At 39.5% G+C, this 576,716-nt stretch overlaps 5 protein-coding genes and 2 pseudogenes across 9 annotated transcripts in view; 5 read left to right on the top strand and 2 right to left on the bottom strand.

The window, feature by feature from the left end:
- The window catches only part of CACNB4 (calcium voltage-gated channel auxiliary subunit beta 4), a 236,575-nt gene extending 82,042 nt beyond the window's left edge, over nt 1–154,533 (top strand). For 2 of the 3 annotated variants that reach the window (XM_021702867.1, XM_021702868.1), the window contains exons 3-14: nt 106,746–106,865; nt 108,719–108,841; nt 115,728–115,858; nt 118,567–118,643; nt 120,165–120,184; nt 120,409–120,489; nt 121,956–122,014; nt 130,281–130,390; nt 135,904–136,055; nt 137,917–138,012; nt 151,717–151,902; nt 154,120–154,380. In XM_021702867.1, coding sequence (XP_021558542.1) covers nt 106,746–106,865; nt 108,719–108,841; nt 115,728–115,858; nt 118,567–118,643; nt 120,165–120,184; nt 120,409–120,489; nt 121,956–122,014; nt 130,281–130,390; nt 135,904–136,055; nt 137,917–138,012; nt 151,717–151,902; nt 154,120–154,380 — 1,416 coding nt within the window. Of the gene's footprint in view, nt 1–21,453; nt 21,540–106,745; nt 106,866–108,718; nt 108,842–115,727; nt 115,859–118,566; nt 118,644–120,164; nt 120,185–120,408; nt 120,490–121,955; nt 122,015–130,280; nt 130,391–135,903; nt 136,056–137,916; nt 138,013–151,716; nt 151,903–154,119 lie in introns of those variants that run through there. The other variant, XM_021702869.1, reaches the window with a different exon arrangement.
- A 10,302-nt stretch (nt 154,534–164,835) lies between these two features.
- ARL5A (ADP ribosylation factor like GTPase 5A) lies at nt 164,836–198,878 on the top strand. 3 transcript variants are annotated; one of them, XR_002481059.1, is made up of 7 exons: nt 164,836–165,198; nt 176,929–176,989; nt 177,442–177,589; nt 179,348–179,431; nt 185,461–185,612; nt 188,502–188,821; nt 198,773–198,878. XR_002481059.1 is itself a non-coding variant. In XM_021702767.2 (6 exons), exons 1-6 carry the CDS (start codon nt 165,153–165,155, stop codon nt 188,548–188,550), a joined length of 540 nt encoding a protein of 179 aa, XP_021558442.1. In that variant the 5' UTR covers nt 164,836–165,152; the 3' UTR covers nt 188,551–189,663. The 3 variants fall into 3 exon arrangements, 2 of the variants coding, with proteins under 2 accessions (XP_021558442.1, XP_021558443.1); XM_021702767.2 differs by lacking the exon at nt 198,773–198,878 and having other exon boundaries at nt 188,502–189,663; XM_021702768.2 differs by lacking the exons at nt 179,348–179,431; nt 198,773–198,878 and having other exon boundaries at nt 188,502–189,663.
- A 22,523-nt stretch (nt 198,879–221,401) lies between these two features.
- LOC110592177 lies at nt 221,402–222,325 on the top strand (annotated as a pseudogene).
- A 34,002-nt stretch (nt 222,326–256,327) lies between these two features.
- NEB (nebulin) lies at nt 256,328–456,545 on the top strand. Its single transcript, XM_021702909.2, has 147 exons — nt 256,328–256,363; nt 260,090–260,131; nt 261,780–261,977; nt 264,224–264,331; nt 264,806–264,910; nt 265,931–266,035; nt 266,690–266,794; nt 272,108–272,212; nt 279,038–279,142; nt 279,921–280,028; nt 282,722–282,838; nt 284,426–284,530; nt 284,617–284,724; nt 284,821–284,925; nt 285,330–285,428; nt 286,473–286,577; nt 287,556–287,663; nt 287,749–287,862; nt 289,249–289,350; nt 289,451–289,558; nt 289,644–289,748; nt 291,171–291,269; nt 292,834–292,938; nt 293,490–293,597; nt 293,683–293,796; nt 297,118–297,315; nt 299,972–300,079; nt 301,510–301,608; nt 302,368–302,472; nt 302,559–302,666; nt 304,158–304,469; nt 304,573–304,779; nt 307,225–307,329; nt 308,003–308,110; nt 309,910–310,221; nt 311,202–311,408; nt 313,388–313,492; nt 314,760–314,867; nt 315,807–316,118; nt 316,807–317,013; nt 317,476–317,580; nt 317,733–317,840; nt 318,488–318,799; nt 320,131–320,337; nt 321,697–321,801; nt 322,781–322,888; nt 324,426–324,737; nt 324,890–325,096; nt 325,535–325,639; nt 326,486–326,593; nt 329,489–329,800; nt 329,988–330,191; nt 333,616–333,720; nt 334,924–335,031; nt 335,384–335,695; nt 336,160–336,363; nt 336,670–336,774; nt 336,861–336,968; nt 338,554–338,865; nt 339,159–339,362; nt 339,817–339,921; nt 342,622–342,729; nt 344,328–344,639; nt 347,699–347,902; nt 348,616–348,720; nt 353,134–353,241; nt 354,563–354,874; nt 356,107–356,310; nt 356,796–356,900; nt 357,810–357,917; nt 359,204–359,515; nt 361,355–361,558; nt 362,888–362,992; nt 363,136–363,243; nt 363,621–363,932; nt 374,805–375,008; nt 375,342–375,446; nt 378,977–379,081; nt 379,182–379,493; nt 380,202–380,306; nt 380,872–380,970; nt 381,167–381,268; nt 381,409–381,516; nt 381,939–382,250; nt 383,596–383,700; nt 383,807–383,911; nt 384,488–384,595; nt 385,394–385,501; nt 385,598–385,711; nt 386,138–386,335; nt 386,713–386,817; nt 387,509–387,613; nt 387,696–387,800; nt 389,581–389,688; nt 391,441–391,554; nt 391,860–392,057; nt 392,367–392,471; nt 393,369–393,473; nt 394,195–394,302; nt 395,818–395,925; nt 396,806–396,913; nt 397,814–397,918; nt 398,016–398,120; nt 398,750–398,848; nt 399,198–399,308; nt 407,992–408,096; nt 408,747–408,851; nt 409,716–409,820; nt 411,484–411,588; nt 411,749–411,853; nt 412,486–412,590; nt 413,584–413,688; nt 415,005–415,109; nt 417,293–417,397; nt 417,766–417,873; nt 419,437–419,541; nt 421,163–421,267; nt 421,672–421,776; nt 422,412–422,516; nt 422,606–422,716; nt 423,413–423,523; nt 423,774–423,875; nt 423,985–424,089; nt 426,093–426,203; nt 426,908–427,012; nt 427,558–427,662; nt 429,068–429,172; nt 430,646–430,756; nt 431,169–431,279; nt 432,075–432,188; nt 432,927–433,031; nt 436,478–436,582; nt 437,137–437,241; nt 437,880–437,972; nt 439,007–439,099; nt 441,200–441,292; nt 441,805–441,897; nt 446,371–446,463; nt 448,140–448,232; nt 448,526–448,618; nt 448,954–449,046; nt 450,264–450,371; nt 450,478–450,661; nt 450,961–451,053; nt 451,924–452,076; nt 452,369–452,475; nt 456,138–456,545. The coding sequence occupies exons 1-147, from the start codon at nt 256,328–256,330 to the stop codon at nt 456,309–456,311; spliced, it is 20,004 nt and encodes a 6,667-aa protein (XP_021558584.1). The 3' UTR covers nt 456,312–456,545.
- A 12,971-nt stretch (nt 456,546–469,516) lies between these two features.
- Nucleotides 469,517–528,669, bottom strand: RIF1 (replication timing regulatory factor 1). Its single transcript, XM_044913289.1, is given in 36 exon segments — nt 469,517–470,125; nt 470,603–470,711; nt 472,213–472,366; nt 472,992–473,107; nt 473,196–473,273; nt 473,573–473,719; nt 475,428–478,688; nt 479,051–479,105; nt 479,188–479,268; nt 479,645–479,796; nt 481,001–481,120; nt 483,360–483,459; nt 484,015–484,217; nt 484,980–485,022; nt 486,197–486,461; nt 489,126–489,225; nt 501,719–501,868; nt 502,234–502,341; nt 504,110–504,290; nt 504,736–504,809; nt 505,437–505,523; nt 507,296–507,391; nt 507,633–507,700; nt 508,384–508,459; nt 508,461–508,495; nt 508,712–508,885; nt 509,744–509,861; nt 511,190–511,341; nt 513,538–513,676; nt 519,140–519,232; nt 520,982–521,171; nt 522,337–522,431; nt 522,518–522,645; nt 523,627–523,723; nt 527,497–527,575; nt 528,566–528,669. Coding segments are annotated over 36 exon segments (7,443 nt in total). The 3' UTR covers nt 469,517–469,910.
- On the top strand, nt 514,000–517,118 carry LOC110591989 (annotated as a pseudogene).
- Nucleotides 528,670–569,118: 40,449 nt separating the features above from the next.
- TNFAIP6 (TNF alpha induced protein 6) overlaps nt 569,119–576,716 on the bottom strand; it is a 16,320-nt gene continuing 8,722 nt past the window's right edge. The window contains exons 4-6 of the mRNA XM_021703094.1: nt 574,970–575,198; nt 573,177–573,217; nt 569,119–569,924 (exon numbers count right to left, since the gene is read on the bottom strand). Coding sequence (XP_021558769.1) covers nt 569,755–569,924; nt 573,177–573,217; nt 574,970–575,198 — 440 coding nt within the window. The 3' untranslated portion in view covers nt 569,119–569,754. The remainder of the gene's footprint in view (nt 569,925–573,176; nt 573,218–574,969; nt 575,199–576,716) is intronic.

Here is a 576,716-nt window from a genome sequence, read left to right as displayed (position 1 = left end):
CCCATCCCCTGAATCCCAGTGCATCTCCAGGGGTGCTTACTCCATTAATCTTTGGTTGTCTGGGCAGTATACGAGGGTCTTGACCTTCACAGCCAAACACACACACACACACACACACACACACACACACACGGAGCCAAGCCTTGAATTTGTTCTGTTTAAGCCTCATTCAATAAATGGGTGAAAAAACAAATGCTGGGATTGTATTGCTCAGACTCTGTCTAAGCTGGCTAGAGGTGTGGTGTCTGCAAGCAAATGGATTTTTCCCCCATACTGATACCTACTATTGACAATGCCTTCCTTGAATCCGAGTGAATTGTCTGAAAGATAACGTGGCTGGAGTCATTGTTTATATGGTTGTTTGAGAGAAGCAACAACAGAACAGAAGACAGCCTTTCTTCCTAATAAGGACTTGCTGCAAACATTCATCTAAAAGCATATTTTTCCTTTGCGGACTTTGAACTGCTTTGAACTTGTTTGCAGGGTCAGCCCTGCAACAGTTTGGTAGAAACAAAGCTATGTGGGGAGGTGGAGTAAATGTTCAAGTAAACCGGGCCAAGGAAAACTTTGCTTCTTCTCAGGAGCAGTTTCTAGCTCTAGCAGAGACTGGTGGGCGGTGTTATAATATAGGGCCTGAGTCCCCGGCTGTGTTGCTGGGCCCCACAGACTTGTAAATGACAGACTTAAATGAGGCATCTCCATCAATGGTGTTACGCTTTGAGTCATGTTATCTATACATTTAGCACCTTATTTTTCCTGCTAATTCTGATTCAGTCTAATGTGTTAAACACCTTTGATGCTAAACACGTGACTGAACAATTGCCAGCCACAGATCACATACTCAAAAAGTTCACACATGATGGGTTTTCATTCGATCTTATAACTGCATTGGCCTTGTGGTTTATTGTCACTGCCTGGGGGAGTTTTCAAGGTATGTTTTCCCTTGTGTCATCTAAAGGACCAGAACACTCCTGGTGTGCATCTAAGGGGATAGGCACTTTGGTAGTTAACATTGGCGTTTCTGCTTGCCAACCTTTTGGAGGTACTCAGTGGGCCAGTAATAATTTGGAATATGTCTTATTGAGTATAAACTTCTGAAAAGCTTAAAAACTAAAGTTTCTGCAATTTCGCTAATTCCTGGCTTGATCAGCATATGGACCTCACGTCTAAGTTTGTTTTCTGTTTTCGCTTGGGCACAGAAGTCATTGCAAGAATTTGCAAGGCTAGTAGAAATCAGTGGGCTAAAAGGAATCTGGCCTTTGTATGTATGTATTACTAGATGTAGGCTGGGCAGGCAGTAATGCTTGCGTAAAGAATCCATGAGGCATCTAGAAAAGGGACCCTTCTCCAGATTAGTAAAATTTAAACCTCAATGTGAGGATATTAGGCACGTTCGACTGATATTCTCCACATATGTTTCTTTGCATTTATCCATTTCAGCTTTAAAAAGTGGTCCCTGACCTCTGCCCCTTTGTTGAGAGCAATGGCCGCCGGAAATGGCCTGCCACCTCCTGTAGCTTGTTCGCCTCCCCTGGCCTGCAGATTTCTCCCTGCTGCAGTGTTTCAGCCTTGCTTTACCACTGCCACCTTATGCTCCTGGTCTGACTCAACTTTCATTGGCTCCCATGAATATCATCTCTCCTGGGCCCCAGGCTCCTAGTTCCTGTCCCTGAAAGTAGGTCTGGGCTTCCTGGGTCAAACAAAAATGGTATCTACAAATTACTTTGTCTCAAGGAGTGTTTCTAGATATAGTTAGTGATCAAAAATGTGTTTCCTAACAAGATGAAAGCTTGTGGGTAAAGCCTTGACAGTTAAAAAAGATGTTAAGGGGGGTGCCTGGGTGGCTCAGTCGGTTGAGCGTCCGACTCTTGATTTTAGCTCAGGTCATGATCTTGGGGTTGGTGAGATCAAGCCCCATGTCGGGCTCCGTGCTCAGTGCAGAGCCTGCTTGAGATTCTTTACCCCTCCCTCTGCTCCTCCTCTTGCCTGTCTCTCTCTCTCTCCCCCTCCCCCACCCAAAAAAAAGATGCTAAGGAAACATGGTTCAACACCCCTGACCCTGACCTTATCCAAGATGTTTTCTTGTCCTTTCTTCCCATACCTCCCCAAAAAGGGTACCAGAGTTCAGAACCTTGTGAGATCCACTCAGTTTCAGCCCTGTGAGTGGGTGTAAGGAAAACAATAATTACTGAATTTAGAAGCCTATGAGGGTGTCATTTTGACAGTACTGAGAACTGAAGTTTTCTGTCTGCATTGCTTGCAAAACCATTTGCAATTTAGGAAGTGGAATATTTCCAAAGCTTCTTAGTGACATGGCTTGACCTTGATTTTGGAGGAATAAAAGTCAGTGAGAGGATGTGAAATGCTATGCTCAGCTTGCATCGACTGAGTGCTCATAGGGGCAACTTTTTCTAGGGGTGACAGAATGGGTCCCCATTGGAATATAGGAAAAAATGGGGCTAAGAATTGCATCTTTGATTTATGCAGTGGCTAGGGTCTGGCTGCAACTTTTCTGGAAACTTAAATTTGCTCCCCAAGGACTCAGTTTGCATTCACACCTGTCAAGAACTATCATAATGACATGTGAAATAGCTATGCTGTTTACAGACAAAGCTTGAAGTTTGTGTTGGTAAGTAAAAACCCTCCAGAGTAGGTATCCATGTAGTGGTTCCTGCCGAGGGTTATTATATTTTCTCTCCACAGTTATGTACTTAACAATTTCCCCAAAGCCATAGTTGCCCTTACATTTCATTCTTAGTTACTTGTAAGATAAACTAATAATGTAGGGAGGAAATGCACACTGTTATTAATTAAAATTCCCAGGAAACGGGACAAATGAAGAGAAAAGTGCTTTTTCAGAATAGTCAGTGTGGCTTGCCACATTGCATAAAGAATCTTGGACATACATATAATTAGAGCTGGCACTTGACCAACTTCTGGGAAGAAGATTTCCCTTGGCTAGGTCTCAGCCAATATGGAATTTTGGCCTTATCTATTACTGATTATGAGAAAGGCTGACGTGGGTCTCCAACATGGAACCCCATGCTCACAGTGCTAAAGCTTAATATGGAGCTGAACTCCAAGTTAGGAAGTGATGAGCAGCTCAATCCCATTGTGTAGAGCGGTATCCAATCGTTCTTTCTAAAAAGATTTAGTAAATGCTATTTGGATGGGAGCATGTTAGAAATAATCTGGATTTCCTCGTGAGCGGGCTTCTGTCAGATATTTTCTGGTGTAACCAAATGTCTAAAGATAAATAGGACTTAGACATGCAGTTTTTGAAAGAACCTTAGTATAATTTTCATTCCATATGTAATTCATTGCAAATGTACTCCCACTAGATTATGTCATTTTATATAGCTACACAATTTCCCAACTCCCAATTGCAAAACATCATTCTAAAATGGCTGTTTAAACAAATATTAGCAAGATTGTAAATGGACTTGTCATTTTATCAAACTAATTTTTGAAAGTTCTCCTCACATCCTTTGTTATGTGTCTTTGCACATGGTGATCTCTTTCCAGTGCTATTGACTACCTCCTTGTTCACTTGCTCCATTGAAATTGTGCTTTCATCAGGATGAATGTCATGACATTGGTGTTTCAGGTATAATTGGAGGGTAAAAGGGATTAGAATGTGTTTCTTTGAAACTCCTTGACCAATGACAAGGTTGATCCCAGAATTTGTAGAACTCTTTCATGTATTAAAAAAATTGGGGAACACATTCTGTATAGTAGGTACTGTGGTAGAATCAACAATGCAACAAGGTCCAGCCCCTGTTCCTCCTGGAACACCTGTTCTCACCTGACTGTGGACGGCACAGTGTGCTAAGTGCTATGATGTGGTGGCATCTGGACCTGGGACATCTTGCAACAGGGATCTTATAATCTGACCGGAGCGGGGTTTGCTTTTGGCAAGGCTTCCAAGGGAGGAGATTCCCAGGTTGGCTTTTGAATGATTAAAGAGAATGAGGTAGCAAACTATTTTTTGAGATAAAGGCTTCAGTGTTTTCAGAAACACAGGATAGCAAGTGCAAATACTTCAGGGTATAATATGATATGGCTGGAGTGTGTGGCGTGAGGATGTCAGGCAAGAGATGAGGCTGGTCACTTCAGGATGTGGTTTATACTTTACCCATGAAAGATTTTGAATTCTATTCCAAAGAAAGGGAGGTGTTATCAATGTTGTTTAAGCAGAATGTCATAAGATTTACAGAATATTTTGGTATTAAAATGGAAAGATGTGGGACTTGAAAGGTGGGTACAGCTGGAGGCAGGAAGGCCAGTAAGGAGGCTGTCACAATAATGCAGTGAAAAAATTAGGAGAGCCTAAACTCCTAGGGATTGAGAAAAGAGGAGGAATTCAAAAGGTGTTGGGGATAATAACAGAATATGGGATTCAGTGGAAAGAAGGAAGGGAAGAGTCAAGGATGATCTTTAAATCTCCAAATCAGACAACTGGGTAGCAGTGCCCGTTCTGTCTTACAGCACAGGGACTTGGAACTCCAGACTTAAATTTGACCTGAGCATACTTATTTATGAATTATCAGAAGATGGGAGGTGGTTGAAGCTAAGGGAGAACTGGAGGTAGAATTCTGGAAAATTGGAGAGGTGGCCAGAGAGTTTCCAACAAAAGGGAGGTCTAAAGTGTCAGAGGTCATGAAAGATGAAATTCTGTTAGATACAGTTACAAAAAGGTCATTGGCGACCTTGGTGAGAACAGTTTGAGTCAGAGATGAGGATAAAGGGCAGATTGTGAAGACTGACTAGTGTAGCATAAATGAAGATCAAGAGTGTAGATACACTCTCTGAATGTGGGCTATGAAGGAAAAATGGAAATAGGTTGTAGTGGGGTGAGGCAAGGTGAGGGAAGGGTGGTTGTTCTTGAGAGTGATGGTACTTCACAACATTTGTGTGTTAAGGGTAACAGCCAGGAGAGAGGTGTGGGTTGAAGTTATAGTCAAGAGAGTATATGGAACCAGGTTCATAATGAGACCTGAGAAATTGGGGTTCTGAGTACAGATGAAGAGATCAACCTTGGAAGGAACAGAATAGAAAGAGGTCCAATTTGTAGGATGGAACAGGAAATTTAGGGAGTGTTGATATGTTCTCCTCCTGGGGAGTTAGGGTGTGAGACAAGTGTTAATGGTAAAAGAAGAGGGATGAGGTAGGAGTTTCAGACTGACGAAGGTTTGTGTGGACTGAGGAGAAACTGATGATAGATACAGGAGTGCTGGACAGTTGTTATGGGCCGAGTGTTTGTGTCCCCCACAGATTCATAGTTTGAAGCTCTAATTCCCAATGTGATGACATTTGGAGGTGGGATTTCTAGAAGGTAATTGGGTGTAGATGAGGTCATGAGAGTGGAGCCTCTGTGATGAGGTTAGTGAGGAAGAGACGCCAGAGCTGGCTCTCTCGGCCTCATAAGGAGAGGACCTCAAGACACCAGAGCTCGCTCTCTCGGCCGTGTGAGAATCTGGCAAGAAGGTGGCCATATGCAAACAAGGAAGAGGCTTCTCACCAGACACCAAATCTGCTGGCACCTTGATCTTTGACTTCCTACTCTCCAACACTATGAGAAATAAATGTTTGCTGTTTAAGCCATCCAATATATCGTTTTGTTATAGCAGTCCGAGTGGACTAAAAAGTAGTGTTGAGAGACCGGTGGAGGTCATAAGGATGCATCTGCATAATTCTCATTTAAAAAAATCAGGGGCGCGTGGATGGCTCAGTTGGTTAAGCCTCTGACTCTTGGTTTCGGCTCAGCTCATGATCTCAGGGTCGTGAGATAGAGCCCCGAGCTGGGCTCCGTGCTCTGCATGGAGTCTGCTTGAGATTCTCTCTCAGCCTCTCCCTCTGCCCCTCCTCCCTCAAATAAATAAATAAATCTTAAAAAAAAGAAAATAAAAAAAAAATCAGACCTGTCAACACAGTCTGGTATAGGGTGGAGAAAGTTTTTAGATTCCACCAGTGTGTGGGTGAAGTGAACATAGGAAAGGCAGATGTACTGAGTGAGGTATTTAGGGTCTCGAGAGCTCAGTAGGGCCAAGAGCAAGTGAATGTGAATAACTGAGAGACACCTGTAAAGGAATATATAGAAGAGGCAGTGTTCTGAGGTAGGGAGCCTGGTTTGTCTATCCCTTTGCTTTCGTTGTCCACTTTGACTTCTTTTAGAAAAAAATAGACAGTAACATTAATTTATAGCCAATCACTTGCAACAATTTCCCAATCAGATTTTACTTTACTTTGATTTCTAGATTATTTTAACAGTGTATCCTCATCTCAAACAGGATCTTTTGAAAAAATTGTATTTGATTTGGTAATAAATTTTTTGGTAATAACAAGGGAATATAAAAATCATTTCATGAGATCAAATTTTCAAAAGGAGGGGTACAATCTCTAATGACTATATGTAAAGACATTTTTCGGGCATATTTATGCAGATGTATAAAATCCTCAAGAATGAACACCAGAAAAATGACACGTAATGATTGAGATAGTGTCATTGGTAATGGAAATATACAAAAGGGAAGACATTTAAATTGGTGGATCTCATGGAAATTGTGATTCACTCTCCTGTGCATAGATTCTAAGTTATCTGAGTTAAGAGCATTTGTAATGGCACTAAATTTAGAAAAATAAAAAAAATGAAGAGGAGGGAATGTGCTGGCGTGGTGATTTACAGTGACACACAGCTAAATGCCTAGGTGTGAACGTGTGACCTCGTGAATACACTTGTATATATGTCCTGGTTTGCTAATTCCAGTCACCAAGTTCAAGTTTAGTGCACTTGTTAATTCTTTTTTTTTTCTTTTACTTAGTTCAAAACATCAACAAAAGTCCCTTTATTTTAGATGCTTCATCACAGCTTATTATACTCAGTGTCCTCCCAAGCTTTTCTGTCCTGAGGCTTTTTTGAGGGTGATATTCATGGCAGGAACAATCCAAAGGCAGGCAAAAGAGCCCCTGGAGAGAGATGAGTAGAATGAAACAGAGTGTTCACTTTGCTTCTCTGAACTCAACCAAGCCAAGAGATTGAAGCACCGCCCCTGAGCTGCAGTAGTAAACCAGAAAGAATATTCATTGCCATATAAAGATTTAATTTTTGAAGTTCAAATAGCCTGTCTGTTGTGTTCAGTTAATTTGTACCAAGAGCCCAAGGTGGTTGGCATGATAATGCTGCTACTTGGGGGAATTTATCTGCAGAACAGATAAAATAATTAATCTGGACTCATATTTTACCTAATTTTGAAAATCTGTCCATTACTTTTTTTTGTTGGAAAATCGGAGTGAGTTTTCCACTTATGGATTTGTCAAGGACATGACAATTTTGACCCTACAGAGTAAGTACTGGTTTTTAGCACTTTAGCTGGTACTACCCTTCCATCTCTTCCTTCCAGAATGGTCTCTCTGTGGTGGTACAAGATGACCACTTTTAGCACCTACAAAGGAAAAAAATAATCTCTGAAACAATTCTTGCAGAACTTCTTGTGCTGATGATTGATTACTATTTGATTTGCGATCCCCAAATTGGGATTCCCCCCAGTAGGGGATTATGCTAAATGTGGCACTGAGATCCAGGCAGTGCCAGGAGAGTCTGGTTGGGCCCAGGCTGTTCTTAATGCTAGTACATTCCAGCCAAAAGGGATTTACTAGAGTTGACATGGAGGACATTTTTCTTTCTGACATCAGATCTTCTTTTTTCCCCTCATATTTTCTCCCATGATAGTATTAGCTAACCTAGTTCTGAGAGTAAGATCAGGGCACTTTCTAAGCCCAGGTTATGTCAGGTTATGACTATGCTGAGCCATGTCACACCAGTATCCATGTCCACAAACTGTCCAACTGTGGTGCTTAATAGTGTTCAAGGGGAATAACTGGTTGTTCAGAGATGGGAGTGGAACTGGGGTGGGTCTAAGGGTTAGCTGAGATTTCTTATTTTGATAAACATCACCATAAATCAATAAATAGTATGAACACTTATCCCTGGCCCATAGAATGTAGGCAGAAGCTCTCCTTGAGTTGGAAGAAGTGCCATTTTGGAAATACACACCAGCTGTTTATCCTATCTACTGTGGAAATAACTTCTGCCAAGTGCTGGGAATATAAACACAAGGTACATCAGTATTTAAATTACTTTCTTATCATGTGAAACAAGATAATTCTTAGAAATGAGAGTAAGAGATATGGGCGATATTATGGCACCCAGTAAAAGTGGATCTCACAGAGCGAGTAAGTTGCTTTATGGATGTAAGGTCAACGCCATAGAATAAAATGAGAGTTTAGGGCATACACTCTTCATCACATCCCTGAAGAACTGCATGCACTTGCTTATTTACTTGACAGGTGTGATATTTGACTTTTGCAGTCCTAGCCTGGTGGTCTTCTCATTTAGTTGCCTACTAAAATAGCAGTGGGATTTCTAGAAAATATACATGATGGAGCTTGGGTTTCTGGACTGTGAATGGATTTTTAAAAAGTTCCACAGGTGATTCTGATCTTCTGCTGTTGCGGAGAGCCATTGCCTTTGATGCCATTTTCATAAGACTTTCCAGAAGAAACTGGAGACAAGAACATCACAGTATCTGTTATTTAGGTGTGGAATTTCATCACTCAGAGAAAGTAGATTTGCTGTACTTAGGAAAACATGTAGTGTCACTAAAATATTTGTTTATTAGCAAATATATATGTTTGTTTAGCAAAAACTGCAAATTAAAGTGTCAGTGAGATGCCACTTTTTGCACATCAAATTAACAGATTAAAACAATTAGACCCCTAGGTACCCACCTTGCTCCATGGCTAGTGATAAGACTAAGAGCTAGCATTTCACATTTAACTAATAGGTATGTAAATTGGTAGAAAATTTTCTGTACAACCTTTGGCATTGTGACCAGGAGTCTGAAAATGTTCATACACTCTGACCCAAGAATATCTGGGAGTCAGCCCAAGAAACTAATCTGAATTGCAGACGACTATAATTCCAACATTACTTACAAGAGCAAAACAATGGGAACTGCATATATGATGCAGTATTATGTAATTTAATAAATTATGAGGAATTTTTGGTAATGCGGGAGAAAATACTTCTGTTGTTATTGTTAAGAGAATGCAAAAGTTTACATGGAATGTGTGTGTGTGTGTGTGTGTGTGTGTTTTAGAGTGGGGAGGGGCAGAGAGAGAGAGAGAGAGAGAGAGAATCTTAAGCAGTCTTCACACCAGAGCGGAGCCCGATGTGGGGCTTGATCTCATAACCTTGAGATCATGATCTGAACCAAAATCAAGAGTGGGACACTTAACCAACTGAGCCACCCAGGCACCCTAGGAACATGTTTTAAGTGTGAAACAAAATGCATACAAAGACAAACACTAAAGTAGTAACAATAATCATATTTTAACAGTAAGACTACAGATTTTTCTTCTTGTCTTTGTACTTTTCTGAATTTTGTTGCAAATTTTCTTTTTTAGAAGAGTATATTTACTCAGAAAAAATAAATATACTCCTTGGAAATGTTGGAAAAACAAAAATTTTTTGTTTGGCTGTGGAAGATCTCATTTTAAAGTGGAGAGTTGATCTGTAAAGGGGCGATTTGTGGGAAATTTCGGTAGACTAGAAAAATGCTTAAGTTGGTTTCAAGCATAAGAAGCAGTAGGAAGCTGGATCGTAAGCACATGTTTTGGGGAAAGCGTAGTGAGTGAATGAAATAAGGCTCAAGTAAGGACAAGAAAGATATAGAGACGGCAGTAAACAAGAAGATGGAAGGCAAATATAATGAAAAATATATTTATTCTCTTCGTTTATGGTTTCAGAGCTATGTGGAGTTAGGAAATTTCCCCATGATTTCTAACTCTTCAGATCATTCTAGTTGCTTTATATTCATCAAGTATAAGGTTCAAAATGAAGTAAACACAACCAATAAGAGCAGAATGTGGAAGGAAATAAATGACCTCTACTTACTATGAAGTTAGCTTGATCATCCTTTCTCCTAGTGGACCTTTCTTCTTCTCCCCCAACTTTTAGTAGTTGATTTGCTTGATGGCAGATAAGGTAATGATTTCCAAAATTGCTGTTGGTTAATGTCTTAGTATTTTAGCAGATAATCTTTTTTAAAAGTAAACCTTTATTAGTTGAGTCCCAAAGGCCATCTGCCTGACATTGTCTTTAGTCTTTTAGTTCAAGACTTTGATGGCAAATTTTAAAGGTATCTTGTAGGAAAAAGCTCGTAATTTCTTGCTAAGTTAGGTAAATCTGAACACTTACTAATAGTACTCCTTTTCCTAATGCCTGCTGATAGTACTTTGAGAGCAATGTGTTTATGAATTTCCCCCATTTTCTGGAATCAACTATTGGTGTCTATTTATATCTCTTTCATTGTATGTTAACATATCCAAATTTGTTGAAACAGTCCTTCCATGTTTATGTGATCCATAGGTTTAAATGGATGGTTAGAGGAGCCCAAGAAACCTGGGGAACCTTATGATTTGATATTATTTCCAGACTGACTGGTTATTAGTTTACTATCTTGTAGTGTTTTATATTTAGTTAGAGCTGATTGGGTGTTAAAGAGTTACTTAGAGGAACTATTAGAAATAATTTGTTTTAAACTACTCTTTATGAAAAATTGTAATACTATTGCCTTTCTCAGTTTAGGAGAACAGATTTCTGAGGTACACAAGACCAGAGGGTCAAGTAGTACTTATAACTTTCGCTGTTTACACATGCTTCAGAAATGTGGTGAGTTTCATATGCGGTAAGGTACATGCACCTAAATATTTTTTGGATATTGCTAATTTTTAAAATCTATTTATTTATTTTTTTAATAATCGCTACACCTGATGTAGGGCTCAAACTCATGATCCCAAGATTAAAAGTCCCATGCTCTTCCAGGCACTATCCAGGAAGCCTCTGGATATTGCTGTTTTTAATTTTCAATCTATCTTTCTTAAATATTTGAGAAATCACTTTCTGTTATTAGGAAAAATGCATTGCCAAACAACTTTGCAAAGGCCAGTACTGTGTGTGTGTGTGTGTGTGTGTGTTTCCAAAATCTTTATGCTTTTGGATTTATGAGACATGCCTACAGATATAAGGGATTATTTTTTTTTATTCTCCTGTTTTCTGTCAGTACAAATGTACATACATTATTTTTGCTATTTGTCCCAAAATTTATACTATTTTCTATGGAGATTACTGTTATTTTTTTTAATATTTGATGCAAGAATCACTTCTGAGAATTGGAATTTAGATCAAGTAGCTCAGCTTGTTTCCATTTGTGCCTCTTGGGGAAAGGCTTTGGACTTAGTGCTCCAACTAATTTTCCATCCAGTACTGCAAAGGAAATGACCAAACAGATTGGGAACTAAGAGAAATTCTATTGAAAATTCAAATCTTCGGGAAATCCTTATGGACTTTGCTAAAAGGTGGCGAATAATTTTCTCTTTGTAGTGGTCTACTAGTATTCAAAAACTCAATAGGGTTGAAAAAATTTTTTTAAGATTTTATTTATTTTTTGAGAGAGAGAGAGAGCACAAGAGTCAGGGGAGGGGCAGAGGGAGAAGCAGACACCTTGCTGAGCAGGGAGCCTGACTTGGGGCTTGATCCCAGGGTTCTGAGCAGAAGGCAGAAGCTTAACCAACTGAGCCACCCAGGCACCCCAAGTTGAAAATTTTTTAAAAATCATTTGGGCTTTGAAAAAGCAGTATGCAGTTGGCAATTTATGTGTTTTTAGTTTACCAACATTTTGTTTTTGTCCCTATCCTTGGTTTCAGAAAATAAACAAGCTTATTGTGGCTAAAAACTTATATAACAATGTTCTGGCTTTAAAGGGGATGGAGGGGATGGGGTGGGGATTGCTATAACTGACCACCATTTTGGTTTTGTTAGCATTTTGTGAAAGAAGAGTTAGTAGAAACGACATAACCTAGTGAGGTGCCTTATCTGAGCCCAGTTCTGAACATCTTTTTCTGGTTGCCTTGTTCCCACTCTAGTAGCATGTATATTTTAGTTACTTTTGCACCTGGGATTAGTTAGCCTAAGCTGCTTCAACAAAGAGACCTCCAAGTAAAGATGCCTAAATAAGATGGAGGTGTCTTTCTCTTTCACTCCACAGGGCAGGAGAGCAGTCCAGGACAGCAGAGGTAGGACTCTCCACAGTTCATTTACTGCCTCAAGCTTCTCTAGCCTTATTACTCTTCATCCTCCATCTGTGTGGTGGAAATTGGTTCATCAGCACCACATCCAAAAGAATGAGGAAGAGAGCATGTGGTGGGCAATCAGTATCCTTTCAAGGACACGTGTAAGTTGTGATGTGTCAGGATATGTGATGTATAAGTTGGATGCATTACTTTCACTTACATTCTGTTGGCAAGAACAGGATCACATGTAGCTGGAAGGGAGGCTGTGAAATGTAGTTTCTAGTTGGAGAGTCATATGCCTTGCTAAAATTGGGGGTGGAATGCGGTTAATTGCTAAAAGGAAGAATAGGAGAATGGATACTAGGGCTTTTAGTCATCTTGGCTAAAGTCAGCAGCATGCACCAAAACCACCATTCTCTCCTTACTGTTCACTGAGTTGCAGAAACTGAAAACCATCAACCTGAAGCCTAAGACCAATCTATTGCCTGAGATAATCCTACTCAAGTCCAGCAGTAATTTAAAAGTTCTAGGTCTACTTCAGGTGGGATCTAGAATGAACATTGCTACTCCAAGCTTAGTATTTGGGCGTTGGTCAGATTTTCCTACTGCCCTGTTGAGGTTGTAGTATGCTTAGTGTCTGAGGCTGCATGAGATAGGATAGAACTTGAGATCATGGTCCCCTCAGGGCTATGTTATATTGTGGAGGTCATCTTATATCATACTTGCTTACTCAGCTTTTTCCAGTGTAGTCATTGAACTTGTATTTTCCAGTTATTGTGGTAGGTATTGGATCAGACAGGGGTCTAACTCCCATTTACATGATGAAAAATACATAGTTCCTGCCCTTGAAAGATACACGGTCTGGTACTTTTTTCCAAAGGGAAGTAGGTATTTCTTCAAAAATACGTTCTGAGGCAACAAAGTTTTAGGAAACATCCCAGGACCCTAATACTACTATTCATCCATCATACACCAATATCCCCTTTGCTCATAGATTCCTTACAAGAAAAGCCCCTTTAGCTGACCTAAGTCCATCTCAGACCTGGGTTCCTGACTCTCCTTTCCATTTTGGGGGCTTGTTTTCTAAATCCACAGCAGCCTTAAAATTGACCTCACAGATTCCTGGCTCATTCCCTTCTCTTTTGACTCCCTTAAGATTTCAAACATCTACTCACCTAGGCTGCATGGGTTATGATGGAGACCGTGACATTACAGCCCAAAATGGGGATTTTCTTTTCATGTGTGTTATTTAGTTCCTGCAACCAGTATTTATGGAAGATGTTCTATGGCATGAAGCATTTGGGTACAAAACTGAGTAAGACATGGTTCTTGTTCTTTAGTTGTTCATCTTGTAGTGGAAGAAGCAGGTTTATTGGACAGAGTACACTGTCATGTAGTAGGCCCATTAGTGGAGGTAGAGGAGGACAGAATATAGAGGAAGGAGTGTTTAATGTCTAAGGGAGTTGGGGAAGGTCTTCATGACATTTACATTGGATCTTAAAGAAAGAATGAATTCACCAAATACAAAAAGTCGAGGGTGGAGTGCGGCATAGTGGAGGAGACCTCCCAGACAATATGAATACCCTGTGCAAGGTTCTGAAGGTATGAATGATCGTGGAGTCTTTTCTCCTTCACCTTCACCTCCCACCCCCAAATTATCAGCACATCGTAAATTGTTTTCTTTGAAATGAAGATATTGTTAAAATAATACCAGTATGTCATACCTAGGTTATTTAGTTTGTAAGAATCTAAATCTGAACAGGACTGCTCTCCCAGTCAGGGCATGAAGACAGTTTGGTGTGGACTCTCTAAGGATGCTCAGGTTCTGAGTTTTCTTATCTTCAGAAAATATTCACATTTCATCTTGTAAACTTTATGTTTGTTTGTTAGTCAGTACACTGTTTTGGTAGCCAAAGTGCAGAAGCAGCCACGGAGTTCAGGGCCATCATGAATTGTTCACATATTTGTTGAAAACTATCTATGTGGAAGTCTCTGTGCTAGGCTGTGAGGATCTCATGGTGAGTAAGAAGCTACATGATTCCTCTTCCCATAGAACTCCCATTCTGGAGAAAGGTATTAATTCATCAGTCTCACTAATGCTTATTCATGGAGGGTGAGGTGGGAGAGGTGTACGGTTCCAGGCAAAGGGCTCAGAATAGACAAAGCAGGGTGGTGGGAGAGTGTGTGATGTGTCCAGGAAGACCGGGCTGGCTGCAGGGAAGAGAGTGAAGGGGACGGGGGTGCGAAATGAGGGATGCCAGAAGAGAAACGTCGAGGCCAGCCTAGACCAAGTTAAAGATTTAGGCCTTTATCTTAAGAGCAACAGGAAGCCTTGGAAAATTTCAGATAAGATCTGACACAATCTAAGTTTTATTTGGAGGACAGATTATGTACCCAGGAGACATTTTTGGGTGTTACTTGATGGCCAAATGGATCTGTGCATGAACTGTGTTATCAAATCAGAGAGAAAAACTCCTTCTGGGAGGCAAAAACATGAATTTCTGCCTAAAAGTAGTAACAATATAGAAAATAAAACTTCACAAATTTTACATTAAAAAAAAAAAAACCCTCAACTAATGTTTACCCCTTATTGCAAATTAGGAACCGTGAGAAATGGTTTGCCCAAACCGTGTAGTAGGTTGGTGACTGATTCATTTCTGCCCTGCTGCATGGGGGAGATGGAGCCCTTCCTCCCCCCTTTCCTGCTTCTCACCGCTGCTGAAGCTTTGCCGATAAAGGAATCAGATTACCGTTCGGCTATGATGGCAGCCACTTCCTTGGCTCCGTTTCTGTCTCTGGGATTTCTGGTATTGCTATGGCCCATCCCTCGGTCACCTTCCTGGAGGATGCAGTCCTGTCCTGCTGATACCAAGTTACCAGCCTCTACAGGAGTGCAGAGCAGGCGGCAATTGGAAAGCTGTAGTTGTGATATCAGCATGAACAATATTAGCTAACTGATGTTCTGGTGACAGTGAGGGGCCAACTGGACAGGTCTGCTCAGTTCATTTTGGAGACGCGTGGAAGATAAAGTTCTGTAGCGTTAATGAAAATTGTGGTTGTATGGAATGTTTTTGCCAAGAGATGGGCATTTTTTTACCAGAAATTTTGGGAAGTGAGAGACTTCTGAGTAATATGTCAATCAGAGGGAGAGATCTGTCATTTTCTGTCGAGTTGAATAGGCCAGGGGAATTTCCTACCTTACTTACACTCACTCTTTTATGAATTATGAAGTATTATTTTTTCCTGGAGCCATCCAGAATGGCAGGGAGGAAGGGAGCTAGTCCATATATTCATTCTTACTCTGAGTGTCTCTCGGGTTTTCTGTCTCGGCCTGTTTATCACTGTCTCTCTCCGTGTGTCTCTCTCATGCTGCTTTTGCCTCCTTGGTAAGAAGCAGGAGTGGCAGGCGTTACAGGGTTTTCATGGGGACCTTTTCTTGGCAGCGGCGGGTGACAGGCTGGGGGCAGTCCAGGAGTGGCTGGTGGGGGTGATGGAGGTCAGAATTCTAGTTTGGCAAGAGGCCAGGCCATTGGTAAGGCCAGTGTGAGAGTGCTGGGTGTCCGGGAGTCTAGTCCAGGAGTGTGGGTATCTCGTGGGCTGGGGCTCATGGGAAAAATGGGGAGTTCAGCATGGCGGCTGAAGGGTCGAGGTGTTGCCAGGCTGAGGAGGCCTGGGCGTGCGTGCCAGCTTCAGCATAAGGTGCAGGCAGCCTGGCCAGATGAAGCAGGTGGGCTGCCGGGAGGAGGCTGGCATGAAGTTAAGTAGGTCAACAGGAGGCAGGATGCTGATTTCAGCTCTGCTGGCTGAAACCGGGGCCCCAGGTGGGGATAGAGAGGACCAGGCCAGCATTCGGGGCAGGCGTGAGGAATCCCACCCCAGAGGCAAAGAGCACCAGGGCTTCGGGCCGGGACTTAAAGAAGCAGTTGATACTTGTGGAGCACTGAGTGTCCATCAGGCACCATTCTGAGCACTCTCTTCTATCAAGGCTCTTAATCTGCATGATCATCTTAGGAGAATCCTCCTTTTATAAATGAGGAAGGAGAGGCACAGAAAGGCCACATAGCTTGCTGAGTGTTATCCAGCTGGGAAGTGGCACAGCGGGGATACTCGGGCAGCCTGGCTTAGGAGTCCCTGCTCCTAACCACCCTGTTTCATAGCATTCCTCTCACACTATGCCTGGGAATACCCTTCCCGCAAATGGCAGTGTACTGGGGGGGGGGGGGGGGTGGCTAGGAGCTGGGTGAGGCCCTGATTCCATACTACTTCTCTTCAAAAATGAAAAGGCCAATTCTTTCTGCCTTCTCATGTGCCAGGCACTTTCCATGTGCCCTTCATATATTAACTCATTAAGTTCGGAACTGTTGTTATCTCCATGTTAGAGACGAGGCCCAGAGAGACTCCAGCTCCTGCCTCCCTGGATCGTAAGGTCTAAATTCAAACTCCGAAAACTACTAAAAGGGACATCAATTGTAGTGTTTTGTTTTATTTTGTTTTGTTTTCATTCCTTTGTCTGCTCTGCAGGTACCACCTGTCTGCAGGCACATCAGGGAGGAAACGGGGGTTACGATATTAATGCTTGCAGTGCCGCACATTCTAGAAGTAAACGAGTGGACTAATACTTGCAGAGCAGAAGAGGAAGAAGATCGTCCAGCACACTGTGTTCACTTCGTAAAACTTAAACAAAAAAAGCAAACAACCCCAAGGCTGAATTGGCAAGCAAAGGCCTTGGGCTTGCGCTTAAGCCCACAGAGAGCCAGTGAGAATCTTTCCCCTGACCTCCCAGAGTCCTGCTATAGAACATATAACTGAACTGGCTTAGAAAAGTTAAATTCTGGAGAAATCTGGTTGGAAAATCGGATAGCAAATTCCCTTCTGCTTCCAAATCTATGCCAGTTGTCTTGTTCGTGGCTATCTAGAACTTAGAGCGAATCTGCACTGGCTCTTGGATTTTTTCTCCCTCTTCCCCTCCCTTCCCAAACAAGTAGAAAGGAGAAATGCTTGTCCCTTATATTCCAATGCCAATTCCATGGGTTTGTTGGACCACAAAGCCCAGCTCAGGTAAGGAAAAGGAATTCCATGTCGCTAAGTTTGAAGCCAACAAAAAACCAAACTCTTGCCTTGAGATACCAAAGAGAGCTTTCCTGATTTTTTTGAGGACCATAACATTTCCTCCACTGAATTGAGCTCAGTTGAGACATTTGGCAAGTTGTAAGAACTACCTCCATACCAAGAATCATGGGTCCTTTACAAAATAGAATTATACAGGCAATGCCTTTTCTTAAGGCCTTTTGACTTTGAACTGTTGATCGTAACGAGAAGTGACTTGAATGGAATTGGGTGAGACGCACGTTCAGCAGAGCAGCCTCAAAATGGGAGGCAGTCTTTTTTGGGGCTATGCAGTTTTGGAGGCTTCTCAGTATGAAAGGTAGGTGTGTTACGGAAACACCAACACAAGATGAGCCACAAGGTTTTCAGACTTGTTCTCACTGTAGCCTGATGTAGAAGCAGACTGGGGGTGGGGTGGTTTCTCTTTCATGTGCTCAACCAGTCATTTAACTGGAGAACTCTTCAAGTCCAAACCACGGGGGTGCCAGTCCCTCGGCTGTTTTTCACCCCTTGCTGCAGTGAGATTTGAAATTGGGCCCTCAGAACTTAGACCTGCTGGAATCCCAAGGCCCTTTTACCAAAAGCTAGGGACTTGAGATGATCTGAAACAAGCCCAGGAGGCTCCCAGGGACCTCTCACTACTTCTCAGCTCGTTCTCAGTTCAGAGAATCTCGGACAGAGATGGTCAGTTCCAAATTGTCTTGGAGTTAAGAGTTCATTTTTCTAGAAATTCCTCAGAGTTCCTCTAGGGAAGTCCAGAATGAATCTCTCTGTAGGGTTCCTCTGGAACTCTAGGGTTAGCCTGGGGACTGGGTGAAGCCTTTAGATGACTTGCAGGTGCAGTGCTTATTCTGTGTAGATCTAAATCCTAGGGGCAGACTCCCAAGTCTCTTCACTGGTTTTCTCTTGTTTTTAGAATGAAAGTAGGAAGAGATAGGGGTTTTCCCACCAAAATGACCTTCTTCTATTTTACCAAATTCCTCCTGGGAACATGCCCACTGCTTCTCCTCCCTTTTCTTGAAAACCCCATCAAGAAGGGAGTGGGGAGGGGCACCTGGCTGGCTCAGTTGGTAGAGCTTGTGGCTCTTGATCTCGGGGTTGTAGGATTAAGCCCCACTTTGGGTGTAGACATTACTTAAAAGTAAAATCTTTTTTTTTTTTTTTTAACGATTTTACTTATTTATTTATTTGAGAGAGAGACCGTGAGCGGGGTCGAGGGGGAAGCAGAGGGAGAGGGACAAGCAGACTCCACGCTGATCGCTGGGCTTGCTCGACATGGGGCTCGATCTCACAACACTGAGATCATGATCTGAGCTGAAACCAAGAGTCGGATGCTCAACTGACTGAGCCACCCAGTTGCCCCATGAAATATGTATGTATGTATGTATGTATGTACTTATTTTTAAGGATTTTATTTATTTATTTGAAAGAGACAGAGATAGCGACAGGGATAGCAAGAGAGAGCATGAGCAGGAAGGAGAGGGAGAAGCAGGCTCCTCGCTGAGCAGGGAGCCCGATGTGGGACTCGATCCCAGGACCCTGGGATCATGACCCAGACCAAAGCAGAGGCTTAACTGACTGTGCCACTCAGGTGCCCCTCATAAAATCTTAAAAAAAAGAAAGTGAGAAAGAAGGGAGTGGGGAAGGAACATTCAAGTATAAAAAATTATGGTTTTCAATATAGCAATTTATTCTGGATATTAAAATGAGGGCTGGATCAGGTGACCTCTGAGGTTCTCCCACCTCTAACAGTTTTTGGTTCTGAGTCCAGCATTTTTTTTTTTTAGTGTCCTGGGAAGCAGACGAAGCCAGCCAGCACCTGCTTCACATCTGTTCTTAGTCCTGCAGAGGTTGGATGTAGGGTAGCAGGGAGTAACTATAGGATGCTCTGCTCCATCCAGTGCCTCCCTCCTGATGTCCCACTTGCTTAGTGCATGTATTAGAATATCCCTGAATGAACCTCTGCTCCTTAAAAACTTCCCTTGGACCCTCACATTAGCTTCCAGGAGCACTCCAAGACCAAGAAATGAGGAGAGGAGCTGAGACATGTCCAGTTTTCCCAGGAGGGAGCAATTTCTCTCATCTGGGTGGATTATGGAAGTGGATTGCCTCTTGCTTTGCCCCTAATTTAGTTGCCTATTTAAAGACACTCAGGAAATATCTACACTCTCCATTGAAATGGTAAAGTGAGGAAATGATCTAGAAAATCTTAAGGAGAGAAAAGACCCTCTTGCCTCAATTTTCTAGAGATTCTGGCTAAAATATCATATGGCTGTAGTTAATTATAATAATAGAATTTGATACAAGAATTTGAAGCTCCAGATCTTTTGACACAGTCCTCTTGCTTTATGGAGGGGAGAGCTGAGGGTCAGCCTGGCAAGTGACTCGCTCCAGGACACACAGGTGTCAACAGGGAGAGCGGACACTGGGTTTCTTTCTCTGGAATCCTGCCAGTTGCCTCCATCCTCTTCTGCCGTCCTCCCTCTGTGTAGGCACAGATGACATCCTATATGAACCCTACCATTTTGGGGTTCTGAAGGACAGATGAGTCCCTTTGCCATCTTTTATATTTCAAAGTGACTAAGTATTGGTGCCGTTTCCAAGGCGTGCAGCTGTGATTGAAAGACATCAGGGGGTCAGTGCAGACCTGGAAGAACTGGGCTCTGCTCAACTGCTGTAGCTCTTGTGTTGCTTTTTGTGACTCCGGTTTGTCCCTTTACGAGTTACGCTTTTCAGAGATACTGGCTAGAAGGACAGGCCTCATTTCCTAGGTCCACGGCCAGCCAGTCACGCCCGTGCTGAGCTCCCGTGAACTGCAGCCAATGCCTTCCGGCTGACAAAGCAGGGTTGTCACTGATAAGTGTTTACGTTGCACTTTAGATTTCAACGTTCTTTCTCGGAGTTCTGTCTTACCTCGGTTTGGCAGGTGAAGAAACTAAAGCCCGTAGAGGTGGTGACTGGTCCAGGGTCATCCAACCAATGAATGGTGACGTGGGTACTGGATTCAGAGCCTCTGAGTTTCTGGGTCATTGCTTACCCCAGTGAGTCATGCAGCTTCTCTAGATTATGTCCTTTGTCCACCACCAACTTCTTTTTTCCAAAGCTAGCTGCCTTCTCATAGCGTGAGCTCTCCTTTTTCAAAGCTGCAGCACCTTATTGGTTGACCAGAAAGCAGTATCTAGGTAGGCTCCAGTGTGCGACCTGTCCTAAGTCAAACCGAGCTGTGGTGTGGTGGCAGCAGAGGGAGGGAGTGGACTTTTTCTGTTGGGGTTTTGGGAAGTGATCAGTGCTGCTTTAGGAATATTAAAGGTCTGAGTATTGGAAAGGGGGTGAAGGATTTAAGTGAAAACACTAGCTGTCACAGGTTCAAAATGTCAAACTAAAAAGACATTAAACATTTTGCATCTAAATAAAAGCCTTTGAGAGACTTTGGGCTTCTTTTTCAAACTTCACTGGTTGGGTCACAGAGGTCTTTTCTTGCCAGTGGGGCAGAGAGACTTCAGTGAGAACACTGAAGACTTCTACAGTAGAAATTCCCACAAGAAATCTTACTTACATCTGTTTATCGTATCCATTTTTCCTTTACCTTCGTGGGTTTTTTTGTTTGTTTGTTTTTTAATGACTTATTGCCCATTTGACTTAAATTGCATCTGTTAAGCACAGATGCTGGATGGGAGTTCGTATCTGTTTGCCTGTCTTTGTGCAATATTCTCTGAAAATAAAATTTCTCCTTGGCTCCCCCCACCCGTTGCGAATTTAATTAAGAAGGTGAGCAGTCGTGTTTAAAGTATTCAAGAGTCTGCCTTTCCAGACATTCCGAGCAGCCTCTCAGATATTGCTAAGTGTGGATTGCAGAACTGCACAGTGCAGGCGAAACAGGAAGCAGCTCCTTGCTGGGTAGGATGCTCTGAGGCGCCCTCCACTCTCCGAGGGAACACTCTTCAGCTGACTGAAGCAGGGAAGCTGAGCCAATCACAGGCCGCTTTCCTAGCTCAGTCACCAGTCTGTGCTTGAGGAAGGGTTTTGCTTTTTTATGCTCTGTATTGGGAAGGCAGATAAAATGCCAGGGCTGGACTGCCTCTGGGGATAACCTCACCCTGTGTGATGTGAATGAATAGCATCTTGCCTGGTAAATCCCGGGAATTGATGAGACAAGTGCAGTCCTTCCAACGGGCCTTTTCTTTTAGCTGTAGCCGTGGCTCCTGTAGCAATTTTATTTTTGCCTTGACAGAGGTGCTCTGGATTATCAGACCTCCATGTATGACAATTTGTACCTGCATGGAATTGAAGACTCCGAGGCTGTAAGTATCTTCACAGATAGCTGATTCCCTCTCCCCTCCTCTCCCTCCTCCCACTCACCCCCCCAACCCCATTTCTTAGGCAACGCAGGGAACATGGAGCTGAAAGCCAACATCATTCGGGCGCTTGCTAGCTGCTGTGTGAATGTTCTCTGTATAGTTCAGAGTGAGCTGAAATTATGTTTTATTATATAATTTCTTGTCAAGCAAAAAAGAAACTAGGGTGGTAGCCAAGGCATCTAAGAGTGTAAGCTGTTTGTGATTTATACATTACTCAGTCCACGTTTGATCTCACAAGGGGTAACTGCTCCTTGTAGATCCGCTTAAACTATGCAGAAAGTGCCTATGTTTTCCAATAGAAGGGTTCAGAGGAAAGGCTCATTCATTATATAATACACATTGTTTAGTGAGCTAGCATGAATGGAAGTTGCTCAGCTGTAGCTGTATTATGTGCTTTCTGACCAAACAAGTGGTGCAGATCCACTGCTTCTTTGTTAAGGAAATGAGCTGCAAAGGTTGTGGTCATCTAACAGCCCAGTGCAGAGGCAGAGGCTAGCGCTCCTCCACTCTACCCTGGAAGACTGAAGTAGGCTCACGTGTGTTTTGGCTTAGAAAACTGGACGCCTTTCCTTCCGTAGGTCAGGCTCATGTCATCTATTAAGATCAGGATGAAAATGGTTTTCCGAAAGCCCTAAAATCATACCACCAGAATGTTAGCTTGCGGATATAGGGTAAAGCTGATGACTGAGTCTTGCTTTCACTCTGTGCTAGTGGTAGTTCTTGATTTTTCATCAATCATATTGAAATGTTGCAAGGTAAAATGATTTGGGGTGGCTGATGGGACCTGCTGTGGGGAGTCTGAATTTTATATGAGTGAAATGCCATACATGCTGCTACATTTGAAACAGGAATGTGTTATATAAGATTCCTTGGCTAAACCACCAAATAAACAGACTATAACAACAACAACAACAACAGAGCCCCATGGTACATGTATGTCAATGCAGACGGATGTATCAAACTGTGCTCTCTATGAAAGATAGAAATCCTCTGTTCTGATCAGGCATTCCATTTTTCCTCCTTGTCTCGGTGTTAGCTCTGACTCTAACTCTGTTTCTGCAAAGTCTCTCTGCATGGTGCCCAGTGTGCTCGTAAATTATCCCCACTGCCAGCTGATCGCAAGGGGCTATAGTTTGAAATGTTGGTGGCTGAAATAGAGGAAGTCCACACTTGCGAGTGGGGTGGAAGAACCATAGGAGTTCAGTAAGCCAGCTTCCCCAGCGGGGTCCTTCAGGAGGCCTGATCGTTTCTCATACCCCTTCTGTCCACACTCAGTTGTGAAATGTGTGAGGCCTTATTGAATTGTAACTTTTATTTGCGACCATCTATCTTAACTCGGGCGCTGCATTGCACTTCCGTGGACGGGAGTTCTTTCGGAATCACCAGTTATTTTAGAAACCGGCTGGAATGAGCAGAGTCGGCTAGGAACTAATGTACCCAGCACCTTGTTCTCTAGAACTGTGTAAATTTCAGATGCACTGGTTCGGAGGGAAGCCATTATAAGTACGAAAACATTTTTCCCCCCTCCTTTTGGTCCAGGCTCCCAGGACGGCCGAGTTTCACTGTGGGGTGGGAGGTGCAGAGTGCAGTGCTTTGACTGGTGGTAGTTGATGGCGGGTAGTGCTAGGTACTGCAGTGCTGTGCTCCTGGTGACTCAGTGGTGGCCAGCAGCCTGAGATCCTCGGGGATCTGCGGAGGCGAGGAAGGTGGGAAACCCAAGAAACGAAGAGCGGCATCTGGCCGGTCCTCACTTAGAAGTACGGGAGGCTTTCAGTGGGCTGGGATTGAAAGCGTGTCACTGAAATCAGAGGGGAAGGCAGAGGTGTTTGGAGGGATGAACTGGCTCAGGATGCTCATTTGAGTTTATTTGTTTTTATAAGGAAGAATAATGTGATGTGTTACCCACGATGGTGTGACCAAAGCTTCAAGCCAATGGAGAAGACTAGGCCTAAATAGCTGACCCGGTGAAGTGACAGATAAAGCCACACCTGGAGTGCCACATCCTCAGCAGTCTTTCTCAGTGCTAATGCATTTATGGCTGTAAGTGTGGGGGTTCGCCCAGACTGGAGCAGAGCTCTCGGAGCAGGGCTGCTGGATAGGTGTGAAGAGGCTTTTCTCAGATGACCAGCTGCAGTCCAAGAATATACAGGCACTAAAAGCTGAGTACGGCACTTTCTCGGGGGGGTCGGGGTGCCGTCCGCCTGTGTCCTACCACTCTGTGCTGTTGCAAATGTCTTTGTGGGGTGTGTGGGAGTTTAACATGGGATAAGTGATTGTATTCAGTGTGTTCACACGGTAAGTCTGTAATAAGATCATCTTGCCCAGGGACTGATGAAATTTTAGTCTGAGTAAGGATAAAGCATCATTATACACTGTTAGCACCTCACATCCCCACAGTAAGAGAGAGATTTGGGTCCTGTTATGCAAGGTTTTTCTTGAGATTCTGGTCCAGGGATAGATATTATCCTTCTAATAGCCTAGCTTTTCACTTGTAACTTGGGCATTTCATGCACTGTATGTATAAAGAGAGAGGGACAAGGACCATGTGGGAACACACCTGAGTCTGGGCATTTTAGATTCTTGAGTTCTGTGGAGCCTTTTGGGACAAGTCCATTCGTTTCTGCTCTGGTTTCTAGGAGAATAGTTGATTGTTTGCATCATTCAGAATATAAGGAAGTGCAAAAGATGATTCAGTGCCCCACAGCAAAGCTCTGCATAGGAATGAGAGATTTCACGCAGAACATCATGTTACTCCTTTTGTTACCTTGATGTGGATCATGGAATGTGTGCTCCTGAACGAGTACATACCCGGACCAGGCCAGTTACAAGAGATCGTGCGCACAGACTCGTACTACGTTGTCTTCCGTGTGAAGGCTGCCTTATCCCACCTTCACTACCTGCGCTTGGTCTTAATAGAGGTCCAGGTGGCCAAGATGCTTGTCACTGACGGAGCCTCCCGGACACACTATGTGTTTTTTATCTGATTTACAATAGATTTTGATAGATCTGCTCCTTGTTTTATAAACGAATTCATTGTATATGTTCACATTTGTGAAATCACGAGTAGATTTCTTTTTTCATTCAGCAGGTTTATTACACAAACAATAGCAGTGATGTTTTTACGGGGATAAATGGAAGAAGCAGATAAGTAGAAGAAGTTACCTAAAAATCCACCACGAGATAATCACTGCTAACATATTGATTTGTATCTTTTCAGACTCTCAGTGCACATCTATATGAATATGTCATTCTAAACCTGCCACTGTATATTGCATCCTTTGCTGTGAAATGGTGTTCTCAGCTGATAAAAGATTCAGCACACTAGAACTAGACTGGCCTGTGCAAAAGGTGCTTTGCACAATTTAAATCTTCTACGTGGGCCTTCTGGAATTTTGAGCACTTTAAATGAAATATAGACTTTTAGAGTATTTTGTAAAGTGAAGTCAGGGCTATTTGCACATAGAATTAATAGTTGATTTCTCTGACACAGTTGCTTCCATCTTTAAATGCTTACATTCTAAAGTGCTTCGAGGGAGAGACCTGAGACTTTCTCAGCGAAAAAGATAATCAGATCATAACTCAGGGCATTTACTAGAGAGGAAAATGTATCCTTGGAAATGTTTCCACTCATAGAAAGGAGCCTAATGTATTTACTAATACTGTTAGAAATCGTATAGGTGTAAAAGTTAAAGTGAAGGTGAATTTACAAACTGTAATGTGTATGTAATATCTGTGTGTGCATATAAAAGCACACCTTTAAATTTATATGTATCTATACATTATTAAAAGTATAACTATATGCTAATTATTTAAACTATTCATTTTCTATAAGTTGCACAACTGTGTACGTTTGCCTACATGTCTGTGTACCCATAGTTGTACACCCACTGTACACCCCGGTACATTCGTATATAGATATGCTCCATGCTTTGCTAATTGATGGTTAATGCTAAGTGGGAGATTTCTGCCATACAGCTTTTGGAGGAGGAAAATTAACTGCTTTTGACATAAAGGAAGATACCCGAGAGGGTTGAAAGGCACACAGCCATAAGAGAATAAAGAATTGCTGCTGTCAGAGATACGATAAAGTTATTTTAAATATGAAGTTACGTCCTTGTGCTTGCTAGGAAGGAGGATCAACTTCAAACAGAAGGCTTTGTGTGTTTAGGGACATTTGGGAAACCACGGTAGGCATATTAAGGATTAGATTCCTTTTGGAAACGGGAAGACTGGAGGTCTTTATGGTTTGGGAGATCAGAGGACCTTCCGGGGTCAGAAAGTCTTTTTGGTCTATTTCTAGAGAATGAGACCTGTTCTGTTAAAGAATCCAAGGTCTGTTTGTTGGCATCACTGGCCGGAGAGTGATTCTGGTATTTGCTCAGAGTCTAAGTAAATGATGAACAGAAATTTCTGTTCAATCAATCAATTCTTAGCAATGATGGTTTTCTAAAATGTATATTGAAATGATTTCTAGATGTAATTGTCATTGAGCTAAAGAGAGAAAGCCCTTAAATCTGATCAGAATCCATGAATTTGCCTCTCCAAGGTCATCATTCTGGCTACTTTCTTTGTCATTTCCATTTTCAAGTGACAGAGGGATGTGTTAGGATCAGTTCCCCACCTTTTCTCTGGGGCTTCTGCATCTTCTTTCCTGCTGGTGTTCTTCTTCCTATTAGATTATGATGAGTCAGTCAGGATTTTAGAATATAGTCCTGTGACTCCATATGTGCTTAGTGAACACTACATTTTTCTGTGGTACAAGATATTCTGTAGGAAGGTCAGCAATAATTAGGGTTATTTTAGGGAAAAGGTGGGCAGGCATCCTTGCCTTAGCCCTTCCGTTTCTATCCGAGTTCAGTGCGGACCTTATTTCTATGTGGGTGTTTCTCTCATTATTCTGTTCACCATCTCCTTTTAATATCCCTTACCTGGGGAAACTGAGCCACCTGAAGAGCACAAGAAGACAGAACTGGACTGTTCTCATTTTCTCTTTTCTCTCTTCCCTCCCCCACTAGTCCTTGACAGTGATCATCACGTCATGAGCTCAGATATCCATGAAGCTGAGTTAAACATTATACCAAGAAAGTTCTGTAGATGTAGACTCTGCAGCTGATCTAAATCAGGCTGATTTACTTGCCTTTTTACTGTGCCTCCATCAGGCCTCGTTGACTTCAAAAACAGAAATAGCTCTAACCCGCCACTCTGCTAAGGACCCTGGCATGTGATCTTACTTGAGACAGGGCCCCAGAGGGCACTGCTTAGTGTGTAAACTCGAGGGAGTTTGCAGTTCATAGAAAATCATGGCAAGCAGATTGGGAGTTGTAGATTTTTATGCCCTGGGCTTTGAACTTTTTAAGATTCTGAGCGTGTGAATCTAAGATAAAACTGTGCAGCCATTTTTACAGTACTTCTGGGTATGCCAAAGGGAAGGTGGCTCAGATGGCTCACATGATAGTTTGCAAGATCGAAATAGATCAGTACTTGGTCTCACTCTACATTTATGTATTCTTTTATAACATAAATGTATAGTTCTAGCAATAAATATTTTTCTCTCATCTTAAATGGTGCCACTGTGTCAGTACTTCCTACATCCTATATATATATACATTTTTTTTTTCTTTTGCATCATTCAAGAAATAGTGAGGGGCACCTGGCTGGCTCAGCTGGTGGAGCATGCGACTCTTGATCTCGGGATTGTGGGTTTGGGCCCCACATTGGGTATAGAGATTACTTAAAAATAAAAAAAAATCTTAAAAAAAAAGAAATAGTGAAAAGTCTTAAACTTGAAACAGGATGTTTTGAATTTGCTTTCAGCCCTTTTGTTCAGGGGAACTGATGGAAGGGATACATCCTAACATGAATATTGGCAACTGTCAATTGCTCAAGAGCTTGATTGTGTAGTTTGTGAATAACTTAGTTCTCTTATTTTGCCATTTTAATCCTATTACTCTTTAATCTTTCTTCTCTTTTTAGCTTGAGCGTAATATAACACTGACCTTCAGTGTTATTTCTCTATTAGCAGATTTGTTGAGAAGTTTGGTGAGTAGAAGGGTTGTAGTTAAAATTGTTTCTCAATCTTTTTTTAAAATTACTTTTTGTACTTTGTATTACAAAACAATAATGTAGTGTAATAATGCTGGGATTAAAAGCAGAGACTCCACGCAAGATTTCTAGGGATGACGTCCCAGCTCCCCACTTCCCAGTTTGTGGCTTTGGGTACATTCCTTAGACTTGCTGTGCCTCAGTTTCCACATTACTAAAGTGTTAATAGTAATGAAACCTGCATCTTGGGTGGTTTTGAAGATTAAATAAGGTAGTATGTGTAAAGCCCTTAAAACATGTGTTTTCTGGGCGCCTGGGTGGCTCAGATGGTTAAGCGTCTGCCTTCGGCTCAGGTCATGATCCCAGCGTCCTGGGATCGAGTCCCGCATCGGGCTCCCTGCTCCTTGGGAGCCTGCTTCTCCCTCTGCCTCTCTCTCTCTCTCTGTCTCTCATGAATAAATAAATAATATCTTTAAAAAAAAAAAACAAAAAAAAAACAACATGTGTTTTCTGCTATTATTATTATACATATCATGAATATATTTATGCTTTTGGCATGCTTCTTTCTCTGCAGGTTTGGTATTTCCATCTAATCCTTTAATTTATTTTCAGAGCATTTGCATGGTTTGACAGTGCTTTCTAAAAATATTATAGTGGGGGGCGCCTGGGTGGTTCAGTCATTAAGCGTCTGCTTTGGGCTCAGGTCATGATCCCGGGTCCTGGGATCGAGCCCCGCATCGGGCTCCCTGCTCAGCGGGAAGCCTGCTTCTCCCACTCTCACTCCCCCTGCTTGTGTTCCCTCTCCCGCTGTGTCTCTCTCTGTCAAATAAATAAAATCTTAAAAAAAAAAATGTTAAAAAAAATATTATAGTGGCTGTCAAGTGGAAGAATGTACTGATGTCCTAAGGCCTTCTGATTAGTTTGTTGTATTTTGTTTCAGAGAAAGAGGCAGTAGAATCTAATTGAAAGAGCACTAGGAGTTGGAAGTCTTGGTGTTTGCCTCTTATTAGTAGTGACCTTGGTCAAGTCATTTGATCCCTCCGATTCTCAATTTTCCTTCCTATAAAATGAAAACACTTGGTTAGATGATTTCTAAGGTTTTTCTACATCTAAAATTCTGTTCTGTTTGTTGATAAGCAATTTCTTCAGTTTGGATACAAATACCACCATATGCCATTTGCTTTTTGAAATGATCAATTACCATGGTGTGTTGTGCATACTGAGTAAGGTCTCTGTATTTGGTCCCTGAGTCTGAATGTTTGGCCTTTTCAGAATCTTTGAAGGAGGAAAGTGTATATGGTGCACATCTTTGAGAGGACTAGATTTTTGAAAAGGGGGGATGTTTTATTTAATACTTTTAACTCTAAAGCCAAAAGGATGCTTTGTCTGTTGCTCATTTGCTTGCCAATACCCACATTGCACTTCCAGCCCACAGTGATTTGAGATGGAAACACTTGAGTCTCATCTCTAAGAAAAAAAATCAAAAGCAAATGCTTTCTGAGAAGTAAGCTTCTCCTAACTCTTATTGATAAGTGAGGAGTGGTATTTCTGCTTTAAATGGTTTGTATCTTTCCGTCTTGGCCAAGTTGTCTTAGCTATCACCAGGAGACTGTTGACAAGAAAAAAGTTTAAATAATTATTTTATGATTGTTACGTTGGTTAATCATCAAGAATGTTTATTGTTTGGTGTTTTCTTGCTTTAGAAAATTTTCTTCAGCTCATCATTATTATCCTTTGGGGTGTACTAAAAGCAATAATCAATCAATTAGAAAACCCCAGGAATATAATAAATTGTAGGAGACATTAATTATTTTTTAAAAAGTCATTCATTACTTTTAAAAGGAGTCACTGTGCCTGATCTGTTTAATTTTCTTCTATGATAAAATGAAAGGCCAGAGGATAGAAGAAAAGGGGCAATCTTTACCTCAGTCCAACCTCTCAAATATTCCCTTAAAGAGTGTTTGAATGAAGTAAGAGTTGGAAGCAAGTATCTATCATGAAGGCAGAAAAATGTGGTGAATATCATGCTAAAATATTTGGTCAACAAATTAGTTCCCCGGTTTGTTTCCAAAGAGTCATTATTTATAGCTTAATATCATTTAATTTTAATTGATGTCCCAGAGATTAATGTCTTGGACTTATTTGACTCAATGGCTCTATTGATCTAAGGGACAGAATTAAGAATTTATCAGATTTTCAAATCATCTCACTTTTTAAAAAAGATTTTATTTATTTATTAGAGAGAGAGAGAGAGAACGAGAAAGAGGAGGGGGTGATGGAGGAGAAGAAAATGAAGAGGGACAAGCAGACTCCCTGCTGGGCACAGAGCCAGATACAGGGCTCAATCTAACGACCCTGAGATCATGACCTGATCCGAAATCCAGATTTGGAAGCTTAACTGACTGAGCCCCTTAGGAGCCCCTATATCATCTCATGTTTAATCATATTGTTAATGCTTAGAATATAGGAATGGAAATAAGATAAAGTTGATAAGGTAGGGAAACACAGAACATGCTTAGTTGTCATGCTGCACTTTTGTGAAGTGCTAGGCTACTGAAGAGTAGAGTAAGGAATAAAACCAAACAGATAAAAAAGACCTAGGTAGATATTTGATTTAAAAAAAAAAGACCACTTTGATGGTCATGTTTAATTAATTAATAATTAATAAAATTATTAATTTTATATACAAACAATTTGGTATATAAAACCTCTTCCTAGATGTGCATCTTCCTAGAGTGCCAATGTTATTTTTTTTAATATTGTAACAATTTTTCAAGTCTTATATTGTATTTTATTAATCCTAAAGCTCACATTCCCTGCCTTCCACCCCCAACATTTTGATATATCTAAAATGGGGCTACATCTTTTTTTTTTTTTAAAGATTTTATTTATTTTGACAGAGAGAGAGCACAAGCAGGGGGAGCGACAGGCAGAGGGAGAGGGAGAAGCAGGCTTCCCGTGGGGCAGGGAGCCCGATGTGGGGCTCGATCCCAGGACCCTGGGATCATGACCTGAGCTGAAGGCAGACACTTAACTGACTGAGCCACCCAGGTGCCCTAAAATGGGGCTACATCTTAAAATTCATAGCTCTATTGGCAGTTTTTTTCCCCTAGTGGTACATAATCTAATGTTGATTTTTAAAATCATTGGTATCTTAGGGGCACCTGGGTGGCTCAGTCGGTTAAGCATCTGCCTTCGACTCAGGTCATGATCCCAGGGTCCTGCGATTAAGCCCTGCATCAGACTCCCTGCTCGGCGGGAAGCCTGCTTCTCCCTCTCCCACTTCCCCTGCTTGTGTTCCCTCTCTTGCTGTCAAATAAATAAAATCTTTAAATAAAATAAAATAAAATAAAATAATTGGTATCTTAAATTCAGTGAAATGAGGTTTTAGGAGAAAATGTGTAAATAATACAAAACTATATAGGATGAAAAATTGGTTTTCCTTAACAACCTCCCAACCTATTCCTCTCTCCACAGGTAGGTGTTTTTAACAATTCAGTGGGTATCCATTCAGTCTTTTTTCCTATACATTGACCAACATGGGTATTTAGAAAAACATACTTACAAATGCACATATCATATTTGTAATTTCAAAAAGCATGAATAAGAACATAATAAATATTGTCCTGTGACTTTTTTTCCTCAGAAAAAAATGTACCATGGATGTTTTTCCATATCAATTTATTCTTTTTTCACAAACTGAGTGACATACTGACTGTATAGTGTGGATTTGCCATAACGAATTTAGCCCACTGGTAGATTTAAAATATTTCCTGTTTTTCAATCCTGTAGCTAAATGCTACAGTTAACATTCTTATAGAGGAATATTTGTGTACACATGGAGCATTTCTCCAGAACAGCCTTCTGGAATTGCTGAGTTAAATGATTAGCACATTTTAAGATATATATATATGGATTGGTATGTATTGTAAGATATTTTTATATTAAAATAAACACTCTTTTTTGATTGAGACTAAAGGCAGTTAGCTCAAAATGAAACATAAGACTTCGAAGAAGTGTTCTTGGTTGTGGGAAGCAGCTCTAGGCTATGTATGGCCTCCAGGTTTCATAAGAAGAATTTGTCTACTGTCTGTTGTAAGAATTGGGTTCTTGAAAACTCACAAAAACTTGTGAAGTTCATCCCTCTTTATTTTACAAATGGAAAAACTGAGGCCCAAAAAGTTTAGGCAACTTGTGCAGAATGACCCAGACAATTTATGGTGGAGCTGGACCTGGAACCTTCCTTAAGTCTCTCACCAGAGCACTCTTCTTTTCACGATGCCAAATGCAAGGGTTAATAATCTAAAAAATTAGAATAACAAAGGCTGGTAGAGTTGTATTATTTGCATGGTGCTTGCTTGACAGCTTACAAAGCATTTGGGAGTTGGGAGAATTTCCAAAACAGAGAACAGATTGCTCTCTGACCCCAATGGTGAGACCTTTATCTACTTGGAATCCAGATTTGAGTCCCAATTTCTTTCAGGCTTTCTTGTTTGATATTGTTTTCTGTTATGGTTCAAAGTCCCCATTTTGATGGATTGAAATGACAACACATCCACAAAATTTAGACGAACATAAAAGCTCAGTGCTAGAGAACGTCTGAAAGAGGTTTTGTGTTTTAGGGAAATGTTAGAATTCTCATTATTCGTATGCAGGTCTTGATGGCAGTTGCACACGGATGCTACATTTGGCCTTAGCCAAGAGTACCAAAGTTCCATTTTTATTGTTTCTCTCATTTTCAGTTCATCTCCATGAGCTTCCAATTCAGGGAAACGTTTGCATGACTTAGTAGTGATATTTTTAAAAGTAAAAGGGATAGCAATATTTGTAAAAGATCAAAGGAACTCTAAGTTATGAGTGGGGTTCCTTCAGAATCAGTCAGAATCCCTACAAAAAAACAGCATCCTCAAATTAGGATAACTTGAGAGGTTTAATAAATAGAAGAGGTGTAGGTAGGGTAGAAGGAAGCCACAAGGGATACCACAGTACTCCCAGGGCTGGTAACTGCAGAGCTGTTAGCACCTTTAGGCCCAACAGAACCAGGAAAGGGCAAAAGCATGGTTGTGGGAACCTGGGAGGGCTGAGTTCTGTCAAGAAGGCTACCTTGAGATGGATGCAGTCTTCCTTGGGGAGGGATATCCTCAGCCTATGGGCATCCCACAGGGAGGAAGCCAGGGGATGTATACTCCAATCTCATTCTCTTCCCTTACTCTGATCTATGCTAGGGTTCTGATTGGCCAAACACAACCAGAAGCCAAAGAGCAGAGCTTATAGGTCAGCAACAACACACTGTGAAAGCAGAGTGGGGGTGGGCTGGGTGTTGATCCGGAGAGGTTAAATGGATGTTGATTTCATCCACATCACTGATGAGCCCTGTCTGACTTATATCGGTGTCAGTAGATGAAATCATGCAGTTTGAAGGCATTCCTAAACCACACTTCTGAAGCTGTTAGTGAAGCTCTGAAGGAGATGCTGTTGGTCATTTTCCATTGGAGGTGTGTGTTGGCTTTCATATGACTCTAGTTCCAGTACAAATGGTGACCTGGATTTTAATTCCTGTACTGTTTGTTTGTTTGTTTGTTTGTTTGTTTATTTATTTATTTATTTATTTATTTGAGAGAGAGAGCGAGAGTGGGGAGAGGAGCAAAGGGAGAGGGAGAAGCAGACTCTGTGCTGAGTGCAGAGCCTCATGCAGGGCTTGATCCCACGTTCCCAAAATCGTGACCTGAGCCAGAATCAAGAGTTGGACGCTCAACCGACTGAGCTACCCAGGTGCCCCTGTACTGTTTTTTAAAATTATTATTAAGATTTGGAGTACTTCAACAAGGTCTCGAAATGGGATAAAATAAAAGGTTTAAATGTTAGTGTTGTGGAGAAAGCTTGAGAAGCTAAGCTCTGTGGGCTTCCATGATTGCCTTCAGATATACGAAGGTCTCTGCTGATACTAAGCAGATACAGAAGAGCGGTCAGCTGTGGGTCAGCTGTGCTCCACTGTCATGACCAGACTGAAATAATTCTTAGGATTTCTCCTCAAGCCGTATTGTGATTCCTACCACAGAGACGGTGGGAAGATTGGTGGGAGTAAGGATTAATGTCATGAGATTTTACAGTTCTGACAACAGCCTCCTTATTAAAAGATACATGGACTAAGTGGGGGCAGGAAAGTCAAGAGGAGTGTTTCCTTGACAGTGTTGGAAGCAGAACTTGTTTTGTAAGGTAGAGGAAGCCCTTGGAAAATATTAGCTTGGAGGTCAGGCCTCGCCATTTTTAGTGAAGCTAAGCAGACCTTGGTTATTTCTATTAAAAAGTCAGTGTTGACTGCTTGCTGGTTATACAGTGCGTAAAATTTGTAAGAATCCATTGAACTGTGCACATAGGATATGTGCAAGTTTCTTTATGTGTGTGATATACTTCAATTAGAAATTTTGGGAGTCTCTTTTGGGAAAACAAATGTAACTAGTGGGATTCTGGGAGCTGGACTTAAGATTAGGAAGGATATAATAAAGGTTCTTGCTTCTAATTGTCAGGAAGCGTAGAGGGGAGTAGATTCAAATGCTGACCATGTGCTGGAGTCCTGAGTTTAGAAAAAGCACTAATTCTTGACCAGTGGACTAAGGATGGGACCCATGAGTCATCACTGGGAGGTGGGTAAACCATATTCTTCCAGTGCCCAGAGTGGAAGACTTTCTCATTGGGTGATGCTCATCTTGGCCTTTTGTTTCATGCCCTCTCTGGGACAGGTCACTATAGTGGTGGTTACATACCTATATGTGGCAGATGCCTCACTTCTCTGAAAACCATGATTTTTAAGGTAAGGAGGACTCTGGGAAGTAGATTTTCTCCCCTCCTCTAGCATGGTCTGCAGGGTCAGAGCCAAGCTGTTCTTGGGGTGAGAGCTGGTCCTTATGCTTCAGAACCGTGCCAGGGTCTCAGCAGAAAGCCAGTTCTGGTGACAGGGGATAAAATGATGATTGCTGTGAGTCTTGGTTGAGGTTTATCGAAATAAGGTCCTAAGGTTCAGATGTTTACTCCTGGAAGACTGTGTACTTGGTATGTGGATGTACACACTCAATAGAGAAGTACTGAGTAAGTCTCTACGTGTATGTAAGGAACTAGATTAAAGCCAAGCTAGCATACATATTATATGAACACTACTTGAATGTTTTCATTTTCAAAATCTACCTGCTTATAAAATAACATATGTTATTTTTAGAGACTGGTTTCTTATATTATTTTTATAGCTCTAATTCTAAATTATTATTAGCATGGAGTGCAGTCTTGCAAGAAGGACGAGGTGGGTCTTATAATTGCAGTACACTGTTACCATTTGTTGTTATAGATGCTTTCATTAGCTGTGAGAGAGGGAGAGAGAGAGAGAAACTCCTTGGATCAAAGCTTAATATAAAGAACAATGCAAGATACAACTCTAAGGATTTTATTAGGATTGAATAGTATGTTGATAAGTATGTATTGTTTTGCCCTGGTTTTGAAATATACACTGATATAAAGGTAACTAAAAGAAGGTTGTTCATGCTACATTCCAAACTTTGTATAAATTATCCAAAAAAATTTTAAGAGAAGGAAAAATAAAGAAGAATATAAATAAGGTAGAAAAAGGACAAGGAAATGCATAACGTAGATTCTGTGAATCTACGTTTTTGATTCATATCCCTTTTAACTAAAATATATTCTGGCTGTAAGATGTGCATCTAGTTGTTAGATTTTTCATTTGAGTGCATTTACATAGAGAAGCTGGCTTTCAAATGCCAGCCAGCAGCCAACTCAAATACTGAAGATTTGTCTAACTCAGTGACTAGTTTAGTAAGAAGATATCTTGAAGACGTTGAGGGGGAGGGCACACATTAGATACCTTGTTCTGGAAACTCAGCCAGAATTCTCTCAGTTGTGATCTATCTGATTCTTAGAGGTTTTGAGTTTTCAGTTCCTAATTTAGGGATTGCAAAGATGCTGTGAGCATAAAACCTCACTTCTGCATACTTAATGAAAAATGGATAGTTTCAAAGCTCTAGAATGACTTCCTGGAGAAAACTTGAGGATACTCAGTAGGCTCTGGCTATAAACTATGACCATTTCTGAGAAGCGTAAAAAGTGCCCATTATCCCATAAGCATTATGTTACATGACATCCAAGATCCTCTACCCAAGGATACTTATAGACTCTGGAAGCATTTCTTGATTTACTGATTGGAACTTCCGCTGGGTCCTGAGTCTCCAAGGAATGTTTGGACCCTTCTGCTATGCTGAGGACAGGTCAGATACTGATAGGTATTCCTCCTCATTGTACCTACTTTTCAGTTTCAAAGAGCTCTCTTTCTCTCTCTCTCTCTTTTTTTTTTTTTTTTTTTTTTTTTTTTTGTGGACCACACATAATATTAGTGTTTTGCAGAGCATAGTATGGGGAAAATTATTTGCAGTAGGTAATTAGGAGCTGTTGAAAGATTTTTAAACTGGAAAGGTGTGATCAGACATACATAGGTCAGAGTGGAAGATGGATTTGAGGAGGGAGAATTCAGGCAGGGAGTCCAATTAGAAAGCTGTTGAAATAGTGCAGGTGTGAGGTGGTGTAGGCCTCAACTGGGGCAGTAGCAGTGGGAATAGAGAGGAGGAGGTAAACTGAGAAATATTTAAGTCATCAGTGCAGCAGGTTTCATGACTAATTAGCTTAGGAAGGGAAGGGAGTCTGGAAGGAGCCCCTCCACTTCTGGCTTGGGTGGCTGACAGGATGATGGTGCCACTGAGGTTGGCAAACTAGGCCATTTCTTCTGATGCCTTTGGAACTGACCCAAGGGAGCTCCGGTTAGAAGCAGGGTCCAGGTTCTGAAGTTTTCAGTCCTTCAGTTGTTGATCTTGATTCCTGGCTGAGAAAACCGCTGGCTTCATCCCAAGGTTATGAAATGGTTTTGTTCTAGACAGCCAGGACCCACAGTGACCAGGAACTGGCTATAGAATAATTATGTTCTAGCTCTATGCATTCTGGCCCCCATACCCATCTTTCTGTACCTTACCATGCATATCTGAAAACCATAGAGGAAACGTGCTCTCCATCTTGTGGAACTCTGCAGCAAAGAATCTTCAAATTGATTTTTAATCATCCTTTTTCTCAGTAAATGAGTCTTATTCCAAGTGACAACTAGATTACAAAAAAGGGCATTTGGGTTATTGCTTAGATCCTAACCAGAAAAAAAAAAAACTATTAAAAAAATATTATTGTTGGGGCGCCTGGGTAGCTCAGTTGGTTAAGCGACTGCCTTCGGCTCGGGTCATGATCCTGGAGTCCCGGGATCGAGTCCCGCATCGGGCTCCCTGCTCGGCGGGGAGTCTGCTTCTCCCTCTGACCCTCCTCCCTCTCATGCTGTCTCTCATTCTCTCTGTCTCAAATAAATAAATAAAATCTTAAAAAAATATATTATTGTCTTATATGTTTCTTTTTCTATTAAGGAGTAGAAGGTCATATTATTTTTCCAGAGTATCTCTATCTCTTAATTTTGGTAAATGAATCTCTAACCATTAATTTGATATGCCTGTTGATATATGTGACAAAAATGATCCCCTAGACAAATAAGTTTGGTAATAACCACATTGTATGTCCTTTTCTCAAAGATTCCCAGCATACAATAGGCCACTAAAGTCTCTTAGCATTTTGTAATAAATAAACCAATTAAATTTTGTTTAGCCCAAAGATATCGCAAACTTATTTGACCTCAGAACCCATCCCCTCCCCGCAAGGAATACCTAGTAACTACTTGAAGAACTAGCATGCTGCAGAATTCAGTGGAGGAAATGTTGTTCAGGTTATTTATGTCAGCCTTTTTTGCTGGAAACATTCTCAGTCTTAAATTGGGTGGATTTTGTGGGCTGGAATGGAGTTTACATTAGAAAAATATGTTTCCAGGGCCTTCTTCTCAGAGACTTTGCTTCAGTTAGTCTGGGATGGGGCTTAGGCTTTGCATTGTTGCTATACCCTCGCAAGATGATTTCCATGTAGGTCTTTCAGCAGTTTGGTGACAGTACAGAGCACTCACAGTGTCCCTTTTCATTTAGGTCCCCATTTACTTGTCCTACTGTCTTCTGGAGTGGCAAGCACTTTGAAGTAGGAATGTCTTTCTTACTCATCTTCCTACCCTTGCATAGCTTTGCATACCGTGCGTGCGTGTCCCTAGACAGGTGCTCAGTAAATTGTTGCTGGAATGAATTGAAATTTGATAACCTTAACTCCTCCAGAAATCAAGATGGACCCAGGGAGTGGTCAGAAATGATTCAATGTGATATATTTGTCAGGGATTCCCAAGAGATATATGTAGATATATATGTATATGTATATATATATAGTTACAGTTATAGTAGTTATGTATATCCATGACCAGCCATACTATTATTTCTTCTTTGAAAAATCAAAGTAAATTTTAAAATGGAGGCTAGCAGACTTAGGAAATTAAAAGGCCTTTATATTTAAAAGAGCTGGAGTGTGATAAGGGAAACGCAGTCTTCTTTCCTGATATTTCCAACAGGGCTCACTGGTGACACTAAGCCCCCCGCCCACCCTAGACTCCCTACATCCTCTTCCCTAGAGTTCATCTCTCTTAATAGTTTGCTTTTAAATAACAGCTTTATTCCCTATGATCCAGCAATTGCACTGTTAGGTATTTACCCAAAGGATACAAAAATACAGATCCAAAGGGGCACAGGCAGCCTGATGTTTATAGCAGCACTATCAACAATAGCCAAACTATGGAAAGAGCCCAAGTGCCCATCGACAGATGAATGGATAAAGCAGATGTGTGTGCACACACACACACACACACTCACAGGAATATTACTCAGCCATCAAAAAGAATGAAATCTTGCCATTTGCAATGACACGGATGGAGCTAGAGTGTATTATGCTAGGTGAAATAAGGCATTCAGAGAAAGATACCATACGATCTCTCTCATCTGTGGAATTTAAGAAGGAAAACAGATAAACATATGGGGGGGAAGAGTAAGAGACTCTTAACGATGGAGAACAAACTGAAGGTTGATGGAGGGAGGTGGAGGGGAGGATGCACTAGATGGGTCATGGATATTAAAGAGGGCACTTGTTGCGATGAGCACTGGGTGTTGTACGTAAGTGATGAATCACTGAACTCTACTCCAGAAACCAATATTGCACTGTATGTTAACTAAGTAAAATTTAAATTAAAAAGATAAATAACAGCTTATCGAGCTATAATTTACATACCATACAATTCACCCATTTAAAATGTACAATTCAGTGGTTTTATGTATATTTGCAGAATTGGGCAACCATCACCACAGTCAATTTCAGAATATTTTAATCACGCCAGAGAGAAATCACGCACACATTAGCAGTCATTCCCACTTCCCACCAACTTTCCCAGCCCTGAGCTATCTCTATGGATTGGCCTGTTCTGGATATTTTGTACCTGTGGAATCAGTCATTCAATATGTGGCCTTTTGTGACTGGCTTCTTTCGCTTAACATAGTGTTTTCAGATTTATATAGCATATATCAGCATTTCATTTCTTTTTATTGCCACATAATATTCTGTTGTATATATATAACACATTTAATGTATATCTGTTGGAAATTTGGGTTGTTCTCACTTTCTGGCAGTTATGAATAATGTTGCTATGAACATTGGTGACAAGTTTGTGTGTGTATATGGAACTTAACAGTTTCTTGACCACTTTAAAATGTAAGCCATTTTTAATCATTTGAGATATACTAAAGATATACTGAAGAATCAAGGTATTATAGAATCCTACTCCACTGACCTGTATGGTCATATCTCAGCCATTTCCATGTAACCCTGCTCTAGTCAGTGTGATTCCCTCAGAGTTACATGAATAGACAGTGCTTAATCCCAAGTACAAGAATTGTGGACACCATCCCCTCCTTCTGGAGAGCTCTTCTCTGCCCACCACCCCCCCTTACAACTTTCGTACTGTATGAGGTCCAACTCTTACTCTACTTCATGAGGCTGTTCCCAGCATTTCTGAATCTTCTGAATTCACATAGCAGCATCTATCCCCACTCACCTGGGCATTGACCACCTGTCACCTCATATAGCAAGTTCACTATTCCATGTGTCCGTTGCTTATCTCTACATATATAAAGTGCTGGAGGGCAAGGACCAACTCCCTTCATTCTTTTGTGCCTCCCTTATTTCAACCCCAACTACGCCAAGGGTAAGAGAGAAATTGATACCGAATCAGTGAATAGGTGCTATAGCTCAAAGCCTCCATGACATTGATGTTCTCAGTGTCTAGTAAAATGGGACCGGATTGCACCAACCCGTGAGGAAATGACGAGAGTCATCAATTAAACCAGGTGCAGCTCTGAAATAGTGAGGGGCTCATTTAAAGAGCTGCTGACTTGTCACAGAAAATGCTGAAAGGCATTCTGTGTAGAAATAATCCTGTCTTGGGGCGCCTGGGTGGCTTAGTCGTTGAGCGTCTGCCTTCGGCTCAGGTCATGGTCCCAGGGTCCTGGGATCGAGCCCCGCGTCGGGCTCCCTGCTCTGCGGGAAGCCTGCTTCTCCCTCTCCCACTCCCCCTGCTTCTGTTCCCTCTCTCAATGTGTCTCTCTCTGTCAAATAAATAAATAAAATCTTAAAAAAAAAAAAAAAAGAAAGAATCCTGTCTTAACATCATATATTCTCTTCATTTCTTCTTACTTGTTCTCATTTGCAGGGACAGTTCAGGGACATTGTCTTGAATATAAGATCCTTGCAACTTCCTTTTATTTCCAAGCTTAGATCATAATTTAGCAACTCTGTCATTATCAGAGCCATTATGTCGGTGATGGTCATATTCAAAATTTCTATGACTTCACAGATGAGGTCAGTAGAGTGAGCCCCGCATAAATGGACCTTCTTATGTTAATTTGTAAAAAAAAAATTTACAGGAAATCCAACAGAAAGGTATAATAATTTGAAACAGAACAGATATTTTAGTTTTTCCTGCACTTGGCAAGGAAAATTTTAAGCATTTTCCTATAAAACCTACTCTTCAGGTATTTCTTTATAGATGAGAGTATTAAACAAATCATCCCAGTTCTTTTTTTATGAGTTGATTATGAAAAGGTCCATGGAAATAATTCTGCCTAAATAAAATTACTTTATTAGTTCATAACCTTATTTTTTGTGTGACATTGGAAAGAACTCTAGGGACTAGGGTAGCAGCTGTTGGTCATTGCTACCCTGGGACTTATTACTTTGGGCCATCCTGATTTAGGTAGAACAATGGTAGATCCCTTCAGCAGGATGTGTCCTTGGATCCTCAGGCTCATTCATGTAAAGACAGGGGTCATCTGGGCAACAGACTTCCTTAAGTTCTTACTGTGCAAAATGAAGACATCAGCTTTGTAAATTAATCTTAGACCTATCTCTTGGTGCCCTTTGTGCAGGACCAGTAAATATTATTTTTATTTATTTATTTATTTATTTTATTATGTTATGTTAGTCACCATACAGAACATCATTAGTTTTTGATGTATTGTTCCATGATTCATTGTTTGCATATGACACCCCATGCTCCATGCAGTACGTGCCCTCCTTAATACCCATCACCGGGCTAACCCATCCCGCCACGCTCCTCCCCTCTAAAACCTCAGTTTGTTTCCCAGAGTCCATAGTCTCTCATCGTTCGTCTTCCTCTCTGATTCCCCCCCTTCCTTTTTCCCTTCCTTCTCCTAATGTCCTCCATACTATTTCTTATGTTCCACAAATAAGTGAAACCATATAATTGACTTTCTCTACTTGACTTATTTCACTTAGCATAAACTCCTCCAGTTCCGTCCATGTTGATGCAAAATTTCAGTATTCATCCTTTCTGATGGCTGAGTAATATTCCATTGTATATATGGACCACATCTTCTTTATCCATTCGTCTGTTGAAGGGCATCTCGGCTCTTTCCACAGTTTGGCTATTGCGGACATTGCTGCTATGAACATTGGGGTGCATATGGCCCTTCTTTTCACTACATCTGTATCTTTGGGGTAAATGCCCAGTAGTGCAATTGCTGGGTCATAGGGTAGCTCTATTTTTAACTTTTTGAGGAACCTCCACACTGTTTTCCAAAGTGGCTGTACAAACTTGCATTCCCACCCACAGTGTAAGAGGGTTCCCCTTTCTCCACAACCTCTCCAACACTTGTTGTTTCTTGCCTTGTCAATTTTTGCCATTCTAACTGGTGTAAGGTGGTATCTCAATGTGGTTTTGGTCTGAATTTCCGTGATGGCTAATGATGATGAACATTTTTTCATGTGTCTGTTAGCCATTTGTATGTCTTCTTTGGAGAAGTGTCTGTTCATGTCTTCTGCCCATTTTTTGACTTGATTATTTGTTTTTTGGGTGTTGAGTTTGAGAAGTTCTTTATAGATCTTGGATACCAGCCCTTTATCTGTAGTGTCATTTGCAAATATCTTCTCCCATTCCGTGGGTTGCGTCTTTGTTTTGTTGACTATTTCCTTTGCTGTGCAGAAGCTTTTTATCTTGATGAAGTCCCAAAAGTTCATTTTCGCTTTTGTTTCCCTTGCCTTTGGAGACGTGTCTTGAAAGAAGTTGCTATGGCCGATGTTGAAGAAGTTACTGCCTATATTCTCCTCTAGGATTTTGATGGATTCCTGCCTCACATTGAGGTCTTTCATCCATTTGAGTTTATCTTTGTGTATGTTGTAAGAGAATGGCAGGACCAGTAAATAAATCAAAGTGTAACCAAAGAACTGTTTACAGATGTGCTTTTTTTCTGAGCATTTAAACAAACAGGTAGTACCTGTGGCATGTCTGACACTGTACTATGGTGGTACTTCTTGTAAGAGGAATAGAAATAGTAGATGTGCCCATTATGAAAATGCTTAGTTAAGTCAAGAGGATCAGATTCATGCATATGAAACAACCAGGGGGGACCATAAAATAATGGGTTGTGTTTTATTTTTGCAAAAAAGAATTGGATTCATCACAATGCTTGCCATTTATAAACTGTTGGGATTTGGACAAATTGTTTACCTCCCTGAGTCTTTCTCCTTATCAGTATGCCGAGGATAATAATATCCTTACATGGCCTTTGTGGTGATAAAATCAATTTAGAGAACATACGTAAAGAGCTAAATAAAGTTCCTTGACGCAGAGCAGTTTAATGAATTTAGATATTATTATTATTAATTGGAAGACAGCTTAGGATGACTGAAATCAGGTTTAGGAGGTTTGGTACAGAGTCTAAACCCAGGCACAAAAGGAATTGGGAATTGTAGAAAGGCACGGGACCCATCTGTGTAATTTCATAAAAGTAATACTATTTAAGCCAGACCACTATAACCATAATAATAGTTACCATGTGCTGTGGGCCAGAATTGTTCTAAGTGTACTACATGGATTCCTTCCATTAATTTTCACAACTACCTTATGATGCAGGTACTTTTACCATTCATTTTCTAGGCACAGAAAATGTTAAATGATTTGTCCAAGGTCATGGTAAACAGTAGAGCCAGGATTCAAATCCAAGTGTCTGACTCAGAGCATCTTTCTGAAACAGGTAAGTGAGGTGTTAGGGTGGCTTGATGGGTGTTTTGGAGGGGGGAGGCATGGCAGATCAAATGAAGAAACAGAACAATGGGAGAAAGAATAAGCAAAGCACTGGCAGACCAATAAGGAGGGAGACCTGCTAGTGATTGGCCATGGCCTTGGGACCCAAGCATCCGGACTAATCTGTAGGCAGCAGGGAGGTGGAGCCTCACAAGGGGGAGCTTCCTTTGCACCTGGAGGAGTCCTGGGAACATCGTAGTCTCACTCTGCTGCATCTCTTCCCTATTTGAGTTCCTAGTGACGATGACTGAGCCTCTTAATGCCCATTTTCTCTGTCAGGGCAGAATCTTTCATCTCAGCTGAGGTGTCTCTTAATTTTCTTAAGTTTAGGGCAAAAATTGCATTCCAGTACCCCGTGTAATATGCAGTTTCTTCTCCAAACATACCCTGTCCTCTCTTCTCCACGAGCCATGCACTCACTCGTCCATGGATGCGTTCAGCCGGGTCTGCACACTTGAAGACTGTGCTTGCAAAATGCTGAGCAAAGCCAGAAGCCGTTTTTCATCCTTCTCACACAATTCCCTGAAATTTACCCTCTATTCCTAGGAACCATAAATGTTTCAAATGTTTTTGAGAGCAATGCCAGAATGTGAATCAACTACATCACTAAACATGCTGTTAGCGCAGCTGACACCCCCCCTCCCCGTAGCAATCCTTTTTTCAATGAAGACATCAGGGCCTGTATTTGCATTCTGGTGCACACTCCTATCTCCTTTGGGGGCAGCCTTTAAGTCCTGGGCTAGCTGCTTTGGAGGTCCTTTTTTTTTCGGAGCAAATGATTAGTCAGTTTTAAATATCCCTCATGCATATTTACACTTCCTTTGCGCTTTCTTTTTAAGTGTCTGGGAAACAGGATCCATTTTGCCACCCTCCCTGGAGATCACCTGTCTATAGAAGTGGGGTGTGGTAAGGGGACAGGAGAAAGAGGAGGCTCCCAGGCAAAGGGGACCTTCAAAGATCTTTTCCAACTTGCGCTTGCCCTCGTCTGTGTTATACTTAGAGCTGTAAGAGTGGTCTGTGTTTTCAGAAACAGTGACCCCCAGAATCCTATTTCTAGCTGCCTCTTCCAAAGAATGGTCACTTTCCACTGACGGCTTACTATGAACCATGGGTTATTTGAGGGCTGATCCATATGTTATTTGCATAGCACACAGATGGGGCATAGCTGGTGTCCATTCTGATTGGATTGCTTGTTTCAGCACTTATTCTGATTAGTTGTTCTTGATATCATACCAGTCATCAAACAATTTGAATATCGCTCTGCACTTTCTGAATATGTCACACGACATTTGGCATTTAGTTCTCCCAAGAGCAGGTGAGATAGGTGTTATCATCCCTATTTTACAGATGAAGAAACTGAGGCACAGAGAGAGTTAATAACTTCTGGTCGCCACACAGTTAGTCCATGGCAGTATCCACATATGTAGCCAGAGTCTCTGGGCCTTCCTAGTGTGCAATGCTATTTTCCAAGCTCTAGAAAGTCCCTTTTCAGTTCCCAGTGAGCCTAAGTAATGTTGTGCTGCTTTGTTTACCAGATGAGGTCTCTCAGAATGCCTCCTTCTCGAAGACTGGAGGATGGAGGTTAATCAGCTTCCTTGGGCACAGCACTCCAGCTTCCTCATTAGTTTTTTCTCATAGGAAGAATCAGAGGCTCAGCCACAGCAGAAGCCAAACTGCAGTCCGCAAGCATCTCTTGAGCTGCTTTTACTGAAGCCTGCTGCACGTGTTCCTGCAATGGGACCTTAGCTTTCTTCCCACGCATGGACTTCATCTTGTTGTCCTGTTTTGTGATACACATCGCATTCTCTTAAACTATCAGATTCCACCATTTGAAGGAGCAAACTGGAACCTGTGCTCGCTGACCTCCCTAGTTCTGCCAGCTCCTCTAAACTCTCAGCACCCTTAAGGGAAATTGAAAAATGTCATACCCTGTGCTGGGTGCCAACTCTGGAGAGTTTGCTCTGGCCAACTCCAGCCTATAACACTTCAGTCATCAGGAGATTGATTATAGGGGAAGAGGGTTGGAGAAGGAGAGAGAGTGAAAATGGGGCATTAGGTTTAGAAACAATTTTTTAAAATTGAGGTGAAATTCACATACCATAAAATTTACCATTTTAAGGTGAACAATTCAGTGGCATGTAGTACATTCATAGTGTCATGTAACCACCACCTCTGTCTAGTTGCAAAGCATTTTCATCACTCCAGAGAAAACCTAGTACCCATCAAGCAGTTACTCGCCACTCCTCCTCCCTCATCCCACCCTGAGCATCCAGTCTTTCTATTTCTGTGGACTTAGTTATTTGGATATTTCATACACATGGAACCACACAATATGTGACCTTCTGTGTCTGGCTTTTTTCACTTCAGCATCAAGTTTTCGAGATTCATCCATATTGAATCAGTACTTCATTTTTATAGCTAAATAATATTCCATCATATGGATATACCATGTTCATCTGTTGATGGACACTTGGGCTATTTCCACCTTTTGCTGCTAGGAACATTTTCATGTAAGTATTTGTTTGAATACCTGTTTGCAGCTCTTTGGGGGTATATATCCAGAAGTGGAATTGCTGGGTCAAAGGGTAATTCTGTGTTTAGCTTTTGAGGAACTGCCAAACTGTCTTCCACAGGGTCATTAGTTTTGTTTTGTTTTGTTTTGTTTAGAGGAAGGTCATTAGTTTTGATGAGAACTTTAGGGCAGACTTCATGAAGACAGAAAAGGACATATGACTCTGTCACCACATAAAGTCTATGGATCTTAAAACAAGACTGAAAATGTATAGTAGGATGTTTTCTAGAGATCAATATTGAGCAACAAAAAATATAACTGTATACCCATGGGAGCAGAGAATTTCTTATGTCTCCTCAGTCCATCTCCCACTGGGATTATTGAGATGACCTCTTCACTGATTGCTCTCCCTTTGCTGTTGTCCATTTCCAGTCCTTCCCTTGGAATCGTTTGCTCTCAGAATTATCTGTTTTAAAATGCAAACCTCATTTGTTACATACCTGGTTAAAATCCTTAAGTGGTTCACCATGGTCTTCAGAATTACTTGCAGGTTTCCTTCTTTGGCACATCAAGACCCCGATGCACTGGTCCTTGCTGGGGTCTTTAGCTTCAGCTTATCCCTCTCTCCCACAGGCATCCTCACACTTGGCCACACCCCCTACTTGTGGGTCCCCAACTGAGCAAGCTCTTACATCCCTTTTTGCCTCTGCACATGTTCTCTCCTTCGCTCAAAGGGCTGTCACATCTCCTCAAGGCTCTGCTCAAATACTATATCCTGCCAGAGTCCCTCATGACTCCCCAGCCTGAACTTTTGATACTCTCCACTGTATTTTCATTGCTTCCTTATGTGTTTTACTAGGCTCCATGAGGACAGGGACTGTTACTCTGTTTAGTTTATCATGTGTCTCAAACACCTGCAGCAGTGCTTGGCACAAACGAGTTCTCAAAGTAGATGCCTGAACAAAACTAGGGAAGGCAGGGTGTTAGCTAGGTCATGGATGCCTAGCTTCAAAAAATTGCAGCTATTTATTCTACAAATCTCAAACTTATTGCATTAGAACATGTGCTTGCATATTGCAAGGGTGTGGGGAGAAAGGCTGGAGACATGAAGGGCTTCCAGTCTCGGAGTGAATGCCTATATGATCCCACCCCATCCCATGCCCATTCTGCACTGTGGCCAGGGGCAGAGGAACTGCTATTTTCCAAATCCCTGAGGGTATAAGACACTTGGCAGGAATAGCTGCTTCCATTAGTCCTATCATTTTTCGTCTGTTTGGGGGAACTCTGGGTCAGAGCACATAAGGGGACATTCGAGATCAAAGTGGGAGCGGCTGTCCTCTGCTCAGCCTAAACGTCTGCTCTTTGCTTACATAGCACATGTTACATAACTTGTACTTTGCAAGCAGCTGCTAGGTGATGCCCCTACCTTCTGGCTCTGCAGCCAAACAGGAAAGGTTCACTTAGGCAATGGTGGCATGGGGCTCAGAAGGCTTTTTTTTTTTTTAATGTTATGTTAATCACCATACATTACATCATTAGTTTTTGATGTAGTGTTCCATGGTTCTCGGAAGGCTTTTTAAATTCAGGTCTCTACAGAGAAAATGACAGCAGGTTCAGTCCTAGTTTCTCATAAGGGATTTTTAAGCAGCCGACCCACATGTGATAAATGCACTAATGGCGCTGTTATCCATACCCACATTGTTTTATGCGTGCCCCAGCCTGAAGGCCCAAGAAAGCCTCCTCATGAATCACTGGTCTCCTAGAGGCCTGAGCTCCTAAGTGGAGTATGAGAATGCCTCACCTACCTCCGGCAGCCGCAGCCAAGAAAAGAATCCTTCATATACCACTTCACTGCTTCCATTGGCCTTTTTTTCCCCTTTTAAGTCTACTGCTGCTTGTTTTTGTAAATCAGAGACAAGTCAGCCAACAAACAGACATTCTCATAACGTGATTAATCTCATTTGTCTCTCTGCTGGGCTCTGTGTTGAGGCAGGTGCCTGCAGAAAGTGCAGGGTGGGCTCAGAGAAGGAGAGGAGAGCAGGCAAGTGCTCACTCCCAGTTAGAAGCCTCTGCTACCAGAGCCAGAAGATCTCACAACTTTTTGCAAATCAAAGAATCTTCTCCTTAAGGGAGGCCTGCAGGAAATGTTTCCAGAAGCACCTTTGAAAAGCGCACAGACATTTCCAGGCCACTTGGGAACCGTTTCTAAAGTTGTTTAGTTTATGTGTGATGCAGAACCCCTGCAGCAGTGATTCTTAAGGTATGGTCCACAAACCACAGTAGAATCACCTGGGAAGCTGGTTAGGAATGCAGCTTCTGGAACCCCATTCAGGATCCGCTAGGGGCAGCAAGGAGCACCATCTTTTTTTTTTTTTTTTTTTTTAAAGATTTTATTTATTTATTTGAGACAGAGAGAATGAGAGACAGAGAGCACGAGAGGGAGGAGGGTCAGAGGGAGAAGCAGACTCCCCCCTGAGCAGGGAGCCCGATGCGGGACTCGATCCCGGGACTCCAGGATCATGACCTGAGCCGAAGGCAGTCGCCCAACCAACTGAACCACCCAGGCGCCCAAGGAGCACCATCTTTAAAGAGCCCCAGGACCATAGTCTTGCCGGTTTATAGAGCACCTCGCGTTGAAGGGCAAGCTCCAGGCATCTCTTGGCACACCTGCAGAGCTCCTTCCCTGTTGACTCACCTGGGTGACCCCGTCATCCAGGATGACACCACCAGCACCTGCTGCCAGCTATAGAGAGCACTTCTGGAGATGGGATTTAATCCATTCTTTTCAGCAGCATTGCCTTTTCTGATGACTGCTCTTTTCTTCACATTGGCCACACACAGAATGTTTTTCATCCAGTGTCTCTCTTTAGGGGATTGGACTGAAATCAAATCTCAGGCTGTGAGCACATGTCACACCAGGATTTGTGGCACGGAGCACCAGGCTTTATTCGGATTTTGTTTTTCTAAAGGGCTCAGAATCACCACAGTCCTTCAGAGTCATAATCTCACTTCTATAAGGATCTAGGGAAGGGGTCCTTATAACTATGATAAAGTACTCTCCACCTAAGGATGGTTTCTGATAAAATGGAGAGCGAGAAACAGCATATCTCTGGGACCGTTGTCTCCTTCTTTCTTTCTCTCCTCCTTGTTTGGGATGCTGGTCCCCTTTCTGCCTCCTTCTGCCCACTGCCTGATACCCTGCTAGAGCATGTGGCTATCCAGGACACACCCTGAAGCTCCCATCTTTTTCTGACTGCTGATTGCCTGTCAGAATTTATCCTGTGGCTACTGTTCTCAGCATTTTGCTAGCTAAGTTGAAGATCCGGTTGTAAAATGTTAAAGAGTGCTAATGGTTTAAGCTGGCCCAGCCTCTCTCTGATGTTTGCATCTCAGTAGCAACCTCTGTGAAGTGAACTTGTAGGAATTTGAGGCCCCTTAGGTTGAGCCCATCCCGGTTTGCCTGGGACTAACCTGCACGTCCCGGGCATATCCCAGGCATGTCCCAGGCAAACCTGGAGGGTTGGTCTCTGAAGCCTCATCAGGGAGCTGTTTTATAATAATAACAACAGCGTTAGCAATAACACTAGCTAATATTTGTATGGTGCTTTGTGCCAGGTGCTAATTCTAACTTCTTCACCTGTATTAACTCATTTATTCCTTTTGACAAATGTGTGGATGTATACTATCATTATCCCCATTCTGTAGGTGGGGAAACTGAGGTACAGACCCATATGCCCAAGTTCATGCAGGAGAGGAGGCTTTCTGGAATTCTTTAAGTTACCAGCCACGTGTCTGCTTGTTCTACCTCTGTGGAAGGTCACCTGCAAGAGGTAGTCCTGGGATAAAATTGCCTTCGAAACCTGAGTATTTTCCCTTATTCCATGTTGCTTTCCTTTTGATGAGCTTTCAGTTTGGCGGGAAAGTTGAGAAATTGTTTTAACACACAAATTTATCAAGGCCCCTGCAGAAAATTACTTGGTGCTCACAGTCTGGGTTTCTCTGTTAGTAGAACTTCCAATAAATACTGAACTTAGTCTCAGCGAGTGATTGAGATATGAAATGACCACGGAGCAGAAGCAAGATCTAAAGCAGGCCTGTGATCTGGGTATTCGTCTGCTTGGCCTGTCATGACAAAATGCCACTTTAAAACAACAGAAATTTATTTTCTTACAGTACTAGAGTCTGGAAGACCAAGGTCAGGGTACCTGCAGCGTTAGTTACTAGTTAGACTTCTCAGACTGGCTTATAAACAGCCGCCTGCTCACTCTGTCCTCACACGGCATTTTCTCTGTACAGGGACGTTCCTGATGTGTCTTCCTCTTCCTCTTCGGACACTAGTCCTATTGGATTAGGGCTCCATCCTTAGGGCTTCAGTTAACCTTATTTACCTCATTATTAAAGCTTTTCTCTCCAAATGTATTAGGGGCTAGGGCTTCAACATACGATTTTTGTGGGGGGACACAACTCATTCCATAACATTCTCCAAGGCAGAACTTCCTCCTTTAGGGTTTGGTTCTGTCACTGGTTTGCCTCACAAATAAAAGATAATTCTAAAACTTCTTAAATTGATAATTCTGTACAGTAACCAGATAAAACGGTTCCGTTCAGTGGAGAACATGATATAGTCTAACTTGGGCTCATCTTGCTTATGCTTTGGGTCCCCAAATCCATAACTCAGACTGTGGGTTGTTGTTGAGTATATATGTATGTGTCTTACTGGCACTTACAGTCATCTAATATATAAAATGTTTATCGTGGAGGAATATTCTATGGGGAGCAGAACTATTGTAGAGTGACAGAATGGGTGGCTTGTCCACCATAATCTGCTTCTTCCAGTGCTGGTGGTCTTGGCATATCCGATCTTGGACCAAGGACGGCTGTGTTTGGCACAGCTGCTCCTCCCCGCAACACCCCTGGATATCTTACCTTCATAGTTTTCATGACAGACGTTGTCCAGGGTCTCCTGCTCCTCTGGTCCCTCCTGTCTCCTTCACTGTCTTCTCTTCCACCTTGGAATCTCTTGCACTTACTCTTTCCTAAGATTTATTTTAGACCATGATCTTTTCTCTTTTTTTCTTTTATTCCTAGAGGAGCTCATCTGTTTCATGGCTTCAACCATCATCTTTATTCGAATAAGTCTCCAATCTTTAGCTCTATCTGTGGTTTATCATCCAGTCTCTAGTATTACAGCTCCCATTGCCTACGAGATAATTCCACTTGGGTATCTTATCACTTCAGTTCCAGTACCCCAAATAAGCTTAGCCTTTACTCCCTGTGTCATAAGTAGCTGGTGACTAAATCCTGGCAGCTTTTCATGTATTATGTAGTATGCCATTTCCTTCTTATTCCTGTTAATATTGACCCAGTCTCGACCCTGTTGGCTTATAGCTGGACTACTGCCACAGCCCCATTTCTCTCTCTCTCTATTTTTTTTTTTTAAAGGGGGGGATTTAGGGTGGGGGAGGGGCAGAGGGAGAGAGAGAATCCCAAGCAGGCTCCACACCTAGCTTGGAGTCTGATGTAGGGCTCGATCTCACGACCTTGGGATCATAACCTGAGCTGAAATCAAGAGTTGGACGCTTAAGCAACTGAGCCACCCAGGCGCCCCCCCACAGCCCTAATTCTGAGTTCCTGGATTCCAGTGTTTCTCCTTTCCATTCCATGTGCTCCCTCCTGTCTTCAGATTGTGCTTTTATCACGTCTCTCTCCTGCTGAATACTTTACTCTCTTTCATCCTCGAGATCAGACCTGAGGAACTCTATGTTTCACCTTTACCGCATTCTTTATCTCTGAATCATGGAAGCTCAGCACTGAAAGAGACCTTAGAAAGTCTAATCCTGTACCTGATGATCAGTGTCCCACACAAACTGTCACTCAGGAGCAATTTTAACACTCTTAGTGACAGCAACATATGGAAGCACGTTTTCTTTTCACACACTTTAATTGCTAGAAAAGTCTTTTTCGAATACAGGTAAAATCAGAGTTTCTATAATTGTCCACTGAGGGACTGCTGGGTGGCTCAGTCAGTTAAGCGTCAGACTCTTGGTTTTGGCTCAGGTCATGATCTCAGGGTCATGAGGTCGAGCGCCGCTTCAGGCTCCAAGCTCTGGGTATAGTCTGCTTAAGTTTCTCTCTCTCTCTCTCCCTCTAAAATAAGTCTTTAAAAAAAATAATTGTCCATTTGCCTTAGTTCTGCCCTTTTTTGATCTACTGGCCTTTAAGTATTTACACACGGTTACCATGCATTGTCTTCCCCAAATGATACATACCCAGTTTCTTCAAATGATCCTCAAAAATCCTTTACCCTCCTGGTTCTTTTCTGGAGGCTCTCCTGGTTGACACTGTTCCTCCTAACATGAGACACTTAGAACTGAACCCCATGTTAGGTTTTTGGGGGGTTTGACATGGTTAATATTAATTCAATAGTCAGTTAAACCACAAACTCTTTTAATTATTTGTACTGCTTTCAAGTCAGGCCTCTCATAACTGTACTTGGATAGGCTTCCCCCACCCTGAATTAAATACATTTATCTATATTAAATTTCATCTTGTCCAATATGGCTATCATTTCAGCCAGAAGAATTCTTTATGGATTTTCCATCTGTCATCCTATGTGTGAGTATTCTCTCCCAGTGTCATGGTCAACCATAAATTTGATCATCAGTGCTATTTATATCTTCAGCCAAGTTTCTCATTATGACATTTTGGGCAAGACACGTTTCAGAACCGGCAGCACAGTACCAGAAACCATCCTCCTGCCTGATATTTCATATGTTGATAGGCATCCTGCATTTAGACACTTGCACATTCATCTCCCTATAACACAGTCTGTGTTTCTCCATGTTGTAAGTTACTCTGTTCAGTGGCTTGGTGAGTCCCAAATAGCATTTCCTGTAGCCGTATCACAAAAGAGCATGGATATTAAGGAGGATTCCTTGCTATCCAGCATCCCTGCCATGCTCAGGGTGACTGTTGGGCCTTTTTTCATTCTTTCTGCCTAAAAACTCTCTTTTCACCTTTTATGTATGTACATAAGTACATACATACACTCTCTTTCATGGCCAGAATAGTTCTATCTCCTCCAAGAAGCCAACACCCATCTCCTTCCCATTAATTCCAGGGATTCATTTTGGCTCTGTGACATAATTTAACCCCTAACCTTAAGGTGCTTTGCTCTGTGCATTTCTTGGTATTATATTTATGCCCAGAATGAAACATACACTTGGGAAATATTTGTTGGATGAGTGAAGGTTATTTTTGTTGTTTGATCAGACCCTAACCATAAACTACTTGAGGGGAGGTGCTAGTCTTAATATTTTTTTCTCTTTTTCTTCATTGAGGGAAAATTCACATAACATGAAATTAACCATTTTAAAGTTAACAATTCAGTGCTTCTTTGGGGTTGTCAAAATGGACTAGGAAGGAAGTTGAAGAAAGTCTCTTTCCAAATTGCTCCTGGTCTGGTTTGGTTCATTTTATATATTTCTGTGGAGGTACTAACTGGAAACCCACTTCCGGGGCGCCTGGGTGGCTCAGTTGGTTAAGCGGCTGCCTTTGGCTCAGGTCATGATCTCAGGGTCCTGGGATCGACCCCTGCATCGGGCTCCCTGCTCAGCGGGAAGCCTGCTTCTCCCTCTCCCTCTGCCTGCCGCTCCCCCTGCTTGTGCTCTCTCTCTCTCTGTCAAATAAACAAATAAAATCTTAAAAAAAAAAAAAATGGAAATCTACTTTCTAAGTAGAAGAAGAATTCTTTGTCTCATAAATAATAGCATGGGAGAGTCTAATACTTTCAAAATAAGGCTTCCTTCAGTCCACAACTTAGAGTTTCCAAAAATAACATACTGGCTATGTTTATAAATCCATTTCAGAGGATCTGGGTAATAACTCATTAGTCACAGCACATTTATGGAGGAAACTAATAGATTATTACATCAGGTTATTGTTAGCAAATGCCCTTTTGAGCATTTCTGTATGCCCAATTCTGTGCCAAAAGATGGGTGCTACTGCAATGGGGATAATAATGAAATAATACCTTCACACACCCCTCTTTCATTAGAATCACACTACTCTTAGAAACACAAGCATTTGGCAAAGGTATTTTATCCCCACTTTAAACAGTTAATACCACATAGCTCTCTCCTTGCCTTCTTTAATCTTTATAGTTGACAAAAGGATTCCTACCTCAAGGATGAGTTGGGTGGTAGTAGTATTATGCCCATTTTACAGATGAAGAAATTGAGGCTCAGATAGAATAAATATCTTGCCTGAAGCCCAGTAGTTAGTAAATGCTGAACCTGAGACTTAAATTTCAGCCTGTACCTCTCAAGTCTTTGGATGCCCTGGAGACACTCCCAGCACTCAGGTTTGCCCCCAGTCTTAAAGAATCAGTGATCGGAAATCTGGCCTTTTACTCCAGAACCCTATTTTGGGGAAGCAGTTAGCTGAGACTTTCCATTCGCTCAACTCTTATCCCTTTCCTGCCTTTTCACCTTTTCACCTGCCATTTCTCTCTGCTGGTCCCACTTAATACATTTTCTACCTACATCCTACTCAAATCCAGAGGCTTCTTTTTTAGGAGATTCTTGAGATTCTAGAATCTATGTCAGGCTATATGGTTTGAGGTCAGCACCTCGTGCTTCACACGTCGTGTGTAGCATAAGGACTCAGAACACTGTTTATGAATGTCACATTAACTAGAAAGAGACATTCTTCTTAGGAAGAAACTGGATTCTGTTGCTTATTAATTTGCTTTTTGCTTGTATATATATATATACACACACACACACACACGTTAATGATTGCCAATCATGTAGATAAATTAGGAATCGTTATTTGGGTAAATTTTATTAGACTGGAACAATTTTTTTTCCAGGATTGATTTTAAAACTAACAAGAGTATAATTTAGGAGTAGGACAGATTACCTGATAGAAAATTTGATATAATTCTCAGCTCATCTTATCTAAGAGGCTAGGCTTTTTTATTTTAAGAAATGAATTGACATAAATGAAATGAATTTTCCCCCTTACTTGCTTCCTAATTTCTTACATTTGTATGGTATTTTTAAATTATTATTATTATTTTTGCTTTTCTGAAGAACTTCTATGTCATAACATGGTGAGTTTCACCATTGTCTTGGCCCATCAATTTTTAGGGGGTAGTGAAGGGTCACTGAGAAGAGGGATATTCACACAAAGCAGTTTGGAAGGCTCTCAGAAAATTGTTGCTCATGGGTAGTCACTTTGGTGGGCTAATTCCCAAGTGAGGTGCCCACAGCTATGGACGGAAGTCCCTCACTCGCCAGAAAGAGTTCAGCCTAAGGGAGCCACAGTGATCACATAACTGGTAATGAATAATGCCTTGCTGGAGACATCCAGACTTGGTCATTTGCTCAAGGAAAGTCCTGGGCCCTCAGACCTGCCCCCCTTCTCTGAGGCCCTCTGCAAAACCTCAGGGTCAGGCCCTGGGCTATCTCGCTCTCCTCATAACTCTGAAAATCCAGGTGACCATCATCTGGTTTTCTTTGGCCTACTCCGTGAATATCTTCCCTTTGGTTCTCAAGTGTACTTAGTTCTCTCAACCAAATCCACTGCTTCAAAATAAGTGTTTTGGCTTTCAAAGCTCTTGTGTCTCCTGTAAATATTTTTAAAAATCTATTTTTGAAGTCAGAACTAAGGGTAGACTTTTTTTTTTTCACTGCATTGTTGCTCTTTGGATGCTAGTTTTAATTTTAATTCCCCTTGAAGCAATGTGGACACACTGAGGGAAAGGGCTCCAACAAGGAAGGGCAAAAAATAAAAGCAAAAGATTAGTATCTTCTCATAATATATTAGATACTTTGGATTTTCTTTATTCTTTTTTTTTTTTTGAAAGAGAGAGAGCGAGAGAACACAAGCAAGGGGCAGGAAGGAGCAGAGGAAGAGGGACAGAGAGAATCTTAAGCAGGCTCAGCGCTCAGCGCAGAGCTGGACATGGGGCTCAATCTCACGACCCTGAGATGACCTGAGCCAAAATCAAGAGTCCAACGCTTAATCGACTGAGCCACCCAGGCGCCCCAGGTGTTTTGGATTTTCTTAAGAGTAATGTTGGGAAGTGTATAGGGAAAGTATTATCTCTATTTTATAGACAAAGAAATGAGATGTGAGGAGATCTGACAAAAGTCTCAAAGTACAGCAAAGCTGAGAAAGAATCTGTTTCCTGGCTCCCAGTCCAGCTTTTCTCTCACCAGAGAGCATTGCCAGTTCTAATCCTTGACTTCTTCCATTGTATTTACCATAGTATTGGACATCTGAGGCTGTTGTTTGCAATTAGGTTACTGTCCCTTTCTCCAGATTCTCCAAATGCAAGAGAATTCCAAATTATTCTTATTTTTGTGTGTGGGAGAGGAAGAGTTCAACCCTACTCATACTTCAAATGTCTTTCTTAAAAAAAACCTTTTATTTCACTGACATTCTGACATCTGAATAAAATTCTGAAATGATAAGAAAGGCCTTGTTTCTAGAAATCCAATGTAAAGTGAAAGTAAAAATGGATGAATTTCTAAGCACCAATGATACCCTTTGCCCATCCATACCAAAGGGGGCAGGTTCCATTCCTTGATAGCACTATCTCTGCACTCAGACATGACACCACTCGGAAAGACACAGATGAAAGGAAACTTTGACCCAGTAGGGTTTAGTATAGCCAGTCAGAGGCTGGTTAAGTTGGGTCCAAGATTTCAAAATGCTGTATCTTGTAGTCCTTCTAAAAAGAAGATGCAAATTGGGGCACCTGGGTGGCTCAGTTGGTTAAGCATCTGACTCTTGGTTTCGGCTCAGGTCATGATCTCAGGGTCTTGAGATCAAGCCCTGCAGTGGGCTCTGCCCTCAGTGGGGATCTACTTCCCCTGTCCCTCCCCCTCTGCCCTTACCCCACCTCGTGCACTCTCTCCCTCCTCTCTAAAACAAATAAATAAAACCTTTAAAAAAAATTAAAAGAAGATGTAAATATATAACTAAAAAAGAGGAAATAAAGCGTTATGAATGGTTTGAATAGCCTCCCCAAACTTTTCAGATGGGCAGGTACATTCTGTATACCTATGTCTGCTGGACAAAGTTGATAGAGTCGTTCAGGTCACCATATTAGCACATCAGGATACTTCAAGAGAGGACCTCAGTCAAAACTTTTACTCTCCTTATGAACTCATGTTTGCAGAGAATGTGCTAGAATTTCTTTAAATCAAAGGCAGAATGTTTATTATTCACCATTTCTGGTACCTCATAGATTTGGGGGCTTGACACCTGTCTTCAGATATTTGAATGACTGTCATGTGTGTCTAGCTTGTTCTGTGGGAGCTCAGGTATTGGATTAGAATTCATGGATAGAAATCTCAGGGAGGCAGATTTTTATAATACATAAGAGTAAAATTTCAGAACTTTCTGAAAATTGAATGGGTGTGCTCCCCAGCCCTGCAAGTGTTCAAGCAGAGACTAAAAGACCATTTAGTATTTATTATTTTCATGGAATTTGATTCTTAAATTGGCAAATGAACTAGATGCTCTCTAAGATGCCCTCCAACTTTGAAATGAGGTGATCCTGTGTGTCGGTTGGAAGTTAGATTTTGACCATTCCATCAGTGGCCAATTAGCAGTCATCAAATATGGCACCATGATATAAGACTCCATTGTTCATTGCAAATTCTGCAAGTCACTATATATCCATTGTCTGTAGAAAAGGGTACCATGAGCGACTCCAGGCATAGCATTCCCCAGACTATAGATGCCAAGATTCCTTAGAAGACCGACAAATTTTTTCTCTGATTTCTGAGATGATACCATTCCATAATATCCTGTTTATCTCCTCCATAGAATGCAAAAATACATAGTAAATAGAAATTAGCTGAGAAAGGTTTCCTTCCTTTTGGGAGGACTTCACATCTCAGATACTTCTATTTACCTTCCTCTTTCATCTCCAGGTTCATAACTATCTCTTGGGTAGCTGGGAAGTGAGTTAATAGTTGAAAAGGGCTTAATGTAGCCTTCCAGAGGTCTTTGCATTTTTATAGGGAGTTCTAGATGATCAAGGCAAAATGGAACAAAACTCTAACACTTGAAAAAATAACTCACTAACAGTGGAAATTAATCCTGGGACTGGCAGAAAGAGATTTTGTGGGGGGGGGAGGACTGGAAGGGAGAATATCCTTCCTGTCATGTAAGTCAGTATCTAACCTAGCCACTTACAAGGCCTGCTCTGATTGGAATTCACTGAAATGTGTTAATTTTAGTGAGTTCCAAATAGGAAACTATGAGTGTGGAATGGAACTTATTCGTTGCTGAAATTGGGTTAAAATGTAATTTGTGCCTTTTCCATGACCACCACATGTCTCCTTTGACAAGCCCACTTCTGATCCCTACAAAGAAAACCTTATTCAGTGAGATGTATAAAGACACCAAATGCACTCTCATGAAATGACCTCCATAAATCAAATGAAGCATCTTCAATGATTTATGCTTTGAGAGCCCAGAGAACATTTATAATCTTGAAACACAGCAGGGCTTTTAGAGGCTTTTAGTGGCATTTCTTCTGGCTCATATTAGACCACAGCATATTCGTCTACAGGAGGAGAACTGAATTTACACCTGATGATGTAATAGGCATCTTGTTTCCCTACTGAGAGGTGGTCCAGGCCCTAGGGACTTCCCAACCACATATTACTAGGAGAGACAGATGAAAGGAGGAGGGGGCTTCACTTTTTGGCGTCAGAACTGCTCCCAGGAAGGCTGCTTTTCATCTCACCTACCCATGGATGTTCCAGATAAGTTCTGGGAAGGAGGCAGTTGACACACAAATGACCACAGAATCAAATACCACAAGACGTCCCAGGCACAGAACACATTAATTCGCTGAGCTGAAATTAACCAGCACGATTCATCTTTAATAGTTATTTTCACAACAGGATCCAGAGCCTTTCACTATTCTTTGTGGGATGGGAACCACTTAAACAAAATTATTTGCACAAAATTTCTTTGGAGGTCAGACTACCATTTCATGCTTCTTTGGCCGAGGTTTTTGGCCAAGATGCCCTGAAGAAGGGAGCAGAAGCAGAATGCACTATGATCCCTGAATGTCCCATTAGAGCCTGAACATGACTTTTTATAGCAAGGAAGCCACAGTCCTCTGTGTAATAAACAGAGTTGGCTGCTTCCCAGAATCCTTCAGTCGAGGATTCCTAACTGCGTCCTGTCTGAACTCCCATTCCTTGGAAAATTAACGTGGGCTTTCTGGCACTCTGCAAAAGTCGTTTATGTTTCTGTTTCAAATAGCACAGAAAAACTCATGAATTGTACTTTACTCCACAACTTTAATTTGTTATGGACCAGATTGCTTAACTGACCAAATTTGGGGAATCTTTATTTTTTTAATTTTTAAATTTTTAAAAAGTTTTTAATTTAATTTAATTTTAAAGATTTATTTATTAATATTGTGGGGGAGGGGCAGAAGGAGAAGGAGAGAGAGAATCTCAAGCAGACTCCCTGCTGAGATCATGACCTGAGCTGAAATCAAAAGTTGGATACTTAACAAACTGAGCCACGCAGGCACCCCAAATTTTGGGAATCTTAAGGTGAAGCTGATACAGTTTTGATATTGTTCTGTTTTGTTTTTCATAGCTGGCTTAAGAGTTCACACATTAGCATCTGTAAACTCAAAAATGGGTAGATTCACTTATACAGAAAGGATAACAATAGTCTTTCAGAAAGCAATCCAGATCTCCCTTTTCTAGGCATTTCATATTCTTTGAAAGGGAACTTTTTTGAAAGTTGGTATTCTAATTGAGTAAAAGAACATGTCCCACCATGAGGAATATCTAGCTGCCTAGTAAACACTATTTCTCCAAATCTTGTAACAATCGTGTCCGTAATAACATTGCGTATGTTGATAATTTGTGATGAAATGTTATGAATATGAAATAATTTGAATTTTCTTGAGCGAGTTCAGCAATCTTCATTCAAGATTTATATCCACAGATGGGTTTGTCTATAGTGGTGTGCTCAACTATGGTAACAATTGTTTCCAAACGTTTATTAGTTCGAACGCAGCTTGTTTTCACTAATTTCAAATAACCAGGTCTTATTTAAGCCATTCTTATGTTAAAATAGGGAAGTTTCCACAAGCCAAAAATCAAAGCACAAAATTTCACATGTTCAGAGATGTTGCTTTAGACCATCTGATAATTTCTATGGATTCTGTCCCATGTTAAGTGCTTTGATACATGTCTCATTCTTACTAAGGAAGCCCTTTGTGCTCTCTGTAATGGTAGTTGCCTCATTACAAATGAAGAAACTGAGGCTTAGAAAATTAGTCACCTGCCCAGAAGCACAGCTGGTAGGTAGCTGAGCCAAAGACTTAAATCAAGGTCTCTAATTCTAAAACCTTTCATTTAATCTCTTCTGTTTAAGAGCTTTCTTTCCATTAGCACAAGAGAGCCTTGTTTCACACTGGCATGGTACTATGCAAATGAAAACAGTGTCTTGAAGTTCTGATGGTTCTAAGAGTTCTACCTTAGTTAATCAGAAAATTGACACTTACTTATTTTTCACCTACCCATGGATGTTCCAGATAAGTTCTGGGAAGGTACAGAGATCCCTAGTAACTACACAAAGGAAAGTATCACTGCTCTCTTTACCTTGACAACATGGAGCAAATATGTGTATATTTGTATAAATCTGTGTATATTCATGGGGGATATGCATGTTTAGTGATAGCATGTATTAATCAGCACTCAATCAAGAAATACTATCAAATTTCTCTATTTCATGTGGTATCGTGGAGTAAATATGGATTTTGACTGAGTTTTAGATCTATTACTCTAAGTTCCTTATGTCTTTGAAACTTTGTAGAATGGGAAAAATACCTACATCGTGTTAAATGTGACAATGCCTATTAAGCATCTAGTAGAGTATCTGGTTCAAAGTTAACTAAAAAATAAAGCACTCTGCCGTACTGTGCTCACTTCACCCTTTCAAAAAACTGGAATCTATGCAGACACATAGCCTCTCCGGAACTCTTTCTGGCCTCCAAATCTTCTAACCACGTGGCCACACACGCTTCCTTGGCCATTTCACATTCCCCAAGTTTACAAAGATGACATGACATAGGAAGAGAGTAGAACAATACTGATTCCACATAGGAAACATTCTTTTTCCTTATGCCCCCATGAACACACTGGTTGGAGACAGTTATCCCAAGTTCAGTCCACAAAGCAGCTGCTCTTTCCGTAAAGAGCAGAAAACTTTTTTTTTCTCTCTGTCTTACAAAATACATATAATTTAGCTATTTCTCCTCAGTCACCTTGTAACTCTATTTGGAATAGGTGCAGAAGAATCTACACCCCTCACAGTATTGTTCTCCTTGGCGAAAGGCCCAGCTTTACATTCTGTAGCCATGAGACAGCGGGTTTCATATTCCAAATCACTTCCTACTTTATCAAGTCTGATAGTTGAAGTTTTATGTATTTGGTTGCTACATTTTAGGTATAGCTATCTTAGGCAGTCTTCCCCCATCAATTAAAAAAGCCCTCAATATAGTTATTTTATTTTATTTATTTTAAAGATTTTATTTATTCATTTGACAGAGAGAGACACAGCGAGAGAGGGAACACAAGCAGGGGGAGTGGGAGAGGGAGAAGCAGGCTGGGGGAAGCCAAGCAGGGAGCCCGATGCGGGGCTCGATCCCAGGACCCTGGGATCATGACCTGAGCCGGAGGCAGACACTTAACGACTGAGACACCCATACGCCCCTCAATATAGTTATTTTAATGGTGATCCTCTAATTTAAACAGAATCTCAAAATATATGGACTTGGATATCAAGTGTCACAACTTAATTGAAAAGCCCAAGTGTAAGCTGTTTTCGACTCACTGCAGTACCACACACTGTGGGGGAAGCCTGAGTGGAAGAAGTGGGGTTTAGCAGTTCAACAAGAGAACTTGGCGTTGTCAGGTGTGAGTCCAAGCTTCTCACTTGTGTGGTCTGGAGTACAGTGTTTAGGGGAACTGGGGCTCAAAAAGACTATGGAATGAAAACAATAAAACTGACAACCTCTCAAGGGTTGTGATTGGGTTTATATAAAATAATCCATGAAAAGCACAATGTTTAATAATTAGTAAGTAATCAAAAGTTCTAGCTATCATTATAAAACAAGACATGGTCAAGGTGTTTTCCTGTCTTACTGGAGACAGCATGTGTCCACAGAGCAATCAGAGGATATAATCCCGTTGATAGCAGGCTCAATTGTATATATACAATTCAATATATATACCCAGACAAGCACTGAGACACTGAGATTTCTGAATCACGTTGTTGGATACTGTATTCGTTTCTTGGGGTTACCATAACAAAATACCACAAACTGAGTGGCTTAGAATAACAGAAATCTATTGTATTTGTAGTTCTGAGGGCCAGAAGTCTGAAATCTGTGGTGCCTCCATGCTAACATTTGTGAGATTTGTAATAGCTAGATTCTGATGGTAACAGGAAAAAGAGTATTTTTTTCTTTTACAAAATTACCCCATTTTAATTTGATTACCATTGTAAAGAGCATATTGCCCCAAAAGTCACATTCTGATCCACTGGGGGTTAGGACCTCAATGTATTTTTTTGGGAGGACCCAATTCAACTCATACCAGATACACATTCTCTAGGGTTGTTATTGACTGTCATGCATTGGCTGTTTCAAACTTGGGGTTCATGTCACACTTGTAACTTTATGTATGGTAGAAATTTGTCATTCCTACAGATTCTTTCAGGATGTATACTTGTTCAGTGGCCGATTTTACTTCCTTTTAAGATGTTTTTCTACTTTATTTTGTAATTTTTAAAAATCATAAAAGTAGTTTGTGCTTATTGTAACAACCCAGTGATGTATAAAAGTAGAAATTAGCCATCTCTTCCAACTCTCTTCCATTTTCACCATCTCTAATAGTAAAGTCAAGATTAGTAACCTAGTGTCTGTCTTTCCATTTATTTCTTCACATTCAGTCACATACAATGTACCTTGTCATTTTTTGGTTGGATTTACTTTTACAGAAAATAAGATCGTGTCCTATTTACCATTTTGCTTGCATCCAGATCACAGATTGAAAGCTGTGTCTCTTTTTAATAGTTGCATAATATGTGGGTATCTTACAATTTTTTTCTGCTCATTTTTAAAACTTACTGATGAAAATTTAGATTGCCATTTCCCCCTTAAGTTGTAGGAAATGTTGAGGAGGGGTGGAAATCATTCCTTTGTCTTCCTACTGTACAACCTAAAAAACAATTATTTTTAAAGGAAAAAAAACCCGCAAAATCTCAGCTCTTATCAATATAGGAATATCTATTTCGTGGACTGGTGAAACCTGTTGCCACTTTGTTGCCCTGTGCTTTCGGGAGAGTGACAAAGGGAGTGCCTGGGACCAATGGGAACTGTGAAATGTGATTTAGAAACATCTTGGAGGTTTGTAATTTAATGATGCCTGAGTTTCACAAGTTTGGTGCTGCTGTGTTCTTTTTGTGAGCCTGGAAATAGGCCTTCATGTGTCATGTACTACGTATGTCCTTGCCAGCTAGACCGGACAGGCAGGCTCTTCAGGAAGAATAATTAGAAGCTGAAGCTGATGTCTACTGCCGCGTTAGGGCCATCTCAGGGCTTAGTGTGTCCGTAGAGGTATCAGTAACAGGCTCCCAGACATTGTGTTTTAGTCGCTACTTAGCATGATTCCTAAACTGGTTCCATTGTCAGAGCAAGCACAGTGCAGACTGCATAGCGATTTCCAGTCAGTAGCCTGCTCGTGTACTGCAGTGACCCAGGGTAACTTGGGAGTTCAACTGTAGGAAGTGACTTTATAGGTTTATGTATTTTAACCGAAGAGGAACAGAGCATGGCTGAAACGGGGAAGGATGGAGTATGGGGTATTTGGATGTGGTACTGGCATGTTTTCGTCTGCTTTTTAAAAGCTCATGATAAAACAGACTTCAAATAGCACAGAAGGGCATGAAATGACAAGTAAAAACCCTGGGGTGCCATAATTTTAATTGCCAGAGGTAGCTGCTAACATTTTCTTGTGTACTATTTTTTTTTGTAATATATATATTTTCAAGATGGTTGTTAAATGAAAAAAAAAGCAAATTACAAAACAATATGTATAGTATTTTGCTATCTATCTTACACGATAAACTGTAATGTGAATATTACATACATCTATAGTGTATGTAAAGACACATAAATTATATGTGTCATATTATATGTTTATATATATATATATGTATAGAATGTTCTAGAACATTCTCTTTCACTAAATAATATACTTTTAACATATTTCTGTATCAGTACATCTAGACCCACCCATTCATCTCACTTGCTATTTAGCAGTCCTTGGCTGGGTTGTGCTGTAATGTTTTACCAGTTCCCTTCTGATGAGCATTTATGCAGTTTTGAGTGTTTTGATATTATATCCAGTACTACAAATGATACCCTTATAGAACTGTCTTTGTGCAGTCATGTGTATTCCATTTTATATTTACAGATCTATTAATTATTTTTATGACTTCCGAAATTTGGGTCATGCTTTAATACTCTTCATTTGAAAAAAGTGTTAAAGTTGTATATACTTTATCCTAAAACTGTCTTAGCTTAATTTTTTTACTGTTTAAGTCTTTGATCCATATGACATTTTAGGGGAATATAAATAATGTAAAAGTACAATCTAACTACTTCCCTCAAAGCCAACCAGATATCGTAACATCTTTTTTTTTTAAGATTTTATTTTTAAGTAATCTTTACACCTACCAAGGGGCTCGCAGAATTGCCTGCTCTACCGACTGAACCAGCCAGGCGCCCCCTAAAACATCTTTTATTAATTAATCTACCATGTTTGCCTACCCCACCCCAGTTTTGAAGGACTTCATTTACTATGTATAAAACATCTATATACATTTATGACTTTTTCTGAACTCTGTATTCATGTATTTATCTGATATTGTCTTTGCCTGACAGTCTTCCTGGCATTTCTCATAAGTTTATTTTTCCATGTGAATTTGAGAATTATTTTGTCAAATTTCTCTCCAAAGAGTACTATTTGTATTTTTAAAAAAGATTTTATTTAATATGATAGTTGTCTTTCTCTGCTTGACTTATTTCACTTAGCATAATCTCCTCCAGTTCCATTCATGTCAATGCAAATGGTGGGTATTCATCCTTTCTGATGGCTGAGTAACATTCCATTGTATACATGGACCACATCTTCTTGATTCATTCATCTGTTGAAGGGCATCTCAGCTCCTTCCACAGTTTGGCTATTTTGGACATTGCTGCTATGAACATTGGGGTGCATGTGGCCCTTCTTTTCACTACATCTGTGTCTTTGGGGTAAATACCCAGTAGTGCAATTGCTGGGTCATAGGGTAGCTCTATTTTTAACTATTTGAGGAACCTCCACACTGTTTTCCGAAGTAGCTGTACCAACTTGCATTCCCACCAACAATGTAAGAGGGTTCCCCTTTCTCCACATCCTCTCCAACATTTGTTATATGGTTTCACTTATATGTGGAACATAAAGAATAGCATGGAGGACATTAGGAGAAGGAAGGGAAAAAGGAAGGGGGGTGGAATCAGAGGGGGAGATGAACCATGAGACACTATGGACTCTGGGAAACAAACTGAGGGTTCTAGAGGGGAGGGGGGTGGGGGGATGGGTTAGCCCGGTGATGGGTATTAAGGAGGGCAAGTATTGCATGGAGCACTGGGTGTTATATGCAAACAATGAATCATGGAACACTACATCAAAAACTAATGATATACTGTATGGTGACTAACATAGCATAATAAAATTTAAAAAATAAAAATAAAATAAAAAATAAAAAGATTTTATTTATTTATTTGAGAGAGAGGAGGCACAAAGGGAGGGGAGAAGCAGACTCCTCACTGAGCGCAGGGCCCAATGTGGGGCTCCATCCCATCACCCTGAGATCACGACCTGAGCCAAAATCAAGGGTGGAATGCTTAACCAACTGAGCCACCCAGGTGGCCCTCCATTTGTATTTCGATTATGATTACATTACATTTAATGTGGGAAAAATTACATCTTCACAATTTTGACTCTTTTCACCCCAGAGCAATTACCCTTCTGTGTAATTCTTCTTGTATGATCATTGCTGAAGATTTATGCTTTTCTTCAAATAGGGCCTGGGCATCTGTATTTTCCCCTCAGTATTATAGCTATTTTGTTTTTATCCTAAATGGGAGGTTTTTCTCTCTTTGATATCTATTAGGTTATTATTTATGTAAAGGAGAACTATTGTTTTTTATATGCTAACATAGTGACTAACAATATACTCAACTTTCATCTTGTTCACACTAGTTTTTTAGTTGATCCTCTTGAAGTTTTCAGGAATGCAATCGTATTACCTGCAAATATGGTAATTGTTGCCTCTTCCTTTCAACTGTGCAGCTTTATTTTCTATCTTGATAAAAAAATTACTTGTATGGTGTTACAGAACAGAGATACAATAATATCTTTTGTTTTCTAATTCACAGAGGTTAGTATTTTCAAACTGTAGGTGACAAAGCATTTGTGGGTCATTAAATCCATTTAATATATTATGACCTGCACTTTTAAAACTAGAAATAAAATAGAATAAAAACAGAAAACTATCCAAGAGCATTCCATACAGTACGAATTAAGGATCTGTGGGTTCAGGATGCACATGTTTACTGGGCCACAGTGAAATTAATGTCTTACTGTAGATTATGGTAAAAAAATGTTTGAAATACACTCATATAACTAACTGCCAGAGGAAAAGGAAAAGTATGTGTAAGTTCCAGAAATAAAATCACTTACATGTGCTTTGCAGATACTGTGTATCTTTTACTAATTGAAGGTTTGTGGCAACCCCACATTGAACAAGTCCATCAGCGCCATTTTTCTAATAGCATTTGCTCACTTCGTGTCTCTATGTCACATTGTGGTAATTCTCGCAGTATTTCAAACTTTTTCATTATTGTTATTATATTTGTTATGGTGATGCGTGATCAGTGATCTTTGATGCTCCTATTGTAGTTGTGTTGGGGTGCCATGAATCATGCCCACATAAGATGGGGCACTTAATAAATGTGGGGTGTGTTCTGACTGCTCCACCAACCTGCTGTTCCCTCAGGGCCTTCCTCTTCCCTGAGACACAACAGTAGTGCAGTTAGGTCAATTAACGATCCTATAATGGCCTCTAAGTGTTCAGGGGAAAGGAAGAGTCACGTGTCTCTTAATTTAAAAGAAGAGCTGGAAATGATTAAGCTTAGTGAGGAAGGCATTTCAAAAGTCAAGCTAGGCCAAAGGCTAGGACTCTTGTGTCAAACAGCCAAGATGTGTCTGCAAAGGAAAAGTTCTTGGAGGAAATTAAAGTGCTACTCCAGTGAACACACAAATGATAAGAAAGCAAAACAGCCTTATTGCTGATATGGAGAAAGTTTCAGTGGTATAGATCTTCTGGATAGAAGATCAAACCAGCTACAACATTCCCTTAACCCCAAGCCTAATCCAGAGCAAGGCCCTAAATCTCTTCAATTCTGTGAAGGCTGAGATTGATGAGGAAGCTACAGAAAAAGGTTTGAAACTAACAGAGGCTGGTTCATGATGTTTGAGGGAAGAAGTCATCTCCATAACATGAAAGTGCAAGGTGAAGCAGTAGGTGCTGATGTAGAAGCTGCAGCAAGTTATCCAGAAGATCTAGCTAAGATAATCCATGAATGTGGCCACAGTAAACAACAGGTTTTCAGTGTAGATAAGCAGCCTTCTGCTGGGAGAAGATTCCATCTATGACTTCCCCAGCTAGAGAGGGGAAGTCAGTGCCTGGCTTCAAAGGACAGGCTGACTCTTGTTCGGGGCTAATGCAGCTGGTGACTTTTAAGTTGTAGCCAGTGCTCACTGACCATTCTGAAAATCCTAGAGTCCTTCAGAATTATGCTTACTCTACTCTGCTTATGCCCTACAAATGGAGCAACCATGCTTACAACATGGTTTAAAGAATATCTTAAGCCCCTTGTGAGACCTACCGCTCAGAAAAAAAGATTTCTTTCAAAATATTACTGCTCACTGATAGTGCAGCTGGTCATCCAAGAGCTCTGATGAGAGATGTGTGAGATTCATGTTTTCATGGCCACTAACACAGCATCCATTCTGTAGCCTATGAATTTTGGCTTTCAAGTCTTATTATTTAAGAAATACATTTTTCATAAGCCTGTAGCTGCCATGGATAGTGATTTTTCTGATGGTTTTGGCAAAGTAAATTGAAAACCTTCTGGAAAGGATTCACCATTCTAGATACCATTAAAGAACATTCATGATTCATGGGAAGAGGTCAAAATACCAACATGAATGGGCGTTTGGAAGAAGTTGATTCCCACCCTTCTGGATGACATGGAGGGGCTTAAGTGAAGGAAGTTAACTGCAGGTGTGGTGGAAATAGCAAGAAAACTAGAAATGGGGCCTGAAGATGTGACTGAATGGCTGCGATCTCATAAAACTTTTAACGGATGATGAGTTGCTTCTTATGGATGAGCAAAGAGAGTGTTTGAGATGGAAACTGCTCCTGGTGAAGGTGCTGTGAAGACTGTTGAAATGACAACAAAAGATTTAGAATATTCCATAAATTTAGTTGTTAAAGCAATGGCAGGCTTTGAGAGGGTTGACTCTGATTTTGAAAGAAAGTTCTAAGGTGGGTAAAATGCTATCAAACAGCATCACGTGCTGCAGACAAATCATTTGTGAAAGGAAGAGTCAGTTGTTGCAGCAGACTTCATTGTTGTGTTATTTCAAGGAATGCCACAGCCACCCCAGCCTTCGGCAACCACCACCCTGATCAGTTAGCAGCCATCAACGTCAGGCAAGACCTTCCACCAGCAAAAAGATTACAACATGCTGAAAGCTCAGATCATGGCTAGCATTTTTTAGCAATAAAGTATTTTTAAATTAAGGTATGTATATTGTATTTTTTAGACACAATGCTATTGCACACTTAATAGACTGCAGTATAGTGTAAAATAACTTATGTGCACTGGGAAACCAAAAAATTCATTTGACTTGATTTATCGTGATACTCTATCGTGGTGGTCTAGAAGTGAGCCTACAATATCTCTAAGGTATTCCTGTAATTTGCCAAAAAAGTGCAGGGATTGCAAATCCACAGTTGATTTTTCAACTACCTGGCTCCACTTAGGCAACTCAGTTTCTCAAGGAGGCAGAAAAAGGTGAGATATAGTCAGGGTGTAATCCATAAGAGTCATCACACCTACGCATTTGTGGACTGCCTTCCAAGCGCAATAGTATGTCCTAAGAGACATGGGAATAAATGAGGTGTGGTTCTTGTCCTCACAGGGCTGCTTTTGGTCCTGTTACATTATAGTTATTCAGATACTTATATTTAGATATGTACAGTTTAGCACACAACATAGAAAGTGATGCAAAAGGGGACACCAAGAGGATCTAATGCTCCCATTTGTAAGTTGAAAGTCATTCAGTCATTGAAAGGTATTTTTTAAAGATTAGGTAATGAGTGGCTCTCATTTGCTTGTATACTGTTTTATCCAGATAGCTGTGGATAGTATCTCTGATGTGCTCAGGTTCTGAAGCCGCTCCAGGGACCTGTTCTGAGCAGGTCAGGCCCGGAGCAGCAGGAGCTGATAGATCTTGACTCCATGCTCAACCCTTCACCTGACCAAGTCTTCTCCTTCTGCTATGACCTACTCAACTCCAGTTTCTGCTCACTTAAGACTTGTACTTACTCATAACCCTCTCCGTGCCTCTCTCCATTGGACAGCCTTTCAGCTTCTGTTCCTGAGACCACCTGCCTGATAATTTTCCTTTTTCGTGTTTGCTTCCTGGAAAAGCAGGAGACAGGGAAAGGTAGAAAGAAAAAATGGATCTGATTGGTCACGTTCACCTCTTCTGTATCAGAGCTCTTCATTTCCTAGCCATTGGCCACTCTCTGCAATCTTGCCACTCTCTTGCTTTGTCTTGCACAACCTTGGTGTATCTGACTCTCCACCTACTCAGCACCTGCATCACTGCCTCTAGATGAGACTGGAGTAAAGCACACAATTGCGATGATTCACTTGGAATTTGTCATCATTACCCTCAAGCAAGTCCCCGATACTAGTCACCAGTCACACTGCATTGTATTAGTCCATTCACTCTCCCACTCTTCTGGACAACCCTTTCATTTACACCTTCTGCTCTTTCCTCAAACCTCGTGCACCTCCTCCCCTACCCCATTCTCAGCTGATGACTTTGCTTCTCATTTTAATGTGATGATAGGAGCAATCAGAAGAGAATTCCCACAGGGTCTTGTCAGCATCTCTTCCCCCTACCTGCTGTCCACCCATATTCTCTGCCTTCTCTTTCACAACTGCATGAATGGCCCAGGTTCCCATCGTAGGCTAACCCCCTGCCCTTGTGCATTAGATCCATCTCCTCTTGCCCACTCAGGAGCGTTGCTTTAGCAATTCCCCTATTCCTACATCACCATTTCGTCCCTCTCTACTGAATCATTCTCATCTGCAATGCAAATATCTTTGTATTGCTCCATGTTAGAACATGCTCTCGATGCTTCCTCCTCCTCCTATTATTCATTTCTCTCTTCTATTTTCAGCAGGCATTCTTCATTTTTTGTGTTATGAATATGTTTCATGGTCTGGTGAAGTTTGTGGACTCCTCAGAATAATGTTTTTAAATGCTAAAAATAAAACAGGAATGCAAGAGAAACAAATTATATTGGAATATAGATATCAAAATAACTTTCAGTTACTGTGAAATGGGACCATGTTATTCTTTATTAATGGATTAGATAATACATTTAAAATATAGGCAAGCTAAAGTTAAATTTTGTTTTTTAAAGACATTTTAACTGCAAAGGTTCTCTTCAGTCATAGCTCTTGCATCTTGTACCTGTTACAAAGGCTGTACCATCTTATGGGAGTTAATAATTCTCATTTGATCTGTCAAATTTTATACATTGGAAATAATGAAAACCACTCATCTCCTTCCATGAATTGGCCAATAAGCAATTATGGATAGAGAAGGAATACTGAAAAGCAACAAAGTCGTCTGGGTCAGCACTGTGAGAATACGTCCCTTCACTACCAGGCTGCTGAACTTTGGAGCATATTTGCTAAGAGTCGGCCAGCTGTATTTGTAGGAACACTTTTATAGCAGAAGATCATAGTCTCATGAGATCTAGCTATGGGTCTAATACTTACCAAACATTTGAAATAGTGATGATCATGATGTTTTGAGATATCTATAACAACTGTAATGTGATATGAAACTATCCATGAATTCTAGATGTGGTGACAAAGAAAGACACTCATGATTTTACATTAATAACTGAAGAAAATGAGAGTAGTGGAAATAAAGATACCATCCTTTCCCCATCTAAATTCATGAGCTTTTTGAATTCTACCCATAGATTCTTTGGGCACCCTAATAAGAGCCCTGATTTTGATAGCAAAATTCCCTTTCAGAGTTGTTGTAGTCTCTGCTTTCTACTTCTCTTTCCCCTTTCTCTATTGAGTCCACTTCAGTCAGGCTTTTGCCCCCAGAATCCACTGAAATTGCTTTTGTCACCAGTGACTTCTGTATTGTTATAGCCAATGATCTTCCTTGCCCTATCAGCAGTATTTGAGACAATTGATCTTTCTTTCTTCTCGATATGCTTTTCTTCACTTGACTTTAGGAATATATACTCTCATGGTTTTCTTCCTGCCTTTCTAACCAGTAGTTCTCTGATCTCTTTACTGGTTCCTCATCTCCTGCATTCTTAATCTTGGCGTGATCCTGGATATAATCCTTAGATATCTTTTATTTCTATTTATATGCATTATCTTGTTCATCTCATCCAGCTGTGAGCTGTAAATCCTCATTGTATTCTGATGTTGCCATCAGGTAATGATGACTTCAGCCCTGACCTGTCTGCTGAAGTCTACCCTACTATTTCCAGTTGCCTACTCAATATCTCTGCCTGGTTGCCTAATAGGCAAGCAAATGCATTGTGTCCAAATCTGGGTTCCCATGTTCTTCCCAAACCTGCTTTTCTTGCAGTCTTTCTTACCTCAGCAATTGGTAGCTCCATTCTTCTAGTTGCTTTGGTCAAACTCCCTGGAATTGGGTTGTACACTTCTTTCAAAGCACAAAGCACAGTCTGTCAGCAACTCTTACCACTTCTAACTTCACAGTATCCTGGGTGTTGCTGTTTTCTACAACCTCACTGTTGCCATCCTGACAAAAGCCTCCAAGGCCTTTCCCCAGGAACACTCTATCGTCTTCACCCTCTCCCCATTCCTATTTTCTGCCCCAAAAGTCAGAAGTTCACAAATGTTACTGGCATCCCATTTACTCTGCTCCTCTGAATTCAGAAGAAATATGCATAATTCCCTAGCTATACTCAAAACTCATCTCAGTTTTAGGTATTGATAATGTACACAGTTCCAAAATGATGGACAGTCTCCCATGAGTGACTTATGGAATTCATTCAGCAGCAACATCATTAACCTGATAGAATGTTAAATGTAGCTCTACAGGTTTGATATTAAGGCAGTTTAAAAAGCTTGTTATCTCAACCTTAGGAGTTCATTTTAAAAGGGTGCTCAGAGAGGCATTTAGGTGGCTCAGTCAGTTAAGCATCAGACTCTTCGTTTTGGCTCAGGTCATGATCTCAGAGTTGTGAGAATGAGCCCCATGTTGGGCTCCATGCTCAGCACAGAGTCTGCTTGAGATTCTTTCCCTCTTCCCTCCCCCTCGGTCCCTCCCCCCACTGTCTGTCTGTCTCTCAAATAAATAAATAAATAAATAAAATCTTTAAAATAAAAGAAAAGGGTACTCAGAAATTGCTTCAAATGTTCAAATAAAATGATGATGTAGGTCCCCAAATTATGTTACTTTTGTCATGTGACTGCTAAATACACAAAACTTGTTAGCTAAAAGCCACATCCTTCTAGTGTTCATTCTCTGCAATATAATCAGAAAATAATAGAAATGCCTCAGGTAGCTTGGAGTGCAGGTAAACTTTCTTAGCAATTTAGTCCTTTGTTCAATAAATAGTATTGAATGGCTTTTATACGCCAACACTCCACTGGGTGCTGGGGATACAAAGATGAATAAAGTCCAGTGAATATCCTTAGAGAGATCACCGACAAATGGGGGAGGCAGAGGAGTAAACAGGTACCATGCGATGTGATGTGATATGTACCATAATAGAGGTGGTAGGTATTACCACAACAATAGCACAAAGGATGGAATGATCAACTTTGTTTAAATCAGTAAGGAAGTTTCAATCCTGGAGCATTGTATGGGATTCCTTAAAGGTTGATATGATTAACTCTTGGTTGGAATTCTAAAGGGTGAAAAATGGGCTTGGAATTCTAAAGGGTGAAAAATGAATGTCATAGGTATTGTAAATACCCTAGGTTGGAAAAATGCCTCTCTGAAATGTCTGAGAAAGTGGGATCTATTGTGAAACCTCCTAAAGTAGATATATTCCAGAACTTCTCTTATTCATTCAGAGATTGGAAAAGCTTCTTAGGATTCCTACCTTATATGTAATTACCTCCATCATGTTATAACTTTTCTCCACAGGAAGTTGTGTGTGTGTGTGTGTGTGTGTGTGTGTGTGTGTAAACTTTAGGTTTTAGAACAGATTTTACACACACATACACACACATGTATATGTATATACATATGCATATATATAAATATATATAATTTTAAGTGTAAATGCGTTTAAATGAAATAAATATAAATATATCAGAGATTTATATTTAAAAACCAGCCCTCCTGAATGGAGATGAGATGAAAACTCATGAAAAATTATTAGAAATTTCAGAATAACAGACTGCCTGCATTCAGTGTTAAATTATCACTTGCTCCCATGGTGCATTGAGCCAAGAAGTAATCTCCCAATCCTCTTTATATTACCTATAAGAAAACTGAGACCATTTGGGGATGAGGACCTTTCCTAGAGTTACCCCACAGATCTGTAAGAGCACTGGGGATAGAATCCAAGTTTCCTATCTCAGTCCTACGCTGCTGCTTCTGCTTTATTAATGTGATGTCATTGTCTGACACACACAAACAAATTTTCCCATCAGGATTCTGTAGGCCAATCTGAGATTATTTAGCCAAGTATAAATATTTTGCACTTGAAGAATGGAATATCAGCTAGAGGCCATCCACTGGCCTCCCGTGAGGCGCCCCCTCACATAGTGGCTACAACAAAAAGGCCACACGAATAGCTCTAAGCAGCCCACAGGCAAGGCGTCATCTGGGATCATAGTCCTGTTGCCTGGACAGGAGCAAAGCACAGGAGAAGTTCAGGGTCTGGACAGCGATGCATCCCAAATCAGGCTAGCTCGTGAGAGACCCAGTCCCTATATAGAAGAGCAAGATAAGATGTCAGAGTCTTTAAGGACAAGAAGGAATTGGGAGGGCCAAGTAAGGTGAAGCTCTAATGGCAAAGTAGTCATAATGGATCCTCTGGAACTGTGGGAGTTGGAGTCAGGCTCAGAATGGAAGCAGCCTCTAGCAGGGAGGCTGCAGGGGCCACATATGACGTGCAGTGTTTGGTTGAGAATAATTATTATTTTTTTAAAAAGTTACTTGTGGTACTTTTAGGCAGATCACATGCTCTCCATCTCACCATAGTCCCAGCTATTGTCTGTGTCACAGCCACACGGACAGGCACTTATTAAACCTAGGCTGCTGTTCCTTTACGGGTCCAGGTATTGCACCGCGGGTTAGAGAGCAAGTGCCATTCCTTTATACAGTCTGACAATCCTCATAGGTTCAGAAATAGGAATGTGGAGAAATTCCAATGTGAAGTTATTTCACCGTAGGCAAAATCAACAAATCTTGGGTATTGACTAGACCTGGTCCTTAAGAATCAACTCAATACTTTATGAAACTGACCTACATAGTTCAAAAGGTTTCAAAATAATGGTATGAAGATAGCATGTGTGATTTACAACTGCCCTTGTAAAAGAATTTTTTTTTTGAAAGTTCTAATTGTCAAGAAACTTCAGATTGTATATACCAAAGATCCAACACCTGAAATGTCATGAATCTTAAAAACCCCTGCCTCACACAGGGCAAATTTTATATAAATTCCGTGTGCGAGATAGAATAATCGCCTCTCAAAGATGTCCCCAGAAGCTGTGAATATGTTAGGGTACATGGCAAAGGAGAATTAAGGTAGTTTATCAGCTAACCTTGGGATGAGGAGATTATCCTGGATTATCCCTGTAGACTCAATGTAATCACTTAGGGTCCTTATAAATGGAGGAGGGGGGGCAGAAGAGATAGAATCAGAGTTGACAGCACGAGAAGGGCTCAACCAAACATTACTCGCTTGGAATCTGAGCCAAGGAATCTGGGTGGCCTTCAGAAGCTAGAAAAGGCAAGGAAATAGATTCTCCCCTCGGGCCTCCCGAAGGAATGTACCCATGCCAATACCTTCATTTTAGGCCAGTATGACCCATTTTATAATTCTGACCTCTAGAACTGTAAAATAATAAATTTGTGTTGGCTTAAGCTATGGAGTTTGTGGTTATTTGTTACAGTAAGAATATGAAACTAATACACTCCTGGATGAGAAAAGTATAAATGAGACATGACTAGATCTGTGTAGCTCACCCACTATCATTTATGCTGTTTTAAACCAAGATTCACCATCTTGATAGTTATGGTTTGGCAATTACAACAAACGTCATCCTTTGATGATGAAGCTGTGACTTGTTTCCAAAAGGCAGTGTTTGTGAAGCTCTTTCATGCTTCCTAAACCAATCAAGTGAGTTTAAATGGCAAAAGCTAAGGATTCTAAGGCCAGTTCTCGAAATCTTGAAGACCCATCATAACTAGCCACTTAGCATTGTTTCACTTGTCAGGTGTGATCATTATCATAAAACATAGTTTCATGTTTAGATGGAAAGTCGTCTTGGGTAAGTAGAGAACCAAATTAAAAACTGTATAATTGGGCGCCTGGGTGGCTCAGTTGGTTAAGCGACTGCCTTCGGCTCGGGTCATGATCCTGGAGTCCCCGGATCGAGTCCCGCATCGGGCTCCCTGCTCGGCAGGGAGTCTGCTTCGTCCTCTGACCCTATCCCCTCTCATGTGTTTTCTCTCTCTCATTCTCTCTCTCTCAAATAAATAAATAAAAAATCTTTAAAAAAAAAAACTGTATAATTATTTTATAATTATAATTATATAATTATATTTTATATATAACATATAAAATTATATTTATATTTATATTCATTATTATATACATAAAATATAATTTATATATAAAATATAATTTATATATAAATATAATTTATATATAATATAATTTATATATAAAATATAATTTATATTTATATATAAATATAAATTATATTTTATATATAATTTATAATTATATATATTTATATTTATTATTATATATTATATAAAATATAATTATATAATTATATATATATAATATAATTATAATATATAGTTATAAATATAATTATATACAAATTATAAACAATGTATATAAACCAATTATATACATTGGACTGGTAATATGTCTGAGGTTACTATAAAGACTCTGGACTGGTAGAGTAAAAAAGGAATATAACATGAAGTCTTTCTACAATTATTCTACGAATTAATATTCACAAAAGAAAGACACGTTCTGACATCTAATAATTTCTAAATTGGTGTGATGCTTAATGAGTGGCCATAATAAGATTACCAAACATATCGCAAGAGCTAATTACCAGGCATTCAATTTGGAAATCACAATCATTGCAAAATGGCTTTAAAGCTGGATTTTTGAGTGTTTGTCATGACAGGATGAAAAATGAGTCAGGAATTCGGTCCCGTCTTGTCTGAACTTTTCAAGGTATATTCTGGTTTTTAGTTATATGAGGAAAAAATTCAGTCTGGGTAGTTTTTTTCAAACAAGATGTGCCCCTATTATAATGGATCTGGTCTTAATGTTTTCTTTAGATCCTAGTTCTTCAAAGTGTGCACGGAGGACTAATGTACAAATTAAGGGGGCACCAAATGGGAAAGAGGAAGAAGGGAAGAGGTGAACGGTGAGGCAAGTAAGGAGCCTAGGGTACAAAATTTAAGGAGGTGCTTACTCTCTGTGCACACTGCCAACCTACACTTGCATGAACCTGAGGGTGGTTCCTCCTTAAGACAGAGGTGCCCAGGGCACAAATGTAAGGAGGCAGTCACTCTCAGTATCATGCATTTGCCAAGTTGGCACTTGCACCATTTTGATGGTGAGTGCCTCCTGACGTTTTGCAACGAAGGTACCTCATCTGCTTCAATAGTCTCTCCCTAAAGGTGAGGGCATGGCCGATGATGGCTGTAATGATAGATATAAGCCTGTCTCTACTTGGAAGTCAGGTTTGTCCTGGGATTCCTCATGCATTCCAGACCATCCCTCTTTGGCAAAGCCTGAACTGCTAAGCAGAATTCACAGAACTCTTGCCTTAGTATGGCCCCAGATCAGACTTGAGCATGATCTCTCCTTTGAACCATACTTCCTGAGGCTACCCCGATTAATGTTCTAGGCTCACCCTTCAAGAGAGCTTGACTCTATAGTTGGCTCCAATCTAAAACGCACCTTCCATGTCCTACAGAACTTTAGGGGACAGGATTCATTCAGTTCTCTTACATGCCTTTGGATTTCAAGAAACTCTTCAGTCAGTGATTATTTGAATCTATTTTGTGCAACTAGAAATACTTCAAATTTCATAAAATCTGTACAAATTTGGAATGGTAAACTATAGATGTAGTTAACATGATGTCTGCATCTCTGGACGTGCTGCCATTACCAATTCTGTCTTGTATGCAAGGGGTCACTTGTAGGAATGCTAATGGCTACACAGTGAAGATTTACTATGGGTTTTATTTAGAGAATAAATAATAAGCGGACGTAACAGAATGCATGCAATCCTTTGACCTCTCCTCCCACAGTTTAGGCCAGGTATGGATGTCTGCAGACGCCATAGCCACAGTTCTGGTAGAGAGTACTCTCTGTATGATAGGGTCAGTCGCCGGGGCACATCCATGTGATTGTGTAACAGTGGAAGCTCCCTGGTCAGGGAAGTGACCTTATTAGAAAGGGAAAGCCTCTGGAGCCCAGTGGTTGGTATCAGCTTATTTTCTGTTGAGCTGAGCCAGCTTTCTGTGTAGCTAGCCAAAGAGGGAAGGAGATGAGTCTCCAGAGCCATCCATATTTGTCTCTTGGTAAGGTTTACTGTTCTCTTTGCCTGATTGTGAGCAATTTGAGAGGAAAGACAGAGTCATACAGAACTTTGTAACTCCCATGGTGCCCTGCCTGTGGTTGAGTGCTTAATACATACTTGTCGATGGAATGAGTGAAATAATAGACTTTAGTCAATGCTGAATAAATGCTGTATTAAAAAAGTAAATACATGCTTTTGTGGCAAATGGAGAGCCTGCTGTGCGTCTCCAATGGCAAACCACATACTTTGGCAGGGAACAAACCAGTACATATGGTTGGAGGTGGCGGTTGTATGTTCTGGATGTGGAAATTGGTAGCATTCTTTCCCCCCAGCCCTTCTCTCTTTTGTTTCAAAATGTTTGCTTCTGCCATATTGAGAGGAGGAGTTAAGACAAAAGATCTCTTTTAGTTGTCAGTGCATTGAGGTTTCCAGCCAGCTTTCTCTTTAATGCCCTTGTAGTTGTCACAGACAAAGCATATGGAGGGGACAAGTGTGGGGGTAAACAACAGTGTTCATTTTGGAAATACTCATTTGGTATTCATTGTAACAGTGACAATCATCTTCATTATTCTCATTCTAGCTAATATATTTTTGAACATTTCCTCTGTGTTCTACAGGGTACTGGCATGTAGTCCTCAACCCTATGTGGTGGTTACTCTTTATTAAACTCATTACCAGCACATTCCCAGACCCGAATTCACCTCAGAGTCCTTCCAGGTATTTGTTTTATAGCTATATTCCTTATACTCCAGTGGGGTCGTATATAGGGACTCCACTGAGATCCAGTCACACAGGTGTCGCTGGGTCTTCCCAAAGCCTTCAAAGCTGGCAGTTGTATTTTCATCTGTGATGGTTTCATTCTTCCATAGGAGAGAGCTACATCCTCTTCTGGATATTCAAGGAGTGTATTATCAAAACTCCAGCTTTATAAATATTGGCTAACTTTGTTACTAGTTTCCCTACATCCTACCTGTCTTCTCATTGAAATATTTATTGAAAAGTGAAGCTATAGTTGGTTGGCTGGTAAACTGTTTTCCTGTTAATCAGAAAAACAGAGGGGTGCCTGGGTGGCTCAGTCGGTTAAGAGTCCGGCTCTTGATTTTGACTCAGGTCATGATCTCAGGGTTGTGAGATCGAGCCCCACATTGGGCTTTGCGCTCACTGGGGAGTCTGCTTAAGATTCTCTCTCTCCCTTTCCCTCTATCCCTCTCCCCATTCGCACTTTCTCTCTCTCTCCCTCAAATAAATAAAGTCTTAAAAAAAAAAAAAAGAAAACCACAAACATGTTTCTAAATATGTCCACTTAATTTTGAAAAAATAAACTGGTCATTAAGGGCAGAGCTGATGATTCTTTTTTTTTTTTTTTAAAGATTTTATTTATTTATTTGACAGAGAGAGACACAGCGAGAGAGGGAACACAAGCAGGGGAAGTGGGAGAGGGAGAAGCAGGCTTCCCGCAGAGCAGGGAGTCTGATGTGGGGCTCGATCCCAGGACCCTGGGACCATGACCTGAGCCGAAGGCAGATGCTTAATGACTGAGCCACCCAGGCGCCCCAGAGCTGATGATTCTAAGCCAGAGTTTCTTGTTTTTAAAAAATGTGTATGGTTTAGGGGCGCCTGGGTGGCTCAGTTGGTTAAGCGACTGCCTTCGGCTCAGGTCATGATCCTGGAGTCCCGGGATCGAGTCCCGCATCGGGCTCCCTGCTCAGTAGGGAGTCTGCTTCTCCCTCTGACCCTCCTCCCTCTCCTGCTCTCTGTCTCTCATTCTCTCTCTCACAAATAAATAAATAAAATCTAAAAAAAGAAAAAATGTGTATGGTTTGATAGATTTGGATAAATACCCATGAAACAGTCACCACAATCAAGACATAGACATATCAATCACCTCCAAAACTTCCTGGTATCCTTTTGTGTTTTTTTTTCCCCTGTGGTAAAAACACTTAACATGAGATCTACCCTTTTAATTTCTTTTAGTGCACAGTACAGTACTGCTGTTAGCTGTAGGCACTCTGTAATATAGCAGATCTCTGTAATTTACTCATCTGAGTATAAATGGAAACTTTCTATCTATTGAGCCATTCCCATTTCCCCCTCCCCATACTAACCCCTGCAGCCACCATTCGTCTCTCTGCTTCTGTGAGTTTGGCTATTTTAGATACTTCATGTAAGTGGAATCAGGCAAGGATTTGCCCTTCTGTGGCTGGTTTATTTCACTTATTTTACGTCCAGGTTTATCCGTGTTGTTGCAAATAGCAGGATTTCCTTCTTTTATAAGGATCAGTAATACCCCTCTACATGTATACACCACATTTTCTTTGTCCATTCGTCTGTTGATGGACACGTGGGTGGTTTCCATATCTTGACCATCAGGAATAGTGCTGTAGTGGGCATGGGAGTGCAGGTATGTCTTTGAGATCCCAATTTCAGTTATTTTGGATATACTCAGAAGTGGAATTGCTGGATGATATGGTGGTTCTATTTTTAATGTTTTGAGAACTACCCATACTGTTTTCCATGGCGTAAAGCCAGAGTTTCTGAACCTCAGCACTACTGACATCTTGGACCAAATAATTCTTTGCTGTGGGAGCCTATCTTATGCATCCTAAGAAGTTTTCCAGCATCCCTGGCCTCAACCCAGTAAATGTTAGTGGCAACCCCTTCCCTTACAGTGTGATAATCAAAATGATCTCTGGACATTACTAAATGTCCTCTGGGGGTGTAAAATTCCCCCCATTGGGAACCACTGTCCTTTTTTTTTAATTTAATTTTACTATGTTATGTTAATCACCATACATTACATCATTAGTTTCTGATGTAGTGTTCCATGATTCATTGTTTTCGTATAACACCCAGTGCTCCATGCAATATGTGCCCTCCTTAATACCCATCACCGGGCTAACCCATCCCCCCACCCCCTCCCCTCTAGAACCCTCAGTTTGTTTCTCAGAGTCCATAGTCTCTCATGGTTCGTCTCCCCCTCCGATTCCCCCCCTTCCTTTTTCCCTTCCTTCTCCTAATGTCCTCCATGCTATTCCTTATGTTCCACAAATAAGTGAAACCATATGATAATTGACTTTCTCTGCTTGACTTATTTCACTTAGCATAATCTCCTCCAGTCCCATCCATGTAGATGTAAAAGTTGGGTATTCATCCTTTCTGATGGCTGAGTAATATTGCATTGTATATATAGACCACATCTTCTTTATCCATTCGTCTGTTGAAGGGCATCTCAGCTCTTTCCACAGTTTGGCTATTGTGGACATTGCTGCTATGAACATTGGGGTGCATATGGCCCTTCTTTTCACTACATCTGTGTCTTTGGGGTAAATACCCCGGAGTGCAATTGCTGGGTCATAGGGTAGCTCTATTTTTAATATTCTGAGGCACCTCCACACTGTTTTCCGAAGTGGCTGAACCAACTTGCATTCCCACCAACACTGTAAGAGGGGAACCACTGTTCTAAGCCCATAGTCTGAAAAGCTTGACCTTGCACCAGAACAGAAATCTGCTGTTTCTTCTTGAGGCTCTGTAGGCAGGTTGTATACAGTTCAGTATTTTGGCTTTCTTTGTTAGGTATGAGCAATCATTGAGTATTGAATATTCCTTAGATAAATATAAATGTGTCTAATTCATTCCCTTCAACAGTTTATAATCAAAATAAGATTTAAGATTTTTTTAGTTGACTGTTTTAAAACTAGTGATAGATTCTCATGTTGAATGTTTTATTCCATAATAGGTCTTTTTCAATGGAAAGCTTTTAAAGTAGGCATGAATAATTTTATGCTTGAGGCACTTTTATTCTTCTAAATGTTCATATAAATATAGAGTAAACTGGTTCAATTTATATCTTTCTTGATCTCTTGCATTTCTAATTGTTTTTCTCTGTAACAAATAGAGAGGGGTTATATCAAGAAATCATGTAGGATGGGTCTTTCTATGCTTTGAAAAGGAGATAAGAGAAGGTAATTATAGTACGAGACCTGAAAACCTTAAAAAAAAAAAAAAAAGAAGACCAAGGAATAATTAAGTCAAGGGTAACACTTAGTTTTCTTTCTTCCTAAATATATCCAGCTATCATTTTTTAAGCATAATATCTCTTCCCTTAAAAAAAATTTATACTTAAAACCCTTTATGTTGCCACTTTCGCTTTTTACTTAATTAAAGAAAATGGGAAAATATCTAAAATACCAGCTTATTAACCTCTCAAAACTATGAGGGAACTTGAGAAAACAGGGCATGAAATTTTATAGTCTGTGTCAGAAACCTAGTCCTGCACCTCAGAACTCTTACTGTCTTGGTAAAAAAAAATGTATTTTTACGTCTGACTTAAATCTCTCAGGCTGCAGTGGGGCATGGTTTCTTCCACTCTGCCCTCACTGCAAAAATTGCTTTCCTTCAGTCTTTGAGTTTGAGCCATTCAGATTCTTAAAGCACATTATTTAAAATCTTCCCTTAGCTTTCTGTCTCCAGATTAGTTGATCTATTTTTTTTGTGTGTGTGTGTGCCATGATTTGTCATTACCTGCAACCCTCCACATGCTTCCTTCAGGATCTTCACTTTCCTTTGCAGTGCAGATCTCTGAAACCAAGCAGAGCTGAGGATGCTAGGTAAGGTATCCTGACGGGCCTTAAGCTACTGTTCTGACTAGAATAGAATTCTCTCTTCTTCATCATCAAGCAAAAAGTTCAGGTTCTCTTTGCCTTAAAAACAGTCCCTGCGTGGAGTCTGCTTTCAAACTTTCCAAACTGTTCAAGTTCACCACCTCTACCTAAATATACTGCTCTCTAGCTTATAAGGCCTGGGAACACGGAAATTAGCTGCAAATGAGCTCCTTATTTTCTGCTCTTAATGCCCTTGAAAGGCCCCTTTGCTGAAATTGGGCTCTCCTGGTGCTTTTGTACTTTTCTCTACTGTGCTCTTCCTCTCCAGCCTCCCTGCCAGGGTGTTGGTTTTGACAGCCGCAGAGGCCCATCCCATCCGTGCGTTCTCTTAGTGTGGCTTTTTTCTAACCCCCTGCACCAAGCTAAGCTTCCAGACAAAAGCCTCGTGAAGAAAATTTGAGAACTTTTGATCCACGTGTGATCCCTTTGAAAATCCAACTTGGGATGCTCTTTGTTACCCGTTATCTTCTTTGCTATCATCTCTACTCTACCTCAGTTTCTTTTATTTAGAAACTGTGTGCTGACCTGATTGAAATATTCTTAGCCCACATGAGTGAGCAGCTGTGCCCAACAACTGAAGCAGGACAGCACCTGCTGTTCTCTTCCTGGCCGAGAGCAGGGAAGGAGGCTGCCGGCCCGTCCGCCACACACGAGCTAGAGGAAACAGGAAGAAGGGCTGTGATGTTTAATCAGTCTTTGAAGCAGTTTTCCCTAAGTCAAAATCAAGGTGATATATAATTTAGAAAAGCGTGTACTAAATGCAACATGGTATCCTGGAACAGAAAAAAAAAAAAAGACATCAGTGGAAAACTGGCAACGTCTGATGAAAGCTGGAGTTTTGTTAATGGTGATGTACCAATGTTAGTTTCTTAGTTTTGACAAATGACCGTGGTTATATAGGATGGGAATGTTAGGGGACCCGGGGTGAAGGGTATGTGAGAACTCTGTGTACTACCTTTGCAACTTTTCTGTAAATCCGAAATTACCTCAAAATAAAAAGTGTATTTAAGGGCCACAGCTCAGCCCTAGACCCGCCTCATACACTCACACTTTCATACACACTGGATGGAGTTGGGGAAATTGAGGCAGGAGACTGGCCACACTGTACTAGGACTCATAACAGTTTCCCTTGGCCACTCAACATTCCCTTCCTGCTAAGGCCACTTTTATTTTTTGAGTCTTCCCATGAATTAAAAATTAAAAAATGGAGGGGCGCCTGGGTGGCTCAGTCGGTTAAGTGATGACTCTTGGTTTCGGCTCAGGTCATGATCTCAGGGTCATGAGATAGAGCCCCGCCTCAGGCTTTAGGCTCAGCGCAGGGTCTGCTTGAGATTCTTTCCCTCTCTCTCTGCCCCTCCCCCTGCTTGTGCATGTGCGCACTCTCTCTCAAATAAAATTAAAAATAAATAAAAGCATTTTTTCTCTAGAATAATCTCGGTTGCTTGCTTCTGTTTCTTTGGTGAGCAGTATGTTAAGGACCCAATTCAAGAAAAAAAAATGTTAACATAAGAAACAGCTTTAGCATGCAGGAAAGAATTGTTAAGGCTATATATCCCTAATGAAAATATCTGATCATATATTAGTGCTCTTTCCTGTGCAATTTTTTCCACCTTCTGCTTTCTGTTTATCTCTAAATTACTTACTCATTCGCTTGCTCCCTCATTCAATAAACATTTATAAAACCAGGTACTGAGCTTAACCCTGAGGAAAAGAAAAAGAGCAGAAAGAGGTGTGGTTCCTGCCTGTAAAGAGTGGATAAGCTAGTGGGGAATAAACCTGCAGAGAGATAATTAGTAAATGATGTGGGTGCATCGCATCTTCCCTTTATTTCCCATCAATAACAGTGGCTCAGGCATTTCCTGAAAATATGGCTAACCCTGAAGGAGCTGGTCTTGCCATGAAAGGAGTTGTTGGCTTTGTAGTTCAGAATGATTATTCTTAGCCTCCTCCCCTCTGCCCTAGTAGCTGGAAACAATGGTTTATTTTTAGTGTTTATATAGATAATAATGCTCAATAATGATTGCGCTTAGACAGTAATACATAAGACAATTATTTTTATTCCTGAAAAAGTGAAAAATAAATCTTTTGCTTTTATTCATAGAGCAACCAATGTCTTTTATTTTAAAAACTCATGTGATAAAGTGGGAGAAATTATTATTATTTTTTAAGTAGGCTCCACACCCAGCGTGGAGCCCAATGTGGGACTTGAACTCACCCTGAGATCAAGACCTGACCTGAGATCAAGAGTCCAACACTTAACCGACTGAACCACCCAGGCACCCTGGGAAATTATTTAAAGAGGCTGATAAGTGCTTCTTTTTAAATGTTCTTGTACTATCAATCACTGATTTGAATTGAAGGTTTCTAAGAACAAAACTGCATCTGAGTAGCTCTTTTTTGATACAGGGTCCCTAAACTTTTTGAGGAAAAAGCCAACTTTTATACTCTGGATTTGTTGCAATTCTGGAGGCTTTTGAATAGGTAGATGATTGCATTGTGTGTGTGTGTGTGTGTGTGTGTGTGTGTGTGTGTAGAAAGACTGAACAACATAGCTGCTTATGCAGAGCTAGAAGGAAACCAAGGTAGGGTTTTGGCTAAACACTTTTTTTTCTTAAAGGGGATCTGGCTGTGTCGGGGTTTACACCCATTGAGTTGAATATGAACTCGATGTAAGAAGTTTAATATTCTTTCTGTCTGTGAAGATTCATTAGGAACTTACTTCAGACAGTAAGTGATACATTCTTGTTGGAAGATGTATGTTAGGTGGAAGTAAAGTGCATTTTGCATTATCTGTAGCATATGAGAAACTGTAAATTGATTATACAGTGTATTAGCAAATGGAGTGTCAATGGGTGATCAATAACTGGCTGGTGAGAAGTCCAGTTTGGGGGAAGAAGATTACAAGGCATGGTGGCTGAGCTTTGTTCCTCCTTCTTTGGAGAATGGGTTGAATATTTTAGGTTCATCGGCAGGCCCATATTACATATAATATATATTACATTTAATAGCACAGCATCCTGGCACACACTTGAACCATACTGCGAGGCTGACAGCCAAAATGAGCTGGATCATGTTCCCACTTCATTGTATGATTGCAGACTGTAAGGGAAAATGATAGTATTCTCGTTCTTCTGCATTACACTTCAGAATGTGTCATTGCCAAATGCTGCATAGGTTTCAAGTGCAGTCCCTCTCTTGCTACCCAGCTAACAAACTGGAAGCCGAAGAAATGGATTTCCTTCAATTTCAGGTGTTAAGATGTTGCTTATTATGACTGTATTTATGTTGAATGTCTCAGAGTTCAGTGATTTATGGGGTGTATCTGGATTTCTTTTTTTTTCACCTGGTCAGTGGAAGAAAACAGGAGACTGAATGGTATCATATTTATTATGACAGTAACCAGTGGGGCAACTGGAGTTAACATACTCCAGTTTGTAAATTACTCAGTTGTCTGTCAATAATGGACAGTTTATTACTCCATTTTGATTGGCTGAGGAGTAACAGTGGCTTCATTTCAGCAGATAAATACTGAGAATTTGAATCTTTAGTGAAATTAATGACAGCTGGAGGAATTCCCAGTTGCACATGTAACTGGAAGTGTTTAACTACCCAATTAATCATGAATGGATGGATTCAGTAAAACACAGAATACAATCTGTTTTTGCAGGCGTGGCTTTGAAAAATTGGAGGCACGCATTTTTCTCTACCGAATGCAACTCTGAGTGGCTAGTAAAGTGCCATACATTCTTTTTTAAAGAGCAGTGCAAAGAAATGTCGGTCCCTTTCTCCCTTCGCCCCTCCTTCTCTTCCTTCCTACCTACCTACAGATATTTATTATACACCTGCCAAGTCCATGTTGGAGGCACAAAGACGAAAAAGGTGCAGTGCTTGTGCTAAGTAATTATTGTCAGAAAGGTAAAACAGCAACACATACAAACAATTATAGCACAGTGGATCGATGAAACACAGTTTGCCACATGGATAGGAGAAAAGGACCTTCTCGAATAAGAGTCAACACCCCGTACAAGGCAAGTTGATCTGAGAGCACTTCCCCCTCCTTATTCAACAGGTATTTTCTAGTGCCGACCATGTGCCACGCACTGTGAACGAAGTGTATCTGGAAAAACATGAGAAGCATATTATGACCGGGGCATGTTGGAGGAGAAAGATGAAAGATGAACCTAAGTGTTGGCAGGGACAATTTAAGATACCATTTTAATAATGTTGCCCCGGTTTTGTTTCTTTTTGCAAAATAAATGAAGAGACATTTTAAAATTTTGTTTTAGTTTGATGTTGATGAAATAAAGAGTAATGGGACAAAGATTTTGAGTTGATTTAATACATGCTTATGCCCAATCTTAGTAAATACAAAGAAACATATTGTTGATGACTATAGTTAATAATTCTGTATTGCATATTTGAAAGTTGCTGAGAGAGTAGATCTTAAAAGTTCTCTCACGAGAAAAAAAATGTAACTGTGTGGTGATGGATGTTAACTGGACTTATGGTGGTGATCATTTTGTAATATATACAAATACCGAATCATTATTTTGTGCACCTGAAGCTAATATAATATTATATGTTGATGGTACCTCAATTTAAAGAAAGAAACATACTGAATGAATCACAAATTCAGCATTCATTGGCAGAAGTAGGCCAACCCACAGCACAGTAAACTGCTAATTTCTCACTTGGAAACTTCCAAATGGCTAGCAGGAACCTGGGCAGACAGCAAGAGAGGGATTAAAAAACTTCCAGTCTGAAAAGAGACACTAGTAATAATTAGTTTAATTAGCAGCGACCAAGGGCTCAAAAGAACTATCTTTGTACAAAATGGAGGAAAGTTTCACTCATCACAAATGGTAGAATAAAATTTGATGAAAATAATGGTAGTTTTGTTTTTTTAATTCTACTCTTACCGCATTCTACAGTTTTTGAGGTGACTTAAAAGAAATATAAAGCCCAAAAAAGTTAGTAAGCAAAGATTAGGGTCATGGAAGATACAAATTAAGAGAAGATCTGTATCAAGAGGGAAGTTAGAACTTAATTCTGACTTCCTGATGGCTGAAGGAAAAAACAAAATTATCAGTTGTAGGCTTCTCTACCATAAAGAGAAAATATCTCAGGACAGATGATGACTTAACTTTTATTATTTAGAACACAAGATTCTGGTATTTGCGGAGAACCATTCTTCATTTAGTCATCTGACGTCTAAGTTGGTCATAGACTCAGCTCACATGTTTTCGGGAGCGTTTTCACTGGGGGAATTTTCCAGGGTGTTCATGGGGCATTTTTGCTGCAGAGTTTTTATGCAAGCTTAGATTGACATCCCATCAACAGATGAATGATCATGTTAAACACTAAGAGTACAGCCAACTTCAGCTACATCCAGTTTATTCTCATGAGAACTACTCAATTGACAGGGTGCATAGTGATTTATTTTGTAGGCAGGTTTAGTTGTTCTGCCCATGTGAGCTTCATTTTTCCTTCATATTCAGCATACTTTACAGCATTTTGTACTAAATGGTAATAGGTTCTATTGTGGTTCCAATTTTATAATGGAGGAATAGAATTTGCAGAAAAAATAGGTTATCAGGAATTCGTTCAGTAAAGCATTAAGATGGGAAAGGCTTGTTGCTCAAATTGTTATTCTTGAAATTAAGATAAGCCTCAGCCTCCGCCCAGTGAGGCATTTTGCTTGTTCATCGTTGTCAATTTTTATGCTCTCTTTCATTATAAAGAACTCCTGGAATAAGTACAAAACTATATTTCAATAGCAATGTCCAAAACTCAGTCCACATTCCTTTTTTAATCTTCATGGTCTTTTTTAGAAGGAAGGATTATTTACTAATTTTATGATATTGCCTTGAACAAGTATAGCTTAAGTTGGGAAACTTTTCACAAAATATGAAATTAATAATGAGGATTTACTGGTCCTGTTAGATGAAGGGCTCAATACATTTTAAAACTTTCCCGCGTCTACTACATTTTTTCTTTCTTATCAGCTGATTTTTGTTTCTCCTCGTCTCTGCTGAATAGAAATGCTGACAGTTTGTTGATGGACTTAACACAGTTGTTAAAAACAAACACAGAGTGAAAAATACTGGTCTTCCAAGTTGAAAGTGATTAAATTAAAAGATGTTTTTCACCTCCTTTATCACCTTTAGGCAACACCTAAGACAGTGCCTGCATATGCTAACTGGTCAGTAAATTGTATCCTGCTGACCCTTTTCATATCTTTATTGAATCTTGGTTCTTGCGTGATTTTTTTGTTGTTGTTACTAATGAAGTAACATGCAAGCCTGCTCAAAACCATATTTTTCCTGATCATATTTCTTCTTTTGTAATTATTCATGAAGTGTTCTTTGTTGTTTTTATTTACTATCTGTAGCATTTTATATATATAATATATTTTTTACTTGTTTTATTTAAATTCAGTTAGTTAACATATAGTGTATCATTAGTTTCAGAGACAGAGTTCAGTAATTCGTCAGTTGTATATAACACCCAGTGCTCATTACATCACATGCCCTCCTTAATACGCATCACCCAGTTACCCCATCCCAGCATTTTAGATATTTAATAAATGTTTCAGAGAAGCTACAGTAAGAAAGAGCGTGAGATTTGGAGCCAGATGAGTCCATTTGCTTCTCCCCTATTTCACTTTTTAGCTGTGCAACTCTAGGAAAGTGCATGAGTGTAGCCAAGTATATATATGTATGAATATATATTTGTAGAAAGAGATTTCTCTGCCTGGTGGAAGGCACATCTGAGAGCTAACACCAGAATCACAGCCATGACTCTGTTGGTTGATACCTCCAGACTCCCAAACCCTCAGTCCTCTCTTCCTGGTAGGGTCTCCAAGAAGCAATTCTTAATTTTCAGACTTCCAGAGCTTGCTGCAAAGAACTCAATGGCAGGAAGATCGGATTTGTTGTGGAGAAACAAAGACTTCAAGGACATTTGCTCAGTGGCTGTTGCCTAAGCCTCCAACGGGCATCCTAAGGAGATAGGCCATTGAAACAGATTGTCCCGTGGAACCATACCATCTCATCAAACCCCTTGTTTACATAAAACCCAGAGATTTGAGGCACCAGCTCTCGCAGAATCAGCTCTTCGTTCAGAAAAAAGCCATCCTAGGGAAGAAGCCCATGGGCCTCCAAAGGGGGTTGAGCCTCCTCAGGGTCCCTGGCCTCCACACAGGGCCAGGACATCTACTAGGACTAGGTTTGCATATAGAGCTGAGCCACCATGAAGAGCCTGGCACCCCATGGAAACAGAAGCCAGGCCAACCCCATTCTTATGACCTCATTTAATCGTAATGACTTCTATGAAGTCTCTGTGGCTAAATACAGTCACTTTGGGGTTTGGGGCTTTAACATAGTGAATTTTGTGGGGATACAAATGTACAATCCATAACAGCAAATTAATGTGTCTCTCTAAAACAGACTTTTTTCACTTATGAAATAGTATACTAAAACAAACATCATGAAGGCACTGGGTATCAAATAAGATGGTTTTTGAACAGTTGCTGGAATAGAGTAGGTAATACATGGTACTTATTATTTTTTATAATTTATTTTTCATGCATTTGTTGTAAAAATTTCCTATGCTGATGTTTACTGTTTAACTGGGTGGGTTTTTTTTTTTAAGATTTTATTTATTTATTTGAGAGGCAGAGAGCATGAGCGGGGCAGGTGCAGAGGGAGGGGGAAAAGCAGATGCCCTGCTGAACAGAGAGCCTGATGTGGGCAGATCCTAGGTCCCGTGATCGTGACCCTCACTGAAGGCAGATGCCCCATCGACTGAGCCACCCAGGTGCCCCTGGGTGGTTTTTTTTTTTTTAATTGAAGTCTAGTTGACACACATTGTGACATTAGTTACAGGTGTACACCTAGTGATTCCACAACTCTCTGTTAGGCTCTGCTCACCACCATGTAACTACCATGTGTCTAAACCATTTTTGGAATGTGTTCTTGGGAACGTGTTACTTAGCCTGCCCTTTCCCACCACCATCATCCTGTCAGCCTCCCAGTGAGTCTCTGACTGCACTCTTTCACGTTTCCCCACCCATCTTCCCAGCGCACACTTGCCCATCGGAAACTCTCGCTCCAGTGCAATGTGAGCCCAGTACTCACACCCTCTGAGCAAACACCTCCTCCCAGCTTCCCCAATTTGCTGGGATCTGCATTTATTTCACTCCACAATTTTCCTTCCATCTTCTTCTCAACATGGACCGCTGAACTTCTCATTCCCCAACACTTCCACTGTCTCATTCCTCATGCTCTTCTTCACAATGCCTCTGCCTTTTCTTGAAATGCCTCGGAAACATTTCCCTGACCCCAGCTGGTCCTTAAGATGCAGTTCAAACCCGGGCACCTGGGTGACTCAGTCGGTTAAGGTTAAGCGGCTGTCCTCGGCTCAGGTCCTGATCCCGGAGTCCAGGGATCGAGCCCTGCATCGGGCTCCCTGCTCAGCGGGGAGTCTGCTTCTCTCCTCTGACCCTACCCCCTCTTGTGCTCTCTCTCTCTCACTCTCTCTCTCTCAAATAATTGAATAAAATCTTAAAAAAAAAAAAAAAGATGCAGTTCAAACCCTGCTTTCTCCATGAGGCTTCCTTGGCTCGGCCACCTCAGACTGACCTCTGCCTTCTTGCAACTCCAAAGTCAATAGTCCTAATTGTTTTTTTTTTTTTTAAATAACATAGTTCCAGCACCAAATTACTCTATTTCATGAACACATTATCTCATCTCCTCAACTTGATTATCAACTGTTGAAGGGTGAGAAACATGCCTTTTATCTTGCACAACTCCCACCCCAATACTGACTATGCTGTTACAAAATTCATCCTTCTCCCAAGATTTCCTTTATTTTCCTGCCCCTTGGCTTTGTTGTCTGCCCCATCTGGAATGCCCTGTCCTGATGTCTTTTGCTGTACAGCCTATTCCTGATGGCCCTGCTTAACACTCTCTCACCTTCTTGCTACCATCTTCTGTTCCCGCAAACAGAACTAATCTGCTATCTCCTATTCACAAATTGGATTTGTATTTTTGTTCTATCCCTTCTCATGCTCTCCTTCATAATGTGCTCATTTGCATAACTGTCTGCCCTGTCAGATTATAAGCCCCTGTTATGCAAGGACCACATCTTATTCATCTTCATACATCCATTGCACTTAGCATGCGGGGTCTTATACATACTGATCTTTCAGCAAGTTCTCATCACTTTGAATCCCATATTAGATGGTAGACAATCAGACATGACTTAGCATTGTTAGGGCACCTGTGAGTCCTCTTGGGTTACCCAGAACCTGGTGACAGTTACTAGATTTGCCTGGTTCACATATATATTTTTAATGACACTTGAAAGGATTCTCTTATTTGGAACTTAATAAAGACCATAAAGTGCTTAGTATTACTGACTAAAGCGAGACTGTGAGGTTAGAACCAGGCAGTTAAGCATAATTTCACTATTGTGTGCACAGTTTCTGCAAGGCTGTTGGGTACTGACTTCTGGCCCTTTTCACTGGGTATTATTAGTAGCACCCCTCTGCTGGGGGACATAAGGAAAATATCTCTGAGCCCTCTTTTTTCCAGTGCCCATGGCATCTCTGTTCACTGGTTCAGTGCTGTTGTGTTTCTAGTGAAACAGTGAAGGCCACCTTCACTGAAATATTCCTTTGTCATCTGGAACCTTTTTATTCAAGAGGCAGAGAACTCTTAGTGTATGTGTCTGCATTTGCCTTAAGTTCTCCATTAAGGGACCAAGTCTCCCTGGACTGAATTTCTTGGACGTGTCCCTTCTCTTTACACTACCCAGTGCGTCGGTGCATGCAGCACTGGAAAGATGGAAGCACCTGTCTCTTCCAGATCAGCCTGCCCAGTGCTGGCTGCTGGTCTCAGGGTCATCCTCTTTTACACTGTGAGTCTCTCTGAGCTTTGTTGTGGCAGCATGGAAGGAGTTTCATGTCCCCTGCAATAGCAGGGGTGGGGGTGGAGGAAAAGAGCTTGAAGGATGAACCCAATGACCAAAAAGCTTTTCCACTGACCGGACATCCTGTCTCTTAGGTTTTGATGGGAATCCCCTGCTTCTCTTCTCAGGCCTTGCCTTCACCTGGGCTTGGGTTCTGCTCTATAACCATTGTCACCCCTGACAACAGAGACTATAAGACTATGGTACTCAGATGTTTGTTAATTTAGTTCAACTCTAACCATTTGAATTATGTATGTATATGGTTCATGAATTTTTCCCCATCTATTAAGATGCAGAATGAGCATGATAACAAAAGTCCTATTTTAAATAAATTTACCACATCTTTAAAATGAGAGCGTTTTCATTTTTTTTTTTTAAAGATTTTATTTATTTATTTGACAGAGAGAGACACAGCGAGAGAGGGAACACAAGCAGGGAAAGAGGGAGAGGGAGAAGCAGGCTTCCCGCTGAGCAGGGAGCCTGATGCGGGGCTCAAAACCAGGACCCTGGGATCATGACCTGAGCCGAAGGCAGAACGCTTAATGACTGAGCCACCCAGGAGCCCCGAGCGTTTTCATTTTTTAAGCATGTATTTCAAGGAGGCAAAAAGGGTGAGGAAATAGGGAAAAAAGCAAAATATAGTTAAGGTAAAGCAGCTTGCTTTATATTCTTCAATGAAATGACAGAAGGTATATTCTGTGTCCAGAGACTCCATATTCTGCTTTTGGAAGGGAAAAGAGCCTTCTCTCTTGGAGGTAACTCTTTGAACACATTTAGAATTCTAAAATTTTCTGATAGATTGGTTCCTTCTGTTGAGAGGGCTGGCTCTGAAACCTGAGGTGTGGGTGGGTTAGCAGAGGACATGACTATGCTCTGTGATTGGTGACTACCCGAGCCCTGGCCATCTTGAAGTGGGTGCTGGAGTCTTAGAGAGGAGGGCCACCACATCAGCCCAGCTAGTGAGCATGTCATTTGGAGCTGCCATGCAGCTTAGGGTGGAGAGTGGGTCAAGGGCATCATTCCTACACTCAAAGGACAGTCATTTTAAACATGCTACTCTCTGACAAAAAACCAAAACTGACTATCTTCAGGTTATTCTCGAAGAGGGAATGCCTCCTGGGTAAACACAGCTTTGGCAGGCAGAGAAAATATGGAGGAATAAGGCCAACCTGATTTCTAAACTTCATTTTAGCCAATACCTTTAATTGTTTCAATAAAAGTTCTTACTAGAGCATTTAATTCCTACTCAGCTAGCTTTACATCGTCATCCATTTTTTTATTGATATATAATTAACATGTGGTGTTATATTAGTTTCAGGTGTACAGTATAATGAGTCAACAATTCTATACATTACTCAGTACTCATCATGATAAGTGTACTTCATCCCCTTCATCTATCTCACCCTTCCCCCCACCCACCTCCCTCTGGCAACCACCACTTTGTTCTCTGTATCTAAGGGTCTGTTTTTTTGTCTCTTGTTCTTTGTTTGTTCTTTGTTTTGTTTCTTAAACTCCACATATAAGTGAAATCATATGGTATTTGTCTTTCTCTGTCTGACTTTTTCACTTAGTGTAATACACTTTAGGTCCCTCAATTTTATTTACCCAAAGAAAACAAAAGCACTTATTTTAAGATATATGTACCCCTATATTTATTGCACCATTATTTACAATAGCCAAGGTATGGAAGCAACCCAAATGTTCATCAATAGATGAATGGATAGGGAAAATGTGAAATATTTATCAATCTATCTATATCAATATAGATCTATCAATATAAGTAGATACATTTATATATATAATGGAATATTACCCAGTCATAAAAGAGAATGTGATCTTGCCATCAGCATTCTATTTGTTAGACAGGGGCTAAAAACAGCAAGTTGGGCTCACCCAAGAAACAAAGGGCCAGGATAAATCTATCAACTGAAGTGTACTTGCTAACTTTTACTGAGTGATTCCTCTGCTGAGTGCTTCCACTGTTTGTTCTGAGTGTATAATCTTCACAGCAGGTGCATGAGTTAGGTTAATATGCTGCTTTTCAGAAAGGAAGTTAAGCATAAAGGATTAAATATCTTGTCCAGAAGCAAACATCTAGTGACTGACTGACTGCCTTAGGATTCCAACTGGGGCAGTCTAGCTTCAAAGCCCAAGTCTGAACTGCTCTTTTCTATTCCAGCTCTCATCTGAATAATCACTTCCTCTCCTTAGATTTCCTAATGAAAAATAAAGGTGATCAGAATAAATTAAATCATAGTATCTCTCCCAGATTCATTTTCATCAATAATTTCATCTCTTAACTTGTTTTTTGTTTGTTTGGTCCAAAAAAGTTTCTAACAAAAAGTGAGCAGCTATCAATTTCCTCTCTAATCACTCTGGATATATTAATGAGCTAATGGATAGGCCTGAAGAAAGGGGAGAGAAAACCCACAGGTTTGATGGTCACATCCTTAGTAATAGTTGATTATATGTATTCTGTTGTCAATGCAAATGAACACTCCATCCCCAATTACTTGCAGACCTGATTCCTGGCACTATAAAGACATCTTTAAGAACTGATCTCAGAGGAATCTTAGAGATCATCCAAGAGATGCTCTTGCTTGAAAGGCAAGTCTTGGCTTCACTAGCTGATTGCTGGGTGACTTAGAGCGTGCAGCTTGACCTGTCAATAAGGCCTCAAAAGAACTTTGGAGAGAAATCAAGATAATGTACTAGAGAGGACAGAACATCCTAGTAATTGTTAGTTAATTTTAAAAGCAGAGAGAGAGAGAAATTGATTCTACTTTTTTTTTTTATGCCTCCAACCCTGATGATCTGCTCATCCAACAGTGCCTACCAGCACCTCTGCTGGGCTTAGTTATTAGCTATTAGCAAAGACTTTGGAGTCAGTCACACCAAAGCTCACCACACTTCACCAGCTGTACAAGCTTGAGCATATTACTGGTGACTCTAAGCCTTGTTTACATCAATGCAGAAAATGAACTCTGTCTCTTAAAGTTTTTATGGTGATTAAATTAGATAACATCTGTAAAGTGCGGTTTTATTCTGATTAAAGCCCCATTTCCTGGTTCCAAAGGTTGAACTAAGAGTAAGTCCTTGTCCTCTACCTAATGGGTTTCAACACAGAATTGTCAGATGGGAGTCAAAAAACAAGCCTTGCTTTCATCTCCTCCCACTTCTGAATGCGCTGGGGAGGAAGGGCACTATGCCAGGGGAAGGATGTGAGCTCTGGCCACTCCACATTCCAAATGGGGTTGGTCCACTTGGATGAGGAGGGCTGGGCACTGTATAGTCTCTATCAAGACCCCAAAGAGCAGAGGGCTAGCAAGTGTGTAAAGAATATGGCAGTCTAGCGTCCAAGGCCCATGACATTAAGCTGCTGGAAGATTCCTTCTTCTGTGGAGGTAACCAGGGGTTGGCACAGCTCTGACCTAGAGTGGCAAGTGTTCTGCAAGTGTGCGTAAGGGACCCACCACACCTCTCACTACCCTCGAATCAGTCCCTTTCTTATAATACCAAAATAGCATCTGTACCTAAATTTAAACTGCTCCAGTAAGTTACATCAAGTTGTTTTTAACTTAAGATATACAGGCTTCAGAAACTTAGGAGATTGGCTGGTAACCAAAGAGAAAAACTCATACCAATCTAGCCTTTGCTGGGGCTTTTCCAGGAAATATTCTTTCCCAAGACCACAATTAATAAAAGTGCTTAACCCTAACCATAGTACATATATATGGACATCATAGTGCTCCATAAATGATAGTGGTTATTACTATTTCTGATATTATAATGATTACTAATAATTAATGTTGCCTATCAAAATTATCATTTAAGGTTAATGTACTCTTTCATTCAGTAAGTAGTTCTGAGCTCCTCTGCGGTACAAGGCTTGTGCTGTGCACTCCGAGGACAACAAAGGCTGTTAAGACATGGTCCCCGCCTGAAATGAAGTAGGTGCTTCACTCTGGCTTCCGTTAACACCTGCAGCTGTCTGGGGGAAGCATTTCTGCTCCTGATGACACACCTGGATTCCCTTAGCTGTCAATACACACTCACTCAGTGAGAAACTTAATGAATAAAAAATAGCTCCAGCGAATTAAAGGTAATTTTTCATCAATTTTGGAGGCTCCAGAAATAATATACAGGTGAGGTGTAAGTCCTTTCCACACTTTCTTCTTCTCTTCTAAGCCAACCTATCCTTCCCTTTATATGCCAGAAGGAAAGGTCTTTTTTTTTTTTTGAAGATGTAAGTGATTGCCTGAAGCTACTTTTAGGAGAAGCATATTTACTATCATATTTCTAATATGACTCAAACGTCGACCACAAAAGTAGTGTTTTGTGGGCTACTTTTTGCAGACCACTCTGGGACAACATGAGAAGGAAGCACTTCTCAGTCACTTTTCCAGAAGGGCCATAGAAGTCCATATTTACAAGAAACTTTTAGTTTCCTCATCCGTATGCAGGTCTGCATTACCAGCAGCGTATCCAGGATTTCCTGAGCAAATACCGTCATTTCCTTTTTAACATCTCAGCTGAAACCAGATTAGTGCTGCTCTAGCTACTGCCCTTGAATGAAGACTTGTGCCCAGGTTTCTGCTGACAGGGGCCAGCGCGAGGGTTAGTCAGGCATAGCTGGCAAGGCACTCACCTGTGTTACATGAATTGGTCAGAAGCTCTTACTACACTCTGACCAGGTAGGGCTGGTTCCTGGGGTGGCTGCTCAATGTCCCATGATGTTATTCTGTGGCCTGTGCCTGAAGCCACCTTCCCAGCAGGTGATCACTTTCCCTTTCCCATAAGGAGAGTGAGCTCCATCATCTCATCATGCCTACCTTTAGGGTACAGTTTCTTACTGGATGCAACAAAACAGAAAAAAAACAAACAAAAAAACCTGATCATGACTTTTTCAACTTATATTACCCCTCAGTCTCACAGAAGGGTTTTGATTTACTGCTAACTGTGTTCACTGATGTCACACTTCTTACATATTTGTACAATATTATGCACTGGTTATCAAAGCCGTTTCAGCCAGATAGCATCCATATGAAGTAATCTTTATCTTTTGTTCTTCTCCCAGTATATTAAGTAGAACCACATGAAATTGCGGTTCTTATAGTACCCCCAATATAAAAAGAATCTGCCTCCCCATTACCACCATTGGCAGGGATTAATTGCAAATCTACTTTTAGCCCACATTTCAACTTCTCCTTTCCCACAGCACCTAATGGCTCGGCTGATAGAGACTTCCGGTCCATCTCCATCTGGGCCTTTTTGTTACTTCCCTCTTTGTGCTTGTGAGGTCAGTTGACATTCTTCTGTAGTGACTGTACCTCCATTAATGGGTCTTCTTGGCAATTGAAAGAAATAGCAATCCGAAATTAGGCAATTATGGCCATTGTCAGACTAGTCAGACTAGTCAACAGAACAAGAAGGGTGAGGCTGGTTAAGTTTTCTAAATGAATATTACTTCCTTTTAAATAAACTGTTACGTAAAACAGTTCTAATAGAACCCGTTAATTTGGATTCCACTAATGAGATAATTCAGATAAGGCGGCACTTTGTTTTTAACTATAAGTTTGTATATGATTATAATTTAATTACAAGAAATAGCCTGTACATAAGTAGTGTAAACACAATTGGGGGAGTGACCCTTTAAGTTACTTTAAGGTACTCAGAGGTACCTGAAAATTTCCTATCAGTAACTAAAATGCTGTGCAGAAATCCTGTCATTAAAGCAGAAGCTCAAAGAAATCTACAAATCAAAGCCTTGATAATCTAGAGATACCGCGTGGCAAACACGTCTATTGAGAAGCAGCCTGCAGTTCACTTTCCATGATCTCAGATTGCCATTTCTTTACCTACTTCCATCATTCTAAATTAGGGACATTTTAGTCTATGGTCAGTGTTAAAATATTGTAGAATGGGGTTTTGTTTTACTGAAGGCAACTAAAATGTTTGACATAAGTTTTTGCATCTGATTTTGTAGGGGAAAATTTTTTAAAAGATTCTACCCACGCTCCTGCCTGCTGCATAGCGAGCTCCCTGTGATAGTAGCATGGAGGAAGGTTCTTAACTGCCTGTCTTGAGCTTTAAATGCCTCATCTGTAAAATGGGGATAATCATAACCTACTTCATAGGGTTGATGGGATGATATAAAGTCCGTAAATTAATAACTCACATTGGTGCTGGGTAGGCTGGGTTCATGCAGGATGGAAATCAAATATGAGCCAGGAGGAAGTGAAAACAGAGTTTGTTGAAGATACATGTATATAGAGAGAAATATAGACAGAGCATCCGGGAGACTTGGAAAGGAAAGGAGCATGAGTCTTGTCTTTGCTTGGGGTGTGGGTTTTTATTGTCACTTTTGGTCTGGTGCACACGGCCTCTTAGGCATCCAGGAACTGGCCAGAACAAGGACAGGGTCCTGTTGTCCCTCATGAGTCACTCATTCCCTGAAGCCAGGGGTCTTGGCATCAAGGTTTTTGGAGTCAGTGGTCTTGAAGAACATTTAGATGACCCTACCTAGTCACTCCTTAGACGTTATCTATTGTGCTGGAAGACTCCGAAGATAGCAATATTTCTTTGTCCCTTACAAGGAGGAAGTATGCTGTTTGCATTACAAGGCAGGTGTAGAGTGGGGTGGGGGTGCAGGCCCTAGCAAGAATAGAAGCTGGAGGGGCGCCTGGGTGGCTCAGTTGTTAAGCATCTGCTTTCCACTCAGGTCATGATCTCAGGGTCCTGGGATTGAGCCCCGCATTGGCCTCCCTGCTCAGCGGAAAGCCCGCTTCTCCCTCTCCCACTCCTCCTGCTTGTGTTCCCTCTCTCGCTGGGTCTCTCTCTGTCAAATAAATAAATAAAATCTTAAAAAAAAAAAAAAAAAGAATAGAAGTTGGAAAAGGAGCAAAGGAAAAAAAAAAAAAGAAGGCAAGGGGTCCCTTTAGTTTCCCTGTCTGGACATAAAAGTAAGGGTTGAGTAAGCATTTATTCTCTTTCCTTTCCCTTTATGGCCTCTTCAGAGCATTTGCTGCCCTTGACTGCTCTTTGAAGCCCCCAAACGAAGCTTAGATTAATGGCTGGGGTTGACCTTCAGGTCTTAGGTCCAGTAGAAGTGGGCCACAGAGCTGCCTCGTTCTTTCACCCAGCCTCCTAATTACAAGAAATGGCACAAGGTACCTTAAAGCAGAGTTAAATTGTCATCTCTAAGGTATAGATTCAAAAGTTCCTTGTTCTGCCAAAGTGCTGAGAATGCACACACTATCCAGTGCTCTGGATTAAGGCAATGAAAACAATTCTTTAAAAACAAAAAAACAACACCAAACTCATGTTATGGGGCTGGGATGGCTAACAATTAACATCACACCCAGTAATCATAAACCTTGGTCAATTAACCAACCATCCTAGAACTTAAAATCATGGAACAAAGAATAGATAGATTTTGATGGGAGCAAGAGTGTCTTTCTTTTCAACAAAACTGAGCTTCTGCACCAGACATTGCCTTGGAGACTAGCCTGGACCCTTGTAGGCTGGGTGCCTTAGCAAAAAGCTCTGGCATGTTTGGTGAAGGGGGTGAAGGAGAAGAAAGTATCTGTAAGAAAGCGGGGCTGGACTGTAAACATAAAGGATGCCTAAGAGACCTTTTTGCTTAGAGCAGCCTTGTGAGTGGGCTATTCACCCATCTACCCTGGGATATCTGGGAAAATAATCAAGTAAGGGTTTTTTCCTTCTGCAATGTGGAAAAGTGCATCGTTTAAGTCATTGCAAACTCGGTGGAGAGAAACAAACTCAAATCTATTGGGAGTGATATGTTTCTCTGGACATTCCATCGTCACTTAGTCCACTTAGTACAACTATTAAATACCAAATTTACACCAGGTTGGACATTCACTTGTCTAATCTGGAAGTGAAACTGACATTTGGAATGTCTGCTCCCGCACAGCTCAATATGGTAGCCACTAGTTATGTGTGGGTATTTAAATTTAAATTATTTGAAGTAAAATAAAATTTAAGCATTTAAACATTAGATAAAAAATTCAGTTCTTCCGTTTCACTAGTCACATTTCAAGTGCTCCATAACCACCTGTGACTAGTGGCTACCATATTGAATTGCACCCATAAAGAGAATCTCCATCACTACAGAAGTTCTCTCGGACAGCAGGGGTTTAGTATGTGCCATTATTATGCTGTATACTATGTTGTACTATGGTATCTTATTAATTCTCCAAAATAACCCTGAAGGGTTTCATTTCCATTTTTCGAATGAGGAAAGACTCTCAGATGGTTAAGCCATTCTCCTCTCATGCAGTAGCCACTGCAGACCTGACCAGAGGTTAGTGTTCAGTGAATGGACAGCTGAGCTAGCAAGTGAGAGGCCCAAGACTGTCTGAGCCTGAAGCCCAAAAGTTCCAGCAAGAACAAGGTTCTGTTCTGCTATTAATGCATTTTAAAATCAAACATTTGGGGGCACCTGGGTGGCTCAGTCGGTTAAGTGTCTGCCTTTGGCTCAGGTCGTGATCCCAGGGTCCTGAGATCGAGGCCCGCATCAGGCTCCCTGCTCACTGGGGAGTCTGCTTCTCCGTCTCCCTCTGCCTCTCTCCTCTCTCTCTGCTTATGCTCTCTCTCTCGACCTCTCTCTCAAATAAATAAATAAAATCTTAAAAATAAAATAAATAGGGGTGCCTGGGTGGCTCAGTTGGTTGGGCGACTGCCTTAGGCTCGGGTCATGATCCTGGAGTCACTGGATCGAGTCCCGCATCGGGCTCCCTGCTCGGCAGGGAGTCTGCTTCTCCCTCTGACCCTCCCGACCCTCCCCCCCTCATCCTCTCTCTCTCTCAGTCTTTCTCTCTCAAAAAAATAAATAAAATCTTTAAAAAAATAAAATAAACATTTGTGAACTCTCCCTTCTCCTTACTCTACTTTCATGACGTAATATTAAAATAGTCATAAAATACAACAATAAAATACAAATAATAGAGTAAAATAATAAAATACACATAACTAAAATTTCTTATAAAAAGAGGAAGTATATTCCAATTTTAAAAAGGACAGGGTCAGTAAGTGGATGCGCAGGTCTTGCAATGGGATTAGAGAGGGACTGGGGATGACACAGGTCTCTTTGTAGGTGGTAGAAATACTCTAATATTAGATTGTGGTTTAAATTGTGTTCTGTAAGTTTACTAAAAATCATTGAATTGTACATTTAAAATGTGTGAATTTAATGATATATAAATTATGCCTCAGTAACGCTGTTTTGTTTTGTTTTTTTCAATAACAAGATGTAAATCCTAAAACCCTGGGGCAGCAAAAAATTTAATGCTGAAAAGCTGCCAGAATTTTAGTGAGTCAAAGATTAGTTGCTGGCATTCCCTGAATTTCCCTAATGGTGGTAAAAGGTGAGGTTTCATTTCAAACCAAACACTGGGAAACTCTACAAGGTGTACATTATTATCCTCATGTCTCAGGGGATGAAATGGAGACTTAGAAAGTTAAAATAAGTTGCCCAAGATCCCCAGCCAGGAAAAACTGGCTAGAGTGTTCAACGCAGCACTGGCTGGCCCCCCAGCCCATGACTGCTCTCTCCCCTACGTCATGCCCCGCCTCTGGGAATGAGAAGAAGCCCTTCCATTGTTCGACTCAGGATCACTTTCCTTCTTCCAGGACAACAGCAAACTGATTTTCCAGTGTTTCCATCAGTGTTTTGTATTTTGTACTCAAAATTCATGAAAGGCATGAGTCTGTTTTCAATATTGAAAAAAGGGCGGAAAACAGGTCTGAGCCTTATGTTAATGGAAAGATTTGCGTTTCTTTTTTTTTAAGATTTATTTATTTATTTTAGACAGAGCGTGAGTGGGAGGAGAGGGGCAACAGGGGTGGGGAGAGAATCCTCAAGCAGACTCCCTGTTGAGCGCAGAGCCCAACGCAGGGCTCCATTTCAGAACCCCCAGATCGTGACCTGAGCTGAAACCAAGAGTCGGCCACCTAACCGACTGAGCCATCCAGGTGCCTCTCTTTCTTTTGATGTTCACTAGAATCCATTATGTTTTGGCTTTTAAATGACATCCCTGAGGGATGCCTGGGTCGATTAAGCATCTGCCTTGGGCTCAGGTCATAATTCCAGAGTCCTGTGATCGAGCCCCACATCAGGCTCCCTGCTCAGGGGGGAGTCTGCTTCTCTCTCTGCCCCTTAACCCGCTCTCATGCTCTCTCTCTCTCACACACACACACACGCACACACTCTCTCTCAAATTAATAAATGAAATCTTTAAAAAAAAATGACATCCAAGCATATACATATACATCTGTCTATATACATATATTATATTTATGAAGAGACTTATGGCAGTTGCTTCCATTTCTCTCCTGATTTAGTTGGTTCATTGGAGACCAAGATGGGACTTGCCATAGTGTTTGCTTAGGAACTTTTGAGGCTAGCCTCTGTCATGCCTCTTGCACAGGTTTGGCTCAGCCGATAAGCTGGCTAGCTTGCTGTTTGCCCATTTTATGACCTAGAATTCCGGAAGATGGAAAGCTGGTGGGGCTGCATGTTCCAGCCTTTGCCAGAGCTGGTAACCTTTACATGTTCACTTATATCCTCTTGGCAGCCCGCCTTGTTCTCTTCTTGCCAGTTCCCTGTGCCTGGTCATAAATGTGTAACCAGCTCTCTGGCAGCCCGCCCCCTCCAGCCCTCAGTTTTACCAAGCCTGCAGTAGCCCCTTCCCTTCCAGATCCTTCCTCTGGTCTGGCCCAGGCAGTCTCCTCTTGCTGCTCTGTGGCTTCGTTGTTCTTCTCTCTGAACCTTTGTACACCACTCAACTACTTTTTGTTTTCTTTTCCTTCTTTCTCCTGGGCTATGTCTATACTCTCTTTCACCCAGTTGAAACAAAACAAAACAAATAAATAAAAACAAGAAACCATTTCTTTGCCAAGCCAGCAGAACACGTCCATGAGCCAAATTTGGGCTCTTGATGGTGGACTTTGGTTTTCCCCAGACCCTGAAAGACAGCAGCAGTGATTTTCCTATTCAAAGCAATGTAGATGGCATTGAAAAAAAGAAAGGAGAAGAAAAACCAGAGTAAATGTCGAAATGATGTAACCCTGGGATTATGAAAACGAATATCCTAGTGCTTTATCTTTCCTGCTACCCATAGTCTCAGAAACAGGGAAGTAAACAGAAGCTTCTGCTTTTATGTGTACTTGGCAATAGTAGAACTTAATAAGTAATTCTGAAATTTCCACCGTCTTGTTCACATTTCAAAATCAAGTTCATTTGCAGGAATCCTTTGAGTTGCTTCTTGTGTGCTCAGAGATGATGGAATGCCAGGAGGAAAAGTTGTTAAGGTAGTTTCGGGAATGAGCTGTCTCCTCGTGTCGACAGTAGACCGCCTATTTTAGTCGTTTGCCTCACCGCTGCAGCAGGCAGCCTGCCTGCTCCTGAACCACAGTCACCAGCCTCCCCAGCACATGTTTGCAAAACATGGCAAGTGCCTCCTTGCTGACTTCACGCAGCATAATCATGTGCCGGTCCAGACCTCGGCACACAGCCAGTCCGGTGTCTTAAAATGATCTACAGCATACATCATACTGCCGCAAAGCATCACCTCGCGCTAACTCAAAACTGTTCTCGTATATATTTTAGAAACATTGTTTCCTTTCTCTCTTACTCTGGATTTTTTACAGTTATACCTAACTTTGGACCAAAGCTGTGTTCTAAGAGAACTCATTAAAAGGACTTCAAGGTAGCTTTTTTTTTTCAGCAATGAGGGATCTAGAAGTCAGTCACCTTGCATTGATCCATTTTGTAGGTCCAGATTTTCCCCCAGTACTTTTGCACAGAGGAATTTGGTTATAATTTTTGTTTAACAAATCCATTTCTTCTATAAAGGGCACTTTCAAAAGTGCTACATTAAGTGCATGGATTTGGGCACATTGTAGTTATCACACTTATAGTGTAATCATTTTGCAATATATAAGTGCATCAAATCAACAAATTTTACACCCCAAACTTACATGTTGTTATATGTCAATTATATCTCAGTAAAGCTGGGAAAAAAACATAGTGTTTTCTTGGCAACAAATATAATAAGAAAAATGAATACTTTTTGAGATGGGCTATTGTGCATATATAAGTGAGTTGAAAAAATGATTAGAGTCTGTTAATTTTTTTTTTAAATCAATGTAGAGCTCTCCGGACTAGGAAACAGGGATGAGAATGGCCATTTATTATGTACCTGCCATGTGCCAGATCCTGGAGTAAATTTTTTTTTTTTTAAGATTTTATTTATTTATCTGACAGAGAGAGAGAACAAGTAGGCAGAGAGACAGGCAGAGGGAGAGGGAGAAGCAGGCTCCCCGCTGAGCAGGGAGCCCGATGTGGGGCTTGATCCCAGGACTCTGGGATCATGACCTGAGCTGAAGGCAGCCGCTTAACTGGCTGAGCCACCCAGGCGCCCCCTGGAGTAAATATTTTAATATCAAGTGCAGCTCAGTGTAGGGTTTCAAACTGCTGGTTCTAAAGTTCAACTGCCCAAGTTTGAATCGAAGCTTCTACACTGTTACAAGGATTCAGAGAGATGAGGTGTGCAAAGCAGCTAGTTCTTGTGCTGGTATGATAGTGAAGGCTAAGTCAATTAGCTGTTCGTTATTCTTTGAAGTAAGTGGTGTCCCCGTTGTGCACATGAAGAGACTGAGTCTGGAGTGGCCGAAGTAACTTGCATACAGTTTTCTAAAGTAAGTTGCAGAAGCAGAATTAAGAACCAGGGTTCTATTGGGTGTTCTGATAAAACCTCTCACCAGGAGTTACTGTCCTAGGCCACCAGGGAAATCTGTGCTAACCCTAACATTTCTAAGTTTAGGAAAACTTTCAAAGGATCCATTTCAGCAGTCAACCATTCTTAGAGTTCTTTTCTGCAGTGGATAGCAGATTCTCAGCTATATGGATAGGTCTATGCTTTTCAAAATCTGTGCATGACTTATGAAACATGCCAAATACATCAGTTCTATCAATAACGCTGCTGTGTAAATGTCATCATCTATGCAAATATCAACTTGTAATGCCAGCTTGAGGATATCGTAAGGGTGACGTTCCTTTAGCAACCAGAAGGCAAACTTAAAAGGAATTTTTTTTAACTTTTTAAGTAGCTGCTGTAGTTTTCATCTCTTCTTACACCATGAATACCGAGTGATGCTGGGCGCCCCCAGTACCTTGGCCACATCTGTCAGGCTGGATTTCAGTGTTGTTCAAATAGCCTTCCTAGATGTGTGCTTCCGTTGAGGACATCCTTGTTTTCATCTTTAAGGTTCATGGTTTGGTAGCCATAGTGACCAGGTATGGCTATTGTAGGACAATGACTGAAGTTTTGTTTTGTTTTGAGAGGGAGAGAGGGGCAGAGGGGCAGAGGAAGAGGGAGACAGAGATTATTAAGCAGGCTCCACACCCAACATGGAGCCCGACATGGGGCTCGATCTCACAACCCTGAGATCAATGATGTGAGCCAAAATCAAGAGTTGGACGCTTAACTGACTGAGCCACCCAGGCGTCCCAATGACTGAAGCTTTAATAGTGAAAGAGTTCAATGGTGTGGATACTAGAACTGGAAACTCATTTACTAATGCAGGATTCTGCTTTGCTGTATGGAAATCTTAGATAAATCAGTCTTCTGTAGCCCAAGATATGGGTAGAGTTTAGCTCTTATCGTACGCTGAGGCTCTTTTTCCTTTAGATGTATATATAAAAGGGAGAATGGAATGAAATTTCAGGTTGACAAATGAATATGGGCTTAATATAAAAGATAGCATGAAACAAGAAGAATTGGAGCTGAATATCACATAACTTTCATTGTAGTTCACTTCCTAGCGCTTGATCTAGTCAAAATATTTTCCTTCACAACATTGCTTCCTTCTGAATTACTAAGATAATTAACTATATCCTGCCGTCTGAACCTACATCTGCAACATGGGCGCAGAGTGCGTGCACTAAACCCTACACAAATGAAGACAACTCGCTCCAGGATGCTTTATGGATGTGACAGTTGAAGAAGCTCCACATCACCTCATTTAAACCCCTCTGCGTTGTCCTTTCCAGGGCTCAGCGGATTCCTACACAAGCAGGCCGTCTGACTCCGATGTCTCCTTGGAAGAGGATCGGGAAGCAATTCGGCAGGAGAGAGAACAACAAGCCGCTATCCAGCTTGAGAGAGCAAAGGTGATTTTCTTGCCCCTCTTTGATTCCACGGTGTCATGTTGCTCAACAGGTATCAGCTGCCCATCCCCTGCCTGAGATTCCTCTGGAACAGTCATTTAATGATCATCCTGATAAGGCACCAGATTGTAAGGCTCCCTGACCCATTCACCCCCCAAGAGAGGTTCGTACCATTCCCAGGGGGGCCATTTCCTGAGACCCTGACCCCTCACCCTTTGTGTTAGCTTTGGTGGTGAATTATTGGGCACCTTCGTACTTCACAGTTGTGGCTAATATTAAGCTTGCCACTGCCAGTGTTGGCAGAGAGCCTTCTAAGGTGCGGGTTGTCCTGCCCATTCCTTACCCCTCATTCTCTGTGCCATCAGCCTTCATTTCGGGCTCCTCGTGCACTGTTGTTTCGTGGGTCTCTCCACTGCTCCCCTCTTGGTTTCAGTCTCCTACCTCAAGTTCAGCATGCGGTTTGGAGCTGTGAACAACTATTAGCATTTCGGCAAATTTGAGCAATCAGAGGTGTTGCCAAAACAGAACTTTAGATATTCCACAGAGGGAGAGCCCCCACCTGGGGATCTCTGTACCTACAGAGCGGGCAATAGGGAGCAAACTGCATTTTTGAATCTTAGAACTAGAAGAGTCACTAGAGATCTCCTATTCTGTGCCTTTCAAACTGTTTTTAGTTAGTTTGTTTGTTTTAGCATAGACTCCTTCTATCAAATGAAGTTTTATGCAAAATATAAGACGGGGATTGTGGCCAGCCTCTCTTCTTTACCCTCCATGACGACTCCTAAGGCATATTGATCCAGTCTTTTTAACTTTTAGACGAAAAACTGAAGCTCAAATAATATGAATTCCTTCCTTTTTCTGTTTTTACAGTAAACTCTTTATAAGAGCAGTAAGAGGGGAACGATGTCGATAATGAGGCGTCTTCCTTTGCTGTGACACGTGTTATCTGTGTCTGGTTGGCTGAAGGGGGTGTGGGGCAGTGCCTGTGAAGGGACGTGGGTAAGACTCTAACTGGGGTCTTGCCTCAACTCTTGCTCCCTGGTCATGTTCTCAGCACGAATAAATGAGCCACTAACAAAGCAGCCCAGGATTGCAGGAACCTTGTGTTCTCACTTGTGGCTAATTTTTGTTTTAGTTTTCTTTTAGAGTGTTTTGTGGCCTTTGTAGTCACCCAAATGGCAGCCAGCAGCACCGTTAGCTTAGGCTGCTGGTTTGCTTAGCTTTTGCGAGGCTGCACCTGCCCAAGAGCACTTTGCTGAGGAGGAATTTGCCTAAAAAGAGTTTCAGAACCAGCTTTTGTTACTTAGGGAGAAGATGGTGCTCATCCTTCTGGTCTACCCTTAACTGGCCTTTCTTTTTCCTGGCAGGACAAGGTATTCATTCTACTGAGTGGGATTCCACAGGTTTACAGATCTGAGGCTATTTCAAAAAATATTTATTTTACTCCCACCACCACCTTTTAATTTAAGACCTAGCACACATTTCCTGTATCCCAAGGGCACCTATCATCATTTAAAATAGCAAACATAAGTTTTAGGAGCAGAGGGCAAAGCAGATAGCTCCCTCTTGTCTTTGCATCCCTCCCCAGCACCGTAGGGTAGGATTCTTTGTTTGGGATGTTGGAAAGTAGCACAGGAGGGGGAAAATGGTTAGGCTGATTGGGTTGAATCATTTTTAGAGTCATCAATGCAGATTTCTCTATGCTGCCAGGGACTGTGAAACCCATTTGAGACACCTCTTTGGAAAGTGGTCTCCCCTTCCTGCCTGGTACTATCAATTATCTTATTATACTTTTCAATATGAAAAATCCCACTCTGTCTTCTTCCTCCATCCTTATGCCATGGTTCTGCCCCCAGTCCAAGCCTGTAGCATTTGCTGTGAAGACGAACGTGAGCTACTGTGGTGCCTTGGATGAGGATGTGCCTGTTCCGAGCACGGCCATTTCCTTTGATGCCAAGGACTTTCTCCACATTAAAGAGGTAAATGTAGGACTCTCTGCATCCCTTAATCTGCCACAAGGCGAGAGCCGGGATTGGCTCTGAACCAAACTGAACCAAGAGGAGCCCTGAGGAGCTGTCAGTGTGTGACCTCATTTAATTTGCTGGGCTTTCCAAATCCATTGATTCTCACTGAGACTTAGAAGACAGATCATTGCTTGCATGATCACACATTTAAAACATTGGATCACCGTCATCATAGGGTGGATTTAGGACAGACCTGTGGTCCCCTGGTCACCTTTTAATCACCTTGTATGACTGCAGAGCCACAGGTCTGCGGATCCAACTTAGGGAAACATGAGTTTGGTGGCATGGCACCTACCTGTGAGGGACCATTTACAAGCGATATTGTAGTTATAAATATCTCTGCTGTAATCCTGTGGACCTTGACCTTGCAACCAACACTAGAGAGTATAATTAATAATTAAAGTGTTAAAGCTAAGAAGAGGGCAGAGGACTTTGGGAAACAGAAAGCTTAAGGGATCGAGAGGTACAGGGAGGACCTGAGGCCTTGCAACTTGAAAGGTGGATTGATGACATCAAAAACTTCCATTTAGTCAACCTAAATTGAAATCCTACTTCATCTCAGACATTGTGCTGGGCATTGAGAGATAGAGATGAAGGCACACTGTCCCCGCTGCCCGGGACCTCTGAGTCTGGGGGGAAACACTGGCAGGTGCCTAGTTTCTGCCCTGGATGACAAGTTCTATTGTAGAAAAATTGAATAGTTGTTGTGGGAACCTGAAGAAAGAGCAGGAGGGACCACGTGGCCTGGGAAAGGAGGGTCAGGGGGCTGGGAGCTCTACAGAAATGGTGAAGCCTGAGGGAGTTCAGGGGGCTGGGTGTGGGGGTGGATCAGGTGGAAGGAACAGCCAGGAGCAGTGCAGCCTGGCTGGAGGGTGGGAGGTAGGGAGTGGTCCAGGGGATGGGCCGGGTCACAGAGGCAGGGGCCTGATAAGAGAGGACCTCTTTGGCCCTGACAAGAAGCCTGGACTTTGTCACCAGGCAGTGGGCTGGAGAGGAATTTTAAATACTAGACAGGTGCCACCAGCCTTGTGTCTTAGCATACTAACTCTGATGATCGAGGGAGTGTTGCAGAGGCTGGACCGAGATTGCAGCAGAGGGGCTGGAGAGAGGGATCAGCTTGGAGGGAGAGTGAAGAGGCAGATAGACAGGACTGGGAGATTTCACATGGGCGGCGCTAGTGGAGAAAGTGAACTAGAGAGAAAGGCCAGGTTTACAGCTCACTAGAAAGGGTAGAGGGTGGTGTCAGCTTTTAAAATAAAGAAGGCAGGGGGGCACTCTGGGGATGAGCGGGTGGGAGGATGAAGAGGGCAGGGAGGGGAGAAGGCTTGCTGCAAGATGGATGTGGTTGTGAATTGGCTTTTCGGTACACGGTGTCCGGGGTGCTGTGAAAGCCCCGTCAAGATACTTAACAGGCCTTTACCCACATAACCTGGAGGCCAGAGGAGAGGAATTGCAATTTGCTCTTCCTAAAAGCGTTGAGTTGAAAAGGAGAATGCATTGTAGCCAGAAAAAGGTAGTATAGAATCGAGGGAGTGTTTTTAAATGTTTCTTTGCTTTTTTATTTTTTGAAGATAGGAAAGATTGCAGCATGTTGTCCACGCTCAGCTGTTGAACCCAGTGAAATATATTGGAAGGATCGCAGATTGAGTGAAGGGCTGGAGTAGAGGGGAGGGACGGCATCTGGAAGATGGACACGAGGATTAGGCCGAGTCAGGAGCACAGTCTTGCCTGCCTTGTTCTGCAAGGAACTTCCCGACGGGGCTGGTGGCATACACTGGCAAAGTAGGCAAGCCCTCATGGCCCCTCTAAAAAAGAGAGTGGGACAGTAAAGTGAAACCGGAGGCAGTGTGGTCAATAAAAACCCATCACTCAGGGGTGCCTGGGTGGCTCAGTCGTTAAGCGTCTGCCTTCTGCTCAGGTCATGATCCGGGGTCCTGGGATCGGGCCCCTCATCAGGCTCCCTGCTCGGCGGGGAGCCTGCTTCTCCCTCTCCCTCGGCCTGCCGCTCCCCCTGCTTCCCCTGCTTGTGCTCTCTTTCTCTGACAAATAAAATCTTAAAAAAAAAAAATCACTCCACATTGCTGAAATACCTGCACATACCCCCAGTCTAAAATGAGATGCACGTGGTAAATATGTAACAATTTTGCAAATCGTTGTCTTTGAAACTCTGCATTCTACAATGGCATTGGTGACACCGAGACATATACATAGTTTTAACACTTCAACCACTTGATAGCAAGTAGGTCAAACATCTGGATGTCCACAGATGTCTGTCTTTGCCTTGTGCCCATGTGAGCTGGGTGAGGCTCTATCTACATTTGTTCCTTTGTTCAGGTATTCATTCAAGATACAGTTCTTGAACATTTGTGTTCAAGTATGTGCCAGGCCCTGGCAGATGTTGTCTGATAGCTATCAATAAAGACAGGTTCCCTCCCCTCGTGGGCTGAAATTCTAGTGGGGAGACAGATCATGAACAAATAAATAATTCCAAATTGTGAATGCTTTGGGGGGAAAAAATGAAGCAGATGCTAAAAAATTTAAAACATAGGGATGAGGGTGTTATATATACTTTTAAATACATAGGGATGAGGGTGATCAGACAAGGCCTTTTGGACAATGTGACCTTTAAGTAGACACTTGAAAGATGAAGAGGAGCCAACCTTAAAAAGAGCAAGAGGAGGTCTTCTAGGGAGAGGAAACACCATGTGCAAAGGCCCTGCGGTAGGAGAAAAGCCTGGCACAATCAGTTAACTAGAAGAAAGCCATATGGCTGTAATGCAGTGAGCCAGGGACCTAGTAGCAGGGGATAGTCGTAGAAGTAAGCAGGGCACAGGTCAAAGAGGACCTTAAAGTGATGATGAGACTTTAGATTTTATTCTGAGTGCAATAAGAAGCCATTGAAGACTTTAAAAGCAAAGGAGTGGGATGAATTTATTATTTTTTTAAAGGCTACTCTGATTGTTGTGGAGACCATGGATTAGGGTGGGATAAGTATGGAATCAGGGAGACCATTAGAACCATTCTAACAGAACTGAGCCAGCATGGCAGCAGTGAGATGGAAAGAAGTAAGCAGATGTGAGATCTTTTGCAGACATTCAGTGAAGAGTGGTGGTGATGGACCAGGTGAAGAAACTAAGAGTGAGGGAGAAATCACGCATGATCAAGGAAATCAAGGTTTGTGAATTGAGCAATGGGGATGGAGAAGACTAAGGCGGGGAAAGGACAGATGGGGAGGGGACATCTCAAGGACATATCAAGTAGAAGTTAGATATAAGAATCTGGAACTTCGAGGAAAGGGTTGGACCAAAGATGTCGTTTTAGGTCATTAATTTATGTGTGGCATTTAAAGCTGTGTTAATGATCGAAGTCACCTAAAGAGGGAGTAAAAGGAGAAGAGAAGGCAGCCCGACATCAAACCCAAAGGAATTCCATCCTGCAGAGGTGGGCTACGTGAAATGACTCAACAAATGAGGAAATGGAACAGGAGAAGCCTGACATACAGGAGGAAAACCAGGACAGGGTGAGGCATGGGCATCAAGAGAGGAGTGTGTCCCAAAGGAGCAAGTGAATGCTGTGGTGAATGCTATGACATGTACCCTCAGATGAGGAGTGAGTAATGGACGTTGGGTTGGCAACATGGTGGTCAGCAGCACGGAAGTCATTGGGACGATTGTCTGGAAGCCAAACGAAGGGGGATGAGGAGAGAAGCGGAGTTAGGAAGTATGTTTAGCTAGCGCAGAGCATACTTTCAAGGAGGTTGACACTGACCAGGTAGTATACTGAGGAGGATGTGAAGTCAAAAGTTTTCTTTCGAGATGGGAGCTCCTGGAGCCACCTGCACGTGCTGATATTAACAGAGAGAGGGAGAGGTTGATGGGAAAGGAAAGATAGGCAGAGGAGTACAGTTTTTGAGTAGGCAAGAAGGGTGGGATCCAGACCCCCAAGTTGGTGGGGGGTAAGATTTTTGATAGGAAGGGGACCACTCACTCATTGTAACATGCTGGGAGAGGATGGGTGCAGACACACATGGTTCAGAGCCTTGCTAACAGGAAGCTGGGGTAGCAAAGACTTGATTTCCATGTCCTCGAGGTGTATGAGGTGAGAATATCCACATTTGCCTGGTAAGCAAGGACCCCAAGCCTGAACCATGTGCCCCAGCATCCGAGTGGTTAAGTGGATTGTCTCACCATTTCCATCAAAAATGACCAAACCTTATTCATTAGTTGCTAACACCCATTGTTTCCAAGGAGAAGCAGAACTCTAAAAGGTAAGAGAAATTCTCACAGATTTTATGCACACCCACTCACACCCACGTTCCAACCTTGCTGTATGTTAATGCTTTCCTCCATTCCATCGGTATTCTCAGTTTGTCCTGTTGGTTGCTTTTTTGATTTATATGTTCCTCGATCAGTGACTTTCTTGTCAGACGGGCAGTTTGATGTATGGTATTGAGCTGGTAATTCTACGTGGATTAGAGCCACTTGTTTTCAGATCTTGAAATATCCGATAAGAAAACATCTTAGAGAAAGTGCTAATCATGTTCGGGAAATGAGAATGAGAAGGATTGGAACAACACTAAGGTGACCTTCCCAGAACCCCTCGCATGCATTTCTGGAGCATCCGCGCAGATGAACACATTTCTGTAATCAGGTTGTCGCCTCTCCTCTCCTCTCTCATCTAGACGGCCATCTCTTATGCACGGCTTTAATCACTTTTTCAGTAATGAGAAGCTTAAACTCGGAGAAAAGCTGCAGGTCTGCTTATCACATTCACCAAATGATGAGCGTGTGAAGCTCTTGAATCTATGTGGCAACTTCCTGCTGGGTAGTCAGAGAACTGTCATTTCCATTGAGCCAGATTCTCACTGAGCTTTAGCTGCTTCCTACAATGAAGCTAAAAGATTGGGAAGTTGCCATGAACCATTTCTGGAAGCCCTTTAAGGTCGCTTGGGTACCGTTTAATAAATTAGTGTTCCAGCGGGCTAACTTACGGTTCAGGAAGTAACTTAAACCCTAGGACACTCTGACTCATAGTCTGCTTTGTTCCCACCACAAGAAGGTTTACATTCCAGACCTGTGCACCAAAGATTCTAAAAGGGCCTCCTTGCCTTTTATTGATTCCAAAATAAACAGGCCTGTTATTTCAGGCCTGTTATCCTGAAATACAGGATGGGAAGATGGGAAAAATCAAGACTTCGATTGTTCAAGATTTTATATTAGGTCAACTCACATTTCTTTTTCTTTTCTTTTTTTAAGATTTTATTTATTTATTTGTCAGAGAGAGCGAGCACAAGCAGGGGAAGCAGGGGGAGCAGCAGGCGGAGGGAGAGGGAGAGGCAGGCTCCCTGCTGAGCAGGGAGCCCGATGCAGGACTCAATCCCAGGACCCTGGGATCATGACCTGAGCCAAAGGCAGACGCTTAATGGGCTGAGCCACCCATGTGTCCCCCTCAACCCACATTCCTGAAGTGCAGTCTCATACTATGTGCCATGCATGCCTCGTGCAGGAGCTGTGTGCATAATAAAGGCCAAATCCCTAAGCCATATCGTTTTGCTTTTGAGTGTGAGGCTGATGCTGAGAATTACTCACAGCTATGCAGAATTTCATGCTGCAGTGAGTTAATGAAACCATTTCTCCTTCACAATGTGTCAGTGTCGTATACATATAAATTTCACTTTTCTCTGAGCTAGGCAAAGTATACTACATATAGTTCTTCATTTCGGAAAAAAAAGTCCAGATACTTCTTGGATCAATGAGAGAGAGTTACCTTGCCTAACACTGATGAAGACAAAGTTTTTGGCATCATCTCTGGAGGATGTAAACAATAGGACTGATACCTGCTTTCTAAAAATCACCTACCTGAAACCTTCCCTTGAGAAAGGTGGCTTGGATTAAATATGCCTTCTGATCTAGGCTTCAGCAAATCTGTAATTACAAATGTATTTTGCTCACCCACTGAATAGGATCATGTTCACAGAGTCTTACCCCATACTGGCTGAAGCCTTTGCGTGGATTTATTTTCTGATTTTACATGTCATGGAACTTTATGTAAATGGAAATCCTGGTGTTCCTATTGGACTTCAGGCCATTTGGAGACTATTTCAAAAATTCCACATATATACAATATGCTTAACCTTTGTAAGAGTAGGCTTCTTTTTCATCAGGTAATGAGATGGATCTGAATTTGTAAACCTATATTTGGAAGATTACAATTCTCCAGTGAGAGTAGATTACAGACAATATCATGGAATCTTTACCGGAAAGCTTTTGACAAATAACTGACAGTTGAATGTATTTCATCTCAGATTTGTCTGTCTTGTTCTCCAGGGTTCCAGTTACATTGATGCATAGTTTTCCCTCTAAAATCTATTTCTTAAGAATTGGTTAGGGCTTCTTGACAAGGACCAAAGGAATCCAAAGGTTAGGACCCAACTTTAGTCCAGGAATTGGCAAACTGTGGTGTGCAGGCTGATTCCAGTCTGCAGTCTTTTTTTAGAAAGAAAAGGCTAACTGAAACAGAGCCATGCTCACTTTTTTATGTATTGTCTATGACCACGTGCATGTGACAATAGCAGATGTAAGAAGTTGCAACGGAGACCACGAGGCCTGCAAAACCTAAAATATTTACTATCTGGGCCTTTAGGTAAAAAATTTGCAGACTTTGGCTTTAGTCTGTGGATGCTTAGATATATATAACATAGTATGATATAATATAAATAGGGTTTATATGCAATAGAGTATAATATAAACAGTATTTGGTTCTTCTGGTCCTCAGAAATTAATTAATGGGATGTGAAGATAAGTGAATTACTACTGATAGCAGTTTTATATCTGCATTCCAGAAATATAACAATGATTGGTGGATAGGAAGGCTGGTGAAAGAGGGCTGTGAGATTGGCTTCATCCCAAGTCCGCTTAGACTGGAGAACATACGGATTCAGCAAGAACAAAAAAGGGGACGTTTTCACGGAGGGTAAGGCTCCTTTGTTTCTATAAACTTATTTGGGGAGATGGGTAGAAAAATAAGATGTTTTCCAGTTTGCTTATTAGGTTAAAAATGTATGCTTTTGGAGTAAAATGTACTTGTCTGTGTATGAGGCGTTTCTGAAATTGACACAGAGGGGTTTCAGAGAGTTCACTATCCCCACTGCATGCTCGAGCCTCACATCACGGACATCAACACGAATTCCGCAGTGGAGACTTTTCTGTGGCCTCAGCAAACCTTCCTTGGAAATTAAGCTCTCCTCCACGAGTCATATGAGGCCTTCTTTCTCAGTACAGGTGGGAACCTGGCCTGACCCGGCATCAGGGCCCTTCCTGGTTAACTCTCAGAGAGCCCCTTTCAAGTGGGCGTGGAATGCAACGGTACATGTACCACCGTCCGGCTCTAGAAACACCTTTCTCCACCCAGGACATCTGCCATCTCTTGGTAATGGGATGGAGACACCGTCTAACTTGGGATGAATCAACCTCTAGTGAACTAATGAAACAGCCACAGAAATCTCAGAGTGCAGGTATTCGTAGGTCCCAGGGACACACGCAAAGCCTGAGAAAAGAGAAATCAGAATCATACTGAGCCTGTGTATGTTGTGAACCTACACTGAAGCATGAATTTGATATGTATTATCATTTTTTGAAAGACCTAAAATAGAAGCAGTTCTTTCTCTTGATTCTCAACTTTTTCAGTTGGATCCTTTTCTGCTTCAGAAGCTCCTCTGTTCTTTAGGGGTCCTTTTGCCTTTGTCTCAATGGGAACTTCTTAAACAGTGATAAGATATCCCAAAAGTATAGTTCGCCCCACTTTTTTTAATTTTAATTTTTAATTTTTTTTAAGTAGGCTCCATGCCCATCATGGAGCCCAAAGCGGGGCTTGAACTCATGACCCTGAGATCAAGACCTGAGCTGAGATCAAGAGATGCTGAACCGACTGATCCACTCAGGTGCCCCGCCCAACTTTTAATTATAAATCTTGTTTAGTATCTAACATGCCTATAATATTATTGATTATTAATTCTTCTTATTTCCTCCTCTTGACTGTTTATCCCTTGCTGCTCCTTAAACAAATCAGGAACATATGTTCCTACCTCAGGACCTTTGCACTTCTTCTTACTGGAGCCCTTTTCTTCATATTTCCACCAGCTCACTCCTTCATCTGCTTCAGATCTTTGTTAAATATCACCTTTCCACTGACCCCTTTCCGGCCACCATCTTTAAAATTGTACCCACTTACCTTCCTTTATTTCCTGTCCCTCTCCTGACTTAGTTTCCTCCATTGCACTTATTACTGTCAGAAATACTATGTATTTACCTGTTCATCTGTTTGATAGTGATATCTCCTGCTAAAATCTGTCTCTGTGAGGAAGGGATTTTGTCTTTTCCCCCTACTGTTGTATTCCTAGTTTCTAGAACAGTGGATACTCAATAAATATTTGTTGAATGAAATAATAAATGTATTATTATCATTTCCAAAGTTGTTATTTTATTATTATTATTTCATAATGTTATTATGTACTGGGGACCCTGGGTGGCTCAGTCAGTTAAGTGTCCGACTCTTGATTTCAGCTCAGGTGATGATCTTGAGATTGTGAGATCGACCTCTTGTTGGAGCCTGCTTGAGATCCCCTCTCTCCCTCTGCTCCTACCCCTGCTCCCACTCTCTCTCTCTCTAAAATAAATGAATAAAATCTTTAAAAACAATAATGTTATTATGTACTTTTGAACTAAAAGAGTAAAACCAAGAGCTCACTTTCTTTATACCAACCCTATGAGGTGTAACCTCTTCTATAGATAGGGAAACTGAGGCTCAAAGACATGAAATACAATATGCCAAGATCCTGTAACTAGTAAATGGCAAAGCCAGGATGAGAATTGGGATTGTTCTGACCTAGGGACGATACTCTCAAGCACTGAGAGGGAAGAACACTGGAGAAATAGGAAGGTGGGTTCCCAAGGGCCTCTGTGGGCTCCTGGGAAGCTTCCAAAGCCACGTGAGGAGACCAATGGAAAAATCTTCCATTCTAGGTCACAAATAATATTATCATATTATTACCCTCTTCTCTTAATTTTGACTCCCATATAATCACTTTTTTAAAAAAGATTTTATTTATTTGACAGAGATAAAGAGTGAGCACAAGCAAGGGGAGTGGCAGGCAGAGGGAGAGGGAGAAGCAGGCTCCCCACCGAGCAGGGAGCCCGGCTTGAGGCTCGATCCCAGGATCCTGGGATCATGATCTGAGCAGAAGGCAGACACTTAACCAACTGAGCCACCCAGGCACCCCATCATATAATCACTTTTTAAAAAATGCTTCTTCTAGCTCTTACAGCTTGTTTTGAGCTATGTTTGACATCCAACTGATGCATCCAACTGGTGACTGGTATTAGTTAAGCATCAGTTCACAAGAGTGGTTCTGTCCTTGATTTTTCTGCCTAATTTCTGCATTGAATGACTAGGAGAGGTACTTTTGCAAAGTATTTCCAGGTCCCAGTTAGTTCCCCACCTTCTCTGAGAAATAATAGGTCAAAGAAAACATTTGGACAGAATCTTGAAGTTCTTCCCCAAAGCAGGATTTTATGTGTTTTGAATTATTCAGTAGGATTTAGGCCAAAGAAAGCTTTGTACTCTCAAGTTCTATTTGCAAGGAATCTGGGGAATGAGTCCTAAGTTCCTTTTCTATATCCTAGGAAATCCAGTGGAAACTCTTCTTCAAGTCTTGGAGAAATGGTATCAGGGACATTTCGAGCAACACCCACATCAACAGGTGAGGGTTTTAGTTTAACTGTTTTTAATGGAATGTTTTTCTTTCTTACTATTTGAACATACAGAAAGTATTTTTACTAATTTGGAAACAATTTAAAGCCTTGATTTAAGAGATTCTTCTACTTAATATTTCATTGCTCATTTGCTTTCTATAGTAATTTGATTCTATTTAAAGGGTACTTATTAATACTAAAAACTCAGAGCATTATAATCTAATTTTGAAAAATCTTATTTACCCCCCAGAGCCAGTAGCTGTCCATTGTGCATTTCAATCTGAAGCAAGTTCATTATTCCACCCAAGAAACCAACAGACTTTAAGATGGTGAAGGCCAATTAAAAAGAAAAAAAAGTTGTAGACTCTCAAGAAAATGCTCTGTTCCAGTCTCCATGGGGAACTTTAGGATGGTGCAGCCTGGGCTGTGGAGATAGGGAGGGTTGAAACAGAGAATGGGCCTGGATGACCTCATTTCTGTTTGGAGAGCAGATAATGGAAATGAAGGGATAGTGGTGGTCCAATCAGGAGTTATTATATATTTGGTAATTATGGAGGTATTCAAGCAGGAATTTTTCTTCTACCACATTCTCTGACTCCTGTAGTCTAATTTGTGCTGGCCCAGAATTGATGCTGATTAAGGCATCCTGTATTACCAACTCAGAAGGACAAGTCCAAGGTCTATCCTGGACTACCATAACTGCAGTAAACGTGATTGGTTCTGGGGTAGTTCTGAGTAGTGGGTTCTTGTTGGTGTGGATCCTTCCTGATCTCCTGGTCTCTGAACCGAACTAGGTCTCTGAGTTGCCCCCAGATGGACTGGACCTACTTGGATGACCACAAAACCAGTTTAATCAAATATTGAAATATTTTGCCTCATCCCCATTTATTGGACATTTAGGTCATTGTAGCTTTGCACTATTGCAAACAAAGAACAGGAATAACCAGTTATAAATTTATTTGAAATTAACAACAACATAGTAGGAAAAATGTGTCAATGTCCTGGAAAGTAGGCAGAAAACTTACAAACACATAAAGGACTGCAAAATTTTCTCATGGTTCATCAAAATTACAAATCCAAAACTAACTAGTGATTGAAGTGAGGATCATTTTTACCCAAATTGTTATTCTTAGTTCCTTTTTATGAAATTTTATTTGTCCACGTTGTTCTCAGCTACACTGTATGCTGTGTCCAGCAGGGAACATCCTATGGCCCATGGCTGGCCCAGAACTTCCGGTGTTGTTATGAAGCGCACCCTCCACACCCATCATGAAATCAGGATATAAGGTCATTCATACAAGGAGGAAACTGTCTGGGTTTTTGTTTTTGTTTTTCCATTTTTTCTGTCATTTTTCTTCAAAATTGTCTTGTCCAGAATGAAATAATAGAGTAGTGTTCTGCAGAGTGGGTAATTGTGAGATGATGAGAATTATAGGGACAAATCGGTACATTCTTCCATCTTTTAAAATCATGTACTATCATTTACAGAGATTACATATTTTGATATGGCTCTCATTGTTGTCTTTTAGCAAAACAGAAGCAAAAAGTGGTAAGTTGTGTTTCCTTTTTAAATCTACTGTTAAGGTTTCTATCCATACATGCCTGCAATGCTCCATTTCAGTGACCCAAATGGCTACAAAATAAGGGATGAGCCTCCTTGGTGGGGACCTGTGGTAATCATTTCTCGTTTGACCTGAGAATTATGAATTCTGTGGTTGTTGAAGAGGTGTGCTTAGCCTCACCTTGTCATGCATGTCAACTCATCTTTTTCAGACGGAGCACATTCCTCCTTACGATGTTGTGCCATCCATGCGTCCCGTGGTGTTAGTGGGGCCGTCACTGAAGGGTTATGAGGTACAAATACCAGTCTGTTATGCTTCAGTTCTTGATCAAGAACCTAAGAGACAGCTGTTGGGAGCTTGCTCCTCCAGGGTCTGCTTACATAGAGGTACTGATGGAGCCAAGTTGCCTCCTGTGAAGGCGGGTGGCACAGGATGGGGCTTATGTGACCCTTCACTCTTGCTTCCTTCTCTGGCACACTTCTCACCTTATATGTATCTCTTTGTTTAGAAATATATCCCTTAAAACGTTTATAATGAAGAATTCTGGTCAACGGTTTGCTCCGCATTAAATTCAAAGTGAAGGACTTTATCTGTCTCAACCATTCCCATTACTATTAGAAATAATCAAGTATGGGGGCACCTGGCTGGCTCAGTGGTAGAGCATGCAACTCTGGATCTCCGGGTCATGAGTTCAAGCCCCACGTTGGGCGTAGAGCTTACTTAAAAAAAATTAAAAATAAAGAAATAATTGAGTATAAACAGCACAAGAGAACATATGCTAGCAAACCTAAACCCTCAAAGCACCAACAAATCTCACCTTGCTGGGTGCTCAAGATGATGACCTATCCCACGAAATATTTCTGGTGCTTTCTCTGCTTATTTATTTTAAGGACAGAGAAGGAAAAAAACCTCCACTGAAAGTATTAATGAACTTGTTCAGAGATTAAACAATACCATGTAAGAAGGAAAAGAGTAAAGACTTAGATGTCCTACATTTCAGATGTCACCGTTCTGACTCTGTGCTAGCATAGATAAGAATAGGTGGGGTGGGACATTAAAATCAAAGGTGGGCAACCTCCAGGGTCCTACCATTCCCACTGAGCTAGGACAATCTCTGGCCCATAGTAGTTACTGAATACACATTGATGGAATGAATTAATGAATCTCTTTGAGGCAGATCTAAGAATCCCATCCCTTTTTGTTTCTCCCCTTCTCCCCCCTGCCTGGCTCCCTCCCTTCTCTCCCCCTCCCCTTTGCCTCTCAGTGGGGAATGTCAGAGGAAGAGCAGGAGAGTGATCTATAGAAATGGAAAATTTCTACCAAGAAGCCGGTGGCTAAGTCCAGGGCTGGCCTGAGGAGCTCTAGCTGCTCCTCCCGGGAGGCAGGCACCACTCAGGGGAGCCAAGGACCGGCAGCACTTGCGAGTAAAGCCAGCTTATTGTCGTCTCTTGGCTGCAGTCCTATCGCCTAAGAAGGGAAGGGGTTCTGCCTTGGGTCTAGTGAACACTGCTGGTTCATTCCTCAACACCCTAGAGGACAACCAAGGGGGAATTGGAGTAACTGTAAGTGGTTAAGCGTGAAACATGCCCCCCATGGTAACCTACCCCACCCCTTGGAGACAACAGACTGTGTGAGGTCTTTGCTCAGACAAAGTGCCCTTCCCTCCCACCTCTCTCACCTTTGACCTCTCACGCTCTGTCTCTGTGCTCTTGTCTCTGCGTGTGTTTGCCTCATTCTTTTTTTCTCACCTCTGCCAAGGTAACAGACATGATGCAGAAAGCCCTCTTTGATTTCCTGAAGCACAGGTTTGATGGGAGGTGAGACATACAGATGTTTTTGTATTTTTATTTTCCTTTAACTGAACATGTATGACAAATTGATTTGTGGATCTGTTTCCAGTGATTGCAGAAGTTTTCTAATTAAAAGTTAACTCAGTATTCAGGGAAGAATACAATGAAAGAATTCTGAAGGTATGAAGTTATGAAGTATAGCATTGAATCCCCAAGGGAGAAAGGACCTTGAGAAGGAAAATAATCCATTTGTTTTAAGCAAATATATGTGTTTGTCTTTATTTCCTTGCTTGTTAGTGAATTCATACCAAACTTATTTGATGAAAAATCTTAGTGAAAATATAGATTGTTTCTGATAAATGTGGTGGCTCGCTGGGAACTGTGTATGCATGTGTGTGTGTGTGTGTGTGTGTGTATGCATGTATGTGTGTACATATGAAGGTATAAAGTACTGAGTTTCCTCAAAAGAAGAGTGCAAGAAATGTTTTCATCATAAGCTTCCCAAAGTGACTATTTGTAGGGAAAAGTACTTGTTTGGATGCTTAGTTCTGGGTTTATTTTACCAAGAAATCACCTTGTATTTTATTGATATATTTTGTACGTATCCTGTGATTAACATGGCTCAGTCTTTAGCCATCAAATAATTTTATCATATAAGGTTTGTGAAAAATGTCTAAGGGAGTTTCTGTGTTTTGCAGAGAAATGGTAAAAAGTCCATATTGGCTCATTACTAAGCACTAAGCTCCCTCACAATGCAGAATGCATTCCTTGTAAAAATAACCACATTGCAAATAATGAAGACTTAATAGAAATGAAGAAAATGTACATAGTGTGTACTGAGAAGTATGGGTACATGCATCAAACTACCAAATATTTTTTAAAAATAGCTTCAAATAGGTTTTTTAAAATACGGTATTTTAAGGGCGCCTGGGTGGCTCAGTCGTTAAGCGTCTGCCTTCGGCTCAGGTCATGATCCCAGGGTCCTGGGATCGAGTCCCACATCGGGCTCCCTCCTCGAGGGGAAGCCTGCTTCTCCCTCTCCCACTTCCGCTGCTTGTGTTCCTGCTCTCGTTATCTCTGTCTCTGTCAAATAAATAAATAAAATCTTTAAAAAATAAATAAAGTAAAATATGGTATTTTAAGGGAAAAAGTAAACATAATAATGCTTTAGGTACAAACTGTGTATATTTGTCAAAAGAAAAGCCTTCTGGGTAATTGTGTTTAAAATATTCATTAGTTTCTGGGACTACATACAAAGAAACTGAGATTTCGGTTCCAATAATTGAGATTTTAGTTCAAGGAATCAGAATGCTTCAGTGCCCTTATGTGAATGGCTGGTTACATTAATAGAATGCCAGGCTGCCTTAATAAATAGACCCCAAAATGTATAATGATTCAGACACAATGGGAGCTTACTGTTGCTCATTTAACAGTTTGAGACAGGCATTCCTCAGCTAGGTGGAGAGGGTTATACTGGGGAGGGGAGGATGGACAGAAAGCTTGTTCCACCCATCATTTGGGGTCCTCGGCCTGAGGGTGGTCTCTCCAGTCAGCCGGTGGGGAGAGGTGCAAGCCAGCCTGGAAGGGATGCACATGGGCCCTCACTTTTCATTGGTCAGAACCTGGTCATGTGGCCATGCTGAATTGCAAAGCAGTCTGGGAAATGTAGTATAGCTATGTGGCCAGGAGGAGGAGGAAATAGATTTTGTGGAACAAATAACCGTCTGTGCCACGTTCATCTAGTGGACACAAGACACTAAGAAAGCCATGAGTTTATTCTGTTTCTCATTCCCCCTTTTCTTAAAGAAGATAAGTAGAGAATGAAGTAGTTTCGCACAAATGAAAAGCACTGAATATTAGAGTTGGGTGGAAATGTAAAAGTTCTTTTATTGTAATCTCTTTTCTTCAGCAACTACAAACAGATGGATAAACTGCTTCTGTTTGAGAATGTTTGGTTATTGGGATTTCACTTCTTGAAAAAGCACTGCAAAGAACGGCTGAACTCTGACTCTTTAACTTGATGGCAGTGGCCTTGGTTGGTCTTGCCTGCTGATGACTGGGCCGTAACCCTTACCTCATGCAGCAATCTGTGGGTTGGAGGCAGCTAACATGCATGGCTTAGTCTTCTGTGTTATTGGCCACACGCACAAACATTTCCCCTAGCTATGCTTAGAGTTGCGTGGTTTTAACCTGTGGTGTCTTTACCGAAGGAAGTTCTGAGCAGCGCCTCATCAGGTGACCCCATAACAGCCCTTGAGCTAAACAAATCCCATCCCATAACACACCTGTTTGTGTCAGATTGTTTCTGTCACCACATAGCATCCTTATAAACAACGTTTTTAACAGTCTGAAAGGTAGGACCTATGGGACTAGAAGAAGGGAACTATTAGAATTTAACAAGGAGAAAGTGAGTGGCTTAATTATTATTTTCAAGAATGAAGCATCTGAGGTTCTTCTTCAATTTTCAGGCCCAGAAAGAGGAAGTGCATTTGATGGTAACAGCAGAGATTTGTTTTGAGTCGGGTAGAGTTGCTGCATCAAGCATTTACACACACTGTTGAAGACGGTTTTAGTAAAAATAGAATTAAAATGTCAATGCCAAGTGTTCCATACGGTCTGATGGCACAGCGGACGATCCAGAGATAGGAGGAAGATTCAAAGAGCAGCAAAAGTAATAGCCAGAGAAAGAGACCCAGCCCTGGAGAGCTCTGATTTATGGCAGAGTTGGGAAAAGATAGAGGGTAAAGGCGGGAGTAGCAGAGTGGACTTGCTTTCAAATCCTAAGAGGCCAGTGCAGCAGAAAAACCAGTAATGAATTCATTCGCTGAGGGTATGTAGAGACTTTGATAAGGAAGAAGCAACGTGCTTGTAGCCTCACACTGACTATGACACATCTGCTGTGTGGGAAATAGCCTTACATTCTGAGCTATGACAATCTGCCGTATTATGTTTTACCAATTAATAAAAGGAGAGAAAACAACAAATAGTCTTTAACTGAAACCAGCCAAGAGAACAATTACACAGAAGGCACAGTGATACAGCATAAACAGTATGTTCTAATGGAAACCTACTCAGTGTTTAATTGGCTGTGAATGCAGTAGGTTAGACAAAAGAGTCAAGGGAAAGTCTTACTATTTTTCAGAAAGAGCAAAAAAGGGATCCGTTGGCTAAGAGGCTTTTTTCAGTACTGTTTTTCAGATCCTGGTTAGAAAATAATTCAACAAATTGGATTCAAGTCCCAACAGCTTGATTGTTACAAAATCACAGACCTGCTGCTTTTTTAATACCTCAGATTATTTGAGTTAGTTGAGAGCTACTTACTACACAGTGTTATTGCTGTGGCTGTTACTGCCGGGCCTAACTGTAATATGTGTAAGAAAAAGAACAGCATAGCACTAACTAGTTCCCGGGGGAATCTTTGTCCGTGTGGATATCCACACATAGTGACAGTTCCTATGCACAGATCATAAAGTAGGTGCGTGGCATCAGCCCAGTGAACACACAGTGGCATGCAGCTTTTCTCTCTTCATTTTATGCCACAAACATTCACTGGGGATCGTCCTTCAGGATGAGGTTTGTTCGACTGGTTGAATATACCATTCGTAGTCTGAACTGCAGGCAGTCAAACTAGCTGCCGTTCGTTGACCTATGCTAATCATTTCAAATTCCAATAAAATTGTTGCTTTATGCATTTTGACAACTAGATCAGATCAGCTCTATGGCAGTTGTCGAACACTTTGTAACCAACATGATCATGGCCAAAAATCCTAAATGAACATCCTGTAGCCTATATAGATAAGATCTAAAGTTAAAGGAAGTTGTTAGCCAAAGGCTATTCAAAGGAAAAAAAAAAAGGGTTTGAGAAAGAATTGGAAGAAAAGAGGCTGAGAATACAACTAACTTAGGAGACTCAGAGAGGTAGTATTTAGTTATAAACAGCAATGGGCACACCTGATGCTATCACACAGGAGCCAAGGCACGGCAGAATGAAAACAACTTGGAACTGCAGTCAACAAATGGAAAAGAACACAGTGCCTTCTGTTTCAAAATCAGTATCATCCTCTTATCATCTCCTTCTACCATTCTCTCTTTAAATACAGACTCATCGGTGGTCAAACACTAGAGATACGTAATTGAATACCTGAATGCCAAACAGGCGTTCACATTATCAGGTTTTGATTACAACGTGTCTGACCTGACTCTCTCACCCTCAAAGTATATATAAATTTCATGGACTCTGGGGGTCGGGAGTTCATGGTAGACTGCCAATTTCTGAGGATAGTATATAAAGAAACTGTCCCTTTCCAGTCTTCAAATCTCCAGTAATTGTCTTATATACATTATGTCCTATCAACATAGGACACCATGAATAATTATTTAGTAAAGCACTTTTATATATTACCTTGTTTGCTCCCATGGACAGTCCCATGAGATAGTTTGGCAAAGCCGCTATCACCATTGTATTGATTAGGATACTGATGCTCAAAAGATGACATGACTTGTCCATGGTCACACACCCAGCAAAGGCAAGATCCAGGAAGAATACTCAGATCTATGTATGCCCTCCATCCCCATTCTCTTGACAGTGTACTGTTCTGTTCTTTAGAATAATCTTCTCTATGAATACTAGGAGTTTTTTTTTTTTAATTAATGCACTAATGGCATTGCTTATTAGATGTAGCAAAGATAGAGTATAAAAGGACCTTATAGCTGTTCTGAATGAATGTGGAAATACTAATTGTTTTTGAATTAATGTGTTATAACTAAAAGTAGCGTTTTCTTTGCAGAAAACTAATACTCATAAGTCATGATAGATTGCAGCAATTATGATGAATTCCAAAACAGAAAGAACAGTTGGGATCAGATTTGCTTAGATTTAGAGAACATTTTTTGCTAGCTTTCAGTGGTATTTGCTACTATACCCAGTTGGCTGAGGAACTGAACTTCTGTTAGTGTTTATCTACCAGTCAGTAATCACGGACACTATGTCACAGAAAAGTTTCCTAAGGAAATTTTAAAAAGACATATATCAAATAAGATGCACAGAAGTACTGAAAGACACTGGGGGGAATGAGTACAGCAAGAAGAGAAGTAGAAAAGACATTGTAATAAGTAAAATAATAATAATAATATATAACTAGTATATAAAGTATATTTTTTAACATATATAAAACTAAAAAATGTATATAAACTTCAATTATATTGCTGAGAAGCCTTCTACAAAAAAAGAGTTTGGATTTGGTGTCTGATTTTGGTAATAGTAAGCATCTTTGTATGGAAAATAGAAACCTCTGTTTTGTCTTATTGAAGGGTTTCTGGGGCTGTGTCTGTCTTGTCCTGAGCTCTTTCATGCATGCATGTGTTCTATTATTAAGAAATAATGTGTAATAATACTTACCAAGCAGCCTAATTTTGTTTTCTGCTTGGGTTGTGATCTCAATTGGGGTCCTGGGATCCAGCCCCATGATGGGCTTCACGCCTGGTGGGGAGTTGCTTGGGGATTCTCTCTGTCCCTCTCCCTGCCGCCCCCCTCCCTGGTCTCTAAAATAAATAAATAAATAAATCTTTTTTAAAAAAAATATTTTTAAAAAATAACTTAGATTAACAAATATGCTGGTATTTAGTTGTCAAATAAAACAAGAAAAAGAACCCTATATTGTCCATACCTTTTCCTATTTGTGGAATATATGAAGCAGTTTTTCTTTCTGTGTATGTGTGTGTTATTGTTTTGTTTGCTTGCTTTTTGGTAGAACTTGTAAAAATTTGTAAAGCTCTGTGTGTGTTTGAAAATAGCTTCGTAAACATGTTTAAGATCCAGAAAAAATAAGAGTATGCACCTGTTGGTAATCCTTTCAAATTTTAAGAACCAAAGGTCACTATTTGGCTTGTTTAGAACTAGAAAACTTGATCTCCCTTATGCAGAACAGACTTTTTAGGCCCTCCAAAAGTCTTTATTCTAGAAAGTTGAGTTCTGTTCCTAAATTAACCCACTTCTTTCCAGTCATAGATTTGAATTCCCCTGGAACTTGACTGTATGTTCCTAACCAGCAACTCTATTCTTAAAACAACAAACAAACAGGGAAGCCTGGGTGGCTCAGTTGGTTAAGCAGCTGCCTTTGGCGCAGGTCGTGATCCCAGGGTCCTGGGATCGAGCCCCACATCGGGCTCCCTGCTCAGCGAGGAGCCTGCTTCTCCCTCTCCCACTGCCTGCCACTTCCTCTGCTTGTGCGCTCTCTCTCTCTCTGACAAAAATAAATAAATAAAAATCTTTAAAAAACAACAAACAAACAGAAACACAAAAATAAACCTGTTCTGTAAATAAAGGAGCTGTAAGCACAGGACTACCCATGAGATTTCATACGTTAAATTGCAAAGGCCACCTGAGTAATGGAGACTGAGACATGAGATTCACTTGACTTTAACCTCATTGAAATCCTGACCACCTCTCTGTACATTGTCAAGGTCGACTGCGTCTGTGCTTGATGATTTGGCTTGCATCTGGGCATTCAGGGTTGCTAGAGAAGAAAACTGAAACTCTAAGAGACTTATGAGTCAGGTGACTAAGTACTGGCCTGGTGTTTGGGGGTCTGTGTTTTAGGCCTTCTTAGCTTCTCACTAATCATGTGGAACTTCCTCTCTGTGTCTCGGTTTTCTTGGCAAAATGAAGACGTTGTACTTGACCAGTGTTTTCCAGTGTCTTTTAGCAGTTGAACAGCTTTTTACAATGAAATCATATATAAAGCCCCAATGTAGAAAACAGAAATGTGGAGGCGTTTGCCTGGCATGGACGGTAGGAACTCCCACGCTCCGCCAACTCAGCTTCCCTTCAGTGTTCTCAGTGGCCTGAGGGTATTTCACAAAGCCCTGGTTTCTGCAGAAGATAATTTAAAGATGCTTCAAATAATTTATTAATGCTTAAAAATTCTAAAAAATGTAAAAACATAAAACTTACCGGCCATTTACAGCTTATAAATACAATACAATGACACAAGAAGGTGCTTTGCATTAAAATGATATCAGAACTTTTGTACAGCCTGTTGCTTTAAAGAAGCAATTTCCAGTCATTTGTGAAAAGGAGTATTTTATATTTTCCTTAAGGCTTTGGGTCACTGAAGTCAGGTGAAGAGTCTCCTGAGAGGGTTGATAGTATACTAAAACAGGTATGAGATGACATATGGCTCAATTACTGTTCACAACTCTACCTCTTCCCTGCCCCAACCCCCAAAGGCATATAAAAATGAAGGAGAATGGGTGCACTGCACATAAAGGGAAGGGGCACTACTCTTTTGTCTCCTTTCCGGAACTCTGCCAAGCTCTGAAAATAAGAATGGAGAAAGGTCCTTTCCGTGGTGGCAATAACTGGCTTAGAGAGGCGTTCTTTGCATTCTGCAGGTAGATAATCATCTGAAATTGATCAATGCCAGTTTAAAGTCAAGAATTTTAAAACTATAAACTCCAGAGATCCTTATGTGATCAATCATGTGCAAATAGACTCCTCTCTCAGTTCATTTGCAGTGTCTTTGCTTTATTCTTCTCCTGCATAACTGCAGGAAACTTTCTGACTTCCCAAAATCCTCGCAACGATCCTCACATTGCCCTCAACTGTTGTGTCTTATCGCTCCCCACTTTATGCATTCAAAGTCTTAAGCAAATATGCTGAAGAATCTTATGCATGCAGAAGAGAAATCATATTTTCTATATTCTTAGAAATGAAGCATTCCTTTGGGCTTGGGGAGAAATGCTTCTTGTAACATGAATTTAACTGTTGAGCACTGGGAATGCAACATTGCTACCAACTGGTTGAGTGTCGATGATGAAAATGAAGAGGGCTTTCCCCTTTGGCCAGCAGCATTGATACATCTGGGCAGAGCATTCATAGTTCCTGGAGTCTTGTTCAAGAGCAAATCAACTGTGAATTGTAGGGAAATTGTATTGCTCTTTCCCAGAAAGGGCATGGTTTATTCATATGTTCTGATTCCCTTCTGATATGGTGTGCATTATAAAGAGAATTTGGCAAGGTAGGTAATAGTGGAGGAAGAGCTGCTTTTTAAACAACAGGTTTGTTTTTGTTTTAGTTTTGGTTTTGGTTAAACAGCCAAAACCTTCCTCCATTCTACCCGACTTATATTTTAATACTAGCCAAAGCCTGTTTAAAATACTTGTGGCAAATGTTTATTATACTGTGGTCACAGGGCTGTATATAAAGTGGTTATTAAGTACTGTGGTTATAAATCACTTGAGAGCCCCGTAACATTTTTTACTGGCTTGTTCTGTTCTGTGTTCCTATTCATAGGATATCAATAACAAGAGTGACAGCTGACATTTCTCTTGCTAAGAGGTCTGTCCTAAATAACCCCAGCAAGAGAGCAATAATCGAACGTTCGAACACTCGGTCCAGCTTAGGTAAGATGTTCAAATGTGGTACTTGTCCAAGCTATGCTTTCAGAGTGGGATGACACATGTTTTGTTTGCGAATGTCTTTTTTCCAGTTTGCTCCCCATTCTGAATGGGGAAGTGCTGATGAACTGAAAAGAATGGTATCCGTGGAAAAGAAGGGAACAGAGTCCTATAGCCGCCAGAGCCTCCTCTCTCAGCTCTGGTCATTTAGTTAATTAGTAGTCTGGTGGGAAGAATCCTCATTGGGCTCTCCTGGTCTGTTACTGCCTGACCACCTGAAACCACTCATCTCCACTCTGCCCCAGCTTCTCAACGAGGCTAATGATATCTGTCATACCTGAGTCACAGCTGACATGAAAGGAAATGAGATGTTGAACCTTCTCAGATCTTTAGAAGAGAGCTAGATAATGGTGTTTTAGTGTTGCTTCTGCTGCTAGCTGGTAGTACCCAGAATAGTCACAGCTTTAAGTGGAAAGAGCCATGAGCATGAATAACATGCAGGGAGTATAAATGTGTCTTTCCTGGAGCACAATCAGAAAGCATTCTGAAATTCACCATGACGGAGAAGGGAAAAATACCATGTTGCTGGGGCGCCTGGGTGGCTCAGATGGTTAAGCGTCTGCTTTCGGCTCAGGTCGTGGTCCTGGGATCAGGCCCCACGTCAGGCTCCTGGTTCGGCGGGGAGCCTGCTTCTCCCTCTCCCTCTGCCTTTCTCCCTGCTCATGCTCTCTCTCTTTCTCTCTATCTCTGTGTCTCAAATGAATGGGTGAAGTCTTTAAAAAAAAAAAAATACCGGGGCGCCTGGGTGGCTCAGTTGGTTAAGCGACTGCCTTCGGCTCAGGTCATGATCCTGGAGTCCTGGGATCGAGTCCCGCATTGGGCTCCCTGCTCAGTGGGGAGCCTGCTTCTCCCTCTGACCCTCCCCCCTCTCATGTTCTCTCTCCCTCTCATTCTCACTCAAAAAAAAAAAAAAAGAAAAAAAAATACCATATTGCTACCGGATTGCAGGGTGCTTGTCTCACGGAGTTGAAGAATGAATCTCACAGACACAAAAGGGTGAGGTGAAAGTTTATTAAGTGAAGATGAGAACAGAAAGGAAAGATGAAAAAAAAACTCTAAAGAGAGAGGAGTCCCGAGTGGGTTGCCGCTGTGGGCTTTCACTGACAGTCTTTTATTGAGAACTGACTAGGGAATGTAAATCTTGACATCTCCGCCACTGATAGCACCGTTTACTTTTTCTTTGAGGTTTGGTAATTTCCAGTGGTCCACCTGTAGCTGTTACAGAGATCTCTGACATCTAAGACAAATGAGGTAGACTCGTTAGTCTCGTTATATTCCCTCATCTCTGGTTTTGTTCGCCTCAGCATTTTCCCCATCTGGGATTGCTGTGAGCCTGAACACGTAGCCCCCTGTGTGAGCCTAGTCACATAGGCCCCTACCTATCTCTCCCTACCTAGCCCCACCTGCCCCTTACTCAATATGTGGTTAGCTACATAAAGCCATGGATGAACAGGGCTGTGGGAGATGGAATCACCATCCACAGAAACAAGTCCATACTGCTGGGGAAAAATGACATTCATCTCAAGAGATGATGATAGAAAACAAAAAAATTCCAAGATAGCTTGCACGCCCAAACATCCTATGCAAGAATTTGTTGGAGGCTGAACCTTGACCCTGAGCCAAGAATTGTACAGATTAGAAAGAGGCTACGAAGTATCATCTCTGTATTCCTGGCATGGGATTGGCACATGGTAATTGTTCAATAAATGTTTGTTGGATGGTTTATGGAAGAATGTTAAACATACCAGTGGAATAGTTGTCAGTCCTTGTGAGGGCAAGATCCCGTACATCAGTGGTTCTTTCCTTAGTTCAGTATTTAGATCTTTCACATCTGATAATGATGTCTGTCATACCTGAGTCACAGCTGACATGAGTGAAACACTCTTAAAGACACAGTATTTTGACCTTAAGGAAGTAACAATGGAAGGGTTGATGATGATGAATCAGAGTAGGGGACTGACTAAAGTTAAATGCTTTGGGAGACAAGGATGCCAAATTAGATTGAAGATTTCTTAAACAAGCATCCATTGTCTATTCTCCTGTCTTCCACTCTCCTTTTCACTCCACAAAGTGCCTTTGACTTTTGATTACTCCTTCCTCTGATGTGTAATGAGAGGTTAAAAAACACTTAAATGCATACGCAAGGTTGCCTGACTCTACGTCTACCCCAGCCAAGGGTCTCGTGGATATTCTTTGAAGTCATCCTGTATAATCCAGTCACCTGTTTCAGTCAGTGGAGTGGAGTTAGTATAAATATTGAGGACAAAACAAGGTGAATGTCAGTTCACTAGTTTTTCCCTTTGCTTTGCAAATTCATATACCTACAACCATTAGAAATAATTTAATGGCAATCTATTATAATAACCACTACGTGAGCCACTTATGTCCATTTGCTGGCTTGTTACTGCACATTTGTACATTCCGCCATCACATGTTTATTGTTATGTGCCGGCACACATTATGCCAGACCTAGGAAGTACAAACATAACTAAGAAAAATATCTTACCCATAAGCCACTGGAAAGAAGGGGCAGATGGTTAAAATGCTGTCTGATAATGGAATTATGAGCCAAGAGCTAGGGGTATAAAGAAAGTAGGGTAGGGAGTAAGAGGTATCAGAGAAGACTTCGAGGAAGTTATATTTGAGCTGGTTCTTCAAGGCAGACAAAAATGTGCAAAGGCATCAGCATTTGTGTGGTTGATAAACAAGTAGTTTGTTCAGAGAATGCTTAGAAAAGGGGAGTGGGTGGCATGGTTTGAAAGCAACAGGGAAAGAGACTGGAAAAGTAGGTTGAGGCCAGTGTGTTAGAGCTCTAAGTATACTTTGCTAAAGAAACCTCCAGAGTAGATTCTATGAAATGTGAATTCTAAAGGATACTAATAGTTGTTACATCCAAAATGTTTTCCATAGTCAAATTTGGAGATTTGGATTAAACAGTTAGCAGTCTTTACTGCAAGACTTCCGAGAGCCATTAAGATACAAAGGGCAATGCATGTTTGAAATTCCAGAAGAAACTATTAGAGCCCGCAATATTTTGCAAAAAAGTCTCTTTTTCCTCTTAGGATATCTTAAGAGATTAGTGTCCCAGGGTACTCACTTTGGGAAATGTTGCTCTGAACCCAAGGGAGTAGTTTAAGCATTTGGATATAAGAAAGATCACAGATGACAGAGATGCTGGAGAGAGGTGGGTCTAGATTGCTCATGGTCAAGTTATAGAAGTGTTCATGGAGGTTCTTCCAGCATCGTAATCCATGACTTCTGAGGGCCCCATTTGTCTGGAATAAGATCATGATGAAACTTCCATTGGAACCTTCCACTGGAACCGAGAATCAGCATGGGAAGTCAAGATTGCTGGATTAGCTTGAAGTTTTTCTTTAAGAAAATGAGCTATGTAGATATATATGCCATTCTCTTTCTCAGACATACAGTTTATGTATTGAATTCCAAATACATATTATGCAAATATGGACCCACTCTAGTATATAATGTGGCCTCTGCAGCCTTCTGGCTTTCTTGCCCGAGCACCTCTCCACTCCTGCCAGAGTGCCCATTGCCTAAGAGTTCTGTGTTGTCTAAGTCTTGGATGTGCTTGCCCTCTGCACAGGTCAAAAACCACATTTACCTCATTGCTGATGCAGAATAAATAAGGCTAGGTATTTCTGTGTTATTTACACAGTGTGCCTCAAGGGTTCTTTGAACTGGAGCAGTCCAGTTTACCTCACTACCTTTTTGCTACTTCAGGAAACATTGTATTCAGATTTGAAATTTAAAGCAGTGCAGACTTGTTCTACAACAGTCCTGGACAGGAGTTAAACCAGTGGCAATTTAATGACAACAACAAATGGAGAACGTACCCCAACAGCCAGAGGCTGAAATCTGCTACAATACAAATACACTTTATTTTCTGAACTTATAAGAAAAAAATTTTTTTAACTTTTTTTGACATGTGAGAAAAAAGGGACAGGTGTGTTATTATTACTAACAAGTGTACTTTGTGACTTCAGAAGAATTTTGCAAATGAGCCTAATTGTCCAAATTCTTTACGTAAATGTCTTGGGAGCTAGTCATCTTTCAAAGCAATATAAAATCTTTCAGACCACTGGGATTGGATCATATGAAAAATGATAGCTATGTTCACTCTTGAAATTCCTATTTCTAATACAAATCATGCATTAAACATCAGTGATTTTGTGGGAAGAATTTTAGGCTATTATGCAAAGCCCAAGAAAATAAGAGTTACAAGATAGTCTTGAGCATTCATGCTCCTGCACACCCTGTCAGTATGTCTGGTTATGGAAGGGAGGACTTTTTGGTGGGTGACGTGAAATTGAATATATACTGGATAAGCAAAACAAATCATGGCATTTTGGTAGAAACCCTTTTCAAAGAGTGTATTTAAAGCGACATCACCTGTCTCCTAGGCCATCTTTGAAGTAATTTACATTAGGCAACTTTGTCTACTCTGTGTAATTTAAACGCGATTACAACATTGCTAGGTCACGCCCTATAATGCATAGGCCAAAAATAAAAATAAGTAAAAAGTAAAACAAGATCATCTCTCTGAAAATTAAGTAGTCCAATTCAGACTTTGAACATGACCCAATATATCAGATGATTTATAAAATATATATGAAAAAGCTTTTTATGTTTTAGAAAACCAGATTATGTTTTTATAGATAATCTGCTTTGTTTTAAAAATAGCTGGATTGCTTCAGACATGGAGAATAACTAGATTTTTTTATTTGACCAGATTCATGCAGAGATTCAGGTCACTTGGCTATTACAGCCAGTCAAATAGATTTCGTTCTCAAGGCATTTCAGCATTTATAATATAATTGCCTTAGTTTTTTTTTTTTTAATACTGAAGATTATGACTTAGAACAAGTGTACTGGCCCTAATACTTGAATTAAGACATAGCAATATGTTAGTTGTAAGAGTAGACCCAGACATTTAACCCTGGGTAAAAAATATGCATATCAGTCAAAACAGATGAATTGTGGGGTTTTTAAAAAACATATTTCCAAAATATTAATATATAAATTGTTGATTGGTTGAAATATTTCAGTGTAATTTGCTTTCCATGTGATGTTGCTCTACACATGTAGTTCAGTTCTTTCCTAAATGTGGTTTCAGCTTTCATAGCTGAAGTAAAAGTTCTTTAGAACAAAGCAACAATCATAAACAACATAGCTATACAAATAGCTAAATTTCAGGACAAGTGTAAGAAGTGAGTTAAGAGAACCATCTCAGTTTTTTTCACCAAATATTTGGTTTGGTGAAAACCAACCAAAACTCAACCCATCTCTTTAGAAAAGATCTTAAGCTAAAAGAAGTATGAAATTCAAAATGTTCTGTTTTGCAATATAGACAAACATCACAAAGGGGTACTATGTTTTTAAATTTAAGAACTAATTAGTAAAAATAACTATGTCCTGTTATTTATTATTTCTCCTTTTAGCGGAAGTACAAAGTGAAATTGAAAGAATCTTTGAGTTGGCAAGATCTTTGCAACTGGTTGTTCTTGATGCAGACACAATCAATCACCCAGCACAACTTATAAAGACTTCTTTAGCACCAATTATTGTTCATGTAAAAGTCTCATCTCCAAAGGTAATTAACTCATTTGTCCCTTAAGGATCAGAAGCTCATTTCCTTTGAAATATTCTTTGCTCTGTGCTTTTTTTTTTTTTTTTTTTTTAAAGAATGAGACAGACAGCATGAGAGCGGGGAGGGTCAGAGGGAGAAGCAGACTCCCTACTGAGCAGGGAGCCCGATGTGGGACTCGATCCTGGGACTCCAGGATCATGACCTGAGCTGAAGGCAGTCGCTTAACCAACTGAGCCACCCAGGCACCCGCTCTGTGCTTTTTTGTTAGTGGGTCAGGAGAATATCTTATTGAGACCCTTTTTAATGGGCAGTTTTAATTCCCACAGTCTGTACAGGTTCTAGAAATTCTAAGAGAGCAAATAAAGAATAGCCATTGTTTTAAAGAAGGTCACTCTCTATTGTGGTTCCCCAGCCAGGCAGTTATGCAAGAATGTAATAGAAACAAAAAATTAAGAAAGGTGAGAAAAAGTAAGTATGGCTTTTCAGAGACTTTAGGTTCTATCTTAGTAAATTTCTTGGGTAATATTGATTCTTGTAGCACCTATATTCTCTCCCTGGTTGAGAGAGTACATAGTTCAAGAAAAGTATATACATTGATCATATATAAAGTCAAACATCACTGCATAAAATCTCTTATGGAAAAGTTATAGACGTTTATATATGTGCTCAGGTTGGGTTCTTCAAGGAATAGGTATTCTGTGATTTAACACAATGGAATATCAGCCATGTGTCTCTATGCGACAAAGGTAGATAAAAATAAAAGTGAGACAGCCTCAAATTGGTCTCTTTTGATTTGGCTGTTCTTTCATTTTTAAGAAGTGATGACATTCTAAAAAGTTAATGTGAAATAGATATCCTAGGGAGGTACTACCTTAACAATTAGTTTATTTTTAATGCCTCCAAGAGTGCCATTTAGCACTAAAACGCCAATTCAATTTCCAGCCAGAGCAGTAGTTGCCTCTCGCAGAGGGAGAATGTCTAAAGAAGCTGTGTCCTTCCCCAACCCCTCAGCCTTCCATCTCTGCAGGCACTGGTTCTGCACAGGATGGACTTGGGAATCCTGACCAAACCAGGACCTTTTGGGAACCATTAGAATGGACTGAACTTGCCTTGACCACCTGGCGGTCTCTTTGGCCCAGAAACTGAAGGGGATCCAAGCACCCTTCATTGCAGCAGAATAGATCCCAACCTCTTTCTCCTGCTTAAGTGTAGGAACAGGGGCTCCTATGGACATACGCACTGAGGTGTCATAGAGCCTCACTGACTAGTACCATTTTGGGGGTGAGGGCCCTGTTTCAGCTAAAAAAAAAGGGAAGGGAGAGGGAGTATATGGCAAATGCGGTTACAGCAGTGCCCAAATGACACAGATATTCACTGGTTTATATGCAGCAATATGGCAGTGCAAATGTTTTGCCTAGATTTCTAGCATGAAATCTTATTAATGTAAACTGGAACACCTCAATAATTATCAATGACCAAAAGGACCCGATACATAAAAGACTGATACTTATCTGATACTGAGATAGTGAACTAAAATATTACTTAACTGAATTTGGACATAAATGACCTGGTACAGAGCAGTCCCTCCTCTTTTGCAGGGCTCCCTTTGAAATTTCTGGGTAAAATGTAGGGCGGGAACTTGAGATCCCACTAGGACCCACACGGAGAGAGAATAGGATGCACGTATCAAAGCCACGATAAGTGAGAGCCAGTGTAAGTGGGTGATGCCATTACGGAGTTTGCATATATGATTTTTCATATTGTATTTCCTCTTTATTAATACTCAGGGCTAACCAGACTATTAAAAAGGTCTTGGTTTATTCATTTTTCTTTTAACTCATTGAGTCATGTCTTCTTCTATCAGGTTTTACAGCGGTTGATTAAATCTAGAGGAAAGTCCCAAAGCAAACACTTAAATGTTCAACTGGTAGCAGCTGACAAACTTGCACAATGTCCCCCAGTAAGTACCATCATTTTTTGTCTTAGTCATTCTTGCCAAGACAGGAGTGGGTGGTGTGTTTTGTGTTTTTTGTTTTCCTATTACCATGGTCATTTTTGTTCTAGAATGAGGGTGATGATATGTTATCATAAACATACAGGGTTTTTCGAACAAAGTGCTGTTCTCATGTTGGCTACACTCAGCCATCCAGAACTGGGTGGTGTCTGCCATGTAAGAAGAAATGAACCTAGTGTCCTGTGTCCCATGTCTTCACCTGCTACCTTGACCTCGCAAACACTCAGCAGACTGCTTAATCCAGTCATGGGGACATGTTTATGAAAAATAAAAAAACAAATAAAACATCCTGATTTGACTTTCCTTTAATTTTTCTGCCAGAAAGTTCCAGGAGGCAGAAAAGATATGACCTTGAAGGCTGAGAATTTATGGGAACTAGAAGAGCCCTGCGGTTATAGCAGATGAAGAGGTCAGGGTTAAGTAAGATGAAAAATCAAATTATAGCAATGTTTTTCCTGGTGCCATTGCCAGAAAACAGCTGCTGAGTTGGAAGCCAAGACAATGGCAGGGATTTTGGTGGGTGTGGGGAGGTGACTGCCCCCCGCGCCCCCGGGGGCCACCAGTAGCTGATCAGTGTCTGTTGCTCAGCTGAGTCACTCCTTCTGTGCCTGTGTTTCTCTAAAGAAAATAACTGTCTTTCCCACTGATTTGATTTACTAGATTTTTAAATATATACTTGTATAAGGATCATTTATGTTCTGTGGAAGCATAAAATCTAATTCGGATGTTTAGAGAGACAATACAGCATGGCTGTTAAAAGTATGGACTCTGGAGCCAGATTGTGTTCACATCCACACTGGTTTTGTAATCTTGAGCAAGTACCTCCCTCACTGGGTTGGTGTAAAGATTCAATGAGTGACTATGTGGTAAAGCTCTTAGCACAGGGCCTGGCACATAATAAGCACCATCTAGGTGTTTCTGTTATAAATATCGGATGTACTTTGCATTCTGCCGTGCCTAACCTGTCAAGCTCTATAAGATCTGTTCCTGTTCTAGTTCACTGTTATATCTCAGCCCTTTATTACGGTAGGCCCACAGTAAATATTTATTGAATAAGTGAATGAATGAAAGGATGAATGAAAGACAATAAGAGTATGATGCATCCTTTTATCGGATGCTTATTAGACAGGCCAGACACAATGCTAGATGCTTTACATGGATTATCTCTAATCTTCACTGTTACCTAGTAAGGTAGGCAGTATTATCCCCATTTTGTAGATGAGGCTACTGAAGGGAGAGAGGTTAAATGATTTTCCTAAGGTCACCCAGCAAATTAGGATTAGATTAAATCTATCTGGCTCCAAAGCCAGTTTCCTGTCCTCTCAGTCCCACCTACCTGTATACACAACTGGATACCTGCCCGCAGATAATTTGGATAGGTTGGTGTCTGGAGTGCTATGTTAAGAAGTCTAACTTCACCCTGCCTATGAACGAAGTCCACTTACAAAATGGAATGTATAATTCAAGCCCTTCATGTAAATACAAAAATGTATTACCTAGCCCCTGACTCTATAATCCTTACCTGCTGAAGGAAGTTAACCTTTACTGAGCAGCCACCAAACACTAGGCTGTGCTATTGTTTCCAATTTTTAGAACAGTCTTGTAAAGAGAGTGTGTCAGTTTGGGTCTCCTGGGAAGCAGACACCTAAATGGAATTAGAAGTACGAAGCTATTGGAGAAAATGCATTTGAAAGACTAAACAAGAAAGAGGACAGAACAGGCTGGGAGAACCTTCTGACCAGACCAGACTGATCTCATGAAAGGAAAGGAGGAAGGAAGGAGAAATGGATTGGAGGAGCCTCAGACTGAGATGCAGCTTTCTTGCATGTTTGTTGCACGTTGGGCAGAACTGTTCAGGCGCTAGTCTCCGTGCTGTGCTCAGGCACTGGCTAGGAGCCGCGGCCTGTGGAGAGCACGGCATTGGCTTGGACCAATGCTGTGGTTGTTCCAGAAGGTGCCACAGTCCCCCCAACCCCCGCCCCAGGCTATCTGCTGATTACACTCATCACAGCAGGTTTTCCAGTAAATCTGAGGATAGGCCTCTTTGACCACCGTAGTAGATAACATTATCCTTACTCTCTAGAAGGGAAAGCTAAGTCCCCGATTAGGAAACTTGTTGGAGGTAACAATTAGTAAATGAGCCCCCAGACTCCACCCTAGGACTGTCTGCCTCCAACAAACCTCCGTTCATTGTGCCCCTCCACCTCTACACAGCTATGTCGTGCAGGTGAGGCTCTGGCCCCCAACTTTGCTGTGCAAGAGAAATCTCCAGTACAGAACAAAGACCTCAAGTGGTAAAGGGGAGTTGGTAAGGAAATTGAGGGAGTTGAGGGGGAGAGTTCCAGTTCAGGCAACCATTGGCCACGTCCATGTGGTTCTTCAGGATGGATGTTCTGCTGCATCGGACCTCATCTGGAACAGAGAATCTTGGTAAGGCAGGAGACATGGAAGTTCCTGCTCTCTGGACATTGGCAAGGGAGTTCCTTTCTCTTCTGTGTCTGAGGGAGAGGAGGTGTCTCCCTCTTTTCCCCTCTTGCTGCTATTAAGGGAACTTCCTGTTGTTTGCTTTTGTTAGGTCTAAAAGCATCCCCACCTTCCTTTGTTTCCTGAGTCAGTTAGCAAAATCTCTTCAACCAATTTAGGCTTTTGGGAAACAAAACCCAGGAAGGGAAATGGAGAGCTGGCAATTTCCTGCCACAGCACCCGTCACCCCCCCCCCACGCCCATCCCCATGCCAGACAAGGAAGCCCAGACCCTGTCACCTGCATGAGTGGTAGAAAAGAAAGGGGGAAAATACAAAAGGGAAAATACAGATTATTATCTCGAAATTCGTTGGCCATGTTTGTCTTCACAGATGTAGAAGGATCTACACTGTGCAGGTGGCCTAGTTCTGTGAGGTCCCTGAGGTGGCCACAAGATCTGCGGGAGTTTTGGGAGCAGATCTGGGTGGACTGGAGAGTAGTTAGACCTGTCTAATTTCATTGGACAGAGTGAGCAGACTCACCCACCAGGAGCAAGGCATTTCACAAGTCTACGCAAATGCAAATGCCGAAAAGGATGGCTTTCTAAGTGGTGAGCTCCTAGTCTCTCACTGCATTCATTTGGAGGCTGTCCGTTCATAGAGTGGGCTCTAGAAACAAATGTCAGAGTTGTGAGAGGAATCTCCTCTGGTGAAGGCTGAAGGCTATGGTACCTAAGACCCTTCTCAACTGTAAGACTGATTCTGTCTAGATTTTGGAAGTGATCAGTGTAGAGATGTTGGTAAAACCAATATCTGTGGAGCCCAAGGAAGAGGAGAGTATAAAAATAAGCAGAAAATATATCAAGTTAAGTGATAGCTTCATTGTTTCAAAATGTCATTAATATCAGATACTTCTATGGAACGATCCGTGGGCATGGCTGAGGACATGGTATCCATGCCACTGTATGGTTAAATCAGACAAACTCAAAATATTTGGTCATCTTAATTTTCCGGGGCTCACCTACAAGAACTAAAATACATTCAGCAAACATTATTTAAGTGTTAGGCCTGGGGCGCTTGGGTGGCTCAGTTGGTTAAGCGGCTGCCTTCGGCTCTGGTCATGATCTCAGGATCCTGGGATCAGAGTCCCACATTGGGTTCCCTGCTCAGCAGGGAGTCTGCTTCTCCCTCTCTCTCTGCCCCTCCCCCCTGCTCATGCGAGCACACGCACATGTGCATATGCACACACTCTCTCTCTGCCTCTCTCTCTCTCACTCACTCAAATAAAGAAATAAAATCTTAAAAAAAAAAAAGTGTTAGGCCTGTTACCTCGCTAGGTGTTGGGGTTTCAAAGGCATGTTCCTGCCTTCGAGGACTGCATAGTCTAATAAGATTACAGTTGGCTACAGACAAACAACTGAAACAGACTCAAACACAGAGAACAAACTGGTAGTTGCCAGAGGGGAGGTAGGTGAGGGGGCAGATGAAATAGGTGAAGGAGGTTAAGAGGTACAAACTTCCAGTTATAAATAAATAAGTCATGATAAAAAGTACAGCCTAAGCAATATAGTCAATAATTTGTAAAAACTTTATATGGTGACAGATGGTAACTCTGCTTGTGGTGAGCATTCTGTAATGTATATAATTGTCAAATCAGTATGTCCTGCCCCTGAAACTGATACAATATCAAATGTCAATTATTCTTCAGTTTTTCAGAAAGAGATTACAGTTGGCTAAGTCAACTCTTAGCAAACAATTTGGTAGATCATGAATATCCTTACAGATATTGCTTTGTAAATCTCTTATAGATGAAGAGAGTGGTTTAGATCAGGGTTTCTCCACCTCAGCACTATTGACATTTTAGGTTGGATAATTCTTTGTTATGGGAACCTGTCCTATACACTGTAGGATGTTTAGCAGCATCCCTGGCCAGTACCAACTTCCAAATTGGGACAACCAAAAATGTCTCCAGACATTGCCAAATGTCCCTTAGGGAAAAAAATCACTCCTGGTTGAGAACCACTAGTTTAGGTTAATATAGACACAGGTTTTGGTGAATAACATTATAAGAAGTCTTTTTTTTTTTTTTTAAGATTTTATTTATTTATTTTTTGACAGCAAGAGAGGGAACACAATCAGGGGGAGTGGGAAAGGGAGAAGCAGGCTTCCCACCGAGCAGGGAGCCCGATGCGGGGCTCGATCCCAGGACCCCGGGATCGTGACCTGAGCCAAAAGCAGACGTTTAACGACTGAGCCACCCAGGCGCCCTTATAAGAGGTCTTAATAAGTGATTTCTTGAGATACATTTTAGGTGAATTAAACTTGTTTCTTTGATCTGTTTATAAGAATGAGTTTATTTACATTTTTTCCCTAATAATCATTAGAGAATATACTTGTGTCCTATTAAAATTGTTTTATTTTAGCTGCTGTGAGAGGGTTGACAGTTGAGCTGTGTATATAATGTAATGTGTTACCTTTGAAATAGCTGGCACCAAGAAAATATATGTGCATACTTAAATGCAGATAATACTGTGAGATATCTTAGGATTTATCCATATGTCAGGAATCTCAAAACAGCCTCATGCACTGGCAAGACAGCCTTGCTCTATTATATCTCAGCAGCAAATTCCTGTTTTATGTAATTGATCAGATAACTTGAAATATTAAACAAGCAGTCTGGATAAGTAAGGTTACTTTGTATTTAATATTTTCTAAACACTGCTTGCATTATTAAACATGTTCATTTGATCTTCTTTGAATAGCGTTTGTAATGCTAAGAAGGAATTTTACACTCTGTGTTGGCACATGTGAAAAAGATCTTTGGATTATAAAACTAGTAGTAATCTAAAAATGTGCCTGCATTTGTTCCTGCTTTACTTTAAGACCCATAATTATAATTGTCACTGAAAGACTGGTGATCACTGTGTCATTTTAGTTCCTCTAGGAGAATTTACAACTTGTTTAATTGGCCACTGCATCTCCAATCTGAAAAGTCAGCAAATTATACTGGCAGAGTCACACATTGCTAAGAAATTAAAGGCATCAGTCTTTAGAAAGGGAGATCTAAAAGAGTACTGAAAAAAAGCTAGCTCTCTGTAGCCAGAAAAATGAATCCTACACCCAGGGATTGTCGAAGCAAAAAGGAACCTTGAAGAGCACCCAGTCTAGTGTTTCCTGGAGTGTTCTTCCCAATATGGGCTTCATGTGATGTCAGCAGGTGCTATAGGGAAAGAGCTCTGATACCAACAATGTTTGAGAAAACACTATGTAAACAAAGCTAAACTGGTTTTTCTACTGCAGAAGACTTCATATGCTCATGAGTATTTTATACCTCCATCAGGATAGTATACGGTGGTTCCCATAAATTTGCCTACAGAACCATTTTTCGCAGAGCATCCTGTGGATTTAGTGTTTCATGGAACACTTCTGGGGAAGGACTGATCCAGTCCAACCACCTCATTTTTCAAATGAGGGAACTGAGACCAAGAGAGGTGAACTGGCTTTCCAAAGTACATAAACCTTGGCCAAAGTCAGCATAAGATAGTGAATGGCAGCAAACTGGTTACTATATATTCTGGAAAGAGAAGCATGGGTTTCATAGGTAAAGCTTCTTTTAAGAGAGGAGTCTGCAGACTTTTTCAGTAAGGGCCAGAAAGTATATATTTTAGGTTTTTGGGCCATATGGTCTTCACAAGACTACCCAACTCCGCTTTGGTAGCAGGAAAGCAGCTACTCGTAATACGTAAATGAATGGGAGTGTTCCGGTCAGACTTTGTTTATAGAAGCAGCCCCCATGTAGCCAGCCCACCAAAGTTGCCACCCTTGTTCTAGGACAAGGTTTTGGTTATCTGTGACTGTGCAGTAAAGTTCCCTCAAACTTAGTGACTTCCAACATGAGCACTTGGTGGTATTCAGCTGGTGGCTGACATGGTCCCTGAGCAGGGATGCCTAGAAGGCTGGGCTTAGCCAGCTCCTCTTTCTCTCCACGTGGTCTCAGGGCCTTTCCATGGCATCTCTCCGACGGCAATACAGGCTTCTTACAGGGCAGCTCCCAGGGCTCCAAGAGCCAAGAAGTCCAATCTCTTAAGCTTAGATAATGGCCTTAGATAATAGTACAGCGTTCTGCTAGCAAAGGAGTCACAGGAGCTGCCCGGATTCAAGGAGAGAGGACATTAAACCCTCCATCTCAGGGGACAGAGTGTCAAAGAATTTGTGGCCATATTTAATCTGCCACAGACAGTTGTATTCTGGAAGAGGGAAGACTTTGCTTCATTGCCTGCTCTGGATTCACAGAAAAAAAAAAAGGGTGGGATGCAGACAGAAAAGGAGCCAATGAGACTAGGACCCACTTTTTTTTTTTAATATGACCAGCCTGAATTTTTAATTGGAATATCCGTCTCTACATTGTATTGTGAGATTTCATTTTGCTTCTACTGGGTATTAGTACCCTTTTCCTTTTCAGAGAAATTGAAAAATAGTACATTTTAAGAAGACCAAAGTTCATATCGCCCCACTACTGTGATAATAAGAGCCTCATAATACATGGTGAGAAAAGCAGACAGGCAGGGGCGCCTGGGTGGCTCAGTCATTAAGCGTCTGCCTTCGGCTCAGGTCATGATCCCAGGGTCTGGGATCGAGCCCCACATCGGGCTCCCTGCTCGGCGGGAAGCCTGCTTCTCCCTCTCCTGCTTCCCCTGCTTGTGTTCCCTCTCTCGCTGTGTCTCTCTCTGTCAAATAAATAAATAAAATCTTAAAAAAATAAAAATAAAAAATGACACAATCAATAACCCTTAAAAAAAAAAAAGGCAGACAGGCAGACAATTGAATATATAAAGGAAATATAATCCCTTAATCCTACTTAGTTACAAGTTGGCTTGTGTTACTATAAGATGACCCTGTGGCTCTTTGAGCTGTGTAATTTTTTTGAGCATGTAAAATGACATTGATCGCTCTCTCTGCAAGAGGGGAACTCATCTCCTCACGGAGTCTTGCAAACCTCTAACATTACAGTAACCACTGGAGTTCTCTTCTGTCACCCTTTATTTTCCATTGCCGAATAGACTCAGACTTATTCTAGTAAACACAAGAACTCTGAAGTGAATGGTAGTGCCCGGTATCCTTAACCATATTGCTATCATGGTAGTAATTTTCCACTGCCCTTTTCCAGCCATTTTATGTAAATTATTTAGAATTGTGTGGATTCACCCATCTATTTCTTTTTTTAAGATTTTATTTATTTATTTGTCAGAGAGATAGAGAGAGAGCACAAGTAGGCAGAGAGGCAGGCAGAGGGAGAGGGAGAAGCAGGCTCTCCGCTGAGCAGGGAGCCCGACGCGGGGCTCGATCCCAGGACCCCGGGATCATGACCTGAGCCGAAGGCAGCCGCTTTACTGACTGAGCCACCCAGGTGCCCCTAATTGCATAATTTCAATCACAGTTTAAATATTACCTTGTTTTCTTTCTTTTTTTTTAAAATTTTTGAATTAATTTATTTGACATAGAGAAACACAGTGAGAGAGGGAACACAAGCAGGGGGAGTGGGAGAGGGAGAAGCAGGCTTCCCGTGGAGCAGGGAGCCCGACGCGGGGCTCGATCCCAGGACCCCGGGATCATGACCCGAGCCGAAGGCAGCCGCTCAACCGACTGAGCCACCCAGGCGCCCCTCACCCATCTATTTAAAGTAACTGTCCCCAGTGGTGCTTTCATTATTACAGAGCCCCTGGGCGTCCACGGTTTAATTCAGAATAATGTTTTTGAAAAAGAGAATAATCAATTTGAGAGGTTTCCTTCATGAAACAAGGCTGCACGGGATCTAGTTTCTCTCCATCCAAAGGAGACTACTCTTATTGTGGGGATTTTGGCCACCCAACTTGGATACCCCACCAACTGAGCGCTCCCACCAGTGCTATGATTTAAAGCATTCATTAATTTGAACTTAACAAAAACACTGGGTGTCTCTTCTACAGACAATAACACTGGGAGATGTTGTAATTTGTGAAGAATAGGAATGGACAGGATGGAGGGGTGTGGTGAGGAAATGTGCATGGGTTCATGATGAACGTCACAGACTGTTAAGAGAGGAACTACAAGGGATCAAAGTCATTGATATTCTTTGCTTTTATGTTTTGCCCCTGAAATTAGTGGCAAGAATTCTGATTGTCTTTTCCCGTTCAGCTTATTAAAGCTGGAAACTGCCTGAGATGAACTGCTAGAGCCCATAATATTGGTAGGCTTTCTTTTATCCCCCATAAGACTTCCTAAATCTTTCAAGATTCTTTTAATTTAACATCCAGTTTCCCATCACTAGCTGACCAGTGAGTTAAGTACTCAGGACTTCAAAAGCTTTAATAATATCAAGAATGCACTTGCAATATGAAAGAAACATTGGTTGGTTATTTTATAATTAGCATTACATATTTGTCATTCAGCCATTTTATTTTACTGAATTGTATCTGCCATTTTTTTTTTAAAATGGTAGTGGATTCAGGATCTCTATATTCTAGGAGCAAAGAAATAAAAGTGTACTTACCCCTATTATTTCTTTTTTCCTCTTAGAAATAGGAAAGATGACCCACCTGAGGTTTTATCTATGCACAATAAATAAATATAAAGTGATGCACATCCCGTGGGAGAGTTTATCTGTATTTACTCTCATGCCTAGCTAGTATTCTGTAATGCACCAACTTAAAAAAAAAGTTAAAATTAAATTGCAAAATTAATTTCTAAGTTTTATAAACTTTTTATTAGGAAATGTTCAATAGCAACATCCTAGATAAAACATATTACAAATTATATGTTAGGTTTCATGAGACCCTCCCCTCTATGCTAGAAAGGATGGATTTCATAGTCATAAAGAAAGACCTGTCCACTCTGTCTCAGTATCTCCCCGCCCAAAGGAGTGTAAAAGAAATAAACAGAACCTGCTCCAATTCTCAGTGTAGGAACTGAAAAGTGCTCTATCTTCTGTAAAAACTAGGGTGACCGACTGTCCCACTCCCCCCCCCGAATTTTCCAGATTTGGACACTGATAGTCCGAAGTACCCCAAAACACTCAGTCCCAGGCAGATCAGGATCAGCCTTGATTCGGGTGCCTTCTCTGGGAAACTTTGCTCTGTGAATGGACAACTAGACAGATCGTTAAGTACTTAAAATTTTCTTAAAAGCTATTGCAGATCTTCCTTTCCATTGAATTCAGCATCAGTCTTTGCTTTCCCTGGTCCCTTTCGTCTAGTTCTCTGAACCACTGGGTGAGCTGGAGGCCTAGTTTTCACTGTTCTTATATTTATAATGCTTTAGTATTTCATTTTGCCCAACAAGCTTATCCAGAAAAGGCACCTGCTGTGCCTGGTTTTCCAAGAGTTTGTTTTGACTCCTCTGCTCATGATGTATTTACTTTAGCAGCCGCACTATTTCTGCCCACCTCAGCTAAAGAAAATACCCCGTCCCAGTATGTCAGAGATGTTTGCTGTGGCAGAGCTTGGCAAACAGCTTCATGTTCCCCTATCTTCAGCATTCACCAAGGGCATGCTATCATTGAGTGGGTCCCTCTCTACTGCCTGTGACTGTCCCATTTCCCACACCCTCTGCCGCTGATTAGATAGCTGTCTGAATCCAAACCCCATGCTGGAGGTCTCACGTATTGCACAGTAAGGAACTAATTAGACTTGAACCTTTAAATTTTTGAAAAATTGGCAAAGCTGATTTGCATAATTCATGGGGCTGCTTCTCTTTGAATTTCATGTATAATTTCTTTTAAAAATGTATGCCCTTATACTCACATTCTAACACTCTGGTCTCATCAGCTGTGTTATTTCCTAAACAGTTGAAGAGAAAAATTGTCACAGATACACAGGCTGTGAAATTCTTCTTAGTTGAAAATGAGACACATATGTCAGTATTCATTCAGAAACCGAAATTTGCTTTCCTCTGTGCTTTTGAAAGCATAAAAGCAGTTTCAAATCATCTTCTATCATACAGCTATCTTTTTAGCAGGTGCAAAAGCATCGTTTCCTAGAAATGACTGAGGCTTGAGCAAATAGCCATGTGCTGATAGGTACAAATTCTGTCCATTGGCAAAGAGGAATACTTTATTAAAATGACTTGTAATAAAGTGTATGTTTAATTGTATCTGCAGAATGACCGTGTAACATGTGGAACACTGAAGTGGATATAAACATTATTCAAATAATACCCTTTAGTGGGGGCTGCCTACCTGGTTTTTCCCTTTCTGGGCTTAGTTGTCCTGACTGTGATAGTCTGGACCCTCAGTCCAGGGCTCCTTGGAGGGTTCTTTCACTTGGGACTTTGTGAAAGCAAAAAAAAGAGGTTTTGAGACTACACGTTGTTGAGAACCCACATTATAGAATGAGACCTATGTAAGTGAAGTATACAGTTAACATAAATGAAATTATATAAACCACAGACTCCAAATCACATACAGTTTAGAATTTGTGAACAGTTTTAGTGTGCAGTGGCTGACAGAGTGGGCCTTCATTCCTGGGCTGCCCAGTGTCATCCTTCTTCCTGGGTCATCTTTCTGAGTCTGTGCATACTCTTTCGGGGGGGGGCGGCGGGGGGACTGTTCTTGTCCCACTCAAGTTAGTGCTGCAGTGCTGTCAGAGAATGCAAGTTCGTATCAGAGCACGAGGGACAGTTCTCAGATCCGACGTCTGTACCTGTTGATGGGTTACATTAACGGGGCCTGGGGGCTTTTGATGGCCAGAGGTGGAAATTCCCTTGAGTTACTTTTTTTTTTTTTTTTAAGATTTTATTTATTTATTTGACAGACAGAGAGAGAGACAGCGAGAGAGGGAACACAAGCAGGGGGCGTGGGAGAGGGAGAAGCAGGCTTCCCGCGGAGCAGGGAGCCTGATGCGGGGCTCGATCCCAGGACCCTGGGATCATGACCTGAGCCGAAGGCAGCTGCTTAACCAACTGAGCCACCCAGGCGCCCTTCCCTTGAGTTACTTTTGTGGAACAGGGGAATTATCGTAAGGATATATGTTGACTGACACTGTAGGAACCAGCTCTTTTTCCATTCTCTCATGGGCCACATGGTCTCTTTCTCCCATTGAGTCTTCTCTTTATCTCTTCTCTTCCCTCTACAGATAGAATTCTTTGACTTACTTATAATTTCCCCTCCCTCGTAAGTTCGACTTTCACCTGTGTCTCTGGGCTTCCTTCTAAATTCCGAACTTAAACTGCAGCTCTGAACATTCACTGGCTCAGTCTCTTTAATTGTTCTGAATTAAAGTCACAGTGTGACTTGGAGTATTAAGGATTTTAATACTTGTGTCTCCCACTAGAAGAGGGGAGTTTCTTGAGGATAGCGACAATGTCTATATTCTTTGCCACGGTATACTTAACAATGCCTAGCACAAAATAGGCACTGAGTAAATATTTTATGAATAAATAAAATATGCAAAAAAAAATCTGAAATCTACTAATAAGAGGAAAGGTTTCTTTTTCTTTTTTTTTTTCCTGAGGGGGTAGGGGCAGAGGAAGAGAGAGAATCTTAAGCAGGCTCCACGCCCAGCGCAGAGCCCCAACACAGGGCTCAGTCTCACGACTCTGAGATCATGACCTGAGCTGAAATCGGGAGTCAGTTGCTCAATAGACTGACCCAGGTGCCCGGGAAAGGTTTCTACATGAATTGGCTGAGTCTTCTCAAATACCAATCAGTTTGGACTGAAGTCACCTTATTCTATGCCTAGTTGCTGAACATTTCTCACTATTAAACATTTCTCACTGACTTTCAAACTGCTTTGCAAATTAAGGTCAAAATGTTCAGTAGAGATCAATGTGATGAAAACATTCAAATAGTAAATGTTGGGAAAGAGGTGGTTTCCATGGTGACTTCTGCTTGAGGGAAGCCTCACACCGAGGAGAGTGAGTCAGCTAACCTATCACCAACTCATAGTTGTCCAGTCGCCATGAACCTACAATCTGGCCACAGTAGCATTGCTGATGGCAGTAACCCTGTATTGGATTCATTAGTGGCAGGTTCTTATCTTGGCAGAATGAGCTTAAAAGGAGGTAGGGAGTGGCAGTGATGGTGCGAGAGGGAAGGTTTGAATCCAGCTGTTTGGAGTTGGGAGTGTGCTTTCCCTTAGCTATGGGATGGCTTTTCTCTTTGCGAGGGGCCACTGTTTTCGAACTTTCCATCCTGTCTGTGTTCCCAGCCACACTGCAGTGACTCTCAAGTGCCACTTTGCTCCTTTGGGGTGGAAAAACACTTCCTGATTATAGGCCAGATGTTGGACAGAATCCTTACTGACAGAAACACGGATACCAGACACTTGCTGTATGACACCCCTTCCTTCCACGATTAAATACTCCTGGTCCTTGTTTTAACTGTTTCACACAATGATCTTTTGGTAGCAGAAATCACATTAATGTGGTTTTCTAGTATTAATCCTAAATCTTCTTTCCTTATTATTTTATCATGAGACAGATAACATTTTCACAGGCATTCTGAAAATTATCTTAGTAAATGTTATTCCCTTCAACATAGTTACTTTGGAAGATGAAATATTTGTTCCAATGATATGGTCATTGCCCAAAACGTTTTTAGAACTCCTCTTTCAATGCTATTAACTTGCTTCTCTTGTATTCTGAAGTAAGTGTAATTGAGCTCTATGGATAAATCGCTGGATAAATATGAATGTTTTTGCTATATTCTGCATATAATACTTGTACACTCACCTCATCTTTTTCTTCTAAATAATGAAAGATCTAAGCATTGAATGAGCACTCCCATTTTTGTGTCAATGTCCAAATTTGCACTTGGTTAACTGTGCAGCACCTCACTTGACTTTAATTTTAGAAACTGCCAGTCCAGCCCCTCAAAAGTGATATTTGGTACTAGATATTAGAAATGCTATTATCTGCATTAAGTGGAATTTTAGGTTTCGTTGCCTAAAACCTGAGGTATAAATAAAATGGATTTTTTCTTTTTCTTTTTTTTTTTTTAAAGATTTTATTTATTTATTTGACAGAGAGAGACACAGCAAGAGAGGGAACACAAGCAGGGGGAGTGGGAGAGTGAGAAGCAGGCTTCCTGCCGAGCAGGGAGCCCGATGTGGGACCCGATCCCAGGACCCTGGGATCATGACCTGAGCTGAAGGCAGACGCTTAATGACTGAGCCACCCAGGCACCCCAAAATGGATTTTTTTCTTGTCATCTGCAGGAAATGTTTGATGTTATACTGGATGAAAATCAGCTGGAAGATGCATGTGAACATCTGGGAGAGTACCTTGAAGCCTACTGGCGTGCTGCCCACACAACCGGTAGCACCCCCATGACCCCTCTGCTCGGGAGGAATTTGGGTTCAACTGCACTCTCACCATATCCCACAGCAATTTCCGGATTACAGGTATTGTCACTTTCCACCCATGTTTTTACAGCCTTACGTTGAAGATTCTGCAGAGAACTTGATTGGGATGAAACTGGATTATCCTTAATCTGAAGAGGGAAACATGGGTGGGCATTATATTAAAAAAAAAAATCCAAAATATTACCTCACCATCGTCTACCCTAGGCAAAGTTACCCACAGTGGCCCTTGCCAAAGAACTTTGCTCTCTGTTAATGTATAATGACTTTTACTTAGACAAATTAATCCCTCCTGTGTCTAAACTCTACCAGGATACTTACTCCCTACTCAGTGCAACTGCCCATTATCTCTCCAGGTCACTTCTTAAAGATTATACATTGGTGGCAGTGTAAGACACCATGGCAAGCTAAGTAAGATGTTTTGGGGCAGATGGACCTTTTGACTGCCCTTAACTAATCCTGCCCCACAGGCTGCCAGGCCTGTCCCCTAGCTTGCTCAGTACAGAACGTGGACATGAGTCGAGCCCACTGTGTTGGGAAACAGTGACAGATCCTTGAGTTTTCTTGTGTGGGCGTCCATCTTGGTCAGTGGCTATGGCAGGTGTCCTTTAGGGAGGCTGGGGGCAAGTGCAGGAGGAAGAGGCTTTCTCTTCTGCTCTTCTAGTGCTTCACTCAGGGCTAGGTGTGACGAGCCAGAGACATTGTGATACAAAGTGAATTTTGCCTTTCTAAATCAATTATTATTTACCATTTATCAAGAGCCTGCTGGAATGTAGTCCAACCCACAGCTAGCTAAGGAACACATAGTCAATTGAGGCCTCTTGTATCATGACTAGTTTTATATTCATGGGTTACAATGATAATCGTAATTGTAGATCACGTAGAGTTAACTCTCAGAGAAAGGGCACTCTCTGAAATGCTATTCTAACTGTATTACTTTGCTGCAAAATTTCATCTTTGTAAACAAAAAACTGCCCTATAAACGAATAGCTTTGAGGCTGGAAATGAACATGGGAAATGTGCTTGTGTAATATACGGTATATTTGTATGCACCAGGACCATCTCTTGCCTGATCTCACTGCCTATGTGCTAAGCCAAGTGTAGTATCTCCACTGACTAGTTTGGATTGGCTCTAAATTGTACATGGTGGGATGAGAAATGGATGCACGAAGCAATATGCTTCTCTAATGTAGGTAGAAGCGAAATGCACTTTGTTTATGAATAGACTCATCACCTCTAAGACATCCACCTAGGGGGGTTCTCCCAGTTTCACGTGAGTTAACATGATGCCCTTTATCCTGGGTATTTAATTGTTAGACTCCTGGCTAGGGTTAAAGGCACCGGCTGTGGCCGTTGAATGATTTTCCCGCTGTGTGAAGGTGAGTGTCCCTTAGAGGAAATGTATATGGGTCCTTGGTTTCATCAGGATCCTGTTTCTTGACTGAGGTGACCTACCTAAGTAGAGAGACATAGCTATGATACATGTTTTCCCATGATTTGAAGGAAAATGTTGAATAACAGTTTCTGAGCCATCAAATAAGTGTTTGACGGTATTAATTTCAATTAATGGTATTAAAGGAATTTAGTTTATATCTGAAGATAATTTTTGCAGGACATTTCAGTGGAGGAAGCAAGAATTGTAAATATCAGTTAGCCAGCTCTAGAATTATTGCATACTCCATTGGAAAGAATATTGCTGAGAGCCTTAACATTTATGTATGATGAAGAAACAAACACATTATTTTATGGGCAGCACAAATCATAATTGCACGAAAATATTTTTAAAAGGTATAAGGAACATTCAGCTAGATAAAGGTGAAGTGTGTGACTTCAGGGGAAGAAAGATTGTATCAGTTCAAGAGAGAAATAAAATAGCAGACGCTATTCTGAACTTTAACTTATTTCCCAATAGTAAAATGATCCTCATTTTTGCAGTAGAAGTGGAGTTATTAGGTCTTCATAGATACATTAAGTTCCATTCAGCAGTTAACTTTCAAATTTCTATTTTTAATAGGAAGCATAGTTGTGTAGCATCATGTAATTAAATTCACAAACTATCAGCATTTTCGTATCTTTGCATGTTGTGCCCCAAATAAAATAGACTAGATCTTTTGAGTAGACCATTTGTGCATCAAAATGCTTTATTAAGTCAGATATTTAGCATTTTATTGTACAGACCCTACTGTTTTACATGCATTTACATCTTCTAGATGAATGAAACTGACATGATGTAACCAATGAACTATCTGATATTTTTAGAGTCAGCGTATGAGGCACAGCAACCACTCCACGGAGAACTCTCCAATTGAAAGACGAAGTCTAATGACCTCTGATGAAAATTATCACAATGAACGGGCTCGGAAGAGTAGGAACCGCTTGTCTTCCAGTTCCCAGCATAGCCGAGATCATTACCCTCTTGTGGAAGAAGATTACCCTGACTCATACCAGGACACATACAAACCCCATAGGAACCGAGGATCGCCTGGGGGATATAGCCATGACTCCCGACATAGGCTTTGAGTCTGGAGAAGCAAACAAAAAATTCATCTGTTGACAATTTGCCATAGCACTGCTAGGATAAACCAATCATCTTAACTTGGCAAGTACAGCACAGTATTTACTGTGCTTATGGGCTGTTGTCATTTGATGCTAAATAAGGGGCAAAAAAAAAAAGTACATTATGCCCTTAAGTCTAGATGGTTATTAGATGCCCAGTCATATAGATATTTTTAAGCTCAGCATTTACATAACAGTACCTTTTGTTTTCTTCATTAGATTTAGACACATTGATTTGTAATTTAGGGTATTTATCAAGGCACATATAAAATAATTTCCCATGCTGGAAATTCCAAATGACCAGTTCCAGTTGGAACCAATTTATAAACCAATTCCTGTTGGAATTTGGGCGAATCGACTAGAAAGTCTACTTGAGCATGTTGCAGTCAATTTAAAAATCTGAAAAAAAAAAAACACAAAAAAACCAAAAACCTAATAATAAGAAAATCAAAATACCAAAAGAAGCCAAAACCAGGTATGGTATTTATTTGCTGGAATTTAAATTTACACTTAAAGTTGGACTGTATAAACATTTTAACGTATGTTAATGTTGACAGAATGGCTTTTCAAACTTACCAAATGTATTGATAGTGCCAAAAAAAACCCACCTCAAATTAATGCAGAAATTATACACTCTCCTCAGATTTTAATATTTTTGTTTCTTTCCTGGCACAGCTGTTGTATTCAAAGTGTTTTGCTTTTTGTTTAGTCCCTACTGTTAGCTTGTTTGAAGTTGGCAAAAAAAAAAAAACCTCAAAATTTCTTTAGCAGTGAGAGAGAATAATATAGAGAAGCCCAATCATAGCTGATCACGGGACATGGAAAACGGGGTGTTGTTTCCCCTTTCCTCTCTCTGAGCACAACTACATACATCCAGGAGTCTGAAGTCAGACAGTAAGGATGGGCACAGATCCTCCTGAGTGCGAAGCTAAACATCTCCAGGTGGGAATTCATCTCTCCAACTTCCCACAAACATGGGCCTGTATTTCCTGCCAGCACAATTGCATATCTTTCCATTGCTTCATTCCGTCTCTGTCTTTGAATATATGAATGTTCTAGCCCTTCCCCAAATTCTTTATAGTCATGCTAAGGACTTTTGTTTTACATGGAAACATTCAATTTTGATATTGAAAGCTGCGTTTATACAAAATGATTAAATGAAAAATGTGAAAACAAATGATGAATTTAAAAGCTTGCAATAAAAAGCAAACTCACAGATTCAGAGTATATTTGTTCACTAAAATTACAGCATTTTTATTGTCGAGAATTACAAAGAATTTGGAGATTGAGCTGCCTTATTTCTAATGAACACTCCTCTTCACCTGTTAAGTCTTGACAGTTTTTCCAGTGGCTAAAATTACAGAATTGGTGACCTTCTGTCTTATGTTATCAAGGAAGCCTTAGATGCACTATGATTCAAGGAATTATTGAAATTGACCCTTTTATACAATACACAAATATCTTTCAGAAAAGACTCTTGTTTCTAAAAGTCCACAATGCATGAATTTTTCTAAAGCCCCAGTAGGACGAGGCATAAAAATCCCTTTCTACTGGTACATGTCATTAAGCCTATATTTGGAAAACAATAATAATTGATTTCTATTACCTTATTTTCCTCCCACGCCTTTCAATATTTACGCTCTCAAAGCATGCACCCATTAAATAATTTTCCTGACTATAAAAATAAATTCCATATTCTTGATTAGTTATACATATCTTGAACCCCATCATGACCTCCCACATTCCCTCCCCTCCTGTTCACTGTGCATACTCCATTATGAACCTGTTTAGCTATGATGAGGATGCCTATAATTATGTAAGTTATCTCACATATTTGATACAATTGAAAATATGGGCTCAGTAAATTCTAAAAGTTAACATGTGATATTGACTTGTGAGGTTCTTTTGTCATCTAGTGAAGCTTACAGAACTTTCAGTTAAGACATGTGAAAGACCTGTATCCATTAGACACCTTAATAAACATTGAACCTGCCATTACTGAATACTTTGTTAGAGCACAGAAGAGCATTTTCCAGCAAACGAAAATATATTTATTACATGTACAGCACATATTTGCATGAAAAAGAAAACATTAGCCAAAACATTTTTCTATATGCTTTACTGGTTTCTTGTTTGTGTGCATTAAAGTATTTAATTGCAAAGAGTGCACCAAGGTGATAAATTTAGACTAGACAGCTGTTCAGCTTTTTCTGTAGTAGCATTAGCAATCTGGTCATTTAACTACTTTAAGATATTTACATTTTATGGCAGGTAGCTGCAACAGCATTTACTTATATTTCCTAGTCAGCAAGATTACCATATTCTTTCAATTTTTAAAAAGCACTTGTTTTTAAAAGCTTCTTAAAGCCTTGTTTCTAAGTCTTCCATGTCATGCTGATAAAGAGAGGGGTCTATTCAATATCTGTGCACAAAACCAATCTGTCGTTTACCATCAAGTGTCTGTACCTGTTTTGCTTTGCATTCTTATTCAAAAGCTAACAATCTTGGAAAGGGTATAATGTATATTTTCTTGATGGACATATTTGAAATTTTACTTTGATTTGGCATATTCTTTTCCATTCCTTTTGTAATAAGTTTATCTTCTCCAAATAAATAAGAGATATACAGTTTCCTTTTTTTAAGTGTTAGAGTTTACTGTGTAAATGATACTAAAATACAGATATATACTAAATGAAAGTTTTATTTTTGCCAAGCATATCAAGCAACTTTAAAAAATACGTATTCCACAAATACTTTGTTTTTAACTTATTTTATTTCAAAATAGCAAATGATAAGCAGGAGAAACAACTCTTACAATGTTTTGAGGCGTTTTACCTTGTATAAATCACATATTCTGTAACTTCAGTATATGTAATATCAGAATATGTAAGTTACATATTCTGTAATTTTAGTCTGCGAACATGTAACACTGTAGACTCATGTGACAATGTGAAAATGTAGTTCTGGGAAAAAAGAGAATGCAATTTGTCAATCCTGATGTTAATACTCAAGGCTGTAATGTGACTCCAGTACTATAATCAACAATGTTATCTTGTTTACTCCAATATTTAAAGCAACACTTGGAAATGTTTATAAATGACTGATGATTCTCTCTTATCTTTATACTGTTCTATTGGAAAGCAAAATTGAAATTAACAATTTAGACTGATAGTCTTTCCTAATAAGAGAGTCTTAATTACGTGACGATATGTCATTGCACTTAGTCCTTAATGAAATGAATTTTTTAAATATAAAACAAATTCTAAGAAAATTATTTGTTCCGTTTGAATAATTTGTTAATTACTTTAATTATTATTGTTGTTGTCTGCAAAATGTATTTTTGGAATGTTAACCACTTTTCATACCTGCATACTTGAACTTGTCTTTTGTGTGGGGGCCTTAAAATTCATAATAGGAAGCTAGGGCAGTGAAAGGGAGGGAGAGAAGGAAATTATGCCAAAAGATAGTTTGCAAATTTAAACCCTTGAATGAACATATCATAAAATGTTGTGGAGACCCAGGATGTCAGTCAAGAATGTTTCTAGGCAACCTTAATTTGCATGCTAGTGTATTTTTTTAGTTATACAATTTTATTTTGGTATTTGCTAAAAAATAAAAATGATATAATGCCACTGTAGAAATTGCCCTATATATTAATATTTATACTACCTCTTCTCTAGAGAAGACAATCTGTCTTTAAAGAGAAAAACACTTTTCAATAAGTAGTAATCAGATTTATTACTCTTACTGCTAACCTAGCTGCAAAACTAAATGCATAAATTCTTAAAATATACATTCCCTTTAAATTTTAAACTGTTTCCAAAATACTCTTGTCACCCTTCTTTTCTTCCATGTTAGTGGAGTTTTCTTTGAATTGGTTCACAGTTTATCAGGACACAAGGTTAATTTAAGAAATCGGTTATCATAGGGAACAAAACAAACTGCAAGGGGATTGCCTTTGTGTGCAGTTTGTTACAGTATCTAGCTCTAAGCCTAAAGAGTAGATCCAAAAACTTGATATTTAAGTGCAGCTGGTTTGGAAATTCAACTTTTGTTGATCCTTAATGTCTCCTGTGGACAGTTAGCCATTTCCTACGTAAGGGTATGCATTATCTTGGATCCCATGTCATTGGAGCAAACTTCATATAAATGTTTTAAATAAATGGGACTGTACCCCTTATTTCTTTTCTATTTCTGCCTTTGTGTTGCGTGACAATGTTGCATGTTGTTTTCTTTTTAATTATATAAAACTCATCTTTGAATGACTAAATGAATGAAAACATTATAGCAAATTGTGTAATAAAATTTGTTTTATTCGTTCCTCATATCTTTAAATATTGTTAATACTCTGTTACTAAGTTACTTACTCATACTGTGTCTATAGGACAGAGAACAGGCCACCTCTTTTACATAATCATGATCAAACTAGTCAATACAGTAGTTGTCAGCAGACAACAAGGATAACTTTTTTGTTGTTGACTTTAACAGCCAAGTTAGTCAAAATAGTTACACTGGTTTATATGGGCAAAGAGCTACAACATTCAAAAATTACTTTTTAAAGATTTCTTCTTTTATTAAAATGAAATTTCTCAAATGAAATACCCCCTCTTATAGCAACTATTTTTATCTACTTGTGGATGGTTTAATCCCAAATGCTACCTATAATTGAGGGACAGTATGAGAAGACTAGAAAATTTATCTCATCAAGTTTATCTCATCAGATAAACTTGAACAAGGGCTGTAACTCCCACTTACCATGAGAAACTTACAAGTAAGAGTGAATAGCAAGAGTGTTGGAGAGTCATAGATACATATGAAACTTTCCTTTGTTTCTTTTGAAGTATGTAAAATGTTTGCAGAGAGATGGTAGAAAATGTTACTAATGAATTTAGAGTGGTCTGGGGAGTATACTGATGCATCCTCTTGGAAAATTATTGAGTTAAAAGGAGAACTACATAAGAACCCAAAGTGGCTGGCCTCTAGCTTTTCAATATTTTGTAAGGGTTCCTGATTATGTTTTGAACACTCAAATTTCTCAACAAATGGCTATATTTATGTAGGGGCCGCTCTTGCCCTACTTGCATGCCATTTTTCACACTTTTAACTGAAATCAGTGTGAATTCTGTATGCATAAGGGATGTATCGAAGATGCAGGATCATTAATGCTATATTGTTGCATACTATTTTTCATATGCCTTACAATATTTTCTGGGATGTTATTAAAATGAAAACATTTTATTGCCAAAATAAATCTATGTTGTTACTTCTTATCTGCATTAGCAGTAGAAAAATAAATAATGTAGCAAAACATATATTGTATAGTACAAAATTATAAAAGATATATATTTTGCCAATAATATGAAAATAGATTGAGGAGAAAGAAGCACATTTGTTATAGCACAAACTTATAACAAAATCCACTGTTAAATTTGGCAGTCGTATTTTTTAAAAGTATATAGATTTAATTCTAAGTTTTATCAGATTTATTTCATCTACCATCTTTTTAACTTGCTGCTTGATACTCTTCCAGCAATTTACTTCATAGCCTTGCAATCTGTGGATGTAATTTATTTTATTTTATTCCCTTGCATAAAATTTATTAAATGTTATTTTGTGATAAGACTCATACTATATTTACTGTTCTTATTTCTGCTCCTTCAGTAACAGCTACAAAAAGTAATGGCAAATGAGCTCATAGGGCTCCTCTAAATTTTGGACATGTTTGAAATGTTTTATATTTTTCACAGCCTAAAGTCAGAATGATAAATAAAGATGTCCCAACAACAACAAAAAAGTAAAGTATTTAGGGATTCTTTAATTTGTTTTTTATTGAATACTATTTTGAAACATAAGTTAAAGCCATTAGCTGTTTTGTTTTTGTTTTTTTGAAGGGGTAGCGGGAGGGAAAAACATAATTTTATTAAAACTAAAAATAAATAAGGCAAGTTGATGTAAAAAGATTTTACCAATTATTCTGAGGCTGTTGATATCCCAAGCTATTGCTGTATCTCCAGGTACAAAGTGGAAAAAAAATATTGCCTTTGTCAAATAATTTTTTCCTTTCTTTAAATTTTAGCTATATATTTTAATAATTTACCCCCTTTTATTTTTCTTATATAGGTAAATGTGTAGCATTCTACAAGGCATGCTGGGTAAAATATACTATGCAAATGTATACAGTGCTGCATGTTTTGTTCTCCCTCTGCTTTAGTGGCTTTAAAAAGAAAAAAAAATGTGTTGTTATTTTTGTGAACAAAAACATTTAACAAAGAAAATGCAGAGTGCATGCATAGAGTATCCTAATTTCTATGGATTTGTTCTATGGAATTTAAATGTGTACAAACCAACTGCATTAATTTTTTCTTTTATATAATAAATGAGAAAACACTGAAACTAGCGTTATACCTCTCTTTATATTATTCTAGAGGTATGTTCCTATACCTCTTGCAGGAAAAAAATGTCTAAACATTTACTCTCACGACACAGATTCAATTAAATGACGATTTCCTGAATACTCTGCTAGGTGCTATGAGTTATTACAAAAGAGTATTATATTTGGAAGAGTGTGTAAATTAAATACACACACCCAAAATAGACTGTATTAAAATATATGTGCAAATAGGATCAAATACAATATAAAAAAAGAAACTAAACTAGAAATCCCTAAATGATTAATGTAGGAGTTATCAGAAGTTTCCAAAGGTATCCTGTACCCATAAGCATTCCATGGATGGCATATAACTTATGACTTGATATTTCATGTGCTCAGTGTCAGGTGACCATGCTATGACTTGATTGGCCTTTGACTTTTCCTCATTGCAGTGCACAAGAAGTTCAAAAGAAATGTGTACTATGTTGATTATTATCATTGCATAACATTACACAGTGATTTATTGCAGCCAAGTTATTTCACAAACATTATCTCATTTAATCCATTTGACCATCCTGGAACATAGACAAGGCATAGATTATTAGACCCAACTACAAATGAGGAAACCAAAGATCATTGTAACTTTTCTCTGCAAAGTACTTTTATCTAAAAATACATGTATCAAATGCTTTTAAGCTGGCATACAAAACAATGCCAGGAATACAGTAAATGTTGACTGAATGTATGATACTTCAGTTATTGGAAAAATATTATATAGGGCTGTCCTATCTTTTAAGGCATTTCAACCAACAATCTGAAACTCCCAAATAGAAGAATTGCAGCTCAATGCAATGACTCCGTCAACCTGGCCATATGCCTGAAGCCACCTCTCTGGTCATCAACACATCTCTTCTACTAGGATGGGTTGTGGAGAAACATCCTGTTGTCCTGTCATACAACATGCAGATTAGTAATAGTGGTTAGACTGTAGGCTATAACTCTTGCCTGTCTTCAAAGCCTAGAGCCAGCAGTAACCAGCTATGAGTTTGGAGCAATCACTTGACTTGCCTGTACTTCAATCTGTTTTTGTAGAGCAATTTTCCTTGTGGTTACAGGTCACAGTCTCTTGTTTCTTTGCATGTCCAGTAATTTTGTTATTGGATTCGAGATATTGTAAACTTTCCATTGTGGATGACTTGCTCTTGTATTCCTCTGAAGAATGCTGGACTGGTTTTGACAGGCAGTCGTAGATGAGTTTGAGCTGTCAAGATTAGTTTTGAAGCTCCTTTAGGACTGGTCTAGAGTAGGACTTTTTTCTTAGGCTAATATAGCTCCTCTTCTAAGGTATCTGGGGTATCTGCTGAATGTCCCATATATGTAGTGAGTACTCTTCACTCTGACTGAAGGGAACTCCAAATGATTCCTGGCCCTTCGTGAGCTCTAGGAATTATGATGTTTCACAGCTCTCTGGTATTTGTTTTTTTCTTAGAAATTGTTATTGGCCAGCCCCGAGGGGTTTCTCTACAGGTACAGGTTGATATGCAAAGACTCACTGGCTCAACCTAAGTGGGTTTCTGGAGCTTTTCTCTGTATAGCTCCCTCCTTTCAGCTGCTTTGCTTCACAAATTCTAGTTACCTTGATATCTTCAAACACTGATCTACATCTTCAACTCAAGGAGGCTGCTATGCTAGACTCAATTTGAGTTCCCAGCCCCTGTCACTGGCTAGGAATTGCCTCCAGGCAGAAAATCCAGGTAATGGTTAGATTCATCTCACTTGTGTCTCTTATCAGGGATCACAATCCTGTGCTGTGTGTTGTCCAACATCTGAAAACAGTTGTTTTCTATATTTCGTCCAGTTTCCTATTTGTTAATGATAAGAGGGTAAGTCTAGACCATCTACTCTCTCATACCTGGAAGTAGAAGTCTCTTTAATGACATTTTGCACACTACTATAATCATGGATAAATTAGTCTTTAAAAAACTTCATAAGGAGTCTGTTTTCACAAATAGCTTCATACCACTCAACAAACATTTCCAATTACTTCTATAGTAGTTCCAAATTTGTATTCCATCCCTAGATCCTATACTTGGACAATATTGCATTAGGCAAATTCCCCTTTTATGGCACTTAGAAAATAATCTGGGAGACCAAGCCCTTACTTCACAAGTTAATATGGATACAACAACTATTTAATAAGTGGACAGAGATATGTGGGGAGTTTGCAAAATGTCTTAGAGCTGCTAAAAGCACCACCTGCAGTGTGCAAGAATGGAAATATTAAAGAGTTGATGTAAATTAGTTATGCAAACAATACTGTTGTTTTTCTAAACAGCCTAGAGGGTACTTTATTATGTAAATATAAACATAACATAAAATGGATTAATATAGTAATTTTCTTTCCCTTCATATGTCTCCTCTAATTTTGGCTTTTCAGCCATAAGCCCCGAAAAAAATCAAAGGACTTTTGTCTTGCACAGTTGTTCAGAAAGAGACAGGTTTTAGTCATCAATATTGCCCTCTGCTTTACAGGTACAAATTTTCTAGCTCAGTTAAGAATTGTAGATTCTCAGGGTCTTGTATTTTTCTATATATCGAGGTAAGATATTTTTTTTTTTTTTTTTTTTTTTTTTTAAAGATTTTATTTATTTATTTGAGACAGAGAGAATGAGAGAGAGAGAGAGAGCACATGAGAGGGGGGAGGGTCAGAGGGAGAAGCAGGCTCTCCGCCGAGCAGGGAGCCCGATGCGGGACTCGATCCCGGGACCCCAGGATCATGACCCGAGCCGAAGGCAGTCGCTTAACCAACTGAGCCACCCAGGCGCCCTCGAGGTAAGATATTTTATGGCTAGTAGATGTGGGGTGAAAATATGTAGTTTATTGTTGATTTCGTTTAATTCCATTCGGCTTTTGAGGATGGAGTGTCAGAAGAGTCCAAAATGCCTTTTATAGCTTCCCCACTTCTTTCTTTCTCTTCCTTTTTTTTTTTACCAAGGTTCAGGAGAATAGAAGGGGATGGAGCTGTTTGATTGATTTCTTTGTGAAAGAGAAGTGACCTTAGTTTCTTTTTTTCCATTTCTTGCCTTTAACAAGACTAGAGACTAATTATCAGATTATCTGATGAATCAAAGAAAGACCTTAGAGACAAACCCATTGCTTTTCCATATGTGCAAATAGAGGCCTAGCCAAAAAATAACACATGGAAGTAGAACTCTGTCTGATATCACCTGACCTAATGATTCACTTCTAGTTTTCAACTAGATATCCCATAGCAGAGGGTTGATTAAATACACTGTGACACTTGCATAGCATGGGACATAGCTATTCTAGGTGTACAGGCAAGAAGACTGAAAGGGCAGAGAAAATATTTGACCAGCTGTTTAACCAGTTTGGAATAATGGAAATTGCAGCTGGAAAGGCTAGTTGGGGCCATATTCTGGAGGAAAAGGAGTATCTAAGGTATTTGGACTCTCCTGCGCAGTTTTATTGGCCACCACAGATTTTTTAATATAGGAGGAACTTGATCAAAAGCGTTGCTTGGGGCAAGATTGACTTGAAAGCGGAGGGAGATTGGAGAGGGAAGAGTCCTGAGGTACAAAGACTTCATAAGGCGACTGCTGTTAAGTGATTGTGTAGATAATGCCACTGGCTTCAGCTGGATGTCAGGGGCAAGCGGTTTGAGAGAGACGTAAACCTTCCCTCATAGAACCCCAGGTCTTTGCGGGGCAAGACGTGGAACTTTCGGTGTAGTGTGTATGAAAGATGGGGGATGGGCACTAGGCACTCATTTAACATATTTACATTATGGCTCTGTCGAGGAAATGCAGGGAAAAACAGAAAACTGGCGAGGACGTTAAAGCAAGCAGGCAAGAGCGATCTGTCACAATCGCCGCCCGTACTACCTCGAGCCCCGGGCTCAGTCCCGCAGCCTGCAGGTCACCTGGTTATACACACACGAGAGAGCCAAGCGGGCGCCCTTCCCCAGGCTCCGCCCCTCCGGCCGCGCGCCTGCGCGCTCGCGTACCATCCGTCTCGCCTCTCTCCTCCCCCGCCCGCGTGGTCGCCACCACCGCAGCCGCCTGAGAGGAGCTGGGGGAGGACGGTGGCCCGCGAGGCTCGTCGCAGACAACGCGGCGGCGATGTCCGCGAGCCAGGCGAGTGCCGCGGCGGCAGCGGCGGGGCCTCGCACGCGGCAGGGCGCCCTGGCCTTCGGCCTCCCTCCGGTTCCCAGGAAGCGAACTGGCGGCCAGCGCGGGAGCAGCAGCAGCAGAGGCGGAGGCTCCGGCGCGTCTCTCGCCTCCCCTTCAGCCTGAGCCGGGGGAGGCCGGGCGGCCCGGGTGGCTGGAGGGGGGTCCGCTGCCCAAGAATGGGAATTCTCTTCACCAGGATATGGAGACTATTCAATCACCAGGGTGAGGGGCGCGGGCCGAGGGCGTACGGGTGGGGGAGAGGGTCAGCCCTGGCTGGCTGGGTGTGTTGGGGGGTGGGGGGGTGGTCTCCGAATACTTCCGGATTGTGGGCGGTACGGTCGCGCGGCGTCTCGGCGCTGGGTCGGGGCTGCGTGGATGCGGGCCCGGGGTCCGTTCAGATCCCACTCCCGAGTTCGGGAATGGTTTTTTTGTCTTAAGGGACCTTCTTGAAAAATCCATTCTGCAAATGCACCCATTGCTCGGATTTCGATTTGGAGTCGAAAAGGTTTCTTGCCCCACGTCGGATGTCCCTGAGTGGCACGGCCTGGCCTATCCTGTAGCCCCTTTTCCTCCAGCAACTGGGTTTGGACACCACGGAGAAATGTTGGCTCTCGAGTGGAGGTTATAGGTCATGACCCGAGCCGCAACACTGAGCGACGGAGGGTTGCAGAATGCGGAAAACAGGAGGAATCGTTCTTGTTGAATACACCTCAGGTTTATGAGCCCTCCCTGCACCTCCATCCCCCACTTTGGGGAGACTAATGCATCCTGATTGGTGATAGACCGCTCTCCTTTTCCCATATTTATATTTGTGTGTAAGGTTAAGCTTAAGATCATATTTGTGTTGATTATTTAAGTAGAGGGTGTTTTGGGGGTGGCTGGATTAAAACTGTGTTTCACTGAAAGCATTTGAAAACTTGCCATATGAAACATTTGTTAATATAGGTAACTAGCAAGTTACCTATATTACCATATAGGGATGCTTAAGTTCATCTGAATTCAAACACTGCCTGGAAATGCATATCAGGTTTATTAAAATTTGTTACAAAATGAGTGTCTAAAACTGAGGAAGGAGGATACAACTTTAACAGAAAGACTCCATAGTCATTGAGATACAGTATAGTTAGTGGTGTTCATTTGTTTCTTTTTTAAGTCAAGTTGGGTGATTTATCATTTTTTGCTGTCACTAACTTGGTTTGCTGTTCTCTCTTGGGTAAGCTGGGTGTTGGTGTCACATTCCAAAGTTTTCCAATAAAGACTTAAATGAGTGGTGGCATCTATTATCCCCACTTCTCCTTCATGACCCAGCTGCTCCTGTAAGATGATGGGAAGGGAGCAGAACTAAACTTGTGATTGCTTGTGTATCTAAAAAGAAAAAAAAAAAAAAAAAAAGATGGTAGTGTAGATCACATGATGCTCTGCGGAAGAGTAGTATTTCAAATGATTTTTCTGATACGGGGATTTTTCATAAAGTGCAGAAAACCAGTTCTAGACTGCACTCTCTCTGGCGAGCTTTTCTGTTGGAAGAGGAGAAGTGAGACCCAGTCATTTATTTGGGTCTAGATGTTCTCAGTGTAGAACACCAGGGATCTTAACTAAGTGACTGTGGAGCCTACAAATCTTGAAAAGGTAATCTCTAGGTCTCAAGAATGAAAACTTACATTGCTGTAAAATTGGTGGTGTTAGTAGTAGATAGGATCTATTCTAGTTTTAAGCTCCATAATTTTTGTATTATTTTTAGTGAAGCTAGTATTTCAACTCTGCTATGAGATTTATATTGCTTGTTGATTGAGTTCTAGTCTTGCAAGAAAAATGAGGTATCTCCACTTTCTGTTTCAAGTCAATGATAAAATTATTTGTGTCTGTAACTTAAGAGGGAATTAGAGCTTTGCCAACAGCTCCTTGCAGGTAGTAAATAATGAGAGTGCTATTGCATCATTACTACTAAAAATTGCTAATAGGGTGTTCATGTTGCCTGTATTTTGTGGTTATTTTTGACTGGACACCTATTTCAGTGTTGGGAAATTAATAGTAAGAGGAACTAATGGAGTTAAGTTTTAGAAATTTACATGTCAAAATATTGTGAAAATGTGCATAAACTATCCTGCTAGATGATGTGGTTGTCATTAGTAGGGTCACTTTTCAAAATATTCACTATTAAATCTAGTGTCAGATACTTGGTGGTCTTTTGGTTCTTTTAAATTGGAAATACATGTATCTTATATATATTTTATATATGTCAGATATATCTTGGGTGCTTTATTTTCCCTTCAGAAGATATATAACACAATCCTATGTCCTTTTCACATAAACTCTTGGAAGGAAGAATTTAGGGGATTGCAGAATTGGCCATCCTGGTGAAACTTAAACCATACCATATCTCTTTTATCTGAAACACCCTTAGAATAATTTCAGTTTAAGCATAGCTTGGTCGAGTGCGGTGCAAGCTAATTGCATACTGCTCAAACTTGAAAAACCAGAGGTTGCCTTTAGGTGATACTTGAGTTCAGTAGATTATAAACTTTGTTCTAGATGCTGTTGTATACATTATTTAAAGAAAAAAAAATGTTTCAACAGTTCTTAGTAGCTATTCTTGCCTTCTCAAAAGAGGAAAATGAGGTTCCAGTGGAGTGATTTTCCTAGGCCATGTGACTAGTAAATGCCAAATTAAAACACTGAAGAAATATGTTGCAGATATTGGTCTTATTAAAGAAGAGACTGGTGGGGCGTCTGGGTGGCTCAGTTGATTAAGCGTCCGATTCTTGATTTCAGCTCAGTTCATGATCTGAGGGTTGTGAGATGAAGCCCGATGTAGGGCTCTGTGCCAGCTCTGTGCTGGACGTGGAGCCTGCCTAAGAGTGAGTCTCTCTCCCTCTGCCTCCTCCCCCGAAAAAAAAAAAAAAACATAAAATAAAGAAGAGATTGACATAATTTTTTTCTTTGATTTTTACCCCCCCGTGGTTTCTCAGTTACTAAACTATAAGTCCTTATTACATTAGGACTTTGAAGAGTTGCCACTTGTGTCTTTTATTTTATTTATTTATTTTAAAGATTTTATTTATTTATTTGACAGAGCACAAGTAGGCAGAGCAGTAGGCAGAGGGAGAGGGAGAAGCAAGCTCCCTGCCGAGCAGGGAGCCCGATGTGGGACTCCATCCCACGACCCTGAGATCACCACTTGAGCCGAAGGCAGACGCTTAACCGACTGAGCCACCCAGGCACCCCACCAGTCATGTCTTTTAATATAGAAGGGCTGTGATCAGCAGTTTATTAAATATTTTTGAGCACCTCTTCGTGCCAGGAATTGTAGGTGGTGAGGATAAAGCAGGGAACAAAATACACAAATCGTCCCTGCCTTTATGGAGTGTTCATTCTAGTGTGGGGAGACAGAAAATAAGCTAACTCCATCTCTATAGAAAATAACAGCAGTTAACATTTGCTGACTTATGCGAGGTTAGGGTCTAAGTGTTTTACACAGTTTAGTTGATGTAGTCTTCACAACAACCCTATGAGGAAGACTTCTCCCCATTTTACAGGGACAAAGAAACATTAGGTAACTTGTTTAAGGCTCTGCAGTTAACAGATAGACCTGGGATTTTAACCAAGATCATCTAGTGCCATGGTTAGTGTTCTTCAGAAACAAACAAACAAAAACTGTCTTTGTATAAGAAGGATTCACGTTAGCTCAACTTAGGTAAACTATGAATAAGTTGTGAAATTTCCTTATTGATAAGCCTGTATTGTTCTTCTGATTGGTTTTTAGGAAAAGAGTAAGTTAAGAATGAATGTTTGAAGCTGCCTGGTGCTGGGAAAGCCACCTCTGCTGCTGATTTTTGTGTTTTTTTTAAGATTTTATTTATTTATTTGACAGAGAGAGAGAGACAGCGAGAGCAGGAACACAAGCAGGGGAGTGGGAGAGGGAGAAGCAGGCTTCCCGCGGAGTAGGGAGCCCGATGTGGGGCTCGATCCCAGGACCCTGGGACCATGACCTGAGCCGAATCCCAGGACCCTGGGACCATGACCTGAGCCGAAGGCAGACGCTTAACGACTGAGCCACCCAGGCGCCCCTGCTGCTGTTGTTTTTTATTGTATGGGAGTTCAGATATGTAGAAGAGTACATATGAAGCTCAGTAGCCAAAGGGTTGGACTATGACGATAAAATTTAGCTCCAAATCATCCTTCTTGCAAGCTCTGTGGATATGGAACTGGATCCTTTAAATATTTTTCTGTTGCCAGCTGGCACAATATTGAGCTTTATCAGTAGACAGCATTGGAGGGACATTGCAGGAGGAAAGTTTCTCTTCCTGGGTACAGTGTGCTTTCAGCAGGTTCTGCCCTGCTTTAAGAGTGTGAACACCTTCTCTAGTGGCTGGCTCCTGCACTGAATAGTGGTTAGCAGCTGCCCGCAATTTCTAGCACCCACTTCAGTTGATTTCAGCGTGGAGGCCCTCCGGCAAAATACCTCTCAATGACGTTTTCCCCAATACCCCAGAGGGAGAATTTGCAGCAAGATCCACTGGCCAAGTCCCCACAGCTACTTCTTGCGCCATTCAGTGAGCCACAACCAGGCCCCAGAAAGGTCCGCATCTCAGTCCTGGGAGGTGGGAAGAAGCTCTAGCTCAGCCCCTAATTGTAGTGGATTCTCCTTACATTTGTCAGTCCCATACTCTTTAGAGTTATTTTTTTTAGCCAATCCCTCATTACTTTGATCCTCTTTAATAGTTATTTTCTTTATATTAAACTTTGCAGATTCAGATTATTGTGTGGTTTCTCTTTCCTGATTGCATCTCTAATTTTGTCGTGTCATTGCTTTTCATTCAGCAACCTTAGTGCAAAAGAGAAGTTGTTTTTTTCCTGAAACTTCGCTACCATTGTTATGAATACCAAGTTAGTTTTCAAACTTTTTTGTTGATGATACTTTTAGATTTTGAAAATGGAATTTTTAATACAAAGTGACTCGATCAGATATTGCCTTTCCAATCTTTATATCTTCCAGATCTGATTTATTTCTTCATACTCTATTAAGCACATGTTTTATTCCAAGCTCTGTGCTAGGGACTGGGAGAATGATAGAGAACATGACAAATGGATTTTTTGCTCTATGTAAGATAAAATTAGGTTTTCATATAGTTTGGATATGAGGTGAGGATGAAGAATCAGGATGACTCTCAATTTATCTGCCTTAGTATTTGTGGTTTTTGACTTTGGTGTGATTCACAGAGATAAAAGTCCTCCAGGATGACAGTGACATCTTTTCTTTTAATTTACTGACTGGTAGTTGGAGGAATATATGTATTGACTTTTAGAACCTGGCAATGAATGGAACTGGTAGGCTGCCTGGATGAGTCGAAAAGAAACGAAGCGGGGAAACAAGGAACATTTTCATGACAAAATAGTAAAGTATTGATTGGGAAACTGAAGCCTAAATGATAATTCAGAATTCTTTCCAAGCACTGTAACAGTGGGTAGTTGTTTGGGCTTCTCTGAATATAATTGTAAGAATGCGGTGGCATAGATACTCTAAAAGAAAAATCATACTAAACACTAAACCTGTAATGAATCACATGCATCAAAGAATTGGAATAGCTAAAAGTTTTATTACATTTGCCCGTAATAACATTATCTCTTAGTATGCATGTTATATTTTAGGTTTTGTGGAGTATTTGTTTTGAAGTGCCTTATAATACTTCTTGGCTACAAATTTAGGTTTTGTATAGAATTCTGTTCCATCTTGGTAATGGGAGGAATAGGCTGGGGTGGTGAAGGAGCCTAAGGACTTCCAAAGGAAGTTGATACAGTATTAGAAAGTCTGAAAAATCTAACCCTGTTTTTGGTAGTAAACTGGCTTTTTACCATGAGGTTGGCACCTTTATCTTTGAGCCTATTACACACCGTAACTGACTGAGCCACCCAGGCTCCCCTCTTTTCGGTTAATAAAAATACTTTAACCTCGTATGTTCAATTTATATTAGTTTGCATTCCTTTGATGCACTTTAGAAACCTATTTCTGTCTTAAGAGTTTGGTGAAATGTTTGCATATTTATGCATTTTTGGTGACAAAAGAATTTAATGAGTTTGTAAAATGAAATAGAAGGGGGAGGTTTCCAGTTTGGAGAATGGTATGACCTACTTTATTACTTCCCCTATCACCATCTTTGATGCTCTTTTTTCCTGTTTTCCAACATGCCAGACAATTCTCATCTTGTACCATCCACCATACCTTCTCTCCCCAGTGTGCTTTCTTAATTTCTAGGACTACTGAAGAAAGACTTTTAATAACAGTTTAAATCTTTATCCTTCACAGGTTATGTTATCTAATTTCAGCTTATTGATTCTCTAGTTCATCCTATACAGTGGCTGTAAAAACCCCATCCTATCCTCAGCAGGCAACTAACTTGTGTTAGGAGAAGATAGAATCCTCTGGTATGAGCCTCTTCTGCCATGTGCTTTTTTTCTCAGGCTACGTCTGTGTTATTGCATAGTGGTTGTGTTCACAGCCGTTTTATCTTGCTTATCATATCTTATGGTCAGTTATGATAAAGAATCTTTCTGGGGATGCCTGGGTCGCTCAGTCAGTTAAGCGTCTGCCTTCTGCTCAGGTCATGATCTCAGGGTCCTGGGATCGAGCCCCGCATGGGGCTCTGTGCTCAATGAGGAGTCTGCTGCTCCCTCTCCCTCTGCCCCTCCCTCCCTCTGCCCCTCACACATGTGCACTCTCTCTCTCCCTCTCTCTCAAATAAATAAGTAAAATAAAATTTAAAAATCTTTCTGTAGAATTTTTTTGTCTAGTTAGTCCTTCCTTATACAAGTGGTAGAAAAGTACTATATTTGGAATCAGGAAATAAGTCCTATGGTGTATGGCTAAAATAAGGAGACTGCTTTAAAAAACAAAGCCAGGTAAGTTTTCACCCTAAGAACTATCATTTTAGAAGGCCAGAGAGTTTTTCCACTGCTATGTCTGCTATTACTCAAAATACATATTGAAACTCCTTTTAGAATTTCCTTTGAGACAAATCTTTAAATCATTAGCATTTAGGGATCATACCTCATTTAACAGCAAAAAGATAGCACTAATTTTAGCTATCTTTTACTTCGTTATGGCTGAGATAATATCAAGTGGCTCTTGTCTCCCTTTAAAATCAAAATCATCTTCAGCAGTTAAAGGGTTCTGCCACCATTGGGAATGCTCCAAAACAGTGTACCTCAGGCTCTGAAAGCAGTTACAAAAGAAGAGTAGCAGAATACTTTGAAAAATGGTCGCATGGTTAGAATAAAAGTTTAACCTCTTTAAGTGATTAAGGACTTCGTAAGAGACAATGCTTTTGTTTGTATTTGGGGTCTCTGTGTTAATTTGTACACACACACTTTTTTTTAGTCATTCTTTATAGTTATTTATCATAGATTCTTGCCTATATTTGTATCATTTGTTTTTGCTCCTATTAATTTTGTACTGTTTTTAGAAAGGTATTTTTTTTTTAAGATTTTACTTATTTGTTTGTCAGAGAGAGAGAGCACAAGTGGGGGGGGGCGGCAGGCAGAGGGAGAAGCGGGGCTTGATCCCAGGACTCTGGGATCACGACCTGAGCTGAAGGCAGAAGCTTAACCGACTGAGCCACCCAGGCGTCCCTAGAATGGTATTTCTCACATTGGTCAGAGTAATTGTATTTTCTTTCTGAGTGTTGGCAAGTCTGTCTAAATTTAGTCCTATAGCTAATACAATACAAAGGGGGTTACAAAATGGTATTCCTGGAACTAAAAATAGCTGACATTTTGAGAATGATATATTTTTTAAAGATTTATTTATTTGAGAGAGAGAGAGAGCACGGGGGAGGGGCAGAGGGAGAGAATCCCAAACAGACTCCCACTGAGTGCCCCTGAGAGTGATATTATCAAAAATTAGTATTCAAGTAGGAAGCAAAAAACTTTTATCCAAGTCAGAGATCAGGGTATAGCATGATGTGAATTCTGCCTAATTAAAATGTCTATAGGTGCTTGTATTAATAGAACTGAAGAAGAGATATGCCATCAAAAGAAGAATGCTTAACGTGGGGACATAGAAAAATAGAGTTAAAGAGGCAAAACTGCCATGCCATTGGAAAACTGCAGGTGCGGGGCACCTGGGTGGCTCCGTCTGTTAAGCATCCAGCTCTTGATTTCAGCACAGGTCATGATTTCAGGGTTGTGAGAACGTGAGGTCGAGCTCTGCATTGGGCTTTGTGTTCAGCAGGGACTCTGCTTGAGGATTCTTCCTCTCCCTCTCCCTCTGCCCCCACCCCCCTGTGCATTTGCTCGCTTGCTCGCTCTGTCTAAAATAAATAAATCTTAAAAAAAAAAAAAAAAAGCAAAACTTTCCAGGTGAAAAGATGCCTTGCTTAAAGAATTCAATAGTCTGGCCCTAATGCAGGTATGGCCCTAATGTGAAGATGGACTTATCCAGTCACTACAGCCTATAAAGTAACTGCCTTTGATGGGATTCTGTGTTCTCCAAGTAAACCAATTTTAATTCAGCCACCCTATTACTCTTCCTTAGACTGCACTGTCAGGTAGTTGTGAACATTTGGTCTCATTGTATGTTACTCATTTTGGCATTCTTGTTGACATATTAGTCACTTCTGTGAATTGCCTTCTGTGAGTCCTGTCTACTCTGAATAGCAGGATTGAGTTTGTGGACCTAGGAGATGAAGGGCCATACACTAGGCAAATTCACCAGAGAAATGTCACCCAGTGAGGCCTTTTGGTGGTCATTCAACTGAACTTACCTTAGCATGCCCTCTATATGTTATTAACCCTTTATTTAAAATAAGTATCATCTTTGTATTTGATCATTTTCTCAGTTCCTTTACCCTAGTCATCCCTAAAGATTAAAGAGTGGGCCCTGCATCTTTAAAATTATTTTTAAGAACCTATATGGGGAAAATGTGGTCATGTCTCTTTAGAACCCTAGTGGTTCTAAGCTGCTTGCCCTTTCTTCAAAGAGATGAGTGATTGGATAAAATGGATTGTATTAAAATTTTCTATTTACTTGATCTTCCTATTTTTGTATAATAGGTGTTCCCCTCCAGGGTAAATGACAACTATTTGGAAAACCTCTACCATCCGATTGAAAAGGCTTTTCTTAAAGATATCCTTACTGTGACGTGTTATAATCCTCAATTTATTTATTATTTATATTTATAATCCTCATTATTTATAGGGTAAAAATGAATTAATTCAACATTTATTGAGTACCTTGTGCCAGGAAAAGTTGTAGTTACTGGGATTATGAAGATGATTAGCATGTGATCTATACACTGGAAGGGTGCCTCATTAAGCTTTGAAGATTAGTGTATGTGTAAATAATTATGATAAGTGCTATGTTAGAGGTATTGTGGAAAAGCATGAGAAAGTGATTTTGGGGGGAAAACTAAATTTAAAAGATTAGTAGAAATTCCCTAAATGGAGAATTGGAGAAGATAATTCCAGCTCAAGGAAAAACTGACTAGAGGTAGAGAAATGTTTGCTGTGAAGATATGTGGCTCATGTGGGGAGAATGGCTTGAATTTCAGCTTAGACACCTGCTGGTAGTGGTGAGAGATAAAGCTGAAGCCTGGTCAGTTATGGCTGTCTTTATTTACTAGGCTGAAAACCTGTGTCTTGTCTTCCTATCAAAATGGAGAACTGTCATTTATTTTTTATTTATTTATTTTTTAGAGAGAAGAAGAGAGGGCATGCCCAAGTTTGGGGGGGGGGGGGTGGCAGAGGGAGAGAGAGAATCTTAAGCATGAAACAGACTCCACATGGGGCTCAGTCTCACGACCCTGAGATCATGACCTGAGCTGAAATCAAGAGTCAGGCACTTCAACTGACTGAGCCACCCAGGCATCCCCGCAGAGCCATCATTCAACTAAGAGTGGTGTTAACCAGCTTTGTAGTGTAGAACAATTACTGTAGAAACAGAAAGGTGGATTGGAGACAGTCCACCTAGGGAAGGTTTTACAGTAAGAAATGAGAAGGACTACAACTAGGACAGTCAGAAGGAGGCAGGTTCAGGATATATTTTTGAGGGGGAATACATAGAACTTGGTGACAAATTAGATGTTGGGGTTGAGGGAAAAACTGAATAAATTCCAGGGGCATCTGAATTCGTGGTAATGTCATTAAGCAAATTAGGTATGATAGATTTAGAAAAAGATTTGAATGTTGGGTTTTGGATATGTTGAGTGGCACTGTGTCTGTCCACTAGATAGATTGGAGTTTAGGAGAGATTTGGGAATATGGATTAGGAACTCTATCTCTTGGGGTTGGCACTACTCATGTGCTATCTTAATCATTGTACAACCTTGAAAGATAGGTATTGTTGTCCCTCCCTGTTTTATAGTGAGGAAACTTAGGGTTAGAGAAATAAGTTATCTGCCCAAGGTCACATAATTATAGAAATTTTCCCTAGTGCTTGTGTTATCTACTGCTGTGTAACAAACCACTCCTAAATGTTGTGACTTAAAGCAATAATTTTTAATTATTTCTCATGGTTCTGTGATTTGACTGAGCTCAGCTAGGAAGTTCTAGCTTGGGATTCTCATTTGGTTGCAGTTGGCAGCTAGAACTAGAGTCATCTATAGCTTGACCTGGCTGCATATCCAAGATGGCTGCTTTATTTGTGTGTCTGGTGTCTCAGCTGGGATGGCTGGAAAAGCTAGGGGCAACCATGGGGTGATCTCTCCCCACAAGGTCAGACCACACAATTAGTCTAGGCTTTCTCACTCATCTATATAATGGTTTTGGGATAGTAGGACTTGTTACATGGTGTCTGGTTTACTCCAAGGAGAGTTGTCCAAAAGAGCCAGGCAGCAGCTGCAAGGTTTGTAATGATCTAGGCTTGGAAGTCATGCAGTATCACTTCAGTTATATTCTGTTGGTTAAAAGTGAGTCATAGATGGGGGGGTGGGGGGATGGGTTAGCCTGGTGATGAGTGTTAAAGAGGGCACGTACTGAATGGAGCACTGAGTGTTCTATGCAAACAATGAATCATGGAACACTACATCAACTAATGATGTAATGTATGGTGATTAACATATAATAAAAAAAAAGAACAATTAATATATCCACACAAAAAAAAAAGTGAGTCATAGGACCCCTGAGGTTCACAGGGGGTCAGGAGCAAGGGAAGACTATAGGGGGACATGAGTATCCAGAGGCCATCTTTGGAAATGAGCTTCTTCCACACACTGCTATCTTTGGAATAGTTTTTGGATAGCATAGAAATAGATGGGTCCTAAGAATGCCTTGATAAAATGTGAAGAGAATGCAAGAAGACAGCTCTGGGAAACAGATGTTTTTGAAGGAAGACCCAAGGAAGAGGAGTCAGTGGGGAAAAAAATATCAAGAGATGGAGGAAGAGAACTTAGAGAAAGTGGTGCCATAGAGGCCAAGGTGGGGGCGGTGGGTCACTGCCACCATAACCATACATTCTTAGATTTGGTTGTTATGTTAGAACAGCTGTATTAAATGTACTCAGATAGTTTCGATCACCTATGATGGGACCTGGCCTTCTGCTACCAGATTTAAAGGCTGACCTTTTTTTCCTTCTCATTTATTCCACTTTATCCAGTTGATGCCTAAATTTCACAGTTAGAACTTAAATGGCCTAGTCTAGTGTGAAACATTTACACTTTAAGTCATTTTTAAATTGTGGTTACATTTGGGATACTTTAGTGAGAGTAGACTTCCATAGACTAGAAAGAATATAGTGTTTCTGACTTCCTAAAAAGGTGAGAGTTCTCTGTGTAGAATGAGAGGGTGGGAAGGTGAAATTAATGGCACACTTCTGCTGGTCTTGCTAGGATATTCTTTCGAGTTCCAAAAAAGTAAAAAGTGCCATGCACTCAACTATAACATAGCTGGAAAGAATGGATAAAATAGAAAATTTAGAAATTTTTGTTTTTAATTAAATGCTGGTGTTTTTTTTTATTTCAGAGCACAAAGTTATCATTGTTGGGCTGGATAATGCAGGGAAAACTACCATCCTTTACCAATTGTAAGTATTAACTACTTTAAATTTTTTTTTAATTGTTCAGTTATTTTTTCTGCCTGGGTGATACTTGATTAACAAAAGCAATAAAAAAATTATATGGAACCTAAATTATTCTGTAAGAAGACAGGTTGACTATAAACCAGGAGCCAGATTTAAGCAACTGTTTCAAGAGAACTAGGAATTTATATGACATAGAGCATGCTCACTTTTTTTTGCTTGTAGAAAGTAGAGAAATACTGTTTATTTGGTTCTGGGAATGAATCTAGAGTATTTAAGATAGTTTACTACCTAGTCCCAGCTCTCTTTAAACCCTTAACTCACTCTTACGAGCTAGCAGAAAGGGCCATTTGGGTATGAATATAAAAACTCATGCTGATTTATCCCTTAATTGAAAAATGCTCAAACAATCTTGCTTCCTTGCTAATTGTAATATATTTGAACTTTTTTCCCCCCAGTTCTATGAATGAAGTTGTACATACATCACCTACAATAGGAAGTAATGTAGAAGAAATCGTGATTAATAATACACGTTTTCTAATGTGGGATATTGGTGGCCAGGAATCTCTTCGTTCTTCTTGGAACACTTACTATACTAACACAGAGGTAATGTTTCTTAATATACTAAAACTTCTATGAATAGAATGCTTGGGAAACATCTTCTCGATGTGAACTCTTATAGTTAATCTTTTTGAAATAGCCCAGTATGTTAATAAAAGTAGAGTTTAAACACAGTGGAATCTTTGATTCCCTCTTTCGGTGTCATTGTGTAACTACAGTCATTGAACCTCTGTAGGGGGAATTGGAATGAGGGAGTAATTGATTAGTCTGATTATGTATTGATCCCACAACTTGTCTTAAGTAGTTGTTTTTATAGTGAGTTCCATCTCATAGTTTGTCATTTCATTTCTCTCTTACTATTTATTTTTGTAGGCATAGAGAAAATCCTAGTTAAATGAGAGGGTCCTGGAGGATTGAATCCTGGCCAAACTTTTACTATGTATGTTCTTTAATGCAGCACAATTGCACATAAAAGAATTCTTTTTCTTTTTGGTTATAAAGCAATTTAGACATAATCATATGTTTTTATTTACATGTTATTTCCCAAGAGGAAATTTCAGACCTATGACGTTTGAGAGCTTCATTGTACCGATTTTATAAATTGAAAGGCTGTGACAGTCATTTTTGTAGTGGTGATTATAAGGTAATAAAACTCCAAATGTATATAAAGATGAATATTATGTTATTAAGACACTATTAAGTGTCTCTAATGAGTTGATCCCCTAAAACTTCACTAAGCATTTGATCATGTTTTTTGGAAAAGGGAAGGTGTATGTATATGGCTAGTACGTCTATGTATAATGCTGCAGGTATCAAACTTATGACAACATCTTAAAAATTAACAGTTTTATTAAAATGCCTTGGAATAGAACCGGTCTTATAGTAATAAAGCCACATATCAGTAAGTATCAAGTGAGAGTAGAGGTAAAGTAGCAGTGCTCAGCCATCTGCCGTATTGTTAATGAAATCTGAAAAATAGAAAAGACCCTGCAAATTACCAGTGGTTTATCTGGAAATGAAAAGCTAGATCTAAAAAATAAATAGTGCATGTTAATTATAAGCAGTCAAAGTTAGCCTGATGGCATTACCTGTGCCACATAAAGTGACCATTTCTGCTCCTGTTTCCCTAGTGGTTTTTGGTGCTCGTAGAGGTGAGGAAGAGGTGCAGTGGAGCTCAGTACTGCACCACTCCTTTACGAGTCTCATTGCATCTTCTGACGCTAGTCTCATCATCAGTTCAGGAAAGAATTGTGCTTGCAGACAGCGGGTACCATTTACATAAAGAAGAGAGCATGGTTTTAGATACGGATTTATTTTTTCAATTTGTTGATTTTTAAAAATTGATTTAGCTGTCACATTACTCCCATTATCATGCCCTTTTAGAGTTTCAAATTGATATTAATAAATAATATCTGTAGAAATATCTAAAATTTAGGATCATAATGTATTTTTTTGATACTGATTTGGGTGCACATAGATGGGTATCGTCTCATTACCATTCAAGATATTAATTTAGGAAACAAACATGTTACATATTGGTTAGAATATTAATATCCTAATAGAGTGTTAGCATCATATTCTTTTTTCTTATTTTCTCTTAAAAATTAGCAAACAATATTTGAATTAGAAATGGATCAAACCTTTAGGCTTCACAATGTTTAGTAGGTATCTTTGGTTTTCCAATAATGCCATATCACGAGGTTCTAAATTCTTGATATTTGTGGTCTATAAATCAAGTAAGTACTCTATAAATTTTATAAATATCAAATTGTATAATCATTAATTTTTTTGTAATTATTTTAGTTTGTAATAGTTGTTGTGGACAGTACAGACAGAGAAAGGATTTCTGTAACTAGAGAAGAACTCTATAAAATGTTAGCCCATGAGGTAAGTAAGATTCTGGCTTACATGTGTGCATGTGTGTGTGTATGTGTGGTGTTGGGGGGAGGTTTTCTTTCTTTCTTTTCTTTTCTTTCTTTCTTTCTTTCTTTCTCTTTCTCTCTTCCTCTCTTCCTCGCTTTCTCGCTTTCATACCTCTACACCCAATGTGGAGCTTGAACTCACAACCCCAAGATCAAAAGTTGCATGCTCTTCTGACTGAGCCAGCCAAGTGCCCCTGTGTGTGGTATTTCTGTCACATTTGTTCTTCCTACTTTCACATGACAATACTAGTCCAGTTTTTATTTATTTATTAAATAAACTTTTAATTTTGAAACAATTTTTTTTAAGTAAGCTCTACACGCAACATGGGGCTTAAATTCATGACCCCAAGATTAACAGTCACATGTTCTACCAACTGAGCGAGCCAGGCGCCTCTACTTCAAATTTTTTAAAAGGTTATTTTATCTGCTGGCCATTCCTGCTTTATAATTTTGACACTTGCCAAATTGGAAGTGTATCTGGAAGTAGCAGAAAGATTACAGAATCAGTTTGTAGAATTTTATTTCTTTTATCCTAGATTAATTTGGTCTAGAAGTTTTCCTGGGTGAAAAGACCTAAATTGGATTACATTTTGCATTTTGTATAGATTAATTATACAGAAGGTTATCATTGGAAATGAATTTTTTTGTAAAGATTTTATCTATTTGTCGGAGAGAGCGCGAGAGAGCGGCCAAAAGCAGGGGGAGCAGTGGGCAGATGCACGGAGATGCGCGGGAAGATGCTCCTCCCAGTGCTGTCTGCTGTAGAGAAACGCTGGGGTAACTGAACTCAGCAGAGGGAGAGGGAGGCTTCCTCTGGAGCCGGGCGAGCAGGAGAGAGAGAAGCAGGCTTCCCGCGGAGCAGGGAGCCCGACGCGGGACTAGGTCCCAGGACCCTGGGATCATGACCTGAGCCGAAGGCAGATGCTTAAGTGACTGAGCCACCCAGGCATCCAAGGAATCTATATAGATATCTATATCTATATCTGTATCTATATATATATATTTTAAGATTTTTTTATTTGAGAGAGAGAGCACGCGTGCACACATGATAGGAGGAGGGGCAAAGGGTGGGGAAGAGGGAGAAGCAGACTCCCTGATGAGCAGGGAGCCAACATGGGGATTGATCCCAGGATCCTGAGGTCATGACTTGAGCAGAAGGCAGACACCTAACCAACTGAGCCACCCAGGCACCCTGGAAACGAGACTTTAAAGTCTCATGGGCACTTAGCAAGTCTTGATTGTATAACTTAGTTATCAGACTAATATTTAAATGTTGTTGCTCTTAGGGGTTTCTCTGATACTGTCCCTTTGACTAAACAAAACTATACAACTAGCCACATTTTCTTAGTCTTTGAGAAGTATTACTGGTAGCATAATTTAAAAATTAAATAAACTAAATAATATAGTCAGTACTGATAATAGTAACTATAAAATCATATAATACTGTAGTAGCAATTGATTTTTTTTGTATGCCTTTCATTGTAGATGCTACTTTCTCAACTCATTTATAGGTGGAAATAGAAAAATTAATATTTAGATATATATTTAATTTTTAATTTTAATGGAATTTTAACAAAGCTTAAGAAAATTGGGATTTCTTTTTGGGATGCCTGGGTGGCACATTTGGTTAAGCATCTGACTCAGTTTCTGCTCAGGCTATGATCTCTGGGTTGTGAGATCGAGCCCTGCGTTGGGCTCTGCGCTTGGTGTGGAGTCTGCTTGGGATTCTCTATCCCACTGCCCCTCCCCCCTCAAATAAATAAATAAATCTAAAAAGAAAACTGGATGTCTTTGTAATGACGTTTCATATTAATTTTTTTTAATGGAGAGAGAGTGTGTGCAAGTAGGGAGGAGGGGCAGAGGGAGAGGGAGAAAGAGAATCCCAAGCAGGCTCCAATTGTCAGCATGGAGCCTGATGTGGAGCTTGATCTCATGACTCTGAGATCATGACCTGAGCCAAAATCAAGAGTAGATCGCTTAACCAACTGAGCCACCCAGGCGCCCCAGAAGTCCTTGTTTTCTGTGTGGTGATCATGCCCACCATGATGCAGTGTCCCATTTTGGATTGATTCTGGCAGCTGTATTAAACCCCTTGGATTTTTTTTTTTTTAAATACATGTTGCTAATCATGCATTTAAAAGATTCAATTCTAGTTTGGGAAATAAATAATAAGCTATAAAATAGGTAGAAAGCTAAGGATTTTCTTTTCTTTTTTATTTTCCCTTTGATTTTTACATCAAGGGGTTATTGTTTTATGAAGACTTAGGAAAAAGAAAAATAAGACACATATGTATTTGTCTTTTGGCTGTTTTTCACTATCTTAACAGGTAGCCTTCTCCTTTGATTCTTATTCTAATTTGCCAGTATGTAGCAGGATCAAAGAGCCCAGTAGTAAGACTCAAACAGAGTCATTGAATTTTGCTAGCTGGGGGTATTAACTTGAGCTGGTCACTTAACTTCATCTGTTAATGGATGTTACCAATCTTTTATGGATGAGTACACTGAGGCCCAGAAAATTAGTGACTTGACCAGATTTTTAAGAGCCAGGATTTGAATTTAGGCATTCTCATCATTCAGGCCCTTTGTTAAGAAATAAGGCCTCGCGGGCGCCTGGGTGGCTCAGTTGGTTGAGCAACTGCCTTCGGCTCGGGTCAGGATCCCGGAGTCCCAGGATCGAGTCCCACATCGGGCTCCCTGCTCGGCGGGGAGTCTGCTTCTCCCTCTAACCCTACCCCCTCTTGCGCTCTCTCTCTCACTCTCTCTCTAATAAATAAATAAAAAAAAAAGAAATAAGGCCTTGCTGGAAAGTAAGAGACTGAATGGGGAGATTGCCAGAAAAGAAAGGAATTATGGATGAAGTTGGGAGCTAGATTAAGCCATTCAATATGGTCAGGAAGAGCCAAATAGGTAGTTTTGGAAGGGGCAAATGGATCAAAGAATGAGAATATGAGTGAAAAACAAATTTTGACATGGGTTTAGTCAGGTGTTTCATATGTACCATAGTAACCAACAAAATCTTATTATCACTAATAATGATGCTTTACATGTATTACTAGATATAAAACTATAAAACGATTTTAAATATTTCTGAAAGCTTCATCTTTTTTTTTTTTTTTAAGATTTTATTTATGTATTTGAGAGAGAGAGCGCGCGAGCACAAGTGTGGCATGAGGAGGGGCAGAGGGAGAAGCAGACCCCGCACTGAACAGGGAGCCCATGTAGGGCTCCATCCCAGGACTCTGAGATCATGACCTGAGCTGAATGCAGACACTTAACCCACCGAACCACCCAGGCGCCCCCTGAAAGCCTCATCTTAAATGAAGTGCAAAACTTTGAAGCTCATGAATTTTAAAATAGTTCCAAACACAAAAGGATAGATGAAAGTTTATTCAGAGTGACTCACCTTCTAGGAATTACCTTCACAAATGAAGCTTTGAGAAACAAATTGACAACTGCATATGGCATATGGAAGATGCTAATAAGTAAATATGTCTTGCATGTGCTGCTGTTCATCTTGACTAAATGAAAAAATATTTTTAGACTCTTAACAACAATCTGTAATAGGTAGCAGAAAGTTTTTTCAAAGTTTAAAATGGCTGATGTATAAAAATCACCACTATTCACCTTGTACTTTGACCTCTTATTAAGTCAAGTTGATGAGCAGCCTTAATCCAATATATCTCTTTTCTGTTGTTAACATAATGCATAATTGGTCCTGAGGTTATTTAATAAAAAGTAAAAAGATTTTCTTCTCTTCCTAAATACTCAAAAATAGGGAAAATAGTTATTATTTGTTTTTTTAAAACAAGAAGCCCAAATTTAAAAATTTGAGCCAGTGAAATCTAGAAAAATTAGATTCAGTATGGGTTTTATTTTGAGACCTACAATAAATAGCTTTATTTTTTATGTTTTCCAATTTTCAGCTTAGGGGCTTCTCCAAATTTCATCACCAGGAGTGATGAGTATAGATTACATGCAAATAAAATAGCATAAATGATGTTTTTTAACTTGTACCAGGTATTTCTAATGTCAGAAATGTGCTCTTTGAACATGCCAGCATTAGCAGTCCTGACCTATATAAGATTTCAGCATACTCTAGCAAGAGATACTGAAACCTAGAAGATAGGAAGATAGGAATTCCATTCCATGGAAAATCCACCTACTCAGGGATTCAGCAACATATCAACTATTGATACGTGTTCTGTTTTCCATTTAGGGTAGGAGAAGAAGTATTTGATCCTTGATAATGACTATAGTTAGATGTACTGGTTATAGTCCATCTCTTCAACTTTTTGCCTTTTATATAGACAGGTAAACTGAACATAGGTAAAATAAATTGTGAAATCTTAAAACTTAACATTCTAGAGTATCCCTTTCTGACCATGCTTTTCAGGTAACTCTGTCATTAACTGTGGTAGCATAGCTGCCATCCTGCAGAGGGCGCTGTAACTAAAAGTCTATCTTGACTGTTATATAAAACATTTCGCATAACTCCTTTTAACCAAATAAGAAATTTATTACTTATATTTTTTATTGACACCAGAAAAAAAATCAAAGAGATTATTGAAACTGTTCTCACAGAGTAAAATAATGTGGAGCAATGTCAGTTTGTATATACTAAAGACTTTCTTGTTTCAAACACATATACACATGATTGAAATCAAAATGTCCTATAAAAATACCTAAGAAGAATGGTATCATTCAACACAGTTGAGAAAATTTGCAAGCACAGCACTAAAACCTTAGTTTTCTCAGTATCTCTTTATATGTGTGTGTGTGTGTATATATATATATATATATATATATACATATGCAGAATTTTAATCTACCAGTTGAGTGCATCCATCATGGGTTCTTAATTCAGGATCCATGAATGGACTTCAGGGTATCTTTTAACACCCTAACATCATATGTAAATCTTTTTTTGCATATATACATATGTACATTTTTATGAGGAAAAGGTCCATAACTTTCAATAGATTATCAAGGAAGTATCTGGCTTTAAAAATGGGAAAAGGAAGGGTAGGTTAGAGCAAAAGGAGATGAATAACCATTTGCCTGCTTTGTGAGTAAAACATTAAACCAGTCACTTTGGGGTATGCAGAAAGGTAAAGATGACCCTCATTTTGAGGGCAATAAGTGAACTAATATTTACTGGACTGTTACCCAAAGCCAGGTACTGAACTGGGGTGTTTTTCATGTAGTAGTTCATTCATTCAAACTACATCCCCAGGAGGTAGGTGGTAGTCTCAGGATTTTATAAATGAGGGGCAGCAGCTATAGCAGGAAGATCTCAGTTCAAACCTGGTTTGGAACAAATTCAGAAAAATTAAAGAATTTGCCTCAGAGGCAAAGCCTAGAAGTGGTAGAACTTACTGTCTAATTGGGAAATACGATAAACTTAATGCTAATGAAAATGGCCCTATTGAATATTCAAATCTAAGAAATCTTCATGAACAAAGATAGAGGACCTAGGTCTCAGAAGAATAGGATTGGTTTAGGATAGCACCTTCCAACTGAGAATTAAACTCTAAGGCCCTAAGGTATACATTGTATATGATGAATTAGTTTGTTTCCTATGCACCTGGAAGATACTAGCTTTAGATATGGGTACCTAAAGAATAGATTGGGGTAGAATTTTGAAAATCTCTTGCCATGCTAAAGAGTAGCTCTTAGCCATGGAAACCTAGTTTTGGGTTAGGGGGAGGGGTAAATATGTATTTGAAGATATGACTGTTAACTATAGCACTTAGGATCATAAAAAAATGTTATTTAGGGCTATAAGAAATATGTAAATCCATACAAATATAGAAGTGTTTATTTAAAATATGTTTAGTTTTAAGTTTACTGTCCATCAGCATAAGAGCTGTAAGATGCTTTTATGTCAAGTGGTTGAGGAATTCTAGGTTAAAAGATCAAAAGTATTCGGTTAATTGAGTTGGAAAATCTCTGAGTAAAATGCACTGGCCTTTACAGTTTTGTTTGCTTCTGTAGGACCTACGGAAAGCTGGATTGCTGATTTTTGCTAATAAACAAGATGTTAAAGAATGCATGACTGTAGCAGAAATCTCCCAGTTTTTGAAACTAACTTCTATTAAAGATCACCAGTGGCATATCCAGGCATGCTGTGCTCTTACTGGCGAGGGGTAAGAGTTCCTTTTGGAAAACACGTCTTTATTTTAGAAACATGTATTCTTAAAATCAATAAATATTTAAGGCTACCATGTATAAAACAATGTAAGGGAGAGATGTGAGACATAGTCCTTATGTGTAATTAGAGAGTTTTTAGCTTGGTTCTGTAAAGAATAAAACATAAAACGTGCGTAATACGTGTAAACATACTGAACTAATCCATATGAACAAATAGATTATAGAATTGCTGTAGGAATTCAGAGAAATGGGAGTGCCACGGAGTGCTAGACAAGTTAAGAAACAGTTCTTGCACTGGTGGTGGGTCTTAACACTGTAATGTCCTGTGCCTTGAGTGCTTTCCATACAGTGTATCATTTAGTTGTGATAACAATCCTTTGGACTTTCTGGTTTTAATTTACATTTTATCCATGAAGAAGCTGAACTAGGAAAGGATTCAAGTGTGAGACTAATTTGGGGATACTCATTTTGCCACTAGTGTTGTCAAGAGGGGGTTGTTGCACTTTAAAAAAGGGGTGGGAAATTGGAGAGAGTTTGGCACGAAGGTTCCTGGTTTGGAAAAGAAAGGTAGATGCCTGCAGTAGAATTTTGCCCTAGTCTAATGCCCAGAGATGAAAGAATTTCAAGAAAGAAGTGGTTGTCAGCATTGTCAAATATAAGGTCAAGGATGAGGAAGAAGGAGAGAGCGCTATTAGGAGAGATGGAATAAAGGAGGTTAGAAATAGGTTTAAAAGCTGAAAGAGATGAGCAAGTTAAGGTTTTCATTGTAGTTGTTTTTCCAAAATACAGTGGATCTGTGTATTTAAAAGGATTGAAAAATAATGAAATTGGAGATGAAGATTCTAATTAGAGGTCTTAAATTTGAGGTATAGGATAGGGTAGAAGCTCAGGGCAGAGATAGATAGCTTTAGTAACTCATTGTATTAGTTCACCTTCACCATGGTCTTGGGAATTTCTCCCACTTCAGCTGCCTCATCTGTTTCTGCCCCAAGCTTCTGCTCTTGCCTAATATCAGAAGAACCTCAACCCCAAATTTAAGACCTCTATTTAGAATCCCTCATGTATGTATTTAAAAGCAGAGAAAAAAGAAGTAAACTGGAGATGAAGCTGAATCTTAGTGAAATAGAAGGCCCTATTACCTGATTACAGACGATTGATAGAACATAATTAGAACCTCAAAAAAGTAAATATGTTTATAGTTTAAAAAAAAAAAGTCACAGATAATACCCATTGTCCACATACTCATTTAGGTAAAAATATCTTATCTATTACATATTTCTTTGTCAAATAGTTGAATACTTGTTGATACAGGTATATCTTTATACGTTATATTTGTCTACCAAAGGTCTTTAAGCAAAAGCACTGATTTTAATACTAAATTTGACAACAAAGATCATGGAGGATTGGCAGAAGATTTGACTTAAATACTTGGAGTAATTATGTGGAAATATATCATTAGTTAGGATAGATACGAACCATGGCAGTTTCATTTTTAAAAGAGGAAATCAATGGATGATGTTATATCTTTCTAATTTTTGGTTTATGTGGGCTTCCCTCTGCAGTAGTTATCAAGTGGAAGTATTTGGTTTTGGAGAAAATGTTTCCCTTCTGCAGTCCAGCCACCTTGATCTAAGCTCTAGGTTTTAGTATTGGTTGGTTGGCATTTTGACTCCCACCTCTCCCATTTGCTAGCGTCTTTTAAGCCTTGGGTTCCCTCGTGTAGTATGGGAAGGGTTCTGGTCCTTTAATCTGTAAAGATTAAGATAATGGGTATTAAGTGCTTAGCACAGTTTCTGGTTTGCAGTTAGGTAACTACTGTTCATTTAACAGTTTGGACTTACTTTATTTGCCTATTATTTTTATTATTTTGCACCATTTCCTATCAGTAGTTTAAAAGTAAGGAATCTACTAACAGTAGGGAAAGTATGAGCCAACACCAAGATAACCATTTATTTACCTCATTGTCTTTTCTTCTTTTTCTTCTTCTTTTACATTATTAGGTTCATACTTCCACAAAAATCTGAGTTCTGGTGTTTTTTAATTAAATATAGTAGTATATTTTATCATATCTATAAAAGCTCCTCATAGATAATAGTTAATATTTTATAACATTCTTTCATTTTGTTATAATATGTACAACCATTTTCCTCTCGCTAAACATTTAGTTTTATTATCATAGTGAACATCTTTTTCTGTGTTTTGTGCTGTTCTCAATTACACATTGTTCACTAGTAACTGGTATTAGTGATTAAGAGATTTTATTCCCTTCAAATTTTTAAAATATATAGATGTAACATACATGTGTATACTTTGTTTTACCACCTCAACTATATATTTAGTTTAATATCCTGCCACTTTTATTTCATTTATATCATGAGCATTTTATCATACTATAAAATTGTCTTTGAAAGGAAGTTTTTACTATTTCATGATATCAATGTTCTATATTAAATTTTTTCTCTATTTCTAGGTATTTAAATTTTACTTTTACCTATTAAAAATGCTTTGATGAACAGTCATATATCAACCTGTCCTTGTCTCTTATTATTTTAGAATACTTTTCTAGAAGTAGAAAAAAGGTATTGATATTTTAAATATTTTTGATACATATTGCCAAATTACTTTCCGTGGATATTCATTATATAATTATTGAGCTCCTTTTATGTGTCAGGCAGTGGTCTAGGCACTAAAGACATAACAAAACCAGAAAAGCATGGATGTACTACTGTGTATGAGAGTATGGCTTCACCACAATAACACCAGCATTGAATATTACTGACTTTTTAATCTTTGTTGTTTAGGAAAATGAAAAATGATATCTTTCAGTTTGTTGTTCATAGCTTTTTAGTTGAGAATTTAATCAAATGATTTTATATTCTTTATAGATTATGCCAAGGACTTGAATGGATGATGTCACGACTTAAGATTAGATGATCTCTACTGACCTCTTCTCACAGACTTTGTATAAACGAAGTGCTGGACTTTACCTGAAAGCTGCAAAAATTAATGGTTTAGATATATTTATAATAAACTGATTTAAACTTTTTTCTATAAGAAGAAAAATTAAGACCACTTGTTTGAAAACAAAGATGAAGTCTCACTTTCCAATCTGCTTTCTCATTAGTTCCTTCCAAAGCAAGGTCTTTAAAGCTGTGATTGCTATTTTTTTCATAATGAATCCTCTCAGGACACTGTATAGCCTGTGGTAAGTACAAAGGGAGAGGAAGACATTTTTCACTTTAAGAGCTTTATTGTCAGTATAACCCTCCCTAGTTGAATGTTATTCTCTTCGTGTTCCATTAAGTCAAAATACAAATCAGCACAGATACTCAGTTTCCAATTAATGTTAATTATGAAAAGTATTTTGCATAAGGTTGTGTATGTATTGTGTATATACCTCAAATTCAAGTTTATGGCTTTGATTATGTTCTAAGGAAAAACAAATAACACAAAAAATAATAATATCCTTTGTTAATAATCATAATGAGATGAGTACTGGCATTGGTGTTAAGTGCCATTTTGTGCTTTGCCCCTTGTTTTGTGTATTGTACTGACCAATCCCCCAAATCATTGAGCTGCTCTTAAAAAAAAAAAGAAAGAAAAAAAGAAGAAAGCTCAACAGTGTGTACCTATTTTTTGTTGATCAAATTACATACATGAAAACATGTAATCCAGCGGAGTGGAGTCTCTGCAGATTTTTGGCTTAGTATTATGAATGGACAGAATTTCACGTTGAGCAGTTACCAGATTGTTTCCTTTATTGGATCTGTGCCATCTAATTTCTAAATTCTCTAAATGAGAAAATTGTTAATCCATTAATCAATCATTAATTGTGATTAAAATTATCAAGTGATTTTTTTTTTCCAACATTAATGGGAAGCTGTTGTGTAAAATATGTCTACCCAGAGAAGTATCACCCTATAAATATTAATCAAATAATTTACCTAGAGTCTTCTTAGGTATTGAATTATATGTCAATCATTTAAAGGGAGTTTGAGATGAAAAGCTTATTTTTTAAACAACAAAGGTTATTTCTTAATTTGAAAATTTCTCATTTTAAGAATTGGGATAGTTTGAGATTTTTTGTTTCTATATGTTTTCTTTTATCTTCCTAACACCACATGAATGCATTAACGATTATAAAATACAAACTTTTTTTAATGCTTTTAAGAATTTGATATAAAAGTTGACCAACATGATACATTATTTTTACAAAGAAGTAACTTGGCCCCAAATATCTTATGTTTGCTTAGGATATTTTTTTTCACTGAAAATGGAAAGATATGAAGGTAGAAGGTATTTCTGTTTTAATTGTAAACAAACTTATCCTAAATGTGTTCAAACATATTTTTGGGTACTCTCTTTGTATATGTTTCATGCCCTGAAAATCTGAAGGCTGATCCAAACTGGCATATTTTAGAATATTGAAGAAAAAAAATAACTACTTTTAATACCAGCCTTTTAGATTTCATGCAGATTTTGATGAGGAATAATAGTATATACCACAAGCATTGACAAAACTTTGAAAGTTTCTTTCTGTAAAATATACTCAATATCTAAATCCAAGTCAGGCATGGGAGGTCAGTGTTTAACAGTGGATGTTTTGTGTTTTATATTTATATTACAGTGTTCATAATGCAAGTATAACATTTTAATATTTGTCAACTTGCTTTTACAAAAGTAAATTCTAAATTACTAAGTTTTATTTGTTCATATGTTCTCATACTTTTTCAAATCACTATTAGGAATTACTTGTTTTATATTAAAAACTCCCTTAAAAACCCAAATCTATTTTGCAGATGTTGCATTTTCATCAGAGATAAATATTCTGTGAAGTAGTCCAGCAAATTCACATCTTTTACCCTTTTTATCTTTTCGTTTGAATAGTCATGGCTTAGTCCTGTGGGTTGCTGCCACATCAGTTCAGTGCTATACCAGCACCTGCCCTTCTTGTCAGGGTGTTGGCTAAAATTTATCCTTAGCTGGATGTTTAAAGCATGCACTACATTGTTACAGTTGGTTTAGTGTGGTAGGTGACTGACATGGCATCATGAGAATGCATGAAATCTTATACCACATTTACAAAACATGATTTTTTGTTACATTCTACCTTCTAGGCTAAACATTAGAAATAAGGTTGTACCTATACGCTTGTACATAAAACCAAAATTACCATGACAAAAAAATCTTAATTCATGTATGAATATACATCAAGATAATTTTAACAGTATTATTTCCAAATATGATGGAGAGTCTCATGAGTAGTCATACTGGCAATTTATATGCAGTTTAAATAGAAGTAAGCAAAGGGCAGTGCTTTTGGTTTTTAATATGCTACTTTTGGGTGTAAACAACCATCTTGTTTAGAGTCATTGTGCTCACCTTTGAAAAGAACAAAGCTTCATACCTCTGTACATGTGGCTGGATTTGAATATCCTTGTTTGATATTAATTTTGAAAGTCATATAATTATTCTTGATATCTTGGTAAAAGTAACCATATGCTATAAGCATTTAAATATGTTTAATTTTGTGATAATAGCATTTATAAAGTATTTCTTACACATTATATTGAGGAGTCTAGTTAGAAAGTTTTCAGTTCTATCTTCTTTGGCTCTTATAATGGGCAAAGAATACAGTGAAGGCAGGTGGTTTGGGGGGCAGGGGAAAGTGGGTATGGGATATGACATTTTGCCTTAATAAAAAAAAGTGCTTTAGCACTGCTGGCTGGCACTTTTAATGCAGATAAAGTGATTTTAGAAGTGTGGTGTGAAATAGAAGAGTTTGTTTTCTGGCCTTTAAGAAGTGCCTAGTAGGTAGTTAGAGAAAAGTACAGGGAGCTTGAGGAAAGGCAGGAAGTCCCTGAGATATTCTTTTCTTTTTTGTCTCAGTGTATAGAATTAAGATGCCTAGAAATGGGATTCTGTTGTCCTCTCTCTTGTAGGCACTTTACATTTCTTGCTGTGACCACAGCAACCACATACAGTACAGACAACCTCAAAATCTGTTTATATTAGTGTAAATAGAAAAACTGTAAACAACTAGATTTCTAGTTTTCTCTGCAGGCATTTTTGGGAATGTATCTGTAGTGTGTTCTACTTTGTATCTAGAGGATAACAGCACATCCCAGATTTTTCTGTGGACTTTGGGGTCATCTTCTCTGTTACCCAGTTGTATCCTGTCATCAGTCCCTCTTTCAAAGCTGGGTAGAGACAAGGTTTCTTTGCATGACTTATCTTTGACACCTCCCAACTGTCCAAATATCTAGAACTTCTTGCTGCAGATCAGCTTTCCCATAGCTCAGCCATCCCTTGCTCCCCTGTATCTTCATTCACCATCAGTGAAGGTATGTTACTCAATCCTGGAGGTATTCTAAACTTTGCCTTAAAGCCATCATTCCCCAAACCACCAGTTTCTAAGTAGGTTCTCTAGTTCTTTGCTATCTCCCCACCACTGGCTTGATTTATCAATTTGTACTTTGCTCATTAGAGAGTATTGTCAGGGTTGTTGAGTACATCAGAAGACTGGCTTGCTGTATATACAGCATATAAATGCCAGTAGTGGGCGCCTGGGTGGCTCAGTTGGTTAAGCGACTGCCTTCGGCTCAGGTCATGATCCTGGAGTCCCGGGATCGAGTCCCGCATCGGGCTTCCTGCTCGGCAGGGAGTCTGCTCCTCCCTCTCATGCTCTCTGTCTCTCATTCTCTCTGTCTCAAATAAATAAACAAAATCTTTAAAAAAAATAAAAATAAAAAAATAAATGCCAGTAGTAAAATCCTTTATACTATATTTAACATATTAATGTTTCTTAGTTTTAGCTTCATATGCTGAAAAGTAGATTCAGAAAGATAACAGAACTACCTAGACTTTGCCAGCTCCTTAAGCTGCTAGTTAGGCATGGAAGGGATGAAGTTACGTGTATTTTATCTTCCCATTACCAACAATGGATTGCGTTTTGGAGGATACCTGTGCAAACAACTTGAGTTAGAAGAAGATGCCAAACCAAATTTATATGTAGTGTTTACCCCAAAGACATCCTTAAAACCATTGCCCACATTCTATTTTTTTCCTCATAGTTACGTAAAGAACACAAATAAACATTAGATGTCTAAAGGAATTAGTAATGAGAAGCCTATCTTTGCAAAATAAACCTGTTGAAATAGGCTTTAAAAGACATCAAAGTCAGCCATCATGTGTTGAATCTGTATAGATGTAGATACAATATAGAAAGTACGATTTAAAGTTCACCCTATACAAAAATAGAACTTCTATCTCATGCTCCCTCAATGTGTGATAGTTTCAAGACCATATTGGTGAAATAAAGGAAAAAAAAATTTTAGACTTTGGATGCTAAAAAAAAATTACTGTTTCTATTAAACCCTAAAGTGGTGTGTGGAATTGTGAAGAAATTGTAACAGGATACAGTTGGGTTAATTATTTATTTTTTTAAATCAGTTGTCTAGTCGTTATGTATTGTTCTTAAAACTAAACTCTGTGGTCTTGCCTGCTAGATATGTTGTTCTTTGAAAGAAGATTCCCATAGTCTATACCCAAGAAGTGCCTAAAATTAATTTGTGTGGGATTTTAAGTCCATCTAATAAAGTATATGTGTTTTCTATGGTATTATATGTGCTTGGTGTACTGGTGACAAAGCCCTGAGAATTTCTAAGTCACAGTTTGTGCTTTATTTGAGTAAAAAAAAAACAAAAACAGAAACAGAAGAAACCTAGATAACAAACCATAGTTTAGGAAACATGAGCAAAACCATTTTTTCTCTTTTCCTAATAAAAATATTCTGTTGCCCTTTTGCTAAGGTAGAGGCTAGAAAACTGAACCCTGTTTCTGTTTTTTAAAAAATAGTTTTCACACACAGAAAATTATATTGTGTGTTTTAAAACCTTAGTGAAACTTTATCGCTTATTTAAGAGTAGCCTCTTTTCTCATACTTAGTGGTTATTAATTTTGATCATATTGTTTAGATCTTGATCCATTTTGTGTGTGTGCATGCCCAAATCCTTCCTCTTTGTTTAGATTCTACTTACAAACTAAAATATTTGATAGACTCCTATTATGTTTCTCATATTTCCCTTCTTCCCTCCCTCCCTCCCTTCCTTTTTTTCTGACCATAGAGTGTGACTCTAAATTCTGGGGGCAGAGACTTGACTGTATTTTCAGTGATTTACAATTACATTGTGTTTATATTTTAGATCATCTTGCATGCAAAGTGAAATGTGTACATGATTTTAAATAATTGTATACTATTCTCTTCTCCAAAACCTCTTACATTGGTGATATACAGAATTCCTCTAATTATTTTTGCTTGAACTAGTCATTTAGATTGGATAGCCTTTTCTTAGATTATGTCCCTCTATGGTTTTTTTGAGAGGAGGTGATACCTGCAGAGCACTTTTAAAAATCTTTTCTGGGTTAATTAAGTTCAAGATAACACTTGAGGAGGAAGCTCTAATTATGTCTAAGCAGGGCTCTTTTGGTTGCTAGAGATGAGAAAAATGTATACTAATTTTAATTTGTGCTTAAAATACATCTTACTAACAGTATTGATTTTAAATATAACAAATTCTTGAAGATAGTCTTCCTTCTTTATTGTATTTTCCTAGAGAAGCCTACATGAAAATGTGTTCCAAGTAGTCTATTTGTATAACTGCCCCTCGCAAATTGAGCTCTATGTATATTGACATAGTTGAAGCCACATTTAATACAAGAAGGAATTAGGAAAAACCTCTGAAAGTTTTTAGGTTTGTTGTATTGGAATTTCTAATATGATAAAAGTTTTTGAGTCAAGCTTTGTATGCACAAAGAGGCAGAAAAATCTGTCTTCTCTCTTTATCTTTTTTTGAACTTGTGTTTCTCTGTATCATAAGAAAATTTTACCCTCAAGGAATATTCCAAAAAGTAAGGATCTTAGAGCACTTGGGTGCTTTTATAGTTCATCGCTGCTGATGTGTTAGACACCTAGGGAAATAATGTTTCAGGTCTTTCTTGACAAGACAACTTCATGGATGGCTGGAGAATATTTCTGTTTTTGCAGAGGTTGGGAGGGAATGGGCAGATTGGAATAGGGACCTCTCCATTGGTAAAGCAGTCTTATCAGCTGCTTTGCAGATGTGTTACTTCATTATACTTATAACAGTGTTTTTATGTCCATAACTCACTAAACTGTCAAGCTCCAGAAATGTAAGATATTGGTCAGGTGACCAGTGGTAGGGCCTTGTTTATTAAGAAATAAAGGAATTATGTCAAGATATGTTTGGGGGAAATGAAAAATAAGTAAGGTTTTACTGGTGAATTTCCATGTTTAATATGTATATTAACTTTTTTTTTTTAAGTTGCATGTTAACCTGGGATAAAGTGTTGTCTCTGCTTTATGCTTTGAGTAAAAAAAAAAAAAATGGGTTAAACTGTTACTATTATGTACTATTACATATACCTTTTCTTTTAGAAGGGGTTAATTATAATTATTATTCACACGTCTGTGTTGTCAGTGTTTTTATTCTGATTTATTCCCTGAATGTGTTTAGACTTAGTGATAGTAGCTTTATTTACTGGCCAGGGCTGGGATCTTCCAGGGCAGTTGAAAAGATATGATAGCTGCATTATGCAAATGACAAAAAGATTGTCCTGACCTTCTCTAGGAACCTTTTTATGGAACTTAGATAATAAATGGAAAGCTTTCTATCTTTTTCTTCTGGATATTTGAATTGGACATGAACCAGATAAATAGTGACCAATTTATGTAATTAATTTGTCTTAAAAATGTGAGAAAAGTCCGGTCATTTAAAATGAGGGTTATTAAAGTGAACATGGTTGATAGTAAACAAGAAAAATGAAGGAAAAAAGTTGGGGAAGAGGCATCACCCCCATGCATATGCTTATTTGAATAATGTGTGTCTCCCCTCCACTGGAATGTAAGCTCCAGGACAGCCAGTGACTGTTGTGTTTACCAATTTATATCTCTCGGTGCTGAGCACGGTGCTGAGTGTGTAGTAGGTGTTCCATTTATATGTGTTGATGAATGAATGAGAACTAATAATATTTCTGTGGATTTTTCCCCATGGATAGGTTTTTCTTACGTAGTTATAGCATGCTGACATTTAATTTTCTTATTTAATTCTGCCTTAGTTCAAAAAGGATTCAAGGTGACTATGTTTTTCTCATTAGTTCTCGTGGTAGAAATCAGATTTATTTCCTTAAAAATGGCCTAAAAACATCATGCAGTGCAATAAGTGGTGTATACAAATTTTATTTATTTGAAATTTGTGTGGATCTGCATCTAGGAATGTCAGGAACATAACAGAGTTTATTGTAAGCATCTGCAGACATTGAAATGGTAAATGGTACAAAGCTCTTTTGGAAAAGAATCTGAATCATCATCTTGATCTTTATGCCCTTTTTTTCATTTTCACATCTGGAATATCCCTCTTTTGCTACTAAATCACCTTTGTCCCATGAAAAGAATGAGATTTTCACAACATAAAATAGCCTCTGACATTCCTTTTGTGTCCCTTATGACTGGTACCAACCTTTTGTAATTCTTTGACCTGCCTAAGTGACCAGTTATTCACATCACTACATGCCTTGCATTTTAGCAAATCATTCTGTATCAGCATGGATGAGATCTTTTTGAAGCAGTCTCAATGTTTGGATGCTTCTTGGTTTTGGATTCCCAAATAATATTCTGCTGTATTTTCATTATTTTCTTGTACAAGGAACATTGTGAAGGACATATTCTACTGAAAGCTTTTCAGTAGATAGGAGTATTTTTTTCATAGTTAGCAATATTTCTTTTGGCCAGAATTTCAGAAGTACAACTACTGGATTAAAAGGTATGATGGGGTTTGAGAGAGTATCTATTCATATTTAATTAATATTGTGGGTTTTTTAAAACCCTTTCCACTTTAATAAGAGGATAAGTATGTTGTCTTATTTGCACTTGTTTATTGATACTATTTTTCTATATATTTTAGTTTCTTCTTTCGCTTTGTTCATTTATTATTAGGATCTTAGTGTTTTTCTTTTTTCTTTTTTTAATATTTATTTATTTGACAGAGAGAGAGAGAGCAGGAACACAAGCAGGGGGAGTGGGAGAAGGAGAAGAAGGCTTCCTGCTGAGCAGGGAGCCCGATGCCGGGCTCGATCCGAGGACCCTGGGGTCATGACCTGAGCTGAAGGCAGATGCTTAACGACTATGGGAGCCACCCAGGCGTCCCATTAGAATCTTACTGTTTTTCATATAAATCAGTTAAATCCTTTAAATTGTAAATACATTAGCGCTGAATCATGATTTTACAGACTTCCTGGTTTGCTCCCTTTAATTTTTATAACTCTTTTTAGCATGTAAGTGTTTATTAATGTAAAAAAATTGGGCGCCTGGGTGGCTCAGTCGGTTAAGCGACTGCCTTCGGCTCAGGTCATGATCCCAGGGTCCTGGGATCAAGTCTCACATTGGGCTCCCTGCTCTGCGGGGAGCCTGCTTCTCCCTCTCCCCCTCCCCCTGCTTGTGTTCCCGCTCTCGCTGTGTCTCTCTCTGTCAAATAAATAAATAAAATCTTTAAAAAAAAAATTACATAAGAAATACATATTTCTTTGAAAACCCCCCAAAAGATATAATAAACAAAAAGAAAATTAAAATCATCCACTGTCCCACCATTCTAAGAAAACCAGTATTGATACTTTGGGATGGGTATGTATGTATATATTTGAGTGTATGTTTTCAATATAGAATTCTAAATGCCCTGTAGTTTTCCTACACTATATTATAGACATTTTTCACATATAAAAAATTATTTTAATGATGTATTTGCTGTTTGGGTTGTCCCAATTTATTTAAAAGTCTTCTGTTGATGTACATTAACCTTTTACTTACTTCTCGCCATTAAAAACAATACTGCAATTAATACTTGAATTTAGTTTTCATTCAATCTACAAATTGAATTTTTGTGTCAAAGTGTATGGACTTTTAAAAGCCAATTGTCTTCCCCAAAGTTTTCCCACATCCTGGTCATTTCTTCACTCAAACACATGGCCATCTTTATAATTAAAACACTTTACACTACATTAACCTGCTCTCACTATTCACAGGCCACCACCACTCTACCTAGGCATTTCCGGGTTGTGCTTGTATATTCACCAGTTTTCCCCAATCAGCAAAATGCAGGTTTCTCTGATCATTCGCTTTTAACCTGTTGTGCAAAGCTTACTTGTTAACCTCCTTGTAATGTGTCCAACATGTGCTAATCATTGATTCCTTTTTGAAAGAATAGAAGGGAAAAACCTATGAAAATATATACTTCTAGCTCACCTTTTTTAATACTGGAGAAGGATACTCTCCAACAGTTTTTATCATCTAGCAGTAGACGACCTGTTTTCCTCCTTGGTGATGCTTTCCCGAAAGCATGTCAGTCTACAACTGTCAGCCTTCAATGCTAGTCCTTTTACTTTTCTGTTAAAGGTTCTTTGTCTTATAGAAAGTTTATATTCATTTTAATAATATAGACTGTACTCTTTCCCAAGTCTGACTGAATTCCCATTTCATCATTATCTTTGTAAGAAAATTGCTTTTGATGAACAAGGTTTTAAGTTTCAGGAATACATCTTTGTTTATTTCAAGTAATACTGTTTCATTTTTTTTAAGTCTCAGCTGATCCCTGTGTGAAAAGTGTTACCTCACCTGTATAATTACATTTCTTTGGTTTACAACTGAGTTTGAACATCTTCATAAATTTTTGGTCATTTTATTTTATATAAAATTTTCAGTGTCCTTTGTACATTTTGCTACTGGCTTTGTCCAAGTTTAAAGAATATTCATCTTTTGCCATGTATCATTAAATTTTTTACCTTGTTGGTTGTATCTCAAGTTGGTCTCATGAGAATTCAAAACTTCAGTTGAATATGTTAGCCTTTCTTTGGGATCTATGCCTCTTGTTCAAAATTTTTGTGTGGAGAAAGATGGTTAATGGTTGTAGGATAGTTTTATCTGTCCTTGGAGTGGGTGATAGTGACTTTTCCTTATTTCCCCTTAATAAACAGTTTATGGTTAATGTGATAGGACCCATAAAGAGAACTGATCGGCTATCTGACCTGTTGAAACACATATCCTACATTTTCTTTGGGTATTTATGAGATTTTGCCTTTTTTTCAGGCCCTGCCTAAGCCCTACATTGAATACAGTTCAGATGTAAAAATAAGTGTTGGAAGTCCTGTGTTAATTCATTCAAAAAACACATTCAGTGTGTCCATCTGTTAATGACCAACATATTAAGGAATTTGTTAAATTATATGATGAAACGTCCATTAAAATTTTTTTACAAGGAGCCTTTAATAACATGGAGAAATGATGATTGTGACATGTGAAGTGGGGGAAAAAAGGATACAAACTTACATCTAATATGATCTCAACTATGTTTGGAAAGTAAGTATAGAAAAAAGGAAGAAAATAACATTATTACAGGTTGTAAGGCAATAGCATTATGATTGATATTTTTCTGATTCTTCATGCTTTTGTGTATCCTAAATATTCTCTTATCAAGCATATTACATTAATAATTAGAAAACAGTGTTGGATCATTTTTGTTTGTTTTTAGAATCATTTTAATTGGGATGGGAAGGAATACAAAAATAGTTTTTAATTTATGAGTAAATGAGATGCTCTTGGGTTTTGTTTCTTGTTCTTCATTTAACACTACATTTGGGGGCATGATGAAGAGAGATCAAGATGATTAATAAAAGTTAATTAACTAATGCAATACCAATGGCAAACTCCAGTGCAAGGTTGAATGATTTTGATAGAATTCTCATCATTCATTGTGGATATAAAAAGATTAACCACTCTTTTAGTTTATTAGATAAAAGCAAAATGCAGTGAGAATTAGAAGAAAGCGGTATTCTTTCCAGTGGGGGATTCAAGGAGGCTTCGTGTAAGCAGGATGGTATCGTAAACTAGACCTTGGACTGGACCACAGCCTGGGTTGTAAGCGCAGGCCTGCTCTCACTGTATGCATGACTATGCATATTGCCAGTGCTTTAAGACCTCAACTTCACCGGTTTTCAAAACCTTTTTAGCAATGAAACCCCTTTTTTACAAGTGCTGTTCTATGGAACCCTTGTGTAAAAAACAAGGTTGATGTTTTATTTCTATGCGGTTTCTGTTAGACACCATGATATTTACTGGGTGAAAACAAGAGCAGCTTAATTAAATTTTACACTTATTTTTCAATTTTTGAAAGTCGGAAAATAATTGACAAAAAATGGAAAAGATTGATTTACTAAAGATAGAAATGATAAATTTCAAGTTATTGGTCTTACTGTGCATATAAATGGTGCTAACATTTTGGATTTATGTTAATAAAATTAAACGACGTTTTTTAGGGAGAGTGGTAGTCGTTTTTTTAAGAAAATGTAAAATCTTTTTTTAGATTATAAAATCACCTGCCTATTTTTGTACTTAAAAAGTTATTTACAGTTTAATGGGCTGCTTTACTAATATTTGTCAGATGAGAACCTTTAATAAAAGATGTGAGTTGAATTTCTACAACATGTTTTTCGTGGTGAATATGGTTCTCAAATATTTTGTTCTTTTCTATTATTATTTGATTAAGTAATTTGGTTAGACAAAATCACTTGCTACCCCTTGAAATGAATGTAAGAGCCCATCCATGAAAAAGCAAAATTGATATATGAATAAAGGTCAGAAGGGGATGACACCAAATGGTTAACAGTGGCGTTTTCTAAGGAATGGGGTTATGGGAACACAATCGAAGTTTTATACCAGGTATAAAAATGACTTAGTTATAACTATTAAATTGAATAATTATTAGATTGAATAGTTCTAATTAGTATCAAATTAATTATAATAAATAGTATGTTAATTATATTACTGATAGAACACAGAAGTATAAGAAATATAAATATATTTAATGAATAATGAATATAAGCAAATAATAAATTATTTCTTATAATTTTCTACTCTTACTCCCAAAATTAATACATTAAAAATTAGAAAACAAGCTAGTACTTTAAACATTAATTGTAAATGTATTAAAATTAAAACTACTTTTACTTTAAAAGGGGATTCAAGTAATTCAAGATAGACTTTCTTTTAATTTTAAGCTGCCAACTGATAGAGTGCAGAAGTGATAACTTTCTGAATACTGTTGCTATAAACAAACATCTCTTGGGTTCCTGCCATGTGAAAAGGAGCCAAATGTAATGATGGTGGTCTTATTCAAGGACAGAGTGCTGATGATATCATTTCCATAGACAGTATAATGCTGCAGCTGGCTCTGTCAGTCTAGGAAAAGAGCTCACTTAAAAAAAGACCATGAAGTAATTTGCAATTCAGGGGCAATATTTTAAAGGAAGTGAGCTGGAAGTCTACCTGTTAAAATCAAAGGAAACCTTGTGGGGTTTTTTCCTTTAATATTTTTGTCCCTTTAAGTTGTAACCATACCAGCTTGCATAGCCCATCTTAGGAATTCAGGAAAAGGGGACAGTGTTCAGAATTTTGCTTTTTGGAAAAGTTCTTTAGAGTGAGACCTTGGGGGTTTGGAATTATATAGGTGTCTGGAATTTAAACCTACATTGCTAATTTCATTAAAGACATTTAAGAAATATGTTTCAGAGATATTCATTAGTTATCTGTCCCCTCACAGTGTCAGGCTGACAAGCATACAAGTGCATGAGTCCCAGTGACTTGAAAGCAGAGTCAGAATTCTCACCTTCCTTGGCTCAAGGGAAACACAAATGAAGTGAGTAGCACTCAGTGGACCTGGTCAAAAATCCGTTAAGTACATAGCTAATTTTCTTAGGACAATATTTTAGCTACAAATGGTTTTTTGATACTGTATTGATTTCCTCACCCCCTTTCCTAGTGCCCCAAAATGTGTCCTTTGGCTTCTTATATACAATAGCAAAATAAAATTAAACAGATACCTATACCTACCATGTCTAGGGGTCACGGATGTAGAATATGAAACAATGTATGTTCGAAGCTTGTTTAATCTGGGCGGGGGGAAGATCTATGAACAAATGGCTTGGGCGGTATTAGAGACTTAACAGATAAAAGTATTTCTGCTTCTAGTCATAAAATTTCCAACCTATGTACTCTTGGAATGGCCCGAAGACCTATAAGATGCAAATCTGTTCCAGAGCATCTCTCCCTTATATTAGCTGCCAAGCTAACAAGCTTGGTTCTTCCTGGGATTTTTTTTCATATTTTGCCTACTGCCTTTTTCATCCCCGTATGGTGGGCATTTCTCAAGACATGCCACCACTCCTCTACTTGAAGTTATCCAAGGTTTTATCAAACCTCCTTCTCCATCCTTGACCTTTTGTTCTTTATTTAGACTTAGGTCACCTACTGACTCATGTTCCCTATGTGATTGTTCAGATGATGTCTGAAATGTGATGTGTGCATCAGAAAGAATTCATCTTCCCTTACCACCCACCTCCTGCTTCCTTCTTCCCAATTTCCCCAAATTTGGGTACCATTGATCCTCTCGTGATCCTGCAAAGTAACAACCTCCTTAAATAGAATGGCCTCTCCTTTTTTCTTCCTCTCTTCCTTCTACCTTTGTTGCCACTAAGTTTCTTTCCCTCTTTCAAAATCCCATGATTTGAACTCATGAAACTCTACTGTTTTAAGTTTGCTCTTTCAAAATACCACTCAAGTTATTTGATCAGTTACAGTGCTATAAAACTGCTAGTATACCAGATACTTTTAAATGACAGATTTAGTAGAACACAGCAACATTATTTCAAATGGATAATTTCTGGTAATTACACATTTAAATTAATAATGTTCTGAATGCATGTGTGTCTTGAATTCCCTGACCACTCAACAAAAATGGGATTAAAACAATTCTAAGGTGTTGTTTGAAAGTAAATGGATAGGGAACAGCTCTGAGTTAAATTTTTAACATATATTTAGAGATTTTCTAGTCATCCAAACCTTTATTCTTTACTTCTTCAAATATTGGAACAACCTAGGGGCGCCTGGGTGGCTCAGTTGTTTATGTTAAGTATCTCACTTCAGCTCAGGTCATGATCTCAGGGTCCCCGGATTGCCCTGCATCAGGCTCTGCGCTCAGTGGGGAGTTTGCTTATCCCTCTCCCTCTGCCCCTCTGCTCTGCTCATGCTTGCTCTCTCAAATAAATAAATAAGATCTTTTAAAAAAAATTTTGGAACAACCTAAATAAGCTTATTGAATCTTTTCGTATATGAGAACCAGAAATCCCATAACAGGATCAGATGCTATTGAATTCAACTGGCTTATTTTCCACAGATTTGCCTATAAGCCAATTCTTTTATTTTTGGTATTGCATTCTTCTTAACAACTTTTCTTTACAACAAAATAAGCTGGAGATTCCTTGAAGTTGTTTATTTCTCCCATAATTGTCCAGGGCAAGTGTTCCAGTTTGAAGGCCAGGTCCTTCCATCTGTGGCCCCACCATCATCTGCATCAAGCCTGAAGAAAACCAGAGAACATGGAGGAGGTATGCCTGCTTCTTTATTTATTTATTTATTTATTTATTTATTTATTTTTATTTATTTATTTGACATAGAGAGGGAACACAAGCAGGGGGAGTGGGAGAGGGAGAAGCAGGCTTCCCACAGAGCAGGGAGCCCAATGCGGGGCTCGATCCCAGGACCCTGGGATCATGACCCGAGCCGAAGGCAGACGCTTAATGGCTGAGCCACCCAGGCGCCCCGGTATGCCTGCTTCTTAAAGGCCTTAGCCTTTCACATTCCATTGACAAGAGCTAGCCACGTAGCCCCCCAAGATGCGAGGGAGGCCGGGAAGTGGGGCATCCACTTCTTTACTACCCCCATATCACAATCAATGGGAAGCATGTGGTTTGGTTCGCTCTCTCATCTAGGACATTTGGACAAGTTAGCATGATTATAATACCACAGAGAATACATTTATTTAACTCGGTTAAATAAACTCCCCCTCAGAGCAGGGGACAGATCAAGAGAGGCTTTTGGGAGGAGATGGCATTTGAGCTGTCTTGAAAGAAGCATGTAAACTAACCAGGTGAAGAAAAGGTAAAAGATTTTAGGCAGAGAAAATACATGCAAAAGGTAAGGAGGTATGAAGGAATATGGCCTAATAGGGGGACAAAAGTAGTACAATCATGGAACCATGATAAAAATGTAAGCCAAGAGATGTGGCAAAGACTCTTTTTGGTCCAAAGGCAAAATTATGTATTCAAGAGATTTTTTTTGGATGTAGAGTCCACAAGGTTTGGAATGAGATGTGACCTCAAAGAGGAGAAATAGGCAGGTCCCTGAGCATCTAGACTGCCATGTGGCAGGCAGAGGGAGTAGCAAGTGCAAAGGCTGCAGGTGGGATGGGGTTGGTGTGTTGGAGGAGAACAAAGGCTATGGCCGGAGCATATGTGGGAGGAACTGAGGTCTGAGAGGGAGGGACCACATCACCGAGGGCCTTGTAAACCATGAGGAAATTTCGGATTTTCTTCTAAATCTGGTGGAGAGTTACTGAAAGATTTTAGGTAGGGGAGTGACATCTTTGTACAATAAGACACATGTATTTATTCAGTCATAACATCCCCAAAATAGTGTTTTCTAAATGATACATGTCAATGTGGTGTACTAGTGTGGAATTCATAATTTTAGAATGCCATCGATATGTTTATTTGAATGACTATTCTCAGCTATCTCCTGGTGAGAAAAAGAAGTTCACATACAACAGGAATAGGGAAAGACAACAGGTATACGGAGAAGAGGGAATGAGAAAATAATACTGAATGTTGCTAATCTTAATTTTTTTTTTTTTTAATGCAGCATTTTGGGTATGGTTTTGCAAAAGCCAAGCCAAGATTCAGTGTTGGGGGAGGTCCCCAGAGGAAAGTTTCCATCGTGTAAGATAATGGCATCATTTCTCCCAAAGGATGTGCCCTGATTTCTTGGAGTCCGTGGAAGGCACTGGCCCCGCAACTCCATGCAGAGGATTCTGGAAGAGTTCAAGAGAAATGAAAGAGAATTATAAATTAGAAAACTCTTGCTTCTAAGTAGGAATCTGGGACATGATAATCAGAAAATGCACTTTTCACAAGTGCCTTCATTAGACCCAAGGAATAGTTTTAGAAAAGGGGAAAGTATCAAAATTCTAGAGCAAACTTTGACACAGTCACCTACAGGATGCGATGCAAGGGGCATTTCTGCAAGGATTCCCTATTTAACATGCCTCCCTGCAACCCCTCACTAACCCCAAGAACTTTCCAAAGGGTTTGGTATTAAAATGTTACTCTGTTGGTTGGGGTGAGATTTTTATCTCTTGGAGTACAGGGGAAATATTCTTACCTGACATGGTAGATACATTAATAACTGAATAATAGACAGAAATCCCATCTTATACAGTGTCTGCCAAGGCACCTAACTCAGCACATAGTCAGTGCTCCTCCTCATCCATGTGAGGGTATTGCAACACTTCAGTGGACAAGTTAGGTCGTCTCCCTCTCTCCATCCCCAGCAGATAAAACCTTGCCTCATAATTAAAAGAAAAAAAAAATCAAGGCTATGGGGTATGAACGTCTTGATTTTCCTGCCCTCTTATCTACATGTTTATCTTCCTCTGCCTATTTTTGAGAATTTGTTCCCTCTACTCACTGAGACTGATTCAAGGCTCCTTAAATGACTATACTCTTGGTTCCATATCCTCTTGCATTAATTCTTTAATTGTTTCCTTCATTCCAAAACATTTTCTTGAACACCTGCTATGTGCATGCCACTGTGCTTGATACTGGGAATATATATGTGATAAGATGGTCATGGTCAATTTTAACAAGATGAAACTTTATTGGATTTTAGATCTCTTTCTCTTAAACGGCTCCATCTCTATAATCTAAAACCACATCTAATTCTCTTCCTATTACAAATAAATAGAAAAAATTTTAATGTCTCTTGACTTTATGCCCTCTTGTTACTACTTATCACTTTATCACTTCCCTCCCTTATAGCCATGCTTCTTGAGAAAATATCCTACCATAGTGTTTCTAAAACTTAAGTTCACATGAACTGTTTTTAAAGAAACTTGATCCATACTTGTACCCTATAAAAAACTCAAAATGGAATATAGACCTAACTATTAAAACTGGGTGCCTGGGTGGCTCAGTTGATTAAGTGTCCGACTGTTGGTTTCGGCTCAGGTCATGATCTCAGGGTCGTGAGATCAAGCCCCGCATTAGGCTCTGCACTCAGCATGGAGTCTGCTTGAGAGAGTCTCCCTCTCCCTCTGCCCCTCTCCCCACTCTTGCACTCTAGGTCTGAAATAAATTAATTAAATCTGTTTAAGAAAAGGAAAAAAAACCCTTAAAACTATTACACTTCATAAGAAAACCTAGAAGACTTGGCCTTGGGATAGGCAAAGATTTGTTAGATATATTAACAAAATATAAGCCATAAAGGAAAAACATTGACAGGTTGGGCTTCATCAAAATGAAGAACTGTTCTTTGAAAGACACCGATAAGGAAAAGAAAAGATAAGCCACATACTAGGACGTGATATTTGTAAATCACATATCTTATAAAGAACCTGTATCCTGAATACATAAAGAACTCAAAACTCAACAACAAGAAAATAAACAACTCAATTAACAAATAGGCAAAAGATCTGAACACATATTTCACTAATGTAGACATACAGATGACAAACACATGAAAAGATGTTCAACAGCATTAGTTATTAGGAAAACACAAGTTAAAACCACAAGGAGTTACCATTACATACACACTAGAATTGCTAAAATTAAAAGGACTGATTAAACCAAGTGTTGGTAAGGATGAGGAAGAACTGGAACTCTCATACATTGCTGGTGGGAATGTAAAATAGCACAACCACTTTGGAAAATAGTTTATCCATTTCTCAAAAAGTTAACACTACAGTTTATTATATGACTCAGCCATTTCACTACTAGGCATTTTACCCAAGTAAAAACAAAACGAAATAAAACATATACCCACACAAAGACTTGGACACAAATGTTCAGAGCAGCTTTACTTGTAAGAGTCCAAAACTGGAAACAACCCAAATGTCCCTCCACAGATGCATGGATACACAAGTTGTGCTATAGCCATACAGTGGAATACTACTCAGCAAGAAAAAGGAATAAACTATTGATACATAAAACAACAAGCATGGATCTCAAAACTATTATGCTTGGAGTATGCCAGATAAAAAAGACATTCCATGCTCCATGATTCCATTTCTATTAACTTCCAGAAAATACAAGGAAGGTAATCTATAGAAATTGCAGGTCAGCGACAGCTGGGTGGCTTAGTCAGTTAAGTGTCTGCCTCAGCTCAGGTCATGATCCCAGGGTCCAGGGATCGAGTCCCGCATCAGGCTCCCTGAAAGCAGGGAGCCTGCTTCTCCCTCTGCCTCTGCCTCTCTGTCTCTCACGAATAAACAAATAAAATATTAAAAAAAAAAAAAAGAAAAGAAAAAGAAACTGTAGGTCAGTAGCTGCCTAGGCCCCAGGGGGTGAGACGGGGGGTAGTATGAGGTGGAATTATAAAGTGGCATGAGGGACCATCATGGGATGATGGATATATTCATTTTATTTTATTTTATTTTATTTTATTTTATTTATTTTATTTTTATTTTATTATGTTAGTCACCATACAATAGATCAGTTTTTGATGTAGTGATCCACGATTCACTGTTTTCATATAACACACAGTGCTCCATGCAGTACGTGCCCTCCTTAATACCCATCACCAGGCTAACCCATCCTCCCACCCACCTCCCCTCTAACACCCTCAGTTTGTTTCTCAGAGTCCAGAGTCTCTCATGGTTCATCTCTCCCTCCGATTTCCCCCCCTTCATTTTTCCCTTGCTTCTCCTAATGTCCTCCATGCTATTCCTTATGTTCCACAAATAAGTGAAACCATCTGATAATTGACTTTCTCTGCTTGACTTATTTCACTTAGCATAATCTCCTCCAGTCCCATCCATGTTGATGTAAAAGTTGGGTATTCATTCTTTCCGAAGGCTGACTAATATTCCATTGTATATATGGACCACATCTTCTTTATCCATTCATCTGTTGAAGGGCACCTTGGCTCTTTCCACAGTTTGGCTATTGTGGACATTGCTGCTATGAACATTGGGGTGCATATGGCCCTTCTTTTCACTACATCTGTGTCTTTGGGGTAAATACCCAGGAGTGCAATTGCTGGGTCATAGGGTAGCTCTATTTTTAATTTTCTGAGACACCTCTACACTGTTTTCCAAAGTGGCTGTACCACCTTGCATTCCCACGAAGAGTGTAAGAGGGTTCCCCTTTCTCCACAAACTCTCCAACATTTGTTGTTTCTTGCCTTGTCAATTTTTGCCATTCTAACTGGTATAAGTTGGTATCTCAATGTGGTTTTGATTTGAATTTCCCTGATGGCTAATGATGATGAACATTTTTTCATGTGTCTGTTAGCCATTTGTATGTCTTCTTTGGAGAAGTGTCTGTTCATGTCTTCTGCCCATTTTTTGACTTGATTATTTGTTTTTTGGGTGTTGAGTTTGAGAAGTTCTTTATAGATCTTGGATACCAGCCCTTTATCTGTAGTGTCAATTGCAAATATATTCTCCCATTCTGTGGGTTGCCTCTTTGTTTTGTTGACTGTTTCCTTTGCTGTGCAGAAGCTTTTTATCTTGATGAAGTCCCAAAAGTTCATTTTTGCTTTTGTTTCACTAGCCTTTGGAGATGTATTTTGAAAGAAGTTGCTGTGGCCGATGTCAAAGATTTGGGTGGATTCCTGTCTCACATTGAGGTCTTTCATCCATTTTGAATTTATCTCTTTGTATGGTGTTAGAGAATGGTCGAGTTTCATTCTTCTGCATGTAGCTGTCCAATTTTCCCATCACCATTTATTGAAGAGACTGTCTTTTTTCCATTGCATATTTTTTCCTGCTTTGTCAAAGATTAGTTGACCATAGAGTTGAGGGTCCATATCTGGGCTCTCTATTCTGTTCCATTAGTCTGTATGTCGTTTTTGTGTCAGTACCATGCTGTCTTGGTGATCACGGCTTTGTAATATAGCTTGAAATCGGGCAACATGATGCCCCAGCTTTGTTTTTCTTTTTCAACATTTCCTTGGCAATTCGGGATCTTTTCTGATTCCATACAAATTTTAGGATTGTTTGTTCCAGCACTTTGAAAAATGTCATTGGAATTTTGATCGGGATGGTATTGAAGGTATAGATTGCTCTGGGTAACATAGACATTTTAACAATATTTATTCTTCCAATCCATGAACATGGAATGTTTTTCCATCTTTTTGTGTCTTCTTCAATTTCTTTCATGAGTGTTCTGTAGTTCCTAGAGTGTAGATCCTTTACCTCTTTGGTTAGGTTTATTCTGAGGTATCTTACGGTTTTTGGTGCTATTGTAAATGGAATCGTTTCTCTAATTTCTCTTTCTACAGTTGCATTGTTAGTGTATAAGAAAGCAACTGGTTTCTGTGCATTGATTTTGTATCCTGCCACATTACTGAATTGCTGAATGAGTTCTAGTAATTTGGGGGTGGAGTCTTTTGGGTTTTCCACATAAAGTATCATGTCATCTGCGAAAAGAGAGAGTTTGACTTCTTCTTTGCCAATTTGAATACCTTTTATTTCTTTTTGTTGTCTGATTGCTGTTGCTAGGACTTCTAGTAGTATGTTGAACAATAGTGGCGAGAGTGGGCATACTTGACGTGTTCCTGATCTTAAGGGAAAGGCTCTCAGCTTTTCCCCATTGAGGATGATAATTCGCTGTGGGTTTTTCATAGGTGGATTTTATGAACTTGAGGAATGTTCCCTCTATCCCTATACTCTGAAGAGTTTTAATCAGGAAAGAATGCTGTATTTTGTCAAGTGCTTTTTCTGCATCAACTGAGAGGACCATATGGTTCTTCTCTCCCCTCTTATTAAAGTGTTCTATTGCATTGATTGATTTGTGAATTTTGAACAACCTTGCATCCCAGGGATAAATCCCACTTGGTCATGGTGGATGATCCTTTTAATGTATTGTTGGATCCTATTAGCTAGGATTTTGTTGAGGATTTTGGAATCCATATTCATCAGGGATATCGGTCTGAAATTCTCCTTTTTGATGGGGTCTTTGCCTGGTTTGGGGATTAAGGTAATGCTGGCCTCATAGAATGAGTATGGAAGCTTTCCTTCTGTTTCTATTTTTTGAAACAGCTTCAGGATAATAGGTATTATTTCTTCTTTGAATGTTTGGTAGAATTCCTCAGGGAATCCATCAGGCCCTGGACTCTTTTGGGAGGTTTTTGATCACTGCTTCAATCTCGTTACTGGTTATTGGCCTATTCAGGTTGTCAATTTCTTCCTGTTTCAGTCTTGGGAGTTTATAGGTTTCCAGGAAGGCATCCAATTCATCCAGGTTGCTCAGCTTATTGGCATATAGTTGTTGATAATAATTTCTAATAATTGTTTCTATTTCCTTGGTGTTAGTCGTGATCTCTCCCCTTTCATTCATAATTTTATTAATTTGGGTCCTTTCTCTTTTCTTTTGGATAAGTCTGGCCAGTGGTTTATCGATCTTATCAATTATTTCAAAGAACCAGCTTCTAGTTTCATTGATCTGATCTACACTGTTTCTGGTTTTTAATTCATTGATCTCTGCTCTCATCTTAATTATTCCTCTTCTAATGCATGGCTTAGGCAGCGTTGCTTTTTCTCTAGTTCTTTAAGGTGTAGAGTTAGTTGGTGAATTCGGAATTTTTCTATATTTTTAATGAGGCTTGGTTGGCTATGTATTTCCCCCTTAGGACCGCCTTTGCAGTATCCCATAGGTTTTGGACTGATGTGTTTTCATTCTCATTAGTTTCTATGAATTGTTTAAGTTCTTCTTTGATTTCCTGGTTGACCCAAACATTCTTGAGCAGAGTGATCTTTAGCTTCCAAGTTTTTGAATTTCTGCCAAATTTTTTCTTGTGATTGAGTTCGTTTTTTTTTTTTAGCTGTTTCTAATCTTTTTTTAAATTTTTTTATTGTTATGTTAATCCCCATACATTACCTCATTAGTTTTAAATGTAGTGTTCCATGATTCATTGTTTGTGCATAACACCCAGTGCTCCATGCAGAAGGTGCCCTCCTCAATACCCATCACCAGGCTAACCCATCCTCCCACCCCCCTCCCCTCTAGAACCCTCACTTTATTTTTCAGAGTCCATCGTCTCTCATGGTTTGTCTACCCCTCCGATTTCCCCCCCTTCATTCTTCCCCTCCTGCTATCTTCTTCTTTTTTTTTTCCTTAACATATATTGCATTATTTGTTTCAGAGGTACAGATCTGAGATTCAACAGTCTTGCACAATTCACAGCACTTACCAGAGCACATACCCTCCCCAGTGTCTATCACCCAGTCACCCCATCCCTCCCACCCCACCCCCCACTCCAGCAACCCTCAGTTTGTTTCCTGAGATTAAGAATTCCTCATATCAGTGAGGTCATATGATACATGTCTTTCTCTATTTGACTTATTTCGCTCAGCATAATACCCTCCAGTTCCATCCACATCATTGCAAATGGCAAGATCTCATTCCTTTTGATGGCTGCATAATATTCCATTGTGTGTGTGTGTATATATATATATCTTCTTTATCCATTCATCTGTCGATGGACATCTTGGCTCTTTCCACAGTTTGGCTATTGTGGACATTGCTGCTATAAACATCGGGGTGCACATACCCTTTCGGATCCCTACTTTTGTATCTTTGGGGTAAATACCCAGTAGTGCAATTGCTGGATCATATGGTAGCTCTATTTTCAACTTTTTGAGGACCCTCCATACTGTTTTCCAGAGTGGCTGCACCAGCTTACATTCCCACCAACAGTGTAGGAGGGTTCCCCTTTCTCCGCATCCCCGCCAACATCTGTCATTTCCTGACTTGTTAATTTTAGCCATTCTGACTGGTGTGAGGTGGTATCTCATTGAGGTTTTGATTTGGATTTCCCTGATGCCGAGCGATGTTGAGCACTTTTTCATGTGTCTGTTGGCCATTTGGATGTCTTCTTTGGAAAAATGTCTGTTCATGTCTTCTGCCCATTTCTTGATTGGATTCTTCGTTCTTTGGGTGTTGAGTTTGATAAGTTCTTTATAGATTTTGGATACTAGCCCTTTATCTGATATGTCATTTGCAAATATCTTCTCCCATTCTGTCTTTTGGTTTTGTTGACTGTTTCCTTTGCTGTGCAAAAGCTTTTTATCCTGATGAAGTCCCAGTAGTTTATTTTTGCCCTTACTTCCCTTGCCTTTGGCGATGTTTCTAGGAAGAAGTTGCTGCGGCCCTGGTCGAAGAGGTTGCTGCCTGTATTCTCCTTTAGGATTTTGATGGACTCCTGTCTCACAGTGAGGTCTTTCAACCATTTGGAGTCTATTTTTCTGTGTGGTGTAAGGAAATGGTCCAATTTTCATTCTTCTGCATGTGGCTGTCCAATTTTCCCAACACCATTTGTTGAAGAGACTGTCTTTTTTCCACTGGACATTCTTTCCTGCTTTGTCAAATATTAGTTGACCATAGAGTTGAGGGTCCATTTCTGGGCTCTCTATTCTGTTCCATTGATCTATGTGTCTGTTTTTGTGCCAGTACCATACTGTCTTGATGATGACAGCTTTGTAATAGAGCTGGAAATCCAGAACTGTGATGCTGCCAGCTTTGCTTTTCTTTTTCAACATTCCTCTGGCTATTCGGGGTCTTTTCTGGTTCCATACAAATTTTAGGATTATTTGTTCCATTTCTTTGAAAAAAGTGGATGGTATTTTGATAGGGATTGCATTGAATGTGTAGATTGCTCTAGGTAGCATTGACATCTTCACAATATTTGTTCTTCCAATCCAGGAGCATGGAACGTTTTTCCATTTCTTTGTGTCTTCCTCAATTTCTTTCATGAGTATTTTATAGTTTTCTGAGTACAGATCCTTTGCCTCTTTGGTTAGATTTATGCCTAGGTATCTTATGGTTTTGGGTGCAATTGTAAATGGGATCGACTCCTTAATTTCTCTTTCTTCTGTCTTGTTGTTGGTGTATAGGAATGCCACTGACTTCTGTGCATTGATTTTATATCCTGCCACTTTACTGAATTCCTGTATGAGTTCTAGCAGTTTTGGGGTGGAGTCTTTGGGGCTTTCCATATAAAGTATCACATCATCTGCAAAGAGTGAGAGTTTGACTTTTTCTTTGCCGATTTGGATGCCTTTTATTTCTTTTTGTTGTCTGATTGCTGTGGCTAGGACTTCTAATACTATGTTAAATAGCAGTGGTGATAGTGGACATCCCTGCCATGTTCCTGACCTTAGGGGGAAAGCTCTCAGTTTTTCCCCATTGAGAATGATATTCGCTGTAGGTTTTTCATAGATGGCTTTTATGATATTGAGGTATGTACCCTCTATGCCTATACTCTGAAGAGTTTTGATCAAGAAAGGATGCTGTACTTTGTCAAATGCTTTTTCTGCATCTATTGAGAGGATCATATGATTCTTGTTCTTTCTTTTGTTAATGTATTGTATCACATTGATTGATTTGCGGATGTTGAACCAACTTACAGCCCAGGGATAAATCCCACTTGGTCGTGGTGAATAATCCTTTTAATGGACTGTTGGATCCTATTGGCTAGTATTTTGGTGAGAATTTTTGCATCTATGTTCATCAGGGATATTGGTCTGTAGTTCTCCTTTTTGATGGAGTCTTTGTCTGGTTTTGGGATCAAGGTAATGGTGGCCTCATAAAACGAGTTTGGAAGTTTTCCTTCCATTTCTATTTTTTGGAACAGTTTCAGAAAGATAGGTATTAATTCTTCTTTAAATGTTTGGTAGAATTCCCCTGGGAAGCCACTGGCCCTGGGCTTTTGTTTGTTGGGAGATTTTTGATGACCGCTTCAATCTCCTTAGTGGTTATAGGTCTGTTCAGGTTTTCTATTTCTTCCTGGTTCAGTTTTGGTAGTTGATACATCTCTAGGAATGTATCCATTTCTTCCAGGTTATCTAATTTGCTGGCATAGAGTTGCTCATAATATATTCTTATAATTGTTTGTATTTCTTTGGTGTTGGTTATGATCTCTCCTCTTTCATTCATGATTTTATTGATTGGGGTCATTTCTCTTTTCTTTTTCATAAGTTCTGGCCAGGGGTTTATCAATATTGTTAATTCTTTCAAAGAACCAGCTCCTAGTTTCGTTGATCTGTTCTACTGTTCTTTTAGTTTCTATTTCATTGATTTCTGCTCTGATCTTTATTATTTCTCTTCTCCTGCTGGGTTTAGGCTTTATTTGCTGTTCTTTCTCCAGCTCCTTTAGGTGTAGGGGTAGGTTGTGTACTTGAGACCTTTCTTGTTTCTTGAGAAAGGCTTGTATTGCTATATATTTTCCTCTTAGGACTGCCTTTGCTGCATCCCAAAGATTTTGAATAGTTGTGTTTTCATTTTCATTTGTTTCCATGAATTTTTTTAATTCTTCTTTAAATTCCTGGTTGACCCATTCATTCTTTAGTAGGATGCTCTTTAGCCTCCATGTATTTGAGTTCTTTCCGACTTTCCTCTTGTGATTGAGTTCTAGTTTCAAAGCATTGTGGTCTGAAAATAGGCAGGGAATGATCCCCATCTTTTGGTACCGGTTGAGACCTGATTTATGACCTAGGATGTGATCGATTCTGGAGAATGTTCCATGGGCACTAGAGAAGAATGTGTATTCCGTTGCTTTGGGATGGAATGTTCTGAATATGTCTGTGAAGTCCATTTGGTCCAGTGTGTCATTTAAAGTCTTTATTTCCTGTTGATCTTTTGCTTAGACGATCTGTCCATTTCAGTGAGGGGGGTGTTAAAGTCCCCCACGATTATTGTATTGTTGTTGATGTGTTTCTTTGCTTTTGTTATTAATTGCCTTATATAATTGGCTGCTCCCATGTTAGGGGCATAGATATTTACAATTGTTAGATCTTCTTGTTGGATAGACCCTTTAAGTAGGATATAGTGTCCTTCCTCATCTCTTATTACAGTCTTTGGTTTAAAATCTAATTTGTCTGATATAAGGATTCCCACCCCAGCTTTCTTTTGGTGTCCATTAGCATGGTAAATTGTTTTCCACCCCCTCACTTTCAATCTGGGGGTGTCTTTGGGTCTAAAATGAGTCTCTTGCAGACAGCGTATCGATGGGTCTTATTTTTTTTTATCCAATCTGATACCTTGTGTCTTTTGATTGGGGTATTTAGCCCATTTACATTCAGGGTAACTATTGAAAGATAGGAATTTAGTGCCATTGTATTGCCTGTAAGGTGACTCTTACTGTATATTGTCTGTGTTCCTTTCTGGTCTATGTTGCTTTTAGGCTCTCTCTTTGCTTAGAGGACCCCTTTCAAGATTTCTTGTAGGGCTGGCTTTGTGTTTGCAAATTCCTTTAGTTTTTGTTTGTCCTGGAAGCTTTTTATCTCTCCTTCTATTTTCAATGACAGCCTAGCTGGATATAGTATTCTTGGCTGCATATTTTTCTCATTTAGTGTTCTCAATATATCCTGCCAGTCCTTTCTGGCCTGCCAGGTCTCTGTGGATAGGTCTGTTGCCAATCTAATGTTTCTACCATTGTAGGTTACGTATCTCTTCTCCCGAGCTGCTTTCAAGATTTTCTCTTTGTCTCTGAGACTCGTAAGTTTTACTATTAGATGTCAGGGTGTTGACCTATTTTTATTGATTTTGAGAGGGGTTCTCTGTGCTTCCTGGATTTTGATGCCTGTTTCCTTCCCCAAATTAGGGAAGTTCTCTGCTATAATTTGCTCCATTATACCTTCTGCCCCCCTCTCTCTTTCTTCTTCTTCTGGGATCCCAATTTTTCTAATGTTGTTTTGTCTTATGGTATCACTTATCTCTCGAATTCTGCCCTCGTAATCCAGTAGTTGTTTATCTCTCTTTTTCTCAGCTTCTTTATTTTCCATCATTTGGGCTTCTATATCACTGATTCTCTCTTCTGCCTCATTTATCCTAGCAGTTAGCGCCCCCATATTTGATTGCACCTCATTAATAGCCTTTTTGATTTCTACTTGGTTAGATTTTAGTTCTTTTACTTCTCCAGAAAGGGTTTCTCTAATAAATTCCAAGCTTTTTTCAAGCCCAGCTAGTATCTTTAAAGTGATGATTCTGAACTCTAGATCTGACATCGTACTAATGTCCGTATTGAGTAGGTCCTTGGCAATCAGTACTACCTCTTGTTCTTTTTGTTGAGGTGATTTTTTTCTCACTTGTCATTTTGTCCAGAGGAGAATAGATTAATGAGAGAACAAAATGCTAACAGGGTAACAACGTCCCCAGAAAATATACTCTAAACAAATCAGAAAAGACCTGAAGCAGTGGGAAAAGAAAGGGAAAGAGAGAAAAAAGAAAAAGAAAAAGATAAAGATAAAAACAAACAAAAACAAAACAAAAAAAACAGAATGTGATCAAATATGATCAGGCTGGTATATAGATCAGTGCCACACACTAGATTTTGGGTGTATTTTGGTCTGTTAGAGGAAAGTGCCTCCCAAAATTTTAAAGAAAGAAAAACTTATATATGTACAAAAATAAGGGTTGATCTGATGAAGGGATGGAATATGACTGTAAAGATGGAAAGTATAAAAAATTGTATAAAAGGAATTGATAAGAAATTGTTTGAAAAAAGAAAGAAGAGGATTTAAAAAAAAGAAAGAAAGAAAAAAAAGGAGAGAATGTGATCAGGCAGGGGCGTAGGAAAAAACCATACACTAGAGATTTAGGGTATATTTTGATCTGTTAGAAGAAACTATCTCAAAATTTTAAAGAGAGAACAACTTATATATATATATATATATGCCAAAAATACGGGTAACTACTATGAAGGGATAGAATATGACTCTAAAAATGAAAAATAAAAATTTTTTTTTTAAAAAAGGGATTGATAAGATGTTGGTTGGAAAAGGGTAAAAGAAAAATTCAAAAAAAAATTAACTTTGAAAGACTAAAGAATCATGGTAAAAAAGCCATGAATTCTATGTGCATTATTCCCCTAGTGCTGGAGTTCTGCCATTCTCGTTGATCAGTAAACTTGGTCTTGGCTGGCTGTTCTCGCTGATCTTCTGGGGGAGGGGCCTGTTGCCGTGGTTTCCAAAAGTCTTTGCCGGAGGCGGAATTGTCCCGCCCTTGCCCGGTCCGGGCTAAGTAATCTGCTCGGGTTTGCTCTCAGGAACTTTTGTTCCCTGCAAGCTTTCCATACAGCTTTGAAGGCAGAGAGTGAAAATGGTGGCCTCCCAATCTCCGCCTCGGAGGAGCCGAGAACTTGGGCCCCGCTCCTCAGTGAGCCCCCAGAGAAAAGTAGTCAGTCACTCCCGTCTCCCCGGTCTCCGGCCGCACTCCGTGCTCACCCGGCCTGTGACCGCACATTTCTATCTCTGGCACCCAACCCCGTGTGGAGTCTCCAAACCCAGCAGATCCCTGCGGTGCGCTCCCGCACCTCTCCTCCCAGGGGAAGAAGGTGAGTCTCCCCGGATCTGCCACTTGTTGGGTCCCTGCTGGAGGAGCAGGGGCCTGACTGTGCTGCGGATCATGGTTTATGGCAACCCCGAGCTGAGAGCCCGCGCCTGGGCTCCGTCTCTGCAGCCGGCTTCCCTACTCCAATACTTGGGAGCTCTGCTGCACTCAGGCACCCCCGGTCTTTCTGTGACCCCGAGGGTCCTGAGACCACACTGTCCCACGAGGGTTCCACCCCCTGCTCAGCCACCGGAGTGACATCCCTCAGCAGAGCAGACTTATAAAAGTTCTGATTTTGTGCTCCGTTGCTCTATCACTTGCCAGAAGCGGGCGACGGAGGCCCCTCCCCCGCCATCTATCCTCCCGAATATCGCCTCAGATTCACTTCTCCGCACGTCCTACCTTCCAGAAAGTGGTCGCTTTTCTGTTCAGACAGTTGTTGCTCTTCTTTTCTTCGCTCTCCTGTTGAGTTTGTAGGTGTTCAGAATGGTTTGATCCCTATCCAGCTGAATTCCTGAGCTGAGTTCCAGTTTTAAAGCATTATGGTCTGAGAATATGCAGGGGAATAATCTCAGTCTTTTGGTATTGGTTGAGACCTGATTTGTGATCTAGTACTTGGTCTATTCTGGAGAAAGTTCCATGTGCGCTTGAGAAGAATGAGTATTCTGTTGTTTTAGGGTGGAATGTTCTGTATATATCTATGAGGTCCATCTGGTCCACTGTGTCATTCAAAGCTCTTGTTTCTTTGTTGATTTTCTGCTTAGATGATCTGACTATTGCTGAGAGTGGAGTTTTGAGGTCTCCTACAATTAATGTATCATTATCACTATGACTCTTCATTTTGATTAACAGTTGGCTTATGTAGATGGCTGCTCCCATGTTGGGGGCGTAGATATTTACAATTGTTAGATCTTGTTGGGTAAACCCTTTAAGAATGATATAGTGTCCTTCTGTGTCTCTAACTACAGTCTTTAGTTTAAAATCTGATTTGTCTGATATAAGAATTGCTACCCCAGCTTTCTTTTGAGGTCCACTGGCATGGAAGATGGATCTCCATCCCTTCACTTTCAGTCTGGATGTATCTTTAGGTTCAAAATGAGTCTCTTCTAGACAGCATATGGATGGGTCCTGTCTTTTTATCCAATCTGCAACCCTGTGCCGTTTTATGGGAGCATTTAGGCCGTTCACATTGAGGGTGATTATTGAAAGATATGAATTAATTGTCATCATGTTGCCTGTGAAGACGTTGTTTTTATAGATTGTCCCTGTAAATTTCTGTTGTAGATCACTCTTGGGTCTTTTTCCTTTTATAGAACCCCCCTTAATATTTCTTGCAGGGCTGGCTTAGTGGTCACATATTCTTTCAGTTTCTGCCGGTCGTGGAAGCTCTGCATCTCTCCATCCATTCTAAATGACAGTCTTGCCAGACAAAGTATTCTTGGCTGCATGTTCTTCTCATTTAGTACCCTGAATATGTCTTGCCAGGCCTTTCTGGCTTGCCAGGTCTCTGTGGATAGGTCTGACGTTATTCTGATGTTCCTCCCTCTGTACGTAAGGAATCTCTTCCCCCTAACTGCCCTTAAGATGGTTTCCTTGGCTCTAAGATTTGCGAGTTTTACTATTACATGCCAAGTGTTGGCCTGTTTTCCTTGATCTTGGGAAGGGTCCTCTCTGCCTCTAGGGCATGAATGTTTGTTTCATTCCCCAGATTAGGGAAGTTCTCAGCTACCATTTGCTCAAATATATCTTCTAGTCCTCTCTCTCTCTCCACCCCCTCAGGGATTCCAATCATTCTGACATTGGGACGTTTCATGGTGTCACTTATTTCTCTGATTCTATTTTCATGAATTCTGAGTTGTTTTTCCCTGGCCTCCTCTTTTCCCTTTTTGTCTATTAAATGGTCTTCTAGGTCACTAATTCGTTCTTCTGCCTCTCTTGCCATAGCTATTAGATTATTTAGATTAGATTGGATCTCATTGATAGCATTTTTAAGTTCTGCCAATTCTTCTTTTATTTCTGCCCTTAGAGACTCTATGTTGCCATTAATTGATTTCTCCATTCTAGCTATTGCCTTCACAATTGCTAGCCTGAATTCCATCTCCGACATCTTGGTTATATCTGAATCCATTTGTAAATCTGTGGCATAAGTCATAGTGTCTGAGTCTTTCCTATTTGGGGGGTTCCTCCTCCTAGTCATTCTGTTGAGGGGTGGTTGAGGGAATGTACAGAATCCAAATTATTGACCACAACCCAAGCAAGATGCACCTGTTTTCTAGGGACCTTAGGGTTGCTGGTCTCTTGCTCTCCCAGCCTGTCTTCTTGGGGAGGGGCCTGCCGCACTGTTACTCAGGCACCCCTGTTTGGGGAGAGTTGCCCTGCCCCCCTCTGGGGAGGGATGGGCTCAGTGAAAACCGGTTTTGGGGGGCTTTTGTTCTCTGGCGGCTTTCCCTGGAGGCTTTCCACGTCTCTTCTGAGAGTCAGAACAGAAGAGATCGTTTCCAACTCTCCGCCTCAGAGCGGAGAGATTGCAGTCTGTTCTTCAGTGAGCTCTCCAGGCCACACTATCTCTGTTTCTGTTTGTGCTGCTATACACTGCAGCATCCTGGGTTGTGTGCCCCTCAGCAGCACTCCAAGTGCTCACCTCCAGGTCGGGGCATGTCTCTGCCCTTTGTGGTTCTAAAACCGCCAGCCTCCCCCCCACCCCCCAAGTCTGGGTTTCAGTCTGGGGGGCTGCCCTAAAGTCCTTTCCCCACTGCTACCAGTCTGCGAGACTGTGCCCCGTCCCCAGCGTGGGAGGCTATCGCTCACCTGCGGTGTAGGATCCCCACAGCCAGGCTCCCTCCTGCTGCCATTTATCCTCCAATATCTGCCCGCGGAATCACAGCTCCCCGCTTCGTACCTTGAAACCAACCACCTGCGATACTCTGTTTGTAGAGATCCAGATCTGTCTTCTTACATCTCAGGCTGATTTCGTGGGTATTCAGAGTGGTATGGTAGATATCCAGCTCAATTCCAGGGACCGGTTGGAAGAGGGTCCCCTACTCCACCATCTTTTCCCCCCTCCTCAGATATAGTCATTTTTATAGGGATGACGGTTTCATGAGTGTACAATACATATGTCAGAACTCATCAAATGTGTGCCCTTTAGTATATGCTATGCATTATATGTCAATTATACCTCAAGAAAGATATTTTCTAAAAGGCTACATAATGTTCAAATTCCATTAATATGACATTTTTGCAAATGCACAATTATAGGGACAAAACACATAAGGAACTAGCTAGGGTCACAGGAGGGGTTAACCAAAAAGTGGCATGGGGGATGTTTCTGGAATGATGAAACTTGTATATTTTGATGGTAGTGATGGCCACATGACTATATGCATTTGTCAGAATTCACAGAGCTCTACACTAAAGAGGGGAAACTTTTCTGTATATAAATTATGCCTTAAATTTAAAAATAGAAAATCAAATAACTCAATGAACAATAGTGTTTTTATTAAAATTCCATGTAATAGTACACATTTAAATCAAGTATATTTTTATAAATGTTTATTATTTATACATTTAAACCAAAATACATGTACAAATAAAAATTTAAAAACTAAATTCAGTACCATCCAAATAAGCACCATTAATTCAACAAGATGGACAACATGATTTTGCTGAACATGAAACCCTTACAGGTACAGAATCTTTCTCTGAGACCCCTTAGCCACCCCCAACACCTAGCATAGTGTGTGCGCTCTTTCCAGTCATCTATTCCATCTTGGTTGGTCTCTCCCTTTTAACTCCCCTTCCTGCTGGAGCTTCGTGGCCTCTCCATCCCTCAGGGTTTCAATGCAGTTGTGTCTTGTGTTGTAGCCTCAAGTATCAGTGGCCATTTTCTGCTCCCCACACATCTCTTTTTAGATATGGGAAAACAGTTTCTGATCCTAAAGGAGGAAGCGAAAGGAAGCCATCCCCTGGGGCTGACCTGAGTAAAGAACATTTGAAAAACAAACTGGGATGGTTGTATACCTGCTGAGAACATCATTTTTCTTATGCCAAGAACATCTGTCTCTGTCACAGTACAGAAGGACCCCTTCTCTTACCACAGTCTTGGAAGTACCAGGCTTGAGAGGGCAGGGAGGGAAATATGTCTCACCTTGCCAAGCATGTCATCCCCTTCTAGGCTCCAAACTACTTGAAGACGGTGGACTTGAAGTACAGTCTCTTATTCATCTTTGTATCCTCTGTGCCTTGTGCTACCTGGCATATGTCGGTTAATGAATGAATAAATGAGTAAATGAATCAATCAAATTCATTCAATTGGAGAAGCACATCCGGTGTTAGAAGAGCTGTGTAGGCTCCTGGGAGGTCAGTAAGAACAGCAGAGGCTGTGTCCCACAGCCTCTAGCCTCATGAACATATTTGATCAAAAGATCAACTTCGATGCACTCTTAAAATTTTCCCACATAACCCCCTCGACACAGCAGCACCTGAAGAAGGTCTATATGCCAGTTTTGCCCTCTGTATGTTTGTGGCGGCCACAGGGGCCTATGTCCACGTGGTCACTCATTTCCTTCAGGCTGGCCTGCTCTCTGCCTTGGGCTCCCTGGGGTTGATGATTTGGCTGATGACAACACCTCATAGCCATGAAACTGAGCAAAAAAGACTGGGACTTCTTGCTGGATTTGCTTTCCTTACAGGAGTTGGCCTAGGCCCTGCGCTGGAGCTGTGCATTGCCATCAACCCCAACATTCTTCCCACCACCTTCATGGGCACAGCAATGATCTTCACCTGCTTCACCCTGAGCACCCTGTATGCCAGGCGCTGGAGCTACCTCTTTCTGGGAGGTGTCTTGATGTCAGCCATGAGCCTGATGCTCTTGTCTTCCCTGGGGAACATTTTCTTTGGATCCATTTGGCTTTTCCAGGCAAACCTGTATGTGGGGCTGGTGGTCATGTGTGGCTTTGTCCTTTTTGATACTCAACTCATTATTGAAAAGGCTGAAAATGGAGATAAGAATTATATCTGGCACTGCGTTGACCTCTTCTTAGATTTCATTACCCTCTTCAGAAAGCTCATGATGATCCTGGCTATGAATGAGAAGGACAAGAAGAAAGAGAATAAGTGAAATGACCATGCAGGCTTTCCCATTTTGACCTCTCTCACTCCACCTCTCATTTCCTCTTTGTACACAGTGCAGGTAGTGTGTTCTGTGATAATGAAAAGCATCAGAAAGAAAAAAAAATTCATTGAATTGTAATAAGTTAAATAAAACATCAATGAATAAATGGTACAACACAAATACAACTTAATTTTTGCCTTAATTGATGTATCAGGAGGTGTGATGGGCATCTGGTTCATGCATCAACTCTTAATAACATCCAATTGATGTTTGTCTTTTCTAGATGCCCTATGATCTGAAAGAGACTGGGGATTGACCTTCACACAGGTTCCTGCGCAGCTTGTCTTACTATAGAGCCTCAGAAGTCCACACATTTTTTTTTTAAGATTTTATTTACTTATTTGTCAGAGAGAGAGAGACAGAGAGAGCACAAGCAGGGGGAGCAGCAGGCAAAGGGAGAAGCAGGCTCCCTGCAGAGCAGGGAGCCCGATGTGGGACTCGATCCCAGGACCCTGAGATCATGACCTGAGCCAAAGGCAGACACTTAACCAACTGAGCCACCCAGGCGTCCCTTGGTTTTTTTTTTTTTTTTTAAGTAATCTCTACACCCAACGTGGGGCTCGAACTCATGACCCCCAGATCAAGAGTCCATGCTCCACCAGCGAGCCAGACAGACGCCCCAGTCCACATGTTTTTAGAATAGAAAGTACAGACTCTGTACACTTGGGCAAGTTGAGTTATTTCTCTGAGACTTAATTTCTTCTCAGAAACTGAGTAAAATGGGGATAATAATAGCAACAACTTAATTGAGTTGATATAAGGAATGAGTCAGTACACATAAAGTGGTTGGTATAGTACATGCCATAAAATAATGGTAAATGTTGATATTATACCTCCTTACTACTGTCACCACCACCACAATCTTCGCTAGTGTTTTTGCTTTCTATTTCCCATTAAGATTCAAAGATAGCCTTGCTTAATTGGAGGAAGTACTCAGAACTGTGACCCTTCTCTTCTTAAGCTCACTTAGAATTCAAGTCGGAGGGGTAGACGAACCATGAGAGACGATGGACTCTGAAAAACAAACAGGGTTCTAGAGGGGAGGGGGGTGGGAGGATGGGTTAGCCTGGTGATGGGTATTGAGGAGGGCACATTCTGCATGGAGCACTGGGTGTTATGCACAAACAATGAATCATGGAACACTTCATCTAAAACTAATGATGTAATGTATGGGGATTAACATAAGAATAAAAAAAATAAAATAAAAAAAAAGTAATCAATAAAAATCCTAAAAAAAAAAAAAAAGAATTCAAGAAATAGCGATCTGGCATAATTTCACCTGGGGTTTCCATAGGCAATGATCGCTTTTTATTTAAAGTTAAATAGAATCAATTTGAATGATTTAGGAGCTCCTGGACACACAGAATTTGTCCTTGAGAGGAAAAACAACCACCACTTTATTCTTAGGAGGAAAAATGGCACTAAATTGGAATGTATTTTTGGCCATACAGATTCCACAAAATTGGTTCTCTATTGAATCTCTAGTCATCTAGGTGAAAAGTGGATTTCCAAAAAGGAAAGAAGTAGATAGTGATGCTGTGTGGAGAAAAATGACCTTTCCTTTAGACCTTGTCTCTGTAGGAGAGTCGGAGGCTGGTGGTGGCCAGCCAGCATTCCAGTTGGATTCAATTTTGAATCTTCATCCCTTACTGGTTGTATGATTTGGAACAGATTATTCTCTCAGCCACCTCTTGTAGCTTTGCTTTCATTCACAAATGGGAGTAACGTCTACTTCATATGAGGATTCGATAAGGTCATACAATCATGGAGGAAAGAAAATGTGATTTAAGAACCTAATTTCAGATACTCCTGCATGAAAGGGTAGAGGAAAATGTATCCTTTGGCAGAGGAAAATGTATCCTTTTGATGAGGAACGGATGTTGTTGGGCCGTTTACTTCGGAGAGGCAAAGCTGTGCACCCATATGGATGGGAGAGGTTGAGATAAAGTGGGTAGTAAAGGTAACCTGCTCTAAGTAATGAAGTGATGGGACTTTAAAATTTGCTCCCTGAAACCCGAGAAAAGGAGTTTGTCCCCTGGAACTAGAGGAAAAAGAGATGGGGGAACCAGTCCAGAGTGCTCTTTCGTACCAGGCAGAGTGGATGATGAAGTGAAGCTTGCTTTTTCTTTGGTGCTCCAGCTTTTTGGTACCCTTTCCCGTGTCTGTGGCAAAGCTTTACAGCTTCCTTAGACTTGTATTAGCACTGCTTTGGGGAATCAAGGGAAGGTCATGTTTGGGGCAAGCTGGGGTAGCCCACGGGGCGGCAATAGACAATCAAGTTCTAGAGCAGGGAGCAGAAGAAAGTGGTGAGAGGAACCACCAGGAGAAAGTAACTTCCTCTCCCACACTCCTCAGAAATATTAAGGAGGAAGCTAGACTCTTCTAGTTGTTAATATATTTGTATTTTATTGTCTCTGTATTCCTGTGATCCCAGAAAGCGGGAGGACTTAGGGACAAGTGAAATGTACTCTCTCCTGTCCCCGCTTTGTATGAGCTCCTGCCATCTCTAGCCCTCAACTAGCTTCTCTGGATCCTCTGGTGTCCCTTCCAATCCATTCTTCATACAATTGCCAGAACATATTTGAGGCAAAATGGATGAAGTCACCACCCTTCTTCAATCTTTTCACTGGCTTCCTAATTCTACCTTGACTAAAGTCACTGCTCCTTACTTTGACCTGTGAGGTCTGCATCCTCTTCCTCTGCTCCCACGAGCAGCTTCACATGATACCCAGTGGCCCCCTTCACTAACAGTGCTCTAGGACCCTCAGGGTGTGAACTTGCTCTTCTTTCTTCCTGAAGTCCTCCTCCTCCTGTTCTGCACGTGTCTGGCTCATCCCACTTTCAGATCCCAACACCAATGTCATCTTTTTGGTGGGACCTTTCCTGCTCACTCTAGATAAATAGATCTCACCCTCTGACCCTGGTTATTTTGCAACACGCTGCCTGTTTCTTCATGACACTTTATCTGGTTTTGCGATTATTCATCTTTTTGCTTTTTTATTTACTGTCTCCATGAGGGCAAAGGCTTTGATTATTTTATAAACCCCACCATACACCTTGCACCTGGTTTAGTACCTGAACCCTAGTAAGCACTCAATAAACATTTAAAGGATGAATGAATGAACACATATCCAGAGTAACACCATCCAATAGAAATATAATGTGAGCCACAACTATAACTTTAAATTGTGTAGTAGTCACGTGAGAGCATGTAAAAAGAAACAGTAAAATTAACAAAGTATTTTATTTACCCAGTATATGCAAAATCTTATCATTGCAACATGTAATCAATATAAAAATTATTAATGAGATATTTTACATTTTTTCATACTAAGTCTTCAGAATCTGTTGCGTATTTTTTTTTCCAAAGATTTTATTTATTTGAGAGAGAGAGAATGAGAGAGAGCACATGAGAGGGGGAGGGTCAGAGGGAGAAGCAGACTCCCTGCGGAGCAGGGAGCCCGATGCGGGACTCGATCCAGGGACTCCAGGATCATGACCTGAGCCGAAGGCAGTCGCTTAACCAACTGAGCCACCCAGGCGCCCTGTTGCGTATTTTTACACTTATAGCACATCTCCATTTGAACTGGCCATATTTCAAGTGCTTAGTAGCCAAATGTGGCTATTGGTCCTGTATGGACCATGCAGGTCTGGTGTATGCTGTCACCTAATATATGGTAGCTGTTGGATAAAAATGATGCAGAGCTTCAGAGGAAGAAAGGCCTATTTTAAGAGCTGTGGGAAAGAGCTGTGCCCACTGGCCAAATCAGCAGGATGAGGCTCACTCACCTACTAAGGTCTGGAACAGCAGGGAGACCATGAGTGCCCTGGATGAATGAGTAAGACAACGGACCCAGAGTGAGGTAGACATCTGTGCAAAAGCCTTTGCCTTCTAGATACCCATGGAGAGCAGAGGACAGCAAAAGAGCAACAGGCTTGTTGCATGAGTGGGAGGAGAGCGTGGGCAGCAGGCTTTGCTGGGAAGGCCTCCGCCAGCAGAGTATCTCAAAATGGAATCCATCCAGGTGCCATCAGAGATCTTGAAGAAACATACTGTTCCTGGGATTAGTTGGTGGCAGAAATGTAATGTGGATTTTATTTTCTTCTATAAAATTCCTTCCACTAATTTGTGGCCAGCATGCTTCCAGTTAGGATGTTGGAACTAGATAACCAGGCTGTCTACTGAAAAGAGTTTTACCCAGGTTTTTGGGTAGGAAACTGTCCCCTAAAAAGTAACTTTTAGATGTGAGCCACTCAGTCATATTCACCATCGTATCCGTGGCACAGTGCTCTGGAAAAAAATCCCATTAAAACTATTTAAACCATTTAAAACTCAGTTTTGATACTATAAGAGTAAAATGTGAGTAGTGCAAAGAGATAAGCCGCTTACTCTGGTATCCAAAGCAAAAACCTGTCTCCCACCCATATTTGACTAATGATTCTGTTTCATTGCTCGATGCCTTGTCTCCTGTCTGTTCAGAAGGACAAAAGGGCGATTACTGCCAAGCCACCAAGCCCATCTCTTTGCTCTTCAGAAGCAATCTGAGTGGTGAATCCTGACTCATTTTGCATGGAGAGTTCCCAGAAGCATCAGTGGAGTATCTGTCAGCAGGGTGAGTTTAGAATATTTAAGGGAGAATTCCACACTGCAGATACAAGAATCCAGCCCACAGCTCAGAGTGAGCAACTTTAACATTTTGACTTCTCCAGAAAATGAAGACCCTTGCCCACAAGTTTCAAAGAACATCTGCCAGTAATAATTTTGTTGGAGATCCATTACTTACAAAAGGTACAGTACTTTTGGTGAGAGATTTCCAAAGCAGGGGTAAGGAAGGTAAGGGGTTCTCAGGACGATTTCCTCAGCACTAGTAGAATGCTGCTAACTTGATAAAATATCAGCTGCTATTTGACAACAAACAGAAACACGGCATGAAAGCACAACTGTTCCTTTCAGGCTGTATTAATAGAAAAATCTGGTAAACAAGAAAGATTAGTACAAGAATGTTCTACCAAGCAGATCCAATTTCTCTAAGGAAATGTTAATCCCTATTCACTACAGGCTTTCACATTAAAATAAAATGAGTCATTATTGTATCGGATTATTTTAAGAGATTTTTATCAAGGTTAACAGGTGTATAGTCAAATGAGTCTTTTTATTTTTTACCCCCCTTCAAATATTCCTAAAGAACATTACAGATACATTCTTAATGAAATAAGACATTAAAATACACTTAAAGATTCTTTTGGGTGCCTCACCAATTTCATTCCACTTTTTCCGGTAAACTTATATTATTATGTCTCAGTTCCTTGCATGTTTTCTACTTGCTGTATATGTATGTATCTGTAGATGAAATAGAGTATTGCCTTTGCATATTTTAAATTTTAAATAAATGGTAATCACTGCTAATAGTTTGTGTCTTCTTGCAGAAATTTCTATGAATATATAAGCATGTATACACACACACTCTCCCATTTCTACACCTAGTGTTTTTCACTTAATGGATCTTAGATATCTTTTTATATTCATCCATATAGATCTACCTCATTTGGTTTAACGGCTGTAAGTATTCCATGTCAGATATACCTTAATTTATTATCCCAGTTTCTTATTGATGGGCATCTAAATTATTTCCTTTCCTCTATTGCAAACATTGCTGAATTACAAATATTGATGAAGATGTTTCTATGTACTCATAAAAGTTTATCTGTAACCTAAATTTCAAAGGGTGTGTTCATTTTAAAGTTTGATAGACATAACTAAATTGCTCTTCAAAAAGCATGAGAGTGCCTGTTTTCCCATAAGCTGGGTATTATCAAATGATTTAACGTTAGACAAGCATTGAAAAATGGCGTTTTATTGCTTCAATTTGTGTTTCCTTAACTATGTGTGAGATTATAAACTCCTTTCATTTGTTTCTTGGTCCTTTATATATATTTTTTCCTTTGAACTGTCTATTCATGGCCTTTTCTAATTTTTTTATTGAATTTCTTTTTCAAATTGCTATATGAGTGCTTTTTGTATATTAGGGAAATTAACCCCAGACTTAAAAGTATTGCACCTTTTTTTTAACCAATTTATTTTCTTTTGACTTTGTTGACAGTATTAAGTTACAAGACCCTGCAGAATTTGATTCTTTTCTTAGTCTAGACTGAGCTCTTGCCACTCAAAGATTTCCTATTGAACAATTACAGATCCAAAGCAGGGCATTGCTAATAAACCTGCCTCACAATACTGAGGAATCCCAGACTCTGAAATGGTTCAAGCAGGCACCAACATTTATCTGACAGGAATGTTATGTGGAGGACAGGGAGATTGGATTAGAAGGTACTAGAGTTCCTTCCAATTCTCAATGAAGTCCATGGTGCTAGAAAGTTTGTTTGGAGTTATTTTTTGGAGTCTTTCAGAATGAGCATTTTTTAGTCCCTTTCATGGTCTGTGGTTTCTTGCATTTATTATAGGGGAGTTTTTTTTCCTTGGCTGTGATTTAAACCCATGTGGCCCTCTGGAAAGAAAAGAGGTTGGAGACATAGCTTGGGCTATGGCCAATATCCCCCATTCCCAACACACACACACACACACACACACACACACACTTCTGCCCTTGAAAGTCCCAGCACCCTCCCTGGTACAAGTGGGAAATGAGGAAGAGGTTTGTGTAATGTGTGAGGCCTCCACAGGCTGTTGTGGGATCACCTGTTGATCAGTCAGAACACAGTGTATCCCCCTTCCCAGCACACATGTAGTGTGTTTGCTTTCTACTTCCCCCCTGTTCTGTTTACACCATGACACTCAATAAATAGAAAATGGTGGTAGTCATAATAATAGTTGGGTGCCTCAAAAAACAAACCCTTGAGTGAAACCAGCACTAGTAGACTCCAAACAACTGTCATGTTTCAGGCGCCCAGAGTGAGCTTGCTATTTGGTGGCCAATGACCTTTCCATGAGAGCCCGCTCTTGAGTGTTACTGGAGGAGAACCAACCGCTTTCCCAGAGTGCACACGGTGGCTTCCGACAGCTGTGTTTGCCCAACTGTTTGAGGTCACCTCTCTATTTAGTCCATGGACTAGATCTGAGAAAACACAAAACAACAAACTGTAAACTGTAACCATGACATGGCAATGAAATGGCTTGTTTGCTTAGATCTTGGGAATGCTTCATAGAGGCCAGGCTGAAGGCTGAAAGGGGTGGCTAAGCCAAAGATTTGGGGTACCCATTTCTAAATTAAGGACTTCAAAAGTCTGGATTAGGTTAGCATGAAAATTCTTCAGACCTGGCCTTCCTCCACTGGGCCACTGACTGGGGGAGAGGCTAGCGAAGAGAGCGAAGATCTTCTGACATGCTGGTACAGTATAGCAGTAAGGGACCCAGAGTGTTTCTGGAGAACAGCCTCCTAGTTCTGGCTCTACTCTGGCCAAGACATTTTATTTCTAGCCTTAGTTTATGTCAGTCTGCCCATCTGCATAATGGGAGGGTTAGATTTCTTTAGATGATCCCTAAAGCCTTTTCTGGTCTCTCATTTTAAGAGTTCCATTAACCTTTACAAAGTTAAATAGAGACCAGAAACTATCCAGGAGCCCTTAACTTCATCCATAAATAGGGCATATAAACATTATTTGAAATGTCCTTTGTGAATTTTTTTTTAAAAGATTTTATTTATTTATTTGACAGAGAGAGACACAGCGAGAGAGGGAACACAAGCAAGGGGAGTGGGAGAGGGAGAAGCAGGCTTCCCGCCGAGCAGGGAGCCCGATGTGGGGCTCGATCGCAGGACTCTGGGATCGTGATCTGATTCGAAGGCAGTTGCTTAACGACTGAGCCACCCAGGCACCCCACCTTTGTGAACTTTATATAGATTTTGCCACTCCCTGAATCACATTTGTTAGACTTTGTACACTGAAGAGAGTTAGGGAGATGGTAGGATTTCATGACTCCATTCATTGGAGCAGAGGGAGTTTGACAAGTTGGAACCATAACAGATACTGATATCAGTGTTGTCACTGATAACAGAAACAAATATGTATTGAATATTCACAATAAGTGAGGAACTTATTATGCCAGGAACTTGGTGAAAAGCAAAATCAGCTTTGGGGTGCCTGAGTGGCTCACTCAGTAGAGCATGCGACTCTTGATCTCAAGGTTGTGAGTTCAAGCCTCACACTGGGCATGGAGCATATGTAAAATAAAAAAAAATTAAAAAACAAACACAAATAACAAAATCAGCCTTCTGCCCAACAGGCTTATCGTCATTATAGAGGTAAGATGTAAATTTTAAAAAACAAGGTAAAACACAGAGGGAGTAGCATTTTGTGGATTTCGGTTGAAAATGGGATCAGTTGCTTTGTGGATGTGGAGAGCACTGACAGGAGTCTTTTATTTTTTTTTTTTTAAGATTTTATTTATCTGTTTGTTTGTCAGAGAGAGAGCACAAGCAGGGGAAGCAGCAGGCAGAGGGAGAAGCAGGCTCCCCGCTGAGCAAGGAGGCTGATGCCAGACTCAATCCCAGGACCCTGGGATCATGACCTGAGCCAAAGGCAGATGCTTAACTGAGCCATCCAGGCGTCCCCTGACAGGAATCTTGAAGGAGGAGACCTCAGTGCACTGAAGAGGAGGTGGGAACTGCTCCAAGTCAGAAGGACATGATAAGTAAGGGCTCACAAGTGCCATGTTTTTGAGACAGTGAGCAGATGAGCCTCTAAAAAGCAGGACCAGTAAAAGCAAGTGGACAGTAGTTTCAGCTGGAAGGGGTTCAAGGTGTTGGCAGACACTGATAGTTGCCTACCCAAATATCTTTTCTTTTCTTCCTTCTTAGTAACCTAACCCTGATTTTTAGCCGAGCTTCTTGCTGCTCAGAATTAAAGATTACATGTTCCAACCTTTTTTGCAGTTTGAGGTCTGTGGATGAGTTCTGGCCAATGAAATATAAGCAGAAAAGTTCTGGGGGACTCTGGGAAGGTGCAGGATTGTATTCCCCCTTTCTTCCTGTGATTTGGAATGCAGATGAGATGGCTGGAGATCTAGCAGCCATCTTAGACCGGGAGGATGACTTGAGAATGGGTATCATGTGTTAAAGTTTATAGAGAAGAAAAAGAGGAGGCTGGGTCATTAATAATGCTTGGAAGCTGCATACTAGCCCAAGGCTGCTTATCTTTAGACTTGTTTTACATGAGAGAGAATTTCAAGGTACAGTTATGTAGTATTTTTCGTGTGTGTGTGTGTGTGTGTGTGTATCTCCTATTTGAAGAAGAACCAGATTGTGGTAAGTATAGGATTCCAGAATAAATTGTTTGGATATAATCTTTTAGAAACTAGGAAACCCTATAGATTTTAAATCAATCTATAAATTATATTTGGGGCATCTAGTGTACATCAGACACTGTGCTAGATGTTGGAGAGATGTTATGCTGACTTTCTGAAGTCCACAACACAGCAATGCTTTTGTTTATCTAAAGTACAGCTTCCTCTATAGTAAGATACCCATGTACTTTGGCTCATCATATACCTTTAGAAAAAATAGCCTTGATTATGCTTTTACTGCCGAAGAGCACCTAGAATATGCCAAATTCATGAGAATGTTTGGCTGAGGTGGGGAGGCTGGAGCATTTGAAGCATTTAAGCATTAATATCTTTAACGTTTGCTTAAAAAATAAACTGGGAGCAAATTTAACAACTCCCCTCACCTTTGCCTCAACACACATGCCCTAAGCACTGAAACAAAAGTGGGGCTGCTGCCTCATACCTGATTTTCTAATCAGCTTCCAGGTGAGGCCTATGCTGCCAGCCTGTAGACCACTTAAGAGAAGTGTCTGGAAAATGTAATTAATCCTAAGGAGTGCTTTTATTCAGCTTCTCATGGACCCTGTGCCAGCCAGGATGATACCCAAGGCACAGTAAGGAAAACACTGATGACTATGGAATATTTTTGCTGCTTTGCTGCTAAGAATATGGCATCTCCAGGCTGGCAATCCATTCTATCTTTAAATACTCTTTGTAGTAGCAATTCAAATTTTTTTTAATTTGAGTAGTTAACATATGTTACATTAGTTTCAGGTCTACCACATAGTTTCAGGTGACCAACTCTATACATTTTGCTATGCTCACAAGTGTAAGTACAGTAGCACTTTCTAGTAAAGTTCATGATGAAGATGATGTTAATGATGTTAGGAACAATCATGATAGCTAACCTTTCTTTGAGTATTTACCATGTGTCAGAAACCATGAAAAGTATTATCTAATTTAATGCTAGCAGTGAATCTGTACCCTAAGTACTATTATAGTCTCCATATTTCACATGAGGAAACTGACTCTTGGAGAAGCTCAGTAACTTTCCCAAGGTCACGGCAAAGTTCACAGTAGCAATGGCAAATATATCCCTGTTTCTTTAAGGTTACTGGGTCCGCTCTGTCACCTCAGCCAGGTGCAAGCTGAGTCAAGGTTGCTGAGCAGGGATTTTTAGGCTAATGGGAGGATTTATCTGGCTATTTCAGAGAAAAGGACATCAATTTCAACTCCCTGGCTTTTGAGGACATTTTGACAGTGCCCTTCAAGCTTGCTCTCTGTAGTGATGTTCTTTTTAAATACATCAGAGGGAGAGAGCTAAAATGAGAAATACATGTAACTTACCTTTGAAAGGCAAACCTAAACTCCCTGTTTGTAAATCTATCTCCTTTCTTAAAGATTCAAAATGAGTGCATTTGGGATATGAAGATATAAACTTTCCTCCTGAACCACGGATGAGTCATAGTGACTTTACGAACTGACGATTCAGCAAAGTGATTCAACAACGGATGACAGTAAGTGAGCCATTCAAGATGTCTTAGCGTCTCGAGGTTGCAACGAAGGCACATGGGGTGCGGAGGTCCCCCCATGTTCCTAATCAGACGTTGTGCAGTCGTCTTCTGGATTCTTTGAGTTACAAGAACTGCAGCCTCACTGTGCAGGCGACTCCACATTTTCAGACAGCTCTAGTGATTGGAACGTCTCTCCCTGTATTAACCCGAAGTCTACATCTCTGTAGACTACCCTTGCCCTCCCTTGAGCCTTATTCTGCCCTTGGGAGCCACTCAGTTTCTGTCTAACCCTCTTCCATATAACGCTAACCTATGGCTCTGTTTCCAAGTTCCAGCTTTGAGTTGTCTGCCTCTGATCAAAAAATAAGACTCTGTGTGTGTGCGTGTGTGTTGGGGAAAGGAAGGAGAAAAGCCGAAGTCAGGTAACTATTCAAGGACCATCTGGCTAACTCTGGTACCTGAACATGCATGTTTGAGTCCACCTTTGCTAAGTGCTAACTGGGCTTGTTCATTCTAAAGGAGGTTTTGCCCAGTGAGCTCCAGCCTGGAACATCCAACTGTTCTTTCTGTTGCCGCTGAGTTATCACATGAGGGAGGATGAGAGTGACTCCTGGGAAAGGCAGGTGCCTCTGAGTTTGTCTCAGTCCTTGGAACCCTCAGAGGATGGGTTTCCAGATGAGCCATTGTTCCAGAAAGCGCCCCCTCCGCCCAGACTCCCCTCAACCCTCCAGCACATGGACCCTAAGCTCTGACTCAGAGGTAGGGTCGCTGCCACAGTGCTGATGAAGGAGACTCAGCAGCTTGTTAAGAATCTGGGGGGCCAGATTGCGGCAGTGCCAGACACATCCACCAGTGAGGGGGACGCCCGAAGGGGGCCCCGCACGCGGGTACAGAAAGTTCAGTGTGGGAGCCCAGCCAAGCATGTAGGAAAAGGGCTCTGGTGTCAGCGCTGCAGCTAGTTAGCAAAATCCCACCCCTTCTCTGATGGCCAGTGTCTTCATCTGTCGAATCTGAGTACGAATGCCTGCCTTGCGGGCTTTGGCTCCTGAAGTTTGCTAGGTAGCTCTTCACTTCCTTCCTTTCTCGGCTCTGTCTTTGAATGTTGAGGCAGGAAACCACTTACTAAATATCATTTACTTGAGATTTCCCTTGCAGTTCATTGGAAACAAGGAGAGACAGAGAAAGAGAGAGGAACAGAGAAAAATCTCAGATCTGAGAGGATTGGGACCCCCGGACTTGTAGCCCCGGGTTCTGCTGCTAACTGGCTGTGTGGCCTTAGGGGAAAACATTCTACCTCCCTGAGTAGGCCTCATTTTCCTCATTTCTACCATGAATGTCATCAACGAGGAAGTAATTTCTGGTATTTTATAGTACACAAAAATTCTGACTCGTTCTCATTCAGGATTATTGCATACCTTTCACATGCCAGGAACGACCCTGAGGTCCCTGCTTTCCAGGTGTCTGTGTCCTGGGGAGAGAGAGATAATAAATAGACAAATCCATGGCAAGGGTCAGATGGTGACAAGCACCACGATGGGAAACAATGCAGGGCAATGTGATGGAGACCGATGTGGCTGGTGGGTGCTGGCTTAGACACCGTGGGAGGCTAGTGCTGTTTGAGCAGAGAGCTTAATGACGGGAGGAAGGGAGCCCAGACTATCTGGGGGAAGAATGTTCCAGGCAGGGAGCCACAGCAGGTCTGAAGCCTGGAGCTCCCAGCAACAAGGCCAAGGGACTGGAGCCCACTCAGTGTGGGAGAGGTGAGCTGAGGCGGACAGGTGGGAGGTGGATGGAGGAGACAGGAGGGCTTTCATTCTGTGTCAGTTCTCAGAACTGTAGTTCAGTCTGTGCGTGACCCACGTCCCATGTGGTGAGAGGGGAGAGGTGGGGGCTGTCTGGGAGGAGGAGGGGCAGGCAGGCATGGTAGGGCTTCTTGGGGAACTTGGGGGCTCATGACTGAAGGAAGGAGGCTGGAAAGGGGATGCCTTCCAGTTCATCTCGTATTTTCAAACTCTGAACTCAACGATGTAGAACAATGAGGAGAGAAACCCTGAATTCCCGTGTATTTCCTCCTCGAGTGAGGACATAGAGATAATTGATGTCAATGCCTATGCTTTGTCTCTTGGCTTACTTTTAAAGTATTTGCAAAAACTGAATCGTTATGTGTTGTGCAGACAATTGTTCTCATATTATCTTCCAAAACCGTTATTTGATAAAACCTTTTGAAAGCAAAGTAGAAGAAAAAGCCATGAGTTTTCTGGCCTTGATTTCTCCCGAGGGAGGGGTGGTGTGGCGTGGCTATGGGGCTGATATAAGTGGACATCTACTTTCCAGAAGGGGTACAGGCAAGTTCAAGTCCTCTAAAACAAATAAAAGAAATAGTAAAAAGTAAACCGAGACATGAATAAGAAAAGCCAGACTGGAACTGGATCCCTGAGTCTAAAGCAAAGGGCAAATAAATATGATCAGCATTCCTGAGCTCCTTCTCCCCGGCACCTCTCCTGGAAGTCCATCAAAGAGGGAGGCTCCAGAGGGTGAGCCGCGGGAAAGAGGGGAAGAGCAGACAGAGGCCCACTCCCAAATGCGCCCCACAGAATCTGGTAGACTTGGATCAGAACTTCCTCCCCACAAGTAATAGTGACCCTCTGGCCATCTCAGAAAAGTCTGCTGGGGACACCCAGCCCAAAGGTCACAACTAAGACCCTTCCCAAGGTGACTGATGTGGACCACACTGTACATGGATCCCACTTCCTGACTCAGAACCCTCCAAACACATAACACAGACTAACTGCATCTGTGCCTGCCATGTATTCTTTTTTTTTTTTTTTAAGATTTTATTTATTTATTTGACACAGAGAGAGAGTGCACAAGCAGGGGAGTGGCGGGCAGGGATGAAGCAGGCTCCCCGCCGAGCAGGGAGCCCAATGCGGCACTCGATCCCAGGACCCTGGGACCATGACCCGAGCTGAAGGCAGACGCTTAACCGACTGAGCCACCCAGGTGCCCCCTGCTATGTATTCCCAACCGGTTCCTTGCTGATCTCCTCTGTCTCTCCCTTCCAGCCTCCTTGGCTTGGCTTCTGCTGGAATAGGTCAGGCCCATTCCTCGCTCGGGGCCTTTGTGCATTTGCTGTGTCCTCTGCCTGGAAGGGTCTCCCTCAGACGCTCACATGGCCCACTCTCTCCTTTCACTGAGGGCTGTGCTCCAACTTGACCTCATCACAAAACTTCCGGGGCTCCCCCAGACAGCTTGCCCGGCAGCCCTTCCCACTCCTGTTAGAAGACTGACCTGGCTCTGCTCTGTCTCCCTCACGAGAATGTAAACTCGGGAGGGCAGAGACTTTGTCCCTTCATCATTGTCATACCCATGTCACAGTTCCTAGCAGAGTTGACACTTGATAAATATTTGCTGGATGAATGCTCTGAGTTGTGGGGCAGAGTCCTGCTTGCTGGCCCATCTAGTGTCTCAGTACAAGCTTGGTTCATGTGCCTACAGATATCATTCCCATTGATTGTATCCCCTGGTTGTGTGTGTGGGGGGTGTGTGTGTGTGTGTGTGTACATGCATGCATTTGAGTGTTAAGAATAGTTCTAATAAACTGCTTTTTTTTAACTTTTGAAAATTGTAAAAAATAGGCATGTTTGCAAGTTCAGGGGCCCATTTGGCCAGCAAATAGAGGAAAACTCTAAAACTTGAGCCTCGAAGCCCTGTGCTAGAACTCAGGGAGGGAAGCTGGCACGCCTTCCTGCTGCCTCACCCCGTGGGCACACAGAGGGGATGCTGTTTAGGACAGGCCTGGCCTCTGGGCAGTGCTGAGGACGGATCGCAAAGAGATCCTGCTAGTGACAGGAGCTATGACTTATTGACTCAGATCTCTTTAGGGCCTTCATAACTCCCACGTAGCCCCAAGACCTCTGTGGCTTCACTTACATTAGGTTGGGAGTGTTTGATTGTTTTTTTGTTTGGTTTCTCTGTTCACATGAAGCATTTAAAGGTCATGAAAGAACCTCAAGACCTCTGAGTTCTCTTCACCTGGCTTCCTCTCTCTTCCCTGGGGCAGTGGGAGGGAGAGGAGCCTGTGCTGATGAAATCCCTGGAGGCAGGATCAGGAGGAGGGTGGGCACCTGTGTGGGGTTCTCACGGCTCTCACTGAGTAGGTCTTTGTGGTCTGGCTTGCATTCATAAGCACTGACATCATTTAGCATTTGCTAATCCAAAATGCACTAAGCACATACATTTTAAACCTCTGAGGTCATTCAATGACTCTTTACTGAATGCCTGCTATCATGCATTAAGACAAAAAATCAAATTCTGCCTTGCTTTTTCAAGAGCTAAATTCCAGTATGTAAAGGAGGGGGAAATGCAGCAATTCTGTGGTAAGCTGGTACTGAGGGAGCCCCCAGGGGCTCTACAACCACTGGGGTTCCAAAGGCCAAGATCAGAAAACCTCTGGGCGAGAGTAGTTTTAAATGTTTAAAAAAAAAAAAAGTGTTCTTTTCAGGTCTATATGAAGAGTTGATTTTAAGTAACATGCCTCTAATTTTTTTGTTTTTTAAAGATTTATTTATTTGAGGGGGCGCCTGGGTGGCTCAGTCGTTAAGCGTCTGCCTTCGGCTCAGGTCATGATCCCAGGGTCCTGGGATCGGGTCCCACATCGGGCTCTCCCTGCTCAGCGGGAAGCCTGCTTCTCCCTCTCCCTCTCCCCCTGCTTGTGTTCCTGCTCTCGCTATCTCTCTCTGTCAAATAAATAAAATAAAATCTTAAAAAAAAAAGATTTATTTATTTGAGAGAGTGAGTGTGCGAGCATGGGGAGGGGCAGAGGAAGAGGATCTCAAGAAGACTCCCTGCTGAGCTTGGAGCCCAACACTGGGCTCGATGAAGGGGATGCGGGGCTCCATGCGGGGCTCGATTCCAGAACCCTGAGATCAGGACCTGAGCCGAAACCAAGAGTCAGAGGTTTAACTGACTGAGCCACCCAGGTGCCCCACATGACCCCAGTTTAAACCAGTCTGGTTAACCCTCTGGCAAACTACTGACATTCCCACTGCTTGGTAGGTAGACAGAACTGAGTGTTGATTTAGAGAAAGGAAGGACTTAAACTAACCAAGTTTTGCATCTAAAACACTAGGGCGCCCAAGTATGCATCTAGATGAGTCAGAATCCTCTAGATTTTCTGGCATCATATTGCTCAAATCATATTAGGCTATCACGATTCTGACCATTGAACATGAGGTATGTTTACTGTGGTGTGGTCAGTTTAGTCAGTGGCAGGAAATATTTTTCTTTTTGGCAACTGATTTGAAGGTTAGCTGCCCCGAGTAGTTGGATTTTCTGGATCTTTTCTCAGGCAATATGGGAAACAGATGGTGAGCACATAGTCATTCTCTTTCCCATCTGATCATCTGGGCAACTATTGAGGTTGACAGGATGGTTCCAATGTTCAAGTCACGATGGTTCTGTTAGAAATAATTCAATTTGCATCTAAGGATAAATAACAAAATACAACTTTTCCTAAGTGAGGTATAAATTGGATATCTTTGAAGTAATACATTTTGAAGAATTTAAAATGTCCAGCACTTTTGAAAACACATAACCTTTAATGAGTTGATTTTTGTTTTACCATTAGTTTTCCTTTTGTTTTGAATTTCATCTTTATGTAGCTGACATGTTTGATGATAACATGATTATTTCCAAACAAACAGATGCATATTCAATAACCATTGTATTAGCCTCATTGTAAAGGTCATCATGTATCAAATCAAATGCTGTTGACACCAACATCAGAAATTTATATACACGCCCACACACGTACATGTCTGTGTATGTGTTCACACATACATGTGCTTAACATACGGAGAGGGAGAAACACTGAATTATAGCTTATATCACCCAAATATATACTTAACACCGAAGTGATACTCATTTTTAATTTTAAGGAGTTGTTTCCCAGGCAAATCAGTAAGGTGTGCCTATTGTCTATAACTTACTTTTATTTTTATTTTTTAAAGATTTTTATTTATTTGAGAGAGAGAGAGAGAGAGCAAGCACATGAGAGGGGGGAGGGTCAGAGGGAGAAGCAGACTCCCCGCCGAGCAGGGAGCCCGATGCGGGACTCGATCCAGGGACTCCAGGATCATGACCTGAGCCGAAGGCAGTCGCCCAACCAACTGAGCCACCCAGGCGCCCTATAACTTACTTTTAAAAAGACCCAAAGGCCAAGTGTGTAGCTCAGGGCCGCTCAGAGGTTAGATAAAGGCTGTGTGGTCAATGCCGTGTCCCAGGTCCCATGGTGTCCTTCAGGCCCATTTGCTGCCACCCTGGTTTCTCACACCTGGCACCTGGCACCTTTGCATACCTACTAAGTTGGAAAGTAGTTCAATACTTAAGGGCTGGAGGCTGGAGTTGGACCCGCAGGCAAATCCTAGAGGTTCTTTGAGGTTTTTTCGTTCATTCAAACAAGCAACTATTGAGCAACTGCTCTGTTCTGAGTTACAGGTGAATCCACACACACCACTGCTGGTCAGAGCCTAGTGAGGGATGACATAATGCCATGCAGGGGACCCTGTTTTCACAGGTGCCTTGGACCATCTAACAGAGGCTGTGAAAACAGGGAAAATGTAACTTCATGTAATAGTTTCCTAGGGCTGCTATAACTAAGTACCACAAACTGGATAGCTTAAAACAACAGAAATTTATTGTCTCCCGGTTCTGGAGGCTGGAGGTCAGAAATCCTGGTGGCAGCAGGACCATGTTGCCTCTGAAACCTGGAGGGGAGAATCCTGTCTTGCCTTTTGTTTGCTGCCAAGCCTTACCTTTCCTGGGCTTGTCAAGGCAGCCCTTGAATCTCTTCATCCGTCCTCACATTGTCATCATCTCCTCATGTCTCTCTCCACGCGGTGTTCTCCATGTGTCTCCTCTTCTCGGAAGGACACCAGTCACATTGTATCGAGGGCCCGCCCTATTCCGGTATGACCTCATCTTCACTAATGACATCTTCAAGGACCCTAGTTCCAAATAAGGTCACTGTCTCTGCTCCTGGGAGTTAGGACTTCAACATATGTTTTTGGGGGACATAATTCCACCGCAAACACCATTTCATTCTGTAAAATTAATATAAAGCTTGAGGAGATGACCATGCCTACCCTGTTCCACTTCCTCTTTGGAAATTCTTGATCTATTAAAAAATAATTTTTAGGGGTGCCTGGGTGGCTCAGTCAGTTAAGTGTCTGCCTCCAGCTCGGGGCATGATCCCAGGGTTCTGGGATCGAGCCCCACATCGGGCTCCCTGCTCCACGGGAAGCCTACTTCTCCCTCTCCCTCTACCTGCAGCTCCCCCTGCTTGTGCGCTCTCTCTCTGTCAAATAAATAAAATCCTTTTTTAAAAAAAATAATTTTTAGAAAATGTTGTAGCAGGACTGGCAACATTATAAACATGGTAGAACACTAAATGTTTTCAGTCAACAAAAGAATTTATAACACAAGATAGAGTGTGATAGAGTTATGTTATTCACAAGATGACAGAATTTGCTTAAAAATCTTTATAGTATATTCTGGGAAGTGGGATCCAAGTGTTAAGTTTCCTGATGAATGGTGGTTTATTTTAATCCCATCAGTTTATCCTGGTCAGCGATTATGTCACCTCATTAGACATAACTTCAGACACCTACTCTTGAGGCTTTTGGTGAAAATGAGACTGGGCCACGGGGCCCGGCCTCCCCACATAGCATGCCCCCTCTTTGGAAAGAAGCCACTTTTTTTTTTCTTGAAGCGTGCGCAGTTCCTTCCCCTCTATCTGCTGAGCCACGTTGCTCTGGAACAGCACTGCTCATGCCCTCATGCCCCTGACTCCCAGTAGAGCCGGCTGCTCTTGCCCGCTCCTTGTCTGCACCCGGCCTGCTCTCTGCCAGAGGAGGGGCGTGCTCCGGCCAGCCCGCAGGTGGCTGCTATTTGCGGCAGTGAGCTCCCCGGGCAACACTGTGCTGGCCCCGGATCTTAAGCCTGTTTGCTCTTGGTCAGTGACCTAAAGAGGGCTCAAGGGCTCAAGACAATTTTCTGAGTGCTGCAAGCGTTCTCCTGAGACACTGCGATTGCTCCTATAATATATTCCCCACCTTTGGATGGAGAGGGATTGCTTTGCCCGACCACATTGCTATTGCCCCAGAGAAATGATAGTAATAACCACCAGTTACTGAACACTTACCGTGGATTAGGCACTGTGCTCAACTTGCCACATGACTTCTCTCATTTAGCCTACACAAAATCTGAGGAGGCTGGTGCAGACATCAAAGTCATGTTATGGGTAAGGAATCCAAGGCACAAAGTAGGTGGGCTACTTGCCCAAGGTCACGCTGTTGGTATCTTTGCAGAGCCACTCACACGCAGGTGCTCTGACCCGAGGGACAAGCCTGGTCCATTCTAGCCACCTCTGGAGGACAATGGATAGATGACCAGTGAACGGGTAGATGGATGGGTGGATAAGAGAGCAATAGATTGACCTCTGCACAGTGAACACAGTTGGCCTGCCCTAGGCTATCTCAAGCCCTTCAGATAATGTCACATACCTAAGTCACAGACATGCTCTGAGGTAGTAGCACACCGGGGTTGAGAGTCTGGGCTGTGGGGTGACAAAAACTGTCTTTGAATTCCAGTTCCATCACTTCCAATTTGCATAACCATGGGCAAGTTTTTTCCATGTCTGCTTGCCTCAGTTTTCTCTCACATAGAAATGGGGGAGATTATCATAGTATCTTTCTCATGGAATGTTAAAAGGATTAAATAAAATGATGCCTGTTAAATGCTTAGGTTAGGGCCTGGCAAATAACAATGCTCTCTAAATGCTGGCTAATGTAACTATTACAATTATTGAACAACAATACTTTTGTCTTGTACTTTGAAGCTTTTAAAGCTTATTAAAAGCGTTTTCTCATTTGAGGGGCACCTGGCTGGCTCAGACTGAAGAGCACGGGACTCTTGATCTTGGAGTTGTGAGTCTGAGCCCCACGTTGAGTATAGAAATTATTAAATAAATAAGTGAACCTAAAAAAAAAAAAGTTTTTTCATTTAAGCCTCAACCAGCCCCATTTATCTCTAGTTCTCAGAGGGAGAATTCATCTCGAAGAGTTTAGGTACATAAGAAATCCTAGAGCCAAAGATAATAAATGCAGAAAGGGCTGGAAGCCCCAAGGCCTGACTTGGCCCTGAGGGGTAAGACCGTCCCTGAGGAAGTGTTAAGAGTAGAGAAAAATCCAGCTTTGGCCCTTCCCTCTTCTCACTGATGTAGCCCTAGTTACTTTAGGCTGTAGATCCCCTCCAAGGTTTGATGTTGCCTTAAAGGGTTGTCCTTTACATTCCTGTGGTTTGTTTAGAGGGGCACTGGAGAGGCCGTGAAGACCCTAAGGAATGAACCTGTGTGAGAGAGATTCCAGTCTTTGAGCAGATGAATGGAGGGGAGGCTATGGCTACTTTGGTATGTCTGTGGTCTAGGAGAATTAGGCAGGCAGGTGCCTGCACTCCCAAATGGATTTGCATGCAGATCCTAAGGACCTCATATTTACATTCAGAGGGTGGGCTGCAAGGGAAGCGTTTGAGGTGCTGGGGATGTGACACACTTGCATTTTACACATGCAAACCTAGTGGTTGCTGGAGAATAGGTGGGAGGCCTGCAATGGGGAGGCTGCAGGGATAATTCAGGTGAGCAGTGCTGACTTGAGGCAACGGAGGAGAAAAGACGTTGACGTGAGAGAGATTTACGAGGTAGCAGTGACAGTTTAAACAGACTGAATAGATGTGGAAGATGAATGGGAACTGGAGTAGGAAATTTTTACAGCCAGACTGGGGGGGAGGCGTGACAGGAAATACTTCCTACAACAGTAGTTCTCAAACTTCTAGCATTCTCAGATTTTGTGGACTACTTGGAAGGCTTGTGAAAATACAGATGCTAGGTCCTACCCAAGAGTATCTGATTCCAGAGGCTGGAGCAAGACTCCAAATTTACATTTCTAGCAAGTTCCTGGGTGATCCTCATGCTGCCGGTCCTGGGACCACACTTTGAGAACTACTATCCTAGAGAATAATATAGTTACACGTTGACGTAACTTCTAGGAAAGATTTAGACATCGAGTAGCTGAGAAGATGGAGGACAGAACCTCAGGTAGGCTGAAAGGCATTGGCAAGGCAGTAATACGAGACCATGACTTGTCCATAGAGTGGCCTCTTGAGAACCTAAGCATGGTGAAAGTGAGACTTCCTTTTATAACCAGGCCCCTTTGCAGTATTACCTGTTTTTGAGAACTTCCCTTCCTCATGTTGTGAAATGGCCATTGGATATAATGAGTGGTTTTTTTTTTAAAGATTTTATTTATTTATTTGAGAGAAGAGAGAGAAAGAGAGCACGAGTGGGGAGAGGAGCTGAGGGAGAGGGAGAAGCAGACTCCCCGCTGAGCAGGGAGCCCGACGTGGGGCTCGATCCCAGGACCCTGAGATCATGACCTGAGCTGAAGGCAGACGCTTAACTGACTGAGCCACCCAGGCGCCCCGGATATAACGAGTCTTAGTGTGGTTTTCCCAAATGCAGATGCCCAAGAAGGATGTAAGTGGAAGTACCTTAAGAAGTGCAGGCAGCTCCAGGAGAGAAAGGCATGTTACGCAGGGAAGGGAAAACACAGCTACTAGGCCACAGGTAAACTGGAATTGGTGCAAAGCACATGCCTCAAAATTAGCCCAACCCAGGTGGGAGGGAACTGGCATATTTGTACAAAAATTCCCGACAGTCGGTGGTATCTGGTGATAGAGGTGGTGTGGTAATTCTTTGGCACTTCTGGTCTCAGCTTGCTGGGCAGTACAGCTTTCTGTAGTCCTGATGAAAAGAGCCTCAGTACAGAGATGCAGATGGCAGCTTTAGAAGTGGTGGAATACAGTCAGAGGGCTAAGGGAGAGACTGGATCCCGATAGAGCACCACCTGGGGTAACCTCTAGCTAAATACCAATAATGGGCCCTGATAAGCCTCCTGGTCTGGGCCTTTGGGCAACATGGCAAAGCAATAAGCAGCCTTGTGATTCTGTGTTCATTTCCATCTTGTGCATCTGGAGAAAGAGAAAGTCAGTAAGGTGAATTGATGTGGAGTAGGGGGGAGGATTCCTCTTGGTTTTCTAAGGATGCCAAGTATTTGGCGTCTGAGAATAGTACATTTTAGAGTTAATATTCTCTACCCATTCCTTACATGTAGAACTTCTTTCTTTCTTTCTTTCTTTCTTTCTTTCTTTCTTTCTTTCTTTCTTTCTTTCTTTCTTTCTTTCTTTCTCTTTCTTTCTCTTTCTTTCTTTCTTTCTTTCTTTCTTTCTTTCTTTCTTTCTTTCTAGATTTTATTTATTTATTTGAAAGAGTGAGTGAGAGAGCGAGAGAGCATATGAGCAGGGGCAGAGGGAGAGGGAGAAGCAGGGCCACTGAGCAGGGAGCCTGATGCAGGACTCAATCCCAGGACCCTGGCTGGGATCATTACCTGAGCCAAAGGCAGATGTTTAACCGACTGAGCCACCCACCTGCCCCTGTAGGACTATTCTTTACCTATTCCCTATCTGTAGAAATATTCTCTGCTTATTCCAAAAAGTAGAAGTAAGTTACAGACTGCTAATAGGGTTAGGATTTTGTGTTGGATATTCACTTGAGATTAACACATTACTAGTTTATCTCGTAGTTTCTCACTATTACTTTTTCCTGAAAATACCATGACTTGGGTAATTCTTTATTCTTCCCTGAAAGTCCTATATTCCTGGGCATCTAAAGTAGCTTTGCATTTTACTTTCAGTCCCTCCCAGTCTCTACAGCCTTGGATTCATTTTGAGATCAGTTGGAATGATATTCTGTCACCATTCAGAGTTAAGCAAAATGACAAAGAAACCAAATGTCTTTGCTACTTGTTAAGCTCCCGGGGTGATTAAATGAGGCATACCCATAACCAATCAAGAAATGTACTAATCACATTGGAGGGTTTTTTATTGCTTTTCATAAAAAGCAAAAGGAAACAGCAGTAGGAATTTTCTAGGTTAAAAGTCAGTATTAATCCCACTGACTCCTGGGGTATCTCTAAAGTACATCAAAATGCCTCTTGGGTGTTTTCCTGTCCAGAGAAATTATTAAGTATTGTTTAGCTTTAAGCTTTTTTTAAAATAAAAATCAGGACTGTCATTTATATTTGTTAAATTAAAAAAAATATACCATTGCTTTATAATGTAATGGCTTAAAAATAGTGTATTTTGGGGGCAAATACCCAGTAAAAAAAAAAAAAGGTATAAAATATTTTTTCTTGGAGGTCAAATTGGTCTTGTGTGAAAGTTACTCCATGTCAATCTTCAGCTATAAATTCTTCCTGAGACCCAAGATATGGGACATCTATTTATGGAGGCTTAGCTGTGGTGCCTGTCACTCGGCAGCCCAGCTGGGCAGTAGAGAGGTCAAGGTCTGAAGTGAACCTCACACACGGGCAGATATTTCATGCCATGACAGAGCTGAAAGGGTTGCACAGCTCACTCATTTTACAGATGAGGAAAATGAGTCCCAAAGCAGAGGAGTGATTTCCAAGGGTAACACATTTTTCAGTTGTAAACTGAATGGCACGCAGGTGGGAGATAGGGAGCATGGTAAACAGACTCTCTCTTCCCAGCCTTGGGTGCCAGTTTCTTTCTGTGCCCATCCCAAGCATTTGGGTTTGGACCAAGGCAGATCTGGAGTTGCCACTCTGGACAAGTGTTAACGTAGGGATTCACGAACTGTATTTTATGGGATGAAACTGACTGATGTTACTTAAAGATACTGTTTTGTGGTTATGTGATTTTTAGGCATGCAGTCTGAAACAAAAGAAGCCAGCCACTTTGTGTCTGTCTTGGAGCTATCACAACTGAATGTGCCTGCAAATCTCAGAGAAGGGTTATCATGCTCTGCATTTCCCACACTTGTTGGCAATGGAACCCTCTTCTCATGGACCAAGTTGCGAGACTAATGATTCTCAAGAATTCATATTGGGAAAAGTCAGTCCCAATTCCCTTGTTTACTTATGAGGAAAGGAAGCCAAAAGAGGCTTTATGGGACCAGGCTTCCATTTTGGAAAATAGCTGTCCTCAAGTTTAACCAAGTCCCAGATCATGCCCATTCTGGGCAGTTGTCTACTGAAATAATAATTCCAAAAGTACACCAAGCTAGGCTTTGGTTTGAATCTGAGGTTATCTGTTTAACTCAGGCCCCAGTGCCATCTTGATTCTCCCTGAAGTATATCTTAGGTCACTGGAGATGAGAGAACTAGTCTAGTTTTTTGGTGACTCTCAAACCACTTACATTCAATAGGTCAGCTAGACTGTCCAGTCCGTGATGAACTGGATTTCAACAATAGACCTGTACTCCAGACATCTTCCTGGGACTAAATTGGACTTGGAAACAATGGGACGGTGGTCTGCTTACCTGCCCATATTTGCCATATTGTCAAACATTCCAACTTCTAATATTATGTGACTGGCCCTGAAAATGACAAACCCTCTCATTTTCACTTTCCTCCTCGGAAAACAATCTGTTCTGGTCTTAGTGACAATGACAGAAAGAAGAGTTAGGTGTTAGTTCAAGCTCTGTCAAGTGAGTTAGGCATTTCCAGACTGTTCATTACTCATGTAGAGCATTAAGAACTACTTAATCAATTTTTTTAAAAAAAGAACTATTTAATAAATCATTATCTAAGGATGGCCTAGTTGGGTCAGCTTGTCATATACAGGCCCTGATGAAATGCCTCCTCCATACAGCCTTCTCTGGCTAACCGGAAGTGATACAACAGCTTCCTCCCCAAGACCTGCTCATGTGAAGACTAATGAACATGGAAATGTATATTCAATTTCAAAGATTGCCATCTGAGCTAGAGAAAGCTTCTCTGTTACAAATTGTGTGGCTGCCTCTATGTTCATTTTGACATCCACATGTATATATACATAAATACATGTAATGAATCATTTCTGAACATTAGGCCTTATTTTTAACAACAACAATTCAAACTAGTATTTGAGAAGTCTTTTTCCCAGGGAAACACACACTCACACACACACACACTCACACTCACACACACTCACTCACACTCACACACACACATGTATGCATACACATGCACACGTACGTATATAATTTGTGTAGGAGGGGACAGTTGGAGGTACTTGTGCCTTACAAGTCACACAAGATAATCAGCTTTGCTGGTTTACCTTTATATCTCAGACTGGAAACTCCTTAGAAGTCAGCAGTTTAAGGCTGGCCATTTTTGAGACCCCATTGATTTGTGAAGTAGTGCTAGAGATGGGCAATCAGTTGTAGATTCTGATAATTTACTCCTTAGCAATTGAATAACTGGCACAGTGGGTTCAAAGAACCATTTTGGATTAAGCTGTGGAGAGGAGGGAACAGAAGCAAAACACAGAAAATCCTTGGCTGTTCTCACTTCAGAGCAGAGATGGAGAGACATGTTGCGTCAAAGTCAGGACTCTCCTGCAATAAAACAATGAAGAGCTCACACAGAAGATAAGCCTACGTCCAAGTCCCACAAGAAATCAGGGAGGGCACCTGGGTGGCTCAGTCGTTAAGCGTCTGCCTTCAGCTCAGGTCATGGTCCCAGGGTCCTGGGATGGAGCCCCGCATCGGGCTCCCTGCTCGGCAGGAAGTCTGCTTCTCCCTCTCCCACTCCCCCTGCTTGTGTTCCCTCTCTCGCTGTGTCTCTCTCTGTCAAATAAATGAATAAAATCTTTAAAAAAAAAAAAAAAGAAATCAGGGAATGGGTCAGAGTATAATTTAACATTTTTAAATCTCCCTCTTCCATGTTTCTGTATTTTTCATGGGGTCTGACTTTAGGCAGTATCAGTAGGAGGAGGTAGGAGTATTTAGAAAGATGAGTGTGCAACATTGGTGAAACGTACTGTGCTCGACATGGATTTTGGAATGCAGATAGCACCTGGACGGTTTGATAATTTGAGAAAGCTCTTATTCACACCTATATATCCTGCTATGTTACTGGATCTGCATGTTCCACAATTGAATATGTTTAATTTTATACTGTATAATGTGTGTTTCTGATGTATTTCCACTCTGCTAATGTGTGACTTAAAGCTCTACACTATATAGAAGAGAGTGGCAATTTGAAATGTCAGTCTGTATCATTTTCTACTGCTTAGCTAGGCATTCAGCGTCCTTCATAGCAAAGTTTCTACTCTATAGTCTTCTGTTACATCTCTACATATACCTTACTTGACCTAAACCAGATTAATCTTCATTCCCCAAATATGCCACACACTTTCCCACCTCTGTGTGATTGTTCATACTATCTATAATCCTGGAATGCTCTTCGTCCTGTCATTTCTAGCTCTTCAAGTCCTATCCAAAATTTGCTCAAAATGCTGTGTCCATGCTTGGGAGTCAAGATGGCTGACTGAGCACCCACATTTATTATCACCTTTCTCAAAATCCTAATGAATGTCATGAAAAAGTTAATAATAATAAATGATAAATCAATAATAACAAAAAAGGAACTTGATAAATAGTGTCTATTAGAAATTCTATACAAAATCTCATTTACAGTGAAAATAAATGCTTTAATATACCTAGTACTGCTTAATGGGCAAGATCTATATAAAGAAAAGATCTATATAAAGAAAACCATAAAACTTTGCTGATGGATGTAAACAAGGATCTGGATGGGAAGATTAAATAATTAAAGTATCAATTCTTGCAAAATAAATCCACAAATTCAATGCAATCATAAAAAAAATCCAAGGATAATTTTCATGAAACTTGATAAGCTAATTCTTAGTACTTCTAAATGAACAAAAGCATAAAAAGCCAAGTGAACTTTAGAAGAATGAGTGCAGCTTGCCCTACAGATATCAAAACATACTAAAGAGCTATAATAATTAAAACTGCATTATACTGACTTAGGAAGAGTCAAGTAGATTAATTGAACAAGAGACTACACTTTTTAGGGAAACTGATAAGCCATTTCTAAAATTTTTATGGAAAATTTATCATCAAGGAAATGCCAAGTAAAATCACAAAATATTACCTTATACCTATCAGAATGGCTAAAACAAAAAAGACAAGAAATAACAAGTATTGGCAAGGATGTAGAGAAAAAGGAACACTCATGCACTGTTGGTAGGAATGCAAATTGGTGCAGCCACTGTAGAAAACTTGGAGAAAACACACACACACGCATATACACAATGGATATTACTCAGCCCTAAAAAAGAATGAGATTTTGCCATTTGCCAAAACATGGACAGACCTAGAGGCTATGATGCTAAGTGAAATAAGTCAGTCAGAGAAAGACAAATACCATATGATTTCACTTGTATTTGGATTTTAAGAAACAAAACAAACAGACAAAGCACCCCCTCTTAAATACAGAAAACCAACTGGTGGTTACCAGAGGAGAGGTGGAGGGGGGAGGGGTGAAATAAGTAAAAGGGATCAAGAGTACACTTATTGGTTTTTTTTTTTTAATTTTTTTAGAGACTTTATTTATTTGTCAGAGAGAGAAAGAGAGAGCACAAGAAAGGGGAGTGGCAGGGAGAGGGAAAAGCAGTCTCCCCGCTGAGCAAGGACGTGGGGCTCCATCCCAGGACCCTGGGATCATGACCTGAGCCGAAGGCAGATGCTTAACTGACTGAGCCACCCAGGTGTCCCAAGAGTACACTTATTGTGATGAGCCCTGAGAAATGTATAGAATTGTTGAATCATTATATTGTACACCTAAAATTAATGTAACATTATATGTTAATTATACTTCAATAAACAAAAGAAAAAATTAAAATTTATATCATATCAAATACAAGAAGAACCAAAACTCTCTTAAAAATAAAACAAAAGGTGGGAGGACTTGCTTTTCCAGATATTAATGCAGGTCATAAAACTATAGAATTAATACAGTATGGTATCAGTACAGAGATAGACAAACAGACCAGTGGATAGGGTACAGAGTCCAGAAAAAACTCATACGTATCTGGAAAAGATTGATAACAGAGGAGGAATTTCACCCAGTGGGGAAACAATGGAATTTTTAGTAAAAGGTGCTGACACAATTGGCTATCCTTATGCAAAAAAATAAAATTAAATTAAATCTCTTATTCATACCATATCCAAAAACATAACAATTTCCAGGTAGATTAAAGACTTAAATGTGAAGGGTAAAACTCCAAGCTTTTAGAAGAATACATAGGAATATATCTTCATGATCGTGGGGTAGAAGGATTTTTATTCTCCTAGTCATGAAGGAGAATAATGATGAAGTTGACTACATGAAAATTAAGAGCTCCTGTTCATCAAATTCCAGTACAAAAATAATAAAATGACAAGCAAAGACAGGGGGAAGATATTTACAACACATATTAACTATCAAAGGATTATTGTCCAGAATAAAGAGGGTTTAATAGATCAATAAGAAAAGGGCCAACAACTTAACAGAAAAATGGGCAAGAGAATTAAACAGACACTTCTCAAAAAACAATAGAACACCCAAATATCTAATAAACATATGAAAAGGAGTTCAACTTTACTAGCAAGTCATAGAAATGCAAATTAAAACCACAAGATTATACTATTACACACCTACGAGATAGACAAAATTTAGAAAGCTTCATCTCAAGTGGTAGCCAAATTAGGAGCACACACGACTGATGGGAACGTAAGTTGGTACCAATACTGGAAAACGGGTAGCATGATTTATTAAAGTTGAAGATGAGCATACTCCTTGACTCGTAATTTCTACTCCTACTTATATACTCCCATCATTTAATTGTTTATGACCACCAGAATCCATGTGCAAAAATGTTCATCTCATTCTTAAATGACAAAAGCTGGAAATACACAATTCTGCCTCAACAGTAGACTGGATAAATCGAAGTATAGCCATACAATGGAATATTCTACAATAATAACAATCAACAAACATGATATTAAGTGAAAATCATTTGTAAAATTATATACTAAACTTACTAAGCTATAAAATAATTACAAAATATAAGAAGTAAGGAAGTCATTAAAGGCTAAGTCTCCTTCTAGCTTTACCATTCTTAATGTACGACTTACCCTCATAGTCTCAAGATGGTTGCTCTGTCCCCAGACATTACATCTGTGTTCCAAGCATAGAGAAGGGAAGAATGTCAAAAGCAAAACAGTACATGCCAGCTGAATCTGACCCCGCACATCAGTAAAATTATACCTTTCCAGAAGCCTTATTCCCTAGAATTACACTTAAATCTTACCGGCAAAACTGTGACATGGTTTACCCCTAACTCTTAGGGATTTGAGGAGAAGCGTATTTTTTAAATGAAGATATTTTTGTGCCAAACTAAATTGGGGTTTTGTTAATAAGCAAGAAGTGGAGCATATATATTGCTTAGTCAACTAGTGGTGCTGTGGTAAGGAAGAACCTAGAACAGTGCTTGGTGCATTGTACATAATAAACATTAGTTAAAGGAATGGGATTTTTTATATTATAAAATCCACAATCCCCCGAATGACAGGGAAGGGGGATCAAGATGAGAGCCGAGCACCAGCTACAGAGGAAACCAGGGCAGATGGAAGAGAGATCTAGGATGAAGTGGATACAATGATCGAATGCTACTTGAGGTCATTGAAAATCCCGAGAGCAGAGTTAGACATAAAGCTTGAAGTAGTTAGGGCTCCATCTCTAGAATTGCGCTCTTCAACACCACAGCCACCAGCTACATGTGGCTATTTAAGTTTAAATTAAATAAAAAGTATAACAACTCAGTCCTGCAGACACATGAGTCACATTTTAAAAGCTCCATAGCCACTTGTGGCCAGTGGCCTCCATAGTGGAGAGTGCTGGTACGGAACATTCCCATCACTGCAGAAAGTTCTATTGAATACTGCTTGTCTAGAAGAATTAAGCCAAGGGAAAAAAGAGAGAGAGAGATACCAATTTACAGAAAAACAAACTCTTGTGCAGGAAAAGAAAAAGAATCATAATATATGGGGTTCCTCTGTGAATAGCCTTTGCTAATCATAATGTAAACACCTAATTTTGAATTACCTAAAGTAGAACTTTATTGGGAGGATGCTGGCCTGAGACAAGGCTTGTGTCTGGTAAGAGTGGGGGTTCATAGGGAAGAGTGCTAAAGCCTCACATTCCAAGGTGGGAACCTAACAGATAATGCCTGTGACCAAAAAAAGCAGAAAAGAGCAATAGAGACATTTTGTTAAATGTATACAGACAAATAAAAAAGATTCAGCTAAAAGAGTTAAACTGATTGTCTCAATGGAGGGAAAAAATAGAGGAATGGTGGGAACAGGGAGCACCAATTTAGGAATAAGCCTTGCAAAACTATTTGATTCTTAAAAGATGTGCAGATATGATTTGATTAAAATAATAAATAAAATAGAATAAACTGCAAAAACAGGCGCGCCTGTTGCAAAAACAGGTGACTCAGTCATTTAAACATCCGACTCTTGATTTCGGCTCAGGTCCTGATTTCAGGGTAGCGAGTTGGAGCCCCACAGCGGCTCCATGCTCAGCACGGAGTCTGCAAGAGATTCTCTCTCCCTCTGCCCCTCCCGCTCATGCTCTCTCTCTCTCTCTAAAATAAATAAATAAATCTTACAAAAAAAATAAAAAGAATAAACTACGAAAACAAAAGCTCTGTTACCATGTCATCTTCTCCATCAAGTCTATTCTGGTCCACAGACATGATACTTCTATACTTTGATATTTAGGAACACATCGTCTGAAACTCTGCTCTTGACACCTATCTGCATCCTGCTTTGCTCTGTAGTTAGTTGTATAGGCTTATAGTCAAACTCTGATTGGTTCATAAATTCTTTGACTACTGTCTGATTTCAGAAGCGTCACAATATTGTAGTCTAATACAGAGTAAAGCATGAAGACTCCAGTAAAATGTTTAAACATGGTAATAATAAGGGGTTCCTGGGTGGCTCAGTCGGTTAAGCATCTGCCTTCAGTTCAGGTCATGATCTCAGGATCCTGGGATTGAGCCCCCCTTGGCCTCTGCGCTCGGGGGGCTGGGGGGGGATCTGCTTGTCCCTCTGCCTCTGCCCCTCTCCCTCCTCGCCCTGTCTCTGTCTCTTTCTCAAATGAATAAATAAAATCTTTTAAAATGGTAATAATAATTTAAAAATAATAATAGTCAACGTTTATGGTGCCCTTACTATGTACAATGCATGTGATAGGAGCCTACCGATAAATCAGGGGGTCATTTATTCTTCCACAGAGATGGCCATAGATAGGGCAGGAAAATTGAGTGGTTCTTTCATGCCTAAGGGGACATAGTTCCAGGTTAGCATCAGAATGCTTATGCTTTTTTTTTTTTTTACTTTATACGATTTTATATTACGTGTTTTTAAAAATGGGCCTGAATTATTTTTCAATTCAACACCATCTTTTTAAAAAATTTTTATTATTTTTTCATTTTTTAAAAGATTTTATTTATTTATTTGACAGACAGAGACTCAGAGAGAGAGGGAACACAAGCAGGGGGAGTGGGAGAGGGAGAAGCAGGCTTCCCGCCGAGCAGGGAATCTGATGTGGGGCTCGATCCCAGGACCCTTGGATCATGACCTGAGCCCCAGGCAGAAGACGCTTAACGACTGAGCCACCCAGGTGCCCCAATTCAACACCATCTTTTAAAACATAATGAAGAGTAAGTCAATTCTAGTTTACATCTGCCAACGGAATGATCTCGTATTATACACATATCTCTTAGTCATAAAACCTGTGAGAACATAGAAAATGAACAAGGTTTAATTAGTGAAGATGATAAAATGATGCTCAATTTTATTTACCACCATATGAATCATGGAAGGGGGGAGAGGTACATATGTTTGAAATGTGACAACACTTCCTAACATTTAGCTAAAAAAGAACTATTACAATAGGTTTAATCTCAAATCCATGCCAAGATACGGGTGACCCACAGGGTTTTTGCCTTAGTACAGAGGTTTAGAGAGAGATTAAATCAGTGAAAATTGTCTTTAGATAGAAAATTGCTAGGTAATTTTTACAAACTCAGTGTCGTACACTCTGACTTACCTAATAGAGCATTATCTTCTCCTGGTAATTTACTGATTTCAATTTTATCTGTTATTGCTGTTTGGAAATTGAACCCTTTTGTGCTTGCATTCACACTTTGCCTCTAGAAGCCTCCTGACTAAATCGAAAATCAGAAACCCAGGTACATATGAAAGAGGCTCTGTATTCCTAGCAGTGCGGGCCTTACCTAAGGAGGGAGAAGATAATGAATATGGTCTCCATATCCACCTGCCCCGGTTTAGTAATAGAAAAAGGATGGGGCCTGTTCTCTCTAATTACACCCTGTGGCTATCTTAGCTAGGGTCACAGCAAATATTTTCACCTGTCATTTCATCTTTTCACAATTTTAAACCTTGTTTTTGCCAACTTGAGGTTTCATGGATTTTATCCTTCTATTTATTTCACATCAAGGTCTGGAACTTACCTGTAGCTCACCTGGTGAGCTGGGGAAAGGGGAGTATGTTTACCTCCATGAAAGGGGGACAAATGACCTGAAGAAAGCAGCTACAGAAGGGTCACAGCCCCTCAAAGACACACTTGTTTTATCCTAAATTCTTTTGCACAAGTATGGTATTAAACAGGGTTGCAGGAGATGAGAGACTAAACCTAAATTGGAACCCCATATGCTAGAAGTTAAGTAAAATTCCTTTACATTTGAATAGTTCTAAGCAAGTAATTTGTTACCCTTTATACTTTAGTGGAATTGATGAACAGGTGGTTTTCAGAAGATCACTCAGTATATTTAGCTTCTGAAATTCGAGCGACTTAGGATCTCATTGGCTGCTGGCGCCACGTGATAACTCCGAGCTCAGGCACCATTCTGGCTCTTGCCTGGGGTTCTCAGGAGGGAAGAGTTGGGAGAGGCTTTGCTGCTGAGGAAGTTGATTTGATAGATTAAAGGTAAGGCTGGATTATGGCTTTTTCTGTAATGTTCTTGCTGGAGATGTTCTGCAGCTTCCCTTGAAGTATTTTCCAAAGTTTGGGGTCATAACTGGGGAAATTAGTGACGGAAATGTGACTAGGAAAGTTTGTAACCCTTTTGCCCTCCTCAGGCCCTACTTACATCTGCCATGTGTTGTGTGATTAGACTCCAGTCCTATACTAACCAACCTACTGCCCGACTGAGTTGGCTCTCTCGTCTAAGAGACAAAATTTTAAGAAGTTTTTGCCTTTGACTTCTTTTTTTCAAAATATATTAGTATGTAAAAGGATCTATGTTCTGCATTCCTATATTTATCCTGTTCTACTGGGCGTCATTTGCCTCCGAAGGAGTGGCAGTTTTGCTAGCTTAACAAAACCAGCCATGGCGGGGGTATTGGTTTACATGGCAAATATCTCTGGCTGAAGGGACAGCTGTTCCAGGTCATCATCCACTTTTATCAAGAGAGTCCCACTCTCTGGCGTCAAACTAAGAAGGCCTTGGGAGATCCTTCCATTAGTTCCTGAATTAGAAGCTTAGACCAAAGACCCACAATCTCATATGTACTTCAGTCAATGCTTTGCACATTTCTTGTTTTTCAGGTTTGAAGAAGAGCTACAGAAGCAGAAGAGAAAAATCCGCACAAGCCAATGGTGTTCGGGGAAAAAATAACCCCATTGCCTTGAGGTTTCTATTTTTTCTTGTAAAGCTATTGACAGATTTGTTTTTATGTGTTCTAATTTCAAGCATAGGATAGACTGCTACTGTGTATTAGAGCAGTAGAGAGACCTAAAGCAGCCCTCTTAGAATTTTGGTGCTGGCAAAAAAATTCTAACTTCTGGAAGCTTAACTGACCTCCCTTTCACTAATACTTTTGCTTGAAAATGCTTTTCTGCAAGTATTTAGAAATTTAAATACCCTGTTTCTTTGAACCCAAATCCTCTGACTTTCTTACCTCTGCTTCCTTTTACAACTTTAACTAAATTGACCCTGTAGCTCGAAGGAGCAATACCTGACATGTCACTGAGGGAATCAAGAGAAGGTATTTGGAAGTCTGTGGTTTTTAGACCGGTATTTAAATAGCTCCTCTCATGTAGCCCACAACAATCTATGGGTGTGTGGGGTGGATAAGTCTCAAATTCTGTTTTTACAATGTTATGATTTCAGTCCTAGGCACAGATTCTAATGTATTTTCATTTTTCTGGAATATGAAAAGTTTGTAGGTGCCGCTACTACTCTGGGAAAATGGCGGATGACGAAGAATATGAGGAGGTGGTGGAGGTAAGATGAGAAAGCTGATGCTGACAGCCAAGTATTTTATGTGGTGACAATCAAAGCCATGTAGGTGAATTAATCATTTGAAAAATACATTGTCTATTATAACCTCACAAAGAGTCATTATTAAAGCATGAGAAAGGAATATTTTATGTTCAGTTTCACTATAATTATGTGGGATTTAGAATTGAAAAGAAATATCACTGTTTCCCACTTTTGCTTCTCTTTAAACTCTCAGAAAAACGTGGTGTAGGGTAAAGGCAGGTTTTAATTTGTCTTCTAAAACTATCTTCTTCCCCAGCTGCCAACCCTCCTGATCAAAAGGCCGGAGGAGATGAAGGGACAGTTCCGAAAACTGAACTCTTAGTTTCCATATAGCAATAGGGAAAAAAGGGCTACTCGCTCTTTGCTTCAACCAGCTGATTACCTAGAGGGTGATATGGATTCAATGTTCAGAATAATATACTGCGGAGATTTTATATGAGATTTTGTATATATGTAAATGGGCACAAGGTGCCTGTAAATATAAACTCTTCATGCTCACAAGTGACATTTGCAGCCACACTTTCTCACCAACTCCCATTCCGTTTACCTAAGGGAACAAGACTAGCTTTTGCTTTTAAATTTTGGGGGGGGGGGGGGAGACCAAAGTGAACATCTTGCAAAATTTCCTCTGGGTTATTTGTGGACATCTGGCATGTTTTACAAAGCTGTTAATTGTTTGTTTTATAAAATTTTGTTTTTTATCATGTCTAGGTTTTCCTTCACCAGCTCTTGCCTTCAGCTTCACGTTCTAGAATCTCAAGGCTTGGAAGGCTATAATCCCTATAAATACATTGCCTTTGAATCTGAAAGTGCTTAATAATTTACAATTAATGATGATCTAAACATAGGAAAATCTCCAGGTGCCTAAGATACTTGGAGGCAGTTTTGAAAACCAGTGTTTTTTCATCAGAATGAAATTAAGAGCTACCCAGAACCAAATTCCAAATGACGGTGCCAGAATTTGTCTTTGGAAGATTATTTTAGTGACCAGTCTATATTTAAAGAAAAATTTGTTCCACAAGTAAAATTAATTTTATCACTGAAGGATTTAGGAAGAAAACACAGAATGAATCTCCTGCAGTATAACAATGAACCTCTCTGGCTTGAATGCCAAAGGCTACGTTCTCAGTGTTCAGTATTACTAGTGTGCATTTTACAAATGTCCCCATGAGTTAGAATAATCACTATTAAACAGTGACACAGTTGTAAATAAAATTGCCTTCCCTGCGGTAGTAATACCAGTAATAATTTTCAGCCTCCAAGTTAAAAATCCCTTGTTTTTTCTTAAAATAACTCCATTCATTGGTCACTGGAAGTTGTCCTCGGCACTAGACCTGACTGATTTAACTAGATGTCATAAAAATGGAGGGGGGTATTTTTAGGCGTCTCATCCTTGCCATTTTATTTCTATTACTGCTTCTGGGTCTGACCAGCAGTTGCTAAACTGATAGACTTCCTGCCAGGGGGTGTTCAACCAAGGTGTCTCCGATCTCAAAAAAGATGCCATGAAGAATGGAATGGTGGCAAATTTGAGAAAATGGTCAGGGAAGAGTTCAAAGCCAGGAACTAACTAGGAACTGGCTCTAAAAAGATCTTCTAGGGGCCTTGGACAGGTAAATAAAATTGTACTATCACTCTTTCCTCAAACTTAAACTTGGATAGAAAGGAAAAGAAGTGAGGATGCACTATCTAATTAGTGGCACAGCTCTAAAAAAAAAAAAAGTGGGATTTGGCATATAATTTAATGCCAACCATTTGGGTAATGTTGCTTTTTTTATAAGCTTATTTCTAAGATACGTTTACCAATGGTGAGAGCCCAGCAAAGGTAAAACTGGATGGCTACCAAAGAGCTGCTTTTCCTTGGGTGCTAAGAAAATCCAAGATAGTTGTGAATCATTCATTTTAGTTTAGTATTTCTTCTCAAGTCGCTGACATTTTATGTGGCCAGAGACCTGGTTCTCTGTGGATCATCATCGAACAGTATTCCCTAAAGGGTATTACATGATATTTCCCATGTGATGAAGGCACAAGCCTATACAAGAGAAATTCTCTATCCTGTGGGAGCTGGGGGTTTCTCTCGGTATGCGGAAGGACATACAGATGGACATTAGATTTTAAACTAAAGAAGCCGTGCAGGAGCAAAGAAAGTGCCAGAGTGAGGGGCATTAGGCAATGTTAGATTATACTAATCTTCCTGCAGATGAAATAGAGCCAGTGGCCTATCGGCAATGGTTAAATAACTTGATAAGAGTTCACTGAACTGAGGGCGGAAGAAAGGAGGCCACCTGAGGGAAATTTTGTAGGCAGAGTTTTTCCCTTTGAGTGTATATTTTGGTGGCAGAGAAAAGAAAAATGAAGCATACAGTGATATACATTTTGTAGACCAAGAAAATGAGCCAATGTTTCATTTTTGTCCCTTTCCTTGTGTGCCTTGGCCTGAGTCTTTGCTTCTGTTCACCCAGCTTTGGCGGGTGAGGCTGGGGGCAGGATCCCACTCCCCTTACGCAGCTGAAACAAAATGTCAGCCAGCTCCCATCAGCATCTATTTATTGCTGGTGACGTCAGAAGTAGAACACTGTGTCAATTGGCCATTTAAGTTTAATAGTAAAAGACTGGCTAATGATAACAATGCACTGTAAAACCTTCAGAAGGAAAGGAGAATGTTTTGTGGACCATTTGTTTTGTGTGTGAGGGGGGGAGTTTTAAGTTATTAGTTTTTTTTTTTTTTTTTTTTTTGAGACAGAATGAGAGAGAGAGCACATGAGAGGGAGGAGGGTCAGAGGGAGAAGCAGGTTCCTTGCTGAGCAGGGAGCCCGATGCGGGACTCGATCCAGGGACTCCAGGATCATGACCTGAGCCGAAGGCAGTCGCTTAACCAACTGAGCCACCCAGGCGCCCCAAGTTATTAGTTTTTAAAATCAGTACTTTTTAATGGAAACAACTTGACCAAAAATCTGTCACAGAATTTTGAGACCCATTAAAACAAAAGTTTAATGAGAAAAAAAAAGTAGAACAGAAGTAGGTTTGATTTCAGATCCAGCCTGCAAGCACCTCCGGGCCATCAGTTGCAAAATGCAGCCTAACTTCCCCACATCTTGTGCTTGGAAGGTCTTTGCATTTTTTTTCTTCTCCCCTTGGCGTTTGCAGATTTTCATCTTCGCATCCTTTCAGGACCATCGGGCTATATAGGGATGCACCCCTCACTCTGGAAGAGACTCTCCTTTCTTAGTAATCAGGGTGGTACAGGGGTAATTGAGATGTGTATATGCTTTTGGATCTAGTCTTTCTAGATTTGTTTTGATTTATTGTTAGTCACAAACGGTGGTTTATATCAAGTTCCTTTCTGCCCAACCCACATACTCAGCATATTGTTCTCCTATTTTCTCTGCAAATTATGCCCTGGGTATCAGAAGAAAAGGTTTTACTTGTTGTAAGTAAAATAACTGCCCTGGCAGATAATCAGCCTCAGACACCTTTCTCCTCACCCTGCATCTCCTTGCCTAGTCTGATGGCATTCACGTTAGCTTCCCTGAAGTTTCGCCAAGCTAAAATGGGTTCCTTCGTGTACTTCCTTCCCACACAGAATGCACGCCGCCTGGGCTAGGGAAATAACCCAGTGGTTCAGCTGAGGCAGAGGAGAGGTGACTTGTGCTTTGTTCTCATGATTCCTTTGTGCTCTATTTGTAGTATTACACAGAGGAGACAGTCTATGAAGAGGTGCCAGGAGAGGTAAGACCCAACCCATGTCTGCATGAACTGCATGCTGATGAAAGCAAGCAGAGCCTTCCCTTCCCACAGACTCCCAGGACTACAGAGCTGGCAAAGGGAGAGTCTGAGAGAGAATCTCTCACTTGCATGTGCCCAGCAGCTGATGGTCCAAGAATGAATGCTACCTGTTTGGCAGGTTATGTCACTATTTTTGCTATTCAGCTCATCCAAAGTGGCTGGGGATGGTTTCCCCCATTGTTCGTGTGGTATTATTGGTGTAGGTGGTACTAATAATAATATCAGTGGCTACAGGCACTCTCTGACTGTAGTGATCACATGGCCTTGGACAGGTGATTTGCATGGGGACCCACAGTTTTATTGTTTTGAGTTGTAACTTGTGGGGCACCACCTCTGCCAACAGGGATGGCACCTCCAAGCCTTTGTCCCTGATGATGCAATGAAATGGTACTTAGATTGTAGCACAAAGCCTTTCCCATGAATATTCCAAGGTGGAATTTTTTTTAGGGTGAAATACCTCACTCATGCTTCATTTTCTGAGTGGAGCTGTTTCTCTTGAGCATGACAAACAATGATGGCTATCCCTGGAGCCCGCTCAAAGAGCTTGTGACTGCATGAACCCTAACAGTAGTAGAGATGCTGTAAATTGGTTAGTTTCTCACCATCAAGCGTACATCAGTAATAATGGGCAGAAAGCAACCTATTAGCAATGATCTAACAACACGAGGGGAAGTTGTCATAGATGTCCAATGTCCTTGTTGCTTTGGTTTCTCTTTTCATAATTGATGCTAGGACTCTTCCTTCAGTACAGCGGATATTAGCTGTGAAGGAAATCATGCTGTCGGATGGATTGAAGACATGGCTGCTTATCTTCTTTTCTTTCATACAGTATTTTTAACCTTGGACTAGACCTAAATTTGGGGCCTTAGTTTCTTCTACTATACAGCCTTTTGTAAGAAACCGTAATTTCCCGCCTACTGCATGCATAGGATAATTACACCCTTATGTTGTCATCATTACCCTTATCCACCCAAGCATTTATTAGTGTCCATGGCACTCCAGTTCACATTCATTAACTAAGCCAAAAGAACGGTAATCACTTGCAAAACTGATGTGATTCGTTCTTTTAACAGTCATTATTCTTTGTGTAGGGCTGCGGGGACCTGTGGGACAAGCACCCAATTTTTTCTTAGACTCATTTAAAAGTGAATATGAAGTCAAGAAGTCAAAGCTTTATTTGATCATCTTAATCATTTGTTCTCTGATCCCAAGTTTGCTTTAACTCTACCCAAACGATTTAAGAAGATTTTAAATGTTTAAGAATATTGTACATTTCTGATTTTTATCCATCCCGAAAGCGTTTGGGGTCCTTTCTACAAATGGAATTTTAAGGCACTGTAGCAAATTAAGAAGGAGTAGTAACCTTTCGACTCCACGCCCTCCTGAACAATCGACATTCAGATTTATGTAACATGATGTACCTTCCTATGGACAGAGCGTAGGATGCCTTGCTTTGGCCTGTTTTAGACATGCAGAAGTAACCCTAGGGATTGAAGTCTGACTTGCGATCAGAATAATGCCTCTATGCCAAGTTCATGCGATCACAGTTTTTACTTCCATAACAATGTTGAACTGCATGTCCCATTTTCAGACAATAACCAAAATCTATGAAACTACGACAAGCACATCTGACTATGAGCAATCAGAACCTTCCAAACCCACGCTGGTACAGCCAGTCCCAGCAAAGCCAGTGGAGAGGAAGAAGGTTATCCGGAAGAAACTGGATTCTTCGAAGTTCATGACCCCCTACATTGTACACAGTCAGAAAATGCAGGAACTCTTTAGCCCAGTAAGTTTCAAACAACTTCTGCTAATCTGGTTTTATTATTGAGAAAGTTCTGACTCTGTTTTGGGTGCTGGCTGGATTTTGTTTCTCAATCTTGGGTGAGACAAAGACTTACCTGCAGAAATAGAAGCTCTTGTGATGCTTGATTTTTCCTCTCATGTAATTCATTGTCACCACTACAGTATCAGAGAAGGCATCCTTACTGAACTTATTCCCACAAAATAAGCAGGAGGCCAATTACAAAGCATTTATTGGTATTTAATCACAATTTGTTAGCCAATCTAGAATCATGAAGTCATAAATATAGATTCAGTTGAAATCCATTCACGGAAGTTAAATAACATCTATTTAAACTGAGCAGAATGCCCCTTAAGTAGACTAGTTAACAATATGTAAAAAGATCTTTAAGGGGCGCCTGGGTGGCTCAGTTGGTTGGGCGACTGCCTTCGGCTCAGGTCATGATCCTGGAGTCCCGGGATCGAGTCCCGCATCGGGCTCCCTGCTCGGCGGGGAGTCTGCTTCTCCCTCTGACCCTCCTCCCTCTCACTCTCTGTCTCAAATAAATAAATAAAATCTTTAAAAAAAAAAAAAAAGATCTTTAAGAGTTGTATGGTAAAAAAGTGTAGTTTAGAAAACCAGGATCAGACTAAGAGCTCATCTGAAATGAGGATCAGAATGTTCAGCTGTACCCTAGAGCAGTGTTGGGTTGGTTGTTTTTGGTTTTTTTTTTTTTTTTAAAGATTTACTTATTTGAGAGCGAGAGAGACGGAGAGAGAGCGAAAGAAAGCATGAGCAGGGGGTGGGTAGAGGGAGAAGCAGGCGCTCCGCTGAGCAGGGAGCCTGCCAGGGGCCCGATCCCAGGACCCTGGGATCATGTCCTGAGCCGAAGGCAGCCGCTTAACCAACTGAGCCACCCAGGCGCCCCAGCACCGTGGTTTTTAACTGTGGCTGCACATCAGAATCCTCTGGGAGCTTTAAAGCTACTGATACCCAGGCTGTTCTGGTTTAATCAGTCTGAGGTTGAGACCTGTGCATAAAGATTTTTAAAAGCTGCCCGGCTTTTAAAATGTGCAGCTCAGGTTGAGAATCACTGCTGTTGAAGGTCCCTGGTCCTTAACTGTCCATGTACAGTTACACTGTATAGCAAGTTATACTGACTGTCAGCAGAATGATATCCATTGGAATGGATCTCATTTGTTGATTGTCCATGTGGGCTGAGGTCTCACTAGGTGGCCTGATTGCAAATCCTCTGGCAGCTTGAAAAAAAATGAAAAGCAGCTCAGGGGAACATTGGATTATATAGGACTAAGGGCTTAAGTTAAAAGCATCTCATTGTGATTGGTCAGTAAATGGCCATGTTTGGTTTAGTGTTAACTCCTGGGGACAATTTGGCAAATTTCTAGTTCAGATTCTTGAATGATCTAAAACCTAGTTTTCTAAGGCTTCGATCTCTAAAAACAAGATTATTTTGCCTCCTTTATCATTACAGTATTCAGCAAAAAGAGAAAAATTTTTTTGTCTGTTTATTGCCATAAAATCTCATAAATTCTGACAATAATATCCTAGAATTTCTGATAGCCTGAAGAAAATGTTGGCAAAGGTTTATAGTATTTTTAAAGTGGTTAGTGATAAAATCGAGTATAATTTAGATTGTTGACTACATTCAGGAGTACCATTGAAGCATTAATAATGATAAATTATGCACATTGTTATTAAAGCAAGAACTCATTGTATATTTAGCAGAAATAATAAAATTGCATTCCTTTTCAAAATACTCCATAATTCAGACTTTCCATTAATTCAGCTGGTGTCTCAGCTATCCAAACCATCGAGCTTTAGCTACAACTTCTGAATTGAAAATTTTTGCATTGTATTAGCAATCAAATCTTTTCAGACACTTTCTATATTTTCTAAAATTATTGAGGTTCAGGCTTTTCATGTGTGCATTCAGACAATAAAAACATTGAGAGAATCATTTTAGGGCATTTTCAAGACGATAGTCTGTAATAAAATTTCTACTGTCTCAAGTATCCCACCATGTTTAGGAAGAACAATTAACAAATCTATTTTAGTTTTTGCTGAGAACCGGTTAAGGGACAAAAAGAAAGCTGTTACAACTGATACTGTTAGAACTTGCAAGGTTTTTTTTTTTTTTTTTTTTTTTTAAATCAGAAGGGGATGAATGCATTGCCTGAAATTCCTGCTGCTGTCTTGTCAGGTTTTAGGCTAACATCTGATATTCTTTTCAGAATAAATACAAGGAGAACTATGAGAAAGCAAAAGGACAGCCATCCGCAATCACAACTGATACCCCAGAACTTCGCAGGATCAAGAAAGTACAAGATCAACTCAGTGAGGTGGGCTGCATTGCTAAAATAAAGGAGAGAGACATGTCAAAAACATGCCCATCACTGGGAGTCAAGGGCTTTAATGGGTATAGAGAAAATGAAGAGTCAAATTACTGTGAGCCAGTCCAGAAATCTAGAGGAAGCACTGACTGTAGATTATGTGGCTCTAATGTGAACCCCAAGAGATTTCTAAAAGCTTGTCTTAGCAAGTTAGCTAAGAGATGATAGGAGATGGGAAGTTGGAATTCACTGTGGTCCTCCACGGAGGAGTGCAGGGAGGCTGAAATTCAGCCAGAAAAGCAGATATGCAGTGAATGTAGGGGCTCTGCAGATCTTTGGAGATCACGGTTTTCTACCTAAAATGTATAAATTTTGCTTTGCGGTGCAGACATTGAGTCATTGGGTTAATGCTCTTTGGTTATAGATCTCCTTTAATATACTCACATGGGCATGCCTGTCACAAACTCTGCATTATTTCTGCAGGTTAAGTATCGAATGGATGGCGATGTTGCTAAAACTATCTGTCATGTAGACGAAAAAGCAAAGGACATTGAACATGCGAAGAAAGTGTCGCAGCAAGTCAGTAAGGTGAGGTCATGATGTGGATGGCTGGGATGCTAAAGCGCATGTAGGTGACCTCTACCTGGCCTTAGGCGAGAAGGCTGGACAGGCCTGATCCTGCTCGCCAGTCTCCCTTGAATCCAGGGGCACTGTGAGCTCACAATGGGGGGGGAGAGGGAGAAGCAGGCTGCACACGTGTCTGCGAGGCCATGCAGATGACTGAGGTGGGCCGTAGGGCTGGTGGTGGCCTGGAAAGTCTCTGCCCTGCAGCTCAGCTCCAGGCAGTTGCTGCCCAGAAGGCAGGCCCAGTGTTGCCAGAGTCTCTTACTTATCTTCAAACAAGTCCAGGGAGCTTAATTTTTACGAGAAATCCTCAAATTTCAAATGTAAGCTACTAATTAAAAACCTTTTTAAAAAATACCACATAAGTCAAAAGGAACATGTCCACTATCCCAATTCAGCCAATGGCCAAGAAGGTTGCAGCCTTTGAAAGGAATCTATAGGAGAATCCTAATCACAATTTAGTTTTAAAAATGAGACGTTTCACAAATAATACATTATGTGTTTTAAAAAAAAAAATAGGAGAAAATGAAGGGGGGGAATTGGAGGGGGAGACGAACCATGAGAGACTATGGACTCTGAGAAACAAACTGAGGGATTTAGAGGGGAGGGGGGTGGGGGGATGGGTTAGCCTGGTGATGGGTATTAAGGAGGGCACGTACTGAATGGAGCATTGGGTGTTATACGCAAACAATGAATCATGGAACACTACATCAAAAACTAATGATGTATGGTGATTAACATAACATAATAAAATAAAAAAATAGAAAAAATCAGACGTTTCAAGTAAAAGCTTACCAGTGCAGGAAAAGTATTATGGGATGTGGACATAGCGTTTTCCCAATCGATGCTAGTAATGCATGGGCACAAGGGCAGCCTCGGTGTGAGGACACTTTGAATGTGAAAGACTTCACAGCACTCTGTTCTCTACAGCCTCATGCCCTTGGGGGAGACATCAGCCACAGGTCCTCCGCTCTTTCTGTCTAGGTTTTATACAAGCAGAACTGGGAAGACACCAAGGAAAAGTACCTGCTTCCCCCTGATGCCCCTGAACTTGTCCAGGCAGTTAAGAACACAGCCATGTTCAGTAAGGTAAGGGCTTCTGCTCTGTCGCTACTTCTGTCCTTCCCCCACGTAATTCAGAGCAATAACCAGTCCTCTTGATAATCTGGAATGCAGTTTCCCAATCTCTTTGTGAGTATCCTTGAGCCACGTGGGGTGCAGGGGTGGGGGTGGGCGGGAAGGAACTGAGAGGAAAGCTCTTGAGTAGTGGAAGAGAGGGTCTTGGTGGGAAGCCGAGCAATGTGGGGGGAAGAAAAAGTGGGGAGAAGGAAGATGCACCCGGGAACTGGCTCTCAGAGCCCCTGGGCTACACTGTGGGTATTTCTGGCTATCACTCTTATTAAATGTTTGTTTCGTGACAGAGACTAAGCAGAATGCCTCCGGGCTCCTTACACTCGCATTAGTCCTTGTTGTAGGAAGTAGGTAAAGTCCCAGAGAGGAGATGAAACAAAATCAGACGCATCTACCCTTCTGAAAATAAGATTTGTCAGAAGAAGCAGGACAACCTATTAATAAATATGACTTGGACTGAGTGGAAAGGGGGAGGTTCTCTGCAGATTCCATTTCCCTTTACCCTTACCTTGCCCTCGGTTCTTCTTGCTACTGATGGATGAATTCAAAATTGTGTATTTCGTGTAAGTGGGAGCTCACTTTCTCATAACTTTTCACCCTTTTCTGATTTAGAAACTGTACACTGAGGACTGGGAAGCTGACAAAAGTTTGTTTTACCCGTACAACGATAGCCCAGAGCTGAGAAGGGTGGCCCAAGCCCAGAAAGCCCTCAGTGATGTAAGTCAAGTGCAGTCAACATCATTTGGGAGTGCGGTATCGAGACACCTCAAGTTATGTCTTCTGGCCAGACGTTCATTGCAATTCTTCTTTCAAAAAGACTGAATGTCATTATAGCAGATGAATACATCTAGAATCATTACGATGTCTACTTAGATTTTATAATTTATATTAGATATAATTAATCCCAATCTTGGGTTTGTTTTTTTTTTTATTAGGTGAAGAACCTGAGTCTGAGACCACATAGGTCATTAGTGGCAAAGCCCAGATTAGAAACCTGGTCTTGTGATCCCAAGACCAGAGTTCTTTCCACTGTAGCATGGGCCCTCTGTCCCCTTGTCTGGAGTTGAAGTTTTTTTCTGTGACAGTAGAGTGACATTTAAAAAAAATCTTTTTGGGATCATAGACACGTTCCCAAATATATTAAGTGAAAAATGTCATTGAAGGCTTTTGATTTGCTATCCTAATTCTGAAGTCTGAATTGTGGTGTGTCCCCCCTTTTCTCCATGGACTGATACGCTTGTCCAAACATGTTTGTGTAGTTATCTCACAAAAAGCTCTTGCCGTCAGGTGTACATAGAGGATGTTTCAGAGTTGGTAAAATATCAGCAGTCCCCACTGGCCAGAATTTTAGTGTCTTCCACCTTGAAAGCAGTTTATTAGAGGGACTTAGCAGACCTAATAGAGTCCTTAGGTGGAAAGCACCAGCAGTAGCAGAGAGCTCCCCTTCATTCTAGCACTTCCCCTTGTTTTGAGGAGCTTTATTTCTTGACCCCTGGATTTGCTAGAGGCTGTATTGACAATCCAAAGACTACTGCTCTCGTCTTCAGGAGAGCCCTGTTGTATAAAATAACAAGTTGTTTTTCATTCAGTTGTCAACGAGACCCCTCGAACCTCTCACATTCACTATGGACTTAACAAGTCAGTTGGCATCTTGAAAATTACTGGGATTTACTTCTAATGGATCTTAGGATCCTATCTTGTTCTGTACTGGAATTATGCATACTCCTTTGATGGTGTCTCCAACTTTTGAGGTCTTAATCTTTTATTGCCTCTCACTTGATATCATTTGCAAATTTAGGGGACATATTTCTATCCCAGTTTTCATATAATTGATTAAAATATAGCATAAGTGCTGTGAATTGTGTAAGACTGATGAATCACAGACCCGTACCCTGGGAACAAATAATACATTATATGTTAGTTAAAAAACAAAGGATTTTGCCCAGGACCAGTGGTGCATTCATAGGCTTCAGTTTGATGAGGTAAATACTTAATAAATTCTTTTTTCATAATAAAAAGTGATATAATAAAATATAGCATAGGTATACTTCTGTATTTCCATAGAGTAAATTAGGAACTAAAAAAGCCATTACAAAAATTTAAAGCCATCTAGTACACGGTACCAGTTTTAATGTGTAGGGACCTCTTGCTTCTCTTTTAAGTTAGTCTTTTGGTTCTGTATGTCATGAATAGATGATAATGTGTAACCTTTATCAAGCAATCAGTAGTTACTTATTTAAAGTCCATTATGCATGCATAGCTGGTGGGCTAGAAAAGTATGACAAGTTTTCATCCTTTCTCTTGAGACTTTATAATCAGGCTGGTAAGATGAAATTTTTATATATTAAACAATAAAAATTTTTTTCAAAAATTTTAGGAAGCAAATTCTATAGTCTAATCCTTGCTGAAAGACAGGACACATACAAGTAATTAGAGAAAGCCATGTGGAAGTGGAAATCCCAAGGGAAGGAGGACCATGAACAGGAAAGTCATTTCAAGTAGAGTACCCTTGAACAAAGGGACAGAGGTGAAATGAGTCTGGAGGGGACAAAAGAAAGTGAATGCTGTGGGTGCCCAGTTAAGAGGGCACTTTTAAGAAACTGGTAGCAGGACCTTGAAAATCAGACAAAACAGCTCTGACGCGATATGGTAGTCCATAAGAGAGAACATACGATTTTTGGAGGGGAAAACAATATGGTAAAAGTAGGATATGGAAAAATTCTAAAGGACAATATAGTAGATTGGGACTAGGAAAAACTGTGATCATTCGAAGAAGACTGTTTTAGTAATACAGAGAGACCAAAGGGATGACAGGGACAAAGGAGAGGAAGAAAGGAATCTGAAGGTAGTAAGTATTTTAAAAGTGTTCAGGACACTGGATATTGGAGATGGAGCGAAAGTAGCCACAGAGCAGTTTATGACGAAGTCCGCTAGTCTGGGTGTATAGGGTTACAACTGGTAACGACGCACTAGTGAACAGAGAAATGGAGTTGAGATGATGGAACATTCTGACCAAGGTATTTTATGGATAAATTAGAAACTTCGTCCTATCGCATAGGTGTGAGAACAGGATGAGAGATGAGTGTTTGAGCGTCCTCAGAATCAAAGGGACAGCTGAAGACTTGAAACTGTATGAGGGAGGCAGAACAGTGTATGGCCAAGGGCAGGGTTTTGGACGACACCCATTCTTAGGACACGTGGAAAGGAGCCAGCAAAAGAATGAGGGAACAAACAGAGAAGTTGAAGGAGAACCAGGAAATGCCCTGTCATGTAAGCCTAGGAAGAGGTTGCCAAGAAGACACTTAATCTCCACATGTTTCCCTTTATCCATAAAATGGAGAGATGGAGGGATATCTCCATGCCACTCTAGTGCTATGGACTTTGAACAGTGAAAGTTTACCCCATTTTTTGAGATAGCTCAGTAGAATACATAATGGAGAATATATAATAATGAAGGAAAATCTTCCCATCCTTCCTCAGAAAAACTTGACCGTTAAGATAGGGCTTTTAATTTTATTGCAGGTTATGCACCAAGTATCAGATTACCAACATGCCTATTAATACTGTTGTCCGTACCATGAACTTCTGCAATTATTGGGCACAGAGCCCCAAGCAAGCTGTTGTTCACAGAACATACCGCTGGGTAGGCATGTAGATTTCAAACTAAGCGCTTGGGTTTGGAAGCTTTCTCTCCCTCTCCTGCACCTTGTTCCTTTTTCTCTGAAACCTACTTACCATGTTTTTCTTGCTATCTGAGCAAAGACAAAATACTTTGCAAGTACCAAGAGAGTCTTTAAGTTGATCCAGTGTGCAGAATTCTAACTAGACAGAATTCTAAACAAGGTTCCTGAGAAATTAGGACTTCTAGATCTGATTTCTCTGAAGGTATTTGACAGGATGTCATACTTAGTAAGCATTTCTCCTTCTCTTTAGATAGGATGTTGCTTATTCTCTGAGGACTTAGCCAGCCATGGAAAATACCAATCGCCCTATGCCTAAAATAAAGTCTTCACTACTTAAAGATTGAGCAGTGGAATTCATATAAATGCATTTTAAAATTGGTCTTTTGCATCCCCCATTGATTTAATGTTCATAAAAGCTTTTGTTATAGGCAGTAGGTAGATATTATTGGGTTAAGACATAGTTAGACTTGGTTAGCGCATGAAGATGATGACTGGGACCCTGGAACTATCCAGACTCTTTACAATGTAAATAAGAATACCTCCACATGGAAGGATAATATAATTTGTATATGTCTCACAAGTGAGTAGTAGAAGAGTTGGGATGATAAAACTCCTCTGGAGATTTCCCCCAATGGCCCCAGTGTATAAAACACACATTCAGAAATCAAGTCATTGAACCTTTGCTCTGGTCAGGTTCTGTGCATGCCATAAGGGCTCCCAGATGAGAGGTTACGTTTTCTGTCCTCCCAGAGCTCCACAGTCAAGGAGGGACAGATAAGTAAACAATGAATCATAGTGTCCAAGAATTCCTTTAAAGGAGATAAGGGCCAAGGTGAGTGAGATCCCAGGAGAAAGTTCCTCAGGTCAGCGAGAGCTCAGGAGGGGAAACTGTTGCTTGTCCTGAGCCATGGGGAATGAGCAGCAGTTTGCAAGCAGATGGGGAGAGCTTGGAGCTGGGGCATGCCAGGGAAAAGGGAAGAGCAGGTACAAGGTCCAGAGGCTTAAGAGGATTTCTTGTGTCTGGGGATCTACAAATAGTTCTGCATTTTTGGAGGCAGGGGTCAAGGCTGGTGGTAGAAAAGTCCCTAGTAGTCAGTGAAGGAAAAAAAGGAGGGTGAGAGCGAAGGGGTTGCATGATTAATGGACATGATACTTTCAGACAAGAGAGGCCTTTAATAGGCAAAGGAAAGGAGCTAATGAAGAGGGAGCGGTTGAAGCTGTCAAGAAAGAGAAGAGGTGACGGGTGGAGCTGGGTGCAGAGGGCTGCTGGAGGAAACAGCAGTGTGAGTGCAGGGGTCCTGCCCTGCAAGGGCTGCTTCTCTGAGCCATGTAGCAGGTGGGAGGGGCAGGGATGAGTACAGGGAAAGAGAAGTATGTGTATATAGCCTTTCTTTATGAAAGAGGGAGCTGAGAGTTGACTGGGGGCCTAAGGACAGTCTTGGGGTTTTATGCTAGCCACTGTGAATAGAGACTGACCAGAGATGCATAATGGGATGTTCAAGCTTCCTTGGAGGCAAAGTGGCAATTCTTACCATAAATTCCGAGTAGTGGGCACAGAGGCCCACGCAAGCTCTTGTTCACAGAACGTATCACTGGATAGGCACCCAGACTTCAAGCTAAGGGTTTAGGTTCAAGAGACTCCCTTTCCCACCTCTGTACCCTTTTCCAGTGGCCCTTTTAATTGTGCTTATTGCATTGTCCTTATCCAATCAGTAGAACTGTGTGATTTTTTTCAGTAGCACTCAGCATCCTGGATAAAAGCAAAGGAAGTGTGCTGTTGAGTTGATTCAGAGCTAGGGGTTTGGTAGCTGGTGTGATATAAAGACAAGAGGTTGTAGGACGCCTGGGTGGCTCAGTCGGTTAAGCGTCTGCCTTCAGCTCAGGTCATGATCCCAGGGTCCTGGGATTGAGTCCCACATTGGGCTCCCTGCTCAGCAGGGAGTCTGCTTCTCCCTCTCCCTCTGCCTGCCGCTCTCCCTGCTTGTGCTCTCTCTCTGTCAAATAAATAAAATCTTAAAAAAAAAAAAATAAAGACAAGGGGCTGGGAGTTGAGGATGCCAGTTAACAGAGTAATTTCAATTATAAATCATGGCATAGAGACAAATGGAAGGAAACAGACCTAGGGTTAATAATCTTGGAGAAGAGGGAAGACTTAATGAGATAGAAATCCCTAGTAATACTGAGAGCAAGGGTGTGTCATATCTGCAAGGATACATTACTGTTATGTGATACACTAACGTTCAAAACTTCAGATACAGATGAAAACATAAAAAATCCAACAAACAGAATCTGGGATGTAGAATAATTTTCTATGGTTCATGAGCATCCCCATCTTTTATTTTGTCAGATTGCCTACAAAAAAGGTCATGTTGAACAGCAATCTCAATTCACAACGCTGCCGGATCCTCCAGATATAGAATTTGCTAAGAAAGTGACCAATCAAGTGAGCAAGGTAAGTAAATAGGGCTGGAACACTGTCTCCCTTGAAACCTCTGGCTTAATCATCTTAAACACCAGAGAAAGTAAGTAAGGGGAACCCGAAGACCCAACACCAACACTGAGAGTATTTTTGCAATATGACCCTAAAAAGTCTACAGCAAAAACAATACATCCGTTAACACTGTGGGGCCATGTTAATAAATGTTCGTGATCGGTAAATGTGAAAGCTGCATTTTAAAAAACAGAACCTGTGTCCTGATGTCATTTGACATCGTGACTTCAGAAAGTGCTACTAACCAGAACTGAGTCACCACACATTTTCTTGGAGAATCTGATTGTCTTAATTCAGTGTGAAGAACCTCATACAGTTTTATGCTCTCTGTCAGACATGGAGAAAATAAGAATGCATGAGTGATCTCTCAGACATGGCTCAGTTTGACAGCCGTGGGCAGTGCACCTCATAACTTTTAAGCTTTGTCTATATTTAGGCTGGTAAGCTAGCTCTGTGTGGAATGCAGACCTCACAGAGAATGCCGAGAGACAGATGTTCAACTGATGACCAGACCCATGCAAAAGTCCTATTTTAAATTGGTTCAAATCAGGCCACTTTCTCCTGGGATACTGCTGCTTTTAAATACTCTTCTTTGCCCTCTGTGGAGTTCAGTCCCAATTTGGTCTTCTGCTTCAATTTTGGGGGAACCTCAAGGTTTCTATCTTGTTTAGGTATTTTGGGGGAAAGGCTGTCTCCAGGAAAGGAGACGGAGAAAAATTATTGATGATGAAGTCTATTCAGTGATGTTTTTAGTGTCTGATATTGCAGACTTCTAACTATAACCAAGGGCTATTTGGATAATAGATCTGATAAGTACAGTAAATTTTCACTAATAGGAATGCCATGAACCTGAAATTTGCCCAGGGCAAAGCAGAAATGAACTTTAGAACTGTCCATAAAGAGCTGGCCTGCTGAAAATATTGATACTTAAATAAGATTAGGGAACAAGGATAATTGATCTTTTTTGAAGAAAAAGAACAACCTGATTTCAAACGGTCATTTAGAAAGAAAATCTATTTTTAATTTTTATTTGAAGCCTATTTTAAAAGATATCTTACTAATGCAACACACTTTTACCTTATTTGAGTGTGCAGTGTGGGCACTTGAACATGATAAAAAAATAAATCCCTTTCCAACTGCTCTATAATCAGTCTCCACTAATTTAGACGTGCCAGTTAGTCTAGAATTGCACTCTTCGATGTAGTGGCCATCATCTACGTGTGACCATTGAGCATTTGAAATGCGATTGTATAAACTGAGGGTCCTATATGCATGAAATGGACACTGGGTCTTGAACACTTAGGACAAAAAGAAATGTGAAATAGCTCATTGTTTTCATACTGATTACATGTTGAAGTCATATTTTTGGACCTATTGGGTTAAGTAAAATATATTATTAAAATTAATTTCGCACCTGTTTCTTCTTGCATTTTAAAAATTGGCTACTAGAAAATTTAAAATTACAGTGGTGGCTTGCATTATATGCTTGTTGGACTGCACCACCACACCCAGATACGGTGGCATCATTGGACATTTTGAAAACCTCACCAGTGCTGGTTTTGCCCTTGTGGAATAACAATATGAGCCAAGGGAGGATGGCTGTGGATGGAAGTCACCAGATTTGGCTGTTCATCCCAGTCTTACCCACATTCCAAGTTTTTAAAGGCTGCTGTGCATCCAAAATAATACTCACTTTGGGAAGTAATGCTTGTGATTGGTAGCAGTCCATCCATCAAAAGACCATCCCATGAGAGAGGACTAGGGCCGTGGTGGAGGAGAGAGAGGTGATTGAGCTGTGGGACTTGCCTCTGTTCTCTTGAAGTGTTCCCCACAGTCATGGGCTTTGACTCATATTTCAGTATTATAATTTCCTTGCTTTCCAACATGAATATAATCTCCTTTATCTACTCACTCTTAGGTATTTAAATTCAGTGTTTCCCAGATCCATCCCTGAGTCTTACAGCCTTCGGTTCATATGTTAATGTAATGATTGTGTATCTGCAATGATTATAGGGCTTATATATTATATTATTTATCAGCTTTCCTTACTTTATCTGTCAGAATCCATTCTCTCACCTTTGTCTTTGGCCGAAGCCACCAGCTCCATACCAGCACTCGTCCTGACTCCGCTGCATTTTGTAGCTCAAACACAGGTGGATAGGCAGGCAGGGTGGTTCGTGTAAGCAAGCATTCCCGTGAGGTCACTGTGCACACTACAACCAGCTGAAAGTGGGATTCTGAATGCAACATTGGGCAGTCCCTTTAGTTTCTCTGTCCTTGCCTCTCTGCTTCCTTCTAGATTCATAATGTGAGGAAAAATGTGAGATTTCAGGCTAGAATTTCCAGTGATACCTAACTGGGATCTAGAGTTGAAAGGAAGAGCTCTGTTTCCTTTACTCTCTGTGCACACTCCTGCCACCTTTCACCACACCAACCAATTCTCTGACCCTAACTCAGTGTCCTATAATTCAGTTCAATTCCGACATTATCTACCTGGTGTTCGCCTCAGATCTCACGAGTTAAGGGCTCAGACCCACAAGACTGGCCCTACTTCAGACTACTAGTCGTAAATCTGGACCTCCCATACTTCTGACAGACTGGCTTAAATCCAGGGTTCCCATGACCCACTCCTCAGGTTTAATAATTTGCTAATAATTGGCTCACAGAACTCAGGGAAACACTCTCTTATGTTTATTACATAACAGAGGATACAGATGAACAACCAGGATAAAGAGGTACCTGGGGTGAGGTCCTGAAGGGTCCCAAGCACAGGACCTTCCGTCCCTGTGGACCTGGGGTGTGCTACTCTCCCAGCATGTGGATGTGTTCACCAACCTGGAAGCTCTCTGAATTGTGCACTTCAGGGACTTTTATGGTGGTTTCATCACATAGGCCTGACTGATTATTAACTTCATCTCCGGCCCCTCTCCCCTCCTCAGAGGATGAAGGGAGGGGTGGAAAGTTCCAAGTTTCTAAGCATTGCTTGGTTTTTGTGGTGACTAGCCCCCATCATATTGCTATCCAGGAATTGTCTCAGAACAAAAGAAAACCCAGGGCATCTGGGTGGCTCAGTCGGTTAAGCCTCTAACTCTTGATTTCGGCTCAGGTCCTGATCTCAGTCAGGGGATCGAGCCCCGTGTCGGGCTCTGCGCTCGGTGCGGAGTCTGCTTGTCCCTCTTTCCACGCTCTCTCCTCCCCGTTGTCAAATAAATAAAATCTTTAAGAGAAAGACAACCCTATCACTCAGGAGACTACAGGTGTTTAGGAGCTCTCTATTAGGAACTGGGGGCAGAGACCAATATATATGTATTTTAGTATTTCACTAGAATATTTTTAAAAACATCTTTCAGTAAATATTGCTGCACAGCACAAAGATGCCAAGCTCTGATCTTCTAAAACCATGGAAACTCCTCTATCACAAAGAATTAGGGAGAGATTTCCATTGATTGCACTAGAAGAGATTTGGTTGAGTTAGGAAAGCAGCCCTGGGCCCACTGTGGGTTTTATGAAAATATCACTTGGGACCCCCTCCACCTGTCTGAGAGGATAGCATTTCTATGAATGAAGCTGTCAGAAGTCCCAGTGTTTAGCAACTCACAGAAAAACTGAAGTGTGATTAACTAACAGGCTTTGTATTCCTTCCATTTGATAACCACATCAAAACCACAGATGCAGATGTGGAAAGTAGAAAATAGAGCCATGTGTTTAAGTAGGACATTAGGGTGTCTAATTTGTGCCCAGTGCAATCCTTTCAGCTCATTTCTGAGGAAGCAATTTTACTACATCTATCGACATGCAGTTACTCTCTTGCCCACAGAAGGTGTTCCAGAGCTTGTAATTGACCCAATGTACTGTCCTCTGTTAAATGAACACAGAATCCTAGAGAAAGTTAAATCAATTCTTGCTGCCAGGTTTCCATTGATTGACTTCAAACATGACAGAAGGGCTAGAGTGGAAATGGAGGGAAAGTTGGGTGTTGGACCCCTGGTATGGCTAACCCATCTGTGTGTACCACGTAAACACTCAGGCCTTGCTGCCAGACATGTAGAGTGAGACCATTTGGTTGACAGAGGAGGTCCCACGTGGACACACACCTCTGTCTTCCCCTCATTCCTCAAGCTACAGGCCTTTATTCTTTCAACTCCTCTCCTACCTGCAGATGAAGGGGAAGGCTGTAGCTTCCTCAACAGTTAACAAGCTGCAGCCTCAGTCCCTTGTAGTGAGAATCTTCCCAGACTTGGGAGTACTCAGGGCTGGATTGTGAGAGATCTGCTTCCAAGGTGACCCATTTTAGATACTGGTTCATGAAGAGAAAGAAGTGGGGATGGACTTGGGGTGAGAGTGCTGGGTGGTGTTATACTCTTGTTTCTTGTTTTATTTTAGTTTTTTTTTTTTTTTTTTGGAGAGAGAATGTATGAGTGGGGGTTGGGGGGGTCAGGAAGGAGCAGAAGGCAAGAGAGACACACCCAGGGTGGAGCCCAACACAGGGCTCAGTCTCACAACCCTGAGATCATCACCTGAGCTGAATCCAAGAGTCAGATGCTTAGCTAACTGACCCACTGGGCGCCCCTGCATCTTGTTTAAATATCTTTTAAAACAAAAGATATCTATTTCTTAATGTGAGAATTAATTTTTACTTAATTTTCTTTAACAAATCTACATATGTGATTATTTCTCCATAATGGCCCAAATTTTGGACCTCATTAAGAATGTCTGCTGTGGGGATGCCTGGGTGGCTCCGTCGGTTAAGCCTCTGCCTTTGGCTCAGGTTGTGATCCTAGAGTCCTTGGATCGAGCCCCACATCAGCCTTCTTGCTCAGCGGGGAGCCTGCTTCTCCCTCTGCCTGCAGCTTCCTCTGCTTGTGCTCTCTCTCTCTGACAAATAAGTAAAATCTTAAAAAAAAAAAAAAAATGCCGCCTTCTCAATTTTAAATTATATTACAAAGTTTTGGGGATACATCAGGCCCTGTTGCCCCTACCCCCTAATCTTGGAGGTTTCTTCCTTTGACAGCAAGCAGAGGAAGGGCAATATCCCCCACCAAGAATGTAGATTGGAGATCTTAACCTGTGCATGTACATCAAAAATCCTCTGAAGTTGTGTTTATGGGCATTTTATAGCTTTCTCAGATTTCTGAAGAGGTCTATTCCCCGAAAAGATTAGAAATACTTCTATAGGCAATCAGCCAATCAAAAAATCCATTTTGACCAATTGAATTCGGTCTGTTTTGATTGACTGAAGAGTTGACTTCAATTTTTTTTAAAGCTTCAAAAGAGGAGAGTAGATTAATTGGTGCTTTAATGTAAATATTATCTCAACAAAGATTTCTATCGAAGAATACACACACAATTTTCTCCAGTTTCTTATTCTGTTATGCTAGCAATGTTATTATTATTACAGTTATTGTAGCCTACATTTATTTAACACAGTAGAGTTTGCAAAGGACTTTACAGGGTATGAACTTATTTAATCTTTCCAACGATCCTCTATGGAAGGTATTATTATTATTGTTGGTGCTGTGGCTGAGAACCCTGAAACTTGGAGAGGCTAAGTCACACCGTTGGTAATAATGGAGTGCAGTCTTGGGCCCAGAGCTTCTGGACTCAGGCCCAGGGCTCTAAAATTTATAGTTATGAAAACCACTTGGCTATTTATTGGCATATTAAGCTCTTGAGAAGAAAGGGTATAGGCATTTGAGAAAGGGTTGAACATCCTTTAACTCAAACTCACTGGCTCTGCACATCGCTCCTCCTTGGCACTGGTTCTGTTAAAGGTATACCAGAAAACCACTTTCTTTTCTCTTGAAGAGTATAGTGGGGGTATATGTTTGCAGATACCTTGAGACTCATTGGTTGTGTCTGTTAACACATTTCCCAAGAAGGGGAAATTGCTGTAACTCAGCTATGCATCTGGTTCATATGCCCAGATTTGGGGTTGACTAGTTTAATTTTATTCTAAGAACAGTATAGGCCAAGGTAGTTTGAAGCTACATATCATGGACTCAGCTCAATTTAGTGTATTTGAGCATGTATTTAGGAGGTCACTTTTGTGTGCTGCATTTTTCGGGGGTGGTGTTTGGGAGTAAGATGAGGCAATTTTTGAATTACTTGCCAGTTCCCATTAAAATTTCTTTAAGTCTCAACTGGAAAGTCTTATTAATTAGTCTGCAAGCCAAATTTTATATTGCTTTCTGGGTAACTAGAAGTTTTGGTAAAGCTCAGAAATAAGTTCACCTGGCATGGAAATCTGGGGTTGAGTGGTTTTATTATAACTCTGAAATACAAGTGGAGGATGCTTCTGAGTCTCCTCCCTCAAACATCAGAGAATATCCATAAGTTCTGAATGAACTAAGTCTCCAGATTCAGCAATAAGAGGGTCAATTATTACCTCTACCGCCTCGCTCAACTTTCTTGTTGACACTATACTAGAAGATTTGAAAACACCTATTAAGAACTTAAGGGCCATAGTCAAGATATTTTTTTATTTAAAAAAAATTTTTTTTAAGATTTTATTTATTTGTTTGACACAGAGAGACACAGCGAGAGAGGGAACACAAGCAGGGGGAGTGGGAGAGGGAGAAGCAGACTCCCTGTGGAGCAGGGAGCCTGTTGTGGGGCTCGATCCCAGGACCCTGACCTGAGCCAAAGGCAGACGCTTAATGATCCAGGCGCCCCTATTTAAAAAAGTTTTTAAAGATATTTTTAAAAGCTGCCCATTACCACTTTTCTGTCTTACTTGTCAATTTCTGTATTTTCTATATTTTGTCTTCCCTTCTTTTTTTCTCCTAGCAAAAATACAAGGCAGACTATGAAAATAAAATCAAAGGCAAATGGAGTGAGACACCTTGCTTTGAAATTGCAACCGCCAGAATGAATGCCAATAACATCAGCACAGTAAGTAGCAAGGAATGGCTGGATGCTCTTGGGTTGCAGGGTGACCCTTTCCTTTATGACCCCCAGCCACACCTGAAGTAATACCAGAACATTAGAGTCCAGGTACCTCTTCTTGGGGGCAAGACCTGTGTAGAGTTCCTAACCAGAGAGAAATCTCCCAGTCTTTCCTCCCTTTTGCGAAATACTGTTTTGATCAGATTCCATTATTGTTGCCTCAATTTTCAAATGAGCAACAAGGTTTCAAGGTTTATACAGGTTAAAGGGGCCCTTTTAAATTCATTCTCTGCCTGGGAAACCCAAACTAAGAAATCTCCTAGTCTTTCCTCCCTTTTGCGAAATACTGTTTTGATCAGATTCCATTATTCTTGCCTCAATTTTCATATGAACAACAGGGTTTCAGGTTTATACAGGTTAAAGGGGCCCTTTAAAATTCATTCTTTGCCTGGGAAACCCAAACTACATTTATGAAACTGACTAGTTTCTTCCCATATTGTCTTCACTGAAAAACACTCTTTTTCTTTTCTCTGAAGTTCTCTGACCCTGGCCTTTGGAGCTCCTTCTTAGAGGCTGGTTTTCAACCTCTTATAATTGTTCCAAATCTCTGTTAAGTTGCTAATTGTTCTTGTGATGGCACAACCATCTCTCCTCGTAACCTGACTGTGTAAGCCAAGAGGAGTGGGGCTGTGTGTAAGCTCTCCAAGCAGCCCCTGTCCCGCCGTGTGAACCCTTGCACGGTCTGTGCTCACAGCAGTTCTCCAGCTTGTTTAATGTCTTACAGAGGAAATACCAGGAAGACTTCGAGAGTATGAAGGACCAGATCTACTTCATGCAGACCGAAACGCCGGAGTACAAAGTGAATAAACAAGCTGGGGTGGCAGCTAGCAAGGTATGAGGAAATGCTCTCATTTGTCATGATGGTCTTATTGGGGGTGGATTTCTTATAACTCTTGCTTTTGTATATAATGAAAATAAAGAGGATTCTTGGGCAACAACAAAACAAGTACTTTGGGGTTATAATAAGGCTACCAAATTTTTGAAAAATTTTGCAGGTATGAGCATTAACAATATTCAAGTACCATCTTCAATATTTCACAAGGGACCTTTTGATACATGCAAGTAGAAAGGCTGTGCTCTCCAAAAGAAGGACCCCTCAAGAAAAGACAACTGGCAAACATCTGAATATGGACATTCCCACACTCGCCATCACCATTATTTTTTTTATTTTCCTACTAATGGTGAAAATCTAGTCACAGACAAGTTACACAGATCCATGGATATGCTCATATACTCTATAGAGTAACTTTGGTAAACAGAGTCCTTGGCATTCTAAAGCACTAGAAAGCCTATAAACTTCACAGTCAAACAGACTTGATTCAAACCTTGGCCTTGGTTCTGCTGAAGGAGTGAAAGCAAGAAAATCTCATCACCTAGGAAGCTATTTCAGTCTCCAGGTGCAAGATAGTGATGTTTTGGATCAGGAGGCAAGCAGGGCAGGTGATGAAATTTGAAGGTAGAGCTGATCTTGTTTGCTGTTGGGTTGGATGTGGGATATGAGAAGAAAGTTTGGGTCTAAGCAACTCCATGGATGGGATTTCCCTTTACAAGAGAAAGAAGAGTGCGGAAGGAGTGGATAATTATTTTTGGAGGGGAGACATAGGCTCAGCTTCCAATATGTAAGATCTGAGATGCCTTTTAGACGTCTGAGTGGAAACATTAAGTGGGCAGTTGATTGTATGAGTCTGAAGTTTCAGGGGAGATATCTGGAAGGGTTGTATACATTTGGGGGAATCGGGGCGCCTGGGTGGCTCAGTTGGTTAAGCGACTGCCTTCGGCTCAGGTCATGATCCTGGAGTCCCAGGATCGAGTCCCGCATCGGGCTCCCTGCTCGGCAGGGAGTCTGCTTCTCCCTCTGACCCTCCCCCCTCTCATGCTCTCTCTCTCTCTCATTCTCTCTCTCAAATAAAAAAAAATTGGGGGGAATCATCAGTATATGGATAGTATTTAACATCATAAGACTGGAGGCCATCAAGGGAGCAAGTGTAGACAGAAATCTCTAAGGACTAAAGTCTGGAGTATCTCCATGTGAACACATCAGTGAGATGAGGTAGGAGTAGAGTTGGGAGAGAGTGGGAAGCGAGTGAAGGGAGAAGGGAGTGATCAGCTATGTCAAATGTTTCTGACATGAATTTACCAGTGTCTGGACTCTGATGAACTCAACAAGAGCAACTTAGTTGAGTCTGCTTAGAGAGGGCTCATGATTGGGTGAGAACAGAGAAATAGAAGAACGTAAGCATACTCAACTTTTTCAAAGTATTTTCCTGAAAGGAAAAGAAGAAAATGAGGTAGTGGCTGAGGGATAGGTGAGTGAAGAGGGGATTCTTTTAAGATAACAAAGACACCATGTTTCTATGCTGTTGGGAAAAATCCAGTGTGGAGGGAAAATATGATATTTGAGGCGGGAAGAGTGGCTGGAGTGATATCCTTGAGTAGGTGAAAGAGGAAGGGTTCTGGTGCTTAACAGGAGGGGTAACTTTGCCACAAGTCCTGACAGTTCATCCATAAGCAGGAGAAGAGGCCACATATTCCAGATACAGTTAGGGAGATAGGAGGGTGTGTGGAATTCCTTTTCTGGTTGGTTTCATTTTTCAATGAAACACATAATTCTGTAAGATAGAAAGGTTGTGTCTTTCATTCCTGTAGATTATCCTCTGTGAGTCTTCTGTGTGTGCTGTAGGGGGTGGTACATCTCTCTTTCAGCTGTGTATCTCCTGCCTTTGGAGACCAAACTGATGATATTTGGTTTTTGAGGTTCTCAGATGTTGGTAGACTATCCAGGATTCTGTATCTAGGTCCTGTATTCTACAGTTATGTTGCCGGAATAAATGGCTGACACTGGGGATCATGGTCAGAACTAGATCAGTTTCTTGTTCTCCCTTTTGGCATGTTCCTGACACAGGCTTTGGGTGCTCATTTTAAGCTTCTGCTAAAGCTAGAATCAAAGGTGCAAAGTGGGAAGGGCAGAAAGAAAAGGGAGGTTGTCATCCTTCATCCAACCTCCAGCCCCTCCCTCTCTCTTCTGCATGTACATTAAATACACACATGCTCACACACAGTCACAGATGAAGCATAAGAGGGTAGATTGATGATGCTTCTGGCTTGCTTTCTTTAAAGATGTGTTGGCACATTAGGCAGCTGGAAGCTAAGAGCTAAATGAGGGTTGTGGGGCAGCAAGTGTCTGGGACATGATGCACTGTCATTTGTGTGTATCTTTTTCTCTTTGAGGGCGGGGACCAGGGGCTCTTCTTTCTTGGACCTGTCCCAGAGCCAGCGCATAATCGATACCCTATGGACATTTTTGAATAAACAAATGAATGGGAAGAAAAGTTATCCTGGAAATGTATACAGTTGCTCTGCTGCTGTTATGAGTTACTCTGAGTATTTTGTTTGTAAAATGTCAAGCTGCCACTTTTCTAGAGAGAAAACTGATTTGTGGAACTATGTCATAATATCGTCTTGTAATAGAGACGAGAGCAAAAATAACCCAGAGCATTACTTTCTCATTTTATTTCACTCCTACAGGTAAAATACAAAGAAGACTATGAAAAGAATAAAGGAAAAGCAGATTATAATGTACTTCCTGCTTCAGAGAACCCACTGCTCAAGCAGCTGAAGGCGGCAGGAAATGTCCTGAGTGATGTAAGTACATTCTTGTTAAAGAGTGTTTTTTTAACCTTAGCTGCCAGAGAGATGAAATTTTTCTCCTATAATGACTAAATGCATATATAACTTTGAAAATACTTTAAGATTCTAGTGTAGCAGTTCCCCTGAACTGTTTACCCACAGGAAGACATGAAGGCCTCTGAGTATGATGTGTGTCAGTTTTGAGGGGCCTATGGATTTAGCTCAGTGGGCAGAGAAATCCTCATTTGCTTATGGGCTCTGGTGCCTGAACTTCCATATGGGCAAAGAGTATGCTATAGGAGATACATGTGATCTTGATACAGGCAGAAGGAGACTTTGAAAGGGGAGGAGAGTGAGAGATGAAGTTGTGTATGCACGCTGCCCTTGTGTTCTTCAGGCGGGGCGAGGACAAACTGCCTGTGTTTCACAGCTTCTTCTCCTCACCTCCACCATTCTCTATGCAGATCTTTCTCTAGAAACCATCATTTGCAGACAGTGTGACTTAAAAGATGGGTCCCTGAGTCTTCACAGGAGTTTCTACGTGTGGAATTAGTCTGACCAATCCATTAGATGTAAAATAGATTGGATAAGTGAGAAAGGGCATTAAGAGACTAACAGCCCGAGACCACTTTGACTATATAAATAAAGAGACTGAACATGTGATCAGTTGAGTTTTTCCCTTATAATTACACTGTATTAAGCTTTCCCAATAAATGAGGATTATACATGGTTCTCTCTGTGGGTTAGTTATCTTTTCTTTGTCCCTCAAATTAAGTCAGCACCGTAGAAATGTGTACATGTGGTTCAGGAAGGGGGTGAGTGGAGTTGGAGTGGCAGGTGAGAGAGTCCATGCATCTGTCCAAATAGCTCTGTTGGGAAATCAGTACAAAGGAGGTCTCCTGTTTCCTAGATGAAGGTCATCTTTACCAAACATCTAAAAGCCCAGGTTCAAATGTCTTTTGCTGATAGAGAACAATATAAAAATTTAAAAACCAAATAGCACCGTTTACAATCTCAAAACCCAACATGAGAAAGTGACCAGACCTGCTTTCTCAGTTGCGCCTTTAAAATCCAGTAGTTGTTTATTGTTATCATTAGAGCTAAATTTAAATCCTAGCAGAGAATAAGAGTGAGTAGCCTTATCATCTGAGCTCTTGTATATACCGTAATTTTAAGATACTGTCTGTTTGCCTAAGGGGTTTTCCCGTGGTGGAAGGAGGAAGGGAGAGTGCGTGTATTTCTCAATGTATACTAAACTTTTTCGTGAAGGTTTATTTAAAAAAAAAAAATTCACTCTTGTTCAGAATATTCCTGTCTGTTGTGGCACCGTCAGTGAGGGATGAGTCTGTGAGCTGGGGGAGGGAAGATGGAGCAGTGCTGAAATACACACAACTCCCCACAACTAAGGGCTTGGTCCAAGGCAGCAGACTGGTTTCTAGATTTTTTGGTGACTGTTAAAAACCTAAGTTTTTAAGACAGTTGACAGGCGATATCTTTTTTTCTTCTTCGTTTGTTGAGTGTTGGGCCATACAAGTGTTATAATCAGTGTGGGAGTGACAGGAATCTACTTTAACTGATCTTTTTTTTTTTTTTCTTTGACAGAAACTATACAAGGAAAACTATGAAAAGACAAAGGCAAAGAGCATAAATTACTGCGAAACCCCCAAATTTCAACTTGATACAGTTATGCACAACTTCACTAGTGATGTAAGTAGTCCTGTGTTTACTTCTTCTGTTAAGAAAAGGTCCGTTATTTCCCCCAATAAATACGTGAAATATGTCTTGTCTTTCAGGCTAAATACAAAGATTCCTACTTAAAGAATATTTTGGGACATTATGTAGGCAGCTTTGAGGATCCATATCATACGCACTGCATGAAAGTCGCAGCTCAAAACAGTGACGTAAGTTCTAAGACAATTGTCTAGCTTTCCAACTAACACGTCTTTAGGGCATGAATAAATGGTTGCATCCTTATATCTGATTTCTTTTCTTCATAGAAAAACTATAAAGCAGAATATGAAGAAGACCGAGGCAAAGGCTTCTTCCCCCAGACTATAACTCAAGAGTATGAAACAATCAGGAAACTGGATCAGTGTAAAGATGTAAGTCTACGGTATGAACTTTGCCTGTCCTGCCCTCCGTAGCCTCTAGGGGTCAAGAGATACTTACAATGGTAACACTTTTCAAATAAATGCAAGCAAGGAAATGGCAAGAAACAAAATTTATTTTGTAGTAGATGACCTGATTTCTCCTATTGTCATTCATACATTTCAAGAGGTAGTTCTAGTTCATTTCCCCAAAGAAGGGTTATCGGAAATCTGAAGAATGAGAAAGTCTCTTGTACAGATGTGAAAGCACCTCTCAAAAACACGGCAGTCTAATTAGAAAAGAGCCCCGTGTTTGATTAACTATAAGTTTCTTTTCTTTTGGGGAATGGGTTCTGCTTGCTTGGCCTATAGGCCAACTTGGATTTGACCGCTAAAACAATTCCTTTTTTCCTCCACAGCATACCTACAAAGTCCCTCCAGATAAGACAAAATTCACTCAAGTCACCGACTCTCCTGTTCAGGTGCAAGCCCAAGTCAATTCCAAACAACTGAGTGATGTAAGTTCCTTTAAATATGCAGGAAATCCAGTTAGGAGGGTTAACCTATCGTAAGTCCATATATAAAATCCAGTGACTTGTCACATTTACCAAAAAAGGCTAAGTAAGTTTTAGCACATTTAACTTGTCTATATTTGTAATCACCTAAAATATCTCCTTATTTAGTTGCCTTGCATCTTCTCAGATGGATAACGATGATAGCAAAAATGGTTCTAGAAGGGGAATGATGTAGCTTACCGCCCTGGAAAGAACATGAGTTCTTGAGTCAGACAAGACTGGGTGAAATTCCAGCTGTCTTTACAACCTGGCAGCATAGGCAAATTGTTGAACCTCTCTATGCCTCCTCTTTCCCTTCCGTAATTTGTGGTTGCTTTGAAGAGTAAATGAAAGGAGATACTAGCGTAGTAAATACCCTGGCCCAGAGGAGATATTCAACACACGAGATATCTCTGTCTCAAATAAGTTTTTGAAAAATGGAGTTTTTGAGACCAGTTTTATCCTGTGAGTTTTAAGTATGAACTTCCAAGCTTGTGTTGAACCAAACAAAACAATAAAAATAACCTCAGTCGATTTATGGCCAGAAATGAAGTCTTCACATAAGAGTCTTAACAAACCATAATGTGTGTGAGGGGATGTAACCAGGTTTGTTAGAACATGTTCTCCAGAAAGAGAGCATTGGCAACGGAAAGAGAGAAAGGGCTGTGAGTCTCAGAGTCCCCTGATTCTGAGGGCTGATCATGATAATGCATGCAAGAGGGAGGAGCATATGTGAGAGAGCCACCTCCTTCCAGGACAGTCCTACGCCAGTGACAGATGTGATATCACACAGGTTGTCAGTAACACAGGGTGGCCCACCCTAGCTCTGGACCTGTGTCTCGATCTTAACAACATTGTCAGTTGTTATTTAAACAAAATGTATTTTACATTTTATTTTATGAAATGTACCACATGAGATTTTTGTATTTTGGGACAATTCTTCAGAACTAATTGTCACCTTTACTGTCTGTCTCCCTCTATTTCTGTCTCTCTCACTCTCTGTCTCAGCTGAACTACAAAGCAAAGCATGAAAGTGAGAAGTTCAAGTGCCACTTACCTCCAGATACTCCTGCCCTCCTCCAACACAAAGTCAATGCCTATAACCTGAGTGATGTAAGTTCCCATATACTATGCCATGGGCTATCCTGGTGACCTGTGCTTTTATTTCTGGATTGTGTCATTGAATAAACACTTCTATGTTCAAGATGGGAAGAACATTTAACCTGTGTATCACGTCCCTATGCCTCTGCCCACATATCTTTGAATTTACCTTATAAATGTAGGTAGCAATGTTATAAGTAGCTTCATACAATCAGACAGTGTGTTCTAACCAACCCTCAAAATGCCACCAGTCATCTAGATTTAACTATAAATCATGTTAGCTATTTTAGCCATATATTCATTTGTGCTATACTAAAATTAATTTTCCCCCAGGACCTGGGTTTTTTAGATACAATTTCATTTTATTTATTCCTCAGATGTATAATGTCCCTTATTTCACACAAATGGTGCTTATTTCTACATGTAAGAGAGCTTACACTAAGATATATAGAGTATTCAAAAGGAATTAAGGCCAAGGTTCCATTGCTACCTTTCATTTTCAAAACTTAATTTTGTAGAAAAGTCAAATTCTCCTTGGAGGGGAGATCTCAATTTCTTCAACAATTCTATAAATAAGTACTTAGATTATCCAGCATCAGTGAGTATTGTAATGATTCAGGAAATAATCTTTTCAGAGGACTTTGAGATCAAATTAAAGTGATATCTTTAGATCACAAAAAGTAAATTAACTCTAGAATATTTGTGCCACTCTGTGAAGTACTCAGTGTTAGGAATCAGATATTAGTATGGTCACTAAAATTAGGTAAATTTGATGAAAGATTCTAATGGGGAGTAGAGAACCTTGATCTTGGAAAATCAGAAGCTCCAGCTTGAAGCGAAATAACTAAAATATGCATGATTTTCTGGACAATGAAAATGGCCCATTTATTTCGTAGTAAGCCAGAGTATTGAGATACTCATTAGTCTTTAAAGTGTGGTAAACGTGCATATCATTTTTGCCAATTCCTTTGTTAAAACGTTTCTGTCCAGAGTATCTATAAACACGACTGGGAGAAGAGCAAAGCGAAGAAGTTTGACATTAAAGTGGACGCCATTCCCCTGCTGGCAGCCAAGGCCAACAGCAGGATCGCCAGCGATGTGAGTGTGGCCTGGGCACCCGGGCAGGGGGCCCGCAGTGATGGTTCTCGGGGGGTGCCATCTGACCCGTGTGACATCTTCACAGGTGATGTACAAGAAAGATTATGAGAAAAGTAAAGGGAAAATGATTGGAGCCCTGAGCATTAATGATGATCCCAAGATGCTGCACTCTTTGAAGACGGCCAAAAACCAGAGTGATGTGAGTGTCTTTGTAAATCACCCTTATTTTCAGATGTGGCTGCACTTATTGTTTACTGTAACTTCGGATGGGACATAGCCTAAATGAAATCTGTGACTCAGGATGACAAGTCAAACACGAAAGCCCACGGGGAAAAGATGATTAAGTTCCTCATTCTTACGACGTCTCTGTACTTTGAGACACCAATGAATATTGTAAATGTTTCCTTAATCTTTTTAATGCAATCCATTTTATTAGGGAGAAAATACACTGGCAATAGCGTTTTCTTTATTGTTTTTCCCAGAAATGGGCTTAATATTTCAGTATGTATAAACACATATTCATTCCATGTCATGATCTGACTTCAGGTACTTTGCAAAAATATGTACAGAAAAATAAAAGACAAGAAGTGAGAAAATTAGGGGTGCCTGGATGGCTCAGTCATCAAGCGTCTGCCTTCAGTTCAGGTCATGATCCCAGGGTCCTGGGATCGAGCCCCGCATTGGGCTCCCTGCTTGGCAGGAAGCCTGCTTCTCCCTCTCCCACTCCCCCTGCTTGTGTTCCCTCTCTCGCTGTGTCTCTCTCTGTCAAATAAATAAAATCTTAAAAAAAAAAAAATCAGGCCAAAGATCAATAAAGTAGGAAAACTAAATGAAGCATAACCTCAAGAACAAAGTATTTTAAGTTTATAAAATACTGATCTCAGTTTTAAAGACTAAAACATTAAAAATAAAATAAAACTCTTTATAAAAATTGCTTCTCTAAATCATGGCAGAAAAGAAATACTCCCTATTTTGTATTATTTATAAGTATGCTTGTCCTTACAGTATATATTTGGATTTCTATATGGGAGAATTAAGAAGAATGTGTAGAAATACATGATACCTATAACAAAATGGAAAAACCATCTTTTCGTGTATTATTACTATAAAGAAAAATATTAGATCTCAGTGAAAAAAGCCAGCTTCCAAAGGTGTTGTAAAATGTGTTTTCATCAAGGGCTGAGCTGAATACTTTTCTAAGACTATGCCTGAGTATCTGAGGTCCACCTTATACCTTTTACCTAATTTTGCACTTTTTAAAAAATTCATTTTCCTTCAAACACATTCAGGTGGACAGAATTATTTTAAAACAGAAATTTGCTTAGACACCAGCATTGGTATACTGTGGTATATTCTAGCTGAGAAATGTTAGGATAAATAACACAAGCCCATATATGGTTATTAGCTGACTAGATTCTCCAAGACATGAACCTCTACCATATTCATTCTGCCTTTTCTGCCTTGTGGAAAGTAAATGCTGAAAAAATACAAAATTTGCCTTTTTGGTTAAGTATAGCAATCATGGGAATGGCTTTTATACCATGAAATATAATTTTCTTCTCTGATTTTTTTTTTCCTTCAACAGAGATTATACAAGGAAAACTATGAGAAGACAAAAGCAAAGAGCATGAACTACTGTGAGACCCCTAAATATCAACTTGACACCCTGATGAAGAACTTCAGTGAGGTTCGAAAGGCCAAGGGTGCCCTGGGGTTTGAGGGCTTTTCTACTGTTTGACAAATAACATCTACAATTGACATATCTGTCCGTATGCTTTCTTTTTCAGGCTAAATACAAAGATTCATATGTACAGAATGTTTTGGGACATTATGTAGGCAGCTTTGAGGACCCCTATCAAATTCACTGCATGAAAGTTTCAGCTCAAAACAGTGATGTAAGTTGAAGACCATTGTTCCTCTCAGTGACGTTATTTGGGGGCAATAACAATCCTGATCTCTTTTTGTTCTTTCTCATTATAGAAAAATTACAAAGCAGAGTATGAAGAAGATAAAGGGAAATGCTATTTCCCTCAGACAATAACACAAGAATATGAAGCAATCAAGAAGCTAGACCAATGTAAAGATGTGAGTCAGGGGCCCTGAGTTCTTGAAATGGGGTTTGGGATTCTTGGGCCATCTAGTGGTAGTTTTAGCAGGCATTTAAATGCTGACATCGAGTGGTTAGTTGATGTTAAATTTTAAATTTTGGGTGGAATTGGGGAGCACAAAAATTACTGTGAAGAAACCTATTTGTTACAAAATAGTTTGTGGTTTTATAAATCTTTACGTCCGGTAGTTTATATACACATGGCTTGGGATGGGGGTAGGCAAGATAGGGAAATTTCTGAGACATAGGTGTTCATTTATTTAACGAATTTATATGAGGAGCTAGCTTGTGTCAGACACTGTCTTTGATGCTGGGAAAGAAGAGGGAACAAGGTGGGCTGCCTCTTGGGGAGCATGCATTTGAGACGGAGAGACAATAAACACAGAAAGAAGGGGGACGCCTGGGTGGCTCAGTCGTTAAGGGTCTGCCTTCGGCTCAGGTCATGATCCCAGGGTCCTGGGATCGAGCCCTGCATCGGGCTCCCTGCTCCGCAGGAAGCCTGCTTCTCCCTCTCCCACTTCCCCTGCTTGTGTTACCTTTCTCACTGTGTCTCTCTCTGTCAAATAAATAAAATCCTTAAAAAAAAAACAAAGAAGAGAGAGACAATAAGACAATACATGTAGAGGGGCGCCTGGGTGGCTCAGTCATTAAGCATCTGCCTTCGGCTCAGGTCATGATCCCAGGGTCCTGGGATCGAGCCCTGCATCGGGCTCCCTGCTCGGCAGGAAGCCTGCTTCTCCCTTTCCCACTCCCCCTGCTTGTGTTCCTGCTCTTGCTGTGTCTCTGTCAAATAAATAAATAAAATCTTAAAAAAAAAAAAAAGACAATACATGTAGAATGATGCTATAGAATTAGATTGATGTGGGGGAGAGAGAGAGAGAGACTGGATGGGCACCATAGACTGGGTGCTCAAGGAGGGCTGAGGGCAGGAATGTGCAGCCATGCCAAGATCAAGGTGAGAGCAACTGGAAGAACAGCCTAAGGAGAGAACAAACTTGGCACTTAAGGAATTGAAAGGATGAGGGAGTTGAAGGGTACCGGAGAGGGGGACAGTATTTAAGAGGTGAAATGGTAGGAGATGAAGGGAGGAGGGAGATGCTGTAGGGTAGGGCTCATCAGCCAAGGCACAGTTTAGGTTGAATACAAGTCCAGGGGAGAGCCTTTGTCAGGCTTCAGCAGGAAGAAGATTAATCTGGGTGCTGAATTGCAGCAGGGAGACCAGCTTGGAGGCAGCCGTCAGGTGATGGAAATTGAGAGAGAGAGAGGAGGGGAGAACATGTCAACCAAGTGTTCAGGAAAGAAGCTCTATTTTTAACTGGAAACTTTTTGTAGGTTAGTGTGTGTATGAACAAGAATATAAAGATACATTATGAAATTTCATGAAAGAATATCTTTTCTAGCATACATACAAAGTTCATCCGGATAAGACCAAGTTCACAGCCGTCACTGACACTCCTGTGCTGTTGCAAGCCCAGCTCAACACGAAACAGCTTAGCGAAGTAAGTGCCTTGATTTGTGCAAGTGTGGATGACCTAGAGTGCTGTGTTTATTTGAAATAGAAGCATTTTCACGCTTAATCTTCAAGGACTCATCTATCTACCCGACAATGTCATTTTTCAGGATTTGTTTAATAAAACGCAAAGGAAGCTGCTAGATCGAATTGCAGCCTCAGGGAAAATGGTGTTAGACAATAATAAAGATAATTAATATTTCTTCAATAAGATGCCAATTTTTAGTGGGGAATTTGCCCATTAGGGTCTGTCACATATCCAAAATAATGCATACTAAAACTTCATGGCACCTTAAAGACAACAAAAGGATCTGTTTGCGTAGGTAACAAGGGAAGCATTTCCCATTCTTTAGTTTGCTCACGAAGACTTTACAAAAAGACAAAGAGTGCAGAAACAAGAAGGACATCAGGCAGTAAGAAGAAAACTAATACAGGGTGGTGATAGAGAATTCAAACAGAATGATGTGAGAGACAGTGAGTGGGTGGACACTTCAAGGAAGTTTTAAAGCAGAATGGCCAGCCATGTGAAGATCAGGGGAAGAACAGCCGTGCTTCTCGAACATTCACGTTCATGCAGGTCACCCAGTGACCCTGTTAAAATACAGATTCTGGTTCAGTAGGTCTGGAGGGATATGCTGACCCTCTGACAAGTTCCTCGGTGACCCCGATGTGCTGTTGGTGGACCACACTTTGAGTAGCAAGGTGCTAACGTAGCTAAGAGTAGCACAGCCCTCTTGGGAAGGAAAATACATTCTATCCTACTCTAAAACATGTTTGAGTATCACAGTGAGCTCATTTGCAATTGGTAAAGAAGGAAATGGCATCAGTGTAATTCAGGAGTCCTATCAATTCATTATGCAACTTTTCCTAGCATGCTAATAGTTTATGCCACAAGAAAGAACAGCTAAACCCTAATATCACTGACCCAGCTGAACTTGGCAAGCGGCAGAGGAACAGGGTGCTGTATGCAGTGTCTGGTCACCACATGCTCTTCTCGTTGGCCTGGAAAGGCCACGGGCTCTGTTTTGGAGGTGCTTATTACACAAGACTCAATCTTGTGCATTTGCCTTTAGCTCCAGAATTCAACAGCCTCATTCTCTCTTTCTACTCCCTCCCTTCCACCTATGTCAACTTTTAAAAAATTTAAATAAAGTGCTATATTTTACATTTTTATTCATAAGAATGTATCTTTTTAACTGTGCTAGCATTTTAATTATTTAGAATTATAGCTATTTTTGTGATTTCTCTGATCATAGAATTTAATATAAAACTTTGTTCCTGTCCTGAAGGGACAGCCTAAAAGTTTAGATCCAACAACAAGTTTCCCCACACATACAGTGTGATAGATAGCATTTACAAAATGACAGCCCAAATTGGATTACGCTGTGATCCTGAAAGAGGGAGTGACGGTCAAAGCCCTGTAATGGACTTTGACTGGATAGACTGCCTCTTTGAGGCATGTTTCCAAAAAGGGTAGAAATAACTTAGCCATTGATATACACTCGAGAAAATTCTGACCCCAAACCATTTGGATATCTTCTATTGTTTTCCAGCTGCATTACAAAGCAAAACATGAAAGTGAGAAGTTCAAGTGCAGTGTACCAGCAGATGCTCCACAGTTTATCCAACACAGAGTCAATGCCTATAACTTGAGTGATGTAAGTATCAAAGCCACAGAAATCTATTATGATGTGCACATGTGAAGAGGAAATGTTATGGGTGTTTAAAAAGACTAGATTAGGAGCTATGCAACTAAACAACTATGGCAGTTGTTTTCAGAGTATAAGTGGAGGTTTTAAGGCCTAAATGGTGGGAAGGCTCTTACTTAGCCATTCTATTCCATTTTCCACAGTCTCTGTTACCATCAGAAACCCTCAGATAATCTCTAGAGTTTTGTAAGATCTCTCCTATAAATGTCACATTTCACCTCCTCCAAGTGGTTGTCTTTTTACACTGTCCTTTATACATCAGCATAGCAGAATCTTTAGAAAGCTCACGGGGTATTAAAAGAAGTGTTTAGTATTATATTTTGGTAGGCGGGAAGCTGGATGACAGATTAATGAATAATTATACTATCATTTGGTAAACACAGTATTTGTAGGTGAAGTAAGTCTACATATACAAATTTTCAGTCTGTTTCTTATTTTTACTGGATGAAGCTATGTTAGATGTTGTTCTTACAATTCTTCTGATGAAATTTTCTGTCCAGAATATCTATAAGCACGACTGGGAGAAGAGCAAAGCGAAGAAGTTTGACATTAAAGTGGACGCCATTCCCCTGCTGGCAGCCAAGGCCAACAGCAGGATCGCCAGCGATGTGAGTGTGGCCTGGGCACCCGGGCAGGGGGCCCGCAGTGACGGTTCTCGGGGGGTGCCATCTGACCCGTGTGACATCTTCACAGGTGATGTACAAGAAAGACTATGAGAAAAGTAAAGGGAAAATGATTGGAGCCCTGAGCATTAATGATGATCCCAAGATGCTGCACTCTTTGAAGACGGCCAAAAACCAGAGTGATGTGAGTGTCTTTGTAAATCTGTCTTGTTTTCAAGATGGCATCCCTGTTAACATGCCCAAGGATATAGCAAGTAAAAGGATTCCATACCCATGGGCTCTGTCCTGTTCCCAACTAATTGCTGGGGATAAACTTTAGAAGTAGAATGATTTCCCAGATTCTTGTACCTTTCAGTGTTTGAGGAGAGAAATTACCGATTTATACTTGACGTCCATTTCACTTTGAAAAATGTTTTAATATTTAATAGAATATTGATTTTAATTCTCAAGGCTTTTTGGAAAACATCACTAGATATTTTCATATTTTCTTCTGATTGAAAAATAACCTTTAAAATATGGTTTTAAAATTATCTTTATATTGGAAGAAAAGAGTCATAGATAAAAATCTTATTGTTTACTATCATTGTTCTTTATTGACTTTAGCAATAGTATCAGCATAGGTTCAAGGAAAACACTCCATTGATTATAGGCCCCTCTGAGAGTCTGATGAAAGACTTGGATCATTCATCTAGAAAAATGAACTTTTTCTTCATGCCTTTTGTCTGAATTTCAGAGAATTTATAGATTCCCTAAGGCTTGTCTATGGGCCAGCTCTCATCTTTTGGTTAAAATTCTTACTATAGGGGCGCCTGGCTGGCTCAGCCGTTAAGCATCTGCCTTCGGCCCAGGGTCCTGGGATCGAGCCCCGCATCGGGCGCCCTGCTCGGTGGGAGGCCTGCTTCTCCCTCTCCCACTCCCCCTGCTTGTGTTCCCTTTCTCGCTGTGTCTCTCTCTGTCAAATCAATAAAATCTCTAAAAAAAAAAAATTCTTACTATAGAGGAGAAAACATCTATTGCAAATTGCAGCATATACTGTGTTTTAAAAATGTTTAGAGAATTCCTTAAGAGTGGTAAGAATATTCAACATAGCCTGCAAATATTTTTTTCATATTAAATAGAAGAATGTTTGTATCATTTACCTTCATTTCAACCATGTGTTCATATAATGATCTATATATATCTTTAATTCATTTTTGCATGCTCTATATACTCATATGGCAGTTTAAAACATCCTGTATTCAGTAATTTTCTCTAATAACTTCACACTGAATTATGTCAGGATACAGTGCTCACATACATCATATTATGTTGTTCACTAGTTCCTTATCCCTTCTCAATTCAAAAGGTTATAGCTGTCTCTTGACAGCACATGTATCTTTATCTTTTGTTCTTTATCCCATCACAGTACCCATTAAAACACTAAGCACATAGTAGTGTTCAGTAAATACTTGTTAATTGTTTGATACCAGCAACCAAAAGAGCTAGTCGATGATGAATCATTTTCACATACTATCCAGGCTAAATGCTAAGCTGCAGATACGGAACATGCATAGCTTTTAAAGAGAATCTTTTAAAGCCATTTGGACCTTTGACAACATTTTATATAAGTAGATATGTGTGAACTGGCATGAACATGAACAAAAGAGTAAAACAATTTAGACAAAAACACTTCCACCCATCAATGTTGTTGCAACATTGTTTTGTCAGTTTATTTTTTAAAGGTAATTTATTTTAGAGGAGAGAGAGCATGAGTGGGAGGGGCAGAGGGAGAGGGAGAGAGACTCTCAAGCAGACTCCACACTGAGCGTGGAGCCCAACGTGGGGCTCGATCCCGCAACCCTGAGGTCATGACCTAAGCCGAAACCAAGAGTTGGACACTCAACTGACTGCACCACCTAGGCACCCCTATCAGTTTCCTTTTTTTTTTTTTTTTTAAGATTTTATTTACTTATTAGAGCAAGAGTGTGAGCAAGAGAGCACAAGGAGGGAGAGCTACAGAGGGAGAGGGAGAAGCAGGCTCCCTGCTCAGCAGGGAGCTCGACGACGTGGGGCTCAATCCTAGGACCCTGGGATCATAACCTGAGCTGAAGGCAGACGCTTAACCTACTGAGCCACCCAGGCGTCCCCAGTTTATTTCTAATAAAGACAAACTATTTTTTTCAATGTTCTTGCACACTGTCAGAAAGTTTCCATATTTTATTTTCATAAACCAGAGTCCAGAATTTACAATTAAGTGATAAGTTTATTCAGTGAAAGTGACTGCCCACAAAATATTTAGAAGGAAGATCACACTCCCTAAGAAAGCTAAAAGATCAGATTATTTGCAAAAGGAATTTCTATAGAAGATTTACAAAGCACATGTATGCTGGCTACTTTTGGTCAGTCTTTAATGCTTCTGTGATTATGGGGGGGGGCGGATATAATGGGTTTGGAATTTTCCTACAAGCACTGGGGCAGAATTTTTCTCTCTGTTAAGGTAACTGGTGAGTGGACATGATGAAGCTGGGACCTTGACCTAATTATCACCCTGTCTAACATTCCAGAAAACCAGCCAATATAAGTGCCTTCTGAGGCCCAGTCAAGACATTTGGTTTATGAGAACACTATAATAAGTGCCAAGGTTACTTTAATGGCTCAGTTTCACAGACTTTTCTCCTTTGAGGTCTTATTACTGCTGCAATCTGAAGCTTCTTTTAAATTGTTACCAAAATTAAACTTGGTATGAAAAAACCTTTGGGATTCTCAGTGGAGCTTATTCTACTGTCAAAAGTAGAATAGTCAGGTTGAGAAAAGATCAGTAACCATTTAAAGATGATGTTAGAAAAGCCAAGTAGTCAGGTGGACAGCTTTATTCACAAAGTAGTCATTTTATAAAATCAGAAGTATGAAATGATTGTCATATAATTTTCATCAGTTAAAAAAATACTTCCTTTCTTTTTCAAAGATTTTATTTATCCACTTGTCAGAGAGAGAGCACACGCACAAGCAGGGGAGAGCGGCAGACAGAGATGGGAGAGGGAGAAGCAGGCTCCCTGCTGAGCAAGGAGCCCGATGTGGGACTCGATCCCTGGACCCCGGGATCATGACCCGAGCTAAAGGCAGCTGCTTAACCGATTGAGCCACCCAGGCGTCCCCCAAAAATACTTCCTTATTGGAAAACAATTCAAAGATTAGATGACTTTTGTAAAAATAATGCTTGTTAATGGTCCTTGAAAAACCCTGTGTTAAAAGATGTGGCTGAAGCAGGAGCTTTGGCCCACTCCTGATGTCTGACAGTTGCTCTTTGATCTAAAAAGAGATTTGATCAGATATGTCCACGTTCAACTTTTTTGGAGGGAAAGGGTTCAATAATGTGTAACATATGAACAAATTTTAGGAAAAAATAACTACTCAGATGTTAGAATGTGCTTCTGTAACTCGAGTTTGTTGTTTATGAGAGATTTCTGTGCTTGTCTGGAAATCCATTGAGGATTTGCGGTAATAAATGGAAATTTCCTATTCACAGCGTGAATACCGTAAAGACTATGAAAACTCAAAGACTGTCTACACGGCACCTCTTGATATGCTCCAAGTCACTCAAGCTAAGAAATCTCAGGAAATTGCTAGTGATGTGGACTATAAGCACATCTTACACAATTACAGCTACCCACCCGATAGCATCAATGTGGATCTCGCCAAGAAGGCTTATGCCCTGCAGAGTGATGTGAGTAATCGGATTGTCTCTATTCCCTCTTTCTAAGGCGGAACCTGAAATAATCTTTAAGTGGAGTGATGTTTTTGACAGTTCTCAGAAGTGTTGGCATTGTCTTCTGTATGTAGCAAGTATGTGATGGGAAAATGACCCTTGTGGCTCAATGAGAGTGTAACCTTCAGAGTTAGAGAGACCTAGGTCTAGCATGAACTCATCACTATATCCCTTTTGGAAAGCTATTAACCTTGCTGAGGCTAGAGTCTTCCTTGTAAAATTGGAAATAAAGTAAAAGAATTGTTTGGAGAATTTAAATGCATGCGAAATACTTAGCTTAGTGTCAGGCCCTAGTGAATTCTCAGTAAACATTCAGAGTTGTTATCTTCATTATTATCACAGTGATTGCATTCACTGTTATCAATAACTTTTTACCTAGATAGCTATCTTGTCTGAAAATAAAATGTCTTCTATATTTACAGCATCAATTTTCATAATCACTGAGGTTTTTTTTCTGCAAATGAAAACTTGTCTAGGCATATTAACTTGAACTGCACAATTGAACATTTCATCCTAACAATTCTATGTTTTTAGCATACACATAACATAAAACTTGCCATCTTCATCCTTTTTAAGTGTACAGTTCAGTAGCAGTTAATTATAATCACGTTGTTGTGCAGCCAGTCTCCAAAGCCTTTTCATCTTATAACACTGAAGCTCTATAGCAGTTAAACAAGTCCCTGTTTTTCCCCTCCCCCCAGCTCCTGACATCCACCCTCTACTTTCTGTTACTATGAACTGGGCTACTCTATAGACCGCATATATGTAGAGTCATTCAGTCTTTGTGTTTTGTTTTGTTTTGTTTTGTTTTTACTGGCTTGTTTCACTTAACAAAATGTCCTCAAAGTTCATTCATGTTGTAGCATGTGTCAGAATTTCCTTCCTTCCTTCCCGAGGCTGAATAATAGTCCATTGTATGTGCATACCACATTTTGCTTATCCCTTCATCTGTCAGTGGACACTTGGGTTGCTTCCATCTTTTGGCTATTGTGAATAATGCTTCTATGAACGTAGGTGACCAATATTCCTTTGAGATCCTGCCCTCAATCCTTTTGAGTATACACTCAGAAGTGGAGTTGCTAGATCACATGGTAATTCTATTTTTAATTTTTTGAGGAACCACCCTCCTCTTTTCTACAGCAACTCTACAATTTTAAATTCCCATCACTAACAATCCTATTTTATGCATTATTATTTATTTATTTAATTCTCCTATGTTTCTTTCTCCCAAGTAGATTGTAAGCCTCTCAAAGGCAGGAACCCAATAGTTTCTTGATTTTTCATTCCAATTAAAAGGCCCACACTAAAGAACAGTAATTTGAATTTTGTATCTGGAATATAAGTTTTAGGTACCACCTATAGCCAGACAATGAGTAGCCTGTTATTTTATTGAGAGTGAGAGTGGGGATGGGGGAGTGGGCCAGAGGAAGAGGGAGAGAGGGACTCCCGTGCGGGCTGCACACCCAGCACAAAGCCTGATACGGGGCTCGATCCCACAACCATGAGATCATGACCTGAGCCTAACCCAAGAGTCTTAACCAACTGAGTCACCCAGGCACACCGAGAGTAGCCCATTATTTTAACGGCATCAGGTATGCCCCCCAAATAGGAAAAAATTCCAAATGATAATGGCCTTCCATAAGCAAATTAATGAGCGCAACCATTTTAAAGTGCACTGTTAGCCAACCCTCCTAAGCTAACCATTACACATGGAGGCCAGTGTGTGCAAGCACATAGTGCAAGGAACTACTGTCAAATCTGATCTGATCAGAAAATGAGCAAAATTATCTATCTTTAATGTGGCCATCAGTCCTAATTTGACCAAAGAAACAAACATCTCACTTTGATTATTTAAATATAACAATTTTATTTATTCTTGGAAGTATAGCTTTTTTTTTTTTTTTAAAGATTATATCTATTTATTTGACAGACAACAAGAGAGGGAATACAAGCAGGGGGAGTGGGAGAGGAAGAAACAGGCTTCCCGCTGAGCAGGGAGCCCGGTGCGGGGCTCCATCCCAGGACCCTGGGATCATTACTGAGCCGAAGGCAGATGCTTAATGACAGAGCCACCCAGGCGCCCCGGAAGTATAGCTTTAAATGTAGCATTTATCCAGATTGGAATTAGAGTTCCACATACTTCCCTTCAGTTGGAAATAAGGATGAGATGGAATATGTAACAGCTAGAAGAACAGTAATAACCTAAGGGCTGTTAAAATCTCTCACCAAGGAAATACTTAAAATAACCTTAATATGGGGCACCCCCTGGGTGGCTCAGTCAGTTCCATGTCTGACTCTTGGTTTTGGCTCAGGTCATGATCTCAGGTTCTGAAAGAGAGAGCCCCACATTGGGCTCTGTGCTCAGCCAGGAGTCTGCTTGGGATTCTTTTTTCTCCCCCCCCCCCCCTTCCCCCCCCCTCCCCCCCGCCCCCGCTTGCACTCAGTCTCTTTCAAATAAATAAGTAAAATCTAAAAAAAAAATAATAATAACCTTAATGTATGAAGTAAGGAAGCTGGTCAGAAATCTTAACATCATTTTGGGTAAAATGTTGATGATTTTGTGAATAAGGATGATGCTGAGCAAAGAACTGTAACCTTTTTCATGGTGTTTTAGGTCGAATACAAAGCTGACTACAACAGCTGGATGAAAGGTTGTGGCTGGGTGCCATTTGGGTCCTTAGAGATGGAAAAGGCAAAGAGAGCTTCAGACATCCTGAATGAGGTAAAGCCATCCCGTGTGCCACAGAGAGAGTTGGGAATGTGATGTATTAAAGCCCCAAAACCACAGAAGCATGTTCTTTTCCCGCTTCATTCTCTAGTAATTGTTGCTGAGAAAAAAGCACTTACCACATGCAAGAATTATCCAGGTAGATAAGCTTTACATCACCAAAATCATTTATGTTAACCATTCATGATAAAAAATATTTTAAACAACTTTATCAAGGTATAATTTGCATACCATAAAATTCGCCTATTTTAGGTGTACACATTGACAAGTTGCAGTAAGTTCGTATAGTTGTATGGTCATCACCATAATTGAATTTAAAAATGCTATTACACTAAAGTTTTCTTGAAAAATTCCTGCTCCCATCTTCAATGCCGGGCAAACGGAGATCTGCTTTCCGTCTCCATAGTTGTACTTTTCTAGAAATTTCTTTTGTATCAGACTTTCTTCACTTAGCACCATGTTTTTGAGGCTCATCTATGTATCTGCATGTGTCTGCAATTCATTCCTTATTATTACCGAGTAGTATTCCTTTGTAGCTGTATTGCATTTTGGTTGTCCAGTTGGTGGACATGTGGACTCTTTCCACTTTCTGGCAATTAGGAATAATGCATATAATGAATATTGTAGAAAATTTCCTTAAGGTATTATACCCTATGTCCTATTTCTTGATGACTTTGAAGTAGTCTGTAAGTTATTATTCAGTCTGAGGAAAAGGAGTGATGACCTTGCACTCTTCAGGTAGCCGGGTTGTATGTCCCTTCTCCTCCAACAGTGGAACATTCCCACTGCTCTCAAGTGAATTCATCATCAGGGAGGTTAACCTATGTAAAGAAGGGACAGAGGTGCTGAGTGAGGGTTGTCTTCACACTCAAGTTTCTGTTGTTCTGTGCTTTTGCTTGCTTTTGGTGAACAACATTTTATCTGTGTACTAACCACACGGAGGCTGCAGAACAAAAGTCCTCCCTTTCTTATAGGAAGCCCTAGCTGTTGCCCTAATTCGTCAGTTCCTCCTCCCTCAACCAGAGAGCTTCTTTATTTCAGTTTGAGTGACAGCAGTGTCACGCAAAAGACACTCCAGATTTCCTCGCATGCTTTTCTGTTAATCCTTTAGAAAACTTGTGGTGTTTCTGGGTTCTGTTTAGTGGAAAGTACCCTCTTTTATTTCATAAACAAGAAATCGTCTGGTTCCTGCAAGTTGTATTGGTCTGTACTGCCCCAGACCATCAAAAATTAAGCCAGTCTTTAAAACACCGGCTTTTGTATTGTATTCCTCTTTTTCCCCAAGCCAACCAAGAATCAAGTATTTTTATATTTTAAAATCCAGAAAAATCCTTGTCCCTCCAAAATAAATTTTAAGGATTTTTATATGTTAGCTTTCAGTGAAAGTAATATTCTTGTTTCTCTTGCCATAATTCACTAAACAGAAAAAATACCGCCAACATCCCGACACTCTCAAGTTTACCTCGATTGAAGATGCTCCGATTATAGTACAGTCTAAAATCAACCAGGCCCAGAGAAGTGATGTAAGTGTTCATTCTATCTATACTTTAATAAGTGTTTACTCATACAAATACGTTTGTATTCTAAACGTGCTGATTACCTGGAGTTATTATGCAGTCTGAAGAGACTCCATTACGTGAGCAACTGTGTACCTCTCCCAGCTTTTCATTAGTAAAGCACACCTCCTTCATATCTTTAGAGTATTATCTATGCTGGGCTGACTGTCCTTTCAGCCATTTAACATTGCTTCCCAAGGAGAAGCTCAGGGTCTTCTCCTGATGACAAGAAACACTACAAGCCTATTTCTGGGAAAGACTGGGAAAATGAATATAGGCAACACACCTTACAGAGGAGTTACACTGTAAGTCAGAGCTAAGACACAAATCATATAGAGTAAAAACCACCCCTAAGTCCCATCAGTCACCCACAAAGTGTAATATAGATGGTTTGCGTATCCCACTGGATTAGCCTTTTCTGTGCTCAGGAAAGTGTCTGCAGGTTAACATTTTCATCAGGTCATCTCCCTTGGCGGACTTCTGTGAGGTGCCCTTACCGAAGTTCAGAGGTTCCTAGAGCATACCGAGGGACCTTGGCCAAGGTTGAACTGGCACTGGGGTAGGACCCCACGTGTTGCATATGAGCAATGTGGGGATGACCCAGAGAACGTCCTTCATGAAAAGCACCGCTGTGCCATGTGATCTGTTCTGAGATTATTTCCCTGTGTCCTTAAACCCTTTTCCCTACTTTATTTGTTGGTTCATGCATTTCTTTTCTTCTTTCAGGTTGCCTACAAAGCCAAAGGAGAAGAAATTCTTCACAGATACAACCTGCCAGCAGACTTGCCCCAGTTCATCCAGGCTAAAGTTAATGCCTACAATATCAGTGAGGTATGCCCGTGAGCTTAGCTGCTGATTTCATGGGAAGCCTTTTCTAAACGGGCCTCGGTTACATTCAAATGACTTTTGTCTTTCAGAATATGTACAAAACAGACTTGAAAGATTTGAGCAAGAAGGGGTATGACCTGAGAACGGACGCGATTCCCATCAGAGCTGCCAAAGCTGCCAGGCAGGCGGCAAGTGACGTAAGTCCAGCTAGTAGTCGCTGGTGTGAAACTAGAATGTGTGGGTGGAGGTGGACCTGTTGTCCAGAGGTCACCATATCTTCTGTCCCCAGCTGGAAGCGAGTCCTGCTGAAACCTATTTAGAAAGGAAAATTCCCTAACCAGGTCTGAATTTTCCTGGGGGTAAGGATTTGTAGAACCTTTACTGACCCCGTTCTAATGAAGCACCTGAAGTTTAAGGTTTCCTCCGTATTTCTGCACAAATTCACATTATTCCCCTTGTGGAAATAAGTCACTCACTATTTTAAGTCCTAATAGCCTCCTGGTGGTAAGATTTAGTCTTGAAACTTGCTTAATTTATATGAATTCCCTTTTTCCTTTATTTCCTTTATTTCTTTTCCTTTTATTTCTTTTACTTCATTGCTCTGGAGCCCTAAGGTTCATAGCAGTCCTTAGGTTCCATGAAAGTTAGAAATTTTGTCTTTGTTTCTTTTCCTTATCTTACTTTAACCCAGCTTCGAACTAGTTACTTTCCTCTTTGAGATTCAAATCAAATTGACTCAAGCCCTCACCTGTTGACCTCTAGGAAGTGGGATACCCTCCCCCCTCCTCCCCCGCTTGTTGCAGATATTCTGAGGTTTATTGTCTTTCTGTCACTTCCAGCTACTGGTTTGCCCACAGTGGTTTTGCTCTGGCTCACCAGGACTCTCCTGCCCTGGACTCCCTTCTGTTTCTGGTCTGCATGATCCAGAGATGCAACACAGCCCTGTCTTTTGGTTCCCCCCAAGTCCCAATCACAACTTCATTAATAGTTTGAACTGAAGTTGACACTGCACTGATGTAAATAAATTACGACTGAATTACAAATATCTATATTGTAAAAGCCCTACCATCCAAAATTCCTTACCCATTCCCTTTCTCTGTGGGTGCTCTCCTCCAGCTACTCCCCACCCTGACACACACACAAGCCTTCTTTCACATCTCTGCTTCTCATTTTCCCACGCTTCTTCCCAGATCTCCCCAAGCAAGTTCAGTTCTTCCCGCTTTATTATTCAGAACCAATTCATGTGTACGTACACCTGGCTCTGGGTCTCCCTTTGAATATCCAAAGACTCATTAAAATTCTACTACCACTCACATAGGCAGCTATTTGGGGTCTCCTGTAACAGCACAATATAATTGGTAAAGATTGCAAAATGTTTATCTTTTCATTTGTCTCTACCAGCATCTAAGTGGAAAGGAACTTAACTTTACCTTGTCACAGACATGAATTATGGCAATGCTCCCACCCCAACCTCTCAGGTGGCCGAAGCAGCGACAGACAATCAAATGGGCTCTAAGTAACATTTTAATTTTCCCAGGCTACCTTTCAAACTGTATACAAATGAATATCTAATTGTTTGGTTATTGAAGTGATTTCTGGGACGCTCAATTGCTTTAAGTCATGGCCTCATTGTTCAGTAAAATCTTCATAACTACATTTTAACATTTGCCCACTTTTGTTTCCAATAGGTTCAGTACAAAAAAGATTATGAAAAAGCCAAAGGGAAAATGGTCGGCTTCCAGAGTCTCCAAGATGATCCTAAACTGGTTCACTGTATGAATGTGGCCAAGCTACAATCAGACCGGCAGTATAAAAAAGACTATGAGAAGACAAAAACCAAATACAACACACCCCATGATATGTTCAACGTTGTGGCAGCCAAGAAAGCTCAGGATGTTGTCAGCAATGTCAACTATAAGCATCCGCTCCATCATTACACCTACCTGCCTGATGCCATGGACCTGGAGTTATCTAAAAACATGATGCACATACAGAGCGATGTAAGTGACACTTACTCCCCAAGACAACCCCACCCCTCAGGTCAGAACCTGTGTGAGAACCCACTGCTGGGGGCATTACTCCTCTTGTTTCTCTTTGCTGTAGAATGCCTATAAGGAAGACTACAACAGCTGGATGAAAGGCATAGGCTGGATACCTATTGGCAGTCTGGAGGTAGAAAAAGTTAAGAAAGCGGGTGATGCACTGAATGAAAAGAAGTACAGGCAACATCCAGACACCCTCAAATTTACCAGCATCGTGGATTCCCCAGTGATGGTCCAGGCAAAACAGAACACGAAGCAAGTCAGTGATGTAAGTACAACAAGAGAGGGGGCAAAGAATGGAGGGAGGCTTTAAAGAAATAAATAGCAGCTCAAAATTTTTATTCTTCTGAGCCATTAATTTTCCTTTTACTTTATTTAATTTAAAATAATAATTACAATTATTTTTAGTTTGGGGGTGCCTGGGTGGCTCAGTTGGTTAAGCGTCCAACTCTTGATCTCAGCTCAGGTCTTAATCTCGAGTTGTGAGTTCAAGCCCTGCTTTGGGCTCCATGCTGGGCGTGGAGCTTACTTCAAAACAAAAGAATAAACAGACCACAACAATTATTTTCAGTTTGGGCACTAACATTTTCTTTTTCTTTTATCTTGTTATTTATTTCCCTTTTTAAAACAGCTTCCTTTTTAGCTGCCTTTGAAATACTCTGTTATTGGATAAACTTGTCATGATGAAAAAGTTCTAGTCTAATACTACACATGTGTGTGCACACACAAACAAAATTTAGACTTAAATTCCAAAGTAGCAAATTCATCACACTCAATTCTATATTAAGTTGCTTATATTTACTTTTCATATATAAAATATACTAATACAGGGAAATAATTCACACAAGGATATGGTTTTGCTTCTCAAAATTCATCATACACAAATATTATAGAGGCTTTTAAAAACTTATGTCTTGGAGATTAGTATGTTTTTTGCCTGCCTGTCCATGAACAATGTATACGACCTGGCTAAAGTCAGATCTAAAGGAAAGTTTAGTGTATAGAAGACTTAAAGGGACATCAAAAGCATTCATTTATTAATTCATTGAATGAATGTTTTTGGACTCCTTCCCTGTGCCAGGCATTGTGTAATATGCTGATGGTATAAGGATGATGTAAACGAGGATTAGTGAGATATAGGATATAACAGAGATATAAGAGTATAAGACAAAGGGCCTGGATGGAACCAGAGCATTGCCATACCAAGAGGTGAACGCTACAGGAGAGGCATGTGCCAAGTAGGTAAAGGCAAGAGGGTAACTGCCCACCAACGCTTCCCTGGCAAATAAGGAAGGGTGCATTCTTGGCATGAGAAAAAATGATTGACAAGAGGTAATGAATGGCAGGACAGTGAAGGGTTTGCGATTGTTACCTGATCATTGGGGGTCTTGTGTGCTAACTTATACTCTGGACATTGTGGGATAGGTAATGGGAGGTATTGAAGATTTTAATCCAGAAAGTTGCATTATCAGGTATGTGTTCTAAAAGATAGCTCTGACAAAGAGTGCTGAGACTGAGGAGAGAGATTGGAGGTAAGAAGATAGATTAAAAACTGTTACGGAAACCCAGCAGAAGCCTCATTTGGACTTCAACTGAATCAGTACAGTGGCAAAAGGGATGTGTAGAAGATGGAATGGGTGAGATTCTGTGAATGCTTAGCTCTGGTTTCTAAAGGCAGTGAGGAAGTAAAGATAGCTCTTGGATGCCTACAAGAAATTTTTTGGTATTTGAGGATTCAAATAGATATCAGCCACTTTAGACTTTGTTTGTGATAGATACACAGCAGTTTACATGTGATATCCCACATAGATATGCCTGAGGGCTTACATGATAAATGACAGTCAAGAGATTGGAAATCTACTTGTGATTCCAGTTGTATTGTAGATTTTAGAAATTGAGCAATTTCTTTCTTTTCTGTTACCAAGAGGAGGATACAATACAAGTTGAACATTAGGAATCTAGATGTCTTTCTGACATCTGTAAAAGGATAAAATACGGTAACTATGAAATGGTAAACCTTTTAAGTACACTGGGTTTATGTATAAGGTCCTTCATATTATGAGGAAATTATTATATGGTTTTACTGCTACAATTATAATTGGAAAGTCTTTAGCAGAAGTGAAAGACTCGTTCTAAATGCTATTTTCTAGGAATCAAAAACCAAAGAACAAGACTTTCAGAACTGTTCGCTCCACTAGCAAAGACTGGGCTTTGCTAGCTTTGGTGAATTCTGTTTATTTAAGTTAGGGTTTCACATTTGAACTTACTTTCCATGCATCTCTAGCAGTCAAAGATCTCTGATCTCTGTTTTCTATTTTTCTATTTTAGTACACAGAGTTTTTAGGTTTTTCTAAAAATAACAAAATGCTTGAGGTTTTTAAAAATAGGAAAATACCTCTGATGATTTTTTTTTTAAGGATTTGATTATTTGCCAGAGAGGGAACAAGCAGGCGAGAGCACGTGTGAGCACAAGCAGGGGGAGTGGCAGAGGGAGAGGGAGAGCAGACTGCCTACTGAGTAGGGAGCCTGACTCGGGGCGGGGCTCAATCCCAGGACCGGGGATCATGACCTGAGCCCCCCTTTGATGATTTTTAACAATAGAAATAGTGAGGGACTGTGCTAGGGAATATAACTCCTTTAAGCACGCAGTTAAAGCATTTTCCTTTTTTGTGCTATCTGTAATGCATTTTAATTTTGTGATTTTGTGTTGCAGATCTTATACAAAGCTGAAGGAGAAGATGTGAAACATAAATACACTATAAGTCCTGATCTTCCTCAGTTTCTCCAGGCCAAGTGCAATGCTTACAATATAAGTGACGTGAGTAGGGCTCTGATGGGGTGTGAAATCCAGACATGATGGAATTTTAGAGTAGGCTGGGGCCTTGGTAATTGTTTAGGTCCGTTTCCTACACACCCTGTATGAAGTCTATCCCATGATGCTCTCTGCCTCTTAAGCCAGCCTTTTCAAGGGTGTAACATTTTCCCTTATGTGGAGCCCAACATCTATTCCTCTAAAACTTTGATTTAGTTTTCCTCGTTTTGCAAGTGGAGGAAGATATTATCCTGAGCAAAATAAGAGATAATGAAATCCTTTTATTACAACAAACCTGCAATTTCTAAAGCCAACCACCAGGTCTTCCCTTGACCTTCCTTTCATAAGAGTGGACAACTTCATTTTCTCTAGTTGGTCCTCACACACCATGGTTTCCAGAACCTTTATTCCTCTCCTCTAGATCCACTCCGGTTTCTTCATATCCCACTGCACTGTGTGCCCAAACCAGGTTTGGGTGAATAATTGGTGCAGTGTCCTATAATTTCATGCTACACAAAGTGTGACATTTTGCTAATGTGACTTCCTAAAGCAGAATTTGTTCTAGGAGATTCCTTTAGCTTAGTATCTGGACAAGAACAAAACAATCCCTGCAATTGAGGAATCGCTTTAGCTGATTAATACGCAGCATGCTGACATCCTTTTTCCTTGTACATCGCAGGTCTGTTATAAACAGGACTGGCATGATTTAATAGCCAAGGGCAACAATGTGCTGGGTGACGCCATTCCCATCACTGCGGCCAAAGCATCCAGAAACATTGCCAGTGATGTGAGTAAAAATTTTAGGTGAAATGTGGGTGATTACCTGCTTAAAAAGTAATCAAATGTGTGCTTGTCTAAATGATACTACATTGAAAACAATATGTGGAATTAATGACACTGAAATTCTCCACAAAATACTGTTTTGAAAACCTGTCACTTTTTTAACATTCTGTGATTCTTTTCAGTTGACCCCACTTGGTAGAGCTGTCATAAATCTGACAGCCGCTTTCTCCCCTGATTCATAGGCCAAATTACCTTTACTGACACATTTCCCTGACAGCCCACATTTATTTTCAGAACACCCTAACTGACACTAACACATTAAATTCAAATGACTGCCCGCATTATAATAGTATTAAGAAGATTGAAAAGATGTTAGATAAAATCTAAAGATTTTATAAACCAAATGGGAAAAGGCCCATTTTTCTCGAATATAATTTTGGTTTATGTAAATCGATGACCATTTCATCTGTAAGAGGAAAAGTATACCCTTACACTTCTTCCCATCACTGAAGATCAAAAATTTCAAAAAGCACGCATGCCTGGTAACCTTCACTGTCACATGCTACTCTGGGGGCTACAATCACGGGTGGAGAAAAGAGAAGAAAGAAACCACCCGTGTGTGCAGACCACATGGGAGCTAGGGGTGTAAGAAATCTTTCTACAGCTTTCCTTGTCGGGATGCCACTGAAAATGTATTCCTCAAAGTTTTGCACACCACTGTGAAATAAATTTCTAGTTTAAGGACAAAGTGAAAGTCTAAAATATGACATTATCTTTTTTTTTTTTTTCTTTTTAGAGCTTGAGCAGAGCTTTTTCTAACATGCCTAGAAAATGTCTTGATAATTCTTTTGCCTGCTAAATTCTTGTTTATAAATCAGTGCATAAATGACAGGAGCAGAGTATCTGCAGACTTTAAGTGGATTTGAGTTCTCTTGCATAAAAATTGAGGTTTTGACCTGTCACCTACAGTATAACTCAATCTACACCCCATCGCCAGTTCCAGCAGTGAGAGACCTTGGGCTGCAGTTTCTACTGCCAGGGGAGCTCCCAGCCATTCCTGCCCTTACTGCAGTTCTTGAATTCATCTGCAGCTGCCTCAGCAGCGAGCTTGGAAAGTAGCTGCTGAGAAATGGGTGGGGAGGGCCCAGCTACCTGCCTATGCAGCATCTAAATTGATGCCACCCAGAAAGAAGAGGGGTTTTGTTTTAACCTTATTCCGTCAGCCCAAGACAACACAGTAAAGTTTTCCATCCCCCGCCCCAAGAAAAACTGAGTGAAATTGCATGTAGAGTCCTTTAGAGTTTCTTCTACATCTGTTGCATACATATCACCCGGCCAATGGGAACAGCAAATGGAAGATTTTCTCAATAATTTCTAATGTTCTATGATGTATGATAACATTCTGTGGTGGTAATAACATATTGGATTGGGAAAATTCACATCCCAGGAAACCAAGAGATACTAGCCTTATATTTGGAATGTGTCTTGTTTATATTAAGCATGAAAATTCAGATGGCTTTAAGTAAAGTTCTACATGCAAATGCATTTGTAAGATTTATAGCAAAGAAAGAAACTGGTCCTGAATTTATCATGATACCCATTTGTAATGGTGGAAGTGTTGGAAATAAATGTTTTCACTCTGAACTTTCTGGGGCACATGGGAGTGGGTGGGTATGGTTTGCATTTCTTGTACAAACTTCCAGAAAGTCACAATGTTCTAAGTTGCCTTTGTGTGTGAACATACTTGCTACACCCAATGTTATCAATGCCTAGGACTTTGCTAACCAAATTTTGCCTTTGCAGTATAAATACAAGGAAGCTTATGAGAAGTCAAAGGGGAAGCATGTGGGTTTCAGAAGCCTCCAGGATGATCCCAAGCTGGTCCATTACATGAATGTAGCAAAGATGCAGTCAGATCGTGAATACAAGAAGAACTATGAGAACACCAAAACCAGCTACCATACCCCAGGGGACATGGTTAGCATTACTGCTGCAAAGTCGGCCCAGGATGTCGTCACCAACGTCAACTACAAACAGCCCATACATCATTACACATACCTACCCGATACCATGAGTCTCCAGCATACCAGGAATGTGAATCAAATTCAGAGTGATGTGAGTATGTATAACGTAACAGACCCAGAAATGTTGGTACTTAAGGGATAATCATTTCTTCCTGTTTTAAGTAGACTTCACAATACAGTAAGATATTTGAAAAATGCACTTTAAAATAAACAGTTATTATTGAAAGACTAACAAAGGCATGGTAGTCGAGCTGTATTTTTGCTGGCTTTCTGTGCTCCTATTGTAATCATTGATACTGTCTCTATTAACTTATGGATCAAAGATAAAACCATATTCCACTAAGTATATAAACCACCTTGATTCTCAACAAGAGGAAGTGGTTGCTCTTGGCAGGCCTGCTTCAATGGTGATATGGATAATGCAAAATAGTATTCTCTATTCTTTCTGAATTCAAGAAAGTTTTTTTTCCTTTTTTAACTAAAAATCACACTCTAATGCATGTTAATCTATGTGATGAGTCATCTAGAATGAACCAGGAAGACTTTGTGATTGCAGCATGATTCGTGGAGAGCTGCATGGGGAGGCTGTTTAATATTCAGGGCATTTCCTTCTGCAGGAACCAGATTTCTGTAAGAATCATCCTCTGTAAGAGAATATACGGTGTTCATTTATTGTCGCTCAACAAAGATGTCTCTCCCCAGCTGAGATTAGGAATAGCCTAGGTGGACAGGATGGGTGAAATTCAGATTTGTGGGGTTTTCAGTGAAATAAAAAAGAAAGCCCAATTTATTGTCAAAAGAGACACAATTTTTTTTTTTAGCATTAGCCACAGAAATATGTGCCCTAGATTTCCTCTGTGTCATATAATACACTCTAACAACAGAACTGCTTTTTCTTATTACCAAATTCTGGGTAAGAAGCTCAGTGGCATACATAGTGAAAAGCTGCTTCCCAGACATGAGCATCTGGAAGCGTTGCTATTCATTTCATCTGGGTAGAATTGCAAATTTCAGAGACATCCTTTGAGTATTCTGTAGGATAACTCCTCACATGAGATTATTCTCTTACAGAATGTGTATAAAGACGAGTATAACAACTTCTTCAAGGGCATTGGATGGATCCCTATTGGTTCTCTGGAGGTTGAGAAGGTCAAGAAAGCAGGTGATGCTTTAAATGAGAGGAGGTATCGACAGCACCCAGATACCATCAAGTTCACAAGTGTGCCCGATTCCATGGGCATGGTTTTGGCTCAGCAGAACACGAAGCAGCTAAGTGATGTGAGTGGTTTCCCTTCAAAGGGGTTTATCCAGGGGCGCCTGGGATTATCTGGGGATTTTATTTCTCTATTGTCACATTATCACAGATATCCGGGGGCGCCTGGGCGGCTCGGTCTGTTAGGCAGCCGGCTCTTGATTTTGGCTCAGGTCATGATCTCAGGGTCCTAGGGTTGAGCCCTGTGTCGGGCTCTGCACTCAGCAAGGAGATGGCTTGAGGATTCTCTCTCTTCTTTCCCTCTGCCCCTCCCCCCCCCACTCATGCTCACATGCTCTCTCGCACTCTCTCTCAAATAGATAAATAAATCTAAGGGGGGTTTAATCCATGAATAACCCCCATTCCACCATCCTTAATTCAACATGTGAAGGTACATCTCTGTTAGCGTTTCAACTGCTTTCAGTTGATAAAACAACTTGGAACTTGAACATAAAGAGAATAGGGAGGAGAGAAGGAGGATTTTCCAAATTTGTTTTATATTCCAAATGTAGAGAATCTGTGCTATTTATAAGCAGACCCCTATCATTATACACATGAAATGAAATGAAATTATTACTGTTATTATCAATGATTCCATCTGAATTCTAAACCAAGCTATTTATTCCTCTGAGTTGCAACAGTTCTACCTAGCTACACGGGGAGAAGGCATAATGTCCTAATCCTCTTGCATAAGAGCTAGATGTTCTGAAAGGCAAGCCAGAGACAGGCCTCTGGGGAGGAGGTAAGCTGTTTACTTTCAGAGTCAGCTGAACCTCATTTCCAAGCCCAGGTCTATCTGGACCCTTATTCTTAGAGCCTAATTACAATGCTCAGCGCTTCCCCTCAGCAGTGGGTAAAAACAAAGAAAAGAAGAGGTGGTGTGTTTTTAGCCCCAGATATTGGAAGATGGGGAAGGCTTTGCTTGGCTCGGATTTGAGAATTATCCGTGGATTTTCTTTCTCAGGCCAGTCTCTGTTGTCACATTACCACAGATATTTTGAGATTAGTTCTATTGTAGTAGTGATAAATGTGGAGCTTCTTCTGATTTCTTTTGTTCTTGCTGTGGTTTTCCAGTTAGCTAGGAGAACTGGACACTCACGCATTGTATTCTCCATCCCAATAAATGCCATCGACATCTACCTGATGTTACCACCGATGCCTCCCTGCGTGATCCCGGCATCAGTGCATCTCGGTCTCTCCCAGCGTCCCCTGGGGCACTTGTCTGTCGTTCAGCTGCCCGCAGTTAGTTAGGGCTTCCATACCTCTCATGGGGACAACTGCAGTAAGTTGGTATCTGGCCTCCCAGCCTGGGGTCACACATGACAACCAGAAGAACGGGCCTAAAATGTAAATCATAGCCCTCTTATACTTAAAAGCTCTTAGTAATTTCTCCTTGAACCTAAAAGCTAAACTTGTTACCTTGGCCAAAAAGGCCCTCAGCTCTGTGCCCCTGCTCCCCATCCTAATTCTGTGGGGCCCCCTCAGCACATTCCAGCCCCGTGATGCATGCTATCTTCAGTCCCTCACGCTGGCCCTGCCCTTTCCAGACTCAGGGCCCCAAATGCTCTGCTTTGGCCTAGACCCCTCCCTTTTCTTCAAATCTGGGCATAAATGTTATCTCCTTAGCCTTTGCTGACTACCCTTGTTTCTTTCCTAAAGTTATTCTATTTACAACACATCACACATTCTAGCTCTATCTCATAGTTTACATTTTTATTTTCTGTCTCCTCTACTGCACTCTAACCTTCAAGAGGACATGTCTGTCTTTGTCAACACTTTACATGCGGAAACCTATCACCCTACCTGGCCCATAGTGCTGTCCAATAAATACTGGTGGACTAAGCAAATACCTATCCTACCACACCCTGCCGTATGGTAGTATAGGTATTTGGCTTGTATATGGAAAAACACAAATGATAATCTTCCTTTTTAAAGGGGTGTGTACTTGATGAAACGGACGTCATGTCAGCTAATGACATTTGCATTCTGCCTCCTTTGTTTTTAGTTGAACTACAAGGTGGAGGGGGAGAAACTGAAGCATAAATACACTATGGACCCCGAATTACCTCAGTTTATTCAGGCCAAGGTCAACGCCCTCAACATGAGTGATGTGAGTATTTGGGCTGGAACCAGTCTAATATTGCTAACATGGGCCTCTTCAGTTCTGTATAACTCTAGCAGTGGAATTTTAAGGGCAGCAAACCAAGTGTGGATCTTTTGAGTCTCTGTTTGAAGAGGTCGTTGAGAAGACATGACCGCTGGTTAACTCGTGAACTAGACCCGGGCAGAGGCTCCCCACCCCTACCCCTGTCCTTGGAATGTACACCGTTCCTACAGTGGGAGCCATTTTAGAGGATGCAGCCTTGATAGAGCAATATGTTGAGACCATCTGAATGGTATCCGTGACTAAACCCAGTTAAGGCTCTGTATAAACTTTTAAGATTGTGGTGGGCAGGTGAGGAGAGCTACTTGTCTTGTGGCTGCCCAAGACAAGCCTTGTATGTAAGTTCCCTCGTTTATTAAACCTGCCACCTACCAATCTGTAGTGGGCTCCCTCTTTGTTCAGTGTTGCCTTGCCCTCCATGTCCGGGGGCCAATTTTTGAATCAGTAGTCTAAAGATTGGCCCATTATCATAGAATATGAGACTAGAAGCTACCATAAAGTTTCACTTGATTCAGGCTTTTCCAAACTGTGGACTCTGACTCATTAGTGGGTTATAAAATCAGTCTAGTAGGTTGTATTGCACTTTTTAGAAAGTGGAACAAAGTGAGATATACAAGATTGGAAAGTGCAGTCATGAATAGTCTGTAATAAGGACAAATATTGCTTTATATAACTTGTTTCAGTTATTAAAACTTGTATAAAAGTTTATTGTAATTTTCTTGAGAAACTTTTTTTGCACATAACAAGCCTCTTGGGTAGTCTAGATACATAATTGGTAGTGATCTTTAAATTCACCATTATGAATTGTTTCTTTTGCTTAAAAAAAAAAAAAGTTGGTAAATTCTAATTTAAAAAATAACCAAACCTAGATAAGATCATTCATTTCTTAAAAGATGACTTAGTCATTTTTCCTAACATTTTAGGCTCTCTTTTATCTCCAAATAAACATTTTTTGATATTCATTTCTATGCCTTTGGTTTATTTAAAAATTTTCCCTGCTTTTTAAGTAATACTTAAACATTAAGAGTGATCAAATCTAGGTGGTACTATATCTGAATTTTTAATTTTAGTATTCATATCTTTCTTTACGTTTTAATTGTTTCATTACAAAAAATACAAGAAAATTAAAGTATTGCATGCTTATTATAGAAAAGTTTGGAAATATAGGAATATACTTAAGTAGAATAATAAAATACTCTTTCCTTTTTTCAAGTCTCATTATAAAGCAGACTGGAAGAAAACTCTTGCTAAGGGCTATGATTTGGGACCAGATGCCATTCCAATTGTAGCTGCAAAAAGTTCAAGGAATATTGCTAGTGATGTAAGTATAATTTGAAAGTAGAAAACTTCTCTATATTTTTAAAATCTTTACATGGTATGTGAGGCTATATGAGCCGTATTAGGAAATAAATTAAAAATTATAAAAATATTTCCTAATATCCTAAGTACCAATGATTTTTTTTATATTACTTTAAAATCTTTAGAAATTCAATACAGTTAGTACAAATAAGAAAATTCTTTGTTTTAAACTGTGAAATAGTTGGAATTGTCATTGGTGTCATTGTTATGAACTTGGAAACTGCTTTTTATTTGGATTTTTTCAAGAAAAAAAGCCTTGACATACTAAAATGTCACTAAATCAAAAAAAAAGGCTCCAAGTTTTTAAAAGAGTACAATTTTTCAATATAATTTTCACAAAGAAAAAATCCAGTAAAATAGGAAAACCAGGAAGAATTATAGATTAAATGACAGGATTTTAGTTACTTACCTACTTAATTACTTTTTATAAATTAAGTTATATTTTCATATGAATTGATATAATACCTTGATAGAGTAAGAACGCATTCATTTGGAGTCCAGTAAACTAATTTGTATAAGAGCTTTGCTGAAATTTATTCAGGATTATGCAAGTACTTTATAAAGTAATACAAATTATTTGGAAATAGATCATAAATATACACTAAGTCCTTAATAAACTTTTCAGGAACTTTTGAGAATATTCAAAGAATCTATTTATGAATAATCTAGATGTAAACCACAAATTATCCCATTCTTAATTATCCCCAGAGCAGATCTCAAGACCCTCCATTAGAAATTTTTTACCAGTTGTTTATTTAAAAATACTAAAAAATTTAGATGTTACCTGGATTCAGACTGAATTTGGCTATTGCTTAATCTGTTATATAAATTCAGTCTGACACTGAAGCATTTCCTATAATTGACCCTATCAAACTTCTGTCTGTCCTTCTTTTTCATATAGTTCAAGTATAAGGAGGCTTATGAGAAAGCCAAAGGCAGGCAGATTGGATTTCTCAGTCTTCAGGATGATCCTAAACTGGTCCATTACATGAATGTGGCCAAAATACAGTCCGATCGTGAGTACAAAAAGGGCTATGAAGCCAGCAAGACCAGGTATCACACACCCTTGGACATGTTCAGTGTGACAGCGGCCAAGAGATCTCAGGAGGTCGTTACCAACACCAACTACAAACAACCCTTCCACAGCTACACTCTGCTGCCTGATGCCTTGAATGTGGAGCATTCCAGGAATGCAATGCAGATCCAAAGTGATGTATGTAATGGCCAACAGATTATTGGCATAGAATTAGTTATGCATTTCTAGCTGGTAGGAGGGAAGAACAAGAAATTGGCAGTTTCATTTACTTCATCTTAAACCTGGCTGGACTCACTATAATTAGAGATCCTCTCCAGAATTTGGAGTTTTAGAATTTCACTCATTTGAACTATATATAGCTTTAATTTTTTTTTTTTTGGTTAGTGTGTGTGTGTGTGTGTGTGTGTGTGTTAGACAGTACATGATGTATCCTGTGAAAAACCAAGAGGCTGAAATGAGTGCAATGTAATATCTTTTCCTGTGTAAAATTCTTTTACCTTTTCCTCCAAGAAAGTTAAGTTTTATAAAGGAATTATTGGGTCAGGTTTTCCTGTTCAAAACCACCATGAATGCAATCACTTTTTTTTTTTTTAAGATTTTATGTTTAATCTCTGCACCCAATGTGAGGCTCAAACTCACAATCCTGAGATAGTCACATGACCTACCAACTGAGCCAGCCAGGAGCCCCTGAAAGCAATCACTTTTAAAATTCTTTTTTTTCCAAAAGATGGTAGGGCATAAAAAGCAGGCAATTCTCTTCTCCCTCCTTTTTTTTTTTTCTCTTTGATAATGAGTAAGTCATCTAGCCAAAGAAACCCAAGCTCTGACTCTCTCTGAAATGAAAATTTCCTTTTTCATTGTAAAGAATCTATACAAATCTGACTTCACCAACTGGATGAAAGGGATCGGCTGGATCCCCATAGAGTCACTGGAGGTGGAGAAAGCAAAGAAAGCCGGAGAGATCCTTAGTGAGAAGAAGTATCGCCAGCACCCTGAGAAGTTGAAGTTCACCTATGCCATGGACACAGTAGAACAAGCACTTAACAAAAGTAACAAACTGAATATGGATAAGGTAAGAACTCGCCTGCTGGTCTCAGCCCGTGAACCCTTGAACCCTGGAGGTGCCGCTATAATCGTCATCAGCATTTTTATCTTTATGACAGTCGTGGTGGTAGTAGTAGTCGTGGTGGGAGGGGGCATTCTATAATGTTCATCATGTCTAGAGAGCTCCCACATACACTGACCCTCAGACTGGCTGTCCACACCACGCTGAGGGTGTGACAGAACTGCAAAACTCCATGTAGTGTGAGGTTGGGGCAAGATGGCATGTGTTGTCTTTGTGGAAGAGGGTTCCCTAGTTGGATGGTTTTAGCCCTCATTGTGGTTCAGTCTCATCAGCCTGTCTTCTTGCTATGCCATCCATTTGCCAGTATCAGATTTCATCTCTTCTATCGTGGAGAAACCTCTTTCTGTTGATAGCACTATTGCAAACTTGTCCTGCTGTACAGTCATGTGTCTGTCCTCCTTGTTGCAGAGGCTCTACACTGAAAAATGGAACAAAGACAAGACCACCATTCATGTCATGCCCGATACTCCAGACATTTTACTTTCCAGAATGAACCAAATCACCATGAGTGATGTAAGTAGATTAACAGCAATAAAGTGGGAGAGAAGGTTCGAGGAAACTAATATTTATGGAATGTCTCTTTTATATGCCAACCACGTCAAAATCAGGATTCCCATTCTAACCCAAATAACAAGTTACTGGTGTTATTCTATTTCATTATTTAGAAACTATACAAAGCTGGCTGGGAAGAGGAAAAGAAGAAAGGATATGACCTGAGGCCTGATGCCATCCCAATAAAGGCTGCAAAAGCCTGTAGAGACATTGCCAGTGATGTAAGTGCTTCCACTGGGCCTTCTGTAGGCTGAGTGAATGAGAAGCAAATGAGCCAAGTTCGTGTGTGTGTGTGTGTGTGTGTGTGTGTGTGTGTATTCAAGGGCTGCAGTCAACCCTACCCAGTGTCAGTGAGACCCTCATCCGTGGAACACACAAGACATTTTTCTTCACCCAGTCCAAGGACCCTCTAATCGTTTGTTCATTATTTGATGTAAAAAGTGACTAGGTCTTATTAAAATAAGTTGCTTTTAGAGAGTCAAATCATTTATAGGCAATTCTGAGCAAATATCAGATGCAGTCTACACATTTTACCCAAGAGACCCTTGATTAGGCTCTTTCCTGAATTAAAGATGCACCGTGAGGAATTGTGCCTGTAGCCTATTCTGATGAGACAGCTGAGTGGGAAAAGCTGCTTTCTAAAGCACCCTGAAACAACTTATTCATGCATCTCTTTGATTAACTCTGAGATCATTTTCTTTCTATGGACTCAAGTCTGGCAAGAAATCTGAAGTAAAAAGATTTTGCTCCCTGCCCCTGCAAGCTCTAAAACCATACACCTTTGACAAAGCTAATGGCATCTAATGAATTATATTTTGCTCTCTTTCCTTCACTAACTTCATCACCATCCTTCCTTTCCCATCCACAGTACAAATACAAGCAAGCCTATGAACAGGCCAAAGGGAAACACATTGGCTTCCGGAGCCTAGAGGACGACCCCAAGTTGGTGCACTTCATGCAAGTGGCCAAGATGCAGTCAGACCGGGAATACAAGAAGGCATATGAGAAATCGAAGACCTCCTTCCACACCCCAGTGGACATGCTGAGCGTGGTGTCAGCCAAGAAGTCTCAGGAAGTGGCCACCAATGCCAACTACAGAAATGTGATCCATTCCTACAACATGCTTCCCGACGCCATGGGCTTTGAATTGGCCAAAAATATGATGCAGATTCAAAGTGATGTACGTGACAGCCACATCATTTGCAGAACACTGACTGTAGTTAATAAGCAAATCATGAATGACCCTTAGTGAGGACATTTTGAAAATCCTGAAAGAAATTCCAGTGTAATTTCCCACCAAGTTGTTTATTTTTTACCTTAGATGGAATTTCTTTCTTTTAACAAAAGGCGATGCATTCTAGAAACCAAAGTCTTATTTTCTACCATTATTGCTGTGAGGATTGGTGGATACTGGGTTCAGCTAGGGCAAATGAAAATTTGTTTCAGAGAACATGTTGAAGGAAACATGTCAAGCAAAGAGAGTCTGAAGCCAAAACGGCTCCTGGTAAATGAGTAAGAGGAAGGTCAGGAAGTCCAGTCACTTGCTATCTCCTGCCATCACTCCTAACCAGCTTCCACTTCTTCCAACTCTGCAATCGCCTGCATTACTTGCAGATGGAACATTGAGGAGGTGGAAGCTATTGGAAGAAATGTGAGGAAGGCACAGAGTAGAGCCAAGAATTCAGCTATACAGGCCATTTATTTGGTGGCTGAGAGAAAGGAATTTAAATTATGAGCCAAAGGCAGGTAACGCCAAGCCTGTGTTTCTCTTTAGGAATGTAAGAGCTGAGCTCCTAATTGCTAGGCAGGTACATAGTGCCCATATAAAAGCCACTGAGTTAGAGTTGTAGAGGAAAATAGCAGAATTGAGGGGGGAAAAAGCAAAATTTGTACAGAGTACCAGTGAGGTTTCTGACATACCCAAGGGAATTGTAACAATGGTGGGTGATCAAAGCTTACAATGAAAGAAAGAACCAGAGTCCCAGTGAGTCATCTGTCAACCAAGAGAACTTGGGAATTTTTGTAAGAAAGTTAGGCCAACACCCAGTGCTCATCAGATCCCGTGCAACTAATGAATCATTGAACACTACATTAAAAACTAATGATGTACTATATGTTGGCTAATTGAACTTAAATAACAAAACAAAACAATGTATATGGCCCAAATGCACAGATTAAAAAAACAGAGATTGTCAGAATGGAAAAAAAATAAACCAGCATAGTCACCTTTCTCGAGATAATTGTCACATGATAGCTAATCTAGTTGGTATTTCTTAGCATTTTTTCCTTGTGAAGGCATTGAGGAAAACAAATCACAAAGATATTACTGCTTATTTTTAATTTCTCATGCAAAAAAATGTAAAAAAAGATAATGTTTAGGGACAAAAATAGTTGGAGTTGGATATACTATTGGTTGAAAACCAAAGTGGAACTTAGGGACTGTTGAATACCCACTCATGGTTCTTGGCAGCTTTGGTTTCTTCTGATCCCTGAACTTTTCCTCTTTTGCAGAATCAGTACAAAGCTGACTATGTTGACTTCATGAAGGGCATTGGATGGCTCCCTCTGGGCTCCCTGGAGGCTGAGAAAAACAAGAAAGCCATGGAGATAATCAGTGAAAAGAAGTACCGCCAACACCCAGACACTTTGAAGTATTCCACTTTGATGGACTCAATGAACATGGTTTTGGCCCAGAATAATGCAAAAATTATGAATGAAGTGAGTCTTTCAACAGTGTAATATTTCCTATGCACCAGGAAAAAGCCAGGCCTTCTTACATTTGATCTACAGGTTTTGCTAATAGTTTTAGGACATCACAGTTAATATTTATTCAGCTTTGAAAAAGGGACTTGTGGTTAAAAAAAGATAGAAATTAGTCCTAATTAGTGGCACCCTAAATGTTCAATGAACCACTCTGTCCAACAGACATAAGAAAATAAATATGAATCGTTCCTTTTCATACAAATTTTGGAAAGAAGTCTTGTTTGTCTAAAGTGAGGTTGAGTAGAAGTTCACGACGCTGAATCAGCAGATTTTCTGCCTGACTGCTGAGTGTTGCAGCCCACCCTGCTTCCTAGCTGCTTTGATGGAATCGAAGGAGACTCCTAGATCCTGTGGCTATAGAAGCATTCCGAGCCAGGACCTTCTCTGGGCAAATCACGAGAGCAGTTGTTCTCTACAAGTAGTTCCTTGCATCATTAATTATTCCAGCCTTTAGAAAAGCCTTACTGTATTTTTAAATTTATTATCCATGATAGATGCCAAGACCCAAAAGCACATCTACCTTGGACTTCTGTTTTTAAATTATAAATAATAAAATAATTGCAGCACCATTGGTTATATTGTATGGATCATAATTTGAAATGCCATTGATTAGCAAAAAAGAAAAAAATTGGACTTTAACATTAAGCAGTTGAAGAAAATGATGGTCCTACTTGCACTAGAGAGAGCTGTATTATGCTAAGTGTCCAAGTAAATCCCTTGGAGTCTTCTGAGAGAGACAACAGATTTGTCAAGATGACCGATCTCTTGGACAGGGACTTGCCTAAAAGACAAGGCACAGATCTCAGTGTCCCTTTTAAGATTTAGTATTTAAACTATCACAAGCTCACATTTATTTTTTAGATGTTAAACCTTTCATTTTTTTCAGTGTAATGATTTATTAATCATTTCAGAATAATGATGCCAAGATAAGAATCATCATCCTTTTATTGCAGAGTTCTGGAAATGATGGCCCAGACCTGCTGTGTATCTTTAGGCAAGGTGCATTGATTCTCTGGGCTATGATTTTCTCAACTCTGCTATAAGAGGATTGAACTGATGATCACCCAGACATCTCTCAGTGTAGCATTTGCTATTTCTATGATTCTCATCTTGGCATCATTTTACTTTCCATCTTCTATCCTCTCCACTGTCTTGTTTGAATTAGCGCCTTTTCAATTTAAATTTTAAAAATAAGATCTAGCTAATAAATATTGATATTTATGTACAATTATATATATAAATACACACACACAAAATGAGCATCTTTTAAGATCTTTAAATACTAACTTTCACTTTTTTTTTTAAACTTCCCAGCATCTCTACAAACAAGCATGGGAGGCTGATAAGACCAAAGTCCACATTATGCCCGATATCCCCCAGATTGTCTTGGCAAAGGCAAATGCAATTAATATGAGTGATGTAAGTATAATTCCCCCTAGTTTATTTGAACCAGTATAAACTAATTAATGTCTCTCAATCATAAGAGTGAATGTTTTGAAAATAAGAGTAGGAATCCACAAATGAGAATCTTTCTCCTTCTAATCTTGCTTTGCTAAGAGTTGGAGCAGGCCTGTGGATGGGACTTGGGCCCCAGCAATTAGGAATTTGAAGGGCAGTTGGATTTCGTTTAGGGGCAGGTACTCCTTCTCAAACTGCGAGACTTGGCAGGAAGAGAAGGGCTTGGGGGCCCCAAAAGAGAAAAAGGAAGTGAGAATCCTAGGACCTGGTTCCTGAAGTCTCTCCACCAAGGCTTTGAGATGGTCCTAAAGAAGGGGTCTTGGGAAAAGTTAAGTGGGAAGGGAAGATGAACATTTTGAAGAATTTGGGGCAAGCTCCACAACAAGGAATGTTCAACACTTAGTGTTAGAAAATGCATAAATGCTTTATTTCACTTTCTTTCTCATCCTAATCATGGTTGCTGGGAAATCTCTATAATCCTACCAGTGTTTTCTCTTTTCCTTGAATAACACAGGGATTTGTGATTGATAACTTATTTTTGGATTGTAGAATCCACACAATTACATAAATAAAAGTGTCGATTGCAAAATAGTGAAGTTTTCTTTTGATGTAAGAGTATGGTTGTTTTGTAGTCTTCTCTTTTAATTGAGAAAAATGTATCAATGAGAATCTACTTGGCTTTCACATTTTTAAAAAGCATATTTACAACCTAATAGAAACCATTAAGTTTTACTTTTCCTGGTGGTTTCTTGAAGATATGTTGGTGGGTAATAGACTTTTTTCAAACACAGTTTTGTTATTTGTAAGAACATTTAGCCATCAAACCACCAATGAAGCATTCTCAAAAACAAAAATGATGCCACAGTGCTAGTTTACTCTTTTCAAATAAACCCAGGCTTTCTTATTTAGAAGAACATTATTCCCTTGCCTTTCTTTACAGAAACTCTACAAACTTTCTTTGGAAGAATCTAAAAAGAAAGGCTATGATCTCAGAACCGATGCGATTCCTATCAAAGCTGCCAAAGCCTCAAGAGATATTGCAAGTGATGTAAGTCTGAAGGAAAGCACTCACCTGACTGGGTTTTTTTCCCCCTAATTTACCAAAATAATAAGGGCTGAATTTTGGAAACGCTCAGTGGAAAAGATATAGGGGGAAAAGTGTGCCTGCTAAGAATGGCCTCCTTCTATTCTGTGCATGCTTTTTAGGTTTGCTCTTTTGTTTTCTCTGGTATTTCTTTAAAAACAAAACAAACAAAAAACCAGAATGCTAACCACATTATGACCACATACCTATGTGCTCCCTGGCTCATGAGATCTAGGTGAATTTTCTTTGAACTCCATCCCCAAGGCTATTGCCTGTAGAAATCCAAAGCCCTTCACCAAGCTTTCTTGGTGAAAGGCTTGGGTTGTTCTTGCTTCCTGTATCTTAGGAAGTCTCCTCGTAGCAGGATGTCTCATTAAATGGTGTGCTGGGGATGCTGATCTTTTGGACTGATGACAGCTGATTGTTAAATGATCAGGAATTTTGCAAGCCAGTAGTTAAATTCTTGGTAGCTTGACACCAGCCATGGTGGGAGTATTTACACCACAGAGATTGACAAACATGACCGATCAGGGCTTTTTCCCTCCAGAGAGCTGGTGTACCAGCTCCCCATTCCCGTAACGTATCACCTGTATGAAACTCAGTTCTTTCATTTGGTTGTTTCTGCAAGAAATCTTTCACAGTGACTATGAGTGATTTGGGGGGGTAATGGGAGGAACACATTTCAGCATACTCTTTCCTTAGCACCCCCTGCCCCAGGGACATTTTCTCTCTCATATTCTATGCCAGTTCATCTTTCCCACTTCCATCCCTATGCCACTACTACATTGTCCTGAAATCTCAAAATTCTTTTCCCTCTATTCTGTAGTAATTCGGCTCCCTGAGCCTCCTACCCCCTACCTTGCACACTCAAACTCACAGGAGATAGGCAGAATAAGAAGCTTTCCATGTATCAGGATCCTCCCTCTGTAGAAAGAAGTTGAGTGATAAATAGTAAAATTTCTTCCCCATTATGCCAGTATAGAAAGTCTTAAAGGAAAAGGAGCTCCACAAATATAAAGCTACTCTACAATGATACTGTGTATGTCATAAACTAAGCCTGTTTTCTGCAGTAAAAGACTGCTTGGATGATTTCTTAGGGCACCAGTAAACTTAGAACATTCTGCTTTTTTCTCTCATTTGCTGTACTGTTACCACCTACTAAAGATCTCTAACCCTGACAGCAGAGTACAACAAGAGAGTACGTGTGGAAGTCAGTGTGGTAGATCATCGTTAAGTTCTTGGTTCTAATCCTTAGTGACCTTAGCATGTCATTCACCTCTGGGTCCCAGCTTACTCATCTGTAAAATGGGGGGCAGTAATAATAACTTTGCTCTCTACCTCACAACATATAGTTGTGAGTATCAAGTTAAACAAATGTGAAAAACATGTTTTATAAACTATAAAATTCTACACAAGTATCGCTTTATCTGAAATACAGAATATTTATACTAGAATGTTTCTAGTCAAGGGAATTGCTCTAATAAACTAATTTTTTTCACAGTATAAATACAAATACAATTATGAAAAGGAGAGGGGGAAGATGGTTGGTTTCTGCAGCCTTGAGGATGATCCCAAATTAGTCCATTCCATGCAAGTGGCTAAGATGCAATCTGATCGGGAGTACAAGAAAAACTATGAGAATACGAAGACCAGCTACCATACCCCTGCTGACATGCTCAGTGTCACGGCTGCCAAGGATGCCCAAGCCAACATCACCAACACCAACTACAAGCATTTGATTCACAAGTACATCCTCCTTCCAGATGCCATGAGCATTGAGCTGAGCAGGAATATGAATCACATACAGAGTGATGTAAGTCTCTCTTCTTTCTTCTTTCTGGGTGATGGTTGGATTCCTAGCATGGGAATGGAGATCACAGTCTTCTATGCTACACTTTTGTGTCTGAACTGATAAAAGTAAAGTAATTGATAAGGTAAAGTAGAATTTGTTTCTTCTCTTTATAGAATGAATACAAACAGGACTACAATGAGTGGTACAAAGGGCTTGGCTGGAGTCCAGCTGGTTCCCTAGAAGTGGAGAAGGCCAAGAAAGCAACTGGATATGCCAGTGATCAGAAGTACCGCCAGCATCCTAGCAACTTCCAGTTTAAGAAGCTGAGTGACTCCATGGACATGGTTCTTGCCAAACAGAATGCGCAAACCATGAACAAGGTAGACAGCCATCCTTCTCTATGGCTGTCCTTCCCTACAGCTCCCAGCAAGGCAGGGCTAGCAGCCTCTGGTTCTTGTTTGGGAAATTTGGTTTGGGTCCACCACTTCTGGACAGTGACAGACTGTTCCAGAGCATGTCCCTACATCATTTTCTTCTGCCTCCTATTTTTATTTCCCCTGACCTTCTAAGTTAGATATCATTTGTTTTTAAAAATTCTTATATATTAAGGACTTCCAATTAATTCTAGAAGATAGAAAATATCCAAAATATTATTTTTTTTAAAAACCTGAGTTTGTTTTTGGTGTCTTTTCTGAGTCATATACCACTTTAGTTACTAAATTTAATTCAAACTGAGTGCATTCAAATGCTCTGTTACTTTTTTTTCTCTTCTGTTTGTCCTTCAAATATCAAATGTCTTTTTTCTCCTAACTTCCTAGCACTTATATACCGTTGACTGGAACAAAGATAAAACCAAGATTCATGTGACGCCAGACACTCCAGATATTTTACAAGCCAAGCAGAATCAAACTCTGTATAGTCAGGTAAAGTTATATAAAAATTTGGCTTGAAACTAGTTAAACTTTTTAAATGATGTAATGGTAAATAATTGATGTAAATGCTGAAGCAATAGAAATGGATGACTCAAACTGGCTAGCTAGAGATGCTGCAGAATATGGTGCTTAAAAAGCAAGAGCTTTAGCTGTGACTCTTACGCTCCATGGAGGCAAGCACTGTGCTTGTTTTGTTTATCTTGGTATTCATTGTACTTGGCACAGAGTAGGAAATCAATAGATAATTGGTGAAAGAAAATATTGCATCAGACAGACCTGGTATGGGTTTTGGTTTTGCCGTTTATGAGTTACATAACATCAGGTCTAAGCCTTAGTTTCCTCATCCCTAAAATTGGGACCATGATAGTGCTTATGGCATTGAATTGTTGGGAGGACCAAATGAGAAATTTCCATGTAAGGCTTTCAACACAGTACCTGGCACATAGTAAGTTCTAGATTACTTTCAATTGTTTATATTTGATTACCAATTATTTTAACATCTGTGAATAAATAGTGGGCCTAGACTGTACTTAACAGCAGGAAGAAAGGACCTGATACACTTGATGTGCCCAAATTGTGTCTGAACAGAAAAGCTACTCTAGAATTGTACTGTGTCTCTCATAACTGAGCCTATTCTCAGAGCCAGAAAATTGAAGCAAGATCCTGTAATGCTAAGTCAGTGCTCCCTAAAACAGCTTGATTTGGTTTTATCCATATCTTTAGAGATAAGGTAGATGATAGAATCTGGTGTCTACTCTCTGAGTAAACTTTTTTTCAGTATTCCATTGGGGTTTTAATATATACTGAATAATGCTAAATTATATATTTAATTTCCAGAAATTCTATAAACTTGGATGGGAAGAAGCTCTGAAGAAAGGCTATGATCTCCCACTTGATGCAATTTCTGTACAGTTGGCCAAAGCTTCAAGAGACATTGCTAGCGATGTAAGTTTGGCTTGTTTGGCTTTTATGATATATTTTATCTGAATCAGGTATCTTAATGCTGGTAACTATTTTTACAGATAGGCCTTGCCTTTCAAAATGTAATGCCATTCCCTTCATCTTCTCCTACCTACCCTCTTCATTTACCGAAAATTCACTTTTCTTTCTTACTGATCCAATATCAAAATAAGAGCTTCCTGGATAGAGATTGTCAGAGGACCTATAAGATCCATTACACTAAGATGCTATGTTTCTAGATATTACGAAGAACAGAGATTTCAATTTTCCCCTGCTTGCCTGAAAATAATTTCCTGTTTTCTATTTGTCTATTTTACACAAATTCAAAGTGCCAGATAATAAATCAACCTCAACAACCTGATGTTGATAAATTTTTATATGCACATATTTCCAAAATTAGATGCCAGCTCTTTTTATTTAACCCATTCTTACATCTACATAATTATAATAAATTAGCTTGGGGATAAAAAAATGCAGGAAGTTTCAGGAATTTAGGTTTAAGGTCCAGAGAGCTTAACTTTCTGTTGGATATCTGGTCCCAAAGTTCATAAAACAGGGATATTTGTTCTCCAAGGCAACTTCTAGTTATGACTGGAAAGGATAGTCAATTTGGTGAATAAACTAGGTTCAATCCCTATTGATTAGTTAAATTTTTACAAATATTTGACTTTGATATTCTGCATATAGATCAACATGTCATTTTGTTAATTCTAAGAATTAACCTCAAAAAATTCAGAGGACTTTGGAATTTCAGAGGGAAGTACTACCTCTTAAAATTTTTAAAAATAAGACAAGGACTTGGGTTGGAGAAAAAGAGTGTCTAAAGACAGCATCTGACAATGAATTCTAAGAATATAAGGGAGGATTTTCTCTAAATAAATTGTGGCACTCCAGAAATGTGGGAAAATAAGATGATTATTATTACTCACTCACTGGCTTATAGGTCAATTCCTTATTAAAATGAATCAGCATGCTGAAGAACTTACAGCAATAGTGATGCTTGAATGTTCCCGCAGGAACATTTAATGTTATGTAGTTTCCATGAGGTGAAGATGATTTAGAAATTGAAGAAATAGCATCAGTGATTTCCTAATTATACATTTGATAGTACCTAATTTCTTTCTGTGTGAAACCATTAGTTAGAACCTTTTAAAATCTTACCCTAAAATTAACTTTACGTGAACTTTCCCACCATTGTAGAGATTATATCTCCTCTCAGTTTCAATTGGTTTTTTTTTTAAGATTGATTTATTTTAGAGAGAGTGAATGGGGGGAGGGGCAGAGGGACAGGAAGAGAGAGAAAATCTCAAGCAGAATCCCCACTGAGTGCAGAGCCTGACACGGGGCTCAATCTCACGACCTTGAGATCATAACCTGAGCCAAAATCAAGAGTTGGACTCATAACCAACTGAGCCACCTAGGCTCTCCTTGAATGGTTTTTATATTCTATAAAATTTAAGGAAATTAGAGATATTTTTGTGAGTACTTAATAAATTAGAATCATAGAATTTAGTTAGACAATGCAAAAGCTCTTTAATCCAGTCTCCCACTCAGTGTCCTGCCTTCTCTCCATCTCCAACAGGTGGTCATCTGGTCTGTGAACACTTACATATAAAAGAATTTTTGTACCTTTCAGGGCAGGTCATTTCCTTGTTGGATCATCTCTAATTGTCATTATATAGTTCCTTATTTTGAACTTGAGTATGTTGTTGATCAACTCTAGGTCTGTGTTCTAGAACATCACAAAGTAGCTTATTTTCTCTTCCACCTGATAGCTCTTCATATTACAAGTTTTTTACTTATTCTCCTTGGTTATTTATTCTCCTTAGTTTTCTAAGTCCTTCAGTGTTATGAATATTCACAATTCTTTAAAAGTCCTTCACTCTGCTTGTGATTTATTCTATTTTTTTCATAACCCCTCTCAAAATAGTGCCCCCAAATTTACTGTTGTTTTCCTGTCACAGGAGGTCAGGACAGAGTAAATAAGCTTCTGACTTGTTTTTATCAGTGTCCCTGCAGAATCTTTAACACTACTTTTATAAGCAGTTTTGTCAGCTTGCCCATATTCAGCTTATAGTCAACCTAAACTCCTGAGTGTTTATAATATACCTAAGTGTGAAGCTGGGTGTCGAGAGAGTAGAACCTAACTCCATGAAGTGTAATGTATGCTGGGCATCTAGCATCAAGTAAATGCTATTATTACTATCATTATTGTTAGTATTACGATTGTCATCCAGTACTAATGCAGTTTTTTCCCAGTTGAATCTAAATATTGGATTTCACTTTTCTTAAATTTATGTAGTTCATTTTGACTTGTTGTGGCAATATGTTGAGATCTTGTGGATTTCTCTTTCTTATCTAACATATTTAGCTATTTGTAGCTATATGTGCAAGAAGATATGGATCCTGAACAAAACAAGTTTATAGGACATAACCATATGGCAAACCATTAAAAATCCTGCTGCTTAGTAAGTTAATCTATACTATGAGGCTTGTTGATCAAGTCCTGAATCTTTCTTATTCTTTGGCCATTCAGCCCATACTTTCCGATCACTCCCATAAGGCTATCACAAGAGATTTAGCAAATGTTACCCTAAGGTCAGCATATCCAATGTCTAGCACATCATGGTATATATTTTTGTCTCTAGTTAGAATTTTTTATCATAACCTCTCTTGATGACCAACTACATTACATTTTGTTTTTGGAAGCCTCTATGTAAGTTCTTACATTTCTTACTAAATTAACATGGACATCCCTTTTCTCATTTCAGTTTTGGAAAACAAACATGCAAACAATGCAAATTGAGTTTTTAATTAAACTCAAATTGTTGAGCTTCACTTGATCTCTGTTAATAAAAGAATTGATTCCTTTGATTTCAGTTTAAATACAAAGAAGGCTACCGCAAACAACTTGGCCACCATATTGGATTCCGGAGTCTGCAAGATGATCCAAAGCTTGTGCTGTCCATGAATGTAGCCAAAATGCAGAGTGAAAGAGAATACAAGAAGGACTTTGAGAAGTGGAAGACCAAGTTCAGCAGCCCAGTGGACATGTTAGGAGTGGTGCTGGCCAAGAAGTGCCAGGCCTTAGTCAGTGACATAGACTATAAAAACTGCCTGCACCAGTGGACGTGCCTGCCTGACCAGAATGATGTTATTCAAGCTAAAAAAGTTTATCAACTGCAGAGTGAGGTCAGTTTCTTATTATTACTCACTTATATATTACCATTTGAGTAGCTGTTTAGTCACAGAGAGACAAAGTAAAAAGAGGAATTATTATTGAATATCTAAAATGCATCTGTTTGTAATGTGTAGAATCACTTGAGTCAAGGGTCCAAATGAGGATGGGGTTTTGATGGAGTGCTTTGTATTGTCACAGAATCTGTATAAGTCTGACCTTGAGTGGCTGAGAGGCATAGGATGGAGTCCCCTGGGTTCTATGGAGGCAGAAAAGAACAAGCGGGCTTCAGAAATCATCAGTGAGAAGAAATACCGTCAGCCTCCAGACAGAAACAAGTTCACCAGCATTCCTGATGCCATGGACATAGTTCTGGCAAAGACAAATGCCAAAAATAGGAGTGATGTGAGTAACTCTTCAGAAATAAATAGAAAAATTATAGTGCCTGATAACTGGGAGGTGCTCAATAGCATTTGCTTAATTAATTAGTAGAATAGCATAGCCTCATATCCTACGGCATAGCACAACACAGCCTAGTGTTTAATATTGGTTGCTTCATTTGAATTATCAACTACTCTATACTGGGTCATGTAAAATGGGTTAGTATCAGTTTTTATCACCTAAAGCTTTCTTACTTATTTACTTACTTATTTCTCTACCTATTTATCTATCCATCCATCCATCCATCCTGTAAATGAGAAAGCTATTAAACATACTTTTTTTTTTTTGAAACTTGAATGTATTAAAGACCCAGACTTTGTGTTGTTGTTGTTGTTAGGGTAAAGTGTATGAGAGGGCAGGATTTTGAGTACTTTGCACAGGCAAAGTGGAAATGTTATAAAGAGTGTATTTTCTGCCAAGTGATTATAATGTGTTTAGCTTAGCCAAATTAAGACAAGTAGATGATACTATACATATATACGTGTGTGTATGTGGGTATATATCTATATATCCCATCTTCAACTTATTTCCCTCTCTAGCGCTGATCTGGCATGTAATGCTAAATATTTATTGAATAAAATGATTGAAAGATAGCAGTGTAGAGAAATTCTATGCAAAGAGAAAGAGTACTCATCATTACTCAGAAGCATAATCCTGAAAATTACAGAAAGTTGAATTATGTGCATTGAGACTCTGGAACTGTTAGGAAAGTTTGAATTGATATATAATAATAATTGTGTGGGTCTTAGAAGGATCTGAATACTTCTGCTATATATTTTACACCTATCATAGATATTAGTTTTACCATAAAGCTCATAACTAACTTAGTAAGCATTTGATAAATTGTAGCTCCTCTCTTCCCAATCAACCTCACACAGACTTCTTGCAATTTTTATATCCAAAATCTATAATAAATGCTGACCTGTCAGCTTTATTATAAATATTCAAGCTTTCATTTCTTTTTTTTTTTTGTTTTTATGATGGTAAGTTAAATCCAAGAGGCTGACTAATAAAGCAACAAATTTATGCAAAATAGCTCTGCCTTTTGGAATCCAGGTTTCTTTTCTCTCCATGAAACAGCGCTGTTTACAGAGCTCTGAAATAATAAGGCGGGCAAGAGAAAAACCTTCAATCATGAAATTTATCAATGTTAAAAATGCCTCAGGACAGACCTCTTCAACAGTATGCCCTGGTTTTAGGAATGCTGAGATATATACCCCCTCAGGCCTCAGAAGAAGGCCACTTGGATCCTTGAGCCTGCTGTTTCTCCTTTGAATAATAGACCAATACATCTATCTCAGGATGAACAAATATTAGTATTTTCTGTTTTTCGGAGAGGTGGGGTGAGGTTGTGGTGAAAATGACACATACCATTGAAGAAATGGTCCAACTTAGTGGTTTTCAACCAGGGACAATTTTGTCCCACTGGGGACATTTAGCAACACCTAGAGACCTTTTCAGTTATCACAACTTGAGGGTGGCATGCTACTGGCATCTAGTGGATAGAAGTCAGGGATGCTGCTAAACATTCCAGAAACATACAGGACAGCATCCCTACAACCAAGGAGTCCTCCAGTATACAGTACCAATAGTGCTGAGGTTGAGAATCTCTGATCTTAATCAGAAAGATTAGTACAGAACCAGGATAAATGTATGTGGAAATTGACAAGCCTTGCTTTGTTTTGGTCCTGAAGATCTTAGCTTCTCTGGGTTATGTGGATTGTAGTAAGCATGTGCAGGAAGGAGAAAAGCACCAACCCCTTTACCCCCACACTGAATACCTGAAGAGGAAATTGCCAAGTCCAAGGAACCAATGAGACTTCTAAAATTTTTTATATTGAAATGATTTCAGGCATACAGAAAAGTTGCAAAAATAGTACAAATAATTTAAATATATACAATAAATATATAAATATAATTATGTATGTATATCTATATCTTCATCCCAGTTACCCAAGTGTTAACATTAGTCACATTTGCTTTTTTTCCCGTTTTTCTTTCATATATGTATGTAAGTTGCTGCATTGATGCCTCTGTATCCCTAAATACTTCAGTGTGCGTTTCCTGAAAACAAAACATTTTCTTACAAAACCACAGTGCAATGATCAAAATCAGGAAATTAACATTGAAACAATAGTAGTATATAGAATTTATTCAGGGGCGCCTGGGTGGCTCAGTCGTTAAGCGTCTGCCTTTGGCTCAGGTCATGATCCCAGGGTCCTGGGATCGAGCCTCAGCGGGAAGCCTGCTTCTCCTTCTCCCACTTCCCCTGCTTGTGTTCCCTCTCTCGCTGTGTCTCTCTCTGTCAAATAAATAAATAAAATCTTTAAAAAAAAAAAAAAAAAAGAATTCAGTTTTATCACTAATGTCCTTTATACAAAATAAAAACTATTTTCTGATCCAGAATCCAATCCAAGATCAAACCCTGCATTTGCTTGTCATGTCTGTAGTCTCCTTTAATCTGGACTGGTTCCTCACTCTTCCTTTGTCTTCCAAGTCCTTGACATTTGGGAAGAGTACAGGCCAGTTATTTTGCAGAATCTTCCTCAATTTGGGTCTGTTGTTTCCTCATGATTCGATTCAGGTTTTGTACTTTTAGCAGGACATCGTGTGTAGTACCCTCCTCCATATGTCCTATCAGGTGGTACATGATATCCATTCGTTCCATTACTGATCATTTTAATTTTGATCACTTGGTTAAAATGGTGTTGTGAGGTTTTTCCACTGTCAAACTACTATTTTATCTTTTGTAATTGCTAAGTATCTTGTGAGGAGATTCTCTGACAGTTCTCTATTTTTCATCAAACTTTCATCCCCTTGTTTTAGTAAACCAATGAGATTTTTGTTTGGGTTGTCTTGTCTTCTGTTAAAGAAAGCAGAGGATTGCTCTGGGACATATAAGAGATTTTTATAAATTCCATACAAAATTCTCTTGGGATCCTAATCCACCCAAATTATTATAAGGTAGAGCTATAAGTAATAAAACACATAGGGAATGCATCTCCCTAATTTCTAGATATACCTCGAATATGTCATTTTTTGAGAAGGGAAGGGCTATCTCCCAGTTAAACACTGAGGGAGACGTTTATAAGCAAATTGGAGAACTGCTCTATTTGATGATCACGGCAAAGACTCTAATTACTTGGATTGATTTCTAATGGGCAGGGCTATTTGTAACCTTGAAAAGGTAATCCACACTTTATATTTTGAAAGGCAGTTATATCCCAGACAAGTCAAAAAATACACTACCTATTTTCTGCTTAAGTTACCTGCTTATGCTATCAGTTAAAATGCTTAATTCAGATGAATTCAGTGATCCTGTTTGATGTTAATGGTGTCATTCACTAGTCTAACAAAACCACTGAAATCCTCTTATTTCTCATTTTAGAGGCTTTATAGAGAAGCTTGGGACAAGGACAAGACTCAAATCCACATCATGCCTGATACACCTGACATTATTCTGGCTAAAGCAAACTTAATCAACACAAGTGATGTAAGTTTCCAAATTCAGCATGTTTTTCAGAAAGCTTTTAATTGCTTCTAAGGCAATGAATTTATTTGGAAGTAAATTTGCATGTCTGGATGATTTTGATTAATAAACTACATGGGACTTAGATTCCTTATTTAGTGGTTTTTAGCTTGAATATCAAAATAATAGGCACTCCCTGTCTCAGGCAGAGTTGAGGGTCTGTGCTGTCTGTTCCTTGTAGTCCTTTATTACACCTATCATCCTAATATAATGGTTTATATTGCTCTCCGGTGTGTGGATGGGAGCTTCTTAGGGTCAGAGATAATTTGTATTGAGCCTGCAGTGCTTAGCTAGTAAAGTACCCAACACACATGAAATTCAATGAAATTTCGAATGAATGAGCATTAAAAAACCTATGCAGGAGAACTCCATTTTTATTTTTATTGTCAGAAGAATCTCCTGAAATCTGTAGATGTAAAAATTAAATATTTTAAAGACAAATTCTAAACTTTAATAGAGAGACTTCAACATTAAATAAGGTATTCGAATAATGCCATAAACGTCTAAAATATAAACACATTGCAAGATCAATAGGCATTTTAAACAATCTGGTTTCTGGACAAAGTGCATTAAACTGTATTCTCAAATATTTCATTATGTAACAAACCTGAAGAAAAAAATTATTTCTCTTAAGCTTTTAAATTTAACATTTAAAGTTTCCTCCGAAAAATCTTAGATTTAAAAAATTATGAAGGATTTTGTTTCTTACCTACAGATGCGGATCCTACTACGGACAGCCCTATATTGTAAAGTAGATTATTTTATAGTGTGTTAGCTACGTGGAAGAGACAGCCCATTAGGCATAATTTTTCCCCATGAAAGGCATGGCTCTTTTCTAACAAAAACTTCTAATGAAACACTCATAGTTAATTGGAAAACACCTAAATGATATTTTATTTCATTTCTCTATCAATTTACTTCTGCCTCATTCTCATAAGTATTTGGGAAGAGCTGAAATTTAATTTTGTTGATCTGCGTAATCGAAGAGCTTTAAAGTTTAAAATAGGATCATTAACAATCAATGGGCATAATTTCCAATTACATTTGAGTATTCTAGAGCAGATACTATTTTCAGGGACTCTTAAAATATTTAGCACATTGCATTCATTATGCTACAGTTGTTTATGGAAAACAGCTTTTCCCAAAGTGATCTTCATCTCTTAACAGAAACTCTACCGAATGGGTTATGAGGAATTGAAGAAAAAAGGTTACGATCTTCCCCTTGATGCCATACCAATCAAAGCTGCAAAAGCATCCCGAGAAATTGCCAGTGAAGTAAGACTTTTTCCACTGTTTATATTGATTTGATTGCAATTTATCACTTTAACAAAGTTTCAATTTAATCTTAAATTGAACAAAATCTTCCAAGGAGTAACAAATTAAAACAGAGTGGAATGATCCCAAAGATGTAGTGTGGGATGAGGATAAACTCAAGGTATTTGTAGCTGGAATTTGTATGAAATTTATTATGTATGAAATTTGTACCTGGAGTTAGCCTTTAATCTTTCCTATCAAAAGACTTAAATCTGTGGCTCTCTAGGCTTTGTGAAATATGTGGAGTTCATGTGCTTTGTAATTGTAATGTAAGTTAATCTTGAAAGGAACAAGACATATTTTTTTCCTTTAGTACAAGTACAAGGAAGGCTTTCGCAAGCAGCTTGGCCACCACATTGGAGCCCGGGACATCAAAGATGACCCCAAGATGATGTGGTCCATGCATGTGGCCAAGGTCCAGAGTGACAGGGAGTACAAGAAGGACTTTGAGAAGTGGAAGACCAAGTTCAGCAGCCCAGTGGACATGCTGGGGTTGGTGCTGGCCAAGAAGTGCCAGACCTTAGTCAGTGACATAGACTATAAGAACTTCCTACACCAGTGGACATGCCTGCCTGACCAGAATGATGTCACCCATGCTCGACAGGCCTATGACCTCCAGAGTGATGTGAGTCTAAGATTTTCCTTTGGCCAACTAAATATCATGTCTGCTTTCCTGAGAACCAAATTTTCCCTAAAGTGAGCAGAGTTGAGTTTACACAACTGAGTTTTATGTCCCTAGATTAATGCCCATGCCCCATCCAGTCCCCCAAATATCTGGAGGCACCATTATCCCACAGAGAAAGAACCAACAAATATTCTCCTGCTTTGGTGAAAGCCTCTAGTATTCTGATCTAGAAGAGTTGGATCATTCTCTATGTGCTGCTATTTAAAATGCTTTCTAAAGTAAAATGTTTTCCAAAATATGCTTCTGATTTGAATAGTCCATAGATTCACAACACTTTTGTAAATTTCCCAAGAATTCAAGCATCTAAATATATATAGTCTAGTAAAATATGTAATATATAATTTTATTTCTTTCGGGGCATATTATTATGCTTATGTTAAGTGGTTTGTCACCTATAATTTCAGAATTTGTACAAGGCTGACCTTCAGTGGCTAAGAGGCATTGGCTGGTTACCTAGTGGCTCTCTTGAGGATGAAAAGAACAAGAGAGCTACCCAGATTTTGAGTGATCACATTTACCGTCAGCACCCAGATAAATTCAAGTTTTCCAGCCTTATGGACTCCATCCCAATGGTTTTGGCAAAAAACAATGCTATTACCATGAACCATGTAAGTCTTGTCTTTACATGAAGGGGGGTATTTGTGTGTGTGTGTGTGTGTGTGTGTAAACATAGACATCTGTTTCTATAAAAGAAAAATCATATTTAATTCTTTTGCTTGGTATTAAAGTGGTTTTTAAGTAAGTGCTGTGCTTTCTACTGATACGAGACATCTAGACCTGAAGGTGTCATAAATACCAACTCACAGAGCAGACTATCTTTATTTTCATTAAGAACCAGATTATTAAAACAGATTATTTTTATGTATCTATTCATTACTAGCCTGTACTAATCACATCTTTTTTGTTTGCTTTAGCGCCTCTATACAGAAGCTTGGGATAAAGATAAAACCACTGTCCACATTGTGCCAGATACTCCTGAAGTTTTACTGGCTAAACAAAACCAAATAAATTACAGTGAGGTCAGCAATATATTCATGGTGTATGATAGATTGTATTTATACTGCACTTTATAAATCAAACTCATGATGATTTATGTCTATTTCAGAAACTATATAAACTTGGCCTAGAAGAAGCCAAGAGGAAAGGCTATGATATGCGGCTGGATGCCATTCCCATCAGGGCAGCCAAGGCCTCCAGAGACATTGCAAGTGAAGTAAGTGCACCTAAAAAGTTCTTTGCCTTAACTTAAGCTCAAAGGTTTTTCTGTCTCCTGGTTATATAGTAGGGTAAGTAAGCTATGAGGTTAAAGTTCTTGCCAACAGTCTTTTTTCTAAGTAAATAGTTTAAAATAATGGTAATAAAATTCTCAATACAAAGCTATGGTTGAGTCCGTAGCAACATGCATTTCAAAATATTTTCCATTTCCTGCTGAATGAAAGCACTGGAGGGTGGGACAATGGGTTAGCCTGGTGATGGGTATTAAAGAGGGCACGTTCGGGGCGCCTGGGTGGCTCAGTTGGTTAAGCGACTGCCTTCGGCTCAGGTCATGATCCTGGAGTCCCGGGATCGAGTCCCGCATCGGGCTCCCTGCTCGGCAGGGAGTCTGCTTCTCCCTCTGACCCTCCCCCCTCTCATGCTCTCTCTATCTCATTCTCTCTCTCAAATAAATAAATAAAATCTTTAAAAGAGGGCACGTTCTGCATGGAGCACTGAGTGTTATACACAAACAATGAATCATGGAACACTACATCAAAAACTAATGCTGTAATGTATGGTGATTAACATAACAATAAAAATTAAAAACAACAAAAAAACACAAAAATTCATTACAAAAAAAAAAAGAAAGCACTGGATACTTGACTAGGTTCAGACATCCTTTGGGCTTTTCCACATGATATATTCTTATATACAATTGAACTCATTGTAGGATTCCTTCAAAACTAACTCATGCTTTATGAACTAGTGAACCTACAAGGGCTAAATAAATAGGACACATTATTCATAGTCCAACCATCCACAGGTACCATATGTTTGCTTCTGCATCTGGTGATTGGTTGCCAGTATTTTTTTTTTAAAGATTTTATTTATTTATTTGACAGAGAGAGAGACCACGAGAGAGGGAACACAAGCAGGGGGAGTGGCAGAGGGAGAAGCAGGCTTCCCGCTGAGCAGGGAGCCGGATGCGGGGCTCGATCCCAGGACTCTGGGATCACGATCCGAGCCAAAGGCAGACGCTTAACGACTGAGCCACCCAGGCGCCCCAATATTTACTTTCTTTAAGTGATTTCTTTGCTTACATTTCTAGGAACTTTTATCCTTCTATTTCATTAGTCCATGAAGTCAATATATTTTTTCTTTATTTACAAAATATGAGAGGTAACCATAATTTAAAAATAAATGGTCAACAATCACAGAAGGGTTAAAAGTATTAATATATACCAATATAATGTAATACTTGCTGCCACTAAAATTCATGTTTATAGAGAATATTTAATGACACAGAAGAAGGCTTGTATAATTAGAAAAAGGAGATCCTATTCTAATTTTATTGTCTCTCTCAACACACATACACACACACACTATAAAAAGCAGTTTTACGATGGTAATCATTGAATGGTAGAATAATGTCTTTATTTTTTGTGTAGGTATATATTTATTTTCTAAATGACTTACAAAATACATGTATTTATATACAGGAGGAAATCATTATATTTTCAATGAAAAGGAAAATTGGGGCCTAGTAATTGCTTTTAACTAAAAGCTAAAATAGTTGATGATAAGTGTTTTTCTTTTTCTAGTTCAAGTACAAAGAAGGCTATCGTCAGCAGCTTGGCCATCACATTGGTGCCCGAGCAATACATGATGACCCCAAGATGATGTGGTCCATGCATGTGGCCAAGGTCCAGAGTGACAGGGAGTACAAGAAGGACTTTGAGAAGTGGAAGACCAAGTTCAGCAGCCCAGTGGACATGTTGGGGGTGGTCCTGGCCAAGAAGTGCCAGGCCTTAGTCAGTGACGTGGACTATAAGAACTTCCTGCATGAGTGGACGTGCCTGCCGGACCAGAATGACGTCATCCATGCTCGGCAGGCCTATGACCTCCAGAGCGATGTGAGTATGTGAGAATCATAGTGGCATGCAAAGGTAGGAAATCAGTGAATTAACACCGCTTGGAGAAGGTAGCAATAGGTGGCACCAACGTTACCAGCCCCTGCAAGGCGGGAATAGGATTTCTGCTTTCCTTGTGAGTATTGTTTAACTTTGCAGATCAAAAAAGAATATTATCTGATACACTACCTGTCCATCAAAGTGTATTTTCAAGAGTGCTCTTTATTTCATATCCTTCAGATGAAAATGTTTTCCCAATGCCGAGACAAATATTTATTGACTGTTTGTCTCAACAGAATATGTACAAGTCAGATCTGCAGTGGTTGAGAGGCATCGGCTGGGTTCCCATCGGGTCTGTGGATGTGGAAAAATGCAAAAGGGCAACTGAAATTTTGAGTGATAAAATCTATCGCCAGCCTCCAGACAAATTCAAATTTACCAGCGTGACCGATTCTTTGGAACAAGTGTTAGCCAAGAATAATGCCATCACCATGAACAAGGTGAGGCTTCAAAATTCAGAGAACAAAGGTAGGACTCCGAAAGCCAAATCAAACAAAGAGAACCATAACCAAGAAAAGAAAGCAAGCAAGCGTTGAGCAACAGAAGACATCTATCTATCCATCCATCCATATCTATCTATGTGTCACTTATATTAAATATTTACTTCAGTAGTTGTTTCATAGTTCTGATAAAATGACATGTTTTTATGGAAAAGCATCTTGGCATGAAAGATACTCTCAATTTCCTTTTGTTAACATATATTTCAGATTATAAGGCACTAAATATCTATTCTGTACACTAATTACTTGAAGATGTGTCTGCCATACATAATGTGTATAAGATGTATATATAACCTTTTGTTATTTCTCTTTATAAAGTCATTATGGTCCTGAAATTCTTCTTAATCATATACTGAATTTTTTTCCTGATGACATTATATATTTCCTTTCATAGCGTTTATACACAGAAGCCTGGGACAAAGATAAGATGCAGGTCCACATCATGCCAGACACACCAGAAATTATGTTGGCAAGAATGAACAAAATCAACTACAGCGAGGTGGGAGCAGATGTTAATTCTATGAAGTTTGCATGTTGTTTCTTATTTCAGTTAATCTGTCCAAGGTGATAAAAATACTATACAACAACTTTATAAAGAACCTTTTTTTTTTTTTTGCTCCATGTGAATAGCAACTCTTGCATTTCTCAATCCTCATCCTAAACATCAAACTTCAAGTAAAAAAGGTTATCACTTATGAAGTGAAAGATATAAGAACTAATGATTTAAGCAATAACCATAAGATGAATCAGACCTTCTTCTTTTATTAATTTTTTAAGTTAGGAAATTAGCAATAGATTAAATATACATTTATCTTCCCCTTATGCCTTATTGCTGTGCTAGATATATTTTCCATATATGATTTATTTTTTCCAAATTGTGGCTTAAAGTCAAAATTTAAGACTTTTAAAGTATAAAATTAAGTCAAGGCCTAAAATCACAGTATTATCAAATAACCCAGAGAAAGAGACAGAAACAGAGAGAGGACCCACCAGGGTATATATCAGCGAGCCTATTTCTTTTCACTTTCTATGAGCCTAGGGCCATATGCCCGCCTGTCAGAACCATGGATGTTTAGGCTGAGAGGTCAGCATCTCTTCTAGTACAAGAGTCCCCACCCAACAGGTTGTCTTGCTTAGTGTTCTTGCTTAAGTGTTCTCAGTGACGAGGAGTTTATCTCATAAATCAGCCCATTTGTTCTGGAAAATTCCATAAGAAAATTCTTCTGATGTAGAGTCACGGAGTTCTCTCTGCAGACTTTGATAGTTGTCTGAGGCTGTGCAAAACCAGTCCCTGCCAACTCCGTGAAAATGAGGGTAACTACTGTGGTGCCTCCCCTGCCCCCCCCAAACAATCCCCAGTTCCTGGGCATTCCTCACATGACATCCCTGCTAAAATGCGACCCTCCCAACCAAACAAAATCCTGCAAGTGTAGAATACAGTTGACATCTTCTTTCCTCTTCTGGACATTTGACCTCTAATTCTGCACCCAGGGCTCCGGCACATGGGCAGCTTTGTCACTTCTGGGGCACGTGGAACTTGGGATCGACTAAAACCCGAACACATCTTACATGGGCTTAAGCTAGGTTTCCTCTATCCTGCCTTTATACCTTTGGCAACTTAAATTCAGTTTAAAATCAGTTCAAAGATTGACACTGATCTCTCTGCAGTTCCTTCTTCCTAGATTAAGCCGACTGGTTTAAGCCTGTGGAGATTTTTGTGAATCTGATTTTTCTGTCAGCTGATGTATTAGTTATTTCTCCCAGCTTTGTGCTACCAGCAAAGAAAATATTGTTTTTTTGAAAGTGTAAGTCAACAATATATCACTCTTCTGCAGGATATAACTTAGAGAATTTAGCTAGATGAGCCACCATCTTAAGTCATTTTATTTTGGTGAGTGCAAACTATAATTTTATTGCTTATATAACTAACTCTTTATTGTCTCCAAAACCGAAAGACATCAAGTCCTACTTGCAAAGCAAAAAGGAGTGAATTTTTTAGCTAAACCTATAATATGTGTCCTGTATCATTACAGGAAAGCATGTATTGTATGTGCAGGACTTTCAGGAAACAAAGAGCCTCTATAACTGGCCACTCAGCATTTCTGGAATTCTGGACTCTCTGTCTTTGCTGCAAAAGCTCAGAGAGGCTGTAGTGTTGCTGTTGGTTCAAAGAGACCTAGGGATAATGCTCTGAACAGAGTGCCTAACCTGCCTGGTCTGCTTTCTCCATCTTTTCTCTCTCAGCTTAGTTCAATCCTTTTGTACTTTTTGTCACGCAAAGGATAGGAAGATAAAATGCAAGTTTGATTATGTCACTCTTCCTCAAAGATTATTGTTGGCTTCCTATTTCCTATGGAATTAAGCACCAATTTATATTAGCATTAAGCCTTCAGTCCAACTCCAGGTTCTTCTCGGTCCTTTCCTGCCACTTGTCCCTGGCACTGCTCCCCACTTACTTTGACACCCCTGCACTTTCACTCCCTTGTGCTTTGATTCATGCAACGCCCTCTGACGTTGACTGCTGTCCCAGTCTCCTGAAACCATACTCATCACTCAAGGTCCAGTGCAAAGATCAGCCCCTCTGCAGGAAATTTCCTGATTCTCAATTCAGAATTAATTATTCTTTCCTGGAGCCCTTTGTCAATGATATGCTTAAATGACCTCTCGTGGTTTGACTTTTTGGTAGCTTAGTCTGTAGGCTACCAGTCTTTCCATCAGTTCCCCAGAAACCTTGACGATGGAAGAAGTCTCACTCCTCTTTGATTCCCAAGTACCTAGCCCAGTCAGAGCACACAGTCGGTGCAGAATCAATGTGGATTGCATTAATGTTCATGATCAACAGTTAATCAAGTCTTTCACTCTTACCCACATTTTGCCACCTTAGGTCCACAAGTTTCAGCTTAATTTTTTAGTTCTCTTCAAAACTGATTCATGGTTATAACTAAAAATTTTGAAACAGTGGATAATATCTATATTTAGTTAATTCAACGTAAGTTTTAAAATAAAAAACAAAGCTGCAATGTTCTAAAAATGTATCATTTTTAAGTCTTCAGCAGACAGTGCAAAGACAACTCTCAGAGTGAGATTATTATAGGGGCCTACCCGTGTCGAACTTAGTGAATTATTTTAGTCCCCTGTCAGTTTTTGGATATGAATGTCAACATCTATGTGTATTTATATATTTTTTGCCCAAACTTAGACTCTGTATAAACTTGCTAATGAAGAAGCGAAGAAGAAAGGCTACGACCTGCGAAGTGATGCCATCCCAATCGTGGCGGCCAAGGCCTCCCGGGACATCGCCAGTGATGTGAGTAACAGTGTCACCCCAAGTATATAATCAGGCTGAAGTGATGTTGTCACTGAACTAAATCTTCAGAAAGAACTTTCCTCGCCCTTTGGAAATATGTCCTAGTGTATTTATGTGGGATTTTTCAAAAACCTAGTTTTGAGGGAAATGAAAAATTCAATGTTCGTACAAGGGGTTTATAACCTTTAGGACACAGTATCTTCGATGAAAACATCCGTCGAAAACAGAGAAAGATCCATTCACGTGGAAATTATTAGAGCACAGCTGCAGGCTTGGAGATATAAAAATTATCACGGTGCTTCTAGAAAGTATAACTCATAAACTTAAGTACTCTCAATGAGAATCAGGTCCTGGCTTTATGTAACATTTTACTATACAATATTCACAAAAGTGATATGCCACTTGGCCATTATAATTCACCTTTCTAAGATTATGAAAAGAAGGCAGTGGATCCCTACCAGAGGTGGCTACTAGCCCGAGATTGTACCCTTAAAAACAGCTCCTGGCTGTCTAGCACATACCTCCCAGAATAAAACCATCATCCCTTCATCGTGCCTCAGATGATTCTTGAGGAACAGACCACTACTTTAAAAATCAAGGGCCCAGCATCTGGGAATATGGCAATACACTGGCCTTTATATTGTGTTAGTGACTCACTTTAGTTTATGTATGTTGGACCTCCCCATGAATTTATGTCAACAATTATAAGTAACAATGACAACTAGGAAGTACTGAGAATTCCATGCTAAGAGCTTGACATGTGTTATCTTACTTATACTTCATAATTATCCTAGCACGTAAGTTTTGTCATTATCCCTGTTTTGTGGATTGCTTTAAGCAACTTTTCTAAAACCAAACTCTCAGTAGGTGGTGGAATTGAAACTCCAGACAACCTCATTACTTCCCACTGTACCATATTGTCTTCTGCTGACCCATCCATACTTTTCTTACTTAGTGATCTTTGAGACTAGTGGCGTGTATTTTGAATAACTGCCTCAGATCCCGGGACAACATCATTGGACATGGAATAATAAAAACATTCTTGGCCTATGCAGGAGTGGAACCCATGACTTTTTTGGAGCATGCTCCAACCAGCTTTACTAGTATAATAATAGTAGTAGTATATTAGTATACTAATAGTATACTATTTGTTTATAATAGCATAATACCTGGTATACTAAACTAGGTCCTTGACCTAGAGTACTACATCCTTCCAGGAGCCAGACGCTCATTTTATGACTTACTAAACATGCCATGTCGCCAAGTGCATCTCTTTCCTGCATACTTTTAGTACCTAAAATTCATTTCTCCAAATTCCCTTGTTCAAATGGCTTCTCCCCACTGTGGGCACTACCTGCCTCTAAATTATTCCTTATCACTAGGCCATGGGTGATTTGGGATATGCACTACAATTATATGGATTCCATCTCTTCTCTTAACTCTATAAGCTTCAAGGGTAAAGGTCAGGATACCAGCTTGAGTTAATGCTTATTATCACAAGTCAACTTACAACTTTGATGTAAGCAAGGTGATTTTGTACAGACTTTTGACCCCCAAGGGCTTATAATAAAAACCTGATTTGTGTGTTTTCATCTCAGTACAAATACAAAGATGGTTACCGAAAGCAACTTGGCCACCACATTGGAGCCCGAAATGTTGAGGATGACCCCAAGATAATGTGGTCCATGCATGTGGCCAAGATCCAGAGTGACAGGGAGTACAAGAAGGACTTTGAGAAGTGGAAGACCAAGTTCAGCAGCCCAGTGGACATGCTAGGAGTGGTCCTGGCTAAGCAGTGCCAGACCTTAGTCAGTGACGTGGACTATAAGAACTATCTGCATGAGTGGACGTGCCTGCCTGACCAGAATGACGTCATCCACGCTCGGCAGGCCTATGACCTCCAGAGCGATGTGAGTACAGCATCTATAAAAGAGCTGAGTTCAGAAATAATTTAAACTATATAAAAGTTATCCTTCATATGCAACCCATTGGCCCACTTAAGCTATTTATTGATTTATTGATCAGTGAGTGAGATCTCAATGAGAATATACTTTTTATTGCTTTATTATGAAGATGTTTAATAGGCTTTATAAGGAAATGAAGTTTACAAACTGGACTTGGTCCTATAAAAACAAAACCAGAATTAAGCAATGTTAGAATTCAGAGTCCACCAGATGGAGACATTTTCTTTTATTCTTTCAGGGGGGTAGAAACAACACATTTAAAAAAAAAAAATTACTCTGAAATTTGTTTTTAGCTTCTTTACAAACCAAATGAGGTTATCATTAGAATTCTGATGCTTGCTAATTTTTATTCTTATGCTAATTGTTATTCTTATGAAATAAGAGAAGTTACTGTGTAAACTGTTGGGTCAGTTCACTGACATTTTCTTCTCTTGGCACGGCTCTCTGTAGAGGGGTCACATGGTAATGACAAACCCTAGTACTTGGTGCAGCTGCTTTCAGTATCATATCTGGGTGTGAGAAACAGTTCCTACAGCACATAGTTCATAACTGTTTGAAGGGATTATTAAGTGTTAGAGGATTTGGGAGAATAAAACGAATAATAATTATACATTAATTAGCCATTATTGGAAACTGTACAAGCCCACCTGTGAAACCGCCCACATTTGTTCTGTAGTTTTTGACACACACACCCTGTGTTTTGCAATTGTGTCCAAAAAGAAAGGTTTTGCCTGCGCATGAAAGAGAATTAAAATGGCTCATGTCACCCCTGGAGTGACAGTGTTGACAGACTGCCTGCATCTGTCTATTTGTTGAGTGCCTTTCCAAGATCTCCTCCCCCACCCTGTTATATACAGCCTTAATGGTTATTTGAAAGTTAACAGTCGGCATTGAAGATGGATCTCCATCCCTTCACTTTCAGTCTAGATGTATCTTTAGGTTCAAAATGAGTCTCTTGTAGACAGCATATGGATGGGTCCTGTGTTTTCATCCAGTCTGCAACCCTGTGCCGTTTTATGGGAGCATTTAGGCCATTCACGTTGAGAATGATTATTGAAAGATATGAATTAATTATCATGTTGCCTGTGTTCATCATCATTAGCCATCAGGGAAATTCAAATCAAAACCACACTGAGATACCACCTTACACCAGTTAGAATGGCAAAAATTGACAAGCAAGAAACAACAAATGTTGGAGAGGTTGTGGAGAAAGGGGAACCCTCTCACACTGTTGGTGGGAATGCAAGTTGGTACAGCCACTTTGGAAAACGGTGTGGAGGTGCCTCAGAAAATTAAAAATAGAGCTACCCTATGACCCAGCAATTGCACTCCTGGGTATTTACCCCAAAGACACAGATGTAGTGAAAAGAAGGGCCATATGCACCCCAATGTTCATAGCGGCAATGTCCATAATCACCAAACTGTGGAAAGAGCCGAGATGCCCTCAACAGATGAATGGATAAAGAAGATGTGGTCCATATATACAATGGAATATTACTCAGCCATCAGAAAGGATGACTATCCAACTTTTACATCAACATGGATGGGACTGGAGGAGATTATGCTAAGTGAAATAAGTCAAGCAGAGAAAGTCAATTATTCATATGGTTTCACTTATTTGTGGAACATAAGGAATAGCATGGAGGACATTAGGAGAAGCAAGGGAAAAATGAAGGGGGGAGGAAATCGGAGGGAGAGATGAACCATAGACTATGGACTCTGAGAAACAAACTGAGGGTTTTAGAGGGGAGGGGGTGGGGGATGGGTTAGCCCAATGATGGGTATTAAGGAGGGCACATACTGCATGGAGCACTGGGTGTTATACGAAAACAATGAATTGTGGATCACTACATCAAAAACTAATGATGTACTGTATGGTAACTAACATAATAAAATTTTTAAAAAAGAAAGTTAACAGTCATTTGAAAGTTAAAAAACACTCCAGAGGTATGAAAAGTTACTGTTTTCATTCTTGTTGTTGTTATTTTGGGGGCAATTAGTAGTGAGTGTAGGGTAATTACAACAGGCTTTTTGTCTAGACTGCAAAATATCAGTCTCTATTTTCTACTTAATTGCTGTTAATGGTAAAATCCTTCAGATGAGCTGGGCAAAGGTCCAATTCCTTTGCTGTGAAGTACTTATGAATACTTAATGGGTTCCCAAAAATCCTTAGCAGAAAAATGATTTTAAATCACAAGAGAAAGGTATGGAAAGACAGTTCTGGAAGGGAATCCATCTTCTTGTCCTGAGCACTTGGTGGGAAGAGACCGGGGCCCTGGACCAGTGACATGGTTGTTTACTGCCCTGAGCCTTGGGCAGTGCTAAGGCCGGGAAAGTTCTGCTCAGTGCTTCGGCAGCTCTATGTCATTACTATATCTTCACTTCTTTCTTTGTTTATTCTTAAAGAGCATTACAGATATTTTGAAAGATAAGGAAAAATATAGAAAGCAATAAAACTCAACGTAATCTAACCACTGAAAAAGCCCACTCCTACTCATGTAGTTTATCCACATACAGTGTTTTATGTTTTCTCTTCGTGTAATGTTATATTAATGACATTTCTACAAGTAACCAACATTCTTTACAGTAGAGCTTTTAATAGATACAGAGGATTTCATTTGACTAGGCCTAACACGTATTTACTGGTAGCCTGCTGTGGGACATATCTGTGGTTTCTCCCACTCTGGGATGCCATTGTTTTCCTATACACGTGGACATTATAATAATATTCACTGAACTGACTAACAGAAGATATTAGTTTAGATTATTCCTCTCCTTACAACGGGAAACTTATGGTCCTTTTTTGTTATAGCTAGGAGACGTCTCTAGGTCATTTTTGAACGTAGTTGCTCTTTCAGTTTGCCTAACACAGCTTATTTTATATTAAAAAACGAGAACAACCATACAACTTACCAGTATTGTAAGTTATTACTGATTGCATTGGCTTCTGCACCCTAAATCTTTTAGTCTTGCTGAAGAGTTTCTGCCATTTTTCCTCTTTATAGAACATTTACAAATCAGATCTCCAGTGGCTGAGAGGCATCGGCTGGGTTCCCATTGGGTCTGTGGATGTGGTCAAGTGCAAGAGAGCTGCAGAGATACTGAGTGACAACATCTACCGCCAGCCTCCGGACAAGCTGAAGTTCACCAGTGTGCCTGATACCCTGGAACAGGTGCTGGCCAAAAGCAATGCCCTCAATATGAGCAAGGTGAGCCCCCATTTGGGGGGAAACTAAAATGTGACCATACGTCCATGAGAATATCTATGGTTAATTTAGTGTTTTTCATTTTATCCAATTGCCATATTGTGTTTAGTGATTTGATTGCATTTTCTATTCAGTTACATCAGGATTCCAAAAATGTATGTGGGAATTTCTGCTTTGACATCTCTTCTGAAATAGCCAAAGAATAGGATAGCTGTTTGGTGGTCAACTTGTTTGAATCAAAGAGAGTAATGTATGGTTTGATATCAAGGTTTCTTTCTTGTTGGGTACTTATTTAGGTGAGTATAAAAAAACAAGTCAAATGCAAATCTCCGTAATTTATCAAAAAGAAATCTGGAGACGGCATATCCAGTTACATTTGCAGTTCATAAACAACAAACAAACAAAACCATGGGAAGAATTTAATGTAGCCACAGCACATAGGGATATGTGTATATGTTTGGAAAATACTTGCTTGTAATTTAATTGGAGGTGATCATGTAATAAAAAACACACGTTTTCTTTTCATATCTTAGTCTGTGTTTATATTTAGTGACAATAAGTATCTTGTAATTTCAAAGAGATCGAAGAGTATTGGCATATAGCACACAGCATAGATAGGGGGCTAGCTTTCAGCTTTGTCATGATCTCTAAACTGGTGACTCCTATTTACAACAAACATTGTTTTTCTCATTTATTACCCTTTTTATCATTCACAGCACTTATATACAGAAGCCTGGGACAAAGACAAGACCCAAGTCCACATCATGCCTGATACACCTGAAATTATGTTAGCAAGACAAAATAAAATAAATTATAGTGAGGTAAGACCATATGTTTTGGTTTCTTGATCTGAACACATTGATTTTTTGCTGATATAGTAAATTTAGAATTCTGGATGTACACCAATTAGCTTAATTTTGTCTTTTTATGCCCATCACCCTACCCTGAATATATGTGCCATCTATCAAGAGGTAGATAGATAAAAAGATACAGAAATAGAGAAATACAAAAATGTTTCTATGTCAGGAGAAAAAAACCTCTCAACTATTAATGATTGAAACTTATAATTTTAATTTTAAAATAATTGCTATTTATCAGATTAGTACTTCAGTATTCTGTGAGTTTTTCTTCAGTTATCTCACCTGTGAAATGGGATAAAAATACATATCTTGAAAAATTTTTGTGGTGACTAAATAAGGTTGTATATAATATGCCCAGCTGAGAGCCTGGCACAAAATAGATGCTTAATAAACTTTAATTTCTTCCCTTTACACTCAAGTTACCATGCATTATTAGATCTATGTAATGTGCTCAAAATAACTTGAAGTTTATTTACAAGAACTGAAATGAGAATTCTCAAATCCATCCATTTCAAAATTGAGGACAATAAAATATACTTTTTATATGTTATCTCCCGCCTCACCAAACTTGTCATCACATATTTGGCAACCCAGAAATACTGCTGCAGAAACAGCTTCTTGCCCAATTGTACTTGCCAAAGTCAACAATTATCTGGTTTATTCAAGAAGTGAATGATTTCTTACATGTTTGTGTTCTTCATTTAAAAAAAAAAAAAAGGGACTTTTCAGTTTGAGAACATTGGAAAATTAAGTACTCATTTTCAAGACTTGACCATATTCATTCTTCTATCTGTATTAACTACTTCTTATTATAATAATGTGTCCCTGGGCGCCTGGGTGGCTCAGTTGGTTAAGCGACTGCCTTCGGCTCAGGTCATGATCCTGGAGTCCCGGGATCGAGTCCCGCATCGGACTCCCTGCTTGGCAGGGAGTCTGCTTCTCCCTCTGACCCTCCTCCCTCTCATGCTGTCTCTCATTCTCTCTCTCTTTCAAATAAATAAATAAAATCTTCAAAATAAATAAATAAATAAAAATAATAATGTGTCCCTAAAGAAGAGGCATGCTGTATCAAGTAACCATCACAAGTGAAATGAAGAGGATACAATTTCCCTTCCTCCAGCATTATTAAATAGACCGGAGGACAAGCCTGATCATAAGTATTTGATTGCCCTTGGAAATTTGAGTGAGCAGTTTTTCTCTTGGCCACAGAGCTTCTCTGTTGGTTTAGCTTTTCCCAAGAGGTCTGTCTCACCCCACACAGATGAAATTAGTTTCTATCCCAAACTGTTATGATCTTTTAAGCCTTTCCCTTTTGTTAAAATTAGGTCAGATGAGATAGGTGTTTTTTTTGTTTGTTTGGTCAGGGTTTTTTTTTTTTCCCCAGACTAAAAGGAAATTGGGCTTTTATTTCTACAATTTTCAGCTGGATTTATTCTCTTTAAAATTACATGAGCATGTTAATTTCCTAAAGGCTGTCTCCTGAAGATTAGATTTCAGAATAGCTCTCCTGAGTTTTTCTCAACCCAACTGGTACCTTCATTCCATACTTAGCTCAATAAATATAAACCAAAAAAAAAAAGCAACCCCATTTTACTTTTTTTCTCTTAAATGCTCATTTACCTGTTCTAGTTCTCTTGGGTAAATAACTTATCAAACAAGCTTTAAAACGTCTTGATGGTAACCGGAAGTATTCTCTTTTTTGAAACCCTGCATCTTTTTCAAATATTAAAAGAATGAAATAAATCTGTCTGGCCTGAAGACATGAGATGATTTAGACACATTTTTTCCACTTATGCATAAGGACAGCATCCTCCGAGGAAAAATACATTAGAGGAGCTATTTGACTCTCCAGTTATAAAATAAACATTTCCAGGAATTTTTAAGAAGTCCAAATGCCCTTGGGATTTTATCTCAAATGTATCAAATTTATTCTTATTTTCACCTTAGCTTTTCCTTGTAAAATCTTATCTTGGGAAGAATGTAATTTGTCACATATTAATAATCTACATTAAAAACATAGAGTAGCTTCCTTATGGGATGCTTAAGTCATTTAAAAATTAAGCACCTCTGCATCATATTTAAAATTCAGATACTGTTCCAGCATTTTTTTTTTAAGATTTTATTTATTTATTTGAGAGAGAGAGAATGAGAGACAGCATGAGAGGGAGGAGGGTCAGAGGGAGAAGCAGACTCCCTGCCGAGCAGGGAGCCCGATGCAGGACTCGATCCTGGGACTCCAGGATCATGACCTGAGCCAAAGGCAGTCGCTTAACCAACTGAGCCACCCAGGTGCCCGTGTTCCAGCATTTTTAATTCAATATAACATGAGAATGGTGCATAATAATGAAGCAAATTAGTTTTCATTATTTCTGCCACACTATTTAAAGCCTTTCCTTACATTTAAAATTTTGTCTTCATACAGCCTTATACAATGACAAAATACAGAACATTGTAAAGTAGGAAGAAAGATAAAGCCCTAAAGAATGAAGGTCATTGTTTGCCCTTAAAACCATAAGTGATTTCCAGATCCTTTTTCTAGAACTATCTATGGGTTCTGTGACTGCTTTCCTTGACTCAGTAACTCTCTTAATAGAGGAAAGGGGGGAAACTGAAATTAAGGATTAAGTTACTCCATCATAGACCAGTTTAAGAACTATGTCTCTGGAGGCATAAAGATGAGCTACCTTCAAACTTTAGGTGTCCTTGAGGTGTAACACAAAGTCTTTCCAATGGGTATGCTGGCTTGCATTGGTTTAAGCAGATCACTTAGCATAGCTTCCACTTCCCTAGGACCCTTATAAGTTATCCGCCTGGAAGGGCCCCTGCGTTAAAGTGGTGTCCACTCCTTTCTTAGTCACGCTTCTTTTACTTTAAAACAAAAAGCACAGATTAAAGGCCTAGAAGTAGATGAGACAGCCAAATGCCACTCATGCTCCTGAATTGGATTCTAGGTAGAAAAGCAATATTGCTATAAAGGACATTACTGGGACAGTTGGTGACATTTGAGTATTCACTATCTCTTAGATAGCAGTATTGTGTCAATATTAAACTTCCCAAATTTAATAAAAGTCATGATGTCTACAACTTACTCCCAATTGGTTATTTTTGAAAATAAGAAATATACATACCACACATACACACACACAAGAGAAAGACAAAGTAAATATGGCAAAAGCGTTAATAAATGGGTAGCTGGCTGTTCATTGTACTATTCTTAAAACTTTTCTATAGGTTTGAATTTTTCAAAATAAGGAAAATACATTTTTAAATATTAAGACATACATTAAGATATTTAACTAGGTAAGATTTTATAAAGATTTTATTTCTAAAAAGAGAAGAAAGGAAGGCATACCTGTGCATTAATGTGATGCATGCCTGAGAGTATTAAAAAAAAAAAACTGTGCCAGACAATTTAATTCATTAATGTCCACCAAAACCTTTTTAATCAAGGTACCATGAGTTCCTATAAATCACAAAAATAGCATTAAGAGATGCAATAATTTTTACTTTTTATGTTTAAAAATTATCAAAATGTATATTTTTACTTATGTTTTGATTAAAAAACAATATTAGCAATTATTTAAAATTTTATTTTAACATGATACAGGATTGGTCAAAATTCCTATAGGTGGCTCACAAGTAAAAAAGGCTGTCCACCTCCAGTATAGATGATTTGTGTAATGCACTGGTTCTCAAACTGTGTTCCCATGGAACAGCTGTGTTCCACTTTCTGTGTGTTTCTGTCCTGCCACAGAAACTGAACAGTGGGGTGGTTTTTCCAATTTGCAAAAAAAAAAGATCAAATATAATTTTATCAATTTTGTGCTTTCAACTCATAAATCCTTGGTACCTACTATTCCTGTGTCTGCTAGCAGTTTCTAGCAGTTGACAAATGAATAGGGAGCAAATCAATATTAACAAAGACACTCAAGAACAGCAGATTACCCTTAGTTCAGCACCGCTCGATTTTGCATATGTACGCATAGTGGTAGGTATTGTGCATTATTACGTACCCATATTCTGTGCTAATAAAATTGTTTCTGATTCAAATTTGGAGTTAAATAAATCAACATTTCTTGGTTGTTTCATGAGAAGAGCAAGTGCTGAACAATCCAACCCATTTGAAAGCTATTGATGTGGTGTCTAAAATCTATAAGGATTTGTGTAAGAGAACTTGCAATGTTAAAACCTGCTGAATGTAAAATTTCACCTTAAATGGCTTGCATAAATAGAAAGTAAAAGAAAGAGATTTTTAAAAAAGATTTAACATATTAGTGCAGTTAGTCTGCATCCAAAGTAGTCTTCTTTTGACAAAAATACATTTTTAGAGTACAAGTGAGTACTATATCTAAAAACCATTACTTCTTTCCTCAGAACTTCTATCACCAGGCCATGGAAGAAGCCAAGAAAGAAGGCTATGACTTGAGAAGCGATGCCATTCCTATCGTGGCTGCCAAGGCCTCCCGGGACATTGCCAGTGACGTAAGAGCTGATCACATCCTTCCCTTTGCTACCGACATGCCAAGGCCCTGTACAGGGAATCATAGCTGGAAGTCTCTGTAGTCATCATCCATGGATCTGTAGTCTCCTATCTTATCTGCTTCATTGTGTAGGCAAATAAATTGAGGATTTGAGACAGTAGGTAACCTGCCCAAGATCACAAGCATCATAGAGACAAAGCCTTGCCTGGAATGTGGTTCTATTGACTCTTGTCCTTTGGTCTTTGCTTAATAAGATTGAGTACCTCGATTAAAGCTAGATAGACATCTGTTGAGCTTCTCATAAAACCTTATAAGCTCTTCTCAGGATACACTCAAGACAAAGATGCCAGGAAAGAAGCAGGCTTTTACAGAGTTCTCCCCCATGACTTGAGGAAGGACAGAGGATAGCAGAAAAGCTATGTGTCCTTGCTGAGGGGCCCATAAAATCAATTTTCCTTTACCCTGAAAATGAAGACCTCAGATTCCTGGACAACTTCAATTTTAATCCAAATAGTAGCAAATTGTCCATTTTTGTAGGTTTTTCTTTTTAATCATGATTTAAAAAACATAAAATTTACTGTCTTAACCATGTTCAAGTGTATAGTTCAGCAGTGTTAAGTGTATTCTCACTATTGTACAACAGACTCCCAGAACTTTTTCATTTTGCAAAATTGAAACTTTGTACCTATTAAAACAACAAAAATTGCCTATTTTTAAACTACCTCTTCCAGATTATTTGTTCAGAGGAACTTGTTTCTCAGAATGCCCTAGAAAAAAAGATTAATAAACCTCTCAGTTGAGTCCACCCACATGACCGACTTCTGAGACACTGTTTATCACTGTAATTCAACTCACCTTTTCAAAGTTCACTTTTTAATCACTTTTTATCAACATAAATTTTTTTACCATAATATAAAGGGATCATTGTGGTATGATTCTATGGAAATGTGCAAATGAGTACAACATCCTCTTTGTTGGGAGTAAGCATTTTCCAGTGTGTGGCATCTCAGCAGCACGTGATAAAACTCCCCTAATATCTTTTATTTATTTGAGAGAGAGTGAGCATGAGTGAGGGTGCGAGGAGAGGCAGAGGTAGAAGCAGACTCCCTACTGAGCAAGGAGCCTGATGAGGGGGGCCTTGATCCCAGGACCCATGAGATTATGACCTGAGCGGAAGGCAGCTACTTAACCGACTGAGCCACCCAGGCACCCTGAAACCCCCCTAATGTCTTAAGGATTTCAGAGAAAAGCCTCATCACAGAAACAATGACAGGAAATAGCCCTTGGTGCTCCCTCCTTATTCACTGGTTTCTCTCTTTCAGTACAAATATAAAGAAGCTTATCGTAAGCAGTTGGGTCACCACATTGGTGCCCGAGCAGTACATGACGACCCCAAGATAATGTGGTCTCTGCATATTGCCAAAGTGCAGAGTGACCTTGAGTACAAGAAAGAATTTGAGAAATACAAGACCAGGTACAGCAGCCCGGTGGACATGCTTGGTATCGTTCTGGCCAAGCAGTGTCAGACCTTGGTCAGTGATGTGGACTATAGACATCCTCTGCATGAGTGGACCTGCCTGCCCGACCAGAATGACATCATCCAGGCTCGGAAAGCTTATGACCTCCAGAGCGACGTGAGTACCCCTGAGGCTGGTTCTGCACGTTAAAAGCAGATCTAAGACGTGTCCCTGGCTTTTTACTAATGCCAGTGGACTGGAATGTATTTGTATATTTTAAACAACATATGATTAAATGTTTAAAAAGAGTTTCCCACGGAAAGCACTATAGCTTATTTCAGTTTTTCTTCCCCAAAAGTCATATGTAAAAGAGGAAATAAAATATATATTGGTGATTATATACAGGTATATTTCTTCCTGGTGATTCAGGCTTCCTTTGCATGAATTGGATGAAACTGAGTTCCCAAAAATATATGGCTGCACATTTTTGGCTGAAGAGGTAGAAACATGTGGGTGTGGAGGGAGGAAGAAGTAGGAACAGAAGTATATTATGCTAAGTTATTTTAATAAACATATTTTATACCTACTGACAGGAAAATACTAAGATATTCCTGTCTTTTTCAAAATTGGTCATCTAATTCTTAAAAACAGTTAGCATGCACTATTGAGAGTAAAATAAAATGAATAATTAGGGTAATATCTAATATATTATCTTTACAACACCACGTTACACACTTGACAATTTCGTGATTTTGAAGGTGGATATAAAGATGTTTTTAAAGTTCTTATTACACACACAAAATGTAGCTATGTGTGGTGATGGATGTTAACTAGACTTCTTGTGGTGATCATTTTACAATATATACATATACTGAATCATCATGTGGTGCACTTGAAACTATTATGTTGTTACATGTTAATTATATCACAATTTAAAAAATGCAAGTCAAGAGTGTGATTTACGAAGGTTAGCATTACTGCATGTTGAAACTCATTACTATAGTTGAATTTCACCTCTTTTCCCTTAAAAAAAAAAAAAGGCAAGAGGTTTTGTGACTGCAACACTCACAGCATTGGTCTGAGTGTGGGGTCTTCCTGGAAGCTATTAGAGTGCACTTTCCAAAGCTAAAGAAGCTCTGCTTTTGTGTTAAAATCCTGTAATACCCTCAAGCATGGGTGTCTTCTACTTTTTACAAAACTTCTTTCATCATTCTTGGTATAATCCTCTGTACCAAAAAATGCTCAGGGAAAAAAATTATTCTCAGGATTCAGTAATGCTTGTGAATGAGTGATCAGCTAGGCTGGGAGCTTTATCTGTTCCTCCGTACTTTGGTATTTCTTTAGCCATTTTGTAACTACGAATCTGAAGTTTGAATTAGTAAATATGTTTCTTATCCGCTGATTTGCAGAATTTATATAAGTCAGACCTTGAATGGTTGAGAGGCATTGGCTGGGTTCCGATTGGTTCCGTGGAAGTTGTTAAAGCCAAGAGGGCCATGGAGATACTGAGTGATAATATCTACCGTCAGCGTCCAGAGACACTGAAATTTACCAGCATAACTGACACTCCAGAGCAGGTTCTGGCAAAGAGTAATGCTATGAATATGAGTAAGGTGAGTTTTTACTCCTCACTATTAGATTGAGGAATTCACCATAGAAAAAGGTAAAAAAAAAAAAAAAAAAAAATCTGACATGTTATTGCATTCCTAAAATTCCTTTAGGATTTAGGATACCTTTCAAAATGATTTTTCCATTATAATACCATAGTCAATAATACTTCAAGATACTAAACTATTAAAAGTACTATGTGCTGTAATTATTTCGTAATTGCAGAGTTTAAATACCGCAACCCAATTATACTTTCCAGAATTGCTAGAATTTTAATAAGGAATGGTAATAACGGAGTCAGTGAAATAGTAAACTAGTAAGCTACATACTCTTGGAAATAGTGATTTATCTACATGAAAAGTAGGAGTTTATGCAACTTCAGTAATTTTTCTTCTACTTTGTTTAGAGGAGAGGTGAGTGGCACATAGTCGAAAGAAAAATGTCTGAATGCCAAAATAATTTTTCTCACCTTTTTTTTTTTTTTCCACAGCACTTATATACCGAAGCCTGGGACAATGATAAAAAAACGATCCACGTCATGCCAGATACACCAGAAATCATGCTCGCCAAACTCAACCGCATAAACTGCAGTGATGTGAGTGAACTGTTGATCACATAATGAACAGTAAGGCAAAAATGAGCTGTTGTAACTATTTCCTTAGTAAAATGTTTCAACTAACTTATAAATCGGTAGAAAAGAGTTCTCTCTTGATTCAATTTTGGCCTGTGTGGTAGGTCCACAGTATAGACCAGCCTTTTAGCAACAGGATATCAGGGAATGGAACGCTTATGGAGAAATACTTCAATGGGAATCATATTCCTACTGCCTTCCCCTACAGGTCAGTGTGGTTATCAAGTCATTACTTGACTGAACAGTTATTTAGCAGGCAGGTGAGGTATTGGAACCCAGTGGTTATCATGCCCTGTATTATTTTGCTGCTTCAGTAATGTTCTGGTTACCATTTAATGTTCTTTGCAAGCATTTTTCTAGGCATCTCTTTCAGGACCAGCAGTTTCATCAGGGCAATTATTCTGAAAGCCTACTCTACAGATTGATCATGTCTGTGATGATACTCCATAGCAAAATGAGAAAAAATAAATACAATACATTGAGTTTTTCTTAAATCCAAATATATTCAATTGGAAAATAATGTCCTTATTCTTTCTCCTTTTAAGATGGCCTTTCTTTTATATTATGGTGAAAGTAAATATTTTTTTTACATGGGCTTATTTGGCAAAACAGAATTTTGGCAACCACATGCTGACCTTCCTCCCCTCCCCCCCGATTTTTTTTCTTGAAATTGAGCAATGAGTAGAATCCCAAAGTTTAGAACATGTGCCTTAAAGTCCTTAGGCACCTATGAAGCAGTTTTGTAGAAGCCCGCCCTCGTACTTGATTTTGTGGATTTCTTTCTATAGTTTAAATGAGGACGGGGAAAATCTAATAGTAAACAGCTTTATTTTTTATGAAAGGAGTAATGATTAATGATTCTCTTTTCTACAGAAACTCTATAAACTTGCTTTGGAAGAGTCCAGGAAGGAAGGCTATGACTTGCGTTTGGATGCCATCCCAATCCAGGCAGCCAAGGCTTCAAGAGATATTGCTAGTGATGTAAGTTGATGTTTTTGGAAGAGGCATTTCTTACTCAAAGATGTTCCCAAATGGCAGCTTTTATAATTTTTCTTGCCAGAATTTTGGTTGTCTCTACAAGTCTCAATTTCATGTAATGATTGCCCCCATGTACAAAGTTGCAAATAAAAAACAAAACCACGAGATACTGTGTCCATTATACCTGTTAATCAGTCAGGGATAGAAGGATAGTCTTTAAGAATGAGTGTTTTGTAGACATTAAAAATGGGTTCATATTTTTGAGCCTCAGAAGTTGAGCAGCAATTGATGCAGATGTTTGTAGAAACACTGACAGCACATGTAAGTCAGCCAGTAAAAATGTGAATTCTTTCCTACTACTTCTGTCCATTTATTCTGGCATTAAAGGAAGAGCAGATGATGGATGTGTTTTAGAGTTTTGTTTCATTCTTTGTAACTTTTAGTGAGGTTCTCCTACCAAGATGCCCCTGACTGGTTGTAAGGAGAAATTGGAAGTAAGCAAAGCTTTTTCTCAGCATCCACTTGTCCCTTCTCTGGAGCCCTTCCCTTCTCATGAGAAACATCTCTTGAGGGTATCTAGTGCCCTCATTTTGTACCAGGGCTCCTTAGGACCCAAATCCAGGCTTTCCTTCTTCTGGAGGGACCCCATGCCTTAGATTTACACTTCATTCCTTCTATTATCAAAACGTTTTCTAGAAGAGCCCACACTATGATCATCTCATGGTAAAACAGACCATACGTATTATTCTTGAATTTTAAAAGTATAGAATGTTAACCCAAGGCATGACTCTCTCATGGTGAAAGTTCAAAGATATAACAGGCTAATAAGGAAGATATTTTCTGGTGAGATTATCTAAATGTAGCCCATTCTCTCAATCAGGGCATTCAGTATTAATTCTAATTATAAGAGATATATTCTAAAATGTCCTTAACAACCCATTTTTAGGAAAAAAATAGCCACATCTTTAAGTAGATGTTCTTTTGTACAAGATATTTTATCTTTACTTGTTAAGCAATCAAATGTAAAGTAGGTAGTGCAGTTTAATAGAAGGGAAGAATATTAAGAACTAGTAGCTCTCACCTACTTTGTGATGTCATCTTGAACAAATCACCTAAAACCCTTCTAGGCTTTAGGTTTCTACTTTATAAAATGGGGTTGATGATATTAACCTTTCTCTTTCACACTAGGAAAGGAAAAATCCAAAGAAATAATGTGTGTATGAAATTATAAAATGTTATATAAATGAGATGTTCTTATCATTAGACTCATATCCCTTTACTTTTTTCAGTACAAGTACAAGGAAGGCTACCGCAAACAGCTTGGCCACCACATTGGGGCCCGGAATGTTGAAGATGACCCCAAGATAATGTGGTCGATCCATGTGGCCAAGATCCAGAGTGACAGGGAGTACAAGAAAGACTTTGAGAAATGGAAGACCAAGTTCAGCAGCCCAGTGGACATGCTGGGGTTGGTGCTGGCCAAGAAGTGTCAGACCTTAGTCAGTGACATAGACTACAAACATCCCCTACATGAATGGATGTGTCTGCCTGATCAGAATGACATCATTCAGGCCCGGAAGGCATATGACCTTCAGAGTGATGTGAGTGGGTCTAATATTCATCAGCATGTGTTTATTTCTATTATGTTAATTTGAAGATTTAAATGGCTTTATTAAGCAGTTCATGAATGGGGCAGCAATCCATACAGCAAGTAGAAGGTAACTCCAAAGAGTTGTAAAAAAAATGGAAGGTTTTTATAGGAAGGAGGGTAGGACAAGGAAGTTATTAGCAAAAGAAAGGAAAGGATTGTTTCAGACAAGATCACCTTCCCTTAGGAGGAGGAGATGAGGGTTTTATTAGGAATTACTTTTTTTTCCCTTTCAGGGATAGAACGGGTCCATGTGACAGATTACTTCATTGGTGCTGACCAAATCAGCACATGTTTAAAAGATTTATTTAAAGGGGTTCTAACTTTTTTTGTGCCAGGGAATCTTTTGGCAGTCCTGTGAGACTAGGGACAGCTTCTCGAGACAATGCCGTGAAATGCATAAAATGCAGGATATATGTTTCAGAAGAAATTGATCACATCGAAATATGGTTATGAAAATACTAAACTGAATCTATGATGTAGTAATATGCATACTTTTTTAACACATTAAATAAAAGATCTAGCACTGGGTGTAATAACTAGTTTAATTTCAAAAAAGTAATGAGCATAAGTATTTCAGGATGACTGCAACAACTGTAATAGGATATGAAAATATTTGTGATCTTTATTGCTGACAAAGTCTCATATAGTGCTAATGCTGCTATGATCTGTAGCCTATACTTATAATCGAAAGAAATGCTGTATTTCAATTAGAGGTTAATAAAAATAAAGATATAATATTTTTCCATTCAAGTTCGTTGATGCCAGGTTCAGGATTGCTGGTTTAACACAACCTAATTTTCCAAATGAATTGATTGCATTATCATTTTTCTGACTGCTTAACTTAAAAAGAAATACCTATTGTGCAAGGAAGTTTAAGAATGAACTGTACATATTGAGACAATTTTTCTAAGAAGCTGAAAACAATAGCTCTGTTGTCAGCCAGTAGATTGTCCTTGGGACTCAAATGCTACCTCATTGGCATAGTAGCTCCTTGTTTTTTTGATCAGTTTCTGACAAGGAGTGACTTTTGGAGGAATGATAAACACAATGGCATTGTAAAAAAGAGTCTTCCCCCAAAGCCATACAAATAAAAAGAACTGTTACCTTTACTTATGAGAAAAGTTCTCTGTTAGCCAATTTAAATTCAAAGAAGAAAAATGAGGAAGAGATAAAATATCTTTTTTTACTTAAATTATAACACAAGGAAAGGGATTGAGGATAAGATAAATAAGAGTAAAAGTACATGTACTCTTTGGTTTAGAAGCATGTATATAGAATCACATGAAGAAAGATGCCCTTTTTGCTATCCCCAGAAAACACATTAATTCAACATGTGATCAGCTAGTAGTGTTCACCTTTATGATATGTGGCTGGCTGTGAAGGCCGCTGCCCCATGGGATGGGAACAAGCTGTATTCTGATAGAGTATTATTCCCGCACAAGGAGGAACAGGCAATCAAATCAGAGAATAAATACTTCCAGTCAGGTGGCAATCACTGATTTCCTTAAAATGGGTTTGCATCAATGAAATTGCATATTATTAGATTTTACAAGTCTTTAGTATATGTGTTGCCAAAGTGAGCACAGATTTTAGGAGTCTTTAAACCAGCAAACATTGGCTCCCTTCAGGGACAAAGTGTTTGGCTAGCCACTGCACCAAAGTCAGTCAGTTTTGTGGGTCTTCCCAGAAATTCATACAAGTCAGATTCAGCATTATACATTGTTTCTCTGTTCAATTAAGATCAGACACCAGGCTGTCGAGGTAATACTTGACATTATTTCATTTTCAGGCTATTTACAAGGCTGATCTCGAGTGGCTGAGAGGCATTGGATGGGTGCCCATTGGCTCTGTAGAGGTGGAGAAGGTGAAGAGAGCCGGAGAAATCCTGAGTGAAAGGAAGTACCGCCAGCCCGCAGACCAGCTCCAATTCACATGCATTACAGACACCCCAGAGATTGTCCTCGCCAAGAATAATGCCCTGACGATGAGCAAGGTGAGTATCCAATGGTTTCCATTTCCTGAGTCATACCTTCCATGGACTTGGCTCATAAAGTGAGAAATGCCCTCAAGGGTTTCCAGAGAAAGGAGATATAATGGGCCTGATTTTCATGCAGGCCTTCAACAGAGCCTCTATTTGATTTCTAGTTGGGCTTGCATGTGCTTCTTCACACTGTATCCCCTCATTCTCTGTGCATGAGGAAGCATAGGACAATTTCTCTAGAGTAATGCACATACTCTTCTGAGCAGTGACGTGGAAACATCCATCGATCCGTTACTTTTCCCTGTACATTTTCCTAGGCAGAGCAGACTCACACCATTGACTTCTCTTTCTGCATCCTGTAAGGAATATACAGCCATTTAGCATTTTGTTCTGAAGTCTGGGAAACACGGTGTTTATAGCAGTGCCAGTGAGCAACTCAAATTAGTTGCTTGGTTTGCTCTTCCATATTCAGTTGTGGAAATCTACTCCAGGAAGTGAGCTGCTACTATTGCTTTCAGTACCCTTACACAAGATAGATAATCACTTCTTTTTTCCGGAGTTCTAGCAATCTGTGTATTGATACTGGGCTCAGTCTTTATCCAACAGATAGGTCCTTAATATGCACACTTTAGATTGAATTGAACTTACCTGACTTCTTCCACACCTGCTTGGACATCTGCCAAACATTCAGGTAGTGAGATTGGGTGCTCAGTGCAGAATAGGAAGTCGACTCTCAGATAGCAAACTCCAAAGCTTGAAGTATTAAAACTCTCTAGAAATTCTATTTTATACCATACCTAGCACAGCAGTGATAATAAGAATAGGAAACACCATAAAATCTGTTGAGTGCTTACTGTGACTCAGGCATTTTACATATGGTGAATCTTCAAAAAGCACTCAGCAAAAATATGATTATTCCCCTCTTAGAAATGAGGAATATAAGGCATTATGTACCTTTCTCAAGATTATACAGCTTGGGCATAGTGGAGTTGGGTTTGAATTTGGGATTAACTCTGAAGTCTAGGATTTCTACTATATCATAATTCTATAGCCAGGTTCCATCCTTGGAGTTCTTCCTATGAGTAGGCTTTGAGATTCACTGGAAGAAAAGAGTTAATAATTGAGGCCATTATATCACTTCATATTAGCAATGAAGCTATCATATGGCAGTTTAAATATTTAAATATTGTCATGTTTCACTATCCCCAGTACCCTTTTGCTTCCCTCACCTCTGAATAGTCTTAAAAGGGCTTTTTTTTTTTAACCGCAAAATGTGTTAAATTTGAAAATAACTATAATGTATGGGCTTTAATAAAGGGTTTTATCTCACTTCCCCCATAGTATTTATACACAGAAGCTTGGAATGCTGACAAAGCCTCCATCCACGTGATGCCGGACACCCCAGAAATCCTACTGGCCAAGACCAATTCTGCCAATATCAGCCAAGTAAGAGGTTTCCTGATTGTCTCTTAAGCCTTCCTAGGATTCATTAAAATACTTTTTCCACCTTACACTTTCCTGTCTGGAATTGGCCTATTAACTGTTCCAAAACATTTTTATCTTTCTGTTGTGTATTATCCTCTGCCTAGAAACTTTACACCAAGGGATGGGATGAATCAAAGATGAAGGACTATGATCTGAGGGCTGATGCTATTTCCATCAAAAGTGCCAAAGCCTCAAGGGACATTGCCAGTGATGTAAGTCCCCTCCATCCAACCGCCTTTGGTGTCACATTGCTGAATGGCCACTGTGAAGCTGGTGGGCCACATTTCACAATTGTTTCCACATGTATCCCCCACTCCTGCTTCCTACTTTCTAAGACTTTGTCCCTTGTTGTCACAGAGAAGAAAAGCACAGTTTGGAATTGTAGCTAGAAGGGCTGCACCAGTGAAGATATATGAATATGCTACAGTTATGAGAATGTAAAAGAGTTTTAAAATTATTAGGAGATGCCAAAATGTTTGCCATATGAAATTCTTACCCATTTGCTTGTGGGTGTTCACGTTTTCCATAGTTGTCAGCATGCATGTGGTCTTAAAACTGGTTTTCTAAGGCTCTATTTCTCTCCTTTTAGTACAAATACAAAGAAGCGTACGAGAGACAGAAAGGCCACCACATTGGAGCCCGGAGCATTGAAGATGACCCCAAGATTATGTGTGCCATACATGCAGGGAAGATTCAAAGTGAAAGGGAGTACAAGAAGGAATTCCAGAAGTGGAAGACCAAATTCAGTAGCCCGGTGGACATGTTAGGCATCGTGATGGCCAGACAATGTCAGACTTTGGTCAGTGACATTGATTATCGAAATCACCTGCATCACTGGACATGCTTACCTGATCAAAACGACATTATCCAAGCAAAGAAGGCCTATGAACTGCAGAGCGATGTACGTAACACAAACTTGGGGAGAGATGGAATGAGAGGACATAGATTTATTTATTGTCTAGGCAGTGCCTCGATGGACACCTCTGTGGATAGACTCGTGGATTATGCACTGCATACCCCCAAGAGGGCACCACTCACATTGTCTAATACATAATCCATAGTCAGGAGTTATGTCCTAGGAATCAAAGAATATAGATGAAGAACCCAACTTAGGCCATGTACTTTATTCCCTGGCCTAGATTGCAGACTTTTTTCGTCATGTCATCTGTACTTTCTGGCAGTGAAAATATATTGCAGACAAACATAAATTATCTGAATATTTTAAAACTGCCACTATTACACTATATCCAATACACTGAACAGAGTTTTCTACAGTCAATTATTGTAGGATTAAATGGAATGAGCTTCAACAAAATTTCCTTCAAAAGTGTTGTTAGTTCTGTAGTTTTTTGGAAGTATCAAATGATTATCATGAAATTCAGCATTATTACGACTTTATCACTCTTCACAGCTAGTATATGTAAGTATGTTTTTACAGATGACTCTGCCATTGATATTAAAACCCCTGAGTCCCATAAAATCTCAGGTCCTACTTTTTCGGAAGCCCCATCTCCTGTGCGTATCAACCCCTCGCTCCCACAGACTTTACTTTGCAATTAAGAGATGGTGTGTCTAACCATGGACATAATTTCTGTCTCACATCTTTGTAGAGTGTGTATAAGGCGGACCTGGAGTGGCTGCGTGGCATCGGCTGGATGCCGGAAGACTCCGTAGAAATGAACAGGGTGAAGAATGCTCAAGGCCTGGTGAATGAAAGACTTTATAGAACGCCGCCAGAAGCCTTGAAGTTCACTTCCATTGTTGACACACCAGACGTTGTCCTGGCAAAAGCCAATTCTCTGCAAATAAGTGAGGTGAGAACCATCCTGTTACCAAGCATGCCTTTTGCGGGACTCTGTTTTCACATGATGCCACCCAAACCGAGCATGTGGGCTGTTCCTCTTGGAGGACTTGGAGTGACAGGAGCAACTCTAACAATCTGTTGGCCAGTTTGGTAAAGGCCAAAGTAGAACAAATATTTCTTTAACTCCTATTAAATGCTAAAACCTGTAGCATAATGCTGCATTTTAAATGGTATGATGTTGTATTGGTCAGGGTTCTCCAGAGAAATAGAGCCAGTAGGGGATATAAATATGTACAGATATAGATATATGTATGTACATGTATATATGTGTGCTTATATATGCATATGAGAGAGATGTAGGTAGATCTGTAGACTGCATCTATCTGTGCATACACACACACATACGAAGAGATTTAATTTTATGGAATTGGGCCATGTGATTATGGAGGCTGGCAAGTCTATAAACTCAGAGTAGCCTGGAGACCTACAGGAGAGTCGCAGTTCAAGTCCAAAGATGGTCTGCTGACAAAGTTCCTTCTTGCTCTGCGAAGGTCAGTCTTTTTTCTATTAAGGCCTTTAGCTCATTGGACAAGACCCAGCCACGTTACAGAGTGTAGTCTGCTTTAGCAAAGTCTACTGATAAAAATGTTAATCTCATCTAAAACCTACCTTCACAGAAACATGTGTAATGATGTCTGACTAAATATCTGGGTACTGTGGCCTAGCCAAGTTAACACATATAATGAACCATCACAAACATTAAAAAAAAAAATTTTCCAGGTTAATTTCTAAAGCTTAATGTTTCAGATATCCATTATTAATATTTCCCTTCTCTCCACAGAAACTATATCATGATGCGTGGAATAAAGATAAAACCAACATCAGCATTCCTTCTGACACGCCAGTCATGCTGCAGGCCCATATAAATGCCTTGCAAATCAGCAATGTAAGTAGCATAAATATGAAGTGTAAAAGCCTTTATAGGACAATATATGTCAGCTTGCGGGGTGTGGTATAATGGACAAATTACCTAACTTAGAGATATATACAGCTTTTGGTGCTAGACATTTTCTCTTTAGCTTCCATTCCCAATGCAATATGAATGGAAATTCTCTTTTAAACGTGAGTTTAGAGCCATGGATATCCAACAAAGAGTTGGGATATCTGAATCCTATTGGGGTCCTCCTTTCAATCTTGAAAGCATTGTTCTATATCCAATGTCCACAGCTCAGTTTCATCATATATTAGTTGAGAATAATGAAATCCCTAGTTAAATTTCTCTTACTAGAGGGAGTATGAGATAACAGTCTCTTTTATCTTTATAGGTTTTTGATTGATCCAGAACTGTCTTGCTTGACATTTCAAAGCCATTAGAAAAGCGAAAAGACAATTTTTAATCCTATTCAAAGAGTAAGATATATATAAATACCTATGTCACATCCCTTTAGCAGGGACCTCTGAAAAGTCAAAAGGCAACATTAGAAAAAAAAATCTGACTGGACCTTACATGATACTTTGATGAAGATTTTCTAGCTTCATAGCTGATTCTTAGTTTCCACGTATTGCATGGTGGGGTATTTTCAAATGTGTACCATATTGTGATGAAGATAAATATTCAAACATTGAGTAGATCTAGATGTTTAGCTTTAAAATTTTAGTCAGAAGTATCCTGTACTCCATGAAGGAAATAGCCAACAATCAGAAGAAAAACTCAGAAATGACTCTTTTTCCTTATGCTGTCTTCATTTACATTATGTCATATGATTCATATTTTGGGTACTTTGAGTATATTTGACTTATTTTCAATTTTTGTAAACAAACCTGTGTTTTTCCTCAATAGAAACTTTACCAAAAAGACTGGAATGAGACCAAGCAGAAAGGCTATGACTTAAGAGCAGATGCCATTGAAATCAAACAAGCCAAAGCCTCCAGAGAAATCGCCAGTGAGGTACAGCCTCTATTTCCTTGTGGTTTTTCTCTTCTTACAACAGATAGGGTATTTTGTAAAAATTGGGTTTTAAAAAAAAAAAACTATGTAAACAATTTCATTTTGTTTTGCACTAAAGACTTTCTCTATTTAAAAACATTAAAATGGAATGAAACACGTTAAGGTTAGCATAGATGAGGTATTTGTATAAATAATTCTAAGTTGTTTCTAAGTAGAAGTTAAAAAAGCATGAAGAATCTATGCAGAATTCTTGGGAAAAATTCAGGAATCAATATATTTGATTGTTGACCAGTGTCATTTAATCCCCCAAATATTTATGACATTCTCCATAAGTATAGACCACAGTTGAAAATTTCATAAAAGACTTAGGACTGAAAACACATTATATATATATAAGATTTTTTACTGGAGGCTTATGTGTAATGCTCTTAGTAACCTTTTGAAATTCATTTAATAGTAATTTAAAAACTTAGTTAAAATAATTATCCTACCAAGCTCCCTACCTCCCACCCCCAGCTCCAAATCTTTAAGCAACCCTGTTCCCTTTCTCTGGGTTTTTCTCTGTTTTTTATCTCCTGTATCCACCTGTTTCTTCCCTCTTACTTCTCACTTTTATCTCTAAAAACAATAGCCAATCTATAGTATCTGCCTTACTCCCAGTTCTTTCTCCCTCCCTTTTGTCCAAATTTTTCTATGCTATCCAAATACCGAAAAGAAACAGACACTATCTTACTCTAGTCCTAAGACACTTAGGTGTGGGCAAGATGGAAACTCTTGTCCCCAGGCCTTTTGTTGTCATCTGATTCAAGCCAATGACCTTGCTTTCCATTCCTGTGAAATATACACCTTTTTTTTTTTTTATCTGTCTCCAAAACCACACAAATCACTTTTTCCTACCTGAGGTATTGTTAGTATTCTTGGGGGACCATCTGACTTAATGTTCCACTTTCCAGGCAACCTTCGAGACCAGGATTACACCCATTGTGTCTTATTTTCCACATCTGAAATATGTGATAATAATATTATGCACTTCACAGAGATGTGAAGATTAAATGAGATTGTAGTTGCTATTACTCAACTATTTTTAACTAAAAAATTCAGTAATTTCACATGAATCAACCCAATATATTTGAAGCACTTGTAATAGTGTCTGGCATATAGTAATTGCTCAGTAAATGTCAGCTATAATTTTTTGTAATTACTCTTATTCACCATACTATTACCCTCCTGATTTCCTCATGTTCTCTATCAAAGTACCTAAAATAGCCCTATCCATTTTCCTTAAAGTGAACTGAAATCTGTAAGGACTGCCAGTGTTAAGCTAAATTTCTATTAAGGTGAGGAAAATATTCTGGAAACATTTAATGAAAAGTCCTCTTACTACAGTATTTTCATATGTCTTTTTCTCTTATTTTTCACAACTTTAGTACAAATACAAAGAAGGTTACCGTAAGCAACTGGGCCACCATGTGGGTTTCCGCACCCTACAAGATGACCCCAAATTGGTATGGTCTATACATGCTGCCAAGATCCAGAGTGACAGAGAGTACAAGAAAGCTTATGAGAAGTCTAAAGGAATTCACAATACACCGTTGGACATGATGTCAATTGTTCAGGCCAAGAAATGCCAGGTCCTGGTTAGCGATATTGATTATCGCAATTATCTGCACCAGTGGATATGTTTGCCAGATCAGAATGATGTGATCCAGGCTAAGAAGGCCTACGAACTGCAGAGCGATGTGCGTATATTATCACCAGACTCTTGGGGAGATGTGTGTCTCTGTATATCATCATGGTGTATTCCCTAGGGATGTAACTTAAGTGGTAATCTTAATAGAACTTAACATAATCTGTACATTTCATGGGAGCAGAGTTATTGTGAACATTTTCTGTCTTATAGAGGATTCCTTCTCATGTGGCAAGGCCTTAAGCATTAAGACAAAAAAATCACTCTCTTATTCTGTAATTAGATATAAAATTTCAGTCCCAGTTGTTTTAACCCATTACATGTGCATGATCGGATATCTAAATTTCAGAAATAAATGTGAACATAAGGAAATGTTGCATTTTAAGTTTATCCCGCACATGTAGGGAAAATGTATGTGTATATATTTATATATAGATAGAGAAGTGTATACAAATAAAAGTATGTATCTTTTCCTCATTATATATGCATCTAAAGACCTTAGTCTCCCAAATTCTTACAGATGTTATTCTCAGCAAAAAAGGCAGATTTCAAGTGGCGAGCACAGAAGCTCAACCTTGTATTAAAAACAAAATTATGTGCCATTGCTCTCTGTCATCCACAAGTGGCCCTTGTCAGCCCTGCTCCAGTTCCTGTAGGATACTGTGAACTTCTCCCAGCGATGCATGCCAGGGATGTAGCACCCAAATATTAATATTTAATGTTGATCCTTCTATTTCATGGGATTGGCCACCCAGCTGATTTAGATAGAAGGAGTGTGTGGCCTGCTGGCATCGTGCTCTCATGGGCAGATTTGACTCCTGTGCACTCTGTGGTCCTTTTCTTCATGCAGAACGTGTACAAATCAGACCTGGAATGGTTGAAGGGTATAGGATGGTTGCCAGAGGGTTCTGTGGAAGTGATGAGAGTGAAGAATGCCCAGAATCTCCTGAATGAGAGGTTGTATCGTATAAAACCTGAGGACTTCAAATTCACCAGCATTGTTGATACCCCTGAAGTCATCCAGGCAAAGATCAATGCTGTACAGATCAGTGAGGTAAGCTGGGTTGATGATACATTCGGACATATTGAAGAAGTCTCAATGAGAATTCTGACTGTGAACTTTAAATTGCTAACACTAGCATTAGAACCTTGAACATTCATGTATCCAGATAGAATTTCATATAGTCAATCAAGTAACGGTATCCATATTTCACTTACTTAGATGACTCTTTGGTTGACATAAGTGTGGTAAGCATCTTTATATTCCACAGACTCTGATACACACTTTGAATACATTTTGAGTTCTTGCTTCTAATACAAGTCCACCAGTTAATACTATGATCACGAAACTGCCACCTTTTTATTGCTTTTCAATCATGAGGTAAGTTGAAAAGTCCAGGGGTGGCCTCAATATTAGATATTATGATAGTTACTTGGGCCAAGAAAGCCAGGAATTGATTAGTGATATGGATTATCATAGCTACCTGAAACGTAAATACCTGCCAGATAATTACATGTGAATTAATGAAAAAGGTCATTTTACTATCATATTTCTGACTCATTTTCTATTTATATTATATCACACATCAATATATTCTTCTCGTTGAAGTCACTATTGGCACCTTTTAAGTAAAAACACAAACGAAGGGGTGCCTGGGTGGCTCAGTCAGTTGAGCATCTGACTCTTGATCTCAGCTCAGATCTTGATCTTGGGGTCGTGAGTTCAAGCCCCGCGTTGGGCTCCACACTGGACATGGAGCCAACTTAACAAAAAAAAAAAACAAAAAAGATCCGCACAAATGAAAACAAACTGTGATCTACATTTATATCTGAGAATATCCAAAGAGAACCTTTAATTGTACCTGTAATTTTATTCATGTAGCAATTGACTTATTTACTTATCAGCCATCCTTTGTTTTTCCTTTTTACCAGCCATTGTATCGTGATGCCTGGGAGAGAGAGAAGGCGAATGTGAATGTACCGGCTGACACTCCAGGGATGCTGCAGTCCAAGATCAATGCCATACAGATCAGTGATGTAGGGAACTACACATCCACTTACTTTACACATTATTTTCTGCCTAACTGGAACTTAACTTGATATGCTCCAGAGGGAGTTTAGCAAAAGGCATTTCCCTATCATTCCTTCTATTTCTAGTCTTTATTTTTTTTAATTTTATTTTATTATGTTGTTAGTCACCATACAATACATCATTAGTTTTTGATGTAGTGATCCACAATTCATTGTTTTCGTATAACACCCAGTGCTCCATCAATACGTGCCCTCCTTAATACCCATCATCGGGCTAACCCATCCCCCTACCCCCCTCCCCTCTAGAACCCTCAGTTTGTTTCTCAGAGTCCATAGTCTCTCATGGTTCATCTCTCCCTCCGATTCCCCCCCTTCATTTTTCCCTTCCTTCTCCTAATGTCCTCCATGCTATTCCTTATGTTCCACAAATAAGTGAAACCATATGATAATTGACTTTCTCTGCTTGGCTTATTTCACTTAGCATAATCTCCTCCAGTCCCATCCATGTTGATGTAGAAGTTGGGTATTCATCCTTTCTGATGGCTGAGTAATGTTCCATTGTATATATGGACCACATCTTCTTTATCCATTCGTCTGTTGAAGGGCATCTCGGCTCTTTCCACAGTTTGGCTATTGCGGACATTGCCGCTATGAACATTGGGGTGCATATGGCCCTTCTTTTCACTACATCTGTGTCTTTGGGGTAAATACCCAGGAGTGCAATTGCTGGGTCATAGGGTAGCTCTATTTTTAAATTTTTGAGGAACCTCCACACTGTTTTCCAAAGTGGCTGTACCAACTTGCATTCCCACCCACAGTGTAAGAGGGTTCCCCTTTCTCCACAACCTCTCCAACATTTGTTGTTTCTTGCTTGTCAGTTTTTGCCATTTTAACTGGTGTAACGTGGTATCTCAGCGTGGTTTTGATTTGAATTTCCCTGATGGCTAATGATGATGAATATTTTTTCATGTGTCTGTTAGCCATTTGTATGTCTTCTTCGGAGAAGTGTCTGTCCATATCTTCTGCCCATTTTTTGACTTGATTATTTGTTTTTTTGGGTGTTGAGTTTGAGAAGTTCTTTATAGATCTTGGATACCAGCCCTTTATCTGTAGTGTCATTTGAGAACTTAGAGAGAAATTAGAGAAACGATTCCATTTACTATAGAGCCAAAACCCATAAGATACCTCGGAATAAACCTAACAGAAGAGGTAAAGGATCTATACTCTAGGAACTACAGAACACTCATGAAAGATATTTCTAGTCTTTAAACTAATGATAAGTGCCATGTGTGTGCACAGGCATGCATATGTGTATGCATGTGTGTTTATAAATAGAGATGTGTGTCCTTTGTTGGAAGGAAAAATGCACTGGTTTCACCAAAAACACAACATAAAAACATACATATGCAAGTATAGGAATATTTGGTTCTCTTTTTAGTGGCCCATCACTGATTTTTCCTTTTAAAGCCATTCCTCATTTTCACAAGATTTACTGTCTCCTAATTTCTTTCTTGAAAAAAAAAAATGAACTTTACTAAATTTCATTAAAAATCTACTGGAACTTAATTTCAATATGAAACCAGCCTATTTTTTTTATTATGTTAATCACCATACATCATTAGTTTTTGATGTAGTGTTCCATGATTCATTGTTTGCATATAACACCCAGTGCTCCATTCAGTACGTGCCCTCTTTAATACCCATCACCAGGCTAACCCATCCCCCCACCCCCTCCCCTCTAGAACCCTCAGTTTGTTTCTCAGAGTCCATAGTCTCTCATGGTTCATCTCCCCCTCATTTTTCCCTTCCTGCTCTCTTCTGCTTTTTTTTTTTCCTAACATGTAATGTATTATTTGTTTCAGAGGTGCAGGTCTGTGATTCAGCAGTCTTACACAATTCACAGCGCCAGCCTATTTTACAAATCTTAAGGGGAGACTAATTTTCAATGTAACTTAACAGGTTTTCTTAAACACGTCAGTAATGCTGACTCAGTGGCTCCCTCTTCAGATTAACTGTGGCATTGCAATCTCCCTTTGCAGAAACAATATAAGCAAGCGTGGGAAGATGTCAAGATGACGGGTTATGACCTGCGGGAAGATGCCATCCCAATTCAGCATGCCAGAGCTTCCAGGGATATCGCCAGCGATGTGAGAGCTTCTCCTTTCACAGCCTTCACCAACACTAACTAATAGACGACACATGGGAGTTAATACTTTTCTAATCTTTTACTTAATTCCCCTGTAATACACTTAGGTAGAATGGAGATCATCGGGATTAGTGTCTTGTTTTGAAATCTCACATTCAAGGATAACTTTTACAACAGTTTGGTGACCCTTTTGCATCAGCGCTTGGTTCTGCTCTTCTTATGTTTAAGCACAGATTTTTATTTTCAGTATCTTCTCATTATCATTTAATTTACAAGCACTTATAAAAATTCAATGGGTACAAAAATTCAATGAAGTACAGCGTACATAAGTTGTTCCTGACATAATTTTATATAGTTGATGGACAAGCATTTTTAAAAAGTGATGTTTGTTTTAATGTGTGCTAGAAAAATAGTTTTTTTCCATTTAAATGGGATTATAAATTTTAGAATAAAAATCTTTCAAAGTTTACACTTTAAATCTATTTAAACAAAGAATCTAGTTGATAAACTAAAACGTGAAGGTGGTAGACAGTGACTGAAGTTTGGGAAACACGAGATAAGCCTGTACTGGGGATAATCCAGAAGCATAGTTCTTGCCTCAGAGGTGCTCACTATGTTTTTGTGCATGTGGACATAGAAACCAATGCGTTAAGAATCATAAAACTTATAATATGGACTTAAAGAAAAACACTGCCCAGTCTAAGGGAGATGGAGTTATTTGGAGCAGGCTGTTGAGACAAAGTGAGTTTGGAAAAATGACTCTTCTTTCTTCTGTTCACATATACCAGTATCTATACAAAACCGCTTACGAGAAACAGAAAGGCCATTATATTGGATGTCGCAATGCCAAGGAAGACCCTAAACTGGTTTGGGCGGCAAATGTATTAAAAATGCAGAATGACAGGCTGTACAAAAAGGCCTACAATGACCACAAGGCCAAGATCTCCATCCCAGTGGACATGGTGTCCATCAACGCTGCCAAAGAAGGCCAGGCATTAGTAAGTGATGTGGATTATCGCCAGTACCTGCACCACTGGTCTTGCTTTCCCGACCAGAATGATGTGATCCAAGCCAGGAAAGCCTACGACCTGCAGAGTGATGTAAGTTGTTGCTTGTGCAGAGAGTACCAACTGAGGGGCCTGGGTAGTGAGCTGTTCTCCAGGAAGAAAGCCTTCCACAGCTTTGCCTGGTCATCCCTCGGAGGACTTGGGAAAATACAACTCTCCCTACATAAGCACTTCCCTTTCGCATTTTTACCAAGTTTACTGATTGCCTCTCTTATGGCTGGGCTTATTGGGAGTTTTCTTTTTTACTCTTTGTGGTGCTACCAGAATTCTTCTATAGATTCCTAAATGTGTGCAGTGTTTGTAATGTCCTAAACATGAGAATTCGCATGGTCCCTCAACTGAAGAATGACAGGGCTACTTCTTTGAAATTAATGTCAAAGGTCAGCAGCATGCTCCAAACTCACTAGTTTCCCTTAACATGGTATTCTTCACAATATGGTGTTTCATTAGTTTACCTGAAGTATTTTTAGATTTACTCATATTTTCTGCCCATTCAATTTTTTGGAAATCATGGATTCCATGAGGATATTTATTTCTTGTGTAGAATGAATGCCTTCTTTTAATTATTTATTACTGCTTTAAAAGTCCACCTGAGCTAGAATGATGTTACTTAAATATTATTCGAGATCTTCCATGCATCCCACAGAGAGAGAGCTCCTTCTGTGTCGTTCTGCTTTTTAGAGTATGTATTGGTGCCCCCGCCACAGAAAACAAAGCAGAATAGAACACTGCTGTGCATAGGATGAATTGTGTTTGTCAGGCCAATGCTCAATTTTAATTATTGTTTGTGGGAGGTAAAATAGAACATAAAACTGCTTTCTTGGGTGCCTGGGTGGCTTAGTCATTAAGCGTCTGCCTTCCGCGCGGGTCATGATCCCAGGGTCCTGGGATCAAGCCCCGCGTCGGGCTCTCTGCTCGGTGGGAGGCCTGCTTCTCCTTCTCCCTCTCCCCCTGCTTATGTTCCCTCTCTCGCTGTCTCTCTCTCTCTCTGTCAAATAAATAATCTTAAACAACAACAACAAAAAACTGCTTTCTGACTTTGCCACAATTAAAAAACCCTGCTTCTACCTACCTTTGTTTTCTTTCCCAGGCCATCTATAAGGCTGACTTGGAGTGGCTCCGTGGCATTGGCTGGATGCCTGAAGGGTCTCCTGAAGTGTTGAGGGTCAAGAATGCCCAGAAGATCCTACAAGACAGTGTCTATCGGACCCCCGTAGTGAGCCTCAAGTACACAAGTGTTGTTGACACACCTGAAGTTGTCCTTGCTAAGTCGAATGCTGAAAATATTAGTATTGTAAGTCACCTTTCCCTCGTATGTTAAAATTAAGTCATGCTTGTAAGTGACTGATAAATAATTAACCTGGCAATCTATTTGTAAGATAAGAACGTTGATAATAGCAAAGGTTTTAATACGTAATGTTGTTAAGATTGTGTTCTTGTTATTCATAAATTTTAAATGAAAAATATTAATACCAATTTAATATTAAATTTGAGTAACTTATGTGAAAAACTTTTAGATGTTTCTTCCTTAATATGAAAAAATTGGGGATCAGAAAAGTTGAAAGTTGTACACTGGAACTAGCAGAATTACAAATTGCAAAATAATTTTGTGGGTTTTTTCCCATAGCCGAAGTACAGAGAAGTTTGGGACAAGGATAAAACTTCAGTCCACATAATGCCAGATACGCCAGAAATTAACCTCGCCAGAGCCAATGCTCTTAATATGAGCAATGTAAGTACCTCAACAGACTCCTTTTTGGTTTGGAAAGTCACCCAGTGGGTGCTATGATATCCCTAGGGAACTCTTCATAGGCAAGAGAAAAGATTGCCTGAAGACTCTTTACCATCAGCCCTTTGACCAGGAGTGAGGAAAGGAGCAGATCCCTTGCTCTGAGTCACCCAGCAAGGCCAGTTACTGGTGAGCCCATGTCAACATGACAAAAGGGAGAAGGGGATAAGGATGAGAAACCTGAAAGAGGACTGGATAAAGAGACACATGAACAAGAAAGGGACATTAGTGACAGACGAACACAAAATAATGATGAGAATTCTTTGCAAAACTCTATATGAATTTGAAAACCTAGATCTAGAGGGGATTTTCTAGGAAATCATAAATTACCAAAATGACCCAAGGAAAAGAGTAAAAACATATAGCAAGAAATTAAGAGGATTATTAAAGACGCTGCTTCCTCCTCTCAGATATCAGGGTCATCCAGATGATTTCATAGGAGAATTCCTTCAGAACTTCAAGAAATAATCAAACAATCATAGAGCCTAATGAAAGAAGGAAAGCCATCACAATTACCAAAACTTGTCAAAAATAATTCCACAAAGGAAAACTGTAGACCAATAATGAGGAAAATCTTAAATAAAAGGTTAACAAATAAAATTCAGTAGTACATGAATATGATAGGAGACAAACAATTAGAGTTCATCCAGGAATGCCAAGAGGGTTCCATATTCAGAAACCTAATAATGTAATAGCACAAAAGAGAAAAATCACACATTCACCTTATTAGATTTGAAAAAAGGCATGTGACCAAATCCAATATCCATTCTTATTTTTAAAAATAAAATCCTAGTAAAATAAGAATAAATGAATATCATAATGTGACTAAAAGAGTAAATCTCAAATCAAAGGCCAGGCTCATCCTTAGTAAGCTAATCTTCTCATTCAAGCTAGGAATAAAACAAGGATGCCCACTGACATCACCATTATTATTTAACATTTGCTGGAACTACCAGCTAAGTGAGTAAGTTCCTCACTCAAGCCAAAATAATTACATAAGAGTAAGAATAAAAGATAAATATTGGGTTTAAAAGGCAAAATTATCTTTACTTGCAGGATAAATCCTTATGTCTGGAAAAAGGAAGAGAATGAACTTAATCTATTAGATAAAATGAGAGAATTCGATGGTTAGCCACACAATTTAAGAAAGCTCAAGAAAGGTATTGTCCTCATGGATCACAGAGATTTCTTATGTGTAGAATAAATATCACCCTAGAAGAAGGATACTACTTTAGTGCAGTTCACCATGGTTTGGAACTTCACATCTTCCAGAAAATAACACATCTTTATGAGAGAAGGAAACTGCCCAGCAAAGATTCCTCACCATGTGCCAAACTATACGCATTAGCTCTGTTGTAATGAGCTAATTTTTTCCAAGAGATGGGAAGAAAATAAAATTTAGGGCACTGATACATTTTTTTTTCATACAAGAATAGTATGGTGCAGTGCCCCCTCATCACCAAGTGACTGGTTGGAGAGGCAGTCCATTCTTCACCTCAGCCTCTTCTTTTCAATCCAGAGGCATCTTTGGCCGGACAATCAGGGAAGGTCTCATGTGCTCTCTTTTGCATGATGCATTTCTCAGCTGAAAATACCAGAACCCTACTGTTGATATCTTGATGTAAGCAAGACTAGTATTTGAAACTATGCCAAAAGTAAAGTTGTGAACTTTAGATATTAGATATGAAGACATTAATGAGAATGGCTTGTGCTTTGGAAGAAATCAAACATCGTATTTGAATGCTAACCAAAATGTAATTTTTTTTTTTTTTAATGCATGGGGTCACCATGACTATAATCTTGATAAAATCCACTATTTAAAACTGTTTCTATCATTTGGGAAACACAACTTTTTCAGGATATTTGTATACGATTTTCTGGTTAACCAAGCAAATTCATGTAAAATTGACTCATTTAATCTTCAAACTAATCATATGAGTAAAATAGTGTTACTTTGTTTTTATCAGATGGGAAGGTTAATTCCTCAATCACTTTAAGGTGATTGAGGAATTAACCCATGATCTTAAAGTTAGTAGGTGAAGTTTGGCTTCAAACTCAGATTTTTTTTTAATAAAAAATATATTTGACTACATAAACAAATTTATTACATAAATAAAAATAGTGTAACAATATATGTAATAAAACTAAAAACAAAAGATTTTAAATAACGTAATAAGTTTGCATTAAACATTCTCCAATACGTTGAAATGTGGAGAATACTATTTCTTTTGTACAAAAAAAAGAGTCTATTGTTAAATAGGACCACCCAAAATTCATACAAAAACTTGAATGAAAATTCATACAAAACTTATCTCTACTTACAAGGACAAAATTTGTATGAGCACTTCATATTTCAGATATGCAAAGCCCATGAAACTATTAATTGAAACTCATCTCTCCTTTCTGCACTGTTAAAGCTCCTATATTGTTTGGTATGATTTCTGAATTATACATTTGAATTACTGTTATTTCTGAGAATCTCTGACATTGTCAACACAGAATGTGTCCATTTAAATATGAACATATATTTAAAAAGCTATCTGTAAATCAGTCACTACCCTACTTCTCTGTACACGCTGTATTTAAAAAAAATGGCTACTGTGGTGGCGCCTGGGTGGCTCAGTCGGTTAAGCATCCAGCTCTTGATCTCAGCTCAGGTGTTGATCTCAGGATCATGAGTTCAAGCCCCACACTGGGCTCCACGTTGGGGGGGGAGCCTACTTAAAAAAAAAAAAAAAAAAAAAAAAGCTGTTAACCTCCAACTGTCCTTCAGAAGGAACATCTAACATTCCCAAACAATATTCATCACCAACCACGTAAGAAGATCTAAGAAACCATCCTGGGGAAAACCTCCCCACAAATATAAAAAGTTTATAATTTTGAAGATTATAAAATTGACTTGAATTCTAAAATTAAATAAATCGAATTATTGAATTAAATCCATAAGGGGCTCCTGGCTGGCTCAGTCGTTAAGCGTCTGCCTTCAGCTCAGGTCATGGTCCCAGGGTCCTGGGATCGAGTCCCACATTGGGCTCCCTGCTCGGCGGGAAGTCTGCTTCTCCCTCTGCTACTCCCCCTTCTTGTGTTCCCTCTCTCACTGTGTCTCTCTGTGTCAAATAAAATCTTTAAAAAAAAAACAAAAGAAATCCAGTAGTCCTCATTAATGTCTTATCCCAATGCTACCAATACGCCAGGACAAAAAGCCACTAAGCCCTGTTATATAAACCATGAGGTACTACAGAGAAGCCATTATTTAAATTAGAAAGAACTCTCATCAAGCCCAGGTCTCTGGACTCCAGACACCATTTCATCTTCCAATAGCATGGTGGAGAATTATTCTTTTACTTATTCCCTTCTTAACAGATTCTGGGACTTCAAAACTGGACTACTTTGACTATTAATTCTACTTGAACCCTTGAAATTATCAGTACATCTGAATCCGAAATGATACCCTATTTTTTTGTCCTCTTCAGAAAATTTACCGTGAAGATTGGGATGAAACGAAGATGAGCTGTGATGTACGGCTGGATGCCATCCCTATCCAGGCTGCCAAGGCCTCCAGGGAAATCGCCAGTGACGTACGTGTGGCCTTGTTTGACTTGTCAGTTTCTAAGCAAACATCCTAGGTGCATCAGGAATACATACTGTGATCCATCTGCTTTGTTTTTCCATCTCCAGTATAAATACAAGCTTGACCATGAGAAGCAGAAGGGATACTATGTGGGGACCCGCACCGCCAGGGATGACAACAAGATCCGCTGGGCCCTCATAGCTGGCAAGATTCAGAATGAAAGAGAGTACCGGCTGCACTGGGCCAAATGGAAGACCAAGTTCCAGAGCCCTGTGGATATGCTTTCCATCGTGCATTCTAAAAATTGCCAGACCCTAGTCAGCGACATTGATTATCGCAATTACTTACACCAGTGGACATGCATGCCTGACCAGAACGATGTGATTCAGGCCAAGAAAGCCTACCAACTGCAAAGCAATGTGAGTGGGCTACATTTTAGGATGAGTTCGTCTATCATTTTGCCATGACTCCCAGAAAGTTTATATTCTTAAATTTTTGTATCATCACTTCCTGTCTTTATACAGCCAAGAGTTTGGTTTTAGTTAGACCTTCTAGTACAGTGTCAAAAATCCGCAAAGCCATGGAAGCTCTAGATTCTGTATCAAGGAATAAAGGGTTGTGTGAATACAAATCTTAATTGTAACAATATAAAGACAACGGCTGTGAAAATACTATTTATGGAATTTAAGGAGTAACAGAGGTTGATATCATAAGTAAAACATTGGCAGTCCATGGAAAGGATGTAGGCACAGATAAGCTTTTATAGTTAATACAGTGTTTAAAAATCTTGAGTTAATTTGCCAAGGTTTTTTTAAATCAGGAAATTTGGGGCACAAATCTAAGATTTCTTAGTTCTTTAGGAAAAAATCAGAGAATGAAGCTCGGGACATGCATTACACCCCAGGCAACAATAGGTGGAGCTGAATTGAGGCTAACCCCCTTTACATAGAAAATAGATCCCCCAGTTTTTCATATCACCTGACCTCCTAATGAATTTACTTACGTTACCTGCCTGGCTGCTTGAGTATGTCATTCTTATGTGTATTTCTCCATCAAACCAAGGGATAGAATAAATAGGACCTGGTTATGACCAGAGTTGCTGAAATCACTCGGCCTTGTTTCCACAGGCTGTCTACAAGGCGGACTTGGAATGGTTACGTGGGATTGGGTGGATGCCGAATGATTCCGTCTCTGTCAATCACGCTAAACATGCTGCGGATATCTTCAGTGAGGTATTCCAAGATTTCACCTGCCATTCAGTGCGTTTCCTGGGAGACTGAACAAAAATATACAAGCCAAAGCTCAATCATTCCCCATCAGCAATTTTAACAATTGCAATTGCTGTCATTTAAGCCAGACATACCTTTTCCCAAAACAATCCTCTACTGTCCCTATCACATCAGGGGACCACATCCATAATACAATATACAGTATACTCAGCTGATGCTTGGAATTATATAAAGGGAAAACGTCTTTTGTCAGAAATGGCAATATGCTTGGGAGAAGTTTGTTCAGTTGAAAAAAATGTATTGAGTAACGTGATACACAGAATGATACAGTACATGATCTTGGTAGCTAAGCAAATCTGCTACTTTAAAATCCGTGGGAGATATAAGAAGCCAACCCAGTTGTTAAAAAATAAAATGCTAAGAAAAAGGCCGAATTGCCAAGAAGGTGCCGTTCAAATACGGCACTCTACACTTCTGGTAGAGACAGGCCCTTAAATCTAGTGTCTCTTTCTCAGCTCAGACAGGACCAGAAACTGCAACTGTCTGAAAGATATTTTCTTTCCTATAGAAAAAATACCGCACAAAAATAGAAACCCTCAACTTTACTCCTGTGGATGACAGAGTTGATTATGTGACTGCAAAACAAAGTGGCGAGATCCTCAATGATGTAAGTACATGTCTCTCATTCTAAAATTGCCCAATCATGAAATGTCATTTTCAAAGCCTTCCACCTACGTTAGCTCAGCATGCAATCATTGTCTGCGATATGGATTGTAATCATTGAGACGATGCTAGCATTTGCTTGGACAACATTATGCTTTCTTAACATCAAGTAACTTACACCTCTTGCCTCTCCTTTCCAGATTAAATACCGGAAAGATTGGAATGATACCAAATCGAAATACACCCTCACAGAAACCCCTTTGCTGCACACTGCCCAGGAGGCAGCCCGGATACTGGACCAGGTATGGGTTTTAGCCAGATGCCTGGTACTCTGTGTGGGGACAGAGGACCATAGTGTAACTGTGGGACATGGATGCACACGATCAATACCCCCGTTCTAACTCCTTCGTGTAAGCCTCTATTGTGGCTCTCTGTCTTTTAGTATCTCTACAAGGAAGGCTGGGAGAAGCAAAAAGCTACGGGTTACATTTTGCCTCCGGATGCGGTACCATTTGTTCACGCCCATCACTCTAGTGACGTTCAGAGCGAGGTAATTTATCTGTAGATGAGTGCACGCTGCAGTGTGCCTGGGGCTAGCAGGCCTGGCCAGGCTTGGGGGATGGTTGAAGTACCTTCTCCTTTCTGGTCCTCCCTGTGGGCTTTGGGGGTTTTGTCTTGTTTTGTGGGCTTCTTTAAAAGCTATTGTTTGAGTGCTTTACTCTTTCTTCTATTCCCTCACTTCCTTAAGATTGCTAAGCTTTCAAATAAAATATAGGCAGAATTAGAAAGAAAATCTATTTTTTCTATTTTTAATTTGATCTTTATATTTATTTATTTCAGTGCTTTTTGTTATTTATTCTGAGGGAGGCAGAGGTAACAAGAGGCTGAAGGACTGCATTTGCTGACGTTTCAAGCCCCCCTTTTCCTTGAGTGCTTGTCAAAACTGATGCAATCTCTATTTTCTCCTACCAGCTGAGATACAAAGCTGAACACGTAAAACAAAGAGGTCATTATGTTGGTGTTCCGACGATGAGAGATGATCCCAAACTGGTTTGGTTTGAGCATGCAGGCCAGATTCAGAATGACAGACTATACAAAGAGGACTATCATAAAACAAAGGCCAAGATCAATATACCTGCTGATACGGTGTCGGTGTTGGCCGCCAAGCATGGGCAGGAGCTTGTCAGTGATATTGATTACCGTAATTACCTGCACCAATGGATATGTCATCCTGACCAAAATGATGTGATCCAGGCAAGGAAGGCCTATGACCTACAGAGTGATGTAAGTGACTTTGTTTCTTAATTATCTAGAAATGTTTGGTATACTTTGAGAATTATAAGCAGCATTCTGGAAGCACCAAGCTTTGAGACTTCAAGCCATAAATATTAAGTTTGTTCCCAGAAGGGAATTAAGGTTGGATATGATGTAGAGAAAGACCAGGAGCAGTGATTGGCTGACAGCTTTGCCTACTAGTATATCTGAATAACTTTCAAAGTCATTTTTTTAAAAATTTTTTTTGCATCATCTTTGCCATCAGCAACATCTCACATCTTCCTGGAAAATTATCAGCTGATTTAAAATAATAATTGGCTTGGGGTGAGAATGGAGAGTGAGTTGGGATTTTAACAATATTGGATGATAGTGTAGTCAAGGACCTGGGAATGCCCTGTTCTTGCTTTGCCAGGCATTTTACTCCTGCAGGCATTTATGAAGGACTTGCTTGCGAGGAATCAAAGCGAAAGGGAAACAAAGTACTGATGAGCCACATGGGGGCCCAGAGTCCCTCACACAGAGCTTTGGTAAAGGTAGGGTAGAGAGTACATGACATAGGCAGTCTTGCAGCGAAGCCTGAGTCAAGACCTGCAGCTGCCACCAGCAGTCTGCAAGCCACAGAAACACAGTGCATCAACGTGATACTCAGGTGCCCCCAGGAGCTAACCCTACCTGGTCTTCTCATAACCAAAGTGGAAAAACAGGAAATCAAAGACTGCCTGCAGCACAGGGGCTGAGCTTGAACATCCCACCTCACTCTTGCTGCAGAAGAACAATTGTTGCGGACCTTAACCAGATTAGCAACTCCACTGCAGTTGGTGAGGGGTGGCCTGAGAGAACCCAGGCCCTAGGCGGGGGAGGGGAAAGCTAGGCTTGCCCTGAGGGATGTATCCCCCTGCTCTTTAATACCTGACCATTTAGTCATGTCACTTTCTTCAGATAGTCTGAATGTCCCACATATTTCTAAGTAATTAAATATAAGTCCGTCTAAAATTATACCTTCCTCAGTAAAACCTTTTCTTAGGCTCACTGCTGAAAACAGTAGCTCCCTGCCCCTAACTCCCACAGCACTTGAGTGTTCTCGCTCTTATACTCTCCCCTTGTAAATGACTTCTCTTTACACTAGACTCCTTTATACTTAGCCCTCAAAGCACCTAGCACAGTACCTCACTCATAATAACAAGCTCAAGAAATATTTCTCAGGCAAACAGTTGAAATCATGACTGAATCAATGAAGCAACAGTCGCCGGAGATAAATCCTTAAAAAGCTCCTGAATAAGTTGCTTCTGATCTACTGTCTGTAGTCCTGTGTGAGTCACTTATACCTGCATTGTATCTTTCTTCCTGCTCTCAGAATGTCTACAAAGCTGACCTGGAGTGGCTCCGAGGCATCGGCTGGATACCCCTGGATTCTGTGGACTACGTGAGGGTTACAAAGAACCAGGAAATGCTGAATCAGGTACACGAAGCCTGTTCTCACCTAATGCCTGGCTGCCTCGCCTGCCGTGTGGGGGCAGGGACCCGATGGAAGGAGACCAGTCTTAATCATCTCTGTTTCCTTGCAGATAAAATATAAGAAAGATGCTCTTGACAACTATCCTAACTTTTCAAGTGTGGTGGATCCTCCAGAGATTGTTTTGGCTAAGATTAACTCAATCAATCAAAGTGATGTAAGTTTGCTTTATGTATAATGATGTGCATGGACTCGGGAGTTAGGTGTCTGTCATTGACTGCATTTGCTTACCTCCAGATAACTGCTTGTAAGAAAATGGACAATGGGGTGGGAAACTATGAGATCATCGTTCATGGGAATGTCTTAAAAGTCACTAGTAGGAGATATACTGTACTCACTTACAGAAAATATCTATATTCTTGTCCAAATTATCCTATTAGATAAAATGAACTTAAATTCAGGGCGCCTGGGTGGCTCAGTTGGTTAAGCGACTGCCTTCGGCTCAGGTCATGATCCTGGAGTCCCGGGATCGAGTCCCGCATCGGGCTCCCTGCTCGGCAGGGAGTCTGCTTCTCCCTCTGACCCTCCCCCCTCTCATGTGCTCTCTCTCATTCTCTCTCTCTCAAATAAATAAATAAAATCTTTAAAAAAAAAAAAAAAAGAACTTAAATTCAACCCGTTCATGTAAATCTCTAAATGTAGACTATTATCTTGCTAGGTAGAAACTATAAAACTTTATACATTTATATTAACCAAAGGTTTTGTTTGGTTTTGTCTTGTTTTCTCTCCTTAGGTAAAATATAAAGAAACATTTAATAAAAGAATAAAGGGCAAGTATACATTTTCTCCAGATACGCCATATATCACCCACTCCAAAGACATGGGAAAACTCTATAGTACTGTAAGTTTTATTTTATGTCATTTACAGCTCAGTTCTTAATTTTAAGCTCTCGGCAGTATTCATGTCCTTGGCTGATTTTGTGAATAACTGAACTTATAAGATTATTTTTATTGTATTTAGTCTTATTTATTAGAAATAACTTGCCTTTATTAGAAATAGCACTTATTCAGCTGGTATTTTTTTGAGCTCCTGTGATGTGCCAGGCACTGCAGGAAGTACTAAGGGGCTGAAGCTCAATAAGACAAGCCCATCGGGAGCTCATGCAAATGAGAGGGACAGACATACAAGTAAATAGATAATAACGTATCAGGTGCTGTAGCAGCTCTAGGCACACATAGGACTAAGCACCTGCCAAAGGGAAAAGAGAAGAAAGACTGGTTCTTCTTTAGCAGTCATGTTTAACATCTCCAGCCAACAAATGGAAGATTTGACCTCCAAATTTTAATTCATCTAAGTCAAAGGATGATGTGTGTGTGTGTGTGTAGTGTGTATGTGCGTATGCCCAATGGGAAGCAATCTTTGATGATTCTCTCCCTATGTGAAAATTTATTTTCGCTTTTATTAGAACTGTAAACAGTTAAACTCGGTTATAAAATGCCTCACTGTCTGTAGATTTAATTTGCAGTAAACCAAAAAACTCAGCCCTATTCGTAGGTAGACAAAATAATGGCTCTAAGTAAAGATGTAAGCTTTGCCTTTCAACGTAAATATTTTACCGTGGTTTTACCATTTTCTTTTTAGCAATATCTGAAGGAAGTTGACCACAAACTTTTGATGACACACATTTCTTTGTTCCAGATACTGTATAAAGGGGCATGGGAAGGAACCAAGGCCTACGGCTATACCTTGGATGAACGCTACATTCCCATTGTTGGAGCTAAGCATGCCGACTACGTGAACAGTGAGGTCAGTAGTACTTTCTCTTCTCATGGGTTTAAGAGTCTTCACTGGGGAGCTGGTTAGAAAATCCCAGTGATTCTCAATGTTGTACCTACTTCACAGCTTAAATACAAAGAGACCTATGAGAAGCAGAAGGGCCACTACCTGGCTGGAAAAGAAATCAGTGAGTTCCCTGGTGTGGTTCACAGTCTGGATTTCCAAAAGATGAGGAGTGTGGTAAGCAAAGCTCACTTTCATAGAGGATCTGTACTGTTAGTCTGCCTGTTTGTAACATGTTCTTTAGTTGAGAGGGGTGTGGAGTCCTTCTTGAGATTTATCCCCACCCCTGCCAGTTAGCCTTGTGTTCCTTTGATAGCTATGGGCTTCCTCCCTTTCCCTCCCTCCTCCACTAACCCACAGTGAAGTATCTATGTATGGAAAAAGGAGAATGCAACAAGGTAACTATTTACCCCCTGTGTTATGAAAGGATAGGAAATTGAAAAAGAAGAAATATATTAAAGTATGAGATCATCGTTCTCAGGCTTTGTTTATTCTAAAGGTACTGATGTATACTAGAAATAAGACTCGAAGAGAGGTCAGTCTGAATAATTAACACTTGAATCCCTTTCTTCTTTTTGCCTTTACAAAAATACGATTCTTTAGTTGAACTACAGAAGACATTATGAGGATACCAAAGCAGACGTTCACATCCCCATTGATATGATGAATCACGTGCTGGCTAAACACTGCCAATACATCCTCAGTGACTTGGAATACCAACACTTCTTCCATCAGTGGACGTCTCTCCCGGAAGAACCCAACGTTATACGGGCCCGAAATGCACAGGAGATCTTGAGTGATGTATGATGTCCTTTCTGCAGCTTGACTTAGCTACAGGCTTCACTCAACCGTGCCTTGGCCCTCCATGCTCCATTTGTCCCTGTATTCATAAATGTTGTTCCTTTTTAAAACACAGTGATATGAGTAACCCCTTTTTGGTGTAAGAATCCCCTCTGGGCCATGTGACACCACCTATTTTCATACCGGACTAAACTTAGCCATTCCTCTCCTCCTAAGCTTCTTTAGGTCAGGGCATTAAAGACCTCCAGCTGTTGAGAGGCCCACCCTATGACCGCAAGGCACTGAGCACAGCCAACGGCTGATAGGAAATTATCTAAATGCCCGATTATAAATTCAGTTAGTGCCTGTCACCTTTCATCATTCCTTCCTTCTTGCAGAATGTGTATAAGGATGACTTGAATTGGCTGAAAGGCATTGGATGCTACGTTTGGGATACACCTCAGATCCTCCATGCCAAGAAAGCATATGACCTCCAGAGTCAGGTGAGATCTTCCTAGAAGGACTGGCTCACTGTGGATCAGTGGAATCCGTGGTGCTCTCCGTGGGGTGACAGCCAGGCCAGCCCTGGCTTTAACAGTGCAGGATCCAGGGCAACCGAAGGCCCCCTGCCCAATAAAACCTCTCCTGGTGACCTGCTGTGGTGTCGGACCTTCTCAGTTTTAGTCTCTCCTGTGGTTTAAGCATTTGATGTTTATAACAGAAAGTTTCCTGAGAGGTGTTTTCATAGTGAACCACTCTCAAGCATCTGTGCTGAAGTTGGTAAGGTTAACTTGCAGAGTGTAAAATGCAAATGCATGCTTTGACCTTGGGTAGATAAGTTCTGAAGTAAAAAATAGATATTTGGAAAGTTTCCCAGCATACGGCTGGGCTCTGACAGGGCAGGTTAACAGAATGTTGAGCCTGAGGGACTGCAGTCAGGGATGGGGCGCGTGCACAGAGAAGACATGGAGAATGGAGAAGCAGACCTGACAAAGAGCCAGACCCCACTGTTGGTTGAGACAAACTATTCATTTTGACAACCATACAAAGTCGGCAGGAATATAGAATGATAGCCTCTCTGTTAGTATTAAAGCAGAAACCCAGAAATAAAGGCTCATCTAAGTTGGCATAAACTGCCCTATCTGATGGCAGACCTGTATTTTCCCATTTCCGGTGTCTTGTTTTTCTTTACAGCTACAATATACAGCAGGAGGTAAAGAAAACCTACAAAATTATAACCTGGTCACAGACACCCCACTTTACGTGACTGCTCTTCAAAGTGGCATTAATGCCAGTGAGGTACGTCTTCCAGGACGAGCCGTGATTGTCTTTATGTATTTTCGAACAGCAGAAAAGGATAACCCATCTTTTGTGTGTGTAGGTGAAATATAAAGAAAATTATCATCAGATTAAGGACAAATATACGACAGTTCTAGAAACAGTGGATTACGACAGAACCAAGAACCTGAAGAATCTTTATAGCAGCGTGAGTTCTTTTTCTCATCTTTGTCTTTATTCTCCTTTAGAGACAATAAAGGAATAGTTGGGATAGGCACCTTACCCCAAAGGTTTTTCCAGTTTTTTCAGGGACCTTCAGATTCTTGCTTTATCCCATCAGTAGTCCTAGTTACAGTTCAGTGAGCCCCAAGTGGAATATGGCACCATCTCATGCAATTGACACAAACTCAGGAGCTGCTTCCTTATTGCAGGCAGGTACGGTTGAAGCTACGCTACATTGACCCTGAGCTTGTCCTTCCCTGGCTTCTCCAGGGGCCAGTGGCTTACAGCCTACAAAGACACTTTTTTTTTCTTCCCTCCTCTGAATTGGTTAATTCAACAAACATTTTTTTGAACTTCATTTTGAAATCATTTTAGATTTACAGAAAAGTTGTAAAAATTGTACAGGGAATTCTAGCATACTGTTCTCTGTAATACAATGATCAAAACTAAGAAAAGCCCCTATAGCTTTTTGTTGTTGTTGTTAAGATTTTATTTAGGGGTGCCTGTGTGGCTCAGTCGGTTAAGCATCTGCCTTCGGCTCAGGTCATGATCCCAGGGTCCTGGGATTGAGCCCTGTATCCGGCTCCCTGCTCAGCGGGGAGCCTGCTTCTCCCTCTCCCTCTGCCTGCCGCTCCGCTTCTTGTGCACGTTCTCTGTGTGTGTGTGTGTGTGTCAAATAAAATATTTTCAAAAAGGTTTTATTTGAGAGAGAGAGCATGTGTGGGAGGAGGAGGGGCAGAGGAAGAGGGAGAAGCAGAGTTCCTGCTGAGCAGGAAGCCCCACTCAAGGCTCCCTGAACGCATAGTATTATGGCTTTTAATAAATGCAAAGAGTCATGTATTCACCATCACAATGAAGATGCAGAAAACCTCTCTATCACCTCAAAATTTCCCTCTTGCTTCCCTTCTCTCCCTGGACATCCACAGAGGTATTTTCTGCACCAGTTAAAAACAACAACAACAACAAAAACTTTTAAAAACCTTTTCCAGAATGTCATGTAAATGGAATTATGAAGTATGTAGCCATCAGGTCTGGCTTCTTTCTCTTAGCAAAGTGCATGTATGTACTACACACATTGCTGTATAAACCAGTATTGTTTTTATTGTAGGGTGGTATTCCACTGCATGAATGTACCACAATTGGTTTATCCATTCACAGTCGAAGGAGATGAGTTGTTTCTAGTTTTTAACAATTATGAATAGAGCTGCTATATACATTTGAGTATAGGTTTTTGTGTATATGCAAGTTTTCGTTTCTCTTGAGTAAATAAATACCTAGGAGAGGAGATATTTTTTGAGCTCCCACTAGCTACAAAAAAGTAGGAAAGGATAAATAGATTTTAAGTTAGTGGTTTTCATCCTCCAGGAATTCCTAGACCTATGGGGAATGAACACAGCATCAAAAACTTTGCTCTAACTTACATACAGTAAATGTCACTCTTTGTGGTGTATGGTACTATATGGCTTTACAAATGCATGGTCATGTAGTCAGCACAGTAGTCAAAATAGAGCGAAGTTCTGTATCACCCCATGATAACTGCCAAACTGTGATAAGTACTATGGTAGAGAACAAAATAATGGACTGTGAAATTATGGTCATGGCATTAAACCTGTTATTCACTGAGGGGTGCTTGGATCCTACCGAGTATGAAGATCAGGGGTTATTAAGGAGTGTCTGAAAAAGGCAGATACAGGAAAGATCCCCTCCTCAAGAGCCAACCAGAATGCATTTTTCCATATTCACAAGATGGTTTTTAACCCCTACAGAACCTGTACAAGGAGGCTTGGGATAGAGTGAAAGCCACCAGCTACATCCTGCCTACCAGCACCATGTCCCTGACACATGCCAAGAACCAGAAGCATCTGGCCAGCAATGTAAGTCAAGTGCAAACGTGATAGCCTCCCACCCACACTCTGCCTTCCCCAGGTCTCTGCTCCTAGAAATTTTCTGGCTGATTCACATGTTATATATATTATATGTTTATGTATATTGTAAAAGAAAATCTTAAATTACATGAGCTATTTAGATACAGTATTAAGTCTTATGAACTTTAACCCTTCATGCCTACAATGTTCTTAAGTAAAGCCTTTTATTGTAAAATTCCTTATAACCTTCATTTCAGTCCTAATAAGCCAGTTCCTTTCAGAAAGATAACCTCTTTTAGAGACTTTTATCTCTTAATTGTGAACATTTTACATAGCATTTTAGATCAGTATTACTCAAATCTTTTTTTTTTGCCCATGACCCACAGTGAGAAATTTATTTTATGATGCAAGTCCACACACACACACACACACACACACACACACACAGCTGAGTGTATTATGGGAGTTCCTTCCAGCAATGTTTTAGAGAAGACTACGTACTGCTATGCTAAAGGCAATATAGCCTGATCATTTCAATTCTGTTCTATTCATTTAAACGCTAGTGATCCAGTAAATTGATTTCACTACCCTCTAATGGGTCTAATGATACATAGTTAGGAAAAAAGTTTGTTAGACAATATATGGAGTTAATTTCATTTTTACCTGGAGGAAAAACTAATATATGTGATTTTGCCCAGACCCAAGCCTGTTTGGAGGACTGCAGACAGACTAGCCCAAAGGAGCAAACTTCATTTGGGAAGAGAAGTTTTGTATATAGAATTTAGAAAGCTCAGCAGAGGTTTTTTCCTTTAGTTATGAAAAAAGTTATAGAAGCAGGATTTTCAGCAACTTGTTTTTGGAACAGGATGGGGCACAGAGAAATTCTTTAAAAGAAGAATTTCAACAGTAGTTAAAAAAAAGAAAAAGGTGCCTTTGAATACTATCTTCTTTATAACTGAGGAATGGCTTAGATGTAAGGAGCATGTGAGCTAATATTCTAGAAAATTCTGTTGGGAATTTTGGTGGGTTTCCAGTAAACAAAGGGCTTCACTGCAATTCTGACACAAATATTCCCATCTTCCTTTTTTTTTTTCTCTTGAACTAAGATGTGGGCCTCTGAGTAATGAGAATTGTTATTTTATCATGTGCTAGGAGTTTGGATCTTACTAGCTGTAAGCGTCTTCCCTCCTAGTTCATGAAATCATGGAGCATTAATTCATAGGCAATATGGATTAAGAAGCAAAAGTTGGTTTCCCCATAGACATTGGTTACAGTGTATTTTTGGAAAACCTTGTGAAAACTGAAATTCAAGAACTGTGTGTCTCTTAAGCATCAGGCTTGTCAGTTATGAAAAACAAACTCCTGAGCACATTTTTCATCTTTCACTCATGGTTAAGAAAAGCAAAGTCATTATCACAGAAGAGATTACTTAAAGATTACATAATCTGTAAAATGAGTTAGGTGTAGTAGCAGTAGAAGTACTAGTATGGGTTTAGACATTTTTACAACAGTAACTAAAATTACCGTTACACAGCAGTTTAAGTTAGCTCTCTACAGTTAGTACTATCAGGTAGAGTGTAATTCTCAGGCTAACCCTGTGGTCCTTGCACTACACCTGTTCCTCTGTGCACAGAGCCCACAGAAGTGCTGACCCCAAGTTGGTTGGATCTCAGAGCTGGGCCCTTCCTATTAAGTCTTTAACAGTAGAGATCCATTGCTCTCCAGAACTTTTTCTTCCTCCTTTGTACTTTCTCTCTGTAGGTCAAATATCGAGAAGAATATGAAAAGTTCAAAGCTCTTTATACTTTACCAAGAAGCGTTGAGGATGATCCAAATACTGCACGGTGCCTCAGAGTCGGCAGGTTTAACATTGATGTAAGTAATCCCAAAGGCCTTACTTCAGATCAAGGCTCAGTGGTATGGCCACCCGTAATAAGTCAGAACATTTTCTAGTAATGCACGAGGCACTGACAGTGCATATGTGAAGAAGCAAAGTGTTATTTCAGCCATGCTGCTTACCCCACCCCCATGAATCTGTAGAAAGTGTCAGAAAATTCCAGATCCCACCCAATGGCTGTACAGGCGTTCCCCTGACTTCTCTGGTGCGTAAGAAAGGCGTTTATTGCCATGATACCTTGCACAGTTCCCTGTATAACTGGCATGTTATTTTATCTTCATAGCGCCTCTACAAATCAGTGTATGAAAAGAACAAGATGAAAATCCACATCGTGCCTGACATGGTAGAGATGGTTACCGCTAAGGATTCTCAGAAGAAAGTCAGTGAGATTGATTACCGCCTCCACTTCCATGAGTGGATTTGCCACCCTGACTTGCAAGTCAACAGCCACGTCCGGAAAGTCACGGATCAGATCAGCGACGTAAGCCCACTGCTCATGAAGGTCCCCCTCCCTGGCCCCGCACAGCCATCCTGAATGGAAGCAGACTCAGCTGTGTCTTCACCTCAGCCTTCTTCCAGTATCGCTTTCCTCTGCTCCCATGGGTCCGTCCCTGGAAGCAGGGCTCTGTGGGCCGCTGTTTTCATGGCACCCTCAGCCTGATTGCATGATGCCTTTTGATGTTCATTCCATGAAGTCATCCTGGGTCCAGAAGGTGTCCATGTCTTTGGTGTTTAAGTTACTGTCAATTTTTTTTTTTTCTGATTCTATCTATCTGCTGCAATCCTTTAGATTATATACAAGGATGACCTCAACTGGCTAAAAGGCATTGGTTGCTACATCTGGGACACTCCTGAAATTCTTCATGCCAAACATGCTTATGATCTACGGAATGATGTGAGTTTGCCTGGTATTTTAGTTTAGTTTAGTTTTTTTTTTTTTTTTTAAGTATATTTCCTTTTCTACGTAGTCTAAGTCAGAGGGAGAGTTATGGACATTGTCACAGACCAGCTGTGTCTTAAGTGGTGTTGAGGATGGCTGAGCTAGAGAAAGATGCTAAGGAGCAGAGAACAATCCTTTCTCAGTAATGCATGTAGTTTTCCTGTTAAGCAATGCAGTCAAGCTGTCCCGTTGTCCTCTTGTGGAGAAGGGACCCGTGGCTCCTCTCTCTACATTTGGACTATTTCAGATATATTGAGCACATAATTCTCATATTAAGAAAATCTGCTAATTGGGACGCCTGGGTGGCTCAGTCGGTTAAGTGTCTGCCAGGTCATGAATCTAGGGTCCTGGGATCGAGTCCTATGTCAGGCTCCTTGCTCATCGGGGAGCCTGCTTTTCCCTCTACCTGTCGCTCCCCCTGCTTGTGCTCTCTCTCCCTCCCTTCCTCCCTCTCTCTCTCTCTCTCTCTTGCTGACAAGTAAGTAAAATCTTAAAAAAAAAAAAAAACTTTTTTAAAAACTTAAAAAAAAATCTCCTAATTTGTGAGGTGCTTGTGATGTTATAGACAGGATCTATTTATAAAGAGAGTTTGCCAAGCAAATTAACACTGTAATCAAGATTTCAGTAAAAAAGCTTAAATGTTCCTAGCCTGCTAGAAGGCTCTGGAAGCTCCATACGACTATAAGCATTAATTATGCAGATTATCATAAAATTCAAATGCCTCCCTGTCGATTGAATAAGTGCTAATGAAAATAAATGTCATGAGTTAAAAGCAACCAAACCCACTGTGAAAGCAGCAATTTCTCATACAGTGAACCGTCTAACACAGGCTTATTTTATTCCTCTCGGCAGATCAAGTACAAATCTCATGCACAGAAGACAAGGAATGACTACAAGTTGGTCACTGATACCCCAGTCTACGTGCAGGCTGTCAAAAGTGGGAAACAACTAAGTGATGTAAGTAATGCGGACAGTAATAAAGTAATGTGGACAGTAATGTGGACAGTAATAAAGACGGGGCCGCCGCTCAAGCAGAAGTGGCCTTTTCTAACTGTGAGACCAGAATCAGCACCTTAGAAAGTACTTAACGATTCTGCTCTTGTTTCCTAACAACCTGGTGCGTTCAGTCACTTCCCCGGGTGGAGGTATCGGTGGTCTCACTCTATGAAATACTCCGTGTTTTAGAGCTTTTTGCTTTGAAGTTGTGTTTTGTATCCTTGTGTCAAGAGCAACCGTTCTGTCTCGCTGTGGTAGCCTTCGAATAACTTAGAGCTAACTGTGCTAGAAGGAGGGGCGGGCAGGCTCTGAAGGGAGAGATGTGGGTGGAGTCCGGCCTCGACCGCACACCCTCCACGAGGCTTGGGCAGAGCCCCGTCCGGCCGCGCCTCGGGGTGTTTCTGCGTGCGCCCGTCCTCCTACCCACCGTCAGGTCTGACGCGGAGCGGGCAGAACCCGCACAAAGCTGCTCTTTCCCCCCCCCCCAACCCCGCAGGTTAATAAGTAAACAGTAAATCCTACAGGTGAGTTAGGGTGTTAAAACCTATTGTGAGTTCTCTGGGCAAAGGGAAGCAGGCTACTTTTTTTTTTTTTTTAAAGAGAGGCTTGGGTTTCCATTTACTTTGCTTCTTTCCAACAATGCTGCTGCAATCGAAACCAACCGACTCCTCTCTGCACGCAGGCTGTTTACCACCATGACTACGTCCACAGTGTCAGAGGCAAAGTGGCTCCAACGAGGACAACTGTGGACCTGGAGCGGGCCCTTCATGCATACAAGCTCCAGAGTGAGGTGAGCAGTGCGAACCCAACACAGTGCCCAGCAGAACTCCCAAGAGGCAGCCTACAAGGGCCAGGCCAATGGCTTCTGGGGAGAGCACCTTGGCCTGCGCATTATCTCAGCCTGACCTTGTCAATTGTAAATGCTATTCCGTTCACATGAGTTAAAAAAAACAAAGAACCCAAACCGTACATAGTCTGTCTTCTCTCTTGGCTCGCAGGATCATTATACCAAGCAAGCAATGGGCATTTTTAGAGCAGTGTTTACACGATACAATGAAAGAAATCACCCTACTGTCTTCTGCCTCAAAAAACTTAAAAACCAAAATGACAAAGACAAGGCATATAATCACAAAAGACCACTAATAATAAGAGAGAGAGCTAGAAATTACTGTTGGAATTCAGAAGAAAATGAAACTGGATTCCACTCACATATTTCATATTCCTATTCTGTGTTACCTGGTCATTCTACTTTGGTCTCAACCTTTAATGTTAGTCTCCTGTATTGAATGTTAAAAATAATTTGGTTTTAATTTGGTTTTTAATATTTCAAATACTATTCCTACTCCTGGAACTCCCCCAAAAGACAGACTATTTATTTATTTATTTATTTATTTATTTTTAAAGATTTTATTTATTTATTTGAGAGAGAGCACATGAGAGTGGGGAGGGTCAGAGGGAGAAGCAGACTCCCTGCCGAGCAGGGAGCCAGATGTGGGACTCGATCCCGGGACTCCAGGATCATGACCTGAGCCGAAGGCAGTCGCTTAACCAACTGAGCCACCCAGGCGCCCAAGACAGACTATTTAAAGATTTTATTTATTTATTTGACAGAGGGAGACACAGTGAGAGAGGGAACACAAGCAGGGGGAGTGGGAGAGGGAGAAGCAGGCTTCCTGTTGAGCAGGGAGCCCGATGTGGGGCTCGATCCCAGGACCCTGGGATCATGACCTGAGTTGAAGGCAGACGGCCAACTGACTGAGCCACCCAGGTGCCCCTAGACAGACTATTGAAGGTCACAGTCAGAAACTCCTTTCCCCCCTTGTGCCAGGGATAGGAGTATCCTGACCTCTTCCCAGCATGACATCAAGACACTGTGTTTATGGGGAGGATGGGATTCCAAAGATGTGCCTTATAATTATGACTCTCTTAGGGATTGGTGATGACATGAGTATCATCAGGGGTGGAGTTAATGGCAGAAGTGGCCCTGACTACCTGTTTTCTCTATTTTTCCCATTTTCTTGCTAGATACCATGCAGCTAATTGGGCATATATTAAAACATTGAAGAATTATTTCCTATGAGCCCCTTCACTCATCGCTCTCTTTTTCGAAAACAATAGGTTAAGAGTAATCTAATTCATTGCCTGACTCTTAGAACCTACTTAATTTCTTCCTGAAATCAGTTTAGTGAACATAAGAACATGAAGTATCTAATTGAAAACCTAACGTGAGCTGCATGTGACTGGTTTAGCTTAGATCAGTTATTTGACGTAGATGTGATTTACCCACTGTTCCTCATTCCGGCAGGGCCTGTACCGAGGAGCTGGCCGGCGCTCTCTGCCTACTGGATATAGGCTTCCAGGAGACACCCCTCACTTCAAACATGCCAAAGACACCCGATACATGAGCAGTTATGTGAGTGGTCTCCTCCTAAGATGGGGTCTGAAGTGGGGGGGGGCACTAATATTCATTAATAGCCTCTCTGATGCCCTAGTCACACCCTGAAGGTTCAATGTGATATAATGATGGGACTACAGAAGGGGAAACTGTTTCCTGGGGGTGCCGTGGGTTTGCAGTTTGGCAGTGTGCCTGTGTAGCCCAGTGGGTTAGCATAGGGCTTTTGTGGGATTGCATCTGCATGAACCTTGGCTCATGGTTCATGGCTGTCATGGTGCCTCTACTTCTGTTGGCGTTAGCACTGATGCGTCCTGAACTATTCCAAGCCATATACCAGAAATGGAGTTTCATACACGCACTGCTGATGTGTGGCCATAGTATTATCTTTAAGATACAACATCACTGTGTATTCCTTTGGAAAAGAAAGGACTTCTTGCCTAACTGCTGGCCAGGCAGGGGCCAAGACCAGGGGCCCAAAAATATGGTTTCCAAAGCAGAGAGTTACAGATTTAATCATCTCACGTGCCATTTTTTTAAATCAGTCTATAAAGCCATTCATCAGTCTCAAAAGTAGTCTCTCGTTTCTTCTTTGCATTTCCTAATTTCCTAGCTCTACTGAGACTAAAAATATAGGTTTTTTCTTGTATTTTTTCATACCTGCCTACAAACAGATTTATCTAGGCAACACTGAATTTTTTCCTTTCTGGACCTGGCTTTATTAGCCAAGGAAATAATTTTCAAGGTTCAGATTATTATTGAAATTTTGTCAGTGACTTTTCCTTATACTTAATCCTGGAGAGTGATTTTCGAATGAAAGCAACAGCTCCTTTCTATTTGAGAAATGTAAAGCTACTCTCTGCTTATCCATCAGTGAACTTATTCTGATTTGGTTTTCCAGTTCAAATACAAAGAAGTTTATGAGCACATCAAGGCAAATGGATACACACTTGGCCCCAAAGACGTTCCATTTGTCCATGTCCGGAGGGTCAACGATGTTACCAGTGAGGTACTGTGAATGTTGATTCTGTGGGGGAAATATTGAGTTTCAAAAGACCATGGCTTTGAAATAAGTCAATCAGATAAAGACAATATGATCATATGTGGAATTTAAGAAGCAAAACAGAGGATCATAGGGGAAGAGAGGAAAAAATAAAACAAGACAAAATCATACAGGGAGACAAACCATAAGAGACTCTTAATCATAGGAAACAAACAGGGTTGCTGGAGGGGAGGGGAGTTGGCAGATGGGGTAACTGGGTAATGGGCATTAGGGAGGGCACGTGATTTAATGAACACTGGGTATTATATAAGATTGATGAATCACTGAACTTTACCTCTGAAACCAATAATACATTATATGTTAATTAGTTGAATTTAAATAAAAAAAATAAAAATTAAAAAGACCATGGCTTTGTTTGAAATGCATTAAGAGTCTACTGTATCTTAGTTATAAATTTATACATCAGCAAGGAGTAAGAGGGTCCTTTTAGTTACTTTGATACTTGTATCGATTGGCAGCGTTTTTCCATATTTGGTAATGCTATTGTAGAGACCTAATTCATAGATTATAATGAAATTAATTCCCTTTTTGACATTTGTATTTAAAAAATCTTTAATAAATATGCATTTTAGTCTGACTCATGACCCTAGTTTTCTATATAAATGATTGGTTTGTATATCTGATCCGATCCAATCATCTGATAGAACGTGGAAGTCTTTGTGCTCAAAATTCTTCACCTAAATAAAATAAGTACCATTTTCTCTTTTTTCCTAATCTCAGCCACTTTCTTTAACCTTAATTGCCCCTCTTATGGCTCTTTATGTGGAATATTTGATTGTTGATTAGTCAACAGACGCCCTCTTCTTTCTACACTAAGTACCTGGAATGGTTTTTCTTCCAATGTAGAGATTGTATCGACAACTGTACCACAAACTGAAAGATAAAATTCACACAACTCCTGACACACCTGAAATCCGCCAAGTCAAGAAGACACAAGAGGCTGTCAGCGAGGTGGGTATTTTCTTAGGAGAGAGGGCAGGCTGTGGAACCCAGGGAGGAATGTCAACCATTTGGTCTCTGATGTGTGTGTTTCTGGGCATTTTTTTAGTTGATCTACAAATCAGACTTCTTCAAGATGCAAGGCCACATGATCTCAATGCCATACACACCCCAAGTGATCCATTGCCGCCACGTGGGAGACATCACCAGTGACGTAAGCATCTCATAGGGGTCTTTCTGAAGGGCTCTTACCAAGAGGCTGTCTGCATTTAAGCCAACCAGGATCTTTGAACAGTCTTTTGCGCTGAGTACTTCTAAACTGAGTATATAACTTGGAGGGGAAATTGTGTGGAAGCAGGACCCCACATTTCTCCAACTATGGAAATAGTAGTAAGAGGACCACTTGGGAATATAAGATTTGCTGGCCACCATTCTGCATTCAACACTGAATCATTAGCAGCTCCGCACTCTACACGGCCTCTGTCCTGGGTTCTGTTCATTATCCTCCTCCTGCTCATCCCCACTCCCAGCCCCTTTAACAACTTCCTCCTGCCATTTTTTTTTTTCTCCTTAAATGTTTCTTTATCCTAAAAGACCATTCCATTCAATCTAAGCTTTTCTCCCATCAATACAATAATAACAAAGAGCAGTGTTCTCCTCAGGTCCAGATTGGAGATTAAATTTTAAAACCTCTGATTCATTTGGATGCAAGCAAACTAAGAATAGAGGGTGGGTGTGTTCAACCAAAAAGAAAAGTATTTCAGTATCAAAGTGTCACTGCTCTTATTTGTTCCTGGTTTATATTTACTCATGGCCAGCTATATTTCTGTTTCTGCCACACAGATTAAATACAAAGCGGACTTGCAGGTCCTCAGGGGAGTGGGCTGCTTCCTGTATGACACTCCCGACATGGTCCGCTCCCGGCACCTGCGCACACTCTGGGTGAGTGCACACCTTCACGACACGTAGCTACGCCCGCACAGCTCCCATACATCCCGTCACCAGCCGCAAGGTGCTGGACAGAAAGAATCGTCGCCTGCAGCTACTTTTAAGGGGAAATTTACCACTAACCAACTTGAACCAGTTGTGACCCACTTAAGCTGATCCATGCCTCTGTGAAAGGTGATGAACTCAGTGAAATGACGGTCATCTTTGTTGGGATGGGAAGACATCCAGGGTACATGAAAGGCCTGCTCAAGTCTCAAATGCCAGCATGTGAAAGATAGTGTGTGACCATGGCATGCAATTGCTTAAATGATCAATTAACTTCTACTTCCATTGTGTTTTTAAGTCTAACTACCTGTACACTGATAAGGCAAGGAAGATGCGCGACAAGTACAAAGTGGTGCTTGACACTCCAGAATACAGAAAAGTGCAGGAACTGAAGACACATCTGAGCGAGGTAAGGATGCTGAACCTGTCACTATAAAGTGACTTGTTCCTCCGGTGACTGCATTGAGCAAAAAATCCCCTCTGCCTTTAATTACGGAGTGGCTTCCATATCTAAGCAAGTCAGTTTACCTCATTTTGCCTCAGTTTACTTATTTTGTTCCCTTTTGATAAGATGAGGATATTGATACTTGACTACGAAACCGAATTTACTTCAAAACTCCCTCTTCAATCCCTGCTATCAGAAACCCTAATCATGGCAGTGCCATTGGAAAAGTCTTTAATGGCTCCCTGCTCTGCTGCCCACTCAACAAAACCTAGACTACTTTGTTTTATTTTCAGTTGGCTCTGAGGCTTTTGATTTATCACAGCTAATTGTGCATAGATCTCATGCTCTCACCTACACTCTTGGTTCCTTTCGACCCCATCTTGTTTAAATGTGTATCCCGTAGTGCCTTGGCTGTAATAAATGGCCATGTTTGCCAGTGACTCAATGTGCTTTGTACAGGTAAGGGCATTCCACAAACGTAAATGGTCTTTCTTATTATAGGTGAGTTGGCCGTTCTCATTCAACTTCCATTTTGTCTTATGGCCTCATCAGGCTTCACCGAGCTAAGCCACACATTGGCTGTCAGGCCACTTCATTGACTCCCCATTTTCAGTGGTTCTGATGGCTGCTAATTAAGAATCACTTACGCTCTTAGACTTAGAGATGTCCTCGCAAACCAAATATTGCCCTCACTGGGGGATGTGCAGCTTCCTAAACTCCTAGTGAGCTAGAGGCAGAGGATGATTAATTCTTTAGCTTTTACAAATGCTACATTGAGCCCCTTTGCTTTGCTGAAAGCTTACATATATTGCTTCAGCCGACACTAGCCCTTAGCCAGGAATGCTTATGTTCTTTTGTCTCAGCAAAGTTGTGCTTCTCCACACTGGCTGTGTATCAGAATCACCTGGGAAATATTTCTAGACTACCCATGAGTGGACTCCGACTCTCCAACCTCTCACCAGACTTTCTGATTCTCTGTGTCTGGGCATCTGCATGCTTTTAGCTGCTCCATAATAATTCTAACATGCAGCCAGTGTTGGAAACCACTGCTTTAAGTATCACATCTGTCCTCCAGCTGCCACGTAATAAAACATCAAATGGCAACTTAGCATGCTTATTGGTATCTCTAAAATACCTTTATTTCTCTTGGCTGTTTGGATTCAGAATTATCTAAAACTTTAATTTCTCCTTTTCCCAATTCCTATTGGGATTCTGTGTGTCTTATGCATCAACATTGAGGAAGAAGAATAGCTGCTCTCCAGTAATTCATTTTCTCCCACACTTGCCTCACTGGTAGAATGATGTGAGCTTGATAAAATATTGATCCACTTCTTCTATTTTTTTTAAAGATTTTGAGGAAGATTGGCATTAATTCTTTGAATGTTTGGTAGAATTCACCAGTGAAGTCTTCTGACCTTTTATTTGTTGGGAGGTTTTTAATTATTGATTCAATCTCCTTACTAGTAATTGGTCTGTTCAGATTTTCTGTTTCATCATGATTCAGGGTTGGCATGTTGTATGCTTCCAGGAATTTATCTGTTTCTTCCAGATTGTCCAATTTGCTTAGCACATAATTGTTTATAGTAGTCTCCTTGATACTTTGTATTTCTGTGGTGTCAGTTATAACATCTCTTTTATTCCTGATTTTGAATTCTCTTTTTTTCTTGGTGAGTCTAGCTAAAGGTTTGTCAATTTTGTTTATCTTTTCAAAGGACCAGCTCTTTCATCGACCTTTTATATTTTTAGTTTGTATTTTACTTATTTCTTCCCTGATATTTTTTTCCTTCTTTCCACTAAGTTCCTTGAGGTGTAAAGTTAAGTTGTTTATTTGAGACTTTTCTTGTTTCTTGAGGTAGGCATTGTTATGAACTTTCCCCTTAGAACTGTATCCCATAAGTTTTAATATGTTACATTGCCATTTGTCTCAAGATTTTTTTTATTTCTCTTTTGATTTCTTCTTTGACCCATTGTTGTTCAGTATCCACATATTTGTGAATTTCCCAATTTTCTTCATGTAATTAATTTCTAGTTTCATCCCATTGTGGTTTGAAAATATGCATGATATGATTTCAATCCTCTTAAATTTACTGAGGTTTGTTTTATGGCCTAACATGCAATCTATCTTGGAAAATGTTCTATGCACTTGAAAAGAATATGTATTCTGTTGCTTTTGGATGGATGTTCTGTAAATATCTGGTCTACTCTATCGTTTAAGGCCAATGTTTCCATATTGATTTCCTGTCTGGATAATCTATACATTGATGTAAGTGGGGTATTAAAGCCCCCGACTATTGTTGTATTGCTATTCTCTGTTTAGGTCTGCTTATATTTGCTTAATATATCTAAATGCTCTTATGTTGGGTGCATAGTTACAAATATTATATCTTTTTGTTAGATTGGCCTCTTTATCATTATGTAATGCCCATCTTTGTCTCTTATTAGTCTGTTTTATCTCATATAAGTATAGCTACTCCACCTTTCTTTTGGTTTCCATTTGCATGGAATATCTTTTTTTATCCTTTCACTTTCAGTCTCTGTGTGTCCTTATATATAACATGAGTCTCTTGTAAGCAGTATATAGATAGGTCTTGTTTTTTTATTTTATTTTTAAAGATTTTATTTATTCATTCAAGACACAGAGATACAGAGAGAGAGAGCACGAGCGGGGGAGAGGCAGAGGGAGAAGCAGGCTCCCCACCGAGCCAGGAGCCAGACGTGGGGCTCAATCCCAGGACCCTGGGATCATGACCTGAGCCGAAGGCAGATGCTCAACCATCTGAGCCACCCAGGCGCCCCTTATTTTATTTTTTTTTAAGATTTATTTACCTATTTTAGAGAGAGCAAGCATGAGTGGGAGGGGCAGAGGGAGAAGGAAAAGCTCAAGCAGACTCCATGCCAAGCACAAAGCCTGACAGGGCTTGATACCACCACCCCAAGATCATGAACTGAAACCAAGAGTCAGACATTTAACCAACTGTGCCACCCAGGTGCCCAGTAGGTTTGTTTTTTTAATCCATTCAGCCACTCTGTGTCTTTTGATTGGAGAATTTAGTCCATTTACATTTAGATTAATTATTAATATGTATGTGTTTATTGCCATTTTATTAATTGTTTTCTGGCTGTTATTATAGTCCCTCTCTCTTCCTTTCTTTTGCTCTCTTCCTTTGTGGTTTGATGATTTCTTTTAGTGGTATGCTTATACTTCTTTCTTTTCATCTTTTGTGTATTTCCTGTCAGTTTTTGCTTTATGGTTATCATGAAACAACTTGTAACAACTTGTATTTATAACAGTCTATTTTAAGTTGATAACAACTTAAGTTTGATCCCATTGTAAAGCTCAACATTACTCCCCCTGCCATGTTTTATGTTTTTAATGTCACATTTTACACGTTTTTTGTCTTGTGTATCATAGTGATTTTTACTTCTTTTGTCTTTTAACTTCATACTGGTGATTAATTCACTACCTTTACCGTATATTTACCTTTCCAGTGAGGTTTATTTTTCATATGTATTATTGTCACTAATTAGCACCCTTTCTTCTTAGCTTAAAAAAATCTCATTAACATCTCTTGTAAGGCTGCTTTAATGATGATGAACTCCTTTAGCTTTTGCTTGTCTAGAAAACTCTCTCTCTCCTTCACTTCTGAATGATAATTTGCCAAGTAGAATATTCTTGGTCAGAAGTTTTTTCTTGGGGCGCTTGGGTGGCTCAGTCGTTGAGCGTCTGCCTTCAGCTCAGGTCGTGATCCCAGGATCTGGGATCGAGCTCCGCATCGGGCTCTCTGTTCGGCGGGGAGCCTGCTTCTCCCTCTCCTACTCTGCCTTCTTGTGTTCCCTCTCTCACTGTCTCTGTCAAATAAATAAATAAAATCTTTAAAAAAAAAAGAGTTTTTTCTTTCAGCACTTGGAATATATTTTGCCACTCCTTCTGGTCTGCAGTTGAAAAATCTGCTGATACTCTTATGGGGGGGGGGGGGGGCGGCGTTCCAATTTATGTAACAAGTTGTTTTTCTCTTGCTGCTTTTAATAGTTCCTTCTTTAACTTTTGACATTTTAATTATTATGTGTCTTGATGTGGGTTTCTCTGGGTTCCTCTAATTTGGAACTTTCTGGGCTTCCTGGATCTGGATGTCTGTTTTCTTCCCCAACTTAGGGAAATTAATATTTCAGCCATTATTCTTTCAAGTAAGATTTCTGTTCCTTTCTCTCTTTTCCTTCTGGAAGCACTGTGATACAAATGTTAGTCTATCTGATGCTGTCCCACAAGTCCCTAAGGCTATTTTCACTTCTTTTTCATTCTTTTCTCTTTTTGCTGCTCTGGTTAGGTGAGCTCCACTGCCTTGTCTTCAAGTTGACTGATCCTTTCTTCTGCTTTAGCTAGTCTGCTATTGAACCCCTCGAGTGTATTTTTCAGTTCAGTTACTGTATTATTCAGTGACTTCCATTTGATACTTTCTTATATTTCTCACTGTGTGTGACATTCTCACTGTGTTCATTCTTCTTTGCAGTTTGGTGAGCATCTTTATGACTGTTAACTTAAACTCTTTATCAAGTAAATGAACTCCATTTTATTAAGGTTTTTTTCTGAGTTTTATCTTGTTCTTTCATTTGGAACATATTCCTGTGTTTCTTCATTTTGCTTGACTCTGTTTCATTTCTATACAATAAGTGAAACAACCACCCTTCCCAGTCTTGAAGGAATGGCCTCATGTAGGAAGTGAAACTTGTTGTTGAACCCTGTCTCATCTCTTGGTTGTCTCTCAAACCTTTACGCTTGTGCAAGTAGCCCATTCTATTTTTATTAGTGCTTAGTAGTTGAGGATGTGCCAAGACCATGCAGTGTCCCAAAGGGGAGGGTCTCAGCACCTAGATATAGGCTGACTGGAAGCCAAACCCTCAGGCATCGGCTTTTATTTTTTTTTTTTTTAAGATTTTATTTATTTATTTGACAGAGAGAGACACAGCGAGAGAGGGAACACAAGCAGGGCGAGTGGGAAAGGGAGAAGCAGGCTCCCCGCAGAGCAGGGAGCCTGATGCGGGACTCGATCCCAGGACCCTGGGATCATGACCTGAGCTGAAGGCAGTCGCTTAACCAACTGAGCCACCCAGGCACCCAGGCATCGGCTTTTAAATGTATGCAAATACCTATAATCCTAAGAAACTGCAAACATAAACCCTGCTGGCCGCCAGAGCCTGGCAATCTGGAGGTGTCCCCTGGCTGGTAGTCATAGAAATCAGGACTCCAGACCAGTGTATAAGTTCTTTTCTGGGTGAAACCAGCAAGCTGGAGCAAGGCAAAGGTAGAGCACCAAACATAGCATCTACAACCTTTGTTCCTTGTTAGCAGCTCTATAGGCCACTAAATATGTGTCATACCTAAAGCCTATCCCTCACGCCAAAGATCCAGGACAAGCAAAGAGGCCTCCTTCATAGAAAGACTGGGAGTATGCTCCAGTCTGCTGTCTGTGCAGTGCCCTTGGGGTGGTAGCTTACCAAGAACTGTCTTTCCAATTTCCATAGTCCTGGGCACCCAGAAATACAAGCCCCCCCCAGGCTACCAGCGCCAGGCAATCAAGGGGTATCCACAAGTTGGCAGCTGCAAAAATCAGGGACCACATGTGTAAAAAGCTTCCCCCCAGGAGATATTAGCACTCCAAAGCATAGCAGAGGGTAAGAATGAAGATAGTAGATGCCCTCTAAGTTCTCTGAAAAGGATTTTGGTCAGCCCCAAGATGCATCTTTAATTAGAAGCCTACCCCTCAAGCTGCAGTCATGATGATGAGCTAACGAGCCTCCTTTCCAGAAAGACTAAGCTCCTGGGTCTGTTGTCTCTTGCCGTGCCCTGGGGGTGGTAGCTATTTAAGAACTCTTTCTTCATTGGTTACAGTCCTGTGGGACCCACAAGTGTAAGCCCTATCAGCCACCAGAGCTAGATGATGTAGAGGTGTCTCCTGGCTGCAGTTGCAAAAATCAGACTCCCAGACAAGGCTGTGAGCTCCTTTCTGGGTAACCTTTGTTATAACAGTCGCACGGCACCAGGAACACAAGCTCCCCTGACCTTCAGAGCCAAATGACCAAGAGGCGTCCTGGAGGTGGCAGCCACAAACATCAGAATGGATGAAATCTTGCCATTTGTGACAACTTGAATGGAGGGCATTATGCTAAATGAAATAAGTCAGAGAAAGATAAATATCATATGACCTTTCTTATACATGGAATCTAAAATACATATATATGGTGGTTGCCATAGATGGGAAGTAGTGGGTGGGAGAAATTTAGCTTAAATAAATTGAATTTTAAAAAATACTGATCAAAATTACTCTTCTGGATTCAGAAGGTCTTTGGTAGAACCTCTAAATCTGTTTTAATAAGGACTTTGGGGTTTTTACAGATCAGGAAAGTTTGGAAAACACTGTTTTAGTAAAAAGTTTGATGACAAAAGGGAAGTAGAGTTCTTGACTTTTGAATTGTCTTTGAGTTGTGTAGATTCTTGACTTTTATACCTCATAGTACTAGCAAGCAGGGGTGTTGTCCCAGTAAGTATAAACAGGGAGGTGTGGGGGGGATGGGCTAGATGGGTGATGGGTAGTAAAGAGGGCACTTGATGTGATGAGTGCTGGGTATTTTACGTAAGTGATGAATCACTGGCTTCTACTCCAGAAACCTATATTGCACTCCATGTCAACTAAGATTTAAATTTTAAAAAAATGAAGAAGCATCAACAATGCATACCTAAGTATGGGGGAAATATGATACAAAGAAAATTATAGAAATGTCATGGGAGAGTTGGGTTTTAGTTCCAGATTTGCTTCCAGTTTGCTGTGTGACCTTGTATAATTCACATGTTCAATACCCCAATTTCCTGAGCTAGAGAATTGGAGTAGATGATTCAGGGTCCTTTTAACCATAAGATTCTATGAGTTTGTTGACTTGCTTTATTTGAAATTTAGCCTGGAAGAAATAGTAAATTTTTATTTAGTTTATCTCTTTTCTTTCAGAAGTAATACAAAAAACAACCCCAAGTAGATGAGCTACATTTTGTTTCAACTCATGCTTGTATATAATTTGTAGTTAAAGAAATAGACATGCTTACAGTTGTGACAGTTGCCTACATATGTATATACATATTATTTCCTATATTTTATCTGTTCAACTGGTATTTATATCTATGATTAGAATTTATTTGCTATCCATTTGTACTTCCTAGTTTGCTTCATTATATTAAGCTCCCTCAACATTTATCAGAGGACTACTGCTTTTCAGATCTTTTATCCAAATACAAGATGATAAAAGAATGATAGAGCTGAGCCCCTGCATTCCATGGGCCCATAATCTGTGAGGAGAAACAAACATCAATATGATGAATGATATCCTATAGGAATAAACAAGACAGTGTGGTCTCTATGAACTTTCCAGGCAGATAAGAGGAGGAAGAACATTCTAAGCAGAAAGGGCAGTATATGAAAATGGCCATGATGAGTTCTCAAAATTGGAAATAGTTTCAAATATTACAAAAGGAGTGTGGGAGAATGTTGGGAAATGAGACTAGAAACATAGGATAAAAGCCAGCTCATGAAGATTCTGGGGTGCTGTCTTAATATTAGACTTGATGAAAAGTCATTGAAGAATTACTTCTGAGCCTTAAGATATGATTAGATCTGAGCTTTAAGAAAATCTCCTTCTCAGACTTGTGAAAGATGAAAGGGCCATGCGGAGTGGTCCAGTGGAGGACCTAGGAAGGTGTTTTAGGAGCCTTTTGAGGATGTGTAGAGAAGAAATTCTACAAGAGGTCGAACTAGGGCAGCGTCTCTGAGAAAGAAGAAGGTGGATCAGACTTAGACTATTGAAGTCCTCAATCTCAAATAGATGATTGAGTCCTACAAACAGATGAGGTTACCCAAGGAGAATGTATAAGGTGAAAGAAATCAACTCTGACTCCAGCCAGTGGCAGCCTTTGGGGAAGGGCAGAACCATAGAAGGAAGCTGAGGAGTGCCTAGAAAAGATAAGCCACTTAGGGGAGAGTGCCAGAATGGGAGGCAGAGAAGAATGTTTTCAGGAATGAAAATGCTAAGCGGTTTCAGTTGCTACAGAGAACCATTCTTGTATTTGGCAGTTGTAAAGTTTTTGGTAGTCTTCATGAGAGTGACTTCATTGGTGTGGTTGGGTGGAAGCCCAACTGTTGCCTTGAGAAATTAATCAAAAGAGAGAAAAAGAAGAAATACATAGACTGCTTGGCTGTGAAAGGTAGAAACAAGGTCATTGGTAGAGATTGGAAAAGGCTTAGTGACGGGAGGGACTAGACTTTGTTTGCAGATGCAGGGAGAAGGCTGGAGAAATGGGAAGGCTGAAGATGTAGAGGGCGGGGGTAGGGAAAGCCTCTGGAAAGGGACAGGTGAGAATAGGACCGAGAACGCAGTAGGAGGCTGGAATCTTGGGCAGGCTACAGAATGTCTCTTATTTTGTTACAAGGGAAAAGGAAAGAGCTAGGGAGGTAAATAAATTATTGGTTTATTGGGTGGAAACGGAGCCTGTTGCAGCAGGACAGGCCCCGGTTTCTTTATGGAGTAAGCACTAAAGGCACCTCTCAGCAGAGAACATAATGTGTCGATGAAGCGGAAATAATGGTAATGACTGTTTTATGTCCAGCTGGTTTACAGAGCTGCAGGCAAAAAGCAGAAGTCAATCTTCACCTCAGTTCCTGATACTCCTGATCTTTTAAGAGCCAAGCGAGGGCAGAAGCTTCAGAGTCAGGTGAGATTCATAAACAGAGACTCCTAAACCCGCAGCACTGGCGTCACGGGGGCTGGTAGTGTGTGGCTGCCCACTCCGGCTCCGTAACAGACTCACACTTGGTTGTCCTTGATGCAGCCTCATGGCCCTTAACCTCTAGCCGTTTTCTTTGGGGCCATCATAACTGTGGTTATGTGGTACATAAACAAGCAATATCATGTCTATTTTTCTAAGTCGTGTGTACAATTTTCATCATTGGATGAATGGTCTGTGGACCAAACTGCTTGATTCATTCTGTAGGACTTATCTATTGTTCATGACAAATGAAACCACATTTTATGCATTTAGACAAAAATGGGGGGGGGAGGGAATGTGTCGAGGGCTTTGTCAGAATCCTCTCATTCTTCCAACAACATTCTTTATCACCTGGTTTTAGATCGGGCCATACTCAACAGTAAGGGTATTAGGTAACTAGTGTATGTATGCATGTTTCCAAATGTGGAACACAGAAACAAATGAGCAGAAATACATATGATAAATGAAAAACCAGGACAACAACAAGTAGACACCATCCTCCCATTGAAGGGTTAGACATGAATGAAAATGACTGAATACTAAATAATAAATGTTTTATCTCTATAACATCTGATCCCTATTTTCTAATCATTTAGTATCTGTATGTTGAACTTGCCACCAAAGAGAGACCCCATCATCACGCTGGAAGCCAGACCAAAGCCCTGAAGCACGCTAAAGACGTAAAGGACCTGGTCAGTGAGGTAAGTCGGGAATTTGGCACCAAGGTGCACTGGGTTAAAGAAAAAAATCTTGGGGTGCCTGAGTGTCTCAGTTGGTTAAGTGGCCAGCTCTTGATTTCAGCTCAGGTCATGATCTCAGGGTCATGGGATCGAGGCGCGCATCAGGCTCCACACCCTGCGGGGAATCTGTTTAAGATTCTCTCTGTCCCTCTCCCTCTGCCCCTTCCTGCTCACACTCTCTCTCCCTTGGAATATATAAATTATTTTTAAGAAAAAATCTTTCTGGGGCGCCTGGGTGGCTCAGTTGTTAAGCGTCTGCCTTTGGCTCGGGTCATGATCCCAGGGTCCTGGGATTGAGCCTGATGTCGGGCTCCCTGCTCTGCGGGAAGCCTGCTCCTCCCTCTCCCACTCCCCCTGCTTATGTTCCCTCTCTCGCTGTGTCTCTCTCTGTCAAATAAATAAATAAAATCTTTCCTTAGGGGCACCTGGGTGGCTCAGTCGTTAGGCGTCTGCCTTCGGCTCAGGTCATGATCCCAGAGTCCTGGAATCGAGCCCCACGTCGGGATCCCTGCTCGTCAGGAAGCCTGTTTCTCCCTCTCCCACTCCCCCTGCTTGTGTTCCCTCTCTCGCTGTGTCTCTCTCTGTCAAATATATAAATAAAATCTTGAAAAAAAAAATCTTAAAACCTTCCCTTGCTGCCTCTGATCAGAGAGCTCATTTCTGTAATTATGCTCAGCAGCATCCAAACACAAAAGGTAAAGCTATTCTCTTATCAAGCCTGATACATCATGTCCCTAGGCTGGATCTGTGACATGGTTGTGAATTCGGAAGGATGGAAACATTTGAACTTAAGTTTGTCTCTTTTTTCCTATCTTTATTTCTTAGAAAAAGTACAAGATTCAATATGAAAAAATGAAGGACAAGTACACCCCCGTTCCGGACACGCCAATCCTCCTCAGAGCCAAGAAGGCTTACTGGAATGCCAGTGATGTATGCATCCTTTTCTTCTTTCTTCTCTTGTGATGCGACAGCTGAGGTTGTGGTAACTAAGACACAGAAGATAGTACAGTGCTCTATAGTTCAAAGCCCTGGTCCACAACGTGGATCACGGGCACAACAACCCTGAAACAACAGACGGCACAAACGGTATCAGGCACAGTAACTAAGAACAACGCTGGCAGATGCTAAATGCCTGTGGTTTTCCTCGTTGTTGTTCTTCACAAAACTATGACCCTTTCTTATAATTCTTTGGCAGCATTTGCTAGGGATACTTGACAACTAATTGTCACTTATCCATAAAGTCATGGTCTTGGAGTCAGCCAAACATGGTTCCAAATCCCGTTGCTGTCACTTGCCTGCTATATGACTCTATATAATTTCTTTAATTTCTCTAAGACTCTGTTTTCTGGTATGTAGAATAAGGATAAGAATTGTGATAATGAAGTTAGACAAAATGAGATAATATATATAACATTCCTGGCACGGTGCTGGGCTCTTAGTTAACATGCAGAAAATGTTTTTTCCCTTTCTTCTCTTGACCATCTCAATCATGAGAATGACACATTTGTTAGAATTAGGAGGGACAGTCTTTCATTTCCCATACCACTTGATCAAGGACACAACTGGCTTTTAGTGGTAATGAGATTACCTGTTAATAAAGATATGAAATTAACTCAGGGTAGATAACCAGTTCTTACCGGGTTCATTTCTCAGAGCCCACCTGCAGGTGCATTGCACCCATTACCAGAACCAGAATCCCTGGAGGACTGGGCATACTGGGACTTAAACTCAGCCCAAAGCTGCAGCAACCCCATGACCCCTCAATTTAAGAATATTGCTCTAGGATTTCCGGGCATCATAAAGTCATTACGGTGATCTCTAAACAGAAATGTGAAAGGGCACAACAAAACTGAAACAGTATCTTAGTTCCATAAGTTTGTCAGCAATTTTCATTTGGAGCTGAAAGGAGTCTGCTACTTGGATGAGGACCTTGTCCCCTGATCCTATGAGATATCATAGGACCCACACCTGGTGTATAGAGATCTAATGGTCTGCTATACGTGGGCTGAGCACAGGGAGCCAGAATCTCCTGAAACATTCAAGGTAGTTGGCACGCTCTTCACTAAATGTAAAATGCCCATGAGTGCTGCTCAGCGCTACGGCGTACCAACATACCAGGCACTGGTTCTACACTCTCGGGGTCCAGGGCCAGACCATTTTGCTTAAAATACAAGCTGAGGAAGTTGTATACTACCCTCAAAATCTATCCCCTAGGATATTTTTAGTCTTCTAAACAAACTTCTTATTTTAAGTAGTTTTAGATTTACAGAAAAGTTACAAAGATAGGACAGAGAGTTCCCATACACCCTACATCCTTTCCCCCCTATTGGTAGTGCCTTACATTACCACGGTACATTTGTCACAATGAGTGAATCCATATTGATGCATCATTATTAATTAAACTCTATTCAGATTTCATTAGTTTTCTCCCAATGTCATTCTCTTCCTGGATGTGAAAATGAGCTTTTTAATCTCTCATAAATTTATTCATGGGAAAACCTAAGAGAGAAGACTCAAGAGAGTTCGAGCTTAAAAGAACTCAATCATTTAACTTGGTGGTTTTTCACAATCTATGTGCCTTTTCTCTTTCTAGCTACGTTACAAAGAAACATTTCAAAAGACCAAAGGAAAATACCACACTGTGAAAGATGCTCTGGACATTGTTTATCATCGTAAAGTCACAGATGACATTAGTAAAGTATGTCCCTAGATATTTCTACTTTGTTGGGCTTAATAACCTACCATCTTTTTTTTTTTTTTTAAGTATTTTCCCTTTCTTAAAACTCTCTAGAGAAATGTAGACTTTTTTACATTAAAGTTGGGTAAGACTTATAGCTGTCTTTGTGTTTTTACCACAGGTGAAATACAAGGAGAACTACATGAGTCAGTTGGGAATCTGGTTGTCCATTCCTGATCGCCCAGAGCATTTCCACCATCGGGCAGTTACTGATGCAGTCAGTGATGTGAGTCTCGAAACTTTGTTTTTACATATGAATTCATATTCCCATGTGACTTATGAAATCAAACACTGCATAAAAACTGATGAAACAGTCAGATTTTAGATCTTCTGTATGGATGTTTAAATCCTAAAACTCACTGCTACATAACTGAGCTTTAACTTGAGAAAGAGAAAGATATATTCAAATTTATAAACTTAATTTTTCTTCTAAATGTATGATATCATGTTACAGGACTGGAAGTAATATACTTCATCTAGGAAATAGACTTGTTTTGGTCATTTGAAGAGACAACTTCATGAAGCAATGAAGACACATAACAATGCTCATTTTAGAAATTTCAGCTCTCTGTATGAAAATATAGCTGCTGAGCTCATATGCTTTCTAGGAAAATATGCCTGTTAAATTTGAATTGCTTTAATTAGTATTAAAAATTAAAATTTCCATATATAATAAAACAATATACCATAAAATGAGCAGAAATCAGTATTACTGGAAACTTAAATAATTGTTTTAATACTTTAGTATTCTTTATACTTCAGCAGTCAGAGCTTCTATTTGTTCTACTTGTATTGATCCTAGCCTACTACTATTTGGAGATAGGTTCTTAAAATTCTTTGATGATATTCTTCTCCCAGGTAAAATATAAAGAAGATTTGACCTCGCTTAAGGGCATTGGTTGCTATGCCTATGATACCCCTGACTTCACTCTGGCTGAAAAGAACAAGACTCTCTACAGCAAGGTATGTCTACTCAAGGATAAGAACCACCTGCATTTAACATATTCCAGTGCCCACAGAGAGAATCAGTACTGAAGAAATAGCTTTTCATATGTCTCTCTCTATCCTTGCTTCTAGTCCCTGTAGTTGGAGTACATACTGAATGGTTCACTCTACTTAGAAAGTTTCTTAGTATTGACCTCACTGACTATAGTCATCATTGATTTATATCATTTATTTGAATTTGATGAAAAGTCATTTTAGTGTAACTCCTCATGGTTCTTCCCGAATTTCCTTCCTATTACTATGTCTCTGGGTGACTAACTTTGTTAGAGTTGATATGGTAGCAAATACAAAGTGGGATTAATCCACAAACTTGTTGTGTGGTAAATAACTTTGTTTTTATGGCCTCGTTTTCCTATTTTCAAAATAAAGTAGTTGGGTTAGCTTCCTTTGAGTTCCAAAATAGGAGTCAACAAATTTTTCTGAAAAGTGCCAGATAGTAAATATTTTAGACTTTGTGGACCACATTCATTCTGTCACATAGTCTTTTTACACTCCCCTAAAATTGTTAAAAAACATTCTCAGTTCATGGGGTCATTTCAAAACAGCTGGTGGTTTAGATGTGAGCTCACCTCTGCATTAAAATATTATGATTATCTAATTACTGGAAAATTATTTCAAAGTAATGGGTTAAAAATGCCTTCAAGTTCACATAAAATAAAATAAAATAATAACCCTTAATATATAGAAACAAAGAAGGAACTGATTTGTGTTTTCGCCTAATATGGAAGATAGATCGAGTTGATATCTGTTCAATAAAGTATGTGTTGTGGGGCTAGTTTTCAGGTATCCATGTGGGTATACACTTCATTGCCTTAGGAGGCAAAGTGTTCAATAATTACTTGTTAACTTCCATGAATAAATTAGCTCAATTGTGTGAAGGGATAAATGACATGTCTCATTCTTAAGGTAATCACAGCCTGCTGTCAAATAACTGTGTTCTCTTTTCTCTAGTATAAGTATAAAGAGGTATTTGAAAGGACGAAGTCAGATTTCAAGTATGTTGCAGATTGTCCAATCAATAAGCATTTCAAGTACGCAACTCAGTTGATGAATGAGGTACGTATGACTTGATCCAGTTAAGCCTATTCAGCTCCCTTAAGGAGTCTATAGAGTTATTTGATTAAAACCCAATACATAAAATGACAGGAAGGTCAATTTAAATGTTGGTTCAAGATAAAGATTTGGAAAGACTCTTATAAGGTCACCATCTGATGGGCTCTCCCAAAAGCAGAGTGAAGAGACTGTCCAGAGTGGTGTGAGGGCCCCACCACCATCATTGCCTCTGTTTGCACAAGCATAGGGCAGCACAGCCTTTTGGGTGACAAGAGTAAGGAGATCAAGGATTTTGTTGACTATCAGCTGAATTCCCTTAAACATGATATTGTGTAGGGTTGGGAGACCCAGAAGCTCAAGGTTAATTTGGCATCCCTTACCAGGGCACAGAAATGGCGGTGGTTGAAAGAGCCACCCCTAAGGGGATAGTTGTGATTCATGCATTCAGATGTATTGCCACTGTTACTCATACATTGGTGCAGAGAAGTATCCATTTGCACCCAAAATATTCCTTTAGAGTCTACCCAGTCTTTCCTGGAACTGCTGTTGCAATAATTTAAATTCAGCTTAAAATGGCCGAAATGAGCAAGCTGTGAATTAACTTACATTTGGATGGTTTTATATTTAATTTCCCATCTTTGGATTTTCCATGGATTTATGTAAATCCAAAAACAATGTTAGAAAATTAGTAAAATGTATCTAAAAATGAAAATGTGGCCAATGGTATGTTTTTTTCAATATATGATTTTTTTTGTTTTTGTTTTTGTTTTGTTATTTTTAAATTTGATTTAGTTCATTTTCAGTAGATTTCCATGCAGGATGACTGAAGAATTACAGTCAGAAGCTTCCTAGGAAGACAGTCTTGATAAATTTTGTTACTGTTTTTATAATTTGGAAAGGATTTTCAGGGTCTCTTTTATAATCAAATTTACTACCATGAGAAGACTGGTAGAATTTGCCCATGAATATACTTTTTGATTCTCACAGCCTTAGACAGTAAACCTGTAGCTCATCAGTACCTTATTTACAATGCCATAAAATCTAACATTGCTAATGGCATCGTATTTAAAGATGGAAGATGTTTAAGCACAAGGTAGTCCAATTTTGGTGTCATCAGTCAGATCTATCCCAAGCCCTAGCCTTCTCCAGGTGATCTTCAATTGACTCTCTTTACCTCCATGTTATTACTATTCTGGATGCTTTGGAAGCCCACCTTTAGAAATGACCTATTTCTGGCTCTCTGGGGTGTTTATCTTGGGACATTTCTGTGTAGCCTTGAAGTTGTACTCTTGCTATAATTTGATATGATGTTTGAGCAGAAAAAATACAGAGCTGATTATGAGCAGCGGAAAGATAAATATCACCTGGTAGTCGATGAGCCTAGGCATCTGCTGGCTAAGATCGCAGGCGACCAGATCAGTCAGGTACTGTGATGGGGCTGGCTGGACAGCCCAGGCAGGACTGTGCTCCAGATTTCTCATGAGATGTCGTTCCGTCTGCTGCAAGGATGTCATAGGTTCTGCCTATGATATTGGGATGTTCTGTTTCAAAGTATCTGTCTAGCCACCCAAAGAGCCCATGAGCTCTTTGAGTGTGCCAGTCCATGCTCTGTGTCCTCACATGTGCTGTGGTGAAGATAAAAAGAAAAGTTGCTCCTCCCACCCTTTGATTCTTCTGGAGGATCTAACTGTGAACTGCAAATTGAGTCACAAAAGTGAAAACAAAGACACAAATTAATGGAAGGAAAGAAGACGGAACTCCTTAGTGTATTTTTCTACTCCAATGATGTCTTCTTTCCTGTAAGGTGGTGTTGGTGGACTAGCTCTATGATTCCCCATTCACAAGGATTATGGATGCTCAACTGCAAGTATTGCAGTCATTCTGCTTTGCACTATAATGTATTTAGTGTCTTCACCCACATGTATATTTGAGTACATAAAGTGTGTGTGCCTACATCTCTTCACTCAGAAGTGATTGGGATATAGAGCCGTGTTCTCTTCTGTCTTCCTAAGTCTCTTCTGTGCTTCACTGCTCTTTGCATGAACAGAGAAAATATAAATCTAGTGCCAAGATGCTTCTGAAACAAGGATGTAATGAAATTCTGCGTCCAGATATGTTGACTGCCCTCTACAACACACACATGTGGAGCCAGGTAATGTCTGATTCGCTGTGAAGAAGAGATTGAGAAGGTTTGAGGGCATTCACTTTTATGCTTTCCTTGATTTCCTTCCCCTGCTCCCTGCCCAGACTGGTTTCATGTGATAAAGCTGCATAAGTATTCATTCCTTATAAATGACCTCTGCCTGTGGCCATGTGTGACCGTGCAACAGCCATCATCCATACGTCATCTAGTATCTCCTAGTAAGAGTAACTGAGTAGAGTTACTTATCTAGTAGAGTAACTGAGACTTTATTTCCAAACTGGTATAACATTGATTTCAATTTTTTTTAATATTTGCCCCAAAGAAATGGATTCCTTAGGGATTGAGGATATTAAGTAGATTCAGTGGCATCTAAGATATCTGAATAATGTTTTCATCTAATATCTGTTGTTCAATGATCACTACAAGTGTACCATTTGGGAGAGATGAGAGTCACGGTGCAGCTCCTTGAATATTGTACATATTTATGGCCCCTCTTGAGTTTGATGCTAATTTGCTAGGTTATTTCCAGCATATCTGTCCTCATACACACTGTTGGCAATGTTGCTGGTGACATTGTCCTTTTACAAGGTCAATTGAAGTTCATGCCACCACTTTTGCATCACATGCTGGAAGGTACATTTGAAGCAGCAAAAAAAAAAAACAAAACCAAAAAACCCAGTGATAATTTCTTTTTTTTTTTAATGCCATTGTTCCCGCATGAAAAAAGTTTTTAGTCAATATTTTATATTAGAAACTCATTTTATCACTTTAGTTTGACACCACATCAACACGTGAAATGAGGGAGATGAGGTCTCCATAAGAACATCTTGTTTGCCTGAACTTGTTCCTTTGTCCTAATGATGATCATCAAATAATCATGCATGGAATTTTGTTGTGCTCTCTGTATCTGTACCACTTTAAACAGCTTGTATGCATGAAAAAAACTCATGACTTGGAAATTACAAAAGTGAATATCTTTTTAAAAATGATAAGTACTTTAAACTGTGTATACTCATTTTTTATTTTGTATCTGTTTCATCTTTGACATGGATACATACCTTAAGACATACGTATTTGATGCAGCATATTTTAAGTAAATCATTACCTGTCAGAGTCCAGAGAACAAGGATCCAGTCCTGACTCTGGGATTCAATCTATATGTGTCCCTTAGTTCAATTTTTTAAACCTCTCTGGGCCTGAGCTTCTAATGTCTAAAAATATGGAAAATATCATTTATTATTACTATTTGCCCACTCCATTACACTATTGCTATCAAATACAGTTTTATATTAAACATTTGTTAGGATTAAAAGAGAAAGTATGACACCATGTCCCACATTCCCCACATCTGTGGCTTATCTATTAATCCTGCTATTTGCTGTGGGACTCTTTTGAGGAAAATTAGCTTCCTTAAAGCCCTCTATTCTGCTTCAAGTTAACTTGTTCGTCTCTTCTACAATTTAGATCAAGTACAGGAAAAATTATGAAAAATCAAAGGACAAATTTACCTCAATCGTGGATACTCCAGAACACCTGCGTACTACGAAAGTCAACAAACAAATTAGTGACGTAAGTGCAAGAAACACTGAATGGATTCTCAGACTCGGGGAGCATTTGCAAATGTGGAGGGACATTTTTGATTGTCACAATGTCTGGAAGATTCTGCTGTTTTGTGGGAGGGAGGCAGGGATGTCAGATGTCCTGCTATGCTCACAATTCTTCTTTTACAATAAAGAATTATTCCAACTAAATTGGCAATTTAGAGGCAATGGAGTTTTAGCAGAAAGCATGAAAGTGCCTGTTGATTTTATAGAATTCTCTTTCCTTTATGTATGCTCAAAAACACAAAAAACTTTGCATTTATATTATTTCCAATACATTATATTGTAAACTGAGATGCACAATATTGTCTCCTTCTGCTTTTACTTCTCCTTCAGATACTTTATAAGTTGGAATACAACAAGGCCAAGCCCAGAGGCTACACGACAATCCATGACACACCCATGTTGCTGCATGTCCAAAAGGTCAAAGATGAAGTCAGTGATGTAAGTACCAGAATGTTTGCAGCCCCTCTCATCTTGGGTTCTTTCTAACATGATATAATGAACCCTGGTCCAGTTATCTATTCCTGTGTAGCAATCACCCTAAAACTTAGAGGCTTGAAAACAAAATCACCTTTTTTTTTTTGCTGGTGATTCTGCAAACTGACTGGGCACAGCTGAGCAGATCTTCTCTGCCATGTGCCATGAAAAATGTTAAATACATCCAGTGCACTGTTTATGAAGGCAGGAATGTATAAAACATTTTTAAAATATTTTTTCATATTTTTTATGTTAAAATAAGTTTCGGCACTTCAAACATGAACATTACTTGTTCATAAACCTCTATCAGATAGATCTTTTCTCTAAAGCAGCCCATTCCCTCTCACTGTAGAAAAATGAAGCATTTCTGTATCCATTCCTCCAAACTTTCTGATTATAACAATAACCAGAGATATTGATGAAAAATATGGACTTCTAGGCCTTTCCCCTAAAAATACTGATTTACTAGGTCCATGGCAAAGTGCAGACAACTATGATTTGTATGATGAGACTATGGGGCTTCCTTAGAACAGTTTTACTTTCAGACTTAACCACATTAAAACCTAAAATCCTCAGGGCGCCTGGGTGGCTCAGTCGTTTGAGTGTCCGATTCTTGGTTTCAGCCAGGTCATGATCTCATGGGACGAGGGATTGAGCCCCTCAGAGGGCTCCACGTTCAGCGGGGAGTCTGCTTGAAGATTCTCTCCTTCTGCCCCTCCTTCTACTTTCCCCCTCTCTCAAATAAATAAATAAATCTTAAAAACAAAAAAAAACAAAAAAACGAATATACTCTGCAATAAGTAGTAAGAAGGCCCCGACGATGTCCCAGGGCCTGTATTTAAGAGTAGCAGAAGTGGGCGGAGCTAGAATTGCCAGGCCCAGGATGGGTTGGGTTGAGCCACAGAAGCTAAGCCTTTCCCATCCCTCTCCCTCCCATCCAAACCCACACATGCCCCAACTTGCTAGATTTGGCTCTAGCAATGAGGGTAATGGACGGCATCCATCAATTCTTTCATTTGTCACATACTTATTGGTACACAATCTTCGCTCTCAAGGGGTTCATCTTAATGGAAGAATAGATAAGCACATAATTACAACATGATATGAGAACAGCCAGAACTGTGGGAGATAAGCACATAATTACAGCATGATATGAGAACAGCCAGAACTGTGGGGGCACAGACGGAAGGCAAGACCAACACCATCGGGGTGAGCTAGTGGGGGAAAGTTTCTCTTCCATCAGCAGTTTTCAAGATGTTCTGAACTCAGTGTTTTCTGAGTTGGGGAAGGAAAAAGACACATGGCCCTTTCAGCCAAGCTCAGGGGACATAAATCCTATGGTGCCACTGGTGACCATACTCGGTTCCGGGGAGCTAGTTTTAAGATCTGAGATTTTTTCTTCACAATAGGTTTATTCTGTCTTAAGAAGCATTATGTACTATAGTCATGGTTTTAATTTCTTGCTTTTTTAATGCTTGGTAGGCCACTATAAAAATTAACCTTGTCTCACTGTGTTTCCTCCCATAGCTGAAATACAAAGAAGTTTACCAAAGAAATAAGTCCAACTGCACCATTGTGCCAGACTCTGTTCATATCAAAGCAGCCAAGGATGCCTACAAAGTCAATACCAACGTAAGTTCCAGAAACTTTCCCAAGGCTAATGGGGGATTTAGCTTCTGCAGGACACGTGATCTCCTTTTACATCTCTTCAGGTGATTGAGCACTCATGAGTCTGGATCAAGAGCCCCAGCAGCATGACTGCTGATGCTGGAATCTAAATTCTGTCTTTGGTTCTCACAGAGGAGAGTGGGGAAGAGCCAGGGTGACAAACCACATGCCACAGGTGGTGTACCCACTCAGGCTCCCTGCCAGGTGGCTGAGAAACAGGAGATTTAATTCTGGAATGAAGGTTGCATGTTGGAAAGTGTCTCAGCATCTTTCATTCCCTCTACCCTCTATATCTTCCTCTTGCCTGGCTCTAGAACCTGCTTCTTCTGGAAAACACACACACGCACGCACGCACGCAAGCACATTTTAGTCACTTGAGGCTGTCAGAAGTTAGCCCATGTCTTTGTCCTGCTCAGATCTCCCTGCAAACTCTTTTAGTGTGTGTGTGTGTGTGTGTGTGTGTGTGTGTGTGTGTGTGTGTGTGTGGTGGGACATCTTAAAGCCTCAACCACAGAAATATTTTTGTGCATTTTGATGAGTATTAACTTCTAAAAAATATATAAATGGTTACATAATGAAACCATTATAATCCAATGAATGCCCACTAGTGCCAGAGAGAGCAAATACCCTTCGGGGCAGGCAGGCAGCTTACAGGTGTCCTGAGAATGGATTGAGGGCTGGTTAGGTAGCAGGATGGGTGTGTGAAAAAGCAAATGCAGTAAAATGTACAATGTAGAGTCTAGGCAGTGGATGTACGGGTATTCTCTAGGATTCTTGCAGCTCTGTTGTATGTTTGAAAAATTTAGCAATAATGGCATCAAAAGCAAACCTCATGAAAAACCCAAAAGTATGCAGAGTTGATTATGTGCAAATTATACCTTGACAAAACAGAGAATAGGAGTGAGGAAAGAAAGGTGCCTGCTACTGAGGGCTCTTCCAAGGACACACATTAAGCTATGTGTGGTCCTGTGCCTCAGATTTGGCCCCAGGCAGCCAAATGGCCAGCTCTGGGGAAGGTCTAGCAAGTGTGCGAGCCTCCCTGGAGCCATTCTCTGCCGGTTTGAGTCCCAGCTCCGTCATTTCCGTCATTTACGAGCTGCCTCCCCTTGGGCAGTTTGTTTAACCCTCTGGTTGGTTCCTCAGCTGTCAATTTCATGCAGCTGTTGCAAAGATTAAATGAGGTAGTAGTTACAAAGTACTGAGAAAAGTGTCTGGCATGAAATAAATACTGTAAGTTTAATCATTTAAGAAAGATTAAGCCTGAGGTTAGCTAGAAATTAAAAGTCCTTGACTGCGAAGATGATAAAGCTGCACTGACAGAGTTAAAGGGACTGTAGAATTATTTCACCTGGAGGCCTATACAATTTTTAGCCCCTATTTTGAGACCAAACGGTCCCACGAGATGACCTCTTCAGTGGCTGACTAGTGGCATAAATTGTACAGAAATGTTAACTGGGGCTCTCGCTTGCATCAAGAACCATGATTTGTTGTATGTTGAGAAGCACGATGGGTCCCTCTGTGCCACGCGTGGTTATGAATTCAGCCCACTGAACGAATTGACCTATTTTCGTCTTCTTCCAAACAGCTGGACTACAAGAAGCAGTATGAAGCCAACAAAGCCCACTGGAGGTGGACCCCCGACCGACCGGACTTCATCCAGGCGGCCAAGTCATCCCTGCAGCAGAGCGATGTGAGAGGGGACAGTCAGGCTCTGAGAAGCATGAATAATTACTCATAATAACCGCTGTCGGTGGCAGCCTAGCTCACTCGAGATCCCAGAAGGATGGGGGGTGGTGTGAGGGGTGGGAGGCAAGCGCAGGAAGCAGACCTGCCTTGGAGCCTGGTCTCCCACAGCTGGGCACCAGCACTAGGGTGCAGAGTCCTGGGTGAGGCTGGGGAGGAACTGGGGGTGAGCAGGCAGGGAGGGCTTGGTCCTGGCCGCGGGGCTAGAGAGGGGGAGCCTAGCAGGCAGTGAGGGGCCAGGAAGCCTCTGCCTCCATTTTGGTGGCAAGTCCTCATAGTACCCTTAAAAGGAGGATTCCTTACAGATTACAGTAAATGCCGGCTTCTTCCTCTGCCCTTCTTCTGTTTCAGTTTGAGTATAAGCTGGACCGAGAGTTCCTCAGAGGTTGCAAGCTTTCTGTCACTGATGATAAAGACATGGTGCTGGCCCTGAGGAATTCTTTAATAGAAAGTGACGTAAGTATCCAGTGCCTTCTGTGACACCTAACCTGGCTCAGGGCCGTCCTCTGCGGCACAGTCCCCAGCGACACCAGGGAAGGACGGAGGAGGCTGCTGGGTCCTGAAACATGACCCTGTCCCCAGTGAATGCCAGTGACGTGGCAGAGCAGGGCGACAGGCAGGGGAAGCTGTAAAATCCAGGTGACCATTCTTGATATATACTGCACCGCAAGATCATTCACGCAGCGAGAATTGGGAACTGAAGTTCTGGCTGGATTCTATGAGGAAATATGCATTTCTGTGTGATCATATTCTTCCTATGTTTCCTCATCTGTAAAGGAGAAATAATAATGCCTCCCAGGATTCGGGAGTGGGTCAAATGACATGTTTGAAAGTCCTTTGAACTAAGGCTAGGTGTATAAAGATTCATCATGAGATCCATTTTGATCATTATTAAAGCCTCAACTTGCAAGAGAGAAAGAAAATCTCTTTCGGATATTTCCCAGGATTTCCCAACATCAAACCTTTTATTGAGTTTAATGTTACTGTGTCCGTGATTCTGTTTTCCCAGCTCTATCTAGTGATTCGGGGACTGCATAAATATATACCGGATACCCAGAGGAGCTAAAGAAATTTTTTTTTCACCCCTGCAGCTGAAATACAAAGAGAAACACGTCAAGGAAAGAGGAACCTGCCATGCTGTGCCTGACACTCCGCAGATCCTCCTGGCAAAGACTGTCAGCAAGCTGGTGTCTGAGGTAACCCTCCAGCAACATATGCTCTGCTCCCGTCTTGGACTAATGCCCCAGGCAGACACTCTTAACAAGCTCTCTGTGGATTCCCTCAGAACAAGTACAAGGACTACGTCAAGAAGCACTTGGCCCAGGGCTCGTACACAACACTGCCAGAGACCAGGGACACCATCCATGTCAAGGAAGTGACCAAGAATGTCAGTGATGTAAGTGACCAGCCCCAGGACTCTTGGTAGCAGCAACACCACTCGACCTTAGGATCCCGGGAAATCTGGGGCGAGCTGCCTTTTTGCTTATAACTGCTTTCCTGTACGTCGCTTCACCCTTAACCATCATCAGTGCCTGTGTGTGAATTTTCAATTCTGTTTTAAAGGAGGACTCCATATTTATTAGGTTTCCTATTATGGCAACTATGGCAAATGGGCATTTTGCCACAGGACATGTTATCTGCGCTATAAGGTGTCAGGAACCTAGCGTTAATAAAAGGGGGAAGCATTGCTGATTAAGAATGGCCTCTCCTATCATTAAACTGCTGAACAATTTTAGAGAAGTAAAATCTCTACTTTTTTTCTCAGTAATCCCTGCCCGCTTTGTCCTTATCAATAATGCTTTAATAATCTCGCTATTATATTTTTATGAGCCCTATATGGTTCCATATGTTTTTGAAAGCTAGAGTTTAATTTGCTTGTAGTCAGTTCTCCCAGGATTGCCATGTGTTACAAGTGTTGGGTTCCAGGACAGAAAGGACAAGGAAGAGCTAGACTATGGATCAGAGATCCAGGTTCCAGACTGATGCCAGAATGGGGAGCCATGGATTTTCCTGGAGATCTCACAGTTCTTCAAGTAAATCAGTTCTTTTCCCTGATTCCTCTGCTCACATAAGTAATTCTGGCTCTATTTAGACAAATTACAAAAAGAAGTTCGTCAAGGAGAAAGGGAAATCCAACTATTCCATCATGCTGGAGCCCCCGGAGGTGAAGCATGCTATGGAAGTGGCCAAGAAGCAGAGTAATGTAAGTTCCCCCTGTTCACACTCTCAGGGGGCCCGCTGAGCCAGTGGATCCCAAATTGGTGCATATTGGTGCAAATTGGGCTGGTTTCATTGAGTGGTATTCCTAATTTCCCTATCTGGTAGTTTAAAAAATAGGGTAATTTAAAAACTCAGTTTGGTTTTAGTAAAACGGTTGCTTGTGCTTGATGAGGACTTTTTCAAAGACAGCATATCTCCCACGTGAGTAAACATTTTTTTCTCTCCAAATAAAGGTCGCATACAAAAAAGATGCCAAAGAAAACCTGCATTACACCACGGTGGCTGATCGGCCAGACATCAAGAAGGCCACGCAGGCGGCCAAACAGGCCAGTGAGGTAAGAAGGTGGTGAAAATGTATCTGCTTCCCAGAGGTCACAGCCACCAAGTAGTACAAGGCACCCACCTCTTAGAATGTATTGCCCATTTTGGTTTTCTTTGATTCAGGTGGAGTACAGAGCCAAGCACCGCAAGGAAGGCAGTCATGGGTTAAGCATGCTTGGTCGCCCAGACATTGAAATGGCCAAGAAGGCAGCCAGGCTGAGCAGCCAGGTAATACAGATGGGCGAGTGGCATCTCTCATGTGAAAAACCTTGCAGGAAGACGTGATTCCCAGCACGGAAATGCAGGAGTAGCAACAAAAGAGATCCTGGGTCTTTGATAGTGCTGCTGAGCTTTGAAAAGTTAGATCGTAAAAGTCTGCCAAGGACCTTGTCTCTTGTTTCTCTCTAATATCTCCAGGCCTTTCTCATTCTCTACTTTTCCATTTATGGGTGTATGTCTAGATGTTTGTGTGCTTAACAGTCTTCATGGAACAAAAACATCAGCCTGTGAGGTCCTCCAGGCACCTCTCCTCGGGTAGTGGGATTATATCCCAAGGGTGGCATTCATACTTGAGTCACCTGTGGGAATTTAACAGGCAAGAGTCACGAAATTCGAACTTCTAGAACCCAACCAGATGCAGTCACCTTTATTCTTCCGTTCAGCATCTGCACATTGCATGACTGGGCTGAGAACTGGGGGGGGTGAACAGATGTCCTCAGTCTTTATGTCCATAGGTAAATAATTACAGTTTGGGGTGATACATAATCAAGGTATATCCAGGGTTCTGAGGGGAAATGCCTCATTCTGTTGAATTTTCCTGTAAATCATCTTCTTCAGCTATTTTACCTAGGCATGACAACTCTCTTCCTTTCATTCAATTAAATCACATTTATTGAGCAAGTCTACTCTATCTTCCTACTCCAAGTGGCGTGTTCCAGAGGGAGGGCATGGTCGTGCACAGAAGTAAATCCTTCAACAAAGTTCTATAGCATTCTACACATTCCAACACAAAATCAACAGAAAAGAGTGTAACTTGGTCAGTGCCCTGACCGAGGTTAAGAAAATAGCTGAGAAAAAGGGAAAGATGTCAGTTTGCTGGTGTCAGTCCTAATTCCCTGATGAGTACATTAGTTTTCTTCAAATGACCCATCACGGAGGCGTCGTAAGATGCAGCCCTGTGCCTTTGCCCTCTCCTTTGGCCTTTGAGGTATTCTACCCAAGTATCAGCCAGACAGCAAAGTCAGGATGGGGCAGGCCCCCACATCGGTAAGACCCTGTGGGCCTGGGGCCACACTGAGAGCTATAAACCCTGAGGCGAGCCTTCCACAGGGAGTAAACCCAGACTCCTTGTCCACATCTGAGGTTTCATGCAGGATTAGAAATGCGAGCCTCTCAATTTTCAAAAACAGCAAAGTCTTCAAAATTTCAACATCGAAATCATTTCTTTGTTTTTACCTTGATGGTGGCACGACCTTGGAAATATAAAAAATGTATTAAAATTTGGAACAGCTATTAGTAGAGTAAGCTGGTATTTATGCTTATTCTTTAAATTGAAGTTAGCCCTTTGCATTTTTTTTACTTTTATGTATCCTAAAAGTATGCTTAATCTTATTTTTGTCGTTATTGTAAAATATCTCACTTCTTTCTTCTAGCCTAAAATCATATTGAGGGTCTTGCCCCCCCCACACTCTGTTCTTTTTTTTACTCAGGCCATTTTTTGCCAAGTTTGAAAAAATCAAAATGATCTAGCCAAAGTACTATTTTAAAATTACAATAAATTCTCCTAATTAACAGATTCCTGTGTCTCACTCTTCTGGACCATTTACAACCCCTCTTTGAACTCCTTACAGTAGACCTAAAATGCTTTTGGTTTTGGTGGTTCCTAGGGTCAGAAGGCTCCACTAGATCACTGAATGGAGCCTGAAGCCTTTAGCCTTTTTCCACTTACTTTTGTTTTGCATTAAAAAGAGGTGATTATCTTTCCTACCTCTGGATAATATAAAAACGAGTGAGGCGATACTATAATACTCAGTCTTACCCTTGACTGCCTGTTGCCCCAACATAACATTGGTTGTGCTCTTCTTTACTCTTAAAAGCGTCCTGGTGCGGATAGTAAGTTATATGATCACTTTATATATAACCTGTTCTTTTGTATTTATATTTCCTCCATTTCTTAGTTTTCAAATTAATTCATGTTCAGAAATAATTTGGAATTTTGCATTTGCTCTTAGGTTAAATACCGAGAAAATTTCGACAAAGAGAAGGGCAAAACACCGAAATTCAATCCAAAAGACAGCCAGCTCTACAAAGTCATGAAAGATGCTAACAATCTCGCAAGTGAGGTACGTTTTTTTTTAATTGTGGCAAAATATATAACATGAAATTTGCCGTTTTAGCTATTTTTAAATGTACAAATGAGGGGCACCTGGCTGGCTCAGAAGAGCATACGACTCTTGATCTCAGCATTGTAAGTTCGAGCCCCATGGGTGTAGAGATTGCTTAAATAAGTAAATAAATGAAATGTACAGTTGAGTGGCATTGATTACATTCACAATATTGTCCAGCTACCACTATTATTTCCATTGCCCCAAACAGAAATTGTACAACCATTAAGCCATAACTCCATTCCTCTCTCCCCCTAGCCTCTGGTAACCTCTATAATCTATTTTCTGTCCCTGTGAATTTGCCTACTAGAAAATCTTATATAAATGGTATCATACAATATTTGTCCCTTTTTTGGTCTGGCTTACTTCACTTAGCATCATGTTTTCAAGGTTCATCCATGTTGTAGCATTTGTCAGAATTGCATTTCTTCTTATGACTAAATCATATCCCATTGTGTGTATACACCACATTTTATTTCTCCATTCATCTGTTGATGAACACTTGAGTTGTTTCCACTTTCTAGCCACTGTGAATGAGGTGTGTGGATTTTCATCACCACCTCCAGTATTTGTTTCCCGATGGGATATCTTACCATGGCTTCCATTAGTACTGTCTTCCAGTTCCTGTTTATGTGATTTCGTTCTTCCCCCTTCACATGCAGGTTAAATATAAAGCTGACCTGAAGAAACTTCACAAGCCTGTGACTGATATGAAGGAATCTCTGATAATGAATCATGTGCTGAATACAAGCCACCTTGCCAGTTCTGTAAGCTCAGTCATTTGCTATAGAAACAGCATGTTTCACCCGTTTGCAGCGGAATTCCTCTGCTGAGCTCACATACATCTCCTTCTCTGCTTCCGGGACACTAGATTTATTAGAAAGCTCTTTTGTGTGAATGCATCCTTCCAAATTACAGCATTAGTCTATCAACTCTCTACGGATTGTGACACCTCTCAGAATGTAAAAAACCTTTTATTCTTAGAATATTTAAACTTTTTATTTTCCAATTAACTAAGTCCTTCCCTGCTTCTAAGGACAGAGAAATATGGTTTGGAGTAATTTCACTTTTCACTTTTCCAACCTCCTTTGAATACGCCATATAACCTAAGTGTTGGCCATCCTGTATCAACTGGGCAGTACTGGATGTGGGTCTTCCTCCTTTGACATATTTGTGTAACCCCCCACTTAGTGTTTGCTGCTCTTACTTTGGTCTTGACGATGCTGCTGTGTAAATATCTAACCTAAAAAGGAAAAATAGAAATGCTGAGCAGCTTTTCCATCCATGTGCCTTTTTGCCATCTTCCCCTCAGTACCAGTACAAGAAGAACTATGAGAAGAGTAAAGGCCACTACCACACAATACCTGATAATCTGGAGCAGCTTCATCTAAAGGAGGCCACAGAGTTACAGAGTATAGTAAGTCAATCAAGACTTTTTTTCCTGAAGCACGTTCAGCTACAGTGTCAAAAACGTTCATGAATTCCCCCTCAGAATGGTAGTTATAGTTTTAGTAACCATTGCTGGAGGAAAATGTCCAAAGATATAGGGGAGCTTGGAATTTAGCAGCATTTTGAAACAAAATTTTATGCTATGTATCACAGCATCAACACGTATTGGAGAAATAGTGTCTATACATGCAATGTGTGTTACTCAGATCACTGACGGGCTGGAAGCATAAAGATTATGTTACAAGGGGGACAGTCCCAATACGATAACCCCAGGGTGCCCTCATGAGTCTGCACCCCCACTTAGGAAACGTTGCAATGATGACAGAGAGCCTTTGGAGGATTTTGAGCAGAAAAGTAACATGATTAAATCTACCATTGAAGTATCTGTGGGTATTTAAGGAATTGAAAATTTGTAAAATAATTAAGATTCTCCAAAGAAAGGACTCAGAGAAGGAGTTTGCTATCACGTGACTTCCTACGTCACAAATCCAGAATTATTTAGGTCTCCTGTTGGGCATTAATCAAGAGGGCTAAATTACTAGAAGTGTCTTCATGTCATCTGTGAAGCAGCCCGTGCCCCCAGGTTTCTATTTTCAGCAAGATTGCTAAGATTGAGCATTGCTATGAAGATGCTGTGTGAACAGGGCCTCTGCCTCTCTGACTTTCCATTTCTGAGTATCTGTGGGCTGCCCCCACTCTTAATCGCACGGCCACATCCTCCATTGGATTGGAACATTGTATTTGTAATGATGACGACATTGTATTTGTAAAATAGCACTAGGGCTCTTTTGAGAACGTCAGATTTCTTAGTAAGTCAGTCCACATGTAAACTCTTTCTCATTTTTATATGAATTTATATTGGCTGCATTGAATATGTGACGGATTATGACCTAGATCCAGTTCATGACATATAAAGAAAGTTGTGTGTGTTGTCTCTTGAATCGAGACCCCAGGTCTCTGATAAAATTCTTCATAAAAGAAAAACTGGAGATATTTCTCAGAAACATTGACAGATGCTGTGGTTACAGTGTTCACCTCTAGGCCTATCTGATCTTGGCCGACCTTCTCTGACGGGGGACATTCCCCATGCATTTCCTTGCCTCGGCCTTTCTCTCAGCTGATTCTTCTGCAGTGATTCTTTTGTCTTCTTGAATTGAACACAAATCCTAATTCTGCCTTGCCGACAGTAAGGGTGTTTTCTCTCAGGCAACAACAAAAAGGTGCTAGATCTGAAACATAAGAACCTGTTTTGAGTGGCAATGGGATGCCATCCATGTGGACTGATGTATCAGTTAAAAAATACTATCCCTACACTGGTCTCTGTCTGGGAATTGACCAGAGGAGATCTATCTAATAAGGCTTTTCATCACTAGGTGAAATACAAAGAAAATTATGAAAAGGAACGAGGAAAGCCTATGTTGGACTTTGAAACACCAACATATATCACTGCCAAAGAGTCTCAGCAGATGCAAAGTGGGGTAAGTCCTACAAAACACACCACAAACGTGCCATCAAGCTGTTAAAGACAAGCTCTGCCCACACATGTACCCAGCCTTCTGTTATCCAAAAGTTGTAGGTAATGGAACTTTTTCACATGTGGTCACTAAAATGTTTCCGTCTCTGAAATGTTATGGTTCAGTTACACTAAATGCTCCAAATAGTAAATACTTAATCATATATGTTTTATTTCAACTCTTTTGTAGCATTAGAACATAGCAAACTATTCTTAACTTTAACTGAAACAAATTATATTGAATGTTATATGAATTTTTCTTTGATGAATGAAAAGTTCCCTCTGCACAGAACCACCATTGGCTTTGGAATGCTCCTAATAGGAAGCCCCAGGCCAAACAAAAGAGTAATGATCAAGATGTTTATCAAAACATCAGATGTCAAGATGCCATATTTCCTACTTAGAAGTTTAGAAATGTAAGCACAAGCATCTAAAAAAATTTGTTTTTTTCCTTTTTAACCAACAGCAGAGAAGAATGGAATCTTATTTTGAATTTTAGGAAGTTTTCACTGGGAAACAGACTTATTTTGGGTTGCTTTTTACCTCTCCCCCATGGGGCATATCTCCAACCATAAAGATAAATGGTTGTTAATATGAGACTGACGTGCTACCTACTGCGCTAACGAGGCACCTAAATGGTTGTTAATAAAGTAGCACTCTGTGGAGCTTTCTGGTGTAAAGGCCAAATAATCAAACGTTTAACATAACTTCATACAATTGGTGAATTTGGGTAAAGGGGCTATGGAAGTTCCTTGTACTAGTCTTACAACTTTTCTGTAAATTTAAAATTCTATCAAAATTAAAAATTATAAAAATGGAGTTCCAGCATTTATTCCAAGTCTCCCAATGAGACAGCTTAGTCCAGGGATTAGAGAGGAGATGAGGGAGCTTGTGACTCAGTGGAGGACAAAATCTTAGGATTTCTCTGTGTCTCATTGTCTACCTTATCTATTTGGAGATTAAAAATAATAAGTCATGATTATGAAAAAGGCCAAATTTGCATTTTGTGCCTCAGGCTCTTCTTCCTCTGTGTTGTTATTTTCCCCTTACTTTTAATTCAGAAGCAAAATCTTGTTGCCTCAGGACAGATGACAGTGGATTCAGAGTCTTGGTGGCACACGTGTCCTTCCCCTTCCGCTGTCCTTCCCTGCTGTGAGGCAGATGATGGGGCAGCCTCAGTTACAGTGCTGGACATATGAACGAGGAGCCCAACAGGCTTCTCAAATTCTGAGTCTCCTTGAGGCCATTTGTTGTAGACAAAATATTTCCAGAACAACCAGATACCTTTCAAATGTGTGACCATTAGCTAAACTATGATCCAGTTAAGGGGTCATACATGGAAGGACAGTGTTGTGATTTTTTTTTCTTACTAGGTTTGAGAAATAAGTTGTAATAAAGATCCTTTTTTTAATTTCTGTTTCCTTCCTACTCACATTAGAAAGAATATAAGAGAGATTATGAAGAGTCCATTAAAGGCAGAAACCTGACGGGCCTGGAGGTCACGCCAGCTTTATTACATGTCAAATATGCAACCAAAATAGCCAGCGAGGTAGTGTCCACTTGGTCTTTGCTTTCGCTCTTGATCCCAATAATTGCACTAATGACACTCATCAGTGTGTTCCTTCTACCATTTTCATCACCATCTAACTTTAGCGGATTTCAAGTTGGGTTCACATGTGTTTGGTATTACCACCTAATCTCTTACCCACGTTAATTCTTCTCATTTTTTACTTGAATACCTAATGAAATGTGCTAGTTTCTTATCTGATATTTAATATTAACTGATGAAGCTTATGCCCTGCCTTTATCATATCTTTAATCACTAAGCTGTAACTACTCAAAATTGGAGGTTTTTTTTTTTTTTTTTTTGGTCTTTGTTTGCTTGTTTGGTTTGGCTCTTCACCTAAGAGGAACGATCCAGGCTTTCTTGTCAGTGGTGTTGCTTTTATTTTGTGATATAGAAAGAATACAGGAAAGATCTAGAGGAAAGCATTCGTGGGAAGGGTCTCAGTGAAATGGAAGACACGCCTGACATGCTAAGAGCAAAGAACGCCACTCAAATTCTCAACGAGGTAGGCCCACAGCGTCTTCTCCTCCCTAACCAAGTTACAACAAAAAAAAAAAAAGAGAAGAAAGAGAGAGGTTTGAATTTCAAATTCCATATCCAACATGGTTATTAACTGTTAAATAAAATATATCTCGGTGTGCCTGGGTGGCTCAGTCATTAAGCATCTGCCTTCAGCTCAGGTCGTAATCCCAGGATCCTGGGATCGAGCCCCGCGTCGGGTTCCCTGCTCCGCGGGAAGCCTGCCTCTCCCTCTCCCACTCCCCCTGCTTGTGTTCCCTCTCGCTGTGTCTCTCTCTCTGTCAAATAAATAAATAAAATCTTTAAAAAATTATATATATATGTTTACATATATACATATATATATATCTCGATTTCCGATGAGTCGATACTATGGTTTGCGTCCAGTGGCTTTCGTAATCTGTTATTTATCTAATAGTATTTGATTTAACCATGATCCATTTGGTGTGCTCATTTAAATTAAAACATCACATTGGAGTGTTATGCACCTAAGTTCAATACTAGTTATGTAGCAAACCAGATTTAAAATGCCCTTTTTACTTGGATTTTCTAAGTAGGGAATGCTAAAAGTGGTCAAAAGGAAGCCTCACATGTGGACACAAGTAGAACAGTTTCCTAAAACAGGTTTCTGTGGCCACCACTGCATCTGACCACAGGGAATAGCAAAGGTGAACACTAGCAACCGAATAGTGGTATAGTATGTGGATTTACCGTCACTCTGTATGTACATTGACTGCCTCGTCACGGAAGTTAGGTAACTCTTGTTTTAATGCTACTACAGAAAGAATATAAGAGAGACTTGGAGTTGGAAGTCAAAGGAAGAGGCCTGAATGCCATGGCCAATGAAACCCCCGACTTCATGAGGGCCAAGAATGCTACTGATATTGCCAGTCAGGTCAGTGCTACTATTCCATGTCAACCTTAATTTGGTTGTGATTACAAGGACACAGTGTTGTCCTTCTGTTATCTTACTTGGTTGATTAACAGTCCTATGTCTATAGTGGCATTTTTAAACATCTGCCTGGTGGAAGCCATTCTGATAGAAAGAGCACAGACACTTGTCTGGCCGCCTTTTCATTTGTCTTTCTGAGTCTATAGCCACAGAGGACATTCAGAGCAAAGGGGAGAAGTTGGAGAGCTTGAAGCTAGGACAGATTCGGACATCCTGGTCTTGTTTCTTAGTCAATACCCACCCCCACCCCCATTTGGCACCAAGAATTCCTTGCTTAGAACATTTTGGGAGTTCTTTCTTTCCCTTCTTCCAAGACCTAAATTTAAAAGGTAGTTTTTAACATCTCGCATTATCTTTTGCTTATTTGTTCTGCTCCCAGCTCTTAATACGTGAACAATCCATACCTTAATAGGTGTTGATTATCTTGCTCCTTTCCCACTACTACTCCCCTTCCCAGCCCCTGTGCCCAACTAGATAGTGAGTCTTTCAACAACTAGGACTCAACCTTTCCGAATCTCACTCTTTAGTATAAAGGTATAAACACAAAAGGAAAAAATATATGTTGAGTCTCAAATGAATGAATCCTTTTGGGAAAGAAATATTGACCACCTCGTAATCAAATGAAATCGACAAATATGTACATTATAAACATTTACCCAAGTGTTGGGTGTTCTTTTGCAGATTAAGTATAAGCAATTAGCAGAAATGGAAAAAGCCAATTTCACTTCTGTGGTTGATACTCCAGAGATCATTCATGCCCAGCAAGTCAAGAACCTTTCAAGCCAGGTAAGGACATTCATCGCAGTATCACACATAGCCCCCAATCATGAAGTCTTTCCATTAATACCTACGTAGGCTCTTTCAAATCACAGTTTTGCCCAGTGACGGAGAAGGGATTCATCTGTGATGCAAGTTTGGGTCAGAGGTGAGATTTCTGTATCAGAATTAAGATAGATTATATGAGGGAACTTTAAGGTACTGAAGAACTCTTACATGGTAGCATCCGTGTTAATGAATCAGTATTTTAACCTGTAAAATCTCCTATAATGTGGATGTAAATTGTATGTACAAATCAGGAAGGAACAAAGTAGACAGTCCATAATCTTCTTAACTAGATTGACCTATGTCATCCACAGCAACCACAAGATCTAACCCTGCTTCCTCTGTGAGGGATAACGCTGAGAAATGAAGGAAAGTATGATGTCCTTTATACAGCAGGATGTACCCCTGTTTGTTTTAATCTTCAGTGATATCAGAGATCTGCAATTTATTTAAGTAGCTCCAAATTGTCTTCTGAGCAGTGAGTTATAAAGCCATAGTGACCTGACCAGGCTGTGCTTTATAAACACCTGGGAGTGTAGGTTTCCTGGCCCCACCCTGGAATTTTGAAGCTAGTAAGCCTGATGTAGTCCCTGGAAATCTGTTTTTATTTGTTTGTTTGCTTCTTTGTTTTTGTTTTTTTAATATTCACAGGCGATCTCTCAATGGCCAGTTGGGTCAGGGGAATCATGGATTTAAGTCCTTCATTAGCAATATATAATTTTATATCCTAAAATTAGACATGAAAAAAATAGTTATCACTGGAGAATGGTTTATTTAAGAAACAGATATATTCAAATGGGAGAAATGAACCTTTTTGGGGGGGGGAATGGGGAAGCATTTTATTACCAAAATTATCTGGGCCCCAGACTACCATGTTGTGTTCATTGAAGGACGCCAACATTCTTGAGGCTGTGAGGGCTTGCCGGCCATAGAACCTTGAGCCTTTCCCATTGCTAATCTTTAAGGAAAACCTCAGAGCGCAGGCTTGTTCAAGGGAAGAATTAAGCCACTTTCTCTGTCCCCTTGGAGGTTTCCTCAGCCTAGTTCCTCAAGGCCTAAGATAGGCCAGGCAGATTTCTTCCTTCCCAATTTAGATTAGTATTTACCTTTGAGTGGTGTAGCGGTGCTGATGCTTTCTACAAAATTGCTTCTCGGTTGCCAGTGAAAAGTATGTATTTTATAACTTCTGAGTCTCATACTGGGGGTTAATGCGAGCAGTGTGAATGGACCTACAAATTCAGGGTAATATACTACATACTTCCTAATGCCAGGGGTCTGGGACTCTTCACTCTCAGAACACCCCCAAGTTCCAAGTACAGACTAACCACTGCTCTTAGTGACTAGCACTAGCTCAGCAAACCAGTTACGGCAGCGGCTTTTCTTAACCTTAAGAAAACAAAAGGAAAAGAAAAGAAAAAAAAGAGGACGGGTCTTACCGCTTTCCCAGGACCATGGAACTGTTTGCCTTACATTTGCATAACGAAGAGGAGTCATTCAGGTGACTTTTTCCTGAACTAGGAAGGTGGTGAACTGCTCTTTCCTTCCAGAAATCTTTGTTTTAACTGGCTTCCTGTTCAAAGTCTGGGCTGAAAATCTCTTACTGGTTAAAACGGCTTCTTTGTTGCCTTTGAGGAGATTAAATCTTTCCAACACATAAATGTAATTCGTAATTTGTGTGTAATACAGTTTAGATGAAAGAGATGTAGAAAGAATGGTTTTATCCCCTTGCAAAAGTAGCTAGCCTTTCCTCAGCCCTCCACACCCAAACTTCCCTAAAAAGTGGGAGAAACTGGAGCTAAAGAAAGCTGGAGAGAGGGGCGCCTGGGTGGCTCAGTCGTTAAGCGTCTGCCTTCGGCTCAGGTCATGATCCCAGGGTCCTGGGATCGAGCCCCGCGTCGGGCTCCCCGCTCTGCGGGAAGCCTGCTTCTCCCTCTCCCACTCCCCCTGCTTGTGTTCTCTCTCTCGCTGTCTCTCTCTGTCAAATAAATAAATAAAATCTTTAAAAAAAAAAAAAAAGCTGGAGAGAAAAGTGAAAGGACTCGGTGACAAGCAATAAAAAAAAAAAATCTGGGGCGCCTGGGTGGCTCAGTCGTTAAGCGTCTGCCTTCGGCTCAGGTCATGATCCCAGGGTCCTGGGTTCGAGCCCCACATCGGGCTCCCCGCTCTGCGGGATGCCTGCTTCTCTCTCTCCCACTCCCCCTGCTTGTGTTCCTGCTCTCGCTATGTCAAATAAATAATAAATAAATAATAAATAATTAATTAATTAATTAATAATAATAATAATAAAAATCTGGCCCAAAGGTGGAGGAAGTGTTGTGCTGCAAAGGTTAAGGGAAGTGAACAGCTCAGTCTCGGGACCAGTGGCACAGGTGTTGGGAGGAAGAGCAGACCTCTGTGCACAGTCTTCAGCCAGAGGCTAGGCAGAGTGGTGCCTAAGTGGGGTGTCTCTCAGTTGGATGGGGGAACCACGATCCGGTGGAAGCTGGTGGCGCTGGCGGTGAAAAAACTCACCCGGGGCAGAACAAAGGAGGGAGAAGTTTGGGGCCCACAGCGCCGGGGGCGGAGGGCAGGACGGCAGAGAGGCAGTCTGCAAGGAGGTAGTGGCCGGGGACTGCTTTTAAAGGGGGGAGATGGGAAGGGATGGCGACGCAGAATCCTCCCTGTTTGGTAACTGCGCCTCGTTGTAAGTCATCCATTGGTCACTTAGGGCTTACGGATATTTTGAGGTGGGTCGCCTCATGGGCTTTTCTACATTCCATCGCTCAAGCCTGTTTGCCTGCAGGCAGCCTCTGCGGGCAGGGGCGGGAAAGCCCGAGAACGGGGACGGGGACGGGGATGGCTGGCTCGGAGCCATGGCTGGTCAGTCGGGCATAATGGCGGCCCCAGGTCTGTTTAGAGGGGCCTCCGGAGCTGCGGCACCTCCCTGCCGGGCCTGTAGCAGGAACCCCCAACCTGTTCAGAGCTCAGTGAAAATCGCCTCGTCACCGGTGAAGGCCAGCTTTACACAGGCCTGCTGATGGCTCTTCACCCCCCTGCTTTTCTCTCCCTGCCTGTTGGTCGTCTAGCTCCTGGCTAAATGGCCCCATCCCGTTCACAGGAGACACCCCATCGCCAGGAGCCTGGTTGTCTGTCACCTTCCTCTGTGTGGACCAGCCAGCAGGGGCCTCCTTCTGCTCTCTTTGCCATGACAGTGGGTTTTATTAAATGCCCATGCTCAGGTCTCCCAGAAAGAAAAGACATGGAGCTCATTGACCAAGAGAGGGCTCTGCTTTACAACCCCCTAACGTCCATGAACAGTCCGAAAACTACAAAGGACTTTCCTTCTGCTGAGCAGGAACGGCCGTGGTAGGTCCCACTGGCCCATTTCCCTGTGGTGTTCACCGTCCTTATTTCTTGGAATCTATTCTCAGAAAAAGTACAAGGAAGATGCAGAGAAATGCATGTCCTATTATGAGACTGTTTTGGACACCCCAGAGATACAGAGAGTCCGGGAGAACCAAAAGAACTTCAGCCTTGTAAGTTTTCATTGACTCTAAGACACAGCCCACTGATCCCTGGGATAAGGTGGGCATGGGGGCTGCCTCCGGGCATACACACTGGGCCTCCCCTCTGCAGGGGGGCTGTGGGACAGCCCTCCCCAACTCCCACCTGTGGCCCAGGAAACATGTGCTCCGTTCTTCTCCAAGATCGCCTTGTATTCCCCAAATCATAGCCTAGAAGACCCACTGCTACTTTGTCAGTGGCTTCTTGTCACCATATGTGAACTATCTCCATCTTCCATTAGTGGTGACATCTGTCATTTTCAAAATTAATTCAGGAAGGGATGCATTTTTTAAAAAAAAATCTAACTTGACACGTTACCATTTTTAGGGTTTTTAAAATTTTTTTTTTTTTTTTACAAAATTCTTATTAAAGAGTTTTCCTTCGGCTATCAGACGATGATTATTGTGGCACAGACATTTGGTTTTTATCTTAATTTGGATTTTTACTTCCCTTGCACAATAGAGACAATTTAAAATATATTTTAAAATGTTGAAATCTTAACAAGATGTTTACTCTTTCTTCATAGCTCCAATACCAGTGTGACCTTAAAAGCAGTAAAGGAAAAATTACAGTTGTTCAAGACACGCCAGAAATACTACGTGTTAAAGAAAATCAAAAGAATTTCAGCTCGGTATATTTACTATTTATTTTTCATTGAACGCTAACCTAATAATTCCATTCTCTTTAAAAATATGCTAGCCTCATCTTGATTCAGACAATTAACATCTAACCTCCCCAGTTAATACTTGTGGTTATTTGTTAAAATTTCCCATGCTTTGCTCTAAAAACATCACTCCAGACGCCATTTGAAATAACACCTTAAATCTGCTAACAAAGTAACTTTTCTTTTTAATTTTTTTAATCCCAGAGCAGTAACATGTGTTGTCTTGCTCCGTGAAGATGGATTTCTTTTTGACATTGTGATTTCTTTTACTATCCTTCCCCAGAAAAACTGACTTCACATTTCTTTAATGGATTTTGTGTTTCATATGGGAGAGGTCTTGTCAAATCAATATCGTCCCGGTTTTTCTCATCCTGTATTAATACATTATGATAATATTAAATCTCAAGATCTGGAGAGTTGTCTGTGTTGTACATATGGTTAGAGTTAATGATGCTGACGTGGAAGACGTCAGATCCTCTGGCACATGGCTAAGAACATTCTCTAGTGTCTTGTTTTCACAGAAGCCATGTTTCCTAGTCTTCCTCCAGGAATTGCTGGGCTTTCCTTTCTTCTGTGTAACATTGTCCTGATTCTGAACGCCCCAGGTTTTATATAAAGAGGATGTCTCGCCAGGAACGGCAATCGGAAAGACCCCTGAGATGCTGAGAGTGAAGCAAACACAGGACCACATTAGCTCGGTAAAGACACCCCCCGCCCCCCTACCAGAGACTCATCCGCTGCGTTTTCTGCCTTCCTTGGATAATTTACTTTGAGGGCTGAGCTGCACTCAAAATTGTTGTCTCCAGAAGCAGCTGAAGCTGCTGAAGTAGGTGCCTGTGGTGAGGGCCATCCCCCAATCAGTGCAGCCAGAGCAGGTGGCAGGAGGGGAGGTTACCTGTGGGAAACCGAGAGGCCGATGTCAGAGCAAACCAGAGCTGGACCGTGGTTCAAGCAGTCAAAACAGATTTTATGCAGGACTGTTGCAATAGGGGAAAGAGATCTCAGTATGAAACTGGGCTCAATTCCAAAGGAATTGCAAGGAAAAGTAAGGCTTTATAATCAGGGGGCGGGGGCGGGGTGGATAAAGAGGCAGGCGGAGGATAGAAAATTTGAGAAAATGTCAGGGGTAAGGGAGGTTCTGGCTGAACCTACCTAACATGATTTTTGCTGGTGGCAGGCCAGGGTGACCAGATGTTGCCTGGTGGGGCTGGTGGGGTAGGGAATTTGGTCAGATATCAAGGGTGAAGACATGCCAAGGGTAGGGGGATTCTCGCTAAACTGACTTAGCAGGATCCTTGCTACAATCAGGCGATACAAAGATAGACTCAGAAATCCAAAAGTTGAGGCCTATTTGGGAAGAAGATTCAGAGGACCCTGACTGAAGTTTAGTCAAGGAGAGACTCCTTGTCACTTGTAAAAAAATAGAATATGTTAAAGTCGAAAATTCAACCTTCTTGGGTATATGTTGTGAATGTATTTGTCCTAGCCAAATGTTGGGTATAACAACATCTGAGTGCACAGGAAAGGTAGGGGGCTACAGTCTGAGTATGGACTCCCCCTCTGCTCCACCCCGAACGGACAGGAGAGAGACCAAGCATTGTCCTCTGACCTAGTGTCAAAATGGAGCCCCGTGCACACTAAGTATAGAGTTTGTATTATTTAAATTGTGACTTTACAAACTGCAGAGCTCCTAACCAAACACATGCACATGTTCCCATTTTTATACCTGCAGGTGAAGTATAAGGAAGCCATTGGACAAGGAATCCCAATTCCTGACCTGCCTGAAGTAAAACGTGTCAAGGAGACACAGAAGCACATTAGCTCGGTAATGGCCCATGTGCTCAGCGCGCATTTGTGCAACCAGCCACCTCCCAATTGCTCCCTAGCTCTCTGTCATCCCTTCTTCCCAGGCCTTAGGAATGGTGTAAACTTATCTCCATCCTAGATAAGAAACCTCTTTCTTCACACCATCAAGGAGCAGAAGGGACTTGGCTTCTTGACTAATGATCATGCCTGCAGTTCCTAGAGTAAAAAGTGCCAACGGTAGTAATAAGGTTATCAGAATGATCTTGAGTTAAAAGATATAATCATAAAAATAACACAAAATATTATATATTTTATGTAATTATATATTAGATAATTGGCATATAAATTTTAATTTTATATAATGTACACAATTATATATATAACATACATATATATTACATAATATCATATGTAATATTTTGTGTTACTCCAGTGTATATATTTGCATGTACGTATATCTCAGGACAATTCTCCCCTGTCCAGGAAAACTCTAGGTTGACTTGTGAAGTCTCTGCAGCCTTCTCCTCTCCCTTTCAAGATCTCTTGCCCAACTTCCTCTACTGTCTTGCAAAGGTGGTGTATGTTTAAGGTGCTCGCTGTCCCACAATCTACCCACAATGACATACTCTATATTAAGCATGTTCCCTATGAGGAATTCCAGGCACCTGTGCATAGTGGATGTGTGTGTGTGGGGGTGTCCCTCACACCTTAAATAATCAGGTTAAGCATATGTTTCTCCTGACCTCTATCAGGTTAGCCCAGCCTCTGCTCCCCACCTCCCAACACACACACACACACACACACTCACTCACTCACTCACTCACTCACACTCAGCTTTCCCATCCATAAGCACATTCTAAGAAATAGCTGGCTACTAGCAAGAGACCCTGTGGAGTTTGGGAAATAGTTTATGGCCAATAAAAGGTGAGGACCTTGGTCTTAGAGATTCTGCTGGTCACTGGAGGCCTCAAGTCTCATTTTGTTGTCATTAGGAGACACGTGGTATTTCTCTTGAACGTTACTCATATGATCTAGATCTCTTTCTTGTTTCACTCTTTGCTTATACTCTGGCTTCCTTGTGGTACAAATTTCATTTAGGGTTTTGTGTCCACAAATCAAGAAAACTCTTTTAATCACTTTTGATTGCAACTTCCTGTCTTTCTCTGATTATGTTTTGTTCTGTTATCCATGATCTCGGTTCTGCTGCCTTGCTGGGTAAAGAAACACAAGTTTGTACTAAAACAGTAGATTTTTAAAGATCCCTCAAAGTTTCCCAGCAAAACAAAGATATCACCACTAGTTTGTCAGTGTTTAGGGGAGTTAATCTGTGACCTAAACCCCCTGCGTTGTTCATGTTGCTCCCCACCCCATGCTCAAGTACACCATTGACCAATTTATTTAAAAAGAATTCATTCATTCCTTTAGGCTGACAAGTCTTAACATTAAAGGGAAAGAAGGAAAAGAAGGGGGCCAGAGGTTCAGGAAGTTCCTTACTCTTTTCATTAAAATTTATTGACCTTTGATATGACCCTAAAAAATAGGGACTTCCCTCAGTTTGAAAAACACCAGTTTACATGATCCAACAACCATCAGTAGAAATATCAAGGAAAGATGCTCTTTCTGAAAAATATACTTTTAAGTCTCCTTATATTAAGAGTACGTACAGACTAGGGGGCCCCTAGGAATTTTCAGTAGAAAATACAAAACAAAATTCCCAACCTTGAAGGAATAGAGTATCCCATGATTAGAAAATTTTAAACCAAGTAACCTATTTAATTAAGTACAAATCTACTGTGGACCTACTAATACTAAATGTTATGAAGTGGTTCGATTTTTCTCACTGTTGAATTTATTACTTTTTAATGCATTTTAGAAATGTTCTAAGTGTTGACAACAGAAAATGCATAATTTAGTACCAAGTGTTCAAGGGTAGTAAAGTTATTTTTGAGGGGGGAACATAAATATTTGTGGAGTTTCTTTTCCGTCTTCCTTGAGTTTCATACTTGAAAGCTAGATTGTTTTTAGGAATTTCTACCACGTAGCCCACAGATGTAGCCATAATCCAAAGGATTCATGGTCATTTCACCTTTTTGGCTTAGATTCTAATTATCTTCTACAGGTTATGTACAAAGAAAACTTGGGAACAGGCATTCCAACCCCTGTCACTCCAGAGATTGAGAGAGTCAAACGCAATCAAGAGAACGTTAGCTCGGTATTTACAAATATATCAAATTAGAAACTCAATTTCCCTACTTTTAAAAGTTTACCAGAATAACTCATTATCCTTTTTTAAAAAGTAACATCTTAACAATCCTGTGTATGTGTGTGGGCGGGGGGAGGGAGGGGTGTGTGTTATTACCTGACCAAAACCATCTGAACTGACAGAAGTGACTCGCTTTTCTGGTGGTACTTTAACATTTTTAGCGACTGACAAGTGTGAAAACTTAGATCTGAAATACTGTAAGTAGAATTAACACAAGATTCCTCATTATTATACTCATTTCCTATAACTCAGTGCTTTGTGTTGTACTTTTTTATCCCCAGAATTAGCATGGTAGAGTTCATCATTAAAATTGTGAAGAAAAAGTAAAAGCATTATCCTTATTAAATATTACTCACTAAAAGACTCCCGCTTCACACAAACTACCTGCCCCTAATTTTCTCCCTTCCTTAATCTTTGTGCCTGTTTTGAATGTCTTCTGGGTACTTTCTTGTATCTCACAGGTTTTGTACAAAGAAAATTTGGGGAAAGGAACCCCAACACCTATCACTCCAGAGATGGAGAGAGTCAAACGCAATCAAGAGAACTTTAGCTCGGTATTTCTTAGGGGGCAAAAAATAAAATCCCTTAATTCTTATTTAAAATAATATTTTTAACACATTACAAACATATTTTTTTTCCTGTAAAATTACTAAATTCATATAATGAAAATAATGATACCAAATATTACCTCAGTTTTCAACCCAAATCTAATTTAGTATTTACTTGAGTTCTGGTGTGAAATTTTAACTGCGTTTTCCCTAAAACATAATGATAGATCACTTTCCTTAAAAACCCATAATATTCAGTGTTTGTTTTTTTTCCCCCTCAAACCCTCCTTTAATAACAACAGGTGTTTCTAACTGGTGTGACACATGTCAAAAGTAAAAATCTAACATCCCTTCAAAAGGTCAATGTTAACTAGAATTTTATTTGTGCTTATTCTGGCTCTGTTTGATGTATTTTTTGTGTTTGTAACTTTTTGTAAAAGAATGTGATTCTTAAATATTTTCATTCAAGAGATGGCAGAGCAATTTACAGTTAAGTCAGAAATGTGGCTCAGCTATTTTTTGTATACCATGTAAGAGAAATGAGCTTTCCTTTGGAATAGTTTAAGGATCATTGAAAGCTAATGTTTATTTAGCTTTTAGTATCTATTAATATTTATTTTATTCCCCCAAACCTCTCTCTCTTTCTCTCTCTCTCTGGTTCCTTAATTTAGAGTTACCAACAACTCATTATGGATATTAATTTCAATTAACTTGAACACTCTTTGATAAGGCCTCATCCTTCTGTCTTTGAGAGAAGACCTCTATTACTAAGTGACTCCTGCCTGTGGCCTGGCAACTGCGTCTTTATCACTGCCACTCAGAGACAGACATCGCCCTGTGTGTGACTAAACGTCACAGTTGTTCTATTACTTGGGTTGTTTAGGCCTATTTTATGCCATTATGAAAACGAAAATACTTTTAGGGACTGTTTTGAAGATCAGGTTACCTAAAAGATGGGTCCAAGCTGATGTGACTGTTGGTTTTGTGCACACAGATTTTGTACAAAGAGAACTTGAGCAAGGGGACCCCCATTCCTGTCACTCCTGAGATGGAGCGAGTCAAACGCAATCAAGAAAACTTTAGCTCGGTATTCAGGAGAAAGCTCCTTTAATTCCATATTTAAAAAAATAATAATTTTCTAAAAAACTTCTATTAGTCCCTTTAAAATAATCAATTTAACATTTTTAAAATTTCATCAACTGAATTGTTTTCCACGTCGTTTACTTACCATTTGATTCTAACATTTTATATCTTCCATAATAGTCCCTTAAAACTTTTAATTGGTTCCTTTCCTTCTCTTTTCAACTTTTATGTTGCTGCTGGGACTTTTGAAGTTCACTGATGTCCAAAAAACCCAAACACTGTAGCTATTATTTACTTGGGACTCTTCTTCTCTAAGATGTTTCTGGGTTAGTGTAGCTCGAAGACACAGTACTCGAGGCCACATGTAGAAATAGTGGCTCTTGATTGGGAATGGTGGTTGCCTTAACCTAGATCCTGTCTGGATAAACACAGGACAGAAAAAGAAAGTAGCTCATTTGTGCTAAACAAGCCATTCCATGAATAGAAATCCAGACCTTCTGATTTCTTTTAAATACACAAATCAGATCATAAATTTATACTTAATGTTACTTTTTATTTTATTAATATTGTTGAAAAATTCTGTAATAGTCTGTGAAACTTCTGTATAAGGATCTTAAGAGTTACTTATACCTGAGATAGAAAATCAAATGTCAATAGTAAAATTTAGCTGGATTTTTTTGGGCGGGGGGGGGCGGAGCAGGTTTGATCCAAAGTGGTTTTTAATTGTGAGTTCAAATATTTTCAGGAAGTTTGATTCTTCCACAGTAACTTTCTTTGGTCCCACTGTCTTTTGGTTTTGTTTTGTTTTGTTTTCCTTTGTTTTTAATTACTATTCACTAACAACCTTTCAACTTTGTTAAATTGTCAATGTAAACATCACTTTTTGGAATGTTCACTGTTTTCCCTGTGGGATGATGATGATGATGATGGTGGTGGTGGTGATTTTGATGATTATTTCTTCTTTTGGAAGAATTAAGGTTTGCATTAATTTTCAAAATTGTATGTTAATTATTTTCTTCTATATTAGAGTAAGTATTATTGATATTTATATCTGAGATCTTAATGATCCTGATGATCCTGGACAGTTTTTTTTTCCTAAGTAACCATTTGTATTCATTGTTACACAAGTTGCATTTAGGCAAAATTGTCTGGGGGTGCATAGAGCTTTTAAGATTCCATGGGAAATAAATAGTACTATGTATTAAAACATTAACTTTCAGACTTGACCACCTCCACAACTTGAATATACTCAACAAAGACCAATTTTGCTATACAGCATAGATTTGGTGGGTTTTAAATATCTGTTATTCTGCAAAACAGATGTTCTATGTAGATAAGTATTTGCCAATCTAATTAAAAAATAATTTTTCTATTGTACACTAAGCACTTCAGTGCTCTTATGAAATTGTAGTTTTTTCCTTAATTCCCAACACAGGAAACAAACCTTCAATATAAATGAGTTAATAGTAAGGTGAATAACAAATACACTGGCACTTTAGCTAAGGAAATACGGAGCATATCGTCATCCCGATCTGTGTTTGAAGAGACAGTTTGACTTGGTGAATTTGTCTTTCCTGTTTGATGTCTGTAGTCTCATATTAGGGTCCTTACAGGACAGATGAAAGGGCTGTTTGGACTGCTCTTGTTTTTTTCTGGATGCTTTCTTGTGTTGTACAGGTGTTGTATAAAGAAAACCTCGGGAAAGGGATCCCAATTCCCATCACTCCAGAGATGGAGAGAGTCAAACACAATCAAGAGAACTTTAGTTCGGTATTTAAAGAAAAAAAAAAAATCCCTTTAACTATTTTTAAACCAAAAATTAATGGCTATATTTTAAATCTAATCAGCTTATCCCAATAAAAACTCTGACATGTCTTGTTCACAACTTAATGCTGCCATCTCCTGTGAATCCATTTCCCCATTTTGGTTAAACATTAATACCATCATTTGACTTTTTTTAAAAAAAAGTGTTCAGTATATATCCTAGCCTTTAAAAACATGACCTTCTTAGTGTCTAAGCACCCACATTTATCCTGCTTTGGCAAATTTGATCTGGATGTAAAGCTTACAAAAATGTATTTAGCAAAGATCAGACTCTTGGCTTACTTCCTGTTCTAACCTTCTCTGTCCCTACTGGTATTTGTACAGATACTGTGAAGTTTCTTTTTTTTTTGCATCTTGTCATTGCTCTCCATTTGCTTTAAAAATAATTAATTCCACCCAATATGTTCGCCCAAACTAAAAATTAAATACTTGGACTTCTTTTGAAAGTCAACAAAAGAAGGTTTGTGCACATGTATCTTTATGTATACAATGTTTATAAAAACCCAAATATCCTTATATGGTTTATTAATAACATTTCCAAATCGAAAATAACTTCCTTGGTTCTCCTTTTGTCTCTTACCCTTTTTAATTCTTTCTCTTCCTCATAACAAACTGGGGGAGGGGGGTACTAATTGTTCCCTTTCATGGTGCACTATTGCTCGGCGCTGCAGAGGTTAATTCAAACAAAAGTGACAAAACTTTCCTATCTCAGTTTTTTGCTGCTCTTTCCTGCATTCCCTTACTTATAAGTATGTCTTTAGGCTCCTACAGGTTGGATCTAGAAGCTTCTGGTATTTCCCTTCCTCCTACCTATTCTCTTCCTCTTTGCCCTTCTTCTCCCCACTTCTCCACAAAAGGGGAAAGTGGTTGATTGCTCTTTTTGTTCTGGATGCTTTCTTATCATACAGGTGCTATACAAGGAAAACCTGGGGACAGGAATTCCAATCTCCATCACTCCTGAGATGCAGAGAGTCAAACACAATCAAGAAAACCTTAGCTCGGTATTTTGGAAAGAAAGGGAAAAAGAAGATGCCACTTAACCTCATAATTATATAATACTTAACATTTATTCCTTTTTAAAACCCACTACCCTTCCTTTGTTTCTAATATACCTCACTTAGCAAAAGGACAATACTCTTTGCATTTTTATGTTACTGCTATGGATTCAACTTTTTTAAAACATTTTAGTTAATTCTGATAGCGATTACATCTGGTATTTTAAAATATATATATTTTTAATTTGCTTGGATAACAACAAAACTGAGTTCTAACAATCTCAAACCCCCATGTGATTGTTGGGAGGCACTGTACTCCTAGAAATGACAAAATAACATGAATAACTGTCAGCGGTTCCCCAGCAGCTGAGGTCCTTGCTGCCTAGAGACTCTGCTTCCCAGCCCAACCATGGCCGCCATTAAAGTAGTTTGTGGCAGCTTGCCAACCTGTAACTCCTGGCTCCCTGGACTACTGTGTCATTTGGTAACAAGGAAGTTGAACTCACACTTAAAATCTTACAACAAATTAAATGTTACCTAACTTTTTTTTTTTTCTGGATGCTTTCTCATCACACAGGTGTTGTATAAAGAAAATATGGGCAAGGGAACCCCTATACCTGTCACTCCAGAGATGGAGAGAGTCAAACACAATCAAGAAAATATTAGCTCGGTACTTTGGCAAGAAAAGAAAAAGCTACTTCTTTAATGATTTAAAATAATACTTATTAATCCTACTTTTAAAAAACAAATTTTGTGAATTTTGTTGATCTCATTTATCCTTCTCCTAGAAGGCTACTCTTAGCTTTAACCCCGTAATAACAAGAATGCTTTAATCTATAAAGTTCTAATATCAGGAAGTAACAGATTTTCCAATAAAATGTCCTTCCGCTCATCTGCCCCTGAACTTACTCTCTATCTGCTATCCTCAAGGTCTCTGTTTTACGTACTCCTGAAATTTGGGGGGTGGCATGATAGGTATGAGAGCTCTTTCTGGAAAATTGGAGTTGTGATCTTGTTCTGTTTTTGCACCTATGACTTTAGGTTCTAATTTACCCTGTTAGATTTAGACAAAGAGACCTTGGGGAAAAATAACCCCTGATCCTCTCCTCCGAGGATAATGACATTTGTTCCATTTGGTATTTATTTTAGTTTGCTTGGATAACAACAAAATCGAGTTTGTCTAACAATCTCAAATTCCTCATGTGATTGTTTGGAGGTACTGTGCTCAGAGAAATGAAAACATTAAGATCCACTAGTTTCAGAAGATCATTTATCAATTTACTTAAAAATGAAGTGTCACTTGAACTGTTTTTGCTTTACCAACTTTAGTTTTTTGTTTTGTCTTCATCGTGGTCTCTGCTAACTTTACAGACCACTTCCTGTAAGCCTGTGCTCTGTGACATGATACATGTTTATAATTTACCAGGGGGTTGGGATTTGTATGGGGAAGATGTTAGCTCCCGTTAGGAAGAACCTGGTGGCCCTCCACATCAGCGCTGTCTGCAGCTTTCTCCAACACTAGAGAGCACTGCATCAGAATCACCCGGAGCATTTGTTAGTCAGACTGCTGGGTGCTGTCCCCACAGTTTCTCATTCTGTAGGTCTGGTGTGGGGCCAGAAGATTTGCAATTCTAGCAAGTGCTCAGGTGATGCTGACCTTGCTGTTCAGGGACCCCACTCTAAGAACCACTACTTTAACAGAATTCTTTCTCTTGAATGCCATTTCCCAAACCTCCCGTGTCCCCATTAATGACACTGAAGGGAGACACTGAGGTAAAGGATGTATCATGATGCTAGTGATATAATTGCTGAAAACGTTTTTCTTTACTGATAAGTTTGGTGAACTAAAGCAGGAGGCAGAGCACAGATAATGGCAGGGGAAAAAAAGAGGAGAAGGAATCTTTGGTTTTGGGCCCACAATTTTATGGATGTGTCTATATGAGTTTAAGTGCTACAAGACAGGCCAGTCACCTGCTGCCATATAGGGAGCACCTCCACCTTCTCGGTGTCAGTCAAGCACATTCCCCTAAGTCCTGTTACAAGATGATCTGTCTGGTGCTTGAAATGCATAGACGTAAAATAAAGGCCTTCTCTCATCCCTTTTGGGCACCCTGCAAGTTCTGTCTTGCAGTCTGCCAGGATTTCAGGGCACGGTCCTACCCTGGAAATGTGTGTCTTGCTATAACTACACTCAACTTCGTTTGGAAACATACTCCTTTCCACCTAACCTTCTTGCCCAAATGGTCTGGCACCCTGAGCCTCATAACAAATTATCTCTTCCGTTTAATCTTTTGGTAACTGTAATTTTTTTCTTTTTGCCTTTTTGGATCCATTGAACCCGCGTAGGTTTTGTACAAAGAAAATGTGGGGAAAGCCACCCCAACCCCTGTCACGCCAGAGATGCAGAGAGTCAAACGCAATCAAGAGAACATTAGCTCGGTATTGTCTTGAGAAACGAAAGTGCTTTTAATTTTGCAAAGTAACCCCTGCAGTTTGGCCTGCTCCTAACTCCATCCCAGGTTAAAAACAAGCAAAATGCCGGTTTTTTAGAATCCCCTGTAAATGATATACTACACTTACTATTGCCATTAACTTTTTAAGCTTTCTTCTTGAGAGCTGTTCTCACTCATGTAACAGATTAAACATGGAGTTTTCTCCCCCAAATTGCATTATGTTTAATAGTCTGAATATTGCCTCTTCATGATTTTCGGGTCCAACTTTGTATCTCACAGGTGTTATACAAAGAAAACTTGGGGAAAGCGACCCCTACACCCTTTACTCCTGAGATGGAAAGAGTCAAACGCAATCAAGAAAACTTTAGCTCGGTATTTTGGAGAGGAAAAAAGAAATTGTTACACTTTCAATAACCCTGGCAAATATGGTTATATCACTAATTTATCTCACAGTTTTCCCAAAACTTTCATTTATTTTTAAAAATTCTTCTTTACCCACTTAAAAACGATAAACCAACCCCACCAGTTCAACCTGATTTAATTCTTTCTTCATCTTGTGCTTTATGTAATAACATTTTAATGGCTTTATCTTCCTGACGTGTTTCTTATAGAGTGTGATATAATTGAGCCATAACACCAGCTAGATGATGGTTTTTAGAACTGGTTTTCTGCTCTCTGATGTCTGGATGCTCTCTTGGCTCCTCTAGGTATTATACAAAGAGAATATGAGAAAAGCAACTCCGACACCTGTTACTCCAGAGATGGAGCGAGCTAAGCGCAACCAAGAAAACATTAGTTCGGTATTGTCTAGGATTAAACACAGGAGTAGTGCAATGACTTGGAAAATAACATTTTAACATCGTATAAACACGCCTTTCTCATTCAACTGGGAAGCACACTAAAATGAAAAAACGAAATGCAACATCTTGAAAAATAACATTTTAACACCATAAAAATGTGCACCTCATTCAACTGAAAATTTACATTAAAATTAACACAACTGTGCTTTTAAATTCCAAATGATCATACTAAGAAATAACAATTTCCATTTTTTTTTTTTTTTTTTTTTTGGGGGGGGGGGGGGGGGGGGTAGTCTTACATAACCAACTGTAACAAATTGACTTCCTAACATCCTCAATCTGCTCTCCTTTATTTTTAAGGTACTCTATGAAACAGGTAATACTCTGATATGGATGCCTTCTTTGGCTTTGATATTTTGGGTTTTTCATGTCTGGCGGACTTTGATTTCTGTATTAACAATTGTTTATGAAATCTGGGCATAAACCTATGAAAATGATCACTTGTTGAAAAGGATAGTTGTTTTGGAGCATCTGGCTGGCTCAGAGCATATGACTCTTGACCTCAGGGTTGTGAGCTGGAGCACCATGCTGGGTGTAGAGATTACTTAATTAATTGAACTTTAAAAATTTAAAAGGATAGTGGTTTTGTTTTTTTTTTTTTAAAGATTTTTTTAGTTATTTATTTGAGAGAGAGAGACACAGCGAGAGAGGGAACACAAGCAGGGGGAGTGGGAGAGGGAGAAGCAGGCTTCCCGCCGAGCAGGGAGCCCGATGCGGGGCTCGATCCCAGGACCCCGGGGTCATGACCTGAGCCGAAGGCAGACGCTTAACGACAGAGCCACCCAGGCGCCCCAAGGATAGTTGTTTTGAATGTCAGAATCCCATCTAGTGCCAAATACCATCCAGTCTGCAATTCCTAGCAAATGCCAGAGACCATTTTCTTCCTATCCTCTCTGAAATTCTCTGCCTTGTCTCCTTTGAAAATGAAAGTTACATTTTCAAAGTCAAAAACATGTCCCTTTTTTCCTGATGAGAGCCCTGCCCATTCGTCCTCATGCTTATCTGTTCTGTTATTAGTCAAGGGTATCACTGGGTCCTTATGACTCAAGCTTCCCTCCCCGGCTACTTTTATCTCCATGTGTTGGAAAAGTTTTTGAGGCTTCAGAATTAGAACAGTACCGTGACCTGTACTTAATTCATGGTCTCTCCTCTATCAGGTTCTTTATTCTGATAGCTTCCGGAAACAAATACAAGGCAAAGCTGCCTACGTCTTGGACACTCCAGAGATGAGACGGGTGCGGGAGACCCAACGCCACATCTCAACGGTGAGTCAGAAATTCTTAAGGATCAATTGGCCAGTCTGCTGGATCATGTGGAAAAGGAAATGATCACACCATCATATTTTCATAAAATCAACTCATGAAATTTCAGGTGAAATATCATGAAGACTTTGAGAAACACAAGGGTTGCTTCACACCAGTGGTGACGGACCCTATCACCGAACGAGTAAAGAAGAACACACAGGACTTCAGTGACATTAACTACCGAGGTATTCAGAGAAAAGTGGTGGAGATGGAACAAAAACGGAATGACCAGGATCAGGAGACCATTACAGGTATATGAGCCCTGGGGGGCGGGGGCAAAGGGGATAGAAGAACAAGAGTGGCATTACCCATAGGAAGCTAAAGGATAAAGTACTTCAGCCTGTGTTTTCATCAGCTGTAAAAGCAAACTGTTCTTTCACAGCTTGCAAAGCTGGTACCTTTCCTACCTTATGCTTTGTTCTCGGAGAAGTCATGACCAGAAATAAGCTAAATTAGTGTTAGTCCTCCTGTGGTTAAGTTCATGCCTTGCTTTCCAAGTTATTAGGAGTCCTCCAGAAACATCTGTTCTGATCCTTGATCTTACTTGCAGGTTTCCGTGTCTGGCGTACTAATCCTGGCTCAGTGTTTGACTATGATCCAGCAGAAGACAACATTCAGTCACGAAGCTTACACATGATTAATGGTATGTTATAGCTAACAGCATGAAGGTCACCATTTAATGGGCTCAGGTCAATGACCTCTAGGAAACTATAGTTTTCAGTGTTCTGAGTTGTCCTTCTTGCTGACTAGTGGGACAGTATCATTTCTAGGCAAATTTAAGTCAGGGAAAGATTGTCTCACTGCCTCTGTGTAAATCTTCAGGCCCCATTTATTACCATTTTGTTTCTAAAGAAGAAAAAGTAGTACATCTTTCTATTGGAGAAATAATGAAAAGAAAAAAACATAAGGGAAGAGAATGAATGTGACCTTTGGCAACTTTCTGAAAACTCTGTCTTCAAGGAAGGCTGTTAATTCAACAAAACAAGCCACATGTCTTTATGCCTTCTTTTCCTGTTAAGTTGTAGAATAATATGTAGTGCTTGTCCTTAAAGGATTTATACTCTAGTCTGCTGATGGAGAGAAGTGAATCAGTGGTTACACTCTGACGTGCAGTTTTAAAAGTCTGCACACACATTGTGGGAACTCAAGTAAAGGGCATCTAAATTAATCTGGAAGAGAGGGAGGACTTTCTAGAGAAGTTGAAGGTGGGGTTTGAATGTGAATTTTTGTGAGCCAGGAAAATGGGCAGGGTGGAGGGAAGGAGTTGTGGTCCAAGACAGACTCTGGGATTTGAAGCCTGGCTGTTACTATTTAGCAGTTACGTGACCTTTGGTAAGGTACTTCAGCTGTCACGTGTAAATGAGGATGGCAACCGTACACATAGGGTTTCGAGGCTTTAATTCATGGGAGCCTACTGAAAACCTATGCCTAGCAATCAGCGCACTCCCACCAAGCACCGCAGAGACGGACTCATGCATGCGCCCCCCCCCCCCCGCCCCGCCCCGCCCCCCAGCGCAAGCGCAGCGCCGGAGCCGGGAGCATTCGCGCTCAGCCAGCGCGCTGAGCGTCAGCGGCGGTGAGGACAAGTCTGAGCACTCAGAAGCCGCCGACCAGCGCCTCTCCACCTACAGCGACGGCGGAGTCGTCTTCTCTGCAACCTCCTCAGGTACAAGTGGGCTGCCCACCAGCTTGCTGGGTTACAGGTGCAGATGCTTTGAGTTAAAAACAGCAACAACAATAACAAAAATCTGGATTTCTCCTGATGAGAAAAGACTAGATAGAATTGTGAAGAGGTACATGAAACCAGATGTTTCATTTTCATTAATTTAATTAGAGCCTCCTTTCTTGGAAACCATTCTTAAGTTAGGGGACAAGAGAGCACTGCTCAGCTGTTTAACACAGATGAAATGAGGTCTAGTCATTTTTCTTCTTACAAACTACTTCCCCCCACCTTTTAGCTTACAAACACGCAAAGACCACGGAGCTCCCACAGCAGCGATCATCTTCAGTTGCCACGCAGCAGACAACGGTGTCCTCTATCCCATCGCACCCGTCTACTGCTGGGGTAAGCAAACGTACTCTAAGGCTATTATCATTAAATATGGATTTAGCAGGGAAATAGATATGAAAATAGATGAGGCCCAGAAATGGATCCTAAACGAATTACAGATCAACAGGGGAAAAAAAAAATCAAAACTGTAAAATACCACAGAAAAGTAGAGACTAATTTTATAATATTGGGGACAGGAAAGGCCTTCCTCAGCAAGTTCTAGAACCTAGGAACATGAAAGACTGCATATTTGACCATAAAATTTTAAATGGTTTTATAACAAAAAGAAACATGTCAAACTGGGAGAAAATATTCGCATTCATAACACAAAGATTTATATCTAAAAAACCTAACACTCAAAAATTCATTGGCAAATTATTCCCCTTCCAGTCAAAATAAGAAAGACCTGGAAGCAAACGAATAGACAACTTACAGCAAGAGAAATAGAAACAGCCAGCAAAAAAGATGTCCACCATAACTGCAAACCAGGAATATGCAAATTAAAACAATAAGTATTATATTAGAACATTATTACAGTAGTGAATTTTTTAAAAAATTAAAATGCACATACCATTTGACCTACTCCTTTCACCTTTAAAAGCTCTTACTCTGAAATACCTGCCTAAAGACAAACATTAGGGGATTAGTGTAAGAAAAAATGGTTAACAATTAAATGTCCAGAAGTATAGAAATGGCTAATTTGTGATCTTACTAAAATACAGAATTCTCTGTAGCAGTAAAAAAAGTATGAGATCTATATAAATCTGTATATATAAATCTATATCTAGATCTCTATAAATCTATGTTCATATAGATTTATATGGAAAAGCCCTGAAGCTATATTAAATGGAAAGAATGGGTCAGAGTATTAATCACAGTAATTGTTTCACATATGCAGGGAGGAAGGGGAAACCTATCCTCAAATACGAATATATGTATGTGTCTTTCAGAATGCTAGGAAAAAATTATGCAGGTTACATTCCAAATTACTAACCAGTGCCTGTTCCTCTGAAGGAAATTTGGGCACTTTGTTTTATTTTTGTCTACAAATTGTTAACAATTTAAAAAATTTTATTTTCCTGTTGTAAAAACATTTTTAAGTGTTCAATACATTCTTGTGCACTATAGATTCAAGCTTGTGTACAGATCTCTAAAGATCTCCAGGACAGCATATCTCTAGAGCTTATTCATATTGCTTAACTGAAACTTCAGGCTTATTCATTAGTAACTCCCCATTTTCCCTTTCTACCATGTTATATTTTGTTTTTGTTTTGTTTAGTTTAACATGTGGAGGATAGCTTTTAGAAACTTTACTAGTATGCTCCCAAATTCCCAGCGTGAAAGATACATGCAATACCGCTTTCTCAGAAGTGAAGAAAAGGCCATATACAAAAACTCTTTTTTCATATACAGTTTTATGAATATATTATTAACATAGCATTAAAGTCATCATTTGAAGTGTACAGGTCCACTGATTTTATTTCATTTAGTTATTCAACCACTACTACAATCTAATAACATTTCATCACCCTGAAAAAACCCCTTGTACTCATCAAGTCAATCCCCTTCCTGAGCTTTTCCCTCCCCCACCATCCAATCCAAGGGATCCACTAATATGCTCTCTTTGCCTATGCAAGACATTTCATATAAATGAAATCACACAATATGTGGTCTTTTGTGACTGACCTCTTTTACTTAATGCTCTGAGGTTCATCTAATTGTATCATACAACAGCACTCATTCCTTTTTATTACTAAATATTCCATTGTAGGGAAATTCCCTTTTTTCCTTCATTCATCAGTTGGTAGGCATTGGGGTTGTTTCCATTTTTTGGCTGCTATAAATGATACTGCTGTGAATGTGGATGTACAAGTTATTGTGCAGACCTGTTTTCATTCTTCTTGGGTATATACATAGGACTGCAATATTATAACTCTGTATTTAACATGGGAGGAACTTGCAAAAACTCTCTTCCAAGTGGCTGCACCATTTTACATTCCCATCAGCAGTTTATAAAATTTCTCCACATCCTCCCCAATACCTGCTATTGTTTCTTTTTATCACCATTCTAGTGTGTCATGTGATATTTCATTGTGGCTTTCTCTGACAACTAGTAATGCCAAGTATTTTTTTCATGAGCTTATGGGCTATTTGTACATCTCCTTTGGAGAACTGAGATCCTTTGCCTCCTCTCCCACCTTTTTCCAGTACTGAACGGTAGGAGTTCCTTATATTTTCTGGATGGTAATCCCTTACCAGATATATGATTTGCAAATATTTTCTATTTTGTGAGTAGTCTTTATTTTCCTGGTGGTGTTTGCACATTCTCTTTTGTGCAACTTACTCCACAAATTTAAGTCATAAGAGATCTTAAAATTAGGCATTTGGGGACATATCACATAAAGGGCTAGTATCCAAAATCTTTAAAGAACTTATCAAACTCAACACCCAAAGAACAAATAATCCAATCAAGAAATGGGCAGAAGACATGAACAGACATTTCTACAAAGAAGACATCCAAATAGCCACCAGAAAAAGTGCTCAACATCACTCAGCATCAGGGAAATCCAAATCAAAACCTCAACAAGATATCACCTCACACCAGTCAGAATGGCTAAAATTAAGTCAGGAAATGACAGATGTTGGCAAGGATGCGGAGAAAAGGGGAACCCTCCTACACTGTTGGTGGGAATGCAAACTGGTGCAGCCACCCTGGAAAACAGTATGGAGGTTCCTCAAAAAGTTGAAAGTAGAGCTACCCTATGACCCAGCAATTGCACTACTGGTTATTTACCCCAAAGATACAAATGTAGTGATCCGAAGGGGTATGTGCACCCCGATGTTTATAGCAGCAATGTCCACAATAGCCAAACTATGGAAAGAGCCAAGATGTCCATCGACAGATGAATGGATAAAGATGTGCTGTGTATACACACACACACAATGAAATATTACGCAGCCATCAAACTGAAATCTTGCCATTTGCAACAACGTGGATAGAACTAGAGGGTATTATGCTAAGCAAAATAAGTCAATCAATCAGAGAAAGACAATTATCATATCATCTCACTGATATGAGGAATTTGAGAAACGAGACAGAGGATCATAGGGGAAGGGAGGTAAAAATGAAACAAGATGAAACCAGAGAGGTAAACAAACCCTAAGAGACTCTCAATCTCAGGAAACAAACTGAGGGTTGCTGGGGTGGAGTGGGGTGTGGGAAGGATGGGGTGGCTGGGTGATGGACACTGGGGAGGTTATGTGCTATGGTGAGCGCTGTAAATTGTGTAAGACTGATGAATCACAGACTTGGACCTCTGAAACAAATAATACATTATATGTTAAAAAAAAAAAAGTAGGAAAGGAAAAATGAAGGGGGGGAATCGGAGGGGGAGACAAACCACACGATATTATGGACTCTGAGCAACAAACTGAGGATTCTAGAGGGGAGGGGGTGCGGGGATGGGTTAGCCTGGTGATGGGTATTAAAGAGGGCACGTTCTGCATGGAGTACTGGGTGTTATACGCAAACAATGAATCATGGAACACTACATCAAAAACTAATGATGTAATGTATGGTGACTAACATAATAAAATTTAAAAAGGCATTTGGGTTGATTGTTGCAAATCTAATACATACTATTTTTTTTTTTACCTTTTTTCATCTTCACAAATAGAAAATCTTCCGTGCCATGTACGACTATCTGGCTGCTGATGCAGATGAGGTGTCCTTCAGAGATGGAGATGCTATTGTTAACGTCCAAGCGATTGATGAAGGTTGGATGTACGGCACTGTGCAGAGGACAGGCAGGACCGGCATGCTGCCGGCTAACTACGTGGAGGCTATTTAATAAGCATGTCAGAGTATCGCACCTGTTTGCAGGACCTGCACATCCTCCAGTCAGTATTTTAGTTCAGACTCTCCACTATTACCTAAGTCCTCAAGCTACCTAATGGTTTTTCTGTGTCAGTATGATTAATAGCTGTACCATCCCTTAATTTGTTTCTATATGAACCTCAGTAATTCTCCAGTAAAACGTATGTTAATCATATTTACTACATTATTTTCTGGATTTGGACATAAAACTTAAGAGACAACATTAAACCCATAGGTTCATTATTTTTAAAATTGTCATTATTAAATTTTCCATAGTGTTTTAAAGGAAGTTTAATTATGGAATAGACATTTTAAAACTTTATGCAGTGTTATTGCTGTATCAACCCAGAGTCTTTCTCCATCACGAAAATGTTGTTTAACATTTTTTTAAAACAAGGATTCTGAACATGTTAAACACATTAAAGAAAAATGGCAGAAATACTCACCTTTTCCTGGCTTACTGAATGCTGATGCTTTTAATTGTTCCAGTTCTGAAGTTATAAAGGTGATAGTCAATATAAATGGTGCATAAGCTAGTAATAAAGTCTAATTCTGCAATAAACATCACTGATGTAATGACTGTTACTTATTTTTAATAGTTTTTTAAAGAAAGATTTTATTTATTTGAGAGAGAGAATGAGAGCACATGAGAGGGGGGAGGGTCAGAGGGAGAAGCAGACTCCCTGCTGAGCAGGGAGCCTGATGCGGGACTTTATCCCTGGACGCCAGGATCATGACCTGAGCCGAAGGCAGTTGCTTAACCAACTGAGCCACCCAGGCGCCCCTTATTTTTAATAGTTTTATGATCGACAAATTTCAGTAAAGCAAATCCATTACTTTAGACTTCTTCACTACAAAAAATTCTGAAAATGTACCATTAAAAATGCACAAGCGTAGTCTTTCTCAGAACTAAACTGTGTTCAGCAAGCTTCCCTTATGGCTCAGCTGATGTTTTAGAAACAACTGTGGGATCAGCAGTGGACAGCTGGGAAATGGATGACACTGCATGCTCCATCCCTACTATTTCCTACAGACCTGCCCCCTCCAATATGCCCTTGGCCAGAGCCCATCCAAAGTGGTGTCACAGGCCTGGCAGTGTGCAAGCAGCCCTGACAGGGGCCAGCACTGCTCCACAGTGACTCCTGCCAAGGAGAGTGGAAGACAACCACACACACCAGCCCAACTGCAGCTCCAGCAGTGGGCTGGGGGCAGACATCAGGCCTGACTGTAGACCCCACCTACCAATGAAAGCTTCTCAGAGGACAACACAGGAAAAGCAACAGGCAGTTCCATAATCACTGCCATCTCTAGCAAACACCTGGTCTGACTCACCTCAAGTCCAAGGTGGCCCCAGACCGGCCCACTAACACCATGGGGACAAAACCCTGTCCACAAGTGGCAAAGAGAGCCATTGCAGATGACTGGACTGAAGGCAAACATGACTCAACCACAAAGTAGGGTGCATGCAACACACGTAGGAGACAGCCCTGAAGAGTCAGGTTGAACAGGGCATATTGTGCAGTAGGACACCCCAGGACCTGTTCTTCATATGGCCACTACTTGCAAGAGCAGAAGAAGTAGCTGACTTTCCTAACACATTGAAATAGACACAGACTTAGATAAAATGAAGAGTCAGAGGACTATGACCCAAATGAAAGACCAGGACAAATCACAGCCAAGACACCTAAAAAAAAAACCAAAAAAACCAAAAAAACCCAGAGCTAAGTAATGTCTGATAGAGAATTTAAAGAAACAGTCATAAAAGATACTCACTGGACTTGAGAAAAGGCTTGACCTTGAAGTATTTAACAAAGAGAAACATGACCCTATGGTCAGGAACAGAGATAAACTCAGTAATTGAAATTAAAAATATAATGGAATAAAAAATATATAATGGAATAAATAGTAGACTAGAGGAAGGAGAACAGAGGAATGGAAAGCAATCAAGCTGAATAGGAGGAAAAAATAATTAAAAAAATGAAAATAGACTAAGGAGACCAGGTGACACTGTTAAGCATAATATTCGCATTACAGGGATCTCAGAAGGAGGAGAGAAAAGGGGGCAGGAAATTTATTTGAAGAAGTAATAGCTGAAAACTTCCCAAATCTAAGAAAGGAAACAAATTTCAGATCCAGGAGCCACAAGGAAGTCCCCCCAAAAACCCAAGGAACTCCATACGAAGACACACAATAATTAAGATTGCAAAAGTACTGAGAGAGAGTTTTAGAAGCAGCAAAAGAGTTACATACAAGGGCACCCGGGTGGCTCAGTCCATTAAGTGTCTGCCTTTGGCTCAGGTCATGAGACCTGAGTCGGGCTCCTTGCTTAGAGGGGAGTCTGCTTCTCCTTCTGCACCCGCCACCCCCCCACCCCCCGCCCTGCTCATGTTCTGTCTCTGTCTCTCAAATAAATAATCTTAAAAAAAGTCTTCTCAAACTATTCCAAAAAATAAAAGAGGATAAAAACTTCCAAATTCACTCTATGAGGACAGCATTATCCTGATATCAAAACCAGATAAAGACACTACAAAAAAAGAGTACTACAGGTCACTATCTCTGATGAATATAGATGCAAAAATCCTCAACAAAATATTAGCAAACTGAATCCAACAATATATATAAAAAAAATCATTCACCACGATCAAGTGGGATTTATTTGTGGGATACAGGGTGGTTTAATATTCACAAATCAGTCAACATGACATATTACATCAACAAGAGAAAAGGATAAAAACCACATGATCATCTCAACAGATGCAGAAAAAGGATCTGACAAAGCACAACATCCATTCATGATAAAAACCCTCAACAAAGTAGGTTTAGAGGAAACATATCTCAACATACTAAGGGCTGTATCTGAAAAACCCACAGCGTACATCATACTCAATGGTGAAAAACTGACAGCTTTCCCCCTATGGTCAGGAACAAGACAAAGATGTTCACTCCAACCACCTTCACTATGTTGAATAATATTGGAAGTCCAGTAATCAGAGAAGAAAAAGAAATAAAAGGCATCCAAATTGGTAAGGAAGAACTAAAACTTTCACTATTTGTAGATGACATGATCTATACATAGAAACCCTAAAGACTCCACCAAAATACTAGAACTGATAAATGAATTCACAGTACGGTCACAGGATACAAAATCAATATACAGAAATCCACTGCATTTCTATACACTAACAATGAAGCAGCACAAAGAGAAATGAAAGAAACAATCCCATTTACAACTGCACCAAATAATAAGACACCTAGGAATAAACTTCACCAAGGAGATAGAAGACCTGTTACCTAAAAAGTGTAAAATACTGATGAAAGAAACTGAAGGTGACACAAATCCAAAGAGATTTCATGCACATGGATTGGAAGAGCAAATATTGTTAAAATGTCCTTACTATCCAATCTACAGATTTTTTCTTTTTAAATATTTTATTTATTTATTTGACAGAGAGAGACACAGCGAGAGAAGGAACACAAGCAGGGGGAGTGGCAGAGGGAAAAGCAGGCTTCCCGCTGAGCAGGGAGCCGGATGCGGGGCTCGATCCCAGGACCCTGGGATCATGACCCGAGCTGAAGGCAGACGCTTAACGACTGAGCCACCCAGGCGCCCCAGCAATCTACAGATTTAATGCAACCCCTACCAAAATCCCAACAGCATTTTTCACACAAGTAGAATAATCTTAAAATTTGAATGGAACTATAAAAGACCCCAAATAGCCAAAGCATTTTTTTTTTGCAGAGGAAATGGTCAACACCTTTGTATTTGTGTATCTTGGGAAGAGGAGAGTTATTTAGACTTCATGGAAGCAGAAGGGAGTCTGGGGAGGAGAAGGAATGCGTTGAAAAGCACAGTTTGGGAGGTATATGCTAAGGGATCTGAACATCTGGACCATCTGGCTGCTAATACCCAACCGCACTGAGAACTACACATCCCCAGCCCTATCAGGCAGTATAGAGAGAAGCTGCCATGATCTTTCCAGATTCTTCCTTCCTAATTCTTCCCAATGGCTGAGCCACTGGATCACCTTCCTGGGATATTTGGATTTGGGATGGAGAGAATCCATTCATCTTTAGTGGCTGAGGCTCATTAAGCAAAACAGGAAACAAACTCAAAACAGTACGGTACTGGCACAAAACCAGACACATAGATCAATGGAGCAGGACAGAAAGCCCAGAAACAAACCCATGATTATATAGTCAATTAATCTTTGACAAAAGAGGCAAGACTATGCAATGAGAAAAAGTCTCTTCAACAGTGTTTGGAAAACTAGACGTTACATACAGAGGAATAAAAGTGGACTACTTTCTTACACCATACACAAAAATAACCCCAAAATGGTTTAAGGACCTAAATGTGAGACCTGAAACCGTAACAATCCTCGAAGAAGAGTGCACACACAGTATCTCTGACACTGAATGTAGCAACTTTTCTCCATAGCAGCATTTCTCTAGATCTGTCTCCTGAGGCAAGGAAACAAAAGCAAAAATAAACTATTGGGACTACATAAAAATAAAAAGCTTCCACACCGCAAAGGAAACAATCAACAAAAGTAAAAGACAATCTACGGAATAGGAGAAGATATTTGCAAATGACGGATCTTATAAAGGGTTCGTATCCAAAATATATAAAGGACTTATATAATTCAACACCAGAAAAACAATCTAAATAAAAATGGGCAGAAGACATGAACAGATATTTCTCCAAAGACATCCAGATGGCCAACAGACACATGAGAAAATGCTCAACATCACAGATCATTAGGAAATGCAAATCAAAAATACAATGAAATAATATCACCTCACACCGCACGCCTTTCAGAATGACTAAAATAAAAAACGCAAGAACAGCAAGCATTGTCAAGGATGTGGAGAAAAAGGAACCCTCATGCACTGTTAGTGGGAATACAAACTGGTGGTGCAGCCACTATAGAAAACAGTATGGAGGTTCCTCAAAAAATTAAAAATGGAACTAATCATACTACCATTTACCCAAATAGGAAAACACTAGTTTGAAAAGATATGTGCACCCCTATGTTAATGCAGCATTATTTACAACAGCTAAATTGTGGAAGCAGCCCAAGCACCCACCGATAGAGAAAATGGATAAAGATGTGGTATACATATAATGGAACGTTACTTAGCCATAAAAAAGAATGAAATCTTGCCATTAGCAACACGGATGGATCTACAGGATATAATGCTGAGTGAAGTAAGTCAGAGAAAGACAAATACCATATGATTTCACTCATATGTAGAATTAAGAAACAAAACAACCTAACAAAGATAAAAGGAGACCAAAAAAGACTTAACTATTGAGAAGTGATGGTTTTCAGAATGGAGGCTGTTTGGGGGGGAGTGGGGGGAGGAATTGGTAAAGTGAAGGGGATTAAGGGTACCTTTATCATTATAAGCACAGAGTAATGAACAGAATTGTTGAATCACTGTATTATACACCTGAAACTAACACTGTATGCTAACTATACTGGAATAAAAGGAAAAAATTTGCATATATTTTCAATACCAATTTATTATTTATCTGCTTAATAATGCAATTTGCTTCCTTTTTTGTAATGCATGGTGTTGGGGAAGCCCTATGGAAAATGAGAAAGCTTTAAAAATGAGTTGTCACTCTGGCTCCTCCACTCAGGGGAAATGTGGCCTGAGAGGGGCTAAGTACAATGGAAAGAAGTAGGTAATTGGCCTCCCCAAATATCCTTAAGTACTAATTTAAATTTAGAAATAGCTTATAAATTCACTATTGCAAAACTAAAAATTAAACTTACGATAAAAAAATAGCTATGGGATCGAATCCTAACCTCAGGGGATCTTTCTAATCTACCGCCAGTAGATTAGAGCACAAGGCAAAGATGGTAAACTGTCCTCAAGCTTCTTAATGTCTCTCTCGAGACTGTGCATATGTGTAAATGCTCAGAGACCACATTTGTGTGCCAGGTACCACACTAGATGCTGGGGTTAGAGTGATGAGCCAAAGACTGTTGTGTCCTTATGAAACTTTATAGTCCCACGAGAAAGGCAGGCCATGCCAAAGCGTCTTCTTAATGGTAGGAGAGACAGCCACTCTCCCGTCTTCAATTGTCCTTTAAACTGGGTTAAAAATCCAGGTTAAATGTAGCAATACCATTGTGTGCTATTTTTCCAACCTTGGGAACAAAGTTTATGCTGTCTCAGTTACAATAAATGTTTTAGTTTTAGAATTTCCTATTCACTTTTTAAGGCTGCCAAAGCATACTCTGCAGTTGCTGTTAGAGACAGACACAATTTTTATCTAATTCTAGGGCTTTTAGTTAAAAGCTTGGAAATTTTTCATACACAGTATAAATAGAGAATCCTACTATACCCACCTCCTGGTTTTCAATTTATGGCTAATCTTGTTCTATCTACCCTACCAATGCTCTCCTCCCATTACCTTAAAATGAATTCTATTAATCACATCTTAAAACAATCACAATTGACAGACCTTAAAACACTTGACAGTCCATATCCAGGGTTCAAATTTTCCTGCTCATCCAACTTTCAAGATTTCTGCTTGGACCCCCATTCCATCAATACAGTGATACCAGGGAAGTCCTTTGTACAAATACCCACTACCACACATTTAGACAACCTACGGCTGCAAAGATCCTCAGTGACTAGCTGTTCATACCATCTGCAAAAGGTTATAAAAGAGATCAATTGGCAACTGAGTTATATTGGAGTCAGAGTCAGCACTACAACCCAATTCCCTTGATGACTAGTGTTCATGGTACTACCCAATGCTACTCTTGTGAAGTTCTTACTATGGGTTCTTCAGGTCCCCACAAGCCCTAACCACCTCACCCCCCACCCCCATAGGCCTCAGAATGTGACCTTATTTGTCAAAGGGTCATTGCAGAAGTTATTAGTTAAAATGAGGTCATTAGGATGAGCCCAAAGCCAATACAAATGGTGTTTATAAAAAGGAGAAGTCCAGACAAATACACAGAGAACACCATGTGAAGCTAAAAGCAGAGGTTGGAGTGAAGCTTCTACATGTCAACAAAGTAAAAAATTGCTAGCAAAGCACCAGAAGCTAGGGGAGAAGCATGGAAGTCTTCCTCACAGCCCTTACAAAACACCAACCCTATCAACAACTGTCTCAGGCTTCTAGCCTCCAGAACTGTGAGACAATGAATTTCTGTTAAACAACTCTCAGTTTGTGGCTCTTTGTTGCAGTATTCATCAACATCATTAAGTCTATTTCATTTTTAATTTAGATGTATGGATCTACAAGTGTGTCGAAACCATAAACTATGAATATGAGAGAACCTCTTCTATGGCTAAAACAGGTCTTAAAATAAGAAAGGCTCATGTGTCTATGGAGGGTCCCGGTGTTCATTAATGTTGGTATGTGAATTATGCTAATCTTACTCAATTCAAAGCCAAACCAAACAAACAAAAACAGTGCCAGAATTGCTTAGTTTTTACAGTTTTATTTCAGATTAAAGTGCATTTCTTTAAAAATGTTTCAATATCCAGTTTCAATTGGCAAGTAATAACAGTTAACTCTCAATAGATCATGAAAAGTTTTACTGTGGGTAAGACAAATTCTCCCTCCCTCAATCCAATCATAATAAACCTGAAAATACACTTTTAGTATTGGTCTACCTGCTTCAAACATTGTATAAAGCATTACACAAATAATACTGACCACATCCTTATTTCCCAAATACTAGTGCAGTTAATTGAGTAATAAACAGGTACTTCCGTGAAATTTCAAAAATCATTCAACTTATCAAATATAAACACTTTGAATGTAAAACTAAGCTCTCAGAATTTATCAAGTGGTGGGAACAAAAATATCGTAGGGCAAATAAATGACTGATTTGGCTTCTCTCAGCCTTGCCTAAGTGCATTTAGTCAAGTCTATCCATAGGAGGTAGTGTTAAGATAGATTGAAGCAACTGATTCCCCACCAACACAGAAAGCAAACTCCTTCAACTCCCAATTTATTTCACAGGTAATGACAGAACCACTGAGTGCCAGATGCCTTTCCCTCATACATCAATGTCCCTTAACATCCATGGTAAACACATTACTGTAATTTGAGTTTAAATAGGAGAAAAAAAGTGTACCTAAAAAGTACCAGTATCTCCTAGTATATGTGTATTTGAGCAATAAAGTTAAGATATAAATGCAATCAGGGGAACACATTTTTGTAAAAGTAAAATCTAAGTAACAGCAATAGAAATGAAGGACTTAAGGAAGGAAGATCCCTGTTTGCCATCTAGAAGCAAATGATCAACTGGATTTACATGCCATGTATGAACAAACCTACCCTTTGTAACAGGGATCAGCAAAACTTTACACAAAGGGGCCAAATAAATCTGTGAATGTTAGGTGTTAACAGGCCATACAGTCTGTCACACTACTCCAATCTGCTACTGCAGCAGGAAAGCAGCCAAAGATTTTATGTAAATAAACATGGCTGTGTCCCAGTGAGACCTTATTACTGGCACTAAAATTTTAATTTCATCTTTCCATGCGTCACAAAATATTACTTTTGATTTTTTTCAACCCTTCAGAAAATGTAAAAACCATTCCTACCTCAAAGAATGTATAAAAAATAAGTGGCAGGCTGTAGTTTTTTGACCTGTTCATTAACAACTTACTAGGTTAAGACTGCCATATTTCAGTTTCTATACTCAAAATTCATTGTTCTTAATTTCATTTTCTAGAAAATTCCCATTCTACAAAAATAAAAACGTCTTTAGAAACTTGCTAATTATTTAATTAAGTATCAAAATAACTGTTATGCTATATTCCATTTTCCATTCCATGACTTTATCCTGAAGGTGAACCTTCTAGTTATATGCAATTTATTCATTTAAGAAATAATTCTGCCTATTACTGGGAGTTATTTACTCCTTTTTGTGGGGCAGGATATTAAATAATGTATACTTTATTTTTTAAAAAGATTTTGTTTTTAAGCAATCTCTACTCCCAATGTAGGGCTTGAACTCACAATTCCAAAATCAAGAGTTGCATGCTCCACCACTGACCGAGCCTGACAGGTGACCTGTAAATAATGTCTATTTTAAACAATTATTCAGGGTATTTATGAGTATCAGTTCTGGTACTGTTTTATATATAGGATACCTGTCAGCTATTTTCAAAGTTTATATGACTGTCCCTATACTAAAAAGCTACATACTTTTTTTTTTAATTCCATGTGCTATCAATTTAAAATATTGCCTTCAATCTTATACTCTCAGGTAAAGGGCGAGATTATCTTTTCTTCTAAATGGTATACTTCAGAAGAGTAAGCATTTACAGCTTGGCACTTCATGTTTGGTTTTATTGTTCTTTGGCTTGGTATATAAAGAAAAAATGGTTAAGACCATGTTATAAAATTTACATTCTATTCCAAGAAATGGGTGAACATTCAATTGTTAGACTACTACTCTATTAAATAGCTATAGATTCCAAACCCTAATGACTCAGATTTTAATACTTTCAAAAAGCAATATACAAAGCCTGGCATATGATAAACATATCATATTAACTGGACCATCACAAACCGAAGGCCCAGATTTGTTTTATAAATCAAGCAATCAACAAATTTTGATAAATCAATTAAAAAACACCATTATTTCACTTCTGGCTACATTTTCTTAAGTGCTCTGGATGAGTACAATTCTTATGAAAAGAGAATTTAAAACATGTGAGGGAAACATAACAGAATGCTGAGAAAAACTCATTTTTAGAGAATCAAATTATTCAACTGTCTTTCAAACACCATTTTAAGATGAAATAGAAAATTTCAACAATATAACAGCAAAGTAACCAGAGGTCTTTACTAAAATGACAAGTCGGATCTGTCAGATAGGGCTTATTTGGGTACTGCTAACTTAACCGCCAAGTTAATCTTAGGGTAGTCTGTTTTCAATGAAGCCCCATAACTTAGAAGACAAGATTTATTTAGAGACTAAATATATTTCTAATATCTGAAAATTTACTTTTGTATTAAAAAAAAATGAGAACATAATCCACATACACTATTCATTAAAAAAGGCTCACATTGTCTCATCGTTTAGGAAGGTTCTTTATAACATAAGTAACTGTTTGCCTATTTAAAAACGTAAATCTTCCTCCCCAAACCATAATAAATTTTCCATATCTAAAAAAGGCTCCAAATGAGACAAAATTCTACCTTTAACTCTTGAAAAACTTTTGAACTCTAATTTGAAGCCTTCAAGACCAGTCTGCAACCCCAATCATAAACCTGAAAAAGTTATTTAAAAAAAACACTAAATTTTATCTTTTGTGGCAATAATTCCTGGGACTTAAACCTGCCTGTGTTATCACCTAATTCACAGCCTGAAGCCTCGTAGGCCTAACCACCACAAATGCAATCCATAGACATCAGCATTTGTATGGGTCATGTGGGAGCTTTTAGAGATGAACTATCAGGCCCCATCCCAGACCTGCTGAATCAGAATCTGCATTTTCATACATACATACAAGTTTGAGAAGCACTGTGTTAAAGTCAAAACTTAAACTCTAACACTTGTATACAATGTATAAGACCCTTCTGATGGCTTAGGGATAAAACAGACATGGGTTGTGCTAATGTGCAAACAGCTCCCTCTCCCCCACCAAAATCTTAGCCTAATAATGTCAGTAACTGCTATTTTATGGCCTTCTAGCCCAGTTGCAAATCATCTCCCTGAAAATTAATAAAGAAGGATATGAGATGGAAACTATGCCCTTCCTATTGGATTATAAAGTCATTTGGAAAGAATGACATTAAGGTAAAATGTGAACCCTTTTAAGCTCCTATTTTCTGTTAAATTCCAACACAGGTTTTTAAAACAGCACTTATTTTTAATTACTATCATTCCTTTATCTTAGAAAAAATACTCTAATTGTATATTTTACACACCCCTCCAATTTTCCCAGTTTTGTTTCTTGCCCTGCCACTTTTATTTTAGACAAAATATAATCCAATTTCCTTAACATTTTTTTGATTCTAAAATATATAACAGAATCCCTACTTTCAAGCTGTAAAGAAAAGAATCCATGAGCAACGCCAGAAACTATCATGTTCAGATTTAAATCTTATTTTTGACTATATTATCCGATAACATTATCACTAAACCTGATTCATCCTACACTATATGGAATTTGAGCAAAAGCTCCATACCATTTAACAATGGCTTTCAAACTTGTTCAAATATAACATCTTTGACAATGGGCTCAGTGCAACACTGAAAACTTAAATCCACCATATGAAGTCCATTTTGGAACATGAGAAATTATACTGTGCTTCTGCAGCAAACAGATTCTTTTTATAAATGCATAAAATAAGAAATCACATTTGAGTGTTCTTATTAATATTTGCCATTTGTTTTATTAACCCTTAGAAAATATTGAAAAAACTGATTTAATTTTAATAGTTAAACAACATACTGAAACCGATCAAGGAGAATTAATATTTTTTGCTATTTAGGAATCATTCAGGGAAAAATTTAAGGCAAGAATATTAAAAATAAGGTGCCTCAAATATACACTTAACAACTATATCAACAATGAAGATTTAGCAAACTGGCTTCTGCCTTCAAGTAACATTTTTAAACACATCCTTGTTCAACCACAGTATTTGAAAATTAAACTTGTGCTTGTATCAAATTCAGTGATTTAAGTAAATGCTAATCAATCACTTTAGTCACATTTTCTCCTATGCTGTTCTTGTTCTCAAGAACTTCATTTCACCAGCTAGTTCACACAAACATTAAGAGGACATAAGCATGAGATAAGCCAATTTTGACTCCATACAAACACATGTACATACTCCTTCTTACACCTGTTAACTAAAAATTTATGTGCCTCTTAACTGTAAAATATAATTTGGGAAATGGGAGGTAATATAAACCAGTTGTAATTTTGTCAACAAGTTTCCATTTTTAGTATTTCTTCAAGCTACAATCCTCAGTTTATGGTCCCAGAATTTCCTTTAAACCCAACCTTGGGATAGGACTATGAAACTTATAACCCCCCCAAAATATTTGTGATGATGATGGATTTATAATTATGAAAAAGACACCAACTTTTCTGGCTGGCGGGTGGTCCCCTTCTGAATATAAGAACTAACTAAACACAAGAATTAAACTTTCTGTAACTTGCTGAAGAATGTGTGCCTTTTCAAGCTGGTTAGTTCTGAATAAAGTATGAAACTGTGAAGGTCACTCACTCATTCTAATCAGAGAGCAAATGATATATTCTCACTGTAAAAAGATGAAACAAATATGGGAAGTCAGGCACTAATACTAGTCGGTAAAATTTACAAATGTTTTAATTATATACACCCTATTTTTAAAAACAGGCAAAACATACATATTTCAAAAGAACAGTTTCAAATTTCTTCCAAGTTTGCTTTAGGTGTAGGTGAAAAGAACAGGTAATTTCTAGATTTCATATAGTCCAAGTTGTAACAAAAATAGTCAAACTCTCCATTAAAAAGAAATGTAATGAAGCTTTCTAGTGGCTGATACCCTCCTTCCAAACCGCCCCCCCCCCCCAAAAGTAATGGGTATGAATAACGAAGTTCTCATGTAACACCTTCTCATTTCTAGAACTTTAACTCCTTCTGGTTACTTTAGAAAATAAACTCATGTTGTTACTAAGACTACTAAGTACAAAACTATTTGTATTTGTAGATACAGAACCCTACAAATATCTGCAGCAAGCCCACAAAGCACTTCTACTGTCAATACTGATATCTCAGTATTTAATATACATAAAATAGTTTCTATTAAACAAAGGTATTCACAAGTAGCTGCAGAAAAATTCATGCCATTAACAAAGGCTGAAATTTATAAATTAAAAACATTGTAATCTATACATAATATACAAAGAGTCGTGCATTTTAAAATGAATATGATGTGTTTCATATGACTAAATTTTCACAAGCAAATGCTGCTGCACAAATGAATGGAATTTTAGGTATGTTCTGCTTTAATATTTTAACCCCAAAGTTGCAGCTTTTGGTATTTTTCTTGAAAGCTGTCCAAAGTTGACATCTGCGGAAAAAATGATCCAATTCTTTTGCGTCTCATTTAAGGTGAACAAATTTCTTAAACCTCAGGCACAACAAATATAAATTAAAAAAAAAAAAGTATAAACACCTTTATCAGTTCAGCGAAAAATTCAAATAGAAATGTTCAATTTTACTTACTTAAAATAAGGTATTTTTCATTTTTCATGAATGTTTCATCAGAATATGTAGGAGTTTAAGATGTGTGAATAAAATGCTTTTGTTTCTAGTTTTCGCTTCCATATTTCAGTAAGATATTTAAATTTTTGAAAAACTATGCATAGCGGCCAAGAAAATATTGTATGAACAAAAATATTACATAACAAACTTAAAAAATTGAACTTACGTTAAGTCACAGCCCTTCAGGGTTTGAAATGTTATCAACTTTGCGAACGTTCAGTCTGATATTGTGCTATATTTCAGAACTTATTTTATGATCAACAAATCCAGTGATGTTGAGAAAAAAAAAAAAACACAAACCTTCACTTTTCTCTTAAAATACTAAACAGAATTTTCATGGGTTGGTGACCTCCAACGTGACTGCAAATTTTTTATTATAGAGTTCGCCATGGTACCAAGTTTCTCATGCATTTCAAACAGCTGGCTTCCTGAATAATTATGGAGATCTTCAGAATCTAGTTGAAGAGCAAGTGCACTAATCTGTGCCACAAGATTTTTAGGTAATGGAGTTTCCAAAGCAACAGGATCAATTAAATCTAAAAGAAAAAGAAAAAAAGCACAATTAATCTATTCCAGATAAAACTTAAGTTGTATGTATCTCCTTTTAAGTTAATAAAAAATTTAAGTGCCTAAGATTTAAGTTGAGTGTGCAGGCTGAGGTACTGCTGTTCCTCAAGAGAACAAGGCAACAGAAAAATCTACACCAGAACTTATTCAGTGCCATTAAAGAAATAGCCAGGATACCTCATTTTTATTAACAGCATAACAACATAAACTGTTTAGTTTATATCCTTATTTGAGTAGCAGTTGACAATTTGAGAAAAACAACTAGATATACCTGGAGTCAATACCAGTTACTTTTTCATGCACTTTGCCACTAGCACCAAAAAAACCCCCCCCCCAAAACAAAAACCTTATCAAATTAACAGAGCATGGTCAAATTAAAACTAGAAGCATATATTCAAAGTCAGCTGATGCTGTAACTAAAATTGTCCCGCTTTGCTAAAACATACCTGAGGCAAGTCTTTCTTCATCAGAAGGGAGAGATTTAGTTTGTATTCCATTTACTGTTTTTTCAGAAATATCAAAAACTGGAATCTCCTCTAGTCCACGAGACTTTACCTTGATTATACACAGGCCAGTAAAACAAAAACAAAACCAACAAACTGAAAGTTGCTTTTAAAAGGACCAACATCACCAGCACTGGAAAAGAACCTGACATACGTTTCCCAGCCCATCACATGACTATTAGCTTAGTAAATCTTGTTAAGAAACTACGGTCTACTAACGACACACACAAAAAAAGGGATTACAAAGTGTTTTCTGTTTTCTCAAAAAGCTGGTTAGGAGTTCAAAATATTTTATAATGGGCTTCTCAAGAAATAGCCATGGTAGCCAAGAAAATTACACTATATTTCCCAAGTTTAGGAGCATAAGAAAATCCAAGGCAGAGATTTCCAAGCTTAAAAAACGTATGGACTTTTTAAAAAAAGAATACAATTTTGAAAGGTGTTCCCAGGCTTACTGATTAGTGATTGAGAAAATATTAGCTTCAAAAGGTTAGAGTTACCATATTGATGGCTCCATCAATTCGACTCCTATGACACCCAACAGAAAGAATAACATGTCCACACAAAAACTTGTATGAGTGTACATAAGAGCAAAAGGTAAAAACAATCTAAATGTTAAGCAATTGATGGATGACCTAAATGTTGTATATTCATACAAGGGGTATTATTTAGCCATAAAGAGGAATGAAGTACTGATACACATGAACCTTGAAAACATCATGCTCAAAGAAGCCAGTCACAAAAGACCACAGCTTATATGATCCCACTTCTATGAAAGGTCCACAACAGGCAAGTCAATGAGACTGAAAATTACTAATATAATCTTTGGGTTTCTTAAAAGAGTTTTTAAAGATTACAAATATTTAATAATCTTTAAATCAAAGACTTTCAAGAAAACAGCAGAAGTCTTCAGTAGTTAGCAAACTCCAGTCTCGGAAATTCTAATATAAACATTGGTTTTCAAGCTTTAACGTACCCTGTTTTCATTTATTCACAATTTTGTGTAATTTCAATGGACACATAAAGGGTCTCTGCATAGGTTTCAATACAGTCTGAATTCTTCTGAAAGGAGCTGGGGGGGGGGGGGTGAAGAATCTTGGCTTTTATCAGAATCTTGAAAAATGGCTATGACCCAAAATATTTATGTACAAAAAGTTAGTAAGAACAAGAAAAATTAGTTCCAGCTGTGTTGGACATCAAAACTGAAATACTGTTAATTACACATTTGCAAGATTTTTATTATAATGTTTAGATTTGAACATCCAGGTTTTAGGAATAGCAGCCATGGAACCAATCACCAATTTGGTGGAAATGAATGAGTCAAGGGGGTAGAAGAGAACTCAAGGAACAAAGAGATGCATTATACAAAACGGTACAAAATCAAGAAGCAAACTTCTCTGGGGAATTATAAAGTGATCTTTTAAGTTAACCTTGCCTGTGGGGGAAGGGAAGAAAAGGTGGCATAAAATGAGTTTTTAAGCAAGACTACCAACTTCTGTAATTGTTACTGTGAGATCATTTATCTATACATGATTTAGAACACCTAAGTTTACCTGCTGCTCATGATAGACTCTAAGAGCCTTTTTTACATTGGACACTTTTGGAGAACGGATAGGAAGAGTTTTTATTTCAGATGCTGTAAGAGTACTCAAATCACCAATCGTTTTTATATTCTTGGCTCTAATGAGCTGTCCCAGTCCTCTTGCCCTGAAGAGGTTAAGAAAAAAAAGGAAAAATGTCATCATATACTTTCACATTTCTTCTATTTGTGAGGGCCTACCCAGCTCAATTTCCTGAATTTATGCTGAATCATAACTGAATTTTATATAGGCTCACGTAGCCCACTCTGAGGATAGGCACATATACACTTTATTTAAAACAAAATTTGAATTTGGTATGTTTGCCTGGCTTATGCAATAGTGCTGGGAAGAGACTAAGCGCAATGTGTGTCTGACTTCACTTACATTATGACTTAATGGTTGCATGACTTTGGTGGATTAACCTTTGTAAACTTCAACTTGTAAAGTGGAAATAGTAATTATACTCCTTATGGGATTTATAATTAGGATTAAATAAGAGAACATATGCCAAGAGTTCGGCACAGCATCTGGCAAATATTAAGCACACAATTATCTTAACCATTACTGTATTATGATAGATGCTTCTCTTATTGCCCAACCTGTCCCATCTTCCCATATTAATTTTTATTTCTAAAATAAAATGTGCAAGAGTGCATGTAAGTCAATTCTAAATATAAGAACCTCGATCATTTAAACATTCCTCTTAAACAAGTGGCATCTTTAAGTATAAACCAGCACAAGTAACTACTTACCACATGTTTGATGTAATCTGAGGTAAAATGATATCAACTGGAGCCACGCAGTTCACCAAAGCTGGGTAAACACTTTCTGTTGGACATGGCATAGATTCTTTAGCCATTTCTGTAATCTTAGAGTAAATTTCAAAACCGTTAAATAGAGGTCACCTGATTGAACATGAAAATATAAAGTTTCATGAAAACTAAAGCACTTCTTACTAAACACTTCTTTGAGCTCTTAAACTTAGGGCTACGTGATCCTGGGGACAGAAATCCTTTGGTTGAAGTGGCATTATGCTAGATAGAAGAAAGGAGAGAAAAAAAAACTCAGAACCCTAGAAAACTATAATTTTACAACTTTCATTACTTAGAGTGCAGTAACTTCCTAAAATTTTGAGAAAATGTAAATGTAATAACCTATTACCTAATCAATTACTGGATTATCACTGCCTCGTCCCACCTCTTCATGTTTACCATGTTGCAGACAAAACAATGTATCCAAACCAAAGAAGTCTTATTATTAGTTTTAAGACAAACTACACAATGCAATTCTGTACCTGCATACATATAAGCGTATTTTAAAGCCCACAGCTTACCTTAGATTGTGCAGTAGGTGAAGTTTTAACACTTTTTACTATGGGAGAATTATTTGAAGAATGGGACCTAACAATAGAGCATCGCCTATCAATGTCATCTGCCAATCCAGCCTGGTATATTGGATCTGCAAAGGAGACACGGCGAACCTGAAAACACAGGTCATGTTTTTATTTAACAAAATTAAAGTAAAAAAACAAAAAAACAAACCACACCATAAATACTCATTATAAGGTCCCCCTAAAATAGAATGTAGGTTTAGAAGCTTAATTTACTTCACTAGAAGCCAAGTGCACATAGTTGTATTTCTTCCTAATGGCTGCTTTCACGGATACTGCTTAATACCACAGGTCATTCCAATTATCCATGTTCTAAACGGTCTCTACATAATATACCAACAAAGACCGAAACAGGGACAATGGCAGAAAAATGAAACTGCATGTAGCAGCTGAAATTGTATCATCAAATTATACTAACCTTGTAAGCTTACTACAGTGACTTAAAAATACAAGGTAAAGAGGCAGAAATAGTACTAAGTGGCCTCTGGTCTATCATACTAACCCCTGTTCTAAACTCTTTAGAGGGTACCAGAGTCACAGCAACTGGGTGGCAATTTTTCACTTTCGCCTCTTCTAAACTCTTACAATGTGTTCATTCATTCAGCTATTTGATATAATATGCAATAAATAAATATGCAATAAGGCATAACCACTAACCATGTATATAAATGTCTCCTGGTCTTGATTCCCAAGAGTGGGCAGATTCTGTACGTATCTGCTATAGAAAACTACAATGTCTTACTGTTGCCTAAATAAAAATTAAATTTGAGGTACTATCAAATAAAACATGACTAGTTAACTTTTCTTAACAATCTAAAACATAATGAAGAAAAATATACTGAAGACCTCAATCCCAACATATTCTATCTTCATACTTCTCAAAGACTTCCAACTTAAGATACTTTAAAAAAGAACCTCAATAAAAAAGCAAAGCAAAACAAAACCAAAAAACTAAATTCTCAGTGTAAGAACTTTTGGTACATCTTGAGGAAGTCTTCACAATGTGCTTGCTAGAGGCAATATTAAGTCTATCCTCTATCTATAATGTATGTCTGTATATATAAACACATGTATCCTACAGTAAATGGCAGATGCAATTTCAAAGTTAAAGAATGCTCACATCATACCTTTTTAGAACATCTCCTTTACTAAGGAGAGAACAAGCTGAGCTATGTAAGCACAAGTAACTTTTACTTTTTTAATTTATTCATTCAACAAATTATCTGCAAGTTACAGGGTCAGGAGCTAAAGCAAATAGAATCCATGTTTATAAACCAAAGGAGTCAGTTTAGTGAAGATGGGGAAATAAAATTATAAATGAAATCACATCCAGAAACTGATAAAGGCACAGCCTGAGACTTTTTTTTCATTAGACAAGGTCTGGAAATAAGAGTTTATCTAAACACTTAAATGTGAAACAGACTGCATAATGTCCTAGCACACAGTGAGTGCTAACTAAAGCTGTTTTATCAGTTACTAAATGTTTCCTCGTATGTTATGAGCAAAACAAAATAAAACAAAACAAAACCAAAAATCCATGAGAGATCCTCATCAATTCTGCAAAAGGTGAACAAGGTACATGGCTGAAGATCTTTAGTGTCCTCAAGTAAAGGAATATCTAAGGGCTTCAGTCCCCTTTTATCAACACTTTTTCTTCTACCTGCCCTTTTCCCTAGTCGCCGTAATTATTTAAAATGTGTTGGTTCTATTAATCTAAAATCTGTCATTCAACAGGAACCACTGTATGGCTAAAATACTCAAATATGGACTTATTAATATTCAGCCTCAATTCCCCTACCTTGTGAACAGGTGACGATATCTCATCTTCCTGAGGCCTTTTCAGTCCTCTCTTTAAAATGCTGGTCGATGGAGAAGCCAAAGGAGACCATACACAGCGTGTCTGCATGCCACTAGGACTGCCATTTGCTGATACAAGTAAAGGATCAAGTTCCCTTAATTTTTGAGGAGATGCATTATTGTCTTCTGTTATTAGTTCAGAGATGGCTGTTTCAGATGTCAGAGACTGTGATGTTTCCTCCACTTTCTCTGAAGTATGGTGAACTTCCTGTAAAATCTCATCATTTCCCCCCACCACTCGATTGTCATCTGATGTTGTTTCTTCAGACTTACTAAGTTCAGTATTTGTTTCAGTTTCATTAGAGTCAACTTTTCCTTCTTCAGTGCTCATCCCAAGTGTGTTGAGAACAAAACTGCCGATTTCCATAGTTGAAGTCTTTGTTTCGGCTTGTACAGGCTTAGTAGAGATTTTGGTAGTCGAGTCCCTGTCCTCTGTTTCATTGACTTGATCAGCTTCAGCACTCACCTCACCAATCACTGTCTCTTCACAATTTTCCATTTCAGCATTCATTTCTTCAGATGAGCCTGGACCAGATTCGTCACTTCTTTCACCTAATTCCCCAACTGCTGTTTGTTCAGGTATCTCTACCTGAGCACTCATTTCTGTGGTATTATCAGAATGACCAACACCAGAATTAAATTCTTCAGTTACTGCTTCTTCAGCCTTCAGTTTTTCAGCTGCCTCTGCTTCAGATTCATCACTTCTTTCACTATTTATCTCCATTACCTCTTCTTCACTAATACCAGTTTCGGTACTCTTTTGTTCAGAAAAGCTAGCTTCAGATTTATCACTTTCTACATCCAATTCAATAGCTTCTACTTCTTCTGGAATGAATTTTGCTTTAGCTTTACATGCATCTGTTTCAACATTGACAATGTTCTCTATACTTAATTCCTTTTCCAAGATAGCCTCTGACTTTTCTTCTTTGGTCTCCAAAGTAGAACATTCCAGTGAATTATCTCTGGAATCACCTAAACATGGGCTAACAGTTTTACATTTTTTATTGGATGGCTCTTGGCTTTCAAGAGGTGCTGCTTCTTCAGAAACCATATCACAAGTTTCTTCTTCAAAATTTACTACTTCAGAAGGAAGAGGGTTTTGAATAGTATTTTCTTTCAACTCACTTTCAGATATAATTAATGAATCATTAACAGCATCACTCTCCTCCTTGAGTCCCAAATGAAAATTCACACCATTATGTTCATCTGAAAGTTTTACCTCAGAGCACAGATTAGCTTTAGAAGTCTCTGATACATTTACAGGTGTTTGCATATCTGTCTTTTTTGTTTCATTGACTTTTACATCATAGTTTTCCGTATTCTTTAACCCAATGAATGACTTTTCCTGAGGCTGTGATTTTTCTCCACAGCAATCACAACCTTTAGATCTCCTTACCCTCCTACTTCTCTTATGCTGGCATTCAAGTGTTTGAAAAGTTTTTTCAGAAAGCAAAGAAATGTCTGATGTCCCTATTTTTGAGGATTCTCCCACGGTGTCATTTTCTGTAGAATCTCGTTTTTGTAATCTCTTGCTGGCATTTCTAGTCCTTAGATTTGATTCTGGCACAGAAGGGTTTGAAAAGGAATATTCTGTACATTTGTTGGTTTTACTTTTTCCCTCGTAAGTAGTTGACACGTCATCAGAAATCTGCAATAAATCTGAAGATACTGTAGAATCTTCAAGAGTTACATTATTACTCTCATCTTTTTGTTCACAAATCTGAGATTTTAGGTCTCTCTCTACTTCAGAATTTGCTTTGCAATCAAGTGTCTGGTTGTCAACATTTACACATTCCTGTTTTATCACTTTCTCCTCCTGATCTTCAATGTCAACACTATCACTGCTTTTGTTTTTCCATTTTCCAGATCTCTTCTTTTTAGAACCTTCTTCTTTTGCCTCAGAACTATCAGATTCTGAGTTTTCAATGCTGGAAAGTAAACCTTGGGATGCTCTTCTTGTTTGATACCGTGTTCGACCACTTACTGGTTTTTCAGAGGACTTATCTGCAAAGTCCTGGGCACCGTCTCCCTCAGATTTAGTATTCTCAAGGTCTAGCTTTCTTTTATTTTCATCAATTTCAGCAGTAGTGCTGGTTTCCCCAAAAGTCTTCTCGTGTACATTATTTCCTTTCTCAATTAAATTTTCCTGTACAGTTTGTTCAGAAATCAGTTTTTGCTTAGGTAACACATCATCTTTTACATGCAACGGACTTTTGTGAAGAGTCTTTTCTTCTTCCTTACGTCTTTCTTTTTTTTGATGATTATTTTCTTTCTCTTGGCTGTCAGTGGTAGGCTCTGCTACTTCTGAACGTCGCCTTGAGGATCGTCTAAGCGTTTTTTGATTTGGAGTTATCTGAACTGGACTATCCTCATCTACCATTTGATCTGCTGGTATTATAGCTGGGGGTGTATTTTCTTTGGATTCCAAATTGATTCCTAATGTTTTCTCTTCTACAGTATTGTTTTCTAATAATACTACATTTTCTATTGTTGGTTTAAGCATTGTATCCTCATATTCCATCACAGATTCAGAGAGATGAGCCTGATTATCTAACACACATTCTGTTTGATTAAGCAAACCAGGTGGGTTATTTTCTAAGACTACTGTGCCATCAATAGATTCCTGAGTATTTTTCTCTTGATCGGATCTCATTAAGAGTTTAGACCTTTTGTTCCCTATTTGTTCAGCTTTACTTGACCTTCGGCTTGATCTCTTAATTCCATGTGCTATTTTTTCAGAATCACATTTTGCAGAAACCATTTCTCTTTTCTTTGCTTTTGGTGGAGTATCTGTTTTACCCATGACTTCCTGGTTATTTTTCACTGTTACAGTTGATGACATATTATTTAAGGGGGACGGACTAAAAGGTCTATTTTCTGAACCATCAAACTTCTCCAAAGTAATAAACGTTTGCCTCCGACTTGTAGGCTGTGGGGGAGTTCCAGAAATAATGGTATTAGAAACTGAGCTACTGTTGAGACCAGAAGTATTTTCTGCATTAGATACACATTCGGTCGTTTTCTTTGATGAAATTAAAGCTTTCTTTCTGGCATCATTATTACTGCTCGGTACTTCTGGACTCGTTTCCTCATTAGAATCACAGTCATTATTTGAAAGAGAAACCTTTTCAAGATGCTCATCCATACCACAGTTTTCCATGACATCTTGAGAAATAACAATGTCACTTTCCATTTGTTCCTCCTGCACAGAAACGTACACATGTATATAGATTAAACAACAAACAAGATTTCTGAGGGAAATCGTAGTGTAAAACTTCAGGAATTCAAAAGGCAAATCACTGACTTTCAGTATTTTGCAAATATTCCAAAGGTGGTGATAGATGCCCATTAATTTGTGTTTCTAATTATAAATATTTTTAAAAGCCAAATATATTTACTTTAAACACGCATACACTCACACACATCCACAAACACAGTAACTACAATTCTGTGAAAGTCTATCAGTGAGAGTTATGAGATTATGCAATATATCTTAAAATTAATACTAGAGATTTCATAATGGAACGATTCTAAAAACCCCCAAACATGAAATACCAAATATACCTTAGGTATCACCTTGGAATCTTCCTTTGATTTTTCAGTTAAAGCAGGAATTTCCCTAAAGTAAAAATGTATGAATTAAAATACTGTTTTTAATTAAAAATCAGAAAACCAGTTACTTCAACAGCTTCCATACTTACATGGACTCTTCCTGGGTATACTGAGAAAACAAAGTGTCTTGTGAAACATCCAGATTATTATACATGACAGGAATATCGCATCTGAAAAAGATCTTACATAAATAACTTCAAAATGTGGTATTCCTATAATTAGAAATTAAACTTAGATTTGCACATCTAGTTATCTTTTAAGAACAATGTAAAATTAAGGCTTAGATGTTTATTTTCCATGAAATCATCTTCTCTACCTTCTCCAACACTACCTCCATTAATGATTGAGCTCTGAATGCATAAACCTTTGGTATATTACTAAGTAACTGTATATATTATGAAACGCAGCCACATTTGGCATATCTTTTTGGCATTAAAATATAGCATATTATATGTAGTATTTTAGTTCTAAACACAAAGTTACAGTTACCGCATGAAATCTAAATATAGGTACAGAATACCCAATTCAAGATAAAAGGCTACAAACCTCTTTGTTTTGAATACTTCTTTCTGATGTTCAGTTAGTATTCTTTCCTTTGCTTCTTTTCCTTCTGGAGGTATAAACACAAAGTCAATAGACTCTTCCTCTTCCAAAGGCATTTCACTCTTTGTTTTGGCAGAAGACGATTCTAATTTCAACTGCAAATTTACAAAAGGCAAATGTACGTTTGAGCTTCCAAATGATTTTCCAACACTTCAATCAATCTCTATTCCAGCACTCTAGTGAAGTTATTCAATAATGACTAGGAAGTTTGAAGTTCAAACCTATAGGATATCCTTGGTTAATAATTAGTACAATGTCCTTCCCTTTCATTCTGCTTTTAATAAACATTCAGAAATAAAATTACACCTCTTTAAAAGTAGGCAACTTACTTACCAACAAAGCACAGACAAGTATGTTTTTCCGGCCAACATATGGAAATCAAGTGATGTGGCAAGAAGAGAATATATCAGCAGCTCTCAAGTTGAAGCATAAACTAAGTCAAATTAAGTAAAAGTCACCGAAATAATACACGCTCCATACCAGTAACATTGGTACTGTTATTTTTACAAATTTTCAGTGCAATTGTTTTCATTCTACTTTAAAGTTGCTACAGTACAGTCGTTCTTTAAAAATAGCATTTTTTCTTTCATTTTTGCCAGGGCCATCGTTTCAATATTCTAGAATACCCTTATTGAAAGTCACGGAGGAGAGAATTACTGTCTGAAAATCAGTTAACTGGCAATTAGTAAGATTAGGGGTATTAGATATGAGGCCAAAACAGATATCTTACCTACGTGTTCTCTTTCTATTCAATAACAGAAGTTCTAAAATGTTCTCTTATGCTACCTATGCTATAACTAACATACGTAGAGTTCATTCCATCTCAAGGGGGCTACTGCCTGAATTAACTATACTTAATGGATGCTACACATTTTTTTTTTAAGGATTTTGTCAGAGAGAGAGAGAGAGAGAGAGTGCACGCACGCGCACAAGCAGGAGGAGTGGCAGGCAGGGGAGAAGCAGGCTCCCCACTGAGCAAGAAGCCCAATGTGGGGCTTGATCCCAGGACCCCGGGATCATGACCTGAGCCAAAGGCAGGCACTTAACCAACGGAGCCACCCAGGCGCACCTGGATGCTACATAATAAGCAGACTTAACTTTAGTAAGAATGCATCATTTCACAAAGCTTCTAGATTTCCACACTATCTTAAGTCTTTTTAGACCAAGCTCTGTTATTCTCCTTTAACCCTATCTTTTATTTAGCCTTTAATCACTTTTTTTTCCAATTAGAAGCTGTATGTTCTCAAGCTACCATCTACTTTTATATTAAAAGTTCTATTTAAGTTTGGAAAAACATACTTTGACTGGTGGTTTCTTGTTTTCTTTTGCATCCTTTGTTTGTGCCAAAAAAGAATCTCTTTTTCCACTTGATTTTCTTTCCATGCCACTTATCTTCATATTTAACTGTGAATTTTCTGTCTGTTTTATTAAAAATAAAACAATTTTTAAGTGCAAATGTTCTATTTCTCCTTTTCATGCTTTGAAAATGCCAGTATAATACTCATTTCAAATATCAAATTCCTTCTCATTATTCACTTATTAAAATCATATCAAAGAAAAGAGCCATTGTTTAATTCATTAACATCTCTAATTCATACAGTAGTTATTTTGCACCATTTTTATAAATTTTATGAATTCTGAATATTTTGAGAATTTTACAAATTCTAAAAAGAAGATACACCATATAAATACTAAAAATGAATCAAACTAATGAACTCAAAGACCCCTCCTATTACTGGGAATATTTCTAAGAAATAATCACAGCCATAAAACTTTAAACATCAAACAATACGGCATGCATGATACAAAATATTACCTACCATGTCCCTTTTAGACTTTTTCAGGACAAATTATACCAAACAAGTCTCAACAAGTCTAATTATCTGATAAGAAAATTTTATTTTAGCCAAAAAAACAAAAACTGGAGTGCTTAGGTAGCTAACTTTTTTTCTCTTACAGGTTCTAAACAATTAACAGCCAAGACTCCATTTGTTGTTGAATAGGGAAAAAGTTGTCTAATGAGGTCCTACCTCATGGATATGTAATACTCATGCCTTTACTGCTTGATCCTCAGACAGTAATTATTATTAGCCAAAGTAACCTTGTTCCAAATGGGTTATATGATAGCAAAGATGTGTTTTTCTGACAGGAGGAATAAGATTTGATGTGAAGAACAGAGAAAATGAAGGACAGCTCGTGCTTAGACATAGACCAGTAACTATTATTCCTGGTTTACCTAAAGCAACACTTAACCATGTATTTTAATAATTACATTTGCAAAGGAATACACACTAAATGCCATAGTTCAAAAAGGATCATTAATGAACAAGAATCAGAGACTATTTACCTGAGAATCTATGGTGAAATTTCCTGCCCTTAAATCAGAAAATTATTTTAGGCCAAAGGGCAAAAAAACCCAGCTAAAATAAACAAATGAAATTGCATCAAATTAAAAACCTTTTGCACAGTGAAGGAAACCATAAACAAAATGAAAGGGCAATACACTGAATGGGAGAAAATATTCACAATACATCCTGATAAGGGGTTAACAGCCAAAATTTATAAAGAACTCATGGAACTTTATATTTAAAAAATATCCCAATTAAAAGATGGGTAGAGGACTTGAATAGATGTTTTACCAAAGATATAGAGGGCCAACAGGCACATGAGAATATGCTCAACATCACTATCATTACCAAGGAAATGCAAAGGAAAATTACAATGAGGTATCACGTCACACCATTAAGAGTGACTATTATGGAAAAGAAAGAACAGCAAGTGCTAGCAAACATATGGAGAAGAGGGAACCCTCGTACAACTGCTGGTGGGAATATAAACTGTGCGACCACCATGAAACACAGTATGGAGGTGCCTCAAAAAATTAAAAATAGAACTACCACAGAACCCAGTAGTTTCACTTCCGGCTATTCGTCCAAAGAAAACAAAAACACCAATTTGAAGAGATGTTCACCCTCATGTTCACTGCAGCATTACTTACAATAACCAATATAATAGAAACAATGTATCACCCGACCATAAAGAAGAATGAAATCTTGTCACTTGTGACAACATTGATTGACCTAGAGGGTATTATGTTAAGTGAATGTCAGACAAAGACAAATACTGTACGAATTCTCTTAACATGTGGAATCTAAAATATAAGATGAACGAACAAAACAGAAAACAGACTCAAAGACAGGAAACAAACTGTTGGTTACCAGAGGGGGATTGGTTGGAGACAGAAAAATTGGTGAAGGGGATTAAAAAGTACAAACTTCCTGTTATAAAATAAGTTAAGTCATGGGGATGTAATATACACTATATGAATACAGTCAGTAACATTGTCATAACTTTGTATAACAGATGGTAGCTAGACTTACGAAAATCATTTTATGATGTATAAAAATATCGAATCACTATGATGTATACCTGAAACAGGATACCCTATGTCGATTATACTTCAATTTTAAAAAAAAGTGTTTCAAGCCAGGCAACAGACTTTATAAAAAACCCTATATTATGATGCTCTTATGCTTAAGCTTTACTCGTTTATCACGTCAAAAAAAAAATTCTAAGATTCTGTCTTTTAAAAAATTACACTGAAAGCCAATAAACAAACTACTCAAACATCATTCAAAAGTAAAAAACCTCAACTTACTGCATTTGAATATGGTCCACTGGATTCCTCCATAATTTCAACATTTTCCAAACCAGGTAAAAGCAACAGAAATTTCTCTTTGGCTTGTCTTAGTACTGGTCTTTAAAAAAGTACGTAAACATATACACCTTGAGTCAAGCAGTACTGGTGAATACTGATAATATGTTAACAAGAACACTTCAATTATGATTTTAAAGTGGCAAAATATATCCACCTTAAAGACTGTTTCTCATTCTACACACACAAAACTGGGACAAATGTAAAACATTTAGTTTTTTGCTAACCTCTTCAGTTCCCAAATTTTCTTAAAAGTTTCCCAATTTTTATCATGCAAAATTCCAAGCAAAAGTAGACTATTACATTAAATTCCCGTGTACCCATCACCCAGATTTAATAACCACCAATTTCTTGCCTTTTATATTTCTTTTATTAAGGAAAATTTAACACTGCTTTTTATGTTCCTAAAACCACCGGTTACTCTAAGGACCAAAGTAAAAGGTCAAGTTATGTTTAATAGTTACCATGTATTACAAATTAACATCTGAACTGAGGAAAGTTCTGCAATGATTCCTCGTAAGAAAAATTCATGTTAAGACCAAAATAGCAATTTACACAATCATAGTAACTATATAAAATAGTTTTGTGGTTAGCATACTTTAACTCTTCAGGATAAGTCAACGTTGACACTTTAGCAAATGTGGCGTTCCAGAACTGAGCACTTTGTTTTCTAATCTGTTTATTCCTGTGCAAAAATATTATGCATAATAACGGAGAGATGTGTTCAAGAAGTTCGCTGTCGTAAGTCCCAGTGTAGTTGAAGTGTAGACAAGCAATTATCTCTCCCAGTAGCTTTTCTAACTAGGAAAAAGGAAAATTTTATTAGGATAACCTATGGAAATGTTCTTTTAAAACAGGAAAAATAAAAGCCCGAAGCATACTAAACAACTCACAACATGTTACTATTTCAATTTTTTAAATTCAAACTTTTTTTTTAAAGCTCCCATATGGGGCCCCTGGGTGGCTCAGCTGTTAAGCGTCTGCCTTCAGCTCAGGTCATGATCCCAGGGTCTTGGGATCGAGCCCCGCATCGGGCTCCCTGCTCAGCGGGAAGCCTGCTTCTCCCTCTCCCACGCCCCCTGCTTGTGTTCCCTCTCTCGCTGTGTCTCTCTGTCAAATAAATAAATAAAAATCTTAAAAACAAAAACCTCCCATCTGTAGCCTTAAATATGATTATAACCTGACAAATTCTCAGGTGAATTTACTGTAATTATCGATATAAGACCTTGATTTCAAACTTATTTTCCATTAACGGAAAAAACTACGTTCTCTCATGAACAGAGATTAACAACTGACTACCCAAAAGTTTTACCTATAAAATACTGGAACCAATTACCCTCATGTATAAAGAGATAAGATAGGAGGTGGGGAGTATGAATTTTAAGCAACATTATTCAATCCTTCTTTAAAAACTATGTGCCCATGTCATGTTATCAAATGTCCATTAAAATGGAAGTATAATCCTTTTACAAATCAGAACTATATATAAGGAAGACAATTACCTAAACCCTAACATTTTTTTCACCATGAAAGTATGTTTTACAGACAACTGTCCATTTTTACCTTGTTGCTCATACAACTATACACTTTAGGAACTTCATCAAGCCTGGGAAGAAAAACACAAGAGTACCACTTACATTTTAGAAAGTTAAACATAAAAATATGTAATGCAGCCATAAAAATGAGACATGTTGTAAGTGATATAAGAAGGCGCCCCAAGACTTAATTTTAAAAATGTCAAATTATCAAACATTAAAACATGAAACAAACCTATCTTTAAAAAATGAACCACAGAAAAACATCTAGAATAGACCTCAAAATACTAATACTTGTTTCTGTACCTCTTTTAAAAAGCATAAATTATTTTTATGCTTAAAGACTAAAAGATGTGCAAAAAGCTAATATATTTGGGGTACTACTCTGTACTTTTATAAAATTGGTTCCTAAAACTTTCTCCATGAATTTATAAAAGACAGACTATTGTGATTGAACCACATAAGCTTGCTAGAAAAAACATCGTTAAATCCTTTCAAATTGCTTTTTAACAAAGTTATGTCATTTGGGATTTTTCAGGGTTCAAGGCACTGCTTGCTTCGATTCAAATGTAAAGGATAATGTAAATTAAATTTTTACACGATAATTCAGAAATTTAAATGTGTATACCTTTTGAACCAACAATGTGACATCTAGGTAGGACCTCTTTCTGCAGAAGTAGTGGCAAACGTGGACACTGACATGTGTACAAATATGTTCAACTGTAGTACTGTTAAGTTAGGAGGGAAAAGGCTAGAAAAACATGTATGTCTCCTAACATGTATGTCCATTAAACTGGAAGTATAAAATTGGGTATATAAGTCTTATGGAACCCTCTGCAGACATCAAAGAGAATGAGATTCTTAGATGAATGGTGCAAGATGCATACAATATTTTAAGGGTATACCATGTACTGAATTGCAAAGTAGCATGTCAGGCATGCTTCATATACATCATGTTTAACAGGTATGCTTGTTTGTATTATCAAATCTGAAAAGGTATGTACTAAATTGAAAAGGGGGGTTGAACTAGCACACAAAATTTACAAACTCCCAATTTCTACCTCGTATTTTTGTGTGATCTGAACTATCTTTTTAACAAATGCAGGTTAATATATTATCCCCTTCACTAAATTTTAGCAATTACCACCCATAACAACAAGCGGATTAGGAAAATGACAAAAGTTTGCTACCTAGATCTAAAGACATGTAATTTAAAGTTATTAAGTAGAAATTCTAAATACTTACTTTAAGTTTTCATAAAATAATGCCAGAGGTCTTGTTAAAGTTGCAAATATTTTTCGGATCATAGAAGACAAAGAAATACGTCCAAGTACATTAGAAAGAATACTGGTGATTGAGTTGCCAACAGTGAGGAGAGTATCAGAATGTACTTCCTTGAAGCTCAGAGTGTGGAAAGAATAGATCACTCTCACAGTAAGTTTAAATAAAGAAGCCAATTTCCCTAGAGGTTCTTTCTTCTTTTTGGACCAATCTGAAGGTCTCTGTGGTGCTAAGATAAAATTGAATTTATTAAATACTCAAATACTTTGAAAAGTGTTACTGTACGTCTTTACAATTTATACCTCATTTAAGTGACAAATACACCTAAAAAAATGACAGATACTTCTAATATACGTATTTCTGTAGAGTGATACCTACAAACCTTAAAATGATATACCATTAGTGGATAAGTATCACAACATTGTCTTTACAACCGAAGCAGAGACAAAGAAAAACTATTTGGCAGATCAAGAAGTCTAGAAAAATGAGTATTTTCTCTAAGGAGTTATAAAATGCATTTCATATGTTTATATTCTCTGAATTTCAACAACTGATTTGTAAGAAAGTACTAAATCATAAGACAGGGTCCATGGGGCGCCTGACTGGCTCAGTCACTTAAGTGTCCACCTCCTGGTTTAAGCTCACATCATGATCTCATTGGTGGTGGGATCAAGCCCTGAGACAAGCTCTGCACTCACTGGGGAGTATGCTTGAAGATTCTCTCCCCCTCCCCCCGCCCCACTCACATGCAAGCACTCTAATATTTAAAAAAAAAAAAAAAAAGAGAGGTTCCAAAATTAAATTTTAAAAGTCAATTTTTAAAATAAGAAACAAAATTTCACTTAGAAATTATTGCTCCCTGGCTCATCTATAATACACTGAACCCTACAAATAACACTCAACAAGTCACAGATCCAAATCCTCAGAAAGAATCCAAAAAAAGCAAGCCTAGATTTAAAGAAAAAGATGTATTTTAAAAGCACTGACTTTCCTGTGTATTGTTTTTTTTTTAATTAAAGATTTTATTTATTTGACAGAGACACAGCGAGAGAGGGAACACAAGCAGGGGGAGTGGGAGAGGGAGAAGCAGACCTCTGGCATAGCAGGGAGCCCGAGGCGGGGCTCGTTCCCGGACCCTGGGATCATGACCTGAGCCGAAGGCAGATGCTTAACGACTGAGCCACCCAGGCGCCCCTCCTGTGTACTGTTCTTAGATCCTGCAGATACCTACCTATAGGGATAAACCCACATCTGTCAAGGAAATCATACATATTAAAAAATTACCTTTCTTTCCTTCAAAGAATCCATTCTCTTAAGGTAAAATATCTCAGATTTAAGAGAAAACTAAATCAGTGCTTGCTGATGAAAAAATATGTGGTGAAATGACAAACAAGTGTTACTAACAAAAGGAAGTCAACCTTCTTCCCTAGAATCGGTTTCCCAGACATGAATGTAAATTGGAATGGCCACCCAAAAATTCCAGGCCAGGATGTTAAGGCTGAGAAGAGAGCCATGAATCACATGACACCTATCCAACACTTGTCTACTCAAGAGGATCCGGAGCAATGACATCTTAATAATAACGAATAGATCTCGGTTTCTAAATGCCATTCATCCTCAGCAAAAGGAACAATGTTCCTTGGAAATATGGCTGGTTCCAGGCTGAAGGACAAGAAGTGCAGGATGAGCCTGATTGTCTTATGCCAAAGGTCTCAAAAAATAATGGAAACACATGAAATGGTCATACAGGCCAACATGAGCATAAGTATTAGTAATAATTATAAACCACTGAATAACAGAACACCAAAGTGATAAAAATAAAATAAGGGAGGGGCACCTGGGTGGCTCAGTTGGTTAAGTGGCTGACTGGATTTTGGCTCAGGTCATTAACTCGGGATCTTGAGACTGAGCCTCGAGTCCAGCTCCCTGCTCAGCAGGGAGTCTGCTTGAGATTTTTCTCTACCTCTGCCCCTCCCTGCTTGCACTCATGCACAATCTCTCACTCTCTAAAATAAATAAATCAATCTTAAAAAAAATATATGGGGAAAAAACGAAGCTATACCTTACATTAGGATGTCATTTGCACCTGGAAGTGACTGGTGCCCAGTAGTGCTCAACAACTGTAGAATTTTATTTTTTTTAAGGCCCCGAAGTGGGGCCTGAACTCATGACCCTGAGTTAGAACGATTTACTATGAAAATATGAAATAAGTAACAGGGACAGCTTCTAGAATTAATGTAATTAAAGACAAAGGAGATAAGCATCTTGATACAATTCAATATAATCAAATGAAACAATGTGATCTATTCTGGTAATCATCTTAGAGCTTTAGGCAAGAAGCATTAATGGATGATAAATTCATGGGTGAAAGTCTGCTAAGAAAAAGGATATTTACATAGTCTTAAAGAATCTGCCACAAAATATTAATTTATTACTCAGAGGTACTTACAATAGAAAACCTGGCAGATACTGTCTTAACCAACCAATAAAAGTTAACGTCACCAGTAATGGGACAAGTAAGAACATTTTAACAAACATCAAAGTTTCCTGCCCAGGTAATTCCTTGTCTAAGATGGAATAAGTAAAATCACTCATATTAGCAATCTCTAACTAGGATAATATTGATCTTTCTATTGTATACAAAGGAGGAAAGAGGTTTTTGTGTGTGTGTGATAGAGACAGGAGAGATCACAAGCGTGTGCAAGAACATGTGAGCTCCTAGCATACCAAGGTTATACAATATAGTTGTATGCCAACCACATATGACATGGTTATACAACATCTAAAGCAGGTAAAATGAGGTTGGAAAAGATACTAGGATTTGATCTTGACAACAGTTTAGACAATTGTGTTTATGAAATAGTGGGTGAACAAAGTAAAAAAAAGTACTTACATTTAACTTTGGGCTGATACTTAGTATTGTATGGTGAGAAGTCAATGCAATCCACCATTACAGTAATTATATGAACGATCCTATCCAAGAACAACAAATTCTAGGAAAGAACAATTAAGTATTATATTAGAAATTTCAACTACTGGCATAGTTTCCAAAAATAGTAAGCATCAACAAAAAATGTAAGACTTTCACTCCCATATATAACGTATAAGGTACATAAATGAAGTACAGAGTTATAAATACTTCCTATAACTGCTGCGCACCAAGTACCATAATTTTTGTTTCTCGACATTTAGGGAAAATAATTCAATTATAAGATGCCCATAAGATTCAGCATATAAACCAGTAAACTGAGAATGGAAGAGCAAGGTTCTTAGATTCTTTATGGGGGGGGGGGGGGCGCCTGGGTGGCTCAGTCGTTAAGCGTCTGCCTTTAGCTCAGGTCGTGATCCCAGGGTCCTGGGATCGAGCCCCATATCGCGCTCCATGCTCGGCGGGAGGTCTGCTTCTCCCTCTCCCTCTCCCCATGCTTGTGTTCCTGCTCTCGCTCTCTCTGTCAAATAAATAAATAAAATCTTTAAAAAAGATTCTTTATTGGATTCTTCATGAAAATTTTAAGTGTTCATTAAAACCAGTGATACAACAAAGAAATGAAAAAGATGCTAAGCTCCCTCATACCCTTTTCCTCCTCCTCCTGAAATCCAACTGAAATAAAAAAAACAAATTGATAGAAGCATCAGAGACTCCCTAGAAAAATTTTTTTAAAGGCAGGGGGGTAGGAAGACTAAGAAACAAAACAAAGGAAATCCTAGCACCGAGTCAAAAAACAATTCCAAAATAGTGGAATTTTTTTTCCTAGAAGTTTTCCTAGCAAAACTTCTGAGTAACAAGACATACTGAGAGTTCTGAGAAAAAAAGTTAATTAAAACAAATACTGAAATTAAAAATCTAGAAAACAGATGTACTTTCTTCTCCCCTTATTCTCCATTACTATCCACTTTTCCACTTCACTGGACTAATTCACATGTCTGCCCCCCCAAAGACAACCTCCCCAATGAGCTAATTAAGGGCCAGAAGGAGGAAAGCAGCAGTGCCCTAGTTAACCATGAAAACTATGTGGGAAAGTCAGTCCAGGTGACAATCTATATTTTCATGTAGAGAAGATATCAAAGTTCCAAGTGCTTCCTCCTTGCTCACAATTACAAAGTAAAGGACACTTCTAACTACAATTTGCTATCAAGACTGGCAAAGGGGCTCTCTCTTCAGTGAGGAAATGCATTCCAGCTACCGGTATCACCTTGATCAACAAACACGTACAATCCTGAGGTGTCCTAATACCAACAGAACTAATCCATCAGGAAAAATCTAGTAGCAAACAGAAGAAAACATTAATATGCTCAGAGGTAAGAGGAAATATTACCAACTTAAAAACTCTAATTGTAAAAACAAAAACCATTATAAAACATTTTCAGCATTTAAACCACAAATGAACAATTAGAGAAATACCAACGCCTAGAAAGCAGTACCAAAACAAAACACAAATAGGTGTAGTAAAAGAAAAGTAAGGAATACATAAAATGAACTCAAAACGTCTAAAACCATCTAAAATGGTACTCAGAAACAGAAGAGGAATACCATTAAATAAAGCAAGGCAATTTTCCTGAGATGAAGGCACAGCTCTTTAGACCTAAAGGGTCTATATCAAGGACTGAAAAGAATAATTTAAAAAGATGCCTCAAGAGACAAGCTGGTAAAATGTGTATATTCCAAAGACCAAAGAAAAATCCTACAATTTTACAGAAAACTTAAGAAAAAAAAAAATCACCATCAAACTCTGCATTTGCAAAAATACAAGCTATAACAAATGAGTAACTTTAGTCAAAATTCTATAATATAAATTTGCTGGAACCTAAAAATAATAACTAATCAATTGATTATGTGAACAAGGAGCTATCAATCATATATATGATTATTGAAAAGTATCTTTTTTTATTAAAGAATTAATAAATCACAGTGAAGCAAAACAAGGGAAAATAATAGAATACAGGAAACTAAGATGAGCAACCAAATACCCTCAAATTTTGAAAACCTATTTATTTTCCAAGTTTTATAGTACCTTGTATAGTAACTAGTGTAGTAAGTAAAATTCAGATTTTCAACAAAACTTGAAAGGTGTTAAAGTGTAAAAACCTGTGGGATAGTGATATCAATGTCTTTGCTTGCTGGGGTAAAACGGATATTAACTCTTCAAATTTGACAGATGAACAGAAGTTTCAAGAGTAGTATCTGAAAGAAGCTAAGGATTAAAATATACACTCCGTTTCTTATTCAATAGGAGATTAAATACACTTATTAAAGACTCCTGTATTTACTTATATGCTACAAAAAGACACAGAAATGTTAAAACAAACTGAAAAATATATACAAAGAAAATCCTAAATCTATACAATGGAAAAATATATAATAATTACAATAAATGAACTTAGTTAAATACAACATGGATGAACCTTCCAACTAAAACAGAGCCCAAAAGACACACAATATGACTTAACTATAAAATTTTAAAAGGAACACTGCTAAACAAATATACATAATATATAAGTGTGGGTGTATAGTAAAAATATTTTTTTTTTTTTTTTTTTTTTTAAAGATTTTGTTTATTTTTATTTATTTGACAGAGAGAGAGAAACAGCATGAGAGGGGATAGGGTCAGAGGGAGAAGCAGGCTCCCCGCTGAGCTGGGAGCCAGATGTGGGACTCGATCCCGGGACTCCGGGATCATGACCTGAGCCGAAGGCAGTCGCTTAACCAACTGAGCCACCCAGGCGCCCTAGTAAAAATATTTTTAATGAAACAAATTTTCAAAAAGTCAGGACAGTAATTCACTCTTCAGGGAGAGGAGGGTATGGTGATTCAAAATGCATAGGGGAGCATCTGAGGTGCTAACAATGCTCTATTAACGGACTTGGGTGATGCCTACAGAAGTATTTCTGTATGATAATTTGTCAAACTGAACTGTTTCATGCATTTTTCTTTGTAAGTTTCTCAGCTTTTTTTTTTTTTACAAAAAAAAGATTACACAAATTCTCAAAAAGGTGTGAGTGTATTCATCAGTTAATATCAAGTTGGCAGAATTCAAAACAGGCAGTAAAGAGGAACTAATTACTGTGAAGACAAAGTCACAAATTAAGTATGATGGTATAGCATTAAAATACATAATAAACGTTTTCAAATACATCAAATTCACAATCAGGGAGACCCTTTATCAGAAACAGGTGGTAGGGAAAGGTGGCAGACTAGGAGGATCCTAAACCACCTCATCCCCAAAATACACCTAAGATCACACCCACATCAGTACAAATAACCCAGAAAATGATACATAAACTGGCAGAACATACTCTCCATGGCTAAAGGTAGAGAAGTGGCTACATGGCAAGCAGAAGGAAGGGTGGAGATGAGCTTGGGGATCAAGCTGGCTCGCGAAATAGTCCCTAGTAGGGAGGGCCATTGCAGGCACAGAGGAGAGAAGCAGACCCTATCCCAGGCACCAGAAAGATGAATCCCTGTAACATTTGGCTTTGTGTGGGGCTCAAAACCTGGAACTTTAAAAAATCAGATGGCTGGGCCAGGACCACCAGCAGAAACTGAGTCCCCACCCTTAAAAGGATAGTATAACAACCTCACTGAGGTTTAGCACAGATACAGCAGTTTGAGAAATGCCTGGAGTACAAGGGAAAGACATTTGTAACTAATCTCCAAACAAGTGCTGGAGGGGCAGGGATCTTTAAGAAACTTATCCAAGAACAAAAGCAGGCAGGTGCAATTTCGCTCCCCAACGCCCAGGCTAGATACACGGACATGTACAGGGAACTAGCACAGCACGAATACTCTCCACCTAGCTTGCTAACAGCTTGCCCTGCCCCCATGTTCTCCTGTGGACTCACTCCTCCAAACTGCCCATGGCCTGGCAGTGTGCAAGCAGCCCCAACAGGGATCAGAACTCCAAAGTGACTCCTGTCCTGGGGAAAGGGGAACATAACCATATATACCATTCCATCTGTGGCCCCAACAGTGGACTGGGAGCAGACATCAGGTCTGACTGCAGGCAATGAAAACTTAGGAGGGGACAACACAAGGAAAACAACATGCAGTTCCTTGCTACTGCATCTCTGGCAAATACCTGGTCTGACTCAACTCAAGCCCAAGGTGGTCCCGGATTGGCTCACTAACAACACAGGGATAAACCCTGCCAACAGGCAAAACCACTACAGATGACTGAAGGCAAAAGTGACTCAGGCACAACAGCAGGGCTCACAGGACAAATATATGAGACACCCTGAAGGGCCAGGTTCTGGTGAATAGGGGACACTGCACTGCAGGGCACTAGAGGACCTCTTCTTCACACGGCCACTACTTACAAGAGCAGGAGATATAGCTGACATTCCTAACATGCAGAAACAGACACAAAGAGTTAGATAAAATGCGGAAATGTCCCAAATGAAAGAACAGGGTAAGTCCCAGCAAGAGACCTAAATGAAATGGAGAGAAGTAACACATCTGATAGGAAATTGAAAGTAATGGCCATAAAGATGCTCAATGACTTGACAAAAGACTGGAGGGCCTCAATGAGACCCTGAACAAAGAGAAAACGTAAGGGGCACCTGGTGGTTCAGTCGGTTAAGTGTCCAACTCCTGATTTAGGCTTAGGTCATGATTGCAGGGTCCTGGGATTGAGACCCGCGTCAGGCTCCCAGCTCAGCTCCACATCTGCTTCTCCTTCTCCCTCTGCTCCTCACCGCCCCCCCACTCTCTCTCTCCTCCTCTCTCAAATTAATAAAATCTTTTTTTAAAAAAGAGAAAACATAAAAGCCCATCAGAGATGGAAGAACTCAATAACTGAACTAAAAAAACACTAGATGGAATAAATAGTAGACTAGATAAAGCAGAAGAACGGATCAGCGACCTGGAGGAAAGAGTAATAGAAAGCAATCAAGTTTAACAGAAGAGAAAAAGTAATAAAAAATGAAAATAGACCATGGAAATTTAGTGACACCATCAAGTGTAAAACACCCACCTTATAGTGATCTCAGAAGAAGAGACAGAAGAGGGGGGCAGAAAATTTGAAGAAATAGCTGAAAACTTCCCAAACCTGAGGAAGTCAACAAGTCCCAGATCCAGGAGGCACAAGACAGACCCCAACAGAATCAGCCCAAGAAGGTCCACACCAAGACACAGAGTAATCCAAATGGCAAAAAGTAGCTAGAGAGAATTTTAACAGCAGCAAGAGAAAAGAAAACACAGACGGGGAAACCCCATATGGCTATAAAGCTGATTTTTCAGGAAAAATCTTGCAGGCCAGACTGAGGGACATGAAATATTCAAAGTGCTGAAAAAAAAGACACCTGCAACCAAGATTGCTCTATCCAGCAAGGCTATCATTCAGGATAGAAGGTGACATGAAGAGTTTCCCAGATAAACAAAAAGTTAAAGGAACTCATAACCAAATAAACTAGCCCTACAAGAAATGTTAAAGAGGATTCTTTGCGTGGAAAAGAAAGACCGTAAGTAGGACTAAGAAAAGTAGGAAGCACAAAAGCAGGAAAATGAAGTCTATATATATCAGTAAAGGGATTCACAAAATAAAAGAATGTGAAGTATGAACCCATATACCTAAAACGTAGGTGTGGAAAGACAGGAGTAAAGAAAGGGTTCAAACTTAAGCAGATTGCTATCTATATGCAAAATGTTATATACAAACCTAATGGTAACCACAAATCAAAAACCAGTAACAGGGTGCCTGGGTGGCTCAGATGGTTAAGCGTCTGCCTTCGGCTCAGGTCGTGATCCCAGGGTCCTGGGACTGAGTCCCACATCAGCTCCCTGCTCCTTGGGAGCCTGCTTTTCCCTCTGCCTCTCTCTCTCATGAATAAATAAAATCTTTACCAAAAAAAACCCCCAAAAAACCCAACAGTAATAAATTGCAAAAAAAAATACAAAGAAAGCAATCCAAATTTATCACTAAAGAAAGGCAGCAAACCATAAGAGAGCAAGAGAAGGAATAGAGAAGAACTACAAAAACAACCAAGGAACAAGTAACAAAATGGCAGTAAGTATACACCTTTCAATAATTACTTTGAACGTAGATGGAATAAATTCTCCAATCCAAAGACAAAGGATAAGGGAATGAATAAAAAAGCAACACCTATCTATATGAAGCCTACAAGAGATTCCTGTCAGACCTAAAGATACATACAGATTGAAAGGGAAAGGATGCACAAGCATTAATCATGCAAATGGAGTGGAAAAAAAGCTGGTAGCAATGCTTACATTAAACAAAATAAACTCTGAAACAGAGACTCAACAAAAGAAAGACACTATACAATAAAAGGAAGAATCCAATAACATGTAACAGTTGTAAATATTTATGCACCCAACATGGAAGCAACCAAATACAGAAAGCAGCTAACAAAGGAAGTAATTGATAGTAACACAATAATAGTAGAGGACTTTTAAACCCCACTTACATCAATGGATACATCATCCAAACAGAAAATCAACAAGGAAACAGTGGCTCTGAATGACACAATGGACCAGATGGATCTAACAGTTATATTCAGAACATTCCGACCAAAAACAGAACACACATTCTTTTCAAGTGCGCATGGAATGTTCTCCAGGATGGACATGTTAAGCCGCAAAACTCAACAAATTCAAAAAATCAAACTTATACGACGCATCTTTTCAAACCACAACCTTATGAAACTAGTAATCAACCACAAGAAAAAATGTGGAAAGAACATAAATACATGGGGGCGCCTGGGTGGCTTAGTCGTTAAGCGTCTGCCTTCGGCTCAGGTCATGATCCCAGGGTCCTGGGATCGAGCCCCACATCGGGCTTCCAGCTTGGCCCTCCTCCTCCTCCCTCTCCCACTCCCCCTCCTTGTGTTCCCTCTCTAGCTGTCTCTCTCTCTGTCAAATAAATAAATAAAATCTTTAAAAAGGAACACAAATACATGAAAGTTAAATGACACTGAACAATGAATGGGCCAAACAAGAAATCATGGAGACAAATGAAAACGGCAACACAATGTTCCAAAGACTTTGCGATGCAGCAAAAGTGGTTCTAAGAGGGAAGTTTACAGCAATATGGACCTACTTCAAGAGGCAAAAAAAAAAAACTCGCAAACAACCTAATCTTACACTTAAAGGAGCAGGAAAAAGAACAAACATGACCCAAAACCAGCAGAAGAAAGGAAGTAATAAAAATTAGAGCAGAAACAGGATTAGAAACAAAGAAAAAACAACAGAACTGATAAAGGTACCAAAATGAACTTTGAAATCAACGAAACTGATAAACCTTTAGCCAGATTTATGAGCAAAAAAAGAGGACTCAAATAAGCAAAATCAGAAATTAAAGAGGATAAAGAGGGGCACTTGGCTGGCTCAATCAGAAGAGCACGTAACTCTTGATCTTGGGGTTGTGGGTTTGAGCCCCACCTTGGGTGGAGAGATTACTTAAAAATAAATAAAACTTTTTTTTTTTTTACAAATTCAATTACTTTAATAAATATAAGGTTCTTACAGTTACCTATTTCTTCTTGATTGAGCTTTAATAGTAGTTGTCATTGAAGGAATTTGTCCCTTTCATTAAGATTAACAAAGTTACTGGCATAAAATGGTTCATAAAATTCTTCATTATTATTTTTTAAGTCTTTTTTAATTTAAATCCAATTAAATGACATATAATGTATTATTGGTTTCAGAGGTAGAGGTCAGTGATTTATCAGTCTTACATAATACCCTGTGCTCATTACATCACATGCCCTCCTTAATGTCCAGCACCCAGCCACCACCCCATCCCTATACCCCCTCCCCTCCAGCAACCATGTATCCTATTATTAAGAGTCTCTTATTGGTTTGTCTCCCTCTCTGATTTCATCTTGTTTTATTTTTTCCTCTATTCCCCTATGAACCTGTTTTGTTTTTCAAATTCCACATACTACTGAGATCCTATGATAATTGTCTTTCTCTGACTTAAATAAATCTTAAAAAAAAATAAAGAGAAATAACTGACACCACAGAAACACAAAGGATTGTAAGAGAATATTATGAAAATTATATGCCAAGAAATCAGACAACATAGATCAATTCCTAGAAACATAACCTCCCAAAACTGATCAGGAAGAAACAAAATTTGAACAGAATGGTTACTAGCAATGCAACTGAATCAGTAATCAAAAAAACTCGCAACAAACAAAAGTCCAGGATCAGATGACATCACAGATGAATTCTACCAAACATTTAAACAGTTAATAACTATTCTTCTCAAACTATTCCAAAAACAGAAGAGGGAGAACACTTCCAAATTCATTCTATGAGGAGAGCATTACCTTGATACCAAAACAGATAAAGATACCATGGAAAAAGAGAACTATAGACCAGTATCTGATGAACATAGATGCAAAAATCCTCAACAAAATATTAGCAAAAGGAATCTAAAAATACATTTATAAAAATCATTCATGGGGCACCTGGGTGGCTCAGCTGATTGAGCATCTGACTCTTGATTTCGAGTCAGGTCATGACCTCAAGCCTCACACTGGGCTCCACCCTGAGTGTGAAATCTGCCTGGGATTCTCGCTCTTCCTCCCTCTGAACCCCTCCACCCCTGCTCACGCTTTCTGCTCTCCCTTAAAAAGAAAAAAGAAAACCCTAAAGACTCCACCAAAAATATTACTACAACTGATAAATGAATTCAGTAAGGTCACAGAATACAAAATCAATATACAGAAATCCGTTTCATTTCTATACACAAATAATGAAGAGAAATTAAGGAAACAATTCCATTTACAATTACACCAAAAATAATAAAATACCTAGGAATAAACTTCACCAAGGAGATAAAAGACCTGACGTCTAAAAAGTATAAAATACTGATGAAAGAAACTGAAGATGACACAAACAAATGCAATGATATTCCATGCACACAGACTAGAAGAACAAATATTGTTAAAATGTCCTTACTATCCAAAGCAATCTACAGATTTAATGCAATCCCTACCAAAATCCCAACAGCCTTTTTCACAGAATAACCAACTTTAGAATTTGAATGGAACCACAAAAGACCCCAAATAGCCAAAGCAATCTTGAGAAAGCCCAAAACTAAAGGTATCACAATTCCCAATAACAAGATATACTACAAATCTGTAGTAATCAAAACAGTATGGTACTGGCACAAAATCAGACATACAGATCAATGAAGCAGGACAGAAAGCCCAGAAACAAACCCATGATTCTAGAGTCAATTAATCTTTGACAAAAGGGGCAAGACTATGGTGTTTGGAAAACTACACGCAAAGGAATAAAAGTGGACCACTTTCTTACACCATATGCAAAAATAATCTCAAAATGGATCTTAGGACCAAAATATGAGACCTAGATATGAGACCTGAAACCATAAAAATTCTACAAGAGATGACAGGCAGTAATTTCTCTGACATTGGCCTTAGCAACATTTTTTCTATTGAGGCAAGGAAAACAAAAGCAAAAATAAATGACTGAGATTACATCAAAATAAAAAAAAGTTTCTGCAGAGCAAAGCAAACAATCAACAAAACTACAAGGCAATCTATGGAATGGGAGAAAATATTTGCAAACAAAATATCTGATACAAGTTTAGCATCCAAAATAAAGAACTTATAAAACCCAACATCAAAAAACAAATAATCCAATTAAAAACAGGCAGAAAACATGAAAAGACGTTTCTCTAAAGAAGATATACAGATGGCCAACAGACACATGAGAAAATGCTCTACATATCACTCATCATCAAAGAAATGCAAATCAAAACTAAATGAGATATCACCTCACACTTATCAGAATGACTAAAAACACAACAAGCATGGGCAAGGATGTGAAGAAAAAGGAAACTTCGTGCACTGCTGGTGGGAATGCAAACTGGTGCAGCTACTCTGGAAAACCGTATGGAAGTTCCTCGAAAAATTAAAAACAGAATTACCATTATGATCCAGTAATTCCATTACTGGTATTGACCTGAAGAATACAAAAACACTAATTCAAAAAGATATGTGCCTTCCGATGTTTACTGCAGCATTATCTATAATAGCTAAATTATGGAAGCAGCCCAAGTGGCCATCAATAGATGAATGGATAAAATGGAATATTACTCAGACATAAAGAAGAATAAAATTTTGCCATTTCAACAACATGGATGGATCTAAAGGGTATAATGCTAAGTGAAATAAGTCAAAGAAAGACAAATATATGATCTCATTCATATATGGAATTTTAGAAACAAAACAAACAACAAAAGAGACAAACCAAATAACAGACTCTTAACTATAGAGAACAAACTGATGGTTACCAGAGGGGAGGTACGTGGGAGGAATGGGTGAAACAGATGAAAGGGATCAAGAGTACACTTATCATGGTGAGCACTGTGTAATTAATGTAGAGAATTGTTAAATCACTATATTGTACACCTGAAACTAATTTAACACTGCATGTTAACTATATTCGAGCTAAAACAAAAATTAAAAAATTAATATTTATAATTACATTTATAATAGAATCTGTAATGCAAAGTATATATATTTATAAATGCTGTCCTATAAATTATACATAAATACATAAATATAATATCAATTATAATACATACTATATTTACAATTTATTAATATTTATCTATAATAATTGATAGCAGCAATAATAGTCTTACATGCATATATTGGAAAAGATGAAAAGTGAAGCCTTCACATGTTAGCTAAAAAATTACCCATAAAATGGAAACAAAAATATTCAAGATATAAAGACACAGAAAATTTAAAAAATTAGAAATCTATCTTTTCAGAATTTTTAATGAGTTCATAAATTATTTTATGTTTATTTTTTTCAATTTTTAAAATTTATAGTTCACATACAATGTTAGTATCGGGTATAACATCCTTTTCCATAATACTGGGATAATTCTGATTACTGTATTTTCATACAAGATTTATCAGTGACTTTAAAAATGGTGATGATCAATGGACAACACAAGTATAGATACGACATTCTTCTTACACTAGACAAAAATTTGAGAATGAGGAATTCCAGTGTCACTAATGAAGATACATGCAAAAATCTTAAAACACTATATGCAATGTTTGAAAAAACTTTCACTACGACTATGTGTATCCGAAGAACACAAGATTGATTCAATAAAAGGAAATGCACATCAGCAACAGCTTTTATATACTCCAACAGCAACCACACAGGGTTTCTGTATGGGTGGGGATAGTTGGGCCTTTATAATAGCTGAAAGACAGCTTCAAGACTACCAAATATTAAGCAAGTTAGATTAAAAGAACTAAAATACACGAACACAATTATTCCTGGATGGAAATAAAGATGAAAAAGTATTTTTAAATTTCTCTATGAATTTAATATAACCAACCAAGCCAAGCAAAAATCTAAAGTGTATTTCATAAAACTTGACAGATTCTAAATTTCTTCCAGAAGGGAACAAAGATGAAAACATAACCAAGACAGTATTTAAAAAATGAAAACTATGGGTCGACATTCTCCCTACCAGTTATACAAGTCATTCAACAAATTCAACTATGTGCCAGATAAATTCCAGGGATACATATCAAGACAGGATGTCCCTAACCTCATGGAGTGTTGGTTAAGTAACATAATGAAGTACACAAATGATTCTAACATAAGTGCCAAAAAGTAAATAACAAGGTGCCATGATAGATACTAACAAATGTAATTAAATAAGACCCCCTGGGGAATGGAAGCATAAGCCTCATGGGCAGTTATAAGCAGTCAAAATTTTTAATCTAAGTGCTACAGAAGTTTTTTCAGTGATAGGATCTGATTTACATTTTTTAAGTCACTCTGAAATTCTATCATATCAAAATGTAACAATCAAAACTGTGCCAGTATTTTTGAAAAGATATTATAAATGCATTAAAAAATCTGAAAAGATGAATTCCTAGCTCTTGAGAGGTATCTCTTTTGTAACAGTGATAACCACTATCAAAGGGTAGAAGTTTATCTTTCTAGATGAAAAAAGCATGCTTTAGTAATAGAATTCAAGTGTTAAGAACCGCATTCATGTACATATGTAAATTGTGTAAATACAAAAAAGAGCTCTATTCTAGAATGATACATACCAATGTAAGTATTTGTTTTGTTTTGTTTTAATAAATAAAGGAGTGAAATGGGACCTACTTTTTTAGGTCCACAAACTTCCAAAGGATTGCCTTTAAAGATCTAAGAGATAGACATGAGAGAGTTGGCTCCTGGACAAGGTCCTTGTACTGTTAATCTAGAATGGCACAGGCACAGGCAGATACGCCACACAGTAGTAAAACTGCATGGCTGTTAAGGGTCCTGAAACATCGACCTCAGAGTCAAGTAGACCAAAGACACAAAACTGTTTTATAAGGCTGTTACTTGTTTTACATTATCAGTACCTTATAAACTAGAAGCCTTATAAATGACAGTTCACAAATGTTATCTCAATTTATTTGAAAAGTATTCTTTAAATACAACCAAGGTCAGTACTGGGATACACTCACTGAAAAGCCGGAATCTTCTAAACTGGACATTATCTTGGAAGCAAGTTCCTCACAGCACAAATTCTCTTCTGCAGTTGCCACCAAAGCAGCACAGCGGGCAAATGCTCTATATAATCCTGACCAAGTTCTAAGTAAGGTCTTCATGGTGGCCTAAAAATAACAATAAAAAAGAAAATTTAAGAATGTATATCTACATATCAAACACCTAACAGAATATGTCTTAAAAAACCACTGTAACATTTAAGGTGTCATAGAAGAGACTAGCGTAGAGTAGTAAATTTGCCTCCCCTATAGAATTCTATTTGAAGAATTACAATAATGCCACAATACCAGCAATTATCAAAGGTCAAGAGGAATTTCTCTTCCTTCACCATTTTCCTTTACCCTAAGCTGATTAAAAGTCATAAGGAAATCTCACTGCAGGAAAAACTACTGTAGGAATTCATTATAAAGGGTCAAAGAGCATTTTCAAAAAAATGTAAATTCCTTAAGTAAAAAACTTGACATTGCCTTACCACTGGAAATTTCTGTACTGAAAAAATATGGTTTATTGGTAAAGTCAATGCACCATATATGGCACTAAAATTATGTTCTAAGGCATCACCTTGATTCACTTCATTGGTCTGAAACAAGAAAAATAATGAAGAAGTTAGACAAATTACCATCTAATTCTAGTCCTGTGTAGTACCATCTTATTATTTGTAGTGAGGTAGATACAGCGTTGAGATGTTCAAGAGGTGGTGAACTCCTAACCCCTGTAACTATGAATATGACCTTATCTGGAAATAGGGACTTTGCAGATATAATCAAGTTAAAATAAAAGCATACTGGATTAGGATAGGCCCTAATCCAATAACTGGTGTTCCTAAAAGAAAAGTGGGATTTGGGGGCACCTGGGTGGCTCAGTCATAAGTGTCTGGCTTCGGCTCAGGTTTGATCCCAGGGTCCTGGGATCGAGCCCCACATGGGGCTCCCTGCTCAGCAGGAAGCCTGCTTCTCCCTCTCCCACTTCCCCTGCTTGTGTTCCTTCTCTCGTGGTCTGTTAAGTAACTAAATAAAATCTTTTTTTTAAAAAAAAGTGGGATTTAGACAGACAATAAAGACAGGTAAGAATGCCATGTGAGGATGGAGGGAGAGATTAGAGTGATTTGTCTATAACCCTAGGAACAATCAAGAACTGCCAGAACCAGGGGCACCTGGGTGCCTCAGTCGTTAAACATCTGCCTTCGACTCAGGTAATGATCCCAGGGTCCTGGGATCGAGCCCCACCTCGGGCTCCCTGCTCCGTGGAAAGCCTGCTTCTCCCGCTCCCATTCCCCCAGCTTGTGTTCCCTCTCTCGCTGTGTCTCTCTGTCCAATAAATAAATAAAATCTTAAAAAAAAAAAAAATTTTGCCAGAACCAAATGAAGCTAAGTGAGAGGAACAGTAACAATTCTCCCTCAAGGCTCCAGAAGAAACCAAGCCTGCCAATACTCTGATTTTGGATTTCTGGGATCCAGAGATATAAGAGAATAAATCCTTATTGTTTTAAGCCACCTGCGTGTGGTAATGTTACAGCAACCCTGAGAAACAATACTTGGTGTTTAAGTCCTATAAAAGAATCCCAGAGGTAACTCCAAAATCTTTTACTAAACATAGAAGGTAGGATTCAAACAAGGACTTATTAAAAAGACCTTGCTATCCTTCAAACAGCCGGAAACTTATTTAGGAATGTAAACTTTTTTCTTTCAGAAGAATGTTTAAATGATGTGCTGAACTAATTAGTGAAAATAATGGTGACTGCACTATCATTAATAAATTCTCTGGAGTCTTCATTTGAGAATTACAGCAGAGTATTTCCAGAAAATATTTCCATTTAAAGATTGATAAAGCAACTGATGAACCATTAAGAGTGACAAAAGTTGAGCTCCACACCCTGCCGATAATGTCACTCTTAAGTATCTAAATGTAAGGGTTAGTCAACTCAACGGATTACTGGTTTGGGGACTACTATATGACTTTGAGGTATTCACGAACTGACTTGCCCATGGAAATCTGAATATACAGTCTAGTCAAGATAACCATTACTATTCCTCATAGTACAAATACTGAAAGAACTCAAAATATAAATATGAGAAGTTATATTATAACATCTAAGTCTTCTGGCTTTATAATCACTACTGGAGAAAAGGGAGCTGATTCATCCCCACTGTTATACTTTCTTGAATAAGGCAGAAATGCAGTAAAAGAAATCAACTAATATAAAGAACAGGAAATTAATCAATCCCACAGAAAAAAATATTTAGCATTTTATATTCAAGTTCGAACTTCTATTTATTTCCCCAGGTGCTCTAATAAGAAAAAAAGGAAAATGTTCCTTAAGTTTTAGGGGAAACATGTAGCACTTATACCTGATTAATCAATTCCGTTAATGGGGTGACTATAATACCCCACATTCTCCAGAGATGCTCCTTGTTTTCCAACAGCTTTGCGTTTTGGTTAATAACATTTAAAACAGAGTCACTGAAAGCTAGTGGTGAAGTTGGACCAGAAAGGACACAGCCAACAAGTGTTTCCAGATTGAGAAAAAACCTGGAGAAAAAATTGAGCTATGCATTATCCAGCGCTTTCTGCCAAAATACATGTTACACTATTACAAAAGTCTAAAAATAACCAACAAGGAAACAAGAAATGTTATACTCTTACTTTGATTTTTTTTTATTTTAAAAAATGATACAGCATATAACTCAAAAGAATCTCATTCATCTGGGGCACCTGGGTGGTTCAGTTGCTTAAAGCGTCTGCCTTCGGCCCGAGTCATGATCTCCAGGTCCTGGGACCCAGCCCTGCATCAGGCTCTCTGCTCAGCGGGGGGGAGGTCTGCTTCTCCCTCTCCCTCCCCCTGCTCATCCTTTCTTTCTCTCTCTCTCTCTCTCTCTCTCTCGCTCACTCTCTCCCAAATAAAAATCTTAAAAAAAAAGAATCTCATTCATCAAATAACCTTTCCAACATAAACAAAAAGACTAGTTTAAATTACCTCTCATCATCTACACCATATTCCAAGAGATTATTGTTGAAAATTAACTGAATTAAGAACAAAGCAGGAGTTCCCTGAAGAAAGATGGAAGAATGCAGTCAATATTCTTGTTATAAGGAGTATAATCTTGTTACACTTGTTTTCTATAATCAATTATGTAAAATGATCCTTTTAAGCTAAAGAAATTTAACTTTTGATATTACTTAGGATATGACACAATGGTAGCAAATATATTTCTATAAACTGCACACAAAAATCAAGCTCTTTCAGCTATTCCATTTACATGAGCAACTGAGGAATGGTATATTCCAGATATAAAAAGAACATTAAGTTAAAACTTGCTGGACCAATAAATACATCTACATCCTGTAGATATTAAATTTATTTCACCATAATTAAGGAACTGTTACTATGCTTCCAAATTTTTAAATAATAACCACTATTACTATGTATAAGCAAACAGAAAACTCTCCTCCTAGAACTTTTAGTGTAATTCAGAAAAATAGTTCCATTAATAATGTCATATTTAATTCTTTAATCTATTACTTTATCAGTTTTTTCCCTTTAACATAATCAGCCTATCCAATTCTCTCAAAATTTTACAAGCTAAGTTTCACTATGTTTAGGAAAAAAAAAAAACTATCACGGAACTTTTATCTTTTGGCTAATTTTAATCATATCATTACATTTAAGATACTTGCATTAAGAATATCCATATTAGCAACCTGATATGCTGGTGAACCTAATACTTTCTGGGGCAGTCCTTTAATTGTAATTTCCATGAGGACCTAAGAAAAATAAAAAGTTTTGTTGTAAATTAGCTATAAAAATACTTTACTTAGTAAAAATCTAATACTGTTAGCTGTATTTTTAATTAACAATTTATTGTTAAATAATGCTCATTCATTAATGTAAATAAATTCTCCATTCAAGAAGTTCAAATACATTTATATATTATTGTGAATATATTTACATTAGTTTTAAAAGTTCAAATACAGAAACATAAAAAATAAAATGACAAAGTCCTTTATCTCCAGGGAAAATCAATACTATCAGTTTGTGGAGTTTATTTTTCTAGACCTTCTAAATTTCCATGTATTTAAGTATACACAGAAACAAAACTTCCTGGGCTGTCATACATCTACTCTTTTATAGCATTAATGACATTATACTGTGAGATACTCTGGAACTGACCTTCACCTAACTGTGTTATGGAGTTTTAACATCAATATATGTAGACATTCTTAACTGCTATATGAATGTGCACAGTTTATTCAAACATTTTTCTATTAATAGCCCTTGAGGCCTTTTTTTAATATACTATAAAAAAGGTATTCTGCAACGAATTATGTACTCACTAGTGCCAGAAGCAAGTATATTTCAAAGGACTACTAACTAGAAGCTGGGTCTAAAGACACATCTCTCAAATATGACAGAGCCTATCAAACTGCTATTCAAAATTATTATTATACTGGTATTAATTTGAACTACCTAACAAGTGACATAATATGACAGAAAAGGTTATTTTAGTTAAAATGTGCTTTCACACTCTCATTTGAATGAGACACCAATGATAATACTAAATAGCATTTATAGACTATTTTGTTCCTGACCCATTGTGCTCTGCTATTAACCTAATTATATAAAACTACTATATTCCCTTTACAAAAGGTAAGAGAGTAGAAATATTGACCAAGTTCACTCAGCTAATAAATAATTGGGTGGGGAAATTCAACCTAGTCTGCTCCAGAGCCCTTGCTATTAACCACTATGAACTACTGCCATAGTAGATATCCCAGTACATAGACTCAGAAGGAATTTAAGTAGGGTATAGTTTACTCCATCTGCAGTTATCTTGGGAGACTCACTATTATAAAAAGTATATCCAATTTGTTTTTTCCTTCTCTACTATATAGGATAAAAAAGATGTTTAATACCAAAGTCATTATCTTGGTTAAACAGAGTTTATTTAAATTGCAAAAGTTCCACAAGATTATTACCAGATATTTTCTTAAATGTACAAAATAACTATTAGTGGAGCTCAGCAATCTTATAAAATTAGTGTTCTGAGTTTCCTCAGTTCTTGTTTCATGTCCTTTACCCCATTTTCTCTGTATGGCTCATTCTTATGACATTGGAAGATTTTTGTATTGCCGGTATACTCATTTACTTTATTGAGGTTTCAAATGACTCCAAAGTCAATGAAATAACATTTACTACAGGGCTAAATTGCTGATATAAAATCTTAAAATCTAGTCTGGGGGTACCTGGGTGGCTCAGTCAAGCGTCTGACTCTCAGTTTTGGCTCAGGTAATGATCTCAAGCCCTGCTTGGGGATCCACACTCAGCGTGGAGTCAGCTACAGATTCTTTCCCCCTCTTCCTCCCTCCCACCCTATTCCTCCCCCTGCTTGTGTGCGCGCACAACTCTCTGTCTCTAAAATAAATAATAAAATCTTAAAAAAGGAAAAAAAAAACCTGGTCTGTGTAAGTATCTCCACCAAAAAATTCAATTTCAGAATACGATTTTTTTAATTCCAGCACATAATCATTATCCTTACCAGTGTTTTTGACACAGGAAATACTTCTGACTTCACTATGCTTTCTAAAGATTTTAGTAACAGGGTCAAAACTTCAGAACCTGGTCTCTCTTTTTTTGTTACCTATCAAAAAGCAAAAAGCAATATGCAAGTATTTTTTAAGGGTGAAAATATAGTATTTCTAGGGATAAAAACATATACTTAGTTATGACACTGATTTTTTTAAATGTATCAAATAGCTTTATTTGAAAGTCAGGAAGCTATACAGTTCAAAAATTGACTTAAAAGTAAATTTTATTTACAAAAGCCAAACAAAAACTCATTGGGTGCTATAAAAATCATTTGATCAGTTATAGTAGTTACCTGATTCAATAACTGACTTCATCAAGCTAATTAGCTCCTTCCAAATAGCATTGACAACTGCATCTGCCAAACAAAACAAAATAAACTTTAGAATGTAGTAGGTATGACTATAAAGGCTTACCCTTACATCCTTACACTAAAGAAATAAGTTGAGCAATAGTTAGAGTATAATTCTTAAAATATTCAACCCTATCAGTTTACGAAACACTATCACAACAAAGAAATATTTTTTCAAACTGTAACCTATTAACAATGGGCCCTGTAATTTAATTAAGGGTGATTATTTTCTTTTTTTCTGCTATCTGCATTTTCTTTACTGAATACCTTTTGCTTCCGAGACAAGGAAAAAAACAAGATTCAAAAGGGCACCTGAAAGCCCCTAGAAAAAAATTTCCCAGCCAGTTAAACAGCAAACTACTTTTGAAATTTCATCTCAATATTTGATAGGCCATCAAACACAGGCATTTAAGTGTAGATGCTAGGGCCATGGAGCCCAGGTTTGAATCACAGCTCCACCACCAACTATGTGACTTTGCACAAGTTATTAACTTCTCTGTACAACGCAGTTTCTTCATCTGAAAAATGGATTAACAGAGAAGGTTACTGTGAGAATTAAGTGATTTATATGTAAAGTTCTTCGAGCACAATTTGGCCAAAAGATGGCACTATACAAATATTTGCTATTTTATTTTCTTTTTAAACACAGGTTTAAACAAATAATAAAAAATTTTCTCTTAAATATTTACCAGAAGCATCTTTTCCAACCGCAACAAAGCTATCATGAACAGCAGTGATAAGTGTATTTGCATGTTTGGAAAAAAAAAGAAGAGCTGCTGATTAACGCATGTTCGAGTGGCTCTAAAAAAGAGAGAAAAAAGGGCAATTATGCCAAAACAAAGCTTTATAAAATAAAACAGCTCAATATAAAATATTAGGTGGTCTGACATGTGTTTTCTATTAAAAAGATTTATATTTATTTCATACGTAATTACAGAATTATTTTGGCTTTGGGGAAGATAAATGTCTTCTCGCCTAATGCACTCTTGCTCTGAACAGTTTTAAAAAAGTAAATACCTAAGCTCAGTACAAGTTTGTTTTGCTTAGCAAAACTCAAGACTTCTGGACCCAACAAAAAATGAAGCAGCATTTCAAGTCCCAAAAGTTGAATAGAGGGGATTGTGGCCATTCCACCAAAATTTGAACTTAAGTTCATCCGGGGAGCTACAGGAGTTCCATATGGGGAAGCACCTTAAAAACAAAACAAAATAAAACACAAATGGTAAGTTATATTAACTTAAATTAGCTATCCAAGTGAACATATTTTGTTTACTTCATTTCAACGAAATATATCTTTAAAAGTAAATAGTTTTTGTCAAACAAAAATTGAATTTTTGCCTCAAGCCCACAACAGAGTTCCTAATTATCTTATTAGGTTTTTAAAAACAAGATTTAGTGTCACACACCATTTAAATGAAGATAATTATCAAGCATTAATTCATACTTTGAAATATTATTATGCAGGCATTCCTGACACTTAAATATAAAAATCTGACTAGAATACCTAACATAAAAAAAAAAACACAAACAAAAGACAAACAGCAAATCATTTTCTTCCAATGGTATATAACCTAAGCCACTTTTTAAAAAAAGATTTTGTTTGTTTGTTTGAGGGGGGAGGAGCAGAGGGACAGAACCTCAAGCAGATGCTGCCTAAGACCCTGAGATCATGACCGGAGACGAAATCAGGAACTGACACTTAACTGACTGAACCACTCATGCACCCTGCTAAGCCACTTTTTAAAAAAACATCTGTTAAAATCTGTTGTTTTTAATAAAAGCTCTAAAATTCTGGTTCTGAAACAAACACAACAGTCATTTGTAATACATCTCACGTGTATAGTGGAAAAACACCCATCTTTTCCCAACCACAGCGCAATCACAACAGTAACACACAGGAAAACAATTAGTATAGAACTGACTTTGTGATTAGGGCGTCAAAATTATAAAGTGCTTCATTGTATGTGAATAACTGAGCAAAGGCTACATTCAAGCCCTTTTTAGAAATAGGGAAAAAAAAACCCCCAAAAACCCAAGTATGTCTCTTACCTTTGTGTATAGGAGTCATAGGACTTAAACCTGGAGAAGCAGTTACACGAGACAAACTGCTTTGAGGTGAAGCATTAGAATCGATGCTTATTGTACTCTGAATCAGAGGCACGCACACCTATTGGGGTTAAAAACAAAAAAAGGAAAACTATCTCTAAACTACCTAAGTACCATATTTTTTAAAAGTCTTGCATGATATAGTTAAATTTAAGAAGAACTCTAAGTTCTTTTGATATGCTGAATCCTACTGGCTGTTTGGATGCGCTGGCTAAAAAAACTAAAACTGGAAACAAGTAAAAATTTTTATTACAACTGAAATTTGCCCTATAAATGTGTACTATCTATAAATTTCAGTTCTAAATTCCAAATGGGAAATTATACACATAAACAATGCCCAAGTTTTAATGCTATCGGTACAGACTCATTTTAAGCTTTTTAAAAATATACCCTAAAAAAAAATGAACTAAGACAACCTAAAGCTCATTTCTAAGATCATTCCAGTACCAATCAAATCTAGCCAATGCATAAATTATACCAATGAATGTGTGGGGCAACTGGGTAAGATTAGCCTACTTAGGACTTCATAATGGTAGAATCTGTAATAATTATGTTCCTGTTAGATACTATCATTAATGCCCAATTCCAATTAATTCATGCTGTTAAGTTTAAAAGCCTTACGACATTAAATAATAAAGAATTTTAAAAACTTGCTAAAAATTCAAGTATATTTTATTATAAAACCCAATTTCCAATAATATACCCACTGCCACGCAATTACATACACAGACCAAAAGACAAGGACTACAGATTTAACAGTAAGATAATATTCCAAAATCCCAGATAAACAATATACAATAAAGAAATGAAAAAGATAGAAATTATCAGAGCTATCCTTTTTTACTTATTGTAAAATACAGAAACCAAGGATGGGATTAATTGCAAAATCAAGGAGGTATAGATATGTCTAAATGCCAGCAAGGGTATCAAAATCTAAAAAAAATTTGTAAAATCATTTATAATAATATTGCAAAGCTATGCTGGGATTAAATGATTTGTTACCATTAGGTAGCCTAGAAATAGAGGAGATACAAAAAATAAGAATTGATCCAACTTTTTATCAACCCAGTGTAAACTAGATTTCTGCATCAGTAATGTTGATTTTACACTCAATTATATTCTAAATGCTATGAAATTTCTTTTAAAAAAATCTCTCAAAATGCCTTTAGAGTAAGGATAGATATTTGAGTGGCTGCTGGTTAAGAAAGCTTTAGAGACTCCATTTCACACAACTAGAGAATATCTTTTGAGAAAAATAAACTCAAGTTCTGTGTTAGGAAAAAAAGATCTTTTATAGAACACAGCAAATATAACACTGAAAGATTAGATTGTTAAGAATTTAAGAATGCATTAAAACACACCAAGCATTACACTCAACACTTTCATTACCTGTTCAAAATTAGCAGGAAGATGAGGTCCAAGTCTCATCAGTAGATACCACCAGACTTCTAGCTTTGTTAGTGCTAGAGTTTCTGTTCTCACATGGATGGAACTCAAAGGCTGCATTAACAACTTCAGCCTTTTTGCACTGCATAGTATTTCTTAAAAAGAAAATAAGCACATGGGTAAAAAGATATAAGAGCTGAAGACTAAATTTTAAGAATAAGTATGTAAGTCTTTCTGACCACAGGAGAACTGATATACAAAAAAATTTTTTTACATCAGCCGTTCTTGTTAAACCTCAAATTTTCAATGTGACAGACTCCAGAACAACTAGACTACATGTAATAAGGCCAAAGAAAGAGAAGAAGAAAAAAGAGGAAGTAATGTTTATTAGAAACTGTGTGTGCCAGGAACGATCTTCCTACCAAGGGACATTTGGCAATGTTTACAATATCTCTGGTTGTTAGACCTCAGAGGCAGGGGTACAGAGGATGTTGTAGGCATCTAGTAGGCTGCACCCAAGGATACTGCTAAACTTCCTTCAACACACAGGGCAGTCCTCCACAATAAACTGTCCAGCCTAATACTGAGTGTAATAACTGGGAATACACAAAATAAGATGCCCGTGTGCTCAAGTAACTTATCAAAAAGACTCGAAAAGGATTTTGAAACACCAGTCAAGCTATGTATTTGGTGGGATGGCATTAATGTTTCTGACAGCTATTCTGCCATTTAGCTTTCACAATTAACATTTCTATAAAGAAGAAAATAAAGTCAAATCACTGTGGGAACAAATTCTCTAATCTTTTTTGAACTCCTACTCTACTTATGAGAGGAGCTCCACAATAATATCCCTATAGCAGAAATTGCCATTCTTTTTTAGATACAAGACCTCTTTCACTCAGGACAATGACAGATACCCAATTTTTTATTTCTTTATCTAGTCTCCCATTCAGCCATTCTACCCAATGAGATTTAAGGGGAAGTGTATGTGGAATTTCTGGAAGGCTCTAGAGAGATGACAGAATAGAAAGACAGGCATCTGATTCCTTAAGATTTCCCAGATCCATTAACACTAGGGATGGACTCTTTAGCTCTGGGCTTACTCCAAATGAGATAGCATTTATCTTCTTTAAGTCATGTCTATTTTATGCTTTAGTCCAGATTTAGTCCAGGACATCAACTTGCATTACCGGTTTATAAATAACAACAACAAAAAAAGTAACATTTACACTTAAAATTTGTGCCTGGCAATGCACTATCAATATTTTCAATAAAATTATAGTTAATGAAAATAATCACCTTACAAAACACACTAAAAAGGGGAAGAGAAAGGATTATTAATTGTCTTTGGCAGAGAAAAAATACAGGATGAAATCAATATTATGTAGCAGATCTTATAAACACACAGTATTCATTATATCTAAGATTAACTACCCAATTAAGTAAGTATTCCTACTGACCTACTTTTGGGCTATATACTTTCTCATATATACAGCTGACCTTTGAACATGGGTTTGAATTGCATGTGTCCACTTATACACAGATTTTTTTTTTTATACAATACTGCAAATGTATCTTCTCTTCCTTATGATTTTCCTAACATTTCTCTAGTTTACTTTATCGTAAGACTAGAGTATATAATACATATACAAAATATGGGTTATCGACAGTTTGTTATTTGTAAGGCTTCTGGTCAACAGTGGGCTATCTGTAGTTAGATTTGGGGAGTGAAAAGTTATATGCAGTGGGACGCTGGCATCCCTAACCCTCCCTTGTTCAAGGGTCAACTGTATATCAAACACCTCCACTAGACAACAGGAAGATAAAGTTAAGGTAAATCAAAAGGAATCACTTGGAAATATTAATAGTAAAACCCACTATTAGGCACTGTTCTAAAGGTCCTGAGAGAAAAACGTTTTATCAGTCATGCTTCATAGCAATCACAATTGCTTCCTATCATCTAATGGCTATAAATGACCTTTGATAAATTAATCCCTCTAAAATAGGGATAATACTTTGTATCTCAGATCTATTGTGATGATTAAATTAGAGGTACTCAAAGTGCTCAACTAAGTGCTGGAATATATTAAAAAAACCACAAATGGTATCTGTCACTTTGTTTAATTTTTGAAATAGCTTAAAACAAATTTTCTATCTGTGATTTTCAATAATGCCTAGGCTTTTTAATTCTATTTTTGGCTATAAGTTTATTCCCTTAAAATTAAAAATATATATATATTCAATAGGTTAAGTTTCAATATAAAATCCAAAAAAATCAGAAAGGCTTTGTTCTTTTCATCTTGAGTAAAATCCATAGAAAAAATCAAAATTTTAAGACATTACTTACTTACCTGGATTCAAAGCAAAATTATCTATTAAACTCTTCCAAGCAATAAAAGCTATTTTTTTAATCATGGGTGCTCCACTGCGAAATCCTAGTTCTTCCAGCTGTAATAGAGAATTAATGAAACTCCCACTTCGATGCAAGGTCTAAAAATGAAAAATCATAACAAAGTTATTTACCTGCCTAAAACAACATATAGGTACTATTATTATTCATTTATCTAATTCATTCAGTGTTAGCTATGTAAAGTCTTAAAGTTCAAAATGTACTGGATTCTGCGTACACATTCAAAACTCAAGATCACAAAATATAATGCTCCATGAATAAGTAATGCATAAATGCATAAAACAGAACATTTCTAAACATTAGAGAAAATTAGGAAGATAAATCCCGAAGTTTACCAACATAATACCAAGTAAAAATGGTATCCATATAAAAAAAAACACTAGTACTTATGAAAAAATAAGAAATGTTGAACCTTGAAACTAAAGAAAACCCAGTTTTCAAATACACTGAAATAAACAGGAAAAAGTTAAGGGAAAAAGGGACAAATGACAAGTAATGTATCGCAAGGAAACAAACATTAAAACATGAAACGTTAGCAACTGTAGCTATAAATCACAATAAACTGAACAGCATATAAACATTAACAAAAAATAAATTGCTTAAAAAATCCAAGAATCCCTAAGAAAGCTACTAGCAACTGCAGAGATCAACACACAAAAATCAGCTGTTTCTACACAAGGGCAACTAACAATCTGAAAAAGAAATTAAGTAAGCAATTCCATTTACATTAGCACCTAAAAGAATTAAATACTTAGGAATAAATCTAACCAAGGAGGTGAAAGGCTTGTACTAAAAGCTACAAAATACTGCTGAGGGCACCTGGGTGGCTCAGTTGGTTAAGCGACTGCCTTCGGCTCAGGTCATGATCCTGGAGTCGCAGGATCGAGTCCCGCATCGGGCTCCCTGCTCAGCAGGGAGTCTGCTTCTCCCTCTGACCCTCCCCCCTCTCATGCTCTCTCTCTATCTCATTCTCTTTCTCAAATAAATAAATAAAATCTAAAAAAAAAAAATACTGCTGAAAAACATTTTAAAGTACCTAAATAAATGGAAAACCATCCCACGTTCAAGTACAGAAAATTTTAATACCATTAAAATGTCAATATTACACAGAGCAATCTACAGATTCAAAACAATCTCTATTAAAAGTACAGCAGCCTTCTTCACAAAAAAGAAAAGCCAATCTTCAAATTCATTATGGAATTGCAAAGAGCCCCAAACAGACATCAATTTTGAAAGAGTAAGTTTGGAGAACTCACACTTCTTGCCTTCCAAACTTACTTCAAAACTGAAGTAATTAAAACATATGGTAATGGCATAAAGATAAACATACAGACCAATGGAACAGAGATTCCCCAAAATAAAACCTTCACACATGCTGTCAATTGGTTTTTCTTTTTTTTTTTATTTATCTGGGGCCGGGGGAGAGGAGGGAGTCTCAAGCAGACTCTGCACTGAGTGTGAAATCCCACGTTGAGCTCCATCTCATGACCCTAAGATCATGACCTGAGACAAAATCAAGAGTCATACCCTTAACCAACTGTGCCACTCACGTGTCCCTGCTGTCAACTGATTTTTCTCTTTTTTTGCTTTTAAAGATTTATTTATTCATGAGACAGAGAGAGAGAGGGGCAAAGGGAGAAGCAGGCTCTCTGCAGAGCAGGAAGCCCAACGCGGGACTCGATCCCGGCACCCCGGGATCACGACTTGAGCCAAAGGCAGAGGCTTAACCTACCAAGCCACCCAGGCGCCCCTTATTTTTCAACAAGGGTGCCAAGACCATTCATTATATAAAGACCGTTCTTTTCAACAAATGGTGTTGCAAAATTGAATATCCACATGCAAAAGAAAGAACTAGACCCCTGCCTTATACCACATACAAAAATAAACTCAAAATGGATCAAAGATAAAAACTTCTGCAAACTAGAACTATAAATATCCTCCAAGAATACAGAGGGAAAAAGATTCATGACACTGGATTTGACAACTTCATGGCTATGACACCAAAAGCACAGACAATGAAAGAAAAAAATTCTAATTTATATTGGACTTCATTAAAAACTTCTGTGCACCAAAGGATATTATCAAGTGAAAAGACAACATTACAGAATGGGAAAAAAAATATTTGAAAATCACATATCTGATACGGGATTAATAATCCAAAATAAAGAACTCCTACAACTGAACAATAAAACCAAACCACCCAATTAAAAAATGGGCAAAGGTGGGATGCCTGGGTGGCTCAGTCGGTTAAGTGTCTGCCTTCAGCTCAGGTCATGATCCCAGGGTCCTGGGATCAAGCCCCGCATTGGGCTCTCTGATCAGCAGAGAGCCTGCTTCTCTCTCTCTCCCCCTCTCCTGCTCCCCCTGCTTGTATGTGCATGCACGCGCTTCTCTGTCAAATAAATAAAATCTTTAAAAAAAAAATTTTTTTTGGGTGCCTGGGTGGCTCAGTTGTTAAGTGTCTGCCTTTGGCTCGGGTCATGATCCCTGTGTCCTGGGATCAGGCCCCGCACCAGGCTCCCTGCTCGTCTGGAGGCCTGCTTCTCCCTCTCCCACTGCCCCTGCTTGTGTTCCTGCTCTCACTATCTCTGTCTCTGTCAAATAAATAAATAAAATCTTAAAAAAAAAAAAAAAAAAAAAGAAATGAAAAAAAAAATAAAAAATGGGCAAAGGCTTTCCTGCCCTGGGTTCTGGGCAGTCAGCTCTTAGGTCTCGGGAGACCAAAATGCTTAGGGCTTCTTTGAGCCCAGGTGGCTGGTCTGCAGTCACCATGCCACAAAACAACTTATTGAGTTACATCATAACTGCTATGGATATCACTTGGATCACCATGAGAAAAAGAGAAAGAAGAAAAGTCAAGAGGCTCATGAATGTTCAAAGGCAGCAGATGAAGGCTAAGCACTACCATAAACAGCACCATACTGAGAAAAAGCAAAAAATACTATTAAGATGCAAGAAAAGGGAAACACCAAACTAAAGAACGATGAAAAGATTCCACAGGAACAGTACCTGCCTATCTACAGGACACAGAGAGACAGTCCTGAGCCAAAATACTTTCAAATATAGTTAAAACCAAAAAGGGAAAGCAGGAAAATGGGGAGACTCTATGCTCAAGGTTCATGCCCAGGGAGAAACAAATATTAAGTTACTCGAATAGGACAGAGAAACAAGAGAGCATAAAAGAGGTTGTTTACTGTTACTAAAGTCCGCTCCATTGAAAATAGCTTTATATGAAAACCACCTAAATATGATTCATTAGGCCAATGGTTTATGTTTCAAGAAGGCCCATATAATATGTCTTAGACTGAAAGTCACCTTTTACCTCTCAATATATGGTATAAACAAAAACTCATCCCCACTATATACAACCTTGGTTATTACTACCAAAGGTACTGTCAATGACACAGATGTGAGCAAGCTGGGTCTTGTAACACAAAGAGGTAAGGTTATTTGGGAGAAATATGTCCAGGTTACTAACAGTCCTGAAAATGATGGTTCATAAATGCGGTCTTACTGGCTTAACAGCAGTTTCATACAAGTAACTCCTTACAATCGTTACTGAAGATGGCACACCAATCAGGAAAACCACCACTACTGTGACTGTTTCTCAATTATTACCCAACAGCCTTATAAGTCTGCAATCATCAAGAGAACTATTTATCATAGTCAAAAACATTAAAATGGCCCAGTTTTACAAAACAGAACAAAATTTCTTGGAATGGCCAACATACCAAAAACCAAAAAATAAGTTCGGCAAGGAAAAACTAGAAGCACCTGAGTGGCTCAGCCAGTTAAGCATCCAGCTCTTGATTTCAGCTCAGGTCATGAGCTCAGGATCCTGTGTCAGGCTCCTCACTCAGTTGGCAGTCTGCTGGAGATTCTCTTTCCCTCTCCCTCTGCCCCTCCCCCTCAAACACTCTCTAAAATAAACAAATAAATCCTTAAAAGAAAAGAAAAACTAGAAAGAACCCTAGTGTTATTACTGGTAGGAATGTAAAATAGTGCGCCCACTGTGGAAAACAATTTGGAGGTGTCTCTAAAAGTTAAGTACAGAACTACCATTACAACCCAGCAATTCCATTCTTACACATATATCCAAAAGAATGAAAAGCACAGAATCCAACATATATTTGTACATCAATGTTTACAGCAACATTATTCACAATAGCCGAAATGTAAAAATAAGCCAAGTGTCTATCAATAAATGAATAAACAAAAATGAGTTATATAGAGTGAATATTATTCAGCCCTAACAATGAAATTTAATTAACTGCTTGCTACATGATTAGAATTTGAAAAAATTATGTCTTTGCATAATAAGCCATACACAGAAGGACAAATAGTGCATGATTCCACTTATGTGGGATGCCTAGTATTAGCAAATCCAGAGACAGCAGACAGAACAGCAGTTACCAGGGACTGGGGGTGGGGAAGTAGGAGGAGTTATATGTATAAAGTTGTTGGGAGATGATGATAAAATTTTGGGTACAGATAGTGACAATGTTTACACAACCCGCATATGTATTCAATGGCACTGAACTGTACACTTACGATGATTATGTTTATTTACCACAATAAAGAAAAACACATCCCTTCCCCTCAAAAAAAAAAAAACCCCACAAACAAACAAAACACCTGGCTTATTAAAGACAGAACATATGGTCAATCCTCACGATCCACCAAAGTTCTATAAAGTCCACTGCAAACACTGTTAGCAAGTACTGAGCCACTGCTCCTAGGAAAGATGCAGGATTAGGTTCCTACAAGAACCTTTTCTGTCAACCAATCGAACTCAACCTTGTTTTCTATTTATTTCTGTTTAAAGACACTGTATGTTTTGTTGACTCACTAACACTGAACTCACAGCCAACACCACTATTACTCATGCCTAAACAGAGTTTATGTAACACATGTAATTTCTCCCTAGGGCACATCAGTCTCCCAGTGCTTAGGAACTACAGACAACATTTTGGCACTAAGCCTGGGGGCCATTTGAAACTAAATTCACCAAGAAGAAGCACAAAACGTGGGAAATGTGTCATTAAGTGGATTTATGAAAAGGACTTTTTTTTTTTTAAAGATTTTATTTATTTGAGAGAGCATCAGAGAGTCATCCCGAAAAAGGACATCTGTCTCAAAAAGAACACTGAGGGGCACCTGGGTGGCTCAGTCGGTTAAACATCTGCCTTTGGTTCAGGTCATGATCCCAACCAGGGTCCTGGGATCAAGCCCTACGTCGGGTTCCCCGCTTAGCAGGGGAGTCAGCTTCTCCCTCTCCCTCTGCCCTGGCTCATGTTATGCGCATGCGCGCAAGCATTATCTTGCTCTACCTCAGCTGAGAACCTGCACACCAGGGGACTCAAATTATGCCACTCTGCAGGTTTGCAACCGACTGGAAAAGCAGCAGAAGTACTTATTGTGGGTTTGCAAACAAATTTTAGTGAACAGCTAAATTTACATATGTGGCATGCATGAATAATGTAAAGTTAAGAAATGAAAGGGTCTCGCAGGTATAAACTATGAACTATTAACTATAAACTTACCTTCCCAAGAAGTCTGACAAACAAAGGCCACAATTTTAACACATAAGTCTCATTCTTACTCATAAATAGCTTTTGGAGTTCTGAAAGTAATTTCTGTAAACAAAAGCAAAAATATTTACCAAAAACACTCTTGAAAAAACAAAATACGCAGTATCAGACTGTCTTAGTTGAATTAACTTTTCCCAATATTTTATTAGAAAAACTTTCATGTATATAGCAAAGCTGAAAGTTTTACAGTGGAAGTCCAAATATAAATATAGTTAACATCTTACTATGCCTATCTTATAAATCTGACCATTATTCCATCCATCAATTCAGCTTAATTTTTTTCTACCAATATACTTCTCCCTGAAAACTTCAGCATATATATCATTAGAGTTAAAATAGTAATGTTTTATTTTCCACTCTTAAAAATACATTAAGGCGCCTGGGTGGCTCAGTCGTTAAGCGTCTGCCTTCAGCTCAGGTCATGATCCCGGGGTCCTGGGATAGAGCCCCACATCGGGCTCCTTACTCAGTGGGGAGTCTGCTTCTCTCTCCCTCTGCTACTGTCTCTCTGTCAAATAAATAAAATCTTCAAAAAAAATCTAAAAAATACATTAATAGCTTCATAGGTAACAGCTGAGAACATTTTAGGTCAAATTTATAAAGAATTTTATATATGCTCTTAGAAAATTAATAAACTTATCAAAATAAAAAAACTTGCAAAGACATTGGAGCTACTTTATTAGGCTCCAAACATTCCCATGAGGCCTCCTGAATTTTAAAAAATAAACAAAATCCCAGGTTTTAAAATTGGGAAGGCTCCCTCACGTCACCTAGATGACTGAAGTTATCTCTAAACTAGTTTCCCTTTTTCTACTCAACTCCTCTAGAGACTAGTCTCAACACCGGCACAGTGATCCTTTAAAGCACAAGTCAGTACATATAAACACTCCTAGACTCAAAACCTTCAAATAAGGTTTTCAATATAAGCCAGAGGAAAAAAAAATGCCTTGCAATACCGACAAGGTCCTATGTGATTTGGCTGTTTCTCTGACATCATCTCTTAATCCTCTCATCCTCATTCACTCTATCATACTGCACTTGCCCAGTGTTCACTGAACACCAACACAAAACCATCAGAGCAGGGCCTTTTGCTCTCATGGTTCCTCCTGCCTAGAATGAGCTTACTCCCTATCATCCAAGTAGCTAACTCCTGTACCACTTTCAAATCACTGTTTAAATATCCTATCCTTTTTCCTTCCCTCACCATACCCTTCCTCTCCAATGGCACTCTCCATCTAGTCTCTATGGTTCTCCATAATCTTCTTCACTGAATATACTATATTCTCTACTGCCTCTCCCACTAGACAATAAGCTCCACAAGTTCCTTTTGTTCACTGCTATGTTGTCTAAAACAATGTCTGGCATATACATGCTCAATAAATATTTGTTACAAGAACAATGGTAGAAAAGCCTAAAACCTGAGGCAAGTAATAAGTTCAGGAAATTGTACACATTACACACACTTATGTGCTTTAAATTTATACCTATTGGGATTATGTTAAAACCCAAACAGTACTGAAATCAGTTAATATTCTCCCTTTTCCAGAAATGCAATTCCTTTCAATCACTATTCACTGGGGATGAAATAAAATGCTTGTATCCTACAAACACCAAATAAAACAGCTCCCTCCCTTAAACTAGTAGTGTGCCCATACTAACTTAAGCAATTACTTATGTTTTGTTAAAAGTGGAACTTCCTAGATCATAATGCAGTTATTCTACTATGAGCCCTATGCTTGGGCCAGAAACTTTCAATGCAGTATCCAAAAAATCCTTACACAAAATAATACTTACAGTAGTCATAAGCTGCTCTGTGATAGATGCTATTTCTTGTTGTTTCTGAAGCAACAATGGCATTCCCATCTCTAGAGCAGTTGCTCCCCGCAAATGTACCTTTTGAGCTGAATGAACCACTAAAGGTATGACCAGTTTTGCCCACCTAATTGACTCTTCTCCCATTTGAACTGGGGCTTGTTCAATTAGCCTATAATAGAGAAATCAATGAAATTAGCTTGACCTCACCTTTTATGTCTAAACTACCAGGAAAATAAGCAGCACACAGAAATATGCCTAGTACCATCCGTTTTAGAATATATACATACATGCATTCACGCAGATGTAATTTTTACTTACTGATTTGTACATTCTCATATTATTTTTATAAATTTTAAAAGTAAGGACACACCATTTATCTTCAGATTATTATTTAAAATATTGATTTTTTTTTAAATACAGGTAAATTCAACTTTCTTTTAGAAGATAGCCAGAGAGGGGCACCTGGGTGGCTCAGTCAGTTAAGAGTCTGCCTTCGGCTCAGGTCATGATCCCAGGGTCCTGGGATCCAGCCCCGCATCACATAGGGCTCCCTGCTCAGTGGGGAACCTGCTTCTCCCTCCCCCTCTGCCCCTTCTCACCCCTGCTCCTGCTCTCTAATAAATAAATAAAATCTTAATAAAAAAGAAGAAGATAGCCAGAGAACTGTGACCTAGTGTGAGCATCATTCAGGACATCAGAACACTAAGTAGTTAAAGTAAATAGCTCAATACAGAAAACTTTAAAAGAATGAAAAACTGGGTAAGATAAACCACACCAACAAAGTTTTTGTGCTGTTAGCATGTCCTTGAAAGAGCAGGGATGGATAGAAAGAAGGTAGAGCATTTTCCTATTCTCCCATCTGCTGCTAGTCACTGTTAATGCCTTCTCATATACCCCCTATAGCCTACTTGGGAGCCTATTATCTTTTAAACCCTTGGAAAAGCTTTAATGGAAATAATTTTTAAAATCAGAATGTCAGCAGCAGCAACATAACCAAGACTTTATTTTTATGTACGCTCTACACCCAACATGGGGCTTGGACTCTGGACCCCAAGATCAAGAGGAGAATGCTCTACCAAGTGAACCAGCCAGGCACCCCAACCAAGACTTCATTTTTAAGACTCAGTAAAAATAAAGACAAAAAATAAACAAACCTAGTAACTTAAATATATCTACTTCCTTCTTTTTACTGTTACCTTTTTTCCTTGAGACTTTTAATTTAGAAGACATTGTGTTCTTTCAATGTCTAACTCATATCCTAGTTCCCAAAGTCCACTCCTTGAAGTAAATTCTAAATTTACTGAAATTATTCTTCCCAAACAGCAAATTCATACCTTATGATGACATTTAATGCTTCATAATCAACAACAGCAGAATGCACCTCTCCTCTATTAAATATTATTTCTAATGAATCAATTATACTGGATACCTAAAAGACAGAACCAAATAAACACAAATAAGCCTAAGTTTTTAAAGTGGCATGTAGTTAAGAAAACATACAAAAACCATACTCACTACTCTGCCAATGACTTCACCAGGAAACGTCTGCTTGGATATCACCCAAAGTGCCCTAGTACGTACATTTTTGTCTGGGCTTTTAACACTATCATTCAATTTTAAAAGCAGTTCTTGAATATCTGTCTCTGAAAAACAAGCAGCCTTAATTATGTGGAACAGTCTGCATCCTTTAAAATCTCAAATACAGAAACAAAAAAACAACATACTCTTCATTGTCAAAAAATTAAATACATATCCGAAGAAAAGGATCAGTGAACCAATGCTAATATCAAATTTCTTCCCAAAACACAAAACTTAGGTCAGATAGGAAGGTATATTCAGAGAAAACAAACAGTATACTCAATTTGTGCAACTGAAAAATTTCACAGGTATCATTATAGTTTTAAACATACAAGACAATTTTTGGCAAGATGTTACAAATCCTAAACCTCTGCTCTAAAATGAACTTCTATTTTACATTGGGAACATCTAAAAAAGGAAGGGCATAAACTTTACCATCAGAAAAGAAGATGGTAATAACTTTCAGGCATCCTTATTCCCTGTCCCGGATTTCCCACTCTCTAAAGATCACCTTCTAGGTTTCCATTAAAATGGTAAACTATAGAGCGGTAATTAAGATTATTTGAAAACTTAGCTACTTTTGGGTCCAAATATCCCAGTACCACTTTGTAAAAGAACTTTTCAATTCAGCATGTTCCTTAGTGTGTATGCTTGTTTTATATAATAAATAACCATCTAAATTCCTATTACCTTCCAAAGCAGATATGCTTTATATAAAGGAGAAGGTTCAGTTTTTTGTTACAATCATTTTAAAATAGATTTATATTCTTTTAGAGCAAATTTTGTGGTATCAGATTTAAAGCTATGTCTAGAAAAAAAGAAATCTTCTAGAAGATGATTATCAAAACATTATTTCTTTCTCAAAAGCAAATCCTAAACTATAAGTTACAAAACTAATAGAAAAGTAACAGTACTTTTAACATATCAAACCATATTTATAAACTCTAAAAATATTTTTTCTGGGTTACAGTGGGTGTCAGAAACTCCCAGGCCAAGCGCCAAAATATAAACTCTAAAAAATACTACGTCATACTAAATTTAACTACCTGATAATCCTGAGGTAATTTTGGGATTATATAAGCAAAACCCCAAGGCCTGTAGAGCAGCACAACTGAGGTCTGAATCCTGACTGGAAATGTGAATCTACAAAAACAAAAAGCACATTTGTTATAAACAATTAAAACTGTAAATAAATTCTCAGAGAACAAAAATCAACCAGAAAATTTTTTAAAAATTATGTTTAATCCAATCAATCAACAAATGTTTGAGAGCAGATATAGGAATAAAATCAGGAAGCCATATGTATATAGCTTGGCAAAGAAAGGATGAAGAGCACTAGAAAGAGATAACATAAAAAAGAATGTTTCTGGGTGCCTGGGTGGCTCAGTCGGTTGGGCGACTGCCTTTGGCTCAGGTCATGATCCTGGAGTCCCTGGATCGAGTCCCGCATCGGGCTCCCTGCTTGGCAGGGAGTCTGCTTCACCCTCTGACCCTCCCCGCTCTCATGTGGTTTCTTTCTCTCTCAAATAAATAAATAAAATCTTAAAAAAAAAGAATGTTTCTCTTAAAAGAACATCTCCACACCGCTGAAAGCAATAAAAGAGCCAACAAATGGAAAATGCTGACGACACCTCTACAAAAGGTAAGCAAAAAACTCAAAAACAAAAGCTGGCATCCTAGCTTTATAGTGGAACAGACAGACAGGGGTTGGAATGTAACATTTACAAATGTTGATCTGGAATTTAAAGCCCAACCCATATTACGTATGTAAAAGCTCTAAAATCCCAAACCTGTCAAAGGCAGTCTTGCTATATTCCCCAACCCTCCGTTTATTTGTAACTCTGTATTTTTCTTGGTACCATTTCCTATTTCAAAGTGATTTATCTTCAAATCCCCCCACTGCTCTGAATCATATATCCAAGGAATCCTCAGGTATTTGCTGCTCTTGAGCAGGAAAAATAAGTATATGAAGAGACACTTCCCTAGGGCACCCCTTTTATATAATTATTCAAATGAAATACAAAAAACCAAACACTGGAGCATAAGATTTATTAAAACAACCAATTCTGGGGTGCCTGGGTGGCTCAGTCATTAAGTGTCTGCCTTCGGCTCAGGTCATGATCCCAGGGTCCTGGGATGGAGCCCCACATTGGGCTCCCTGCTCAGCAGGAAGCCTGCTTCTCCCTCTCCCACTCCCCCTGCTTGTGTTCCCTCTCTCGCTGTGTCTCTCTGTCAAATAAATAAATAAAATCTTTAAAAAATAATAAAAAACAACCAATTCAGACAACCACAGAAAGACACCATTAAATACCTGAGACTGAGAGCTACTACTGTATCTCCTGGAGAATATCTAGCTGTGATCAACTTTTTAAATTAAATATATATTGCCTGGGGGTGCCTGGGTGGCTCAGTCATTAAGCATCTGCCTTCGGCTCAGGCCTTGATCCCAGAGTCCTGGGATCAAGCCCCATAGGGCATGGGGTTCCCTGCTGGGCAGGAAGCCTGCTTCTCCCTCTCCCCTTGCTTGTGTTCCCTCTCTGGTTGTATCCCTCTCTGTCAAATAAATAAGTAAAATCCTTTTTTAAAAAAAACTGTTCTTTGAAAAAAAAAAAAAATACACACACACACACACACATTGCCTCAAAGTATTCCATAACAGTGTTGTCCTCAAGAATGTTGTGGGTGGGTATGCACCCCAATGTTCATAGCAGCAATGTCTGCAATAGCCAAACTGTGGAAAGAGCCGAGATGCCATTCAACAGATGAATGGATAAAGAAGATGTGGTCCATATATACAATGGAATATTACTCAGCCATCAGAAAGGATGACTATCCAACTTTTACATCAACATGGATGGGACTGGAGGAGATTATGCTAAGTGAAATAAGTCAAGCAGAGAAAGTCAATTATTCATATGGTTTCACTTATTTGTGGAACATAAGGAATAGCATGGAGGACATTAGGAGAAGGAAGGGAAAAATGAGAGGGGGGGAATTGGAGGGAGAGATGAACCATGAGAGACTATGGACTCTGAGAAACAAACAGGGTTTTAGAAGGGAGGGGGGAGAGGGGATTGGTTAGCCCGGTGATGGGTATTAAGGAGGGCACGTACTGCATGGAGCACTGGATGTTATATGAAAACAATGGATCGTGGATCACCACATGTAATGTATGGTGACTAACATAACATAACAAAATAAAATAAATAAATAAATAAGAATGTTGTGGGTGGGACACCTGGGTGGCTCAGTCCTTAAGCGACTGACTCTTGCTTTCAGCTCAGCTCTTGATCTCAGGGTCCTGGGATCTAAGTGCCAGTTCTCTCTCTCTCTCCTCTGAGCTCTCCTGAGCGCACTCGCACTCTCCCTCTCTTAAATAAATAAATAAATCTTTGGAGAAAAAAAAATATTGTGGGTTCCAGGGCACCGTCTGACTCTTGATTTCGGCTCAGGTCATAATCTCAGGGTAGTGAGATCGACCCCCTTGTCAGGGAGTCTTCTTGAGATTCTATCCCTCTGTCCCTCCTCCTTCCCCCGCACTCTCTCAAATAATAAATAATAAATAAATCTTAAAAAAAAATGTTGTGGGTTCCTAGACTCAATACTAACAGAATTGTAAACAACTACATAGAAACAGATTATATTTCACCTAACCTGGCTCTTGTTCTAAAGGAATTCAATTATCCTTGCAGTGCTTAATAATTCACCCAGAAAGCTTTTGTTGACTGTCAAGCTTCTGTTGACTTTCCTATCATTAACCACCCACATGCTTCCAAATAATTATTCATCAGGTTAAGTTACGAACTCTATTAAATAGTGCAAACAATTGAGTTCCTGATCTTACATGTTCTTGAATACCAAATTTATGAAGATGCATGTTTTCATCACATCCTATATATTGCTGAGATGTGGAACATGATAATGAAGAAAAATAGGATAGTATAATTAATATTGTTTAATAATACTATTAATAAGTCCTGAACTACTACACAAAAACTAAGTTCCGGCTTACACAAACAAAAAGCACTGCTGACTGTAACAGGAACACTCCCAGGTAGACTGCCTTAAATGTCTCAACATTTAACTGGAAATCATGCTAAAATGTACACTAAATATGACTGAATACGTCTGTTTAAAAGCACAAAACATGGTCATAAAGTTAAGAACTTTAATGTAGTTCAACCCCTTCATTCTAAAAACAAGGAATTCAGAAGTTAAGTGTTAAGGACAGTCACAAAGCCACTGTGTACTCAATTGAGGATAAGAACAGAAGTCCGCAGTCTGATGTTAAACTATAACACCTCCCTACAAATAAGCAAAAAAGATAACCATAGTAGCGGTTTTTTAACCAGACAAGAGTGGCAAATTTTTGTGGCAAAAACTGACGGTGAGTGAAGGTAAGAAACAAAAATGAATGTTGCCACAAAATAGACCAAAGACAAAATTTCACAATCATTTACTTACAAGTACATTCCTACAAAAAGACAAGAAACATAAAATAATCGCTGTTAACTGCTTTTAAATTAAAAGCACAGGTTTTGTGGGAGTACAGGACTCTTGTCTCAGGTTGGTGAGGTGGAGCCCCACACTGGATGTAGAGATTACTTAAAAAATAAAATCTTTAAAAAAATAAAATAAAAGCACAGGTTTTGCATTCACATGGCCATGGGCAACATTAGGCAAATTAAACCAATTTCTTCTACAAAGTGGGGATTAAAGAGTACCCTCACAGGGACATGGAGGATTAAGTAAGAGAATACATGCAAGGTAATTAACAAAGTACTCGGATACCTATTAAACACTGAAACAGTACAATGACGATCCTGGCTCTTATTCCATTTCAAAGTTTTTATGAGTTAGCTGGTAAAACTTTTTTTTCCCCACAACAAAAAACTATTCAATAAACAGATACATACTTTTAAAACTCTGAATAGCTGAGGGAGTTTTTTCTCAATTTCCATAATGACTTCTTTTCCATCTTCTCCAGTCATGCGACTTAAAAGCAGAAAGAACACAAGCTTATGCAAATGACACACAAAAGAACCTATAATTACTCCATATACTCGTTTGTATCCTCTTTCTAAAGTTTGTTAAACTTCTACCAAGTTGAGGGCGCCTGGGTGGCTCATTTGGTTGGGCGACTGCCTTCGGCTCAGGTCATGATCCTGGAGACCCGGGACCGAGTCCCGCATTGGGCTCCCTGCTCGGCGGGGAGTCTGCTTCTCCCTCTGACCCTCCCCCTTCTCATGCTCTCTCTCTCTTAAATAAATAAAATCTTAAAAAAAAAAAAAAAAAAACTTCTACCAAGTTGAACTGGCCCAGTGCTTAAAATACTTCATACTTGTAAATACAACACATCATGCAATATATACGGTCTGAAATTAACGCAAAAAGAACCCTTAAGAAAAACTTGCTCCACAGCGTACACGTTTGGACAATATCACCACGTAAAGAGGGAACACGAAAACCTTAACCAAATTACAAATTTACTAAAAATTTACTAAATTTTTGTCGTTTTGTACCAATTGCTACCCTTTGCGAGCATTTCCAAATAAGTAGATAACTCAGCAAAATATGATTTTCAGAGAAAAAAATATTGTGAGGCATTTACAGTTACAAATGAAACCCGGGTTATTGCTCTAGAGATTCTGAGTTGCCACATTGTCCCGATACATGGGCGGCTTACACAGAAAAGCATCCCGCCAGCATGCCCACTTCCAACCAAACTTTAAAAAAAAAAAAAATCCTTCGCCAACCAAACACACGTGCAGGCTTCCTCATTCCAAACACACGCCTGGAGCTCTGCAACAACACCCGGGAACGTCACTTAGCACGCACCACCTCCCCCCACCTTGCCCGCGACCGCGGCGTCCTCACAGCTGCCAGACTCCTAGGATACACACACTCGTTTTTGCGTGCCACACCGCAACTATCTTCTTCCCAAGACCCTCCAGAGCGCTCACCCCCAACCCCAGCGGGCCTTACCTGGTCAGAGTCAGGTAAGCGTCGGTTTGCTCTCCATGGGGGGCGGAAGGGTCTTCCAAAGTCTCCAACAGCGGCGCCAGGGGGCTCTCACCCGGGGCCGTCATGTCGGCCACCCTGAGGCACGGACCGGAAGAGGAGAAAACCCAATGACCGATGGCAGCAGCCCCGTGGCGTCCCGGTCCGAGTCCGGGCCCCAGACCCGCGCGCCCGCCCCCGGCCTCACAGTCCCACCGCGTCCACACGCCCGGCCCCTGGCCCCGAAATCCAAGACCCTAACCTCCTCCTGCGCCTTGCAACACGCAGCCGGGCCCACGCTGCGCTCCGGCCCAGGCCCGCTCCCGCCACCACTTTCCCGGGCAGCTTTCAACAGTGGGAGGAGACCCGCGGGGGGCGGGAGAAGCCCGGGGAGCGAGGCATCTCACCGCGAGGGGGCGGGGGGGGGCGCTAAACTGAGGGTTGCCAAGGCTCAGCACAGTGGCCCCGATACTTAGCCCACGTACGAAGATCAGGACTGCGTCCTCTCCGCGGCTGCCCCGCGGCACCCCGACCGAGCCAGAACTCGACTTCCCCGGCTCGGGCTGTTTACTCTCGCGTGCGGCCCGCTCCCTCCTAGACCAAGATGGCGGCGGGGGCGGGCCCACGAGTGCGCGGGAGTAGGGCAGGCCTGGCGGAAGAGCCTCGAGCCAATCCAACAGGCAGAGGCGCGCCGAAGTCATCGATAGCCTCCCTGCCCAGTGGGCTGCTTCGCCTAGCCCATCAGGGGCGTGTTATAGGTGGGGGTGTTTTGACCTAAATTTTACCGGCGAGGGACTTAAAATTCAAAATGTGAGTGAATCGCCAACGTTCATCAGACTAAATTTAGTGGGCCTTCAGACTCTTTTCTAAGAAACCCTGTGCTTCTTGAAGTATTTAGCAACAAATTATTTAGCAAGAGATGACCGCACTGTAATGTTTAAGACTAGGAGCTGCATCTCGGTTGGTGTAGATTCCAACCCTAGCTCTGTGTGACTTCAGCAAATTAACCAACCTTTCTATGCCTCAATTTCCTCCTTGAGAAAATAGGGATGATAATGGTAACTACTTAAGGTGAAAGAGAAGTGAGAAAAGGTAGGAGAAGCCTTTGGTTTTCACATTTTAAGTGTACATAACAATGGCTTGGGGGTATTCATTATTAAACTGCAGATATCTGGGCCCCGCCCTTAGACATTGTGATTCAGTAGATTTAGGTAGCTCCCAAAGATCTGCATTCTTTTATTTAGGCCCCAGGTGTTGAAGGGTGGGACTTGGCCAGGACTTCCTGACGGTGGAGAAAGGACCGTAAACCCTTGGCGAACAATTATTTTTTTTATCAAAGATTTTATTTATTAGAAAGAGAGAGACAGAGCACAGGCAGGTGGAGGGGCAGAGGGAAAGGGAGAAGCAGACTCCCCACTGAGCAGGGAGTCTGCCTTGGGGCTCCATCTGGGGACTCCAGGATCATGACCCGAGCCAAAGGCAGATGCTTAACCTACTGAGCCACCCAGGCATCCCTTAACGAACAATTAATATGCTGTGCCCCTTTTCCTCGGCCTCTGAGCCCTGTCCACATCACACAGGATTATATCAACTTGAATCCAGGCGTCTAAGGCTCAGCAGCAAATGGTTCTTCCACTTTGGCCTCACAGGTTTCTGATCCCCCACCCCTCAAGCTTCCACTTCCACAGTACAACTATCAGCTCCAGAGGTCAGGGCCACATTTTGCCCTTCTCTGCCCCTAGCCAGCGTCTGTCAAACTAAGCACTCACTACAGAATATGTTTCTTAAGCAAAAAAATGAAGGAAGAAAAGGAAGGAGACCTACATATCTTATAAACCAAGCTATGGAAATTAAAGACTTAAAACGGTGAAGAGTTGGGTCTGGGTGCAATGTAGAGACACTGTGGAAGTGATGGTAAAGAAAGGTTTTCAGTGCAGCCTGATAATGAGTTCTATAAACATCAGAGGGCAAAGTGCTCATTTTGTGGGCTTTGGCAAGATAACACAGATATATAAGAAAGTAAAGAAGTTATGAGATAATAAATGATATATGGACTATTTTGCAATATTAAGATTTCAATATAGTAGAGATGTTGTAAAGTGAGAGAAGATCTTGAAACCATATTTTTTTATGGTGGCTATGAGATGAGATTAGTGAGAACACGGAGTTTGCCTTAAGACAGTACCTCCGCCTAATCCCTCTGTGCCTTCCTGTGCTTTATTCTTCCAATACTTACCACTATGTGAATATTGCATTATATATCTATTTTTTATTGTCTGTCTCTCCCCATGGGAATGTAAATTCCTTGAGAATATGGACTTTGTTTTAGTCATGTTTTTCCTTATATTTCATTTATAAAGAAGAGGTTGGGGTGGTCATGTCGCTTGTACCTCTTTCAAAGGCATAGTCCTATGATCTTCCTAAAATGTTTCGTAGTATTTTATCATTGTCACTCCCGGGACTGAAATCCTTCAGTGGTTCCCATCAATCATAGGGTGAATTTCTAAACTTTTGATATAACATGTAGGCCTGTGATGGTTGGGCGACTGCTAACCCTTCATCTCCAGCCTTATCCCCACTTCAGCCAAGTTTTGAATAGTCTGCCAGGATCTCTAACTCTTTGGTCTTTGAACATCTGTGTTCCTTGCCTTTAGAACATTAATTCCCTTTTTCCAGTGTGATAAATAGGAGTAGATTAAAATCACACCTTTTCATTAAATCCTTCCTCTATCTACTCTTTCCCCAAGGAAAATTAAATGCTTCTACCTCCTCGCTTATATAGTTTTTTTTTGGAAACCTGTTAAAATACATATCTCATTAATTTATTGTTGTTTAGTTATTTTTTTAAAGATTTTATTTTTAGGTAATCTTTACACCCAGTGTGGACCTCAAACTCACAACCCTGAGATCAAGAGTCGAACGCTTTACCAACTGAGCCAGCCAGATGCCCTATTATTGTTTACTTACATATGTCTGAATAACAGAGTTGAGGGTTAGTCTGAGGAGAATTAGTTCTAGCCTAATCTCAATCAGTGCCCCTCCCTCTTTTTTGGTATTTTTTTTATCTAAGGAGATTACAGAGTCAAGTCAAATCCTCTTCCCCACCCAGACACCTCTCTCCACACCCTTCCAAAGAGATTGCTATCAGCAAGCTTCTCTTTTATAGAAATTCTGGAACTACTACCATAGATCTTCTCTTACTAGGCAATAAATTCATAGTACCTGGCACTCAATAACAGCATTTTGTTGTTTTTTATAGGTACATTTTGAATTAATTTTTTTATGTGTTAATTCATCCGTCTTTTCCTCTAATCATTCAACCGATATACAATTTGTCTTCTTTGCCTCTTCAAATCCTATATCTCTTTTTCTCCGCAGAACATCATGAAAAGCCTTGCACCTTCAATCCAGTATAGCTTCTAACTTCCCCATTTCTGTCTTTAACCACACCATTGCTCAGCAAATATCAAGCCTATAATCTTAGGTCTCTCAATGACTCCTTTCTCCTACGTGCCCCCAGTAGTCCTAATGATTCCTTCTATCTAATAAGTGTTAGACCTGTCCACCTAATACCTACCTAGGATCCCAATTTATGGCCTGAACATAATCATTTCAAGATTATAAAATCGCTTTTTAACTGCTTTTTATTGAGTGCTGGATGTTGCATGTACATTATCTCATTTATTCCTCAGTGATTCTAAGACAAAGAAGTACTTTTCCTGGATTTACAAATAACCAAGGTGTAGCTTAAAGAGTAAAATGGAGACCTTTAATCTAATCATATATAACTCCAAAGCTAACCTATATAAGCTACATTCATTCAGCAACATTTAATGAGCTCTACCCTGCATAAAGCACTGTGGTGGTATGGTTTTCATAATAGATTTATTCTTGAACATGGTAAGAAGAATTCAATATAAAGAGTCCTATGAAAGCTCACCATTTACAGGACTCCTGTAGTAATTCATTTAGTGAAGTATCCATCTGTAATCCAAATTACTGGAGTTAATGGAATAGCCCAGCTTTGGAACCAAATAGATGAGGATTCAAATACGGCTCTGCCACTGTGTGACTTGAGATCTTCCAGAAAAATGCTTAACTTCACCATGTCTTCAGCAATAAAATAGGAAGAGGAGCACCTAGGTGGCGCAGTTGGTTAAGAGTCCAAGTGTCCAGCTCTTGGTTTCAACTCAGGTCATGATCTCAAGGTCGTGAGTTCAAGAACCCCACATGGAAGCTGGCATCGGTCTCTGCGGTGAGCTTGGAGTCCACTTGGGATTCTCTCTCCTCCTTCTGCCGCTCAGGTTTGTGTGCACATGCACACACACGCTCTCTCTCTCAAATAAATAAATCTTTTTTAAAAAATGGGAAGAAAAACACCAACATCAAAGTTCAGTAAATGGTAACTTATTGTCCGGTGTATTGCACAAATCCTAGCACATAGTATTTAATAAGTGCTTATTGCATGAATACATATATTAACTGAAAATTTTATAAATTTTTTTCAGAAATGTATTAGTTTTTTTTTCATCATTTAAAAATTGTGGAGTATAAGGGTTCTAGGAGACATTTGAAATGTTGCCCAACATGGTAACTATTTTACTAGATTCATTTAAAGAAAGCTCCACTTTGAGGTTTTTTTAGCTTTTTAATTCGGTGTTGCTGAATGATCCCCTGAGGGACTTTTCAACAAGAAATACATGGAAAAAAAAAGCCTCTTAAAGATTATTTTATCTTATCACTAGTTCACATAAAGTAAATATACACAGCTAATAGCACACTCTATGACTAGCATGAAATCTGCTACCCTTACATTCAGACCTACTCCGCAATGTTATCAAATTGTAATGACAAGAGGTGCTTAGTTTCAATCTTTCCACTGAGCTGGGCAAAGAGATCCTATTATTTATGACCAAACCAACTCCTTTATAGATTGAGCCCCTTTGAGTTCAAATGAAGAGAGGCAACATAGTATAAGGGCTAAACCTGGAGTCAGATTGATAAGGTTTGAATCCTTCTTAGCTGTGTGACTTTGGCAAGTTACTCAACCTCTTGTGCTTCAATTTCTTTATCTGTGAAATGGGAGTAATTGCACTTACCTCATAGGTGTCTGAGGCATATGTAAGTTCATACACAGAAATTCCTTAAACAATGACATGTTATAAATATTCAGAAAATGTTAGCCAGAGACACTGGTTTCTCAGGTTCAAGTAAGACAACATTTATAAAACCACAAATGCTTCCCCCCAAAAAAACTCCAAAAACCCCAAACCCTATTTTCATTGAAATTGAATTCCTAGTCCACATTAAAATATGAGACTACAGCCACCAACAATAATTTAATGTTATGTATCTTAAAGTGTGAATACAGAATCATTGCATCAGAATCATAGGGGAGTTTCCTTTTTTTTTTTTTTTTAAAGATTCTATTTATTTATCTGACACAGAGAGAGAGAGAGAGAGAGGAATCACAAGCAGGCAGAGTGGCAGGGAGCGGCAGAGGGAGAAGCAGGCTCCCCGCTGAGCAAGGAGCCTGATGCCGGACTTGATCCTAGGATCCTGGGATCACGACCCGAGCCAAAGGCAGACGCCCAACGACTGAGCCACCCAAGTGCCCTCTGTAATCTGCATTTTAATATGCACACTAAATGATTCTTTTTAGCACCAAATCTGAAATTCCTACTGTGTACAAGCCACAAATTTTCTTTAACTTTTATAAGATAGCTCTTAACTATTAATTTTATTTGTAATTGGAAAATAAATATCTATTATTAAAGGAACACACCTAAAAAAATAAATGAATAAGTAAAAAGAAAAGGAAAGAACCCATGTATGTATAGCAGAAATCCTTTGCCTATATTTCAAAACATATTCATGGAGAGAAAACAAAACTCTTTTATAAGCTCAAAAACTACAAAAATAATTGAAACTGACAGCCTTGAGGAATCAAAAGGGAAAGTGACTCATTGTTATGCTTCAGGCCTTTCTAGAGAAAGAACATATTCACAAATTTAGAAAATTAATCCAGTTTGAATTCATCACCAGGGGTACTCACGGCAGGATTAAATGCTCTATTTTTCTTGATCACTGGGTTATGGAAGTTTTTCTTAGACTGTCTATTCTATTAAATTAATATAATTGAAAATTTTAAATCCCCTAACGGTAGTATGAATAAAACAGAATTTTGACCTAAATTTGTAAGCTTGGTTGTCTACTCTCATATGATACTTGTGGAAATACAAATTGGTACAATCTCTACGAAGGACAATTTGCAGTACTTTTCAAAATTTTTAATTCCCAAAGTTTTTGTTGCTGAAATCCCACTTCTAGATGATTATCCTACAAGTTTAACCATTCGTGTGCAAAATAAGTTATGATGACTTTTGTTCATTGCAGAGTTGTTTGTAAAAAAAAAAAAAAATCAGAAACAACCAAAGAAGACTTGCTAAATAGATTATGATACATCTAGACTGTAAAATACTACGCAGCTCTCTATGTACTAATATATAGTGATATCCAAAATGTATTTATTGGACAAAAGTTCCACTGAAAAGAACCAGACATTCTTAGAGAAATAGCTAATTCTAGGGCTGGGGCTGAAAAATATATAAGAGCCTGCAACATCTTTTGGTGTCAGAAAATAAACAAATGCTTAAAAATTATGGGAAAATGTTAACGGGGTGCCTGGGTGGCTCAGTCGTTAAGCGTCTGCCTTCGGCTCAGGTCATGATCCCAGGGTTCTGGGATCGAGCTCCGCATCGGGCTCCGTGCTCCGTGGGAGGCCTGCTTCTCCCTCTCCCACTCCCCCTGCTTGTGTTCCCTCTCTCACTATCTCTCTCTCTGTCAAATAAATAAATAAAATCTTAAAAAAAAAGAAAATTATGGGAAAATGTTAAAACGACTCCAGAAACAGCTTGAAGGGTTCCCATGGCTGAATCTGGAACAATGGATTATAAATGATTAAATAAAAAAAGAATCAATGATTCCCTAGTGATACTAAAAAAATAAAAATAAATAAAAGTAAGGGAGGGAATGACAGAGTTAGGAAATCACCATTTTGCAACCATGATAGTAATAATTGATTCAGGCAGTAATCATCAGTAGGTGCTAAAACCATTGAGTAAAAGTCTGATTGGGAACACAGCCTCAAAGTATTTCCCCTTAAGATACTTACCAAATAGGGGTGCCGGGGTGCTCAGTCAGTTAAGCATTCCAGTCTTGGTTTTGGCTCAGGTCATGATCACATGGTGGTGAGATGGAGCCCCACATCAGGCTCTGTACTGAGCTGAGCATGGAGCCCGCTTAGGATTCTCTCTCTCCTCTCCCCCTGCCCCTCCCCGCCCCTGCTCACATGCATGTGTGCTTTCTCTCTCAATAAATAAATAAATAAATAAATAAATAAATAAATAAAATTTTTACAAAAATATACTTATCAGATATGAAGAGACAAATTGTAACTTTACAGTGGAGACACCTATGAAAACCATCAAAACTGGTACAAACTGATATGGTATGCCTGCCAAAAAGTCATAATTTGAATCTATCCATGAGGAAAGAATCAGAAAAACCATAATGAAGGATATTCTTAAAAACAAAACAAAACCAAAGAACAAAAGTCAAACAAAAAACTGCCCTATACTCCTCAAATGACAGTGTCCTAAGAAACAAAGGAAAGCAGAGGGACTGTTTCAGTATAAAGAAGATTCAAGAGACATGACAATTAAAACTCAACACATAGGGGTGCATGGGTGGCTCAGTCAGTTAAGCAGCTGGCTCTTGATTTCTGCTCAGGTCATGATCTCAGGGTCCTGGAATCGAGCCCCACATCGGCCTCTGTGCTCAGTGGGGAGTCTGCTTGAGGATTCTCTCTCCCTCTGCCCCTCCCCCTGCTCACACACTTTCTCTCTCTCAAATAAATAAATCTTAAAAAATAAAATGCAGTATGTAATCATGGATCAATACATTTTGGAAACAATAAATTTTGCTTTAAAAGAATAGTGAAATTTGAACAAAGACTGTAAATTTTCTGTATTTGATAATTGCACTATGGTTATATAAGAAAATCAGAATAAGAAATTCTAACAAATTTAGGAAAAGATTGATAGTTCTGCAGCCATAGAACCAAGCTGCAACCAGAACCAGTTTTAAGCACATTCAGCGGATAAACAGAAATCATCTTGGTAAACCTGCTTTTGCAAGCCGACCAATCATCATCACTTGTGCAAGTCAGCTGAACAGGGCTGAACTCACTCCAAAAAAGATGCCTCAGAGACCAACCAATCAACAATGGTCACTAGAGTAACCAAGCTTTTAAGGATAGTGCCAACCTATTTATGCCTCTGAAAGTGCACCCATCTTGAACGCCATGCTTCCAAAGGCCCAGCAGTTCACTTTACTCAGACTTTGCTTGATCAAAATTCGTCTTTTTATTTTAGAAATTGAGTGGTAGCCTCATTATCCTTTGGTAATTCTGGAGGTTCCCCTAGGTCGTTTTGAAAATTCTTTGTTGGCTGCATTCCATGTAATATTTGGGCCAACAGTGGCACTTAACTGGGCCCCTTGTGTCCAAACTTTGTCAGTCAGGTCAGCTGCTAGATGAGTCAGTCTCAATAACCATTTGAGCTCTTTTTTCATTGAATTTTTGTTATTGCATTTATTCTTCTAGTATTTGTAACCAAGCAGTTCTTTGCAAAAAAAAATCATTAGGCTTAGGTCTTTGTCCTGAGTAATTAGACCTTTTGGTTTGGAATAACACCATTGGTAATTACACAAAGGTGTTTAATGAGGTTATTAGACCTTTTGCTTTCCAAGTATACCATATGAAAATGTTTGCCGTAAACCTGCTTATTCTTCTGCTGCATGCTTTGGTTTTTGTTTTGTTTTAATATTTTTTTAAAGACTTTATTTTTAAGTAATCTCTATACCCAACATGGGGCTTCAACCTACAACCCCAAGATCAAAAGTTGCATGCTCTACTGACTGAGCCAGCCAGTCGCCCCTGTTTTGTTTTTCAGAAGTTTAAAAATAGGTGCCTGGGTGGCTCAGATAGTTGGGCATCTGCCTTCGGCTCGGGTCATGGTCCCGGGGTCCTGGGATCGAGTCCCGCGTCAGGCTCCCTGCTCGGTGGGGAGCCTGCTTCTCCCTCTGCCTCTCTCTCTGTCTCTGATGAATAAATGGAATTTTTAAAAAAGAAAAAAAAAGTTTAAAAATATTTATTTTAAAATTTCATTTAAAAACAATAGTAGGGGCGCCTGGGTGGCTCAGCCGTTAAGCGTCTGCCTTCGGCTCAGGTCATGGTCCCAGGGTCCTGGGATCGAGCCCCACATCGGGCTCCCTGCTCAGCGGGAAGCCTGCTTCTCCCTCTCACACTCTCCCTGCTGTGTTCCCTCTCTTGCTATCTCTCTCTCTGTCAAATAAATAAAATCTTTAAAAACAAAGAAAACAATAGTAAACCCATTGTATGTTAACATAAATATTATATGTAATAATAAATAATGAGCTTTTATGAAAAAAATAGAAGCATAGCATTATGTTTTCCTTTTTTTGTAGGACTAAATAGAAGATAGTTGAGTTCTCATAAAGGCTTCTGCTCTGCCTTTAATTTATTGTGCTATGTTGCTTTTTTGAAGAAAGGGAAGAAACCCATCCTGGCACAAATATGTAGTTGGAAGAGGGAGCAGTATTTTAATAGCTTTTACAGACAACTATGGATATTCTTCTTTGATATAACACTGGAACTTGACAAGCAATAGTTTCTTAAAGATTAATTGCAGTGTGGAATCTGAGATCGTATCAATGAACTTTTTATACTCTGTTACCTTAAAATACATTGGTCTATCTTGAATTTTGAATCAGTCTTTTGCTCATGCATGATTTTGTATCAGTATGTATTGGTCATTTGAAAAACTAAGTTGGGGCGCCTGGGTGGCTCAGTCGTCAAGTGTCTGCCTTCGGCTCAGGTCATGATCCCAGGCTCCTGGGATGGAGCCCCTCATCGGGATCCGTGCTCAGCGGGAGGCCTGCTTCTCCCTCTCCCTCTCCCCCTGCTTGTGTTCCCTCTCTCACTGTGTCTCTCTCTGTCAAATAAATAAATAATATCTTTAAAAAAATAAAAATAAAAATACTAAGTCATTGAGTTATATGGATCTTCCAAATATTGACACGTTTGGTTATACATTACCAAATATCACATTTGTTAATATCACCGTCAGTATCATCGGAAAGCTCTTTCTATTGGTATATACGTAGCAGTCGAATGTCTGGGTCATAGGATATGAGAACAGTCAACTTTATAAGGCTATGACAAATTTTTTTCTGAAGTATTGTTTCCAATTTATAATCCCACAGCAATTTTATTTTTTAAATTAATTTATTTATTTATATTTACTTGAGAGAGAACATGATTGAGGGAGAGAGAGTGAGGGGGAGAGAGAGAGAGAACACAGAGGGAGAAACAGACTCCCCGCTGAGCAGGGAACCCAACTTGAAACTCATCCCAGGATCCCGTGATCATGACCTGAGCCAAAGGCAGACGCTCAACTGACTTAGCCACCCAGGCATCCCCCACAGCAATTTTATAAAAGATCTTATTGATCCACATTTTTTCTAATACTTGATAGTTTTAATTTGTACCAGTCACACAGTGAGAATATATCTCACTGTGGTCTTGATCTGCATTTTTCTGATCATGAATTTGAGCAACTTTTTATATTATTCTCTTATGTGAGATAGATGGCCTGCCTTTTATTCTTCTTTTTTCCTAACAGTTTTATTGAGATAATTTACATTCTGTACAATTTACCCATTTAAAGTGTACAGTTTAGTGGTTTTTAATATATTCACAGTTGTGCAGCCATCACTGAAATCCATTTAGAATATTTTCATCGCCTCAAAAAAAAAAAATCTTTTACTTTTTAACTATCACCTCCTTCTCCACCTAATAGCACCCCACCCCATCCCCAAGCAACCACTAATCTACTTTCTGCCTCTAGATTTGCCTGTTCTGGGTGTTTTATATAAATGGAATCATATAATATGTGACCTCCTGTGCCTGGCTTCTGGCACTTAGCATTGTTTTCTAGGTTTATCCATGTTGTAGCATGTGTTAGCACTTTATTTCTTTTTATTGCTAAATATCCCACTGAATGGATATACCACATTTTGCTTATCCATTTATAAGTTGATGGACATTTGAAGTCAAATTAAAATCCTGGTCTAGGGGCACCTGTGTGGCTCAGTCAGTTAAGCGTCTGCCCTCAGCTCAGGTCATGATCCCAGGGTCCTGCGATTGAGACCCACATAGGGCTCCTTGCTTAGCAGGGAGTCTGCTTCTCCCTCTCCCTCTGCTCCTCTCCTGCTCGGGCATGCATGCTCTCTCTCTCTGTCTCTTTCTCAAATAAATAAATAAATAAAATCCTAAAAAAAAATCCTGGTCTAGAGCCAAATTAAGAACTATAATTAAAGAACTTACTAATCTTCAGAGACATACAAAGTTTTAATATAGAATCCAGGACTCTTTAAAGACCTTTATTATTCTGGACTATAGAGCTGTCCCAACTAATTTAAAGGGAAAAATGTCTAAAATCAGCAAGACATGGAAGAGGAGATTTTAAAAATGCAGCTGTGAAAAACTTTTAAATATATGGGAAAAAATACACTACATAAAGCAATTATAGAAGCCCTTCTTTTTTTTATTTTTATTTATTTATTTTTTTTTAAAGATTTTATTTATTTGACAGAGAGATAGCGAGAGAGGGAACACAAGCAGGGGGAGCGGGAGAGGGAGAAGCAGGCTTCCCGCTGAGCAGGGAGCCCGATGAGGGGCTCCATCCCAGGACCCTGGGATCATGACCCGACCCCGAAGGCAGACGCCTAACGACTGAGCCACCCAGGCACCCCTAGAAGCCCTTCTTTTAAGGGTAGACTAGACAAAGATTCAAAATTGTAACATGAGTAAAAATACAAAACAGACTTCAGGAAACTTTCAAACAGTACTCTGGATTAGATGCAGTACCTGAAGTGAAAGGAGCCTTGTCTTCTGTTTTTATCAATGGGCTCACACCTAAATTAGGGGATTTAATAAAAAGTTAAAGGGACGCCTGGGTGGCTCAGTCGGTTAAGCGTCTGCCTTCGGCTCAGGTCATGATCCCAGGGTCCTGGGATCGAGTCCCGCATCGGGCTCCCTGCTCCGCGGGGAGCCTGCTTCTCCCTCTGCCTCTGTCTCTCTCTCTGTCTCTCACGAATAAATAAATAAAATCTTTAAAAAAAAAAAAGTTAGTTAAAAATGTGAGATTGCCAGTTTAGAAAATATCTCATATGTGGCTCAACATTTCCAGAGAACTTTAAAAAGTAACAAGCTAGAAATCAATATATCTTCTGGCTCTCTAGGTGAAATAACCCAAAATATCTCTTCTCTAAGATGTGGGAGCCTGTAGATAAGGATATTTATAAATATAGTGAACAGAAGGGTCATTAAACAAACTGCGTACCATACTGGTTTTTTGAAAACAGGACAGCTATCCACAAATCTATCCAGTGATGCAGCTCCAAGGTAGAAAAGAGCACCCTAGGGGAACAAAACAGCTTTCCTGTTTATCACTCTATCTAACATTAGTTTCACCTCTATTACAGAGCCAAAATTTAAAGTTGTCTAAAAAGGAAGAAAAAAGACAACTTGGCTTTTCAGGAGAAAAGAAAAAGTTTTTTTATTAATGTAAAAATGACAGTGCCACATTGTTAAAAAAAAAAAAAAGACAAGATAAATTTGAATGTATACAGGGGCGCCTGGGTGACTCAGTTGGTTAAGCGTCTGCCTTCGGCTGGGGTCATGATAACTGGGGCCCTGGGATCGAGCCCCGCATTGGGCTCCCTGCTCAGCAGGGAGCCTGCTTCTCCCTCTGCCTTTGCCCCTCCCCCTGCTTGCACTCTCTCTCTCTCAAATAAATAAATAAAATCTTAAAAATTTTTTTGAACATACACAGTAAATTCTGAAAGCCTCAAGGAGAAATAAACTTTATTTTCTTTGGTTTAATAGAACCACTCAAGTAGTCAAAATATTTAACAATTCAATGTCTTGGCTATAACTGATATTTTGAGATCATTATCGGAATATTCTTGGGGCATCTCAGTGGCACAAATGTAGTAAGAAAGACCTACTTTTTGAGAAAAATATACTGCAGCTTTTATACACGGTCAGAGTACAGTGCATCTTGGTGTGAAAACTCATATACTATATATGATTTAGGAAACTACCCCCCAGATGGCTATGGTTCCAGAATTCCTATGGATGAAAGACTCCACAGACCGGGCATTTTAACTTGGAGCAGAGCCCATAAGCTTACAGATTGATTTTTTTCCCCTTAATTACATAAATCTTTCTTTTTGTACAAACATGAACATGTTAGGCCATGCTCTAGGGATTTTAATTCATTAAAAAAACATTGCCTATAAAACTATCCCTTAAAGAAGCAGCAAAATAGAGGGTGGGTGGGTGGGGGAAAAAAAAAGAAAAAATAAATCTCCTTGCCTCAGAGCAATTACAGGCTTCAACAAATAAGTCAAAATACCCTCAGATCTCATACTAGCCTTTAAGTCTATGTTGCTACACATGATAAATCACTATGGCTAGCAGATTTTTTTTAATTTATTAAATAATAAGTATTTTTTACTTATTAAATAATTATGAATTATCATTATTTTCTCCTTCTTATATAAGCAAATACTGGTGTAGCAATACCATAACCCTACCCCATGAAAGAGAATCCCATACTCGTGTTTCTGTAATTCAAGAAGATTTCCATAATCAGAGCAGAACTTTTTGTTGTTTGGGTTTTTTGTTGTTGTTAACACCGAATTTATCACGCTTTAAAAACAAGAGATTTTTCCCAAAAGTGAAGAATAAGAAACAAATCCAGTGTCCATGCATTCCCACTGCAGTCTTGATTCTGGGATACCTCCTTCACCCTCAGACCAAGTTGGCTCCCTGGGAATCCAATGGTGGTATATGGGTTAAAGGTTCCTCTGCACTGGGTTTCTCACTCTGTCTCCTCTGAGTTTTAGGGATGGATTCTACAGGCTTTTTCATTGTGGGTGTGGTCCTCGGCACCTTCTACCATTGCCATGGAGACAGGGCCAAAAGTGGACTTAAGAAGGGATGCTTGGGTGGCTCAGGTCGGTTAAGGGTCTGCCTTCACCTCAGGTCATGATCCGGGGTCTTGGGATCGAGCCCCATGTCAGGCTCCTTGCTCAGTGGAGAGCCTGCTTCTCCCTCTTCCTCTGCCTGCAACTCCCCCTGCTTGTGCTCTGTTTCTCTCCCTATGTGTCAAATAAATAAATAAAATCTTAAAAAAACAAAAACAAAGTGGACTTAAGAAGCAGGTTGGGGATCCGATCTTCATCTATCTCTGGGGATGACTGGTCACTGGTCAGCGCGACGGTGGCAGGAGTGGAGCAATGCCTGGAATCTGCTCTGCCACCTTGGGGTCAAGGTGCAGCTCCAGCAGCCGGAAGTACACTGGATCTTCCAGGGGCTGTTGTCTTGCTGTCTTGCTCCATGGGTGGGGTGGTGGGAAAGAGTTGGCTGAGGCAGGTGAGCTCCCTCTCCACTCAGGTCCGGTCCCGCCCAGCCTGGAGAACAGAACTTTTGACACTGTACTACCAAATCCCAAATCAACATTGTTTGTTGACAGATTTTTTTTTTTAAGATTTTATTTAGGGGCGCCTGGGTGGCTCAGATGGTTAAGCGTCTGCCTTCGGCTCAGGTCATGATCCCAGGGTCCTGGGATCGAGCCCCGCGTCGGGCTCCTGGCTCGGTGGGGAGTCCGCTTCTCCCTCTCCCTCTGCTTCTCCCACTGCTCATGCTCTCTCTCTATATATATCTCTGTGTCTCAGATGAATAAGTAAAATCTTTTAAAAAATTTATTTATTTATTTATTTATTTGAGAGAGAGAGAGAGGGCATGAGAAGGGGGGAGGGTCAGAGGGACAGGCAGGCTCCCCGATGAGCAGGGAGCCTGACATGGGACTCAATCCTCTAACTCCAGGATCATGACCTGAGCCAAAGGCAGTTGCTTAACCGACTGAGTCACCCAGGCGCCCTGCTGACAGATTTTTATATTAAAAATATGAAAAGGGGCACCTGGGTGGCTCAGTCGGTTGAGGTCTTGATCTCCGGGTGGGGAGATGGAGCCTGCATTGGGCTCCACAATCACTGGAGAGTCGTCTTCTCCTCTCCTTCTCCCTGTGCCCCTCCCCCCCACTCGCACACTCTCTCTCTGAAATAAATCTTAAATATATATATATATTAGGCTTGATATATAGAATACCATCTTGTGTCTCTTATAAAATCTAATTTCTTACCAAAAGCCAAATTATTCAAATAACTGAACCATGTTCCTTTCTAAGGCATATTAAATTGTTAGTAAACAAGTAAATAATTGGGCGCCTGCGTGGCTCAGTTGTTAAGCATCTGCCTCCGGCTCAGGTCATGGTCCCAGGGTCCTGGGATCAAGCCCCACATCGGGCTCCCTGCTCCACGGGAAGCCTGCTTCTCCCTCTCCCACTCCCCCTGCTTGTGTTCCTGTTCTTGTTGTCTCTCTCTGTCATATAAATAAATAAAATCTTTAAAAAAAAAAATGAAGTTTCAAAAAAAAGTAAATAATTAACTAAGATTGGTAAGCTTAGAGAATAACACACTTTTTTAAAAGAGTTTTATTTATTTATTTATTTGTTAGAGAGAGAGAGAGCTTGGGCGAGAGAGAGTGAGCAAGAGTACAAGCAGGGGGAGCAACAGGCTCCCTGCTGAGCAAGGAGCCCGATGCGGGACTCGATCCCAGGGCACTGGGATCATGACCTGAGCCAAAGGCAGCTGCCCAACCGACTGAGCCACCCAGGCGTCCCAAGAATAACACGCTTCTTTAAAAGAATATAGGAAGAGATTTTTAAGTTATTCTTTAAAATTTAATAATAAATATATCAATTACCATTGTTCAATATCTGTTGTCCAAAATATTAAATGTGCCTCTGTAGGAAAACACTGCTTGTTTCAGAAGCCATGATAACAAGTAGTGATATCAATTACCTGATATCTTCATGCTAAAATAATTGCTGTCAAAAAGCTACAGACTTACAGTAGAAAAGGTATTATAGATGTCAGTATACTATACTGTAATCACTATAGAAATATTTTACAGATATTATAGATATATATTAACAGATCACCATGGTAAACAGATTTCTCTGATTGAAGTCCTTATACAGCAACATTATATAAAACGATAAACATAAAAATAATTAACAATAAATCCAAGTAGAAGTTCAAAGATTCCATCATAGATGCATAAAATCTGGACACCCCAATCCTGAAAATAAACACTGGAAATAATCGGGTTATAAGATTCCTGAGGACAGGGCGCCTGGGTGGCTCAGTTGGTTAGGCGACTGCCTTCGGCTCAGGTCATGATCCTGGAGTCCCTGGATCGAGTCCCGCATCGGGCTCCCTGCTCGGCAGGGAGTCTCCTTCTCCCTCTGACCCTCCTCCCTCTCATGCTCTCTGTATCTCATTCTCTCTGTCTCAAATAAATAAATAAAATCTTAAAAAAAAAAAAAAAAAGATTCCTGAGGACAAAATCTGGCAAATTCAGAATAGCTACCTGGTAACACCCAATAAAAACCCAAATGAACACTTGTGAAAATCTTTTATGAAACAATCCATTCAGAGTGGACACAAAATCAAACCCTTACGGGAAAACTTCTAGGAACAGAGGACTTGGCCAGTTTATACCCGCTTGGAACCAAATTAACCTGGAAAAATTGTAAAGGTAGGCATAGACTAGGACCATGCCCAGAAAGATCCTTTGAGTATCATCATGTGAATGTTTTCAGTTGCTTCCCTCTCTGGTTTGTGAATACATACTCATAATAGTACATTTTTTTTCTGGATAGGCTAAAATGTTTTCCTGTTGAAAGCATGACACTCATACAGATTAAAAGACTATTAAATATTGTGTTTCCTTATGTAGGATATTCTATCTTATTTATCCAATAATGGGGACACATCTAACTGGAAGTTATTTGTGAATTTTAGTTGCACGTTGTTTTTGCTCTTCCCTCCAAAACCTTATTGTCTATATCATTGCCAATCTTCTAGAAAAATACAGAGGACCTCAACATAACTGAAAAGTTACATCTGTTAGAGATCCAAAGCTGAGAAGCTCCAGAAATTGATGGTTCCTGAAAGTGAACTACTGATGCAAGATCTTTAGAATAAACTGATAACTATACACTGCAGAACATGACTGTCCAAGACCATTGGATCAATATTCTTCTATATATCACACTCTTTCTTAAATATTTTTATCATGTTCTTTTCTTTACTGATTTAAAGTTGTATGCTTTTGATTCAGTCTGTCATGTTCCCTAACCAATAATGATGTGCTTAGATAAAAGCTTTACTGGAAACAATCACCACCTCTCCTCAATAAAGCTGGGGGAAAAAAATAAAGCAAATAAAATTTTTAATGTTGGGAAAGAAAAAAATTAAAAATAAAACAATAATTTCTCTAATTCTGTAAGTTAGTTGCCCTAATAAGCTTTGTTAGTACAACCAATTTGAAAAACAATATGAATATATGTAGTGAAAATATAAAAATTCATATTAATGTATCAGATTATATGTGATATGTATTGATATTTACATTAATGTAACATATATTAGTTAAAATATATAAAATAATATGTAAAATTATATTATTAATTTCCTCCAAATTATATTCTTTGTTTACAAAATACAAATGAAGAAAAATGTTCTTTTGCTAGACGAGGAGGATATAACTATTCTTCAGCTGTAGCAGAAACTGTTTCTCAAGACCACACCCAGAGCCAATATATCTACAATTCTATTGAGATCTATCATGTCTCTTAGCACTCCTGGATCCTTTTTCCTATGTGAAAATCAGTCTGTTTAATGCTGACCCAGAACCCAAGTAGGGCCGTTTGCAAGATCATTCCGTGGGTATAACTCCCCAGTACCCTCAGTGAACTCCATTTCTTAAAAAAGAGTCTGAAAGGATAAAACTCTGGGAAGAGATTCCTAAGTGTATTCCCCCCAACCCCCACCATTCACAAACACAACTTGAGGTGGTAATTTATTTATTTTTATTTTTTTAAAGATTTTATTTATTTGACAGAGAGACACAGCGAGAGAGGGAATACAAGCAGGGGGAGTGGGAGAGGGAGAAGCAGGCTTCCCGCTGAGCAGGAAGCCCAATGCGGGGCTCGATCCCAGGACCCCTGGGACCATGACCTGAGCAGAAGGCAGACGCTTAACGACTGAGCCACCCAGGCGCCCCGAGGTGGTAATTTTTTAAAAAAAGAATTAAGGTGTTCTTTTTCACATTCGCTGAGCCCTACAGACAGTAAAATAGAATAGCCTTAAATTTTTTTGGCCAGGGGCGCCTGGGTGGCTCAGTTGGTTAAGCGACTGCCTTCGGCTCAGGTCATGATCCTGGAGTCCCGGGATCGAGTCCCACATCAGGCTCCCTGCTCGGCGGGGAGTCTGCTTCTCCCTCTGACCCTCTTCCCTCTCGTGCTCTCTGTCTCTCATTCTCTCTCTCTCAAATAAATAAATAAAATCTTAAAAAAAAAAAAAATTTTTTTTGGCCAGCCAGGGAGGAGCCTGCGCCATTACTAAGACTTCTCATTATACAGGGAGTAACGCTTTAGGTGAGATAAAACTGTCGACATCTAAGCTGAAAGAAAAGACAAACTGACTACCTAAGGTAGACTCAGAATTGTTGGGCCTTATTTTATTCATCAGGCTTGTGAAATCTTGGCTTCATGGTTATTAAGTACTCTCCTTTCCCTTTTCATATTACAAGTACTTCTAATTGTACTTGCTTGTCTCACTATTGTTCAATGTCCGTTGTCCAAAATATTAAATGTGCCTCTGTAGGAAAACACTGCTTGTTTCAGAAGCCATGATAACAAGTAATGATTAGAACTGGTCTTAAACCTGTTCAGCTTATCAACAACAACTCCCCTCAGCAAACATTGTTAAAAGCCAACAAATCAGCATCAGCTCCTCACTTCTGAAAGTCAGCCAATCAGTTATGAACTCTCTCCAGTAAACATACTTCAGCATGCCGATCAACAACAACCTCACCTGAGTAACCACACTTCTATTGATGGCGTTAATCCATCTCCGAAAATCTACCAATCCAAAAATCCTATTTAAAAAATCCCTTTCTAGGGACACCTGGGTGGCTCAGTTGGTTAAAGGTCTGCCTTCAGCTGAGGTCTTAATCCCAAGGTCCTGGGATCGAGCCCCATGTCAGGCTCAGCAGGGAGTCTGCTTCTCCCTCTCCTTTTGCCTCTCCCCTACTTGTGCTCCCTCTCTCAATCTTTCAAATAAATAAAATTTTTTAAAAATTAAATTAAATTAAAAATCTCTTTCTAGGGATGCCTGGGTGGCTCAGTTGGTTAAGGGTCTGCCTTCAATTCAGGTCCTGATCCAAAGGTCCTGGGATTGAGCCCCACGTCGGGCTCCCTGGTCAGCAAGGAGCCTGCTTCTCCTGTTCCCCTACTTGTGCTCTCTCTCTCCCCCTGCTTGCACTCCCCCTGCTTGTGCTCTCTCATGCGTGCTCTCCCTCTCAAATAAATAAATAAATAAAATCTTAAAAAAAAAAAAACAACTTTTCTATGGTAAACAATAAATTCAACATCATTTTTTTAATGTCAAATATTGAGTGTTGGTCTTATCATCATTTGACAAATATGACCCTGCTCTTAAAGGATACACATGAAATATTTAGAGTAAAACACATAATGTCCTCAACTGAACCTCAGACTGTACAGTAATGTTCATTTACATGACAGAAAAAGCAAACGTGGCAAAAATATTAACAATATTTGTTAGTAAATCTAGGTGAAAGTTCATTATTATAGTCTGTAACTTTAAACTATTTTTCAAATTTAAGAAAACAAAAGCAGAAACATTGGCAAATTGGTGGAATAGGAAGTTTCAGGCCCTCGTTCCCCCACGGAGGCACTGACTTAACCATAACATAGGTGCCAACTTGCCCTTGTGAGAACTCCAGAAAGTAGTTAAGAGGTTGCAACATCCCAGCTGAGTGCAAAGCCAAAAAGTAACACATAGAAGCAGGTAGGGAAGTTCTCTTGCCTGTCCAAGACCCACCCTCTCCCCAGCAAAGCACCATGCTATCAATGTCGGCCAAAAACTCCCCAACTCCCAGCTTCTTGCTTGGGAGGAGAAAAGAAGAATTGAATGTACATCCTGTGTTCTAGCTTCTCAGAGGGCTGCCTGAGGGGTTGGTTTGGTTTCGTCTTGCCTGACTCACAGATGCTGATGGGAAAGAAACAGAGGCATACTTTGGGTGTCAGGTCGGGGAAAGCAGAGAACAACGGTCAGCACCACCACATTTATAGCACCAGAGGGACTGCAGTACTGCAGACAGACGCTAGGGGGAGAAGGAGATTGTGGGTTCCTGAGAAAAAACATGGGCCAACCCCTTTAATTGGGAAATTACATGCACCAGCTCAGGGAAGACACATCCCCAAGAAAAGTTTTGAGAGGTCTCCAGAATCTTTAGCCAAGCTGATTGGTTTTACAAATTTTTAACTCTCAACAAATGAGAACTAGGCATACAAAGAAACAGGGAAACATGGCCAAATCAAAGGAACAGCAACAATAAAAACGAGAATAGCGAAAACAATCTTGAAAAATAAGCATAATTTTGCAAGACTTTCTGATTTTTTTTAATATTTTAAAATTTTATTATTTTTATTTTTTTAAGATTTTATTTATTTATTTGACAGAGAGAGAGAGAGCACGCACAAGCAGGGGCAGAGGGAGAGAGAGAAGCAGGCTTCCCATGGAGCAGAGAGCCCGATGCAGGGCTCAATCCCAGAATCCTGGGATCATGACCTGAGCCAAAGGCAGACGCTTAACTGACTGAGCCACCCAGGTGCCCCTAATTTTATTTTTAAGTATCTCTACACCCCTAATGGGGCTCAAACTTACAACCCCAAGATCAAGAGTCACGCGCTCTACCAACTGAGTCAGTCAGTCACCGGAAGACTTTCTGCTTTTAAAATTTATTATAAAGGGCGCCTGGGTGGCTCAGTTGGTTAAGCGACTGCCTTCGGCTCAGGTCATGATCCTGGAGTCCCGGGATCGAGTCCCACATCGGGCTCCCTGCTCAGCAGGGGGTCTGCTTCTCCCTCTGCCCTCTTCCCTCTCGTGCTCTCTCTCTCTCATTCTCTCTCTCTCAAATAAATAAATAAAATCTTTAAAAAAAATTTATTATAAAGCTACAGTAATCAATGGGATGCCTGGGTGGCTCAGTCGGTTAAGCGTCTGCCTTTGGCTCAGGTCATGATTCCAGGGTCCTGGGATCAAGTCCTGCATCAGGCTCCTTGCTCAGTAGGGAGCCTGCTTCTCCCTCTGCCTGCCTTACCCCTGTTTGTGTTCTCTCTATCAAATAAATAAATGAAAACAAATAAAGCTACAGTAATGAAGAGAATGTGTTATTGACATAAAGATAGAGCTGTAGATCAATGGGGCAGAATGTAGTCCAGAAATAGACCCACACATGTATGGTAAACTGAATTTCCACAAAACTGAATCTCCACAGAGATCTCTCCACATGAGACAACCCTCTATGGTCAACTGAATCTCCACAAAGATGCAATTCAGTGGGGGAAAGGATTTTTTTTTCTTTTTCTTTTGTACTTTATTATTTATTTATTTAAAAATACAGTTGACGTACAATGTTACATTAGTTTCAGGTGTACAACATAGTGATTCCACAAGACTGTACAGTATGCTATGCTCACAAGTGTAGCTACCATCTATCACCGTATAACTCTAATACCATTGACTATATTCCTTATGTTGTAACTTTTATCCCCATTACTTATTCATTCCATAACTGAAAGCCTGTATCTCCCACTCCCCTTCATTTATTTTGTCCATTTCCCCACCCCCTTTCCCTCTGGCAACCAACGGTTTATTCTCTGAAATTATAGGTCTGATATTATGGTAACTTCTTAAAAATTTTTAATTCCAGTATAGTTAACATATAGTGTTATATTAGTTTCAGGTGTACAATATAGTGATTCAATAATTTTATACATTACTCGGTGCTATCGTAAGTGTACTCTTAATCCCCTTCATCTATTTCACCCATCCCTGCGCCTCCCCCACCATAACCATCATTTTGTTCTCTAGAGTTCAGACTTTGTTTGGTTTCTCTATTTTTTTGCTTTGTTTGTTTTGTTTCTTAAATTCCACATATGAGTGAAATCACATGATATTTGTCTTTCTCTGACTGACTTATTTCACTTAACATTACACTCTCCATCCATGTTGTTGCAAATGGGCTCTTTATTCTGTTCTATTGATTTATGTGTCTATTTTTGTGCTGGTACCATACTGTTTGATTACGACGGCTTTTTAGTCTCAAATTCTGGAATTCTGATCCCACCAGTTTTGTTCTTCTTTTTCAAGATTGGTTTGGCTATTCAGGGTCTTTTGTGGTTCCGTACAAATTTTAAGATTATTTGTTCTAGTTCTGTGAAAAATGCTCTTGGTATTTTGATAGTAATTGGATTAAATATGTAGATTGCTTTAGGTCATGTGGACATTTTAATAATATTTATTCTTTTCCCTCTCCCTCTGCCCCTCCCCACAGTTCCTACTCTCTCTCACTCTCTTTCTCTCTCTCAAATAGATAAATAAAATCTTTTTTTAAAAAAACAATATTTGTTCTTCCAATCCATGTGCATGGAATATCTTTCCACTTGCTTGTATCATCCTCAATTTCTTTCATCAATATTTTACAGTTTTTAGAGTACAGGTCTTTCACCTCCTTGGTGAAGTTAATTCCTAGGTATTTTATTATTTTTGGTGCAATTGTAGATTGATTGTTTCCTTAATTTTGCTTTCTGCTAATTCATTATTAGTGTATGGAAATGCAATGGGTTTCTGTATATTGATTTTTTTATCCTGAGACCTTACTGAATTTATCTATCAGTTCTAGTAGTTTTCTGGTGGAGTCTTCAGGGTTTTCCATATATGGTATCATGTCATCTGCAAATAGTGAAAGGTTTATTACTTCCTTACCAATTTGGATGCCTTTTATTTCTTTTTCTTCTCTGATTGCTATGGCTCAGACTTCCAGTACTATGTTGAATAAAAATGGTGAGAGTGGACATTCTTGTCTTATTCCTGAGACTGGGGGAAAAGCTCTCAGGTTTCCCCACTGAGTATGATGTACGCTGTGGGTTTTTCAGATATGGCCTTTATTATGTTAAGGTATGTTTCCTCTAAACCTAATTTGTTGAGGGTTTGGTTTTTTTTTTTTTTTTTTAAGATTTATTTACTTATTTTAGAGGGGGGAGCAGAGGGGCAGAAGAAAGAAGGAGAGGGAGAGAGAGAATCCTGAAGCAGACTCGGGCCGATCCCAGGATCCTGAGATCATGACCTGAGCTGAAATCAAGAGTCAGCACATTTAACTGACTGAGCCACCCAGGCACCCCTGTTGAGTGTTTTTATCATGAATGGTTGTTGTACTTTGTCAAATGCTTTTTCTGCATCTATTGAAATGATCAAATGGTTTTTATCTTTCTCTTGTTGATATGATGTATCAGGTTGATTGGTTTGCAAATATAGAACCACCCTTGCATCCCAGGAATAAATCTCATTTGATCATGGTGAATGATTTTTTAAATGTATTGTTGGATTCAGTTAGCTAGTATTTTCTTGAGGATTTTTGCATCTGTGTTCATCATAGAAATTAGTGTGTAGTTCTCCTTTTTTGTGGTGTCTTTATCTGGTTTTGGAATCAGGGTGATATTGGACTCATAGAATGAATTTGGAAGCTTTACCTTCCTCTTTTATTTTCTTGGAATAGTTTGAGAAGAATAGGTATTAACTCCCCTTTAAATATTTGGTAGAATTTACCTGTGAAGCCATCTGGCCTTGGACTTTTGTTTGTTGAGAGTTTTTAAACTACTGATTCAATTTCATTGCGGGTAATCAGTCTGTTCAAATTTTCTATTTCTTCCTGATTCAGTTTTGGAGGTTATACGTATTTAGGAATTGATCCATTTCTTCCAGGTTGTCCAATTTGTTGGCATATAATTTGTCATAACATTCTTTTACAATCCATTGTATTTCTGTGGTGTTGGTTGTTATTTCTCCTCTTCATATCTGATTTTGTATATTTGGGTCTTCTCTCTTTATCTCTCTTTCTATGAGTGTGGCTAAAGGTTTATCAATTTTGTTATCTTTTCAAAGAACCAGCTCCTGGTTTCATTGATCTGTTCTATTGGTTTTCTTTTTTTAGTTTCTAATTCTTTTATTTCTGCTCTAATCTTTATTATTTTCTTCCTTCTACTGGTTTTGGGTTGTGTTTGTTCTTCTTTTTCTAGCTTCTTTATGTGAAGGTCAGGTTGTTTATTTGAGACTTTTCTTGCTTCTTGAGGTAAACCTGTATTGCTATAAACTTCCCTGTTGGAACACCTTTTGCTACATCCAAAAGATTTTGGACCCTAGTGTTTTCATTTTCTTTTGTCTCCATGTATTTTGTGATTTCCTCTTTGATTTCTTGGTTGACCCATTCATGGTTTAGTAGCATGTTATTTAACCTCCATGTATTTGTGTTCTTTCTAGGTTTTTTTTTGTGTGTGAGTTGATTTTTAGTTTCATAGTGTTATGGTCAAAAAAGACGCATGGTATGACTTCAATCTCTTTGAATTTGTTGAGACTTGTTTTGTGGCCTAACATGATCTATTCTGGAGACTGTTCCATGTGCACGTGAAAACAATGTGTATTCTGCTGTTTTAGGATGGAATGCTCTGAATATATCTGCTAGATCCATCCAGTCCAATTTGTGATTCAAAGCAACTGTTTCCTTGTTGATTTTCTGTTTGGATGACCTATCCATTGATGTAAGTGGGGTGTTAAAGACCCCTATTCTTATTGTATTACTATCTATTACTTTCTTCATGTTTGTTATTAGCTGTTTTCTGCATTTGGGTGCTCCCATGTTGGGTGCATTAATATTTACATTTGTTACATCTTTTGTTGTAATTGTTGGATTATTCTCTTTATGATTATATAGTGTCCTTCTTTGTCTCCTGTTACAGTCTTTTGTTTTTAACTACACTGCATACTGGGCATGGAGCCCAACATGGGGCTTGAACTCACAATCCTGAGATTAAGACCTGAGCTGAAATCAAGAGTTAGACACTTAACCGACTGAGCCGTCCAGGCGTCCCAACAGTCTTTGTTTTAGAGTCTATTTTGCCTGATACAAATATTGCTACCCCAGCATTGTTTTCACTTCCATTTGCATGATAAATTGTTTTCCATCCTTTCACTTTTAGTCTACATTTGTCTTTAGGTCTGAAATGAGTCTCTTTTAGGCAGCATATAGATAGATCTTGTTTTTTTAATCCATTCTGTCACCCTGTGTCTTTTCATTGAGGCTTTTTAGTCCATTTAACATTCAAAGTAATTATTGATAAGTATGTACCTATATCCTTTTGTTACTTATTTTATGGTTGTTTTTGTAGTTCTTCTCTGTATTTTTTTTTCTTCTTTTGCTGTCTCTTGGCTTACTGGCTTCTTCTCATATACTTGGGTTCCTTTCTCTTTATATTTTTACATATCTATTACTGGTTTTGGGTTGCCATTAAGTTTATATATAACATCTTTTGCATATAGCATATAGCAATTTAATCTATATCAAGTTGATGGTTGCTCAAGTCCAAACCATCTTTACTCCTCTCCTTTCCACATTTTAGGTATATGGTGTCATACTTTACATCCTTTTAATTTGTGAATCCCTTAACACATTTTTACAGATATACATAATTTAACTGTTTTTGTGCTTCCCACTTTTCTCACTCCTACTTTTCATCTTTCCTTTGCACTCAAAGAGTCCTCTTTAACATTTCTTATAGGACTGGTTTATTGGTCATGAATTCCTTTAACTTTTGTTCATCTGGGAAACTATCTCTCCTTCTGTTCTGAATGGTAGCCTTGCTGGATAGAGTATTCTTGGCTGCAGGTGTTTTTCTTTCAGCACTTTGAATATGTCATGCCACTCACACCTGTCCTGCAAAGTTTCTGCTGAAAAATCAGCTAATGGCCTGAGCAGGGTGTGGGGCTCGATCCCAGGACCCTGGGATCATGACCTGAGCCAAAGGCAGACATTTAACCACCTAAGCCACCCAGGCACCCCAACTTTTTGCCATTTTAATTACTGTGTGTCTTGTTGCGGATCTCCTTGGGTTGATTTTGTTGAGGGATCTTTGTGCCTTCTGTATCTGGACTTCTGTATCTTTCCCCAAATTTGGGAAGTTTTCAGCTATTTCTTCAAATACATTTTCTGTACACTTTTCTCTCTTTTCTCCTTCTGGGATTCCTATAATATGAATGTTATTATGCTGATGGTCACTAAGTTTCCTTAGTCTATTTTCATTTATTATTATTATTTTTCTCTTCAGTTCAGCTTGATTGCTTTCTGTACTCTGTCCTCCAGGTCACTGATCTGTTTTTCTGCTTCATCTAATCTACTATTTATTCACTCTAGTGTATTTTTTATTTCAGCTATTGAGTTCTTCGTCTCTCTCTCTTTTTTTTTTTTTTTTTTGTTTTCTATCTCTTTGTTCAGGGTCTCACTGAGATCCTCCAGTCTTTTCTCAAGTCCAGTGAATATCTTATGACCAATATTAAGTTTTCTATCAAGGATATTACTTATCTCCGTGTCATTTAGCTTTCTTGCTGTGATTTTCCTGTTCTTTCATTTGGGACATATTCCTTTGTCTACCGATTTTGTCTAACTCTCTGTGTCTGTTTCTTTGTGTTAGGAAAGTCAGCTACATCTTCTGCCTTGAAAGTATTGGACTTATGAAGAAGAGGTCCTGTAATGCCCGCAGTGCAGTATCCCCTGTTCACAGAACACTTCACAGGTGTCTCCTATGTGTGTTGTCAAGGCACACCTGCTAATGTAGCTGAGCTGCTTTTGCCATCAGTCCAGTCATCTGCAGTGGCTCTCTTTGCCCTTTGTGGGCAGGGGTTGGTCCCTGTGATGTTAGTGGGCTAGTCTGGGGCTGCCTGGGCTTAAGGTGGATATGAGTGTGAGGTGTGTGGTGTCAGCATCATAGGCTCCAGTGGAAGAGAAACTGCGGTTGCCAGGGACATAGGTAGGCCAGGTTGGAGGGGGTGGATCCATAGCAGAATGTAGAGGGTAAGGTTCACTGTTAGCAAGTTAGGTAGGAGTGTTGGTGCCAGGCTGGTTCCTGCAGGTGTCCATGTGCTTATGGGGGAGTGGAGGAGGCAGGGGAGGTAAATGGCACCTGCCAGCTCTTTTGTTTCTAGAGAAGTCTCCCAACGATCCCTGCCCATCCAGCAGAGGGTCTGAGATTAGTAAATACATCTCCTTCCTATATACCCCATGCATTTTTTTTTTTACCCCATGCATTTTTCAAAGTGCTGCTTCTATGCTATACCTCTGCGGGGTGTTTGTTGTGCTCTCTCCTTAAGGGCAAGAACTCAGCTCCTTCTCACCCTCCTGGCTGTCCCATGAGGCCAGTGGTTTTTCAAGTTCCAGGTTTTAAGCCCTGCTGATTGCAAGAACTTGTGAAATTCAGCCCCTCTGGCTTTCAAAGCCAAATGTTACGGGGATTCACATTCCCCATGTGGGCTCCCTGATGTTAGAGTCTGTTTCCCCCCACACCTGTGCCCATGGCTCCCTTTCCCCCACAGACAGTCCCACGGGTTCATTTAGCTCCGCACCCCATCTCTGCCCTTCCTACCCTCTTCCATGTGGCTTCTTCTCTACATTTAGCTGTGGAGAGTCTATTCTACTAGTCTTCAGCTTGTTTTCTGGGTTATTAACACTGATGTGTTATCTAGTTGTATCCATGGAATGAGGTGAGCTTAGGGTCCTCCTACTCTGCCATCTTCCTGGGAAGTCGCCATGATAACTTTTGAAGATAGAAAATGTGCCCGTATTTAGTTTGTTGCTTCTCAGCTCCAAATACTGCCTTTATTGCCTCTGAAAATTTAGATGAGCCCTTTAAAATGTATCCTTTAAAAAAATAAAATAAAATGAAATTAAATGTATCCTTTATGCACAGTTGCAGATTTCTAAGCTTTGCCAGTAGAGGGCACTTGGAGAGATGGGAGGAAGGAACTTTCCATCTAGTTGCAGTGGTGCTTGCTCAGCAAGTTCCTGCATTGCACAAGGCTTCTTCAGCATCCAGCTCCTACAGTGCTCCAGGGTAAGCAACACCAGCTTTTCCTGGCAACCACTTCAGATGATTTTTCAATGGAGGGTCTTCCATGAGACACCTCTTTTTGAACAGGCTTCCTGGGCAGGGAGCTTTCTAGCAAGTTCCACCGGCACTGCACCACAGTGACTTCTCTTACACTCGGGAACCATAGGATTCATTCTCTCCAGGCAGGTCTGGTTTTCTGGGGTACTCTTCCTCAAGTGCTCTACCTTAGCCATAGGAATTGTGGCAGCTCCATTTATCTACTTATGTCTCCTTGTATATTTACTTTCCACTAGCCAATCCTTTATTGCTCCACTCCCCTGTAGTAGTTAATAATTCTTTGTATTACAGTTTTCTCATTTAAATTTCTTTATGGTTTCTGTCTCCTGATTGGATCCTAATTGATACAAATATAAAACATACATTCTCTATCACCTAACTCTTAGCATATGGTAAGAATATATATGATAGCCCCCACCTTAATATTCTCCACTTGGCTTTATGATTTTTAAGCTAATTATATTTCAAATATCCTATTTCATTCTATTTTTAAAAAAATTTTTTTATGGGCACCTGGGTGGCTCAGTCGTTAAGCGTCTGCCTTTGACTCAGGTCATGATCCCAGGGTCCTGGGATCGAGTCCCACATCGGGCTCCCTGCTCGGCAAGAAGCCTGCTTCTCCCTCTCCCATTCCCCCTGCTTGTGTTACTGCTCTCACTATCTCTCTCTCTGTCAAATAAATAAAAATCTTTAAAAAAAAATTTTTTTTTATTTATTTGTCAGAGAGAGACAGACAGACACATGGAGAGAGCACAAGCAGGGGGAACAGCAGGCAGAGAAGCAGGCTCCCCACTGAGCAAGGAGCCTGATGCTGGACTCAATCCTAGGACCCCAGAATCATGACCTGAGCCGAAGGCAGACACCTAACTGACTGAGCCACCCAGGCGTCCTATCATATTTCATTCTAAATAAAAGGCTAATACTAATTCATTCCTTCATTTAATTAAGGATCTTCTATGTGTCAGTTTCCGTTGCAAGGGCCTATAGATAAAATAGCAGATTAAAAAAATCCAGCAAAAATAACTGTTCTCATAGAGCTTGCATTCTATTGGGGGATCAAAACCAGGTAAATGATTAAAATATGTAGCATGCTAAATAGTGTTAAGTTCTAAGGATAGAAATATAGTAGGAAAGGGGTTATGAAATTTTAGGGAGAAGTTAGTTGAAATGAAAGGCCTAGGAAGACTTTATTGAAATTGTGACTTTTGAATAAAGATCTGAAGGCATGATTGAGTAGGCCATGTGGCTATATGGGAAGAGTGTTCCAGGCAGAGGGAACAGCATGGACAAAGTCCCTGAGTAAGGAGTATGCTAGTGTGTAAAGTATAGTAAGGACACCAATGTGGCTGGAGCACAGATAATGGTGTTGGAGGGAGTGAGGGAAGAAATAGGAGATGAGCTGAGAGAAGTTAGAAGAGAGGGCAAGATGATGATGGGTCTTCTAAGTCATAGGACTGACTTTGGCTTTTCTTCTGAAATGGGAGGCTATCAACATTGTCATCAATATACTGTTATTTTAAGAGTCCTTGTTTGTGCTTGCAAAATACTGATTACAAAAGTACTTGGTATTTTAGAATAGAAAAACAAAAAGAACCCTTTAACATTGTTTTGTAAGTGATCCCCATTCACTGCAATAGGGATAGAATTTCAGAAAACAATGTGAAAAGTAGTTTTTGTACTATGTTTTACATGTAATTTTAATTTAAATGAACATCTCAATTCAATTAAATCTAATACTGTGTAACTTTTTCTTTGGCATCATGAGAATCACTGTGAGGTTACTGAGCCTTAAGCAGTAATAGTTCCATTTATAATTGTTTGACAGTCAAATAAATGCTCAAAAACTTTTTTTTTTTTCTGTATTTTATAAATACTATTGCGAATGTGGTTCTTCCAGGGATGTCTGGGTGGCTCAGTCGTTGGGTGTCTGCTTTCGGCTCAGGTCATGATCCCAGGGTCCTGGGATCAAGTCCCACATCGGGCTCCCTGCTCAGTGGGGAGCCTGCTTCTCCCTCTCCTACTCCCCCTGCTTGTGTTCCCTCTCTTGCTGTGTCTCTCTCTGTCAAAAAATAAAGAAAATCTTTAAAAAAAAAAAATGGAAAAAAAAAGAATGTGGTTCTTCCAGTGGTGGCCCGAGAGACAGGGTGTTTACTTTTATACATTTAGGTTTTGCAGTATGTGATCTTTTCTAGTGGTTTTCTTTGCTGGGTGTTTGTTCAGAAGGAAATTAAACAGTTGTGAATATATGTTTTAGAAATTTTTAAAATTATTCTTTTAAAGATTTTATTTATTTATTTGAGAGAGAGAAAAAGTGAGAGAGCACAAGCAGAGGGGGTGAGGCAGAGGCAGAGGGAGAACCAGACTCCCTCTGAGTGGGGAGCCCAATATGGCTTTGAGATCATGACCTGAGCCGAAGGCAGATGTTTAACCAACTAAGCCACCCAGGTGCCCCTGTTTTAGAAATTTTAAAAGTGGGGCACCTGGGTGGCTTTGTTGGCTAAGCAACTGCCTTCAGCTCAGGTCATGATCGCAGGGTCTGTAACTGAGCCCCTCATTGGGCTCCCTGCTCAGTGGGGAGTCTGCTTCTCCCTCTACCCCTGCCCCCGCTCATGATCTCTCTCATGCCCAATCTCTCTCTCTCAAATAAATAAATAAATAAATAAATAAACCTTAAAAAAAAAAAAAAGGAGGGCGCCTGGGTGGCTCAGTTGGTTAAGTAAGCGACTGCCTTTGGCTCAGGTCATGATCCTGGAGTCCCGGGATTGAGCCCCGCATCAGGCTCCCTGCTTGGCGGGAAGCCTGCTTCCCTCTCCCACTCCCCCTGCTTGTGTTCCTGCTCTCGCTCTCTCTCTGTCAAATAAATAAATAAAATCTTTAAAAAAAAAAAATGCTTTACGGGCGCCTGGGTGGCTCAGTTGGTTAAGCGACTGCCTTCGGCTCAGGTCATGATCCTGGAGTCCCGGGATCGAGTCCCACATCGGGCTCCCTGCTCGGCAGGGAGTCTGCTTCTCCCTCTGATCCTCCTCCCTCTCATGCTTTCTGTCTCCCATTCTCTCTCAGATAAATAAATAAAATCTTAAAAAAAAAAATGCTTTACAAAGTCACTTAGCAATTTACTCAAAAAAAATCATCTATACATATTGTAACTCTTCCTGTCCAATTATTCTTGTAGATTTCAGAATATAACCATAATATATCTAAGCCTCAGAAGGAAGGTTTGTAAATGATTCAGCCAAATCGCCAGAAGTCATTACAACCTGCCTCTGACCCTGTGTGTCCTTCTTTCACTATACTATTGAGATATAGGAGAATCTACGTCAGTGGTAATAGACGGCATTTAATATCATTCTAAATATTTCACACATCTGAATATTATTTTCAGGAAAATCTTAGAGAATTTACATTAATCATCAATAATAATACCTCATATGCTAGAATGCATTAGAATTTTCAAATTTACTCACATTCTTCAATTTCCTATTTAAATTCCATTCATTGAGACTTCCAAAGGAAACAAACAAACAAAATGGGGATTCTGGAAAAAAAACCAATAAAGCCTATGGAGGTGAGGAAAAGAGAGGAAAGAAAGAAAGAAAGAAAGAAAGAAAGAAAGAAAGAAAGAAAGAAAGACAGAAAGAAAGACAGAAAAGAAAGACAGAAAAGAAAGAAAAGAGAAAAAAATTTCATGAGCAAGGAAGTAAAAAGGTATTAGGTGTAGGCAGGAAGACATATAAGTGTTATACTAGCCTTAAGTAGTATTCAAGTAAGTTAATTTCTCTAGAAAAATAGCTATCTTCTGCTTACTGCTTCTTCTTGTTTATGCTTTGTCACTTTGAATTATACTTTAATTCCTCAAAGTCTAAGCCTGCATGAAACTGATTAAGAGGTATATTAACTTTCTATCACTGCCATAAAAAAGTATAATACACTTAGTGGCTTAAGACAACACGAATCTACTAGTTTTTTTAAAGAATTTATTTATTTATTTTAGAAAGAGAGAGAGTGAGAGAGCACGAGAAGGGGGAGGGTCAGAGGGAGAAGCAGACTCCCTGCTGAGCAGGGAGCCTGATGTGGGACTCGATCCCGGGACTCTGGGATCATGACCTGAGCCAAAGGCAGTCGCTTAACCAACTGAGCCACCCAGGCGTCCCCACAAATTTACTACTTTATAACTATGTAATTCAGAAGCAAGTTGTCAGCAGGCATGCATTCATTCTGGAAGCTCTAAGGAAAAATCTCTTTATTTGCCTTTTCCAGCTTCCAGAATCCACTCACACTCCTTGGCTCATGGCTCCTTTCTTCTGTCTTTAAAGACAGCAACACTGCATCTCTCTGACCCTACCTCTCTTGTCACATCTCTTTCTCTGATTCTCTTTTTCTTATGCCTCCCTCATCCACTTTTTTTTATATTTAATTTTATTATGTTATGTTAATCACCATACGTTACATCATTAGTTTTTGATGTAGTGTTCCATGATTTTAAAAATCCTTGTGATTACATTAGGCCAACCTGGACAATCTAGGATAATCTCCCATTTTAAGGCCATTTACTTAATCCTATGGGCAAAGTCCCTTTTGCCACATACGGTAACATATTCATAGGTTCTAGAGATTAGGATGTAACATTTTGAGAAGAGGGTGCTATTCTGCCTACCACGAAAGCTTATATTTAAAGTCCTATTCTCTGACCACTACCTCCTATCTTTCCACTGCATCTCCTCATCCTCCAATTCTACAATCCTTTGAGCCCTTATGGGACCTTCACTTCATTAAGTATACCACTTTTTCACTGTCTCTCATTTCCTCAAAGTCCTCTCTTCCCTCCTAATCAAACTAAATTCCATGGGTTATCATCACAGTCCCTCCTTTACGCACATCCCTTACTCCCTTGCCCTTCTCTTGTCCTAGTCACTTGGTGAAAACCCAGATCTGTTGACTCTAGCTCTCCCGCAATCTGTCTTTGTCTTTGTATAGCTGAACATGACTGGAGGAAAACAAGCCTTGCTGACTGGTTTCCTATTCAAGTCCATACCACAAACTTGACATGAGTTCTTGATTCTGCCTGGTACCCACATGCAATTTTTCTGGTCCATTCTCTTTCCCACTTTCCTAGAAGACCCTCTCATGCCTTCTCCTGTCTTCTCAAACCTCATACACTTACTTCTTCATCCTCATCTTTTTTTTTTAAGTTCCTATTTATTTATTTGAGAGAGAGAGAGAGAGAGAGAAAAAGCATGAGTGGTGGGCCAGAGGGAGAGGGACAAGCAGACTCCCCGCTGAGCAGGGAGCCTGATGCAGGGCTCGATCCAGGGTCCTGAGCTCGTGATCTGAGCTGAAGGCAGATGCTTAACCATCTGAGCCACCCAAGCACCCCTTTCCATACTCATTCTTGGCACATGACTTGACTCTTTCTTTACTGAGAAATGCAAAACAAGCAGAAGAGAGCCCTGCAGATTCCCACATACCTCTCTATAGGTCACCTTCTGTCCTTACACTCTACCTTCTTCCTAATGGAGCTTTGGACTTAACCCAGGCCATCGTGATCTTGTTTGTGGAAATTCATCTTTATTTCTAATAACTCTTCACTGAAATCTAGTCATTTTCTTCAGTTATGAATGTAGGTAGTAAACCACAGTAGCAATACCTATGCTTTTTTTTTTTTTCTCTAAAACTTTTCTTTTTTTTTTTTTAATTTTTATTCTTATGTTAATCCCCATACATTACATCATTAGTTTTAGATGAAGTGTTCCATGATTCATTGTTTGTGCATAACACCCAGTGCTCCATGCAGAATGTGCCCTCCTCAATACCCACCACCAGGCTAACCCATCCTCCCACCCCCCTCCCCTCTAGAACCCTGTTTGTTTTTCAGAGTCCATCGTCTCTCATGGTTCGTCTACCCCTCCGATTTCCCCTGCTTCATTCTTCCCCTCCCACTACCTTCTTCTTCTTCTTTTTTTTTTTTCTTAACATATATTGCATTATTTGTTTCAGAGGTACAGATCTGAGATTCAACAGTCTTGCACAATTCACAGCGCTTACCAGAGCACATACCCTCCCCAGTGTCTGTCACCCAGTCACCCCATCCTTCCCACCCCACCCCCCACTCCAGCAACCCTCAGTTTGTTTCCTGAGATTAAGAATTCCTCATATCAGTGAGATCATATGATACATGTCTTTCTCTGTTTGACTTATTTCACTCAACATAATACCCTCCAGTTCTATCCACGTCGTTGCAAATGGCAAGATCTCATTCCTTTTGATGGCTGCATAATATTCCATTGTATATATATACCACATCTTCTTTATCCAGTCATCTGTCAATGGACATCTTGGCTCTTTCCACAGTTTGGCTATTGTGGACATTGCTGCTATAAACATCGGGGTGCACGTACCCCTTCGGATCCCTACTTTTGTATCTTTGGGGTAAATACCCAGTAGTGCAATTGCTGGATCATATGGTAGCTCTATTTTCAACTTTTTGAGGAACCTCCATACTGTTTTCCAGAGTGGCTGCACCAGCTTGCATTCCCACCAACAGTGTAGGAGGGTTCCCCTTTCTCCGCATCCCCGCCAACATCTGTTGTTTCCTGACTTGTTAATTTTAGCCATTCTGACTGGTGTGAGGTGGGATCTCACTGAGGTTTTGATTTGGATTTCCCTGATGCCGAGCGATATTGAGCACTTTTTCATGTGTCTGTTGGCCATTTGGATGTCTTCTTTGGAAAAATGTCTGTTCATGTCTTCTGCCCATTTCTTGATTGGATTCTTTGTTCTTTGGGTGTTGAGTTTGATGAGTTCTTTATAGATTTTGGATACTAGCCCTTTATCTGATATGTCATTTGCAAATATCTTCTCCCATTCTGTCGGTTGTCTTTTGGTTTTGTTGACTGTTTCCTTTGCTTTGCAAAAGCTTTTTATCTTGATGAAGTCCCAATAGTTCATTTTTGCCCTTGCCTCCCTTGCCTTTGGCGATGTTTCTAGGAAGAAGTTGCTTCGGCTGAGGTCAAAGAGGTTGCTGCCTGTGTTCTCCTTAAGGATTTTGATGGACTCCTGTCTCACATTGAGGTCTTTCAACCATTTGGAGTCTATTTTTGTGTGTGGTGTAAGGAAATGGTCCAGTTTCATTCTTCTGCATGTGGCTATCCAATTTTCCCAACACCATTTGTTGAAGAGACTGTCTTTTTTCCATTGGACATTCTTTCCTGCTTTGTCGAAGATGAGTTGACCATAGAGTTGAGGGTCCATTTCTGGGCTCTCTATTCTGTTCCATTGATCTATGTGTCTGTTTTTGTGCCAGTACCATGCTGTCTTGATGATGACAGCTTTGTAATAGAGCTGGAAGTCCGGAATTGTGATGCCGCCGGCTTTGCTTTTCTTTTTCAACATTCCTCTGGCTATGCAGGGTCTTTTCTGGTTCCATACAAATGTTAGGATTATTTGTTCCATTTCTTTGAAAAAAGTGGATGGTATTTTGATGGGGATTGCATTGAATGTGTAGATTGCTCTAGGTAGCATTGACATCTTCACAATATTTGTTCTTCCAATCCATGAGCATGGAACGTTTTTCCATTTCTTTGTGTCTTCCTCAATTTCTTTCATGAGTATTTTATAGTTTTCTGAGTACAGATCCTTTGTCTCTTTGGTTAGATTTATTCCTAGGTATCTTATGGTTTTGGGTGCAATTGTAAATGGGATCGACTCCTTAATTTCTCTTTCTTCTGTCTTGTTGTTGGTGTATAGGAATGCCACTGACTTCTGTGCATTGATTTTATATCCTGCCACTTTACTGAATTCCTGTATGAGTTCTAGCAGTTTTGGGGTGGAGTCTTTTGGGTTTTCCACATAAAGTATCATATCATCTGCAAAGAGTGAGAGTTTGACTTCTTCCTTGCCAATTTGGATGCCTTTGATTTCTTTTTGTTGTCTGATTGCTGTGGCTAGGACTTCCAATACTATGTTGAATAGCAGTGGTGATAGTGGACATCCCTGCCGCGTTCCTGACCTTAGGGGGAAAGCTCTCAGTTCTTCCCCATTGAGAATGATATTCGCTGTAGGTTTTTCATAGATGGCTTTTATGATATTGAGGTATGTACCCTCTATCCCTATACTCTGAAGAGTTTTGATCAAGAAAGGATGCTGTACTTTGTCAAATGCTTTTTCTGCATCTATTGAGAGGATCATATGATTCTTGTTCTTTCTTTTGTTAATGTATTGTATCACATTGATTGATTTGCGGATGTTGAACCAACCTTGCAGCCCAGGGATAAATCCCACTTGGTCATGGTGAATAATCCTTTTAATGTACTGTTGGATCCTATTGGCTAGTATTTTGGTGAGAATTTTTGCATCCATGTTCATCAGGGATATTGGTCTGTAATTCTCCTTTTTGATGGGGTCTTTGTCTGGTTTTGGGATCAAGGTAATGCTGGCCTCATAAAATGAGTTTGGAATTTTTCCTTCCATTTCTATTTTTTGGAACAGTTTCAGAAGAATAGGTATTAATTCTTCTTGAAATGTTTGGTAGAATTCCCCTGGGAAGCCATCTGGCCCTGGGCTTTTGTTTTTTGGGAGATTTTTGATGACTGCTTCAATTTCCTTAGTGGTTATAGGTCTGTTCAGGTTTTCTATTTCATCCTGGTTCAGTTTTGGTAGTTGGTACATCTCTAGGAATGCATCCATTTCTTCCAGGTTATTTAATTTGCTGGCATAGAGTTGCTCATAATATGTTCTTATAATTGTTTGTATTTCTTTGGTGTTGGTTGTGATCTCTCCTCTTTCATTCATGATTTTGTTGATGTGGGTCATTTCTCTTCTCTTTTTGATAAGTCTGGCCAGGGGTTTATCAATCTTGTTAATTCTTTCAAAGAACCAGCTCCTAGTTTCGTTGATCTGTTCTACTGTTCTTTTAGTTTCTATTTCATTGATTTCTGCTCTGACCTTTATTATTTCTCTTCTCCTGCTGGGTTTAGGCTTTATTTGCTGTTCTTTCTCCAGCTCCTTTAGGTGTAAGGTTAGGTTGTGTACTTGAGACCTTTCTTGTTTCTTGAGAAAGGCTTGTATTGCTATATACTTTCCTCTTAGGACTGCCTTTGCTGCATCCCAAAGATTTTGAATAGTTGTGTTTTCATTTTCATTGGTTTCCATGTATTTTTTTAATTCTTCTTTAATTTCCTGGTTGACCCATTCGTTCTTCAGTAGGATGCTCTTTAGTCTCCATGTATTTGAGTTCTTTCTGACTTTTGTCTTGTGATTGAGCTCTAGTTTCAAAGCATTGTGGTCTGAAAATAGGCAGGGAATGATTCCAATCTTTTGGTACCGGTTGAGACCTGATTTATGACCTAGGATGTGATCTATTCTGGAGAATGTTCCATGGGCACTAGAGAAGAATGTGTATTCCGTTGCTTTGGGGTGGAATGTTCTGAATATGTCTGTAAAGTCCATTTGGTCCAGTGTGTCATTTAAAGTCTTTATTTCCTTGTTGATCTTTTGCTTAGACGATCTGTCCATTTCAGTGAGGGGGGTGTTAAAGCAATACCTATGCTTTTGTCATGAGTAAACATCACAGGGATTTTATACCATGAAACAGTTTTTGCATCTATTTCAGAATATTATACACATATGTATCACTACTTTAAAATTATGGTAGTTATTAAGTGCACTACTAGATATTATTTATGGCATTAATATAGAAACACATGCATTAATGTATCACAGATTTGATTTTTAAAATGATTTTATAACTGTGTTTCAAAATAATTTTCTTTGTACTCCTATGTATTTTGTGCATTTAAAAACATAACACTGAGGGGGATGCCTGGCTGGCTCAGTTGGTAGAGCATGCGACTTTTGATCTCAGGGTTGTGTGTTCAAGCCTCACACTGGGAATGGAGCACATGTAAAATAAAAAAAATTAAAAATGAAATTAAATTAAAAAATAAAATAAATAAAAACATAACACTGAGAAGTGTTCATAGGTTTCAACTGTTAAAGGATTCATGGCATAAGAGAGGGACTATAGAGGGACTGTCCATGCTGCTATCTATTTTTATTTTTATTTTTTTAAGATTTTATTTATTTATTTGACAGAGAGAGAGAGAGCTAGAGCAGGAACACAGGCAGGGGGAGTGGGAGAGGGAGAAGCAGGCTTCCCGCCGAGCAGGGAGCCCGATGTGGGACTTGATCCCAGGACCCTGGGATCATGACCTGAGCCAAAGGCAGACGCTTAACGACTGAGCCACCCAGGCGCCCCTCCATGCTGCTATCTAAAGCCAGTCCCTCCATCTGTGCACTAGAACCAATCTCCTTTCACCCATGATGACAGATGTAATCCTTTCACCCCTCTAGATCTATGCTCTGACTTCCTGCTCAGGACCCTGGAGCTGATCTCTGTGGACAGTACCAACGAGGTTTCCTCATATTTTGATTTCTGCTTGGGTTTAGACAGTAGGAAGCACCAGCAGGACATAAAAGTATGGGAGGAGGGAGAAATTGAGGTATTTACCTGCAATCCCTTCCCAGAGACTTGGGTTGGCAGAACTCCTGTTTCATCTTCATTTGGGCAACCCTTTCCTATCAAGGAAGCCCTCTCTCTGGATTCATATATAACTGCCCCTGATTTTTCTCCTCCAGGGGATCCTCCTTCTGTGGTGAGCATCTAATGATTCACCATCCTTTGAGAGCTTTCTATAAGTCAACCCACACCTCTGTGATAATCTCTTCAGTTTCCCCCTTTTGACTGTGTCATCTGTTTCCTGCCAGGACTCTGACTACTACCCAGACTCAGAAAAATGGCCCCAGCATCTCTCCTTTCTCTAAGTTCATTCCCATCAAGAAAGCCTTCTTTCAACCCAGTTCTCCTGACAGCTTCATTTCCTTGATAGCCAGACTCACTGTCTCCAGTGGTGTCCTCTACTTCACTCTACAGGACACTCCAGGGGGCCTTTGCCTCCACACCCCAAGATAGCTCCTTAAGGTCACCCACAGTCTTCATGTTGCTAAACCCAGTGGTTATTCTTAGCACTCATCTTTGTAATGCTTTTAAATCAGCATTTAACAGTTGATCACTCCTTCCTCCTTGATATGTTTTCTATTAGGCTTCTAGGACCCCAAGGGATATTCCTTCTAATTCATCCTTTGCTCCTTCTCAGTCTTCTCTGCTGATCTTCCTCTTCCAGGGCTCAATTCTTAGTCTTTTTTCTTCTTCTAAATCTATACTCATTCCATTAGTAATTTAATAAAGAAGTCTCTCTGATCTATTTCTAACATGTAGTTCACTAATTTATCATGTTGAATTATTGACTCTCTCCTCACACCAGAATGTAAACTCCCCAAGCCTGGAGATTTTTAATCATTTGGTTCTTGAGTGTTTCCTAAGTGTCCAGAACAGTGCCAGGCACAAACATTTTTGTTGAATTTAATTGGATAGTAACCATTACCCCTCATATAAAGGGTAACAACTGTGACTTTTTCCTTCTATGAAAGCAAAGCCATAAAATAATAAGAATAAAATATTAATGAATAAATACATCAAGTTGTAATGGGAATATTCATTCTAAATGTAAAGACAAGAGACTGAAGCAAGATCAGTAAATATGACAGTAAATAAAATTTAACCTTTAATAAAAATGTTAAAAATCATAAAAATCAAACTTCACATAAAATTAAATTGCAACATATATATGACAGATATGAAATTATATATCTGATATATACTGATTTCTTATAAATCAAAAGGTTATATAAGTAAAAAATGGGTGAAAGACATGAAAAAATAATTCACAAAAGAAATAAAACTGATCAAAAATATATAAACCATCAATCTCATTGTAAATTCAAACCATAATATGTCACTTTTGCCCATAAAAAAGAAAATTCTATTTTTCTAAAGCTGTACATTTATTTTATTATTATTATTATTATTATTTTTTTTTTTTTTTATTTATTTGACAGAGAGAGACACAGAGAGAGAGAGAACACAAGCAAGGGGAGTGTGAGAGGGAGAAGCAGGCTTCCTGTGGAGCAGGAAGCCCGATGCGGGGCTCGATCCCAGGACCCTGGGATCATGACCTGAGCCGAAGGCAGACGCTTAACGACTGAGCCACCCAGGCGCCCCTATTTTATTATTTTTTTAAAGTAAACTCCACCCCCAACGTGGGGCTCAAACTCATGACCCCAAGATCAAGAGTTGCATGCTCTACTGACTGAGCTAGCCAGGGATCCTAACAAAATTCCATTTTAATTAATATCTGAGTCAGTAATTCTACTTCAAGGACCCTATCCCAAATAATTAGAGAGCTGTACACATATGTATGTGCAAGGATATTTATTGCAGCAATATTTTTGAAAGCAACTTAAAATTCCCACAATAGAGACAAGCATAAATAAAGTATGGAACAAATCATACCATGGAATATTTTACAGCTGTTCAAAATTATGTGTTTGCAGAATACTCAATGATACGGGAAAATGCTTAAGCCATAAAGTTCGAAGTTAAAAAAAAACTAAGATATAAAACTGTACATGGAACAGGATTCCAAAATTTCAAATACAAAATACATATAGATACATATATACATATACCACAAATTGAAAAACAACTAAAAGAAAAATACATAAATGTTAATGCTTGTTATTTTATGCAGTGGGATTATGAGAGATTTTATTTTCTCATTTAAAGTTTTCTGTATTTTCCAATTTTCCCCAGAGTATCAGGTATTGCCTTTCACATTTAGAAAATAAATAAATGCTATTAATAAGGGGTTCCAAAAGATACAAATGTAAACACTGAGTGTCCTTTTTTTGTTTGTTTTATAAATGGCTAAATCTTCCAGCTAAGAAGTTTTTATTTCCAGTAGAAGTAGTACTCGTGTTTTTTCCTTGACTGGATTTGGATAGAGGATCCACTGCAACATACTTGATTTGGAAACCTCCTGCCGTCACTGAAGCATCACTTAGAAACTTCAAGGTCATGACATTTCCTGGGGAGGAGAGGGAACGCAAAAGAACAAAGATGTTACTCTGCTTTAATTTGGCTGGCAGTCCAAAGACTCATCATTCTTATAGGAGAATATAAAAAGTCATGAACCAGACTCCCAGAATTCAGAGTTGGATTCTCAAGCAGTGGAATCTGTGTTTCCTTTGCCAAGTGTAGTAGGGTGAGAGACTTTCCTATTTTCTCCTCTGGCCCTTTAAGCTGTCCTACAGGAAATTTTTCTATGCTGTTTTAAAAGGTATTCTTTATAGAAGGAACAGCCACTGAATTCAGGAGAATGTCAGGCCGTTTAAACCAGTGAGATATGGATGAATTATTTATAAATGATGTCAGGGCAACAAGCTTTACATTGTAAGAAACAAAGCCACAACACTAACTCCCTACTTTACACAGAGTACCTAAATACATTTTACCTGCATTTAAGACCAAAAATATGCTAAAAATAAGAAGTGAAAATCTATTATATAAAATAAAATATAGGAATATTTTTCTTTTTCACCAAGGAAAGGTCTTCTTCATCCACATCACAAATCCAGAATTCATTACAAAAAATCCCCACATGTATCAAATGCTAATGTTTGCCAAGCACAGCTTTAGGTGCCTTTCATCTATTAACTCATTTATTCCCCACAACATTATGAGGTGGATATTGTAAATATTTATTTTACAGGTGAAATTGAGGCATAGAGAGCCTGAGTGGCCTGCCCAAGGCTACAATGCTAAATTAGTGGCAGAACCAGGTTTGAGCCCCAGGAGTCTGGCTCCAGAGCTCATGCTCTTATCCACCACACTTTTCTCAGACTTGGAAGAGTTGCCTAAATTAAAAACAAACAAACAAAAAACAACATTTTACAGATTACTCAAGTGGTTAATATACAAATTGTCACTGTAGGGCTAGTGCCAATTTGGCAGCATCTATCGACATTTAAAATGAAATCACTTTTGACCCCAAAATTTCACTTCTAGGAATCTACTCTTAAAAAAAAAAAAATAGCACCACAAAGTAGAGGTTTAAAAATATCCAGTGAAATGTTGAATAGCGCAAGAAAAGAAAATCAGAAATAATCATCTTTAGGATGTTAAATATTGGTACATGACAAATAATGGTACATCCATACAGGGACCTACTAGGCAGTCATTAAAACAAATTTGAATGATCTACATACTGTATGCTGACTTGGAAATATGTCCATGATATCTGTGTATATCATGTTTATATAATACAGGAGAACACCTGGAAGTCATCCAATGCCTTTCTTGGGTGAGCAGAGATAAGGAGAGTGGGTATATTCTTACTTTATATACTATTTATTAAAGTGGTCTAGTTTATGGGTAGTTTTTAGTTCATTCATTTTCTGGTCTTGTTTTTTAATGTAAATATCCTGGCTGAATAAGCACATATTTAAGAAGAAAACTAGATCAAAATGTTAACAGCATTATACTTGACTTGGTAGGATTATACTTCAAATGTATTTTAAATCTTTTTCTATTTCTTGGTATCAATTTCCTCCTCTTGCTGTTTTGCTAAATCTTTGGCTGTTTTGTTTAACTGTGTTCTCTTCTGTGTGTTGATTGTTTCTCTTTGAATAATAAACTGTGTGCGGTTTTGTTGTTTGTTTTTTTTTTTCAGTTTCTTGCAGTTGTGTTAGAAAAACACTAATTTGATTATGCTTAAAGTAAGTTTTTTCTGTTTTAGACAAAACAAGAAAAAATGTCAAGTTTCAGGCTTTGATTCTCCCTGTTTCTTTCTTTTCTTTCTTTTTTTTTTAAATAGGATTCTCATCCCCCAACTACCTCCTATGGATGGTTCCTGTCTTCTTTTAACTTTCTGTTAATGTAAAATATGTTCTCAAGAAAAGAATGAGATAAACAGGTTTTTTTTAAATGTCTTTTTTTTTTTAAAGGTTTTATTTATTTATTTGACAGAGAGAGAGAGATAGCGAGAGCAGGAACACAAGCAGGGGGAGTGGGAGAGGGAGAAGCAGGCTTCCCGCCAAGCAGGGAGCCCGATGCGGGGCTCGATCCCAGGACCCTGGGATCATGACCTGAGCTGAAGGCAGACGCTTAACGACTGAGCCACCCAGGCGCCCTGAGATAAACATTTTAGTAGGCTGCCCTTACTAGGGAGATTGTAACAGAGAATGAATGAATAACTTTAAAGCAATTAATCATTCAAGGATTGAATAAGAAGTTCTGTATCTTGTAATATTGACGCATAAATGAGAATTTCATGAAAATTTCGTGCACTTCAAGGCTAGGCTGTGGGAGTAATTTAGCTAGTGGTATCTGAGCTTAAGGACCACTTAGAAATTACAATTCAGTGTATTTTGTTATTTTTAGTTGCAGAAACATTGTGATAATTTTATGACTTGGAAGAAAAATAGAGCAAGTAAGAATACCAACTACTAGTGCTGGGGATGGAAATAAAAATTAAAAAAGAAAAACACCTAAGAAAGTGAAGGTTCTTAGCCAGAAAATAGTGGTATGGGGCAATGGCAGTGATATTGCTTATGGAAATAAATATATACGACTACAAACTCATTTCTTGAGGTACATTGCATGGTGCAAAGTCACAAAAGTAATTGGCAGGAGTTAAAAAGATTTGGAACACATCGCCAACGATAGGTAGCCTTTTGAGATTTACTATACATAATTAGCATATTAAAAGCTCTCTGACATCTTCCAATAAAGATACCTGTTTAACATTGTTTAAACCAATGTTTCCCAAATTCACTTGACCTTAGTGTTCTTTTCTCATGCAACACCTATTAAAAATGTTTCATAGAACTGTTCTTCACAACACTCTGGAGAATGCTGTGTTAAGATAAAAATGCAGTTAAGTGTGATGTAAAATTTTTTCAGTGACAGAAGGTATTTTTAACAACTTTAATACTTCGGAAAATACTTTTCAATCCTTTATTGATGAAAAACTTTGTTTGTTTGTTTGTTTTTAACCACATTTTATGGAAGTCATAACCTACAGCAATATTCAGGGATTTGCAGGTGCAAGACCATCTCAGACTGCATTCCTGCACCTGATAAGTCTACACATTTTTGGTGTAAGGAGATGGCATGTCTTTAAGTATAAACACTGCATTTTACAAACTGGTAAGCTACATCTGTGCCAGTGGTTCCCTCAATTTTAAAAAGGAAATAGTAATAACTACTGGGTTCTTCACTTTCAGTGACACTATGAAAAAACAAATCATAGTCCTACGTCTCAATTTAGAGCCGTTACCTGTACTAACGATGTCTTCTGGAAGCTCATCCCCACAGTATCTGAAAGGGAATTTTTAAAAAGGAGAAGTCACACAAAAGACACAGCTATTGCAAGCAGCTCTGACCTGTAATTAAAGTGCTTTATTTTTCCTAAGTAATGGCTCGTTTTCCTATTATTTTATGTTTTTATTTTTTTTAAACTTGAATTTGTAAGGGAGAAGAGGGATTAAAACAAAGTTTTTTTGTGTCAAATAACCTCACAGTATAAATGAGATTCTTAGAAAAGAATATGTGGCATTTCTGTTCTATATACGTGCAAAACTATTTGTGTAGTAGACAATTTGAATCTATTTGGAAAAATTTTAAATTTGATTCTGATTAATCAGTTTTCTTCACGGTTAAAGAGGAATAGGTGTATGGCTGATGGTACTACTAATTTGAATTCTAGAGTAGACTGATCTAAATGTGGAAAATTATGTTGGACCTTACAAGAGGGATTGATTTTTATCTGAATTATGACTTGAAAGGAACTCCCTTGTACATTACATAAAAGGGAAGGATTTATCACATAATATAAATCCAATAAATAACAAATTAGTCTATTGAAAACCTTTTAAAAAACAGTATATTATTTTACCTAGGGCTGTAATTGATTTCTGAAACTAGGTTTAGAATGAAAATATCATCTTGACTCTCAAGGTAGGATGTCCACTCTTTCAACAAATACTTTGCTCTTAATTTCACCAACCCCGCTTCATCTCTTCTTCAGACTATGTTTTAAAACTATTTGTACTTTTTTTCTATAGCAGTAGTCCGTCAGCCAGAAAGCAAAATAAAACAAAGCAAAAACAATTTCCCTCCAAAAATTGTTGTTCATGTATGCAAGAAATGCCTTTCTTTCTCTTTGTGTTTAAGTTACACATTTCAAAGTCACAACAAACTACTGAGTCTATCATTTTTAATTGTCCTCACTACCATTTTCTTTCATTAAATTACTGTTGTGGATGATAGAAAATTGATAACTGATAGTCTATTGATAATGGATAGTCTCAGATGTGCGTTATTAAGTGGGGGGTTAAATCAATAAAACACATAATTAGATATGCTTTGATTTGTAATATTTTGTGAGACATTCAAAATTTAAACTATATTGAAGATTCAGGATGGCAACACAGATCTGTTGTGTCCCAGCATGTTGAAAAGCCAAGGGAGAAATATTAAGGAAAGGAGCACTTGTTTTTTATGGTAACGAAAGCTATTTTAAAGAAGATATCCATTGTACATTTAGGTAAATTTTATGAGAGAAGGGGCTATACTTTGTTTAATTCTTACATTCATAATGCTTAGCACAATACTTTGTACACAGAAGAGAGACAGTAATTACTGAATTTATAATTATTTTTAGGAGGTTGATAGAAATTAGAATACCTAAAAATCCCCAACAGATTTCTCAATTCACATGTGTCTTTTTTCTCCTATTGTTAGTTAAATACTGAGGTCTTTTTATTTTTTTATTTGTTTGAAAAGTTTTATTTATTTAAGTAATTTCTATACCCCACATGGGGCTTGAACTCACGACCCTGAGATCAAGAGTCACACGCTCTTCTGACTGAGCCAAACAGGCACCGTGAAGTCTTTTTAAATAGACTATTTAATTCTTACAACTTAACAGTAATCAAAAGGCAGCTGTCACTATTTTAATTATAAGAACATGCAGCAGCTTCACATACTAAGAAAAATCTTTGCTAAAAACAGATACGGTGTTGCAGGGGAGTAGAAATACTAGAAAATCAATAATGGGGAAACACGTACCTTCCCACAAAACCATGGACATCATCGTAACTGTCATATATTTCAACATAGTCAGCCAAGCAAGCTGGGTCATCTTCAAGGTCAAAGTCCAAAAAGCTCAGGTGAATACGTTGACCATACTTGAGTCTAATGTGCCAGTAACAGATCTGGTTATCTTCGTACTCATTTGGGAAGCCTGGAGATTTAAAAATTTGCTTTGGATCTGTAAAGACACCACCACACTCCTTTGCTGAAATGGATAAAACAAAAAAAAGAGAAGAAAGAAAGCATTAGAAAAAATATCCCTATTTTAAACTGATATGTACTTCTTAGTGCCTATTTATTACTTTTAATGAAATATTGAATATATATACTTACAGCTAAAGGATAAATGAATATTTTCATTATTCGTTGCTAAATTCTTTCAAATGAATATAGACTGAATTTTTTAAAAAATAAAATAACAAGAAAAAAATAGCAACTTAATAATTGTGCTCTTGTTCACTTTTTTTGCTTTTTATCTTTTCAGCTTAGAATGCACAAGCCTCAGGGCACCTGGCTGGCTCAGTCAGTGGAGCATGCGACTCTTGATCTCGGGGTTATGGGTTCAAGCCCCATGTTGGGTGTAGAGATTACTTAAAAATAATTTAAAAAAAAAAAAAGAATGTACAAGTCTCATGGGTATATGTTCATGTATTTTGATGAATATGTGTACCCCTGTTACCAACAGCCCAATCAAGATGGCTGGGATTTTGTCCTGTGGTGTCAACACTGTGTCCTCATGGACTTGGACATTTAGAATAATGAATCCAATAAATTCTGTTTGGAAAATCATTATAGAATTTCAGGATCACAAGGGACCTTGAAGGTCACTCTAATCCAGTTAAAAGGAATAATTTATAATCATTCTATACTCCTTTCACTGGTTTTAAACTAACACTTCAATCCTAGTATTTGAGGATTTGATGGAGACATTCATGTTTGTTTTTTTCAAGTCATTTATCATTTTATAGATTTCTGCCATGCCTTATAACCTGGTATGAGAACAAACAATCAAACAGCCTCTGCCAGAACCAGTGATTTTATAGTGTGACCTGGAGGGAAAAGTATGGAAAACCCCTGGTTAATTTTAATTTCAGATCAAGTAAGTGTCTACAGTCTAGAAACTCAAAAATAATGTGAATGGTGGTGGTGGTGACTGTGGGTAGCATTCGAAAACATTTTTCACTGAATCAGTCAGAGGCTTTTTCCAAGAATATTATCCTTTAACAGAGCTATTTAAAAAAATTGTGTTAGAATCCTAATGCCATAGAAGGTAAGGAAGCATATCTCCCTCAGGGCCGAAGAAGATCTTAGAATTTCTGACAGGGGAGTGACAGAAGAAGGTCAGGGATCTAGTCTGAGCTCTGTGACCACTCTATACTTCAGTTTTTTCATTGGTAAAGTAAAAATAATCATGCCTCTCCCATTACCTACCTCACAGCTTTATTCTAAGGATAGTAACATGGAAGAGAATGTCAGGGTGTTATGCAAAATGTAAGCTGTTCTTATTGCCTTGTTAAATATTATATGATACATAGTTTATACGTGTACATAAGCATGTTCAGTGCCAGTTTTTGGAGTGATTTGCTCTGTCCCATATAATCCTATCTTTGTTGTCTATTCCATTAGATTAGGAAACAATTCAAATATTGAACAATTTGTTTAGCTATTCAGCTCTATATTTTATTGATTAATTGATAGTCATTGGTTTATCTTTTTGATACCG

The sequence above is a fragment of the Neomonachus schauinslandi genome, chromosome 3, assembly GCF_002201575.2.
Source record: "Neomonachus schauinslandi chromosome 3, ASM220157v2, whole genome shotgun sequence".
NCBI classification, from domain to species: Eukaryota; Metazoa; Chordata; class Mammalia; order Carnivora; family Phocidae; genus Neomonachus; species Neomonachus schauinslandi.
Note: the sequence above shows the minus strand (reverse complement) of the source record. Positions and strands in the feature narration are given on the sequence as shown.

Excerpts from the sequence above, each read along its gene's own strand:
- ARL5A (XM_021702767.2), top strand. The coding sequence starts at position 165,153 with ATGGGAATTCTCTTCACCAGGATATGGAGACTATTCAATCACCAGG. Across the intron at positions 176,990-177,441 it reads ACTACCATCCTTTACCAATT|TTCTATGAATGAAGTTGTAC; the intron begins GTAAGTATTAAC and ends TTTTCCCCCCAG. Across the intron at positions 179,432-185,460 it reads ATAAAATGTTAGCCCATGAG|GACCTACGGAAAGCTGGATT; the intron begins GTAAGTAAGATT and ends TTGCTTCTGTAG.
- NEB (XM_021702909.2), top strand. The coding sequence starts at position 256,328 with ATGGCGGATGACGAAGAATATGAGGAGGTGGTGGAG. Across the intron at positions 316,119-316,806 it reads CAATGCAGATCCAAAGTGAT|AATCTATACAAATCTGACTT; the intron begins GTATGTAATGGC and ends TTCATTGTAAAG. Across the intron at positions 424,090-426,092 it reads CAGCCAGGCTGAGCAGCCAG|GTTAAATACCGAGAAAATTT; the intron begins GTAATACAGATG and ends ATTTGCTCTTAG.